General features: G+C 39.6%; 6 protein-coding genes, 1 long non-coding RNA gene and 1 pseudogene across 27 annotated transcripts; 7 read left to right on the plus strand and 1 right to left on the minus strand.

The window, feature by feature from the left end:
* Nucleotides 1-34,651: 34,651 nt before the first annotated feature.
* On the minus strand, nucleotides 34,652-380,333 carry RMI1 (RecQ mediated genome instability 1). 6 transcript variants are annotated; one of them, XR_004135350.2, is made up of 4 exons: nucleotides 43,770-46,036; nucleotides 39,775-40,092; nucleotides 38,952-39,081; nucleotides 34,652-37,954 (listed from the first exon to the last, which is right to left on the minus strand). XR_004135350.2 is itself a non-coding variant. In XM_031447305.2 (3 exons), exon 3 carries the CDS (start codon nucleotides 368,973-368,975, stop codon nucleotides 367,095-367,097), a length of 1,881 nt encoding a protein of 626 aa, XP_031303165.2. In that variant the 5' UTR covers nucleotides 368,976-369,011; nucleotides 369,789-369,885; nucleotides 380,183-380,333; the 3' UTR covers nucleotides 366,909-367,094. The 6 variants fall into 6 exon arrangements, 5 of the variants coding, with proteins under 5 accessions (XP_031303165.2, XP_031303164.2, XP_064346192.1 ...); XM_031447305.2 differs by lacking the exons at nucleotides 34,652-37,954; nucleotides 38,952-39,081; nucleotides 39,775-40,092; nucleotides 43,770-46,036 and adding exons at nucleotides 366,909-369,011; nucleotides 369,789-369,885; nucleotides 380,183-380,333; XM_031447304.2 differs by lacking the exons at nucleotides 34,652-37,954; nucleotides 38,952-39,081; nucleotides 39,775-40,092; nucleotides 43,770-46,036 and adding exons at nucleotides 366,909-369,011; nucleotides 369,789-369,885; nucleotides 380,077-380,327.
* SLC28A3 (solute carrier family 28 member 3) lies at nucleotides 143,765-210,276 on the plus strand. The gene is made up of 19 exons (XM_031447303.2): nucleotides 143,765-143,861; nucleotides 162,703-162,836; nucleotides 182,606-182,704; nucleotides 186,043-186,125; nucleotides 188,776-188,867; nucleotides 190,886-191,075; nucleotides 192,162-192,306; nucleotides 193,582-193,695; nucleotides 194,298-194,375; nucleotides 196,930-197,010; nucleotides 197,567-197,647; nucleotides 199,502-199,627; nucleotides 201,280-201,410; nucleotides 202,635-202,803; nucleotides 203,199-203,396; nucleotides 207,610-207,691; nucleotides 208,353-208,451; nucleotides 208,688-208,808; nucleotides 210,027-210,276. The coding sequence occupies exons 1-19, from the start codon at nucleotides 143,765-143,767 to the stop codon at nucleotides 210,151-210,153; spliced, it is 2,247 nt and encodes a 748-aa protein (XP_031303163.2). The 3' UTR covers nucleotides 210,154-210,276.
* LOC105100476 (uncharacterized) lies at nucleotides 311,230-331,220 on the plus strand. Of its 2 annotated transcripts, XR_010382578.1 has the most exons (6): nucleotides 311,230-311,388; nucleotides 311,925-311,951; nucleotides 317,162-318,204; nucleotides 323,129-323,187; nucleotides 328,297-328,378; nucleotides 329,916-331,220. It is a non-coding gene; the product is annotated as an uncharacterized LOC105100476 (long non-coding RNA). The 2 variants fall into 2 exon arrangements; XR_838185.3 differs by lacking the exon at nucleotides 317,162-318,204.
* On the plus strand, nucleotides 358,509-359,112 carry LOC116151792 (ATP synthase subunit g, mitochondrial-like; annotated as a pseudogene).
* A 90-nt stretch (nucleotides 380,334-380,423) lies between the features above and the next one.
* HNRNPK (heterogeneous nuclear ribonucleoprotein K) lies at nucleotides 380,424-392,041 on the plus strand. Of its 9 annotated transcripts, none has more exons than XM_010993487.3 (17): nucleotides 380,424-380,562; nucleotides 382,566-382,643; nucleotides 382,751-382,835; nucleotides 383,235-383,332; nucleotides 383,991-384,047; nucleotides 385,525-385,568; nucleotides 386,446-386,518; nucleotides 387,032-387,103; nucleotides 387,605-387,718; nucleotides 388,072-388,200; nucleotides 388,831-389,138; nucleotides 389,275-389,329; nucleotides 389,682-389,765; nucleotides 390,059-390,074; nucleotides 390,151-390,233; nucleotides 390,618-390,787; nucleotides 391,502-392,041. In XM_010993487.3, exons 3-17 carry the CDS (start codon nucleotides 382,778-382,780, stop codon nucleotides 391,533-391,535), a joined length of 1,395 nt encoding a protein of 464 aa, XP_010991789.1. In that variant the 5' UTR covers nucleotides 380,424-380,562; nucleotides 382,566-382,643; nucleotides 382,751-382,777; the 3' UTR covers nucleotides 391,536-392,041. The 9 variants fall into 9 exon arrangements, with proteins under 9 accessions (XP_010991789.1, XP_010991791.1, XP_010991793.1 ...); XM_010993489.3 differs by having other exon boundaries at nucleotides 391,562-392,041; XM_031447307.2 differs by lacking the exon at nucleotides 380,424-380,562 and adding an exon at nucleotides 380,814-380,920.
* Nucleotides 392,042-401,296: 9,255 nt separating this feature from the next.
* QNG1 (Q-nucleotide N-glycosylase 1) lies at nucleotides 401,297-411,553 on the plus strand. Its single transcript, XM_010993494.3, has 4 exons — nucleotides 401,297-402,147; nucleotides 402,629-402,888; nucleotides 408,034-408,229; nucleotides 410,881-411,553. The coding sequence occupies exons 1-4, from the start codon at nucleotides 401,811-401,813 to the stop codon at nucleotides 411,111-411,113; spliced, it is 1,026 nt and encodes a 341-aa protein (XP_010991796.1). The 5' UTR covers nucleotides 401,297-401,810; the 3' UTR covers nucleotides 411,114-411,553.
* Nucleotides 411,554-421,257: 9,704 nt separating this feature from the next.
* KIF27 (kinesin family member 27) lies at nucleotides 421,258-487,158 on the plus strand. Of its 4 annotated transcripts, XM_031447181.2 has the most exons (18): nucleotides 421,258-421,387; nucleotides 425,824-426,208; nucleotides 431,261-431,461; nucleotides 434,579-435,537; nucleotides 440,327-440,470; nucleotides 446,855-447,061; nucleotides 452,884-453,053; nucleotides 453,518-453,624; nucleotides 454,911-455,066; nucleotides 457,842-458,047; nucleotides 459,210-459,407; nucleotides 465,732-465,842; nucleotides 468,445-468,621; nucleotides 472,191-472,406; nucleotides 476,591-476,797; nucleotides 478,271-478,469; nucleotides 480,596-480,760; nucleotides 483,916-487,158. In XM_031447181.2, exons 2-18 carry the CDS (start codon nucleotides 425,911-425,913, stop codon nucleotides 484,392-484,394), a joined length of 4,200 nt encoding a protein of 1,399 aa, XP_031303041.2. In that variant the 5' UTR covers nucleotides 421,258-421,387; nucleotides 425,824-425,910; the 3' UTR covers nucleotides 484,395-487,158. The 4 variants fall into 4 exon arrangements, with proteins under 4 accessions (XP_031303041.2, XP_064346194.1, XP_031303044.2 ...); XM_064490124.1 differs by lacking the exon at nucleotides 440,327-440,470; XM_064490125.1 differs by lacking the exons at nucleotides 421,258-421,387; nucleotides 425,824-426,208 and having other exon boundaries at nucleotides 431,380-431,461; nucleotides 434,559-435,537.
* Nucleotides 487,159-498,851: 11,693 nt separating this feature from the next.
* GKAP1 (G kinase anchoring protein 1) lies at nucleotides 498,852-556,012 on the plus strand. Of its 4 annotated transcripts, XM_031447185.2 has the most exons (13): nucleotides 498,852-499,157; nucleotides 499,601-499,735; nucleotides 507,649-507,902; nucleotides 510,400-510,543; nucleotides 516,903-516,980; nucleotides 520,204-520,327; nucleotides 522,635-522,657; nucleotides 536,760-536,912; nucleotides 545,805-545,906; nucleotides 549,908-549,971; nucleotides 552,809-552,879; nucleotides 553,391-553,468; nucleotides 555,701-556,012. In XM_031447185.2, exons 3-13 carry the CDS (start codon nucleotides 507,693-507,695, stop codon nucleotides 555,746-555,748), a joined length of 1,095 nt encoding a protein of 364 aa, XP_031303045.1. In that variant the 5' UTR covers nucleotides 498,852-499,157; nucleotides 499,601-499,735; nucleotides 507,649-507,692; the 3' UTR covers nucleotides 555,749-556,012. The 4 variants fall into 4 exon arrangements, with proteins under 4 accessions (XP_031303045.1, XP_064346197.1, XP_031303047.1 ...); XM_064490127.1 differs by lacking the exon at nucleotides 536,760-536,912 and having other exon boundaries at nucleotides 498,919-499,157; XM_031447187.2 differs by lacking the exon at nucleotides 499,601-499,735 and having other exon boundaries at nucleotides 498,920-499,157.
* The last annotated feature ends 20,704 nt before the right edge of the window (nucleotides 556,013-576,716 follow it).

Below are 576,716 nucleotides of genomic sequence, written 5' to 3' on the forward strand. Positions count from 1 at the left end.
CCACGTGAGATTCAGACTATCCTGAGGCTTCCATGCTGTGTGGAAGCTCAAACCACATGAGGAAGCAATGTGTAGCACCCCAGCTGACAGTCCCAAATAGCCCAGGTTCCACATATGTGAGTGAAGGAACCATCAGATGACTCCATCTCCCAGACATTTGAGAAGGTCCCCAGAGATCTCTCAAATATTCCCAGCTGAGTCCCCAGTCACAGAGAAGCAGAGTCAAGTCATCTCTGTTACACTTAGCCAAATTCCTGACCCACAGAATCCATGAACATAATAAAATGACTGGATGTTTTAATACCATGAGGCTTTGAAGTCATCTGTTACACAACAAAGGTAACAATAAGTAAAGTCCATTATCTAAAACAAGAAGAAGCTGATGGAAAAGTTGAAGTGGTCACTATATAGATATAATGACCAGACACTAAATAAGACACTAGTAGAAATTCATTAAATTGTTGTTCTAAAGCAATGAATTAGCCACAGGTCAGGGGTCAAACAACCATCTGCCACAAATATTTATTATTGTATGTTACTCCTGAACCAAGGTAATGAAAAAGCTGACCCTTCACCACCTTCTTTCCCCATCCACCAGTTGCATGCACAGGATTCCAAGGCTTTGATGGCTGAGCCATGAGGTGGGAGGAGTCTGAGTCCCTGAACGTGGGAGACAGGCAATCCACTTTCAGAGACACCCACACTGGATTGTTACATGGGTAATGTGACATACTTCTGGGTATTACTGAGGCACTGGAATGTCAGGGTTCATTTCTTATGGCATTCAGCATTACCTCAACTGATAATAGTCATGATAAATAACAACTCACACCTGACCTCCAAGTCAAGAAAATAATAAGCAATGGTAAAAACTATGGAGAATCTAAAAACATCAGTCACAACTCAACCCCCTCCAATTTTTGTCATATGGAAATGTGAAACCAGTTGCCAGATGTTCCTACCTATTTGAGAGAAGCTAGAAATCATATTGTTACATGTGGTCTTCTAATTTTTAATGGCTTACTCCCTTTAAAAAAAATCTCAGTGACGCCAAACTAAAACACACCTTCAAGCCCATTTCATCACATTGTACCTCTCTGGGCTCTATACCAAGACTGGCGGGATCCCTTTATAATGCTGGTATTAGATGAAAGAGCTAACTTCTGCTGAAGATTATCCCTGTCATCAGACATTTATCCCACGTGTCACATCCTCATCAGAGTTACAATCTCAGAGCAGCTCCTCTCTTTCTCAAAAACAGCCTTCCATTTCAACAGAATAAAGTTCTTTTTAGCTCAGCATTCAAGGCCCTCCACAATCTGGCCCTAGCCTAATGTCCTTCAGCACCTTTTCCCAGCTGCACCTTTTTCATGTTCTTTGCCCTTCCGTGTAACTTCCAAACTCTGTGCTTTGCACATTTTGTTCCACAGAACAATTACACGTCATTGTTCAAGGTTTCTCTACTGGACAATACAGGGGAAGGAGCAAGAAACTTGTGGAATTAAAGAAACCTCAGCTAAAGCTAGAGTCAGGACAGGCCTTGTAGGGGGAGCACTCACACCCCACCATGCACTGGCCAATAACGCTAAACAGGAAGAGACAAAATCTACATCTCTGACATAAAGGTGCCTTTACTTTACTATCCAGCAGAAAGAAGAAAACTTCCCTCTGCCTCTCGACAGACAGCTCAGCCAATCAGAGACTGTAGCAGCCCAACCAATGAGAAGTCTTTATACTTTGGATGTCCAGCTTCCTCCAATGATCTCTTTAGTTATCACAGCCCCACCCAACTCCCCCCTTTCCCTATAAAAGCAAGTTTCCTTTCCTTGTTCTCTGAATTTGCCTCTGATCCACCACAGTTTGCACTTCTTGAATTGCAATTCCTCTGCTATTCCCAAATAAGCTCACTTTTGTGGGTAAAATAACTAGCTATCATGTTATTATATTGACAAGCCAAATAGCTTTGTCCTCAGAATCCATGACACTTGTTGAGTGGCTTCAGCCAAGTCACCTAAACCTCTCCAAGCAGCCCACCAAGGAGCCTGAACATGCCAGGTACTCCCAGCCATCTCTCTAGCTAGTTTGGGGGTTAGCAAATTCTTTCTGTAAAGGGCCAGATAGTAAATATTTTCAATAAATAGTAAATATCCTCTATAGAGTGGTCTTAGCCACTGCACAGTGAAAGCAGCGTTAGTCAATGCATAATCAGTTGGGCATGGCTGTATTCCAAGAATTATTTACAGACACTGACATTTGAAATGTATTTAATTTTCATGTGATGAAATATTTTTCTTGACTTTTTTCAACTATTTTAAAAATATGAAAACCATTCTTAACTTGTGGGATGAACCAAAACAGGTGGCTGGCTGGATCTGACCCATGAGCTGTAGTAGTTTGCCAACTAGGTCACACCCATGTGACCCAAACCTGGCCAATGGGACCTGTGGGAAAGTTTTCTGGAGTAGCCCCCTGGAAAACGGTCCTCCCAATTTAAAAAGACATTGGGAGGAAACATGCTTCTTCTTGGGCTGGACATTGTTGTATCCCTACTTAATGGCCTCTTGCATCATGAGAGGAAAGCCTGATGATGTTACCATCAACGTCAAGAATGTTAAGGGGGGTGACAAATAGAAAGATCTCGAATTTTTTGTTGATATGATTTAGCTGCCAGAGCAACCCTGAAACCATCTGACCCCAGACTTTATTTCATGAGAAAATGAACCTTCCTCACAGTTTAACTGGTGTTCCGCAGTGGTGTACCACGTAGGGGGAGCAATAGGGCCAGTCTGCCCCGGGTTCAGGCCATAAGGGAAAGTGTGGTCCACAAAGAATTTTAAAACAGTAATAAAACCAACTAAAAGTCCTTCTGTTTTTTATTATCACTAGGCACCAGCAATTCTAAACCTTGCTGGTGATAAAAGACTCACCATTGTCCAGGCCCACCACTCCCATGGCTTCCCAATCTTGGTATCCAACCAGTATTTCATAACCTGCAACCAAGAGCTTCCTAATTGATATACAGGCCCCAGCACCCAGCACAGTGTCTTACTTTTATAAACCATTTTTTCTGAAATGTTGAAGAACCCATGATCCACACACACGCACACGAGGCCACATAAGAACCCATGCACTCTACTGACTTAAAAAAATGAAGAGTGTCCTCAGGTTTCTGCCACTTGACATTTCTTAAACCCACAGTGGAATTATGAGGTCTCCATCCTATTGTGGCCTCACATGACTTTCTAATCACTTTTTAAGGCCTGGCTGAGACAGTCCTAGAAAAGGGTGCATGTGATTGATGTAAAAAGAGAAGACTCCAAACTTAAAATAACTCACTTGAATTGACTCAAGAAAAGAATAATGTTCCCAAATAAGAAAATCAGCCCAACCTAGAAAAACGTGGCCAAATCACTCAGGATTCAGAACCATACGAGGTGGTGGTGCACAGGCTGCTGGAGTAGGCACGGCTCCTACCCAGGGTGCCTCACTCTTCCTGGCTCTACTCCAAGACCCCAAACCATTTCACCAGGACTATGATTTAGTATGTCCTACAGCCGTTTTCTATAGCAAATGCATGCCCATGATTTAAACATCAAGCTTTAATTTTTTTTAATTGAACTACAGTCAGTTTACAATGTTGTGTCATGTATAGCACAGTGATTCAGTCATACATATACATACACATATTCCTTTTCATTATAGGTTACTACAAGATACTGAATATAGTTCCCTGTGCTATACAGTAGGACCTTATTGTTTATCTCTTTTATATGTAGTAGTCAGTATCTGCAAATCTTAAACTCCTAATTTATCCTTTCCCACTCTCTTTCCCCTCTGGTAACCACAAGTTTGTTTTCCATGTCTGTGAGTCTGTTTCTGTTTTGTAAATAGGTTCATTTGTGTCTTTTTTTAGATTCCACACATAATTGATATCACGTGGTATTTTTCTTTCTCTTTCTGGCTTATTTCACTTATGACAATCTCCAGGTCCATCCATGTTGCTGCAAATGGCATTATTTTATTCTTTTGTAATGGCTGAGTAGTATTCCATTGTATAAATATACCACAACTACTTTATCCAGTCATCTGTCGATAGATATTTAGGTTGTTTTCATGTCTTGGCTAAAAACAGACTTAGCATATGATCCAGCAATCCCACTCCTAGGTATGTATCCAGGGGGAACTCTAATTCAAAAAGATACATGCACCCCAATATTCATAGCAGCACTATTTACAATAGCCAAGCTTTACTGTTCAGCAAGGTTCTTTCTCAGCTGTATTTTCACTGTGCTATATAATCACAGGCATACACTTATGTATACACATTCATACATACACACATACGTTCACACAAAAACACGTATGTTGACAAACATCTGTGTGTACAGATGTACACACAAATGCATATATGTATGCAGATGCAGCACACAAACATACACACATATGCAAAGACACACTTGCATACGCAAGCAATGCATATACATATCTATACACAGACATGAACACAAAGACACACACATGCACATACACACACACAACACAAGTACATGCACAGACTCATACCCCCAGCACCTGGACATTATTTGGTTTAACTTAACATAGCAGAGTTAATTAAGAGCAGCTCAAAACTCAAACCAAACTGGTTTGAAACCCAGCTCTAACTCTTTATAGCTGCATGATCTTGGACAAGTTATTTAACTTCTCTGAACCTTAGTTCTCAAATATAAACGAGAATAACAGAAGTCCCTCTCTGATAGGACTGTTATAGGGATTAAAAGAGATGATGTTTATACGTGCTCAGCACAATTCCTGTCCCTTAAGTACTGAGTATTTGTTGTTATTTTTATCATCACCATCATTCTTTCAGTCACATCTAGGCAACCACATACAATAATCAGGAGTCAGACTTGAGGCAGTGCATGTGGTTACCTGGCTCAACGGGCTTTACGGGCCCCACCTACCAGAAGTAGCTAAGGGCACACTAGCCAGTTGGCAGAAACCCGCCCCTGCCCCCAAGCCTCTGCCCTGGCCTGTCCTGCCTCCTGCCTGCTCAGACACACTTGTGGGCAGGGGAACTGCTCTGGTTGAACCTGGGGTCCAGATGGTAGGCCCGGGGTCCCATCCACAGGCCCATCTCCTTGCACGTGGTGTCTATTAACGTGCATTTCCAGAAATCAGAGCAAGTGATTCTCACTTTGGAAGGTGGAAATCGCTTGACCTGAAGGTTGGGTTAGTGCTGAGCTCGAAGTTCTCAGGGCCACAGCAGGGTAGCCAAGCAGGAGGAGATGTAAGGCATCACCACTGTGAGACCAGACACTCAAGGGGAAGACGTAGACACCAGCGGAAAAGCACAGCCCCGACTCAAGCAGGGTCCACACCAGGGAAAGGAATCAAGGGAATGAGAGAAGAAATGGTGAAAGTCAAGACAGATGGTGATGATGGAAAGGGGAACAAGGACATTCTCCTGGAAACGTCTTAAAGCTGGCCTAGAACTTAACCAGAAATCACCTACTATCAAATGCACCCCTCTCCCAAGAGCACATGCAAAAAGTTGCTGTATTTTCCTATTACTGCTTGAACTAAAATTAAAAATAGGTTAAAGAAGGGTTGATTATTAACTAGGCCAAAACATCTGTACCTTAAGCCGAGATCTACAATAAACAGTCTGCTGCTATCTTGCCTTGCAGGAGAGCTGTTGTCTAAAAGTGCAGAGAGACATACACCAAAAATAGTAAATAAATAAAATAAACAAAACAAAATTCAGTGAGACAAACTTCAGAACAAATTTGCTCCATCTGGCCTCTCGAAGGGTAATAAGGATTGTTACCATTTTGAAATTGCCTTAGTGCCTTCTATTTATCCTAGACTGCTGGCTTTCCTGAAATTTGTAAACATTTCATGTTTAACAGGTATGGATAAAATGTTAAAACCCCACAGCAAAGTAGTTTTTAAATTGAAGTATAGTTGTTGTACAATATTATATAAATTACAGGTGTACAATATAGTGATTCACAATTTTTAAAGGTTATACTATCATTTATAGATATTATAAAATACCAGTTATATTCCCCATGTTGTACAATATATCCTTGTGGCTTATATTATATATAATTATATATATATAATATAATAATAATATATATATTATATTATATCCTTTATACCTGACAGTTTGTACCTCTTTCCCCCCTATCCCTACGTTGCCCTTCCCCTCTTTCCACTGGTAACCACTAGTTTGTTCACTATGTCAGTGAGTCTGCTTCTTTTTTGAAGAATCCAGTCAAGCCTAGGATTGACCCGAGTTTCAAGGGTGATTGTGACACATGTTGCCCTGCCTCGGAGTTTATCTGGGGCAAGGAGAATTGTTAAAATAATGTTTAGCCTTCAGTCTCCCTGTGGCATAGTAAGAAATACTTATTTGGTTTCTGCCCCCGTACCTGAGACAGAGCTCCCCAAACCCTTGTAATTCCCTGACTGATAAGGGTACTAGGAGCTTCCTTTGTTCTAATAGTTAGTCTTTGACCGTGGTTTCCGACACAGAGCCCTTGTAATTTCCTGGGTGATAGGACTGCTTTTTGTTCTAGTGGGGTGACTCTTGGTGACTCAAACGGGGAGCTGATCACCAGAAAGACCAAACATGATTAGAAGCTTGGAACTTTAAGCCCTACCCCTCCCATCCTCTTAGAAGGAGAGAGGGGCTAGAGGTTGGGTTAGTAATCATTCATGTTTCTATGATGAAGTCTCCATTTTAAAAAATCTCCAAAGGGTTCAGAGAGTTTCTAGGTCGGTGAACAAATGGAGTTGCTGGGAGGGCATGGAAGCTCTGTGCCCCTTTCCAACTCTTGTCCTGTGCATTTCTTCATCTGAAACACCCTTTATAACACATGTACATAAATGTACCCGAGTTTTGTGAGCAGTTCTAGCAAATTATTGTACCTGAGAGGAGGGTTGTGGGAACCCTCACCTTAGAACTGGCTGGTCAGAAGTCCAAGTGACAACTTGGGATTTGCAATTGGCATCTGAAGTGGGGTCTGCACTCTGGGCAGTTAGTGTCAGAACTGAGTTAAGAAGATTAGAGTAATTTCTACTGAGGATATAAAATGAATAAAGATAAAGTTCCTGTTTTCAACTATTATAAGCTTAATTGAGAATGAATCTAAACTGAAGAAGTTAGGAAGATGTTGAGATTCTCAATAAATTGAGAGTTTAGGGCAATATATAAATACTTTCAAGCAGTTTAAAAGTCATCAAATTATTTGAACAATTAAAAGAATACCTAATCCATGAGACAATGTTGAAATAAAAATTTTGTAAAAACCTAAAAAAAAAAAAAAGAATTGAGTTAAACGGTGGGACACCCAGTCAGCGCCCACAGAGAATTGGAGAATTACTTGGTGTAGAAAAACCCACACATTTGGTGTCAAGAGTATTCTGAAAGTAATAAAAAAAAAAAGAAAGTGGTTTTTTTTCTCTTCTTCTATTCCTTGAATCAACTAGCAAGTCTACCAACCCCTCCCATCCTGAGGAAGACTTCCAACACGGAAAGGTGGAAGGAGGGAAGGGAGGGAGGGAAAGAGGGAGGGAGGAAAGAGAAAGAGAATAGGGACGGAGACAGAACTGAGCTAACAAGGTGTACTTACAACCACTGTTTGAATTCTAGTCTGTTTTGTCCACCCTTTGATGGGTTACAGCTAACTGCTACAAATTCTCACCCAGACTGTAATACGTCTAATATATGCAGCTTTACCTGACATTTTTAAAGTAAGGAAACTGACACCCGCTGGTTATCACATTAAACACTCAACTTTAACATGTCTAAAAGGCCTCATTAGAGCCCTGTAGGACCCTGATTTGAGGCCTGGCTTGGCTTTATAAAAATACTTGTCTCCTAATCCTAACTCAGGTGAAGGGTAAAGAAATGCTCTTAGATGAAGTTTACTTGGTATAAGCAAGCTGACCAGTGGGGAGGAGGGTTTCACAAAGGCTTCAGTGGGGTTTTTTGGTTGCCTTTTTTTTTTTCTTTGAAAAATAAAGTTTTCCATCTCTCAAAACTTTGCCTAGTTAGACATGTATTTCCCCCTTTATTTAAACCCTTATTTTTTCCCCAAGGAAATTTAATTTAAACAATGTGTTATTATAATTAAATAAAGGACTCAGCCATACAGACACCAAAATTCTTGCTTGAAAATAAATCTTTCCTGGCTTCCAGGATTGCCAGGGAATTTTTAAAAGAACTGTGGCAGCTTTGAGCTAAGAGTTTTCATGGAGCCAGGGTGAGAAAATTAACCAGGAATTTATCATCTGAACATGTTGTGTGGAGCCTGAGGTGTATGAAACGCCTCTCCTTATCCTCATACATTCTGACCAGAAGTATGGATTAAGCAGTGACATTTCTGAGAAAACTCAGAAGCCTCAGCAATCCTTCATTCACAGGGGGTCCACAGCACAGTGTTATCACATTTATGGAAGAGCAGCCCACTGTTCTGTAAATCCCAACACGCAGTAAATGCCACATGAAAAATTTTGTGGGAGATTAAACTGTGCTAGTTTATCACCAGCAATGCTTCATCCCAGCCACTGACAACCAAAATGATCGGTTAAGGGTTATTCTTCAGGAAAAATGTGAAGTTTTCCATGGAAACACAGGACAGAATGAGGATGCTTATAGGTAACTGAAAACAATAAAGACCATCTCAACAGTAAAGGACTGAATAACTTCCTGGGAGAAGACGAGACAAAGTATCCTCCAGTGCACCAGGAAATGGCTGATTATTTTCTGGATTACAGCAACACTGTCCCCATGACTATGGGGTAATTTGCCACATGCTCAACCAAGGGCAAAGAATTCACACCAGTGTCTGGTTCCAATTAGGTGTAAGAATCCACTGGGTCAGCCCTGAACAAGGCCATCTCTCAGATACTGTCAACAGTAAGGCAGATGGAGATTTGGAATGAGAGAAGGGAGCAGAGACCACAAGGAGCTTTGTTGAAAACAAACCTAGTCCCCTTCCCTCCTTGGGATAGTCATCTGGATGGCTGGATGTCCTCTTCTAGATAAGGCCATGTCATTTCCCACCCTGACACATGCTGCCACTCTCATTTTATTTCAGTTCAATACTAAAGATTTAGGTACTGACAAAAAGCTCACTCATAGGGCAGAGGACAAGGGTCCTATATCATCACTCATCACTAATTAAGGAAGGTCTCATGTCCTGGTGGCCCCAGAGGGCGAGGGAGAGTATGGAACAGCAATACACAGAGTCATAGCCCAGAAAGACCATTCAAGATCATGGGCAAGAAAGCCAGTCAAGCAAAGTTATCAGCCCACAGCAGGGTAAGGAACCCAAATGAAGGTAGGCTAAACAACCAGTTCAGATGAGAGACAAGTGAAGCGGGCAGACTAACAAGGACTGGATGCTATTTGCCAAAACATGAGTATTAAGGGATGAAACAGGCTCAGTTAAAAGAACTATGCAGGAACAAAGATCCCCATATAGTCAGCCTTTAACAACAATAATTGGTAACATTAATTAAGCACTTATTATGTGCTAGACACTCTTCTAAGGGCTTTATGCATATTATCTCATTTCAACCTCTAAACACAGCTCCCTGAAGTAGGTACAATAATCACCATCCTTCTTTTTCAAGTGAGAAAATCAAGGCACAGAGAAGATGAGTAATTTGCTAAGTCACCCTTCTAGCAAGTAGAATAGCTGAGATTCAACCCAGGCTCCACTGTTTGGCTCCACAGTCTGTGAGCTTTAATCAACAAGCTGGGGGGCTCTTCAGAGTTTACTGCCCAGCAAGAGTCTGTATCCAGAGCTCACAAGACATTCTGAGGCTCAGACAATACTCCTGCACTGACGCAGGATTACTTTAGAGGTGGGGTGGTTTCCAATCTTGAGAGCAGCACCCAACCCCTCTCCCCAACAGAGTAGAACCCAGAGTCCAAGAGACAAGCCATGCTCAGGAGCAGGGTCACCAGGAAGTTTCTGCCCTAGAAGAACAGGAAGCTGCAAGCACGGGTGGAAGGAGCCCCACGTTCCTTCCTGGGCCCAGCAGAACAGAATATAACCTCCTCATACTTACAATGTTCAGTAAAACCCACTTTTGGAGACAGTATTACTAGCAATGCTTTCAGAGGAAAGTCAAATAGAAGAGTTACTTAAGGCATTAAAAAATAAGTGGAAAAGTTGAGCATGAAAGTAAAGACATCTCATAAAATGGTTAATTAGAAAAGTATTTTAACATTATAAACATTTACACTTTGAACATCCCAAATATTTGCAAAACTTTATTCCAAGAGGAGCCTTAACAGGGGTTTGCAAACTTTCAGAAGCTATAAAAAGACTTTTCCATGTACTTGTTTTTGAGCAGAGCTCAGGAATTGTCTGGCAAACCCAAAATGAGCCATATTTTCCCTCAATAAATGTACCAGGATCTGCCTTCATGTCTGATCTAAATACCCTATTTCTGCTTTTTTATCACACTCATTACCTCCTTTTCATCCAAGTGTATACTGAGCCCCAACTGGCCACTGCCTTAAGGGTCAAGGATACAAAGAGCAATACAAAAAGCCCTTCACTCATGGAGCTTGCATTCTAGTGGGCAAGGCAGACATTAAACACGTGAACATTTGGAACGTTTGTGGGTTGTGGTTAACAGTGTGAGGGAAATACACAGGAGCATGGGATGGACAATAACAGAAGGAAAGGCTGCTTCAGGAGGGATGATGAGGACAGCTTCTCTGAGGGTGTGGTATTTCAAACAAAACTAAGAACTATCTTTAAAAAGATAAACAAAACTGACAAAACTTTAGCTAAACGAAGTAGGAAAAAATAAAGAGTATTTAAGTAAAATCGAAAGTGAAAAAGGAGACATTACAACTGACACCACAGAAATACAAAGGGTCATAAGAGACTACTATTAACAGTTATACACAAACAAATTGGATAACCTAGGAGAAATAGATATCCCTAGAAATATACAGCCTACCAAGGCTGAATTGGAAAGAAATGGAAAATCTGAACAGACCCATAACAAGTAAGGAGATCAGATCAGTAATCAAAAACCTCTCAACAATTAAAAACTCCAGGACCAGATGGTTTTACTAGTGAATTCTGCCAAATATTTAAAGAATAATTAACATCAATCCTTCTCAAAGTCTTCCAAAAATTTTTAAAGGGGGAACACTCTCGAACTCATTTTACAAGGCCAGCATAACCCTGATACTTAAGATACTAAAGCCAGATAAGGACACTACAAGGTTTAAAAAAAAAAAACAAAACACTGCAGATCAATATCCCTGATTAATATAATTGCAAAAATCCTCAACAAAAATAAGCAAACTGAATTCAACAGCACAACTATAGTAATCAAAAGAGTATGGTATTGGCATAAAAATAAGACACATAGACCCATGGAACAGAATCAAAAGCCCAGAAATAAGCCCTTGCCTACATGGTCAACTTATATTTGACAAGGGAGCCAAGTATACTCAATGGGAAAAGCACAGTCTCTTCAGTAAACTGTTGGGAAAACTGGATTCACATGCAGAAGAATAAAATTGGGTCCCTAACTTACGTCACTCACAAAATTATCTGGAAATTGATAAAGACTTACACATAAGAATTGAAACCATAAAATTCCTAAAAGAAAACATAGGGGAAAAGCTCCTTGATACAGATTTTGGCAACGATTTTTTTGGACATGACACCAAAAGCACAAGCCACAAAAGCAAAAATCAACAAATCGGACTACATCAAATGAAAACGCCTCTGCACAACAAAAGAAATGATCAACAAAACAAAAAGGCAACCTATTTTGATACAACTGGTCTACTTGATACTCCCTAAACACGCTACATCTATTTTTACTTCCTCCTCACCTTCTCCCATGTGTTCTCTCTACCAGGATTGCTCTTCTCCCTTTCACTACCTGAGTCCAGCTGGTGTTATGTGTTGATGACATTTTCCAGGGCTGCCTCTATCTACCAGTGATCTGTGAATACCTATAACCCACAGTGCGTGAATCACTTACTTGATGCTTGGTATTTACTGCCTTGACTGTGAGTTGACTTTTCAGTATTTATATCCAGTCTATTCAAATAAGCTGTGTACAACTTGAGGTCATCTATTTCTTTGTATACGCCTTTGCTGACAGCCAGTGACTAGCCAGGTGCTTCTATACTCTTGTAAAATCATGTGGCCCTCCATACTGCATTTGGCAATTTACTTGACTTTCTCCTAAATAATTCTTGCATCCAATTAACATGAAGTCCTACTGTTTCAGATTCCTTTATAGCTCCTGTATCTAATCATCTCTTACCATCATCTCTTCCACCCTTACTCTAGTTCAACCAACTATAATTTCCCACTTGGATTAGAGGAATAACCTTCCCACTGATATTTCTGCCTCCACTGTTGCCCTTACAAACCATTCAACGTGCAGGGCAAGAACGGTCTTTTTAAATTGCATATTTGATTATTTCATTCCCCTGATGAAACTTCCTTGGTACCTTCCCATTGCACTTAGCATAAAAACCAAAATTATCTCCTGGTCTCCAAGACTCTGCCTGGTGAGGCCCTGCCCACTTCTACTCCCATTTTGGGCCACTGTTCCCCTAATACCAGCAAAAGTTTCTTCTGCTCCAGAACTCTAATTTCTACCCGCATATTCCCATCCATGTCTCCAACACGTTTATTCCTGCTCATCCTTCAGAGCACAGCTCACAGGCCACTTCCTCAGAGAATGTGTTCCATCGTATCCCCATAGCCCTGTGCTCATATCCTTTGTGCCTATGACCGCAAGTATGAGTCTATAAAGAATTATGCAATGTGTGATTTAATATCAGTTTCCCCCACTACATCTATGTTCCCAAGAATAGAAACCTTTATTTTCTTGTTCATTCCTTTATCCTGAGCTCCTAGAGCTATGCCTAAATGATAGTAAATCTTAAGAAAGTCTTAAATAAATAAATTCACAGTGTGTGTAAGCTCTTAAAGGCATGAAATACGTCCTATTTACTATTTTACCCCCTACACCTAGCACAACGCCTTTCACATAGTAGGCCTCAAATGCGTATTTTTGAATAAATGGCTCTATCTCATAGCACTGGCTTTGTATCATACAAAAGCTAAAGGATAATAAGAAAGTAATAAGTTGGGAAGTTTGAAAAAAGAAAGCTTAAATGATGGAATTTTTTAAAAACTGAACTTTCAGTGCTGACTTATGTCAAGCACATAACTTGTATTTGCCTCTACTGCCTAGAGAGCTAAGGCTTGGATTTGCATGTGTAGATATGATCTCCAGTTTACCAGTCTTCAAATAAAAAATATGACTCTCACCTAAAGTTTAGACATCGTCTATGAATACAGATAGGAGTAATTTCCTATGCTGAACATAGCTTAAAGGTCATTCATTGTTTGGTTGTTGAATTAAGTGTTCTTACATTGTTGTACTTATAAAAATAAGCAGGACATTTGTTTTGTGTTATCAGAGAATTTGAATCTTGGCAGCCTCCACCTCTACTAGATGCAGAGCCAGGGTCTCTCAGACATAAGCCACTCTCTGAGACATTTTCTAAAGCTGTATTAACTGCTTCAGGCAAGTTGGAAAATGTGCCAAGAACAAATGGAAACGCTTCAGGGAGGAGAGGTGTGTGGCGGTGAAATACCTCGAAGACTAAACCCAAGACTGTGCACCCAAGGTGGGAAAGCTCCGGTGGGTGCTGCTAACCTTTCATAGTAATGCTATCTTCATCATGAAGAAGAAACCAGCCGTGAGGCAGCAGTCCAGCGTGAAAGTTTCCCAAAAAGCAGTGCTAATTTGCATGCCTCACAATACGACATGTGTCAGTAAAGAGACTGGTTTGCTGAGGTTAAGTGTGGAAAAAAAAAAAAAGTCCTGTCGTTCGTTGCTTTAGAGTAGTGATTCATGACATGTGTTGCATGGAGTATTCACACAGGATGATAAAGAGGAAAGGCGTCCTATAGTCTCTCATCATGTTTGCAATCACATTAAAAGCCCTGTAGTAAAGAAATCTGTTACATCTGGCAATTCCCAAAATTAATTGAATATGGAACCTTTTCCTATATACTATCCTGTTGTCATTTATCGTTTTTTTGGCTGCCAGGCATCTGAAGCACCTTCCTACATTTAGGGAATTCCCAACTGTGTGAGTCTTACTGGGAGGCAAAGCCCATCTCTCACTACAGAAAGTGAAAAGGCAGATGGTCTCACCCTGCCTCACTTCATGGAAACCAGGGCCAGTTGGCGGCTCCCCCTGGGACTCTGATTCTGGAGTAAGCAACAGAGAAGCAGCAGCAAGAGAGACTCATTCCGGTGGCTATGATAGGCACAAGGTTCAAAGCTGGGAGCCACTGGTAATGTAAGGAAAGTGTAGTGTCTGCAGGTGCAGTGGCAGTGCTGTCCCCACCAGGCTGAGCCCCTGGCATGATTTTGGCTGTGATTCTGGCTACCTAACCCTCCCTTGACGCCTGACCATTTTCTCAACCTGCTCTTCAGGATTCCCATTGTGACTGCAAATTTAAGAATTCATTCAATTCACCTTCCTGTTTCTGTAAGTCATGCAGGGTCAACTTCTGCTGCCTGTAAATGATCATTTTGTTATTACTTGTCCTTTAACCTCTAGCAGAACTGATGTTTAGCAGAACTACTTTGGAACATGCTGCATTCTCATGTAAGCTGGATACTAAGATGAAAGTATAGTCATTCAGCATGCCTTTACTAGCTTGGTGACCAGCCATGCTTATACAGCTTCCAGAAGCAATCTACTACTAGATATGCAGTTTATGAAAAAGGCATCTCAGAAATAATGTCATCTCTGAGCTCACCTTGAGATAATTTAATAAGTACCCTGTAGGCACTGCCTTCCTTCCTTTGATCTGACCGTGGTCTCTCTTCCCTGACCCTTCCCTACACCACAATCATCCAGTATTGACCATTCCTCTTGTCCTCACATATAATCTACCTTTTCTATCTTAGTGCTAAGCTGTGTGAGTTTTGTTCTGATTATATGGGTTGCAAAACTTAAAAAGTGATAATTGTGCAAGACAGAGATGTTTCAGCCAACAGAAGGTTTTAAGCTGTTAAATTTTTTAAACACTGGAATTCAAGAGAAAATACATCAAACAAAGGTTCCTAGGAGCAAGAACCAAGTTCAAATGGGCCACCTGGGTAGCAACAGGAGTTGGAATCCTCCAGTGTCACTAATAAGGGGCCAAGGGATATAAGCATACAGGTAATACAAATGTTAGCAATGGAGATGTATTTTTCCCTCCTTTCTTGGTTGGTAAAAACAGTCTCATATGTTTCTACCTAATAATGTCATTCATATCATGAAGGTAGATGTGACATATTTCTTCCTACTGTGGGTGACCTCTGGACCTCTGCCTGAAATACACCATCATCAAACCTGACAACTTTCCATTCTGTGAATTTTGTCACTGTGATCTAGCATTTCACTTGTGATAATGGGCTGATAAGGGATGAAACGGGATTCTCTGTTTGTGACTAAGGGACACCCTGATTTCTGAGCATAGTCCCTGTCGTGAGTACACACTGGGTAACTTCAGCTGACCCTACTCATACTCCCACCCACACAGCCTACTGGTTCTTGTAAGAAAATAGGAAGTTCTATACTGGGCCTTTCTAAAAGCTCTGACTAAAACAAATGATTTCTAGCAAGTCCTTAGTTTTTTACTTTGCATCTAAAATGTATACAATCAAAGAATTTGGCTTATTTGAAAAGAAGATACATTGAGACATTAATTAGGATGCTTTTTCCCTTTTCCCTTTATCATTTCTCCCTTGGGCTACAAAATCCGTATCTATCACATTTCTGGGGGTGGAAGGAGGGTTTAGAGGGCCAGAAAGAAAATAGAACAGAGACATACAATTCTTAAGTATAAAGCTCAAAGGCTAGGGGTTGAGGTTAAAAAGAGAGAGAGAGAATTAGAACCTAGATTTATGAGTCAGAACTGGAGTCTTCTCCCTTTCAACTACCCACCCAGGGTCTGAGAAACACAAGGCTACAGCCCAGCAGGCCACTGGACCGAAGAGGCCAATTCTAAGGAGCAAGTAACACAAGGTGCATCTTAAGGGCTGGCAAGAGAAAACACCAGCAGGTAGAGACCAGGGAGTGACCCAGGGACATTTGAGTGAAGAGCCTTCTTCCTAAAGCTTGACACTAATTGAGGAGCAAGGAAGTTTATCAAAAAAGGGGGAAATGCAAAAGTAGCTATTTTTTTAACCTGAAGTGACAGAAATTACAAAAGTTCACAGAGCTTACCTTAAAGTAACGACATCCAATTTTCTATATCAGAAAAAGTGGAAGCTCAAGACCAGAAATAAAAATTGTATTACTAAAAAAAAGACTCCATTACTTACTTCTGATCTGGAGAATTGGGAAGTTTGTATCCACTTTACTTAGATTTGCTTAAAGGACCGATGTCTGAGTGCAATCCGATCACAAATGACCTTTCTGATCAACTTGAATTTCTCAAGTCTTCAGAGATTGTTGAACTGGGGAAGAGATGGGGAAAGATGCTGTGGAATGAGGCAGCACCTGGAAAAGTTACGAGAAGTCCAAGTCGGAAGTGAGGAAAGGATGGAAACAGGAAGAACACAAAGAGGAATGCATCATCATCTGTCTTCTCTTAAGTCCCTGCGGGGACAGATTCCCTCGCTCATCACTTATGCAGGCCCAGGGCAGCACAACAGGGAAAGGTCAGGAGTTTCAGGCGAGTGGGAAGATGTCTGCAGATGATGGAGAAGAGATGGACTGGATGCAGGTTTGCAGGAAGCATCTAGCCTGCAAATAGTGATTCTGAGGAATTCAAAATTAAAACATTTTCATGCGTAAGAAATACGTGTGGTGAAATGGGCAATGAAACTAACCTTGATACTCCTTCATATTTGAGCTGACAGAGTGATATTATCATCACCTTGGATCAAAAGTCTGGTATTCACTTCTGCTATTGTGGCCCAATTCCAGTACAGGTCATTACGTTCTCTTATCTAACTCCTCCTGGACATCTATGAAGCATGTTTTCCATCCCTTCTGGCCCCTGGTTATTCTGTATTCTAAATCTCTGGTACCCAAGGGATAGTGAGCTATGGGTAAGCAGCATTTATCATACACCTTGAGGTCTCTGACTGGTAAGTGCTATAACAGTGCAAACTGATCTTCTTTAGCAAGAGGAGATAGCATCCATTAGGCAGTCCAAAGCCTTTCCCCTTACATATACCTCCCCTTCTTATTTGCAAGTGCTGAACATTTATCTTGATCCTTTCCTACTTCCTTCACTGTAAGCATCTCAAGAACAAGGAGTATGTCCTCTCTTTGGTAGCTTCCAGAGAATTATACATGTACTATGAATCTTGGTGACAGATGAGTTAATCACATATACACAAAGCCACAGCAGAGTCCTTCCTCCAAAGACCCAACATAAACTCATACCCCAGACATCCCCCCTTATCAATTCTTCTTTCCAATCTATCTAAAATAAAATAGCTGTTAAAAGTAATTTTTCTCTATCAATCTGACATAGACAAAACTACACAGTAAAGAGGAAAATACAAAAAGATTGGGTAACGTGAGCAAGATATGGAAAGGAGAGCCTATAAAGGGTGCCACTTAGTGGGTACCTGTAAACATTCTTGAACATGCGCTTACACCATGAATGGATGAAGCCATCAATCAGTCCATGAAGGTGTAAACTTAAGGCCCTTTGTGGCTACAGTGACAGATACCCAGTGAGATCTACAGCATAAAAGGAAATGAACTGGATCTCAGTTTAGAATCCAAGGAAAACCACATCCCCAGGCTGCACTCAGGGCAGGTGTTTGCAGCTAGGCCTCCAGAGCAAAAGGAGTCAAGTACACTCAGACCATCTCTCAACTCAACTTGTCTCCACATATCAGCTTCATTCTTTTTTTGACTCTCTAGGCAAGGTCTCTAAAAGCTCCCAGATGTTATACCTACAGTTCATTCACCATCTGGAGAGAGACAGATCTTAAAGTGAGCCCCAAGTCCACATGACCTAGGAAGGCCCTCTTTGGTTCAGCTAGGGTCAGGTGTGCCCCTGGGACCACAGGATGTCATACCAGGAGAGTGTGGAGTGAGGAGACAGGCTGGGGGAGCTACCGGGTCAAGCAAAGGGCTAAGAATGGACTAGACTAAGAATGGACTAAGAATGTAAAGCCACTGCTAGTGCTAAGTGAGGAGCAATGAGATTCCAGCCCACTCCTTAGCCACGGCCACCAACAGTTTCAGCGGGATGCTAGCGATCCTCCAGTGCTCACCTAAGGGCCTTCCCAGAGGCTTGGGTTTGTGCTCATGCCCATAAAAGCCCATCTGCCAGGCCTCATGCTCCTCTACGTCAGGAAATACTGGGAAAAGAGATGACAAGTGAAGAAGAGAGGAAATGACACATGCAGGGGCACAGACAAGTGGACAACGGAGTGGGTGGGATATTGATATGGAAGACAGAGAGGGGAGACCCCCTCCAGCCCAGGAAAAGATCACCTCTTTAGATTCTTTTTTGTTAATTGAAGTATAGATGATTTACAATGTTGTGTTGGTTTCAGGTGTACAGCAAAGTGATTTGGTTAAACACATACATATATATTCTTTTTCAGATTCTTTTTCATTATAAATAATCACAGAGTATTATATTAATATATTATCACAAGATAATATAGTATATATTATTGATAGTTCCCTGTGCTATACAGTAGCTCCTTGTTGTTTATCTATTTTATATATAGTAGTTTCTATCTGCTAATCCCAAACTCCCAATTTATCTCTCTCCCCACCCTACTTCCCCCTTTGGTAACCATAAATTTGTTTTCTATGTCTGTGAGTCAATTTCTGGTTGGTAAATAAGTTCATTTATATCATTTTTTAGATTCCACATATAAGAGATATCATATGATATTTGTCTTTCTCTGATTTATTTCACTTAATATGATAATCTCTAGGTCCATCCATGTTGCTGCAAATGGCAGTATTTCATTCATTTTTATGGCTGAGTAATATTCCATTGTGTGTGCGTATATACATATATACACACACCACATAAAACCCTCTCTCTTTAGATTCTTTTTGCCCTGTGACTCCCAAACCTTTCTGAACTTCCAGACCCTGCCTCCAAGGTATGCCACGCCACAATTAGGGAGGCAGTGAGGTAACCAAGGAGGACTCAGGTTTTCAAGTCACTTACGTCCTTATCTTCAAAACCCCCTTTGTAAAACTACAAACTGGTTTATGTGTTTGCTGTGGTTTCTTCTCTCTCTCTGCAGCTATAGTTTTTATCCCTGCAATAACACTGACTTAGGCGGGAGGAAAGATCAATAAATTAACAGGTAACACTGCAGTAAGAGACAAGCAAGATGGAAGCAATCTTTTCAACGTCTTTTGAGGTCCCATTAAAATCTACTATTGCTCCTGACTCTGGCTAGCAAATTCTGACCAAATTTTACCACCATCCCATAACTGTGACTTTATTACCGAGAATTTTGAGGCCTTTACACAAACACTGCAATGATTTTGGTTTCAGGAGCAAAAGTATAAAAGGCATTGGTCCCACAGTGATTATAGGCAGTGTTTCAAACCAGCGTTGTGCTGCATGTACTCAGTTACTGCAGTTATGATTTCATTAGCTTCTCTGATAAATAATGCAATGACTTTAATGATGCATTTCCTATTTAAAAAGAAAAAAACCCACAATGGAAACTCCATTTCATAAAGCAAGGAAGAACAATGACTTCTGTTTAATTTTTATTATTTTAAATTAATCTGCAGGGTTTTAATAAGTAAAAACCATCTTCTGAGAAAAAAAATTTTTAAAAAAGGAAAGAAAAAGGTTAACCTGTTTAAAAGGTACCATCATTTCTGGGTGAGCGCAGAATGGATATAGGTCAAGAGTCAGCATGAAAGCCCCACCTTCCTCAACTGAGCCCTTTCTAGATCACAAAAGGAAAATGGTCCTGCCAAATTAAAACCCTCCATAACAATAAAACCTGATTTAATGCAGTCATTATTTTTCCATTAAATCTGAATATCATCTAATGCATGGACGTTATTTTAAACCTACCACGCTAATGCAAATCCAGCCTTACTTGTAAATCAAACCTAAACGTTCCATCAGTTGTCATTATTGCTATTGACAATCACAATACCTCATCCCCAAGGACACCATCCCCTCAACCCCTGACTCCAAAGATGAGGGGAAAGAGTAAAGAAGATGTATTTTAATTTTGAACAGAGAGCTGCTTACTGAAGTGTAGACTTTGGGTCAGTAACACCCTGGAGGTCTCAGCTGAATCTGGTTCAACACGTAACCCTTGATTCTCCAGGCCATACTAGGCTGGAAAAATATTCAAAGCTTAGGAACAACCAGGAAAAGAGAAAACTCTCTTAAGGTTTTAAACCAAGAGATTTAGTGCTGGGAATTGGTGACACAGGGGAAGGAAGAGAATGGAGGAGCTGAGAAGCCAAAAGGAGATGGTGGTACGACCCAGAGATTGGCAACCACAGGGAGTTGCTGCCACACTTTGGCTGGAGGGACCAGCTGAAGTGTTAGCAGGACCTGTGGGGCAAGGATGCTGGGAGGATTCTGGAATCACACCAGCCCTGGAATTACACAGTGGGATTTGAAGTCATGGACTCAGAGGAGATGTCACCACTGCTGGCTGCTGCCGGCGGCACACAGTGGGGAGGAATACCTTGGTTCCTCCCACTTTTCTACCCTCCCACCTCCTAACAGTGCCTCCCATTGGCAAAACCCAGCTAGGAGCCAACTGAGCCCAGAGCCTGGGAAGGGCAGGCTCTGGACATTTGTCCCTCTGAGATGCAGAACAGAAGGATGAGGAAAGGGTGTGAGAACAAACAGGCCCAGAGCTGGCAGAGGTACAACTACATTAGTATTTGAGGTCTGCCTCCCCAGGCTGGGTTGCTCCACCCACTGCTGAGAGCTACAGAGGTCTGTGGAGAGCTTTGCTCTGTAGCGTGACAGTTCTTTTAATCAACCTAAAATTACCAGACCTCCGAGGGCCACAGTTCCTTCAACCCAGAGTCTGTGGAGTGGTAGGTATTATGGTTCACTCCCCAGCACTTAGCCCACCCTCTGTGGAGAAGCCGTAGGGTCTGGGAGGGGTTGTCTCCACCCCGGCTCCATGCTCAGGCCCCAGCTGGTTCTGCCTAAGCCCCCCTCCTCCACTCCATCGTCCCATCACAGTGACTGGTTCAAGATGGGCAGCTCAGAGCACAGCATCACCCTCATCACAAGGATTGATTCAGGCTGAACTGGTGCCCTAAGTGAAGGTTTATTCGGCCAGTGGAAGAAAGAGAAGCTACAGATGGGATATGGGAGCATGTGGTCCCAGGAACCAATGGCAGAGAGCTGGCTGCCGGTCTGAGGACGAAGCAGCGGCCCAGAGGAAGCAGCACTGAGAGAGTGACGGAGGACACAAGCCACAGCCCTGATGACAGCATGAGGCCGGAGAACCAACCAACCCCTCACCTCAGACCTTGACAAGTACGGGAGACAACAAATTCTCCCATGATTTGAACCACTTGAGTTTTCTGTTGCTTGTAATGAGTCCTAAATGGTGTAGGGAAATTCTTCAAAGGTTTGGCTCATGGTAGATGTTAATAAGTGTTTGCTATTGTTTTCCCACACAGCTATTGTGAAATGTACACCAAGCTCCCCGGGACATGGGATGGGGGTGGTCTGGCTCTCCTGGTGTGACATCATCTGATATTTGATTCTCAGTCTTTAGGACCTACATTAAACCTGTCTCCAGGACAGGGCATACATCCCACCAGTCCTCTCCACCTCAGGTGCATTTCCTAACTTCCAGTGGCCCCATCTTGCCACACCACAGCCCCCTCCCTGCCACCTGAAGGATCTGAAGCCTTAATCTCACCTTCTTTGTTCAAACGGGTTTTGAGAGACAAGGGAGAATTTATAAAATCACAGCTTTAAAAGATTCGTCTCTTTATGACAAAAGAAGTTAAAAAGTTTGGTGAAGTGAACAAATTCCTGCTTGCCTTGTTAATTTTTAGCCTTTTTTTCTTAAATGCAAATATGTAGCTTTAAATTTGCCTCCAAATCCTAGTTTAGCTGCATCTCATAAGTTTCAAAATTGTATTAATGTTTCATTCCATATACATTCTTATTTACATTAAGATTTTTTTAACTCATGGGTTAATTAGTAATTTTTTTAAATTTCACACTTACTAATTTTTCTACTCATCTTTTTTGAGTATAAACAGATAACAAAAACATTTATTTTGTGGTCAGATAGCATGCTGTATATGTTGTCAATCCCTTGAGATCTGCTAATATGTGCTTTGTGACCTATTAGGTGATTGTTTTCATAGAGTATCCATATGCACATAAAAATGTGCCATTTCAGAATTAACTATAAACATGTCCATTCAGTCAAGTTTAATTGTACTATTCAAATATTCTATATGTTTACTGACTTTTTAAAAATCTGTTTTATTACTAAAATTGGTGAGTGAAAATCTCCCAGTGTGGTAATGTATCTGTCTTTTACTCCTTGTGCTTTTATCCACTTGGGCTTTAGATATGTTGTGGCCACTTAATTAAAAGTATACAAGTGTAGAATTTTAAATCTCCCAGTGAACTGAATCTTTTATATTCATGTAGTGGCTCACTTTGCTCTGCTAAATATTGTTTTAGGTCTATTTCATTAATTTAATTATGCCAACTTTTTTCATTGCTACTTACCTGGTACAAGTTTTTCCATCTTCTTATTTTCAACATTTCTTTGTCCCTATATTTGTGTTTTCATTAACAGCATAAAGATTTTTAATTCAATCTGACAATCTTTGTCTTTTATCAGATTGATTTTTCATTGGTGTTGATTGGAATACTAGTATTTGGATTTATTTCTATCATTTGCTTTCGTGCTGCCTATTCTAATTTTTCTCTTTTTTTTCTCTCTCCTCTTTCTTGACCCTTCTTATACTGACTCCATTTTTATCCCATTTTAATTTTTCACTGAGTGTAAAGACTGAACCTCAAGTCACTCTAGCTTTAGTAATTGCTTATCGTATTAGTTTAGATGCTAGCAATGCATGTGCTGTGCATATTCTGATTTTATTAAAATAAAAAGTTAAACTGCAAAAATACAAAATTTCACTCTAGTCATCTGAAAATTACACAAGGTATTTTTCTTTCTTTTTTGAGGGGTGGTGGTTTCCCTAAAATTTTTACCATAAAAATCTAACCTAAAAAATCCAAAACTGATCACTCTCTTCAGCTTTGTCGCAAAGAATCCAAGAACTCCAGAATACCTTAACTTTAATCCCCTCTACAATTGACTTATATGCCACTCTTTCTCAGTGTTCATGTCCTATTATTTTAATCCACAAATCATTACGAATGTTACCCAATAAATATGTGTTTATATTGATTTTTATTTTTACCAGTTTTTATGTTTTTCCTTCCTTCCAGCATCTCAGATCTGGGACCATTTTTATTTTCCCTAAAATAGTCATTTCCAAATTTCCTTTACAGACAGACATCTGTGGGTGGAAACACAACTTTTGTTTATCTGAAAATAGTCTTCCTTAACTTTGAAAGGCCATTTCATTAGCTATAGAACATAGAGAATACACAAGTACGAGATGTGGATTCAGCACTTATATATATTCCTTTATAGGCAATGGCTTCCACTGATGGTATTGTGAAGTCAGCTGTACTTTGTATTGTCATTCTTTTTTAGCTGATTTTTCTTTTCCCTTCTTTGCCATCTTTCGATTTTTATACTTGTCTGTGGCGTCCTACAGTTTCTCTCTGTTGTTTCTAGATATGGATTTTTCTTTATTTATCCCACTTGGGATGTACTGGGCTTCCTGCAACTGAAAATTAGTACTTTCAATTCTTGCAGTATTAGGCCATTTTTGGCTTTGAATGTTGTGTCTCCCTTATTCTCTTCTCTCCTTGAATTCTCATTCAACATATGTTAAACCTGTTTCATGTTTTACAGCCCTTTGTCTTTTTTTTTTTTTTTTTTTTTTGCTGTATTCTATAAAATTCCTCCAGCTCACTGGCTCTCTCTCAGTTCACTTACTCCCACTTATTCTCTCTTCAGCTGTGTTTATCTGATGTTTAAACCAGCCAATGCCTCTTAAATATTAACTGTGATTTTTTTTCCAGTCTTAGAATTGGCTCATTTTATATTTGCTTGGTGATTTTAATAGTCTCTTGTTCCATAATCATATTTTTCTTCTTTTTTTAACTTCTTTTCATTCTCTCTGACCTTATATTCTACTGTTCACTCTTGACTCCATCTTAGCCATCCTGACTCCCGCTATACCAAACATAGAGTCACCTCCAAATTTTTGTTCTGACTGATCTCTCTGTAGAATGATTTCACCTGACTCCAAGAAATGTGTGTGCCTCACCTCCTCATGTCCTTCAAGTTTTTGTTCAAATGTCACCTTTCCACACATACTCCTTATACCCACTCCCTGCCTCATCTTCCTCTGTAGCACCTTTTATTTTCAAACACTATATAGTTGATACATTTAACTTGAATATAAATGTTTAAAGGCAGAGATATTTTTAGATTTTTTCATTATTATATTTCCAGTACCTAAAATTATTTGTACCTGATACTTAAGAGGACACAGTATTTGTAAATAAATATTAAATACATTTACTTTATCTGTTGTATTCAATAATTCTGGTTCCTACTTTTATCTATGATGTTTTGTTTCCTTGAGCTCAAGTTCCTTGTATTTATATATGTGAATTTTTTTGAGGCCTGCGTTGAAGCTATGCTAGCCCAGAGATTTACCTTTGCTTCTGTCAGGCATCTTGGATTACAATAAACTCATGACCTTGCTTATATAATTTATTTGTTTGAAGTTTTTCAGACTGCATACAACATTGTTGCTAACTATATAAGTCAAAAACTATCAGAAATGTAAATAATAGGATACTTTAATATACCTTTTTCAGAGCACATCTTGAAGGCAAAAAACAAGTGAAGATGTAGAGTAATTAGCACACATATAGGAACTGACATCCTTGAATAGAAAAATATGCTTATTTGTATGCCCAAAATAAATCAAATTCTTGACCATAAAGAAAACCTTGGTAAACTTTAAAAAGTAAGAGTTTCAAGGTCACATGCACAATCATAAGCTTAATAATAATGATAACAATATTAATAATAATTTCAACCACTTGTAAATTAATATTCCTATACAATCCTAGCATCAAAGATGAATTATAACTGAAATTTAAAACTATCCAGGAAGCTATTTAAATGAGACTACTTTATGACAAAATCTGTGAGACACAACAAAAGCTGTATTAAAAAAAAAAAGATAGCCTTAATGGCTTCAAAGGCTAAAATTAAAGATACTTAGAATTTATCTTAATGAATTATTAAGAGAACAATAGAATTAACTGCAACTAGAAAGAAGATAAAAAAATAGAAGCAAAAAGAGAAATAAAACCAAAATCTCATTCTTTGAAAAAAAAAAAACAGTAAAAAAGATAAGCCCTTTTAAACCTGATTAGAAAAGGAGAAAAATTATTTAAAATTAAATAACTAAAAATAGACTTACTATATGATCTAGCAATCCCACTCCTGAGCATATATCCAGAGTGAACTCTAATTTGAAAAGACACATGCACCCCAACGTTCATATCAGCACTATATACAATAGGCAAGACATGGAAGCAACCTAAACATCCATCGACAGATGACTGGATAAAGAAGTTGTGGTATATTTATACAACAGAATACTATTCAGCCATAAAAAGAATAAAGTAATGCCATTTGCAACAACATGGATGGACCTGGATATGGTCATTCTATGCAAAATAAGCCAGAAAGAGAAAGAAAAATACCTTATCACTCATACGTGAAATCAAACAACAACAACAACAAAAAGACACAAATGAAGTACTTAAAAAGCAGAAACGGACTGACAGACATAGAAAAAAAATTTATGGTTACCAGGGGGTTAGAGGATGGGAAGGGATAAATTGGGAGTTTGAGATTTTCAGATACTAACTACTATATATAAAATAGATAAACAACAAGTTTTACTGCATAGCACAGGGAACTATATTCAATATCTTGTAGTAACCTATAATGAAAAAGAATAGGAAAACAAATATATGTATGTTATATGTATGACTGAAACATTATGCTGTACACCAGAAATTGATATAGCATTATAAACCAATTATACTTCAATAAAAATAATAAAAATAAAATAAAATCAGGAATGAGAAACGAGACATAACCACAGATATAGAAGAGACCAAAATAGTCATAAGAGAATATTTTGTGAAAATTGATGGCAATGACTTTGAAAAGTTAGATAAAACGGAAAATTTCCTAGCAAAATTTCAATAAGAAGCTTGATTAGAGCAGTTACTATAAAAGAGGAACCAAAGCATATGATTCAAGGTCCTCTTTCAGAATGCAACTTTCAACACAAAAAAGCATAGCAACTTCTAAGGCTGAAGAACTCATGGAGGCTTCTGGACAATTCCAAAGTACACAGCTCCAGGAAAGTGGTGACCCCAACACTCTCCTCCTAAACACTGTGTAAAATCCAATATTAGGATAACTGAGCCTAAGATTACAGCATCACATTGAATCTTACCGGGGTCCCTGGACTCCAGAGCTAGTTCAGGGGCAGATTAATTGAAAGATGCTGAGAAGATAACAACATATGAGGATGTTGAGTCCCTTTGATATCAGTATGCTGGACAGGTTATAAAAAAGTTTCAGTAAATCCACGAGGCTGGGCGCGCTTTGTTCCAATGCCTCAGTTGGAATGTCCAACAATTTCTCAAAACATGCAAATTGTCAGATTCAGCCTTGTCAAAATCTGTATTCCTGAGCTATTGCTGGTATTGGCCATTTCTTGGGAACAAGTCAACATCATCTTCACATGATCACTGTTCAGATGGAAACATTTAAAAACCCATGAAAAGGAGAAATTAATGATAATGCAGTCTCCAAGGTCAGAGTCATGCATTTCAGTAAAAGTTTACCACCTTCCAAAACAAAAAAGGGATACTGAACCACAGTTTCTGGTGGGGGCAGGGGCTATGAAAGGAGTAAATTAACCAGTATATTTATCAAAATGGGCTGCCAAGATTATATATTATAGAGGTTTTTTTCCCTTAACTACAGTCTCACCACTGAACCATAAAAATTGTATGATTGTTTTTTGCAGCAAGGTGACAACCTGAAGCAGAGAATCCAGCTAAGTGGTGCATGGAGTCCTGACCCACAGACACTGTGAGATAATAAATACATGTGTCATCTTAAGCTGCTAAATTTGTGGCAATTTGTTATGCAGCAATAGAACACTAACACACACCCCTCTAACTCTCTCCTCGCCCTCTTCTCACTGCCTTTACAGCCTCCCACACACTCCCATCCATCCTCCAGATAGATAATTCCTACCCATCTTTTAAGTCTCAGTTTGAACATCATCTCTTTCAAGAACCCTTCTCTTAACTCTCCCCTCCACCCCTGTTCTTAGCCTCCATAAGACCCACAGATACCCAGCATTACACATAGATATCACATGTATATCTGAAGAATCCACATCTTGTATGGCTGCCCCTCTGACTGCATTCGTGCACTTTCGAAGCAAAGGGCTATTTCTTAGTCATTTTTATATTCTCAATGTCAAGCATGATGTCTGCAACATAGTAAACACACAATACCTCTGTGTGTGGTAGATATGTGCCTAAGTCCAAAAACTCCTTATTTTAAATACATCAGTGAAATTACCAACTTCAAGCCCCTTTTGCACCAGCTGGCAGGAAACTTACCTTTAGTTCTTCCTTAGTTTTCCTTCCCACTTCCTGAAAATCATCCAAAAATCCAAGCTCTTACACTGTGCCGAAGTATTATGGGTAGGAGTCTCCATCACTGTCCACCCTGGTTGCTGCTAAGATATTCACTGTCTCTGCCTATAGCTTCTTCCCCCCCCCCCCCCTTTTCTAAAGCTACTGCTGACTGGCTTAAATTTCACCCTCTGTGGAAGACTTTTTATAAGCCCACTTGATTTCAGCACACCTGAGGTGGACAGCTCTATGCACGCTGCCAGCTTCCCATCTTAAGAGTCTCATCTCAAGGGCCTCCCTGCTTTTCTGCTTCCAGCCTTTCTCCTAAACCCTGGAGGATCACTCAGCCTCAGGCTCATCCCAGGAGTAGGGTGGAGTTAACACCCCTAAGGCAATGGATCACAGGAGTTGGTGGATAAATGTCCCAGGCTCCTGACATTAAGAACAATTCTGAGGTCACTGTACACAGTTTCCAGATGCCCCCAGGGGACTGAGCCTCGGTTGCCCACAGTGATGACCAGCTCAGTTGCACATTCCCTATTGCTTTTCCTTCTTCTCTATGTCACTCCTCATTCCTGCACTCTGGCTTCTAACAATTGCTCCAAATAAACTATCTTTTTCAGTTCTGGCTTTTAGGGGAAACTAAGATACCCAGGACACTTTTTCCAGAGAAGGTGCTAATGAGGAGTGACAAATCCAAGAGGTAAGTTCTAGACTGAGCAAAGGGGATGGGGAGGTGAGGTAAGAATAGATAACCAAAATAAGAAAACTGAATAATCATCTACAGAGCTGCCCTAATGAAGGAGCTGTAAACTGGCCTGTAAAAGTTCATCTGTGCAATGTCTGGACCAAGTTCAAGAGCAGGAGCACGCTGCTTCCAGGATCAGAGTATTGACAGACTGCTGATCCCGAGTGGATGGGAAGAGTGCTAGCTCAGACTTTGACAGCACTGCTCGAGCAATGCAAATGCTGATGCACCAGCCACACCGTGACCTCAGCCCCAGCCTCTCAAAGTGGGACAGCAAGGGGAGAGGAGTGCTTAGACAGCTCTCTGGAAAGAGGAACGACGCCAGCATCAACTGAGAGGTGGAAGCAATGAGGCTGCTGGGAAAGATAAGAGCATCTAGAGCAAGTCAATGAGGTCACAGTCAAGGAAAGGGAGAGAAAGGGAGGAATGAGGTCAGGCGTCTCCAGAGCTCCTCCAAGGTGCTCAGTGCTGGGCTAGGGGCTTGACTTATATAAGCTGGGTTTCCTCCACCACATCAGTCCAGAGTTAAAACATGGGCATATATTGTCTCAAAATGTAGGTTTTATTATTATACAGGCATGGGGAGGCCAAAATACTAGGAAACGACTGCCAGTGAGAAGACAGCTTGCTAGTCATAGTTCCCAAGAGGGGGTCCGTGCAGCGCCACATGCAGAAGCATCACGATCAGTCAGGAGGCAGAAGGAGTTATGTGAGATGGTGGGCAAGGGCCTTTATTGTGCTTTCCATGGAAAGGAAGGGGAGAGGCAGGGTAATCAGATTTAGGACTAGCTAATTTGAATAATTTCAGAGAGCTCTAGGATGGAGAGGTTGTCCCACACTGTCTGGTACCTGGACCTGGAATGATTAGGGCAAGGAACTTGTCGGCTGAGTGTGACAGCCCTCTGGGAGCCTGATAAAGGAGGTGGTTGGTTAAAGTGAAAAAGAGGCAAGGTATAAATTATACCCCATCTCTTGAATACCAGGTGAACACCCCCAAAGTTCCTCATATAAAATTCTCAGGGTAGCAATAACTTAGCTATTCAAAACTGGTCTCTCATACTTGTGAGAAATCCTTTCAACCATGTCAAGAGAATGCCAAATTTAGGAAAACATTACCACCTTCAAATTCTTCACAGAAGGCTAAGGTTCAACAACAAAATCCAATATAATTTTGATTAAACGTGAATTCAATCTCCAGCTCAGCTCAAACCCAACCTGACAGCAGGCAGTGTTGATTTACTCCTCACTCTCCAGTGAAGCCTCAGGATTTATTCTAGGAATGACAGAAACAGGACCCACAAATAACAGTTTTTAGTGTTTATATCACTCTCTCTCAGGGTGACCTTGGCTACAATCGGACAGCTCCAGATCTTGGAAAATAGACGAGTGTCAGATTGTTTTATTTTTGCAATTACATGTTGGGGGAATGAAAGTAAGACAGTGGATATTCCCACTAGAATTCACGCTGAGGCTGGAATGAGGAATTTTCTCCATACCCGGATTCAAGGGAGAGACCAGAGGAGTGGAGCTGGTGGAAGGCTGCCCGAGAGAGGGGAGGATGGGTTGCGCTGTCACACCTCTGGGTTACCCTCCCACCCTATGCCACACCCCCAGCCGACCCCCACCTCGTGGCAGCGACAAGAAAGGCACAGCCCCACCTCTCACCCCGCAACATCCCCAGGTCATGTCGGTTCCAGCCCAAAAGAGAACAGCAAGAGGGCCGGGGCTGACCCTTTGGAAACGAGGAGAGTCTGGTCCTTCCTCAAGGTCTTACAGAAGGACAACTTCTGACTCATCCTCCTGGCCCCATGGGCATATCTTAGGGAAATGGCTGCGTAGGCAGTCAATGCTCACCATTCAAGGTATCTCCGTCCTATAAAGTTGCCATGAACACTGAAATAGCTTCTAGCCCTGAGCCATCGCTCCCTGAGAAATACAGGGTTAGATTCCCGCGAGCGTCTGGTCACAACACTTTCGTCAGCTTATGTAATATATATAACTACGCTTTATGTGTGCCTCTGCTTAAAGACACCTTACTTAGTATCCGCCGTTGACTCTAACACTGAACTCGCGTCCAAAAGCTGCCCAACGCCTGCCTGAAGGAAGCTTATCACCGGGCGCGTTTTCCCGGTGAAGCACCCCACAGCCTTCTCGAACTTACCAACACCAGACAGCCCTGCGCGCTACCCCTGGGGGCCGCTTTAACAGGCAAACGCGCCCCCAAAAAGCACAGGCATGTGAGAAACATGGCACTGAATACCAGGGAAAGGACACCTGCTGGCAGAGGGAGAGCCGAAAGCAGCTACCAGGGCCTCGCCCGGCGCCACCTCAGCTGGGCACAGGCCCGTCACGCGCCTCGAACCCGGGAGCCTTCGCGCCTGCCCGGGATGGGGGTTACAGATACATCCCGTGGAGCAGATGAATTGGTAAATACGGAATCCACGAATCACGACAACGACGATATGTGAGAGGAGCGAGCTCCGGCCCTAACGAGGCAGCTCCCTGGGGGCCGGCCTACCTTGGCACGCGGTGAGGACCCGAGAACCGGCCCGGCGGAGGCGTCCTTCTTCACCCTGGAAACTACCACCGGCTCAGCGATGCGCACAGGCCCTCACCACCTTGATAACAAGGACCGTACCGGTGGTGACAGGACGTCAATCAAAACTGGGCCCGGAGGAGAAGACATGGTGGCTCTCGCGCATGCGCCCTCGGAGGAGCGGAACTCGAACTGAGACTAATTTCCCGTCAGCGCCTCAGACCGAGACTTATCTGCCGATGAACATGCGCCAGGAGTCTCTTCCCATCCTCAAGCCGGCCATCGTGCTGCTTGGACTCTGATTCCTTGCCCATAAATAACAGCCAGCCCCAAACCCTTAACGAACTGCGTGTCACTTGCTACGGTATGCATTTCCTGATTTGCAGTTCCTTGGCTATTCCTGAATAAATTCAATTTATGGTAATGTGAGAGAAGAAAGAAAGAAAGAAAAAGGAGGTGGTTGGGGTATGGGTTTCAGATTGGCTAGTGTGCATATGAAAGACACTCTCCCCGGAGAGTAGTTTGGGAATTGTCTCTGGGAATTAGCTAATCCTGGGAGGGAGTCTCTTCCAGTGTCAGCAAAGCCTCAAAATGTCAAAGCATCAAAATAAAAAGATACGCTCAATACCTATATTAAGAGTAAGAATCGGCATTTAACCTGATCTTGCCTCTTCCTCCTATTGCTGGAGTTCCAGCCCCTACAATGGTTTTCTCATTATGTTTGACATGACCAATGGGGTTAAACATTTGCTTGGCAAGAAGTCTGGGCATTCGCTACATAGCAGTTATCCTTTTCTTCTTCTCTTGCTCTAACCTTGAGACAATAGAATTCTGTAAACCTATGGGAAGACAAAGGCACCACCCTTGGCCCTTGCGTCTGGAGTCCACCCATCAAGCAGCCTCCCACCAGACACCCTGGCTGGTTCTGCTGGGAATCAGTACTTCCTTCTAGCATTGCCAACTCTGGCATTCCTGCTAGGTATCACTTTTTCTAACAGAAACTACCTCTGCCTCCTGCTTGGGGAGTAACACTACCACTGAGGTCACCATGGATACCTCTGCTGGAGACCAGCCTCCCCCTAACACAGCACCACTGCCATTTCCACTGCCTCTGTGATGTATTGCTATCCTCAAGGCACCAAAGCTCAGCGGTGTTCAGATCAAAGCAGAAAGCACTCCTATCTCCATTCATTATTTTACATTCAGTTGAGGTATAAGAAAAATAAGAGTGGCCAATATATATTAAGCTTTCCATTTAAGCCAATGTGTTGTTCACACAATAATGGTCCCCCAAATGTGTCCATGTCATAATTCTCAGAACCTGAGAACGTATTACCTTACATGGCAAAAGAGACTTCGCAGGTATGATTGATTAAATTAAGGATCTTAAAATGGAGACATTATCCAGGATTATGTGGGTGGGCCCAAGGTAATCAAAAGAGTCCCTATAAGTGAAAAATGGCGGCAGCATATCAGAATCATAGAGCAATGTGAAGACGCTACACTACTGGCTCTGAGGATGGAGGGAGGGGCCACAAGCCAGGGAATGCAGGCTGCCCTTAGAAGCTAGAAGAAGCAAGAGAATGGATTCTCCCTTAGTCTCCAGAAGGAATGCAGCCCTGCTGGCACTTTAATTTTAGATCAGTGAGGCCCAGTTCAGACTTCTGACCTCCAGAATTGGTAGACACTGAATTCGTGTTGTTTTAAGCCATTAAGTTTGTGGGGATTTGTCACAGAAGCCATAGGAAGTTAATACAGCCAAGTTCTGGGCCAAGTACTTTACATGCATTGTCCCCATCCTCCCAAGAACTTGATGGATATCTTTGGGGATTTTATTCAGCCTTCCACAGAGGCATCCCCACCTCCTTCTTGGGCCTGTAGAGAATCAGACTCATGAGAGGAATGGCTAATAAACAGAAGGATTTAAATCTGGACATTTTTTTGCCTCCGAAGCCTCCGAAGCCCAAGTTTTCTCCATGCCGTCATATTGCTCTCATGAAATAATTGTGAACTTCTGGATCAAGGAAGTTACAAATTTACCCAAGATCCCCCAGACCAAAATAGATACCCAAGCTCCAGAAGCGTTTAGAAGCAAGTGCCTGCTGCCTGCATGCAGGGTGACAGGGCCACCTGCAATCCTTCCTGTGGCCACAGCCCTCTGCCAGCTCTCGTGAAGCAGGCTAAGTCATTCCAAACCTCTGACGGTCAGAGGAGGGAGTGAATCAAGGCAGAAGGAAGGTTTGAGTAGTCAGCAGAGTTTTGTCACAGCTTTAAAAACACCACTGGTGTTGTTATCCTACAAGGAGTGGGTCAAGAGTCCAGTTTATATGGAGGCAAGAGAGCACATTCATTACATTATAAAAAATACCTGTGCTGGCTAAATGCTAAGGCAGATAATATCAAATAACACAACAGCCCTTTTTGTGTGTCGTCACATGTAAATCCTAATTGCTCTCATCTCACATGCATTCCATTTACCCTTCTAAGTTCCTCCCAGAGATGCAGCCTCTCACCATCTATGTGAGCAAAGCAAACGTAAGCGATGTCTCTCTCACAATCACTCGGAGCTCTCAGCAAATACAAATTCACATGTATTTCAGCAGCTGCTCCCTGCTGTGGTGCTTGTGCACAGAGATCTTGGTAATAATAGTCCACCTGAAGGGTATTTTTGGTTTTGTTTTTGTTTTTTCCATCAGACAGGTGTACTTAGCTTTATGGGAGAAGCATTCCTAAAGAATTGGTTATACTGTAAATTTTGTAAAGCAAATCTTGTTTTAACATCGATTTCCATTATGTCAGAAACGGTCTCCCAAATCTTTTGCTCTTACTGTTTATTTGTGATGACTGTGCAGACTAAGAGAGGAGGAGTGAATTTTTTAAGGGCCAGCTGCCTACCTGGAAAGGATAGTCGAACAAACCAGGAGTTCCAAGCTGCAGAGTGTTTCTGAGTCTCTCCTGTGAAATGACCCAAGGCCTGTTCCAACTCACACCACCTCTGACTTCTCAGCTACTGAGAATTTGACGGTGAGGCAGAGGGGCAGACACATCACAGAGAGATACCAAACTGAGGCACGGTCTTCCTTCAGCAGAGATGCAGGAGCTGGGGGTAGCTCTGCAGGGTGTGAGGGGCACCCATGCAGGCGATCTGGTTAGGTTAGGAAGGCAGAGGGGTGCAATGAAAGCTCTTGGACTTTGGTAACAAACTGAATGGAGGGCAAATGCAGGTTTCACTCAGGCCAGGCCCACTTGTCCTCAGGCAAGTCAGGCTCAGTTTTCTGAGCCTGTTTCCCCATTTGTAAAAGAAGGGTAGTAATACTTACCTGGCAGGTGGTTGTGAAGATTAGACATAATCTGAAAAGTCCAGGTAATGAATGTTTTCAGCTTTGCAGGCCATATGGTCCCTGGCCCAACAACTCAACTCTACCCATGTAGCATGAAAACAGGCATAGACAATGCATAATGACTGGGTGTGGCTGTGTTCCAATAAAACTTTATTGACAAAAACAGACAGCAGTCTGAATTTGACCCACAGGCCTGTTTGCTCTCAAATCCATTCGCCACCCTTGTGTGCAGCTCTTTGGATCACAGGGAAGTGCCTCTGCAAACTACAATTTTTATCCTCCTTTGCCAGTTAGCTCCTAGATGGATTTAGCCAATGGGAGGAGTGGGTGGAAGTTTGGAGACAGGTTCCTCTCTATTTGGCCTGTGAATCTGGGAGCATCTATCCCACCAGACAGCCTGTCCCTTCACAGCCCTGACTTCCAGCTCCTCAGCATCTGGGCTGCAGCATCATCTCCTCGATTTTTCCTCCACCACCTTCAGCGTGGTTGCAGCTGTTCTCTGGGCTGCCTCACCATCCCTGCTGGCTTTCAAGTTCTGGCCTTTTTGTAACTCATTCCTCATGTTCAGTGACCTCTAGTGAACTAATTATCTTGAGTTCATTCATTTTCCAGACTGGACACTGACCAAAAGAGTTAGTTCTCCATAAATGGTTAACATTCTTAATTCATTCATCTAAACACTGGGTAGTTTTAATTTCATGAGGCAACATTTCTGCAGAAGAAATATCTGTAAATAGGTTCTTATATAGTTCCTCCAAGGAGAAATGCAGACACTTGGTCATTCAGTCACCAAGCAATTATGTGCCAGGCATTGTGCAAGGCCCTGGAAATACAACAGTGAAACCACGGGTGTACAGTCTCATAAAGTAGTTGATGACTTTATCCATCACCCAAACCAACCACTTCTTATTACACACAAGGAAAAAAAGACCCCAAAGATAATCAAAGCTAAGGTGGATTGGGAATGTAATTTATGCCAGGCTCTCAGCTAAGCACTTTGCATGAATTAACATATTTAACACACATGACAGCCCAATGAAGTAGGCAGTATTATCTTCATTTTAGTGATAACAAACTGAAGCACACAGAGGTACAATGATCTGTCCAAAACCATTTAGCTGAAAAGCAGTTGGGCTGGGATTTGAACCCAGGCAGTCTGGCTGCACATCTCAAGCTCCTAATCATGCAGTAGGCTGCCTCCCTCCCAAGAGAGTGAAAGATGTATTCAAGGCCACGGTTAGTGGCACAGTCATGACTAGGACCAAGTTCTCGAGTTCTAATGATATGTTTCAACCATTAGTGAATTGGCAACCAGTGCCACAATCATTAAGGCAATAGCCATCTCTCTAGAAGAAATAGTAAAGAATCATTGTATGTCTCTTTTTAGTCTTTAATACACTCTGTAGATGAATACAGAAGTCGATAAGCAATCTGCTGTACCAGCCATCAATAAACACTTTGCAAAATGTCCAAAATCCAACAAATACCAGAAAAAATCATAAAATCAGAATTCTGTAGGTCACCTAGTTAAGTGGTTTTGAAATGTTCTAAGCCTTGTAAGCCTGTCTCTAAATTTCTTTAAATAAAACCTCTAGGGGATTCTGGGATGTCAAGCAGTTGGCACATAAAACTGGACCTGCCCCAGTTGGAATGGGTGGAAGATGCCAGAAGGTTCCCCTCCTTGCCTCTGGCTCCATTTTCCACAGCCCCCAAGCAGACTGCCTGGGGCCCCGTTCTAAAGCGGTCAGTGCCAGCTCACCCTGGTCTCTCTAGCCCCTGAGAAGTGACAGGGCTTCCGCAGAGTTGTTTGGATCGGTCACGACCCAGTCGAGATCAGAACCCAGGCTCTGTGTTCCTCACCAATGCTCTTTCCACGCCACCACCGTGCGCTCTTTCGGCTCGGTTTTCTGGGAACCGGGAATATCTTTGTAGCAGGCAAATGCGTGTGTCTTTTGAGCCCATCCACGTGGGCAGCAATAAAGGAAGCCGGGATGAGCAGCAGAGGGAGGATAGACAAGCAAGGCTTCAGCAAACCTGACCGAGCAGGCCTAATTTCTGAGGCTCTAACGATGCCCAGCTATGCACTCAAGGCTGTACTGAGATAAATGGGAAAGAAAGCCACTCTCTGATCTACTAGGGGCGGCACTCGAAACTGCTCAGCAAGAAACATTTCCCGAGATCTCAGAAGCCGGCGCCGCTGGGACTGCTGTGAGTTGGCGATGCGCGTCTGCATCCCCAGGCTTGCTGTTCCGAGTTGTTTTTATGGCAGAACAGCGGGGCTCCCGCAGCGCTGGAGCCGAGAATCAGAGAGGACCCGCGGGCTTCCATGCTGCGGTGCCTTTTACACATTACGTTTCTCTGAGGCTTTCCCTGATGCAGCTGACAACTTCTAGCTGCCATTTAGACTTCATGGGGGTTCCCAGTTCTCCGCAGGGAGAGAGGAAAGCCCTGGAAACCCCCAGCTTTGAGACAGTTCGCTTAGCCTAGGAGACCAGCGATGCAGAGACAAACCCTTGATGACTGAGCAGGGCGGGCTGGAGAGAGGAAGCAGGGCTCCACTGCCCGGGAGTTTTTGTCATCTGCAATACATGTTCCAACCCAAGGCCAGAGCAAGGTCACTGAAGATCATCGTCATTAATCAAGGTAATTTCACCTCCAAAACTCACTGGCCGGGTTTCACATATGCAGCTACATCATCTCCTTGTTTAGAGTTCCTCTTCTTCTAAGTAAACTATATTACCCAAATTTACTCTCTGTGGAACCAAAAATGAGATACATAGTTCTTTTTATGAGTCCTTTACTCGGAATGGTTTATTTTCTTTGTCATTAAGGTCTGGTTAAAAACTCAGAAGTTTTGCTTGAATTACCATCAAACCAAGTCTCAGAAAGACATAAGGGACTGACAGTTTTCCATTGATGGATTAGACGCTTGTTGTTTTTCTGGCTTTTAGCAGCTCTTCAATCTAACTTGTCATCCCCATGTTCTTCCCATCCAAGATGACAATGCAAATTGGACCCAGAGGGTGTACTTATATAGCTGCCCTTCCAGAAAGCCTGAGTACCTAATGGGTTGTGAGGTTATCGGCATGTTGTTCTTGTTGTTGTTTCAAGTAAATTCTTTTAAAATTCCAGTAAATTGGTTAAGTTCATGACTTGAGGAGAAAAAAAAGAAAAAGTCAATGTCCTTAATTGCTCTCTCTCCTCTTAGGGTGTTCTCCCTTGGGAACAGGCATCACTGGACTTGGCCGGTGGTCCAACATCGTCTACCTTCCTCTAATGGTCCAAGCGTTCCCTCTGCCTGTTGTCAGAGTCTTTCTGTAGTCACAAGCTTGACTTTGGAAACTTCACTCAGGAGCAATGACCAAGGCCCACAGAGCAGCAGGTGCTACCCTGCTCCACTCTGGATGCTCCCATGTCCATCATTCAATTCCACCTTCTTAAAAAAGGTGCAAAAAAAGTTAGCAGTGGTCATATCTAATTGATGGAATTTGGGGGAATTTTCATTTTCTTCTCCTTTACTTTTTTTTTTCTAATTCTATTATCAAGTATTCCCCATAGAATAAAGGAACTATTATCCTTACTTTTGTAATAATCATCCCCCTGCATTTTGTTCTAATTTGATCACATTCTTATATCTCTGAGCAATTTTTTTTAATTTGGCTGGTTTTGAAATTTCATAAAAAAAATCATACATTTTTTTACATTTTTACAAGTTTATTAAATAAAGGACAAAGCTGTGATGATTCAGAAGGAAGTTGTCCAGAACTACACTATCCAATATAATAGCCACCAACCACATGTGGCTGTTGAGTGCTTGTAATGTGACCAGTCCTAATTGAGATGAACAGAAGTGCCAAATGCACACCCGATTTGAAGACATACTTTAGTATGAGGAAAGGAATGTGGACCTTCTCATTAATGCTTTTATATTGATTACATGTTGAAATGTTAATATTTTAGACATCTTGTTTTAAATAAAATGTATCATCAAAATTAACTTCACCTGTTTATATTTTTTGAATGTAGCTACCAGAATACTTTAAATGACACATGTGGCTTGCATTATATTTCTATTGGATGGCACTGGTTTACAAGCTCTCGGAATTCCTTACATTCAAAATGGCCACCAAAAAAAAAAAAAGTTCTAAATAATTTTTGGTGACTTTCAGACATCTATCCCAAGCCAATTATGTTGCTTTCTTTTTCTTTTTGACTTTCCCTTAGTCTAGCTCCTTATATTATTAAGGTTATCCTGCATCCCCTGCATTTTTCTCCTATATTTCCTTTACCCGTCCACCAAAATGAACATTGTTCCAATTTCTCATTGCCTGCACAGATGGTCAGTCAGTGTTGTCATCCTCCAAGTCCTTTGATCTCCCCTTCTTTTTTTCCCACTGCTCTTCTCCTGCCCACACCACCCTTCATTCCTGTACCTTGGGTCCTGCTCTGGTCCTCTGCCCAATCTTCTCGTCAAAGACATCCTGCAGTTCTGGCTTCTATGTGACTGACCATCACGGCATCACTCGCAACCACATCACCATCACAAGAAGAACTTTCTCTCTCCTAAAATAAAAGGCTTTACGTCCTTTTCATATACAATTGACAAATAACATTATTTTAGTTGCAGATGTGCAACACAATGATTTGATATTTGTATATGCTGCAAAATGATCACTATAAGAAGTTGATGTTACTGTCCATCACCACACGAAGTCACAAATTTGTTCCTTGTGATGAAAGCTGGTATGATCTCTTAGCAGCTTTCAAATGTACAATACATTACTGTTAACTAGTCACCATGCTGTACATACATCCACAGGATTTATTTATTTTATAGCTAGAAGTTCGTACTTTTTAATCCACTTCATCTATTTTACCCACCCGCACCTTTTTTAAGCCTTTTTCTTTAAAGGCTTTATATCTTAAAAGAAAACAAAACAGCTCATCATCATTCCTGCTCTCCAGCAGGTTCCTGGAAGAGACAGGGCATCCATCATGGTGCTCATGATGTCATGATATGATATGACACTGGATTTAGAACCCAAGGACCTCTCTCTGGTTATGCGTGTGCCTTTGAGCAACTTGCTTCTCCCTGCAGCACAGAGCCCTCCTCTGGGAAGGGGGACTTTTGTTTTTGTACACAGTGGTTTCCAGGGTCCCCTCAGTGATAACATTCTATAGCAGGAAGTTGATTGTTTGGTCCCTCTTATTTGTCACTTTCCTCCTCAGCCGAAGCAGGACAGCAGCAGTACTTACCTCACGGATAGCGCTAAGCACAGTGCTGGATACTTCTTATTTCAGACAAGCATGTCCATTTGTGCAAAGACCAGTAACAGGAGCACGTTATGCTTATTTTCGTGTACACTTCAACTCAGTAGTTATTACTTCAGAAAAGTGAGCTGAGTTTACTTTTACTTCCTGGGATCAGGCCTCCTCTCAACGCCCTCTCTTACTGGCTGGTTCAGATCAGTTTCCGATGGCAATGTGGATGGTGGCGTCACAGCCCAAGCAGGAGTCTTTCAGCCTCTCCTCCACCTCCCACTACTTCTCTGCCCAATATGCATCTCATCAAACCTAAAATAAGTGAAAGCCGAATCTTAAATCATCCTCTTGCTCACTTTGGAGACACTGCCTCCACCTCTTCCTCCGTCAAGCCTGGAGTCCTAGCATTGTCTGAGATCATTTTCCACCTCATCAGAGACCCTGTAACTGAATGGTCAGATTTGGCAGCCGCTAGCCACATGTGACTATTGAGCATTTTAAGTGGGGCTACTCCAAACTGAGATGTGCTAAACATGCAAAATATACCTGGATTTCAAAAAGTAAGTGTAAGTATATTTCCATCACCTCCCCATACACATGTTTCTTCTACTGTTTTTCCTAAAATGGCTCTAGAATGTGAACTATTTTGATAACACTTGCAGTAGTTGGCCATATAATCATTTGGAAAGATTTTTAAATGTTTCTTGTTTGAAGCAATGTTTGTCATTTCAAAGATTTTTCTGATTTAATAGAGATGTAATGGAGTTTTATCTGTGTTTTAATTTATTTCATTACTTGCTGATGAGGCTATGAAATTATGTGAATTTCTACCTTTTTGCTTCATTCTGTCAACAGACATAATTAATAAACAATCTACAGTAGTAATACAAAGTAAAAATTTTAAATTAATTAAAAAAGAATGTGAAATATCTCATTAAACTTTTTAATATTAATTACACATTGAACTGATAACATTTTAGATATATTAGGTTAAGCAAAAATATATTATCAAAATGAATTTCACCTGTTTATTTGACTTCTTCAATATGGCTACCAGAAAATTTTAAGTCACATATACAATTTGCGTTATACTTCTGTTGGATAGTCTTGCATTTATAGTTATCAGCTTTTGCTGTCTACTACCCTAGAGTAATAGCACAGAGCCTTCCTTGTAAACTATTGTACTACAATCAGTAAACTGAACAAATGGGTATCTTGGGTATAAGAATAAAGGAGAGTATTTTCTTCTCCCATTCTCTTTTGTAAATTTTAATTCTTTTTTTTTTATTGAAGTGTAGTCAATTTACAATGTTAGTTTCAGGTATACAGCAAAGCGATTCAGTTCTACACATACATATACATATACATATAATTTTTTTCAGACTCTTTCCCATTACAGCTCATTACTCCCATGTCTTTTACCTCTTGCAGGAAGACCAGGTCGGTTTTTTCCTGTCCCTTGATGAAAACCTGACTTTTTGGTCACTCTTATGTTTTAGAAAATCTCAATCATTTGTATCCCAAAACACGGTTTCAATTTGTACTTATAATTCCAAATACACATATCAGTAAAAGCTTCCAACTTCATTCAAAGTTTGGAGAACTTACCCCTCTTTAGCTAGATCTGCTGTGGAGAGGGGAGCGAGCCACAGTCAGGGAAGGGGGTGGTGCTGTCACATTCCCCTTTTTCTCCCAGTCACTCTTGCCTACCTTGCTATCCCCAGGTTTCTGATTCCTCCAGTGCTGGAGAGCAGGCAGGGAGGGAGGTGTGAGCCGTTGAGAGCAGGTTGAGGGCTCTCCAGACCCTGCCAGTGTTCCAAGCTGGCTCTCCCTCCCAGAGACATTCCACGAGCTCTTTTGAAATTTCTCTCATTGCTGAAGACCACTAACCTGAAATTCCATTAGTGTCACTGATGTGTTCTCCTCCAACTTTTTGCTTACTCTTTCTGCCGCCTGGTGGAATCCAGCAATGCTCCAAAACTCTCTCTGATGAGGCTTCTTCACTTTCTTCTTAAAAGCAGTTTTTATTGAATATAACATACATATAAGTGTACCACTTGAACTGTCTCTAGGTGAGTAAACATGTGCTACCGTTGTTTGAATCTGTCCCTTTTTCTAATGGCCTCTCTGGGACAGGGTCTGAAATGCCAAGCCTTTCTGAGTGGTGTGGCTGCATCTGGCCCTGGGGCCGCTCATGCATCCATTGCTTCCACAGATTCTGAGAGGACATGCCCTGGGCCGTAGCAGCCCCTCCTTCTCTCCCACCACCAGAGCAGGAAGCCAGCTTTATGTTTCTTCAGGTGCAAATCAGACCCTTGTCCACCAGCTACTAGGACTGACATCAAGCTCACTGAGTGGATCAAAGCCCCTTCACTTGTTTTAGGGTGAAGGAGAGCCATTTCTCACCCCTTTCTCATGGTGGTGGTTGGGGGGGGTGGCACAGGGACTTGTAGCATATCAAAAATAAAATCCTCCCCCTTCATCACCACTCCACGTGGGGGAAGGGGAATCCCAACCAGTTCTCAGCTACCTGCTTTGAATGTGCTCATCTTGGTCTGGTGCCTCACTTGGTGTCTTATATCCATCGTCATAGGATTTCAGCCAAAATGCCCATTTTAATGTCCTGTTTTAGCATCAAAGGTGCCCAATCATCTTCTCTTCTCCATTCTCCCCTCCAATTATTTAAAAAAAAAAAAAAAGCAGAAGGGCGTAATTTCTGTCCAAGTACTACAGTATATTTAATTCAAGGCCATAAAGTTAGCATCTCCCTTCTTACTAAGTTCCTCTTGCTGTGGGTGGCTCACCCATGAAGTCAAGGCTCCAACCTTCAGCCACACACTAGCACAGGACAGTAGCCCAAGTGAGGTTGCTGGAGGGTGGCTCTTTGGTTCATCCAAGCTCTGCCATTTACTCACCTCTTGAAGTCCTGGTTCCACATCTGCAATGATATGCTTTGCTTCGCAGGGGTTGGGGGAAGAGTGAGGTGAAACCCTGGTAGGTGCTTAGTGCACAGGTGCAGGGGTATGCACTGTCCGAAAGCAGAGCATTCGTACAAAACATTTCTGAAGCCAAAATGATGCAAAGCAAAGAAGCAATTACCTTAGGACCTGCCCTGCTAATAGAGGCACAAAATAATTGAGACCGGCACAGATGCTCACAGACACGGTTCAAAGCAATGCTGAGCGTAGTTCCCGGGGAAGGAGCTTGGCGGTGCCACACTGACCGCTGGGGGTGCACGCTGCCTCTGTAACCACTCAGCGAAACAAATGCTGAACGTTATTTTCACTTTTGGCTTCTTTTTTGTAAAAGTGAAAATCCTCTTCAGAGAAAAAAGGCACTAATGTTAAGTCTTTCGTAAAAGCGAAGCGGCATAAAGCAAACTTTCGAAAAGTGGGGGATACCTGTAACCTGTACAAGTTCCCATGATTTTTCTGGCTCACAAGACAGTGTCAGCTTTACAGTGTCAGCTTTCCTGTCTCTTCTTCCAAATCTCTTCTTAGGGTACTCATCTCTTACATAATTTTCTATAACTATCTCCCACAGGAAACCTTCTCCTGGGTCTAAAGAAGAGATGAGGAATACTCTAAAACAAGAAATAAGGAAGAATAGCCTAAAAACCATGTTTATTTCTGCATAGATCAGAGAGCTGTAGAGACCCTGAGATGCCATCTCTCTGGTCCTGACCAGGACTGTGATACACGTCAAGATCAATCTTTCTGACTTTCCATGTTTTATGTGAGTGAGTATCAGTGCTCCTAAAACTCAGAGTATTTTTTCTTCACCAAATATGCATTTTTCCAAGCAGATTCAGTTAAAACTCTGCTGCCCCTGAAAGAACTGATACATGGGTATAGTTTATATGGTACTTTGAACTTACAAGAAGTTTTATTTTTAAAACTGCTGAATCTGCATCATTGTAGCTTGATGTTTCTCTGCTTTTTAAGCAAAATAAAAGGTCTCACAGTCATCCGCCTCTACCATTGACTTACATGTTTCTTTAAAGATTGTCACCATCCTCAACTTCTCAGGGCTGCTTCTCAGACAAGGCAATCTGCAGACGCAGCAGAATTGCTAAGCAAACAATGAAACGGCTGTTACAGGAGCGGACAGGATGCAGTGCTTGGCGTCTGGTCCAGGACCAGAGAATGTGCTACAAAGCTGCCCAGCCTATTCCAGAATCCCACACATGTTTTCTGAAGTTCATGCCTGGATAATCCCATTGTAAACAGGAAAAATGGTGGCCGTCCTTGGTCCATTCCTAAAGCTCAGAGCCAATGTTGATTGTGGAAAAGTCTACACAGGAGAACTCTGCCCTCAGTCAGGGACGCTGGCCAGAGAGCATGCAATGTGTGCGGTTACTTAAAAAGGGACCAGGACAAAAAGCACTAGAGGGTCATATGACCCTCAGGTGGGAAAACAACTCAGTACCAGTCCTGCTGGCAGTTGGGCATCTCGGGAGGGGACCATCCCATGCTGTGGGAAGGTGTCGCTGGTCCTGCGTGGGTCTTTTCAACCACATTCATACACCTGGCAACTGGGTTTCATCAAATGAACCATCGGGAATGTGAAAGGCCAGAAATATAATAGAAACCAAAGAGTTTCTGTAGTTGAGAGGGAGAATGATGTCTGAAAAGCAGTGCAGAGTTGCTTCTTGTCTGGGCCAGGGGCTTTCTGTGCTCGACAGAAAAGGAGAATGTCTGTTACTATTTGTAGGACATAAAACAGGAGCAATAAAAGCTGTGTTCAGGACCAAAGGACCTATTGTTATAAAGTACTACGGAACATCTCTGTCCGTTCCTGTAGTTTATGGAAGTTCCCCGGTGGAAGCTGCAGTCCTGCCTTTTGGGGTTTTTTTTTTTTTTTTTTTTTTTCCTTCGAATGCAGCTCCTAGACTCCTGCATGTTGGTCACAGGGGCCAGGAGAGGTCATCTTGCTGCATCCTCGCCCTTTGTACCCAGATGGATAGCTTATGCTTTGCACACAGAAAACATCTTTGGGAATCTCTTCTTCTCAGTCTCCACTTGCCTAAACCAATTTGTGTTCCATGAGGAGAAATAGACAATGAATTCCTTAACAGAACAGGAGACCCTTCCAAAACACACACACACACACACACACACACACACACCCTCACACTAGTCTTACCCTAAAACCTCCGGGCCATAGAGAACAACTCCAAGCCCAGCCAACATCTGAGTAAAAGTAATTTTTTTAATTAAAGCAAACCCAAATTCATCCTTCATATAATGACGTCATGGCCGATCCTCATGGAAACTGTGTGGCAGGCAGCAACGCATGCGAAGTGGAGGTAAAGGGAAAGATTAAATGAAAATACATATTTGAGTTGTTTATTAGGAACAATAACATTTCCAATATTGGAATGCTGGGGAAGCAGCTGATTTGGCTGGGGATAAACAGGGCCTCGTAGGGGTGCCCTGAGAAGAAACCATCAGAACTTAATTTTAAATCCAAAGATTATAATAAGAACTTGGTTATTTAAAGTCACTGCCAAAGAGAAGGGAGCAAGCACAAGCCAGCCCCCAGAGGACGGATGTAAGATGCACACATTGCCCTTAAGGTCAGAAGGAGTGGCAGAGACTAGTTACGCTAAAGCTAATTTCTACTGGTCTTTTCAAATGCCTTAGCAATGGGAACCCTCTAATTATACAGTTCTCTGCCACAAAGGGTGTGACAATGAGCTTCTAAGATCGGCATTAATGTATGTATGGGGCAGAAAGGAAAGAAAAGACTCACTCCGTAGAGAGCTGTCTGCCAGCTGAGGGTTCTGGGAAATGTTTGTAATCTGACGCTTTGGTCTTACTCTTCCTGTTTATAGACCTTGATTCTACATTGTTGGACACTCACTATGTTCCTCCCAGACTGATGTTATTTTTGCGGAAAAATGAATACACCGTGGACGACGTGACAGTTCTCGTTTAGCCCAGGCTGGAGTCTAGAATTTGAAACAGCTGATATTCTCTCCCTGAAATAACTAACATAAATTTGGTACTTTAACTTGGTGTTCCACCGAGCGTGTGCTCAAATGGGCGTATCTGAACTGTGCAAAGGGTAAGAATCCAATGCTTCGGCCGGCCTGCAGGGTTGGGGGCATGAGGAGCCATTTCCTGAGACCGTGCAGGGGAGGACAGCTCAGGGCAGTGCTTAGAAATGAAGAATTTAGAGCTAACATCCCCTTAGGTAGAAATCTGAGATCAAGAGAAAGCTAATGAAAAAGTGATTTTACTTTTTATGTCAGACTCACCTGAAATTAACTAGGCGCTTAATTTTACGTGTTATCATAATGTCCACAGATAAATCATGTCAGGTGAAAGCTTCCCAGAGATTTAAATTGACTGTATTAATCTCTCTTTAAAAACATTGTTACATTTCTCTGGAACACAAACACAAACGCCATGAGTCACAAAAGTATGCAATTTCAAGGTCAGTTGATACTGTCACTCAAGGCTTCCCAGATACTAAAGAAAAATCCATTACTTTGTGTGTCTCTTCCTCTCCTGCTCCCCTTGTCTGACTACAACTCAATGACCTTCAAACACAGTATCCACTGTTGCAGCAACTTTCATCTTTACCTGAGTGAAACAGAATCAATGCGTCTGACCAGCAATTCCAATTAAGCCACGATAGACAATCCTGCTGAATCTGCACGCTTTGGATTTATATTGAACTAATGAAAGCTGAAAGGGGTTCCCATATTACAGCCACACTTAATGCATCCTCATCCAAGATAAATGTAATTACAAGATTGCACATACATAGTAGGTTGATCAACTTATGCAAGGTGACAACCGTGAATTGATCATGTTGGAGTGGAAATAAAAACCCCAGTGGCTATTATACAATGTGCCACTTCTGGAATATTTAATCCCCTAGAGCCTGGATGGTTCAGATGATTGGTAAGAAGACATACATTTAGAGTCACTTATGTTCGTGTCAATGGTTTAAATAGACTGGTGGGTAGTACAAAGGCAACTGCTTATGTCAGTTTTTATTATTTAGGTAAAACTCAGGTCTTAGTCTCAACAATTTATTTCAATGTGGGTAAATCCAAGAAAAAAAATATTTTTTAATATTTCCAATGAATCTTTGGAGTGAAAAAACAATCCAGGAAAAAAAAAAGCAAAGGAATCGATAAGATGAAGTAGGCAAAGAATTATTTACCTCTGCTGTCTGGGGACTTCTGATTTACGCGTTAGACACAAAACTCTGTTAGTTTAAGTGATATTGCTTCTGGCTTTAGCTGTTCTACAAGCTGTAATCTTTTGATTTACTTAAGTTCCCAAGGAATTCAGCTCTGTGATAAGATGTGTCTAGCCTTGTAAAGTGTTTATATTCACCAGTTATAATGGCTCAACCAAATCTTCTCCAGAACACTATACAGATGCATATATAAAGTTGCAATGCTAACAACTTCACTGATAACAAATAACATACAATCAGAAAGCAAAGACTTAGTTGGCAGACAGCCATAATTCTTACAGATTATGAAACAAACATACATGCAAAACTCTGTCCTCTGGCATATGCATGAAACTTCTTACAAGAGGCAAAAGTGCCCTCGATTTTTATTTAGTGAAACGTAGTTATACTCATGTTAAACTATGCTTGCCAAAGTGTTCATGGATAAATCTAAGAATAATTTTATTCAGTCTTAGAGTAAACTTTGTTTTGTGTTTTCCATTTAAGGCCTGTTGCTTAAAAAGTATAAAAATGCTGCCCATTTCCATCATTAATGCAACAATAAAACCTAGGAGAGTGTATGTAGGGTCATCATTAGTCAATAGCTTTAGGACAAACTTTCCAAACTGGTATTCCACAGAACATCCTTTTAAAGGGTATTTAAAGATATGGTACTAAAAAAAAAAAAAAAACAAAAAACCTCTTCTCAAGATATATTTCATAACATTGGGTTAAATAAATGTGTGTGTGTGTCTTTGTCAGCTGTGTGTGTTTCTTTAACTACTGAACTACTGGCTTGAATGGGTACCAAGTACTGTAAACCACTGAGAGAAAATAGAGTACGCAGCATTTTCCAAAACTGTTTTGATCTTGGAACACATACTTCCTTCTAGGGCTACTGGAATCTCTAGATGAACTTTTTGAGGACCGCCATTTGGGAAAGTGTTGATTTAGGTTCTGGTGTTTGTTCCAATACAAGTGTTCTGTGAAGTGTGATATAGGAAATCAATAAAAATGTGGGTCATCTGTCAACAGACATTTTGTTGAAAACTAAACAAAACATTGCTACTGGGGAAGAGGCTTACCTTTGCTTGAAGGCAAATTCCATATTTACATTTTAGCAGAATTCAATCTGGAGCTTTTTGACGTAGGTGAAAACATCAACGACCCCGGGGTAGTCACTGTGGAAACCTGTTTTAAAAAAGAAGTTGAGGTCGGAGGGGAGGGGGGCAGGGGGAAGAGAAGGAGAGACTGTATAAAAGAATTATTCAAATATTCAAGATAAAATTATAAAAGCTGAATTCACAAATGCATTCAGTTACATGCATGTCTACCAGTTACCTCCGTCTTTCAAGTCATGAGCAAAACTATCTAAAAGAAAGCAGGAGTGGGGGAAAAAGATTTCACATAGATCTTTCTCCAAGGTTTTGCTAGAAATATAAAATTCAAGAAAGTAAATGATGTATTCTAAGTCTGCCACTTTGAGAAGTAACACAAAATACACTGTCAACGACATCTGTGTAAACTCAGGAAAAAGTTACAACCTTCTCAAATGAAAAGAAAAAAGGAAGATTCATCATTCATCACAACTCCAAAAGGCACACGTTGATAAGGTAAGGTAGCCAAGAAGTCCAGAGCTTCATACAAAATTACCAGACTGAGTGTGACGCCAAATACACGAACCATAAAGATGGCACATATGTGGTTGACAGAACCAGGGGAAGATAAGATGACCAAAATTCCGATGGGAGAACCATGCTGCTTACGGGAAAGATGGGAAACACACAAGTGCCCACAGTAATGTCTTTGAAGACCACTTACAATTTTCTAAATTCAAGTTAGACAGCCTCTTCAAAATAATATCCCTAGAGTAGGAGCCACTCATCTTTACAGGCTACAGATAAAAGAACGTACACATAGGCTTTGTCACCTGCCCCTCAGATCTGCTGTCTGCCGCAGCTGTTGGCCATCTGGGACTGCGCGGTGCACAGCACAAGACTCCCACGTGGTGACTGTTTGCCTGCTGAAGACTCCTTTGGACTGATTATTCTTTGAACTTTGAAAATCCAGTTTCAAAAAAAAAAGGAAGAAAGAAAATCCAGTTTCAAAATTGTCACTAATAGTTGGAACACAAATATCAACGTCCTAATTTACCTGTGACCTGATGGTGTGCTGGAGGCAATTTTATATGTCTCTCTTCCTAACTTCATATTCACTGATACCAATGCAGTGACAGCTTCTAATCTGCTAGAGTGGAAGTATTGACACTACAGAAATTCACAGACACTACGTATCACAGCCTTTTCTTTTCAGAAAGCCAGTCGTTCGACACTTACCAGCACACCTCTGTTAACACATATTAGTGACCTGCAACTCTCTTGACTGGTGTTATTATTAGCTTCCATTACAGTATTGAGGTTTTCTGCTGCCTCCACCTGGATTCACATTTAGGGTATAAAATAATGGGATAAAAGTTATGATAAAAGATCTGGGTTCCCTCCAGAGTCCTGCCTAAAACACCGAGTATAATCTACTGCAAGAAACATCAAACTTCTCTGATCACAGTCCAAGTGCCAGGGGAATTCGGACTATCAGTGCATGCACAACAGGAAAACCTCTGCACGAATGCCTAGCAACCGGCTTCTTGGTAAGAATTCTGAGAATGCCATCAGTAAATCAACGTGCTAATTGTACTTTATAAGCACCAACTATTAGTAACCCTTAGTCATTCACTTAGCAAGTTTTCTGTGAACAGAGCCACTGGATGGGGAATCCCGTTTCTGTGATGCACAAAGGCACCTGGGCAGGGGTGAGCAGGGGCTGAGATGCAGTCTGCCCTCTACCTGCAGGCTGCGGGGCTGCAGCCAACTGGGCACCTTCAACAAAGATGTAGTGTGTGCTAAGGACCACACTGATAGTGAATAGAACCTCGGTTATAGGTAAAAACAAAGGACTGGCAAATTGGGAGTCATTCACACATAAGAAAAACAAACGGCAACCACAAGACTTGCACTTTTCAAAAAGAGGGCTCTTCCTAAGACCAAGGATTATTTAGGATACTTTAAAAATTATGCAAGACAATTCCAGCCAAGACAGCTCTTTAACGTCAAGTTCTGACACACCCCTGCTACCTAAATAACTAACAGTGATACATTTGTTTTTTGAAGTAAAACAAAGAAGTCACAGCCAGACTCCAACACAAGACAAACATGCCTGTGGACAAGAGGCAGAAGAGAAGCACAAACTGGTGAACAGAGAAGGAGCCGGGGCAAAGGAGTAGGCAAGATGGGGAGAGAGAAATTGAAAGGTTAACGGAGAGAGAGATGAACTGGGGGTGGACATGCAGCTGGATGTGGGGATGCAGATGGTGCAAAAGGCAAAACTGAAACTCTAGACAAAATAACAAGATGGGCCAATTGCCACTGAGTTGTTCCAGCACATAAAGACTCTGTCACCTCTGGCAAGGGGTAGAAATGTCACACAGTGGTGTTAGGATCACAATGGAGAGTTCCTGTGCAAAAGAATATAAAGAGATAGCAAGGATATATCAAGATATGAGACTCTTGGAAACATTCATGCAACTCAGTCAAAACATCAATTATACTGAAATCATTAGATGAGCTCTTCAACCAATTTAAAAAAGGAAGTAAGAGCTTGAACACAGGAACTAATATGGGAACATCCGGAACAGAATACAAAGGAACCAAAGTATTTCAAGAAAATCAGAGGGACTATGCCTTCACTTTAAAATCTTTTCCAAGCAAAATGCAAAATAAGTGTCTTAGAGAAGAGCAGAAAGAACACAGCAGTCACTGGAAGCTCAAGATAACGCGAACTCTGGCTTCTCAAAGACCATACTTTTTAAAGTTAGCTCGTGTTTATAAAGCTGGGCCAGAACATGGCTTACATTCTGTTGTGCGGGTTCAGTCTTTAATCTCGTCACCCTAGATAAAGAGGTAAACTAAGGCAAGCTCAAATGACCAGAAACTGCATTTGTCCCAGAACAGCAGATGAATTGCAATTTGAGAAACACACACCATAGCAAAATGTAGGTGAGTCTCTTGAGGGTTTAGGGTGGACAAAATTTGCCATAATGTTAGAAAGCTAAATTGCTAACTATGTATATTAAAATATTAAGGGTAACCACTAAAAGGAAGGGAGTGCAATCTTTAGCTCCCAAACCAGCAGAGGAGCCAAAAAGGAATATAGGAAAGTGTATCAGTCCATCAGACACGGGAAGGAACAAAGTGAAAGGACGTGAAAGGTCACAAAGTAAAAGGACATGAAAGGTCACAAAATAAGGTGGCAAACAGTAACTCCAGCTCAGCAGTGCTCACAATGCAACTTGTTATTAAAAGACAGCATTTGTGTGAACGCATTAAAAATAAGACATCTGGGGTTACCAGGAAAACCTAGAAGGGATGCTGGCAGCAAAAACTGAGGTTGGCCGAACACTATCCAAAGGAGAATAATGGTTGTCATCACTGAACATCAATTCTGCTATACTTACTATAGTTACTGTAAATATAGTGTGTAGGCATCCATAGTTACTGTAGGTACCATATGTAAGTAGTGTTACTATATCAAGCACTCCTTTCAGATGTATGTTGCTTTGCCATTACATACAACAAAATAGCTAATATACCAATGTAAAGATGGGGAGATTACAGTTATCATTCTATGAAAAAAATCTGTGCTGGTTACAAAAAGCATACCTAAAATAAAATTCACAGGAAGGCATAACATGAGGTGATAGACAGAAAAGATCTATATAATAATATAAATATAGTACATAAATAGATTTTTATAATATAAAGTTAATATTTTTTCATTCTATCACCTCATTTTACATCATCCTTAGTGATGGATTGATTTATAGATAGATAGATGGATAGATAGATAGATAGATAGATAGATAGATAGATAGATAGATAACCAAGCAAATATCTAGCAAAAACAAAGCTGGTATACCAATATTTGGATTAGAAAAATAGAAGCTAAGGGGAAAAGCTTTAAGAGAGATAATTTAGAACCTCATATAATAGTGATTAGAACAATCTATCAGGAAAATATAAAAATCATGAGTTTCTATACAACTGCCAACAGAGTCAAACACATATACATATATATAGAGAGAGAGAGAGCAAAACTAAGAGAATGGCAAAAAGAATTTGACAAGTACACGATCATGGTGAGTGACTTTAACATATTCTAACAGAATCTGATAGACCAAGCTGACGAAAGGTTAATAAAGAGGCAGAAGCTTTAAACAGCCAAGTTAACAAGCTTAATCTAATGGATTTTTGTGGCCCAGCACTAGCAGAGAATATACAATCTCTTCAAGTAAACATGGAATATTTATAGAAATAGACCATGTGCTCGGTCACAGAGGAGGCCTCAACAAATCCAATGAATAGATATCACACAGGCCATGTTCTCCCATAGTGAGGCAATTAAATCAGAGAGAAATAAGAAGATACTTCCGAAAAGAAGAACCACTGCTAGAGCAGGAAGAACAAATGGACCATGAACTCTGAGATATTGCCTTTAAATCCCAGGTTCAAGACACAACTGCTGCGTGTCCTTGAGTAAGGCACTTCATCTCTCTGTCCCTTGGTTTCTGCACACGCATGGGTATAGTAATACCTCTCTCACAAAATTCTCTCGCGGATTAAATGAGGAAGTATCTTAAAATCACCTAGCACAGTACCTGGCAGAAACTCTAATACTAGTTTTAGTCCTAATAGTTTTAGGACTATTAGTTTTAGTTTTAGCCCTGTCACATAATATCTGTTCAATAAACATGAATTGAATTAATAGCTGCATAAATGAATACCAAGAGGAGACAAATACACATTCTTTTGCAAATGGAATTTAGAATAGAATTCAATCAACAAGGTTCTATTTTAAACAGAGACAAGAAAAAATATGGCACATTCTATGTTTTTAAACATCCTCTGATTCAAAAAGGAAGAAAAGATTTTGTCAGGACCTCTGGAAAATCTGATGCCGCATCCTGTTGGTCCCTCTCATGTTAATTTTTATAATCGGCTCAGATCATGAGGTCACTTTATCCAAATAAAAAGAGGCTTCTCTTGTGAAAGAAGAGAAGCTTGGAGGACAACGTCTGCTATCCTGCAGCCCACAGCGCAGAGAAGCGCAAGCCGCAGGCACCGGTTTTCAGAGGAGACCCAACTAAACTCAATGAGCACAAGTCAACTAGATATAAAAGAGAACCTCCTCACCATAAGGGCTGCCGCTCCGTCACATCAGGTGGGGGTTTGTGTGATCTCCTTCCAAGTTTGTTATTTCCCGACGTCCTGAACTTGACACAGACTGCGCAGCAAGCTGAGATCCGCCCAGCTTGTGGCCATGACCGTTGATAGGGTATGTTCAGTGATGTGACACAAAGACATCCCCCATCATTCTGATCCTCACCCTGGCGCCCTCTCCTGGAAGGCTTCTCACCTCATGTGGAGCCGGTTACTTGTTTGGCTGCTTCTTTTCCGTGGGACTCAGAAGAAAGATTTTCTGCTCTCTTCATTTGTTCACTGGTGCCAAGAACTTGTCAATTTAGTTTTCAGGTGGAACCTGATATTCCCAAGGCCCACATCATGCTTTTGGTCAAAGAAGAAAACTTTTCCAGATCGCAGAGAAAGGTGACATTGGTGACAACACTGACAAGGCCAGGACGGACAGTTCAGGAATCCAGCACCGCTATGGGGAAAACAGCACATGGTTCTTATGCTACCAATGGTTCTGGGCTTCAGTGTCACCTGAAAAGTACAATGTCTTGGTGTATCTACCCCTACTAAAAATACTAAATATTTCCCCAAAGCAGGAAATATGGATTAATTAGTGAAAAAATAATTGGACTAGCTAAATCAGTTCTTAATGTCATATACCAAGATAACTTCCAGATAGATTAAAAATGTTAAGGTAAAATTAATGTTAGCCACTATATATAAAAATAGATTTAAGAAAAAACAGGTTTCTTCTGTATAGCACAGGGAACTATATTCAATATCTTATGATAACCTTTAATGAAAAAGAATATGAAAATGAATATATGTATATATGTACATGACTGGGACATTGTGCTGTGCACCAGAAATTGACACATTGTCACTGACTGTACTTCAATTTTTAAAACTGTTAAGATAAAATTAATATAAGTGAATGCTTTTATAACCCTAATGTGGAGAAGATCTTGAGATCAACTGTAGAATGTAAAGGGAAAGAATGACATATTCTAAATGTTTATATGGTTAGAAAAATCATAAATATCACTTTTAAAAAAATTACATAAAACTATTGATTGCTGGGGTAAGAAAGTCTAATTTGCCTCAATTATAATGACACTCAACAGTGCTTATGAGCACTTGTCCTATCATCTAGTGACAGCAGTTTCTGCCATGATAACCAAGATGGGTGGTTTGACAGTCAGGGGTATGTTTATGTGGGCAGGATAGTTAGTTAGCAAACCAGGAAACCTAGGCCATACGCAAGCCATTAACCACCTGCAGTGAATGATACGTGTGACTGATGTGTGCATATATGGGATGGCTGGTCAGTGCACGTGAACAGTTTCTGAGAGGTTAACATTCATGTCTTCCCAACTGCTTATTTAATTTACGGCCACTGTCTTCTTTAGACCAATTAACCTGACAAAATGATAGATTATCCTTATATTTGCTCTTCTCTAAGACAGTTATTTTTTTATTCTTTTATTTAAAATTTTTTATTTTTATTTTTAAATTTATTATTAAATTATTTTTTAAATCTTTTAAACCTGCTAAGAGACTTAACGAGAACTATTATTAGAGGAATATTGCATTCATTTGCTGATTGTTGATGGGAAAAATTATGATGACTTGCCCACATAGTTTGAAATTATACACACATTCTAATGCAAAATAAACACCATGGCCTATTTCTCTAAACAGGAGTACGTATTTGCAAAAAAGCAGGAAAGTCCCGTGTAGATGTGAACTAGGAAACAATACCTAAAAGTGCCCACATCATAGGGCTGTCCTCTGGATTCAGTGAGCTTATGTTTGTAATATGCTTAAGAGTGCCTGGCACATGGTAAATCCTGTACAAATGCCATTAGCGGTGCCGGCTTTTAAGATGGAGTTAATTTTTCTTTTCAAAAGTCTTTTGAAAAGCCCATCAGAGGTTTTAGCTGAAGTTTATTTTTTGACATGAGGCATTTTTTACTTTTTAAATGTAAAATCTGTGGATTAATCATCATGAATTAAAATGCACAACCTATTTGTACTTAATGATTTGTTTGTTTTTTTCCTGCCACCACGTGGGGAGTGGCCTGGAACCAAATCTTTGCCAGAACACGATCTGCTGTTCCCTCTAATTCTGGCCAATATGACCTGTCAGGACATGACAGATATGCATACACAGCTACACTATGTTCCTAAACATGGACTCTGAGCACACATGACACCTATATGAAACCCTGAATACATAAAACCTATTTAATAAGTTTGGTTAATTACAAAAGTAGGCTCTCCATTTTATTAAATGAGTCATTGACTGTCCCAGATGATCTGAATAAAGTTCAGTGGAAACTTAGGGAAAACAAGGTATATCCTTAGATATTCAGCAAGTCGAGATGGATGGGGCGACAGGGCAGGTATTGTCAGTGTGTTTCGTGCTGGGAGAGAACTGTCTGAGCCTGTCTGATAAACCCGCAGGGTGTGGTCTTCCAGAAAACTCCATTCCGTGAAGGCCCACAGAGTTTTATGGGAAAGGATTCTTAAGAAAGGGAATTTGAGACAACCTTGAGCTGGCAGAAAAGCCTAGCATTGTGTTACAAAGATGTGTCTCCAAACCTTAATCTGTGACTGAATTTTATGTGGGTGTGTGAGTCTGCAGGTGTGGAGGGAAAGTCAGGAAAAAAAAAATAGTAAACACCACAAATGCCCTTCCACCAAGTGCGCTCAGACACTGAGACATGAGGCACGCCGCTTGGATACACCCCTAGTAAGTTTAACCTAAGGAAGTCAGATCGCCTTTCCCACCTTTCTCTCCACGGAGTGCCATCCTATTGAATATTTGTACCGGGAGAAGAGGCAGCTTCTGACACAAGCAGGGGAGGAATGGAGTGGCAGCCTGGGATGTGCAGGAAGCAGAGTTAGGAGGCCCAGACTGAGGGCCCAGAAGTGGCTGCGTCCAGCAAAGGTGTTCAGAAGATTGTGACTATGAGGACACAAGGGACGTGGCCAGAATCACTGTCAGGGGATGAAGAGCCTGCCTCACCCACAACAGGAATAGCCAATGGAGGGGTTCAACAGCTAATCTGAGCAGGCAGAAGAAAGAAGCAGCCAACTTGATGATAGGACAATTGAAATGATTGAGCTGAGGAGCAGAAAGAAAAAAGGATGAAGAAAAGTGAACACTCACATGTAATACACTAGGTGCACAATATCACCTGCTCCTACATTTAAATATGTGCATACAAGTATTTCATGCAATAAATGTATTTTTGAAAATAAATCGAATTTTCAAAAATAAAATTATCAAAGCTTTTTTTTTTTTTTTATAGAACATGTTGGATAACATTCCACAAATATATTCATCCAGTGTCTACCATGTGTCAGATATTCTGTGTGCTTGGGATGCAAAGGTGAACAGGATGGGGAGACGGAATTCCAGTGAGTGGGGCCACCGTGGCATCATGGGTGTATGAACTGGGCAGCCGCACCCCGCACTTGGTTTACTGCCCTACTGTTGCTGTATTGAAATTCTTAACAATTTTTGAACAAGGGCTCTGCTTTCTCATTTTGCACTGGGCTCTGTGAGTTATATAGCCAGTTCTGAGGGGCACATTATAGTTAATGAACTGTAATACATATATTTGTATACATATACTCAATATAGATACATTAAATATTTTCTTTGACTCTCTGCCTTTTTATTTTCATTCATAGAGCAAGTTTCACACTTTGAAAAAATACAATTTATAATTATTTTCTTTTATGATCTGTGCTTTTTTTATTCAAGAAATCTTTGTCTACCCTAAGTTTAAGGATTTTCTCCTATGTTTTCTTCTAGAACATTTCTAGTTTTCGTTCTTAGTTTAGATCTATGGCCCATATCAAATTAATTTTTGTGTATGCCTCAAGGAAAGGATTGAGATTATTTTTTTCTCAAATGAATATCCAGTTGTTCCAGTCTCCAGTATTGTTTTTGAAGGTGATTTTTTAAAAGCTTATTTATAATGCCTTAAAACTCTTACAACTGTGAGGTCATATAAAACTAAATATGTAGTCAGCATTTGCCTCCTGTGAACCAGAAAATGAATTGCATTCATTAGGTCTTTTCTTCATATTTTTCTCTCCCAAGCACACAGAAGTCCAAGACCATACTCACTGACTGCTTTGTAGTCAGGAAGGCCTGGCCAATTAAATGTGAGTGGAAATATACATGTTACTTTTATCTGAGGCAGTGAGAAACCCCTGCATGATATTCCAACTCTCTCTCTCTCCCCTGTATTGGCAACCAAGGGAGCCTTGTGTTGGAGGGTGGAGCTCAAGATTAAAGGTTAAGTCATCCCTTAAGGACAGCCTGGCCTCATAGTGACTTTTGTATGTGTGACAAGTGAATTTTTACATTGCAAGCCTCTGAGATTTCCGGATTAATTTGTTACTGTAGTATAGCCTACCTTATACTGACTAATATATATTCTTTCCTTCTTTTTCTTCTTTTTTTTAAAATAAATTTCATGAGGTAACCTCTCTCAGCAGCTAAACTACCATTTATTGAAATTGTTCAGGTTAATATAGTTTTACCAAAAATAAAGTAACTGAAGGAGTACCCTTAGAATATGAAAGAATTTATAAGGACTAGAATAAAAGATCTATAGTGATCCCTCAGGATGATTTGGGGGGAAAACCACCTGCATATTTGGGAATATATTATTTGAGTGTACAATAATAAGATTGCAAATTTTGATGCTCTAGGATCCCACACTATAGCTAGAGGATAAAATATATTGCCATGGTGCCTAAATCTAGAGCCTAAGATACAACCTAGATGCCAATTAATATTTCCTTTTCATAAATTACATTTCCTGTCATAGAAGATGTGTGTTCATAGGAGACCCAGGCCTCATATTTTCTGGATGTTTAAGGGCACAGCTGGAAGAAATCTTATAGAAGGTTCCTATGCTTCTAAAATATATACTCTGAGTTCTTGATCTGGTACATTGTAAAAGTGAAGAACAAAGTCTATTCCAATGCTCTGCCATCATCTCTAAGATAAAAGCAGAGTTCAGGAGAACGTTTCTTCCCCCTTCCCTTCCTTTGTTGTCTAAACAACAGGATCACTCAGGCTTGTTTCAAGAGTGGCAGCATGAGTGGATAGAGTCCTGGAAGTAGTACCTTTGGAATTTGGTTTCCTCATTTGCAAGGCTGAGTCTGTCTTAGTGATTCCTAGTCGGGGTTTACAAGTGGATTCTCCTGCTATTTATAATATTTCAAAAAGTTGAGCAGAAACCTTGCCTATTTTCTGATGAAGGTGCACAGGCTTAGCACAACATCACGTTTCTTCGCATTTTGGCTCTGAGATTTTGAACTCAACAAACTAGCTTAAGTTAACTCCTGCTGAGCTTAAACTGGATTTGAAAATTATATATGTCTTTAATATCAATAGTTGCTAACATTTATTGAGTGCTTACAACATGCTGAGTAGTGGTCTAAATATTAGACCCAAAGGAAATCTTATTACAGTCCCTAAAGCAGATATTACTTTGGTCACATTCGCTATCTTTTTGTTATTAATTTCTACCTTCATTGTGTTGTGGTCAGCCATCAGACTTGGCTTTCAAATGGTCCCAAATAATGCAAATGAAGTGCAGTGTATATAAAAGTCACATTTCCTTTTTGTAGGAAGTCATTGTGAAGATGATAAGGGAAATATTAAACCCATGAACTGATCATCTAAAATACATAGGAAATTAGCAAATTAAATCAGATTTTTTTTTTTGGATCTGAAATTAATCTCTTCACTATAAAAATGAGGGATTTTCTTAGAGTTTAATAAAACAGGAAGAGCTAGACTAAAATACATTTAGTTCAGAAAACTAGATTAGGTTTATCTTTAGTGCATAGCAAGGTATTTGGTGGATAACAGTGAAGTTAAGTGTTGGGAAAGAACATTGTAATGAAAATAAAAGGAAGTAAAATCCACTAATTTCCAGGAATTTATACCTGATTAGATAGTTGTTCTGGTTATTTATTGCTGTGTAATGAACCACCCCAAAACTCAATAGCTTAAGGGGCAACCCTTTTACTATACCATGAGATTTTGTGGGTCAGAAGGTTTTGATTTTTAAGGGTATAACACTTTTCTATTCATATAGAGATTTTTTTTTTTAAGTTGAAGAACAGAGAATAACATTTGTTTTGTTGGAGGATTACAGGAACATCATGACCTGACCTATGTGGACAGCAGCAAGGACAAAGGATTCTGACACCAAGAAGTTTGCAACAAGCAACCACACCTCCTCCGCCTTTTTAGTATAAAAGGAGCCTCAATTCTGACTTGGGTAAGATGGTTCCCTGGGACATTAGTCCCCCATCTTTTTGGTCTTCTGGCTTTGCAAATAAAGTAATTATTCCTTGCCCCAACACCTCATTTCCCGATTTACTGGCCTGTCGTGCAGGGAGCAGAATGAGTTTGGACTCAGTAACACTTGGTGGTATACAGCTTGTGATGGGCTGGTCTGAAGGCCCCAAGAAGGCTTCACTCACTACTAGTCATGCACCCTGGCAGGCATATCTAGAAGGCAGGGTTCAACTGGGACTATCTACCAGACTGCCTACATGCGGTCTTTCCAGCAAAGCAGCCTCCCAGTAGCTGTCTAGTTTGCATGGTGGGGTGGGGATCCCAGGAGTGTATTCCAAGAAATCCAGGTAGACATTGTAAAGCTTCTTGGGATCTAGTCTCAAAGTTCCCAGAACACCACTTCCACCACATCCTATTGGTCAAGCAGGTCATCAAGTTCAGCTGAGATTCAAGGAGAGGAGAATTGGACTCCACCTCTCAAAGGTAGGAAGAGTAAAGAATGTGTGGCCATCTTTAATTTATCACAGCGTTCACATCAAAAACACTAGAAACATTTAGCAAGAAAGCACTTACGTGACTTCTGACAAACACTTGTAAGAACCCGCAGCAGCTTATGGTCACAATTTGCTGAGAGAATGTGGAGTCAAGGAGTGATCCAAGTAAGATGCCACCAGAGGAGCTTCAGAAAGGTCCTTGTTCCTCGGGCTGTGTGTTAGAGTCTTTACGCTTCCAGGTACTGTCCTCAGTCTTTGAAGGGTTTGTAATTCATGGTGGAGCCGCTAACTCCCAAATGGGTGGCACTGAAATAATTACAGAGCCTTAACAATTTTCCACGCTCATTGCCTATGACCCTCGGGAAGCACTTTGGGAACTCACAAAATGAAACCAGCTGCTGTTTTACTTGTCAGTGTTAAGTGTTACTTGGCTATGGCAGTTGGCCAGTGGCTATTTCCGTGCCTCTGTTACCAACAAATTTAAAAGGCTTCTGGCACTGACATTAGCCAGAAACCACACGGGTTTCTGGAGACTGTTACTGAACAGACCCACCGAGAGGTGTGTCCATTAACCACAGCTACAACAGGTTTCAAGGGGACAACCCCTTGTTCAAAGTAGCCATCTCCCACCATCACCAGTTGGGCCACTGTTTCTAATGTGAAGAGCTTTAGAAAGGTCCTCCCCAGAAGGTGACGGCTACAGGCAGTGGCCCCCCAACTTCACTTCTCTCATTCCCATCCCTCCTGCTACCGTCACACTCAGCCTCCAAGGAATCATGTTCCCTCTTTCAAGGCCCGGTCTTTTCCCTCTGTGCTCTTTAGTTCTGCTGAGACAGGTTAGCATCATCTAAAACAAAAACTTTACTAAATAATGTAGGACAGGAAGAAATGATCTTGGAAAGTATCCTGTGTCCAAGGACTCAAGTTCAAAGGCACAGTTTCCTAATTCTAGAATAACTACGGTCTAGCCCTGGAAGGCTGAGTTCAAGCTCCAGCCTGGTGTTTCGTTTCTCCTTTAATTTGTTTTTCTGATTTTCAGATGTGCTGGTGTGCCGCTTTATTAGGTTCTCTGGACAAATGTAAACGGCACAGTAATACTAAAAACACTTCCTCCTTGATTTGACTTTAAACCCCATGTTAACTGTGGGCCTCTCACCCACGTGGCCAGTTGGCAGGGCTGTGGAGAAGCCAGACATAGCAGCCCCAGGCTACTAATTCAATGTGGCTTTTAATTTTTCTGTGATTCCCTAAGGAGACATTTTCTCTGGTCCCCAGAGTGTAGTAGGTAGACTGGGTTTAGCATGGTCACTGGGAATGGGGGCTCCGAAGTCATATTACCTTTCCACCTGACTCTAGCTGTTTCCACAAGACTGAACAAGTGTTCATAGCTGGAGGGAATCTGACGGTGCACAATGGCTCTTAGACTGACAAAGATTTCCTTACAAAATTTCAACAAACCAGAATTTTGCATGAAATAGAATGCTCTTCCCACTACTGGAGACTAGGACCTTGGGTTTGGACTGGTTTCCAAAAGATTGTTTAATGCTCCCCTGGAAATGACGAGAAGGAAAGTCAGTGAAACCGCAGTCAGGGGACTTAGCAGAGAACAGCTGGGAAAAGGAAGCTGCTTTGGTGCTTGACCTGAGCTCTTTGGCTGCATGACTCCCTCAAAACACCCAAGGTTTTGGTGAGGAAAGGTATCAGGCAATGTGGGGGAGAACAGGGCTTGAACCTCTGTGATAAACTAGCTGGCAGGAAAGGTAATCAAAACGTCCAAAGTATGAGCAAAAGGTCAGAAGCTTCTGTTCAGGACACATCTAGAAAAATAAATAGCTTTGGATCTTGCTGAATAGAGTTGAGGAAAAAAAGGGTTACAGACACTGAGTGGAAAAACATCCACAGGGAGCTGCAAAACCTGGGAGAAGGAGAGACAGACAGTCAAGCTCTCTCCGAAGAACGGAGCAAGAACAGTCAAATGTCATCTTAGAGAGCTCATTCACCAAGACCCTGCATCAGAGGGTACCTGGGGGGAGGGCACGATGCCTGACAACATTGAGCCTGCAGAAAAATCCAGCTCTTCTTCTGCTCATCTGGTCCTGGTCACTGGGAGCCTGGCTCTCCTCCAGATGCCTTCTCCTCTTTGGAAAACCCTTAGTACAGCTGGAAGCCTGCCCTGCCCTTCTCCTGCCAAGAGCAGACAGTGGAGGGCTGAACACTACCTATCCTTGAAAAGTATGAACATTCTCCTCTCGACCCTCACTCTGGAGTAGAGAAAAGAGGAGGGGATTTGTAACTAGAGAATCTGGGTTAAAATCTTAGCTTTTCTTAGACTGAATTCTTTGACAGAATTTCAATAAGCCAGAAATTCAATTCTTAGAATGAACTTCTGGTCTACCTGGCAAATGTCTTCCCACTGTGTCTGCCTCTGTGACCCTTTCATGGTCTCACACACACACACACACACACACAAAACTTGTTTTCTGACCTGATGCTGTCTAATGATTGACACTGATAATATTCATCCTCTTAAAAGCAAACTTGCCCCTTAGCTCCATGGCAAGCCTTGCCCTGAGCCTTCAGTGAGATGGTCACGTTAGATAACAGCCCTTTGAGCCTACTTGTTGAACAAGAAACACATAGTTCTATGGTAGCAGATTAGAAATAGGCTAGGGCTGTTACTTAAAATTCAATCTCAAATTCTAAGCAATTGCCAGGGAAATGTGTGCTGGATAGTATACGAATTTTTGGCAAGCCGCGTTGAGCACTCACCTTAAAGCAGATGCCTCTGTGTCTTGCATCACATATCCCAGGCCCATCTCTGATTTCATCCAGAGTTTTAGTGGATAGTGATAGTTCTAGACAAGCCTGGAATCTCCCACCACAAGCCCTGGTTTTCTCTGGTGTCATGGTAGCTTCCCCAGCCAACATGAAAATGCAGCCCAGAAGTGCGGGGAAACCAGTGTTCCCATAAACAGGCCTCAACTAAAGGGGGAGGAGGCCATGGAATAAATGCCCCAGCTGCCCATTGCCCAGGTAGGAAATGCTGGGGACGTTCGGTAGGTGAATCAGGAGATCCTGCCAGAATCTATCCCCTGTTGCTTCCAGGGCATATACTCTTATATTGGCTTTTCTTCCTGTCTGTCTCACTCCCTTCTCCCCCACTCCTGCTTCCTGGGACCACCTCTTGTGGTGGGCAGGATAATAGTTCCCAAATATGTCCAAGTCCTAATATCTGGAACCTGTGAATATGTTACCTTACACAGCAAAAGGAACTTCGCAGATGTGTTTAAATTAAGAATCCTGGGTTATCCAGATAGGTCCAATGTAATCACAAGAGTCTGCATAACGGGAGTGGGGGGCAGGACAGGAGAGGAAGACGAAATGATGTAACAATGAAAGTGGACATGAGAGTGATGTGACCATGATCCAAGGAATGCAAGCAGCCTCTGGAAGCTGGAAAAAGAAAGGGATGGGCTCTACCCTCGATTCTCCAAAAGGAACGTGGCACTATTATCACCTTGACTTGAGCCCCACCTACTCATTTTGTAGGGCTGCTGTAACAAAATGTCACCAACTACGTAACTTAAAAAGACAGAAATGTATTGTCTCATAGTTCTGAAGGCAAAAATACAGAATTAAGGTATCGGCAGGGCCACACTCTCTCCAATATCTCTAGGCGAGAACCAATCCTTATTTCGAGGGTATGGATAAGTCACTTTACCTCCCTGAGCCTCAGTTTATACCTTTATAATTAAGCATAATCCTATCTTTTATTTCTGGAAAATTATGAGTTTCAGGTATAATGCATGTAAAGTTCTTAGCATGACCCTTGAAACACAGTAGGAGCTTTAAAAATGATAGCTTATTTATCATTTATTATTTAACTTATTAATAATCATATTATTTATCATTGCATTTTATTATTTATTTTTATCAGACAACAGGTCAGCTTAACCCCTAGACCATCAGCAAAAAGCCCAGTTTGGTAATGGAGGATCACGGAGTCTCAAAGAGTAATCAGTGAATCACTCTCTATGTCTACTGTGTCCGTCGCCCCCTACAGAGCTGCATAACAAGCCATCTCAGTAGCCGGTGGCTAAGGCAGCAGTCATTTATTCTCCATGGATCTGAGGTCAGCTGCCCCTGGCTGAGCTCTGTTTCTAGCATCTCTGATCCTTCTTTTGGCACCAGCAGGTTGACTCTCCTGGGACCAGGACTAGCCTGGGCATGTTCTTCCCATGGCAACAGCCGAGGCACAGGAAGGCTAGCCCAGTCACCCAAGAATCCCATGTCACGTCCATTAACCTTGAATTTGTCCAAAAAATCACATGCCTGAACCCACAGCTAAGGATAAGGGAAATATACTCCCTGTCTTCACTGGGAAGAATTTCACAGACACATGGCAAAGAGTATGAATACAGGATGAGGGAGAATAATCAGGCCATTAACACGTTCCCTTTCAGGAAGCATCTAGATATAAGTTACTGGTGGGAGAAGAGGATCTCATGAAGAAGACTGCAGAAGGAACAGACAGAGATGTTGGAAGGGAACCAGAAAACTGTGGGGTCACGCAAGCATATTAGAAGGGAGACTGGAGAACCATCCAGTGCTTCAGCAGCGATCCGCAAAGTGAGGTCAGAGAAAAGAATTTGTCAAAGGAGAAGTTGTTAATGACCTTGAGAGACTATCTAAACAAACAGGCCACTCAATTAATCTTTTAATAGTCAGGCTGTGCTGGCTGACCTGCTCCCATCTAGAAGTGAATGGCAGGTGTATATTGTTTTATTTTCTGCATCAAAAGGGGATAGAGAAAACTGGCAAATTGTAATACCAGTTCCTTATTAAGTACTTTTGTGCATTTTTAATGCTTATGTATGTTTCTCTGTGTTAACTATACTTAGTGCAAGAAGAGAAAGGTGCTAAATAAGCAGTTAGAAAGGGGAAAAGCAATTTTTACTTCTTTAGGTTTGTTAGTTTGCTAGCATGTGCAAATATCTCAAGTTAAACAGTGCTCTGAAATCCAAGTTTAATTAAATTCATCAACAGATGACTGAATAAAGAAGAAGTGGTATATTTATATGATGGAATACTATTCAGCCACAAAAACTGACAACATAACGCCATTTGCAGCAACATGGATGTTCCTGGAGAATGTCATTCTAAGTGAAGTAAGCCAGAAAGAGAAAGAAAAATACCATATGAGATCACTCATGTGTGGAATCTAAAAAAAAAAAAATTAAATAAATACATACATACATACATACATACATACATACATACATACATACAAAACAGAAACAGACTCATAGACATAGAATACAAACTTGTGGTTGCCAAGGGGGTAGGGGGTGGGAAGAGACAGACTGGGATTTTAAAATGCAGAATAGATAAACAAGATTATACTATATAGCACAGGGAAATATATACAAGATCTTGTGGTAACTCATAGTGAAAAAAAATGTGACAATGAATATATATATGTTCATGTATAACTGAAAAATTGTGCTCTACACTAGAATTTGACACAACATTGTAAAATGACTATTACTCAATAAAAAAATACATCTGAAAAAAAAAATTAAGAAAACACAATTGTTGATTAACTCAGTGAGCAAGCCCAGTGCACACATTGTGCCAAAAAGATATAAGTGGTGTGGCTGTAGTCACAGAGCACAACATGCATGGAGCAGGAGGATTTGGTAATCAGACTGAGCTGATCAAGGGAAAACTCTGTAATTTCACACTCACAATCTCTTAAATTAGAATTGTAGTTGGCAATTACGCAGCTACTTTTTTTGCAGTCCCAGCTGAAAGAACTTTTTCCTATTTTGATCCAGGACTGTGAATATCTGACTTGGGAATGCATATCTATTTATAGGTTTTGTGGCTTCACTTTTATAATAAAAGTTAAGCCTTGTTTTGGCTAGATAAATCTTGAAAAGACCTTGATGGGTCTTGAAGCCCTGTTTTCTAATGTTTTCTTGACCATTTTCTTGAAGAATCCTAGAGTCGCTATAAAATTTGTATTTTCAAATCTTGAATGACTTGCACAAATTTTATCAGCCAGAGTGGATAGAAATCACCCAGGAGACTACATATCAATGGAAGAAAGGGAGATAGGAAAGTAAATAACACATATGACAAAATACATACAACTCTGGATACCAAGAGCATGTGCTCACTGGCAGAGAGAGATCACAGGATGGGACACTAACAACCATTGGTCAAGAGTATCAGTAGGGTCTGTAACACATTAGCTCATTGGCTGAGAGCAATGGACAGCATTCAGATTGAGAAACAGTGAGCTGTCATGGACTAATTTTATGTTATATACACACATTTGTATATGTAATATAATGTAAATATATGTATATGTAAATACATTTTTTAATGTTCACCTTTCTAACACATCATATATTATAAACCTTTTCAGAAAGAAGTTATTTCAAAGACAAATAGCATTTTAACAAACCATCAGAGTAGGCATATGTAGCTTTTCTCCCCTTAGAATATTGCAGTTTTGCATTTTCAACTGTCTTTTGTCACTAATCCTAAATTCTTGATTACTGTGTTGTCCATTCAAGAGGAACACTGGCAGATAAGCTTGTTTAAAAAAAAAAAAACAGACAAGAAGTATTTTAAGTAGCGCAAATAAGCTGGGTTGTAACAAATCTGGACCAAAATGAGAAGGAATGGACAGCCTCACTTTATGGCTGAGATGATTCTGAAGCAGTGAGACCTAAAGGGAAAGAGCAATGGTCATGACTTTCTGATTTAGACCGATCCACCCAGGAAGTACCATGTGTGACAGTAAATGCAAATATGCCTCTACGCCTTTAACAAAATCTTTTCCGTTTTCATTTATTTTTGTTAGTTATTGGTTAAAAACGATCATGTCAGAAAGCTATGGAAACAATATAAAATGAAAGCAATGAATATGCTGCAAACAACTGTTTAGATTCTTCCAATTCAGTTACTATTAGACTCCTCTTTTTTGATAGAATTCAAATGTAAACTAGTACGTATATTTTTGTTGTCTAATGGTCGGAGAGTAGTGGAAAGGAATTTGGGAAGCTGTTAGTAGGGGTCCCCTTCCCAAACTCCTTTATATTCCTGGCTCTGCTCTATTTCCAAAGTAGTTTATATCCTTAGCTTAACTAAATACTGATTTTAAAATTCACATACTTCACTGTATTCTTAAAGAGTCATTAGAAACATGAACTTGTGACTATACACACACACACACTCATATAAAACTGAATCACTATGCTATACACCAAAAATTAATACAATATTGTAAACTGACTATACTTCAATTAAAAAATGAAACAAAACCATGAGCTAATAGACTGACCCAGTCTAGCCATTGGATAAAAAATTGTGGTGTATATATATATATATACACACCACATATATATATATATATATATGTATTTATATATACTATTTAGCCATAAAAAAGAATAAAATAATGCCATTGTAGCAACATGGATGGACCTGGAGATTGCCATTCTAGTGAAATAAGACTGAAAGAGAAAGAAAAATATCATATGATATCACTTATTTGTGGAATCTAAAAAAATGAGACAAATGAACTTATTTATAAAACAGAAACAGATTCACAGACATACAGAACAAACTTATGGTTACCAGGAGGAAGAATGGGGGTGGAGGGATAAGCTGAGAGTTTGGGATTTGCAGATATAAACTACCATATGTAAAATAGATAAACAACAATCTTCTACGAAAGCTTCTATGAAAAAGAATGTATACGTGTGTGTGTGTGTATACACACATATATACATATATAAATACATACATACATATATATATATATATGGCTGAATCACTATGCTGTACACCAGAAATTAACATAGCACTGTAAGTCAACTATACTTAATTTTTTTTAAAAAAGGAGATGATGAGGCAAAAAGAAGATGAGAGGACAATGGGGAGCTGAGTTGTCTGCTTTTTCTGCTGTCCTCAAATGACATTACTGAGCCCACAAAGTAGGCTCAGCTCTTGCTGACTTGGGGACAGGACACCGATTACTCAACTAGCTGTGTCCAAAGTACACACATGGGATTCAGGTGAACATGCCTCTGGTGACAGCTGTCCTCCATCCTTGGCCTCTCCCAAGGGGCATTCCAGCCCCCAACTCTCCTGATTTTCAAAGACTGGACAGAGTTGAACTTCAGAAACTAACTGTGCAGGGGTGCACACCAGCTGGCCTTCGCCAGATCTGGGGCCCAGAAGTGTGTGGTTTAATTGGTCAAAAACATTTTTAGAAGAAAAGATTTTACATAGAAATCCAGATTTCTAACTTCCTCAGCAAATTCAGAAGATCTGGAAAGACGCTGCAAGTCTGGAACTGAGAAGCATCTACCTCTTTTCGACAGGAAATACTTTTTCCATCTGCCTCTGTCTCCATCACTCCCAGTTGTTACATCCTGCCTACTTCATTCGTTTATATGACTTTCGCCCCTTCTCCTAGCCCCTACATATCCCCTGATGTGCACCTTTGGACAGCCTCTAGCTTCTGAAATTTTTTAGTAAGACAGGTCAGAAATGTATGGATTGCTCTGCTCCCAGCCAAATGAACTTTCTAGCAAACATCTAAATGGTTGATACCAGTCTCTCAGTCCTTCTACCCATCCCTTCCCACCAATTAATGCTACTCATTTCTTCCTCACTGTCAAAGTCCTTGGACCATAGTTCCAAAGTCAGAGAAGCATGAGTGGGTCCCCTACAGGAAAGCCCCTCCTTGGCCCCAGGCACTCATTTGCCCTGAGCACAGGGCTGTCCTCCTCCCCTGTCCCTCTGCAGGAGTATCTGTGCCTTCAGAAAGTAACTCTGAGCTCAGCCTTCTTAAATTAGCTGTGAGCAGACCAGACACGAATAAGTTCCAAGGATATGCACTTTCATATAACATTTCTGAGTAAGACCAAGTTCGAATAATTGGAAAAGCAAAAGACCTTTGGATGACACTTACTACGTCCTAAAGGCCAAGATGGAAGGGAGATGTTGTGTTTAAAAGCTTGTCAGTATGAAGCAAAGAACATGACTTTCTAATCAGAGAGGAGTTTTATTATCTCTTAGAGTTTCCCTTGCAAGGATTTGTGGTAAATACACTTTATGAGTTTCACTCTATGATTTGGGGGCCTAATCTGGTTGCCAAAGTCCTTGAAGCAAATGAACGTTGGGGAGATGCCATGCAGAAAGTCAGGAAATTACCTTGGGAAAACTCAGGACCTGAATTCACTTCTGGGGTACCCTGCCTCCTGTCTCCTGAGCTTGCCTCCGTCCAGAGGCTCCCAGCGCTGGTCCAGCCCGGGAACCTGGAATCGGAGCTGCTGGAGCTTGGAGCACGCACAGCCGGAGGGACACGCAATTCCTAGCTCTGGGCCAGAGTCTCCAGACTCAACTGAGCCCCTCCCCTAATCATCCTTATTCTGAAAGTTCTTGGCAACCTGGTCTACATGCAGCCCAAAGGGTTTCTATCTGTACTAAATAAGCATATAGTGTGTATTATTATTTCCAAATACTAAGGGCCATTCCCAGCCAAAGTGAGAATAATAGCTTTATCTGATATTTTATATGAAGAGTAAAAACCTTAGTTCTTTAAATATTAATCTATGTTATGAACATGCAGTAACATCTTGAGGGAAGCCTATTGCCATGTCTAGGACAAGATGCACGAAGGGACTGTCTGCACAGGGACAAATTTCCTTTTTGTAGATAAAACATCCTTTTGATTATCTGTCCGTTCACCCACAGATCTGTCCATCTAGCCATGCCCTTCTAAACTATCTATAGGGCTGCTTGACTCCCTCTAGCTGATTTGTCAATGTTAACAAGCAGAAGGACAAAAGAATAGATGCACAATCTTCACTATCAGAATAAGCCTCTTAGAATGTTTCCCCTGGACCAGCGAGGAATAATGCAGTCAGAATTATGTCACTGCTGTGTCCAAAGATCTAGGACAAAGTGAGCATTTTATTATTACAGATCAAACACTTAGCACAGAGGCAAAAGCAGCCGTAATACTTTTTCAATTTTGCTATTTGTGCTAACATGGCTCATCATCCTATTTTTATTGTTCCAAACTGGCATTAAACAATGCAAGTTGCCCTTCACTGATCCGCAGCCCCACCTGTACAATAATGAGGTCTTCTCAGGCAACCTGATAAAGTGGAAAGAGATTGCATCTATCAGAAGACCAGGATTCCAGTTCTGAATCTGCCCCTAACAAATTGTTTGGACGTGGGCAAATCACTTAACCATCAAGGGCCAGTTTTCTTACCTGCAAATGAGATCGGTAGACTATTTCATCTTTCGGGTCTATTCCAGTTCTAAATGTCTGGCGTTTCTTCATCAGTGACCCTCTGTTTCTTTCAACAAGTGTGTACTGATCCCTCCACCACCACCCCCGCTCTGTGGGTGTATGCTGTGTACTCAGGGTGCGAGTGACCCAGACAATTGGATGTGCTCTAGGAACCTCCCGTGTGGCGAGGGGAGGCAGAAATCCAATGTGTGTGAGCTGTATGGATGTCTGATGTATAACAGAGGTGATACAGAGGGTCCCCAGTGGTTAATGACAGTTGGACATGACTTAGAAGAAAGTCGTGTTTATGGAAGCTTCAGGAATACATATTGTCTTTTTGTTGGCAGCCTTCAGAATATTGCAGTTTTTAGATGTAATTTTAGTGGAAGACACTTGGGGTGCTCCACATTACATACTTAATTACTTCAGCTTCTATTGTAATTACTAACTGATTTTTAAGCCTACTAACTTGAACTCCACACCAGTAGAGGGTAAGTTAGGTTCTAATGGCCTAGAAATTCAAAATGTGTCAACAAGGTGTAGTGATTCACAGCCTCAAGTGTACATTAGAATCACTGGGGGAATTCTTTGAGCATACTGAGGGCTGGTCACTACTGCCTGAGAGATTCTGATTTCAGAGACCTTGGGACCCAGGCATCAGTATGTTTTTAAAGCTCTCCATGTGATTCTAATGACAGTCAAGACTGACATCCATTGAACTAGGAAAAGAACTGTTTTTTTGACAAAAATTACAGGTGAGCACAGTCCAGGATGAAGCAGGCCATATTTGACCCATATTTGAAGCCTGAGTTCTTTGATGATTTCAAAGCTCTGATTCTCACAAGATACAACTTTTAAATAAAACTAATGCAGTACATGTAAACCCAGCTGATTTCATGCCAGAGGTTGTTTCGCTGCCCAAACAGATTCCGCATGGGATTTCTTCACGTAGCCAGCTCAAAGCTGTGCGTTGAAATCACAATTCCATTTGGCATCAATATTTATAATACATGCAATCTCTGCAAATGATTTTGTGAAGCTATCAGTATACCTTTCATTTGTGCAGCACAATTTTAGAAGAAAAATGGTTTGCTTTTGCAAATCACTCCTGTATCTGAGTTGAGGACAATTTCACCACCCCAGGGATGGAGTAAGTTAATTCTGCCCAGTTGGCAAGACTAGAAGGCCAGATGGGTAAGTAACTCAGCATCCCTAACACCAAAGCACTAAACCAACTGAAAGGGAGTGTAGTCAACACTTGTTAATGACCAAATCCAATTCATGTATCACACAGACCACCAGGGTGCTGGGAGCCCTCCAAGCAACTCCCATAAACCAGGGTGTTGGGGGAAATTCTGCTTGTTAGAAATGCAGAATTGCAGGCCTTACCTCCAACCTACTGAATTATGGAGATGAACTAAAGTTGTCAGTGGGATGAAAAAGAAAGGGATGCAAGACAATTACAGAGGTAGAATTTGCAAGCTTTGGTTCAGAAGGGATGTGAGAAAAGATGATGTCAAAGATGATGCCTGGGCTTCTGGCTTGGATGACCAGATACTAGTCGCCAATACTGGGGACACTAGAGGAAGAACAGAGCTTCTCAAGAGTTCCTCTTCTGTCTCCACCTACTTCTTCCATCCTTTAAATTTGTTGTTTCCTGGGATCCCTTTTTGACCCGTATTTCTTCTCTTTTTGATATACCTGATCTCAAAGACTTCGTCCTTCCCCCCCCCCACACACACACACACATCAACAGCCTGCTTACGGTCCCAAAGGCACATAAAACTCCCTTTATGACCTTTTCTCCCAAAACATACTCTAACTCCATCTTCCAGTCAATAGAATCCACTCTTTCCACCTGTTCACTAAGAGGAACAACCCTGAGGTCACCAGAGAGTTTAGCAGCTCTCTTGAAGCTCCATGTGAAATCAGTCACCAAGTCCTACTTCTGCACTTGATCATATCCCTAACATCTGCCCCTTCCTCTCCCCCCTCTCTGGTCCTATGTTAGTTCACTGTTGCTCACCTGAGCTGTGGCCTGAGGCCTTACGTTTTCCCTCTCACCACTCCGTTAATCTCCCCTTCCCTGCCCGCCATGTGCTCCTACTACCACATTCAAAGAGCTGTTTCTAAAACACAAATTTGATCATGTCGCTCACCTGTTTAACACTCTTCAGTGACTCTTTGGCACGCCATTCAAGGCCTTCCATGGCCCACCTTCCCAACCTCATCTCCTGATGGCTTGCCCAAAATACTTTGCATTCTTGTCACCTGCCAGTTTTGCCAGTCTGAATAAAAGCATGGACCACACGGGAATACCAGGCCTCCTACATCCTGTTGCTTCTAGTTTATTGGGAAGTAAATCTGACTACAATTTCAAAGCCTCTTGTTGGGTACCAATGTACTCACCATTGAAGGGATGGAATTCTGCATCAGCAAAGGTTTGTTGAGGGCCTTTTCTGTGGACAGAATTCGCCAAGTACTCTGGGCAGTTGACAAAATAAGACAAAGTTTCCTTATTTGAAGGCCCAAGAGACACCCTTACCTTCTTATTCTTTAAATTCTCATAGCCCACGAGGGAAAGAGCCATTGAATCCTATATAAGGAGCAATGTTTATCCATGCTAAATGTTGATCCTACTAATAGCCATTACTGAGTACCTGCCGGCTCATTGCCTCCGCCCCTGATCCCAGGAGTCTGGTATTATGATCCCTTTGGACGGATAAGGAACAAGGGTTATATTCATTTGATTTACACCCAATTGTAATTGTAGACTCCATGAGTTAAATAAACATCACACATTTAGTTCACCCCTGGAACGCGGTGCTCAAACAAACGTGTATTGGATGAGAGAATGAATGAGAGAAGCAAATAGCTAGTGACGGTGTAGCTGGCGTCAAAACCCAGGTGATCTGACCACAGAGGAGCTGCTCCGTCCTCCTAATGGGAAACCCGGGGCAGGAGAATGTCCTCTGGCCGAGCTCCTCCACTATTTCTGGGCTTTCTGTATGTGATTTGAAAAGAGCAGGGGGAAAAACCTCACCAATCTCATAATAGTGTTGAGAAGAAAATTTAAGGGACATTTTATGAAACCTTGTAACTATACAGTGCTATAAAATAACTAAACATGATTCCCAGTGTCAGCATTTAAGGTTCACTGGATGTTGCTTATACACTCTTTTCTTAGGATTAAGGGGACAAGTGAGTGAAATACCCTTTTCATTTCTGCATGATTGTTACCATCTCATGTCACCATGTGAGTGATTCTTATGTCACCTCCAGAGGGGTTGTTATGAGGTCACACAGATCCATACATGTCTGATGGATTTACATCGAACCCTCCTTGTGGGAAAAATACATTAACTAAAATGAGGTGACTTAGGTCCAGGTTTAGACATTGCCTATTAAACAAAATCTATTACACTGTCAAGGACCCTAAATTAAACTGAATTGTTTAATTCAACATTTTAAATGTGAGAAGTTAATGTTGGTGGAAGAGTTGAGCACATTATCCGTGTCTCATCCTAAAGACAGGGATATAAAGACGTCTAAACCATTAGCCGTTTAAAGTTTCAAATGCTTTATTCTAGTAACCTTCATCTGGTTAAATTATGAGACTACAATTAAGAATGATTATCCTTGCAGTAGTCAAGTTGATGCGGAAACCCCGAGAAGTAGACAGCTTGACTCAGTAATATATCAGCTCACAACCTGAGTCTGTCTGAACAGTGATGGACTCACCAGTTTTACGTCCCTCTAATAATGTTTCATGAACTATCAAGGAACAGTCCGCAGCAATGAGCAAAGAAGGATTTCTGGATCCTAATCCAAACCCCTGCCGATCTAAAACAGGAAGTGAAAGTATGCCAGAAATGTTTTTTTCTTGTTTAAATTAACACAGATAACATTAAACTCTTATTTTCTAGGTAATCTATTTACAAAATGATTTAGATTTAAAAAGACTCTGTATCTGTCGATTTCAATAAATAAAGCAGTGTTTTTAAGTTGATCAAAACTAGCTGATTCCCAACATATATAACTATGGATCATTCCTTCCAAAGCTCTCCCCTCAAGGCTGTCATTTTTTTTTTTCCCCATAACAACTATTCCAGGTCGTATCCAAATAAGGACCACTTGATAAACATTTGTTGAGTAAACGAATACATGAATGAACAAATGAATGACAGGCAGACCACACAAAGATGTCTGTACAGCATCCCAGCAGTTTTACCAACTCTCCCGTCTTTCTCTGTTCCCATTCATCGTATAGACTCACCAAGTTAATCTTGTCCCAACCATCACCATCAGTGCATCAACCTCTTGCCCAAGAACTACCACCTCTAAGGTAACGGTTTCATGATGAGATTGGGCCTCCCTTAGTTCCAGCTGACTGGACTTGGCCCCTTTGCTCTCATTGGTCCCCTTCCTGGGAACAAGCTGTCTGTTCAGTTTCTGAGAGATCAGAGGGCTTCCCAGCGTGTCAGAGTACAAATGCAGCATTGGGCCACCCTCAGTACGCCAGGCCTCTCAGTCCAAAGGCCAACAATGAAGTCCTGAAACAAACAGCTGGAAACATGCTGACACTGGATTAATGCAGCTGCACTGAAGTGCTCTGAGGTCATGTTAGTAATAAATATTTACCCAAGTGCTTCTCAAACTTTAATAAGCACAAGAATCACCTGGAGGTCTGAGAGTCCGCCTGTCTAAGAAACTCCCAGGTGACATTGAGCTGCTGGTCTGAGGACTAAACTTTGAGTGCCAGGGCTCCAAGCAGGGGTTGTCCAACTTGGCAGCTAGAGCATCTTAAAAACACTGAGTCCAGTCCCAAAGATTCAGATTCGATTGGTCTGAGGTGCAGCTTAGGCATCAAGACTTTTAAAACTCCTCTGATAATTCTTGTTTGCAACCAAAGCTGAGAACCTTAGACCTTCTTTCTCAAATTATTTTTTTTTTGCATTCTTTCCCCCTTAAGGAGACTTTTTAGATATTTGTTTCTGTAAATATCCCTCATGAAATTTTAATATCACAGGTACAGCATATATCAGTTTATGTATTCTATACATACCTGTGCTTTATACATAAAAAGCAGATTTTTCATTCCCCAAGGAGCAGTCTTCACGCCCTCAGGGGTGACATCACCCCCATTGAGAATGCACACATTTGGATTATGCCTAAGGACCTGGCTTTTGTCCAAGCAGCCACAAGTCAGTCTTCAAGACAAATCCCTCCAAGTGGAGGCTATCAATCCCAGGCACAAAGGGCCAGGCTGGAGAGAGACGACAGGACGGCGATCAGATCAAGGCACCCACCCCCCACCCCTGCATCCTAAGCCATGACTGGCTGCGTGGCCTGAAACTCCTTGTGCTTTCCACCACCTCATTATCCTGCAGCCACAAGGGGCAGTGCATGTCCTGCGCAGTCAAAATAAGTAGGCTACAGTGCTTGCCAACATATCCCTACTTGTGTTTGCAAGCCAAGCCTCCCTTTGTATTGCCCAGTAGTGACCGTAACATCTGCCTGGAGACAAACAGGCTCTCCACCACCGCGTAAAGCAAAATGTCTGCAAGAGGCTTTTTCACGTGTGTGCTAATTCCTAACACTGGCTCGAGTTACACCATAACTTGTGTACACTGTGTCGGAGGGGCGGGCCACAGCCCTCAGGGGAAAGCAGCAGTGCGTTCCAACGGCAGGGCAATCTGGTCTCCAGTCCAGGTGTCAAGTCCTGGCTGCGGGGAAGGCAGATGGAAATGGGGCAAGTGATGGATTAAAAGAGCGGGAAGGAAAAGAGACTAACATTATTTGATGTCTGTTTTGTCCCAGGTGGTGTATGAACTTTATTTCACTTAATGTTCCATCATGAGCCCAGGAGGTGGGTACCAATCTCCCACATTCTACAGACAAGAGCCCAGGGATGCTAAAACAGACCAAAGTCTGCTCCTAGTAAGTGGGGGAGCCAGCATTCAAATCCTTGTCTGTCTGGCTCCAAATCCAGTGTCCTTTCTAATCTATCATGCTGCCTTCCCAGCCCCATGACAATAACCAAAAAATGAACCACTGTTATCACTAAAGACAGCCCTCCCTATTTTAAACCAGGAAAATCAGAACGACCTTGCCATGAAAGCAGGAACTCTGAGTCCTGCAGCAGCTCCAAAATATAAATCTAGGGCTGAAATGGATATTCAAAGTCAGCTGGGGGCATCTGCGATCAGGTCCCCACAGAGCATGGATGCAAGAATCTGAACCCCACTGAGGCACCATAGGTCCCCAGGACTAAGGCACAGAAGGACAAGAGAAGCAGTGATGGACGAGGGCCAGTCTACATTTAACCTTAAGTTGCAGGAAAAATGCGGGCCCTGAGTTTCCCGAGGACACAAAGACACCAGAAACTGGGGGGGGGAGAGAGAGGTGGGGTGGTGATGTCGGTAAGAATTCCAGGAAGTGAGAAAAGGGACTAGAACACGGACAGCCATAGAAGAAAAGTAACTTACTTGCCTGGAAAAGATGGGGCTCTGAGCCGACAGCCCTCTGCTCATCCTGGGCCACTCCGACCTCGGCGCAGAGAACAGAGCGAAACAAACCCTGGCAGTCCTCCAAGAAAGAGGATTGATCTTCCCCATTTTCCACCCAGACCCAAATCCTGACCCCAGAAAAGCACATCTGGGGCAAAACTGAACAGGCCTCAAACACTCCACATGGAGGGAAGGAGGTGCAAGGATCTGAGTTCTCACAAGCTCCCTGAGACACAGGACCAGCAGTAAAGCTGACCATTAACATCTGCTTTCATCCAGCGGAGAATCTCGTGCCTTCTCATTGACTCTCTTTCTCTCGCCATCCACACTGTGTACCCAGAAACCCATCCAGCGCCATGACAGGCCACCCCCAAGTGAATTATAGGGCTGGCCCACACATTTCTCCAAGGGAGATGCAGAGGAAATCCCAGAGGTAAACCATTTGTCTAACCATCACCAACTGCGCCACTGACCACAGCCCCCTCCGTTTCCAGCAACACCGAAGTATAAGGTCCCCCAAAAGGGAGGCCACTTCCTGTGGGCGTCCACAGCAAGTTACATCTCAGAATAACACATCTGTGGAAGAAGGGAAAACTCCGGAAAGCCAAAGGTCCCCCCAACAATTTCTACTCAAAACCACCGAGAGCTGGAACTCAGCAGGGACATAAGAGCTGCTCCAGGCAGGGGAGCGTCGCGGCACCCACATCTCACTGACAGCCATAACAACCTTAATGTGCCTGAAAGGCTGAGAAAGCTTTTGGGGGCCTGGAAGTCCTCACCATAGGAGATTTAAGTAACCACCATGTAAAAGTTTTCTCCTCCAAGGAATTTGTTCAAATTATGCGACAGTATTTTTAAATGGCCATACAGACGAAGAGCTGATTTATCTCCAATGCCCCCATAGTCAGGTGTCTGGCATGTTCGCATCAGGTGAAACACGTCCATAGGGCAGAGAGAAGGCAATTGTCCTTGTTTACAGGAATGGGGGAGGGAGCCTGTGCCCCCTTCCTCATCTTCTACATGTTCCTAAATTTGTTTAGCTCCACAAACTACCCCGTTGGTTTCTACTCAGCACGCTTATTAAAATACTGAATAAGAATTGGCAGTGTCGGGTGATGCTGTCCTGGCAGGAGAATCCTCACATGGTGTTTTGACGAGAGCAGTTCAAAGGGCCCCTCTGAACTGGCATCACGGAAGTTTGCATCCCCAGGAGTAGTGAAGCAGAAAGAGTCTGATTATTTGCTGAGTATTTACCCAAGCATAATCACACGTGATGGGCAGATTAAGTCCAAGACGCAAACTTGACTCTGAATCTCTCACTAAAGCTGACAAGAGCGTATCTGCACATTTTGATGGGAGCCAGCCTGGCAGCAGAGACTCATCCCTGTTTGGCATAAGGAGTACTGTGCCCTGAGACCAAATTTGGGGGAGTTGCTGAGTGAGAGTCTTATCCTGCAGCAACAAAGATCCAGATCAACAATGTCTGGACAGATGGAGGTAGCAGCAAATACCTAGAGTATGTAGCCACTCCAAAATAAAGAAACAGGGGGAGGGAGGGAAAGGGAAAAAGAAGGAAAGGAGGCAGTGAGGGGAGAAGGAAAATTTTAAGAAGAAGGAAGAAGTCCAACACATTCTTACTAGTCTGAACTAGGAGAGATTCCTTAGATTCATTGCTCTATAAATTCACTGAGTAATTGTGCAAATTCCCCGGATAGCTGTCAGATACCCTTCATCGCCCTACTCCCATCTCCCATGGAAAGGCTCACTCATTAAAAGTGCAGTATCAGACACCACCATTTTTTGTAAAAGAGTTGGGCATAAGTATATATAGAATTTGCTTGCGTTTTCATGGACACCCACTCACCTAATCTGGAAATACATGCAACTAACTGCAACAGCGTCTACCCTGGGGTGGGATGCAGGGCAGCCGGGTGTAGGGGTAGGGGCAAGACAAGGGTGGAAGGGAGATTCTCCCATGGGTACCTTTTTATACTTTTTGATAGTTGAACCATGTGAATGTGTTGCCTATGTAAAAAATTAAGTGAAAGAATGGGAATATAAAAAACAAAGTATTTAAATAGCAGCCAACAGAAGCCCCATGATAATGGCAGACTGGAAAAAAAGGAGACCCAACTAGCATTCCCTCCTTCTCTTCTTCCCTCCACTCCGACCCCCTGCCTTGCCCCATCCACCCCAGTCACTCCCAGGGTTTGATCCTGCAAAGCACTGGGACATCTCAGGGCTCAGCAGAAGACAAGACTGTGACAGCTGCCTGGTCCTTGGAACAATAGTAGGAAAGCCCCAAACCTGGTCTGAAACTCAGAGCAAGCAAGGAAAGGCTAAGCATCTCAATCAAGACTCAGAACAGAAGCATGTGGATGCAAGAAGTGCGGGAGGATCCGGGAGGAGCAGCAGCTGGGGGCAACTACTCCGTGGTCAGAAACTAAGAGGAGGTGCGTCTCCCTTCTCTTTTTTAATGTTTGCTAAGCAACTATTTTATTTTAATTTGGGTTTTTGGGGGGGGAAGGGGCGTATAATTAGGTTCATTTACTTACTTATTTTTAGTGGAGGTACTGAGATTGGACTCAGGACCTCGTGCATGCTAAGCAGGTCTACTCTACCACTGAGCTCTACCTGCCCCACCATTATTTATTGATGTGTTTGTTCTTCAGCTGCAAAACACTTAACAATTTAAAAAGAAGAAATTTCTATTTAAAGAATGTCATTCAAAATTTAGTAAAATATTTCATTTGTGAACTAATATTTCCACTTAACCAAACAAAAATGTTACACTTTGCAATTACTTGTTTTAAATTTTAAACACAAAATCTCCAGGTGGTCACATAAGGTGACAGAATTAAAATAACTCAGGCTTCCTTTATATTCACTGGGATGTCATTGTTTCTTTCCAATCTGCTATTTAAACACAGAATCTGCAGTGTCACAGGGTTTGGAGACCTATACTCCACCCAAAGCATGCTTGATCAAATCCAGACCATTACACATTTACTCTCAAAACAAGCATGTAATGAGTCCATATACATCAGAGATCTGCTACATAACAGGGAGTTCTCCAAATTAACTCCCATGTAGAATACAGTCTTTATTAAAGAATAAGAAAACTTAATTTGAGGCTGACATATGTATTATTAAATCATAATAGTAATTTTAATAACTATTTAGAATATAGCCAACAAAAAGATTTTTGTGGGTAGGAGTATTTTATCACTGACACAGTTCAGAATTGCCCACACATGATGATAATAAAAAGCAAACCAACTTTTAGTTGGCTTTATTGTTTTTAATCTCTCTACAGACATTGCCTCCACCAGGGCAGGCCACTCCCACCCATATACCCCTGCATGTGGGCCCCCAACTCACTCAGCAGCCCAGCTGCCATGGTTCCCAACTCCCAACATTAGCACATTTAGCGTGGAGATTCGTGTTAATCAAAACAACACCCGTTGACAAAGCTGCTCCTATAGTCTTCCTTTCATATGTCATGCTAAATATTTAGCCTTGGGATTGATTTACATGTGGTCTAAGACATTGGTGTTGAAATTTGAAAATAATAGAGTGTTGCCAGGGGAGAACTGGCTGCCTGGGCGGCAGCAGAGGGCCCCACTCAGGGTGGTATTAGGTTGGTGAGTTTGCCATGGCCCAAGTGTGTTCCACAGCCCTGCAGGTCCAGAAATGGGGCTTTTCTACTAGTTCCCAGATGCTCTAGGCTTGAAGCCAATGAATAATAGAGACCAGTCAGTGTATTCACTGACAGCGGGGAACACGGCATTCCCATGCCAAGGGGGCTAACGCCTCCATCTGGCTCTTCTCTGTGGTGGGCTTTTGTCATCGTTTCTGTATTTGGGGACTTTGCCCCACATGAGTGGCATCTCCATGCTTTCCTGACTTTCTTGAAGCTAAGGGAAAGCCATGGGACCTGGACTTTTCCAATCAGACACACCTACATGAGCTTTTTGACCTGGCACTGTACAAAATCAGAATTTTGTTTTTTTCAAAATCAAAATATATAATGATACGGAAGGTAATTTTAAGGCAGACCAATAAGCGGGTACCTGTTTCCAGTGATGGTGGTGGCATTGAGATCGTCCCTGGAGGCATCCCACTGTGAGGTCTGCTTCAGGCTGCAGAGCATCCAAGCATAACCCTCTGGCCCTCCCAGACAATGTGTGAGCTATCCAAAATCCTGTAATAAACTTCATTCCTGCATAATTTAACTGGAGTGAGTTTCATTATTTCTAGTATCTGAGGAAGCCACATTAGTAATTAGAAGTTTATGTGGAGACCGTGTAGTGTAGGGAGGTATAACAAGGGCTATTTTATGTAAGCCAGGATAATAAGTTTATAAGAGAGCACCTTTCCAGTATTTTGCCCTGTCCCCTGAATAGGTACCCTACCTCATATACTGATGTGCATGCATTGGTAGAGTTGGCTTCTCTTGAATCCACTTTGTATGCTGTAATAAATACATTCTTTCTTGTACTATATTAATATCACTGGTTAAATTACAAGTCAAAGAGCTATTCCCATAGGCTGACACCGCCTATTTAATTTTATTTAAGTAGTCTAATGTTTTTCTACTTAATTTGACAACCTTATTTTTAGACTCCCATGAGCTGACTCCTCCCATTTAATTTTATTTAATTAGTCTAATTTATTCCAATTTAATTAATCCATCTTATTTCTAGGTAATCTCACTCACATACCACCTACAGTTGACATAGTTCTTAGAGCTTTGGTTTTTTTCCTCAAGATTTCTAAAGATAAAGTGAACTCATTGTAGTGTGGACTAAGGACCCTGCTCAAAGCAACCAAGTTTCCCCATAATTACTCTCTACCAAATTTGACTACAGACTGTTCAGTATTATAGGAAATTCATCTATTTGAGCCCTCTAAAGATTGCCATTTTGTTTCAAAATAGCAGATCAAAGCACAGATCAAATGTAAGGCTCAATGACACCGGGTAAAAATTACTCATCCATTTCCAAATTTGTTGTGACGCATACCTAAACATTCACAGATGAGAGATTGTACTGAGAAAAAAATGCTCACAACTGGTCAATCAGCTCCTATAACTCTTGGGTGATTTTCAGGCAGCCAGGGCAAAGGCAGAGGGATTAACTGTTGCCCTTTAAATTCCACAGATTCCAAAATTTTAGAATTCTATAAGATCAGACTCTTATGTGGTCTCTAGGAGCCTGGATGTATTTAAATTATCTTTGCTATTTTATGAAGAGTTTTTGCCAGGTAAGGTAACTGTTGGCAGCGTAGAATACTGATTTTCCAATATAGCTTTCTTGCCAATGTTGTTTTGTTTGCTGTATTGTCTTTGTTCTATTTTAGCTTCACAAGGTGAACTAAAGTTTACCTAGAAAGATGTTTTTGATAAGTTCACTGCATTTAGGAGATTTGTCAACTGTCAAAGTTTTCCCTGGGCTTTCAAACATCCTGTTTTATTTTTGACAAAAAAAAAAAAAAAGAATGTTCACTAGGCCATTTAAATCATACACCAGCAGTAAGTCAGAAGTTTTAAAGGGACTATTCTATACTGGGGCAAGATGGAATTTCCTTTAAAAAGAGAAAAATATACTTAGGCTGGAAATGAGTTTTTCTTGCACTCACTCCCAAGAAGGAAATTTTGAATGAAAATTAAATGTTCATTCAATTTTTTCCTAGCTTAGACGTCAAGAGATACTGATTTAAAATGTCAAACCCTTAAAATGGCAAACTAACGGACCCAGGAACCTTGTCTAAGACTGTGGTTGGTGTTCATCAGTTGGTATCATCATAGAAGCATGTTGTAGCCAAAATGTCCCCCATGATATCCAGATTACTGACTGCAGATCTTGGACTTTTCAGCCTCTAAAATCACATCAGCCAATTTCTTATTATATACATATATATGTATATAATTATATATGTATAACGTGTTATATATTATATGTTAAATACATATCTATCTCCTCTTGGTTCTTTTCTCTGGAGAACCCTGACTAATAAAAGGGTATCAGTCAACTAAGTCCTGACCAAGCCTCAACACTCAGTCTTTCTCTCTTTTCCTCTCTCTCCATCTCCATTTGTTTCTAGAATCTACTTCATTAAAATTTCTTCTGTGGGGACCAGCTGACAGTGTGGCAGGGTGCCGGGAATGCAAGGGCAGGATCCTGAGACCCTGACTCTGGCTTGACTCGAAGTGAGCTTACAAATGCAAACCCCTGAACCACCTCATTTACTCTGTTTCTGTGCCTTATAATTAAAATCCAAGAGATTGGTCCAGCTTGACCCAGGTGTCTGTGACTAGGATGGCAGGGAAGGTGGTCAAATGACGCCAACAGAAGAGATGGAGCTCTTGGGGAAAGGGGGAAGTGGAGAAGTGTATCTACTATAATAAAGAATCATGAAATAATAGAACCAGTGATGAAACCCATCTTTTAAGAAAACTACAGATGTTCCTGGATGAGAATCTGGCCCTCCACTCGAAAATTTCATTTTATCTGAACTAACCTTTTCTTCAAAGGGTCAATCCAATTACTTGGGACAAATACCAGTGGCTCTCTGATATGCCCATCAATCCTCAGAGGAGGTAACTGAAAGGGGGTCGGGGGCCAAAAAGAGAAGCAGAGTCTGTTTCATGGGAAGTTCAAATGGCTGTTCTGCATGGATTGCAGTTTAGAATTACAGTTCGGTGGCTCCCGAATGAGATTAGTTTATAAAGACCACAGGGAGATCCCTCGTCTTCCTACTTCTCTGTATTTGGGAGGCTGTCAAGGACCATTATAGTTCTGCTACCAATTTTCCTTAAAGCCATTTTCATTTCTTAAATGCCAAGGGTGTATACATTTAGCCCAGTGACCAACAGCGTCAAGCTTTTGTTTTTCTTTTATAATTCTAACTTGCTCCATTTCAAAGTTCCCTGAGAAAGAGGACAAGTGTGTGCAAACTCTATCCTGCAAGCCAGTATGAGAGGGGTCCACAATTCCTTCTCCAAAATCATGAAATCCCAAAGCTCTTAAAACCAAAAATTTCCTAAGATAGGCGCAAAATCATTTGGCAGCCAAAAAAAATGAGGCTTTCTGTACTTTTTATTTATCCTAGTTGGTTTCAATGTTGCTATGCTTCACTGCTAAAATATTAATGGGTTTGATGAGGGTGCTGTTCTAGACCCCACTGGGAGTATTACGTGATATATGATATATGCATCATGTCCTCACTCTGGACCCTACTGAATTTCAAGGCACATCTGTCTCCAAACCTTTTCAGTAAGGAATCATAGACTTGTTCAACAGCAAAAGCAAGATTTCTGGCTCCAACAGACAGACCTGAATTTGAATCCCTTCCCTAGTTGTGTAGCAAGTGACTACATTTCTGAATATTGGTTTCTTCCTCTGTAGACTGGATGTAACAATAGTAACCACCTCATGGTTGGGGAGATGGGAAAGGTAGTTGGGATTCAACGAGACAAGTTGCATAAGGAGCTTGACACTCTCCCTGATACTGGTCCGCGCACAACAAATGGTTCTTTTTCTCCCCCTTGTAATATTCCTCTCTCTCCATCGAATCCAGGCACAGTGCTATGAAAATCAAAACACAGAAAGTAGAGAAAAGGAAAAAAAAACTCACTTTCAATAAGAGGAGGGCACAAAAGCGAAGACTGATGGGATAATTTGTCAGAAATATTATCCTGCTAATAAAAAGTAAGGAGCTCAAATAATAATAACGAAGGTCTACTCACGTATGTATCTCTTTACGCTTCCTTTAGATTGATTTTTTTATGGTCTATAAACTGATTCTAGCAATTAGTGAAGTTATATGGGCGGGTGGGTAATTTCCCCTTGCCACTGTTTCTGTCACCCTGGTAAGTGACTGGTCGTAAACAACGCCAACGGTATTGACCATATTGACTTGCAGAATCCGCACTTTGCTTCATTGTTTGCTCCCCTTTTGAGATGGATTCTTCATTTAAAGACTTCACCACACTACGGTCAACTGCAAAGGCCATAAGGCATCAAGGTATTTTTTTCTTCACACAAATGCTATACACACGAAAAACACGGAAACGTGTGTATGGGTTTAATGAACTTCGCATAAAACTTTGAAGAAAGTTATTTCTGACTATCTTCAAGCAGCTGTACACAGAATTTTGACTTCCATTTTAACACTATTTTTAATAAAATGAAGTTGCAGGAAGAGTCTTTATGCTTTTAATCCCCTTGAGTACAACATATGATTGATTGCTAGTTTCTATTTGTAGTTTAAACAGTGTGAGGCAATCTCTCCAGTCCCCAGAAAGAGTGCTAGGATCTGTTAGCCATGCCTTCCACGGGCACAGAATTTGAAAATGATAGCACATATGCCACAGTTTTGTAAATTCCACTTCATATTTTCCAAGCATTTCTCTCCATCCATCCATCCATCCATCCATCCATCCATCCATGTCTTTTTTCTGTCAAGCAGTGAACTAACCTGCAGGTGCAAAGATGAATAAGGAACAGCCCCCAGTGGGTGAGACAGATGTGTTTATACTTTAGGAGTTCATGATTAACTAAAATGTTTTCTTGTTATACTAAAAAGCTTATCAGCCTCAGAGGAGTTGAAACCCTCCCAATTGAGAAGGGTGAGATCTGGTCCCTGGAGGTCCTTTTTTCACGGACAAAGTTGAGATAGATGTGGTCTGTAGGATCAGATATAAAGGGTGGGACACAATGAACGCTGTGTAATAAAGGGCTGGAAAGTATGAGGCTCCCCAGAGCAACTAAAGAAAATGAAGACGGGCACCAGCAAAACTGAGCTCAGAGTGGAGAAAAAATGATGAGAACTGGAAGACTAATGGCCGCGTGGGGAAAGGGAGTTTCAAGGGAAAAAGTAACAGCATTCAGGAGTCGCTCCAACTCGTGGGGACAGTGGCCCTTTGTCAGTGGTTTGAAGAGGTTCCAGTTACTGCTGTTGCATCATAAGGCACTCTAAAACTTAGTGGCTTAACAATTATTTTATTATTATCCACAGTCTGTGCATGTCAGGATTTCAGAAGGAACTTGGTCAGAGGCTTTGGCTCAGGCTCAGATGATGGCTGGAGCTGAAAGAGTGTAGGGTGGTGGTGAGGGGCTGCAAGCAGCTGGAAAACGGCCCAGCATCTCTCTCTCTCTTCATGTAGTCTGGGCTTCTCTATGTGGTCTCTCCACATAGGCCAGCTTGAGCTTCCTCACAACATGGCAGCTACAAGACAGCTGGACTCCTTAAAAGGTAGTTCCAGGCTCTAGAACAAGTCTATTGCTCTGGCAGAATATGTAAGCTGCATTGCTTTCCATTATCTAACCTTGAACTCCTGCCACATTGCTTTCACCACACTCTGTCGGCTACAAGGGAGTCATAAGCTTGCCTAGATTCAGTGGGAGGGGAATTAGACCTCACTGTGTGATGCTCAAGTAGCAGCGTTCCAAAGAGCAAGAGGGATGGGAGCTATAGTTGTGGCCACCTTTGGAAAATGCAATCTGTCACAAGGAGTAACAGAGGTGGGGGTTGAGAAATCTGGCCCCACCTGAACACCTGAGTGGTAACGGCTCCTGCCTCCAGCCAAAAAGTTCTCCCCTAGTCCTACTAAGTGAGAAATCGGAGAGAACCAGTCAACCACCCCTTTTCAGTGTGTACCTGGTGTCGCTCAACAGACTCTCTCAGCTCCCAGCACTTCTGAGTCTTCACTACCCACCTGTATTCCAAGTTCTGCTCACCTTCTCCCTCTGCCCTGATGCTAAAGTTGATGGCTCTTGGCTTACTGTCCTATTTTCCTGCCACACCAAAACTACAAATCAAGTGGCTTCTGCAGTAGAAATTTATTGTCTCACAGTCTGGAGGCTAGAAGTCTGAAATCCAGGAGGTAGGCAGGGCCATTTTCCCACTGAAACTTCCAGGGAAGAACCCTTCCAGGCCTCTTCCTAGCTTCTGGTGGTTGCTGGAAATCCCTGACATTCTCAGCTTGTAGCGGCATCATTCCATTCTCTGCCTTCGTCATCACATGGTCCTCTTCCCTCTTTTGCGTAAGGACATGAGTCCCTGAATTAGAGCCATACTAATCCAATGTGATCTCATCTGAACTTGATTACAACTGCAAAGACCCTGTTTCTAAATAAGGTCACATTCACAGGTACCAGGGGTTAAGATTTGAAGTGTCTTTTAAGGGGACACCATTCAATCCACAAACTTGCCGTTGGGCCATTCAAGTTCTCCAGTCACCTCAAGGCTTCAGGACTGTAACTCCTCCCCAGCCTCAGCCCCTTCGTGCCTTCAAAGCAAAGCCACCACGTCCCATTCCCAGGGCACATCTTTTAGTCTTTTTAATGGGACTCTTTTATTCACACACAATTTGGCAAGAACTTCATCCATCTCTCTGCCGTTATCTAGACTCCAGCCCCTTCTTGGAGCACGAGTGTGTGGATTCACACACATACACGCACACTCAGCAAAGCCGCCTGTTTCCTGACCACAGAGAAAGATGTTCAGAACCACACACAAGGGATTATTGATTTTTTCTTCTCCTGGCTTTTCATTAGTGCCCACAATTTCTTTTGTCTTCATGGCTTCCTTTATCTAGCTTTCCTTACAATGAGATTTGTTAACAGAAGGATCCCAGTGTTTTCTTTGATGCTCATGGAATCCAACAGAGTTCTCTGAAACCCCAGATATTCTTACATCTTTTTTAGGATGATTAGTCCAGAGGGCTCTTCATGAGTCCAGAAATGTGCTATCCAAACCTCTTCCTAACAGGCCTCTTTAATTTCAATAAAGAGGTAGAAGCCTGCAGCTGGAAGATGAACCTGTGTCTCGCAGGTTCCACCTCACAGTTTGTAGGAGTCCGTGTGATATTGAATGTGAGATTCACTACATTGTGAGAGACTAGTCTTTAAAGGACCACATTCTAACCTATCTGGGGGACTCTGCCTGTCCCTTATCCTTTTTTTTTTGCTCTGAGACACGAGTAAAATAAAAAATCATCCACATGTCAACTTGTTCACAGTCATGAGCAAAGCACATGGTCCCACAAGAAGGGGCTCAGCAATTCTTCTTAATTAGACCTCATTTTATACATACACATAATATATGTATACATAGTGTGTGTAGGTGTGTATTTATATTCATACACACACTATGGCTGATATCTTGAAATAAATCCATTATAGCATTTTTTTTCTGCAAATGAAATGACTCTATCATCCTAAATTTGTAAAAGTAGTTTTCTTCATTTGTGAAGAAATGCTTGCCTGCTTGCCTAGATAGTCTTACACATAAAGAATAAGGCGCCCTCCCCTTCCCTAACCTGGAAATTGAATTCAAATCATAATTGGTCTAAATCGAAATATAGAAAAACCACTGTCAAAGCCTAAACCAACGATGACAACAGGACCCAGCTCCTCCAACGAGAAGAGGATGGGGTTGTCAGTCACGGAATCTTAGAAATAGGAGCATTGCTGCCCACCCCAGCTCTGTGCTGTACGTTAGCTTGCAGGTAGGCTCGTCACTGTTAACAGGTTCTGAAGCCTGGAGCCACGTGCACCTGGGGTGTGTTCCTGCTGCCCTGGTCCATGTTCTCCCATGACCTTCAGAGCCTGGCTTCTAAATCCACACAGAGGGAAAGAGTATGCTAGGCCTCCCAAAATAAGTTCTTCAGGCTTTTTTTTTTTTTTTTTTTTTTTGGTTTGTCAATTTTGTTTTTAGGCAAAGCCACTGGGGCTTTTGAAATGCCTAAATGGAGATAGGTGGAATGAATATAATTGTACCCAAGTAGGAACTATTTCCAGTCCCCTTTCAAAGTCATCAAACCCAAATTACCTTCGAGTGGGTTTTAATATTTAATTCACTGTATATGCTGTCCGAAAAACACGAGACCTACAGTTCTCATCAGCTTCTCTCTAGGTTGATGACATGCCACTGGATTTTGAAAGGATTTCAGTGGTTCTCTGTTTTGAATGAGGCTACAGAAGCTCTGATGAGCGTTTTTCACCCATACGGACCATCACATGTGTGTGCAGTCATATACTGAGAAGTCGAAAAAGCTTATGTTTAAGAGCTCAAGCCACGGAATCAGCCAGAATTGGATCTGAATTTCAGCTCTGCCTCTTAGTAGCTGTGGGATTTTTGGAAAATTTAATCTCTGTAAGATCACTGTCCCCAGTGGTAGGTAGGGAGAGTGACTGCCTCCTATGGACAATGTACAAATTAAATGAGGTAAAATGTGTACCTTGTTATATTAGTCAATAGAACAAACAACTCTAAAATCTCAGTAACCTGAAACCATGAAGGTGGAGTCCTTTCTCATGCTCCACAACCAGCCCGGGCCAGAGGGGAGAGCTCCAGTCATGCCCTCCTCACTCAAGGACCAAGATGACCACCCCGAGGTCACCTGGAGCCTCACTGCTCACCCCCACAGGGGGAAGGGAGCTACAAAATCGAACGCGGGCTCTGAGCGTCTTTCAGCTGGAAGTGACAGACAGCCCTTCTCCCCATATTTCACTGGCCGAGCCCAGGTGTCTGGCCACATCTATTTTCAAGAGAGAGAGGACAGATGTGCAGTCCCACCAAGTGACCAGAAGGAAGAAAATCAGAACTGTCAGGACCAGCACTGATGTCTGCCACACACACGGAGCCTGGGTTCTAGTGATGCAGGATATTTGGATCCTGTTGCTTTTCTCCTACAGTTTTTTAATCACTGGACATCCTGACCCTGCAAACTTTTTAATACAGAATTTGTTCAAACCAACATTTGGTGAGCCTCTGCGTGCCTAGCTCTCTTTGAAATACTGCAGGCAAAGCAGTGAACCTTTGGAGCTGACATTCTGGTCAACGAAGTAGACAAATAAATAGATATAATAATGTCAGGAAATAATAGTCACTATGAGAAAACAGAAAGCAGGGTAAGGAGGTGGAGAGTGAGTGAGTGACTTGTGAGTTGAGGCCACCATGAAGTGACGGGTGATATCTGTGGGAAGAGCATTCTCGTGGAGGGAATGGCAAAGCCCAGGGCCGGCAGGGCACGTGCTTGGCTTGTGGGAGGAGCAAGGAGGCCAGTGTGGCTGGAACCCAGGGTGCTGGAGCTGCATGGAGGAGGTGAGGGCACAGGGGGCCAAGGCCACGGCCAGGCCTGGGGCCTGGGGCAGATGCCAGACACCACTGGGGCCTGATCCACAGCAGGGAGGCCCAAATCACACCAACATTCTTATGTTTTCATAAAGAGATCATTTCAGGAGTAGACTCCAGTGAGTCAATTTAATTCCTTAATGAGTTAAATGATATTCAATTTCTTTTCCATTTTCATTTCTATTTTAATAAACTTGTTTTCCAGAAACCAACTCACAGACATAGAAAACAAACTTATGGTTCCCAAAGGGGAGAGAGGACTGAGGTGGGACAAATTAAGAGTTTGAGATTAACAGACACAAGTGACTACACATAAAATAGATCAACAACAAGGATTCATTGTGTAGCACAGGGAATTATACCCAATATCTTGCAATAACCTATAATGGGATATAATCTGTCAAAAAAATGAATCACTATGCTGTACACCTGAAACTAACACAATATTGTAAATCAACTATATTTCAATTTTAATAAATAAATAAACTTGTTTTCATTAGGAGTAATTCTTTTCTTTGTAAAATTAATGGCATACATTTAGTTCCTTGATTAGTTTTATGACCATATGAAATTTTACAAAATCTAGCACTTGCCACAGCCAGGTGGTGGTGTTTTGTCTTATTTTTCTGAGGCCAATATTTTTGCCAAACCCAATTTTTCTAAGCCCAAGCTTTTCAGATCTAAATTTTATTCACAAATATTTGATTTCTCCATCCTAAATTTCAATCAAAAAAAATTACCAGGTGCAATTTTAGCCACTGACTTGTTTATTTTGGGTAGATTATTTCTAATTTCTAACCAAGCAAATTTTCTCCACATCACCTTTTTGTAGCTTTCTATGTCTTGACCAAGATGTAATTCTTTAGTCAGGATTCTGCCAAGTGATTGTTTTGTTTTGTTTTGCATTGCTTATATCTACCAGTAATATTATAAATTGGATAAAAAAGAAAGGGAGAAAACCCAGTTTGAATGGTTTCTGTCTAAATCTGCTCAGGCTGCTATGACAAAATACCACAGACAAGGTGGCTTGTAAACAACAAAAACTTATTTCTCACCATTCTGGAGGCTGGAAGTCCAAGATGAAGGTGCCAGCATGGTCGGGTTCTGGTGAGAGCCCTCTCCTGGGTTGCAGACTGCTGGCTTCTCACTGTGTCATCACTGCACATGGTGGAAGAGGCAAGGGCCCTTTGGAGCCTCCTTTATAAGGGCACTAATCCTATCCATGAGGGCGCCACCATCATGACCTAATCACCTTCCAAACCCACCTCCAAATACCATCACCTTTGGCAGTTAGGATCTCAACACATGAACTTCAGAGAAAACAAACATTCAGACCATAGGAGTTTCTTAGAGCAGAGAGTGAAGGGTAAAATCCGACTGAACCAAAAGTTCATAACAACAGAGCCAAAGCTTCCTGCTCTTACCTCGTAAAAAGTGCTCAGAAAGCCATAGTCCCCTATTGCAGATGAACACTACACACCTGAATTCCCATTTATGCACTCCCAAATGAAGATGTGTATTTATGTTTTTATTGCAAAAGACAGGCAGTATTAGCTCAAGGAGAGTTCCCTGCCTGAATTTTATACATCAATACAAAAAAAAAAAAAAAAAACAAACCTCTGACCTGAAAAGCAAGCTATGAAATATCAAATTTACTGTTGGAAATTATTGTATTTGTACTCAGATACAAATCATTTCACTTCAGGTTGGTATAAAACAGATAGCCTTATTAGCCATGGTGCTAATTAAATTGCCCAGCATTCATTCTTGGTACAGAGTACGAGATTCTATCTTTAACCTGTGATCAACACACTGCTCTCCAAGGATGCCAAGAGATGTCTGAGTCTAGAGAACCTAAAAGCTGGCTGATGACTTCACTTGCTCTCCCGAAGAGCAGGAGAGGAAAAATTTAAATTATTTAGCACTTATCCAGGTGTTTTTGTGTGAATCAAATCTTCTACTCTTCAAAACTCCTTAGGAGGCAAGAATTTCCTCCCCACTTCAGAGACAAGTAAACTGATGTTCTGAGAGAGTAACTTGTCATGTAACTGGTGCATGAATGGCAGAGCCGGAAAATAAAATCCAGAGGTCGACCTGCCTCTAGAGTTCATGCATTTTAATCCCATCCAACCCTGCCTCATAAAGATCTGTATTTCACGATACTGGAGTTTTCAAGCACCAAAGGGTGCTTTTTCCTCAGAGGCTCTGTAAGCATTTTCCTCTGCATTTCTCCCCCAACATCAGGAAGAATTATCACGGCAAGACGATGCCCGGTTTTGAGCTAATGAGGGTTACCCATGATCAACAATGGAAATCTAAGGCATGTCTCACACAGAACTATCCCCAGGCAACGTACTCTTTACAAGAGCGTTCCAGACCCGCTATTGTACTTCGCACAGCGCAATTCTGAGTATCCTGAGCCGCCCTGTTCTGGATTTGCATTTCAGGAAAATAAATCCTCATTTCTCTGGCTCCGTGACATACGTACCACATCACACAGCCTCAAGCCTCCTATCTCATCTAGCCTATTACATACATTACAATTCAAGGTCACTCACTTTGTCAAAGTAAGCCATTCCTTTGAAATGAACTGCAATAATTATTAAGGTATATATACCAGGGAACCATTTCTTTTTCATTACTCCTTATTCAATCAGAGATATCTTTTTTAAAGAGCCACTCAAAATGTATTAATAATAAAGGCCAACAAATGTACTTTCTCTGACTTTATGATCTGAAAACTCCCAATTAATGGCAGTCACTGGTTTTCAGCCTTCCTCCCTGGTAGACAGTGGAGCTGACCGTAACGTTCCGGGCGGGGCCTGTCTGATTTATTGCCACGAGTGGACGCTGTCAATTACTCATAGGCACTGCAAAGGCTGAAGCATTACGTGAATGGGAGCACCGCGCTAAATTATAGATGGCCAGTGGAGAGAGGTGCAATGTATGAGGTTCCCTCCGCACAGCAGACAGAGCAGCCCTCCCAATAAAAGTCTCTGTGTTAACGAGCACCAAAGCCCCATCCACATTAAGCATATGAGCTGGAGGAGAATAAATCAGAAGATCACCATTTACAGTCCAAAATGGGCGCGTCGGTTTTGGGAGGAGACCGATTGCGGCGTTAAGGCGGCAAAGCGGTTCAGCGCGTTAATAGCACAAAGTACCACGTAAGACCTCCCTAAGCATCCCCGAGAAGTCCTTCTACTCATCTGAAAGCCCAACGCCGACAGAGCATATCGGGGACGCGTAAGCGAAAGAAGAGCATCTCGGGCGGACTCCCTAAGGTACAAAACTGAATTATTTCTCCAGCCTGGAGTGGAATGAGGGAGGGGTGGGGAGCGGAACGATCGGAAAAGCAATTCTGGGACCTCTTTGCACTGCGTGCATAAATCATTAAACAGCAGACAAATGATTTAACACTAATACAAACAAGGGTTCCCAGAGAATTAAATTTCCCTTCCCACAAATGAGTCAGAATGAAAGTGAATTGGACACATCATCCCCTCACCAAATGCCAGGAAATATGATGCCAGCACCAAATGCACGTGGCGGGGACGGATGCGACCGCTCAGGAAGCCATCCGCGCCCCCGAGGAGTCCCTCCGTCTATTCCCAAACAGACCAGCCAAGTCCGTTCTCTTCTAACACACGCACGGGGTCCCCAAGGCCAGTCCCACGGCCTGGACTTGCCATGCAACTATTTAAAACATTTTAGAGCAGAAGCGCAGGTGGAAGACTACCAACCGAGCTCTCCAGAGAAGGGCCATTCTTCACTCTGTGATGACGGCCTTCCCAATATCTGGCGTAAAACTTCTTTTTCTTTTTAAAAAGATGACAATCTTTTTTTTTTTTTTTTTTTTTTTTTTTTTTTGGCCTTTAAGGTCCTTTGAGTCAAATGTCCTGAATTTGGCAAAATAAAAAGTAAACAACTCTATGTCGAAGCTAATCTTTTTCATCTCCCAGTTCACAAAAATCCCCAAATCTGAAGATCGTCATCATCTTGTAGCCTTAGGTAGCCCAACTTTATAAACCAACAAATTCGGGTAAAACTCAAGAAATTCCTGTTCTACATATTTTGCTGCTTGAATGTGATTGGAGGGAAGGGTTATACTGTGTGTGTACATCAAACTCAAGGGGCTGGTCCTGGCTTCCAGTGCAATGAATCATGTAAATGATAGTCTCTCCAACATTCACACTACATCAAAGTTTGATCGTCTGCAAAGCTATGGTGGACTATGCTGGGTTTTCTTCCTGGTTCTGATGCCTCAGACAAGCTGAGGATTCTTCCTACACTCTGGACTGACAATTTCTTGAACTCCTTAAATTAATTTCTGCTCACATCAGCTAGCGATAAGCAATGAACCCCATTGGATGGAACCCCCTTTTCCTTTGATCTTACAGCAAGGTAGAGGGGAGCCCAATAACTGAGAAGTGATGACTGAGCATGGTACCTCCCAGGGTTTGGTCAACAGAAGAGGGCTTTGAAGTGAACCTCACATTCCAGAAGGAGACGTTCTGATGAATTTCTTACATAATATGGAGCCAAGGTTTTGCCGGTAGGGGCCCTGAGTCTTCCGTGCTCAGATCTACTACATGGTGAGATAGTTGATTATTTTTAGAAACTTAAAGACGATCAAAGGAAAAAATTGAAAACAAACACAAAGATGAAAAAAGTCATCTTCAAACAAGAAGCATAACCCATGCTCGGGGTCAAGGGGACTTCAAAGTCACAGGAGAAGCCTGCCATTGAGAGTGTCTGTCTTTACCCAACTCATCCCTCTGCCTGCATGTCCTCCGTCCCTCACCCCATTCTCTAAGCTCAAATTCTCCCAGCTCTCCAAGACTCAGCTAGAAACCGTTTCTTCCAATAAGCCTTCCTGCCCCTTGGTGATAAATTCTCTCTCCTTACACAGTGCAGTACAGCACAGCACTGAACTAGCTCCCTCTCATGAGAGTAATGCCTAGCATCTCCTACTTTGTATTATTGGTTTTAAGCTAAGAGCCCTATTTCTCTAACCATTTTGAAAGAATTGCAAGAGCAGATCCATGTTTGAGTCATCTTTCTATATAGTTGGTGTTTAATGGAAAAACAAACCAATGAATGAATATAAAATGGCATTTATTCACTTTAGACTTCCTGCAAGTCCACAGGGGCCTCTGCCACCCTGGATCAAGTAAGTCAGTAAAACACCAGGGAACAGGGAAGCAGTCTCTAGACACAGTGAGGTACTCAACCGTGACTTCTAGGATTTTTCATTCTTTGCTTCTTTATATTTCCTTACATTGTACCGGTTAGTGTCTATGACATGGCTGGGGAGACAAACACAACCCTCCAAGCTGTTGATGATGCTGGTAATTGGCAATTATAAGAATTCCACTTTCAGTTCCTATAGTCACTTCTGGGTTTTCCAACTCTCTTCACACACACACATACACACACACACACACACACAAAATATCATCTCATTTGATTTCCACTACTGCCCTGCCATGGGATGGGAGAGAGAGAAGTAACACAGGAATATCCTCCCCTCAGAGCAAGTGGAAAAACTGAGATTCTCAGAGATTGGGTAACTCATCCAAAGTCATAGAGATGGCCAGTGACAAAGTCAGTTTCAAATTTGGTTCAGTCCTTTGGTAGAAAAAACACACCTGGAGACACTCACCTGGTGGGGTCCAGGAGTAGGGTGGCGTCCACAAGATGAAGGAAGCAATGTTGGAAAACGGCCTTTCAGAGAAGCTAATCCACGTGAAATAGATGAGAGATGACTGTGTCCATTCTCCGAAGGAAACACCAAACCCTGCTGGCGTGCCCATCACTGTAAGGAACCCAGGTGATGCCTTGGAAGACTATTGGTAGGTCCATACAGGTATCGCTCCATGGGCTCAAGGCACTTGAAATAGATGAAGCCAAACTTCAGTGCTGTGGTTCATTGACTTATTCAGCAAGCAGGATTTGGGGGCTTATTCTACAAGGGGCTGAAGGGAGAAGTTTCGTTTCTTGATTTCAAGGACTGCAAACTCTGAAAGACAGAACTTAGTGACTTAGAAGGAAACAGAGGTTTCAAAAATCAAACCTCTCAAGTCTACATAGTGGAGCCAGGATTGGAATATGTGTTTTCTGACTCTTAAGTCCTTGGTTTGCTCTCTGCTTTTACAGGAAGGGGGAACTGAGGCAGGGTGAGGGAGACGTAAGCCCCACTTTGGGGTCATTGGCAGAAGGATTTATGACAGCTAAATCCCACATCTGTGTTTTCACCATTAGACAAGGCTCCCTCCTAGTGACAGCGACAGCATTGCTTTCCTTCCCTTTTCCCCAAAAGGACCAAAAGTTCAAAGTCTAGTCCACTGGAGCCCCCTGTAATGGGAGCAGCTATCAGCAGTGCTCTCCCAGGGCAGCACAGATCTCTCCAAACCAGAATCATACAAGCTCTTGCCAATCGCCAGTTGCTCATTTGCCTCGAATCCAAATGACGGATGGTCTTTGATCACATGTTTTGCGGTGGGAAAATGAATTTTGCATAAGGTATGCTCTGTTAGCAAACAGCAAGACAAAGGTGCCCAATTCATAAATAACAACCTATTTTTCACTCTGTGTCTGAAAGCTCTTCACCTGACTCTAGATTTTAATATATAAACAGACCATTGTTCTGTGCTATGTTTCCTTGTAAGAGGAGAGAATGGCCCGTGTATACTGCGTCCCTCATGCAGTGGCTGGCATGTAGCAGAAGCCCAGTAAATATTTGTTGAATATTTTTATGTGCACACAGGTTCACGAGAAAAAAGGCTGCTGTGCATCCTGCCACACTTGCAATACTTTCTCCTCATGGAAAGGCTCACCTGATTTCTAGAGGGTGCCCTAGGTTTGGGAGGGCAGAGGGCAGAGGTTGCTTGCTTCTCCATTCTGTCATTTCCCATGACAGTGCCCCTGGAAGTTGGCTACCTACGAGGACATAAATATGCCACCCATCTGACAAGCACGTTTGTATGCAACTGCTCCCTTTAAGAGACGTTTTGGTTTGTAACAGAATTTGTAATTCAAATTCTATTTACAAACCAAAAACAGACTCAAGGACATAGAAAACAAACTACGGTTACCAAAGGGGGAGGGGGGAGGGGGAGGGGGAGGAATAAATGAGGGGTTGGGGATTAAGAGGCACACATTACTGTGTATAAACTAGATAAACAACAAGGACCTACTGTACAGCACAGGGAACTATATTTAATTTCTTGTAATAACATAATGGAAAAGAAACTTAAAGGAATATAATGGAAAAGAATCTGAAAAGAATATATATGTGTGTGTGTGTGTGTGTGTGTGTGTGTGTGTATGTATATGTATAACTGAAACTAACTTGTAGATCAACTATACTTTAATAAAAAATTGAAAAAAATTTTTTTGGCAATTGAGCCAATGGTAGCAGCCGCACACAGGCTGATCTGGGGACACCTGGACACTGGGCAGCTTGCAGAAACCTGCTGCTTCAAGTCACCATCTGGGGAAAGCAGCAAATGGTTCTGCAAAGCCACCAAGACTCTCTGGCCTGGTGCTGTGACAGAGAACAGTGACAAGGAAAAAGGGGCACAGAGCCACCACCTATTGAACACCTGCTTTATGCCAAACATGTCACTGGGTGTTTTACATGCATTGTGTCATTGGAAATTGGTGTCGTTATCCCCACACTAGAACTCAGAAAACAGGCTTCAAAGATCAAGTAGCTTGCCCAAGATTACTTAGCTCACAAGGAGCAGAGCCGAGAGGCAAACTCAGGCGTTGTCTGAAGTCAAACCCCATGTTCTCTCCACCCCTCCACTCGGCTTGCTGAAGAGCCCCTAGATTCCAAATATGCTTCTATGCTACCATTTTGAGAGCAATATTTTGCCTGTATTGGAGCACATGGCACTTCCATTCTGATGACAGCTCGTTGGCCAGGAGGGTGTCTAGTGAAACAGGTCCCGTGGAAGGCAGGCACTCCCTCCGGTGCGCACACTGCTCCCCTTTCTTTCCCTCTTCCTTCATTTCTTTATTTTTCCTCTGACTTCCTGCCCCTGTCTGCCTGTATCTTGGGCTTGCAATGACAGTCCTGTGACCCTTAAATTTAAAACAAGTGCCAAGCCCTGGCGCTAAACAGTTCAATTTAATTAGGTCCTAGGATGGCCAAGTCCACTGCTGACATCACTTCTCAGAACCCAGCGGGGCACAGCCCTGTTACCTAAGGACATGTTGTTAGGGTCCAGAACCAGGACCTGACCTTGCCCACTGCGGGTGAGGCTCCAGTAGGGCGGGCCCTCCGCAAGCGCTGGAAGTCCTCTTGGGAAAGCTGTGTGCTATCTGGGTGCAGAGCAGCAGAGATGTGCTAAAGCAGGAGGCATCACACAGTTCTATTCAAGGGGAAAGATGTCCCATTAATGTGAACAGAGGACAATGGTTAGAAATTGGGTAGCGGACAGAGCGCAAAGACTGACCAGGAGCCAGCCCTTAGGCAGCAGGGACCCAGCTACCGGACTGATAATCAAAGCCAAGACCACAGGTCCAAGAAGGCTTGGCTGGAGTCAAGGCAGAAGCTCAGGGGAAGGGGCTGGTGTCCTTTGTTCTTTCTTTTCCCTGAATTCTTCTACCTGACCGCAGGTGTCTCTGAGGATCTAGATGAAAGACACTTTGAATTCCGAACCATTGCATGAAGAAGAGAAACCCGCTGGCCAGGAACAGCCCCTTTAGACTTCCATGTGAAGAAGAAATAAACTTCTAGAGTATTTGAGCCATTATGTAATTCGGAATCTAATTTGTTACAGCAGCTTGACTTCCATTAACTGAGGGGGGATCTCTGAGGCAGGGGTATTATACAACCGCTCCCGGACCAGTGCAGTTTTGTGCTAGGAATGGAATCCAGGATCAAATATGTATTTCTTATCATAAATCACAATATCACAAAGGTCAATAAGGAAGTAAGTCTGCCTAAAACTAAGGTGTCTATATTTTGGGAAATAATGAGTGGAGGATCTTGAAACCCAGCAGAAAAAGTGAATTCAATAGCATGGAACAGTTGACGATGGATTTTGAGCAGATGAGTGCTGTAGCGTCAACGCTAGGAAGACAAATTTGGCATCAGTGGTTGGGAAGGACAAGGAAAAATCTGCAGCAAGAATTTTGGAATGAGGAGGTGAGAGAACTAACTAGTTTACAAGTAACAAGAAAACCTCAGAGAATGCGTTAAATGATAGACTCTCTGGAGATTCAATGACTAGCTGGATTCAGAGATTCACCCATTTCCAAAATTTTGCACTGGGATAACCAGCGTGGTGATTTGCCATCCGTGGAAATTTGAAGATGAGTTCCTTTAGAAATGGTGAGTTTCAGGCAATAGTAAAATATCCTAACAGAAGTGAGCGGTAAGCAGCCGCAGATGTGGGACTAACACTCAACTGAAAGGGCAAGTAGAGATAGAGAGTCAGGAGTCATCACGGTGACAAGCAGTAAGCAAAGAATGGGTGTGCTTTCCACCCACTGGGGCAAATGCCTGATTGAATAGTAAGAGAAAACAGATGACCATTCTTTCAAAGCTCATGTGTGGCTGTTACGAGCCAGGTACTGGTCCAGGTGCTAGGAATGCAGAGCAGAGCCTCATTAGTCCCAGCAGAACCAGAGAATTGTCCTAGAGCGAAAAAGTCCTTCGTGCTGGTCCCAATGCCCACCTGTGGACAAGCACTGGGCAGTTCTACCAGCTCACGCCTTTCTGCACCCAGGCCACCGGCTGAAGTAGAAGATGAGTAATTTTTGACTCCTAGGACTTACTTCCTCTACAAAGCCCACGTTTCTTGATCTCCATGGCATCCTGTGAGTGAAATATTTTTTATTTACTTATGCCTCTCAAAAAGGTGTAATTCCCTCCCCCACCCTCATTTTCCCTATTTTTCTTAAGTGTTGGATTTTATTCAAGGTTTTTAAATTCCTTTTTAAAAAACAAAAAGAATTACCTTTATAGAAATGCCTTTCAGAAGAGTATATACATTTAGGAGTTTAAAATAATTGTAGACACAAATATTCCAGCTCTCATCTCTCTCTCTCTGTGGGGGACTCCCACTGAGCAGTTTTGTGCAGGGAGTCAAGTGGCAAAAGAGTCATTCCCTGCTGGGTGTGGAGGCAGACAAGTCAGAAAATTGTGAGAACTTAGCCTTTGGCCTTCAAGTGGCAAAAAAAAAAAAAAAAAAAAAAAACCCTCACTCAGGCTCCATATGTTAAAAACTACAGAGAGTTGTGTTTATTTATTAACCTTTTCTTCATCTCATGATATGAAAGAGGCTAATACAAGTTACATGATCATGAAAGGAGATAATCTTTTTCATCTTGGTAGTGCCTGCTGTAGAAAAGGTTATTTTTTTTCCTCCTCAAGTCTGGAATCCAGTTTGCCAAGTGGTCAGCATTCTGCACAGTCAGCCTTTTGAGTGCCTCATAGTCTTTTTACTTGTCACAGAAACCCAGGACCTGCTGGGTCACTGCTGTGGTGACAGCACCCCTGAGAGCTCTCTGGCAACGGCGTTAGCACGCATTTATAAAGAGCTCCATTGCTCATGCATATTTTGATTCTCTTCTTTCAAAAAGTTAATTTTAAAATGATTTTAAAAACAGAAAGGCAAATGCCTGAGTTTTCCTCTTCTCACAGGAGTCTGTAAGATTTTTTAAGAAGCCATTATTAGTAGAGTCTCCTTGGAGTTCCTTACAATTTAACTCAGTTAAGGTAACGTATTTTTCCATCATCAGTCATGATTCTGAGTTTGTTTAAAGATAGACTAGGAGGACAATAATCATCATTATGAACATACATTTGGCCAAGGTGACTTTTTCCATTGAACATAATTTTAGAGGATGAAGTTTCCGGGAAAGAATGCATTTAAGACACTGAAAACAAAATTTGATTTTTTTTTTTTTTTTTTATTCACTGCCGTCTTTGTTCATTCAAACAAAGAGATCCTTCCACCAACAGTGTTTTTCTGCTAGAGGCTGAGACAGATCATGATCGGGAAGAATTGAGTCTTGGGTCCTACAACAGTGTTACAAAATGTCCATCCATACACTGTAACTGGTTTGGGACAAGAAATTAAGAATGAGTGGCTAGAAACTTTAACACTGACACAACAGGCTTGCTTGTCTGAACAAGGTAGAGGCCAGCTTGAATGTCCTCTCTCTCATGTGATCACATGTGGTGGAGCTACATAGTGGTCCCGGTCTATAACGGATTGGAAATTGTAAAAATAACAATACTAAAAGAAAGAAAGAAAAAGAAGAACCAGTCCTTCACCACAGATAGTTTGAGAAGCACTGTCTGGCAAAGCTGCTGTTAGATGTCCACACTCTGATTCAGTGTGGGGCTTCCAAAATTTCAAACTACCTGAGCTAAACTTTCACAGAAGTTCAAAAATAAAAAAAAATACTAATTCAATGAAATCTTTATTTCCAGTGAGACTAAGAAGTTGAAATTTTTAAAAGAGTGTAGAGAGATTCTGAGTTGCTCCAGTATTTTCTATATTTGTGGCAATTTTTAGGGAGTAAAGATAGAATTTGTATTACTTCATATGTAAAATAAATTGTGTAGGGGGAAAAATGTATTTCCAAAGGAGCTCATGGCAGCCTTGTCTATAATAGCACAAGACTGGAAACAACCTAAATGCTGTCAATGAGACGGTGGTTAATTTGAGTGTGACACTGTCATGCAACAAAATATTTTATAGTTGTTAGAAAGATAGAGGCATCTCTAGGTGTCCAGACACATCAAGACTTTCAAGACATATTATTAAGTTAAAGGGGAAAAAAAAGCAGGGTGAAAAACAGCATACACAGTATGATACATTTCGTACAAAGGTAAGAAGACACACAGGCACACACGCACATGTTTAAACGCACAGATTACACTGGGAAGTTCACCTCCAAGGAAGTGAACTGGGTACCTGGTGGATGAGGAGAGAGAAGCTGTCTTACTTTTCACCTTTGCCTTCATACCTTTCAAATTTTGTTCTATGTACAAGTAATATCTATTCTCCACAACATATTAAAAACAATAATTAAAAATAGCAAAAACAAAAATGAGAAATAAATTATTCATGTTCAACCACACCCATAAACTGAAATGACATTTGCCCTTAAATCTCCCTGCAGGGTCTGGCACAGTACCCTCCATTCAATATTTGTGAAACTGTTGAGCTGAAAGTAATAGCTCATACAGAATTTAACATACCAAAAAAAAGGATCATTCAGTACTTATCTTTTCAACTTGATATATTTTAAAAGGACTAAATTGTTTTAGCCAAAATGAACAAACTACATTATGAAAACAGATTAAACCTCTAAAGCTGATAAAAGATTCTGGAATCAGCTTTAGAGTCAAAAGCTTCCTGCAATGGGGTGTCACCCTGATCAATTTAATCATTAAATTAAGAAAATCATGCATTTATAATTACATTGTAATTCAACTAGAGAAGATAGGAATTATGTGTCATTCATGGACTGCTCTTAAATCTTTCATTAATTTAACATAAATCCACAGACTTAGCAGGGTTATTCTATGTTTGTTTGGATTGAACCTGAGAAAATAACATTGTTTTGGATGAAAACGAAGACAACAGTAAGAAATAAAGGAAACAGTAGGGAATCAGGTACTAGGAGGTCTCTGAGGGGAGTACTATTCAGAATATAAGACATAAGAAATGGCCTTGAAACTATTACAGGAACAAAATAAATGTTAGCCTGAGCTTATTTCTCCATTTATTTTCCTTCCAGGTGTATAGTTTGGCACATCTAGTTACATAGTAACACCATGATCACAGCTATATTTGTGTTTGTTCTTTGATGTTTATTCTATTCAGTCTTCTTATATCCCTCAAAGAAGTTCATATACTCTTTAGATATTCTCAAGATACTCCTAAGAGGTTCAATTTTTCTCCCAGCAAAATTGCTTACTGATCCAGTCATTTCATTTAGGAAATGGTAAAAATGTTCTGCAAAAGTCTCCATGAACTTCCCCAGCCCCACTCCCAAATCCACATGTGTTGCTACAGTTCATTCAATTCCCTTAATGAGGAAATAACATTAGGTCACTCTGAAAAGAATGAGGTGACGGGTTACATTAATTTTTTAAATTACTCCCCTTCACATCAAGACAAGTTTTGAAAACAGATTAAACAACCCTTTGCCTGTGATGTCAACCCCAGCACAAACACCTTAAGAGAAGCTCAACATTTTAATGAATAAAAATTCACCTTTGATTCAAGGAAACTTACTGTGCTCCCTCACTCTCATCAGGAAAGCCCTTCCAACAGCAGAATCTTGCTCCAGGATCTCACAGATTATGTCATTGTCAGAGAAATATATACTAATCTCTTCCAGGTCTCCCAATTCCCAGGGACCTAAGGAATTGACAAAGATAAAGGACCAAGAGTTTATTTCAAACATTAAAAAAAAAATTTCTCTGAGATTTATACGCATATAAATCCATCATAATATCAATACCCAATATCCTTGAGACCAAAACAACCCCAGGGGAAGGGTTTTTACCCCCTCCACTTCTCATATGTCCCTCCCATAGCTCAGCCTTTTGGATGCTCTTAATGAATGATCATTTGAACTTGATTTCACTTACATAAAAACATCTGTTAGCTACATCAGTTAGCTATTGCTGTGTAACAAACTACCCTCAACATTTAACAGGGTCTGAGAAAGAAAAAAGAAGTACACAAGTGCTTCTTCAAGCCTCTACTTGTGTCATCTGTTTTGTCCCATTGGCTAAAATTATGTCACTAAGCCCAGAGTCAGGGTAGGCCACTACCAGAGGGTTTGTGCTGTGAAAATCTAAAGTCCTTTTTAAGACCTGAAAGTAGAAATCAAGAGTTTAGAAGCCCTCTAAATGCTACACGTCTAAGCAGTCTTGTCCTAGAAGTTCTTTTATGAGTTCAACAAAATAAACCAAAATCATGAGTATTTTTTTTGGAAAAAAAAAAAGGAGCCCTCATCCATGTCACTATCAAGGATCAAGTTTTCTTAGAAATGAAAACTGTGAGCTTAAAATTCCCAGAAGCACCAAGCCAGCCAGTCTAAACACACTCAGGCTGCTTTCAACTCCCCCTGTTTTTCCCCCATTCAATTTAAAACATTTTTTAAAAAATTCCCAGCCCACAAAGAAGATTGAATTCAGATATAAACACAAAATCTCACCACTCTTTGCAAGATTTAAAGTTTAAGGAAGGAAAGTTATTTTCAGATAAAGATAGCCACATAGGCAATGAAAAACAAATGCTTTCAAAAATCACAAGGGGTTTCAGCCAGGGACTGGCTACCCAGTGGCCCAGAGACTTCCTGCCCAGTGACCTCACCATGCCTGAGCCTGAGCCTGGAGTTCCTGCAGTGAAGAAACAGAGGAAATCTGGAAGCCCCAGCACCATCAGGAGCTGTGCCCAATGTCACTTCAAGGAGCACTAGACCAGCAGAGACACCGGCCGGCTTTATACTTGCTATGAGTGGGGAGGGTGACTTCAGTGCATGGACAACTCTTGACAACTAGAGTGAACAAGTCTGAGGATATCTTCCCCACACCAGCCTACCTCTGCCCTAAGAATTATCCCTCCCACGAGTGGACTCCATGACCACATCAGGACTGTGTGACTCTGCCGCTCAGCCACAGCTGATGGGCTCAGGGCTGGACATCTGGCCCAAGCTGCGTCTCTCCCCAAAACCTGGAACTGGGAGCCAGTTCCAGTCAGTACATCCCTTCTTCTGCTGACATTGATTTGAAGTGGGTTTCTGTTACTTTCAACCAAAAGAAACTTGACCGAGTTCATCAGCAAACCCGTGGGGGTGTTCAAGAAGCGAAAAGCGAATAGTTTCTCAGTAAGTGGAAGCGTGTTCAGATTGTTTTGGAGAAGGAAGTCATCCTAACAATTGGAATTTTTAGCAGAGAATTTCTTTCTCCTTTATTCCCAAAGGGCTGAGTTAACAGCGCTACAAAGTCAGCTTCCTCGAATCACAAGCAGTAACAGTGATTCATCTAAAAAATTATATATAGGTTTAAATGCAAATTTTACCTAAATATACCCAAAGTGTCCAAAATAGGTATCAGAGTTTTTTTTAACCAAACACTGAAGTCATACGAGCAGTCATTAATTGGACTTACTGACATGTGTAGTTTGGGATTTTTTTCACTATTACTATTTCTTTTACTGTGATGGAGGAAACTTCACACGTATAATTTTAGTTTATCTCATATCAAATGAGAAAAGTTACATTATAACTGCTTGAGCATCTGTTCTGTATGTATTAATGTTTCATTATCATTTTGCTTTAGTTTAGCTGGGGAAGAGTCTTGATGGTATCTATATATGCGTGGTTGATTATGTAACCTGAAATGTATATCTTAGCATTTAAAAATGCTAAGTGTCTTTTTAGATCTCAATCTGCTTTTGGTTTTTGTTGTTGCGTTCTTTCCTGGACATTGGTGTTTCAGCTGGGGTAAATGTGATTAGATGCTCCTTGCCATCTTCTGCTCACATGTGTTCCTCTAAGTAGTGGCCACGCTGACCTCTTTAAAAGTCAAGATGAGTTTGATCTTTCTAAGATCGGCTAAAAGTATGGGTCTCTTAAGTCAGCAAAAACTCATCCTCCCTCAAAGCCTCAAACTCTATATGGCTCTGTCCCATTAAGCCAACTAGAGGTTGTATGCTTAACATCCTTAAGTAGAATGTACACGTGAAAAGTAAGGAGAGGAAATTGATTTCGATTCTTCCCATTCTATTTTATAAAACATTCCTTAGGTTGCAAAGACCTAGGCAGAAATGGGCTTTTATTCTCAAGATCACCAAACACGCGTTCAATCCTAAAAACTGACATTACACCATAAGAATTATCTTTGTGTAGCGCTGCAACTGACCAGTGCCAAGTGCAAACTAGAAAAATTGTATTTGTACAAATTAGAAAAGGGGCCACTATTTGCAGCAACATGGATGGACCCAGAGATTATCATATTGAGTGAAATAATTCAGACCAAGACAAGTATCACGTGGTATCACTTATAGGTGGAAACTAAAAAAAAAAAAAAAAAAAAAAAAAAAGATACAAATTCTATTTACAAACTAAAAGCAGACTCACAGACACAGAAAACAAACTATGGTTACCAAAGGGGGAAGGGCCGAGAGGGATAAATTAGGGGTTGGGTATTAACAGACACACATTACTCTATATAAAATAGATAAACAACAAGGACCTACTGTGTAGCACAGGAAACTACATTCACTTTCTTGTAATAACAAATGGACAAGAATCTGAATATATATATGTGAAGGTATATGTATAACTGAATCACTTTGCTGTACACCTGAAACTAACATTATAAATCAACTACACCTCAATAAAAATTTTTTTTGCAAAATGGGGCAAGGCAATGTAGGCAGACCCTGCCCTCAGGTACTGACCTTGGCAAACAGCTTCAAGGCCGGATTCCAGCCTCCATTCACCCTCTCAGCCGCTTTATGGGGAGGACCAACTGTACATTCACAGACAGTGACCTGCCTTCATGGTTGAGAAGCTATCTTTACCTATTTTCCAGCTATGCATTTAAGACAGATGATATAATAAAAGCACACAATTTCTGCTAATCTATGAACTTTTAAAAATAAAAAAGTTATGGACTTCTGAGGTCATCAACCTTGAAGCTCTTTTCCAACAGACATCTGGACATAAACATGGAGGAGAAATAAGTGAGAAGCTATATTATCAGCAGTTCTCTGTTGGAGGGAGTTTGGATACACACACAGTGAAGTGAATGAAGTACACTAATCCCAAACCTACCCCTCGATGACGTTCTACCTGTCTAGACACTCAATGACAGCTCAAGAATATTTACAGCATCCCATAAGGTTTCCTCTTGCCACTGCCCAGGGAATCGCCCCTGCCCATGGCAATCACCTTCTGACCTCCATCGCCTTCGAATCATATTGCTTCTTCTTGGACTTGGTATAAATGGAATCACACAGTATGTGCTCTTTTGTGTCTGGCTTCCTCCTCTCAGCACGATGTCTGAGAAGTCCTTCCATGCTGTAGCATGTGTCAATGGCTTGGTCTTTTTTGTTGTTGCATAAAATTTCATCATATGATGATCCCACAATTTATTAACTCTCCTCTTGATGGATACTTGGGCTGTTTCTAATCTGGACCTATTATTAATATAAACTCAGTTGAATCCAAGGACGAGAAATTCATATTTTCAATTCAATATTATTTTACAAAGAAGCTTACATGATGAAATAATAGTAAAACAGAAAAACACAGAAAATTAAAATAAGGGTAAATTATCAATGCCTGGGCAGATAAGCCCAGTATGCAATCTTTCAGGTCTTAAGAGTTTTAATAATTGGGTTTCAAGTTAGACTCTGAGCTTCCTGGAAGCCAAAACAAAAAGGGAAATATAGCAAATTGTATGATTTTTGTAATAGGAAAAAAAAAAACTCGGTCAGGAGAAGTAAAACTTCTATTGCCACTAAATTCCAAAGAAAATCCTTCACATGGAGTTTCATGGAGGGAATTATTGAGACATGTAAAGAGTAATGTCCTCAAGGTGACTTTACAAGAGATATATGAACAGATTTTCAGATCATTATTTTTTATAGTGCCCATAAGACATGATCCCAACACAGCAGATTATTCAACAGTATCATAGCACAGTGGCACTGTGCGTGTGTGTGTGTGTATTTTTAAAAAGAGGAAAGTGTATCAGAATGTCAGGTGTCGGCAGACACCAGTCAACTGACCAAATGTGACTTGACACTTGTTTTTGTAAATAGCATTAGTGGAACACAGCCACACCCATTCACTTACATACTGTCTGTGGCAACTTTCCTGAAGGCCATTTGCTTTAAAGCCTATTTACCATCTGACCCTTTACAGAAAAAGTTTGCCAACTCCTGCCGTGAATTAGCAATAGGATAGAATACCGGGTCTTACTTTCTTCTTTGTTATTGTTCATGCCTTTATATAGTTTCCACCCCTTCAGTACAGGAAGGACCTGTGACTTGCTTCTAGCCAATGGATTATGGCCAAAGTGAAGGGATTTGACCAAATCAATCGATTTTTATTTCATCAAAAGAAAGATTATCTTGGATGGGCCTGACTTAATCAGGTAAAAGTCTTAAAAAGGAGGGCTGGGCCCTTACTACCATTAGAGACCTCTTTCCCTAGCTGGCTTAGAGAAGAAGGTCACATGCTGTGAGAGCACTTTCAGAGAGGGCCATGTGGCAAGGAGCTGTGGGCGGCCTCTGGGAGCTGAGGGCCTCAGTCCTGCAGCCACAAGGAACTGAATACTCCCAACAACCAGATAAGCTTAAAAGAGAGCCTTGAGCATGAAGGAAGACCACAGCCCCAGCCATCTTGATTACAGCCTGATGAGACCCTGAAGCAGAGGACGCAGCTAAGATATCCCCGGACTCAACCCCTGGAAATGGTGAGATAACAAATGCATGTTGTTTTAACTTACTACCTTTGTGGTAAGTTGCTACACACCAATAGAAAGCTCATATAATATACTTATCTAGTCTCGCCAATTTTTCCTACAGTACACGTATGAGCACTGTAAACATGAGAGACAACCACAATTTTTATAAAGAATTCTTATCATTTAGAAGTACACACTGAATTATCTAAGGATAAAATGATATGATGTCTGAGATTTGCTCCCAAAAACTGGAGAGGGGACAACAGAATAATATAGATAAGATGAGATTGGCTGTTTATTGATAATTCTTGACACTAATTGATGGATTCATGGGGGATTTATTACATGGCTCCTTCCACTTTTGTATATGCTTGAAATTTTTTATAATAAAAAAAATTTTAATTAGACTCATACATAACAGAATTAGCTAAAGGGATGTTTATAGTTTCTCATACAAGAAAACTAAACAATTTAAATGTCTACACAGGGAACTGGTTAAATTAATCACTATAGATGTACAGTCTGTTTATATGCATCTTTAAAACTGATTGCATGGAATAATGGTGCTGTTAACATTTACCTATGGTCTTAGAAGTTGGTATAAAATATGTGTAAGCAACAAAACCAAAAACCACAAAGCTTGTGTATTTTTTTTAAAGACTCATCTGAGTAAATCTGCTCTGTTGGAAAGTGAATGAATTCAGTCTACATGCCCTGGTGGCTCCTCTTGGTGGAAGAATCATAGTGGGGGTGCCTGGAGGAGGGGCAAGCCTGTGAACCCACCCAGTGACCCCCCAACCCATCACTGATTCCTTAGTCCTCTGCTGGATAACAGGCAGCTCTAGGTGGCATGTTCTGCTGAGAGTCTCCAGTCCTGCTATGAACAAACAGAGGTAGGGGAGGCAAGGAAGAGATGGAGCCAAACAGGCAATTCAAAATCTTCATACATCTGGAACAAGTATAATCATGATTCTCAAGAAAGATTTGAACCATGACCACCTTCAGGGACTTCCAGTTCTTACTTTGGCCCATATGGCTTCAAATTCGTGTTGCCACTGAGAGATTTCTCCATTTTCCTAAAAACCATGAGTCCCTCAGTACTGCCAGCTCCTATTTCCCCCAGGTCCCTTGGTCAGTAAGATTAAGGGACAAGTTACACCCACACTGCCATGATCTTGGACCCATTTTTAACAATCACTATTCCAATCACTTTAGGGTAGAATTTCAAAAGGCAGTGAAGAAACGTGGCAAACATTCTGCCAAAATATGTGCAATCACGAAATGCCAGAGATGAAAGTGTCACTGTTAATCATTTAAAGTATCTTAATTTTACCAACCAAAGAAAAGAGAGAGAGACCCAAGACATAATGCAACAACAACCCAGGTCCCAAGGACAGACAGAGGACCTGAGAGTAGAAGCCAGGTATGTGCTTTCCCGCCAGTGCTGAACCGCCCTCTCTGATCATTTCTTTTTGATCTTAATGAATAGCCTAAGTTCAGGCTAGTACACAGACTTACAGAGCAGTAGCGCAAAACCCAAAATACAGGTGGCCATGAGTGTAGGAGGGAAGGAGATGGGGAAGAAGGGAGAGAGGAAGGAAAGAGAAAGAGAAAATAGATACATTTAAAAGCATTCCAGGCCATTAATCATCAGGTAACTGCAAATCAAAATCACAGTAAGATACCACCATCCAACCTATCAGGGTAGTTAAAATCAAACAGATTGACTGCACCAAATGTGGCACATATACGTGTATTGCAGCTGGAACTCTCATACATCACTTGCAGGGGTACCAGTGTGGTACATCATACGGAGAAACCACTTTGGAACTGTTTCACAGCCCACTAAAACTGAACATGTGACTACTCAGTGAGTCAGCAATTCCACTCCAAGATATATTCCCAACAGAAATGCATGTGTACGTTCGCCAAAAGAAACACACTGAAGTGGTCATAGCAGCACTATTTCGAGTAGGCAAAACTAGAAACTACCAAAGTATCCAACAACAGTCGATGCGTAAATAATGGTGGTATATTCACATAATGAGATAGAATGCAGAAACATGAATGAAGCCCTGCTCTAGGCAACAACATAGATGAATCTCATAGATGAATCTCAAACAAATGTTGAGTGAAAGAAGCCAGTCACAAAATAATATATTTCAATTTATGTAAGGTTCAGAAGCAGGCAAAACTAACTAATGGGTGTGAGAAGTCAGGATCATGATTATTTTGGGGGAGAAGAAAGTGGGAATAATTGGAGGCGGTCAGGAGGTGATTTTTCGAGGTGCTGGTAGAGACGTGTATCTTTAATCTTAGTGGTAATTACGGGAAGTACTCACATTGTCATCATTTATTGTGCTGTATGCTTGTAATCTGTGTGCTTTTCTGAACATACACTAACTTTCAACAAAATTGTTTACAACACATAAAAAAGAAGGCAGAAGGAGCTATTTGGGTAAAACTCTTCTAAGGATCTCGAGACTCTTGATCAATGCAGCTTTCTTGAACTTTCTAACACCACTGTAAGACATTTATTCATCGTGATCGCAAACGTCAACTCCATTTCATAGCTGTAAAAAGAGATGTCTACCAGGTGGTCACACCAAGTAAATACAGACATGTTGAATCACTAGTCACCTCAAAATGGCAGAAGTGGGTAAGAGAATTACTTAATTAAACAATAGCTATATTACCAGCGATGTGTTCTGTACCTTTTATGTGTTATCTCCAGAATTCTCTCAGTAACTTCATTATAGGTAATGTTATTGGTTCCATTTTACAAAAGGAGGAACTATGACCCAGTGAACTTGAACAATTTGCCTAAAGAGCAGAACCTAGATTCAAATCCAGAATTGCTTGCTCCAGAATTCCAGAGTTGCTCTATCGTATCCCACATGGCCCTGGGCTCTCAGTGCCTTTGACTTTTACCAATAAAACAACTTCATAAAACTTACACCCTCATAAATATCTTATATAAACAAAGCAGCCTGAGGTGATTTCCTAGGAATATTATTGCATTATGGTTTGTTGCCATTTACCACCCAGAAAATGTCCCACAGCCTTTACTCCTAATGAGAAAAAAATTAAAATGGAGGTACAGTTTCCCTGATTCCCAAATAACACTGAACTCCCCAGGACATACAGCCAAACCACTCCCAGAGGACCCCAGAAGCCCTTCTACAAGGGGGTGAGGAGGGGGCTACCAAGGCCAAGGTGCTCTTTTAAAGCTTTTCTTCTCGTAGCTGTTTTATTATTCATATACTTTTAATAGCATCTCAGTGATGGCTTTATAGGCCTCCTATAGCTCAAGTTAATGCTAAAGACATTATAAGTAGCTCCCTTTTAAATTTTAACTAGAATAAAAGTTTACAAAAATCACATACACTCCTGAAACAGTCAGATCTTATATCCAAAGAGAATTCTGGACGGTTTTACAAGGCAGCTTACAGATTTTAATGGGCCCCACTGGTATTTGATGCCCATTACAACTTCAAAAACTGAAGTCTTGGTGACTGTCTACAGCCAAGTAAGTGATGCTTTCTGACGTAAAGGCCATTTTCAGGAAGGATTACAGAAGCAGATGAAGAAAGAAAACATTCTGTTTTTTCTCCTTTTCATTAGACAAGAAAACCAAATGTTTCCGTAGCTGGAGAGGGGAGGCATTGAATAGGACACTGGAAGTTCCAATATTATGCAACCGCAGAGTGTGTCTGCCTAGATTACCTGAGTTGATACACTCAGTTTAGAAGAGGTTAATGGTTGTCTTTTATTGAAGGGGAATGAATTTTGTTAAATGTATTGATAGTGCTAACGTATTAATAATTGAAGCACAAATCTTTCCTACTGTCCCATTAGACTTACTCTATCATATGCATGATGATGGATTTAATGCTTCTGCTCTTATATATAGGTGCCAATAGCAGAATCCCTCCCAAATCTAAATGGTTGGGTCCCTGAAGAATCTTCCTGGTGGGAGAAGGCCCAGCTGTAACAGTAACCTTATGAGAAAAGCAGTGTTGAGGGAACCTTTGACAAATATTTTTATATTTACTAACATAAACGATACAGCCAGCATACTGCGGTCAACAATGACATTTTTACACATCTTAAATTAGTAATAATGGCCGCTGTATGAGACAGGAGGGAAAGGGGCAGGGCACAACTATCAAAAGAATGACACGGCCATTGAGGATATGACAAAAACTGGTTAGAACCAACTAGGCCCAGGATGGTGGAAGAGTCAACTTCCAGCAGACCCTGAGCCTCATTATACGCTCACTGTAATACATTAGCATCCTAAACGCCACAGGCATCATGATAGTTCTGAGGCTGACCATAAAAGGCCAAAAAGTGGGTGCTGGCTCAATTCCTGGAAATCCTTGCCCCTTTCCCAAAACAGTTGGAATAATCTTCCCACTTGTTGATATATAAAGTTACTCAGCCCATAAAAACTAACGACCCCTGCACCCCAGGGCCACTCTTCTCTCTGAGATGGACTGTATTCTTTCTGTGGAATGTGTGTCTCTCTAAATAAACTTGCTTTCACTTTACTATGGCTCAATCTTGAATTCTTTCCTGCACGAAACCAAGGACCCTCACTTGGCAGCCCATCGGATACCTCGGACATGACCACCCTCTTGCACCCCCCCACCCCATTCTCCTGCAATACAAGCTAAGAGATGGCTTGTCCTGTCTTCAGTTTTCCAGTGAAATGCCTTTCAATCATTCAGATTTTACAACTCAGAGCTCAGGCTACCCCCCAACCCCCAACTCCACCCAGATGACTACCTGCCCTGGTCCCCCAGCGGCAGGGATTTGTCTTCAGTAGAAAACATCTTGTAATACCTGAATTGACTTTTGCATCCAAGAATCATGGCCCTGATGTCAGCGTACTCACTTCCCCTTCTGCCTCCTTGCCAAACCATGGTGTGAGATCTAGCTCCCCTTTCCCTCAGTTTCCTTCAGTCTCACTGCAGAATCTCTCATTTTACTTCCTGTGATGGTTAGTTTTATGTGTCAGTGTGGCTGGATTATGGCATCCAGTTATTCGTTTGAACACTAATCTAGGTGTTGCTTTGCAGGTTATTTTATAGATGTGATTAACATCTATAATCAGTTGATGGAAATAAAAAAGATCACCCACAAAAATGCGAGTGGGCCTCACCCAATCAGTTGAAGGCCTTAAGAGTGAAAACAAAGGCTTCCCAGAGAAGAAGGCATTACCATCAGCTCCTGCCTGATTTTCCAAGCTGCCAGCCCGGACTGCGATCTCAGATTTCAGGCTTACCAGCCCCATTCCACATCTGTGTGAGCCAATCCCTTAAAATAAATTTGAGGAGAAAGACAGAGACAGTCACAGAGATATAGAAAGAGACAGAGACCAAGAAAGAGAAAGAGAAACAGAGAGCGGGTTCTCTTTCTCTGGAAAGCCCTGACTAATAAACATAACTTCCTGCAGTCCCTCTTCCTGCTACTGCTAATTTTCTCAAAACAAAGGACTCACGAGCCACTTGTCTTAGAAGTGGGATCTCACAGCTATTCCACAGTAAATGTTTCATGCTCATATTTCATGGAAGGGGAACTTTAAGTTGTGTGAAGATTGCTATAACTTTCAAGCCAGCTTCTGAAAAAGAATCTCCACTTGACCAAGCTTTAGTCAGGCTCCTGAACCTTCTCCTAGGCTCATTGTGCACTTTCTTATAAAATCTAGTTTTAGCAAGAACTCTGCTAAACAGTTTACCCAGAATCCCCCGCCCTGAATAACTGATCACCATATATCTGATAAGGTTCCCTCCACTACCCTCCAGGTGACGTCCGCCCACCCTGGCCAGTCTTCAGCAAATAATTCTGTTAGGTCAGTATAGCTAGAATTCCCCTTCCCCCTAATGTTTCCTCTTAGTAATTTTCCATGCACTGACCCCCACCCCACTCCTCAGCTATGAATTCCCACTTGCCCAGAATATACTCAGAGTTGAGGCCAATCTCTATCCCCAACTGTGGAATCCCATTGCAATGGTCCCTGAACTAAGTCTGCCTTAACATCTTTTTAATAGTTCCAATTAGAACAAATTACCCCGTCACTTGATTGTAAGCCATCACAAAGAAGACTTGTGTCACTCAGTTTAGAAAGGGTGGCATTTCAGCCAAGCCCTGTTTTCTCCCTCCAAAGCTGAGCACATCAGGGAATCCAAACCAGCTTCCTCAATCCAAAGAAGAGTGGGAAACTCAGGCACAGCTTCAGGACAGGCTGGGACAGGTCTGACTGTACCAGCACTGAGCTGGTGCTTCTGGAACCTCACCCTACATCCCTACATTTGCAACAAAACTACTCAGGACTCCAAGGACCTTCTGCTAGATGTCAGCCTAGGACCAGGTCAGACGTGTGGGGCTACTGCCCATGAGAATGACCAGTTGCCAAGTATGTCTCCAACTGGGTCTCGGAAATTTACATAATATGTGTCTGAATTTTCTCCCCTTTGAAGGGAAAAAAAACTTAAGATTTTTGAAATCTAAAGCCCTACTCAGAAGTTACCATATATCCTGTAGGGAAGAGAAAAAATAATCCAGAAATCTCATATTGCTTGAAATTCAAGTATCTGTCAAACAGCTATTTTTTGATTTCTAAGAAAGTCCCTTTCTTCAAAATTCTTACAGGGTTGCTAATTGGAAGAGAAAGGACAACATAAAACTTAGCTTATTTCCAATGGAAGAATTCTACAAATAATCATTGTTACTATGCCATTTGGATGAGCAGTTATTGATGTGAAAACTCACCAGTAAGAAATATTACAAAGAGGCCACTCCACACAACGTGTAACTTTTCAGGACTTACAACCAGAAACAGTCATTGGTGTCCTACATGGGGAGAACCACTGGCCAACTCCAGTTGGCTAAAGATTCTTTGTAGAACTGATCAAGCTGAATCTTGGTGCCTGTGATTCATTGATACGAACAATGAGGGAAAATTTTGTAAGTTCCTTAGGACATTGGTGAGGACAAAATATCATAGAGAAACAGAGCAGAGGTGAAGGTTCTATAACCTTTCAGTCTCCTGAAGAAAGGACCGTGGGTGGGGAGGGGAGATCCTGACCCTGCATCCTGTGACTATGGTGGCTACTACAGAAAAAAGCAGCACAGGATTCCAACTGATGCTGCCCTGCAGAGGGCTAAGTCTCGGGTCTCGTGCTATGTTTACCTCCCTCATTCATCACCAGCTGGGAGAATCTCAATTGAAAACAGCTGAAGAATCAAACGGTCTTGCATGAGACTGAAGAAACCGCCACGCAGGGATAACTGTGATCTCGTGTTTGCAAAGCCCTGGGCTTTTGGCAATGCGTGTAGAATGATTTATTCGAATAATTACTATGAGTGAAACATTATACTTTATTATACAAACATGAATGAGTCAAGGTCCCCAAACTCAGGGGGCTGATATCTGATGGGAAGACTGGCAACGTCAGAGCTAAAAGGTGGTAGGTGACATTCTCTTAATTGAGGAAGACAATCCTACAGGAATCCACAGGCAGAAATAATGAATTTCAACTCGGAAAACTGCAGTAAGCTGCCTAATAAGTTGGTAGGAATTGGGGCGGTTTCCCCTAGAAGCTCAAAAGGAAATTTAGGGGATGCTTGGAACTAGAGGAAGAAGAGAAATGGAGAGAAATAACAAAGAAGGGAGAATGACCCCCCCCCCCAGTAACAATGGCAGCAGGCAGGGACCCATGGAAAAAGAAAAGACTTTTAGGGGCTTATAGACTGAGCTGTATTCCCCACCTATTTTTCTTAAGCCTTCAGTAGAAGTCTGTAACACACAACAATCCTCTATAGAGTGCTTCAGGACAAAAAAAAAGAAAGGGACTGGGTCAATCCTTACGGTCAGTGAGACAAGCAGAGCCCTTTTGCCTCCAGGATATGTAAATCTTGGGCACTGTATTTGGAGGATAGTGCTTGAATATTAAAGAAACTGAGACCAGAGGACTTGGCAACGTTTGGGCAACACATAAAAATGGCAAAGTAATAAATTTTAAAATGACAGTGGGAGTGCAAAGGGAGGAAATGACTTTCACATTCTATAACCCTGAGCTAGTCAAATAATGCAGCATTCATGCTTCCCCTCACTGTCCTGTTGTTAACTCACGCTATTGCCTCTGACTGAAACACATTCTTAAGATACAGCCAAGTGCCACCTCCTTCAGGAAGCCTTTCTGCCTCTTCCAGGCAGACTCAGGCACTCCTCCTATGCTCTCGTACACTTATCTCAATTAATTCCATTCTCCATTGTCTAAGAAATGCTTATTCACTTATCTCCCCATTAAACAGAAAACTATGGAGTAGGAGTGTTACAGAGTCCAAGCTCATACTGCTCACTGCACAACAGGCCACTAAATCAAGAGGTGAATTGCTGGGGCAAGGAATGGTGATTTTATTCAGAAAGCCAGCAGACCGAGAAGACAGTGGACTCCTGTCCCAAAATCTTCACCTAGTTAGAATTTAGGCTTCTTTTATACTAAAATGGGAGGAGTGTGGTTGGTTATTGCAAACTTCTTGGTTTGGGGATCATTTGTTCCTGCAGCTGTCCACGAACATCAGGTCATGATGTTCCTGTAAACCTCTTCAAGAAGACAGATGTTATTCTCTGTTCTGCAACTTTTTTTCTCTGTATGAATGGAAAAGTGTTCTACTTTTAAAGGTCAGAACCTTAAGAATGGGCTATTCTGTATATTTCAGGCTATAGGCAATATTCTTGACTTGTAACAAAAACCATAGAAAACAAAGGTTAAAACAAAAGAAAGCAGGTCCAACATGGAGTCAGATTTGTTCTCCCCGATTCCAGGAACCGTCTTTTTATATGTGTGACTCCATGCCCAACATATTTGCTAGCACCTGCTTGGTGCTTAATCAAAGTTTCTGAAAATAAGCAGAGGTAAGAGGAAGATTTCAAATGGACTGTGAAGGATGGTTATGATGTGATTAAAAACTGAACAGGATCAAAAACATTCTACACAAGGGAGTACAGAAGGGCTGGCCTGGTTGAACATGGTGGCTTGAAAAAATGCATTCCCCTCTGCTCTCTTCTGAAATGCCACTGAAATGCAAAAAAACTTCAGGAATTCAAAGAATTTTTTTAACTTTATAGTCACAAGACAAATCTTTTTGGTAAATGGGAAGTAGATGAGGGGTTAATGTAGCTGAAAAGGATAAATACCAAGCGCCTAGAGAGGGAGACGCCAAAGAGCAGTAGAAATGCGTGCCTGGGAGAGCCTGGATACGGGCCCAAGGAACTATGGGTCTGAAAACAAGGAAGTGGGTCAAATCTGAATATGAAGCCTCCAGAGCCACCATCCAATTCCATCAGGGTGCCACCATCCGCCACACGGGCCCCTAGAGGATGGTTCAGTGGAGATTTTGAACCAGAGTCTCGAGACCCTCAGTGGACAGGCTAGACCCTTCTTTGATTTACTACATATTAAATATACATGTACGTACACTTCGAGCTCCCTTATGCCAGGCCCATCAACAACTCTGACCCCAGATCTCGAGGTTCCACCAGTGGAAAAGTCCAGTCTGGGGCCTGAACACCAGCATTGGCAGGTCGATTCTGCCCACAGAACTTTTAAGCACCTTTCAAGTGACTCATTATTAAATAAAAAATTTTGAAAACCAATATACTCTCACTTCGTTTCCCCTTTTAACACAATCTAACTTATTTACATCCTGCAGATGCCTAGGGTTAGTTTTAAAATACAAAGCGTGTAGCCAAACAGGGAAGCCAAATCCAAAATGATGCATTTTGGGTCAAGCATCCCCAGAGACAAGCATAGAACTAGAGTCCCAATTAGAGCAGGAGAGAGTCAGGTTAGTAACAGGGAAGTTACAGTAATTAAAAACCAGAGTTTACTTGCTAAAGAAACTTAGATAATTTCTACAGAGACTATAAGGGCACTTCTGGGTAAAGGTGTCAGACTGAGGTTAGAGCAAAGGTTTGTTCTCCTCTAACTCTTAATAAAATAAAATAGAAACTTTTGATATAATTAAATAATTTTTAATTAAAAATGTTTTAACCAAATTCTAATCAAGGAAAGGTGACATAACTTTTGCCCTAAATTTCAAAAGTGGTAGCAGATGAAAGAAATGGGGGATTTCAAAAGACTTGGGCAGTCCCTGGGGTAGATTGGAAAAGATTCCTAGTTCTTTACTTCCTCCCATTTACAGACTTTTCCATCCTTGTCCTTTGCCATGTGATGTTTCTGACCGCCCACAGGAGTTAGATGTGGATGTGGCCATAGGATATGTTAGCAGTCGTGATACAATAGAGGTTTTAAGTGTGCTCGTGTGACTCCACTTGGCTTTTTAGACTGTGATCCCACAGGTAGCAGCCCCCTTCCATCTTGGTCCCCAAAGTGAAGGTATGAAGCATCCCTGAAGCAGACAGGAAGCCTGGAGTCCAGCCTAGATCCAACAAACCAGACGTACTTGCAGACTCCTGAGTATGAAAATAAATATTTGTTGTAAGGCACTGAGATTTTGCAGTTGTTTATTGCACAAGAAAAAACTATTATCCCCTTCTTAACTTAATCCCCTGACTTAATCCCCATCTCTTAAAAACAATCCTAAGGGATGAAGATGAGTAGACAAAATTCTCAAGTGTGTACTTACACCCACTAATGTGGAGAGAAGCATATTGAGTAGGGGTACCGGCAGCCCAGGAAAATGCAGGGAGGAAATCCTCAAGAAGAGAAGCAGCTATCTGCCACTACACGAGGTCAGGATCTCAGAAGTGGCAAGAAAATCACCAGGGCTAAATTAGGGAATCTCTAAAGCCTAGGGTTTCCATGCTTCTTGGAACCCTAGTAGAACAGACCAGGCTGAGTGGACCCTGGTGTAGGACAAGCCTGAGGCTCCAAGAAAGGCTTTCCAACCTCAGCAGAACATTCCTCCACAGCCCCAGCCACACACCTATGGACAAAGAATGCTGCCTATATCAGCAAACAAAGGGTATTGCAGCCATCAAGCCATCAGTCACTACGGCCACCCCCAAGGGAGCACCCCAAGGGGGTTCCGGATGGGAAGCACAGGACCCTGGCCCTAGGTTATGGTGCAGATCAAAGGAATGATTTCCATAAGCCCAGACTCTTGCTTCTGTCCCATACATAGAAAAGTGCCAAATTCCTTAACTTCTTTAATTAACTGTAATCTTTTTATGTTTCAACTACGAGATTTTATTGCAAAAACTCCTATATACTCTGACTCCTCCCTTACCTCTTTAGAGCAGCCCCTCGGAACTATCTGAGAGGCTGCCTTTCAGGTGTAAGTCCTCAGAAAATCCACCAAATATAACAATTCTCAACTTCTAGGTTGTGTTTTTTGTTTTTTGTTTTTTTTCCCAGTCGACACACCTCCGATTCCACATGTCTTGGTTATGTCAAGAGTACATGGGAAATAATACGCAGTCTTCAGACTGCAAGTCAGAAAGACAAACAGGTCTTAGATGAAGTAAAGAGTTTGGGAGAATTCGTGTACACTGCATCACACTGATGAGAAAGTGGGCAGAGCTGCGCACGCTAAGCCGGATCAAAATAAAAAGAGACGGCGAGGCAGCCAAGAAAGCACAGCAGAAAACAAAGAACTAAAATGGAAGAGCCAGAGGGACAGAGGGAGGGAAGGAGGAGGAAAGGGAGGAAGACAGGCAGATACAGGACACGATCAGAAAGAAGGAGAGAGAATACCACCCAAGTCAGAGAAGACAAATCCCGTGTGTGTGCTTCCTGCTACAAAGGAATTTAAGAAAAAAGTGAATTCAATAGAGCAATAATTCAAAGTCAAAATGAAGAAGTCATGGAATTGAAATGAAAGAGAGATTGTGAAACTAAAGAAACAAAACAGGGATTGAAACAGCATTATCATAGAAATAATAAGCAGATACAATGACTGACGGAATTACTGGAATAGATCAACAAATTACTGACGTAGAATGAAGGCTTGGGCTAATCATAGTGTAGGAGGGGAGAACGTTTTGTTTTTCTTGACCCTCTTAGGTCTCTGGCTGGGTCAGAAAATTAAACTGACAAAGAGATTAACAAGAGAAAAGAATATAAATTTTATTGAATTTTCACACGTACATGGGGGATTTCACAAGAGAATAAAGGCCCAAAGAAATGACCAGAGCTTTTTTACCTTCTAGACAAAGAAACAATAAATTCGTGAGGAATTCACAAGACCAAAGGAATCGAGCTGGGGATAGTCCAACTGCGGCTAGTTAGTCCTTCTCTTCCTTAACTGGGAAGATAAATGTTAGTGTAACAACATTTGTTTGCAGATTCTCATGGTTGGTCTCTGGGCTGATAAGTGTCAGCCATCTCTCATCAAATTCTCTCATCAAAGGAGAATTTAATTCCTGCCTCTAGGCAGAAAAGGAGGAGCCTCTTCTGCATTTACCACTTCTCAATTGCTTTTGGCTCAAAATAATTTTTATGTCAAAGAGGCAGACTTGGGGGTGATGTATTCTGGTTTCCTTTGTCAACTGGAAAAAGCACAACCTAAAAGTTGAAAATTATGTTTTATCTGGTGGATTTTCTGAAGGCTTCAAGCCTAGGAGACAGCCTCTCGGGTAGGAATATGGGACTGCTCTGAAGAGGTAAGGGAGGAGTCAGGATATATAGGAGTTTTTGCAACAAAGATGAAGTAGTTGGAACATCAAAAGATTATTGTTAATTAAAAAAAAAAAAACAGATATCTCAAGTTAAGGAATTTAGCACTTTTCATGTATGGGTGTGAAGGAAAAGCCGGGCTGGTCTAACAAGATAACTCACAAATCTAAGTATCGGAATACTGATCTGAGTTCTGCTGGACTAACTTGTAAATCTAAGTTAATTAGTGTTGGTTTGCTGTTCATGTTTTTTGCTAGCCAGCTGGATTTTCAAAGATACATATCTGGCTTTGGAATGTTGGTTTGCTGCCTCCCTGCCTCCACTTTTGTGATAATGATGCTGCTAAAGCTGTTCCATTCCTATTGGCCAAATACCCCAAGCTTGTACTTTACCTATAAAACCTCATGCGCACGTCTTGGAGGTGCTCAGAGCTTAGGAGCAGAAGCCCCTCTGAGCCCGCCGGCGTAATACATCTGAGTACTCCAACCCTCCGAGTGGTGCTTGTTTCTTGGCTGGCCTGTCGTTTCCGTAACTTGGGAAGATGCAGGGTCCGGGCTCGTTCAAATCATTCCTTTGATCTGCACCTTAGCTACCTAGGGCCAGTACCCTGTGCTGCCCATCCTGAGTCCCCTCAGGGGGCATCACTGGGGGTGCCTGCAGTGGCTGAGGGCTTGATAGCAGGCATCCTGTTCCTGTCCTGAGTCCCCTCAGGGCTCACCATGCTGGGTGGCTGCGATGTGATGGCTTGATGACTGCAACATCCTTTGTTTACTGATATAGCAGGCAATATTTTTCAACGACACCTTCAATAGCAAATGAAAGCAAAGGTATAAAAGCAATTGAGAGGATAGATGGGAACAAAGACAATAACTGGTGTCTATAAGATAAAGAACTCAATAAATGGGACAGAGGTGATAGTAAAAAACGAAACAGAAGAAAATTTTCATGACACGAAGGAAGAACTAACCCCGAAGCACAAGAGGGCACAGAACTGATAGAAATGATTAATACTGCGACTTGTTCTCAAGAAGATATTAATTCCAACAATAAAGGAGGATTCCTTCAGGCATGGAGAGGGAGATACCCTAAGGGATGAGAATGCAGCTATGCTCAGGCTTCCAAAAAACAATAGCCAACGCCAGAAGCCAAGAAGCAATGCCTACAGTGTTCTCCAGCCAGGAGAGATTACCCCAGGTGTGACAGACACAGCCAAGTCATCTTCTAGCATCAATACGGAGATACATGTTTTCCAACAGGAAAGAACAGAAGAAATGCAGCAACCACACAGCACTAGGGGGAGGAGAAAGTGGGATTCTTGACCACAAAATACAGCCAGACAAAAGAGCAGCAGAGAAGGTGTGATTTTAAAATTATACAATGGCTAGAAAGCTCAACTTTGTGATTAGACAATTCGAGTATGATGCTAAGGGGTGAATGGGGGAATGAAATCCCTGTCAATTCTGCCTGGAGAATATTACAAGGAAATAAATCCAACTCAATAAGAGAAGAATTAAAAAAAAAAAACATTTTTTAAGGACACAGAAATGGAGAAACCTTGATTTTAAAAAAATTAGCAGTAAGAATTAGCATTTAAGCATTGAAGACCAAAGGACCGTGGCAATTGTGGCTGCAGAATAGGATGTAAGTTATGAGTCTTGACAAGCGAATATGAGGACAATCAGATGAGAGATGAGAACTCAGAGGAGGCAGGAGAGGGAAGAATGCACGTTGCCTCTAGGGTCACAGCGGGGAGTCAGCTGCTCCACCCAAAATTGAAAACCAGAATTTAAAAAAGCAAAAGGAACCCCAACTTTTTCCTCATCTTTTCCCCCTGAATTTCCGAGGCACTATTTTAGAAACTCTTATCATGTGTGGTGAAGAAACGTGTTTCCACCACTCAGCAGTTCCTGCAACTTCCATTCATTTCTTCTGTTAAATTCAAGTAAAACTGAACTGAACGTGTTTTAACTATAGCTTGCATTTTTATGAAAGTGTTTTCATTTATATCAAATTAGTTCTCCCCTTTTTCCTCTATGGATATATTTGGAGACACACGTGAGAAGAAAAAAAAAAAGATTTGGGAAGTGATACATACCTAATATAAATTAGGGTTACTCTAGATTAGGGGTTAGCAAACTGCAGCCTGCAAGCCAAATCTGGCCCTAAATAAAGTTTTATTGGAACACGGCCACGCCTGTTTGTTTACATGTTGTCATGGCTGCTTGCCTGCTACCAGCACAGAATTCAGTTGTAATAACAGAGACCACTGGGCCTCCAAAGGTGAAAATATTTGCCGTCTAAACATTTACAGAAAGTTTGGTAATCCCTGCACACAGATGGTAGGATTTGGGGGTGGGGGGTGTTGGCGTTTGGGGTTTTTTTCTTCTTCTTTTTTTTTTTTTTTTTTTTTTGGTTATTCATTGTATTGCATAGAATTTTAAATAAACATTATAATTCTCAATAAAGCAATGAAACCATGTTTGTATTTAAAAGAGACCACCCTCCACTTGTGAGATTTAGGCTCAGTGACTAGGTCACGTGGAGATTCAAGCCCTTATGTCCAAGAGGCTGGTGTTTCCAAAGAGAAGACTCAACACAGGGCTGGTCATCAGCTGTGGAGTCTGGCCCAGTCTGCCAGGTGCCCATCTGAAGAAGGCAGTTGTGCCACTGGTTTTGGCAAACAGCTTGAGAATACTGTCCAAATAATAAGAAGATGGGTAGGGGAAGGAAGAGGAGGAAAACAAAAAGAAATTTTTTTTTCTATTTAGCATTTGCCAGAATCACAACCTTCAGCAAATAGCACATAACTCATTTTTTAAATTCCTCATTTACTGAAACTAAAATGGAAGTGGCCCAAGAATCAGAAGAAAAGCTCATCAGGCCAGCTCATGTGTTGAAAATCTCTTCCTCAACTGCATGCCAACTTCCCCATGCCCGAATAAAGGCCTTTTCCCAAAGATTCAACTTATGAAATGTTTCAGAATCCACACAGTCCGAAGAAGGATGGTCAGAGTCTGCAGAATACTATCTGACCCACTTGGGAGAGAGAGATCTGGTCCCAATGACAGCTGAGAGAGGAAGGAAGCTGCCCACACGTGTCCATCACTTTAAGCTTCGCCCTTCAGCCTCTGGGCCACTCTGTCCACAGAGCTCTCCCACCAGGGGAATCTCCCTGATGATTTAAGCAGCCAAAGCTGTCCCGGTGTGGGAAGGATGTTCATCCCTGGTCTGCATATCACTTCACCCAGCATAAATTATTAATTAATTGCAGAGCATTCCAAGGGCACAGAGGCATAATTCTGCAGCATGAGCAATCAGCCGTTGGAAACAAGGAGAAAGATTAAGACCTATGAATTAAAGGCTTCATGATTCAAGATGTTTTCTGTCTTAAAATAATTAATAATGTTGATTTTATTCCCTCATTGAATAAATGTGCTTATTCCAAGAACAGTAAATCTCCCCAACAGCAACCAGAATAAAAAGGCCTCCAACATAAACCTGCTGCTGCCTCCCTGATTAGAAAGCAGCTTTTTTTTTTTTTTTCAGGAAAGAAAAAAATTTACATTAGGGACCATTTTTACTAGAAAGGCTAACTGATCAACTAACTACATAAAATCAGAAACTGCAAAAAAAAACTTTCTTCAGATATCTTCAGGTTTCTTACATAAACAGGCAAAGGGTTTTAAGATCAGTATTTGTAGATAAAAACTGAATTAGGGGGGCATGCAACACAAGTGGAAGTTGTCTAAGAAAAATGCTTGTAAGTTCTTGTCATGAATCAAAAAGCCAGGAGATATTTCTTCTAGAGATTTTACAATTTTTTTCTTAGATTTTACAGTTCCTCCCCATCTTAGTATCAGTCATCCAGAGGCTCAATGAAACCTAGGATATTCTCCCCAACACATAAAATTCTCTGCCCTGGATTGCCTCTGCTATCCCATCCCAACCCCCCAAAGCCTCCTATTAAAAAATAAATACATGAATAAATAACCCAGACCAACACGACACTCTTTTTAAAGAAGAAAGAGAGGAGACTCAGACATGTTTCAAAATGCCATCCTTCAACTGAACCACCAAAAGGCTGAGGTCCAGTCAGGGGGGCCAATCGATCTACAGAAAATGGGCAGGACAATTGCTCCATAAATCGACCAAGACATTAAGAGTAATTCAAAAAACAAGCAACTTGCGATTCTAGATCAGAAATCCAATCCGGGGAAGTGAGAGAAATGGGTGAGGGGGTCACAAGGTACAAACTTCCAGTTATAAAATAAACAAGTCCTGGGATATAATGTACAGCCGGGTGACTATAGTTAATAATACTGCCTTGCATATTTGACAGTTGCTAAGAGGGCAGATCTCGAAAGTTAGCATCATAAGGAAAAAAAAAATCTGTGACTGTGTCAGATGACAGATATTAACTAGACTTATTGTGGTGATCATTCCACAATGTATACAAATATGGAACCATTATGCTGTGCACCGAAAGCTAATATAATGTTATATGTCAACTATACCTCAATTGAAAAAAAGAAAAAGAAAAAAGAAATCCAATCCCATTGCTAAAGCCCAGACATGCCATTTCCATTTATCATTTAAGTCAAACTGAAACATTCTCAAAGGAAAAAAAGAGTCAATTGAGAAAAAAATGTTTCAATGCATACAGAAGGTCTATGTATGTAATTTTATTATTTGCCTGTCTAGACATCTTTTTTGTGTGTGCTGAACATTTTGAATGATACATTGCAGAGACTCTGAATTTTGTGGTATTCCCCTAAGAAATGTGATATTTTGTTCTGGCAAGCAGCTAAATACTAACAGGTCATCTTGATCCTGTTGAGACTTGGGTTTTGGCTTTGTTAAGGCAGGTCGTCTTCATCTTTGCTGTCAATGCTATGTCATGTCCCTTATTCCTAAGACATAGTCCTTGCTCCTGAGATGAGCCTTTCTGGGATCTCAAATAAGTGTCCAGCTCTACTTTGGCTGAATCAGAACTCCAACAGCTCTCTAACATGTGCAGCCTCTAAAATCATTGTTCATTGTTCACTTTTCGGTCCTCCATAAGCTGTTCTCAGCTGACTTTACAGAGTCTCATCCAATGCATATGTATGTAAAGATTTAGCAAAGAACTTGAAGGAAGTCCCTAAACAGATTTAGGGGGCAAGTTCTCTTCAACAGCCTCCTTTCTGGTACCCAAACCCTCAAGTTTCATAGTCTTAGCAACCTTGACCTTCTGTCTTTGTGTTCTCTCCCCAGCCAGACTCCCTTCAGTGTGGAAAATGCCTCCGGCGAAAAGTCAGCATGAAAATGGACTTCACCTTGTGTTCTTCCCTTCTCTCAAAAACTGCAGCCCTGTGACACCCGCTGTCCAATGCCTGAGAATAGTTGCTCATATATCTTGCCCAGTTTTATAGCTGTTAATAGTAGAAGAATAAACCTATTACTCTGTCTTGGCAAGAACTGGAAGTCCAATGTATGTTAACATGTCAATAATTTTCATTATGCTAATGATTAAGACCTCTATGCTAAAGTCATCAACAGTTTTTAAAAAGCCCTGGGCTGGGAATAAGACCAGGTTACTCCACCAGTTTCTTCGCTGCCTAGCTGTCATTTAATCTCCTTGAACCTCAGCTTTCAACTCAGTAGAACAAGCTCAGCTACATCATTACAAATGTCTCTTTTTAGCTCCAGCACATTATGACCCTTCTATTCCCATTAAGTACGTTGCCTTGAAGAGATGTATTATTTTAGGAGATCAAATCAGCAGTTCTTTGCAAAGGAAAAGTCCTTTCTGAGGCTCTTGGTCCATAAGAAATTCACTGGGCCTCCAAGCCCTCCAGAAAGCCCCTCCACGCTTGAACGATGGTGCAGGGAGTTCCAGGTCAACACAGAAGCCAGAAGTCTGGGACACAGCGTGGTGGACCAACTCAGACTTCAGAGCTCAAGTGACCTAATTTCCAAGCTCCTACATACAGAGGTCCTGCCACTTCACCTCCCTAAACCTGCTTCTTCACCTATGAAATGGCCAAAATGATGCTACCTTATAGGACTATTTGGGGGATCAAATGAGATAAGGTATATGTTTCAGGGTGACCCACTGAAGACTTTTCTTTCCAGTGATATTTCAAGATGCACAGAGGCCTCTGAAAAATTGAAGCTCATACATTAATTTTGAAATTTCTTCCTCACCAGCCTATCTGCACTATCGCCCTTGCACGACTGCCATTAACACCACTGCTGCATGAATGGGGGGTGGGGGTTGGGGGTCAGCAGCATCCCCAAAGGGGCACTTCATTGCCCATCCCTCTCCTTAGGAAGGAATCTGATTTTTTTCCCCACTTTAAAAGGAAAAAGAATTGGGAAGGCTTTGATCAAGTAACATTATCACAAGAAGGGAATGGAACACATTTTTTAGATTCTGAGGACTGCACAGGAAAAACACTTCAACCCCAGGTTTCCTCCATCTCTTCAACCACCTACCCAAAGTATTCTCAGAACTACAGAGAATTGGGGTTTCAGATCCTCAGGGGAAGCCAAGCGTCAGCTGAAAGGGAGAATGACTGAGGACTAACAACTGCTCCAGGGAACTCCAGCCAGGCCCAGAGCAGGGAAGACCCACCTTCCTCTGAAGGACACCAACCTGCACTGGGTCATGGGGCAGGGGCCATACGGTCAAATTGAACGGGGGCGATCTGTGCTCAGCAGCGCCCCCAAGTGTCAAGAAACTGCCACTACAGAGAGCTGGCCAACACAAGATTTTTCCCCCCATTTGAAAATAGAAGTTTGGAGCAATTTCTTCTCAGATTGCAAATGTTTCAAGAAGTTTATGGATGATCCAGAAAGGAGAGGGAATCCCAAGAGTGAGATAATGAGCTTTTTACCAATCCAGTGGGTGGACATCTGGGACCATGTGTTCTGCAACAGCTCCCATCTATTTATCATACGCACAAAGACCAGAAACAGGGCTCAATACATGATAAATACTCAATAAATTCTTAATATCAATACATGTGAGCTAAATTAAATAAGGGCAAAGGCATAAATAAATATATATATGATGGGGGTAGGACTTAGTCAAAATGCTGTCCACTAAAATGTAAGCTTCATAAAGACAGCATTTCCCTTCATTTTGTCCACTGCTGTATCCCCAGCATTTAGGACAACACCTGACATGTGCAGCTTAACAGATATTTGTTGAATTGAATATTAAATGAACGGGAGGGAAGGGCAGGACCTCTTGTAAGTGTCACACGACTATGTCCAGTCTCTTTACTGTCCATTATACCAGCAGCTTGAAAAAAGACCTCGAAGGCCCACTTACCAAATCAGCTGACAACATTAAGCTGGGAAAGACAGTTAATTTGCTACATGACCTGCATTAGAACACCGGAAAAAAGGACTCAAGCTAGAAAACTGGGCTGAAACCAAAAAGATGAAATGTAAAATCATACCAATTTCCACATATGTGCTGAAAAAATCAAACACACAATTTCAGGCCAGAGAAGGCCTGGCGTCGCAGCTGCCTCTAAGGAAAGGACTTGAGCAGCAAGGCCTGTGTCAGCAACATCTGACACTGTCACAACACCCATGCAGTGACAGATGGCCTCACTGGAAGGGGGTGTCCAGAATACGGCAAAGTGGTGGGGTAGTTCTATGGTGTCATGTATAGAATGTCACATGCATCTGGGGTATCACGTGGGTCAGGTGCAGTGGGCCCAGGCAGGAATGCATACAGTAATGAGTGCAGAATCTTGAAAATGTCTCATCTGAGGACAGTTAAAAACAAGAACAAGGGTGGGTTGCAGAGAAGAAACAATTCCTGGAGGGACAACATGGTTGTCTTCCGATACGTGTAGAGCTGCCTTTGGTTTCGTGTGCACCCAACAGACACAACTAGGGCTGACAGGGAGAAATTACAAGGAGGCATTGGAAACGGTATGAGCTGCCTCGGGAAGCTGTGGCTCCTTAGCATTAGAAGGAAAGAGAGGAGAATGAGGATCTGTATTGGTTGAGCACCTGCTCTGTGCCAGGCACTGAACTGGAAGATGTGTGTGATTTTAATTCTTGCTCTCGTGCATCCTCCGATACAAGCATTTATTATTAATATAGAATCCTAATATCCACCTGTAGATGGTGGTTAATTGAAAAAAAAAAGTTACAGCAAGGAGTCATAAAAGATAACATATACGTACCTCCAAGATTCAATTTTAACTTAATACATATGAATGTTTTTCATACCCCACTTTGGTGTTGACCCAAGGCCTTTCTCTGGGGATAGATCTGCTGACTGGATCCACATGGTCTTTCTTTCATAAACTCCACTTCTGTGTATTGACCATGATTTCCAGTTTCCATTTCTTGAAATTGGAGCAAGAATTTAAACTCTCCTAAGAAGCAGCTAAATTGGAGACTTTTCCCAGGTTTTTACCACACCTTTACGCCTGTCTCCTCTACACCTAATTCAAAAGCCGGTTTTTACTATTGGAATCCTGCAATTCCACTCCTGAGTCTACATCCAAAGGAAATGAAATCACTATTTTGAAGAGATACCTGCGCTCCCAAGTTCACTGCAGCATCATTTGCAGTAGCCAAGGCCTGGAAACAACCTGTGTCCACTGACGGATGAATGGATAAAGAAAATGTGACCTGTATAACTTCTGCTAAATGAAATAAGTCAGACAAAGAAAGACAAATACTGTATGATATCACTTACTTACGGGTAGAATAGGAAGAAGTCAAACTCACAGGAGCAGAGGGTAGATTGGTAGTGGCCAGGGGGCTGGGCGTGGGGGAAATGGAGAGATGTTGGTCAAGGGGTACGAAGCCCCAGTTATAAGGTGAATAAGTTCCAGGGATGTGATGAACGGCATGGTGACTATAGTTAACGATACTGTGTTACATGTTTGAAGTTGTTAAGAGAGTAGACCTCAGAAATTCTCACCATAAAATACCATGGGAGGTGACGTATGTTAACTGAACATTGTGACAATCGCAGTATATACATGTATCAACTCATCAGGTGTACACCTTAAACTTACACAATGTTATTTGTTAATTATACCTCAACAAAGCTGGGGGTAAGCCAGTTTCTTATCAGTTCACCCATTCCAAGTTTTTACATTGCCATCAACCATTTCAGGGAGGGATGTTTCCTTCCACCTCTATAGTTCGTCAATTTTCATATCATTTGATTGAATTCTGTGAGTGTACTATGGAGTAGACCTGGCGTGGGCAGTTTTGGGGGAGAACACGACTGCCTGAGGAAGGCCTGCCCCCCAACTGCTGGGTGTGTCCCCCAGCAGCTCCGGGAGCGTCTCCAGTCGAGCCCGGGCAGCGTGCTGTGAACGCTGTCAGCTCAGGGAGTGGATAAGAGAGGGCCAAGTGGGAGAGAGGGCTAGATGGAGATCCATCCAGTAAGCAAGCTTCTGCTTGCTCTGTATGTCAGTGTGAGAGTGTCCTGTCCTCAGAGAAGGTAAGTCACTCACTCAGGGCCAGACGACCAACGAGCCTCCCTACGCCAAATCTACGCTCTTCCTGCTGGGTGACCCTGGAAGACACTCAGGAAACGCTGCATGTGCAGCAGCCCTGATCCTGTCCAAGGACTCCAGCATGGGGTAGGGGGGCTGAATGACTTCCAAGGGCCTTCCAGCTCTGAGTCTGTGAGGCTCTCTCCCTCACTTTCCTGTAGGGCTTTGTGTTTGTGTTTGTAGAGTTGTGCTGAACTCTAAATGTCCCATCAGTGCGTCTCTACAACTGCATGTGTTAGGAAATATGAGGTGATAACATCAAAAGTCTAGACCTCAAAGTAAATGTTAAAAAAAAAAAAAACATTTTGGAGACAATTCTGAAGAAATTGGAGTATGGACTGTGGGTAAGAAGATATCAAGAAGTTATTATTAACAGATGATAATAGCACAGAAATTATGAATAAAATGCTCCATGTAAGGGAGAAATGACTAGATGCCTGGATTTTGCTTGAAAATATTTCATCAGAGACAGAGAATAAAAAGAAAAATAGGGTTAGGTGAAACCACTAGAACAAAATCTTAATAATTGTTGAATCTAGGTAATGGATACATAAGGACTCATTACATTACACTATTCTCTTTACTTTTGTATATATTTACACTTTTTTTAATAATAAAAAGAATCTAAAGCCTAAAGTCAAGACACCCCTGGTTATGAAGTAGATGCAAAAAGGGCCCTTGAGGGCCATCACCGACGTCACGGGAAGTCCTGGCTTAGAGGAAGGACAGACCTCACCAGGCACACAATCTGCTTCCTGCTCCAAGAAGGTCCTGCAGCATCTACAGGACATGAATGTAGACAAAGCTCACGGCTTAAAGGAGCCGATTCCATGGTCCTGTACAAGCATCCCTAGACACTGGATTCAACCTTCATGAGATTTTCCTGGGAGCTTATTAAAAGTGCAGGCTCCTGGGCTCCAATCCAGACCCCTAGAATAAAGTGAGGAATGGCAGGGCCCCAGAACCTGGGTATTTAATTCATTCCCCCAGTGATCGGGGACAGTCATGAACTGGGGACCGTGGAACCCCAAAGGTAGATCAGCACCCTAATCTCACCAATGAGGGACTTAGCCCAGGAGGGTCCTGGAACTGCCCAGAGGCCTCATGCCTGCAGCTTCCTCTCCCTCACTTTTCACAGCCTCGCCCTCTGCCAGTCTTGTGGGGAAGTACATGCCCTCCCCCACCCACCACCCCCGGACCCCTCAGAAAGAAAGGCCCTGGGAGCTCCAGCTGGTCAGTGAGGGAAACAAACTCTCCATTAAAGCCAGTCCCTTCCCTAGGTTCTGGGGGCTCACCCCGTCCGGCGGCATCCTTGCCTGGTCGGCGCAACCTTGCTCTCTGCCTCTCCACCCTCATATCCCATTCTACCTACATCAGCCCAGCTTCTCCCTCAGATTCTTCTATGCAATACACCCCCCCCCCCCCCCCCACGCCCCGCCTGTGACTGAGGAGCTCTTAGCCGGGAGATGTTTTAATAGGAAAGTAGACAGGGGGGAGCCAGGCGATATCTGTTACAGCCATTATTTTCCACTCAGGATCTTATTTAGCATTTTCATTTGAGGACCATAAACTGAACCTAGAGGGGGCCTCCCCGCCCCAAGCGCAGTGGAGTTCATTAAAACCGGGACGGGTTACCTTGGGCAGATCAAAGTGAAACACTGCCACCACGTGGCCGCTCTGGGTCATCACAGCCTGCCTCCCCCTCCTCAGGAGACACCAAAAGCGTAAAACAGCAGGTGGGCGCGCACAGCATGTCCGTTCTTCTCCTTATAAAACTACTTCATGTATACGAATAGAAATACATTCACATGGCACAAAACTCGTAAGATCCAAAGGCTCTAAAATGGAACGTCAACCCCTCCACCCTTGGACCCAGAGGCGTTATTTAACTGAGCATTTCCTGCTTAGCCTGCAGGAGGTGCTCTAAGCACACGCGCATATAGTCTCGTGGCTGCACCAGTGCGCGCACTCCGGCCTGCGGTGTTCACCGCTGTATCCGGTGCTTCGCACACACGCCCGGCCTGTGCCTTCATCTTTGCACCTAATGTATCTCACGCACAGTCCCTTTCTCTTGCAGCTGACAAAAACCCCACCTCTCACAGATACAGCAGGAAAAATCAGAGAGAACAGATTAAGAGACATGATTTTAGCCAAGTGACCATTCCTGCCTACACAAAATCAACCCAGACCACCCATAGCGGAGTAAGTCTTAGAAACCCCGGTCCAATCTTCTCTTTTTACAGGTGAGAAGACAGAGAGAGAGAAGGCCTTCCAGCAGTTGCCTCCTGGGCTCATGCAGATTGAGCTGAAAGCTTAGTTAGGGGTCTGTACTTTGTCTTTGACTCCACACCTGCGACTCACTGGCTTTGCCTCCTGCACCCTGTCCTCAGGGGCCCTGTTCCCAAGTGCCCACCGCTGACCTTCCTTCCAGCATTTACCACAAATCTGGGCTGATTCCACCCGAGCACGGCCTGCTGCTAAATGTGACAACTTCAAGGACCCTCCCTGGTCCGACCCTCCCTGGTCCAAAATAGCCCCGAGCATCAGTCCCATGGGATGAGCCAGAAAGAGTTGGCCTCAGCTGCCCTCAGAGACCAGCTTCCAGGTGAGAAATTTAGGCTGGACAGACACAAAGAAGATCTTCTAATGGGCAAGACTGTGACAGTCCTGATATGGGTGGCCAAGGGAACTAACAGAATCTCTTCTGGAGATCTTTACATTTGGACCAAGTTATAAAAGAATGCTGTGTATAATAATGCCATAAAACAACAGATAAAACATAAAGAACCAGAGGACTGCCTTACATTTGAAACTCTTTCCAACTTTTCCTATTGATATTTATTAATATCAATAGTTATTAGCATTAATTTTTCTTGATTCATATAAGGTATGTATTTTACACACCTATTTAGGTGGATTATATGTGTCACACTTTACTTTTCACATGATGCTAACTTGGAGACTATCAGGCAAAATATTTGCATTTCTATTTCATAAAGAAAGGAACGCAAATATTAGTTGTTTTCCCCTTAATTGTTAGTTTCATAATTAATTGGGTGCATTGCAAGTTTTTATTTTGGGGCTCATTTTATAATGAAACATTTTGAAATCAACCAAGGAATTATCCTTATTTTTAATGATGGGCAGATAGAAGTAATGCTAGTTGGCAGTATTTGATTTTAGGGAATCAATCAATAATTGTGTTTTTGGAAAATGGAAAAGCCAGAATGGGTACAGGAGGGAATCCAGGATAGTGGAACTTTTGTTAAAGCTGGTATCTGAGAGACGGGCCCCTAGTACAAGATGGGGAAACCGAGGCACAGGAAGCTAAGTGGCTTGCCCAGGGTTCTCACTGGTGTCTCCACTCTGTCACACGCCTGCTCCTGGCAGTGCCAGTGGCTACCTGACTGTGAAATCCTGGGCTATCATCTACTCTCCCTAAGTCTCAGTTTCACCACTAGTAAAATGACAAGGTTGGATGAGAGGACATCTGTGATGCCACACTTTCCCCCAAAACCCTCCCACATTCTTAAAACTAAGCATCACACACACATGAATCAGCACACACATATTTGCAGCAGCATCTGTAAAACAGAAACTAGCCACAGCCTCACAGCATTTGTTTTCAGCAGGGACCCTCTGGTCCACCACACTCTGTATTTCTCATCAGTCAGGCTGCAGAATTTCCTCTGCAGCCATGCCTGGCCCCACGCTGCCTTCTGGCCAGCAGGTCCCTGTTGGTGGTAAGGGGTAAGGTTCACTGTAGTGGGCTGAGGCATCGTTCCCAAGTAATTTGCTTCTGGAGATATTTGGAAACACATTTAGAAGTCCCCCTAGTCAAGTAGAGAGAATAATCTACCATGTAAATCACAGGTACCTCCATCAGAGGGAGAGAGAGCGAGACAAAGCCCAGGAATGAACTCAAAGTGTCCGCAAGCCCCTGGGCAGGTGTCAGCTCCCACTAGGTCAGGTCACCTTTCCACAGTGACAGCAGGGAGACGGGGAGGTCTCTGCCGAGGCCAGTCTGGCTGTGATTTGGGGACCTGGTAAGTTCCCAGGGAGGGAGCAGGGGGATGTTTTACTGGCTTCTGGGCCTCTCAGGTGTAGGCAAACACCCCTAGGGGAACTGTGAGATCGAGCCTGCTGGTTCTGACTCTGGGCACTTGTAATGACCTTCCTCCCAGCTTCTACCACCAGCTTCTGGAAAGTTGCTGGCATTGCCAGTGAATCGCTGAGAACCTTAAATGCCAGCTCTTACCAATCAGCGGGTTTAGGGAAACAAATGGGCAAAGATGAAGCACAGGATGCCCCAGGAGGAGCCCAGTTTCTGTCACCAGAACCAGGGTTACCCAAGGCCCCCACTTTCCCTGGGAGAACAAGTACTTAAAGGTACTGAGTCCTCCCCCAAAGGCCCAGAATGACACCTGAGTGCACCTAAGACCCCGACCAAAACCAGGAGCAGTCTTCCGGCAGCCGGGACCTGCTCCTGGAAGACTCCTGCCATGAGTGGGATGGGCAGCGAGGAGGTGGGAAACGGGAGAAAAGCATGCTTGTGGAGCTTGGGCATGCAAACCCTGAGGCTCTGCTCCTGGCCCTGTGCTCTGGCCACAGACACACCTCCCCAGGAGGTGGCAACTCTTCTCTTCAAAAAGTGACTGCTACTCTAAAGTTGCACATCCCAGGGCTGCAGGCATCCTTTCTAAATTTGACTATCAGGAAGAGACACCTTCTCCCAAAATTTACACGCAGAGGCCAGGAGAGGACCCATCTGTCCTCCCTGCAGGCCCTGTAGGGAGCACTTTCCAGACTGAGCACCAGCTGTCTCTTGCAAGCTGCGCAGGGGAAAGCAGGGCAAGGACCTGGTAGGAAAGTGCACAGACAGATGCACAGCCCTGACCCGGAGAAGCATTTACAGCACACAGGGCCGCCTCTGATGGACCTCGTCATCACCTTGTTCTGTGAGGTGAGCCCCAGAGGGTTCATTACCCAGATCCCAGGGTTCAGTCCTGAGATGTGAGCCCAGGAGAGGGTCAGTGAGCCATCCTCAGGCCACAGACATAGGTGGTGGTAGTGGGACTTGAACTCAAGGATTCTCCTTCCACACCTTCTGTCCTCTGGTCCTCAAACAGGCATCCAGGTGTGGTGCGATGTCCCCAGGAGGGCTGTGAGGTCTGCTTTTCGGACGTGCAGTGGGTGGAGTTCTCTGGCCTCACTCCCCATCTCCAACCCATCCCCACAGTCAGTTGATGGTAGCTCTCAAGTCCATCCACCCCCATGGCCACGATCAAAGCTACCAACATCTTGTTTAGGAAATAGCAGTGGCCTCTTCAGAAGTAAAAAATAGACAAAAATGATGACACATTCTGCTTGCCTCCCAGAGTCAGAGTGAAGGTGAAATCAAATAGTCTGTGTGAAAATACCTACGCCAATGCCTGGCCCATTCTAGATGCTCAGAAAGTGTTCTGTCCATTCAACAGGGAAATGACACCAAGGATTTGTTAAGCTGCAGTGTTAAATGCGACTCAAATTTTAAGAAAGAAAACCACTGCAGCCTCCCGGCTAGTCAGTCCTCCCGGCGCCGGTCTCCTCCCCGTCCTTCCGCACACAGCAGCCGGGACTAGGGTGTCCGAAGCACAAATCGGATCGTGTCCAACCTCGATGTTCAAGAGAAATAGGTTCGCAGCAACAGAGACGCCCCTGACCCTGCCTTACTGTCTGAATCAACCGAGGGTCCAGTGGCCCCATCGCTTCAGGAGTAGTACCTGCGGCTTGTTCCATAAATGGTCCTACACACACACACACACACACACACACACACCCTAATGGTAATATTTCTCTGGAGAACCCTGACTAATACACATTATACCTGCAAAGCATTTAGAACAATGCCTAGCACGTGCTAAGATCAGCCTGACGGGCATAGATGTGCGTGTAAATCAAGATTTTTCTTCATCTGGAAGGTCGGTCATCATTTGAAGACCAGGAATCAGGGATCCACACTCCAGAGGTGTTCAACTGGCAACAGTCAGAAGAACAGTGATCATAAATCTGTACTCCCGTTAAAGAAAATTGCACACCAAGCTAACAAAAAGTAGAGGGGTAACTGCTTCGCATTTTATGTGATGCTGGAGCATCTCCCAGTAAGCCTGCCTGACCCTCACCTCACGCCCCCAGGGACTGTAAGGTTTGCAGTTAACTGCAGAAACTGGTACGTTGTTTTGACTGCACGACCTGGTAGAAATGTGAACCCAAAAGCTGTCCTGGTTTCCCTGCCCTGTCGAAGGTTAAAGTCATGCGTCTGACCCGGCCATCTGATGAGGCCCCTGTTTCCCTAAGGACTCCCCCAACCCCTCTCCTTCAAATGCTCCAAACCAGCGCTTTGGTCTCCCTGCTGATTCCCTCATTAAAGAAGTAAATCAAACCTGAATGCCTGGTGACTCTCTCTTTGTAGGGGAATTATGTTTACAACACCCCAGAGGGCGCCACGTCTGCACCAGGGGCTCATGATTTCATATAAGAGATGTCTGAAATAATGTATCCATGGAAGAAAAAGTGCCGCCCGAGAGATGTGATCAGCTCAGTGTTTTTCAATTTTTTTTTTGTATTAATGCCCGCCTTTTTAGACATTTTTCCTCGTGAGCATCTCTCCCATGAAACTTTAGTACAACAGATATACTGTGTATCTGATGACACGCTATGCTCCTTTGAAGGGCCCCAAACCATTGTAATAGCTAAGATCAGTTCACACCCCCTCCAAGATCCCATGTGTCCTCAGTGTGCTGATATGGCCCCCAAGGGGGAATTTTCAGCCCAGCCTTCCCACCCATTTGATCTTAGGGAGGTGACCTCCTTTCTCATAGGGCAGTTGTGGGGTGCAGGAGTAGGGGAGGGGGACAGATCACTCTTCCCAAAAGTATCTGTCTGGGCAAGTAATTAGACCGTAACCCCCTTCCCCCACCACCACCGCAATCCCCTATGCATAGACACACCCATCCTGCTTTAGGGTTTGGGGATTTTTTGGCTTTCGGTGGGGTCTGTTGGTTTGTTTGTTTTTGGCCCTTCAGATCACATTGCCTTGAAACTCTCAAGGCAATTTTTCTTCTATTTAAAATATTGCTGAGGGGTGGGTATAGCTCAGTGGTAGAGCACATGCTTAGCATGCAGGAGGTCCTGGGTTCAATCCCCAGCACCTCCATTTAAAAAATTAAATTAAAATTAAAATACTGCTAACTATACATTGTCTGTTGTTCATTCTATGCTGCTCACAAATGGGAAGCAGGGATAGCTGACCCCAGCCGGCCTCGCCAGCGGCATGGCTTCTGTGTGTGTGCGCCTCCCTGTAACTCACATAAGCCATAACTTCTGCTGGGGACACCGTTTCTGTCCCACAAGGGAACACAATAGAAAGACTAGAAGACTTTCTACTAAAACAATACTGAACCTGAATACTTCTACTAAAATGATAACAGTAGCGATGCAGTCACAGATTCAAAGATAACCCTCATCAAACTCAGTCAGTTATTTAAAAGTCCTGAGATCTGTCCTTGAAACTGCAAATGTTTTTTCACTGCAGATTCAGAGAGGCCCTGGCTTCACATGGCTGCAAAGGACAGGATGCCCTGCAAGATTCAGGCCCATTGTTTGGTGGAGACTCTGCTAGGGACGAGACTTACAGGCAATGCTGTCAGGGAAGGCCCCTTGCTGGGAAATGGTGGGGTGGTGGGGGCAAGACTGGTCTCGGTAGACCCAGGCAGCGTCTGCAGAAAGAAGGAGGGGATGCAGAGGGGAGCTCCTTTCTTCTCCCCAGCTCGTCAAAGAGATGCCCTTTCCCTTCCTAGACCTCAGACCTCAAAGGTTCGGTCAAGAAAAGCAGAGCACAAGTTTCAAACAGGCCATGAATCAATCCGTTATTCAGCCGGAAAGGAGCAAGACAGTGACAAGTACAGCCAGCAGGGTGGATGGAATGACCCCGAGGCACTTGGAGAAAAGTGTTTTTTCTTAAAGTTCCGAGCTAACCTCAGGAGTGAAAGACCAGGAAGTCAACCCCAGGTTCCTCACACCAGCCCGTTTGGTTTTCTTACCACTTCTTTAGTCCTTCACACGCAGGCGTCTTCCAAATGCTTTTGCAAACCATTTGTGTCCTCTGTGTGATTCAATTTCAGTCATATCACTTGAATACGGGGCATTTTCTTGAGCATCTCCTAAACCCACCAGTTATCTACGTGCATTTCCAGCACAACGTGGGAATTGAAATGGGATTTCCTATAATTGGTAGAAATTTTCTATGAGCAAAAGAAAATATATGAGTGAAAAATTACAACTACTATCTGGGGTCAAATGAGATAAAACCTGCCTGATGCCCTAGAAAGGAACGTCTTCTAAACCATCTAATGTAACAAAGTAAAATGACTCCTGCAGGTTGATTACTCTCACCAAGATGCACCAAATTTGCCAGCGCATTTTCCCCGAGGGGACAGCACATCTTGTAAGCCTCCTTCTACTGCTGCTGAAAATGTATATTTTTCAGCATAAAGCTTAATACAGCCAATTCTTGTAATTCTTGGTAATTATTGTCTATAAATTCACCGGGAAAACTGAATTAGCAAATACTGAACCATTGTTCCTAGAGGAAATACACAGTTCAGTTCCCGAGAAACTGTGGTCACATTTTCATCAAACAATCAATACACAACTTTGTTTTATGTGTGCTTCTGTCTAAAAACCCCTTATTTAATACATACTGTTGATCCATTAATGCTGAATTTACAGCCAGCTGCGCTGTAACTCATGCCTGAAGACAGCTTGTCTAACTCCCGTCTTTTCTCTCCAGGGCCCATCACAGCCTGCTTTGCCCTTGGGAACAACACTAGGCAGCACTTTAGCACTATGGTTGAGGGCTATTTTAAATAGCAAAATCACCAAAAAAAGAAAAAAAAATGGCACGAAAAAGATGGGGAAATGACACTTGCTCATAGTATGACAGCGGAAATAAGAAATGTCATCTCATCTGACCTCAGCTGAGAACGCGCAACCAGAATCTCTCTCCGGTCCACACACATACACGAATGGCTGCAAAAGCACAAAGAGTCCAAGTAAATTTTAGCAAATAGGTGAATTTGCAAATACAGAATCTGAGTAATAAGAATCAACTGCATTTCTCTCTTTAGCCCCTTGAGCATAGATTATCAGAGCTGAGTTCGGTGAGTCCTCCAAAAATATACAAACAGAATTTGCACCCAGTACAAGAACCCCTTCAACTCATCCTGCCCTTCTGCTCGCAGGAATCCAGTCCTCCTCTGGGCAGCCAAATGTACCTATTAGAAAATTCTTCGCCTCCTGCTAGGCCACTGAGCCGAGTGATTGGGAGAGTGGACTCTGGAGTCTGCCATCTGAATTTGTACCCCGGGCCCACCATTTACAAGGCTTGGACTTCGGCAACTCAACCTCACTAAGCCTCAATTTCCTTATCTTTAAAATGAGGATGGTGAGAGTATCTACCCCGTTGGGTTGCTGCAACACTTGAATGATTCACTAAGTTTAAAGCACTTCGCTCCAGGCCTGGCATGTCCATTAGTCCTTGAGAAGAAGTGAGTATTACACTGAGTTGAACAGAACACATTTCCCACTGTAACCATGCAGAAGGCTGTGAATGAAACACTACTTTCCTTACGTTTAGGTTATAAATTTTAATACGATTTCTTCTTTAACTCTTTAAGTGGATTTAATCTCAGAAAAGGGGGGAGGGGGGAGTCCATGGGAGTTTTCCAGTGTTTTCCAGATCACAGACTCTGCCTTGATAAATGGTCTGCTTCGCTGTAAAATGAAGTTTAACCAATGATCTCCAGGGACCAATCCAGAACACAATGTTCCAGCCCAGCCTGACTTAAGACTACTTTTTCCTCCTTTTACCCTAGTCTCTGAGATGCTCCAGCTAAAACAGTCTTCCCAAAAACAAAATCACAACAAAATTGCATAAGATGCTATTGTATCTTGAGTCTTTATTTATGCAGTGATTCTCAGCTAGGGGTGATTTTTGCCTCTGAGGAGGTATTTGGCAGCGTCTGGAGATATTTCTGATTGTGACACGGTGGGGTAGGGGGCTACTGGCATCCAGTGGGGAGAGCCCAGGATGTAGGCAAGAATCTACAAGGCACAGAGCAGCTCCCATACCACAGAATTATCCAGCCCAAAAGTCACGAAAGTCTGATTTCTCTTAAAACCCAGTTGTCATGGAAGACTTGATTCCCCTTGGCACTGAGATCCCAGGATGTGGGAGTAAAGGGGCTGCTTTGCACAGTGTTCTGGTCACGACCTGTGACTTCCTGCCAACTCTGAGAGTGTGGATTCTGTAGTTTTATTGGCTACTTGAAACCCCCAGAGCTTAATCTAGTCCTAAATGTATGCTCCAATGGCCTGACGTTTTCCTAAAGTACGATCTGGCTAAGTTATTTTTAAAACATAAAACTGAAAACTAGAAACACTTTACGGATTTGGTTAAGTCACAGACCTTCAGCCTCAGGGGAATAAAGAATTAGCAGCTGGTGGTGGCTGGGAACGTTGGCGGCTGGACATCTTTATAATTAACCGATTCTCACTCCATCCCACTTACTCTTTCTGACTTTGGAGAAAGCACAACATATACATCTAATGATACTTTTAAAGTCCAGAATTCTTTTCAACTGATTGCCTTTTTCCTGTTCCCTAATCCCGCTCTTCTCAGAACCCTACCAGAATCGCAACGTGCTCTAAAACTATTTCCTGGACTGCTTTTGAACAACTTCCAGAGAACGCAGTCCCTTAACACCCCACACCAAGCAACAACAAAAGACAGAGTTTGCTCTGGGACATCGCCTACTGCTTCAGTGACACACTTAAACCCACCAGGAAGTCCCCCAAGAGGAAGAGATTTGACACCCAGGGTGTGTGAAATAGTCTCGCCCTCATCTGAGCTCTTCCAGTCCAGGCAGAATCTTGGATAATTAGAAAAAAGAAAAAAGGAGATTTCAGCGTATCCCTCCATGTAGTGATAACAGAGCTCCCGCCAGGGGACACCACCATGACTCTCTAATTCCCTCCTCGGATGACAGTCCTGGTATCAGGATTTTGACTCACGCTTTCCCTATTTCATCTCACTAACAGCAGCTGCAGAGATTTTTGCCCTTATCTTACAGAAAAGGAAAATGGAACTAAAAAGAAGTTTATTGCCTTGTCCCAAGAGGTCACATGATTAATGCTGCATCAGAGTGGGTCCCCCTCTCCTGGCTGGCTGGGACATATAGCTCCTTTTCACTAACAAAACATTTTTGGTGGTCTCTAATGGAAATGTCCCTGATAAAGTGCATTTCCATCATCCTGTCTTCAGTGATAACATAGGCAAAGAAGAATTAATTCCTTTACAAGTTATTGAACTCTTAACCTTAAGATTTGCCAAACTTTACATATAACTAAGGGTAGAAGCTATAATATCCATTTTACAGGTGAGAAAACTGAGGTCTGGAGACAGGGAAGTGACCTGTCCAACTCACATAGCCGGAGGTTCAGACTCAGATTTACCTGAGCCCAGTCTCTCAACCTACACACTCCCTCTATTATTTTTGTAATTGAGACATGACATCCATACAGTACACAAATTTTGACAGGCCACCATCACCCAGATCAAGGGACAGAACATTTCCACCCCCACAACCCTCCCCACCCTGCCAGGCTTCCTCCCAGGATAGGTGCTCTCCTGATATTCTGTTGTATTTTTTTATCACCCTGCAGGAAAGCTGCAAAGTGCTTAAAGAGACACAGTGTCTCCTTTAAGACCACACACTTCTTCAAGAAACCTCTACAGAGATGCCTTGGCTGATCTTCTGTCACAGCTATAAATGTGCCCGACTGTGGTCAACACAACACACCACAGCCTAGCATGTGGTGCTCGGACCGCTGGGCTCCACGCACACTGAAAAAGAACCCAGACACAGAGCTTATGCGCTTCACCAAAATTAACTCCAAGTAGATCACAGACCTAAGCGTAAAATGCAACACTATAAAATTCCTGCAGGATAACATCGATGAAAACCTGGATGACCTTGGGTTTGGCAATGACTTTTTAGATACAACACCAAAGGCCTGGGCCATGAAAGAAGTCACTGATGAGCTGGACTTCACTAAAATTAGATTTTCCTTTGTGACAGACTCTGAGCATGAAAAGATAAGCCACAGACTGGGAGACAATATTTGCAAAAGACGTATCTGATAAAGGACTGTTATCTAAAATATTCAAAGAACTCTTAAAATTTAACAATAAGAAAACAAACAACTGATTAAAAGATGGGCCGGAGACCTTAACGGACACCTCACCGAAGAGGATATATAGATGGCAAATAAACATGAAATGGTGCTCCACGTTGCAGGTCATCGGAGAAATGCAAATTAAAACAATGAGATACCACTACACACCTATTAAAATGGTGAAAATTCAGAACACTGAAAACATCAAATATTGATAAGGATGTGGAGCAAGGGGAAATACAAAATGATGAAGCCACTTTGGTGATTTCTTATAAAACTAAACATTTTTAACCATATTATCAAGTAATCACCCATTAACTCAATGGCTTTGTAAACTTATGTAAACAGAAAAACCTGCACATGGGTGTTTATAGCAGCTTGACTCTTAATTCCCAAACTTGGTAGCAGACAAGACGTACTTCAGTAGGTGAATGGATAAATAAACTTTAGTACATTCAGATAATGGAATATTACTCAGCACTAAAAAGAAATGAGCTATCAAGCCATGAAAAGATATGAAGGAACATTAAATGCATACTATGTGAAAGAAGCCAATCTGAAAAGACTACACACTATGAATCCAATTATATGCCTTTCTTGGGAAAGGCAAAACTATGGAGACAGAAAAAGATCAGTGGTTGCCAAGGGTGAGGAAGAGGAAGGAACGATAAGATAGAGCACCGAGGAATTTTAGGGCAATGAAACTACTCTGTGTGATATTATAACAGTGGCTACATGTCAATCTACATGTGTCCAGCCCACAGAATGTACACCACCAAGAGTGAACCCTAATGTAAACTATGGACTCCGGTGACAATGACGTGTCAGCGCAGGTTTGTCAACTGTCATAAACGCAACACTCCATTGGGGGAGGCCGATAATGGGGAAGGCTGTGCATATGTAGAGACAGAAGGTATGTGGGAAATCTCTGTACTGTCTGCTCAATTTTGCTGTGAATGTAAAACTGCTCTAAAAAATAAAGTCTATCTTAAAAAAAAAAAAAAAAAAAAAGGAAAGTCACCTCCTTCCAGGAAATTTAGAAATTGTTGCCCTGGGAGTTCACCACCCCGCAACCAGAGCCCCTGTTACAGCCGCCATGTTTGGAAACCATTGGCCTCTTGTGAACCAGCACCTGGCGTTTAATGGCTCTGTGACCCTGTCATCCTGGGTAAATTCTTTCACCTCTGGATGCAGTGTATTACCCATAAAATAGGGATAATCACTTCCTTATGGAATTCTGGGAGGGATTAAATGAGGATTCAATGTAGAAAAAGTACTTAACCTGTCATTCCTTTCCCTTTCCCTAAGGAATGTGGGCTTTGGTCTAACAGCAATTAGGGACTCACCTAAGAATTTTAAGGAGGGGAGTGATGTGACTGCCTTTGTGGATTTGGATGGAGGGAGGAGTAAAGGGCAGGTTTTGAGGCCTGGAGAAGTGAGTTGACTGTGTCTGGTGGCGCTCAAAGTGAGAGAGAAGATCTGAGTTAGCGGGGGACCCAGCACTCGCCTTGACTCTTGTCTTTCCTTCACAGCCCGCAGCTGCTCCAACAGCAGGACTGACCCTCTCACCACAAAGCACCCAGCTCCTCTAGCCTCTCTTAGCAGTGTTGCTACTCCTGCCATCTCCCCTTGCTCAGTCCCTCGTCTTGGACTTGTTCCAATAGGCTCCTAGCATTTTTCCTGCTTCCAACCTCAATCCATTCTCTATAAAGCAGTCATCAGTATAAATCAAATCTCATCCATTCCCCACCTTAAAATCCTCCAGTGGGTTCCCATCACGTTAAATAAAATAAAATTCTTTAACCCAGCTTTAGGATCTGGCTAATTTCCTCTCCCACTTCATTGCCAGTTCCCCTCTCCCACTGTGCTCCACTCTTACCCTGTTTTACCTCCCCATTTCTCCCCTATTCACCCTCTGAGGCAATATTTCTCCAAGGATAGTCAGACTCAAGTTGATCAATTGTTGAAAACGCACATTGCTGTGTCCCACCTTAGTCCAATACAACAGATTGGACTCTCCGGAGTTGAGGTCTGGAAATATGCACTTTTAACTTTCCAGATGATTCTGAAGGAAATCAGAATATTTCACCCCCAAATATGCCTCTTTGACATAAAAATAATTCTGAGCTGAAAGCAATTAAGAAGCAGTAAATGCAGAAAGGCTCCCCCTTTTCTGCCTAAAGGCAGGTTATTAATTTATTTATTCCCTTTTGACTGAAGGCAGACACTTATCAGCCCAGAGACCAACTAGTGGAATCTGCAGACAAGTGTTGTTAAACTAACCCTTATATTCCCAGTTAAGGAAGAGAAGAACTAACCAGCCTTAGATGGACGACTCCCTCGCCCAAACCCCTTTGTCTCGTCAATTCTTCACAAATTTATTGTTTTCTTGTCGAAAAGGTGTAAACGCTTCCTACTCTGGTCACTTCTTCATGCCTTCATTCTCTTATGAACAGTAAAAATTCAATAAAACTGTATGCTTTTCTCTTGTTAATCTGTCTCTGTTTAATTTCTAAACCCAGCAAGGGACCCTAAGAAGGCTGAGGAAAACTGCCTCCTCCTCTACAATTCTCAAGCAAGGCTGGCCACTAGGCCACCAGAAGGAGGTAGAAGGGGACATTCCCCCCTCCCTGGCAGCAGCCTGACCCTGGATTAACAACCACATCATCTCCAGGCAGCCAGTTTGCTGTGTTCTTTGTCTATATACTAGCTGATTTCATTGTGTTCTGTGGTTTTAAATGCCAGTCGGAGCATCCATTAACTTGGGTGGAGGAAAATATCCTATTTTCACTAATCTCTAACTGAAATTTAGTATTTCATTCATAAACAAAGGGGTCTAAGCACATAGCACGGCAGTTCCTGTGGCTTCGTCACCAACAGAGATCACAAGCACTTTCATATTACATTTCAATTGTTCCAGATAGCTAAAGAATTTCCTTTTTTATTGCTTTGAAATTATGGTTTTTAATTTCTCAGATCTCAAGTCATTAACAGATTTACCCACGAGATCTGTTATTTAATAGATTAATACAGGAGGATATTCTATTACTTTATCACAACTTTTAAAACAATTCTATTTTAGGATGGCTTCTTTTGTAATCTTATGTATTTTATTTTATGCATTTAAAAACCTCATTCTGAGAAAGGAGAGTCTAGTGGTTTCACCAGACTATCAAAGGGGTCCATGGCATAAAAAGTTAATCACACTTAGTTTAAAGGAAGGTTAAGTCCTAAATTTCTATCTTCGGTTCTGACTTTGCTGTAGCCCCAGCTGCATAAATTCGCTTGCCTCCTTAACCCCTGCATGTGGGTATCCAGTAGGCACCTCAGCATGAACAAGACAGGATCAGCTGTGGGGCTCCACGCTAGTTCCCCTCCCAGTCTTCTCAAATCTCCTCCCACTCGTTAAAGCCCAAACTCTAGGACGAAGTTATTGCACTCCACTCTCACTCACCTTCAGAACAGCACCTGAAATTCCCTAGTCAATAAGCTTTAGTAACACAAAAGATAATAATGAGCCAGATCTCCCCTAGAAAAGGCAAATTGATTCTTATAATTGAAGAAAGGGGCATAATAGGACGGGAATGGCTAGAAGGAGCCTCTTCAGCAAATTTCCAAACCAGGAATGTCCCACAGAAGCTGCTAGGGATTAATTTTTTTTTTCCCAGAGCTGAAAATTTAGATGTTCCTATTGTCTATCCTTTTGAGGGTCACCCTAGGGCCTAGGGTGGGACCGAACAGGGTGGGGCAGAGTGGAAGATGGAAACAGATCCTTTGAAATGGGTTTGTCCACGCGCAGTCAGCAGGACCCATAAGGCATTCTCAGACAATACAAAGTATTCTCGTAGGTGAGCTGGGGAGCGAACCTGGCATCTGCACCCCTCTCCCCCATCTCCACTGGACCCACCAGGGAAGAGGCACCGGAGACCATCTGCAGTTCCCACGGTGGGTACAGGAACAGAATGTCCTTTCTTGAAACACTTTCATTTGTGTAACTCAACATGTGTGTAATGGCTAGTATTCTGAATTAGCTTTGTGATCCCATTTGCAGATTTATCCTTAAATGTCAGTCTCACTTGGGATTAATTGTTGACAATCAGCTCATTTAACAAGTGTCTCTTGAGAGGAAGAAAACTAACATGTATTGAGTGCCTGCTCTGTTCCAGGCACTGCGCTGGGGGCTTTAAATGTGTCATCCACTTAATCCTCATAATGAAATGTCAGAGCTCTTGGGATTAACCTTGGACCATTTTCTCCTGTTCACTCTAAATGTCTACGTGCTGTCAACTCACATTTTCTGTCTCCAGCCTGATTTCTAAGGGCCATGATCTGAACTCACTCAAGCTTCCCTCTCCACTGCCCCACATGCTTGGATCCCCAGACTCTTTCGCTCAGCCCACCCCATCAAACTGCTAATCTCTGAGATTGTCTATGTCAGCAAATGACAATCAAATCATCTCTGATGCTTCACACCTTTTCCAAATTGCCACTACCCATGCCTGCTCCTTTAGTGAAGATCTCCCAGCAGCTTCCACAGTTCCTGGAATAGAATACAAACACCCGAAGGGGACACCTCCAAGGCTTTTGCTTTGCTTTCTGCCACTCTAGCCACAAAGACCTTGTAGGTTTTAGATTCCTTCCTACTCCAGGAACTCTATCTCCTCCACACCCATAGAGATTTAACATGAGATGACTCTTTAAAGTTTTTGCAATTTAATACTTTAAAATGAGGCCCTGTCATTTATTCTTAGGCTCTGATATACATGTCAGGAGCTTTCAGGTTAGTCCCAAAGACATTGTAATTTGGGTACCCTGGTTTAAACCTTGATTTATATTCATATGCATGCTTTCTCCCAAGCACATCTAGAAATGGGATAACAGTACAAATATTATTCTGCAACTTGCTTTTTTTTTTTTTTACATACTTTGCAGAATCTTTTTATATCTGTTCTCATAGACGTGCCTTTTTCTAACTTGTTTATTCTCTCATGGTATGAATATATTATAATTCACCATTTCAGCCATAACCTGTTCTAATGTTCTTTTATTAAGCCACAATTCACATCTTGGACCCTATGTTCCTGAGGATTTGTGTATTTCTGTAAGATAGATTCCCACAAGTGGAATGTTGGATCATATAAAATGTGCATTCTTAAATGTTTATGTGTTCTGTTTGGCTGCCCCAAACCGAAGACTAGAGCTGAAAGAAGTATTAGAGTGTGGTCCATCATGCTCTGAAACAGGGGAGGAATCTTGGAACAAAAAGGTGGCAACTAGAGATCAAAACAAGGCTAGAATGAGAGAACAGGGCCAGAGATGCTGACTTGGACAGTATCTCAAAGGTGATAGTGGGGCTGGGAATCTAGTGACAAAGGTGACATCTACTGAAGCAGCCACCCCCCAGAGGTGTGAGGGGGACAGGAGCACTTGGAATGAAGAGTATCAGACTAGAGAGAGGGTCGAGCAAATAGTGGAGCCATGGGCAGAGGCAGGGGCCACAGAAAATAAAAGAGAATGAGACCTAAGACCTAAGACGTTTGCGTTTGGCAAGAGAGGGTTTTTGGTAGAGTGGTCGGGTCCAAATACTTACCAATGATGTGTAAGAGATTTTCAACACAGAAGCAAGTACTGTCTATTGCCTATGTACTCATAAAGCCCTCTAGGCCACCGGAGACAGAGGGTGAGGACCCCGGGTCACACGGCTGGTGAAGGGCTGAAGCCTGTTTCTGCCCCGCAGTGACCCCCCGCCTCCCTCAATACAGGAGCCGCACGTCTCTCTTGAACTACTAGTTCGGAAGATCTGCACTCCAAAGATGAGTCAGCTGGCCCTCCTCTGCCCGCTATGAAGGGCTTACGGGGTGTCTAGGACCTCATGAACTTTCCCACCTAACACCCAGGTCCCAGCCATGAGGGCCCTCCACACAGACCACGCCCACCCGGGCCACGCCCACCCGGGCCACGCCCCAGCCTCCAGCAATCCTCTGAGCCAGGCTCACCCAGAGCCCCTAACTGGTTCGCTGACTGTGTCACTTCTGAGTGTTGGTCTCACTGATTATGCGGCTTTTGTCTGAGTAATTAGGTCAAAGGGAAAGCAATATGTCGGGGTGGGTTAACCGCGCATGGATTTCAGAGTCTGCTCCGGCTCAACATTTGGTTTCACCATTTATTAGCCAGATCCTGTGAACCCAGTTACTTAATGTCTCTGAGCCTGTTTCCTGGTCTGAAAAGAGGGGAAACGATAGATCCTGCCTCGGGGTTATTGTGAGGATTAAGGGAGGTAATAAATGTGACCATCTTAGAACAGAAAGTGCTCTTCACAGAATGCTTTCAGAGGACAGGGACCGGATCAGAGAGGCAGGGCAGTACAGAGGCTCAGAGCACAGTCCCGTCTGTCTGGGTCTGAACCAGCTCTAACAAATCGAGCAAGCTCTCTCATGCATCTGTCCTTAGCTGCCTCATCTGTGAAATGAGAAAACGAGGACCCTGCCAGTGAGGATCCAGTAGGGAGTGGTGTTCACAGCAGTGCTGGTTCACAGCCCTGTCCTCTCCCCAGCCCTCAGAAGAGTGTCTAGTGCCTGGTAGGCACCCTGCTAACTCAAAGGCATGAATTATTAGAAAATGTCTTCTTTCTGGTTCATTATTTTGCACATTCATTCAAAACACTCACTGAATCTTAATAGCAAGAGGCAGTGCCACCTCTCACTGATGGAGAACTTACAGAGTTCTCTGCCTACTGCTAGCCTCTGAGGAGAAGCATCTGAAAAGACACAGCCTTTGCATCCAAGGATTTGAGTGACCAGTAGAGGAAATAAGGATGGTAGATAATCACTACAAAGGGCATTTTGCTCTGGGTACAACACCACTTTGCTATCTTGTTTAATCTTCACAGCCACAAAATAAATCTCAACCTGTAACAGAGGAATCCATGATACAAATGAAATTAAGTTGAGTAAAGTCTACATGTGAGTTTTACAATCCTGCACTTGGCCCCTTCACTCCCTTTTAGCTTAGAATGATTTGGTTGCCCAGACTCCTGTGTCTAGACTTTATTTTTGTTCCTTCCATTAATCTTGCTTTGGTTCTCTATACTGAAAGTGAGTATGGCACCTTGTGCAAATCATTTATGGATGCAGAACCTCAACGCAGTATGAAACGAAAATGCAATGAGAGGGGAGTGTGAACCTTGGAAGTATGTACCTGAGAGGTAGGCAGGTCCCAGGAGCCTGGCCTGTGTCACTTGGGGAAGCCAGGAAGGCATCACAAAGGAGGAGGTCCTGAGCAGAGAGGCTTGAGGATGAGCTCTGCCTGGTGGATTGCAGGTGGACAATAAAGGGGGAGGTGAGGTTGTGGGGGTGACGTTCCGTACAGAGAAATTGCATGTGCAGAGCAGCGTGGGAAAGTTCAGTGTGATCTAGAGGCCTCGAGCAGTTCAGCTTTGCTGATCACATTGTGTAGGGGATGAAATACAACGGTATCTGGTGGGCTAGGACATAGACCTTACCTTCCAGGGTTAGGTGGCTTTTCCTGTGAGCAATGGAGAGCCATCGAAGAATATCGAGCAGAGGAGTGACATGATGAAATTGTCCGTGTGTGAAGTACTTCTCGAGAAGTCACGTGAAGATAAACTAGAGTAAGAACTAGAGGCAAGAAGTTGGCAAGTAAGTGATGGCTATAGTTTCGGTGAGAGGAGGTGTGTCTGAACTGGGCAGGTACTGAAGGGATGGAGGGGTAAAAACTGGTGATTGCTTGGGTGCACGATGTGAGGGTAAATTAACAAGCTAAACTCTCTCCAGGGTTCTGACTTAGGGAGCAGGGTGTATGGCAATAGCACATACAGAAGAAAGAAAACAGGATTGGGAACCTGTCTGGGGGATGGATTTCAGTTTTGGTCACGCTGAGTTGGAGGAGGCTGTGAGACAGCCAGGTGCAGATGTTTCCAAATATGGGTGTGGAGTGTCTGTCTTCTGTGAACTTGGACTTTATTTACATCCTTTAATTATTTCCTCCTACCCTCTCTCCGCTGGTTCTTATGGGGTCATAGATCCTTAAGAATAATGACGGAAGCTCAAGACACTTTCTCCAGAAAAGCACGTGTGGACACGTGTACAAGAAATATCCTCCTGTGTTTACCCTTTATTCTCACACTAGTACACACTCATAACACTTCTGACACCAGATGTCAGGTGCCGTCTGTGTGTCCTACACTCTAACTCAGTCCTGACACTACCTGGAGACAGCATCCAATCCCACAGGGTAAGGGCTCCGTCCCGCCAGACCTCCCCACTTCCATTTCAGATGCTGATTGCAAGTCACCTGTGTTTCTGACCAGCTATAAATCAGGTTCCCACAGCACTTTCACAAGGCTCAATTCATTTGCTAGAACATCTCACAGAACTCAGGAAAACAGTTTACTTATGTTTACCAGCTGGTTATAAAAGGATATGACAAAGGAAGAGATGTGGAAAACAAGGTATGTGGGAAGGGGCACAGAGCCCCTTCCAAGCCCTCCCTGGGCCAACCACTCTCCCCACATCTCCATATATTCACCGATCCAGCTCTCCGAACACCATACTATTGGCATTTTTGTGGAGGCTTCCTCATGCTCAGTTACTAACTCCTCCCTCTGGGAGATGGAATTGAAAATTCCAAGATTCTCCATGGCTTGGTGCTTCCGTGACCAGCCTCCATCCAGAAGCCATCCAAGAGCCCACCCGGAGTTGCCTCAATAGAACAAAAGGTGCTTCTAGTGCCTAAGAATTTACAAGGTTATCAGGAGCTCTGTGCCAGGAAAGGGGAAAGAAAACCAAACATGTATTTCTTATCATAGATCACAATATCAGGACATGCACGCAGAACGTTTGGGTTATTTCTGGAGAGTCCATTCATAGACCTTATCTGGGAAGCTCTGAAAGTCACATACCTGTGGTAGGGTAGGAGGAAGCCCCAGGGACACAAACACCCTACAAGTGGAAGGTGGAGGAAGGGGAGTGACAAAGGCAATTGAGGGCGTAGCCAAGGGAGGAGGAGCCTCGGGCGAGGGGGCGGAAGGGCAGGGTGACTGCAACCAACAAGGATCGAGATTCAGCATCAGAGTGAGGACTGACCAGGGTTTATGGGTTTGCAATGAGAAGGAGTCACCAGGACCTGAATGCATGAGGATTCTGTAGGGTGATCGGGCACAAGGAGCAGAGACGTGACCTCCAGATAAAGTGGACTTAGTGAGAGCAGCCCCTTCTTGTTACAGTTCTGATCAGAGTTGAGGTCACTATCCACAGAGTGGCACTGAGTATTGTGCACACCTGAAATACTTCTACAGAGACAAATAACCAGGAACCAATATTTATTTAGACAGCTCAAGTCTCCTGAGAAATGAAAGTCATGTTTGAGAATGGAACACTATGAAGAAAGAGAGAGGAGATCTGAGAGGGCAGTGACTGGAGAGGAAAAATAAAAGGGAGACAGACGTGAGTTACAAAGAGAATTATGGCTTGGTCTCTGTGGATCGGTGGAGGAGAGAGGGAATGAAAAGTGCCCACCAAACTGGGAAGGCATCTTGAGACCAAAAAACAAGGCAGGCAGCTCCGTATAATCAATGGATCAATTTATTACGGAGTAACTTACTTCCAGGTCAGGATCAGGCAGACAGCGATCCGGAAGCATTCACAGGTGCTCTCTGCACTGCTGAGGGACCACTGGGACAATTCCGTAGTTAACCTAGGGCATGTGGGTAGGTGCTTGGAAACAGGACATGCATTCCTGAGTCTGATGGATGACTGAATGGGTAACTAGTCTTATGGGCGCCGGGAATACATCAGCCACGGTCTTCACTATTGTTCGGAGACTAATAGTGCATACAGGCCACCTGGACCTGATGATCTTTTATCTGCAAAGCCCTTGACACAGAGAAGCAATTTACACTTCTCTGCCCAGTGCAGTTCTGTGTAGGGTCCACGGAAGGACAGGAGGAACTGTAAGGGCCCAAGATGGTGTCAGTTATGCTAACAGCCAGACATGGCTTCATACATTTTTTTCCTTTAAACATTAAAATTTGAGCTGTTTTTCTATTTTACATGCAAAATCAGAAGTTAATAAACTTGTTGGGAAAACTTATTTCCCTTAGAGGCAGTATACAAACAAGGTATAATTTCCTCTCAGCAAAGATAGCAGAAATGTGTTTGGTTTATAAATGAATTAAAGGAGGAAAAAAAAAGCTATTACTCAACTTTAAAAATATGCATGCGTTGGAATAATCCACATCTGCAGTGAAGCTAATCCACTGCACATGTAGGTTATAACTGGAAAATGGATGAAAAGAGCATCAAGGAAACTTTTTTTTTTTTAAGAAAAAGGTATCAAAACAGCCTTCCTTGTGCCTTGCTTCTTAGAATTAATGCTTCCTGTACACAAGTTACTAATTCCTCTTGGAACCACAAGGAAGCGTCCTTTTTTTCTGGATGTCACTGAGCGGACTCAAGCAGGTGCCCTGGGCGTCCACGCTTCTGGGCTTCCTTCCACTTCCTGCTCAGATCTGGGTCTCCTGCTGCGCTCCCCACACTAGGCCCACATCGAGGAAGTCCTGGGGCCTTTGCAGAACTTCTTGGATCAAGATTGCAAGATTTCTATGCAGTTAGAAAATCCTATGCATCTTTTTTCTTGTTGATTAATTTATAAGTATTTATAATTCTCAGTTATAAGAACAGTAACAGAGGGGAGGGTATAGCTCAGCGGTAGTGTGTACTTAGCATGCACGAGGTCCTGGGTTCAATCCCCCGTACCTCCGTTAAAAACATACATTCATTCATACATACATACATACATAAATAAACCTAATTACCCGCTCCCCAAAATAAAGAACAGCAACCGTTCACGCTTCGATAATTCTGACTATGTGCCAACCATTAGTCGAAATACTTTCCCTATCAACTCACTCAACCTTTATAACATATGAACAAAGAGAGGTTGGCTGAGTTGTTGCCCAGGATTACACTGCTAATAAGTGACAGGGCTGGAAATGAGCCCAGGTAACCTGTTTTTAACCACTGCCACCTCATCTGAATCCATACACTCGCTGCACAGAAAATGCAAGAGCAGAATAATAAACAGCCATGCTCCCACCAGTCAGAACTGACCACTAGCTTTCAATCCAATTTGCTTTACAACATTTTTTTGTTAAAGAATCAAAATAGCGCACACAGACTAACAACTCTGCCATCAAAGATCCCTTTGGCCACTGAGCCAGCCTTCGGTCTCTTTCTCTGAAGAGGCAATCACCGTCACAAATTTAACTCCTATCCTTCCAATCTGATCTGTAGCGATGCCATGGACACTTCCAGGTAAACCAGCCCCCCTTATTATCACCTGATTGCTTCCTGTCTCCTGTTTAAGGAACTCTACTGCAAACTCTCCCCACCAAAATATCCTGCACTTGTTTACTATGCTTGAAATAACCATTCTTGAACCAGGGACTGAGATTAAGCCTCCACAGAGCTGCAAGGACGGATAAGGCTCCATCTGGAGAACAGGTTTTCGTATTAAGGCCGGCTTGTGTTCAGAATATTCAGGTGAGACGGGGGGAGAAGCAGAAGGTGCCTCTGCAGAAGCTGAATGAGTGGGACTTCTGTCTCAGTCCCCAAGGCAAGAGCTCAAGGCAAATTCTTGGCATTGTCTCCGGCTCCTCATCTTGCATTCCAAGTCCCATAGATCAATACATGGATCTTTGTTTTGTTCGCTGATGAATTCCAAGTGTCTAGAATAGTGCCTGGTTCATGACAGGTTCTTAGTAATTATTTGTTTAGGAGCTGGAGATGCCAAAAGCTGGAGAAGAGTGGGAACAACCCAAGACTTCAAGGCAGACAGCCTAGACTGAGTTGTCTGGCTCCAGGGGTTCTAGCTGTGTGACCCAGGACCCGGTGTTTAACTTCCGAGCGTCTTGAGCTTTTAAGGGCCTGGACAGGGCAGGTGCTCCACTGGGGTTCACAGTGGGGTGACACCCCTTTTTACCAGGCAGCTCTGCCTGGGGCAAGCCCTGCCCTGTCTGTGCCATCTGCCAAGGCTGTGCTAAGTGTAGTCTGCACTCCCTGGTCTCTTCCCTACCCTCCGCCGGAGTACCAAGACCTCAGCACTGATAGGCTCCTTTGTGATTAGCTGCCCCCATTTAGAGAGAACAAGGAGAGACAGGGCTGGGAATCCTCACTTCCTGTGACTACACAGCACAGTGAGAGTCATGGGGAAAACCCAGCCTGCCATGTAGAATGACACGCATTGTATGTACTTACAAAGTTCTTACACAGCTCTGATACTTCCCTGACTCAAGATGGTCTTAGATGGAGACAAGTGAATATAGCCATTTTACAGGACCTAAGCCCTATATTCTAAAAAAAAAAAAAAAAAAAAAAAAAAAAAATCAATATCCAAGCTGATAACTTAGGAAGTCCTTTGAATAATTAAACCAATATGTGCCAAACATTTACTGTGTGTCAGGCACTGTTGTAGGTGCTGGGGGGTGTGTCAATGAACAAAACAAAGATCTCTGACTTCATGGAGCTTATAGTCTAACAGGGAAGCAGGCAACCTGTGTAGTCAATTGTACAAACAAGCACGTTATATTGTTTTATAAGGGGACAGTGCTATGGAACTTTTACTATGGAATAAGAATTATGATTATAAACAAATGTGGGCGGTTATAGCTCAGTGGTGGATCGCATGCCTAGCATGCACGAGGTCCTGGGTTCCATCCCCAGTACCTCCATTTAAATAAATAATTACCCCCCCAACAACAAAAAATAAATAAAAAGATAAAAAATTTTTTAATTTAAAGGATTTAGCAAACAAATATTGTTCACTAGACCCTCGAAGAAGGGCAGCCTTCAGCGTTACTTCGGAAGGTGTAAGAAAAATAAAGCCAGTGACCTGCCCATTGAGTGGGAGAAACATCACATTTTATCTTATGTGATTGTGTCCTAGGTTTTAGAACACGCTCATGCTAAATGATAGCTTAACACCCACACATTTGAGGTCCCCTTCACCCTGCCCACTCTCTGCCAGGCTCATGGTGGGGAAACTGAGGGTCAGAGCCTTGGAGTGACTCGTTCAGGTCCTGCAGGTGGGTTAACGATGGGAAGGGCTGGAAACTGGATCCTAACACCTTGATGGGTTCTCAAACTTACCTGGCTGTAAATCTAGAATCTCGAGGGCTAGACTGGGATGAGGGCAAGGAAAGGGGAAATTATGTATAGACATACAGAGCTATTAACAGTTGTAGCATTTACAACAACAACAGCTAATATATTGAGTGTTGAAATTGCCAGGCTCTGGTCCAACAATTTCACAAATATTCTTATTAGGTCTCACAAAACCCTAAGCAGTCTAGAAGACTGAGGCTCTGAGACATCGCATACCCTGCTCAAGGGCCCAACGCTGACGAGGGGAAATACGTGTGAGAACCAGGCAGTCTAACTTCAGAGGTCTCGAGAAAAAAAGACACTAAGACATCCCTGTGCAAAAACAGAAGTAATGTGTACTTCGTATTGTCCCATGTCAGGAGCTTGTAATAGCCGGTGGACCTGCTTAAAGCACATTGCTCATCTAGACTGGAATTGACCTGATCTCTCTATTCTGCTGTTTCATGATCCTCCATGCCGGTATGTCACCTGTGTGCCGTGACCTTGGCTCCATACGATGTCCAGCACCTCGCCAACTGTCCACTCAGTTATTTCATACAAACAGATCATCTTTGCTCAAGAGGTCTCCAAATCATGCTTCAAATCCTGTCATTCCTTTTATATTTGCTTCTGGCATTATATAAAGCGTAGTTTCTCATCACTTGGGGCTATTTGGTTACCTTGAAATGCAGTTCCTACCGGCTAATATAAATGCTTACTTTGCTCCTTAACTTTCACAGTAAAGAATTAAACCTGCTTAAGTGGTGATAAATACAGAGGATTTTTCTAGAGTTTTCTTTTTTAAAGAATGGTTAGGAACTCATGAATTTTCATAGATTTGATGTGTTTCCACTATAAACATTGTTCTTTTTGATGTTAAAATCGTCCTGACTTTGACGACTTTTGAAGCCAGATCACTCTTTTAAATACAACCTCAGGTTTAAGAACTTCCTTGTTTTCAGCAGAGGAAGTCATAGGTGCACCTGTCTGGTTCCTTTTAAGGAAACAGTATTTAGAAGCTGAGACCCAGGTCTTCAGAGCTCCAAGATTAGCTACCCCCTGCTGCCTCCAGGGGATTCTGTGGTGCACAAGACAGTCAGTGTCTTCACCTAGAGGTGGGCTGGCAAGAGGACTGGGTGGTTTGCAACAGCTCCCTGCCTTGTGTGTCTGTGAATGTGATTCCTACATTGCGTGTGTAGGACGTAGTCCTTTCCTGCTCGGGTTGTTTCCAGCGCAGCGGATTGAATAGAATTAAATATCAGTGTTACCCATCTTTCCCAAATAATTCTACAACTTCCAGATGTTCTGTCAACTTGCTTAAGAGCAGAGATACTACCTCAAGCTTCCACCAATGTGTGAAATAACTGGGTAGTAGTGGATGAGGCTGAAAATGTAAGTGAGCTCAAGATGTTTAGACATTTACTTTTAGACTTAGAGCAATTTTTGAGGACAACAACTACATTTGGGGTACATCTTTTAAGTTCTTAAAATTCAATGTCACTGATAGTTACTTGGCATCTGTAATTCTGAGCCATATAGCTTGACCTAATAATGACAAATCTTACCACCTTAGGGATATGTTATGTAAGAACAAGAAGAAACCCCATGCCAAAATTCTTAACCCTTTTTGATAGCAGAATTGTTGTTGTTGTTGTTGTTGTTGTTGTTGTTAATAAATCCATCCCAACCATGAATATAAATAATACAATTTGAATGGAATCTGTGTTTTACCACATGGGGGGGGTGGAAATACATGGGATAATATATAGCTTCAGAGACTTAAAAAATATAAGTTAGAGCTTCTGGGGTGGTAAGTGGCCAGGCCATCTGTTTGTGCACTTGGAGCAGGAACACCACCAAAGTGGTGTTGTGTCCTCCTCAGTGCATTTTATCAGGAAGCACTGAATGTCACTTTTCCCCGTTCCTGGTGACAGTTTGGGTAAGGTGGTGTCTTCCAGGTTTCCCCATTGCAAAGTTTCTATTATCCTTTTTCTTTGATTAATATTGGGAGATACCGATTGGCTACATAAATGTCTTTCTCATCAAATTCTGCCAGCCACCAGTTTTAGCCTCCATTCATGATTCTTGCCGTGATGGTTGTGAAATGGTGAAGAAAGCATATTTGAGTATTCTCTTTTCCAAGGATCACAACAGTCTTTTTCCAGTAGCAGCCTTATTTAGCTCACCATGCAAAACCACCCACCATTCCCATGTCTTGTTTTCTCATCCATGAAAAGGGACAGAGCATGTTTCCCCTGGGCTGCCTTTTGAGTCAGCTACTGGCACGTTTGCCCTGGAATCGTGAGTGTATGTGTTCTCCCTACACAGTGCCAGTCCCCCATCAAACCCCCACAGTGAGCCCATTAAAAGACAGGCGCAACTATGAACCTCACTTTTCAAGTAACAACAGATGCTTTGAGAGGTTACTCACAAGTAACACGCCTGAGGTTCCAGCTAGTTAGTGCTAGTAAGAGGCAAATCCTAGGTTGAGAGCTGTATAGAGCTCAGAGCCAACATGCTCAACTACTACCAGCTTACACTCATCCAAAACAGACTCATGGGTTGTTCTTGGCAGGGCCAGGAGCAGGGCGAGCCAGGCAAGGTGCCTAAGGTGCAAAATTTAAGGAAGCCTCAGTCTCAGGTGATAACCTTGTACTTGCATGACACTGAGAGTGAGTGTCCTCTCAAAATGTGCACCCCAGGCTCTTTGCTTCCTCCCAGCCCCAGTTCTTGCCGGGGGCTGAACAGCGTGGACCGGCCTTCAAAACACCTCAGTTAAGCATTGGCACATTTTTTAAGGATCTCAAAGTACAGAGATAGATTAAACTCTGGGTTCTGACAACCTTCTTGTTTTCCCATTTTATTAACCTTTTTGCATTTACCTTGGTTATGCTTTGCTTTCCCCACTAATAAAATGAACTCTTTGGGGTATTAGCTCAGTGGTGCTTCCCTTGGGCTTTATTTCTTTCCAGAACTTAGCTCTTGACATGACTAGATTTCAGAGATATGGGCTCAAATTATGACTTTGCCACTTATTAGTTATGCTCTTGGAAAAGTCACTTTGTCTCCCTGCGTCTCAGGTGTTTCATCCAAGAAATGGGGCTACTGAAACCTCATTTACAGAGTTGTTACAAAGATGAAGTGGAAATACTCTAAGTACCTAAAAGGCACATAGCAGTGTTCAGCAGACGCTGGCTCTCCCGTTTTCTTTTACTAGTCCACCCTTGTGCCAAATTCATCTTTCCCAGGATTCTAACTAAGGTGATACAGACAGCCAAGTAATCTTAAGTCACAGGTGGGTGTCACCCAGGTGGCAGCAGATTCTATGCCTGGCCTTACCTAGTACTTGCTGTACAGTGGGAGGGTTGAAAAGCAAAATCTAACTACAAAGGTGATTTGGTTGGTGAAACATCCCAAAGTATTTTCTACTTCAAATATACATTATTGCTTTTTTTTCCTCTCTTGGATGACCGGAGTAATTCGAGTTGTTTATTGAGATTAAGTTTTGCAGTCATCCCAGGATTAGATTTTCAGTTTATCAAACTACGTTAAGATGTACATCCAAATAGCAATCTCTAGTATATGAAATATTCTTTTGGTGAGGACAACAGGGAGCAGATAAAAATCATGCTGTAACAGGTAATACATTGTTTCCAATATGGGACAAGTGTTACACATAATGTTTTTAAGTTCATTTCACTCTTTTTGGAAACACTGTCACCAAAAGGAACAGAACTACAGAACTGCATGCAGAAGGCAAGTACTACTGTCATGTATTTACAAATTTTTTACATTCACATTTTTAATAAATTGGAAAGGGGTTGGGAGGCTTTTTTGTTATTCTTTAATAAGCTTGTGCAAATACAGCCCACAGTTTTTCAGTCTATAAGCCAACTCTTAGGGAATGGAATAGAACATAGAAATCATTTGATTAGAAGATCTAGTGATTTGGTTGCTACACAATGGTTTCAAAGTTTAAAACTGAGTGTGAGGGACCCCGCAATGACAACAGCTCAGACTCAGAGGAGTTAAGAGACAGTTCCTCAGGTCTTGTCACAAGCTAGTCCTTCCAAATAATGATTCTGCATGACTGGGGAATGATTTAACATGCAGTCTTGGAAAGTTGAAAGGGTTTTTCACCCTATTTTCTGATCACAACGTATATTTCCTAATTGAGCAAGATAAGCCATGGCTTCTACCAAGGAACCATTGTTTAAAGTGATAGTCCCATGAATCAAGTTAATTCTTGTGCTGCCAAGAAAGTCGGAATTTTTCATTAGTCTTAAAAGCTCTTAACCATAAGTTTCAGATAGATAGCGTTTTAAGTTAAAACGTCTTGTAAATGACCGTCTCTTTTGCATTTCAGCATCATGGTTGTATGTGCAATGTGCTCGCATTAGGTCCCAATTTTTCCTTTTAGCCGGCATAGTTGGAGAATGAAACAGACAGGTCGTTGTGTGTTTTTGCCTGCACCGGGGACCCATTCTCAAATATGCTTGCATTCTTTTCAAACATATTGTTTAAACCCTTTTCAAAAGTCCCATCTACAGCCTAGAGGTAGGAGAAAAAAAAATTGGATTGTTGCATTTTAAAAGGTCCACGTAATGATACCTGCAAAAATGTCAGGCATTTGAGTCATGTTCCTGCAATGACAACCATAAGTAGCAAAATGAAGTTTCTTCCTTCCGTCTGGAGGGTTAGGATTTTCCATAACCTTGAACTCAGTTGTCCTGAGCATAAATGAATGAGTATATTTGTGTTCCAATGAAATCTTATTTATGGACACTGAAATTTGAATTTCATATAGTTTGCCTATGTCATGAAATATTCATGCTTTTGATTATTTTTTGCCCAACTATTTAAAAACCACTCCTAGCTCTTGGGCTGTATAAAAACAGGCAGCAGGCTGGGTTGAGCTAAGTTGTAGTTTGCTGCAGTAAGTATTAGACCAGATTTGAAACCAGGCAGGATGGGTCCAGTGAGCTCCTAACATGTATATATATGTATGTATGTATATGAATTATATGTATATATATTCAATATGATAATAATAGCAGTAAATTACATTCTTTACAGAAAATGAAGGATGAAAGACAAAATAGCAACTACCCATAAAACCACAACCCAGAAATAACCACTAGTAAATATTTGATACTTTCTTCCATTCTTTTGCAGCATTCAATTTATTAATTTCAGTTTTTCACTTATCATAAAAGTTTTCATGTTTCCACCCAGGACACACAATTATAATAATTAGTAGATACGTGATAGTTCATTTTATTTTACTTTTTAAGGTTTTTCTTTTTGTTTGTTTTGGGGATTTTTTTTGGGGGGGTGCTAATTAGGTTTACTTATTTATTTATTTTTTACTGGACCTATGGGGGATTGAACCCAGGACCTCATGCCTGGTAGGCATGCTCTCTACCACTGAGCTCTACCCTCCCCACTCATGATCGTTCATTCCATTTATTTATTTATTTATTTAATTTCGGATATGTATATATTTTTATTGCAGTATAATCAGTCTATATTCTGTCAATTTCTGGTGTACAGCATAATGCTTCAGTCATATATGAACATATATATATTTATTTTCATATTTTTTTTCACCACAAGTTACTATAAGATACTGAATATAGTTCGCTGTGCTCTACAGTATGAACTTGCTGTTTATCTAGTCTATCTATAGTAGTTAGTATCCGCAAATCTCAAACTCCCAATTTATCCCTTCCCACCCCCTCCCTGCTCTGGTAACCATAAGTTTCTTTACTATGTGAGTCTATTTCTGTTTTGAAAATAAGTTCATTTGGCTTTTTTTTTTTTTTAGATTCCACATATAAGTGATACGATAGTTCATTTTAAATGTTCTAGGGGATATTGCTATTTTGAAAAAATCCTACAGCTAATAATTTCATAAAGCACACTCTTTTGATTAAATTGGTCACTTTTCATTTATCTGCCACATGTTTGCATTCCTAGGAGTTGAATTTTTAAACACGATCTTGTCTGCAGACAGGGATGTAGGAGAAAGGCCTTAGAGTCCACCAGACCGGCATTTGACATCTCATTGTTCCCTCATCAGCCAAATGGCCCTGAGCAAACCAATACCTCTTGTTAATTTATCTAAGGTGTTAAGTGAGGTGTTGTTAGGGGACACCTCAGTTTTCCCTTGTTCTAATGATCAACCAACACCACCATATATAATGTCCTGAGCACAGACGCAGCACAGGGTCATGGTCACTTGGTAGCAGCCAGCCCTGGCATCCCCTGCCACCCCACCACTCCCAGTGACCACCACCACCGCAGGAAATATGTTATTTCACTCCAGACTACAGAGAAAATGTCCTTTTCTGTTCTGAGCAGAACCAGAGTTTTCTTCCTGGAGTGAAAATGGGCAGGCAGGAACAAACGTAAAGAAAAGGATTAATGAGGTAGGTGGATCTCACCTGGAAGCGTCCACCCCGCCTCCCGCCACTCCTGCCCCACCCCAACTGGGAGATTTTAATCAAAGTTTCCAAACTGAAGCAGTGCACAGGTTCCTACAACAGCAAGGTGGCCTTTTGACATCAGCAGAGGCTGTGTTCTTCTGCACAGGTACAGGGGACCTCCAGCCCAGACATCTGGGAAGAATTCGGAGCCCAGCCAATTCCATGAGCAGCAAAAACTCTGTGGAGCTGCAGAGGATGACAGCCCTCAGAACCCAGGGCCACAGCAACACCGGTTTCCAGGTGAGCAGATATTTTATCTTATGTTCAAGACCAAGGAAATACTGCTCTTTCCCTACCTTTTCAGCATGTTTCTTAACTAAAGCAGTGGGGTTATTGGAACACAGTAAGATTTTTAATGTCACACGTTAAGCCTATTATTTTTCCTTTTTTGTTTCTTCTTGGCTTGAGAAACCTGTGAAGTCTCTTTGAATCGAACCTGTTTTGATCCCTGACTTGCCCTGTCACTTAAAAACAGGACTGTCCTCTCCTGCTTTTTTTGCCCTTAGGCTCACGTGGCAGGAATATAACATTTACCTGTAGACATTTTCCCAAAGGGTTGGTGAGAAAGGAAGAGTGGGGAAGAAGCCAGATCCTGGATGTAGTCAGCAAGCACCTCAGGGTCCCTTTCTCTTTAACCGGGTCTCAGAGCCCCTGTTAGATGGTGGCCTGGGTACCCATCCCAAGCAGCCGGGTTATGCAAACCATCTCACGTCATCAACCAAAACTCACTGAGTGATTAATGCTGCTTGGCCCAGGGCTAGGTGCCGCAGAAGGAGTCTTGTCACCGGAAAACACCGGCTTTCTGACTAGGTCTGGGATGGGGATTTTGCAGGGCTGTGCCCGGAATGCATCCTCTCCTTGAGCTGACACCCAACTCGGGGAGGCCACGTGAGCAGGTGTCAGCAATCTCTTAGGCTTGAGCATCAATAAACAGGCAAAACAAGTGTTTAGGCACGAGCAAAGAAAGGAACAAGGAAGGTAAAAGGGCTTTGATTTGAGCCTTGAGTCTTCCACCCACAAGTTATTGTAACTTCCCTGATCCTCAGTTTAGTTGTCTGTATAGTGGTCACAGTCATGCTCATTTCATAGGTTATAAGTGTAGGGGAGGAAAAATCTTTCCCTCTACCCTCTTAGATTCAGCTCCTGAGGTCTATAAATTAAACTGACAAATGGCAGCTCAACAAGCAAAGGCATACACAATTTTATAATTTTTTGTACACATAAAATTCACAGAAAAAGACAGCTTCACAGAAAAGAAATGAAAAACCCAAAGAAGCAGTAAGACTTAGAGGCTTATATACCATTTTAAAAAGGAAGATAAATTGTGGAGAACTGATTACACAAAGGGGGAAAGTGAGGTTGTGCTTTCAGGGCCAATAAATTGTGGGACAGTGACTAGGAAATATGTGGAGGTAACTACTGGAAGATAAGGTTTGCTAATCAGGTATCTCCTGCCATCTCGGTCTCCAGTGATAAGGGATGTTTTCTTTCTTTTATGGGGGAGGGTGGAACACTTGCTTAAGGGAAAATTATGCCCTGCTTTTAGGCAGATGAAGGAAGGGCAGAGAGCTCTTTCTGGGCCTACTTTTTCTCATTTGCCTTCAGCTCAAAATAATTCTTACGCCAAAGTGGCATATTTTGGGTGATCCCCATCCTAAGGGTTCAATAAGAAGAAAAGCCCACAGCAGGGAGACTTTTATGAGTCAAAAGAATGGGGGGGATGGAATGCAATAAAGAGTTAAAGTGAACATGGCAGCAGGAGAAAGGTAACTGTAGTGGAGAAAGGTCATGTCACCGGCAGCTGGCGGCCCAGGGGCAGTGGGGAGGAGACACAGCCACCAACCGCGGCCCTGCGTTCCATCCCTCACGCTCTTCGGCCCCAGCAGAGCATCTCCAGGCCTTGGGGCACAGAGCAGGGCACCTCAGGCCCAGCAGAGCACCGCACACCAGCACCGACAAGCACTGGCCAGGTTATTTGTCCAGGGCTTGCTCTTCACCAGGAGTCTCCAGAGACATGTATTTACTCAGCAAAATTGTTACCTGCCCCCTAGCTGTGGCCACTGCCAGAACAATTCAGGAAGGAACAATATGCTATTCGTGCAACAAGGAAGGAAAGAGAATACCAGTGAGGGCTTAAAGGCGGGCAGGGATTTCCCAGTTGAAAAGGAAGGGGCATCAGCTAAGCACTGCAAACTAAGAGAACTGTCCGTGCCCGGGCCCAAGGGCCCGAACGTGGGCTGCAGATACAAAATGATGAACGGCCGCTCTTGGTGCTGGGGCAGGTTAAAGAGAGCGACGAGTCCACATTAGAAACGCCAACTTGGAAGTGATTCCCTTTACATGGACAGGAAGAGGGTCAGAGCGAGGAAGAGAATGACTTCATTCTGAGGCCTCCTGGTTGAAATTAAGATGATACCGAACATCTGGATAAAGATGGTGATGGACCAGGAAGCTTTGGGCACATCTGCACCCAGAGCCTGGAAGGGGGCACCATACCTTTGGGGGCTGTTCGCACAGAGGTGGCCAAGGGCGTGGGTGGGACCACGTGGAGGGGAAGCTGGGAAGAACCTGTGTTTCAGGAGCAGGAAAGTTAAAGTCAGAGGATGAAGCAGAGAGGCCACAGGGAAAGAGACGACAGAACCAGGAGAGGGAGGGCCTGGGGGAGCCAGCAGAAAGAGAACCACAAGTTCAACATCAAAGACTCCTCCGTGGAACGAAGGAGACAAGTTCATTTGATTTGCTAACTAGCAGTTATTGGTGACCAGGGTGGGCACAGGGGACAGTTTGTATTATGAGTGGGAGTTAAGAGAATAGAGAAAATGAGGACAGAAAGGACGTTCCTCTGGCAGAGAGGAGAGGGGGAAGAGAGACAGGCTTCCAAGAGACAAGATCAGGGTTGTCGGCAGGGTTTTTCTTATAATTGTGAAATATAACACACAGAAAAACATGTGAAACCAAATAGACATCCTACAATAACGTGCCACCCAGGTCAACAAATAAGACATTTCTATCCCTCAGCTGGGACACCTGCACCTTGCACCTCGGGTACAACTGCCTCCCTCCCCCGGGGGTAACACAGTTCCCAACTTTGTAGTAAGTACTTCCCTGCTGTGCTATATACCTTCACTTCTGATGATGAATCCTCAAGCACTGCCTTTGCCTGTTTTTGAATTTTATATAAACAGAATATCATAAGAAAAATGATTTGCTTATTTCAAAACATTTACATGGAATTAAGTAAGATGAGTCATTTTGTATCTGACTTCTTCTGCTCAGCTTTCTGTTTCTAAGATTCAGCCATAGTACTGGGAGCAACTGGAGTTCATCCAATTTTACTGATACACAGTATTCTCCATCAACGTTGCACAGTTTATGTTTTACGGTCAGTGGACTTGGTGTTAAGTTTGGAGCTTTGGGGAGCTATGAATTCTCTTGCACATGTCTCCTGGTGAATAGGTAACACATTTATTCTGGGATTATTCTTAGGAGTGGAATGCTAGGTCATTAGAAATGCATATACACTTCCAACTTTAATAATAATGCCAAACTGGCTTCCTAAGTGGTTTTACCAACTTACATTTGCATCCACAGAGTGTGAGTTCCTATTAGTCCTTAGCCTCACCGACATTTACCTGGCTTGTTCATTTCAGTGATTCTGATAGGTGTACAGTAGAGTATGACTGAGGTTTGATTTTAATTTTCCTATGTAATCGGCCGTTAGATGTCTACTTATGAAATACTTGTTCAAGTCGCTTGTCCATTTTCTCTCCTGGATTTTTGTCTTTTTCCTATTGATTTGAAAGAGTTCTTTAAAGGTTCCAATACAAGCCCTTTATCAGTTCTATGGTTCACAGATGTCTTGTACCACTCTGAATCAGTCTTTAACATTTTGGTGAACAAGTTAATTGCATTGAGGTCCCATTTATCAGGTGTTTCTGGTTTATATACCCTGTTTAAGAAATCTCTTCCTACCCGGCAAGATCATGAAAATGCCCTCCCATATTTTCTAAAAGTTTGTTCTCGCTTTCTACTCTGAAATTGATTTTTATGAATACTGTAAGGTGAGAGTCAAGTTTTCTGATTTTCTAAATGGACACTCAATTATTTCATCATCAATTTAAGAAAAAAAAATCTTTACTTGACAAATACATTTGTCAATTGTCTGTATTTGGGGTAAGTTTTGGTTTTTTTTTTGTTTGTTTGTTTTTTTAAGAATAGAGCAACTGAAAGATTTTTCCAAACTCAAAGAATGGGAAGGGATCCAGAGAAAAGGAAGAGATGAAAATTGACAACAAGAGAGGCTGGATAAAATTCAGAACTTCTAAGGGTGAAAATCTAGGCACACACACCAGGGAAGCCTGGCTTGCTCCACGAATCGCCTGGTGAGCCAGTCAGGTTTAGAAAGGCTGTTAAATGTGTTTTTCATAAAAACTTAACATTAGAATTGGCATGTACTGTAAATATAATACACACGCTGGATTTTAAAGACTTAGTGTGAAACAAGGTGTGAAATACTTCATTAATGACTTTACACTGATTACGTGTGGAAAGGATATTTCCAATACGTCAGGTTAAGTAAAAATATATTGTTAAAATTAGTTTCACCTGTTTGATTTTACATTTTTAACGAACTTGTAGAAAAACTTTAAATTACACATGTAGCTTGCACTTTATTTCTATTAGATAACTCTGCCTTAGCCTTCAGCAAATACCTGTTTTTATCCACAGTATGAATGATTTATTGTTTCCTTTCCAATGTCATAACTACGATGAGTAAGTGGCTTTTTTTTTTTTTTTTTACGGGAATTGTTTTCCGGAATGCTTGAATGAGGGAAAAAGGAAAATCCTTAAACCCTTCCTCTCTGAGACGTCACGGAAGTGACATTGGTTAGTCACCTAGGCTGTTCTCCCCTGGAAATAAGTCTAGGTGTGATCATACAGATGTGAGGGAGGAGTAGAGAATGCATTTTTAAAAGAAGTTCTTTCACAAAAGCAAATTATTGTCATGTATTTTCTGTGTTTTAATTCACTTGTGAGGGGAAAAAAAGCATCAAGATAGCTCTAGCCAAGGTTGTCGTGAGCTCTGTGAAAACACACTCAGGAACCTGAAGGTGTGATTCATACTGACATCCCTGACTGGTGTGTTGGAGAAACAATTCTCTTCCTCCTTACGTTGCATAATTACTTCCAACCTCAGAAATTTTATATTCCAAGTATCCCGGTTAGAAGTCTATGCCGATGTTCCAGCGCTTACATGACCTCCCAAATTTTGCCCTCCATTGAACAGCCTCTGCTAGCACTCTGAATATGTAAGTCCTTCTGGCCTCCGCGGTTTCTGATGAGAAGTCAGTTGTTAATCTTATTAAGGATTCCTCAAATGTAAGTTTCCTGTCTTGCTGCTTTCAACGTGTAGATCAGTGCTTTTCATTAATTAGTTGGGAATTTTTCAAACATTATTTCTTCAGATAGTCTTTGGCCCCTCTCTCTCTCTCTCTCTCTCTCTGTCCTGGGACTGTCACTATGCGTATGTTGGCACACTTGATGGTGCCCCTCTGGTCTCTGAGGCTCTGAATCTCTTCACTGACATCCTCCATATGGTGATGCCTTATTCTCACACTTTTCTTTGGTTCTTTGTGCATGGTTTCCTTTACTTTTTGAGCATATTTAAAATAGTTGATTCAAAGTTATTGTCTAGTAAGTCACACAGCTAGGCTTCCTCATGGACAGTTTCTATCGACTGCTTTTCCCCCCTGTGTATGGACCTTTCTTTCTCATCTGTTTGTGTGTCTCATAATTCTTGATTGAAAGCTGGACATTTTAAATAAAGTGGCAGCTCTAGAAAACAGATCCCTCTCTCCTTCTCCAGGGTTTGCTCTTGCTGTCTGTTGCTGCTGTTACTGTTTATTTAGTGAATTAACTGAACTAATTCTGTATAGTCTGTACTTACTGTCATGTGTGGCCACTAAAGTCTCTGCTCATTTAGTTTAAGGATTTTTTTAACAATTTTTTATTGCGTTATAGTCATTTTACAATGTTGTGTCAAATTCCAGTGTAGAGCACAATTTTTCAGTTATACATGAACATACATACACTCATTGTCACATTCTCTTTTGCTGTGAGCCACCACAAGATTCTGTATATATTTCCCTGTGCTACACAGTACAGTCTTGTTTATCTGTTTAGTTTAAGGATTTGACATAAATTTCCAAGTGTCTGGAACCAAGAAATCTCCACGTGCCTACCAGGAAGATCACCTTTAGTGCTCAGGCAGGCTGCCTGCAACTCTAAATTCTCCGTTTACTTTCACTTCCTGCTTCTGTTGAGTTTCAGCATCAGCCAGAGATGAGAGTTTTGATTTTTCTCAGGTCTTCTTCAGGCGTGAACACAGCGCTGGGCATGTGACTGGGTTTCTAATTCCCCAGGAATGGCAGAGATATTCAGAGCCCCTCTGGATATCTCATTCCTCAGTTTTTCCTTTAAATTTTTGTTTATCTGTGGTTTTCTCCAACTATTATTACCACCTCGGGCAGCTGCCTATGTTAAACAGTTGCCCCCAGGGAAATAGTATAAACTCTGAGTCCGATCATGTGAGTGGGGTTTTCTAAGGAACCGCCAGAAGGTCAAATAATGGCAGTTACCTTGGAATCGGACTTAAGGAGAGTGACAGCCCTGGCTGGCCAGTTCCTTAGGATGCTAGGCTGCTGGTTTTCACTGTGATTTCAGTGTTGTTTTTCAAGGCTATCATGAGCCTGGGGAGAGTGGAATAGGACTAGGGAATAAGACACCACAAAGCCCTTAGTACTGAGATTCCATCATTTTACTCGAAAAAAAATACTCTCTACGTTGTCTTAAGCTTTTAGTTAATTTTCCAGAGTTCTGAAACAGTGATTTTGACAATTTCACCAGTGTTCTTGTTGCTTTTATGAAGGTGAAGAATTTGGGGCCGGGGGTGGTTCTTACGCCACCATTCCTGCTAATGTTACCACTAACTTTAGGTTTAAATAGCAAAGTTAGACACATCACAAGGGAGTATGTGTATGATTAAATGGTGGATGGTTCTGGCCACATCTCTGGTGTCAGGTGACTGAAAGTATCTTCAGGACGGTATAGCTCAGTGGTAGAGTGTGCTTCGCATGCACAAGGCCCTGAGTCCAATCCCCAGTACCTCCATCAAAAAACAAATAAATAAACAAACCTAATTTCTCCCACAAAAAAAATAAAAACATGAAAAAATAAATTAATTAAATGGAATGCATTGGATAATTAGTCATAAGTACAGGAAAGACTAAAGGTTCTGGGGCTTATGACCTTTTACCAAAAGTGGGGGAAGGATTCAGGCATCCAACGGTCAGAGGTAAAGGAAAGGAGAAGAGGGAAATTGAACGCCATTATTTTCCTATCATGAGTATCCTAAAAGAAATGCCCTCCTGATTCCAAGAGGCTACTTTTGAGACTCTACATGTTGACTGCATGATGGAAAGCCTGGTTTGTTATCCATCACTGGTCCTGATTGGCCTATAGCTGTCATGCCAGTAATAATTAAAAGCCCCTGACCAGTTTTGGGAATATTTCAATTAGCTCACAAGGCAATGTGTCTTGCAAGCACACCCCGAACCTCGGGAGGGTGGGCTGCAGAGGTTTGCAGAAAAACCTTCTTACCTCAGTTAAGACAGATCTAAGACTGGCTACCAAGCTCTCGCTCTCTCTCTCTCTCTCTCTTCCACTAATAATTATAAAACCTCTACTCCATGATTCTTAATTGAAAATGAAGGTGGCGGTGCCTGTGGATCCATCTCATTCAGACACTGTTGATGTTGATGAGAAGCTGGGCCCTGGGTGCTAGCTGAACAGTTATTTGTCAAGTTGAAAAAAATCAAAGGTGGGAGGATTTGGACTTTTACGTAGAATAGATTATGGGAGCATGAACCCCAAGTCTCTATCACATCGCAAAAATTTGGAATTCTGTCTTCAGATTGCAGATTTAGGCAAACATAGTATAGCGTGATTTTCACTCAAAGTCAGGATCTGGATTTGGAGGCATTTAATTCCACCCACACATGGGCTAAGGCATTTGGCCCAGAAGCCACTTAAAGCCTTGGCATGACTAATTCTTCTTTTTCCTTTGAAAGACAGTTACAAAGAAAGAGAGCCAGGGGTGGAGGGGAGAAGGCAGGAAGGGAGAGAAAGAGATGGTACAAATGTCCTGTATCCTTCGGAAGTAAATGAAGACAGAGGTTTCCAATGAAAACTCTGGGAATCACACAGTTAAGGAACCTCTCATGGGTGTTCAGGAACAAAGCAGATGATTACTAGGAATAGTTTAAGTAAGCAAATGTACCTGAAGACTGTTCAATGTTCCTTTCAATTGCCTGGTTTTGTAAAGACAAGCCTTTGTTTGTTTCTTTCCTTCCAAGAGCCAAAACTCTTTTGACATAAAGTATGACATTTATTGATTCAACAAAAACTTACTGAGCTCTGACTTTGTGCCAGGCATTGTGCTGGGAGCTGGAAACAGAGAGCTTCTGTGAGGTTAAAATTAAGTAACAATGGCAAACTAGCGCAACACAGTGTGTGAAAAGTGCTAGTCATAATGTAAGTAGGCAACTTCCCCCAGACTGGGAGTTGGAGAATATTTCCAAGTGAACACTTATAGGCTTCCATCCCTTCGCTCCTTCATTCTGTAATACCTATTTAGCATCCACTCTGTGCTAGGTGGAAGGAAAATACACATTAGGGCTCAAAGGGCATAATTCCCCAAGCCACCATGTCAAGAACTACTTTTCCCACATTACATTATGTGGAGACGTCAAAGTCCTGAAGGAGAAGTTACTAGAGGCAGGAGCGGGGAGACAGGGAGGGTGGCAAAGAGAGGCTCACGGGAAGAGAAGCCAGTTCTTATTAGCCTCATGGATCTCGGCTAATTTCAAAATCTTGGTTCCAAGAATCTAAAACCAATGATAAGTTGACATTTAAAATGGAATTTCTGTACTCTGTGGACTCTGGAACATTCTAGAAGACATTAGCCAGTCAGATTATAACAGGTTGTCACGAAAGTCATGATAGAACTTCCTTCATGAAACGTGGTCAGAAAGCAACCCATTAACATGAGACAAGGCTCTGTGCACCATGAGAAAGTGTCAGTTACAGTCCAAGAGGGGTCAAGACAGGCACAAGGGCTCGCCTTCTAGACCACCTGGTTGCCTTACTCTGCTGACCTGCTCAGCTTCGGGAATGTACCAGTCATTTCACTCTTTCAATCATATCACTTAATAACTTGACTAGCTTCATACAAACTTTCATTTTTCTAATTCTAGTTACTGCATTCTGAGTTTCTCATCCACCCAAGTCCATTGTTTGGGAACCTTTACAAGGAGGAAGTTGGATAGAGAGCACTAGTCTGACTTGTGCAGCCAGGGAGGTTTGAAACAGTATAATTGCTTAATTGAAGAGCCAGACCCAGCAGATGAAGCAGGTGGGGAGCAAAGGTCTAGTCACAGGGTATGTGGAATCCAGCAAGGAGGGGCACAAAGTCAACAGAAGGCATTCCTAGAGGCCAGCAAATGTTAGGCTTTCTGTTAACCCACATGGCTGCTTCCTTGTCCCCCTGCAGAGCACGAGGGTTTCAGGTCAGGGAAAAGGGAAGAAGGAAATAGGGAAGGGAAAGTTAGGGGCGCACAGGTGGGAGGAAGAGGCAGTCTGCAATGCTCCAAATGCTGACCATAGTGCACGCGGCTCTGACCTTGGCCGGAGATGGCAAGGGACCTCTCGTTAAGAAGGAAGTAAAAGAGAGGAAAGGCGTAAGCTCCCGAAAAGAGCCAGACTGTTGGTGGAGGAGGTGGGAAGGGAAGGGTGACGGCAGGGCACAGCTGAGGCTGAAAGCTACATGCTTAACCATTATGAGGAGGGCAAAATATAGGCTCCTTGGGTGAAGAGCTGAGGCTTCAGAGCCAGAATGCCAGGCCTACCAAGGATTTTCATCCTTGTTTATTGATTTTTTTTTCTCAACTGTAGGAAGATGTTTTGCTTGTAAGAGCATTTCCAGTTCCCCTGTGACTAAATGGGCTGTGTCTTTGGAATTTCAAACACAGCCAAGTTCGTTCCAGTTAACCTGTAAAAGGAGTACCTTGAACTTTTTAACAGTCCTTATATTGACTATAATTAAATAATCAATTAAATAATTTATGGTTGACAGCTTTTCCTCTAAACTCCCCAAGGGACCACATATGCAGTGCCTGGTAATGCAGTGTCTACCCCATAGCAGGTGCACAGTAAGTATTTGTTAGAAGAATGAATGAGAAGGCCTGGGACAGAGCCTCAAGGAACATTAAGAGTTTATAACATTAAGGGTTGAATGAAAAGGTTTATACAGCACAGAAAAGGGAGAAGGAGAAGTCTGGATGATAGGAGGAAACTAGCAAAGTGTAATCACAGAAGTCAGGGACAAGAATATTTGAAGAAGGATGTGGTCCACTGCATATAATGAAAACTGGGCTTAGCAAAATGGAGACCATGGATGACTGTAGCAAGGGTGATTTCCATAGCAAGGGAGGAATGAAAGCAGTATTGGCGTGGGTTGAAAAGTGAAGGTGAGGCGAAGCATGAACCAGTGTCTTGTCCAATCAGGCTGCTATAACAAAATAGCTTAGAAACAACAGAATTCATTTCTCATAGTTCTTACAGGCTGCAAGTCCAGGATCAAGGTGCCAGGATGGTCAGCGTTCTAGGGTGGGGCCTCTTCCTGCTTTATAGCCAGCACCTTTGAATCACTGTGTCCTCACACGGTGGAAGAGGCTAAGGATCTCTGTGGCCTCTCTTTCGTAAGGGCACTAATTACGCCCATTCATGAGGACTCCACCCTCACGATTTATGCAACTCTCAAAGGCCCTACTTCCTAACACCATCATCTTTGGGGGTTAGAATTTTAACAATGAATTTGGAGGGACACAGATATTCAGACCATAGCAACCAGTAAGTCCAGGTAGTAAACTGGTTTTTAATGGGAGAAGAAATGATTACCTATGAATTCTTGGCTTTATGCAATTAAAAAATTGATAAAGATGCCTTCATGGCGCCTGTATCTGGCAGCATTAGCAGAGTGGCACCACCAAGTGGACACTGCATGCAGCACCCACTCTCCAGCCTACAGGGGCTTGTCTAATAAGCTGGCACCAGAACTACACTGGAAGCTAATCTGCGTTTCATCTTCTAAAAATACCCAGGACTCTGATGACTTCTGATAGAAAAGTCATACGACATCAGCCTCAGACAATTCAGCAGGATGTTTAACCATCACTCATTCTCTCCTTATTTCAAGAATCTATATGAATGCAATGCTTCATCCTTTATTCCTGGGTATTACTTGATTTCTCCCACTGGTAGGTTTACTGGATGATAATATGATAATATGGACAGAACCAGAACTAAAGCCAGGACCTCCAACTACAAATAAGATTGAAAAGAAAAGGGGGGCGGTCCATATTCTCTCTGATGTATCCATTAATGGCAGCTTCATAACTAAGAGATACATCAGGTGGGGAGTGGGCAGGAAGACCTGGCCGTGGGCTTGAGGAGAAAGGGGCACATTTCTTTCCACAGACTAAGAGGGGGTCGAATTCCTTGTTTGAAATGTATGCAAAAAGATTCAAAAGGCTCCCCACTACATTAAGTTAGTAACTACAAGTAGAAAAAAGAATTCGGATCTGTTGCATAATTTACATCCATGGCGTTGACATTAAGGCGCTGATTAGAACTTGCCACTGGACCTTGCTAGGTTTTTTTTTTTTTCTTGTTTTTTAATGTGTTAATAAAGATGCCTATGTGATATTTGATCACAAATCAATTTTAATATTTGAATAACTGTATTTCAACATAATTGGTTTCCTTTTCATCTATATACTTAATTGTATGTATTTTAAAATATTCTGAAATGGGTCCATCAGCTCCCAACTGTCCTGCTTCAGGCCAGTTCCCAGAAGTGGCACGTAGCTTCAATCACAGTGACAGAACTTCGTTATAGCCACTATAACAGTTTCTAATCCAAAGAATAGGTGAGGAAATATGCCCTTTTCTGGGAAATCGTAGGCCCTGCTAAAAGTCAGAGTTGTATTTCTAGAGGAAATAAGGACAGATAGATCCTGGGCACAACTAGCAGCCTTGGCCACGATACATGTTCTATTCGGGTTATGGCGTTCAGGAGATGTTCATTAGATTCCTATTATTCATTGTTATTTTGGTTTTCCTTTATCCTTACCTGATTTGTCACAGACTTTAGACTTGAAAGAGTTCTCTCAACCTCTTTGTAAATGCATCTCTGGATATTTCTCCGTTTCCTTTGTTAATCTATGTGTTAATCTATTCCTCTTGTACATAGATGGCCATGCTTCACACAGTGTGGGACTGTACCCAATCACTGGCTTCTTTTTGGACGTGTTAATTGAATTTTTTGTCCTCTATTCAGCCTGGATGGATTAAGATGACGGCCACTGCCTGCTTTACCTGAGTCATTTTCAGTTGTGATGGTTGTGATCTGTTATTCCATCTGACTCAGTCAAATCGATGTGCTTGCTCTTAGCTCCTCTCATCACATTTTATGTTGTGACTTTTTAAAAATAATCTTTCCATTGTTTGGTTAGGTGAACGTGTTTGGTTTAGTTTATTTTTGTTTGGTTTCTTCTGAAGACATACTTTTTGTTTGTTTTAGTGGCTCCTTTCTAGTACCAGTTTACGATTATGAGTCATCACAAAATGAGTATATTTTCAGCCTTCCATTATTTTCTTTCCTTTCTTCCTTCACTTGATTTGAGCTGATTACATATCTTTTAGTGTTTATCTTTCATCTCAAACGCTGCTGCTTCTGATCTCCTCCAGCTCCCAGAAATTAAAAGTTGAGGAAATTGGCTTATTTATCCTACCATCTACCTTTTTGTTTTCTTCTCCTTCAGGTGTTGCTCTGACAATCCTTTCCACATTATTAGGGGTTATAATGTTTATAATCTGTTCTGGGGTCTTCATCCCTGGAGTTGTTTTAGATTTTGATTCATTAAAAAGATTTTGATTCATTCATTTTTGATAGTGTATTCATTCAAAATATACTATCACTCCTTTGGCTAAAATTTCTCCATTTATCACTTGTTTGGCTCATTCTTCCTCAAGCAGTTTCTTCATAAAGGCTCACAGAAATCATATGCCATGAGTACTTGCATGTTTAAATTGCTTTTTTTAATCCAACAAATAGAAACCTTCCTCTAATTTTTCTCCTTCAGGTACAGAATTCTGCCTCTTTCCACTTTTCCTTATAACCGCGTACTTAGATTCCCTTTGCCTCTGGCTCACAGAGATCACGAGGGGAGAACGTCATTGGTATTCTGTAGCCCTGACCCCTGGCACCGACACAAAGCTCCCTTCAGAGCATTCAGAGGTGACAGGGAGTTGAGCCAGGGCAGTGTGACAACGAGCCCCAGGCTGGTCAGGTGGTTCCCTCCCACGACACTACTGTTCCTTTTCCTGTCTGTGAACCCACAAAGGCTGTTAAGAAAAACATGAACATCTCACGGAGGAGCAGTCTAGCCGGTACCCATTACCTCACATCAAGGATTACATACACCCAGGACTTGAGCCAGAGGTCACCTGAGCCAAGAACCCCCAGAATCAACAGGTGAAGATCAGAGGCTTCTGGAACACTGCCTCTGAAAATGCAATCATTCCACAGCAATGCTCATGCAATTTGGAGAAGAACACTAGAGAGAAACAGCCTTAAAATATTTGACACCTGGAGATTTTTTTAAAGCAAAAGAATAAATAAATAAAGGCAGGGGGATGGTCATAATTTGAAGAGATTAGATTCATGAAACAGATGTTGCCTTTTATAAGCCAATTTTCAACAAAAGAGAACAAAGTGACTAAATGCCCCCAGAGCAAGCAAGCAAGTAGCAAAAACTAAACTATAAAATTAACATAAAAGTCAGTGAGTACTTACTATGTGTGGCACCAGACTGGTCACACAGTGAAGCTAGGTAGGTGCAGAATGCTATGGTCCCATGTAATAAGGTATGAGGCCCCAAGAAATTAAGGCTGGATTTGAACCCAGGTGTGACCATGGAACCCAAACTTTTTACCATAAGCAGAGCCAATTCATGGAGATAATTTATCAATATTCCAAGCAGCAATCATCTAAGATTTACGCTGTCACTGCCTACATCTACTTATGTTGCATTTTGGAATTTTAAGTTACTATTTGAGGCATTGATCTAGACTAGTCCCAATCTATGTTCAGAGAAATGGATACAGAAAGGCTAGATCACTTGAAGAAGCTCAGAAAAGCAACAGAAATGGGAGGCGTATTACCACCATCTTCACGGAAGACAAGTGGCTTAGACTATTAGAACACAAGGTAATCTTAAAGAGGGAGAGAAAGCAGTCCCATACTAGACCTACCCCATTTGTAGAAACATTATTTTCTCTATTGTTGTAAATTTGACAGTCCCTCTCCCATTCATTCATAAACAGCCATTGAGCACCTCTATGCCTGGCACTGCTCTATGCGCGTGGAATTCAGCAGAGAACAGAGGACAGAGTATCCAGCTTCTCAGCTTACAGTCCAGTGTGGAAAGTACAGATGTACACAGTCCCAAGTCCAAAAGACATGCATTCCCATTTTGCTGCAGGCACTGGGACGCTGACATCCATGGCAACATTTAAGGCATCCTTCCTTCTCAGAATGCACCACCTTGGTTGCTTCTGTTACCGAATTAGATGTGAGGCCTCCCTCTTGAGGCCACAGCTCACCTGAAGGCCCCTGGCTCAGTCAGGGGAGTTCCTTCCCACTCAGGTTCAGGCTGCCAGTAATGCAACTGAGCTTGGTGTGAGGAAGACAGGCTTTTAGCCAATGGCCAGAGCATGGAGAAGGGGAGTTCATGCTCTAAAGGCACCTTCTCCCCAGAGGGAGGAGAGTAAGGGAATTTCCAGGGTTAGGAGGCAGACAGGTATCAGGCTCTAGGAAAGGAGTGGAGGTTTCCAGGGGCAGCTGGGGCATGCGCAGTCTTCCACACTCCTTTGCACATGGGAAGAATTGTGCCTACCTGAGTGCAAACCCCTCTCCTTGGGCAGAGATCTTAGCATGGCAATGAAGCAAAGGTAACTCTCGGACACCTCTAGGTTTCACCCACGCAGGCGCCTTCCCATGGTCAAGTCAGAGCCAGCCTGGGGCCACTAACCACTGTCTATATCTCAAAGTATGTATCTCTCACAGTACAGCTATGAAGCATCTTGCCAAACACCAGGTACTTCTGAAACAAACACTGAGTAAATCAGGCAAGTGTCCTTCAGCTCTCAGGGGTTGGTTTGGAAACACAAAGATAAATCAAAGCAAGGAAAGAGAGGAGCCTTAGGTGATCCTGCCCTCCATCCTGGATGCAGCCATTTCAGTCTGGTTTTGCTGCAGGCCTTCGTGGCATCCTGTTGATAAAACACAGCTAGCCTGTATGATTAAAAACCAGTGTCTGTGCCTGGGGCCTAGGCTGCATAGCTTGGGTGACACTTCCAGGCAGTTTGCATTACAGGTGTACAGAGATGTGGAAATAAATACATACTTACATATATACATATACACACACAGAGAAAAAAAATAAACTACTTTGATCATGAATCTAAATCTGTTCTGAAGGTATAAAGCCCTCCACCTAAGGTATCTTATCAAACACCTCCTAGAACCTTCTGTGTAATGTCAAGCCCTAGAACAGAGTACAGAATTTCACAGCAATGCCTCAGGGTCTTTGTCAACATCACTTTGCCCGCTGGGAAACCCATCTTTCATAAACCCATATGATCTAAATCCTACCACAGGTTAGGAGCAAAGTCTCCTCTGGTGACGTTTCCTGTTCTTGACCCAGGTCTCAAAGCCTGGCTGTGCCCCCTCAGCAAGGCAAGTCCCCCCAAGGCCAAGCACCCGGGGCCAGAGCAGTTTCTACCAGGAAGGTAGAAGGGAAGGCCCCACCCCCACCCCCACCCCGCATAGGGATGTTGAGTCTGCAGCAGAGAAATAAATCTGGGTGGGGAAACGGAAGCCACATTGTCCAGGCAGGGCCACAGTGGGAAGGAGAGACGGAGTGAGTGGATCAGACACAGCTGGAAGAAGGAAGAACGTCAAACCAGCCATGAGGACATGACCTGCCCCCACTGCAGGTGTGCCCATGTGTTATTTAAAGGGCAGAGCTGACTTATAACCAGTCTATGGGGTGGGAAGGCCACTGTGCTGGTGTGAGAAGTGACCACCAGAACCTAAATATAGTTTAAATGTGGCCACAAGCATTTCTGGTATTTTTAGTACCTCTGTCATTTCTACTCTTGTCTTTTAATAATCTAGAGTTCAAATCAAGTTTTCTTAATGAAAAAGGAATTCCATCCGTAAGTACACCACTTTGCCTTTAGCCATGCCCAAGGCCAAAGGGTCTTGGCCCAAGGGCCAAATTCTGTGAGCACAATATGGCCTGGGGTTGGAAAGTCTGAGTTCAGATTCCATCTCATCTACTTCTGGTTGTGCACTCCGAGTCAGGTAACTTATTTATCTTTGCCTTAGTTTCCTCATTTGTGAAAAAGGGGATCACAGGCTTCCTAGGATCAAGTACAAAACGCTTCCTAGGATCCAGTCAAGGGGTTCATGCAGTGTCTTGTACCTACTAAATATTATGTAAGTCCAGGTGCATATAAAAGCAAAAGCCAGAAGTAATAAGGGAGATGCTTGTTTCCTGCAGATAGGTCAGGAGGCGGGTAGTAAAGTACAGAGCCAGAGTGGGAGCACAGTTAGAGGTTTTCAGGGACCCACGTCCCCCTGCAGTTCACCACTCTGTCATCAATAGGATGGGACCTTGTGTTCACAGCCCAGCTGGAACCATCCACACACCAGGCAGCAGGGCAGAGGAGGGGATCAGAGGGACAGAGAGTACCTGCCTGCCATCTCTTAAGGAGTGTCCCCAAGCCGCCCCACTCAGGGCTCCACTTCTCTCTGCATTTCACTGGCCAGGGTCTAGTTAAAAAGGGAAGCTTGGAATCACAGCCTTTACTCTGGGTGGCCATGTATTCAGCTAAAATTCTATAGAAGGGGACACTCACCACAAATAGAGGGGGGAGGTGATTTCAGTTTTTAGAACTCCTATGTTCCAGAAGTTATATGGGTTAGAAACTGAATGAAAGGGAGAAATTAGTATCAAAGACCTCTATCCACCTGTACCCCCGGTAACATCCACTGCAGCTCTGTCGTTGCTGGAACAGCATGGAAATGCATGATCAAAAATATACGTAGGGAAAAAAAAAAAAAAAACTCAGCCACCCTGTGCTCCTGGTTCAAAGATCTGCCCCTCAGAATGGGCTCAATCCAGGATCATCACCCTTAGTACACCCAGCAACCAACGCTAAGTAGAGAAATTCCAAGTGGTACTGTCAACTGCTAAGAAATATTCATACACGACACCCACCCATTGTTATCCATTCAGTGGACAGGTGTGCGCTCAGAATACAGCCATGCTTGTAGGAGTCGAGTGTACTAAGGTATCTATTAATCTGAATTGCTAAATAGATGGAAAGAAACAATGGGCTAAGAAGTCGTTGTGGGCCAACTGTTACAGTCCCCACGACTCCAGTTTAAAAAGAAGCAGGGAAACAGGTGTTTTAAGGGTCATTTTTTAGGCACCAGTTAACACCCACAACACCCCCATTGTTTCTGTTGGAAATCATCAACTGGGAGATACTGTTCTTCCCAAAAATGCTAAAAAGCGAAGGCATGCATTCTGCTGGGGTAAAACAACACCATTGCATGTTACAAAATACTTCCAGAGGTGCTCTTGTGGCCATTTATGCCCGCCCTCCCCCCAGCCAACCCTAGCCCTCCCACCCTCACTCCTCCCTCTTTCATTAACAGTAAAAAGGCAGGCTCCACCCTCACGTTCCACAAGTAAGTCTACGATCCTGCCACCAGGTGGCAGGAATAATCAGCATCAAGAAGCTGAACCTCTTCCTGGAAGCAGAAAACGTCAGGGTTCTGGAAGGGACCGTAAGAACATCAAGTTGAAACTGTGCTGTCTAGATGGGTGGACGGGGGTGTGGGAAGCTGTGGGCTGGCCAGTGTCACATGTGTAACTCGGGACCTGAAGGGCCAAGCCCCCGCAGTTACCTGCGTCTTGTTTTTCTGCCAACACTTGCTGGGTTGTATTTTTAACTAAAGGAAAATTTCAGCATCTATGAAAGTAGGACCAGCAAAATAAGTCCCTAGGTACCCATCAGCCAGCATCAGCAATTAGCCACACTTTGTCATCTTTCCATACTATATACATTGTCCCCCACACACCACTGTATTTTGACACCAAGTATCTAGAGGTACTACTAGATAGTACAAAGTTAAAACCACCATGGTTCACTAATTCAACAAATAATTTTTAGTGTCTGTTATGCACAAGGAACTGGGCTAAAGTAAGATATAAGCACCTATAACACAAAAAAGCAGCTTGGCCACAAAACTATGCATAAATCTTATGTGTGTGCTGGAAGTTAGACTTTATTCACATTTATACACTCTAGTGTTTCAATAAACAGAACATGACACAAGTTGGAATTGCATTTTTTCCTAAATCTGTGTGGCCAGCCAGAGATCTAAAGTTAAAATCAAAGTCATATACTTGTTCCTTTTTCAAAGACAAGGTCACAGTCGACAGGGCTAACAGGGAACATTTCTTGAAAAGATGCAGGCACCTATCCAACACCGTTTATCTATCTATTGTTTATCCATTTATTGCCTTACTTGGAATGAAGTACCATATAAAAAGCCAAGTTGGGATGAGATGGGAGAAAGACTGGACCCACCCAGAAGAGGCAAAGAAAAATGAACCATGCGTCTGTCACATGTAACACTTCGTAAACCCAACATTAAGAATAAAATTATCCTGCCTATGGTTTACTATACTTTGTTTTGTTTTATAATTTGAAAGTCTGTGTGATATGATGGAAGAGAGATTGAAAACCCACAGTCTCATCTCAGCTCTGCTTATTAGAAAGTTATATGATCCAGATCGAGCAACTCTCTTCCTCTCTATCTTCCACAAGTTGGACCACACCAATCTTTTCTATCATTAAACATAAAACCTAACATAAAAATCATCCACGATTCAAATATAAATAATGACTTTCAGTACAACACATGCATCTTTCAGGTCATCCCAGTCCTGGCTGAACCATGCTTTGTCTTTAAATTTTGTCATATAAGGAAATGCCATTATTCCATAATTTTACAGGATAGCGGAGGGAATACGGCAAGCGGAGGGAATACGGCAAGCGCAGGGCAGGACAACTTGGCCTGGGCCCAGAGAAGGGCACATAGTTCTGTCTGGCTGGGTGTTCATTCATGGTGCCTGCAAGGGAGCAGAGCAAGATAAATGAGCACGAGCGTAGAGCTCTGACCCGTGCCAAGGAGGGTGCAACTGACTCTGGAGGCCAGGAGACTCATTTTGTTACGTAGGAAGAGTAGCATAGAAGGAATTTATAGACAGATCTGGAGGAAAGAAAGATCAGAAGCAGAGAAACACGTTTAATCAAAGAACTAGAAATATGCAAAACATTTAGGCATTTGTGAATCTTGTTCTTAAAGCATTCATATCTTTAGGGAAAAAAATATAAGTGAAATATAAGTGATCCAAAATTTTAACTAAAACGTATTTTTGGCACCAGCAACTTTATGTAATGTAAGAGCATATTAGAAAAAAAAAGGACTTACATCTAGATTAAGATAATTTTCTTTCTCCTTATGTTGCTTCCATAGATAGTAAATGGTCAAAATTTTTAAAATTATCTGTTTCTTTATAAGCCAAGACTCACTTGTTCTTTCTTTAATCAGCTGATTCATCTAAACACATCTAAATTCGTCCTTGCCTTCCCGTCTCTCAAAAGTCTTCTAGGTATCATTCATTGAAAGAACATTTGTTTTTTGGCTCTGAAATTTTATTTTTGCAATCTGTACTTTTTCTTAGAATGAAGAAGACTTTTCTGAAAACCAGAACACATCAGGAAATGACAACTCAGTAAGCAGCAGAGTTGTGCAAAACAGAGAGCATGAGAACAGTGAGCAGGTATGGCTGGAAAGCAGCGAGTGCATCTATCACCATGGTAACTGCCGTGCAACAGCTCTGGGGACGCAAAGCACGGTGCTCAGCTGGCACGCAGCGGAATGAGTTAAATGGTAATGAATGTGTGAGGCACAGGCATGAGGAAGACACACATGCCCAAACAAAGGTGCTGTGTTTATGCATCTGTCCTCAGAGTTCTCAGATGGGGACACTACCCAGGCTTTCTCCGACACTTCACTGTTACAGATTCCAGATTCCATCCTGAGGCAGAGAGCACTGTCTTCAACAAAAATATCTCAATATACAGCAAATGAGCCAGACAAGAGGAAGGTTCTAAGATGTGGTTCTAAAACCTGTCCGTCACATCCTAGGATTCCTCAGTGACACTTACAAGTACACAGCAAGCTGAGGTGCTCTGTGACAACACCATCTCTTATTTCTTTTATATGTTAAATTCGTGGTAGGATCTCTCTTTCTATCTTTTTTCCTGAAAATATCTCTATTATGTGTTCACTTTTGAAGGATATTTTCAGTGAGTATGGGATTTTTTTTAATTTTTAAAATTTTTAAATTGAAGTGTAGTTGGTGTGCAATATTATAGAAAGTTACAGGCGTAAGACTCTCATTTGAAGTAAGCTTTCTGCTGCTAAAAAGTGAGCAAATTATCCATGTATATCATCCTTTAAAAAGTAATATCGGGTGCCATTTATTGGAGGGAGTTGACTCTGGATAAAAGAATAATTTATTTGAAGTAAAAAATGTGGGAAATGATTGCAGCAAAATTTGGAAGACAAAAAAATGACCTGTAATTCCAGAAAAAAAGTCAGTGCCTAACATATTGGAATACAGCTTGCTTTAATACAAGTAGGTATTAAACATCCACATGCATGTGTCACCTTTATGGGGATCATACTTTCATATGATTTGCTAATTGTCTCATTCAATTGATACATTGTAAGGGCTCTTATCACTAAATATTCTCCAACCAAAAAAGGAGAAAAAGATACTTCTATTCACACAAAAAGCTGCACATGGGTGTTTATAGCAGCTTTATTCATAATTGTCAAAACCTGGAAGCAACCAAGATGTCCTTCAGTAGGTGAACAGATAAATAAAACTATGGTCCATCCAGACAAGGGAATATTATTCAGCACTAAAAACAAATGAGCTACCAAGACATGAAAAGACATGGGGAGCATTACAGGTGTGTTACTAAGTGGCAGAAGCAAACTGAGAAGGCTACATACTGTGTGGTTCCAACTACATGACCTTCCGGAAAAGGCAAAATGTGGAGACAGTAAAAAGATCACTGATTGCCAAGAATGGAGGGAGGAATGAATAGGCTCAGAGGACTTTTAGGGCAGTGAAAATACTCTGTATGATACTACGATGGTTGATAGATGTTATTGAACATTTGTACAAACCCACAGAACGTAAAACACCAAGAGCAAGCCCTAATGTAAACCATGGACTTTGGCGTTTCACCGCTTGTGACAAATGTACCACTCTGGGGGGAGAAGTCAATAAAGCGGGAGGCTGTCTGGAGGCAGGGAGTTGGGGGGATGGTGGGGTGGAAATGCATGGGAAATCTCTGCACCTTCACTTCAGCTTTGCTCTCAAAAGTCTTTTTTTTTTTTAAATTGTTTCACCAAAAATTAAAGAACAAAAAAATTAGGTATTACGGTAAACAGAAATATGAAGAGTGAGAAGCAGCTACTGGATTTGGCAACAGTGGTCCTTGGGTGACCATGGCAGAAGCCATAAGTAGAAGTCTGGCCCCAGGGAGGTGAGAAGTGAGCGGGATGTGAGGGAGTGTCGCTAAACGTAAGGGTAACTCTTTCAAGTGAAGGGAGGGTACACGTCCCATAACTGTGGGGTCAGGCAGGTTTTGTTGTTACTTTGCTCTGCTTTAAAGATGAGAAAGAGGGAGGGTGTATAGCTCAAGTGGTAGAGCGCATGCTTAGCATGTACAAGGTCGTGGGTTCAATTCCCAGTACCTCCTATAAAAATAAATAAACCTAATTGCCTCCCCTCACTGCCAAAATAAAATAATACAATAATAAATAAAGATGAGAAAGAGTTGGCAAAACCAGAAAAGAAGACAATAGTGGGTCTAGACATTTCATATAGTAGGCAACGTGGGACAACTTCTCTGTAAGAAAATAATAATTATGATCATTTAAATCAAAAATTTACCAGACTTGGACTGTTGACCAAGCCAGGTGTTAGATGGGGAAATGAGTAAGGCCTCTCTCCACCCTTGACCTCAGCAGCTGCGGCGTGGACTCGGCTGGACTGCCCTGCGATTACACCCTCACCTTCCCAGTACCTGAGGCCCAGCCCAGAATATGAACAGAGTCTAGGTCAGAGTGTGATGCGAGTTTGGCGTCCAAGGACTGTATGATCTCTGAGGATCCTTTCAGCTCAGAGATGTGCTAATAACTCATTTCTATGTTTTTTGTTAAAGTAAAGAGAATCAAAGGCCTCATGGGAATATGACAAAAAACCCAAAGCTGAGATTCGGCACTTTACCTCTTAGGGTGTGTTCAAAACTGCTCCACAGCGGCACATGTCCTCCCCGCCTTCCCTTGCCTTTGCTCACAATAGCCGGGCCTGTTTGAGACGTTATTGCAAAATTGTGGGGAGGGGGGCAGGATATCCTCTACACCATCACAAGACTAGGGTGGGTCATGGATATTTAAGAACTCAAATAGTACCTGGAAAGGCTGGCCATGAAACACAGCCCAGGTATGCACTTCGCTCAATTAATCAGAGCAAGGCAAGGGCTAGCTCTAATTGTTGAAATAGCTCCCTTCAATCCAACTGATAGGAGAACCCCAGTTTCCGAGGGTAGCTTAACAGCTCTTGATGAGGCTGAACAAGTGTTCACATTAGCAGACCAAGCCTCGGGCTGCCAGGAAAATAGAACCAGCCTTAGTCTCCAGCGTTTGAAAACTGGGCCCGGCAGAGAACATAAAGGGAGATTTGTGCAGCCCCTGGTATTAATTTCACTTAGCACTTGCCTGAAAACAGGGCAGGAGTTAAATGATTACAGTAGAGACAGGAACAAAAAGCAGAGATGTTAGCCTGTTCCCTGAAGAAATGGAGAAAATACCAGTGGCTCCTCTTGAAGTGAAGGGAGAAATGTGTGTGAGCCTGGGTTTTCGGTGACAAGGGGAAAAATGTCTCTGCCGTAGGTAATTGGAGTCAGCATCTTGCATAATAATTTCAAAGGACCTTTTGGCAAAATTTCTTCGCCAAAATTCTGAGCAAAAGAGATCAGAGTCCATCATGCTCAGTATTCTCATTATTCCATCTTTGTTCCAACGTTTGATTTCCAGGGCAAAGAGCAAGTCGCGATTGAGCAGGATTCCCCAAGGAAGGACGGAGATGAGGAGGACGAGCAAGACACTCATCAGGAAGGGTAAAAACTTAAACCGGAGGAGTAACCACACCGAGCTCCTAAACAAAGTGGTTTTGCCACTTTTTTTTTTTTATTCTCATCTAATTTTTAACATGAATTATGATTTATCAGAGATGGTCAGCACCAATCCCCCCTCCCTACTATCCAACTAATTTTTCAGAAACATTGATGGAGCTCTAGGATAATCAACAAGTAAATTCCAACTGCTGATGTCCTGGGAACCCAACATCCAGCACAATCTTCTAATTAAAGGTGTAAATTGCCAACTAACTTCTCTAGTCCATACAAAAGTAGTTAATTCATCTTCTCAATTTTCAATCAATAAGCAATTGATTTCTCAAAGCCCAATTCACTTGAAATGCCAACAAAACTTGCTCTTGCCTTGTTCGGTATCATGAAAATACCCCAAGTCCTTATCACCCACTAGCAGGAAAGGCAAGTTATTATTTTTATGTTTTTTGGATCAGAAAAATTAAGCTCGGAAAACTGACTGACCGAAAGTTCGTCAGCTGGAGTGGAACAAATCTAATTTAAATGTCAGCTTCTGATTCCTAGACCAAGATTGTGTGGTACTTGATCATAACACTAAAGTATTTGTAAATTTTCTGAATTCCTCTTTAAATATGATTTAAATTACTAAGTTTCTGAGGAAACTTGTTTTCATGTATGAGAAGAGATCTCTGGCATTGGTCAGAATTAGGACTGGAGGCTCTTGTCACATATACATCATCGAAAATATTTTACCTCCTTGGAAACCTGAACTTGGTTTCATCCTTCATTTTACTCTATGAATCTCTGACCCTGGGGACTGAGAGATTCTCCTGGGTAGTCAGAGGTACTCAGGTTTCATCAATATTAATGGGATGGAAAACGACCACCAGGAGACGGAGAATTGTGCAGCCTAGGTAATCAAATGGCCGAAGCGTCTATTTCTAGCTACTTCATTTTATGCAGTGTCAGATTGCCGTAATGGCCTATACACATTCCCCGCAATTAAAAAAATTTGATAAATTCAACCCAAAATAGATGAGTGCGCCCTATTCAACATTGCCCTCCACCAGCGCTACTTTTTAACACTGTATCCACAACTGAAGATAATGTATTATCAGCCTTTCCTAAATTAGACCATGAAAACATTTAGTCTTTACTACTCTAACATTCCCTCAATATCTTCTAGGTCAGTCTTTCTAATCCTCAGTGCACACATTCACACACATACGTAAGACAAAAGCTTCATGAAATAATGTCTGCCATCACTCTGTGTGATACACCCTGAGACAGCCTACTCTTTTGTTTAACAATGGTTATCATGCAGAGTGACTGACTTCCCAACCCACTGATGGGTCTCAACCCACACCTGTGAAAGATTGTTCCAGAAAAGCAATACACACTCCCATTTCATGTATCTAATAATTCAACAAAAGCCTGCCAAGCACTCAGTGTCCACAGTGCTGGTGTTGTGGGGCTCACAGAAATCCATTCTCCACAAAGTTACAGTCAGTTAAGGCTTCATAACAAAACACACTCAAAGGCGACAGTAGGACTAGATTGCAGAGGAATGCCTCTGTCTAAGGAAATGCAGGAAGGCTCTGTAGACATGAAAGGCTTGAGCTGTGCCCTGAAACTTGAAAGGGGCTGACACTTGGACTTTGGGGCATCACTGCTGGAGGGAAGGGAACTGGAGGCCTTCACCAAAAGGAGGGGAGGTTCCAGCTGGGGGCTGAGGCCTTTAAGATCCTTGAGATTAAGAATCTTCTGGATGACAAAGTGATTATTTCAGAAATCCTGTCCAGTGGCCTGGAAGTGGTCATGATTAATGGGCAAGAAAATCCCTTCCACTTGGCCTCAAGTGGGAGAAGGAGAGGCCTCCGTTAGAAGGCACATTGAAGAAAGAGGCAGGTGCAGGGAAGCCTGCTCTCAGAGCAGGCATGGTGGGGCCCAGGAGCACCCAGGAGAAGTAGAGGGCCGTCGTCCTCAGGATGGCCCTGTGGCCTCTCCACACTCCTCACTGGTGGACACCGTCCTCCCTGGAAGAAGTGATCAGAGGCTCAGGTTGCTCACACACTACACACCACCCTGTAACAAAGCTCTGGGCAGAAGCAAAGACAACACCAATTCCAGAACCTTCTGAGAAAGCTATATTACAACTCATCAGTTAATAGCCCTGAAATCCTACTTTACATTTCAGGCATCTTGTGAAGCCCATCAGCCTCCAGCTAAAGAGGGTGGTGACCGCAGACAGGGAATAACCAGCTTGCTCAAACTTTGGGACCCAGAGGCGATGAGAGTTCATTGGATTTTAATTTTTTTTTTTAAGTCAGAGTTTTGCATGAGAGCTTAAACGCTAATGGAGGTCCTCCTATCCCAGTGAGAAACACTCTCATCCTGTGATTTAGTTCCAGACCACATTTTCTGCATTTCAAACTACTTGGAGCTTGGCACATCCGTTCAGCAAAGGTTGATCCCAGCCTTGGCTGATTTTAATCTAAAATGAAATGAATTTCTTATTTCTATTTTGTAGGACACACACATCGTGCATTTGTTTGCTGCTTATTTGATTCACAAAGCCTCACCTAGCTTTAGTGGGCCGTGGTTAGTTCGTGCATATGGTGGTGACTTTTGCCTGCCTTCTTGCTTTTGTGTTTTACAGGTGCCTGGAAAGGAAGTGTGGTACAGTTTGTGATTTTTGTAAGAAACACAAAACCACCCTTCAGTACATCATCTGGGGCATTTTAATAGCAAGTAAGTAACCAAAGGGAGTGGCCTCTTTTCCAGGATCCCTCAACTATTACCTTTCTGTAGAAAACAAATAAATCTTCCCTTTCCCCTGGACTTCAATGAATCATCCAGAGAGGAGAGAATTTAATCAAGAGGCCCCCAAGTGTTGGGTCTCAGCTTGGAAAGCCCATGTAGATAGTCCCCCTGCCTGTTTATGCAGCCAGCGGCTGATTTTTTAGGTCACTTGCTCTAATGACCTTTGTTATTGTGGTTTGGACTTGAGGGCTGGATAATGCAAATTCAGGTAACTGGAAAACAGAGTGATAATCACAAGGCAGAAACCTAACTGAAGGGGTGATATGAGTAATCAATTGATACTTTATCTGCACACAACATGGAGAGAAGTCTCAGGTCACTCCTCTCACCTGAAAGCAGGACCAGAGATGTCTTCAGAGATGAGCAGGTGTCCTGTTTTAATTCCCTCTAAAGCAAAGGGGTCTGGGCCCATTTCAAGGAACACTCCTGTCTATAAAATGTGAACCCTCTCACCCAAGTCCACAGACATTAATCCAAGCCCCCTGCCCCAGGAGGTCAGTGAGTTTTTCTGGTGCTCACACAGCCAGCACAGGTAGCAGCAGGGTTTAAGGTTTCTCTGCACCAGTCTGGATAGCATTTTGCAGACCACACTCAAAACCACACAGCTGCGCCACTGTAGCACAAAGTGAGCAGATGGTGTGGCTGTGTGCCCATGTGACTTTATTCATAGAATACAAATGCAAATGTACAAATACAACTGTACTTGCCACCTGCAGAAACAAGTGGTAGGCCAAATCTAACTTGCAGACAAAGCCGTGTTTGCTGACCTTTAATGGAAATCCTTGTTGTTCTTATCCTAGAATCTCCTCTCCAGAAGCCTTCTCCTTGGTGATCACACCTCACCACCCCCACCCCATTTTCCTTTAGAGAATCTGTGGTACTTAGAGATTGTTGTGTGGCACTCAAAGATTTTCCTACTCAAGCTTAGGCCAAATCTGAGCTGCGAACCAAGAGAATCCATACTTTTCTTGCCAGTGGTCGCTTTAGTGCCTGGCCTTTCTCTGCAGGCTCACCTGCTGAGTGTGAATATCAGAAAAAGTTAGTACTAAGCAAGACACTCAATGATCAAGCAACAAGATTCACGAATTCAGAAGGTTCTTTAAGGAAAATGTCCTAGCACCCTGTCCTCCTAGCAAACTTGGTGACACTTAAAAAAATGTATAATGATACTATATACAGAAAACCCAAAAGACTCCACACAAAAACTAGTAGAGCTGATAAACGAATTCAGCAAGGTAGAAGGATACAAGATTAACATACAGAAATCTGTTGCATTTCTTTACATTAACAATGAAACTTCAGAAAAGGAAATATATACAATGGAATACTACTCAGCCATAAAAAAAGAATAAAATAATGCCATTTGTAGCAACATGGATGGACCTGGAGATTGTCATACTAAGTGAAGTAAGCCAGAAAGAGAAAGAAAAATACCATGTAATATCACTTATATGTGAAATCTTTTTAAAAATGAGACAAATGAACTTATCTACAAAACAGAAACAAATTCAAAGACATAGGAAACAAAATCGTGGTTACCCAGGGGAAGGGGGTGGAGGTAGAGGGATAATTTAGGAGTTTGGGATTTGCAGGTACTAACTACTATGTGTAAAATAGACAAATAGCAAGATCCTGCTGTTTAGGACAGGGAACTATATCCAATACCTAGTTACAGCCTATAATGAAAAAGAATATGAAAAGGTATATATATATATATATATATATATATATATATATATATATATATATATATATATGAACCACTATGCTGTACACCAGAAATTACCACAACTTTGTAAACCGACTATACTTCAATTTTTAAAATGTGCATATATATTCATTGTTTTCCTGACTGAACTTGCCCTTGGCTGAGCCAGATCAGTGCTGGAGGCTGGTGTCTAGTCGATGTTGGTGACATTCACTGTTTGCATTTGCTTCCTGGGCAGGTTACCTGGCTCTGGTGATTGCAGCCTGTGTGCTGAACTTCCACAGAGCCCTCCCTCTTTTCGTGATCACAGTGGTGGTCATCTTCTTTGTGGTCTGGGATCACTTCATGGCCAAATATGAGTCTCGGATCGACAAGTTCCTGTCCCCTGGCAGAAGGCTTCTGGACAGCCACTGGTTCTGGCTGAAGTGGTAAATGCAGTTAGTCCTCTTACTGCGGTCGAGAGGGATGTTAGTTTTTTTCAATACTGTCCCAAAGACTTGTTCTGAAATTGCTTCCTTATTTATGGGATACTGAAGCTAGAAAGAACCTTAGGGAATAATCTGTTTAAAATGTCTTCATTTTACAAGCAGGACAGCAAGGCCCAGATAAGGCAGTGACTCATTCAGGATGTGCTCAAATGTCCCTACAAACTGCCTTAATTTTAAGCATCACTAAGTGGTAAACTGTTGTCCAAAAGTTGGGTCAGTTTTGGCTTAGAAAGGTGACTTTCTGCTTTGAGCATGAAGCCAGCCTCCTTGGGAGGAAGAGTCTGTGAGCTGTTAAAGCCAACTCTCTCTTGTAGGACCCCACGTCCTGCAGGTGAATAGCCACTGTTTTAATTTCAGCCTCTCTCTGTGGGATCTCCTTGATCTCTAGGTGGCCCTATGGGGTAGGTAGGACTCAGGACCAATTCTCCCAAGCATGGCCCACATGGGATCCACCAGGAAAGTTTACACATTGTTGGCCTAATAAACCGGGGTTGTGCAATCCCAGCAGAGCATCCTCTCTGGCGCTGCCACCAAGTGAGTCAGCCCTGTCATGCCCACTAGATCCCCAGGGACTCAGAACCCAATCTACAGTCTGACTTAGCTCTCTGAGGCCTGGGTGAGGCCCCCCAATGCAGAAGACACATTTCAAGTTTCTCCTTAAAGGGAAGAAGGTAACACTTCACCCGTCTCCCAAAACGGAGGTGAGGAGTCCCAGTAGCTCTCACAAAGAAACCACCAGACTTCCTCTCCAAACATCCTTTCTCCTCTCCAGCCTCTTTAAATATCCTTGAACCGGCAAAGGGCCCAAGAGTTGTGGAGGGAGGGGACACATTGCTTAATTTCTCGACTGTTTGCCTTTATAGTAGCTACAACAACCAAGGAGAGTTTGTTGCAATTTCTGGAAGCATCATTTCCCGGTGCCAGGGTGTGTTACACAGTATTTTTTGTCCGTTCATTTGAAGTCTGATTAAGGTTTTCAAGCTAACACCACAAATGATGCCAAAGCCTCCCTTCTGGTTCCTGCAGGGTGACCTGGGGCTCCCTGACCCTGGCAGTTCTGCTCTGGCTGATCCTGGACACCGCCAAACTGGGCCAACGGCAGCTCGTGTCCTTCGGAGGGCTTGTCATGTACACTATCCTGACATTTCTGTTTTCCAAGCACCCAACCAGAGTGAGTATGAAATCGATCCTTTTTTTTTTTTTTTTTGGTTTTTTCCCTATTTTTTCCCTCATGTGTAAATTGCTCAAAATAATGAGTATGAGACAATTGAACTGTTACTCAATATTTTTCTTACCTTGCTGTGATATTTTAAGTGGCAAGAGTGCCCTTCATCCTGAACGTGAATAGTCCTATTAATCTCTCATTTTTCAGTCTCAGTAATTTTCCAGTTGCTCAACCAGTGAAATATTCTCTCCTGTCAGATACAATTTCTACTAACGTAGCCCACCTCCCCCATCAAACGTATGTATAAAGAAAACGCATCCATTTTGATCCAGATTTCCCCAGACCAGCAAATAATCTAATATCCTACCACTGGATTCTGCAGTTTATCAAACTGCTATTTGCCATTAAGGCTAATAATTTTACATTTTACTCCAAAAATTTGTCCTTACGCAGTTCCGTCCCCACTGAATTCAATTCTCATCCTTGTTCTGTCAGCCTGTAACCCGTTACATGGGCAAGAATTCAGAGACAGTGAAGCTTTCACACAGGATTCATGATGGCAAACTCTGAAAGACTTTACTGGCTAAAAGGTTGACCCAAGAAAAGAGCATTAAGTGAAGACCAAAACCACCTAATATTAAGTCTTTGCCCTGTTCGAGTGAACGGCCGCACTGTTTCCCGTGCCTCCAATCCCATAGCTCTTTGCAGGCCACTTATCTCTGCACCGAAAACGAAAGCAGATGATGGTCCATTACTGCTGCACACCCCGAGTCTGCGTTAGAGTTCATTGGTTCCTCTCACAGTAAAATGAGAGCCCCTCAAAAGGGTGGAATTTCACTTAATTCACTTACAAATTGTCAGATCAACAAACCTTGGGCACGCAGAGAAGTTATGTTCTGCTTTTCCATTTTCCAGATGGGGGAAATGATTATATGTATCTAATATTTACAGCATAACTGGGAAGGGCAGATCCTTCCTCCTTTCATGGCCCTCCTAAGACTATGCTTTGTGTCTAAGTGATTTTATCATGACGAAATGGCTACCTATGCTCCCGGGACTGTTGGCTTAAATTCAAGTTTAAGAAGAGGGACTACAACCCTGATATTTTTAGGTATGATTCTATCGAGGGATTCTCTGCTCACAATTGCTTTGGCCTTCAAAAGAAGGTGGGTCACAGGCCATGTCTGAGAGACTTCCAAAAAAACAGTGATCCTCTGGGCATTTATGCTGAGGTCAGTGTTCATTTTCTAATAAGACCTATGTCTTCATCTTTCTGTGTAGGTTTACTGGAGGCCTGTCTTTTGGGGAATTGGGATACAGTTTCTTCTTGGGCTTTTGATCCTAAGGACTAAACCTGGATTTATGGCTTTTGATTGGTTGGGCAAACAAGTTCAGGTAAGTATGGTTCAAAAGAACACGTTGTTTTTACAGTGTTTTTGACATTTGACTATAACCCTCAAGACACGTCAGAAAGATTTATCTATCTGCATGAGTTGACCCATGTTTTAATTCCATAGCATGAGTTAGACAAATAATTTTGTTTATGTAGAATACGTTAATCTGCCTAGTTTATTAATATTCCATTGTCCCTTACCCAGATCATCTACCACATCACTTGCCTATCCCATCCTGCCTCAGGGTGTCACTCTTCTAAGATGTTTCCCCAGAGAAATAGGACTTCTTTGCATCCAGTGGTAACTAGTACCACCCGTGTACCATTTATGGCTCCTGGCGCAAACTACCACACCTGGCTTACTCTTCAGCACCCTAGAGTCAGACTGAGTGTCAGAACTGCCAGGAAATCTGTATGTTGTTATAGTTCCAAAATACACTTTCATGCCATCCACTGCAGGGGGGAAGTTGAGAAGATTAACTCTCCAAGTCTGTCAAACCAGTTTTCCAAGTCCCCACCCTCTGCAGAGCCTGGTAGCTCCTGTGGATGGTAACCACCGCTTCGGTGCTTGTAATGATCTGCTCTTTTCCTTCCTTTAACTCAGACATTCCTGGCGTACAGTGATGCTGGTGCTTCATTCGTCTTTGGTGAGAAATATACAGACCACTTTTTTGCATTTAAGGTAAAGCCAAACATTTTTTTTTTCTACAAAGGGACTTCCTTTTCAATAACTTCTCAGTCTTTGTAGATATTCAGATAGAAGCTAACTGACCAGAAACCAGGCATACACCTGCCAGGCCTGTTACAGGGGCACAGCACGTCACCGTCCCTTCTCCTTTACAATCTATCTGAAGTCAGTGGACTGAAAACATTTTATTTTGTTACTATAGCATTAAGGGAAACATCCAGAGGAAGTCAGAAATACTGAAACACAAGCATACTTCAGAGATATTGCAGGTTTGGTTCCAGACCACCACGATCAAGTGAATATGGCAATAAAGCAAGTCATGGAAACTTTTTGGTTTCCCAGCACATATAAAAGTTATGTTTAAAAAAAAAAAAGAAAAAAAAGTTATGTGTACACTCTACTGTAGTCTATTAAGTGTGCAATAGCATTATGTCTGAAAAAAGTACTAAATTAAAAAATACTTTATTGCTAAAAAATGCCAAAAACAATTACAACAGTAACATCAAAGATCACTGATCACAGATCACCATAACAGATAGAGTAATAGTGAGAAAGTCTGAAATATTGTGCGAACTACCAGTGACAGAGGCACAAAGTGAGCAAATGCTGTTGGAAAAACCACGCCGATAGACTTGCTCAACAAACGGTTGCCACAATCCTTCAATCTGTAAGAAACACAATATCCAAGAAGGGCAACAAAGCGAAGCAAAAGGAAACAAGGGATGCCTGCGCTTCTGGAGGTCTTGTAGCGTTTGTTGAGATACTTATGTAAGATCATAAGGGGTAACAGTATCTGAGACATCAGGAGAAGGGACATTAGGTATCCAGCAAAGAAGAGGCATGTGGCCATCAATGTCTTCCCAGTCCAGAATCAGTGACAGCGCTGCGCCCAGGAAATTCCTTCATCCCAGACCATCCGAAACAGCCAGTCACCCACATCAGCCTCTGTTCTTTCAAAGCCAACTGCGTGCTAAACCTTTCCCCTCTTTCCTTCGGCACAGCCTTCGCCCAGGCAGGCCTGCAGGCTGGGCATCTCCCAACCAAAGGACGGATGCTATTTTCCAGGGGAAAGGCAGCTTGGCCACATGCCCATGTCCTCCCAAAACCCCCCGGAAGCTCACCTTCCTCTGGGAAGTCCCTACAAATACCTGTCGATGAGTCAGAAAGACACGTTTGGTTTTTTTCTTCAGATTTCTTTTTCTTGTGCTATGTTATTGTTCCTACACTTCTCAATTGTTTTCTCACTCAGGGACTCCAGATACACCTCCAGATTACCTCGGCATCAGTTGGGCCAACTACTGTGCTGAATCTTCTTTTAAACTGCTGACTTGATACTTCGGTGCTGAGATAACTAAGCCATCTCTGAAAGATCAAGGGTTTACAAACTGAGATAGAAATATGCATCTGTCATGAACTGGATCCAGAATTAGAAAAAATAAAATCACAAAGATGGAGGAATTTGCTGCCCAGACTGCACCATTGTCTTTAGGCCTCCCCCCTCCCCACCCAGCCCCGCCCTCTCCCCCGGGGCTGTAGCTGCCATGCTTTCTGCCAAAGGAGATTCCCTATGGGAACATTGGCAGGATGAGCCCCTTAAACTCCCTGGAGCTTTTGGGAAGGCATTGCCTGCCCATTAAAGCCAATAAAAGCACATAAGTGAGCAAGCTCTGAATAATGGCACAAAGAGTCTTTTAATATGTATTATTAATGGATTTTTTTTTCTAAATTAGATCCTGTACAAATTGTCCTTGGTCATTCCGTGTCTCTGGTGGCAGCTTGTCCCCGGCCATTTAGCTAGGGGCAGAGAGGAAGGGGAACAATGGGCTGGGGATCAGGAGCACCCCAGACCACAGCCCTGGTTGGTCTCTGCAAGGCAGAAACTGCTCCCTGCAGACACACAGGCTGCACTGAAGGCATCCAGAGAGCATCAGGAAAACAGAATCTAGGAAAAGGCAACCTTTATTAACACAGAAGTAAACTAGTTTCCAAAGTCTAATCTTTATATAGAGTGCTTCAAAAATCTGTAAGTAAAACAGTTATTATTCTGAAAGCTAAATGCATGAATGCTTGCTCTCTAGGAAGCACTGTTTAAGCACCTACCGTGTAATTACCGTGAGTAAGGAACTGAGGTTAATCACACTTCATCTTGACCCAGGTTACTCTGCTAATAAGTAGGGAAGCCCATGTCTGTTCAATATCAGAGCAAGAATATCTGCCTGTGGACTTCAGTTTCCAGGTCTAATTATTACAAATTCCCCCAAAATTTCATCCCTTCTCTAAAGAAAAGTTTATCATAGCAGGATTTTTTTTAAAAAGTCAAGTTTCCTATGAAATGTACTCAAGCTTATCCAGAACAAATTAAAATAAGAGACTGCACACGAGGAAGTTGCCTGATAAAAGTGTTGCTTACTTCAAGAGGAGTTTCTAGTATCTTCGTAACATTTCAGGGTGGGGAAGGAGGCAGAAAGAGGGACACTGATCTGAATCCTACTCCTGATACTGCTGGGGCTGATGTTAACCCATGGTCGCTCTTGCCTCCCACCTCCAGGTCCTGCCCATCGTGGTTTTTTTCAGCACTGTGATGTCCATGTTGTACTACCTCGGACTGATGCAGTGGCTTGTTAGAAAGGTACCGGGACTGGAAGGGAGTGGGTGACAAGTGTAGAACTGATTATTTCAGGGACGAAGTCTTGAATGCCATTTATCTAGGGTTTATTAGCTGGGCGATCTTTGACAAAACAATGAAACTGTTCTGTGCCTTGGTTTCCTCTTCTATAAAATGGGCCTAATCATAGGACCTCCCTTAAAGTGTTATTGTGGGGATTAAACGCATTACTGGGAACAAGGGCCTGGAATGCAATGGATATTGTCCTGACCATTAGCAATTATTATAACTTATTACTTGTATACAGTAGACATTCAATAGACATTACTTGTATGAAATAGACATTTCAATAGACATTCATTTGTATAGCATTCAAAGTACCTACACAAAGACTCAGACTTACCACTCCAATAGGAGCATTTGATCGACCTGCTCTATGAACTATATGAGGTATACTCCAGTTTAGTACAATTGGTGAAGGACTCCATATCTTCCTCCAGTTTAAAGATTTTTATCCCTACTTTGAAGTTCCATGTACACCAATAGTTCTTCACTGACTTTGTCCCTTTTTGCCTTTTAGGTTGGATGGATAATGCTAGTGACTATGGGAACATCTCCTGTTGAATCTGTAGTTGCTTCTGGCAATATATTCGTCGGGCAGGTAAGTAGTCATAGCAAAAAACAAAACAAACTGCTAAATGGATACTCTTTCCAGAAAGAGTATTTCTTTTAGTTTAGGAGGGGAGGATGTCAAAATAAGGAACTCTCAATATTGACAACGTCCAGATTCCGAGGAGAGAGAGAGAGAGCCCTTCCAAGAGTCTCCGTGCACTAATGTGGAATTTAGGTTTTTAGAAGTTTACGGAGAGGACGAGAGACTGAATCATTTTATCAAAGCATAGGGCTTCTCAGACACAACTTCTCAACCAGTCTTTTCTGAATTAACTGAATTGTTGAGGTTTCTGGCTAGCAGGGGCCAGCAGCTCATCACACAAGTGGAGTTCCCCATTTGTCTTAAGCTGCAGACGTGAAACAGGCAGCTTCATATTCTGCAGTGTAACACTTGTGGCAAAGAGACCAAGAAAGGCTTTCCACCAACAACCAAGCAGCCACATAAATACTTAAGCTCATTCTCAACTTATCTGAACTGGCCAAAATCTCTGCTGAGCCCGAAGAAAAATGTTGATGAGCAAAAGCATTTTCACCTTCCTCACCCATGGCATGAATAAATGCTCTTTTGCCTGAAGCCCATTTAAGCGAAGAAATAAGTTGCCAAGGGGTGTCCCTCAGAATGGCAGCATTCCTGACATCCTCATTACTCAGGATATACAGCTTCAGGCAGCACAAAACTACACACCAAGGGAACCGAGTGTGAATACTTGCTAGCATGGCTGCTCAAGGAAAATTGAATTTGAAGCAAAACTCAAGTCACCCGGAAAAACACGTGGCCCCCTGACCTAGGCTTACAACTGCTCCAGGCAGGCTGAGCCTTCTTATTGCTAAGCCCAGCCTGCTAGCCTGGAGCAGAGTCTTTAGAGGGAGGCCCCTACTTCTTTCCTTAGGAGTTGAAATTGTTATAATTATAGTCATAAAATCTCTCAGGACTAATTAGGGCACCGTCTTGAGTTGATTACTCCTACCTGCAGGGTAAGAGGGCTCATGTACTGAGTTTCTATTTAGTCCATAAATTGAAGCTCAACACAGTCAATCTTAAAAAACAATTAGAAATAATGAGGGGAAAATTGTAAAATTGCACACATGCTTCTGTGGTGCTCAATTTGGTACTTAATATGCTAAAAGTACAGCTACTATTTATGGAGAGCCCCATGCTGCAGGCTGCCTGCCCTCCTTAATGGGACTCAAGCCTTTACAACCACACTCCAACCTTTTCCTTTCCCCACAAGGGGAGGAGAGGGGTCCTCTGATTCTCAGTTAGGAAACGGCCTGTGGGCACCTGTCCTTGTTGTTGCTGGTCTTTTTTCACACCTGTGCCTCTGTTTCCCTATGGTGTCAGCAAAGAAACTTAGGGTCTGTTGAGATAAAGCTGGGAGATGGGAAGCCACAGAGGCTGGGGAACCACAGCTCCCAAGGCCAGGCCACTGGACAGAGTAACTTGGCCAATGGCGTTCCAACCTTTGAAAAGAATATCAAGCCATCACAGTCCAGTCCTAGGCTAGGCGGGGGCCTTATGTGAATCAGCCTTGCAAACTTCACACGTGATTCTGTATGCACACTGACCTAAAGTCCAAATGACCCAGACATTGAGGGTGTGGGTTCTCAAACATGAGCACACATCAGAACCACCAGAGGGCTTATGAGAACACCACTGCTGGACCCATCCCCAGAGTTTCTGATTCAGTAAATCTGAGAATTTGCATGTCTAACTGAAAGTTCCCAGTCATGCTGGTGGAGCTGGTCTGAGGTCCACTCTTAGAAGTACTGCTGTATAGAGTGGAATTTTGAGTAGACTGGCATAGCTTCCTAAGGAAACATTTAATCTGGTCATTGCTTCCAGACAGAGTCTCCACTGCTGGTCCGACCGTATTTACCACACGTCACCAAGTCCGAACTCCATGCAATCATGACCGCTGGGTTCTCTACCATTGCTGGAAGCGTGCTGGGTGCATACATTTCTTTTGGGGTAAGAATGTTTGGAGATTAATTTATGGAAAAATTCAGCCTCTTCTTTCTTTGCTATCATTACTTCTGTTTTCCCTTTACCACTGCTGCCAGATAAGGAGGCCAAAAGAGTGTCCTTTTTGCTATATAGTTGGTCACAGTTCCTGTGACATTTGCATGGCGCGACCCCAAGGAGCTACGATGCTTCACTTTCATATCCCTGCCACCTAAATGTGAACTGTATCCAACCACAGCAGAATGAAATCATATTATGAGGTTACTTTGGCTGAAAATTTAAATATGCAAAAAGAAAAATAATAAAATAACTATTACTAACACTAGTAAAGAGATTCTAGGCTGGGGGTCAGCAAACTGTGGCCTGTGGGCCACATCTAGAAGGTAACTACAGTTTTATTGGAAACCAGCTATTCCTATCTATTTCCCTATAGCAGCTTTCATGACACAGAGTTGAGTTAGTTGTGCTCCAAAAAAGTCAAAAATATGTCCTCTCTGGCCCTTTACAGAAAATGTTTTCTGACTTCTGGCTTGCAGCAGTGCTTCTCAAACCTTCCTGCACATTCGAATCACCTGGGAGCTTTTAGAAGCCCTAATGCCCAGGCTCGTACCCCAGAGTAATTCAAACAGAATCTCTTGGAATGAGACCCAGGCATTACTAAGTTTTTTTTCAGTCCTCAGATTCCAACGTACAGCCCAGTTTGAGAGCGGGTGGTCTAAGGAATGGGGCTGAAGAATGTTATGATAACTGGTGCGTGTGCCCCAAGCACAGAGCTTACAAGCCACACGCAGATGTAACCCCCAGGGGAGAAACAGAATAGCTCAGCAGCTGTGTGGTCCAGGTGACTAGGAGTTCTTACAAGATAGGCCAGTTTCATTCCAGGACTTCACCCAAACCTCAAAGGCCGATGAGCAGGAAGAGGAAGAGGGAAAGGAGGAAGGAGCCCTCAGGAATAGCAGCTTGGCTGTCTTGTCTCCCCAGATGAGCCACGTTGCCACACTGTAGGAACGCTGCCTGCAAAAATGTCCTGGGTGCAATGGGAATGGGGAGGAAGACGTGGATTCTAGAATTCTGAAAATATAGGGAAGAGAATCCAGAAACAAAATAAGGATGTGAGGAGGGAAGGGGAACGAGCTTAAGCAGACCTGCAATGAGGAAAACAGAAACAGCTTGCAGATCAAAGGGACTCTGGATAAACGAATATTAGTCACATAAAGGCACAGAGGACTTCAGGAGAGCAAAAGGAAGATGGAGAGGGGTGTACCTTGCCTGCGCCCCCAGAAATCCACTATCTAAATTGATGATGTAATGAAACATGAGCTTTGGGGACTATTTGAATATTTGAAAGGACAACAGAAAGGTTGAGGAAACTTCTTTGTAAGTTACCACAATACAGGATCGATTCCCCTCTGAAATGGTCAGATTTGGGTTTTGTGCTTCTCCAAGGATGTGGTCAATTCACACAAATGCCTCCCTTCTCTCAAAGTGATGCCTGACTCTTGGTTCATTGAACTCTTCCAAGCCTCCAAATAAACATTGATTTCTGGCATAGAATCGGTGCCTACCCATCGTCTCCCTGGTAAGGCATTTGGGCCATTCATTCTGAACACAAGAGAAAAGCTAACCCTAAGTTGGCCTTCTTCGTCCTGAAATCACAGGTTTCATCCTCTCACTTGTTAACTGCGTCCGTCATGTCAGCACCTGCGGCGTTGGCTATTTCTAAACTTTTTTGGCCCGAGACAGAAACACCTAAAATAACCCTCAAGAATGCCATGAAAATGGAAAGTGGGTAAGTGGGACACACTCACCTAGTTAATAGTTAATGACTACAGAAGCAGAAGGTTGGAGGGTGGGGGGTTGCTCCAGTCCAAATTCAAAATGCAGCAAAAATTTGATCATCGGAGAACATGGTGAATTAAAGTGAATTTAATTTCCCGTGACTATTTAGACCCTAAATATCTTGTTTCAAAACTCAAGGAGAACCTTTCTAAATACCAATATCTGAGTGTCAATACATTGCCTTGACTGTTCAGTGTAGATATTTCATTTAATTAATTTTTTTTAGATTGAAGTATAGTTGGATTGCAATATTATGTTATTTTCAGTCTCATAGACATTTAATTTTAAATACAGCATAGGGTTCATTGAGCCAGATTTTAGGCTGTTAGAAAGCCACAGGATCACCATCTCAGGAAGTTTCTTATTGAATAGGGAAGATAAGATGTGATGTAGGTATTTCTAACTCCTCTTAGGTCTGTTTACCTTTTGCCCCGTTCAAAAGAAAGAAAAAAATGAGGGGGTGTAAAAAAAAACTAGAGGATTTAGGATGTTCAAAAGTATATCATTAAATAACAGAATTCATCAAACAACATGTTTCTGATAGTCATCCCTTGTTTGTACGTTGAAAGAGTCATAACCATGAGTTAAAAAAGCAAGTTGCCAAAGGATATATATGGAATATGAGGATTTCATTTACAAAGTTAGCAAATGTGTAAACGTACACAATATATTATTTAGGGAGAAAAAAATTGGAAAGGGAATCATAAAGCAAATTCTAGTGGGCCAAGTACCTCTGAGACTTGACAGAAGGTGAGGTTAAGGAGGAGGTGCTCAGTGTTGAGGTGATATTCCATTTCCTAAATGAGGTGAGGGATACACAGGCTTTGCTTGAATTGTTCTTACACAGTGAATATTTTATAAATATTCTCTGGAAGCTACTTTTAGTGAAATATAACTGTTAAAACCTGTAATATTTTTATCCTTTCCCATTTTTTTTTTTTTACTATAAACGCCCCCAAATTAAAAGAGTAGTATAACATTTAGACACTCGCATGCTCATCACCTACACTTAACAAGTATAAATCCCCCTTCATGAGTCCATGGAATTCGGGTATCTCGGCCAGGGCGTGGGTCTCTCCATTCGACTGAGCTCAGATTGTGCCGTTTCCACACCTGTGATGTTCATCCGCCGACAACCCCGTGGTAATTCCGGAACTGCTATTTTTTGATAAAGTGATTCAAGGAATCTCCTAGAAGCCGCAACGCAGGGAGCATCCTCATCCATTGCCCTGGTGGCGAACATCGCTGTGAATCTGATTGCCTTCCTGGCCCTGCTGTCCTTTGTGAATTCAGCCCTGTCCTGGTTTGGAAACATGTTTGACTACCCACAACTGAGTTTCGAGGTATAATTCTATCATGTTTCTCCTCCACTTTGTTCCTGCCAATCTTTGTTTAAAAAGAAAATAGATTTGTGAATAGCAAATCTTTCCTATAATGCACTCCTCAACAATGTACAAACTGACCATGAGACCCTCATGCTCCCACCCATCTTTTGCTGTCTCCTATCACCCTTCCTTTCCTCAATGCAGAGTTATCCTCTCCTGACCCGCAAAATTCAGGTTACTTCAAATGACTCGGTTTCGACCTTGACTCCTAATGGACAAGCCAGAGACTATGAAGGGATTTCTGTGCCTACAGGAGGCACAGAGCGGGTGGGAACAACCTGGTCGTGAGCATGAGGCTGAAAACCGGAAGCAAAGCATGACTTTAATAAACTATCCATTTTGGGTTTTTGTAGATAATATGCTCCTACATCTTCATGCCCTTTTCCTTCATGATGGGAGTAGACTGGCAAGACAGCTTTATGGTTGCCAAACTCATAGGATATAAGACATTCTTCAATGAATTTGTGGCTTATCAGCACCTCTCAGAATTGATCCATTTAAGGCAAGAGGCTGGACCCAAATTTGTGAACGGTGTGCAGCAATATATGTCGGTGAGTACATTTTTTTCCCAATACAATTCTGCATCACATACATGCATCCTATCAATAGCCTCTGTGTGCCAGGACCATGCCAGGCACTTGGGGGTATATCAGGGAAGAAAACAGACCCCAAATCCCTGGTCTCATGGAGCTCATAATGTACATAGTGCCCTGTAACTATCGGTTATGTTGAGTTAATCATGTGTGTGTGTGTGTGTGTGTGTGTGTAAAGACAGCTAATCCTTACCACTGTGATTATTTATTTTTGATCACTGTGGATACAAACCCAGAGTCATATGAGCTGGGATTGGAACCAATCAGTCAACAGGTATTTACAGAATGTCTTCTGGGAGCACTGTGCTATGTCCTGAGGCCACAGTGTTGGGTAAGTGATGAGGCCTTGTCATGAAGGACTCTTCCTTCCTATTGGAGGAATTCTCTGAACTCTGAGAGAATGCCTAAGTGCCACATAGTGCCCCTACATCCTAAAGAAACAGTGAGACACAATGGCTACTCTCCAAGTGAATGAGGGAGGAAGACAACCTCAGGGCCTTTTAGACAAACACCCTGTAATTAAAACATCAGGGTTTCAGGTCAATAGCCTGCAAGGAGATGCTCATGTCTGCTTGGCCTTGGATGGGAGGAGGGAATTCAGGTGAGGCCATTATTTAGGCCATAATTGCAGCTGAGTCTCCAACTTTTACCTTCCTAGAGAACACAATTGTCACACATGGAAACTTTAAGCGAAATGGTGGACATTTTCAACGACCACTATTACTCACTGAAACAATCCATTTGGAATTAACGTCCTATGCACATATTTGGCTTTAAAAGTAAAGGCAAGGAAAAGCATGCTGTCCAAGGTTCTAACAGACTGCTCACGTCTGAACACCACCATCTCTCCCAGCCTCCCCAACACCAAACAACGCAAATTTACTCCCACATATTACACAAATATAACAGCTTACTCCAGGGGAGTACTGACTTGAATTTTATGGTCAGGGGCATTTCGACCCACACATTTGATATGAACAGCAGCTCTGCAGGTCTCCTCTTTCTCAAATGTTCATTCTTCCACTGACCACGCAGTGGAGCTTGGCCAAATGTCCTCATTGTTTGGATGCCACCACAAACCAGCTTGCTTCTCTGCCAACAGTAAAGAATAGGCTAAATTAAGTGAAATGTTTTCCATCCCTAACTGCCAGTTGCCAGGAGAAAGCAGTTTTGTTAATAAGCAAAGCAAGCGCTCGGTTCTGGCTGTGCTAAGCAGGTTTGTGAACAGGTTATTAAGAGGATAGAAACAGAACAGTGGAGCTGATTTGGGTTGGGAGTGAGCCCAACCAGCGGCAGAACCACAGAGGATATTCGGGAGGTATGAACTCAACGGCTTCTGCTACTGTTGAGTCACAAAGGGGAAAACATTTTGTTTCCCCCAATTTCCTATTTCCAATCAACCAAATGGGGATGAGTTCCTACAATTTCTGTTTACCAACTAAGGAGTGGTGGTGGTGTCCCAACATCTCCTGGAAAAGTTACCACGTGACTGAAGCATAAGATCTGGGTCCCTGAGGCAAAACCCCAGCCTTATCCATTGAATTATGCCCACTGGGGACCTCCATCCAAGAGGTCAGGATGTGTATGTAGCACATTGTCCCTAGAATGAGCTCTTTATCACTCCATCATTTCTCTTTCTTAAAGATAATACTTTACATGTTTCTTTCTTTGTTTACACATAAAACATGCCACAGTACAGAATTTAAAAGTTACAAAAAGGTGTAAAGGGAAAGGTAAGTCATCCTCCCCATTTCCCTGCCATTCAGCAACTCTCTCTGTTCCGTATTTTGCTCACTGTTCTTAGCATTGCTCTTTGTATTTGATAACATATCTCGGATGCCTCTCCATACCCACGCCTGTGACACAGTATGAGCACATCACAATTTATTTTAACCAGCCTCTTGCTGATGAACATTGTTACCAATTTTTTTTTTCTATTAGAAATAGTGCTACAGGGACTGTCCTTGTACATGGGGCATCTCTGCTCCTACACAAGGAGAACCATAAGATGGATTGTTAATTTCCCAGTGCAGTACAGCTCTCTCCATCACATAATCTTGTGCATTTATGGGCAAAGGCAAAGTGGAATCATCTCAGCCTCTTTTTCCTCTTATTATAAAACTTACATGGCCACATCTGTGTATCCCCTTCCCGCAGATCCCCAGAAAAAGGAAAGAGGAATCTCAAGCACTTTATGTTGTCTTCCTCCCCGTGGTCTCTTAATCAGCTTTCCTATTTTTGAAGCCAATTGAACTAAATGGAAAGCACTCAACAGAGTGGGGGACAAGGATGAGCTTTTCCAAAAACTGGACTGCTCAAATACTTGAAATATTTTTTTTTCTGCCCACTCTATGCACGCTCATTGAGAATATCAACAAAGGAGTTCTTAGAAATTATAAAAAGAGAAGAGGAGCCTTATAATCAACAAAAAACTTACCATGACCCCTTGGGTCTTGACTGTGAGCTTTAAAAATCCAGTTAGTGGAAGAGGAAAAAAAAAAAGGCACCACTACTTTTGAATGTAACGTTGGCCTGGCTTGTTCTTTGAACCAAATCATAGATTATTCAAGAGTCTGGAAAAGAAAATTGCTACCTCAATTGCGTGGGTGCCTTTGCCAGATTTCTGTGCCAAGCCCACTGAATCTTCCAGGCCTCCTATCGCCAGTCCCTCAACCTGAGGAAGAATTATCTGGCCTGAGCAGCACCTCTCAACGGTCAGAATAGAGAAGGAGGGTCATGCTCACACTTCCAAGGAGTCACCTTCCCTCTTCTCACCGCCCTGTGAGAGGACCACTCTCCCACTTCCACGCGTGCTCCTAATATCCCCCCAGTCTGGTCAGAGCTGAGCAACAAAGAAGAGCCGGCACACACCACAGCCAACTGAAAGGAGCCCCTCTGATGTCTGATATGCGCGAGCTTTTTTTTACTAACATAATTCCTTTTCGTTGAAGTGTCATTTACATACAAAAAAGGTCTACTGTGGTGTACACATGAGTTTTGAAAAGTGTGTCACCTGCGTAACCACGACCACAATCAAGATATGGAACATCTCCATCACACCTAGAAAGCGTCCCTCCTGGCCAGCGAGGTCAGCCCCACCCCCACCCCCACCCCCACCCAGTCCTAGGAAGCCAGGGATCTTCCTCTCACTGTAGATCACTTCTGCTTGCTCTAGAATTCCATATAAATGGACTCAACATTCATGTTGGTGCCATGTGTTAGTTTTTTCTTTTCTATTCCAGGGTAGTTTTTTATTTTATGGAAATCCACACTTTGTTTCCCCATTGGCCTGTTGGACATTTGAGTTGTTTCCAGCTTGGGGCTATTATGAATGAAGCTGCTATAAATATTCATGTACAATCTTCTCGGGCACGTATGTTTTCATTCCTCCTGGGAACATGCCTAGGAGTGGGATTACTGGGTCGTACAGGCTGCGTATGTTAATTTGATAAGAAACCACCAAGTATGTTTGTATTTTATAAACAGGCTGTGCTAGTTTACATTCCCACCAACTATGTACACGAGTTCTAACTGCTCCACATCCTCGCCAGCATGTGGTGTTGTCCATCTTCTTTAGCCATTTCAGGGGATGTGTGGTAGTAGCGTATTGTTTTAATTTAATTTGAATTTTCCTGGTGGCGAATGATGCCAAACATCTTCTCATGTGCTTATTTTGGCCATTTGTGTGTCTTTTGTGAAATCTCCTTTTTTATTGGGTGCTTGTCTTCTTAGCAAGTTACAACAGTTCTTTGTACATTCTGAATAAGTCCCTTGTCAAATAAATGTAATGCAAGTATTTTCTGGGATGAACTTTGTATCTTTAGCAGCTAGTACTCTGCCTGACACACTATATAGCAGGTGGCCAGGTCATACTGATATTAAAAATTATCATTGAGCAGAAAACAGCATTGGTAGAGGCCAAGACTACCAATTCCAAGAACTTCATGGAGAGTCTCTGAATCCGCACAGCCCTTATCCCTCCCTCAGAATTCAAGGGGAGATGGAAAAAACAGGTGTTCCACTGGGAAGCAACGGGTGTTTGACATCATGCACTGAACACTTATTTCTCGATATTGATTCCATGGTCAGAATAGGAAGCCCAGTTAGGATGTCAGATGTGCTAAGCTGGCTCACACCATGTGCACATCTCTGTGTTTATGCTTATTTCCAGATACGTTCTGAGACAGTTGCCACTTATGCTCTCTGTGGCTTTGCCAATATCGGTTCCCTGGGAATAGTGATCGGCGGACTCAGTAAGTGAAAAGAATGTTCTTCAACAACAGATATGATGTAAACATGTTTCAGATCTTCACATTGTTCTGTAGCATTATTTGTGTCAGAAAAAAAAAAAAAAAAGCTCCAGCACTGCAGTAAATCCTTTGGGGTCTAATTTTAATTCTGCAATGCAGTTTTCCTCGGGATACCCAAGCGAGCATCGGGAAGAATTTGCTCAAAGGCACACATGTTACTCCACTCAAAGAGGACAGATAGGTTTCACTTTGTATACCAGTTCCTGCGGATTTGCAATGACCACCTGGAGAAGGATTTGGAGGGCCAGTGGAAGTTCAATGGGAAAATGCTATGATTGATTAATTAATTCTGTGCCACTGTGGGTGTAGAAGGAGATGGTGACAGATGAGTTGTAGATATTTGGGATCCTTCCTTGTGACCCACTTGCCTTGCAATGCCGTCAGCATACCTTGAGTTCTCCCACACCAGAGGAACTTCTCTGGATGTGGACCTCGTCACGAAGCTTTTGAAATCTTCAATTTTCCAGCTCAGTTAAAAAAGGAGAAAAGAAAAGTCAGCTGACCTGAGACTCCAGCCCCAGAACAATTCTCAGAAGCTGGGAATTTGGAATTCTAGTCAATAGCCTCAACATTAATCTCTCCTACCTGCTTCCGTGTTTCCCAGCATCCATAACTCCTTCCAGAAAGCGTGACATCGCCTCCGGGGCAGTGAGAGCTCTGATTGCGGGGACCATCGCCTGCTTCATGACAGCCTGCATCGCAGGTACTGCCTCCTCTACTTCGTGTCCTGTCTCCCTGTGCCCACAGGATGGCAGTTTTCAGGGGCTGGTGCCTTCAGCCTGCATATGCAGCATATGCTGCTGCAGAAAGCTGAGAGGCAGAGCTGCTGTTAAGCATATTGTGAAGTGAAATGCATGGAGCATGGTTGGGAAGCTAGGAATAGAAGGAGAGTTCGGTGACTTCATTAATTAAATAAATGACATTCTGTCCCACTTCCAGGCATGCTCACCAACAGTCCTGTAGACAGTGGCTGCCATCACATTTTGGAATATGCCTTCAACTCCAGCTTAGCTGGAGACACGACCAATGTAGTATCTTGTTGCCAGAGCCTCCTGAGCAGGTATTGTATTCTTGGTGATAACTTCTTTTTTAAATGGAGATACTGGGGATTGAACCTAGAACCTCGTGCATGCTAAGCACGTGCTCTACCCCTGAGCTATTACCCTCACCCCCAATGATAACTTCTTTATATCTATTAGTAATCATAAAAAATAGACCTAAGACCCCACCCACTTATTTTTATAAACTCATAACCCAATTTAAGAACTTATGTGGCATTTCTAACTGCCTTTCATCTTAACTTTCCTAAACTAAGGCTAGAACCACACTACAATGATTGTATTCATACACTAGCTCTTCAATTTACACATCTGTGTGTCCTTGAGCAAGTTACTTAACATCTCTGTGCCTACCTGAGTCTCTTCACAGGTGAAATGAGGCTAATAACTGTATCATTCATGTAATATTTGTAGAAGAGCACTGGCATATAATAAGCTCTCATTAAATGTTATCTATTTCTAGCTTCATCTAAATTTCTGTCCATTTTTTCCAATAATGAATTGAAATTTTTAAAAAGACTAAAACCATAGCACTAACTAGTGCTACTGAAACATTTTATTATGCCCCCCAACTGCGTATTAGGCACTTTGTAGGAATTAACTCATCTCAACCTCGCAACCACTGGATAAGTTAGGCACTGTTGCTTTTTTAAGCATTGGATAAAATCAAGGCGTAGGGAGGCCATGTCACTTACCCAAGCAAAATGAGTGCAAGCACAACCAATATAGGAAGACCCAAGAAAATCTGAGTCTTTCTGCCCACAGAGCCCATGCCCTTAACTAGCACTCTGGTACTAGGTACTAGGTACTGTCCCCCCCTTTCAAGGGTATCCAGCAATGCAGGCTGTCCTGACAACACGGTGATGCTGATGAGCTACAGTGGATGAGGGGCCATCAGTGACTCACGCCGGCCACCTCCACCCTGTTTTCAAAATCAGTATCACCACTCCATCTGCCTTTCTTAATGTGCAGGTGTTTTATAAGGATTGGTTCTATCTTTTATTTGTTTACCCTAGAGGAAATATAAGGAGGGTCCTTCAGTCCAAACAGGATTTAAGAGTCAAAACTATGTCTCTGCTGCCTCTGTCTTTAACCCACCCTAACTGAAAAGTGAGGGAGGAAACCAGCTTCCCGCCCTGTGCTATTTCTAATGTGTTGTCTTCAGCTCATCTACTGTTTCTGTCTTCTACAACTAACTGTTTCATTCTACGTTTCACCAGCACCGTTGCCAGGGGTCCTGGTGAGGTCATCCCAGGAGGAAACCACAGCTTGCACTCTTTGAAGGACTGCTGCGGATTGCTGAATCCGTCAACATTGAACTGCAGCTGGATCCCTAATGCACTTTGAGCTCAACTACTTCTCCAACAGAACTTTCTGCTCTGAGGAGGACACAAAAAAGCTATTTCCACAGATTGATACTTCTACCGTGGAATCAGTTTTAAATGGAAAGAAGACAAACAGCAGGGAACATTTCAGATCTACAGAACCTCCCTCCTCCCCTTCCCTCTCCTCCCCAACCTCTCCACTACTGAGAATTACCCACTGTGGTGTGCCAAAGTGAGATGTTGTCTCCAGTCCCCAAAATGTTTTCTGTCTCAGAAGGAAATTCTGGAAACAATGGTGAGATGCTTTTTAATGAAATGCTCATCACCAGTGCTCTTAATGGCATAAAGACCACACTGTATGAGAAAACACAAGCAGTGGTGACTGGATTAAAAGGGGATTCACATAAAAGAAAAAATATGAAAAAGGCTTTGGAATACCTTAAGTAATTTATTTGTGCTTTCACTTTTGCTCATGCAAGAGAGTAATTTTTTTGTAATCCACGTGTAGTTGATTTTGTGTTTGTGTGTGTGTGTGTGTGTTTGTGTGTATGTCTCTCTGTGTGTGTGTCTGTGTCTGTGTGGTGGTGGTGGTGGTGAAGTAGGGTCCTAAATGCCCAAAGAACCCCTCATCTCTGAAGTATAATATACTCGGATATTTCTAGTTATTGATCACTTGTATCATATTTTTCTGGGAACTTAATGTGCCCTTTCAGTACTTAGTCTTGATCTTAGAGAAATGATTTACATGTTTTTTTCTTCTGTTCTCTATGTTCTGATGTGAGCCTTCTTAAAAGCCTATGGCATAGTGCAGGCCGTTTGATCAAAATATAATGCAAGCTGCATGTAATTTAACATTTTTTAGTAGCCACATTGAAAAGGTAAAAGAAACTGGTAAAATCAATTTTAACAATATATTATTATATTAGTAATATATTACTTCAATGACATATTTTACATTCTTTTTTATTGAATTAAGTCTTTAAAAAATCTAGTGTATATTTTATACTTAGAGCATATCATGAGACACTAAATTTTCATTGGCAATACTTGATCTGTAATTAGATCTCATAAAATTTACAGTTGAAAAGTAAATTTAAATCCCCAAGTTGTTCCAAATAACATCTAAAAGTTTCCAATAAAAAAATAAATAAATAAATAAATAAATAAATAAATAAATAAATAAATAAAAGTTTCCAATAACTGAAATGAGTATGTTTTCAAATTAAAATTTTAGTTTCTCAGTTCCATACATGAAATAGTTCCATGTATCAAATATCTGTGACTAATATAATGGACAGTGAAATTCTACAGGATGATTTCCTAGGTGAATTGAAGTGTGTGTATATATCTGGTATTAATGTATGTTACCAGATTACTTCTTGGAGAAATACGTTGTCTTAATTTTCATCCGCTTTGCAGTATAATTTTTCACATGTGTTTTATTCATCTATGTCTGGGTGTATGTGTGATATTTCTTTTTAAATACTACATGTTCACCTAAGCCCCGTGATTTCCTTTTGAATGTCGTCTGTCCTTGAACTGAGGAGGGCGGTGTTGTTTCTGAACCATATTAGAAGACAGGGCAGTAAGGGTAAGGATCAGGCGAATGAGCTGGTGAGCACTTGAGGCTTGTTGCCTTCAGAAAACTCACCAGCCCCCCGTGAATGTTGTGAGTGGCTCTGGGCTGGTTGGAAGTTTCCCTCTTCCCAGTGAAACCAGTCGGTGGAGGTTATTTGGGGATGGTGATGTCTTCGCTCTTCTTTGGTGGACGTAGAAGCTGGAGGGCTCTTCGTTCCTTATAGTTTGTCCTCCACACCTCCCATGGTCTTCGGTGATGGCGAAGACGGAGTGTCGGGGTGTCTTCTAGGTGTTCGCTCAGTTGTCGCCTGAGGTCACTGCTGCTATCAGACTATGCGCCCTTACCTCGTTTCAAGCCAAGGCTGTGAAATCTACTTCAAAGAAGTCTGCAGTCTCTCTAGTTTGCCCACGAAATCTGAAGTCCCTAGCCTCCTCTCCGAGTCTGTCTTCACACTGGCGCAGTTTACACGTATCTGAAAGCCCTTTTTCAAAGACAGTATTACGGGTCCAGGTATGAATGTTTCCTAATTTCAGTAAAGATGGAAGTTTGCCTTCCTGCTTTTTGGTCTCCTTGTTCTTTTCCATTGGTTTGCAAAAAGGGAGAGGGGGGAAGAAATGGCATTTCTCACTTCAATCCAAAAGCTATGGTTATGAAAACAAGTTCTCTGATCCTGCAGAAGCCTTAGGGTCTCAGCCAAGAATAGATTGGAATCATGGAATATGGAAAATTTTCTTTGATTTTTCTTTCCATTGGTAAAAGCAGCATAACCAAGCAGTTAGGTCTGCGTGAGAAGGTCTCTGTAAATACACAGATTATCAACATGCATTCATTTTGCAAATACTCCCACCTCATTGCTTTTATATTTCTGTAGTTCAATTAGGCTGGTAAGCCACTGTGAAGAGCTTAAGACGTGCACCTGCCCAGTGAGGCTGATGTCCAATTACAGAACAGTTCCAAAATCAGGCATGTTTATAAAGGAGATATTGAAGGACACAGTGTGCAAGGAAGGATTAAACTACCCTGAGTGTACCGGAGCAGGGGAAGCGGAGGTGACCATTCACATTTTAAACAGGCAGGAGCACAGGACTTAAGGAAGAAATGCATGGTACAGGTGCACCATATGGTGCCAATGAACCATATGGTCTTAAGAAAGCTACCTTTTTACAACCTGTTACTTAATAAAAAAACAACTTTGTTTTAAGCTAAAGTAGGTAGAAAAGTGTACACTTACCCATCCTTTTTCTGGATCTAAAGACAACACAAGCTTACAATGATGATTCTGTTTTCCTTTATGTTACAAAGGCAATGGGACCGCCCCGGGATGCAGGAGGAGTACTTTCTACGCTGGTCATTGGTGGACTATTTGCATTTTTATTTCAAGTGACTCTAGAAAGTAAACAATGGATCTGTGCCAAGCCAGCTCCTCTTACTCACCATGCCTTTTGCAAAATGGAAAGATACCAACTGATAGAAGGGATACTGCCCATAGACATGGAACAGGGAAAGGCACACAAGTGACAGTCTTGAAACTGAGTCCCCTGGCACCTGACAGCCAACTGCTTTAGCTTGAGATAACCGAGATCAGGAGAAAATCTGATGTCTCATTAAGTTGTGTTTACATGTAGAATCAGCCCCATATCTTCCACGTACTGGGCATGCTTTCAGTCATATTCATAAAATCAGAGGACTGTAGAATCCTAGGGCACTCAGAAACGCTTCATCTCCTTCCACTCCCACTACCGTCAAGTCACTGAAAGCCACCAAATCTATACATTGCTATGGCTGAAAGGAGAGTTGGGGGCAACACTCCCTGGTCTAAGTTCCTTGACTGAAGAGTACCTACTTCATTGGATAATTCTTCCTGCTTATATGAGCAATTGTTCTGCTATCACATTTGGAAAAGCTCTTAGAGGAAAGGGGAAACGACAAGCTGGTTGTCACTGCTGGCACATATGAAATACGATTCAACTGCTAAGAGTCCATCTCTGGACCTGAACTGTCAGTGTTCGAATCCTGGCCCCGACACTAGCTCCATTACCTTAGGTGTCTATGTAATTGCTCTGTGCCTCAGTTTCCCCATCAGTAAAATGCAAATGAACATCTCCTCCCTTATATTTTTGTGAGAATTAAGTAAGTTAAATCATGTAAAGCACTTAGAAATATGCCTTGCTGAGAAAGGCTATCCAATACACTTTTATTCATTGAGGTATAATTTATATACAACAAATGCACAGGTTTTAAGTGTAAATTTTGTTGAGTTTTGACAAATGCATGTGACCCATGTGACTATCAGCCCAGTCCAGATGGAGCACAATTGCATCATTTCAGAAAGCTCCCTGGCACCCCTCCCCAGTCATGCTCACCCCCACGCTCCCACACTCCCAGGGAAGCTCCATTGACTTTTCTTTCCCCCAGAGATTAGTTCTGATAAATGAATCAGCTAGAACTTCACACAGCACATGCTCTTTGTCTCTTGCTTTCTCCCTTCAGCATGATGAATTTCAGTTTTATCCAGTAGCTCATTCTGTTCTCATTGCCATTATTCCATTGTACAACCACACCACCACTTATGTATCCCTTCTACTCTTGATTGACATGTGAAAGTTTCTTAGTTTTTGTAGAATACTTGTTTTTAAGAGAAATTTCTACTTTCCACGCATTCTTTAGGGGTTTCAGAATATTTTAAGCTTCGGAAATATAAATTGGAATGTGAAGGAGGCATGGTTTACCCACACGGGGGTTTGCACTTTCTCTTCCCCATAATCTTGCTGAATCTTTTTACTTATATGTTGTTCTTCGCAGGGATTTTCAAGATTGTTGGCTCCAGGCCACAAACTGGAAGGCCAGTGATGACTGGGCCTCAGGAGGGGATAACAGAGAGGCTGGAGCACCGTGAGGTCACTCTTGGTTGAATAGAATGGTGATTAGCCTGTTCCTACACACTGTATGATGGCTTTTTTCACGGTACTGCATTCTGAGAAAAATCACTTCCCCTTTCTAAGTCTCTAATAAAAGAGTTACATTAACGTTCGACATCATAGAACTGTAGCGCAAGAACGTGAATTTAAAATATATAAGAAATGAAGAAAAACACTTAGTTTGAAAGCATTGCAGGAAAGCCTGATGCATATTCAAGGTGAGCTCTGATCACACCGTAACAGATTTTGGCTGCAGCAGCTTGCACGGTAGGGAAGCACGCATCAGCTAAAACTTTGTGACTTAGAAGCCATGAGCAACTTAATCCCACTTATGGGAAAGGCTGGCCATTCTTAAAAGCACTTGTGCAAAACAAAGACTCTAATTCTCATTAGAACTCACCCATCAAAATTCAACCTGCCCTTTCTGTGACAGACATCTCAAACAGCTGAAAATTTATTTGACCTCTTTGACCATCCATTCATCAACATCTGGCCAAGGAAAACAGGCTCCCCAGAAAGTGAGGGTTTCCATGCCTACTTAAACCAAAAGGAACCAAACTGAAGGAAACAATATGTTCCTGGGGGCTCAGGAGAGGTCTTTCTGTAGCAGTCTGACTTGAGTGTTGTTTCCATGGCAACAGACTCCGGCGTTCTCAAACAAGGGCCAGGTGCTCACTGGAGGCTGCAGCTGGATGCTCAAGAAAGTTTTTTCTTAAAAACTACTGAAGTATTCAGAAAGAATTCAATCAAAATTCCATCTAAAACTGGCGGGGGTGGTGGTCTTCTAGATGACCTAATCATCACAAGGGCTTCTGGTCAGGTAGGTGGGACAGACACTGTCCAGACATCAATACTGAGGAACAAGGCAGAGACTTGGAGAGTCTGCCCAGGAGCGGGCCAGACCCAGGGCCGGGGGGGTGGGCCTGAGAGGCTGAGGCCGAGACGTGGGGCTCCAGAGGGGGCTCCCAACATTGGCCTGCTGCAACTGTGTAGGGAGAGGTGCTCAGCGATGTTTCCATCTGACGCCCTTCTCATAATAGCTTTTTTAAGATGCTTTCTTGCAAAAGTAATCAAGCGTATTTTTGTAGAAAAATATTCATAATCTTAAGAAGAAAATTAAAACTTTATCCACATCCCATCACAAAATATGACAAGTGCTAATAATCTGTGGTGTATAGTCACTCAGGGTGTGTTTTTTGTTGTTGCTGTACGTATAATAATTTTAAAACAAGATCAGTGCTGTGATTTATTTTGAGGCCAGCTTTTCCCTCTTAGTATATCATGAACATTTCTGCATGTTGTTAAATATCCTTCTACATTATCATTTTTAAATGTCCGCTGTGCTCTTGGCTGTATCACTGTACCAGAATTTAACCAACTCCTTGTGGTTGGCTATTATGGATGCCTCCCATTTTTCATGATTATCAACACATCTACTATACGCATTCTGGTAGTCAGATCTTTGCACGAATTCATGATTACTTCCTTGTAAGACATACAAAAACGCTAGAGACATATAGAGGTTTTTATCTCCCAACCTAATGTTTCCTGTGTTATGCTAACCTCAAGGCGAAGCCAAATGGTCAAAGTTTGAATGGACAACGTACTTCCTACTGGCTTCCTACAAAGCCAATCTACCTGCTAATTCTGCTGGCAGTCAAGAAGGTAACTGAAACATGACAGCGAGCCCGGGCTTGCGTGGGATTTTTATACACTAACCACTGATATCTGCTTTGTAAAAACCCTGGGTAGATGGCACACAAGGTTATCATCATCTGATAAAAGACGAATTTTCTAGTTGCACACCAGAAACTGAAAGTGATTTCTCTATTTCTACTGTGGGCTTTTATACCGCCAACCCAGATTCATCGGGTATGAATGAAACAGAAGTAAGTTTGAATGCTAACTCCCAACCCCGCATAGACCCAGTCCAAGAGGAAAGAAGTCCTAGTCCACTGCGAATCAAAAAGTATGGTTCCTGCCAGTACCACTGGATACCGGGCATGCGGACGGCAGGGGACTGGTGAGCACTGCACAGGTCCTTGAGGGTCTGGGTCTGTTCACCCAGTTAGGGGAGGGCTAGCAACTGCAGCAGCAAAAGTAGGATCCAGAATTGTGTGTCCTGTCTCCTCGGGTTGCCCAGGAGAGCAGCCGTTAGTTCTCCTTTGCAGGCGAGGGAGTCAACTTCCTGTACTCGTGGCTGACAAATGGCAGCATACCATACATTTGTTCTGCTGCTCACTCTTGTTCACTTAATGATACACTTTAGGACTCTTTCTAGAGCACTACATAAAAGCTTCATTCTTTTGCACATATCATATGGATTTACTATAATTTATTTAGCCATTTTCTATTTATGTTATAGTCCATATTTTGCACTCCCAAAACACTGCAGTAAATAGCCTCTACATATGTCACTTCACGTATGTGAGAGTATACTTGTAGGAGAAATTTCTAGAAAGGGAATTGCTGAAACTTAGGTCATGTACATTTGTAATTTGGAAAGATATTGACAAATTGCCTTCCGTAGCTATTTGACTGATTTATACTCTTACCAGCCAAACACAGTGCGGTACTTTATAACTTTTGGAGTTTTGCAAATCCATATATGCTCACAGACATAGCGAGCAAACTTGTGGTTACCAGAGGGGAGAGGGGGGATGGAGGGATAAACTAGGAGTTCAGGATTTGCAGATACTAACTACTGTATGTAAAATAGGTGAACAGCAGGGTCCTACTGTATAGCACAGGGAGCTATATTCAACACCCGGTGGTAGCCTGTAATGTAAAGGAGTATGAAAGGGAATCTATACGCATGTGTGTGTGTGGCTGAGTCGCTGTGCTGCACACCAGAAGTTAACGCAGCATTGTAAACCAACTGTATTTCGATTTAAAAAATGAATAGGATTCCCTCCCCTCCCCTAAAATTCATACCTTTTTTTTTTTTTTTTTACTGGTTCAGCTAACACCTCCAGTTTGCATACATCAGCCACCAATATTGTTCATGGTCCAGAATTTCTCTCCCACTCTGTTGCTCTCAGGCCCCCTCAACTCCCAGAGTCCAAACAACAGCTCACCAGGAATCTACACAGAGGAAGAAGCCAGGGCCTGGGATTGAAACCCTGTTTCCAGAGCATGTGAAATGCCGAGATCAACTGCAGCCTTCTCCTGTTGCTACGACACAGGTGACCAGTCACCAGCCTGAAAACTGACGGACACAGATCAGTGTGCACTGGTTTCCATGGTGAGGAGGAACCTAAGGATGCCTTCTCCATGCTCACTGGCGCCTGGCATGTCGGGTGCCCAGAGCTGCGAGAGAGTGCTAAAAGCCCTCATCAAGTCATTAACGTTTAGGCAGGAATTCAACTGTGCTCAACTGGTCTGAGAGTCATGCTTCACAGAAGAGATTGTCCTGGGGAGGAGAAATGCTGGCCCCCTCAGAAACTTGGGGAAATAAAGTATCTAAAGCATAGTCTGTGTTTTCCAATGACTTGTTCATGCTCTATTTCAAAGGAAAGTTTAATTAACTCCATTTAGAAATCTTTAACGTTGGGCAATCAACATCCTTTAGTCCAGTACCTGTCAAATTCTGCCCCCAAGCTAACAAATCAGCATCTCTGAAGGTGGGCGTCAGGTAGCAGCAGTTTTAACGATGGCCCTAAAGTCCTGGACACACTGAAGTCTGGAAACCACTGCTCTAGTGTGGCCATGACTTTAAAGTCTCATGACAAAACAGCCATTCCAGCCACCAGTTCCAAAACACTTCACTATTCCACATCCTTTTGGTCATGTTCTTACAATACCAGGACACCCCAAGAGCCGAACTCTTCACAAGATATTTGTCTACCAAAAAACCGCATGTGCACTCCGCCCTCCGTATGCTCAGATCCCGCATCCCCAGACTCAGCCGATCCTGGTCGCGGGCGGCTGACTGAGGGTGCGGAACCCATGGGTACGGCAGCACTGTTCCATTTACATAAGGGCCTCGAGCATCCGCAGTTCTGGGCATTGGCTGGGGGTCCTGGAACCAGCCTCTGTGGATACCAATGCATAATTATGTTGAATAATAATGATTTTCCTCTTTTTATCAAAGACTTCTACAACCATCTCTGAGTGGTAAATGTATATTGCTCAAGGGGCTTTCAGAGATTAACCACAATAGCTCATGCGCAACAGTCCTACCTTTGCAGACCCTTAGCGATCTGAACATCCCAAAGTGGGGTTACAGAAACTGTTTCAGAACCCCGTGGCATCGAGGAGCCCGTTCTGAGATTCTGACTCCTGTTAAACAGAAGAAGTAACGAGATCCACCCTTCTTCTAAGGAATGTAAACTTACTCCTTCATTACTTATAAGCACCCCTGTCCCAGTGTGAATAGAATTTAAAATAGTTCACAAAGATGCATCGAATAATCTAAATTGCCACAGCCTTCTACTTGCTTCCCAACAGCCCATCTCCCCTTCCTCTACAGCATTAAGATTCCTCATTTTTAGCTAAGATACATGGCTACCCCGCTCCCCAGCTGTCCTTACAGCTAGGTGTACCCATACGTCTAAGGTCTGGTCAGTGGGATGTAAATGGAAGCTGTGTGTGCAATTTCTAGGAAGTATCCTTAGAAGGGAGCATTGGTTGTGTCCCTTCCTGCTGACTGGCTGCAGACTTGATGGCGAGAGCAGCCATCCTGGACTGTGAGCTGGAAGCTGTGTGTTGAGGATGGCAGAGCAACGCACTGGAAGTTTGGGTACCCAATGATCATGGAGGTGCCATTCCAAATTTGGACTACCTACCCAGAATTTTACCCCCCAAAAAAAAAATGAAATTTCTATCTTGTTTAAGCCACTAGTATTTGGGGTTTTTGATTCCACACAGCCAAACCTAATTCTTACTACTAATGTAAATGAGAAAAAAAGATAGAAACACACAATAAAGCCAGAAATAAACTCAGCACACAAATATATACCACATGCTTGTATAGTTGCTATGAATAAGCTGCAAATTTAGCTTCCAGCTTTCTAGTGGTCAGTGTGACAGTAAGACTTTTAAGGACACAATTCTCAGTGTCCTAAGGTTTATTTTTTTATTTGCTCAGGAGAAACACAACTGTTCCTGATGCTAAGAGCAAATTAATTTTTCCTGAGAATCTCCATAAAGAGTACATCCATCTTATGGTATAATAACAATTCCACAATTTCCTTACAGTAGAAACGACTGTTTTGTGATGTTCTTCAATACAGGGCAGGAGAATCCAAGTGCAGATGATTTGAAATTGCCCTGTCTACCAATCTACGTAGTATGCTGAATTGAACGCTCTCTTTCCCATCCCTCACAAACACTAGCTAGGTAGGACTCAGAGAAATAACAGGTGGGAGGGTAAGAAGGTGGTTTAAAAGCCAACTTCTTATACGCTCGACCCATATCCAAGTTGTCTACCACCAGCATTACCCCCATCAATGAGAAATGGGCAGAATTAATATATCCGCCCTTCCACACACCCAACCTTTCTTTTTATGACTTATTTTCTCCTTAATACGCCCTTCAGGTTATTTTAATTTTATAGATTATTTCAAACCACTCATTTACTAAAAAAAAAAAAAAAAAAAAAACCCACAGGGATCAAAAATGTAAATATTTAACCTATGGGTCATGTGTCCCAACTGTGAATACAAAGTGGCGAATGTCAGCAATTTATAACTCATAAAAGAAACCAAAATGGTTTCCAACACAACATACTTTTTGCTAGGAGCAACAGGGCAGGCACCCACAAAGCCAGAGGGATACACTTTCAAAATTTCTAGTGAGATGCTTACTGATGGAGTCTCATGCCTGCTCCATTGATACTACACCATTTCAAGCAGGATCTTGCCCTCCAAAGACCTGCAGGTCTAACCAGGTTTCCTTCTGGCTTTATCCTGTCGAAGGAATGACTTGTGACAGCAGTGTGTGGGAAGTGAGTGTTACATATGCACTAGTCTAAATTAGATGGTCATGTACTTCACGTCCAATGTGGTACCTTTATAGTTTATCACTAGATTTCGTTAAGGTACGCTTTCTTATCCTATCACCCAGTGCTGGATTTGAGAATCGAATGATATGCTGTCTTTTGTTTGGTGGTTTTCACCCTGAGCATCACTAGATTTCATGATGCAAATACTGCACTTAAATTGGTAAAACAGAGAGGTGAGTGTATATCCGCAGTCATTCCAAGTAACTCAAGTCCCACAGAAACAGAACACAGAATTCCTATTTATCCCTCAGAGAGGACAGTGGAACATCTGTTTGTCCCCCTTTAATTCAAATTTACTGTCCAATTCATCCAGGCAGCTACAGGCACAAATCTCAACACTTTATCACACAGGTCTAGTTGTTAGCCCCCAGTGGTCTATAGCCAGCTTTCCATTATTATATATTGAATTCACAAGCAAACTCATTTCTCACACATGAAATCTCTAATTAGGATCACCTTCATTTGAAACTGTGCAGCAAACAGGAGAGGGAGGGGATGACAGAACACCATTCATAGCAACTGAAAATAACTTTTTAATCAGTCTGGATATTTCTCTTCAAGAAGTCATTCTTCTCTTCCATTTAGGAAATTGACAATTTTGGGCTGCCATTAGCAACAATCTCAACATCATGCATAATAATAGTAATAACGACTAATTTTTGAAATGCCGACCAACATCTGGGTAGATCTTTCCCATTTAAAAAAATGCTTCATTTGCATTATCATCTCCTTTGGTCTTACATCTGCTTTGTGTGCGGTAAAGGAGATGTTTTTACTTCATTTCACAGACATAAGGCAGAGGGGTTCACAGTGGGGATTCCTGTAACTGAGGTTTGTATGAGCGACCTTGGACAAGTTACTTAATGCCTCCGAATCTCAGTAAATCTATAAAATGAGGATAAAAATAGTACTTACCACAGACGAGTGCCGTGGTATGTGGTAACAGACATGCGGTAACCCTGGTAAAGCCTTGTAACGGTTAGGTAAGGATGGAGGGGTGAGTTGGTCTTCCCAAGGATGAACAGTTTAATCTGCAGAACCAGGAAGAACATGGCCTCTCAACTGCAGATCTGGAGCTTACCTGAAGCAAGAATTTAGGAGCAGAACCAAGATCAGATCAACATTTACACCACTTAAACCTCTCTTTATTTCTGCCATCCCATCAGCTATGTGAGCTTATGGAATGAAAGGATTACTGACTCTCCTTTACTGCGGGAATGCAACACAAACATTTGATGACGGATAGAAGTGCCTGTAGACAATGAACAGAGCCCACAGAATTGTGCTTGGAATCCCCGAAAGCTGGAAAGCTGGAAAGCTTCTCTGCCTCGGCACACTTAGGGGACAAGGCACACTGCACAATGTTGAAGTCCACAGCTGGCCACAAGGTGGCAGGATGTCACCAGCAAGGACGCTTGAGTCCAAACTTCATGCTGGAGCAAATCAGGCCAGAGCGCTGATTGGTGTCCGACACCCAAGATGACAAACTGAAATATTCCAGTTAACGTCAGCCCTAAACCTAAGTTCGTGCCAAATATTCTGCAAATGCCATTCTTCTGCCTAAATGCTCGGCTCTTATTCCAGACGGGCACCTCATTAAGCTTCACCTACTAAAAGGAGACTTAAGGAGACCATGAACTTATTCCAACACATATGACTACTTCTGTTTACATGAATCCCAATTTTCAAATGTATAAAAGAATTGAGAAACTTTAGGTGTTGTGTAATAGAAAAGAACAAATCTGACTCCATATTGGATCTGTTCCTTTGGCTTTAACCCTGTGCCCTGTTTCCTAGGCTTAGTCTGGCTAGCTCTGCACTCACATAAAGATAACAAGTTGCAGAACAGAGAATAACCTTTGTTTTGTTGGAGGTTTTGCAGGAGCACCAGGAGCTGGCCCAGGTGGACAGCTGCAGGAACAAAGAATTCCTACAGCAAGAAGTTTGCAACAACCAACCACACCCTCTCCCCTTTTTTGTATAAAAGGAGCCTGTATTCTGACTGGAGGAGGATGGTCCTCAAAGCCATTAGTCTGCCATCCTCTCAGTCTGCCGGCTTTCTGAATAAAGTCGCTATTCCTTGCCCCAACACCTTGTCTCCTGATTTATTGGCCTGTAGTGCAGCAAGCAGAATGAGTTTGGACTCAGTAACATTGGGAGCCACCCTTCAGAATCTCCAGAGCCCTCTTATACAATAATTTCTTATACAGATGAAAATATCTTTTTTAAAAATTAAATTATTTCTATTTGACTCAGTTACCATAAACATTTTAAAACCTGGATTTTCCTACTAACCTACCTGTTTCTGAGCTATCTTCTTTTTTACTCTCTACGAAAGTGAATGTTTAAGGATTATGGAGTATCTTAAAAAGCCAAGGTTGTACATAGACTTGTATTGTTTTAGAGTTGGAGGGTAACTGGGAGATTATTTACTTTAACATCCTTTCTTTCCCAAGGAAGAAAGTAGTGTTGCCAGAAGTTAATTAACTTGCCTAAGATAACACAGAAAGTAGGTTCAGGACTGAGACCTGAACTTCTGTCATCTGATTTTCAGGATAGTTTGGACTAATTTTGATCTTTCATTTAACTGTGTCAGGGAAGTCATGATGGTCCTTTACCCTGCAGATAGAAAAATCACTTGCAAAAAGAGAAATTACCAGCCCAGTATCATGCTGTGTGATTCCAGCAGTTTCACTGGGTCTGTAATAGAAATTCAGTAGTGGCTAGGACAAAAACTGAGAAGCATCGTGATTTCTATGGTCTTAAACACCCCCCACCACGATTTTTATTTTATTTATTTATTTATTTATTTTTTAATGGGACTTTTTCTTGTTCCATTAAGTTATCAAATTTAGGGCTATGCATACATTGGCACTATGACCCTTTTTTTTTTTTTTTAAGGATGGGTGGGGGGTAGGTTTATTTATTTATTTATTTTTAATGGAGGTACTAGGGATTGAACCAGGATCTTGTACATGCTAAGCTCTACCACTACCCTACCCACTCCCCCCACCAAAATTTTAAAACCCTAACAGATGATCCAGGGTTGAGTCTCTCTAGAATTTGAAAAAGAATCCGCCACTCCACTGGAATATGAGATTAAATAAAATTCAGGCAGAAGGAGCAAAATGCCTCTCCTGGGACTCTGGAGATGGTGAGCCTGTCTCAGAAGGTGTGACTAGCAAGTAATGGGTCTGATTTTATAAGAAACACCATCAACGCTTACACGTCTGAGTGAGCAGTCACTTTGGGAAGCTTCATATTCGTGCCAGAGATACTGCAGCAGCTCAAACATTAGCTCTTCTTTGGGACCTGCCTTCAGAGCTTCACCGTGTCCTGCCAAATATCTACCATGGGCATAAATCCTGGTTGTGCGAGGGTGGACGTGTATGTGGAAAACCTCCAGAGTGAGCTTTTGGGAATAAGGTGGGTGGTGAAGGCAGATAAGAATATCTAGGGGTAAAACTGAGTTGCATACAGTCATTGGGTTGATCTCCTTTGTGGCTTACAAATTTGACCAGACGATTCATCTAGTAGAAAAGATTCACCTTCACAGAGGCAGTCAGGAAAAACTTTAAGGTGTTACTAATGTGGGTGTTATTGATTTCAAAACAAAGGCTTCTTAATTCCAGTTCTCGATTATTTTGCATCTTTTGATAAGTTTACTCTTCTGTCTCCCAACTCATGCCTTAGCTCCTCTAAGGGAAAGGGCCAATTATTAGATTGAATTATATGAAATTGCTGCCATTTGGCCATATTTGACCTACAAAAATCGTATGATTCGAGCTAATACGTTTGACATCGTAACATTTTGGCACCGTGGTGAGACGCAGTTGGACAGTGTTAAGTGTATCACCGTGCCGAGACAGACACTCCTGAGTGTCAGTGTGATCAAGACAGAGAATGATGCTGAACAAACTTACAAGAGGTAAACATTAGTCTTCTCCCTCCACAGGTTTACTTTTGTGCGTTTAGGTCTTTTTCACTAACTAATTTAAACTGCACATCTGGAGTCTGAGTAAGTCAGCCACGCACACAAGCCAAGAGCCTTTCACAAGCAGAGCTTCTCTGTAAGAAAAAACAGTCTTGCCCTAAATCATAATCTGCACATAATGGCCATGTACCATGCATTTGGAAGCAGACTAGCCACCTCGGTCCCTCTAGGTCCTGGGACTCAGCTAGACAGGCCAGATGATCTGATTTGAACTTAACTGATTACACTAAGGAATGGAGTGTTCGCTGGGCCTTTCCACCTCCCTCCCGCAGGGCGGATGTGAACCTGCAAGTCATGGCTGAAGTCGCTGTGCTGTGAGCCACCTCTTCCCTGTTTTTTTCTTTCTTTCTCTATTTTTTATTGACATCTAGACAGTTACAGTGTTGTGTCAATTTCTGGTGCACAGCATAATGTTTCAGTCATACATATACATACATGTATTCCTTTTCATATTCTTTTTCATTATAGGTTACTACAAGATATTGAATGCAGTTCCCCATGCTATACAATAGAAATTTGTGCTTTATCTACTTTATATATAATAGTATCTGCAAATCTCGAACTCCCCACTTATCCCTCACCACCCCCTTTCCCCACTGGTAACCATAAGTTTGTTTTCTATGCCTGTCAGTCTGTTTCTGTTTTGTAAACAAGTTCATTTGCGTCTTTTTTTTAGATTCCATATATAAGTGATATCATATGGTATTCTTCTTTCTCTTTTCCCTCTTTTTTTTAAGGTTAATTTATTGCAAGAGTATTTTTTAAAGGCATTTGGCTTCATTTTAAGAGTAAATTTTCCCCCCAGTTTTTCTGAGATGTGACCCTCTGATTCCTCTTCACCTCATTTTGGGTTTTGTTTTTCCTCGTGCTATAGTTACCATCAAAAAAGGATTAGAGAAGCTATTCCATCATCCCTTCATTTGAATATTCAGAAGGTGTCATTCAGTATTGCTAACCTGCCTGAGAGAAAGGACTCACTGGTTACAGCAGAGAATCTTCTGGGTGTCATTTCAGCATAAGATGTCATTCAGTGTTTGGGTGGAAAACTGCGTGCCATCCATCTGCCTCTGACAGAACACTCCTCTCAGGAAAAGCTTCAACCGAGGGGAAATGTCGCTGATAAAATCTGGCCCTGAGGAATTAACCAGGCGATGTGCAAAGCTCCCAAGAGCCTGTGTTGAAGGGATGCTTCCTACCTAGAACAAGGCATGCGTGGAGAGACACAACCCGGCCCTTCCAATGGCGCTCAGGCCCTGAGCCTCCATCCCAGCAGTCCCCACCCCTCAAAAATCATCGTTGGTGGGAAGTCACTCTCACATTCCATTACATGGCAACAAATTGTAAGTTGTTCTCCTATGCCTGGGTGGGTCTACGTGACTGTAAAATTACGATCTCTGCTGGGGACATCCTGATAACTGACAGCTGGCAGGGAGGGTGTTCGCACATCCTTTGTGTTAGCCCACTAGCAGCTTTTGGGACCCGGTTTCCCCGTCCCCTTTCGTTATTGCTACACAGAGATGCATTTCCTGGTTGGTTGGTTGGTTGGTTGGTTTGAACAGACTTCTGTGATTACAAAAGCAGTATCTTTTCACTATTAAAAAATGTGATCAAAAATAAATAAATAAATAAATAAAAATTAAAAATCAGATCATTTTTCAACATACCTGTGTAGCTAATCATCACATTGCACATCTTAAACTTAGCCTGTGTTGTGTGTCAATAATATCGCAAAGCTGGAAAAATGGAAAATGTCAATAAGGAAAAAAGGGAAAGTCAGAACATCATATTCTCCTTCTCCAGGGTTACCACAGTTACCACCTATGTGTGTATCCTTCCACAGTTTCCTTCTACGCACATATATGTATCACATATATATCATATATTAATACATTTTCTTCTAATCTATATACCTTTCAAACCCCCACCCTCATTCTACCCAAAATGTGTGTCGCTGCTAGTTTAGCTAACCCAGCATCCAATCCAGGACCAAGCATTGTATCAGATTATCATATTCTTTAATTTTCTTTTAATCTAGGACACTTATCTCTTGTTACACATCACTGAGTCCTTGAAGACAGCCAGCCAGTTCTCCAGCTGAAGTCCTAGCCTCTGGATTTATTTGCTTGGTTGCTTTCTTAGGCTATCTGTCACTAAGCTTGTTCTCCCACCCCCAGATTCCCTGTAAACTGGAAATTAGACCCAGAGGATTAGACACAAACACTTCCTGGCTAGAACCCATCAGAGGAGCTGTAGCATACTTCATATTGTACCACCTCAGGGGACATGTAACACTCAGCTGCCTACCATTAGTGATGCTATGATCACCCCCTGGATTAAGGCAGAGAAGAGCTTAATCCATCCAACCAGGGGTGTTACATTGGCAAATTATTTTTAAGAATCGAAATCTCTGTAGCTAATATCCTGATCCCAAAACCGTACCATAAGTAAATAGAGAAGAACAGACTGCACAAGTTTGAGACCAAGAGTAAGTAAGTGGGGAAGAGCAATGCCAAGACTTTGACCAGCGCTCAGAGGTGGAAGGAGGAGTGAGCGTTAGGGCATTCATGGTGCCCTCCACTTTCCAAAGTCATTGATAGACATTAACGCAGCTTGTCATAAATTCACAAGCCCCAGGGACGTGGGTGAGACTGAACGACTGGTAAAGTCAGCACTGGTACTGTGTAATTTGTTTTTCCCTGACGAGCTCTTCATAGGTGATCATCCAGGACTCTGATTTCTCTTTTAACACTCATTAGTCAAAGTTACGATGCCGGGCTCACACATTCAGAAACAAGAACTGGATTTAATCCTCCCCAGAGGAGCCCGAACTAAGTACCTGCTTCAGCTGCAATCCCATGAGCTGGGTATTTGTCACAGCAACTAGACGACCAGCGGGGCCTGATCCCATCTCCCCACCCACCCACTTTAGTCTCACTCTCCATCCTGGGGGCCATGACTCTGCAACAGTGAGCCCACGCAGTGAGGCTGTTTGTTGAGCAATGGTTGCTGAGTTCACTGTTAGATAGGGGACATCAAATAGGGCCCTTGAAGGTACACGAAGCATCAGGCGCCCACCCCCACCAGGAACAAGGGTGATCCGGTATTCTTGTTAGCCACGTACGGTACATGTTGTACTCTCTACTGCTTGCTTTTTCAAGATGAGAGTGGCATAATTAAGACAGCTGGAAAAACCTGAATTTGTCTATCCTACAAGCAAGTACAACTGGAAAGCCTCAGAAGGAAGATGCGTCTGAATATGTCTGCCTCTGTGCCCCTGAGCAAAACGTTCAGATGATTACTCAGAGCTGAGGTGGCTCTGTCTGATGGCCAGGATGGCCTAATTTCAAGAATAATAACAAAGATGTGCAATTAACCTGGATAAGGCAAATTGGCCCAGGATGTGAGAGGGAGAGAAAATAAATACCACATACCCCAGAGAACACACTCGCGTGCGCACACACACACACATACACACACACACAGCCAGAATTTGGCCTCAAGCAAACAACAGATTTAGACATTCCTGTTCAAGTGCAACTCTTAGGGCAGCCCCAACAAGTCTTCCTGTCGACCCCACCATACAGAAGGAAGACTTGAAAGGACTCCTGGGGCTGCTGCAGTGGTCTTCTGAGCGCTCAGAGGTAACAGGGGGTTCTTGCATGGCTGGTAGATACACAGCCTTTGGCCAAATGGAAACTCAGTAACTTCTGACTGAACGACCCAACCAGGTAAATTTCGTCCTAATGGACATCAAGTTGAAAATTAAAAGGAAAAAGAAGAATGCAGTATTTAGAAAAATGGGTCCCTGAGGCCGCTCTACCTGCTGCTTCCACTCTGAGAAGGTTCCGCTGGGCTCTGCTTTTAGTACAGGAAGCTCGTACAGCCAGTGCAGCCGGAATCGTGACAGCCGCCCTGCCGACAGCCCTCATTAGCTACCTCTGACCTGTTGGAAAGCTGAAAATAGAACCTTGAGCCATTTTCTCTGCAGCTCGACTCCCATAATTCTCTGTCTTTCTAAATATTAGCAGCAGCCCCATTATGCCATCGTTTTTAAAGTACTTGTCCCTTTTTGCCTTTTCTGACAACCCCGACCACCACACTACTTTTCTTCGGGAAAAAGCTTTTTATGTAAAGGGTGAAGTGCCTTTCTTTTTATTTGCTTTTCTCCCTATGTTGCTAGGCTGGCTACATTTTTTTTTTCCTCTCTCTCTCTCTCTCTCTCTCTCTCTCTCTCTCTCTCTCTCTCGATGGCTTTTATACTTGGTTAAAATCACCTGGAAAAATCAGTAGGGAAGAGCAGAGTACCTTCTTAGTTACCCATTGGCCATAGTAACTAAAGTCCATGGAAACCCATTTCCCATTTCCTATTTAAATTTTAAAAGCATTTAAAATGTTCCATTGAATGCTTCGTGTTTTCTTTTGCATCCCAAATGAGCTGCTTTTCTAGCCTGAGGTCTAAAGTCTGGCTGATTTCCCTCAGTTGCTTTACTCATTTAAAAAAATTTTTTTTTTTTTACTAATAAGTAAACACCCAATTCTGTTCATTAAACCAGTGAACTTTGAGTTTTCTAACCTGGTTCTCCTAAACTGGAGCCAAACCTTGACAACACTTTGGTTTACAGGCACACACAGATTAAACTGTCTGCCCAGGATATATTTTTCTCCCTGACTTAGAAGGATTCCCTGAATTGGATGCTGGGCTCCCACAAATCTTAACCAAAAGTCACTGCAGTTCATCCTTCCCAGCTTTAAAGCTGATACAAAAGCCCTCTCTGGCACGTCAGTGGAACAGAATTTCCTTAGCCCCCCACTCCTGTCTCTCTCTAGATCCTTGTTTCAGAGAACCTAACCCCAACCAGGCTGAACATACCCTGTAAACCTCAGGAGGCTCTCAAAGATCGGACTTCCCAAAGATCTCATTTAAAAATCAGACTCCCAGACATCACCTCCCACAGAGCCTGGTTCAGTAGTTAGTGCAGTCCATGAATCTGCATTTCTCAACAACCTCCTGTCCCCACCCCAAGGAAATGGTCCTTGGAACTCACTTTGACAAACATTGCCCCAAGAGGGCTCATCTCAACGGCTTTTGATCAGCACCATGTTCATTCATTTACCCAACAAACAGTGACCTGCTATCTGTAGGATGTCACCCACGGGGCAGATAAATTTCACATGGACCCTACCCTCAAGAAACTTACGGTCTAGAAACATGAACATAAATAGCTACTCAAAGGGAGTAAGAGATTTTCATGAGAGAGGGACAGAGTTCTGAAGAGGAAGAGGTAACATTGAGCTGGAGAGGGTTGGGGCATGGCTTTATAGGGAGGTAACAGATGCATTAACCCTGAAAGAATGCGGAGTTAGAAAAGAGGGGGCATTCTAAAACACAACAGGTGTGAGCAATGGCAGAGTGGGGTGTGCGAGAAGAGGGAGTCATTTAATGGGCTTGGAGCACAGGGTGCAGGGAGGGCATGGAAGCAAGCAAGCTTATAGAAGAGAGTTGTGGCCAGTCCTGGAAGGCTTTGAATGCCAAGTACAATGGCTTGGTTACAAGCAAGAGCTTGAGGAATTCCTGGCCAAGGGGTGGCCCGTGGGCCGAGTTACAAGTAGTCCCAAGCGCCCCCAAGCATGTAGCAACATGGTGGTCCTGGGGATTTGCCCAAAGAGGTGGGGTGAAAGTCTGCTGAGCTCTTATACGTAGGGGTCTCTCAACCCTGCCGTCCAGCCAGGAGCCTCATCCATTATTCCCCAGAATAAGACATCCACTGTGAGCTCACACCTTGCCTTTCAGTAACCCATTCATGTTCGAAAATGGCTAGAGCTTTCATCAGTAGATTTTATGATCACAGAACTTGTAAAAGCTCCTTGAGATGGAAGGACGAGAAAAAATGTAGAGTGAGAATGCTCCATGCTCTCACTTTTATCCTCTTGAGAACACTGCTACCCCTCCACTGCTCACACACACACACACACACACAGAGTCACACTGAAAACTTAGGAGGAGCCTACATTATAATCTGCTGGCAGGCTAAGCGTAAGAACACACTGCTATTAAGACTAGACTCTCCCTGGCAAAATTTCCTATATCCAGTTTAATGGATAACCTTCCTTCGTGTGTACAGCGCTTTGTAGACTTGCAGGGAGAAGCAACTTGCCTATCTCCCTGGGAAAACACTAGACCACAACTATTAAATGAACCATTCTTTCTGCAGTCGTGATCACCTACACCATGCCATCGCCCCCCCTCAGATACAGGTCCCCCTACTCAGGAAACGATTATCCTTCTGCACAACATGGATCTTGTGAAAATCCTTAACTAGAAGGCCGGTTCCTCTGAATGCACTGCATAATCACCAACAGCATGGATTTCATGAGCAAATGGTACCAAGAAAGTCAGCGGCCACCTTGTCTTTCACCTAAGTCTAATCAGAAATACAAAACAACATGTGCCAGAGAGAAATGAATTACAGTCAGAAGCGGGGACCCAGAAGAAACAGATGGACATTAGGATCACTTGCCCTGGTGAAGGGTCATTTCTCAAGGAAATCTAATCAGAGGCGAGAATAGCATGTACTTTTTCAAGGAAGGAGGGTTTTGTCTGCTTGCTTTGTGACAGCAGGACAGCCTTAGCCAGTGCAACATGTTCCTTGTGACCTTTCTGCACATCTAATATTATAAAGAGCCATTATATGGAGAGTTAGGAACACAGCGCCCACTGCTCCCTGCCTGTTTTACTGACAGGTTATGCCAACAAATTAAAGAGATATATTAGCTGCCTGGTCCAGTGGCCGGGCTGGCCCATTCCTTGTGTGACCTGATCATGGTGGCTCATGCTTTAGAAGAAGCCTGGAGAAACGATCTGAATGCTCATGTCCCCCTCTGCATGAATATGCACTGACTTGTCCTCAATTCAAGCCTCCTGGCCACTGTCTCTGTCTGCTCCAGTGCAGTGTGGGTGAAGGCAGATCAAAATGGAATATGGGGCTGGAGTTAATACTGCACTGTATACTTAAAAGCTGCTATCTGAGTAGAGCTTTAATGTTCTCACCATAACAACAACAAAAACAACAACAATAAAAGGGTAATTATGCGACATGAAACGTGTTAAGTAGCCTTATTGTAGTGAACATTTCACAATATGCATCTATCAGATCATGGTACGCCTTAAACTTACACAATGTTAATACGTCAATTATATCTCAACAAAGCTAGAATAAAAATTTTTTTAATTAAAAACAAATGGAATGTGGACCTTCTATGAGTCAACACTGGCCTCTGTGGAGACCCAGAAATAGCTGCTGGCCAAGGCTGGCAGGACTGGGAGCAGTGATAAAGGATCTTTAGCAGATCAGTTTGCAAGCTGGTTCCTGCTGGGAGGACAACTAGGACTGGCAAAAATTGTCCCTTTTTTCCCTGGGGCATCTGGGATGTCTGCCAAGGCTGCTGGCCCTGCCCTGCCACCCACAGGCACGGCATAAATGCTCATAGAGGTAACCCACACATACACACACACATACTCACACACATGCAAAGTGCCACTGGCTAGAAATAGGGCTGCCCTAGAAAGATGCTCTGCAGATGCTTCGAGCTGGGATTAATCAGTCCTGGGGACCTCAGATTTCAGAATCCTGGAGCAACATGTCTAGAACTATGTTCTTCAGTATGGTAGCTGCCAGTCACGTGTGGCTGCTAGTACTTGAAACGAGGACAGCCTGAACTGAGATCTGAGCTGTGCTTTAAAGTGTAAAATACACATGAGACTTTGAAGGCTTAGCATGAAATAGAGAATGTAAAATATCTTGTTCATATTTTTTATATGATCAAATGTTGAAATGAGAATGTGTTGGATTATACTAGTTTCTTATTGCTAGTGTAACAAATTTCTACTAAGTTTCATGGCCTAAAACAATACTAATTTTTTCTACTACAGTCACACAGGTTGGAAATCTGAAATGGGTCTCACTGAACTAAGAGCCAGGTGTTGATTGACAGGGCTGTGTTCTCCCACAGACCACAGCAGAGAATCTGTTTCCTGGCCTTGTCCAGTTTCCAGAGGCTGCCCACAGCCCTTGACTCATGGCTCCGTTCCTCCATATTCAAAGCCCCCAACACTCCATCTGTCTGCCCATGTTTCTCTGACCATAGCCAGAAAGGGACTTCAGCTTTTAACAATCCATGTGATTAGATCGGGCCCAGATCATCCAGTATAATCCAGATTTATCTTCCCATCTCAAGGTCCGTAACTTCGTAACATCTGCAAAGTTCCTCTTGTCATGTAGGGTAACATACCACAGGTGGCCAAATTTAGGACGGGGGGGGCATCTTTGGAGGCCATTATTCTGCCTAGCACATGAATATATTGGATTTCATCCAATATATTACTAAGATTAATCTCACTGGTTTCTTTACCTTTTTAATGTGTTTAATAGAAAATTTTTAAATGACACATGTGGCTTGCATTACACTTCTAGCAGACATTGCTAGTCTAGGGGTTTTTAATCTCCAAAATTCACTACATGGGCCACTTTCGGGTGCCCAGACCCACTCTGGGGCACAAGGGTAGAGCCCTGAGGTGACCTCCACTCCTGGAAAGCAGTCACATGGCTCAGAGTGACTACATGCCATTATTTGCCAGGGGCAATCCCGGTTTACACAGAGGTTCCAGCAGAATTAGTACCAGTGCTCACTGGTGTTTATTGCAAGGCCAAGCAAAAACTTCAGGTCTTTCGAGCATTAGCCACCCATACTCCTTGCTTGGCCCTGCAGGAAACATTGCACTTTCCTTCACCACAACCCTGTGTCAGTAGATTGGCTTTACTGGACACAGGCAAGTCGACCCAAGTTTGATTCAGTAACAGGAATATTACTATCCCAAGAATCCTGCTGCCCCCTGTCTCCCTCCTTCTCCAGCCATCTTTGTAAACGGAAGAGGTAGTAAAATTAAGTCCTTTTGGAACCCACCTCAGCAAGCCTGTGTAGTTGCTGGATGCTGAACGGCCCTCACTGGGCCGTTAGCTGGGGCTAACTCCCCAGGAATCAGGTGAACCCGAAAGCAACAGAAAAGTTTCTCCACAGATGTTTACACTCCGCTACCCGTCCTAACAGATTTTGCTTCTACAGGTGTCCCTCAGGATAAATTCTCCCAGGTCTTAGCATTTAAATGACTTCTACACAATTACTTCAATTGTTAAGTAAAACACACATGTGATTTTCAGTATTTATGTAACTGCAACTTAAAGGCAGAACAAAACGAAACAAAAGGATAGTGAGAGAATAATGAAACTAGGCAAATTGTGCACAGATTATCCCCATCCTTAACAAGGAAATCATAAGTAGTCTAAGGGGGAAGTGATGGCCCAGGCCACTCAGTGGCTGCCTTTGCAGCACTCAGCGGCTGGCAAGATCAAAACATAAAACAGAGCTCATCAGAAATGTTACAAGATGGAGTCATAAGAACTGACCAGAGAGAACCAAAAAGAGAAACAGAAAGATGGATGATAAGAGGGGAAAGATAAGGGTTCCTGAGAATCAATCCATGAAGTCCAACATCCAATAAAGAGGAGTTCTAAAAGAGAGAGTGAAAAGAGTGGAGGAGCAGAAATACTGAACAATCATGACAATAATGGTAAAACACTTCCGACTGAAAATTCCCTGCATAATGAATGAATAAAGAATCACGATAATTGCATTTCAAAATAAACCTTCAGAGAAAAATAATGACTCATACAAAGAACTGGCCGTTAGATTAACATCAGCTTGAAGATGTTAATGGAGCGATGCCTTCAAAATTCCGAATTAAAGTTATTTTCAAACTGGAACTCTATCCAATCAACTGATCAATCAAGGACAATGGAGAAAATGATTTTTAGATAGGTTCTCAAAAAGTTACTTCCCATGGACCCTTTTTAAGGAAGTTAATGGAGGAGCTATCCTAACGAAATAGTAACTGATACCCATCTGGCACTTTTTGTACCAGGTACTCTTGAAAGTGGTTCGCATTTATTAATTGGTTTACTCCTCCCTGCACTCCTGTGGGGTGGATACTGTTAACATCTCCATTTCTTTAAGGAGGAAACTGGGTTCAGAGAATTGAGGTGATTTGTCCCAAAATCTCACAGCTTATAAGTAGTAGAGAAAGAAGGAACTAAACCAGGAAAGAAGACAACAGACCCAGAAAAAAGAATTCCAACCCAGAAAATGGCACAGAAAAGCTCAGGATGATGCGAAGTATAACCTTAAGGTGCCCACTGATCGGCTGGTGCTGGGCACGGCCATCCAATTTGGAACTGAAAAATGGAGGATTTGGGGACAGATGTCTGCAAGGGGGAGAAATTGATGGATGAGTTATCTGATGTTTGTGACTATCTGAAAAACAAAATCGATCAGTGTGGGGCAGATCTGGTGGGGTGTAATTATAGCACAGTATTTGGCCCTAGAGCTAAGGCATAATAATGTAAACACTGCTTATTGATTTTGTAAAAGAATGTTTGATACAAAATAAAATAGGAAGAAGGGATAAAGTGTGTGTGATAAGGGGCAGGAGAGTGAGACCATAAGAAATCTAAATCCTCATTAGCCAAACAAGGAGTCAAGAGACAATGTCTAAATTTAATAAATTCAGAAATGGCAGCACAAGCACATACTTTAAATGGCAGCAAATACTGAAATAAATCGTTAAAAACATTTTTAAGTATTTGCTTTTGAGAAGGGGGACACAGGGTGAAAAAGAGATGGAGAATTTTAGTACTACCTAATCTTTTAATTAAGCTTTTAAAATATACATTAGTTATCACATTTAATTTTTTTAAGTATATAAAAAGAATAAGGTGATTAACAAGAAGTATGAAAAAAGACCATTGACTCAAACATATGGGATCTAACTTGTTCCAGATTTCCAGTATTCAGATATGTTAATGATTTTTTTGCATACAGGGTATAAACATGAAATGTGGAATATTAAATGATAAGTCATTAGGGCATTTAAAACATATTCAGTTATTAAAAACCTTTCATTTAATATAAATGTATCATGCAAATCAATTGTTCAACCAAAAACACGTGGCCTATGGCTTTGGTGTTTCTTGTGTTTAAAATTAGAGGTGAAGTTATCATTTGATAAGAAGCATGCTAGATTTAAATTTTTTCCTTTAGACCTTTTTGCATTTTTCTAAATTTTCTTCAATTAAAATACACTGCTTTTCTAATCAGAAAAAAAATTTTTAAGTTTTTTTTTTAAAGACAATGTATTTGAGTTTTAAGACTAGATTCAGATACTCCTTTGATAAATACAAAAATTTAATTAGGAAGCAAAGAATTGAAAAGAGAAAGCTTTTTTTTTTTAACAGAAAGAGAATGGAATGGGAAAATATCCCTCTATCACACGAGAACATTTTTTTTTTCCTAAGCAACTCAAACTTAACCTAAGACATTCCAAAATAATTTATTTCACATGTTCCATTGTAGGGGACTCTCATGGATGTCACTCAAAATGCCAGGCCGTGGGCTGCGGGTTAGAATCCCTCCATTACCTAGAGCCTGCTCGGTGTGATGTGGATGATGTAACATAAAATGGAAAGAAACACTGGGCTGCCTCCTCCCTGACGTTTAATCCCAAGCAGGAGGGAAAGAGAAGAGAGAGAGGTGATGACACAGTTCACTTCCCTCCAGCACTGTTCGCCGTGTACAGACGGTGAATCTAAGAAAAGCTGCCAAGAGGCCCCACAAATGCGAGGCTCTCCTTTGCTGAGGCCGAGGCATGGCTGTTACACAGAGGGCTGCAGGGAGTTTCATGTCAAAAGGTCACTTGATGGAACCCTCTTCCCTCACTCGTAATTTACTGAAATGCCAAGAATCTTAACGCAGCCTGTCAACAGCTCCACGTAACATTTAACATGTGTGACCTCACTTGAGTCCTTATCTCTCCTTAAGCATTTTAAAAGCACATTATCATCTCATCTCAGTCTATGGCAGTATCTTAAAGAAATGTCAGTTCTTGAAATGAAATGTTACACAAAGCACAGCTTCAAAGTGCTGTGACAAAGCCAGCCTGATTGCCCAGCACCCCGCAGCACACACAGGGCAGGAAATCTGCTCTCAAAACAAAGAGAAGACATGTCTGTCTGTTACAGAATTCCCAGCACCAAGGAATGCCCTGGAAGAGTTACAAAAATTCCTGCTCAAAAATAAAATGCATATTTCTGGGTCATCCTGTTATGTTCCCCAAATCCCCACAGAACCACCAGCTCCAAATTGGGGGGAAACTGAGAATAACCCTGGAATCTGTTGTCTTCAGGACCATGAGACTGCCTGGAATGGAGGGATGTGGCTTAATTGCCCCTAGAAAGTCTGGTCCAATACTCCAGGGCACTGATGTCTGAGTACCTCGGGATAAAGGTCTCAAAAGATGGCTGAACTGAGCCTGAAGCAAATCCTCTTGTACCTTCAGGCAAACGTTTTCCCAAGGGGTCTTCAAGGATAATCTGCAGGGTCCCAGGAAGACTGCAGGCTCTAAGCAACCCCAAAGGGCACTGCCAGAATAGCGCAGCATCAGCTCCTGTGGCGTAAAACCACACTAGGTGTTTTATGGCATAAATTATAATTACAGACCCCAGAATAACCTGGTACTTCCTGGAGGCCACACCCAGCTCCCGAACCTGTCTTCCGCAGCCACCGCATTCTGACAAGCATTAATCAGAACATTTCCCTGAGTCCTGCCAGTGCCCTAGATGAAACTCAAATGCCTGCACAAGGGCTTCACTTTCCCCCACACTCTACCTCCATCCCTATTGCCCATTACACTGCCCAGGGGTATCCGATGCTCCAGCCTGGGGACCCAAGTCTCCACCAACCTGCCTCGACCTCCGCCTCTAAGACTGCTTTCCAAGCTACAGTTTGCCAGACTACAAAGCAGCTTCCAACTAGCCTCCCTGATTTAGCAGAAATTGCTCATCTCTCCCCTGTGTCCTTGTGCTGCACGCAGAAGGGGTGTGAATGGTGTTACGTCTTTCATTGCCTAATTCAAGTGCCGTCTTTCTCAGGTATCCACTCTCCTGACCTGGTGGGAAGGCCAATGGCTGTCCCTTTTCCAGTCCAACCACACTTCCCTTCCCTCCCATCATCAGGGGCTTACAGAATCCGGAAGTGAGCAGGGAATCCCCCAGGATCTGCTTTCTGAGCAGCCCTTGCTCCTTGAAGAGAGCTAGTGGTCTGTCATCTGGCCACCCTCATTGCTCTTTCAGGAATGGGCTTCCTGAGCTGGTAGGCCTTTGGAGCGTCCCGCAGGCCCCCAGCCCAGCCCCCAAGCCCACCCACTGGTCCCGCCACCTCAGGAGCAGGCTCTTGTCACTCCGCCTGAACTCTGGTCCTCTTCAGGCCCAGAAATCCAACCCCACACTGAGGTGAACCTGCTTTTCCAAACCAGAAAGTTCAAAGACTTTATTCACTTATTTTTCCTTAATAAAGGGGCTTAGTTGCCAGTGAGGAGCCATCTGATGGTTGGTCCCAAGGGGCAGATCTCAGCTCCCCCAGGAGAGGAAAAGGTTGTATATATTTAAGGAAGAGAAGAAGGAAAACAGAGAATAAGGTTAAGGTAGATGCACTGTAAATGTAATTTTTAGACACCATTTCTATGAAAGGGGCCTCTTGTAATATATGTGTTTATTCATCAAACATTTAGGGAGCTGACTATGGGCCATTAAAATGCTAAACAATGAGAGCCACCAAACCTGCCCTCAGGTAGGTACCTGGAAACATATGGAGAACAGCCATCCAAGAGACTCCTCCCATCTACCGAGGACGTGCTATTTATTATCTCTTAGAACCACTCATTATTACTTGTCTGTAGGCACACAGCATAAATTTCCGTATCTTAAATTACCTGTTGGTTACTTTGTTTTTTACAGAGACAACTGTAGATTGGATTTCCTTAGGGTAGAGCCCTGTAGGACCTCAATACCAAAACGCACACAAGTTCTCCTGGACCTGGGGCTATGAAACTCAAAACCCCTTCACTCACATCACTTGATCCCTCTTACAGTAGAACTGCAGGTGGCAAGCCTGCAAGTCCTCTGATTACATTTTGTACAGAATGAAAGCAGAGCTCAGAGAAGTTAATTAATTTGCAAAGAGGGGGCTAACCCACAGGTATCTAACCAACGACTCATCCACAGACATAAGCAACTCACCAGCCAACCCCAGTTCACAAAACCCTCTGTTCCTAACTGAAGCTGAAAGAAAGCCGGAAGGACTGAACTTCAGGGGGAGAGGGTTTGAGAGGTGGAGGTGTTGTGGTCCTGGGAGCGAGATCCACCGTGAAGCTAACAAAGCTCAAGCTTCAGGGCCCTGCACTTACATAAGCTCCTTTAAAGGCTCACAGTATGAAAAGGTAACACTTCATATGCATTTCAATTAAGAGACTGTAATTTCTTAATTGTCTTAAATTTGTAATTTGTTGGGTTCTGTTTTCTCACTTTAAATAAATATTTGTTGTTTGCACATAAAGTTTTGTTAAAATTTTTTAAAAATTATTTTCCTGAAATAGATCATATAAGTTCCTAGCAACCTGGTTGCCCCTCTGGTGGCTGACCCCACAGTCCTGTTTGTCTGGCAAGGGGAGGGCGGCCACAGGGTACTGAGGATCAGATAAGGGAATTGCCAGCCCCTTAGAGATGTCATTCCTCACCTCACTCACCATAGAGAGAGACCCATATGTAAATAGCACTTAAAGTTAAGAAAAACACCTATGAATTGGCTTCCTATATATCAAAGGAGAAAACAAAGACAACCAGTGCCTGGGGTAAATATTACCAGGCAAGGGAATGCCCGCTAGTAAGTAAATGAACTGAGGACTCACAGAGGGGGGAAAAGTCAGGGATTTTTAAGTGGAATAAAGGAGGTTTCGTGCTGGTTATGTTAATTAAGAATTGAGAACCCTTCAGGGGAGTGAAAAGAGTCCACAGGTCTGTACCTGGCTGGTTAAAGCAGCCCCATCATTTATGGGTCAGGAAAGCCTTCAGTTAGGTCCAGAGAGCGGCCTGGGTCCCCCAGGCCCCTGAAGGCTCCTGGTCATTTATCAGCTTCTGCAGGTCAGAACCAGCTCTGATGAAGCACAGCATTCCATTTTGATATCTCCTGGGCCGGTGCTGCTGGATGTGGAAGGTTTTCTTTGAACATACAATAAACCAGGAACTGTAAGGCACTCAGCTTAGGGCTAATGGGCCTGACAACCATGAATGATAGATATTATTAAGTGATTAAATAAACTAAAAGCGCTTAGAACGGTGTCTGGCACGTAGCAAGTGCTGAATCATCATTTGCTAATATTGTTATGATCATACACACTCTACAGTTGGAGAAACTGGGATCCAAAGAGGTCAAGTAACTCTCTTAGAATCACCCGACTAGCAGCGACGTAGCTGGATTCCCAGTTCAGGGGTCTCTGACTTCTTTCTTTAGCCAAAATTGCCCCTTGGAACAGAAATCCCTGGATAAGTGTCCAGCTTCCTGGATTCCTATAAAATTATTCTAGAAAGAGAAATCGGAGCATACATTTATTCACCAGCACAGGGATGCAGTCATGGTCTTTGGATGAGAGTTTGGAAGTGGGACGACCTCAATGCCACTATCCCTGAAACGGTGGCAGACTAACTTGTTAGTTGGCAAACAGGGTAAAGTCTCAGACCCTTTACAGTCTTGATACGCTTTCCTTTTGTATTGGACCTGAGGCGAGATCTAGAATAAGAAGACAGAGCTTTGTTGCTGGAAAGAATGACTACATTCACTGAGGGGAATAATGAACCTTCAAAAGTGTTAAGCCCTATTTTAGGGTCTGATAAAACTTGCTAGTACTTCCCTTCTCTGGGATAAGCTGCACCTGAGCCTTAATTCTATAAGTCCAACAGGGCTGAAATCTCGGAACCCTAAAGACAGAGGCAGGCAGAGGAGGTTTACTGAGAAGTCGATGAAGTTTAAGCTCTGGGTGGCTCTCACCACCCAGGCCCTCCCAAGGCCCTGGCAAGAGCTCCAACAATGTGTTCTCATGGTCATATGTTTTGTGAAGTTTGCAAAAAGAAGATTTTTCAACCTTAATTTGTCAATTCCACTGTCTTTTTCCACTCTGACTTTTCCTCCATCCCTCTTCCCTGGTTTTGGAGCGGCCACAGGTATTTCAGAATACCACTGAAGGAGACTCTGTGATATACACATAGCTCAAGTTTAGCCTAGGACACGGTTACAAATTTCACAGTCATGTGTGTGTGTGTGTGTGTGGTTTAGCCATCCTTTTGTAGGGACGGCTTCCAGGAACACTCCTGCCACCCACTGCCAACACCAAACATCATGGCGTGAAGACCCCAGGCCAGAGACTGTATCAGGAAATGAAAGGGCCCCAGGGCACTTGTCACTGCAGGGATAAGAATAATGGAAGAAAAGCAAGGACTGGATTGGGGGCAGCCAGAACCGGTCTGCGGAAAACTCTTCCAGTTATCAGGTGTGTAATACTGTAAGCAGAGGACCTCTAGTCAAAATTCCTCTCATTAGGAATACTCAATATAGTCAATATAATAATAAACCTACTGCACAATTTTTTCACATTTTTTGGAAATTATGCAAGATGACATATATCAGAATTCCTGTGTGTATAAGGGTACAAACAGTAGTACAAACAGTTGCCATGTGAGGTCCCGTTTTATGCATTCCAAGTATCAGATTGCGCCTCAGTATATCTGATGCGTCTTTTCCTGACAAAGTCTAACAACGCCTGATGAGATGACGTGCAAAATTGCCACCAATGCTCAGAACTGGCCTGGGAAAAAAAAAGAGAATAGTGCCCCAGTGACAAAACCTCTACACAAAGTCATCAATCAGTCAAGCGATGCAAGTTGTAAGTGTAGTTTGATTACCTGACTGTATAACGCAATTCAACTTGGTGGGAATTTCAAAATACATCTGACCTGCTCATCTGTACTTTGTTTTCGGATTAACTTTATATATTGTCTTCAGAATTACTGCACCTACCAAAATAATTATAACAGGAGGGAAGTATCATGGTGGAAGCCAGTGATGTAAAATCAAAAAGTAAAAATTAGCAGCACTTCAAAGTGTCCAAAAAAACTCTCTTGCTTTTAGAAGATCATGGAAGCTAAAACCTTTGATGATCAAAATCATGAAGATAAGGGGAAAAAAGAATTACGGCAGCCAATAAAATGTAGATGAAAATTAAAATAGAAAGATAGCAGCGATTAGGAGAATCGGGGCACTAATAAGGAAATGAAAGGAAGGGAGATGGAGGGCACTGAAAAGGAAAAGGCAGTTTGTGCAGGCGATGGAACAGGCTCGAGACACGCAGCTGCTTCCTCCTAATGAATCTGGTGACTTTCATACGTGTGCTTTATTTTGCTACGTGTCCTTTTTTATCTAGACAAAATCATAGGGGGGAAAGGTATTTTAGAGATTTGTCAGGCACAGAATTAACAATCTATTATGTTGTTTTCTGCATTTTGTGAAGTTTCTGATATTTGTCTGCTTTTAAAAAGGTGTAGGTTGTGTGGTTTCCAATTCTAAGCATTCCTTTTGATAACTTATTTCCTATCTGTAGTTTCGTACCATTTTTCTTCAAGAAAGTCACTGAATTATCTGAGCTGCAGGCCCTACTAACCACAGATCAGACTCCAGACACTGTTGTCCATTTTGATCCCCTGTCAATCAACGTCAAACAATATTCAGATATTACTCTCTACCTAAAGGAGAAGAGATTCAATTGTCTAAAAGGTTCTGGGCTGAAAAAAGACAGGTACTGATGGCTCCACAGGCTCATTATTCTCCATGCTTTTGGGAGTTTAGTGAAAGGTGCCAACAAGAGTTGTAGCTTTGAGAAAAAAAACAGAGTATGTTGTCAAGTGTTGGCTACTTTTTGTGCCTTTCAGGAAGACTCAACAGTGAATTCAGGCTCAGTATCCAGTTTGAAAGCAGAGAGGGAGGGAGATAGAGCTATGCCAAGGCAGAAAGCTGCTTTCTGCTGAGGCCCATAAGTCTAAGTTGACTGAGTTGCTTCTCAGGGTTTCAAAAAATCAACTGCTAAATTGTGACCATTCATAATATAAGAGAATGACTGAATTACTTAATTAACTAATTAATTAATACATAAATAATTAAAAGGTCACCTGCTCCTCTACATAGATTCTAGCACCAATTGTTGTAATAGTCACAATCCTTATTGCAGACAGCAGCATCCACCTACATTAGCTTAAACACAAAGAAATTGTTAAGGATATAGAGAGCTCATAGAACTGCTGGAAAGGCTGAAGAAGCAGGCTGCAGCTGCAGGGCAGCTTCCTGAATCAGTAATTTCCATTTGTGGAGGCAGCAGCTCCATTGGTGGCTCAGTTTAGCAGTGTGGTTTTGGAAGGCATCCTTGAGTCTCAGTCTAGGGTCATTATTTGCAGAACTTTGGCCTGTACACTTCACTTAGCAGTGGTGATAATTCATAAGTCTTATCTCTTGCTATGAGAATAAAAAAAGATCTTTCCAGAGCTGTCCAGTAATGTCTGACCCCTTTTGGAGATTTTCTCAAGAACTCCCCATAATAAAATGCAGCACTATTGTGCAAACTGATGTTTGGGAAAAAAATATCAAAAAATTAGGCAGAGGTATAGGCAGGAATATCTGTTTTTACTGATACTAGAAATATCAATAAGTTAATGGGAACTAACCTCTCTAATAAGAACAAGGATACAGGGGGGAGGGCATAGATCAAGTGGTAGAGCACAAGCTTAGCATGCCCGAGGTCTTGGGTTCAATGCCCAGTACCTCTTCCAAAAATAAATAAACCAAATACCTCCTGTCTCTTAAAAAAATAAAAATAAAAAAGAACACGGATACACAGGTGGAGTTGTTTAAATTCCACCACCTATATTATTCTGGGTCTGCCCTCTCCTCACTCCCTTCTATCACTCTGCCCCTCACACTACCACTGTTATCAACAAAACTGAAAAAAATCTACGCCATAGAACAGGATAATTTTGAACATACGTGATTACCACTGGAAACCTCTTCCAAAGCAGGAATATTTAGTAGTTGACTACAATTTTGAACTCTAACATAGTAGAGGACACTTTGTGTTGCCTATGTTTGGAATGTATGGCAAACATTCTATGATAGCAATTATACACTACAGGTTCTCTGAGTGGTAGAGGGGAACTGCTATTCCAGACAAGTTCAACTTCTGTGACTATATATAAATTATTCATCATTCAACAGATTACCAGCAACCCCGTTATCAATGGCTTCAGTCATTGATAGAGGATATTTTTATATTCTTTATACAGTCTTCCACATACAGGTTAACTTAGGTTCCTTACTTAGTCTATTTCAGGGAAGTAATATGAGTACATGGTGTTTCTTTGTTCAGCTTTTTAATACCTCTGGCAGTAGACCTGAGATTATATGGTTCAGTAATTCCTTCAAAGGACTTAAAAGTGTAAAATTTCTCCGCAGAATTTTGTCCTCAGCGTAGATACTGCTTTCATTTCTGGAAAATCTTTTATCTTACAGAAAAAACTATCAGCAAGATGCTTCTGACTCTGCTACCCCTCACCCTAGCCCACCTCTAACTTCCCTGGTCAACAGTAAATGCTTTCCAGATTCACTAAAAGTCACTTTCCTAGACTGCTAAGGACCAACTAAGTCCTCCAGTCACTTCTTACAGTTTTACTTTGTGTCATCTTAGCTAAGCTGGAACTATGCTTCCCAAAAGTCCCTTCCCCATCCAGTTCCAAGCTAGGATTTATACACAAGAGCAATTTACATGAGATTCGGAAGCTGCAAAGTAAACAGCAGCCATTGTGCTTGGAAGTTGAGTGCAGGTCGTACACGTTGCTGACTTGCTTGCTCGTCTTGCTAGCCTGGGGCAGCAGCAGGCTGTGCCACATGTTTAGCTCCAGCCAGATCTCTTTGATCAGCTTCTCTTAGTCCTGGGCTGGGCATATGAACAGCTTCTTAGAGAAAGGTACCAGCTTTTTCTGCATGTCACTGGCATGTAGATGCAGTGAAAGACAGACAGAGTTTGCCCTCATCCCTTCTAACCTGTTGATTTTCCTCTCCTTCACACCCAGCTTTTCTTCCCGACTGCCTGTCTTGAGGAACTACAGCAACTTCAGGCCAACCACCAAACAGTTCCTCTTCATGGGCTTTCAAAGTCACTAGTTGGTGACTTTTCTCTGATGCTCCAACCTGTCTCTTTCCAGAAACTGACTTCCTTCACTCTTCCACAATCGTGTAAACTCTAACCCCTGTAACAAATCCCATTTCCGCACCACTCTGACATGCTACTGCTGAGGAAGCTGACAGAGAATAGAGTGACAGAAGGACCCAGGAAACACTGCTCCAAATCTCGGCTTGTTAATCATCGCAGCCAAACCAGCAGTCACTCAGGAACACAGGCAGAAAGCAAATCAATGCAACTTGCTCCTAACAGTTACCAAAAGTCTTCATATTTTTTATGCCCTCTGATACAGCCATTCCACCCCTAAGAATTTATCTCAAGGAAATAGTTACAGATTGTATAATACTTTGATAAATCATTTGTTCAAACATTTCAGTTAAAATAGATGACCCATAACTTGCTGTCTTGAGATGGTTAGTTCTGCTGACTACAGAAGTTTTTGCTTTGCTGAGTGAGTGTGCAGAGATGAATAACTCTGAACTCTGGACATCATGGGGAACATTTGGAAACTGTGTCTGGGGAAGAGGAAGAAGAGAAAAGAGGCTACTGTCTGGAAAGAAGAATAGAGGGTAGAAAACACAAATATCAAATGGTATAATATTGAGTTTCCACAGTGTGTTGTGTGCTGTGTGTTTCCCCAAGAAACATTCATGTCTGCTAATTCACAGTGAGGCAGGTCCTACTTGCAGACAAGTCAAAGTACTGAGTCCTTCTTCAAAATGAGCATAATATAGAGAAAAATATAAACTATATATAGGGAAGTATTGGAAACAAAGTGTTGAAAATTGGGAATTATTTAAATGAATTATGTCATTTCTAGACAACAGATGACCAAGCTGCCATCAAAAACTATATTGTAAAAGAATGTTTACTATTATGAAAAATCATCTCAAGTGAAAAAAGCACATTTCAAATAGAATGTAGAGTTAATATTAGCGAAGAAAGAAGACCGAGAGTAAGTACCAAATGCTGATGGCTATGGTCGGTTAGGCTGATTTTTATTTTCTTCCCTTTATTTATTTGCAATGTTTTAAATTTCTAAAGTGAACATGTATTTCTTTTATAACAAAACAAAAACAGTGGATATATGTAGATTTTTGTAAACCGTGCGAGTCTTATACCTAAAACAAGGGCTCCAAGGTAGGAAAGCAAACACTGGGTAGACTTAGGCAAGTACTTATGTTCCAGAAACTGCTACTCTGATCCAGCTGCATCCTATCACACTTCTGTCACCCACAGAAGAGACATCGATCAACACATCCCTCCCCTCCTTCTCCTCTCCCAGGACGGAGTCACACCATGAAGGTGCAGACACAGAGATGGGACTCACTGTCCTCAAAGTGAGGCAATCTCTGTCCAAGGCTGCCGCTGACCCTGGGGAGCAGCCTGGCACTATCCAGGAGAGCTGAAGCTGCACTTCTAAATTTATACCCAGAAGAAACAGTCACACTTTCTAACTCACAGGCCACTCCTTTACTCACTACCTTCCCAGCTGACTCAAGGCACATCGTATCTGAGCCCCTTAACCCACAGCTACCAGAAGCACTTGGAAGTACACCAGGAACCCAAAGCAGACACGCTTCTCCATTCAATGAAAATCGGGTACTTCACATAAGCTGAGACACATCAATCAGTTTGATAAAAATGTCTCAAAGGGCACAGGTCCTAGCCACAGGCTGCCAGGGAACACATTGACTAATCTCAATTTCTTATTTTGCAAACACATAGTATTTTCTGTGTTCTAGGCACTATTCTAAATGCTTTGCGAATATTTACCCATTTAATCCTCACAAGCACCCAAGAGGGGCTACTATCCCCACTTTATGAATGATAAACCTGAGGCACAGATCAATTCTATAACTTACCCAAGGTTATATAACTAATACGATTCAAATCCTAGCTAACAGAATTTAAACTTATGCATTCTGTGACTTTAACCACTACACTGACGGTCGACTTAATCATAACAGTCCTCTCAGGTTTGATCTATGATGGAGATAATTTGCCAGAGGCCTCTCGCATTTCTGCACCTGTTTGAGCAGAAGCACAACTCTTTTTTCCTATTATTTCAAAGATGTTTGCATAGTGAACAGCCTTTGGAAGAGAGAGTGATTGTCTCCCTGTGGAGCAAAAGGCAGACATACTTACTGCCTGCTATAAAAGATTCAAGTTCCCTGAGTGGGGGGTTCCTCTCCTATAATGCAGGTTGGCCCCCAGGACCAGCTCAATGATCAGCTTAAAAGGTTCTAGGTCTCAGATTGTGGTGGCCACCTGGAACAGGAGATGTTTGTACCTATGTTGGCATGATGTTTTCAGTGAAATGGTCCAGAACATCCCTCACTTTCTCCCATACAGAAATAGGGCAGGCACAAGCCCAAGATGATTAGCAAGAAGCAGGAAGCCAAGGGGAAACATGGAGACAGCCTGGGGCCTTCCCAACGAACTCTGGTAGAGGAGGGTTCCATGGACAAATCACTGTGCTCTGACTGTTGAAGGCTCTCAGTACCCAGGAAACGTAGGCTTTACCTTTGTGGGCACAAGAGCAGCAATCACCTCCCTGCATATTGCCCGGCTCCCTTCACTAGCTATTCACTCGCTCATTCCTGTCACATCTGCAGACCCCCTCCTACTGCCAGCTTCATGTACGGCACCACCCCCTGAACAACTGAGTATTAAATATCTTTCTTCAAACTGAGTCACTCATTTTACACACACACATTTTTTAATAAAGGCAATTTGGCCTCATTACGATAAATGAAAATGCAGTATCACTGGCCAGCAATGAAAACAAAACAATGTTATCAAATTCTAGCCAGATCTTCTTGCCCACTGTAGGCTGTGGTCCTGAGGCGCTCTCTCTCTCGTACTCTCTCTCTTGCTCTCTCTCTCTCGCTCTCTGTCTCTCTCTCTCAGAGGCAAGATTTGCTCTTTTCTCTTTGATTAACCAGAAGGACTGAAACAGACACCTAGAAAATTTGCAGCAGAAGTAGGTCTGCGCCCAGACCTGGAACTGTCAATGGCATCCTCCCAATCCCCTAGTGAGGACATGCAGACTCTGGCACTTATCACAGGACAATGAGAAGAAACGTTTCTAGTCTCCCTTCCACAAGGAAGAGAGGACCAGAGAGCCACCAAAGAAAGGAAAGCAAAATGAAAGAGAAAAAGGGTAAACAGAGGGGCAGAGCGAACAAGACAGCATGATGGAAAGGAAAGCACACAGCTCCCCCCACCACCCACTGCGAGTCTGAAGCCGCAGTAAGCATCATTCCCTAACAGGAACTTTCCTCTCACTAAAGTGAAAGGAATGGTCAACCCTACTGAGCCTGTGTGCTAATTACTGCAGGACTGACTGCTGCGGGATCCCTTCAACAAAGCCATTTAAACTCCCAATTTAACCTGCAAAAAAAGATTCACTCTTAATTAAAAACCATGCTGACCTTTTGAAGGCTTATTTCTGGAAGAGGAGAACTGACTTTTTAAGATTAATAACTCACAAGACCGGCAGGCACGTGCACTTGAATGTCTGATGGCATCTACGATAAGGATGTCCTACAAACCCAAGTCCATCTTCCTGAGTCCCACGTGGAAGACGGACAGATGAGAAATGGCTCTACCGCGGGGCAACTCAGTAAGTGCCCCCTGGCGACTTCAGAAATGGGACTAGCTCTTGGGATAGCGGGTGGTGAGTGCTTTTTGTCCCAAGAACCCACACAAAGAAAGCAAGATGCTGAAGGAGGGGGGATGGGACTGGCGGGGTAAGCACAGAATGAACCTGAGAGTGGAGGGGCATCAGTAGCTCTCAGGATCTATTCCCATGCAGACAGGGCTCCGCTTGATGTACTTGGAAGGAAGCACAGGACTTTCAGAGAGAAAAGATGGCTTAAACTTGTGTAAATCTGAGCCTCACCTTCACCACTGAGATGGAACTGGGAGAAGGCGGGTGATAGGCAAAAACTGAAACAAACAGATCTTGGAGACACAAGCGGAATTAAGGGGGTTTCATGTACAGTGCATCTGACCAGGGATCAGAAGGATTTGATTCTGCCTCCAGCCCCTGAGGGTAGTTGCTGTAGCATCAATTAACCTCTGTGGATTCAAGTCTTTGCTGAGGAGAGCAACAATGCCCTCCTTTCGTAGATTAATTGTTTTCACACACGTAGTATTTGGTGCTCACAATAACTCAGAACAGAGACCAGAGAGATATCATTGTCCTCGTTTTACCAACAAGCCCTGCTAAGACTGGACTCTATGTGAAGGGTCACCATTCCAGCTCTGATACTTGTTCGCTATATGACCCTGGACAGGTTACTTAACTTAAATGGTTCTGCTTCTCTAGTAGTGAAGGAGGATTAGTAAAATGGCCGCACTTAGGCTAACAGATTGCTTATTCTTATGCTTGCCCTTAGAACGGTCAACAAACCCGAACGTCTTGCTACTTACAGCCCCAGGCCCATTGTTAAAACAAAAGCTATTGATCTAACTGTTTCTACTTTATTCCAGTCATTGAAAGTAATAATCATGCTTGGGCTCTGAGTCCCTCTCCAAGCAGAAGGTCACAGGACTGTAACCGTATGAAATAGCCTGAATTACCAAGAAGGCCACGCCTTGAGTGCTTACAAGACAAAGAGATCTAACTGCTGGCCTCTATAGAATTGGTCCCCTGGAGGCATCACGTCGCCATTCTAAGTCTTCTGATGAGAAAATGATTCTCTTGCTTGTTATCCATGCTGTATTGTTTGAGCTATGGCTATAAAACCACCCCACCCCATCTCCAAGGTGGGCCCACAGTTTTGAAGGCACCAGCCTGCTGTGAGTCCCCTTTGCCCGGCAAGGTAATAAAGCTGCCTCTTTTCTCCTAAGCTCCAAGACCTTGTCTCTGAGTTATTTGGCTCGTCAGGGACGGGGGCCATTCTTCTGGCAACAGTAGAGCCCTGACTGATAGAGATTTTGGTCCTCGCAAGTGGGGTGCCACTACAACTGGTACCTAATGTGGAAGTGGCTTTGGAATTGGCTAAAAGACATAGACTGGAGGCCTTGTGAAGAGCCTGAGAGAAAAAGGCCTCGATTTCCTTGAACAGACAATTAGTAGGATGTGGATGTTAACAATTCTGCTAATGAGGACCCAGAGGGAAGTGAGGAGACCAGTAGAGAAAACCTAGAGTGTCTTTGAGAATACTTACACCATCATAAACGCACTGTGGTAGAAATACCGACTTTGAAGGCACTGCTGATGAGGGCTTAGAAGGAAGTGAGGAACATGTCATTGGAAACTGAAGGAAAGGAGATCCCTGCTACACAGTGACAGGAAGCGTAGCGAAATTGTGTTCTGCGTTTATGTAGAAAGCAGAACTTGTAAGCAATGAACTTGGGTATTTAGCTGAGGAGATTCCCAAGCCAAGTGCTGAAGGTGCAGCCTGGTTTCTCCTTGCTGTGTATAGTAAAACGAGAAAGGGAAAATGTAGGCCGAGGGGAGGACTGTTAGGCAAAAGGGAGCCAGGATTTGATTACTTGCAATGTTTCATCCTATCCAAAGTGAAAAAGATGCTAAAGTCAAGAAAGAACACTGTGAGAGAAGACCAAGGGTGTGGCTGGACACATTTTGTTTGTGACGCAAATGATCAAAAGGTCAGATTATTCAATCACAGCGAAGGATTAGACCTCTGGCTTGAAGAGATCATGCATCTTACTCATGGATGCCCTCATCCATCTTAGCAGAAGCCAGGAATAGAGATGGGATTTTCCAGGAAAGATTTGTAGAGGAGACTTTTGTCTAAAGGAGTCTGTTCCAAAGGCATACGCAGGAGATTCACAAGGTTCTGAAGAATGTGTATCAGAAGAAACATCACAAGCTTGGACTGATAGGGACAAAGATGAGAGAAAATGAAAGAAGGCTGTCAGGCTCCTGAAATTTTCCAGGAAATGTTGAAAGGCTGATTATAGGGTGGGAGAAAACAGAGAACTCAAAAATGACTCAAAGGCTTTTGACCTGCACATCTGCAAGAATGGAGATACCGTCAACTATGACAGGGAGCCCTAAGGAAGATGCTTTCTTAAGAGACCATCAAGAGCTCAAAAAAGGAAGGGTGGGGAGGTAAATCTTCATGACCTTGGATGAGGCAACAGTGTCTTAGATATGACACTTAGATATGCACAAGCAACAAAAGAATAAAATAGTGAAGCTGGACTTCACCAAAGTTAAAAACATTTGTGCTTCAAAGAAGATCATCAAGGAAGTGAAAGGACAAATCACAGAATGAGAGAAAATATTTGCAAATTATACAGCTAACAAGAGACTTGTGTCTAGAATATGCAAAGAACTCTTACAACTCACTGAAAAGACAAATAACTCAATTGAAATGTGATAAAAGGATTTAAATAGACGTTTTTCCAAAGAAGAAATACAAATGGCCCATAATCACAGGAAAATATGCTCATCGTCATTGGCTATCTGGGAAATGCAAATGAAAACCACAAAAAAGTAACTGCTCCACAGCCTCTAGGGTAGCTCTCACAGAAAGGATAGGCATTGACAGTGGTTGGCAAGAATGTGGAGAAACTGGAAGCCTCATACGCTGCTGGCAGGAACGTAAAGTGGCACAGCTACTTTAGAAGACAGTCTGGCAGTCCCTCAGAAGGTTAAAGAAGTTACCATATGGCTCAATAATTTTACTTCTAGGTATATACCCAAGAGATATGAAAACCTATGACCATATAAAAACTGGTACATGAGTGTTTATGACAGCAGTAAATAATAGTAGCCAAAAGTGAAAATGACCTAAATGTCCATTAACTGATGAGTGGATAAGTGAAATATGACGTATTCATATCATGGAATATTATTTGCCAATGAAGATGAATAAAGTATTGATTCACGCGACAACATGGATGAGCCTGGAAAACACGCTAAATGAAAGAAGCCAGTCACAGAAGAGCACATATTGTATCATCCCATTTATATGAAATGCCCAGAAGAGAAGAAAGTTTTAAACTTTGGGAGAAAGTTTATGGAGACAGAAAGTAGATGAGTCGTGTCCTAGGAATAAAGGGATAGGGAGAAATGTAGCGTGATTGCTAAAGATTATGAGGTTTATTTTTGGAGTGATAAAAATATTCTAAAATTGATTGTGGTGACAATTGCTCAACTCTGTGAATATACCAAAAGCTATTGAATTGTACACTTTATACAGGTGAATTATATGTTGTGTGAATTATGTCCCAATGAAGCTGTAACCAAAGAGAAAAAAAAGAGAAAAATCATACCTGAGGTCTGCTCTGCATCCAGCTGGGTGCCAGGCAAGGGGATCCAGATACACTACACACTTCCCTGTTTGATAGTGCAGGGCGTGTGGTTGGACCAGGGTCACAGGGAGGGGAGAGTGCCCAGGACACCCACAGTCAACCTCAGGCAGGCTGGGTTGTGCCATCCCAACTGTAGACATCGGCAGTACCTGCTTACCCTGAGATAAATACATAAATTAAAAGTTTTAAAAAGCTGATGAAACTATGAAAATTACTCAGCTGAAAACACGTGTAACTTTTTGTGAAAAAGGAAGGATGACTCCAGATTTAGAGCTGTGAACTCAGAGAGTGGAGTCCCGAGCCACAGAAGATTATTTCCAGGTTTTGAAACATGAGTTTGCCTGAAGTTGCCTCAGATTGATTTCAGAATTTCTTGGGACTCGTGACTCCTTTTTTCCTTCTATGCTTCCCCTTTTTGAACAGGAATCTGTACAGCTGTTATCTAACTCCTGCTCCACTGCTGTATTTGGGGAATGGATAACTTGTTTTCCAGTTTTACAGGTCCACAGATAGAGAGGAATGTTCCCCCAGGATGGACCGTACTGAGTCTCACCCGTATCTGATTTAGGCAATTCAGCTAATGAGATTTGGGACTTTTGAGCTGATAAAATTTAGATGAGATTTGGACTTTGAGTTGATGCTGTGATGGATTATGCCTCTGGGGAAAGTTGGGATGGGGTAAATGCGTATAGGATGGTTGTGAAGCACTGGGAGTTCACCGCTCCCTCCACACACACACACAAATGTCCACATCCTAATCCCCAGAACTTGTGAATATGCTATCTTACATGTCAAAGGAATTTTGCAGGTGTGACTATTTTAAGGATCTTGAGATGGGTAGTGTATCCTGAGTTATCCAGATGAGCCTGATGTAATTATATATGTTCCTTGGGGGGGGGAGGGGGTAATTACGTTTATTTATGTATTCATTTTAATTTTTTTAAATAGAGGTCCTGGGGACTGAACCCAGGACCTCATGCACACTAAGCATGTGCTCTACCACTGAGCTATACCCTCCCCTCCATATGTGTCCTTATGTGAGAGAGGCAGGAGAGTCACAGGACTCATGATGATGGAAACAAAGTTCAGAGAAAGAGGGAGAAATTGGAAGCTGCTATGATGCCAGCTTTGAGGGTGGAAGAAGGGGCCATAAGCCAAGGAATGTAGCCAAGGCCTCTAGAATCAGTCAAAGTCAAGGCAACAGATTTTCCCCTAGAGCCTCCAGAAGGAACACCTTCTGACAACACCTTGATTTTTACCCCTCCAGACCCATTTCACGTTTCTGACCTCCAGAACAGTAAGATAATAAATTTGTGTTGCTTTTAGTCACTACATTTATGGTAACTTGTTATAGCAACAATAGGAAACTAATATAAAAGCCTTGCAGCTTCTGCTTTCATGCTCTTTGAAGTCAACTACCAGGCAGAAACATCCAACCACTCTGATGTGCAGAGAGGCCACGGGAAAAGAGAGAGGGCCTGGAGGCTGAGAGCAATGAAGGGACACAGAAAGAATCTCAGCCAGCCCCCAGCCTTTGTAGCCACCCTTTGAGGCACCAGACATGTGAGTAAAGCCATCTTGGATCCTTCAGTTCCAGTTGACTCATCGCAGCCATACCACATGGAATTAGTTAGCCAGAACCAAGCTAATTTAATAAGCTTGACCCAAACCATGAATGTAACATGAAACCCCCCTTGGCAGCCAGAAAGTTCCTGGGAGAAGACGGCCCAGTGCAAGAGTAAACAAGGAAAATGGCTGATTAGCCACTTAATACCCAGAATTTCCAAATCAGAAGGCACCCCCAGAGGTCACCTAATCTAACCCAAAGGTTTTGCCAGGTGCTGATTTATGTCTCTACAGCATCAGTGCGAATCTATAGAAACCTCTCTAACTACTTGCCCCCTAGAAAGTCCGGAAAGACACTTTCTCTATAGCCGACATTCTTCCTCTTGGCCCTAAAGGAGAACCCTCACCTCTCTACTTTATATTATCTGCAAAACTCAGGGACAGAATTTTACACTGACACGAGCACAAAATAAACACTAAGTAGCTAGACTTGGGGTCGCACTGCTCATTGCAACAGACCTTTATTGCTATTGATAAAAATCCACAGTTTTTACTTATCTAGGTACATATATCCATAGAGACTGTTGGCTCAAGTAAATTAATCTAATGATCAAATTCTTGATCAAGGCTGTATTTAAATACAGATTTCTGGAAGTTTAATCATAATCTGTGAAAAATTTGTTCAAATGACATGTTGTTGATGGGCAATGAGAAGACCAAACATGAAAGAAGCAGTCTTCTTTTAAGTAGGAAAGGTATAGTTTTATCAGAAGGTGTGAAAGGTGAGAAGGGTTTCCAAGTTCTCTGCAGTGCGGTGAGCTGTAGCACGCATTTCCAGGGTGACACTCTCCCACGTTGATCAGAACATGGTGATTATTTGCATCTGGTACTTCTGTCTGCTGAGTCCTTCCTCCCTGCTCGTGTTCAATCACTCTGCTCTTTTATCAGGATGTTCTCTCTCCATCCTCATCATTGCAAAATAAAATTTTGCTCTTGAAATCTAAGTGCTACTCTCCTCTAATATTTCATTAGTATTTCTTCTATGGCTTCACAGAGTTCTTACACATTATTCAGCCATTTTAAACCTGCCTTTGATTTGTTACATAAATGAATGTTCCCAAAGGCATAAAATTCCTTGAGGAATAAATCTTCAAAAATCCATACAATTTTTATAAACACTTGAAAGTATGTGCTATCTGCCTAAGGATTCTTAATCTTAACTTTAAAATATTAAGCAAATGCTCAGCAATGCTTACAGTTTTTCTGAATAGTCACTACCTATCTCTCATTTGTAATTTATAAATTTATAGGGGTGTTTCCAGGTGATCATTGGATACATGTACACACACTGGTTGGAGTGATCATGTGAAATGGAAGTCACCCTGCTAAACATTGGGGACTTTTCGTACCTATGAGTTCCCTGGGACAGACATGAGAAGTCCATCCATGTGTAGGCTCCCTCCCGAAATTGAGAGAGGAGTCGGGGAAAAGGGATAATGGATTGATGGTATTGCATGAGAGAGACTAAAGAGGTAAATGAATAAGAGAGAGTTGACCCATGGACAGAAAAAAATGGGAGTAGCCAGTGGAACACTAGAAGATGCTAGAACTGCATTACTTTAGGAGCTAACAAGTCAAACTCCTCCAGAGATCACACTTGTGAGAGTCGAATGGAAGAAGTATAAGCAGGGAAACTGTAAGGTGAAATGGCACAGGCAGTCCTCACCCAAAGGCATTCAAGTTCAATTTTAAAAGAAATCAATGAATGCCAAACAAAACAGATTTGTGAGCCAGATACAGCCAGTGGACTACCAGTTTGCAACCTCTGCATTAAAGAATAGTCGTATAATGCCACTCTTCGTAGTGGCAGAGTATAGACTCGAGAGCCAGACTATCTGGATTCAAATCCTGCTCCTAAACCTGTGACCTTGGGCAAGTAACTAAACATACTGAAGCCTCAGTTCCCTCATCGGTACAATCAGGGTGGTAGCTATACTTGTCTCATGGTTAGGGTGGCCAGATGTCCAGATTGCCGCCCCCCACCCCCGCCACCTCTTTAAAAAATGACAATCTCTTTATGCAAGACTAGCTCTGCATGGAATTTGGAAGTGAAAAAGGTTACTTTCAGAGGTGTCCCATCCTCCAGCCTCATCCCAGTGCCTGAAGGTCACCCCAGACCCCTTCCCACTAGCTTCTCACATGTGCTCAAACCCTTTACAGTACCCTCAAAACTCAATTGTCCCTTGATCCACCCCTTTGGATCCCCTTCAGAGTTCTGCTATCTGATCTCACTGGCCAACTAGTTTAGGTGTTGTGGAGTCCCCAGGAAGTTTATGAACTACACTTCTTAGGTAAGACGAGATGGAAGTATAGGAGATTTCAGGAAGGAAAAACTTTAGGACAGCTTCTTCTGTTTCTCCAAAAAAGTCACACCAGCAGCTCCTTATAAACATGAGACCTACCGTGCTTTCTTCAACTTGTATATGTATGTCCAAATCTGAATTTATTCTAAGCACAAAATCAATGAGCTCACTGCCCTCCAGTCAAATACTATTCTAAAACATAAATCATGGCATTTCTTCAGGCTACCCTCATTCATCATGAAAATTAACAGAAGACTCAGAATTCCAAGTAAGATACAAACCACAACCCCTTAAGTTTATTTCTTAGTGAAATGGTTCCAGTTATCTATTGCCACATAACAAACCACCCCCCAAAACAGCTATGTACTGTTATCGCTCATGGTTCTGGGGGTTGACAGACTCAGCTGGGTGGTTCTTTCCTGGAGTCTTTCATTTGGTTGCCGCCAGCCTACAACTGGAACTAGCACCATTTGTAGGTTTCTTCACTCATGTGTCTAGTGCCTAGGCTGGAAAAGCTGGGTGCCGCTCGAGCATCTACTTTCAAGCAATCTCTCCACATGGTCATTATGGGCATCCTTACAGCATGGTGGCCTCAAGACAACTAGATTGCTTGCATGGTGACTGGATTCCCAAGAGTGAGTATTCAAAGACAACCAACAGAAGCTACAAGGCTTCTTATGACCTGGAACTTGGCGTCCCTTCCTCCGTATTCTATCAGTCAAGCATAAGTCACAGGCCAGCCTTGATTCAATAAGGTAGAGGAATAGGTTCCACCTCTTAAGGGGGGAATGGCTTGTATGTGTAGGTAGGAAAAGAACTGATGGTCACCGTCTTGGAGACAAGCCACCATACTGTCCATCCATCTCTTTCAGCCACAGTAAAGTGGAAGGACTAAAGTTTGATCCGACAAGAATTTAAACGTTTAAAAAATTGTTATTATATAAATAATAGCCGTTCATTTTTAAATTAGCAAATAGAAATGACTTAATAAAAAAATAACCACTAACGTCACCTAGAGAAAAATCACTCAGTTTGGTTACGGGCAAAACAGATACCTCATTAGGAAGAATTCAGACATAATTTTTCAGCTCACCCAACTTTGAACAGCAACTTAGTCCAGGAAATTACTCAGTGCTACTCAACTTTGTTGAATGGGTGAAGAATCAGCCCCCAGATGTCAGGACAAATTTAGGGTCTTAGCGATTGAATAGGTTAGAGGAGACGAATGAAATGAGCAGATGCCTCGTTGAGGCTGTGAGAGGGAACATCCACAGCCCTGTTTGTGAAGGTGTCTGGTAATCAAGACAACGGTGTGAATGTACAAATGGAGCGACCTGTATTGAGATTCGGAGCATGAACACTGATGTCCGTGTTTTATAGCTAATTAGATGGAGGGTGTTACATTGTGTCTCTAATTTTACAGAACGAAAGCAGAATGTTCCTCTCTATCAGGGTTTACTCCCAATTTTCAAGCAGAGTGTGGCCTCGTTCCCATTCCTTGGACAACAGAATTAGCAAGAATAAGCCACAGTAGCCAAGGCTCTATTCCTTACATTACAGATCCCAAACTGTCAGACTTCACTGGTTTTTAAATAGCGTAATAACGTCACATTTCTTTAGGAGGAAATAATGATGGTGTTCAGGTTCCTATCCACTTGGCCCTAGGAAGTCCAGTCCTTCTACTGGCTTCCCCTTCACCTGCGTTTCTGGGACTCCCACGCATCACTTCACATGCCACAATGCTGCTGCCGCTGTTTTCATGGCTGATCGCAGCCTTGACCACTGCTGAGGCTCTGGCTGCTCTTGCAAGCTCCCCTGCGGTCCCTGGACCTGCTTCTTTTCAGCTGCTACTGTTTCCTGCTATCCCACTCTGAATTTCTCTCAGTGAACGCAGAAACCAACTCATAATGTTTAAAAGGGGGTTTTATGGGGACTTGGAGTTAACAGAGAGGAGTTACAACAGAAAGAAACCCAAAGCTGGACAGCAGCTATGGTTCTCCCTAGGTCCCTGATGATCCCCCTGGGGGTCTCTGGTTTGCCTGTTCCTTTACGTGCATCTAGCGGGTGGTAATAGCTTACCTTTCCCCATGAGAGGCATCCGCAAATACCTTTTCCATTTAGAGTCAAGGGCATCAACACCCACAAGAGAACAAGAGAGGAGAACTATCCCCTCACCTTCCTCCAGCCCGAGACTTGCCTCCTGAGCCCCTCTTGTGCTCCCAGGCCCTGCTCCTTTCAAGGGTGGCTGACGGCGGCTGTGCCCAATCCCACAAGGGGGAACCCTTCTCTATACCTTACTCCCTTTCGCCTTCAACAGAACGATCTATTTACAGAGAATTCTACTTGGTTTTCTCTAATACAGTTGTGCGATCCAGGTGTGGTATGACCAAACCCAGTGCAGTTCCTCTTCTCAGACTTTCCTCCAGACGGAACCACCTTCCAGCCCTTGACTCTCATAAACAGAGACTTAACATTCACATACACACCTCCTAAGAGCAAGCAAGAAGTATAGAGACGTTGAAATTCTTATGAAGGAAAGCAACACTTCCTGACACCACCAACCAAAAAGGCAACCAAATCTGTACAACAACATGTCAAAATACCGATGAGATTGCCATTACCCAACAGGTCCTTTAGCTTCAGGGTCCCAACCTGCAAGTAAATCCCAGTGTTCACCTCTTCCACAAGGACAAAGCAGGGGTTCTGGCTTCCTGACTAAAGATGTATTGTGGTTTTCTCATCCTACTGGGACAGACCACTGGAAAAGGACATTTAGGCCTTCATAACTTGGAGAAGGCAAACTGCACTTGGGAAGTTTGAAATGCTGGAGTCTTTGTGTTCAACTGGTACTACTCGCCCCTACCCCACCATGGAAGGAGACAAATGGCATTTCTCACTTATAATTTTAGAATATAAGCAAATGTGTTCTAACCTGATACTATGTTGACTCTCAGGTGCTGATCCCAGAGCTGAGGAACATTACCAAAAACTCAATAGAGAGGCACATTTTTGAAAGCTGTTTCTAGACTATCCAGCTAACAAAGGTACCTTAATGACCAGTCATCTCTCCAATACAGGGCAGTTTTGAATTTTTCACTTCCCGTTCACCTGACTCAACCCCATAATTCCCTCATTGGGTTGTTACTCTCTCTCCTCCTCTCTCTTTCCTTCCTTTTTTACAGGTGGTTCTCTTTGCTAACTGGACAAACATTAACTGGGCAGCTAGTGAGGTAGGGAGGCCCCCTGCCTCACCATAAACTCCTGGGCCTCACCACAAATTCCTGGGCCACAGGTCACCTCAAGGTAGTGAGACAGGCTGGGACCTGAGACCTGAGATCATTTGCTGCAGTGCTTGTACCTGGACAAATCTCTCCTTGAGCAACAGAACACAGAGTAACTATAAGGGACTAAAAATAACTGCACACATGTGCAGTTGGGGCAAATTATGAACAACAAGATACAAAAAGACCAAAAACCTAACTGCCACTTCTGAGGTATTGGGAACAAAAGCAGGGTACTGTGCATGATCCCTGCACTCAGCACCGCCACAGGGGTGGGCTGACCACCTAAGGCACCCCTCTGGCCCAACCCACGGACCCACCCCTACCCTCACCCCATGTAAGGGACCAGCTTGCCCCGACCCAGGGAGCAAACTAGGGAACCTGTTACTTGTTTTCCCTGCCTTGTGCTGCAGCACAAGTACCAATAAAGCCTTGCCTGAATTTTTCATCTGGCCTCTTATCAATTTCTATTGATTAAGGAGTCCAAGAACCCTGGTCGGTAACAGTAGCACTTAGGCTAGTGTAACCAAGCAGGACCCTCTGGGGCCCTCCCAGAACAGACCCCTCCTCATGTCCTCTGCCTACCTCTTTTTTGTAGGAAAGCTTTAGTCTCCTAGACTTCCAAAGAATACATTTAATCAGAGAAGTTAGAAAATGCAGGAAGAAAGGAAAACAGGCAAGACAAAACAATAATTGTTTAGCCATCAAACAAAGTCAAGGACATTTAGCTCCTCCTCAAGGACTATAGATAGTTTTCTGAGCCCTGGCCTTTGAGCTGTTCTGCAGACACTGAAAGCCCCACCACGTGGAAGGCGTTAACTGTGTGCTGCCCACAAGCACACAGACCAAAGACCAGCTGGAACCAGAAGGTTGATGAAGCTAAGTCCTGATTACCTCACCACCAACCAATCAGAAGAATGTCCGTGAGCTGATCACTCACCCCAAAACACCCTTCCCTCAACCTGTCCTTAAAAACCTTTCCCCGAAAGCCCTCAGGGAGGTCGGGCCTTTTAAGCACCAGCCTCCCTGGACTCCTCTCTTGGTCCCCTGCACTAAACACTGCACTTTCCTTCACCACAACCTGGTGTCAGTAAATTGGCTTCACTGCGTGTGGGCAAGTGGGCCCAAGTTTGGTTTGGTAACACTAGGACTGTGGGCATCTTAGAGGTAACTGGATGATAAGAGGCTCACTCTCCAACACCTTTCTGTGTGTAAAATCTTAGCATACTTTTGAACCCAGGAGATAAAGATTAGGAGCATCAATAAATATCAACATCAAATTTTCCACCAACCCAGAAGAAAAATTTAAGACAATTTTTAAAATCTGAAAATAAAACCTTTCCTACATACTAAATTCATAATCTGAGAAGCATAGGCTTCTTTTGTATCTCCAGGCTACTTTTGCATCTCCACTCTGCTCTATCAGTGTTGAATCTAGAACTCCCCAGTCAAATGTACCCAACAATCCTGATGAATACGTGGGAACTGCATTAATAAATGATACCACTTTTGAAGTTCTCAAAGCTTATTTTGTGCATTCTGAGACTTTACTCTTTCTATGTGTTTTTCCTCAACTGTTACAAATTAGGAGCAGTTACAGATAAAGAGTCTACATTTACTTTTGTAGCAGTTTCAGATTCAGAGAAAAACTGAGTGGAGAGCACAGAGTTCCCATATACCCTCTTCCCCTACGCATGCACAGCCTCCCCCACTATCAACATCCTGCACCAGACTGTACATTTGTTACAGTCTATAAACGTGCATTAATACAACAGCATCACCTGAAGTCCAGAGTTTACCTTACAGTTCACTCTTCGTGTTGTACATTCTATAGTTTTGGACAAGTGTCTAATTAAATTTACCCATTATCATAGTATCATACAGAATAATTTCACTGTCCTAAAAATCTTCTTTGCTATGTATATTTATCCCTTCCTCCCCTCAGCCCCTGGAAACCACTGATCTTTTTATTGTCTCCACAGTTTTGCCTTTTCCAGAATGTCATATAGTTGGAATCACATAGAATCCAGCCTTTTCAGATAGGCTTCTCTCACATAGCAATATGCATTTAAGATTCTTCTGTGTCTATTCATGGCTTGATAGCTCTTTTCTTTTTAATGCTGAATAATATTCCATTGTCTAGATGTAGCACAGTTTATTTACCCATTTACCTACTACAGGATGCATTGGTTACTTCCAAGTTTGGGCAATTATGATTGAACCTGCTATAAACTTTCTTGTGCCAATTTTTCTGTGGACATGTTTTCAACTCATTTGGGTAAATACTGAAGAGTGCAACTACTGGACCATGTGTTAAGAGTATGTTTAGTTTTGTAGGAAACTGCCAAACTGTCACCAACAACAAATGAGAGTTCCTGTTGCTCCTTTCCTCCTCGCCATCATTTGGTGTTGTCAGTGTTTTGGATTTTTACAATTCTAATTAGTATATAGTGTTGTCTATTTGTTGTTTTAATTTGTAATTCCCTAATGACATATGAAGTTAAGCATCTTTTCATATGCTTATGTGCTATCTGTATGTCTTCGTTAGTGAGGTATCTTCTTAGATTGCTTGCCTATTTTTTAATTGGGTTGTTCATTTACTTATTGTTGAGTTGCAAGAATTCTTCATATATTTTATCAAATATGTCTTTTGCAAATACTTTCTCCCATTCTGTGCTTGTCTTCTCATTCTCTTCACAGTGTCATTTGCAAAAGTTTTTAATTTTAATTAAATCCAGCTTATCAATTCTTTCTTTCATGGGTCTTGTTTTTGATGTTGTATTTAAAAAGCCATCGCCATGCACAAGGTCACCTAGATTTTCTTCTGTGTCATCTCTTACGAGTTTTTTATTTTTGAATTTTACATTCAGATCTATAATCAATTTTGAGTTAATTTTTGTGAAGAGTGTAATTTTTATGCCTAAATTCATATTTTTGCATATAAATGTCCAGTTTTTCCAGCAGCATTTGTTGAAAAAGGTTATCTTTTCCCCATGTATTGTCCTTGATGTTATTCCACTTCACTCCAGCCTAGGCTGATCAGGATCAACAAACACTGAGGTCCAGTTTGTAGAGAGGGGTGAGAATTTGTTTCTTTCATGCTTTGCTTGATAGGACTAACCATGAATAGTGATGACAGCTCTGTAAAAGGCAGGAGTTACACTCATGGATGGGGCAGGAGCTATAACTATAGAAGGGGTCAGTCTGAGAAGTCTTAGGTAGGTTAGACGTTGGTGAAATTGGTATTTTTTTCTCCCAATCCATAAAATGGGAGAGATTTTTCATTTATTTGTTCGAACATTTATTGAGCACTGTACTAGCCATTGGGGATAGAAAGAAGCAGCAGACAGGTCCATTATTGCCTTAGGTAACTCAAAGTCCACTAAAGAAAAAGACAGGTAGATAGAAAACCCATCAGAGAGGTGTCACACCGAGTCTAGCAAACAGACACAAAGTGTGAGTGTGTAGGAGATATATACTGGCTTCCTCCAATTTGGAAACCGTATTTAGAGATTATCTAGAGCTTCCTAGCATCTACTGAGAACCTGTTATATACCAAGCCCTGTATTAAGTGTCTACATGCCCTATCTCATTTCATTCTCTCAACAACTGTGCAAAGTAATTAGCACTATGATTGTTTTCATTTCCCACAGGAAGAAACTGGTGGAGCAATTTGCACTAAAGACTAGTTAGGAAGCTTTTATAGTTACACAAGCGAAAAATATATAGTGGTCCACACTTCAACCTGCTTTCCCAGGCATGTATGGTTCCTGTGTCATCCAGATACCTCTTTACAACTGAAAGACTATGAATCCTTGGCTTTCCAAACTTACTGACATTGACTCTAAAATGATCAATCTGAAAATTTTTTTGAACATTCAAGCTCAGCAGCCACCTAAAAAAAAAAAACAAAAAGGTTGCCTAATCCTCATTTTGGCTTTTCCACCGATTGCTCAATAAAGATCCAACCATGCCCCAAAGACATTAGAGAAACTGCTAATGAAAACATCCAGGAAACTTGGGACAGAGGTTTAGCATTCCATGTGGCACTTCAGAGCCACTCCATTCAGTACATACCCACATTCATGTAAATTTGTCAACATCTCTCTGATCAATGGGTAGTTCTCTGAGAAGATTTATTTGCTGCCTTGGATCAAAGAGCCCACTATCGCCCCCCCTCCCCCACCCGCCCCGGATTTTCCATTGGATTTGATCTTCCCATTGAGCTGATGTGTTTGAGCTAATGATTTATACTGCTTCATTCAACTTCTATTTTAATCAGGACTAAGTCCTTGGACTTCTTTTTTTAATCCAACTTCACTCTCTGAGGCTCATCCAGTCTCATAAATGTGTACATATGCTCATGACTCTCACATTTGTAACTACAGTTGGATCCTTCTTGTGAACTCCTGACTCATATCTCCAACTACCTACTCAACATTTTGCTCAGCTCAGACTTCAAAGATGCCCAGAATCTGACCATTTTCATCGAAATGTCCAGTAAACATCCCAAATTTACCATGTCCAGAATTGATAGAATTGATTTTATTTTTTTACTTTTCTTTTTTGCTTTGAGACATAATTTATATAATACATAATTTACCCATATAACATGTACAATTCTATGGCTTTTAGTATATTCACAGTTGTGCAACCATCACCACAATCAATCTCAGAACACAATTAATTTTCATCACCTCCCCCAAAAAAACTCCATATCCCTTATCAGCCACTTCCTACTATCCCAAGCCCTCCTAGCTCTAGACAACCAGTAATCTACTATCTGTCTCTACAGATTTGCCTAGTCTAGTAATTTCATATAAATGGAATCATACAGTATTTTGTGACTGACTACCTTTACCTAACATAATGTTTTTAAGGTTCATCCATGCTGTAGCATGTATCAGTATTTTATTACTTTTCATGGCTGAATAATATTTCATTCCATGAACATACTGCATTTTATTTAGCCATTCATCAGTTGATGGATATTTGGGTTGTTTCCACTTTTTGGCGATTATGAATAACGTTACTGTGAACATGTATATACAAGTTTTTGTGAAGACATATGTTTTCATTTCTCTTGGACCTATACCTAAGAGCAGAATATCTGGGTCATATGGTAACTCTATGTTAAACCTGCTGAGAAACTGCCAGATTGTCTTCCAAAGTGGCTACACTAATTTTACATCATTCACACCAGCAGTTGTTTGAGAGTTCTGATTTCTCCACATTCTCATCAGCACTTTTTATCATCTACCTTTTTTACTGTAGTCATCCTGGTGAGTGTGAAGGGGCATCTCATTGTGGTTTTCATTTGCAGTTCCTTGATGGCCAAAGATATTGAGCAGCTTATTGTTCATTTGTGTATCTTCTTTGGAGAAATATCAAATCACGTTCTCTGCCAACTATTTTTTAATAGTTTTTTTTTTTTTTAATGGAGGTATTGGAGATTGAACCCAGGACCTCATGCATGCTAAGCATGCGCTCTACCACTGAGCTATACCCATCCCCCTCTGCCTACTTTTTAATCGGGATACTTGTCTTTTAATTATTAAGTTGCAGGAGTTTTTCAAATTTCCCAGATATGAGTTCCTTATGAGATACATGACCTGCAAATATTTTCTTCAACTTTCTGGTTTGTCTTTTCGCTTTCTTGATGCGTTCTTTGAAGCACAAGTTTTCATTTTAATAGTCTAATTTATCTCTCGTTGCTTGTGCTTTTGACGTCAGATCTAAGAGATCATTGCTTCATCCAAGGTCACAAAGGTTTACCTTTACGTTTCTGAGCTCTTGATCTGACCCTTAAGAAAGCCTGTTCCTCAGGCTACACATCATAGTGATGGCGCCTTCATTCTTGCAGTTGTCCAGGCTGAGAGCCCTGGAGCTATTGTTGCCTCTTCTTTATCTCTCCTATCAATAGCCCTCCAGCATTTTCTGTCAGCTCTAACTTCAAAGACGTCCAGAATCTGACCAGTTTTCATCCTTTCCACTGCTACCGCAGGTCTGAGCTTCTAGCATTTCTCATCGAGTCACTGAATAGACTCCTCACTCTTCTCTCTTCTGCAGTCTAAACTCAACACAGCAGCAGGACTGATTCATTTAAAATGTCAGCAGGTCACGTCCCTCCTCTACTTTAAATCTCCCAATGGCATTGCATCCCATTCAGACGAACAGCCATAATCCTTTCACTGACCTAAGAGGCCCTGTTCCCTTTCTGATCTCCATTTCTATTCCTGACCCTTAGACCACACAGGGTAAGGCTTGTTTTGCTGGAACACATCAGGCAAACTCCTACCTCAGGGTCTTTGCACTTGCTATTCCCTCTGATTTGAATGTTAATGTCCAAGTAATAGTTCGTTTACTCAGTGCCATAAGTGTTACTTTCTTAATGAGGACTTTGATGGTTAATCTGCTTGAAACTGCAACCCAATAACCTCTTTTCCCTCCTTTTTTCTTTGTAGCATTTATCGCAATCTAACATGCCATTTATTTTTGCTTAGTCATCTTGTTTACTGTCCATCCTTCTCCTCTAGAAGTTAAACTCCAACAAGACAGGCATTTTTGTCTGCTTTGTTCACTGCTATATCCCTGGGTGCCTAGAACAGTATCTGGCACATTGAAGTCAATAAACGTTTGTTAGACAAATGAAGGGTATGATAGTGCCTTTTGTGTGTAAATAACAACACCCATGAGTTCAGATTCTGGAGTCTTTTTTTTTCCAATGGATTTTGCTTTTTAGAGTAGTTTTAGGTTTAGCAAAATTGAGTGGAATTCACAGAAAGTTTCCATATACCCCTGCCTACACACACACTCAGGCTCCCCTACTATCAACATCTTTGTTATGAACTGAATTATGTCCTCCCAAAATTTATATGTTGAAAGTTTAACCCCCAGTATGTCCGGAATGTGACTGTATTTGGAGATAGGGCCTTTAAAAAGGTAAATAAGGTCAGTGGGTGGGCCTTAATCCAATCTGACTGATACCTTTCTAAGAGGAGGAAATTTGGATGCACAAAGCAATATACTCAGAGAAAAGACCACATACAGACAGAGCAAGAAGGTGGCCATCTGCAAGCCAAGGAGAGGCCTCAGGAGAAATCAAGCCTGCCGACACCATGACCTTAGACTCCCAGCCTCCAGAACTGTGAGAAAACAAACTCCTGCTGTTTCAGCCACTCGCACTGTCCAATTTTGTTATGGCAGCCCTAGCAAACTGAAACAACATTGTGCCAGGGCGGCACATTTGTTACAAGGTCCGTTTGTTACAATCAATGAGCCTGCGTTTGTTACAATCGATGAACCTACACTGACACATCATTATCACACAAAGCCCTTATGTTTGCTTGGGGTTCACTGTTGGTATACATTCCATGAATTTGGACAAATGTGTCCACCATCACAGTATTATACAGAATACAGACAAACCTCGGAGATATTGCAGGTGTGGTTCCCAGCCACCACAATAAAGCAAATATTGCAATAAAGTGAGTCACAAATTTTTTGGTTTCCCAGTACATATAAACGTTACATTTACACTCTACTGTAGTCTATTAAATGTGTGATAGCATTGTCTAAAAAAACAATGTACATGTTTTAATTTAAAAATACTTTGTTGCTAAAAGATGCTAAACATCATCTGAGCCTTCAGTGAGTCATAATCTTCTTGCTGGTGGAAGGTCTTGTTGCCTCAGTGTTGATGGCTGCCGACTGATCAGGGTGGTAGTTGCTGAAGGCTGGGGTGGCTGTGGCAATTTCTTAAAATAAGACAACAATGGAATCTGTCACATCAGTTGCCTTTTCCTTTCACGAACAATTTCTCTGTAGCATGCAATGCTGTTTGATAGCATTTTAACCATAGCAGAACTTCTTTCAAAATTGGAGTTAATTTTTTTCAAACCCTGCGACTGCTTTATCAACTAAGTTTATGTGACATTCTAAATCTTTTGTTGTCATTTCAACAATCTTCATGGCATCTTCACCAGGAGTAGATTCTACTACAAGAAACCACTTTCTTTGCTCGTCCATAAGCAACTCCTCATCTGTTGACGTTTTCTGTATCATGAGATTGCAGCTATTTGGTCACATCTTCAGGCTCCACTTCTAATTCTAGTTCTCTTGCCATTTCCACCACATCTGCATTTACATCCTCCACTGAAGTCCTGAACCTTTCAAAGTCATCCTTGAAGGTTGAAATCAGCTTCTTCCAAATTCCTATCAGTGTTGGTATTTTGACCTCTTCCTGTGAATTACAAATGATCTTAATGGCAACTAGAAAGGTGAATCCTTTCCAGAAGATTTTCAATTGACTTTCCCCAGATCCATCAGAGGAACCACTCTCTATGGCACCTATAGCTTCACCAAATGTATTTCTTAAACAATAAGACTTGGAAATCAAAATTACTCCTTGATCCATGGGCTGCAGGATGGATGTTGTGTCAGCAGGCATGAAACAACATTAATTTCATGGTCCATCTCCATCAAAGCTCTGGGGTGACTAGGTGCATTGTCAGTGAGCAGTAGAATTTTAAAATGAATCTTTTTCTCTGAGCAGTAGATTTCAACAGTGGGCTTGAAATAGTCAATAAATCGTGTTGTAAACAGATGTGCGGTCATCCAGGCTTTGTTGTTCCATTTCAAAAGCACAGGCAGAGTAGATTTAGCATAATCCTTAAGGGCCCTAGGATGTTCAGAATGGTAAATGAGCACTGACTTCATTGTAAAGTCACCAGCTGCATTAGCCCCTAACAGGAGAGTCAGCCTCTCCTTTGAAGCTTTGAAGGCAGGCATGGACTTCTCCTCTCTGGCTATGGAAGTCCTAAATGACATCTTCTTCCAATAGAGGGCTGTTTCACCTAGAAAAATCTATTGTTTAGTGTAGCCACCTTCATTAATTATCTTAATTAGATTTGGACAACTTGCTGCAGCTTCTACATTAGCATTTGCTGCTTTACTTTGCACTTTTATGTTAGAGACAGCATCTTTCTTTTTTTTTTTTTTTAATAGACTTTATTTTTTTAGAGCAGTTTCAGATTTACAGCAGAATTGAGCAGAAAATACAGAGTTCCCACATAGCCCTCCCCACCCACACATATATACTCCCCTACCCTCAACATCCCTCATCAGTGTGGCGTATTTGGTACAACTGATGAACCAACATGGGCACGTTATTATCAACCAAAGTCCATAGTTTACATTAGGGTTCACGCTTGATGTTGTACATTCTATGGATTTTGACAAATGCATAATGACACGTAGCCACCACTATGGTGTCATACAGAGTAATTTCATTGCCCTAAACATCCCTTGTGCTCCATCTATTCATTCCTCCCTCCAAGGGCTTCTTTAAACCTCATGAGCCAGCTTCCAATTCTTCTGCAGCTTCCTCACCTCTCAGCCTTCATAGAATTAAAGAGATTTAGGGCGTTGCTCTGGATTAGGCTTTGGTTTAGGGGAATGTTGTAGCTGGTTTGATCTTCTATCCAGATCACTTAAACTTTCTCCACATCGGCAATAAGCCTGTTTTACTTTCTTAACATTTGTGTGTTCACTGGAGTAGCACTTTTAATTTCCTTCAGGAACTTTTTCTTTGTATTCACAACTTGACTAAGTGTTTGGCACCAAATCCTAGCTTTCGGCCTATTTGGCTTTAGACACATCGTCCTCGCTAAGCTTAAACTTTTCTAACTTTCGATTTTAAGTGAGAGACGTGCAACTCTTCCTTTCACTTGAACACTTAAAGGCCACTGTAGGGTTATTAATTGGCCTAATTTTAATATTTAATATGTATCTCAGGGAATAGAAAGGCCCGATGTGAGGGAGAGAGACAAGGAACAAGTTGGTAGAGCAGTCAGAAGACAACACACAACATTTATCCATTAAGTTCACGGTCATACGGACACGGTTCAGGGTGCCCCAAACAATAATAGTAACATCAATGATCACTGATCACAGATCACCATAACCAGTATATCATAATGGAAATGCTTGAAATAGTGTGAGAGTTACCAAATGGGACACAAAGACATGAAGTGAGCAAATACAGTTGGGAAAATGATGCCAATAGACTCGCTCAAGGCAGGGGCACCTCAAACCTTAAATCTGCAACAACAACAACAAAAAACTCAGTATCTGCAAAGCGCAGTAAAGTGAAGCACAATAAAACAAGATATGCCTGTAGTTTCACTGCCCTGAATATCTTTAAAATCCTAAAAATGTGTTTCACCTATCCATCCCTCCATCCCCCTAACCCTTGGCAACCACTGATCCTTTTACTGTCCCCGCCGTTTTGCCTTTTCCAGGATGTCATACAGTTGGAATTATACAGTATGAAGCCATTTCAGCCTGGTTTTTTCCACTTAGTAATATGCATGACTTTAAGGTTCCTCCATGCCTTTTCATGGCATGATAGCTCATTTCTTTTTAGCACTGAATAATATTCTACCGTATGCATATACAGATTACTTATCCATTCACCTCCTGAAGAACATCTTGGTTGCTTCTAACTTTTGACAATTACGAATAAAGCTGCTGTAAACATCCACGTACGGGTTTCTGAGTAGGCGTTCATTTCCAACTCATTTGGATAAATACCAAGGAGTGCAATTGGAGATCCTACGAAAAGAGTATGTTTAGTTTTGCACAAAAAAACCCTGCCAAATTGCCACCAGCAAAAAATGAGAGCTCCTGTTTCTCCACATCCTTGCCAGCATTTGGTGTTAGTGTTGTGGGTTTTGACCGTTCTAATAATGTACAGTGGTATCTCATTGTCATTTAAATTTACAATTCCCTAATACTGTATGATGTTGAACATCTTTTCATATACTTGTTTCCTTTGTTTTGGAGGCGGGGAGGTAATTAGGTTTATTTATTTTTTAATGGAGGCATTGGGGATTGAGCCCAGGCCCTTGTGCATGCTAAGCATGCGCACTTCCACTGAGCTATACCCTCCCCCGTTTTCATATTATTTGTTTGCTATCTGTAAACCTTTTTGGTGAGGTGTCTGTTTAGATCTTTTGCCCATTTTTTTCTAATCCAGTTGTTCATTTTTTTGTTAAGTTGGAGCATTTTCAAAAATGAAGTTAATATATATGGGTTCAAATATTCTCTTCCAGTTGACTCATTTAACCAGAATGATCTGATATACCACTGCATCACAAATTAGGGCTGTGAATACATAGGGATGTGGACTGAGTGGAGAAAGGGGATTTCAACTTAATAAACTAGTAATATGATGTCCTCCTTTGATTATTTTTACATAAACTGGACACCTATTTGCAAAGCCGGAAGTAGCGACAGAATCCATCTGACATCTGTTGTAAAAACTGAGAGACCAGAGACTCTCAATTTAAAGTAGGGCTTTGCTGGTTATGAAGTCTGCCACCAGGAAGGAAAGACGGCGGTGCTCACAGCCCAGCTTCGCACCTCAGTTCTTTGCCTTCGTCACTTGAATTCATAAAGAAGGAGGAAAGGCAGTGGATTTTCTTTGGATTCAGTAATTCCAAGGTAAACTGATCAGTACAAACATGTTGCTAAATGCTCAGGTCTGTTGCTTTATGGGTGTTTGTAAGGCATGTGGGCAGCATACGTCCAGTAAAACATTAGCAATCTACAAAGCGGGTCCTGGTCTCTGTCCTATAAAACATGAGAGGTCTCTCATTTTGCTGGGATTTTAAAAATTCCTCTGACTGATTTTTCATGGAGTTTCTGTGACAGTGGAGGGGTTGATGTCTATTGAGTTCCTCTTGCAGAAATATGTCTTCATTTCAGGATGAAGTCTGCCGACCCTGCCTTCTTTGAGACACTCCCCCAAACCAAGAGAGAGATCTATCAAAACAGCCTACAAGGAAACAGGTACAAAGGCTCATTTCCTGGGGACACTTGCCTGGAACTCTGTAGCTCTTTTTTCTTAAAGCAAAAGAGCCAGGCAATTTCCACTATTTCTGATACCTCGAATCTCCTTGTTGACAAAAACCAGATACTCCCCCAAATAAAAGAAAATTAAAGAACAGGACAGAGCATCCATTATCTTGGTCTATGGTCTCATAGTCTAATTCTCCAGAGACCAAATTCAGTTTTTGACGTATCTATGTTTTTTTTTTCCATCAAAAGATTAAAAGGCACAACCACTAAAAAAAAAAAAAAAAAAAAAAAAAAAAAAAAAAAAATAAGGCACAACCACTTTGGAGAATTCTATGGCAGTTTCTTCCAAAGTAAAACTCACACCTACTGCACAACCCAGGGATTGCATACTTACATATTTACTCCAGAGAAATGAAAGCAAATGTCCACATAAAGTCTTATGCATAAATGTTCATTGCAGCTTCATTCAAAATAGCCCAAAACTGGAGACAAGCTACATGTTTACAAACAAAAGAACAGGTAGGTTGTAGTACATCCTTCCTGTGCAGTACATCTCAGCGATAAAAAGGAAGAAACTACTGAATTTCAAAAACATGCTGAGTCAGTTTAACAATAATAAAAATATCATCTCAAAATGTGAAAAAGCAAGAATTAAAAATTCGTCATATAAATCCCTCCCCCACAAAAAAAAAATGCTGAGTGAGAAAAAGCCATATCTAATAGAATGCATACTGTATGATTCCACTTATATAAAGTATAAAAACAGGCAAGAGGAATCTATAGCAACAACAATCCAGACAGGGGCTGCTTTCGGGAGAGGGGGTGGATTGGGACGAGGAATGAAAAAATGGCCGTGCTTTCTGTCTTGGTTGGGATGGGAATCACATTTGTCAAAACTCAGCAAACCATACACTTAAAATCTGCATATACTATTGTGTGTAAATCATACCTCAATTTTTTGAAAAAAAAAAAAAAGAATATTAGGGGAGAAAAGAAGAATCTGCATTCAGGTGGAAAAAAAAGGGCAGTGATCCCTGGTTTCTGTGGTAATTTAAGCTCCATATTTGGTCTCTGTGTTCAAATGAATTTTTATTACCCTGGTATTATTGAAAGTCATTATCAGCCAAGATGATAGCAAAAAGAAAGAGGAGACAGACCTTCCAGAAATCATTTTCCCCATGATTTCTTTTTTTAAGCACATTTTTCAGTCATTATCTTGAGAGAAAACAAGCAGCTAGGTCTCTTAACAAAGAGGTTTAATAGGCTACTGGAAAAAGCGAGGGGAAATTGAGGCGAACAATGCCTGTTTCGGTGCCAGCCTCACAAAACCAAGCCTGGTGAGGTAAAGCCAGTGGCTCTCCTCCGCCACTAACATCATTAGAGGCACAACACTCAGTAATGAAGGGTCCTCCAATTATTGGCGTGATTTGAGGCATATTGTTGAAAACATTCTAAAACCTGAAATTGCAGCAGCAAATGCATTGATGGCCCTCACCCTCGTCTGTGAAAATAGATGTAAATGCAAAAGGACAGATCGGAAGCTCTTTGGGACCCCAAGAGCATTGTCAACCCACTTCTCTTGCTTCTTTTTACCTTCCTTGCTCTTTCAAATCCATCTGGGTTTGAGACGCTGGTTTCAAAGTTTCCAACTGATCTCCAACCCAGTTTGTTCGTCCCTTACCTCCTTTTCAGTTTTGCATAAAATTAGTAAGACGCATGTAATAGATGATTTGTAAGGACATCACGCAACGCTCTGAAAGGCAAAAATAAGGCAGGCTTGGTTTTGTTTGGCGGTTTTCTCTCCTCGCCTCAGACCCCACATACATATGCTGTGAAATTGCAAAATTCAGATGTTGGATGGTGATGGGGGGAGCCCTGTAACAAAGGAACACTGAGATGCCTTCTAAATTCTACTTAGACTAAATTAACTACGTGGTCAACAATACAGGTACTGTTTTTTCCTTAAACATATATATTAGCAGAGACACAGGCTAAATAAAAACTGTTTAGTGAGAAATGAATTATGTAAATGTAATTTATAGCATTAATCTGGACTTGTAAATTTAATCCACCCAAATATAGAAAGGTTTCCGTGCAATGAATATTTCTGAGGTTGTTTAATATGGTAAAATAAATATTGAGCAGCTGACAGAAAAACATGTCCTCGGCATCACAAAAGCTATTTTGAAACAATAAATTAAGTGCCTGCTGAATATTTACAATCATGAGTTTTTAACTCTTAGGTAAATTTTCTTCCTAAAATATTCAATATGCCGTCCATTGAAGCAGCAGGCAGACTCTGGTGGCAGCAATTCAAAAATGTGCATGCCGAGAACATTTTAGGTAAATAAATGCCCCAGGATGAGAGGGGAGGGGAGCACCTTTTGTAAAATAGGTCTGTTTAATGCCACCTGGAAAGCTGCGAGAAACATAAATATTTGGGGAGCTTTATGCTGCCCCAAAGGCCCTGCCATTCACCATTCACCCTGCTAAAGCATTTACAATGATGACTCAGATATTAAAGGGGAAAAGAAGTGAGTGATTTAGAAGCATTTTTAAGAGTATAAAGTAGAGACTTAAAACAAGATTTTTTTTAAAGAATAATGAAATTGGGAGGGGGGAATTATTCATTCCACGCTTTCAGAATAAAAAGGGAACCTAAAGGTCGTATATAAAAGATCACTAACTGGGAGCCTTGGGGGAGGTCAGTGGTGTCTGCTGGTCACGTGGGTGTCCTGCCTGCCTTCCCTGGAAGGTCTTACCTGTGGCCCTCAGGTGGGATTGTAGGGGTGGGAGCAGGTCACAAACTCTCCCACTTTTACTGTTAAGGTTTGTTGCTTTTAAAATAAACAAATGGGACCTAATTAAATTTATAAGCTTTTGCTCAGCAAAGGAAACTATAAACAAAATGAAAAGACAATCCACGAAATGGGAGAAAATATTTGCAAACAATGCGACTGACAAGGGCTTAATGTCCAGAATATACAAACAGCTCATACAACTCAATAACAAAAAAACAAACAACCCAATCAAAAAATGGGCAAAAGGCCTAAACAAACATTTCTCCAATGAAGACATAAAAATGGCTCATAGGCACATGAAAAGATACTGAATATCGCTAATTATTAGAGAAATGCAAATCAAAACTACAATGAGGTATCACCTCACACCAGTCAGAATGGCCGTTATTTAAAAGTCCACAAATGATAAATGCTGGAGAGGCTGTGGAGAAAAGGGAACCCTCCTATCTGTTGGTGTGAATGTAGTTTGGAGCAGCCGTTTTGGAAAACAGTATGAAGATTCCTCAAAAGACTAAAAACAGACTTACCATATGAGCCAGGATTCCCATTCCTGGGCATATATCCAGAGGGAACTCTAATTTGAAAAGATACACACACATCATGTTCATGCAGCACTGTTTATAATAGCCAAGACATGGAAGCAACATGACTGTCCACTGACAGATGATTAGATAAAAAAGTTGTGGTATATTTATATAATAGAATACTACTCAGCCATAAAAAAAGAATAAAATAATGCCATCTGCAGCAACATGGACTGACCTGGTAATCATCATTCTAAGTGAAGTAAGCCAGAAAGAGAAAGAAGAATACCATATGATACCAATGATATGTAGAATCTTTAAAAAATGACACAAATGAACTTATTTATAAAACAGAAACAGATTTACAAACATTGAAAACAAATGTATGGTTACCGGGGGTGGGGGTGGGGGGTAGGGTAGAGGGATAAACTGAGAGTTTAGGATTTGCAGATACTAACTACTGTATAAAAAACAGATGAACAACAAGTCCTACTGTATAGCACAGGGAACTGTATTCAATACCTGTAACAGCCTATAATGAAGAAGAATATGAAAGGGAATATATACATATCTATAAAACTGAATCACTATGCTGTACACCAGAAATCAACACAACATTGTAAACCAACTAAACTTCAATTTATAAGATTTGTTGCTTTTTATTTGGGAAGTTGGCATATTTCTCAGAGTAACATTATCCGTCCAGAAAGTTCACTGAGGGAAAAAATGGAGACCCTGTAAATGGTTTCTACTTTTAATTTCCTTCTTCCTCCAGATCTCTGCAGCAGTTTGTGCAGCGCTCTCTGGAGCACTGATTACAGAATCCTCAAAAAAAAAAAAAAACAGAAACTGTGTTTTGCCCCACAGTCTTGCAGCAGGCCAGCCCATCTCCTGGCCAGCATTGATGAGGTGACTTCAATCCACCCTCCTCATCCCCAAGCTCAGGACTGGACTATCCCCACGGCATTGATTCTCAAAAGCTTTTGACCTCTGAGACCTGATGAGAAGAGAAGGGAAGACCTACCTGTCTGTGCTTTGGGCAAGTGTTCACTGGAGCACATAACTTTGAGCCTGCACCTCTGGCCTTGCTTGCAAAGATGTAGCCAACGCAACAGAAGCAAGAATGAAGCGGGGGTAGGGCGTGGACTCCCAGGCACAGGGTACTGGCATGTTTTGATAGAGAAATACTTCTGACCGTACTCATCACAATTGGATAATCCAGGTGATTAACCTTCCTTGGATGAGTGTAAACCAGGAAAAGTAGACCTAAAAAGACAAGATGTTGACAAAGATCAAAAGCATCTTAAGGCAGTTGTTAATATTCTCAAGTATCAAATCTATTACATATTCAAATTAAAGATTTTTCAGAGGCAATGCCATCTTGAAATTATAATAGGATTAAGTGGGAAAACATGATTTGATATAAAAATTCTCCTCATATATAAAGCTTTTTTAGGAACACGTTATGCATAAAAATGAAGCAGTTTTATTGCCAAAGCAAAGGCACATACTGCCCTTAATTTGGGTCCCCTTGGGTTGTGGCAGTATGATTTTTAACAGGATTAGAAATCATGGGTGTTCCTGGGTCTAAGGGACTGTTCTCTAGAGTAGCCAATAGCCATGTGTGGCTATTTTAATTTAAGTTAATTAAAATTAAATGAAATTTAAAATTCAGTTCCCCAATTACATTAGCCGCATTTCAATCAATAGGCATGTGTGGCTAGTGGCTGCCTTATTAAACAGCACAGATAGAGGACATTTCCATCACCACAGAATGTTCTATTGGTTTGTGCTAGCCTACAGAAAACCCAAAATGAGAACTTTCTACATTGAAGATAAAATAATTAGTACTTAGTATTCACAGCTTAGAGAAAAGCTTATTAGGCATCAAAGAGATTTTAGAGACAACATTGAATAAATTAAATATGATTGATAAAGATTAGATTGAGCTTAAGATAGACAGGAGTTTTAAAATGGATTATATGTATGGGTAACCATAAGCTTTTTTAAATAGCTAACATAAAATAATAATTTTTTCGAAGATGCAAATAACAAAAAAAATAGCTAAGAGTTGCCTTTTTCTAGCTTTAATTGGTTAACACCATAGCATTAGTAAAGTGTTAGCAGTTTCATATGTAATCTTTCACTGGTCCCTCAGGGTCGCTGTGTGTGGTTGCTCAGGTTGTATACTGAATTCTAGGGGCACCATTCATGCAGACTGCAATGTAAACTCTAGAATAGGGCAAGGCATAAGCTGCACGGAGGCATACAGCAGCCTGGGCCCCCCACAGAAATTCTAATTTAAAACATTGCTCAATATCACACTTTTCTAAATCCAAAAATTCCTTTTGACTACATTATCCTAGTTTCTGAAATAGGTACTTTTCTTTTCAGTGTTGAGCTTTACCACAAGCCCAGTTGCTTTGCTGGAATTGGGGACACTGAGATACTGATTGCATCAAAGAGGACTTCCATGTGTGAACTTCTTTTCGGACACACATGTCCAGGAGGAAGGAAAAAAACTTTCAGTTAAACACTTTCCTTCAACCCATATATTGAGGGGGGACACACTGTGAATCTCCCTTTTGTCCTGGGTATCCAAGGAGAGCTAATGTTCAGATGAAAATGTGTCCAGCCTTCTATACGTGCACATTCGTGTGTATTTAGAAAACAACACTGCAAACAATCATATGAATAATAGAGTAGTGCAATGTACGTCCCCCAGAGAACTCGGGAAGCGTGAGAGGCATTATCTCATCCAGGCTGACAGCTGTTTGCTGATGCAAGGGAGCAGTAACCTCCACTGAACCTTTGCGTGCTTTAGCTACCGGGAAGGGAAGGAATTTAAATTATCCACAGAGGCCATCAGCCCTGTGGCTGAAATACGACACTGAGAGTTGAGGTGGCAAAGCTCTCGTAAGCAGTACTCCTGCCCAGCCTTCTGAGGACAGTAGTTATGAGGAGGCAAGACCTGATTCCAGGAAGCTCAGCCCCCTAGCACTCAGGGACTGGTCAGAAACCACTGGGGCAGCATCTTGGAGTCTGGGAGGACTGGCCAGGAGAGCGGGGAGAGAAGTACAAGCAGGGGAATGAATGCCCCAGGCAGCTGGCAGAGTCACATGGCCACAGACCTCTCCTCTGGTCCCAGAGTGTGACTTAAGCCAGGGTCTTTGGGTTCCCAGACCCATCTTCACTGCTGCCCCGTGACCTGAGTCACCAGCCTTGAGATGCCACAGAGCAGATGGCATACACACGTAATGGGACTCTGCCTTCACCCAGTCTGCCGATGACGGTAGAGATGCCTGCCCGGGTCCCATCACCCGTGCCACTGGCCACACACAGGCCTGGTGTCCAACACCAGCACCTACATTCATTCGTATTAGGGCTTTTGCTGGCTCTTGGAACCTGCCTTGCCACCTAATAGCTGACTGGAAGTACCAGGGAATTGGCACACTTGGGAGCAGCCCTGCCCGATTATACACACCCCAGCTCTCTGGGCACATGGTGTTTCTCCACTGCCTTCAACTCTAGTTGCCCACAGTGGTGCTTGCTTGAAAACATACTATCTACTTGCTGCCTTCCCTTCCCTGTTTCACTAACCCCCACCCCTGCCTGTATTTCCTTTAACAGCTTGTATCAGGATGTGCTTCTAGGGACCCAAATTAAGAAAAAAACCCAGGAAATAAATTTTCAAAGTGGCAGATGTCCCTGCCAGGACCTACCTGCCACCCCTTCAGTCCACAGGGGTGGAGACCTATAGATGGCCCCTCGGGCCCAGAGCTGCCCTCAGTCTCCCACCGGACAGTAAGGATGGGGGGGGGGTAGTATCGGGATTTGGGTGACCTCCTGTCCTGACCTCTACCTGGTCTCTGATTCTTCATACGGTGGAAGCTCTCCAGCCTCCTCAGAGCCAGGTCCACTGTGAAAGGCACCTGGGACCAAGGAAGAAACCCTGGCTTGACACCAAATGACATGGCCTTGGGCTTTAGTTCCACAGCTCTCAAAAAAAAAGGTAATATTAGCAGACACCGAATGTCACCTCCTCTCTGAAGCCTTCCTTGATGGAAACAATACAGAAAATGGCTTAGACTGAAGTTGCTGTGCCCTGATTGTCCCACCTCTGCCACCTGGGCCACCTTAATCAGATACCTAACCCCTCCACGCCTTGAGATCTTCATCGGAAAAAGGGGGAAATAATGGTAGGTAGGCCATGGGGTTACTTAGGAGAAGTAACTGAAGTCACTTGGCCCAGTACCTGAAAAATAAGCTCTTAATATAATTTAGCTAATATCAATATTATTATTCCATTCCCTTGAATATGGTTACTTGTGTCCTCTGAATTTCCATGGCCTTTTGAACACATCACCACTCTAGAGCTAATGACCTGGTTGCAATTATTCATTTCCATCCTTCTCCTCCAGGTTGACAGTATTATTCATCTTTGGGGCCCCAGGGCCTGCCCCAGTGCTTAGCTCAGTACAGTGTAATGGGATAATGCTTTGAAAACTATTAGGGTGTTTTTCTCTTTTGCTCTTCTGAGTATATGACCTCTCCCCCAGCTGGCCTGAAGTGTCCATCTGGGGGAGGATTAAGATTCATTACAGAAGTAAAAACGGTAATATGTAGTGTCTGGTAGGCAAATTAGGATTAGGCATCAAGATAATAGCCTTACAAACTGAACTACCTCCTCTAGAGAGGATTTTCCAAATTCCTTTACATCCCAGCTTTAATAAATCAGGAGCAGAGTATGGGGCACCCAGCTCAGAGAGTTCTCCTCCGTGTAGGGACGACAGCCCTTCCAGCTGTGACAGCAAAGCCACAATCCTTATGGCTTGATGGCAGAGGAGGGCTGTGACATAGGGTCGGGTGGTCATCCAAATATTTAATACAGGCACAAACCAACCAGAACAGATGCCGGTGATAAATGTCCACAGTGCCAGCAGGTGAGGGTAAGCCATCCATGGGGGCTACAAAAAGAAGCCTCCCCGCTGGCTCAGGCATTAGAGGGAAGGAGACCAAAGACAGACAAACACGTCGAGTGGTCATATGTGCTCTGCTTTTCCTCCCTCTGCGAAGTTACATTAATAAGTGATGCAAACTCTGTGCAGAAGGAGGAGGCGAGGGGAAAGGAGTATCTCCTGCTCACACTCCGCAGGACAGGACCACCTCTTGGCCACACCAACCAGGTAGGCAGCTTGGCAAGGCAGAGGAAGACCACAGGAGCTCTGCTGAATGGATGCATGATATCTAGGGCCGCACACAGCTCTTATGTTCTAAGTTTTATTACATCTGTTCCATCTTCTGACGACTCTGCAGCCCTTTGGATCTTGTGGCTACCATTCATGGTCTCAGTGCCCTGCAATAAACCCTGCATCAAATCCACCCCTAGTCCTAGCTGAATGGCATCCTTAACGCAGCCAGATACCAGAATAAGCCTATAAAGATGTGTCTGGGGCCCCCAAGGCCGCCCTCCTATTTGGTGATTCATCAGAAGGACCCACAGGATTCAGCAAATAGTCATACTCCTGGTTCTGATTTACTATATTCGGAGTATACAACGCAAAATCCCCAGAGAAAATGTGCACGAGGCGAAGTCTAGCAGAGACAGGCACAGGCTTCTAAAAGTCCTCTCCCAGTTAAGTCACACAGGATACTCTTATTTCTTCCAGCAAGGACAACACTTCAGAAATGCTGTCTACCAGGGAAGACAAGAGACTCAATGCCAAGACTTTATTAGGGCTGGTCACAGAGGCACCCCGATCTAACCGACCCCAAAATCCCAAAGTCCCAGAAGGAAAGAGGTCTTCAGCATAAACCACATCGTTTGTACAAACAATTTAGGCTGAATGAGCTACTCTCATTAGTTTGGGGAATGGTATAAACCCTCTCAAAAGCCAAGTTCTCAGATGCCAGCTGAGGGCCAACCTCACAAGCAGGACTGTCTAAGGAGAACAGTCTCAGGCCTGCTATGTGAAGTCTTTCATGGACAAAAGGTTATCAGGTTAAAAAGTACAGATAGTTCAACAGTGTCCTCACTATCACTTTATCTCCATTAAGCGAGTAAGAGTAAATCTGAGCTTTGATAACCCACAACACATCACTACTTATACTGTGGTCATCTGATAATAAAAAGAAGTTGCATTTTATTGGACTTCTCCAATATTATATTCACATGTCATGTTGCAGCTGGGACAAGTGAAAACAGATGCGGTCAGGGTCACCCCCTGACTCCCACCGCCCCTTGACCTGCCCCAGAGGTCACTTGAAACAATTTCTAAATGTGCCACCAGCTTTTTGGGTCTCTCCACCATAGAACTTTGTGTCCCTGCTCATAGATCAGAGGATCCTGAGAGTCAGTGTTCCAGGAGTAGCCCTCAGTTAATGTGGGGCAGGAATTGATGGCTTAATTAACTGCTCTCCCTCTTCTCAGTGGGACAATTCTGAGGTGTGCTCTGCAGTCTCCCAGAGGTCCACCTGGAACCAAGTTGCCCACAGTGGTCATGTGCTGATAGATGCAACTTTGTTGGTGTTCCTCCTGTCTCTGCCTCACCTCCCAACTCTCTCACCTATTTCTTGAGATAATTCCCCCATTAACTGCTTATACCCTCCATGTGAGAGACAGAGTTGAGAAAAAAAATCCAGAGTCTGTCAATGCAAAATCCAAGAGCCAGTTCCATGTCATCAATTGAAAAACATTTCACCTAAAAGAGTTCCCCTAAATACATTCAAATATATCCAACCGAACGTTTCTTTCCAGACTTTATTCTCAGGCACCTACGTTTCAGCCTCTGGTGTGCGCTTATGAACAAGGAACACCGCCCTGGTGGATAAGCTTGTGAGCTTTGGAATCAGAAATTCTGGGTTCAAATCCCTACCCTGCCCTATAGAATGCCTCTCAGAATTTACAGGCATTGTCTGAGAAGCAATGAGCACAGTGGCTGCCACAGAGCAGGGACTGGATACTTGTGAGGCTCTGCTATTATATTCTGGGTAAGAGGTTCCATCTCAAGCTGGGGGAAAGGGGGGAACCTGGTCAAACTTCCACCCAACTCGGTGACTTTCTCCTTTAAAGCACTGTCGGATGAGGAGTCAGGGAAACGCTGTTCTGAAACCATCCTTGCTCTTTTAAAGTGTTCTGGAGAGAGAGCACTCTGTCTCATCTCCCACATGCCACCTGGGGCTGAAAGTCCTGGATGCCATTCTGCAAATATCAAGTGCCTCCTAAGTGCTGGCACATAACAACACTCAAAACCAGGGCGGGCAGAGAGCCCACGGGGAGCTGGCTGCCTAGCACTCTCTGAACCTCTTCACTTTGTTTACATCTTCAAGGTCTACTTCAGTCCCTGCCAATGTTAAAGTAAAAAATTGCCTCTCCAAGGATGATATGATGCTTTAAAAATCCACGGTGAGATGGGATCTGTGGATGAGGCAGTCAAAAGAGCATGGTTTTGGGGTCAGAGAGACCTTGACTAAAATCTTGGCTCTGCCCCTTAGTAACTGGTTCTCTTGGCAAGTTTCTTCTGTTCTCCAAAGTCGGAAGTGACATCACCTTCTTCATAGAGCTGTAGCTATGGTTACAGATGGCAGTGAAAAGACCTCGTCCAGGCACCACATAAAAGAGACTGTTTTTATGACAGATAACCTCACGACTTGTTATTACTTATTTTCTACGTTTTCTACATTAGCCCTTCTAGAAATGTTGTTAAGAAGGAAAAAAACCATATGATCTAGACTTTATTTCTTTTTCACCCTTCTTTCTCTGTTTAAGACTATGACTAAGGGGCCAGTGGCCAAAGATGTTGAACAGAAAGGATGAGGGAATGAAGAAGAGCCTCAGGAATTTACAAATTAGACACGCTATTCTAAGTAAGCTGAATTTTGTCTGGCATCAAGCAGACAGCATTCAAAATGCAAAAAAAAGAAAAAAAAAGCTTTATTTTTGAATGTCAGCAAAGCTTTAATTAGAGGTAGCTTCAAAATTGGGTGTTTAGGGTCAAGCAATTTCATTGGTACATTAAGTAAGCCTTGTAGTTGAATATTGCACCAAAGTTAACCATTTGGAACTAACCTTATGTAAAAAAATCTTGGTGCCCAAGACTGCTGGTAAGACCCAGCAGTATCTGTCCTCCCTTTCTTACAGTGATAGCTGAGTACATGACCTCCAAGAATAAAGACTATATTTCTTACTCTCTCTTGCTGATAGGTGTGGTCAAGTTACGAACTCCCTGGCCAACAAACGTAGGACGGGGTTGTACATGCAGCAACCCAAAGTATCCTTAAAGAGCAGCTTCTCCTTTTACTCCTTTCTGCTGGCTGGAATGCAGCCTTGATGGCTTAAACAGGAGCAGCCATCTTGGACAATGAGGTACACTTGAGAATAGAGAACAACACAGAGAAGGAACACAATATTTTCCAGTGCTGTGAATAATCACACCAGCCATGGACCATTTACTCAGACTTTCGTGTAAGCAAAACAAATTTCTATCCTTTTTCAGCCAGTTGTTACTTTCGATTTTCAGTCTCTCACAGCTGATTCTAATCCTAACTAATTCAGTCTGGATGGCACAAATACACAATTTGCTGTAAAATGCTCAATTTCTTGAATTTTTTATATGCATCAAAATCAAGCATTAAGGTGCATTAGCTTGGTTTCCTATATTTTTTGGTTGTGCTATTAACAGAAGTCCTACATTAGGAAGCAACAGGAATTGTCTTGGTTGTCACTTGAATAAAACGTGCTTTGAATGTACAAAAAAAAATCTCATTTTTACTCCTGCTAGTTGATACTTGGGAGATTTGGATATTTAATGGAACTTTACTGCTGAAGGTTTTCCCCCTGGCTGTACAGGGGTGCTGCTCTTAAGCTACAACCATCCTTCCCAACAAATGAAAATCCTCTGCATACATTTCTAGTTCTTTTTTGGGGGCAGTATGGATATTTAATATCTCTGAAGTTAACAAGTAACCCAATCCTGATAAACACATTTTTTCTCCATTTGGATCAGGGCTCCATCTCCTCATTCCTCTCCTTTTTTGTTTTGTCTTTTGTTTTTGTTTTTTTTTTTCCCCCCAACAGGAACAGAGATCTGATTTACATATCCAAAATATATACATGAAATAGAAAAACAGAGAGTGCTTGCTTGCTTGTTTTTCTTCCTTCCTTTTTTTTTTTTTCACCTCCCTAAAGACTCTGAGACCATATACCCTTTTGAGAGAACAAAGAAAGAATAAACTATGAGGCAGAAGAGGATCCAAACACATAAAACTTTGCATAATCTTCAAGGGTTCAGGGACCCCTGGATTCCCTTCTAGGAACCTTTCTAGGAATCTCACAATAACATCAAGAATCAATATTATTTTGCAGAAGAGGACATTTTGGGCAGATAGGATAGGCATCTAGCTACACATGTAATTTTACAATGTCAGAAAAGCTCCCCTCCAGAAAGAGGTCTCCTTTGAGACTTCTCCCTCTCTACACCTACTTTCCTCTTGAGATAAGGTGCTAAAGTCTTTTGAGCTGCACATGTTATCTGGGAAGAAAAAAATGTTAAGTCATTAGCAGCCAATAGTTTTGATATCATTAGCTTAACAGATGAGACAAAGCTGTTAGGCTCTAGCTAATATTTGTAATTATTTAAATCACATCTGCCTTCCTCCTGAGAGTGTAAATTCCACAGGGGCGGGAGCAAAGCCTGCTCTGCTCACTGCTTCAATCCCATGGCTTAGCCCAGTGCCTGGCGCAGAGCAGCCCTCAGTCAACATATATCCAATGGGTGAATGGGCAAATAGAATGAGAGACAATGGGATTTGATGGGAGAAGAAAAAAAAAAAAAGCTGATGCTTCTCTCAGGCTGGTAGGGATTATAGATAGAAGGCAGGTGTGCCAAGTAGGGAGACCAAAGAGCTGGTAGAAAAAGAGTAAGCATTGCAGAGGTCTCTAAAAGAAAGTCTGCCTATTTCAGGTCAAACACCAAAAAATCGTCTGGGAAATAAAGTTTTATATTTCATTAAGTCCATTTTCATGGCACAGACCATTTCTAAATATCAGAAATTTCTGTTGAATCCATTCAATGACATTATTTGCATTGAAACGTGATCACGGCTTTGATATCACAATCCTCATGTTTTCCGTCTTTGTGGTGAACTCAGGAAAATTTTCAGATGACTAAAGAATGTGATAAGTTACATTCCTCTACTGGTGCAGTAGATGCACACTGAGTACTTAATGCCAATCATAACAGCATCTGCCCTGGAAAACCTTTAGACTCTAGTTAACATACTGATTCCCTGGTCCTTCCTGGATCTCTGAATCAGACTCACTCAGGGCTGGTCCTGGAATCTGAATTGTTCAGCTCCCTCTGTGATTTGGAGGCAGGCAATCTGTGGTAGATCAGTCAACCAACATTTGGGAATCCTTGCTACTGAGGATACGGAGAGGATGCTTTCACTTTTATCAAGGACTCTGCGATCTCAAATGGAGTTACAAGACACAGGTACAAGTAACAATATAAATTAGATAACAGGTGTGACAGACTGTTGACATTCTCTTGGGAAGACTCCATATGGGAAGTCACATTTAATACATATCCTAGTAGATGACTATAATTATAACAAGAAGGCCAGAAGTGGGGGGTAAGTGGACTTAAGGAAGGAATCTGGCAAACATCCAAAATTCAACAAGAAATTTATTTTAATTAGCTTAAGATCACAGACGCTGGAAGAGACTTTAGAGATTCTTCTTTTGTTCCCCCTCCTCTGTTCAAAAGGAATCCAGGACTCAGGCATAAAAGGACCAGTACAGAGTCACACAGCTAGTTACACCATGAGGACATGGGATACAGTGCACGTCTCTAAACTCCCAAGCCAAGGCGCTCTGCCCCCACCTCCCTGACTCCTGTTGGTCTGGCCCCAGAGCTAGGAATGTGTTTCTGTTACTCCCGCAGACTGCTTGGCAAGTGTCCCTGAGAATGCACTGCCATGTGGGACCAGGTGTCAGGGACAGCCTCCTGGGAGCCAAATAGACCACAGGGCCAGCTGGCAGGCTCCCCACCTCTCCTCTCAACAGGCCCATTTCATTTCACCCTGCCACTCGCAGAATCTCTCTGGACAACAATGTTGGGGAGGGTGAGAAGCGTGCACGCACACACACACAGAAGTAAATGAGACACTGAGACGCCACCATTGCCTGGGCTGGAGACACATTCTGTCAGAGGCTTTGCGTACATAAGTCTGTAACAGAAGGCATGTGCTCATCCACCCTCACCAGTCAGAACTTAATGGGCCAACTGGTCAGTTGCACAGGCCATCCAGACACATTAGCAGGGATCCATCAAGTTTTCTGTGTCCCTGACAATGAGGGTTATCCTGGAGATGAAGTCGCTCATGCGATGTGGTGCTCCTGATTTAAGGGATTGTTGCTGTGGTGGCTGCCCTTCGGTAAATTGTAAAGGTTCAGTAAAATTCGTAAAATAAAATTTGTATCAAAATCTAACATTCAAAAATCACACAAATTATAAGCAAGTCATGTAACTGGCCTCCAGAACAAGAAAGAACATCACCAGCACCCCAGAAACAACCTCTCAAGCCCCTTTCCAGTCCCTACCCCCAACCAAGGGTAACCACTCTCCCACACACTTTATTAGTTTTGCCTGTTTTTGAAATGTATGTAGATGGAATCATTATCTTCTATCTTCACTATTTAATATACTTAGATGGTTAACAAGAAATTGTCAAAGAAAGAAAGAAAGAAAGAAAGAAAGAAAGAAAGAAAGAAAGAAAGAAAGAAAGAAAGAAAGAAAGGAAGGAAGAAAAAGAAAGGAAGAAAAAGAAAGGAAGAAAGAAAAAAAGAAAGGAAGAAAGAAATTGTCTGCAAAATAATCTGCAAACTTGTGTTCCTGGGATAAGCCCACTTCATCATGAGGCACCATCTTTTTTATGTATTGCTTGATTAGCTTTGCCAATATTTTGTTAAGGACTTTTGCATCTATGTTCACGCAGGAGAAAGACATATTTTTATTTTCCAGTGTTTTACAGCTGGCATTTTCTAGCTCTGAGGTGTTCTAGGATAGAGAGTAAACTGCCCAAGATGCAAATGGCACTTCCTTGCAGGGCCTAGGTCTCTGTCCATGCTGTCACTCAATGGCAGTCAGCAATGCATTGGATCTTACTCATGAATGTTCTATTCGTTGTAATAGTACAATGAATAGTCATCTATCTAATAGCTTTGCCAATGAGTATTCTTTGTTTACAAATTCATCAGTGTTCTCTATTTCAGTTCCAAAGGCTAAATGTTAGTTTGCATCATGTTTTATGTCTTAGCCAAAAGTGTTTTCATATTTAAAAAAATTAATGTCCACGGTGCTTTCTTCTCTACCATGAGTGGATAGCAGTTGAATATACTAATGTAAATACAAATAATTAATGTTTATGTTAAAAAACATTATATAATAATGATCATGACAACACTATGCAACTTAGAAAGCAGTTTTAAATGCATAATCTTATTTGTCCTATGTTCAACATTATTAGCCCATTTTGTAGGTGAAAAAATTAAGGCTCAGAGAGCTTTGAGGTCTTTTTCATGATCACTCAGCTAGTAAGAATCAGAATGCCTAGAAATGGAAAATATTTTTATACACACAGACACAATTAATTAACAAATTCATAAATCCTCTGTATTTTAATTCCAAAGGCTAAATGCTTAAGCCATGTTTTGTGGCTTGGAATGTCTTCATGTTCAAAAAAATAAGCATTCACTACACTTTGCTCCCTGCTGGAAGATGATGACATATTCAGATATACTTAAGGAAATACAAATAAAATATTATTTACTCGTGGGTATTAATTGTTCCAGTAAAGGCAGAAGAAATTAGTTCAAATAAATGACAAGAGAGTCAGCAGTACTCCCGTAATTGTGAATATTGTAATTACTCTTCCTCCACGTATTCATTAGCCCTAATTTGGTCTTCAGGGCCCATCTCCACACAAACTGCTCTTTCCGCTCTTAAATTACATGCTCCAAATTCTATCAGCCACTTGACCTCCAGAGTAAACAGCTGCCTCTTCTTTCTTTAGACTCTTCTTGGAAACTCCACTCAGACACCAACAGAGTCGTCCCCCTTGTGCATTTGGAGCCAAACCACAGGCAGCAGCGCTCCTGAGGAGTCTGCCAGTCACCATTTCCAGACCCCACTCTGGAACTTCTCGAGGGGCAGTGCTTTCCGTGTGCATCGTAATCGCCTAGAAGATCTGCTAAAATGCAGCTTGCGGGGCCCCACCCTGAGAGTTTCCGGGTCAGGAGGTCAGGGGCGGGGCCTGAGGACCTGCATTCCTTGTAAGTCCCCAGGGGTCTGCTGGTCCAGGGCCGCACAGTGAGAACCTCTCTCTCTAGATGAAGGGCTGGGCATTTGATTTTCCAGCTTCCTTCTTTTTTCCCCAGAAAAAGAGAAAAGAAGTAGGTTTTAGGAAAGACAGAAGTAAAAACTGGCCCTAGAAGAGCTTGTTCCTTTGCCCTGAAGACCAAGCAGTTTAAGAACTGCAGGTTTCCAGCAGAGCACAGGCTTCTGTGAACTTTGTAACACTTTCATTTGACCATTTTTAATGTGAAAGCTCTTTTACAGAGACCGCCAGGAATTTTTTTTTTTTTTTTTTTAGTTTGTCAGCTGAAAGAATATATGCAAAAATGTCAACAGTAGTTATCTTTTGGAGATACAATTGCAAATAATATCTTTTTCTTGTGCCTTATCGGTATTTCAGGTCTTTACTCATTACAACAGACATAGTTGCCCTCTGTAATTCAAAAATGCCTCCGGTAAAAATCATATAAGTAAATTTGGAGGTACTTTAATAAAGGTATAAGGAATAACCAAAATTTTTTCTTGTAATTCTACAAACTAAAACATGTAAGATTTTATCTGTTTTTCAACCAGACCTAAGACCCACCTACTTTTGCCCCACCCTGTACGTTACAGTTCAAACTTGGAGCCTGTTTGTAAGTCAAGGAGTAAAAGGGCAAGTTCTGAGATCTGTGGTCCCCTCTCTGGTCTGTACTCTCACTACCGTGGTGATTACATCCCAATAATGCTGGTCCCTTCCCCGACCTTTCTCCCAGAACTTCCCCTGGAGCTTCCACCACAGCCTGTGTGGACAGTGTCCCCTGAATATCCTTATGGACCAAGGAAGGACATGACAGTCCATTGACCTCATTTTCATTCACAATCTCAAAGTAAAGTTTATACCACCAGCTCGTATATTTCCCAAATTTACTATAAGAACATATTAAGACACTGAAAAAATAACCAAAGTAACCTCAGATAATGACTGAGAAAATCAGTTTTGCCCACTTAAATTTTTATGTATTAGCATAATATTTCATAATGTGAAAAACAACAAAAGCCAATTTTTGCCACATTCTACCTCCTGGTCTATACAAAATAATATTGGCTTTTCTATACTATGCTTGCTAATTTTAAAAGCCCTCTTTTTATTTTTCATCATGGAGTTTTTAAAATTATAAAAGTGATATTGAGTTGAAAATTAAAGTAAGGCTTTAATATTTCACATGCCCATGCCAGTATTTTTTCTTCCTAATGATTCCCTTAAAAAATCCAAATAGCAAGGATGTTTTGCCTCTGGTTTGAATAAATACACACAGATCTACTTAACTGTGTAGCAGTGGAAAAGCCACATTTTCTTGATTATTGCTAATTCATTGCCAAATTAAAATGTACACTGCCTCTTCCTCCTACCACACAAATTGTGCCTGAAACAAAATAATAATTCTGCTTTGTTGAACAAAAACATCATCTAAACCAAGACAAGGTTTTTCTTAATGACCTAAAACATGTGTTTTCTCTAAAGGAGGAAGAAATTTAAAAGGCAATGACAACACAGTGTTTTTCCAGGAGATAGTAATTAGAAATAAATTAGAGCTTCCGACAGGGTGAAAGCAAGAAGGCCGTGTTTACATCTTATGCTAACTACAGCCCAGGTTTATGAACCTTCATTATCCAAGAGCTATCTCCAACCATATCCTATAAATGGATGTGATTTGTAGCTTTAGCTCAACTGGGGTTTGAGACATGTGAGTGGGTTGTTGTTTTGATTTTTTTCCCCTTAATCATAAGAAGGACAGTTTTGTTATATCCAAACCAATTTCAACATCAAAAAAGCAGCAGCTACCCTGCATTCTCTGCTGTTCTCCCTTTAAAAGACATGTCAGCATTATTCTAGGAACTCCCAGGCATAGCTGAGACTCCAATGTAAACCTCTGTAATTTTACCAGAACTCATTTCAAGGAGCTTTCTACTCTGGGCATGACAATTCATCATTCATCCAAATGGGAAAAGCAATTTACTTAAATAAACGTGTACATTAAAAGGCTGAGAGAATAAAAGCACAACCATCTGGAAGGTCTTCCTCCCTCGATCATGCCTAGAAGGTTCTGGTTCCCACTTCCTCCAATACTCCCATATATTCACTTGTAACCAGCCACCCAGCCAACCTCAGCCACCCAACCCCAAGGGAGCGGCATGAAAAGCTGGAGACAGTCAAAGATTAGGAAATGTCAAAATCCAATTTGGCTGACTTGGTGGAAGAAGATGAAAAAAAGCCACGCCTTAATGGCTCCAGTGCTGAAAACCCCAGCAGTGGCAGGAAAAGTGAAAAAGAAGAAAAAAATCAGCCACGTGAAAGGGGGAGGGCACAGAAATGGCGACCTGAACTGAAGAGAGGGGCAGAGAAGACTCTGGGGGGAAGGGCCAGAGCACATAGGAAGGTAGGGAAACCCACGAGGAAGGAGGGAACACAAGTGTGACCAGCAAGGTGGCTGGGGGACGTCCCCTGGAAGGGCATAGTGCCCGCCAAACTTTCCCGTGGCACTCAGGGTTATCACACTACAGTATTGCTTACTAGGGTATCAGCTCTTTAGCTTACTGGGTGATATGTTTATTTTGCTGATTTTTCTAAGACATAATACATTGTAGAAAGCCTTCCTTCAACAGTTAGTTTGGAATAATCCTAAGTAACTAATTATCTAGAAAATTCACTTTCCCACGATCCATTATTCCCCAATCCATCTTGATAACTAAAGTAATTTTATAATTTCATTGCTATAGATTGAATGCTTGTGTCCCCCTCCAAAAAAATTCATGTGCTGAGACCTAATCCCCAATACAATGGTATTTGGAGGGGAGGCCTTGGGGAGGTGATTCCTTCATGAAGGTGCAGCCCTCATGAATGGGATGAGTGGCTTATAAAAGAGATCACACAGCAGGGTGTCATCATGACTTGGCATTTGGAAAGGATATCCTTTGTTTGGTTTGGTTTCTAAATTGAACTTGCAAATTCAGTGCAAACATTCCAAGCTCAGTTCTGGTTTTAGCTTCATCCAAACCAGGCATGGAAAGATTTGAAACAGTTCTTTTCCTGCCATGATATTCTTTTTGCCCTGGCCCATAAATGAGTGAATTAATAAACTTGGGAAAGCGTGTAAATTGGCATGATGGGTGTTCTGCAGTAATTTTCATTCACTCAGAAGTGGGATTAAATAAAAAGCCTCCAAAATATAATTCATTCCCGTTTACCTGGTGACATGGTACAACAGTATTTCAGACAGGAAGAACAGAAAAGAGAGAAACCTGTAGCCAATTATATAAAAGCCTTATTCTCCATTAGTTAGAAGGCTCACCACCGAGGTACTGAATAAAACTACAGAGGCATATCTTGTGAACTTAACCCCCATTTGGATCATTCCTAACAGTCCCTTCCTCTATATAAAATTACTTTCTGTAATAATCATTATTTTCTTGATTTGGTTGTTTAGTTTTAATTTAAAAAATACATTCTAATTTAAGGATATTATTCAAATTCCATCCAATATTTCCTGTAGGAAGTAAAATTTTCATTTACCAAACAAAACATTATACCTCACGGTTCACCATCCTATTTCATTGTTTAAACTGTAAATGCAAAAACCCTGTGATGTGTGAAATGAATTTCTGTAAAAGACACCTCAGCCTGCATTTTAATAGGAGTGAATATAAATCTGTTTGCTGTGCTTGAAAGTTGGAAACAAGCTTTCCCACCAAAAATGGGCCTTTTCCTATACATGTTTTTTTTTAAGTCATTAAAATTGTAAATATGTCTGCCCCACAACAGAAAAGCATATGGCTACCTCACTTAACATCAACTGCAGCAATTATTTAGAACTTAGTACAACAAAATTGTGTGTGGGGAGGGAGCATTTTATCTCTGACGTTGTTTACAATTGCCAGCATATGGTAATAATAAGATGCAGAGCAAATTCTCATCAGTTTTTAAATTGCTTTTTAATTCTCTACAAACCCTGAGCCTCCTTATTGCCTACAGCCGAGGCAGAGCGCTCCCAGGGCTCTGCTCTTGGTATGTCACCGCCACCAGGCAAGAGTACAGTCTTACAAAGAAGCTGCCTAGACAGAAGGATTCCAGCACAGAAACCACAGGACGGCTCAACTCCAGGATGTGTGAGAACCAGTAATGTGCTAGGTGACCTTAAGAAGCGAGGTACATACAAGTCCGGTACTACTGGGGCGTGGGAGTGTCTTCAAATGAGGTTCCAGTTCTTACATCTTGATTAATTGAAGAATGTTTTTTCCAGGTTTTCACTTTCGATTCTGGACTGTGAGTATTTGTTGAATGAATGAAAGGACAGATGATGGGGGTGAGTCCGTGAGAGGGGAGCTACTGTTTATATGTTGATTTGAACCCACATCTCTCCATATTCTCAAAGAAATGGGGATGAGATCTTTCGCCCTGAGGTTTCTGCCAGAAACAAATGAGCAGGTCAACTGAATAGGTAACCAAAAGCTCAACGCCAACAAATCCCAAGTCCAGACTAGGAACTGCGTACATGAGATACAGAGCAGAGAAGGAAGCCTGAAGCCCAGGTGGCCAGCTCTGCAGTGAAGGCCCGAGAATGTCAAACAGCTCCCTACTTGTCCTGTAGCCCTCGCTGCTGACATGAGGAAGAAGGTCAAGAAAATGCAAATAGAACGTAACTGACTCTCCCACTTTGGAAGGTTTAGCAAATCTGACATGAGACCACGTCGGCCCTGAAGACAAGGATCCAGGTCACGTCGTGTGTTCTTGACCATAGACTCTAACTCCGGGGTGCTTCAATCAGTGAGGGCAAGCCCCTGAACTTAGGATCAGACAAAAGCACCCTTTCTGAAAGGTGTTCCTCTGCTGCTGTCAGAATACAGGGTTTTTCTCATGTTTAGACTAATTCTCTCGCTAGCATAGATTTCTCATTTTTAACCTTCTTTCTGTTTATTTTACTCTAAGGATTTTCATAACAGGAAAGAAATACAGAAGAAACTATTTCAGAAGAAAAATTGCTCCATAACAACAAAAAAAAGACACACACACACAAAAAAGGTGTTTTGGTAATGCATTTTTTTTTCTTCTTATATTGGGTAATGGGTACGCTACCAAAGTCAAAAGAAAAACAATGAAAGCAATATATCTGAAGTATGTTTTTTAAGGTATTGTAACATTTCCAGCTCCAAAGGAATAAAAATGAATTTTGGCTAATTTTGATGCTTTATTCAAACCACAAATCTTCAACAAGTGACATAAAAACTAAACCTGAAACATGAAAAGTCTACCTAGTGAGATATGCAATAATATGGACTGATTTCACCTCAGTGATTTCTCCATGGGTTTATTACAGTTTTATTATTTAAGTAAGTTAGGTGTTATATCCAAGAGAGAAAGAAAAAAATAACTAGAAAATTCTTTTTTTTTTTTTAAATCTCGAAGAGAGTGTCTTTGCTTCAACACTTCCTACTCACTTAAATGACTCAAAATATTTACATGCCATTTTCTCATTCATATAATCATCAGAGATGTATTTAAGAAACAAATTTAACAGTGTCCTATCCTCAAAATGACTGTGATATTTCTACTTGTGAAGCTGATGTGGTATGGGAAGAGATTCATAAATCTGCCAGGAGGGATAAAGGAGACAGAGCAAATATTTCAGTTACAACATCTAAATATTAGAGATCAAACACATATGAATGGAGCAAATCATGTGTACCATTATCTGCATGTGTGTGCATAAATGGAAACGTATGCATATGCATACACACTGCACCAATTATCTCAAACCTTAAAGGTGAGATTATATTTCCAGAGAACCATCTTTTTCACCTGAAAAAAAAAAACAAATGAACATTCACTAGTGAGGAATTCGATATAGCCCCTTACTACACTTCCCACATCTCTGTAACTTCTTAAACTATTTCACATACAGTTCTCCAGAATCTCCTTTTTGCTCTCATATAAGCCAGTGGCATTGGGCCTGAGATACAGTCCCAAAGGTAAAAAGCTGAAGAACTGATTCTTACCAGAGAAAGGAAATAGTGCCCAGCTTGAATATCTTCCTCCTCCTCCTGCAAATTGAAATTCTTGCTCTAATCAAGTTATTTCCAAACACATATGAAATGGACCACAAGGAAGAGGAAATTAAGCATCACAGGATCTGTTTTAGGCTCATAATGAGAACTACAAAGGTTTCCAGGACCCAGGCAGTGATCACCTTGCTAGAATATATTTGTTCCCATTGAAACACATCTCCTTCTAACGAGCTACAATAAAATTAATAGAACTAAAATGGTCATCTTTCTGTCTTCCTTTGCCTTCCTTTTTCCCCCATTCCCTCTCTCCTCTCTCTTCTCCCTCTCTCTCTTTTCTCTCTTACCCTTGGAGAGTTATAGAAGATGAGGTTGCTTTGGTTACCATTAAATCAATCTCACCTCATATCCTTTCACAAGTATAAAATTAATTCTGAGCGATTCCGATTAGAGCAACTGTACCCTAGCCCTGATCAAGCCTAATTACACCTGGACGCAGGGTTCCCGCCATTGTTGTGTGTAAGTAATGGAGCCTGAATTTCAGCTAGCAGTGCCTTGTTAATGAGTAGGACTGATGAGAGGCCTGCACATTGTCTCCAGTGACCTCTTCTGCCTCGTAGAGAGCAAACTGCACTGATAAACCCACTGAGATGGTTATTATCCATTATTCGGCTTTACAATCAGCGAACACCTGGCGTAGCAACAGCCGGTCACTCTTTACTTCCCATCCGTGTCTACGTGGGCCCCAAACTCTGACACAATGTAGCACGCCAATTTCCCTTTATTAAAGGAAAGAAGTTACAAAGGAAGGCCTGGGGGACCCTGGGAGAGGTGCTGTTGCTGTTTTTACGTTTCCTTACTCTTTGCAAGGAAAAGATATTGGCAGCAATCCTGCCAACGTTAGAGATGGCTGTGAGAGAGGTTTTAAATTTTGTCCTTTTATGTTAAGAAGGACTTACAGACCAAGGGGCTCCCCACCAGCTCCTAAAGACTGGTATGCTTCTAGATTAATGAGACAATGAGGAATTCAAAGAACAGCATTGCCATCTTTGAACCTATGGGAAAGGAAAATCTGTTGCATTTTGCTTAGTCCTGGTTACTCATGGACTTTCAATTAATCGAGTTCTCTATGACTTTATAAATCTTTATTTCCAGCCTTCAACTCACTTTAAGGAAGGAGGCTGCCTGTCTTTGGTAGCAATATATTTCAGATTTCTTCAATCCTTGCATGATCATAGTTAATTTATGACCATTCTATTGTATGAAAAAGTTCCAGTAAATGTTTTTTTTTTCAGCAAGTTAATAGGCAAGTTTTGAGATTACAAGACAGAGGATCTCTACTTTCTGGACAGCTCTAGATACACTGTCTATATCCCAACAACTTCAGAGCTTGGGAGGAAGCTGGGGGATGAGAGAGAGGAGGATCACAGGGTAATGGGGTGTGTGGCCCCAGAGACTTAATGTACAGTTTTGCCAGTTTGAAGCCTCTAAAGTCAGCTTAAACTGGGGATCTCTTTATCTGGAAAAACAGGCATGTGTCACCCAAACTCATTAAAGAACAAACTGGAATCAGAAAGGCGATTTAGATTAACACCTGAAGATGATATTTTGGGTTCATAGGCTCTCAACTAGAAACACGCGCACAGGCTTGAAGGCAGTGGTGACCCGCCTCTGCAGCCAGTGGTCTTAAAACGGCAGCACAGCCACCTACAGCTCCCTCTCTAGCAAGTGCTCAAAACTTGTGCACGTCTTTCTTGATCTCTCTTTCCAGCACCTGCCACCCTCCTCCAAAATAACAAAGACAAAACAACACAAAACAAAGACGATAGTTCCTTTTCTAAGAAGTGGTCAAGATATTTCAATTTTACACTTAGGAGGATAAAAAAAGACATATTTTCATCAAAGCACAAGTTGGCACCTCAAGTTTACGCAAATGTGAGTGACTTAGTCAGGAAGGTCAATGAATGTAGGTCCCATGCCATTAAATTGTGGTCCTATTATTATTTTTCAAAAGTCCTAGAAGATAAGAGGAAGCTCTTAATGGCAATGTACTAGGTGTACCTCCAAGGACCAGATCATGCTGACCTCACGGAACCAAGCCCTTCTCAACACCGCTCTTTTGTCCCACCATCAGAAAGGGACCCATGGGAAGCATGAACATATGCGTCTAGAAGAATGCAACCTTTCTAAGGTAAAACGGCTACATTTTGCTCAGGCAAATGATAACGTGTCTTTTTCAAATACACGCATATAGCATGACCACTTTGACAACATCACCTTGGTTGGTTTTGCTTGCTTGCTTTCCTCTTTCTTTCTTTCTCTTTCTTTCTTTTTCTTTCTCTCCCCCCACCCCTGTCTTTGTTTCTTTCTTTCTTTCTCTCTCTCTTTCTTTCTTTCTCTCTCTCTCTCTCTTTCTCTCTCTCTCTTTCTTTCTTTCTCTCTTTCTTTCTTTCTTTCTTTCTTTCTTTCTTTCTTTCTTTCTTTCTTTCTTTCTTTCTTTCTTTCGGCTTGCAATCCTATCACAGCTCTCACAGAAATGCTTGGCCAAACAAGATGCCTTATAAACTGAAATCACATTGCCCAAAATCAAGGCAGTGAAAATCAAATCTTGCACTTCCGTATTCTTGGGGCAGACGCAGGCCAGGGCCCTTCAGAAAGGGGCCTTCTGTTGCAGATGAGGTAAGAGGAGAAGGCAATGCTGGTCAGCAAACTTACTTTACTCACATCCATTTTTTTATTCATTGACCGAAGAACTCCTGCCTTCACAGCTGCTGGTATCTCTTGGAATAGGGTCACCAAAGAGAGAGAAGCAAGTCATGGAACCTCAGGTCAGAAAGGGACCTGAAATCATGAAGCAAGATTACTGAGTAGAGCTGGCCTTGCTGCTGCCACGTGTGTGTATGTGCACAGTGATGTGTGTGCGTGTTTTCATGGCAAAAGGGAAACACATACAGAGATGTCACCTATCTATTAATTTGGAAAATACTTATTAAGAGACTATTGTGTCTTTGACGCTATTATAGGTGCTAGGGATACAGCCACGAACAAATCAGAACAAAAGTCCTTGCACTCAAGGAACTGACATTTGTATGAAAATAAATGTGAGAGATGTACTTAAAATATGAGGAATACAAACATATTGATGCATTAAAAGAATAAAACACCATCAAGTACTTTCATAGAATGAGTTCTAAAATTATAAGAATATATAACTGTAGAAAAATCGGACATTAACTGAACAAAAATGATCACAAGTTATTTGTAATATTAACAAATACTACATCCATTAAAAATTTCATGAAGCCACCATTTTTCACCCATCAAATTAACAAAGATGTATTTCAAGAGTTTGGTGAGTTGAGCACCTTCAGACGCTGCTGGTGGGAGTATAAAGTGTACAAGGCTTTCAGAGAGCAATTTGACACTGTGTGTCAAGAACCTAAAATTTAAATATGCATGGCTTTCTATTCAGTAATTCCTCTTAGAGTTATGAGTCTTAACCTTCAGTGAGCCTAAAAAATCTTTGGAACTTTTATTTAAAAGGCAGATTCCTGGGCCCTGATCTCAAAGATTCAGATTCTGCAGGTGCAGGATGGGACTCCCCACCTGCGTTTATATCTGATTCTGATGGAGCTGGTTAGAGTGTCACACCTTAAGAAGAGCTCGTCTGGAAGGGTCTAGTCCAAGGAAGCAATCAGAAATGTAGAGGAAGATTTATATGTAAAGCTTTTGATCTCAGCTCTTATTTATAATGTTGAGAAATTGTAAACAACCTAAACTGACTCAAATAAGGATATGGTAATAGTAATTATGATACATTCTTACAAGAGATTATAGCCATTAAAAATGGGCTTTGGGGGATATTTAATAATGTGGGAAGATGCTAAATGAGAGAAATCAAGATGCAAAATTATGCATACTATATATATGAAAACAACTGCAAGGAAATACATCAATCTGTTAATAGTGGCTATGACCGGGTAGTAGGATTATGAGAAATATTTATCTTTTATGTGTTCCTCTATGTTTTCCAAATCGAAACAATGAGCAAGTATTACTTTCACAATCTTAAAATAAACAAACTTAAAAAAAAAAAGAAGTCATAAATCTCTTCTTTGCTTCTAGACAGAAATACACTCAAATCATTCCATGCATAGCTGCCTAGTTCACTGCTCCTTTTAGGCCCAATTAAGGAAGTCTTCTAGTATTAGTCAGCTGTCATTTATGTCCAGCTCCTGTTGTCCCTGTTGAAATTTAAATCTGCTTTCTCATACTCTTCCTTCATGGACGCAGAGACCAACTGTTTGCTTACTTCCTGGAAGTGTTGCTCATAATGCTGCCCAAGCTGGCTAGTGTCTATTTCTGTCCCGAAGCTCTGCCGGGAAGGAAATGTGTGAACTCTCATTGATCAGGAAGTGCTTGGGGAGAGGGCTAGTGATTGTGATTGTGATGAGTTCCGGTTTCTGAGAGAGGGTGACCATGAGGGCTAAAGAAAGCATTTTTCAGATAAAGGTCTATTCAATAGATTGTTTTGGAAGCAATTAATCAATCAATGGGTAACCTTTAAAAACGTTTGCCTAAAATTCTTCCACAACCACAAATTGCATGGCAAGCCTATGAATCTTAGAAAACAATTATAAAAGAACGTTTCTTAAGAAAAATAAAATTTAACAGCCAAGGTCTGACTTTCCTTGTAGGAAATATACAATGGGAGCTGCTATTGTAGGGGAAGCATTTCTTTCCTCCATCATTCCTGCTTCTTTCCCAGTGTGCAGGCCCCCATCACCCCGTAGTGGGTAGGTCCAAACTAGTCTCCTAGGGCTCTGATTTTGATTGTCTCATTCTTTAACAGGCAGTTACTACTCTTGAAACAAAAACTCATTTTACTCATCTGTAAAATGGACCTAAAGATAGATATTCCAAAGCATGTGGAGATGCAAGGAGCCCGCCCCTCTTCCAGTAGCCAGCCTGCCCCTTCCCATTAAACTAATAATCTGGCTGTATTTATCTTGTCATGCAACGCTTCAGTCCAGCACTTGGCACACAGGAGGCACCTAGCAGATTTTTATCAAAGGAATGGCAAAACTGGATGACTGGTTCCTTTGATGATGGTAAGCTCCCTTGTATACTATGCATCCTATGTTCTTCAAACAGAAGGAACTTAATCTATGTTAGTCAGTTTAACTTTTCTGCCCTTGTGTACATATTCATTCATTAACAACAAATTTTTACTGGGCAAATGTGACATGTCAGGCACTGGGGATAAAGCTGTGAACAAAAAGCAGACATAGTCCCTGTTTTCATAGAGCTTACACAGTAGTAGAAGGCGATGGGACAACCGACCAATTAATTAACTGATTAATCATTTTTTCAATGAGGTTTTGGGTATAGATCAGCACTATGAATAAAATAAGTTACATGATGGAGACTGAGAACAAGGCAACCACAGCGGGTCAGGGCAGGTCTCTCTGAGGAGGTGACATTTGAACTAAGACCTAAATGATGAGGTCTAGGAAACACTCATCCATATAGCTTTTCTACATTTGCAGTTTTTTATTTGAAGCAAAATGTATACAGAGTAAAATGCATGTATCTTAAGCTTATAATTTAACAAGTTTTACTAAAGGTATAGACCTATGTAATCATCACCATTAACATGCAGAACATCTCCCCTACCCCAGGGAGTTCTTGTGCCCACTGAACACTCATTTCTCACCCCACCCTCAGAGGCATCTTCTGTTCTAATTTTTCTTCTCATAGATTAGTTCTCCCTGAAGATAGGCTTCCTCGGGTACAGCTCCTTGGATCAGTTCCTCTCGATCAGAAGACCTATTGTCTAATGTGACAAGTTATCTGCTTCCCAAACTCCCAACATACAATGTCAGTGCAGGGATAACATAAGCACAATGACACTACCGTTCAGAAAGAAGACAGATGAGAGGCCCATAGCACAGTCACTGATCCACAGAAATCTGACAAGACTACAGAACCAGGCGTGACTCTATGTACCCTCCTGCCATTCCCATCACACACTGGCCCCAAATGTTCATGGCCAACCTAGAGCAGAGCTTTACAATGGGTGTGCCCGGGGAAAACCATGAATGGAGGACAGTGAGCTGCTGAACCTCTCTGACTTGGAGCAGTCTGGTCTAGGGCTCCTCAAAGGACAGCCCCTGGGGAGTGGGCTCTGATAGGGTGGGGACAATGAGGGACACTTGAGACACCCAGAGTCCTTGTTCCACTGTGATAGGATGAGCAAGACCAAGATGTTACTGAGTCCAGGCTTGTACCGCTCGTAACACAACAGGCCAATAAATCGAGAGACAAGTTGTTAGGCAAGGAATAGTGACTTTATTCAGAAGACCAGCAGACCAGGAAGTTGGTGGACTAGTGTCCCAAAGAACCATCTTGCCCAAGTTTGGTTGCTAGTCTCTTTCACTTTTATAGAACAAAGGTTGGGGAGGGGTGGGTGAGGAGATAGTTAAAAAAAAAAAAAAAAAGGTGACAGGTTGTTGTAAATATTTCCTGGTTTCAGCCAGACTCCAGAGGGGATGTGCTAATTTCTTCTTTCCTGCAGCCATTCATAGTTGGGTCTGGTCAGGATGTTTCTTGTGAGCTGAACAAAGTATCTTAGCTTAATGTTCAGGCATAGGAGGCAGAGTTCCTGGATATTGGCCATTATGTATACTTTAAGTTATAGGGGACACCCCTTTAGTGATTAACATGTAGCAAAAGCAATTCATATAAAGGTTAAAATAAAAGAGACAGATCCAGTATGGAGTCAGATTTGTTCTTCCTTATTATAGAGATGCCCTACCACCTGGCTGTCTGTTTCAGCGGCCCACTGAGGCACACCTCTGCCGTGATCAAGGGCTATTGCAGCTGCTACAGAAGGAGCAGGGCAAACATGCAGTAGATCAAGCAAGGCTGAGCTGAGGCTGCTGGCACACCAGCTTCAGGGGCGGCCCCGTCTTTGTCTTCACATCTATCCTGTACTTCTTCCCATGTGTGGCTACCACGCCCTCTCAGGTTGTGTCCAAGCGCTAACAGAGCTTCATCGTTATCTTGAATCACTTGCTGTGATAAACTTCTACTGGACTTGAAATCCATTCACATTATCACAAGAATTTCCAACATCACATTTGTCAAAAAGAGCAAAGAATGAGCTGTTAGGTTCTTTAAAAAGAATGTCAACCATTACAAATTTTAGAATGGCTTTAAAAATAGATTAAACACTTTTAATCACTGGTTTGTACCTACAAAGTTTTGATGGTGAATACCAATATTTTGAGAAGATTGCTATTTCTTTTAAAAAGGTGTTGATCAGGGTTTTCTCACAGATATTTTAAGCTTATACGCTGATATTACAAAGTTATGTTCCTATTCAGCAATAAAAAGGAATGAAATACAGATACATGCTACAACATGGATGAATCTTGAAAATATTAGGCTAAGTGAAAGAAGTCAGACACAAAAGACCATATGTTGTATGATTCCATTTATATGAAATATCTAGAACAGGCACATCTATAGACGGAAAGTAGATTAGTAGTCATCTAAGGTTGGGGGTTGGACGGAATAAGAATGACTGCTAATGGGTTTAAAGTTTATGGGCTGATAAGACGTTCTAGAACTGATTGCAGTAATTGTTGCACAACTCTTAAAAACTATTGAATTATACACTTTCAACGGGTGATTTGTGTGGCATGTGTATTAGTTTTCCTGTGGCTGTTGTAACAAATCCACGAACTTGTTGTCTTAAAATAATACAGATGTATTCTCTCAGAGTTCTGGAGGCTAGAAACCCAAAGTCAGTAACACTGGGCTGAAATCAAGGTGTTGGCAGTGCCGTGCTCCTCCTGGAGGATCCAGGAAGAAGAATTCATCCATCCCTTGCTTCTTCCAGCTTCTGGTGGTTGCTGGCTTTCCTTGGCTTGTGTCTGCATCACTCTGATCAGCCAGCATCTTCAAATCTCTCTCTGCTCCACTGTCATGTAGCCTTCAGTATGCCAAATATACCTCTTATAAAGATACGTGTGACTACATTTAGAGCCTACTCTGGTAATCCAGGATAATCTCCCCATTTCAAGATCCTTCAATGTATTACATCTGTAAATCCTGTTTCCATGTAAGGTAACACAGGTTCCAGGAATTAAAGCCTAATGTTTCTGCAGAGGGTAAAAGGGGTCATTTTTCAGCCTATCACAGCATGTGAATTATATCTCAATAAAGCTCTTTTTTAAAATACACAGGGTATAATTTATGAATAAATAAAATTTAGTATATAGAAAAAAGTTATGTCCATGTATAGATGCAAGGAGGCTTAAAAGACATATTCATCAATTGAAACTTTGTTTTGATCTTGACTCAAGCAGACCAACAGTAAGAAGACATTTTTGAGACAAATGAAGAAAACTAAACATGCACTGGATATCAGATAATACTGGGAAATTATTCTAAGTTATTGAAGGTCATAATGGTATCATAATTATTCTTCAAGTCCTATCTGTTAGAGATTTAGACTTAAGTATTTTCAGAGGAAATAAAAATGATGCCTGGGATGTGCATTTAAAGATTCCTGCAAAAAACGGAGGATGGAGTAGATGAAATCAAAAAGGCAAAATGATGATAACTGTTTAATCTAGGTCCTAGATGTGTAATGGAGGGGAAGTGGTCATTACACTATTCTCTTTATTTGTATATGTTTGAAGTTTTTCAAAAATAAAAGAAAAAGTTATATTCATGGAAACAGGCTTGATTTTCTCATTTAAAATTTTGAACAGATTTTATTTGGAAGTTTCAAACAAATACAATGTCTTCTCTAATACTATAGACATATTATTTATCATAATTCTATAACATAAAGAAGCTAATTTTTAAATATATGCCTCAGAGAAATGCTCTCAAATTCCCTCTGGTTTTACACCAAGTGCTCTTCAAATAATGTCATTTTTTGTGTGTGCCATGAATTGAAAAGATTGATAAGTTCTACCCAGAGGAACTGATTTTTTGCAAAGGGCAGATAAATACAGCCTTTCAAAGTCCTCCACTTCCAAAAGCGCTCAGGGCTCCCTCTCCAGCATCTTTTTAAAGCACTTTCAGAAAATGAAATGCTTGAGACTGAGATAGTCCCTGCAGCTGCAGCACCGGTTTCAAATGCCCACTATTTTGAAAGAAGATTCCTTTGTGTTGTTTTTTGTTTCCCAACGGAAAAGCTAAATCCACCCCAGTGTTTTCATAAACTGAAAATGAATGGCTTGGGGGACCGCCATCGAGCGGCCGGAAGAAGAAATTTGGCAGAGGCCGGGGCTCTGGTCGCCCCCAAACCTCAGTCAATTAGCATCCTGCAGGGACGTGGCCATTAGAGAGGCCCTCAGGAGTGAATCTCTGATCCTATGAGGCCGCCCAGCCTGGGGAGCGAGGTGCAAGTGGTTCGGGGTGGGAGCATGGTGGCTGCAGCCCCTTTGCGGCTGAACAGCCAGGCCAGACCAGGTGCACCTCCTCTTGGAAGCCCCCAGGTGCATTCCGCAGCTATGCCTCACAGTGCTGTTCCTCTACCTGGTTGAGCGTATGCTTATCTCTGAATTTCGTTGTTTGGTTGTTTACGTCAATATGTAATACACAAAGTAAAACATTTCAAAGAGAACAAAAAGATACCCGATAGAAATAGTCAATCTCCCAAGCTTCTCTCTCTCATAAAGGCAATTAGTGCTACTAGTTTCTTTTGCATCCTTTGAGATTTCTATACCTACACACGTGTATATAAACATATATTCAAGTAATCATACACCAATGCTTACCATACTCTCTGTTCTTACCATCTCATAGTTCTTATTTTTTTTTACCCTTAACTGTATATTTTGGAGATTTTCATATCGGTATATGGAGATATGACGTGCCCTGTCTTTTGTTTTAATATTTTTAAAGGCTGTATATTTCCTGATATGGATGTGTGACAGTTTATCTAAGTGATCCCATATTCGTGGGTATTTGGGTTGTTTCCAGGGTCCTGCTATTCCAAACAAAGCCACAATAAATTTTGCACACCCTCCAAGCTTTATGCAAGACTATCCTAGTTTCCTTTAAAAGAAACATGTACACAGTGCTGACATAAAAAGAGAAAGCAACAGCAAAAGTCTCCCTTCCAGCACACAAAATTCCTGTTAGAATCTGACACTGTTTGAAACAGAAGTGGCTGTTCCCGTAACAGACTCCAAACAACGTGGTAAGGATTCTGGCTGCAGAGATGGCTCCTTCCTCATAATTCTTATTTCCTTTTCCCATCCCAGCAGATAGCTTGGATTTCCATCAAGGATACGTTTTCACTTTACCTCTGACCCTGAGCTAGTCCACAGAAAACCCAACTCCATTGTTTCTGCAGCATTTCCTCCCGCAACAAACAGCAGGGCTCTGCCTCCATTCCAGGCCAGCATTTCTCCCAGCAAACTGCTCCGGACACCCTTCGTACCTGCCTGGCAAAGGATGCAAATCAAGAAACCGCAAGCAAAGATCTTTTGACTGTAGAAACCAAACTGGCAGAGGACAAAAGAACAGGAAAAAGCCTACTCAAGAAGGGAAATAAGAGTTTGGGGCTAATACAAATCAAAACAAGAATCAAAAGTTCCTCTCACAAAACAACCAAAAGAAATCTCATCTAACAAGCAAATCCTCTAATAGCAAGTAGGAACATCTCACAGCCAAAAAAATGCTTAATTCATTGGGGCAGATTTGAGAGAAAGTGAGTTTAAATCAGTAGGAAGTCAGAATGATGGACTAGTAAAGGAATATAAAATGCAATGCTCGTGAACACTGAACTAGGGTAAGTATACCATCACAGAGCTGACATTAGAAAATATGCTTTAGTTCATAGCAGCACTATTTACAATAGCCAACATGTGGAAGCAACCCAAGTGTCCATCAACAGATGACTGGATAAAGTAGATGTGATATATATATAAAATGGATTATGATTCAGCCATAAGAAAGAACGAAATAATGCCATTTGCAGCAACATGGATGGACCTGGAGATTATCATATTAAGTGAAGTAAGACAGTCAGAGAAAGACAAGCATCATGATATCACTTATATGTGAAATCTAAAAACAAAAAAGAAAGATACAAAGGAACTTATTTACAAAACAGAAACAGACTCACTGACATAGAAAACAAACTTATGGTTACTGAAGGAAGTGGAGGGAGGGATAAAGACGGAATTTGGGATTAACAGATACACACTACTATATATAAAATAGATAAATAAGGACCTACTGTATAGCACAGGGAACTATATTCAATATGTTGTAATAACCTATCATGGAAAAGAATCTGAAAAAGGTTAGATAAATATGTATAACTGAATCACTTTGCTGTACACCTGAAACACTGTGAATCAACTATAATTCAATAAAAAATTAAAACTAAAATAAAGAAAATATGCTTTATATGAAAACTGGTGTGTCTGAAGTCTATATAAACAGTTTATCCTATCAAACAGATTAAACATTCTCTTATGAAATCCTGTTTATTAATTTGGGCCACCAGACATCTTTCCAACCCATTTTATATTAATTAACTCATGTTTCAGGGGGGTGGGAAGGGATAGACTGGGAGTTTAAAATCTGTAGAAACTGACAGGCATATGTAGAATAGATAAACAAGATTATACTGTATAGCACAGGGAAATATGTACAAGATCTTGTGGTGGCTCACAGCAAAAAAAAAAATGTGATAATGAATATATGTATGTTCATGTATAACTGAAAAATTGTGCTCTACACTGGAATTTGACACAACATTGTAAAATGACTATAACTCAATTTAAAAATGTTAAAAAAAAAATCTCATGTTTCAAATCTGAAAATGCACATGGTTTTATTTTTAACGTTTTGATATGGCAGGAAACTTCATATTTCCTAAAGGCAGCATTTGCTAGTTGGGGGGATATTTTCTCCATGAAAGTTAAGGATATACTGTGATCATGTAACTTCCCAAGAGCCAAGGTGCAGAGGCTCACCCAGCTGTTTTCCTAAAGGTTACGCAGGACGAGGGCTTTCTTATTAGACACTGCCTCAGACAGGACGCACTTTCCCCAGACGACTCACAGTTTAATTCATAAGAGAGTATACACTGGGTTCCCAGGAGTTCGGGTGCATGGAATGAGGGCACGTCCTCAGCAGTGGCAGCACTGTCCTCGCACAGGGGTTCACGCCAGCACTCAGGGGGAGGGCAGGAGATGCCGTGGAGGGAAGGAGCACCGGGACCTCAGACGCCCCAGGGCGCAGGCCTCCTGAAATGGCAGAACAAGTCCAGACCTGCCGGGCTGTGACTCAATTACAGGGCCCCAAAGCTGGCAGGAAACTGGCAGGTCACTAATCTGCCCCCTGCCCCTCTCGGAAGCCCAATAAGGGCCAGAGAGCTGCGGAAAGGCAGTCAGGTGTCTTGGCCCCAAGTTGGCTGGCTGTCTCTTACACCCCCTGCTTATCAGACTTTAACCTGCATCTGAATCACCTGGGGTGCTTGTTAAACACTAACTCTGATTCATCGGGTCTGGAGTAGAGTCCAAAATTTTGCATTTCTAATGAGCTTCCCTGTGATGCCAATGTTGTCAGCGGAGAACTATTCCGAGCAGCATGTTCTCACATCTCTGTTCTCAACTTCCGTCAGTTACAGAAAAGTCCAGAAAACAGTCCCTCTTGCACTGCCTCGAAACTAATTAAAGAGAGTCCTTTTCTTAACCTCTTCTTCACTAAACCTACCTCAGACAATGAAGTCTCAGCTTTAGCCTTCTCCACTGAAGACCTGCCCACATTACCGCCCCGCCCTCAGCGGGAACGGAAAAGGAAACCGTGAGACCAATGATCCCATACTCTCCATCAAGTGAGTTTCAGGTAAAGCAGTGGTTCTCAAAATGTGGTCCTCTCACCAAAGCATCAGCATGTCACATGGGATCTTGTTAGAAGTGCCAATTCAAAACTTCTAGGAGTGAGCTCAGCAATCTGAGGGGTTTTTTTTAAATTAAAGCATAGGTGATGTACAATACATATAAGTTAACAGGTGTACAATATAGTGAGTCACAATTTTTAACTCTGCTTAGAGTTATTATAAAATATTGGCTCTATTCCCCACATTATACAATATATTCTTGTAGTTTATTTTATATACAATACTTTGTACCTTTTAATCCCCTACCTCTATGCTGTCCCTGCCCCACTTTCCTCTCCCCATTGGTAATTACTAGTTTGTTCTCTGTATCTGTGAGTCTGTTTCTTTTTTGTCATATGCACTAGTTTGTTGTATTTTTTAAATTCCATATATAAGTAATATACAGTATTTGTCTTTGTCTAACTTATTTCACCTAGCTTAATACCCTCCAAGTCCATCTATGGTGCTGCAAAAATTCATTACTTTTTATGGCTGAGTAGTACTCCATGGTATACATATACCACATCTTCTTTATACATTCATCTGTTGATGGACACTCAAGTTACTTCCACATCTTGGCAATTGTAAATAAGGGTGCTATGAACACTGTGGTGCATGTATCATTTCAAATTAATGTTTTCGGGTTTTTTTGGATATATACCCAGTAGTGACAAGCAATCTGAGTTTTAACAAGCCCTCCAGGCAATCCTGAAGCAGGCTTAAGTTTGAGAATCACTGAGATAAGTCTCACAGCCAAGAGCAGCCTATCAGTCCTTGCAGTTTTGTGTCCAAAAGTAAAAAAAAAAAAAAAAAAAAAATGCCCATAACACAGTCATTCCCCAGTCCCAGGACATAGCTTACTTAAAGCAACAGATGATATGTCATCATATCCTAAATCAGTTAATTTAGAGTGCATTAGTACATGACTGTGGGACTTGCACATGGCATCTCAGAGATCCCCAAAGAATCATCAAGAATCCTGCCCTGCAGAAAGGCTCACCGCAGTGCCCCAGAACCACCACACTGTCAGTTCACTCTCTGCCTCACACCCTGAAGGGAGTGGTCTATCTACCTGGCTCTTTCAACCAGGTAAAAGTACATCTTGTCATGTTCATCTTGTGTGTGTGTGTGTGTGTGTGTGTGTGAACTCCTCTACTACATCTTTGAATGAGACCATCTCAACCAGTGCCCTGTCAAAAAGCCTGGGACACCATGTTAGGCTGAGGCAACAGATCTGTGCCCCAATGCAGTAATACTATGGAAATAAATACAATTCACAGCTTCTACCGTCCTGTGTACTTCCCTCATTTCCTTTGAGAGAAACAATAAGAAAGCCTCACTGAAATATTTGCTGTAATTTTTTAGCTTTATAAAGCCAGCCCTAATAGGATAACATTTGCTTTTTTATCTTCCATATGATGTTGTGATTCATCTGTATGCAATTCTGCCTTGTTTGTAACACTGTTTCCATGGCAACATTTTTCCTTTCAAGGACCAAGGAAATTGTGGAAGAACACTTATAAACAGCGTGCTCCTATAGGTAAATATTTCATTACAATCCACACAAACACTTCATTCATTGTACCCAGTCTCTCTTCTCTCCATAAACCAAGCTCCGTTAAGGTCCAATTTTTGAATTCTTTCCTCCCAAGGACACATGAAAACCGTCCTCTACCATAAGAGATACAAATCAAAGCAGATTTGGACTGGAATGTTTTAAAATAATTTTCCTTTTACCAAGAATCTTCTGTAGGGCTATGATGTAATAAAAGTTTTAAAAATCAAACAAGAAGTTAATAGCCAAAGTCTTCTCCATTCCAAATATCAGAAATTCCTGCCTTCCGTCTCCATGCAAATAGTACAGCTCTTAGACACCACAGCTGTACTTTGAGTCTATTTCACAGCAGTTTATATCTGATAAAGTTAATTCGCATTTAGGGACCTACAAAATGGAGGCGGCCCAGCCGACATCACAAATCTAAACCTACGTCAGTCTGCATGTACGGGAAACACTGTGAAGGAGACCTAACACACACTGGTCACAATCCTCCAACCCACTAGCTCACCTTATCCTAAAGACTAGGACATGCTCACCTCCTAAGGAGATTCCCAGCTTCCTAGACAATCATGCCCCGTTTCCCGCTGCCTCTTCTAACACTGTATAAAACTCACTCTTGCCTCAGGAAGGGTGCTCCACTGTTTGTGAGGCACTGAACTTCCCCCAACAATTGTTTCCCCTTGAATGAAGGACATCAAACTCATTACAAAATTATTTTAGTTTTTATCATTTGATATACCTTTATCGGGCATTTATGTCCTTGTCTAACACCCTCGGTAGCTCCAAGTCCCTAGTGGACAGGATGTCTGTGTCATCTATCATCACCTCTCCTGCATCAATGAGTACAATGGTTCCTGAGTGCCCAGCCATGGGCAGATGCGTTGCAATTACCCTGAAGCTTTCAAAAGTACAGAGTTCTGGGGACTGTGTGTGGGGATTCTGATCCTGCATAGATCTGTAAAATGGTGGTAATAATAGTTTTAACTCAGAGGACCTTTGTGATAATTGCATGAGATCAAAAATACACATGAAGCCTATAGCCCAGGGCAGTCCCTTACAGGTAATTAATAACTGAGAGCTATATTTACTAGTAATAAAATATTATTGGTAATATTATGGAGGACTAGAATAAAGTCAGAATGAAGTCTGATGAACAGTTCCTGCTTGACATAAAGAACTCCTTGGAATGCACACCCTAAAACAGGACACTTCTAAAAGTTAAAGAGCTGCTATTAATAATTTTACCAGGACAACAGGCGTAAACCAGAAGTTTCCTGGTAAAAAGGACACACAGTGTTCTTACCAGTGAGCCTTCTGTACACTTAGTAAAACACACCTGATTAGTTTTCCACTGACAGAGCTGCCTGTTTGATTAGGTTAACATCTGATTGCATCATCCTTTGGCTATGTTGCTGCAAACCTGATTTCCCAACCTGGGCTTTTATACTCTGAAAAATGTATAGACTGTTACCAATATAAATGGTTGAGACAAAGCTGAATTAACTGCCTGCTGAGGTAAGGGAGAACACCAGCCGGCACTACTTTGCGTCTAGGGCAGGGGATGGCAAAGTTGGAATTTACCGAAAATCAGAAGTTTAAAGTTTGGGGCAGCAGGGCTGGGGGGGCTTGATTAACACTGAGTGAGAATCAAGATGCAACAGTCCAGCATTGGTGGGAACAGCAAGGTGAGCATTTTGAAGCAAGGAGTCAAAGAATCTTAGGGTGCTCTTCATTAAAGAGTTGATGGGTCTTTCAGGAAGTTCCTGTAATGAACAAACAACTCGTTTGCCTGAGCTAGTCTCTTGGAAGAGAAAAATCATGCCAAATGAGAACAGTGGAAGGCAAAGTCATGTTAATGGAGACTGTAAACTGTATGGGGGGTAGTTAGTTTCAGCCCTCAGTGTCCAGTTTTCTAGAAACCAATTTGCAACAGGTATAAATAGTCTTTAAAAATTCTCATCTTCTATTTTGTAATTCTAATCCCAAGGAGCTAAGGAAATAATCTGAAACTCATACAAAGATTTATGTAATAAAGATGTTCATTATGAACTAAAATTATTTAATAGTTCCAATAGCACAGATTGGAAATAACCCAAATGTCCAAAGGTAGGTAATAAATGTGGTATATAGAATTTCATGAAGCCATCAAAAGTTTATGAGAAAAATGTAGTAACAGTGGAATATGCATGCACTACATTTACTAAGAGGAAAGAAGCAGATTATAGAATAAAACAAACAAGGGGAAAAAAAACTGGAAGAAAATATACCAGACATAGCAAATACACCAAAATGATACTTCTGATGGTTAGTTTATAGACAGTTTCAATGCTCTTATCAGTATTTTATATATCTATTTACATGTACAGTCGTTGTTAAAATATATTTTTAAGAGACTATATACTTTTAACAGAATGTATTGCTTTTATAATCAGAATTTTTTTGCACAAGCAATAATATTATGACAGAAAAAGTAGGAAAGTACAGGCAGGCACAAAAGACAAAAATGTGAATTACGATTATCTGTAATCCTACCTGTTAGAGGTAACTTATTTAACCTTGTGATGTATATTTTTCCACACTTTTTTCTGTGTGAGAAAGCAAAGTAGCATTTCCCTACTGCTGTTATGAGTTGCGGGAGGAGCGGGTAGGAAGCACTTTGACCTCCAAAACAAGTAAAAATACAGAATCACTATCTAGCAATAGTCCCCTAAACAGATGAACTTTGTATCCCTTTCCTGTGTGCTGCCGTAGGGGAGAAAAAAGTTTTTCTCAACCCCTTTGAGTCTTTGGCTGGGTCTAAAGATTAAACTGACAAAGACAGATTAACAGGAAAAAAGCATACAAGTTTTCCGTGACATAAGAGCCTTCATAAGGAAATAAGACCTGTAGAGACAGTTAGACCTGAGTATTTTTATGCTAGGTTTGCTGAAAAATGGACGGTCGTGGAGGAATATGATAGGTTTGAGAGTATGAGGTAAGTCTAGCCAGGGGAAATTTAGCAAGGACTGTTCGTTAGGATTCTTCTCGCATCCCTTTGTCTTCCAAGATAAGGACGCTCCTTTCCCCCAGGTATAGGGAAGGCACCTCTCACAGAAGGATTTTATGACCTGTTTCAGGGGAGAAGGGTAGGGAGGAAAGACCAGAATGACTTTCCTACTTCTGCTGTTTTCTCAAACTCCTTTCAGCTTGAAATACTCACTGTGTCATATTTTGGGATAGTGTGTCCTGAACTCCATCACCACTGATGTCTAACAAAAATAGCTTTATCCCTGCCTTTTGCCATGCTGACATCTACAAATATACGATACCCCTCGCTGATATGATAACTGGGTGAGGAAACAATTTTCCCACCATGATTAGGCTGTCTGCAACCTTGGTAACCTTGTGGGCATTTTCTTTGAATATCCGTCCTATTTTTTTTATTCGGCAGGCCAATTCTAAAGTCCAAACTCCTTTGCAAAAAGTTTGCAAATAAAACTTACCTTTCTTTGTTGTTTTTTTTTTCTCTAGTTTTCCTTTCATGTACACCAAATAAATGTAAGTATTTTTTTAAAAGAGCTATAACATAATCATTTTTGTTCAATTAACAATATGCCATGAATATATTTATATGTCTAGAAATAGAAAATGAAAGTGCCTTTTTAATGACCGTACAGAATTCTAGTATTTGAGTATATCATCATTTATATAACCAGTGCCTTACTAATGGATTTTTATGTTTTGTGTTGTTGACATTACAATAAAAGCTGAAATAAACTTACACATACATTTTTGTGTCCTAATCTAGGATAAATTCCTTGAATCAGACTTCTAACTATAAGGATACATGTATTTTAAGGTTTTTAATATATATTGCCAAGTGTTCTTCAGAAAGATTGTATCCTTACAATTCTACCACCAATGAGTGAACATTTACCCAACATCCTCCCCAACACTAGACATTAGTGCTTATTTTATTACTGACCAAAAAGATACGCTAAAATGGTATTTCCCTTAAATTTGTACTTATTTATTAGAATGTTAACTAGTCATTTCTTGACTAGCCATTTGTATTATTTTATGTTGTGAATTGAATGTTTATAATTTTTTCCCATTTTCCTATTGAGAATTTATTCTCATTCTCATTTATTTGTAAGTTATTTATATTTTAAGGATACTGATTACCTGTTACCTGTCCTCTGCCTTCCAATCTCTTTACCCGTGGTTCAAAGTCCCTTCTCACTCCTAATGAGGCCTATTTTCTACCTCATCCCTATTACCCAGCGTCTTTCCTCTCACCAAGATTTATGTTTTCGCTCCGAATCAGAGACTGAACTAAAGAGTTGGCCAGCTAAAGCCAAAGGTAAAGAGACACTGCAGTAAGTTCAGAGACAGTTTACATGCTGTTCTGCATTTCCCAACTCCAACCCTATGTTTTTTCTTTAAAATTATTTAGACATGTGATTTTTAAATTTAAAGTTATTTTGATGGCACAGAGTATCATAAGAGCTAAAACTTATTTATTAAAAAAAGAAGAACTTATGAATGAAAAGAGTAGAGGGAAGCAAACCAAAGCATTTGAAGATGTAACCAAATTCATCAGCTCCTAAAGTCCTCAGTGAACTATGCCCAGTCCTTGAGAAAGGTCCTTTCTAGAGCCATGGATTAAAGGACATATTTCTTAGCAAGGCAATTTTAAAATAATCTATTTATTGGGCACAACAAACAGGACTGAGGTTAAATTTACCAATCTCGGGATTAAATTTCTAATCTATAGAGGGTGGGTAAAAAGTACAGTAAAACAAAACCTATATGTTAACAGTAGATTCCTTCTCTGATAACAATGAAGTTTATAAGAGGTCAAAGTCAGCAACGCAGAGACGCACACTCAGTAAGTAACCAAATGTTTGTTGAAATTATGATTACAGAATAAATGCTCCTATTCCCTGATAAAAACATCAGTTTGGGTACCTTAGAATTTAAAAAGCACTCACACTTGCTGTCGCTGTAGATCTGCATAGTAACTTTTCACATAGTATCGGCACCACCTTTTAGAGCAGGAACAGCAGACCCTCAGAGGGCATGGGCTGGAGGGCAGAACCGGCACCCAAAGTGCCCCCATCTCTGGTCTCTGTCCACCGTACCATCTACCTCCTACCTCCTCAAAAATATGAGTGACAAAGGTGATAAATCGTGTCACACATCCACGTGACAACTAATTTCCTGCCCAGCCTCTTCTGGCCTGTTGTGCTCACCTGTTCCCTGAATGTAAAATCTCCCTAGCACAGTGTTCCCTGTCAGCACAGCCCCTCAGCTCAACACCACACTCCAGAAAGGCCCTGTGGAAACTGAAAATAGTTGTTCATAACTGGTTTTACAGAAGGGTTATAAATAAACTCAACATATGGTATCATGAATTTAATAAACCTGATGTGGTTAAGAATTCACCTTGCTTAACTTCTAGTCTAGCACTGCCCGATAAAAATGCAAGGTGAGCCACGTGTATAATTTAAAATTTGCTAGTAACCACATTTAAAAAGATAAAAAGAATCAGGTGAAATTAATTTTAATAAAATATTTCACTTAACCCAGTATCTCAAAAATGTTATCACTTTAGCAGAGGGAGGGTATAGCTCAAGTGGCAGAGCATATGCTTAGCATGTACAAGGTCCTGGGTTCAATCCCCAGTACCTCCTCTAAAGATAAATAAGCCTAATTACCTCCCCCCTGCCAAAATAAAAAAATCATACAATAATAAATAAATGAAATATTTTAAAATGTTATCACTTTAAAATATTAATATAAAAAGATATGAATGAGATATTATCTTACATAATTTTGTACAAACCCAGTGTGTATTTTGCACCCACAGCACATCTCAATTCAGACTAGCCACATTTAAGTGCTCCATAACCACCTGTGGCTCCCAGCTACTGTATTGGATAGCTCAGGTCTAGCCTCAAAATTAAGAATAACTTGGGTGTGACATACAATACCAAAACTCATTTCTCAGGTTTTAGAAGAAGCTGAGGAGAGGAAAGTCCATTTCCTGCTCTCTACAGTGCAATTTGCATTGGTGGCAGCATTCCAAATCCCTCCAATATCCAGAATGTGTGAAATGCGACGAAAGGATTCCCTGACCCATGTGTAGGAAACAGCAAAAGCTTAAAAAAAACACACACGCAACCTGTTTTCTGTGTTGAGGCAAAGTCTCTGACTGTGGTCAGGGAACCATTTATCAAGGGCTGCAAGCTAAACACATTTAGGAGCCAGGCAAGTCACATAAATTCATGGGAACCAGAATGTTATGTGTAAGACAATCAGGGAGTGTTGGCAATTGTGCCAAACTGGAAAGTGAATGCTTTGTCTAAACTTGCTCAAGTTGAAAACCTGCCTAAAAATCACGTGTGCCCAACAAAACCCATGTGTGAGCCAAATTTGGCCTGTTTGCAACACCTAACTCAGTGGACCTGAAAAAGGGAGCATCATAAAGGGAAGGCTTGTTTTGTTCCAGGTGGAGGATTCTGTCTCCCTGGTTACACTGCCAAAAACAGTATTTCTCCTCCCAACGATAGAGGCTTCTGTGATGTAAACATGTCTCTTACTTAGAGTTGCCTATTAGAAGTTCAGTCTTAGGGACTTTCAAGAAACAGGAAAGCTATTAGACACAAATTCTCCATAAGTAAGATTCACTGGTGTGAAATGGCATGATGTGTACGCACATCTTTGCTTGCTCTCCAGACGTGGGCTGGACTGTTATGAAGCCACTTTTAGAACGTAAGCTTGACTTGGTCACCACTATGAAGTCAAGAGCAGCCTGAGTGCTGGAGGCCTGGTTCCTGTTGTTCTGTCCCTGCTGACCAGCCAGGCAGCACTCATTGTGTAGCTGTGCTGTTCAGGGTAATGCTTCTTTTGCCCACCTTCAACTTTGCTCTCACTAGAAGCACTCTTTTAAAGATAAGGAGTGTTTAACAACAACAACAACAAAATGTATAAACTCAGATGGATTAAAGACCTAAATCTAAGACCGGATACTCTAAAACTCCTAGAGGAAAACATAGGCAGGACACTCTTTGGCATAAATTGGAGCAGTATCTTTTTGGATCTGTCTCCTAGAGTAATGGAAACAAAGGCAAAAATAAACAAATGGGACCTAATTAAACTTAAAAGCTTTTCTACAGCAAAGGAAACCATAAACAAAACAAAAAAGACAACCTACAGAATGGGAGAAGATATTTGTAACCGATACAACCAACAAGGGATTAATTTCCAAAATATACAAACAGCTTATACAGCTCAATATCAAAAAAACAAACAACCCAATCAAAAAATGGGCAGAAGACCTAAATAGACATTTCTCTGAAGAAGACATCCAGATGGCCAAAAGGCACATGAAAAGATGCTCAATGTGGCAAATTATTAGAGAAATGTAAATTAAAACCACCATGAGTATCACCTCACACTGATCAGAATGGCCATCATCAAAAAATCTACAAATAAAAAATGCTGGAGAGGGTGTGGAGAAAAGGGAACCCTCCTACACTATTGGTGGGGAATGTAAATTGGTGCAGCCACATGGAGAAGAGTATGGAAGTTCCTTAAAAAACTAAAAACAGAGTTACCATATGATCCTACAATCCCACTCCTGGGCATATATCTGGGAAAGACAGATCTCTAATTTAAAAAGATACATGCACCACAAGTTCATAGCAGCACTATTTATAAAAGCCAAGACATGGAAGCAACCTAAATGTCCATCAACAGATGACTGGATAAAGAAGTTGTGACACATATCCACAATAGAATATGACTCAATCGTAAAAAAAAAAAAAAAAGAAAGAAAGAAAAAAAGAAAGAAAGAATGCCATTTGCAGCAACATGGATGGACCTAGAGATTATTCTACCAAGTGAAGTCAGTCAGACAAAGAAAGACAAATATCATATGATATCACTTATATGTGGAACCTGGAAAAAAAAAGTGATACAGATTCTATTTACAAACCAAAAACAGTCTCTCAGACATATAAAACAAACTATGGTTACCAAAGGGAAAAGGGCAGGGGAGGAATAAATTAGGAGTTTGGGATTAACAGATACACATTATTCTATATATAAAATAGATTAACAACAAGGACCTACTGTAGAGCACAGGGAACTATATTCAATTTGTTGTAATAACCTATAATGGAAAAGAATCTGAAAAGAGAACATAACTATACGTATATGTACAACTGAATTGCTTTGCTGTACACTTGAAACTAACATTGTAATGAAAAATAAAATTAAAAAAACAAAAAATGTTTTTATTTCTGAAAAATCTTAGAATATGTGATAAGGTATGCATTGCAACAGTTATATTTGCATCTAAGAAGGATTACATAGCAGGTAATCAAACTCATTTCTCCCAAGAGCACAAATGTGTGATAGAAGTATCCTCAATAAGAGAAAGTGATTCTCTTTCAAAAACTCACAGCACCCTTTTCTGCTTGTTCATGAGATCACTTCTTTTGATGGAGTGACTTTCTTCTGGATGTTATCTTCATAGCAAAAGGAATACCCTCCTAATTCTCTGAAACTAGGAAGAGATAGTTTGGACGCCATCAAGCTCGTTCTTTCTAGGGAGTGCTTGCGCTGACATAACAAAATATCACAGACTGGGTGGCTTAAACAACAGAAGTTAATTATCTCATACCTCTGGACGCTAGACGTCTAAGGTCAAGGTGCTGGCAATGTCAGATTATTCTAAGGCCTCTCTTCTTCACTTGCAGATGAACACCTTCTTGATGCCTCTTCCCACAATGTGTCCTCCTGTGTATGTGCACCCCTGGTGTCTCTCCTTCAACTTATAAGGACACTAAATCAGGGGGAGGGTATAGCTCAGTGGTAGAGCACATGCTTAGCATGCACGAGGTCCTGGGTTCAATCCCCAGTACCTCCTCTAAAAATAAATACCTAATTACCCCCCCCACCAAAATAAAATAATTAAATAATACAATAATAAATAAATAAAATATTTTTTAAAATATAAGGACACTAGTCATATTTGATTAAAGTCCACCCTAATAGCCTCATTTTAACTTTGTTACCCCTTTACAAGCCCTATCTCCAAACACTGTTACTTTCTGAGGTACTGGGGGTTACTTTCTGAGGTACTCAACACACTTCAGTCCATAACTGGAAGTAACATTTCTTGATAATAAAAATAGCTAACATTCACTGAGCAATTCTTATATGCTATCAACCATAATAAGCACTTTAAACATTTTAACTCATTTCATCCTCATAACAACCCGATGAGCTAGATACTTTTATAATCCCCATTCTGCAGATACAAAGACTGGGGCAGAGAGAGCGTAAGTAACTTGCCCAAGGTCTCACAGCTAGAAAGTGGCAGAGCAAGGATATGAATCCAGATGTCTTGGCTACAAAACCCAAGACACTTTATAGCATATAGACCGAAATGTTTTTTCAGCAGAAAACCTGCTATCCCAAATTGGTTAACTATGGTTCAATATTCTGTCTGTTATGGACTGAATTGTGCTCCCTAAAATTCATATATTGAATCCCTCACCCGTATTGTGACTATATTTGGAGAAAGGGCCTTTAAAGAGATGATCATGGTTAAAGGCAGTCATAAGAATGGGACCCTAATCCAGTAGGATTATTGTGTTTACAAGAAGAAGCAGTGACACCAGGGGTGCATGTGCACAGAGAAAGGCCATGTGAAGAAAGCAAAAACGCACCCATCTGCAAGCCAAGGAGAAACCAAACCTGCCGACACCACGAACTTGGACTTCCAGCCTCCAGAACTGTGAGAAAATTAATTACTATGGTTTACTCTAAAACTTCAAATGCTTGTGGATGTGCACACCCTGTGGAATTGAACTGAGAGTATGTGTGTGTTTTAAACAACAGGTCTCACAATTACTAAAAAACAGAAGACAAATGTCTGAAAAACAAAAAACAGATGCAAAGTTGCACGATCTGCTGTCAGATAAAAATGCAATACACATTGTCATCTATAAACTTCTAATATCTTGGATTTGGGGGTCATATTTTTCAAGAGGATCTGGTATTTTTGTTTAAACAGTCTGGTAACCTGATACCCATTAAAAGAATACATAAACCAGAGAAAAACTCAGTAGAGACCATGTCAAAAGATGCAACCTTAAATGAGAGAGCATTCATTCAATGCATTTATTCAGTGGCATCTGTTAGCAGCCTGGTATTTGCCTCTGTGCCAGGTACTGGCTAGCCTGAGTGGAATAAATCATGGGGAATAGAGAAAAAACAAACAGAAAAGAAAGAAAGTGAGCTCTTAAGATAGCAGGGTGAGGGCAGCAAGTCCTAGGAGTAATAGAAGTAGCTTGACATTGAGGTACTTGGAAAGGAAGTCCTTGCAAACCGTTTAACAGCACAAATTAACAGAGAGAGAGCAGACAGCTGGGCCTGCAGGACACAGAGGACGGCATGAAATATTTAGGAAGAAACTCAATCCAGACAAAAAGAGAAAAATGGGCTGGGACACACCTAACCCTCTAGGCTTGAAAACTTTACCAATTTAGGAGCGAAAAAGGATTTGCACACTTACTTTGGTGTTCACATTTGACTTAATCACCTAGAGAGCTCTGTAGTGAGTTCTATAGGTTTCTTCCAGTTGCTCTGTAAATTTCTATTGCATTTTGAGCAAAGCAATAATTTGCTTTTATTTAAGATCTTCTTGTGGCCCCAAGGAAGAGTGTACTGCTTATTACAGAAATTCTGGCATGTCTTAACCAAGTTTCACACCTCCACTGCGAGTGTGCGTAAAGGGCTGGCAATTGACTGGGTGGTATTAGGTGTGCGTGCAATGAAAGCACAAACTGTAAGTGGGAGCACATGTGTTGTGTCCTGTGGACAGAAACAATAATGTTTTGAGTGGTGCTGACAAGTCATGAGTCACTGAGTGCACCCGGGAAGATAATAGCTTTCTGGAGGCAAGAAATCACTTGAGGGGGGGAAACTGCTTCTGCCTTTGCCTTTGCTGATTAGCTCGCTAGAAAGGCAGGCACATCGTCCAGCCCAGGGGTCAGGCAGCTGTGCGTGCCCCACTCTCCCTTTTGAGGAGACAGCAAATGACCCAGGGCTGGTTGACATCAGGGACTGGCCAAGAAAACAAGTTCCAGCGCCTCTGGGACCAGCCTTCTGTTGCTTCATTGCCCACAGCTCATATCTGGCATGACAGCACAGCCCTGAAGTAAGTTATGGCTCTGGAGAAGGCCCTGAAGTCGAAATAGTGGGGAAGGACTCAGAATGACCTGCAGGAAAAAAAAAATGGAACAAACAATGGGTACAGCAGGAGCCTGCTATCTCTGTCTCTAGGAGAACAGACTTATTACATTTGTAGAAAGACAAAAAGCTTACTTATTTAACCAACTCCCCTAATAACCAGCGTTTGTTTGGGTTTTATTTGGGGGGGAAACCTAACAAAAGATACATCATGTTCACGTCAGTAGCAGTCGTTCTGAAGTGGGCAGGGAAGCCAAGCGGAGCGTGAAAGAGCCTTTCCCCTCCGCAGCCCCTCCCGTTCCCACCCCCGTCCCCACCACTGAGAGTCACAGCTCTAAACCAGGAGTCTGACGGTAACAGTCATGTACATTCAATCCCATGCATTTTACCAGAGGCTTGACAAAGGGGTTGTGTGGGCAAGGAGAGGCCTTCTGGGGATGTGAGAAAACCGCCTGGGCGCCCCTGAAAAAGGGAAGCTCAGCATCGGAAAGAGGCTCAGGAAAGTGGGAGGTTTTCTGAAGCTTGGAAAGTAGAAGGAACAAACGCCTCAGTGCCACGAGACATCAGGAAGCCAACAGATGGAATTCGACTTGACTGACTAACACGACATGGCCAGAGTTAGCTAAGACCTGACAGAATGCACCACTCCAAGTGGGGGACTCCCCACAGAACAACCAAGGTGTCTTCCATCAAGAACTGTTTCATCGTGATGTGCCTCTTCATTGGAGAATTTTTTAACAGTTAAAATTAATGGTTGAAAATAAAAACTTCTGCTCTGTGAAAAAGTCAAGAGAAGGGGGCAAGCTACAGTCTGGGAAAAAACATTTGCAAAAGACGCATCTGATAGAAGACTGCTACCCAGAATATACAAAAACCCCTGAAAACGCAACAATAAGAAAATAAACAGCCCAATTAAAAAATGAGCCAAAGACCTTAACAGACATTTCATCAAAGAAGATATGCAAGTGGCAAATAAACATATGAAAAGATGTTCCACACCGTATGCCACTAGGGAAGTACAAGTTAAAACAATGACATAGCACCATACCCCTGTTAGAATGTCCAAAATCTGGAACACTCACAACACCAAATGCTGGCAAGGATGTAGAGCAGCAGGAACTCTCATACAAAATTAGTGGGAACACAAATGGTACAAGACACTTTGGAGGACAGCTTGGCGGTTTCTTATAAAACTAAACATACTCTTAACATATGATAGAGTAGTTATGCTCCTTGGTATTTACCCAAAGGAGATGAAAACATATGTCCACACAAGAAACTGCACATGGATATTTATAGCAGCTTTATTCATAATTGTCCAAACTTGGAAGTAACTAAAATGTCCTTCAGTAGGTGAATGTATAAATAAATTGTGGCACATCCAAACAATGGAAGGTTATTCAGTGCCAAAACAGAAATGCACTATCAAGTCATGAAAAAATACGGAGGAAAATTAAATGCATATTACGAAGTTACAGAAGCCAATCTGAAATGGTTACATACTATATGATTCCAACTATATGACACTCTGGAAAAGGTGAAACTATAGAGATAGCAAAAAGATCCGTGTTTGCCAGGGACTGGGGAGTGGGAAGGAGGGATGGTTAGGTGAAACACAGAGGATTTTTAGGGCAGTGAAACTATTCTGTGTGATACTATAATGATGGGTACTTGTCACTATACATTTGTCCAAACACACAGAATGTATAACACCAAGAATGAACCCCAATGTAAACTATGGACTTTGGGTAATTACGATCTGTCAGTGTAATTCCATCAGTTGTAACAATTATATCATCCTGGTAAGAGATGTTGAAAATGGGGAAGGCCACGCATGTGTAGGAACCGAGAAATCTCTGTACCTTCATCTCAATTTTGCTGTGAACTAAAAGTGCTTTAAAAATTAAAGGTAATAGTTGTCTAAATGAAGTGTGGTTTCCTAGATTGTATCCTGGAACTGGAAAAGAACATTAATGGAAAAACGGCTGAAAGTCTAGAGTTTAGTTAATGGTAATGTACCAACTGGTTTGTTAGTTTTGACATATGTACCACAGTAATGTAGGATGTTAACATTAGAGGAGGCTGAGTAAAGGATATTCAGGAACTCTCTGTACTACTGTTGCAACTTTACTATAAACCTAAAATTATTCCAAAATTGAAAAATAATTTTTAAAATTAGTATTTGGCACATTTGTGGTTAAACCCCAAGGTTATCTGAAAAACATTCTGAGGAAAATTCATTCATGGACTTCTCATTCTTACTTTCAGTATTTTTAAGAATTTTCAAATATCTGTGCTAAACATACAAAACCAGCAGGGTGGTTCATCCCTGTCACATGCAGTCTCCAATCCCCCAGCGGGGCCCTCCCTTGACTCCCACAGACAATCCAGCTGTTGACTCCAGGTGTGTGGGTGAACCCAGCCAAGACCAGAGGACCATCCAGCTGATCCTAATCCAAGCTGGCACTATGCAGATTCATAAGCAATAATACAAGATTGTTGTTTTAACCCACCGAGTTTTATTTTGCAGCTATAGCTTACTAATACAACTTTTCACACATTTCTTTTAAAAAAAAGAAAGAAAGGAAAGAAAAGAACATAACAAGTGCACAATTGGTGAGAATGTAAAATGATGTGGCCACTGTGGAAAACAGCATGGCAATTCCTCAAAATATCAAAAATAGAATTACCATATGATCTAGTAATTCCTTTTCTGAGTACATATGCAAAATAATTGAAAGCAGGGTTTAGAAGAGATATTTGTATACCCATGCTTATTGTAGCATTATTCACAATAGCCAAAAGGTAGAAGCAACCCAAGTGTCCAACAGGAGATAAATGGATAAACAAAATGTGGTATACATACAATGAAATATTGCTTAGCCTTAAAAAGGGAGGACATTTTGACATATGCTATGACATGTATGAACTTTGAGCACATTATGTTAAGGGAAATGAGCCAATCACAAAAAGATAAACGCTGTATGATTCCACTTAGATGAGGTACCAAGAGTAGTCAAATTCATAGAGACAGAAAATAGAAGGGTGGTTACCAGGGGCTGGAGAAAGGGGGCAATGGGAGTTGCTTAATGGGTACAGAATTTCAGTTTTGCAAGATGACAGGAGTTCTGGAGATTTCACAACTATGTGAATGTACTTAACATCACTGAATTGTACACTAAAAAATGATTTAGATGGTAAATTTTATGTTAATGTATATTTTACCATAACTTTCCTGAAAAGCTAATGATACAAATTCCATCCTCTCTGTTAAGTCTTCTCATACTTTCTCACCCAAACATGACCTCACAGAACCAACTTCCAGTTTAAAGTAGGAAAAAATAGAACACATGAAATTGTCACCCATGCTATGCAGCCCAGACCCCAGATGCAGAGACTGGGTTGTTTGTTTTTTTGTTGTTGTTTGTTTGTTTTAACCATATAGGCTAGCTGTGTTTTATCAACAGGATGCCACAGAGGCCTGTGACAAAACCAGACTGAACTGGCTCCATCCAAGATGGTCAAAGTAAGCTACAGGTCACCACTTTCTTTGCCTTAATTTATCACTTTATTTCCATACCAACCCCTGAGATCTGGACACTTGCCTAATTAATCTGTGTTTGTTTCAAAAGTGCCTGGTGTTTGGCAAGATGCTTTGCAGCTGTACTTTGAGAGATAGACAGTGGTCAACATCCCCAAGCTGGCTCTCACTTGACCGCAGGAAGGCGTCTGCAGAGGTGACCGAGAGTTACCTTTGCTTCATTACCATGCTAAGGTCTCCACCCAAAGGGGGCGCTTGTACCCTGCTAGGCACAACTCGTGCCTGTGCAAAGGAGTGTGGAAGACTGTGCATGCCACAGCTGCCCCTGGAAACCTCCACTCCTTTCCTAGAGCCTGATACCTGTCTGCCTCCTAACCCTGGAAATTCCCTTACTCCCCTCCCTCTGGGGAGAAGGTGCCTTTAGAGTGTGAACTCCCCTTCCCCATGCTCTGGCCATTGACTAAAAGCCTGTCTTACTTGCACCAAACCCAGTTTCGTGATTGGCACTTGGACCTGAGTGGGAAAGAACTCCAACTGAGCTGGGGGGCGGGGTGGGGGGGTCTGGTGCTTCTGTTCAGCTGTGGCCCCAACAGGGAGGCCTGGCATCTAATCTGGCAACAAAGCCATCCTCTATAATTTTACAGACTAACTTAAAGCAAGAAATTAAAGCTATTCTAGAAGATTCCCCCTCATTTATTTCACCACTCTCAGAAACACAGAAATTAAAAACATTTTTAAAAATTGCAATTAAAAACATTTTTAAATGTTTTTAATGTAAAAAAGCAATTAAAAACATTTTTAAAAATTGTTCTCCCCATTTCTGTCATATCCTCCCCAACAAAAACTTTTTTTTAAGCTTTTCTAATATAAATCTTACCACCTTTCCTGCTGCCTCTGCTCTCTGTGCTCAGATTTATAAAAGAAGGCCCAGCAGGGAAGGAGGCAGAGGAAATTGTCCAGTGGCCAAGGCCCCAGTTTTCTTTTTTGGGCAGATGGAGTGTCCCTATATAACCTGGCTGGCAGGTCTGATTCTAAGAAAAGAGACACATACAGAGAAATGAATACAAATATTTAAGCCACATAGTTCTTGCGAGACAACTTTTAGATGAGATTTCTATTTAAACTGTGCCAATTCTTCCCAGACAGTGTGGCTCTTAAAATGAAAGCCCAAATGAGTTTGATCAAAGGTGTTTTCAGTGGAGCAAGGTTTGACATTTCTCATCCCGCACAGAGAAAATGAAAAGAGGAGTCTTTACTCATAGGGACCGCGATTTCCAGCACATGCTCCTTTGGAGTCGTACTTCCTCATAGCAACAGCACATGGCCTCCCCTGTGGACCCAAGGAAAGGGGTCCCTGACACATCCAAAGGGGCAAGAGAAAAGTTTGTTCAGCACCTCACCTGCTAGAGGAGAGGCCAGCTGTCTCCCAATGCTTTGTAAGAAATATTGGCTAAAAAAATATAATAATTTCATTTCCTTTGAAGTGGCAGTTGATCTCACTTTACACACTGAAATCATTCCTGAGATGATATCTGCCACCTCTTCCACTGCCAGCTCTCCAAAACCCCCTCTCAGCCTCTTCCTATACTCTCTGGTTGTGAATAGCCTATAGTCCCCAGATCAGAGATACCAACCTGAGTGCCACAACGTATTATAGGGTGCCTTGTGAAGGTTACCTTTTCCTTAAGAGCCATCACTTCCTAAAAGATGGGAAGCACTGCCCTTTACGTACTGTTTCTGGACTCAGCTGCCCTTTCTTTCTGGAAAATCTTTTATAAACTGTGTAATTTATAACACATTTTTTCAGATTCTGCTGTGGGTATTTGACTTTCTCCTCCAGGAAGTCTTCCCTGATTTGACCTAACTCATCATTTGCTGTAGGTTAGGTGCTTCTCCCCTAGATTCCACATTTGCTGTTTACCATTATAGGTAGCCACTAATAAGTAATTCCCCCACCATGTCTGGTTTTGAGGGCAAAGTCCTCATAACTGTTGTTATTCTACCCTTAAAGGAAGTTACTCTGAATTTTCTAATAAATTTCTATTAACCATCTGATACAGATGCTTCTCCACTTCAGCAGCAGTGCTTTCGTGCACCATGTTCTGATCTGATGTACCCAACTTTTCCTTCTCACTAGACTGCAATGTTATTGCTACCAGAACTATGTCTGATTTATATATTAGTACGTCCAATACTAGTTGTGCCTGAATGGAGGCATTCTCTGCTCCCTCAATGAATACACTGTCTCCCAAGAAGATCAACCATAATTCTAGCTAAATCACCAAAAGTAAAGACAGGTCAACATTTTTACTTTTATAAACCTTAAAAAAAAAACATTTCTTGCTTCATGCTGTAAACAAGTGGTTCTTGACTTCAGGATGTTGCATCAATGTCACCTGCAGAACCTGTCAAAAGAGATTGCTGGGCCCCATGCCCAGGAACTCTAGTTCACTGGTTTAGGGTGGGGCCCAAGAATTTACCTTTCTAACAAGCCACCAGGTGATGCTGACGCAGCTAGTCCATGGATCAGATTTTGAGTAACTCTATGCAAAGCAAGCCATGAGACAACCCAAACAGATCTCTGCTAGGTCTTACCTAACACACACATCTGATCCTGGACTGAATGAATAATCTTAAAGAGAAATGTGCCACATAGGGCTTACATGTTCTGGGCCAAAAGGAAAAAGCTCTCATTGTTTTGCACCTAGCATGTACATCAGTTTTGTCGCTGTCATTTTTATAAGATGGTCCAAAGGGATGTAACAGTCAGTAAATACCTACTAGGAGAGACAGCTGTTAGGGAGGTTAGGGTACAGTCCTGGAGCCAGACTCCCTGCTATCAAATCCTGCCTCAGCTTAATCTCTGTGCTTCAGCCTCCTCTTCTGTAAATTAGGAATAATGGCAGCCCTCCTTATTTGGTTGCTGTGAAGCTTCAGTGAGTTGTCAGAGGGACATGCTTAGCACAGCGTCTGGCACATAGTAAGGGCTCCAAAAACATTAGCTTTCATCACTATTAGAACTCTAAAACATCACTGTTTTTACACACAATATAAATTTAACCTTCACTACAGCTCTGTAAACAGCTTGCCTAAAGTCATAAAATTAGAAAGTGTTAAAACTGAGATAAAAATCAAGGTTTGATTCCAAAATTCATGTTTCTCTTTCTACTCATTCATATACTTGAAAGCTTATTACAAGGCAAATTCCCTGAGTCCCATCTGACTCCAGATTCTTATCCCAGTCCACGGGGGACCCAGAAATCTGCATTTTAAACTAGCATCTCGGTTTCTGAATTCTAAATCTGATGTTAGTGGTCTAGGACCGTCTTTTCCATACGTGGCCTTGCCGGATGGACATTAGGATTAGTGAGAACAAATACAGGACAGGGCTTTAGAAAATAAGTACTAAACAGGTGTCTGCTATTATTATGAAAATAAAGTTTTTCTTCACATGTTAGAGCTATGTCAAAATAAGACATTGTGTTAGGACACAGTTGAGAACTAAAAGCTGTTGCTCTAATTTGACCAGGTAGATAAAAGCTGAAAATTCTTCTGGAATAAAATGATTTAACAAAGATTGAGAACTCTATTTCTGGAGTCAGAAACACTTTAGTATGATTTCCAGCTCTATTTCTTATTACTGTGTGATCTTGGGAAACTTATTTCGCTTCTCTGAACTTTAATTTGCTCGTTTGTAAATAAAAATACCTACCTCATAAGACTGTTGCAAATACTAAATGAAATAATGCATGTAAAGTACTTAGCACTGTGTCTACGATAGGAATATATACTCAACAAGTTCTGCCATGATTATTCTTACTAGCGTTGACAGTCAGTTACAGGAGTTGCACAGAAAAAGGAGTATTTGACAACACCACAGCTTTAACCACTGGGATAAAGTGGGTTTTTTGTTTGTTTTTTTGTTTGTTTGTTTTTTAAAAAGGAGGCCTAATGGTATTTTATCATTTTTAAATCATGTGGAATTTTGAGTGCTCACCATCATACCTAACATATGTTCATAAATCCCAGCATCACCATATCTTTATAATACATGGAGGAATGTAAGTGTCCACTAGCTTCCCTTCCCAAAAGAGCCCTGAGGAAGAAATGGACGCCAGCACTTGCTCAGCGACTGCAGAGAAATGAGAAGGAAATTTCTTTCTTCTCAGAAAGGTTTTCCACTCTCTGCGGAGTTCTCCTCATGAAACAGCCCCTTCTCAAGACCACACCATCACAAACTCACACATTCTACAATGTCTCATAGACCTTTGGAAAGAGCCTGCAGCCCACCCATCTCCAGTGTGTGGAGGGAAAGAACAGGAATAAACAAACAAACAAACAAAACTCACTGCAACTCTTTGGTTAACACAGCCAGTAAGCAAATTCTGAACCCAGGAGTGTGTGTGTACTTGTGTGTGTTTCTTTGGAAAACAGAAATGTGGAGATTCAAATTAATTCTAAATGCTTCAAAAGCATGAGTTGAAGTTGCCTAAATGCTATATGCTGCTGGCATGTCATCAATATGATTTGGCATGAAATAATTCTCAGAAAACACTCCACTGCAGAAAGAACATTAATGCACTATTTCTCCAAAAGACAACAAAGAACTGCTTTGTGAGATCAGCCCACTTGCCAAGTGAGTGAGTTGGCTGCTCACTGGGTACCAAGGCCACTGTCAGCCCTGATCTAGAATTCTAAAATTATATTTATTCATAGATAGATAAACATACGTATATGTAAAATATAAATTTTAGTTGGTTCCAAGCACATGATAGAATGGTGTAATACAATTTAAAACGCATCAGAATTCTCCATCTTTAGTATTAAGCTTATGCATAAACACAGACATTTCCTACCAAATGGAAAAAGGAATTTTTCTCAAAAGTAAAACTACCCCAAGGAGCATCACAGAATTTTGTTACATTAAATGTTAGATTAAAATCCTGCAAGTGCTGTTATGGTGGAACTTGGGAAATGTTACTCGATTTTTAATTAATATGCCACATGATTTATTTACTTATATTTTATATGCAGATTTTGTTGTTGTTGTTGTTGTTGTTGTTTTAAGGAAATGTCCTTCTTTTAAAACCACAGATAAAATATCTAAAGTTGGAAGTGTCATCGGAACAAAAAGAGGAGGAAGGCTCCAAATCTGCTTTCCAAAAAGGAGCGCAAGGTCCGTTTATCGATCAGTTTCAGGTTGTCACAGCTTCCCACACGAGCCCTCTCCTCTTCTTCCTGCGCAGACAAACCCAACCCTACCCTCCGTCTCCCTCCGCTACTTGGAAGCATTTTTTCTTTTTGACGTATTAAAAGGGATGGGTGCGTGCCTGGGTGGGGGTCGGGCCTCTCTTGCCGCGGCGGGATGCTTCTCTCTCCTTCTTCCCCTCCTCACACTGACCCGTAACATCGAAGAAAAGCAATGGCACAAGGGCCCCCATCGTGCGTGCCGCCCCTGCGCACTTCTCTTTCTGGGCCGCAGTAGCTGAATACCGGGGTGGGGCGTGCCAGCGCCGGGGTCTGCCCGGAGTAACCCGCCGCTGCGCCCGCGCCCGCGCCTGCGCGGGGCAGGCACGGTAAGACGCAGAAGGGCAGGAAAGTCCAAGCGCTCTCGCTGGACGGCTCGCGATGTCGTTTCGCCCTGAAAAAACCCAAAGCTGCAAGGCGTAATGCCAGTGATTTCCAGGGGCCATGGGTTTCCAAGCCCGCAGAACGTCGCCCTCTTGCTAGTGGTTTACAGACAGTCCCTGCCTGGTCAGTTTCCTGGTTCACAGCACTTCCTGTCTAAGTAAAGGTTTGGGAACCGCACCAGCCAAGAGACACAATTTGCCCCGTGAAGTTTCCGTGGTCTGTGGCCAACTGTGTCAACCGCTCTCCGGCCCCAACCCAGCTCCTTCTTCATGAGGTGTGAGAAGGGGGGGCTAGACAATAATTTTACGACTATTTTTATTTCCTAATTAACCCAGGAGAAATACAAAATGAAGTAAACCTTTTGGGGGCGGGGAGTGGAATTAATTCTCAGGGCAAGGCATTATCCTGCTCCTTTTCAGTGATCTGCACCAAGGTTCTGACCTCTACAGGTGCCTAAGCATTTGCTGCCAGAGTTTTTTGGTTTTGTTTTTGTTTTTTTCTTCTGGGGAAAAAAAAAAGAAGGAAGGAAAAAAGGAAGGAAGGAACCTACCAAACAAATACCAATTAGCTGTGGTCTCTTTTAGAAGATTAATAAAGCACAGAAATCTTTGTTTATATTTTTGCACATTTTCCCATGAAACTTCTCATAGTCCTCTCTCTCCTCTCCCCTACTTCTCAGAAAACAAAACATTTGATCAAGGATATGAGGAAGAACAGTCATTTCTTAATGTGGGAAACCAGTTTTATTTATGAACATGCACAGTAGTACATCCTTGCCCTGGGGAATGCTTGTGTCTAAACTGTTTAATGAAAGCTCACTATTACGTCTTTGGGCAGGCCTGACTTGGAAGCAAATAAAATTTGATCTGTGTATACACAGAAGACAATGTAAAAGAAAAAATGTGCTATTGCATTCCACATGGATTTGGGACCATCTTTGCAATCCTGATTATCCACACCTTGTGTTTTCTGGAATGTTTGATTCATTGGTGGTCAACACTTGCAAGATTATTTCATTAAATCTTAGCACTAGAAGGGACTGGAGAAGGTCACCCATTGAGTCAACCTTCTCATCTTTGCAGGGATCTGAGAGTCTGAGAGGCTGTGACTTGGAACTAAAGTCAAAAGATACAGACAACCCTTGAAGACAAGGGAAGCCTGGAAGGTGACACTTGGGTCTAACCAGCAAGCAGCAGGACTGCCATGTTAAAATCCTCTCAGCAGCCGTCCTTCCACAGGGATGAGGTTACGCAAGAGCCTTAAGTCCACATAAAGCACTGCACTTGGGAATCCTTCCCTCACCTTTTCTTCTTCTCTGCTTTCTGAATCCTAGCCCTTCAGCTTTCTCATGAGGCCTGTCTGGGTGGAAGCGGAGGACTAAACGAACAGAATGCTGCAGCTCAGGCACTCCCGTGTGCACCAAATGCACAATGTCCACTTCAGCGAAACCCTCTTAACTTGCAAGAGGTAGCAAGCTTTATTTGGATGTTAATAACATATGTGGCCCTGGTAAGGAGAGGGGAACTGAGAAAGATGAATGGCACTCAAATCAAAGCAAAAGCCAGCTGCCCCTTCCTTTTTCTCTGTAGGCATAAACCAGCACAGAAGTAGCCCCTGTTTCAAGGCAGGAGGGGAAGTCAGGGAGAAAACAAAAGGGGAGGCCTCTCTGATGGAGTTCTATTAATTTTTTTTTTTACAAAGTTTAAAGGGCTTCTTTTGAAAAGCCAGCCTAGAATTTAAGCTACTACCCCAAATAAGACGTGGCATTATCTGCAGACATCACCTAATCCTGCACTGTGAAATTAACATTCGTCTAAAAAAAGGGAGTTTTCTCTTTTCAGAACCGACCTTTTTAAAAATATTCACAATTTAGATGATTTTGGTTTTGCCAATGAGAAGAATTAGAACTTCTCTGGGGGAAAAATGGGTTTCAACAGACATTTTTGTTCTTCTCTGCTAAGATTTTTGGTTCAGAAATTTGGACTCCAGATGCATAAGAAATCTTTAGCTTTTGAGACACAAAACAATGTTTACCTGATCTGGAGCTGTGAGTGAGGGTTCTTCTCAAATGAGACTCATTTCCTTGGGCTACAACACCCCAGTTTCCAGCACAGGCTGCCTGAATCATGGTGTTTTCCTAGTGAAGCTGGCTGGGTAAGGCACAGATTAAAGGAGATTACTCCTGTAGTTTGCACTACCTTAAATTCATTATTACACTTCATTTAGAAATGTAATTCATTTATTCATTTCTTAAAATCATTGAGTGTGCTGATGGGCAAAGTGGAAATTAGTAAAATTTCCCTGTCCCTCACATCAGTTCTTTGTTAATTTATGCTGTGAAAAAATTAAGAATAATAAACTTTCATCTAAGCATTCCCAAAACATTACATCCTAGGGCAGTTAAAAGCAGAGGGATTGATTAATTATGTGAATCAAATGCAAAGATTACAAAAAAATTCAAAATGAATAATGTTCTATTCTGGAGGAAAATCTGTCTCTTTTGAGCATCACAGCCATGCAGTGGTACATTTCGGATTTAGTTAATAAGAGTCCAATTATATTTGAAATGTAGATTAATTCTCCTAAAAGCATTAATCAATTGGGCAAGGACACCTCAGTAATAATGCAGTCTCTTTACTGCTTCCATAGTAAGATTGTGCCCCCATAATCATAATCAGCTTATTGATACAAATATCTCTTCCCTCCAGTTGATTCAAATAGAACATTTCATAGGTACTTTCAGCTGATGGGATGGTAAATAATTTTTAGACTAAAAGTTGAAGTGGATTGATTAGAAGCAATTTTTTCTGTTTTGCACAATAAAAAGATGAACTACATGGTTCGCCAAGCCAATTTGTGGAGCAACCTCTCCTCTCTAATTGCTGCCAGGCTAATGTAGTAGAAGCCGAGTCCTAGGAAGTAGCGAAATCCATTTACCCAGCTATGACATTTAAGTAGCAAACACAAGTACTGGATTTTTCCATTACCCTTCATTTCAGCTCAGCTACATTCCACCTGTGACCCTTACGTGATGAGGGCCATGTGCTTTCATACAATTTGGTAACTATAATAAAGGTTCACTTCAGAATGTTTGAGAGCAGGCTAAAATCATTTTTTAGAAAAGCGTAATTAAGTCCATAACCAATCTCACTAATTTCTGATAATGTATTGGAAAACCAAATTATTTGATAAACACTCTAATAAAGGCACATCATACCACAGAGGGAAAATTGCAAATTTCCTCTTTCACAGATAACACAGTGTTTGTCACCAATAGTCCCAACCTTGAATAGAGCTTTTATTTCATGTAAGACTTTAATTCAACAACAAGAAGCAAGCAAGTTCTCCAAAAACACCCCGTGCTCCTTTGTTGTATATCTCACCACAAAGAAATGGGGAAGTATCCTCAAATAGATTCCACATTGAAATGCATACCAAACTTCAAAAACTTCATATCTTTATTTTTCACAACTCTCCTAAGACATTTTCGTCTCAGCCAAAGTTTCCCCAGATAAATTATCATCAAATAGGTACAGAGAAGTTCCCAGGGATGTGTCTTTCTGGAGTATGGTCTCCATACTTCCTGGTGCAGAAAACAGTATTTGGTAAGCCGTAGATGGCCCATAACCATTTGCTGAATGAAGGATGAATGTTTATAGGGCCCTTGGACTTTGAGGGTGGGGAAAGACCAAAGCAACATTTATAAATAAAGCAAAGTAAGTCAGTTTTATTTTGCTTTCTTTTTGCCCCCCCGAAGGAGTTACTCTTGTCTTCCAAAAAAAAAAAAAGAGAATTAAAGAGAATTCAGGATGTTTTCCTCCAACAGAAATTTCTTCAGTAATTCATCAACACCACACTTGAAGCCAGAGCATTTGCTTCAGGGTTGAATTCAGAGGCTGATTCCACAAAAAAGTCAACCTCAAATATAGCGTCTTCAGTTTCAAGCAACTGTGCAATGCCACAAAAATAGAGGACAGTCCTTGAAGGATATGTTATCTGAAAGCTAAAAGCTTTACCCTTTTCTTTATTCCTGTTGTTTACTTAAATTGCTTTGGTAAAAGATTTATCTGCCAGTTCTTCCCGATGTAAATTTAATAGCCTAGATATTAAAACCATCAAGTTCGAGGTTAGAGAGGAAAATGCCAGCCTTGCTTCTTAATGACAGCAGCCCACCCAAAGACGCTTAAATACCATCAACAATATCCTTGATGCTTTAACAAGTGTACTTAAAAGGCAATTAAGTATGCCAATCTCGGGCTGAAGACAATTTTAAAATAACACACACATTAAGTCCCTGCTTCTTGACAAAGTAGTGATTTGCACTGACATGATTTAGGTACTGTGCATTGTTTCGGCAAAGTAATTTCCACAAGGCGGGGAAGTGCGTGCTCAGGAAGATTCATGTTATCGTAGGTTCAATTTTTTCTCCTCTATTAAAAAACAAAACTGCATACAATTGACTCAAACAGTTTTGAGTAACTACCAAAAATTTCACCACCGTAAGAAGCGTTGATATTAGCTAAGAGCTAAAACTTAGTAGTTATTGGTCTTTGTATTACGATATAGGAGAGTGGAGGACAGTAGGCAGCAGGATGGAAAAAGAGGTGTAGGTAAAGACTTTGCACTAAGAAATTTTCCTCTAAGAGGATACATCTGAGTTGAGATTGTGCCAAAGGTCACAGATGGTGTCCAACACTATTGCATTCTCAGCAACCGTAACTGGGGAGGGTAAGTAGCAGCTAAGTTCAGGATGTTGAACTGGAGGACAATGACAAGGTCACTAGTCGCTGGACAGCTAAGCCTACACAGTAGGGTGGGTTGTAAGGCCCACCAAGAGGTACTTCCCATCCTGGGGCTGAGATGCAGCCCATGGCTGACTGAGACCTGTATTTGAGGGTGGGGGAGATCATTTAGCAGGGGATAACACAAAGCAAGGAATGCAATGGCGAACGGGAATGTGTGACTCTGGGTGAGGAGTTCCAAGGCCAGGTCAAGCCAAGACCATGTGGATGTATCTCAAGACTTTACACTTTTCTGGAAATAGTGTGTCTGGGCAATCATCAAAGGTTTGGGGTTCCACTTGTTTTCTCAAAACTGTCCTGGTAAGACAGTTACAACCCCTTTCTCAGATGGGATAATTTGACATTAACAAAGCCTGCTTCCTTCCTGTTCAATGTAGACAGTGTTTCAGGCCCTGAGATGCACTTTAAAAATACCCAGAAGTTTTTCACTAGAAAGCAGTCATAGCTATATGTCTGATCTTTAACAAAATCAGAGGCAGGAGGGTGACACAGGCATCAGAGCCTCACAAGCTGGGTTCCAAGCGATGCTTCTGCCATGTACTAGCTTTGTGACTCTGGGCAAGGTAATTAATCTCTCTGAGCCTCATCTATAAAATTAGGACAACAAGTAATCTGAGGATTAAATGAGGTAAATCATCTTAAGAATTTAGCACTTGGCACTGTGGGCCATCCAGGAATGATTACTCTTGTTGTTATGATCAGACAGTAAAATACTACACCGGACAGAGCTAGAACCTTTCATTTGGGCCCCGAAAGGCATAATCCTCCCAGTGTGAGCCACAGCTATTGTTCCACCTCAAAGTCTTCTTTGGAATATAGCAAGGACTAAATAAATAATTGACTAAATGTTGACTCTTCTGATTCTGAACATTTTTCATTTCCCTTTCCCCTCTGCCCATGTCCCAGCTATTTCTAGATTGCTCTCCTTAGAAGCAGTTTGGTGAATACTCTAGAGAAGTATTTTTTTTTTAATTTAAGTATATAGAAGTATTTATTTTAATATAAGTCCAAACCAAATGTAATTAGTAAAATAATTCTATTGTGCATTCCAATGCCAATTTTCAAATTATTCATCTGGCTGATGCCTCTTATAAGATAATTACGAAAACTGCATCCTGAGTGTAGACATTCAGAAATTTAAATGTGTATATTGTCCACTCAAATGAGGCAACATCTACCCTTTGAGGAACAAGTCAGTCTACTTGGAATACACATAACAACTCTAACCTGAGTCATCCCCATTGATAAGTTATTAAATTCTTAGGTGCCGGTTCTATCAAAACTTGTTTTTTTTTTCTCAAAGTAAGGTGATATACAACTGGGGCCTTGAAGAAAAGGTAAATTTTGTATAGGAAAATAAAGGCAGAGAGGAAAAGAAGCTCAGAGGCAGAGAGAACAGGAACCGTAGAAGATGGAGAGGGAGGAGCCTAGATGGTGGTCAGGCCTCACAGTGGCCATAAGTTCCAGGTACCCCAGCCAGGAAAGGCAACAAGCTATTCAACATGCATCCTTTTATAAGTAGCTGCATCTGGCTCCTGAACAATGCTGAATAATATCCAGGGGCTGCACATCAAAACAGGTCCCAGACTTCCAGGTCCAAGCAAGGGGTTATTTCTTGAATGACCACTGAGATTCCAGATTTAGGGACAGTTCTGCGATTAATTATCCAAGAATTGAATACAGGTTTCCCCACTCTCCGAAAGTAAAGCGTTACTATGAAATTTTTTGTAAGCCAAAATGGTGTAAAGCAAAGAATCATTTACCTTAGGACACGTCTTGCTCTCAGGGATGCAGGAGATAGAGACAGAGCACAGATGCGCACAGACACAGTTGAAAGTGATGGCGACTTGAAGCTGAGAGGCTGAGTGTAGTTCCTGGAGAAGGAGCTTGGGTGCCACTGTCGCTGCTCTAGGTGGGGTACAGGCTGCCTCCGGGACAGCTCACTGCAAAACAAACACCGACACTATTTTTGTTTTTCATGGTTTTTCATTAAAGCAAAAATACTCTTTGGATATCTTTTGATTAGCAAAAACAGGTACTAATGTAGGTCTTTTGTAAGTGACATGGCATAAAGCGAACTTTTGAAAAGCAGGGGATACTTGCATGTATTGTTATTCTGGACCCTGAATACTTCATTCTCTTAGACTTATTTTGACCTTGGGTCCTGGCCTTGTGTGTAGTCAACTGTGAATGAGTTTTTAGGTAAAAGTGACAGGGAGCTTGCTACAGCCACTGAGTAGTAGTAGGTGGGCTAGGAGAGTAAGGAAAATGGGAATGCAAAGGCTGTCTGCATTTCAGTGTTCAGCGACAAGGCTCTTTGCACTGCACATTACTTTATTAAGTTCAGGGAAATGGTTGTGTTTCAACAAAGCGCTGTGGAAACATACAGTGCTCTTTCTCAGTCATGTTACATGTATGTAGAGAGGACCTCTTTCTTTAAATGTCCAGTCGCATAAATTAGCTTGAGCTCCAGAATTCGATTTTGAAGGAAAATTAGATTGGATCTAACTAATTGAAGACAAGTAGAGAAAACATTTTGATAAAACTTAATAATTGGACTCGCAACTCCTTGATCCATCAGTGCTCACTCTCCTTAGATGCATGATTACCAAGCGGTTGGTGAGTCTCAGTAAATAACCTGAGCATTTGTGGAGCCTTTTTATCTAGCCGAAAGCTGATTGCATTTATTAGAACGACTTTCATCCGTCTTCCCCCAACCTGAACTGCCCATTCATCCTCTATGTCATTTTCTACCTTTTTAAAAGATTATTTTTATATTACAATGCATGTCAAAAAATAACAATGCCATCTATTTGTACAGTGCTCTTTACACAGAACTTCCACAGTTACTATCGAATCTATATGATTTAGCTTCGATTTTAAATTAAATCTTTCATTGTAAATCCCTAGAAGATAGCGACCAAATTTATGTAAATTCTCTTGATACAGTTCATAATAAGTAACACTTTTCACACTGATGCTTTTTTTAGATAATGATAGAGCTGTTTTTTAAAATGTACCATACGCAAAGCCTTGTCAACTCTGTTCACAACATAAATTTAAGACCATGAGTTTTACAATCACATAGGAAAGAATGGTTAATACTAACGAAGAAGATGAATAAACCAGGCCAAGGCAGCCGAGACTTCAATATCTGCAATTCTATACTTTACATTTGTTAACAAGTTTAATTAATTTGGTGAATAAGTGAACTGTGGGCGAGTCACTTGTAGTCCTCTGAAACCAATTTACCTTGAAATTATTAAGAGATGTTTAATTGATTTAACTTGAACTAAGAGGACAAGGCTGAAACACTTTGCATCAAAACAGAAGCTTTACTAAAATGATTTGATGTGCACTGAGCCCTATAGCCTGAAAAGAAGACAAACAAAAGCACATTAACCCTAACTGCCTGGTGCAGAAAAGCTTCCCGAATGAAATGGAGCCAACTAGGGAACTCTGATTCTGCGGCTGCTGCTCCTGCTGCCACCGTCACCTTACATGTTATTTCTGCGAACATTTAACAGCTGTACCAAAGACACCAGTTCCTCAAGTGTGTACAAATCTGAAATAATTTCCATTTCTTTATTGTACCAGCTGGCAGATTGAGAATACTTCTTACATGAAATATATCACTATTTATTTTTTATATTTTATTTAATTTTAATGACAATATACTCACATGGCTCAAGAATCAAATAATATATAAAAGCATACAGTGAAAAGGTCACATTCACCCCAGTTTCTATCACTACTCCAACAGGTAATTACTTTCATTAATTTCTTTTAATCCTTTTAGTTTCTTTATGCATTTAGAAGCAAACATGAATATGTACTTTTATTTCCTTTTTTTTCCCACAAAAGGTTGCATGTTATAAAGTCTGCTCTGCACTTTTTTTTTTTTACTTAACAATTCAGTTTATCCTGAAAATCTTTTCATATCAATTCTTCTTTTCTTTTTGTTTTTGTTTTTTAACAGCTATATGGGATTCCATTGTATGAATACACCATTGTTGTTGTTTTTTAAAACCATGTCCCTATTGATTTACATTTGAGTTGTTTCCAGTCTTTTGGTACGTACTGCAAAGAATGCTTCAATGTTTCAACCACCTTCACCCATTTTTATTATTCTTAATTGACCTAACAGATCAATTTGTTTAACATAATAATAGCAAAAGTGTATTTGATTACGTATCTATATCTATAGTTAGAAAGATAGATAAATAGACATACACTTGTATGTGCATGTGTGTGTGTGTGTGTGTATGTGTGTATGTGTGTGTGTGAGAGAGAAATGAATGACAGCAATGATACCAGGGATGGAAGGAAAGAATTAACATTATTTTGTTATCATAAGGTCCTCATACTACCTGTAGATTGGAATAGTTTTATTTGAACATGGACATGAATTAGTTATAAATGTATTGCAAACTCTAGGTAAACCACTAAAGAAGAGTAAAAAAAAAAAAGAAGTATAACTGATATGCTAAGAAGGAAAAGAAAATTTAATCATATTAAATGCTCAACTAAAACCTCAAAAGGCAGAAAAAGAATGGAAGACAAAAATAGGAACAAAGAACAAAGGCAACATATACAAAACAGTAATGAATATGGTAGTCATTCATCCAAATATATCAATGATCACTCTGAATGCCAGTAGTCTAAACACGAAGTTAAAAAACAGAGATTTTCAGAGTTGATCAAACACACTACCCAACTATATGTTTTCTATAAGAAATCCACTTTAAATATAGAGACACATATAGATTAAAAGTACTCGAATGGAGAAAAACACACTATGCCAACACTATTCAAAATAAAGCAGGAGTAGTTATATTAATTTCAGACACAGCAGACTTCAAAGTAAGGAAGGTAATCAAGGATAAAGAAGGGCATTACATACCAATACAGGAGCCAGCTCCCCAAGAACACGTAACAATTCTTAATGTGTATGTACCTTACAACGGAGCTCAAATTTATGATGCAAAAACTGATAGAACTGTGCGGAGAAAAAGATGAATCCACTATCATAGTTGGAGACTTCAACACCCCTCTCTCAGAAAAAGACAGATCCAGCAGGCAGAAAATCAGTATAGACATAGTTAAACTCAGCACCATTAATCAATTGGATGTAATTGACATCTATGGACTTCTTCATCCAACAACAGCAGGATGCACACATTTTTCTCAAGCTCACATGAAACATTCACCAAGATAGACCGTATTCTGGGCCATAAAACATACCCTAACAAATCTAAAAGAATAGAAATTATGTGACATCTGTTCTCAGACCATACTGAAATTAAACAAGAGATTAATAACATAAAGATACCTGGAAAATCCCCAAATACATGGAGATTAAACAACACACTTCTAAATAGCACATAGGCCAAGGAAGACATCTCAAGAGAAATTTTAAAATATTTTGAACTAAATGAAAATGAAAGAGCAAATAATCAAAATGTGTGTGATGCAGCAAAAGCAGTGCTTAGAGAGAAATTTATAGCATTGACCGCACATATTAGAAAAAAAAATCTAAAATCAATCATCTAAGTTTCCAGCTGTGAAAACTACAAAAAAGAGCATATTAAATCATGAGTAAGTATGAGAAAAGAAATAGTAAAATTTAAAACAAAAAAAAAAAATCAATGAAATTGAAAACAGGACATCACCAGAGAAAAATCAACAAAACCAAAAGCTAGTTTTTTGAAAAGATCAGTAAAGTTGATAAGCCTCTTGCCAAGTTAAGCAAGAAAAAAGAGAAAGTATACAAATTACCAATACCTGAAATGAAACAGGGGACGTTACTACAGATCCCATGGAAAAGGATATTAAAGTAATAGTATAAACAACTCTGTTCCCACAAATTTGATATCTTACATGAAACAGATGAAAATTCCTTGAAAGACACAATCTGCTAAAATTCACATTATATTATATAGAGGAAATAATAGGCCTGTATCTATTTTTAAAATTGAATCTGTAACAAATAATCTCCCAAAAAAGAAAGCACCAGGACCTGATGGATTCATGGATGAATTCTACCGAACATTTAAGGAAGAAATTATACCAACTCACTACAAGCTCTTTCTCATAATAGAAGCAGAGGAAATACTTTTCATTCATTCTGTGAGGCCAGCATCACTCTAAAACCAAAACCAGACAAAGACATTACAAGAAAAGAAAAACACAGACCAATATCCCTCATGAAAATAGATGCAAAAATCTTCAACAAAATATTAGCAAATCAATTCAAAAAAATACAAAATGTGATTAATATTGTTCATGTGCAAAGAACATCTATTCATCAATAAAAAAGAAATTCAATAGAAAAAACAGTAATAGATTAGAATAAAAACTCACAAGATAAGAAATATAAATGGAAAAGAAATATAGTATATGAAAAAATATTCAGCCTCATGAAAGATGAGAAAAATGACTTCCCAAGTTATGGCTTCCCACACCAAACTGTCCAACTGCCTACCTGGAATTTAAGGGGATGAGAAACCGCCAAGGATCTCACAGGAGGAGATGGAAACTTGGGGCCATCAGAAAATGTTTAAAGAAATGGTCTCCCAAGAAATTAGGATTTATGAAGAAGGAGGTGAGAGGAAGCAGCCAGAAGCAGCTTCAGGAGTAAGATGTCAGAGAGGGCAGGGCTAACGAGGTGAACCCTTCTGTATGTTAGCAAATATTTATGGCCCCATTTTGTTAATTCTTCCCTTGTTTTCTTTTCTTTTTTCACTCCTGGTTTGGTTTTCATAGGCCACTTTGATGTATTTTATTAACCTTGTAAACTGCCTTCCATGCCTGGAACATTTTTTAAAAGAGATAATGAAATGAGTGGATAATTTACTCCTCAAATGGTGAAATAAATGAGCAGTTGAATAAATGAATGTGACTGTTTTTGAGAAGAGCAAGGTCTTCAAAGTGATTCGGTGGGATGGAAATACCAGATATTCTGTGAAAGAACTACTTTAGCATCATTGGGCAGTAACCTAGACCTCAGATCCCCAGAGAAAATGATGCATAAGGATTAAGGGTTATACCAGATGCTTAAAGGAGTACTGGCCCTGTGAGGGCAGAACTCATAGCCCTGTTAAAATGTATGCTGTGACTGACAGTGTAGGAAAAAAGACTAGCTGTTAGCGTTATGATAGGTTAACTGCTATAGCAAATAAGCCCCCAAATGTATATATAATGGCTCAAACTCAATAGAAGTTTATTTCTCGTTCATGAAACAAGATTGAGCAGGTTGGAAGAACAGTCATTCAGGGAGCCCAAGCTGACGGAGGTGCTGCCATATTCAACAGGTGGGCTTCCAAGGTTGTCCTGGGAGTCGATTCATTCTAACCACCCAGAAGGAGAAAATAGCAAGGAATTTGTGGGAGGTTTAGATGGACGAAGCCTGGAAGGAGGACATAGTTTCAGATGAAATTCAGGCACATGACCACACCTAACTACAAGGGAGGCGGGGAGGCATTGTTGAGCTATGTGCCCAGAATGAAGAAGAGAACGTGGATTTGGGAGAGCCCCTAGTATTTCCTGTCACAGATCATTAGTAGACATAAAGTCAGACTTGAATAAGGGACATCCATAATTCCAAGCTCCACACGATGGTTACCCTCCTCAGGAGACTGGGAACATGTGTCAAACACCTGTTCAAGAGTTACTTTGGCAATAAATTCTAGATGAGAATTCTTCCTCCCCAGATTCCATTACTGGAGGCTTTTTCAGGGAACTCTCCCATCCCAGTATAGAGTGAAGAAATGCAAAGAAAGCCCATCCCTGCAGCGTATTTTAAGAGAATCACTGTTGATATCAAGGAGAAACCAGAGATGGAAGACTGACTACACTAGTAAATAGGGGAGAATTTTCTGTGCAGCATTTTGTATTCATGGAGAGAATGTCATGCTAATGTCAACCTCTGTTAAACCACTGATCAATCCTTTGCAGAAGCATATTTATAAAAAATATTATTTCTATTGTTCACTTCTGCCTTGCTCCGGTAAGGCTATTTCCACACTGAGTGGGAGAAATAAAAGAGCAGCTGCACAACATCTCTTAACCATGAACCCTAGTAGGCACCCATTTTGCTAGAAAGAAGAAATCAATTTTTAGTTTTACAAGAGAAAAATAAAGCCCCTTTAAAAGGAAATATTAAGAATGCCTATTTAGATGCAAATTGAACTACAACATTTGCATGTGTCAATTAAAATCCCTCGAAGAATTTTCTTGAAATATTAGCATTTGCTTATGTGAATTTTTTGTTTTAAAGAAAGAGGCTCACAATCAAAAGTTGTTCTGAATTACATGGCACTTTTTTTAAAAAGCAAATTATTGTAAGTTTTGGTAACATTAGATTTAAGGAACTGATTCAGTTTCAGCATGAAAGACAAGATGATTCCTTTGCCATCAAAGAAAGGCCATGCCCATGACTTTGCCCTTGCTTGCACCCTGTCAGAAGAACCAAGGTGAGCAGTGACTGTTGACACCCACATGATCTCAGAATAATAAAAAGCTAACATTCACTGAGTACCTACTGCCTGTATCAGGCATTTTCTTCTTTCAGTTAAGTCAGCTGGTCTCCACAATCAGAGAGGGAAGTGGGTAAACATCATCCTGTTTTAACAGATGAGGAAACAAAGTCTCAGAAAAGTAGCAACTTACCCTCAGTCTCACAACTCATAAGTCTTAAATCCAGAATTCAAAGCCAGGTGTATGTTATTCCAAAGCCCATCGTTCTAACCACTCTTCTAAGTTGGCTCAGGTATGTCCAGGTCAGTCTCTTCCCAGTCAAATGTTTTTCTCATGCCACTTGGAGGCCAAGACCCCTTATGCTGCTCTTGTGAGCTGCGGGTCTTTTTGCAATGGAGTAATTTTTGAAGAAAAAAAAGGAATAGCACCCACTGACCCTGCTAAGAAATTCTACCTACTGTCTGGCACCATATCATCTGCCTGGCCTGTGATTTGAGCCTGTCAAACCCCTCTTCCCATGTTACTACACACACATGGACATGATTAGCCTTACTAGATATACAAGGAATCATGACAGGATTCAAGGAAAGTCTGCCCACCAGCACCCATTACTTTCCTCTCCCCAAAAGTTTCCTACAACTGCTCACTGACCCTGGAAATTCCTTTAACAGATGATGGAGCCTTTAGTCCATAATTATAGAGAAGAATAATAGTAGAAAAGATGTGAGATAGGGGAAGCAAATTACCTTAAATTTATACAAAAAAAATACCTGACAATAGCAAATCTTTTTGCAGATAAGATTTTTATGTGAGAAGAAGAGAAAGTTAGCAAATAATACAACAGAACATCTACTTCTGTTGCCCTTTTCCCAGACTATAACAGACATCGTTAGTAGAACCAGCATCATTTCCTTCTGAATTTAGACATAACAGTCCTCTCAACATAGTTCTCTAACAATAGTTGACACATATGATTGGATCCAATTTATCCAACCCTCAAATAAAAGGATGCAGGAATCCTTCTGCATGAAAAAGTGAGTGTCCTGGGGCCACTGAAGTTGGCAAAGGCTGTAGAAAGGAGAGGCTGGGATCCCCATGACATATTTGACCAACTTCCCAATTTTCCCTTCAGTCTGTTAGTACCCCGAGAGTCACAACACTGCTCGTGAAAGGCATCACTGGCAAGTATTACAGAAGTACAGATGTAGTGGGGCGAAAGTAAGTGTTGTCTCCTTTCCAACTTTCTTCTGTAACAGCCCAGGCTTCCAGCACCACTGGAATAGAACCAATAGGTCAAATGTATTTTACATACTTAGCCCAAAGACTGGTATGCTGGTAAGTTACTTGCCCTGGGACCTCGTAGGTAAAACCAGAGTTACATATAAGAGTTCCAGTTTCAGGTAGATGGAATAAGGCCACTCCTCTCTGTCTTACCCACATAATGGAGATATAAAACCTACATGGAATGCATGGAACAACTATGTGAGAACCCTGAAAAGTAAATTTCCCAGACAGACTGAGAAAGAAGATCAGAATTGGAAGGGCAACCTAGCCAGTAGGGGAACATGTAGGAGAATTCCTGTTTTTTAATCAGCCTCTTTCAGCCCAGGCACAAGGCATGCACAAACCCAGAAGTGGACACCAGGGAATGAACAAAGATAGCTACAGAGGAAGTCCTCTAGTCTTGGCTCCAGGAGTGAGACAGGGGACTCCTAACGCTCAGAGAGAGTGAGTATTTCTTCTTTTTTTTTTTTTTTTTTTTTTTTTTCCCAGGCTCTATTCTGTCCCACATAGATGGCAGTGGTGATGGTTGTGGCGGCAGCAGTAGTAACAGCAGCAGGGCCCACAGGCGCCTACAACTCTGCCTGAAGGAAACTTTTCTCTTCCATCAGGGGAGCTTTGCTCCCAGAAGGATGCGTAAACTCCTGTTGCTTTTCTGTCTCTCTGTCCTCCTGCCACGTGGCCCCCAATGTGGGTGTGATTACGAGAATTGTTTGGCAGACTGTGATAACTAAAGCCTCAGCTTTCTGATTAGAAAAACCAGGAGACTGGAAAGGGACATGGAGATTACAGAAAGGAAGGAGCTCAGAGAAGTGACCAGATAAAGTTGTTTATGAACTCCTAGACTCATCCCCAAATAACATATGCAGCACATCACAGACTTTGAAACCTAAACTATGGGATAGAGCTTGCCAAGCTCCCAGAATGGCTGGTGGATGGTACACACACAAGATTGACTCAAACAGCACTTCAAAGCCTTTGAAAATAGAACTGACATTGAAACCATAACCCACAGAAGACAGGACAGAATTTGCAGCCTGAACCCAAGTGTCAATACCCTTCTAAAACAAAAACAACAACATTCTCTTTAAGATTTAAACAAGATCCAGAGTCTCATAACATAATATTCAAATTTTCCAACATATAATCCAAAATTACTTGTCATACAAAAAAATCAAGAAAACTTTTACTCACATGAGAAAACATAATCAACAGACACCAACAATAAGATGACATACATTAAAATGAGAGACTTTAAAATAGCTATTGCATAAGTGCTCCAGGAAGTAAGGGCAAAAACTCTTGAAACAAATAGAAACATAGAAAACGTCAGCAAAGAGATAGAAAATACAAAGAAGAACCAAATAGAAATTTTAGATCTAATAAATACAATAACAATTTAAAACTCATTGAATGAGCTCCATAGCAAAATGAAGATGACTGAAGAAGGAGTTGGTGAACTTACAGGTAGATTGATAGAATTTATCCTACCGGAATAGGAAAAAAATAAAACATTAAAAATATAATGAACAGAGCTTGTGGGACCTATGGGACAATACTAAAAATTCTAACATTTGTGTCATAGGAGTCTCAGAAGGGGAAAAAAAAAGAAAGAATGAGGGACTGAAAAAAAATTAAATAAATAGCAGCTAAAATTTTCCCAAAGTTGGCAAAAGACATAAAACATTAACTTACAAATCCAAGAGCCAGTAAACCCAAATGGGTAAATTCAAAGAAATTCATGCCCCAAAACACCATAAAACTGCTGAAAACTAAAAGTAGAGAAAAACAAAATTCTACTTGTAGGGGAACAACGATTCAAATGATACAGATTTTTCACCTGAAACCGTGGAGACCAGAAGTGAAATAACATATTTAAAGTGCTGAAAGAAAAGAACTATCAACATAGAATTATATATGTAGTGAAAATATCTTTCAGGAATGATAGTTTTTTTTTTTAAGGCATCTCAGATATGATAAACTATGGGAATCTTTTGCCAGCAGACCTACTCTAAAAGAATTGCTAGAAGAAGTTCTTCAGATAAAAGGGAAATGACATCAGAAAGAAGCGTGGAATATCAAGAATGAAGAAAGAGCGGGAGAAATGTTAAATATCTGAATAAATATAGATAATTCTCCTCTGGAGTTCTTTAACATATGTGTAACTGCTGAAAGCAAAAATTGTAACAAAGTCTGATAGGGTTTTCACTAGATGCAGCTGAATAAGACAGTTACAACACAGAGCAGGAAGAGTAAAGACGGCAGTAGGATTCTACATTCCACTTTGTGTCAGGGGTCCTCAAGCCCACACTCAGGCTCAATGATTTTCTAGAAAGAAAAACAGACATCAGAAAAGTTATGTTCGTGGTTACAGTTTATTGCAGCAAAAGAATACAGATTAAAATTGGCAAAGGTAAAAGGTGCATAGAGGAGAGTCTAGGAGAGACCAGGTGCAAGCTTCCAGTCGTCCTCTCCCAGTGGAGCTGCACAGACAGCACTTAATTCTCCCAGGAATGACACGTGACAACAAACAGAGTATTGCCAGCCAGAGAAACCCACCCAAGACTTTGTGTCCAGGATTTTTATTGGGGGTTGGTCACAGAAACATGGAACATTCACTTGACTGACTTTAGTTACTCAGTCTCCAGCCCCACCAGAGATCAAATTGAGACAATGTGGTCCAAAGCCCCCACGTAAATCACATTGTTAGCATAAACTATCTGGCAAGGCCCAAAGCCCCAGGTCCACAAAAACACTTTTATCAGGATATTCCAAGGTTTTAGAGATTATCTCCAATAAGCTGGTCAAGGGCCTTTAGAATGCACAAGGGTTGAACTTCCCAAGCCTGCTGAGTTAAATCCTTTACTACTTAAGTGCACTTGAAATGGCAAAATATTGTTTCTAAGTAGAATGTAACAAGTTATATATGTGTTTTATAATCCGTAGAGCAATTACTAATACATATACATAAACAGAATACTAAATTATGTTCAAATAACCCAAAAAAAGGAAGGACAGGGAAACAGAGGAATAAAAATCAGAGGGGAAAAAAACAGAACACAAATAATAAAATGGTAGGTCCAAATCCAAATATATCAGTAACTACATTATATGTCCTAAATACAACAATGAAAAGACAGATTGCCAGATGGATGATGGATTTAGAAATAATAGAAACATGAGATTATATGCTGTCTACAAGAAATTAACCTCAAATATAATGACATAGGTAGATTAAAGTGAAAGAAAACAATACACCTCATGAAAATTTTTGCAAAAATACAAAATATTAGCAAATGGAATCCAGCAATGTATTTTTTAAATGCACCATAACAACTTGTTCAATATGCAAAAAGTCACTGTAATCCATTATTATAACAGTCTAAAGAAGAAAAACCTATCAATTTATGCCAAAAAAAAAATCACTTAAAAAAATTCAACATTCATTCATGACAAAAACTCTCAGCAACTGAAATAGAATGAAACTTCATCAGCCTAATAAAAGGTACTGTTATAGGCTGAAATGTGTCCCCTGCAAAATTCACAATTGGAAGACCTAAGCCTCAGGACCTCAGAAGGTGACTATAGTCTGAGACAGGGCCTTCAAAGAGGTGATTAAGTTAAAACTGGGATTAGGGTAGGCCCTAATCCAATCTGAATGGTGTCTTTACAAGAGAAAATTTGGACACACAAAGAGACACTAGGGGTGTGCACACAGAGGAAAGGCCATGTGAGGACACAGAGAGAAGGCAGTCATGTACAGTCAAGGAGAGAGGCCCCAGGAAAAACCAAATCTGCTGACACCTTGATCTTAGACTCCCAGGGTCCAGAGCTGTGAGAAATAAATGTAGGTAGTTTAAGCCTCCCAGTCTGTGCTTCTTGGTTATGGCAGCCCTGGTCAACTAACACAGATACCCACAAAATAATACAGGGACCTACAACTAACATCATGTTTAAGAATGAAAGACTGATTGCTTTTCCACCTCCCACCCCAAGTCAAGAACAAGGCAAGAATGTCTGCTCCCTACTCTCGTGTGAACAGGCATGTGAAGAGAAGAGGCTGTGATTTAATAAGACAATCTATCTACTCCATAGGTGTCATCTCATCCCCTCACTACAACAGCCCTCACTAGACCAACTCCACACACACACACACACACACACACACACACACCTATTATCTGAATGTCTGTTAAAACTAATTTTCATCCAAATTGTCAAAAAAGTTGCCTCCATTTGCTTTGAGTGTACAGAGGCAGTCTTGGGCATAATGAGGGGAGGGAGCCAGGAATCAAATTAACAGCAAGATTATGAGATCTGCATAAAGGAAAAAAATCTAAAGGAAGAAAGAATTTCAATGTGCTCATATATGGAAACTGCCACCCCCACATCCCTGCCATGTTATGGGGGGGGGGGTTGGGGTACATTTATAACAGCGTTATGTTCTCAGGCCATAATGTAATCATCTGTATCCTAACTAAAGAGGAATAAAATATGATGATTTAGAAAGCACAAAGCTTCTTAGAAACCTCAGTTTATGGCTGTTTATTTGCAGGTTTATTTTCTCCCCACATGTAATGTGTCTGAGCAATTCAGAACTGTATCTACCAAGCCCCACTTCACACAGAGGAAAGGGTTGTAAGAAAAGGGTTTCCTGCCAAATGTGAAAACTGCAACTGGAGACATTATATGTCGGCTACTTAACCTATGATAGAGGAGGTCTACATGCTATGCGTTGCCCTAGATGGACATGAAAAAGGTAGTTAAAAAGAAAATAAGGATTGTGTTCTGAGGTTGGGTTTTCCCCTGAGGCTCTTTAAATAATGCCTTTATCTGTTCCCCATTCTCCAATTGTCTTCTCCAGCAACGTGGCAATAATTTAGCAGTATTATGTGCTGTCACTTCTGCATTAGTGAAAACCAGGACCTGCTGGGTAATTATACAATAACCTCATAATGAAATGCAGTGAAGAATTCTAATTAAAATTTAATGTTGCTTAACAACTATTCTACTTTAAAATGAGAATTTTCCAGCCATGTATCCTAATGAGTTATCAGAATGCATTGTCCCCAAAAAATGTACAAACAAGAAGGTAAACACAGAATATTACCACCAGTGGGCATGTGTGTGGGAACATTTATAATCAAAATTAATATACTACAGTAAAAATTATTAAAATATAAAAGCACATCAAAATGCTGCAACACTACAGGGCGGGATTTTTTTTTTTTTTTCTGAAAGCTCATATTTCACTTTGAAGGAGGGAAAATGCTAAATTATTCTCCAATACAGGAGAATACAGTTGAAAGTGTCTTCTTCTGAACATAGGACAAATACAAGTTAAACTAAGAACATCTGCACTTATTTATAAAAACACAGAGCTAAAAGAAAACTCGCTGTGTGATCTAGGAAGCAAGGCTTCCCATTTACTTTATTCTTTAAAAACCTGCCAAGACAAAGTACTCCTGTCATATTCTGTTGTTCTACTGTCTTCATCTGCACATGTTTCTGAGCATTTATGGAAATCCCTTTGATGCTGACCTAGGTAGGCATGGTGAAAATCTGTTACACATTTCTCTTTTCATACCACAGGAAGAACATCACAATCCTTCCTTCTTCCTTTATGTTGCCAGAATGAAAAGGTCCGATCCATTTTGTTTTTGAAGAAGACCGTCTTATCCCCCAAACCTTCCACCACTACCTGCTGCAATCTGCTATAGCTCCTCCTCACTACTGTCACACCATTTATATTGCTACTTCTACTCATAAGGCAGAATTAAAACACTTCTAGACGTAAAATTTTAAAATACATTCATGTTGAGCCCAGGGAGGGTATTGCCTATAGAATTCTGCAAAATGTGCTCCAGTTTTGCACTTCCTTTCCTCCAAGATGTAGAGCTAATGTAAGTATTGCTGTTGACAAACTGAAGCCTTTGTTTCCATTATGCAAACTCCTGTGTTACTAGGGATGTGTGACCCTGAGTCTTGGGTATCTCCCTCCATGCAGTAGCCTACCCCGCACTCACTTATTGTTGATGTTGCTATTAATGAAGGTATTTGTTTACTGGTGACTCTAACAAAATATGTAGGGACCTTTTCTTCCCTGCCTATACCAAACAAGTAGAAGAGATGATATCACTCAGCTTTGCTGGGATTCTCTTTGGTCAAGTCTATGAATGCAACAGGCTAGAAGCTCTGGGAACTTTTGCTAAACAGCTTACACACCTGAGAGGAGAGGGAGGGAAGGAGAGGAGACATCTGGGGCGTCACTCAGACATCTCATGTCCATGCCTATAACTTTACAGTGCTGCACGGGCTGGACAGGGAACCTTCTGTCTGCATGCAGGAAATTGTGTCATGCAGGACTAACATGGCACTGAATTCTGCTCAGTCTTCAGACATCACAAATGGTCGTTAAGAAGTGGCAAGACGGCCCCTCCTGCCCCTTGAAGAACATGAAATAACATCGGTAGGCAGTTTTCATGGGCACAGTGCTTTAGGACATGAAGCTTTGGAATCAGAATTGAATTTGAATCTCAGCTCTGCTGTTTGCTCGTTGTGTTACCTTGAGCAATTTGTTTAGTCTCTCTGAGCCTCCATTTTATCATCTGTAAATTGGGACTACTGGTGCTCACCTCACAAGGTTATTATAAGAAATAAATGAGCAATATATAATAAGCACTTGGCATGGTTGCTGATTCACACATTTAGCTAGTGGTAGCTGCTATCATCACTACCACTGCCCCTATTAATGCTATATTTATTTCTCCACAAGTAGCAACATCTCCTGGCTTTTGGAATAACAATGACATTCTTCCCAAGAAAATCTTTCAAGTCATTCTCACCTCTTTCCCCTCCCTCAGTCACTAATCCAAAGAATCACCAAGTCTTAACAATTCATCCTCTCCTTTGCATTTCCATTGTCACTCCTCTGGTTCACACCTTCACTCCCTCTCACCTGGACTTTCACTCAGTAGATGTTTATTAAAGCACCTACTATGTGCTGGGTATGGTGGAAAATACAGATGTGTAATACCTCAAAATACTTATAACCTGGGGCGGGGGTGGCTGGGCGGGAAGCACAGACATATAGACAAGGCCAAATGAACCAGAATAGAATATATAGGAAGGCTTCATACATATATGATTCAACAGTAACAAAAAATTAAGTACATAGGAAGGTTTCATGGAGGCATTGCCTCTTGGGATGAAACTTGAACAATAAATAAAAAGAAAAAAGACATTTCAGTCTGAGAAAACAGCATAAGCCAATGCAAGGCCACAAGAAATACATCATGTGGAGAGAATGCTGAGGTTTACGACGGGACTCGGGGATGGGGTGGGAAGGACAGAGCAGCAGCTGAGATGGAAGCACTCAGGAGGACCATGCAAAGGGCAAGAGCGTAGGTGTCATGCAGCTCTTCTTCAAATTCTGCCTCCACTCCTAAAGGGCATGCGGCATGAATAAATTTTGTATCTTCCCTGAGACTCAGTTTCCTCATTTGTAAAATATAGGCAATAAAATATCCCCTTCATACAGTTCTCAAGAGGATTCAATGAGGTAATGTGTAGAAAACTCTGCACAGAACCTAGAATATAGCAGGGACTGCGTGGTAGTTACCGTTTTCATAGGCTATTATGGGCTAAATGCTTGTGAATCCCCAAAATTCATATGGTGAAACTCCAACCTTCAATGTGGCTATGTTTGAAGAAGGCCCTCTAAGAAATTAATGAAGGTTAAATGAGCTTATGAGTCCCTGATCTGATAGGATTAGAGTCCTTAAAGAAGAGACACCAGGGAATGCTAATCAGTGCAGCTGCTGTGGAGAACAGTATGGAGATTTCTTAAAAAACTAAAAACAGAGTTACCGTATGATCCAGTAATCCCACTTCTGGGCATATATCTGGAAAAGATGAAAACTCTAATTCGAAAAGATACGTTCACCCCAATGTTCATAGTAGCACTATTTAGATGCCTATTAGATGGCAACAATCATAGTTATAGCTAATATCTTTGGAAGATATATCTAATTTAGCCCATAGGGCTACAGCATGGGTTTTCAGCATTATATACAATTTTTTTATTATTGAAATATATGTCTTTCTGTTGGTATAATGTTGTTATTTGAGTGTTTTTTAAAAATCTGAAGTCTCAGTCTGAGACTTACCCAGAGAATTACACGCTGTGTTAAAATAATGACTCTACTCAAGGAGCATTCATTTAGAAAATTTTCTAACCATATCCCTCCCTTATTTAAAACCCATAGTCAATTATCTAACTGTTGTTTTAATTCCCATTTTCTGGCTTATAATGAGGCCAAGCGACTTTTCTTATGTCATTAGTCATTTATACTCGTCCCACCAGTCTGTCAAAGTCACTGGGGATGACGGGCAGAGAGTGTGGGAGGAGGACGTGGGGACAGTGTTCGGAAGAGGGAGGTCCCAGAACACCTGCCACCCCTGGCTTGGAACCTGGCTCCTGTTTCTCCCAGAGCTCAATTCCATCCCCTCTCCTCTCCTCTATTCCTCCATGGCCAGCCCCACCTCTCTTAGGATATTTTATTTTAACTAAAAACTTCCCAACAATTCAACCTGGAGATATTCAAGCGAGAAAGAACAAAAGATCCACAGTTGCAATCCTGGCCCACTCACAGCTGAAATAGCAGCTGGGGACGAAGTTTATTTAACCAGACATTTCTGATTACATGAAATATATATACAAATTACCAGTATTATCAATTTGCTTTGATGTTTGCCATTACTAGCCAGGCCCTTTGCTGACAACTTAACCTGCATTGTCTATTTCAGTACTCAAGGCGGAAGGAACTGAAAAATCACCATATCATTTACCAATAGGAAAGGATAAGCAGAAACTCGTCTTTAGATGGCCCAGGACACTGAGAGTTCTGTTTTAATTTTGATAAAAGGAAAATAAATATTGCTATTTTCATTCCTCCAGCTTAAGGAAGAAAGGAAGTCTCACTTCTTATTTTAATCAATACATCACTGACTTAAAGAGCCTCAGAGGCCTTTATCACCAACAAAGCACAATTCCTAGGAGCTCAGGAATGATGACGAGGCTAGCACTGTGGGCCTGTGCATGAGGCCAGAGGGGTACCGAAAGCAGGTGGGTTGTATCACATCTCACACCCTGCCCAGGGAAGGCAACTGTTCTTTTCTAGACTAAGTTCCAGAGTCTGAACCTGGCACCTGTTTTGTTATAATACTGAAGTTAAATAAAACTGCTCCCAGTAATGGAATCACCTTCCTGTTTTTCCAATCTTCACTGTTTTTTATTGTGAAAGCAAGTAAACCATGCACTCCCTGTTGCTATGCACACCTGCAGTTTCTTACTTGAGCACCTCTAGCCCTCTGCCCGCCTGTGTATATAGCACAGGGCACTATAGTCAATATCATGTAATAACCTATAATGGAAAAGAATCTAAAAAAGAATATATATGTATAACTGAATCACCTTGCTATACCCCGTACATCTGAAACATTTAAATTGATTATACTACAATTTAAAAAATAAATAAAATAATAATAATAATGAGTGTAAATCCTAAGAGTTTCCATCACAAGGAAAATCTTTTTCTATTTTTTTTAAATTTTGTATCTATGTGAGATGATGGATGTTCACTAAACTTATTGTGAAATAATCTCGTGATACATGTAAGTCTAATCATTATACTATCTACTTTAAACTTACACAGTGATGTATGCCAGTTATATGTCAATAAAACTGGAAGGAAAAAAATAGTTTCTGTTTCATGACCAATATTTACCCACATTTACCCATTTAATCATTACAATTAACCTTATCACATGTTTCAGATGAGAAAAATTAAGCCCTTATTCAAGGTCACACAGCTAGTAAGTGACAAAGTTACTCTAACAACTGGAACCAGCCTCATGGAGCCAATAAAAATCTAAAAGTTGTTAAATATATTCTATTTTTGTCTAATGCAATTTTATCACTAGATCATAAGACTCTATGATAATGGAGACTTCTGAGAAAGTTAACGTCAAATATTTACAGTAAACATATGCTCATGTTGACTTAACCCAACCAGTGGATAAGACAAGCCCAGTGGGCTGTGGTGGAATCAGTACAGACTGGCTGCTGCCTTGGCTTCCAGGGTCACAACTTATCTTCAGGCGGCATAAAGCAGCCATCAACATTAAGAGATTGGCCCAACAGTCAGGAATTTAACCTAGAATTTAACCCAGATCCCTTAATTCCAAATCTTTCTACTATATCCTTGAGTAACCAACACGTCTCAGTTTGCCTGGGACCGCCCTAGGTCTTAGCACTGGAAGTCGTATGTGCCAGGACATTCCTCATTCCTGGGAACACCAGGATAGCTGATCACCTTTAGTCTCTCATATTCAGGGAATAAGGGTGGAAGACTGGGGTAGGTGGAATGAGAGAGAACAAATGTCTACTTTGTTTATAAAGGCTGGGTCAGATTTGATGATTTCTGAGGTTGTTTCCAGTCTAATCAGTGCAAAGAAGCACAGATGTTATCAACCCCTTGAATGTTAATTTTGCAATTTAGTAGCTGGTAGGAAAGTGAGACCACACATGGGAAAAGTAGTAACTCTAGCAGTACAGTGGGAGGTGAGAGGATAACTGAGGAAGGTAACTCTATTCTGTCCTCACACTCCAGACAGAATAGACCCTGCCCTCCTGCCCTATTTCCCACACGGCACTCTATGGTCACACCTAAAATCGGCTGTTGAACTCGTTTGCATGCTTCTTTTTCTTACTGAACACCACAGTTCCTTGAGAGACTGAGTCCTACCCATCATTAAATACCCTGGCACAGACCAAGTGTTTGTTGGTTATTGGTTGATTAAGTAAACAAATGAATGATCACTTTTTTCTTCTATATTTAATTCACAATACATTTTGCTACTGAAAGCAGCTTACCTCCAGTGGGTGTCATGAGTACCTTGAACAATGTAATGATGGTATCCCCCACAAAAATCACACGAATCCCACTTCTGACAGAATTACTGATTACTGATGTCTTTTCACCCCTTGAAGTTTTGCATTTATGGCAAAGCTACACTATAGCTTTCCTTTTGAATCATGCAAGATCTAGCTGCATATTATTACACTGTAGCCACTTCTCAGACAGATGTAGTTCTGCTGCTTCAAACGATATATCTAATCTGATAGAGGATTTCTTTAACCAGATTCTTTGTGTCTCTGAGGTTTCCCAATGTTTTTATTGGACCTGGCCAAAATTTATTAAACTTCCACTAAATATTTTGTATGAATGCCACTAATTCTTCAACATATTTTTTGTTCAGTGTTTAGGACTAATGAGAGCCACAAAGTGGTATTATATAAACTCTGCCTTCAAGGAATTTCTGGTCTATTGAAAGAGATAAGACTTGTATATACATGAAAAGATAATAATGGATCTTATGGAAAGCAGTACATTTAATGTGCCAAATGGGTGGCAAAGAAAATAAATGACAATACCCTTGATTATTTAACCGGTCCTTCCCATCATACTGTGAGTGCTATGAGGATATATATATACTACATTATATATAGTAGACAACAGAGAATGATTGAGGAATCCGAGGCCAGAGGTGTCATGACAGAAGTGTCTGGTGAAGACTCACCTACCAGAGTACAAGACAGAGCAGAGGGCAGAGAAACTGGAGATGAAAGATACAGAACAAACGCTGCTGCATTTCTCCACTCATGAGATAATCAAAACCAGAAACACTAGGAAGAATATGAAGGGAAATGAAGGGGTGGGCATGGAAAACTCTGAGCAGGAAGAATCACCAAACTTGGTGACTGAGTGTTTGCTAGAGAAGAAGAAGGAGAATGAAAAATAACTTCAATGTTTCTAACTTGAGAAACTGGAATAATAATGAGTAATAGCTAACATGTAATAATCACTGTGGCAGTCACTGTGGCCTGGTTACTTCAGCAACCATGCCCAACCCTCTTCCTTTTTCCCTCATTTCCCTTTACAGAGGCTGGAAACTAGACAGCCTCTTTCCCGGCCTCTCCCACAGACAAGGGTGGACGTGTGACTTACTCTTGGCAATCAGATGTAGGGAGAAATACTTCGGGAGGCTTCTGGGAGAGCTTTTGTTTTCCTGGTGAAAGGAATAGTGGGTGCTGGCCCTGCCCTTCTCCCTTCTTCCAGCCCTCAGTGTAGACATGATGTCTGGACCTGCACCTGGTGACCACAGTGTGATAACTATGAAGATGAGAAGCCAGCATGCTAAAGACGGCGGAGGGGAAAGTAGAAAGTTAGATGGGGTCTTTTGTGGCACCACTGAACTGCTGCACCAAACCTGGAACCACCCACCTCCAGTATTCTAGTTATGAAAGCTAATTAAATGTGAGTCTTGCTTAAAATATTATTACCTGGTGCTCTGCTACTTGCAGTCTAATACAACCAAACTGATACAAGCACTGACTACATGCCAGACACTGGTCTAAGCAATTGAACTCAGTACTTACCACAACTTGACAAGGAATGTGTTATTATTATCCCAATTATACAGATGATGTAATTAAGGCATCAAACAGTCAAAAAACTTGGCCAAGGACACACACCTAGTAAGTAACATGGCAGGGATTTGAAACCAGGCAGTCAGCCTCCTAAGCCCTCACTCTTAACCACTACATAGCTAGTCTCTCAGTGTCGGTAAATAGTGATAGCACAGATAGAAATAAGGATGTTGGGAACAGGTGCTAACAGCTGGAAATCCAAGTGGAAATGTCCATCGGGCAGTTAGAAATGTCAAGTCTGCCACACAAAAATATAAAGGACATTATTTAGAACAAGGAGCCATCTGTTTGAAGTAAGAGTTGATTTAGAAGCTATGAAAGCTCCAAATTCCCTTTTATCTACCAGGTGAACTGAACAGAACTATACATGTAGCAACCCTAGTGTGGCCTGAATAATGATGCTTTGTTGACAAAAAATGCCTTTGACTGTCCAAAAACTGACTCCCTTGTTAGTGCAGCGTTTAAGTTCCAGCTTATGAGAGCAGCATTTAAAGGGATGCTGTTAAGTGGGGTCCAGAACTACCCTTCACTTCTTATTGCCAGGGAAGATTGTTGGCTATGTGCGGCAATTCCCCAGTGTGGGCCAGTGCAGAACATGACCTCAATCTTCCAGGCGGCTGCCAGTTTGCAAGGCTGGGCTGACCCAGCAAAATCACGGGGAGTCTGGAATGGGGCTTCCAGGGCTGCTGACCATGCCATGTCACCTTCAACATCAGGGCAGCCTGTTCTCAGAAAAGAGGACGAATGTTGTTTACCTGCATACCACTGAGGTTCAGATGTTTGTGAGGACCAAAGTGGGGGAAGGAGGGGAAAATAGGTGACATTCATTCCAAATAATATAATAATGGTAGTAAGAGATTACATTTATTGAGCACTGGCTCTGTGCTCAGTGAATGCCTTTCATGCATCATCGCGCTTGAAGCAAGTTAATTTCTGGCCCGCTATTTTAACGGAATCACACAAAATGTCCAGAGAACATTGTTGTTAGTCACTGATGGTACCTTGGCACTTGCCAACTGGTTTTTCTGTGGTTTTTTTTTTTTTTTTTTTTTTTTGTGGTTGTTGTTTTCCACCTTTCCTCAAAGGCCTAACAAAGGTCAGCTGGAACACTCTACTGGTGCCCATGGCACAGCAATAATTCTCATACAAAGTTGACAACTAAGGAAACAGATCAGTCCTGTGGAAAACAGACTGGCCTGCCTGAGAGATCTGAGAGGTCACATATATGAAAAAAACACATCAGTGAACTTCCTATTGCCGACACTGAAAGGTTGGTATTTATGCGATCCTAGAAATGGAGCCAACCTAATCCTTGCTGATCCAACATAAAGTTATAAAAGCTCTGCTGAACTGAAAAAGAACTAAAGAAGGGGAAGTTGTCTATTACACAATACAGGTATTAGTCAGAATGTTTTGTCCCTTCCTTGGTGATGAGCTTCAGTCCTGATCTGGACGTGCTGATCTTCATCACAAATCACAGATGACACTGGAACAATTTTACTGTCATTAAATGCTTGAATGATGTTACAATCATTTAAGCAACTAGAGTACACATATTAAAGCTTTAATTTATAATCCTTTCGCCAAAGCACTTCTGTTAGAACTTAATTTAATATTTCTCTAGACTCACACTCCAAGTCCAATCATTACAATTAATTCCAACCTCCCTAATCAAGGACGCATGTCTTTACTTATTCTCCCCCAAAGTAATAGAGATTATAAATGGATGGATTTCATTACCGTTCACGATAGGGTCAGTTGTTCTCAAGTCCTTGGTCTGGGACCACTTCCCTCTGGGATGCTATTTGAAAACTAAACAACCCTACATTTAGCTGCTAACAACAACAATAACAAAAATGAGACAGAGAAAAAAAATACACAGCCAGCTTACAACAGAGGTTGAGTGAGATAGGCTGAATTACCATTGAAGGAGTCAGTATTCCAAGGCCACTCACACCTCATGATTGGCAGATACAAAGGGTTCCCTTTGCCAGCCCCACTGTCCAGAAGGCAAGAGGTCGGAATAGCAGGGACACTGCCTTGGAGAAGTGGCACACCCAGCGTTACTGGCTAAATCCCGGCAGACCGGAATAACACCTGCAGGCAGGATCTGATCTAGTATTTGAAAGTGCACAGACAAGTAACCAGCAAGCCCTCTCACCATTCTGCAAAAGTTGGGGGTTTTTTGTCCCAAAAGAAAATGAAGGAGAAGTGAATTTCCTCCTTGACTTCAAACTCCTCCAAGATATGGACTTAGTGGAGTATGTGGCGCACAACAGGAGGTTAACAAATGTTTGCTGAAACTGAAATTAACTGACATATCCTATCACTGCATCTGCATAACTACCTGACAAAATAGGTACTGTTGTCCCCATTTTACTGTGAAGAAATTGAGAAAGATAAGTTTGGTAACTTGTTAAAAAGGGATAAAGCCACGACTCAAATTCAGGTCTTTCTGGCTCCAATGCTAACGTTCTCTCCATGACATCATGATACTGCAAACCACCTGCTTTGCTAAATTAAGAGAAAAACTTCCATGTTTTCTTCTAATTATAACTTTTACAAGAATATTCTATATATATAAAATCCCCTTCTACTCAGGCCTCCTTATTCTCTGCAGATGATCTCATTTGTTTCTTTATTCAAAATGTGGACATGCTTCCACATTACCACCACTTCTTTTTCTTTTCCCCTTCCTCCCTTCCTTCACTACTGCCACAGAGAAAGTGGTGATCCTCCAGTTCTGGGTGACAGATTTTTCCATCCTAGAACCATGGCCCAATTTGTCCATAACCTCACAGAGAAGGCTTGTGCCCTGGTAAATGATGCTCTGACTTAACTGTCACATTTTGGCACTCACTATGTGAGGGTTAAGCTGGTTCCTCCAATCTTGTTGAGATTCCTACTGCTATTCAGGAGTATAAAACATAGTCACTAGTGCTCAATCTGGTAGCTTCAAACAGCTCACAGGTAAGGAACTGTGTTCAATGGTTGCTGGCCACTGAGTGTGGATGTGGTTTTATGTGGGTGAGATCATAGGCAGGCATGGCATCATTGGCTATAATGTTTGAAGACCAATCTTTAACATCTGATTATATTTGGTTTATCATTTGAGTATCCTTGGACCATGTGTGACCAGACCTCTATCTGAATAAAATGATGTGTCAAAATCAGTGTTTTCTCTAACAAACACTACGTGGACAGTCACAACATCTCTTGGTATTAAGCTGGGTTGTCTTTTGCTTTGATACATTAATACAGCTCTAAATGTATGTCTCTACTTAGCCTGAAAAATATGTATATCAACCTGGTACATGTATATATGGAATAACACTTTAATTTCAAGATTTGAAACATATTGTAGTACATGATGTACTTATATCATGTTGATATGGATCATGATACTTGAACTGTTTTTCCTTGTTAACATCACAGAAAGATCCTTTTGATAACAGCTATGTCTAAACATGTTGGGTTACTTCTCATCAACTTGAATAGTCTCCTCAGGAGAGAATAACAGGGTGGTATTCTAAATGTGTATCTTTGTAATACATTTAACAATAGGACAGAATGAATGAGAATCATGATCTACATTTTAAATCTAAGTTGATATGTGTTATATCATTCATCTATTCAGTTTTATGATTTTTAGAGCCTATCTTTACAAAACAAAACATTTAAACAGGATTATAAGTTAGTATTATCCATGGGTCTAAGTAGCATATTATGTCCTGAAATAAACAGAAGTGATTGGTATCAAGAAACACACACACACACACAAAAGAAGTGATCCTCCTCTATTTCAAAGTGAAAGCTCCTTCTTGGTCCTCATTCTTACTCTGGGGCCTTACTCCAACAATAACCCCCCAACTTGACAACATTTCATTACATCTTCATTCTTTCTTCTGTGCTTTCATCCTGCCAACGTATAAATGTTTTGTTGTGTTCCCCATCTTAACACACACACACACACACACACACACACACACACACACACCTCCACTTACCAGGCTACCCCTTGAACTACCTGTTCCTCCCTCCTTCCCTTTACTACAAAGTGTCTTTCTCATGGCCTCCATATCCTCACCATCTAACCTATGTGCAAAAAAATTCTCTCTTGATAATCACTGAAGTATCAAATCCAAAAGCTTTTTCTGTTTTCATCTTCCTCAGACTCTCTGCAGCAAGCCACTATCAACAACTTTTACTTCTTCTCCCAATATTTTTCATAATGCTGTTCACTCTCAGATCTACTTTTCACTCTTGGATTCCTCTATCTCCTTCTGACCCCAAAAGTTAAGTATTCCCTTTGGTTATGTCCATGGCCCATTTCTCTTCTCTTTATGTTCTCTCCTTTAGGAATTTTACTCAATCTTGCCTGCCAATCTTCAGTCCTAACTACTGCCGCAGTCCACATTTCCAACTGCCTGTTGGACATCTGCCTGTCCTCCTGACAGCCCAAACTCAGTATGCTCAAAGTACAGTGATTTTTCTTTTTTGTATATATCTATTAACTATGTTATAAATGATATTCTCTCAATCATCATGGAAAAAACATTCACAAGTTAAAGTTGCAAATATCTAAACAACATAAATGTCCATCAACAGATGATTGGATAAAGAAGATGTGGTATATTTATACAATGGAATACTATTCAGCCATTAAAAATGACAACATAACGCCATTTGCAGCAACATGGATGTTCCTGGAGAATGTCATTCGAAGTTAAGTAAGCCAGGAAAAGAAAGAAAAATACCATATGCTATCAATTACATGTGGAATCTACAAAAAAAAAGATGAACTTATTTACAAAACAGAAACAGATTCACACAGAAAACAAACTTACTGTTACTAGGGGGAAGAGGGTGGGAAAGGATAAATTGGGAGTTCAAGATTTGCAGATACTAACTAATATATATAAAATAGATAAACAAGTTTATACTGTATAGCACAGGGAACTATATTCAATATCTTGTAGTAGCTTACAGTGAAAAATATGAAAACGAATATAGGTATATTCATGTATAACTGAAGCACTGTGCTGCACACCAAAAATTGACACAACATTGTAAACTGACTATACTTCAATAAAAAATAAAAATAAAATAATTTTTAAATAAAATTTACCCTCTGCTACCAAAAAAAATAGATCCAACTACTTTAACAAATATGGAGCTATTCCGATTTTTTCTTATATCTGTAGTTTCTCAGTTATTTGACCATTTCATCTAAATTTTTAAATGCCTCGGCATCATTAATCATAATATACTTGTAGAAGATTCTTAATGTGTGTAGAAAGTGAGTGATGTCTCCATTTCATTTCTGATGTTTGTGCCTTCAAACTTTTTCCTTCATTTTAATCTTTTCAAAGAAGCAACTGTTAGCTTTGTTAATCCTATGAGGTCTGATTCCTTTTTCAGTAAGTTAAGCTCTTCTTCCCTCTTCTTTGTGCTTAATTTGCAGTTTCTGTAACTTACTGGGATAAATACTCCATCTATTGACTTTTAACCTTTATTCTTTTCTTTTAAAGATATATAAACTACCCTCTAAAGAAAAGAATTTTTTTAAAAAGCAAAAAAACAAAACCGAAAAAAAAAAGATAAAGAAAAAAATAAAGTCCCCTCTAAGCATAACTTTAACTATACCTCATGAATTTTGACACTTTATTTTTATATTTTCTAATTTTCATTGTGGATTCTTCCTTAACCCAAGGTTAGTTTAGAGTATGTTTTTATAGTTTCTAAACATGAGATTTAACTTTTTTTTGTAGCTTATCTTAATTATGGTCAGAGAATATACTCTGTATGGTTATAATTCTTTGTTTAGATTTGCTTCTTGGTACAGAAAATGGTCAGTTTTTATGAATGTTCCACATGTCCATTAAAAAATGTATATTATGTATCTGTTGAGTACAGTAGCTTATACATGGTGATTAGGTTAATTCTATTTTCTATATCACTATCAATTTTTTTTACTACTGAGTGTGTGATCTTCCTCTACAATAATAGTTTTCTCTATTTCTCCGTGTAGTTCTGATAAACTTGGAAGCCATATGTTGAATTCTATAAATTTAGGATTGCTAAATCTTCCTGGTGAATTAGTCCCTTATCAATTGTTTCTCTTTACTACTAGTAAGTCGTTTGCCTAAAATTCTGTTTGATATTAGTATAGCCCAGCAGCTATATGTTGGTTAGTCTTTACATACTCTTTCACTTTTCCATATCCTTATATGTGTCTCTCTTGTATACACAAGCATACCTCAGCGATATTGTGGTTTCAGTTGCAGACCTCACAATAAAGCAATTACAACAATAAAGCAATAAAGTGAGTCACACAAATTTTTTTGATTTCTCAGCACATATGAAAGTTATGTTTACACTATACTGTAGACCATTAAGTGTGCAATAGCATTAAGCCTAAAAAAAGTAAATAATTTAATTTAAAAATAACAGAAAAATGGTCCCAAAAGACTTGCTCAACACAGGGTTGCCACAAACCCTAAATTTATAAAAATCACAATAAAGCAGACAACAATAAAGAGATGCATAATAAAATAAGGTATGATTGTAATTAGATTGTATTGCTATCTGACAGTCTTTATTGGAAGATTTAGTTTATTTACATTTAATGCAATTTCCTTTGATTTGACTTGATTAAAAATTGATCCATTTGGATTTAAATTTGCCACCTCACCAATTGCTTTTCCTATATACCATTTTTTCTTTGTTCTTTTCTCTTTCTTGCTACTTTTTTGGATTAGGTACTTCTTACTGATATTATTCCTTTTTAACCCATTAATATACAGTGATATACTTTTACAAATCTTTTAGTATGGATACTCTAAATATTATAACATGAATCTCTGAATAGTCAAGACTAACACAAAACTGCACTAACCTTTTCTCATTCGGATCTTAAAAACACTTTTCTTTACCCCTCACCCAACTTAAATGCTATTGTTTTCATGTAGTTTAGTCTTTTGCTTTCTAAACCCTCATGACATTATTTTTGACTCAAAATCACTATTCATTTAACCCATGTGTTTACCCTTTTGGTTGTTCGTCATTCCTTCTTGCATCTACAGGCTTCCATCTACAGGCTTCCATCTGATTATTGTTTCCCTTCTGCTTAAAAACATTTTTGTGTAGTTAGGGAGAAATTTTTTTGTGTAAAATTTTCTAAATTTTACCTATTGTACCCTAATTGTTAAGGGCGTTCTTGCTCTATATGGAATTCTATGTTGGTAGTTATTTTCTCCATCACTTTGAAAATACCATCCCCTTGTCTGCTGATCCCAACTTTTTTTTTAGAACAGGTAAAACTGGCATGTAAGTTTCAGGTATATACCATCATGATTCCCACTTTTTATTGAGTAGTCAGTTACCGTATTTTGGGTCCTTTGAAATATGCCTTATTTCTTTCACTGCTTTAGATTTTCTCTTTTCTTTTTTAGCTTTCAATGTATTAATAATATTTGCATAGGTCTAATTTCCTCTGAAATATTTTGCTTGAGGTTGTGGGACTTCTGAAACCTGCAGCTTGATTTCCATTAATTTGGTAAATTTCTTAAGCATTAACTCCAAGTATTCTCTATTTCCTCTCTTTTGAGGACTACAGTTACATTAATGTTAGCGCTTCTCTGTTATAGTTTTCTGGTCCTTTTCCATCCTTTTGTCTCTCTATACATTATTCTGAATTTTCTCTTCTGACCAAACTTAATTCACTGTATCTTCAGCTGTGTTTCATCTGGTATTAAACTCATTCACTGATTTCTTAATTTTATCTATTATAGTCCCTTCTTTTTAGTTTTTTAATTTCCAATTCCGTATTGAAAATTTCAATCTTCTTTTTTGTTTTCCTCCTGTGCATATTACAGTTATTTTTTAGCCCAGGCATGTCTGAGCATTTCATATAGTGCCTGCTAACTTCAGAACTGAGTAGACTTATCCATCCAGTCATAAGCAGTGCTGAACCAGGGCAGGGGCAAATACAGGTAGGATATACAGAATGGAGGAGCAAAGAACATGTACTCTATGAAAGCAGTTTCAATGCCAAGAGGAAGATAAAGATGATCTGATTATACCCATTTTTTCCCCTTCCCATTTGCTTTTGCCAGGTTCCCATAGAGTCATTCTTTTTTGTTAAATTCTCAGTTGGAAAGTATCATGCAGGTAACTTAAGTGTCTGCTTAGACTCACATAAGAGCAGCTCTATGGCAACAAATTCTCAGGGAAAACTTCTTTCCTCTCAACTAAAATCTCAGCCAAGCTAACCAAGTTTTCTTGTAGTCTTCCTCTGCTATTGGGCAGATTTTTTTAATTTACTCTTTCACTGAAGAGGATATCTGAGGAGTTGTGTATACAGAGGCTGCAGGCAGGGCTTTAAGTACCATGCTACTGAAATGATGAGGAATCAGTAAAAAATATTAAGCAAGGGAACACAGATGATCAGATATTGATTCATTTATAGTATCAAAAAACAGTTTACTGGAATTACAAAGATAAATCACTTAGCGTACCCTCAAGCATCTCACATTCCTTTAAAGCAATGGTTCTGACCAAGGGCAACTTTGTCCCCCAGGCAATATTTTGTAATGGCTGGAAAGATTTTTGGTTGTCACAAATGGGAGGATTCTACTGACACTGCATGGGTAGAAGCCAGGATGTTGCTAAAGGGAGCTCAGGACAGCTCTCAACAACAAAGAATTACTCTGCCCAAAATGCAGCAGTAAAGTTAAGAGGAGAAAATAAGTACAATAAAACACAGTGTTAGTCTGTAGAAGGTACAGAGGGCATGAAAGCGGGCAGAGGAATTCATGAAACACTTCAGTTGGCACCTAAATCTTAAGCTGAGTTGAAATATGAATGAACTCGGGAGGTAAGGGGATTACCATGAACTTGAGTATGAAAGCATGAAGTGCATTCCCCACAGGTTTGGGGAATAACAAATACCTTGGTAAGACTAAAATTTAGGGGTGGACTAGGTAGGTGGAGAACAAGGAGGTAAGATGAAGCTGAAAAGGAAAGCAAAGGTTGATATTAAAGGGTAACAAAGAGAAAACAAGAAATTTATTCAAGAAAGATCATTCAGGCAAAATTATGGGAAAAGGCTTAAGGGCAAAAGCTAGTAAACCTACTAGAATACTCCAGGCCAGAGAAGACCAGAGCCAAAATCAAAGCACCGATATAGAAGGATGGATTGATAAGGTAAAGTACTATACCCAATCTTTAGTAACTGAATATGAAGAGGAAATAAGGTTTAATCCCAGCTTTCAAGCACTACTGACATAGAGCACAGGGGAACATTTAGAAGAAAGGTAACGCTGTCCATATAGATTTCTTGTAGTTAAAGAGCTATGTATATAGAAGTGGTGATTATCAGAGGATATAGCGGCAAAATCTGGGTTGTGCCTTGAACTCTGATTATCATCCTTCAATCAACGACAAAGGATTTTCAGAATATTGTTCTACTACATCCAGAACATATTGTTATATGTGTATTTATCCTACTTCCAGATATTTTCCTATTACATTATTTTAACTAAAATAAAATGTCATTTTAAGTATTTGTTTAATGTTTGAAAATTCAAGATGCTTTAATTTCAATTTTTTAAAGACAAAAGATTAATAAAAGTAACTTTACCTCTCAACTGTGACTTTTTAACAGCAAAGTAGAAAGGTAGGAAACAGTCTCCCTTAAAAAAGAAATCAGGTGGAGAAAAGGGAATCCTCCTACACTGTTGGTGGGAATGTAGTTTGGTGTAGCCATTACGGAAAACAGTACGGACGTTCCTCAAAAGACTTAAAATAGACTTACCATGTGACCCAGCAATCCCACTCCTGGGCATATATCCAGAGGGAACCCTAATTTAAAAAGATACCTGCACCCCAATGTTCATAGCAGCACTATATATAATAGCCAAGACATGGAAACAACCTAAATGTCCATCAACAGATGACTGGATAAAGAAGTTGTGGTATATTTATACAATGGAATAATACTCAGCCATTAAAAAGAATAAAATAATGCCATTTGCAGCAACATGGATGGACCTGGAGATTGTCATTCTAAGTGAAGTAAGCCAGAAAGAGAAAAAAAAATACCATATGATATCACTTTTATGTGGAATCTAAAAAAAAAAAAAAGGACAAACGAACTTGTTTACAAAACAGAAACAGACATAGAAAACAAACTTATGGCTACCAGGGGGGAAGGGGTGGGAAGGGATAAATTGGGAGTTCTAGATTTGCAGATACTAATATACATAAAACAGATAAACAAAAAGTTTATACTATATAGCACAGGGAACTATATTCAGTATCTTGTAGTGACCTATGATGAAAAAGAATATGAAAACAAATATATGTATGTTCCTATATGAATGAAGCATTGTGCTGTACACCAGAAATTGACACAACATTGTAAACTGACTATACTTCAATAAATATATATTTAAAAAAAGAAAGAAATCAGCATTTTCAATAAAACTAAAAGAAGGTTTACATGTAGAGCTAATTCAGAAAGGAGATAACACCTAACGACATGGATAAATACCTTATTTTAATCCAAAAAAATGAAATATTTACTGGATTTTAGTAATAGGTTAGTCTTAAAAATAAGGTTTTTAACCATTCAATATAATCTTTGAAATGGTATCTAGTTAATATTTGCTTTAAATATACCAGACAAATATTTACAATCAGCAAAATAAAAACCAGCAAAACAATTTGCACTTGAAAGTCTGACATTCTAATCCACTGGATTTACATTTTTTCCTAAGAAAAATAATATAAACAAATCTTTTGGGGGTACTCAACATATTAGAAGTACTGAACTACCTATTTATTAACTGTCGACTTTCAACAGTATGACTCATCAGTAAACGCCAATACAGTACTTTCACCTTATGAGAAATAACAAGTGAAAACAAATTTCTGAATAACAGTGGGTCATCAAACAGTTAGTATAAAAAATTTTATTTAAAAAACTTAAACACACAAACATGATTAAACATTTTAAAATTAAACTGAAATCAGTAATAAAACTTCTTTTTCCCCTCTTACAGAGTTGAAAAGTAAAAGGACAAATTTAATTATAAACATTTCCTTGTTTTTTCTGAATTGCTTTCTAATACTATTTTAGTAAATTACTTCTTTAATCGCCTCTTTAGGCTCTCAAGGTGTTCCATATTAACATCTTGTAATGCCAGTACCATTGCCTTGGACAAGGAGGGATTGAATGAAATAGTCATTAGACAGCACAAATCTATCAGATCCCTCTGACATTTCTGCAAACCTTCCAAGAATTTTCGGTATTTACAAGGATCCTTCTTTAACTGTTTCATTTCTGGTACTGAAAACCCTATCAGACTAGTAAGTATTTCATCTACAAAGTCTACATCTAGATATGCAGTACCATCAGAAATTTTTGCTGTTATACTCCAGATGCCACCGGAACTTGAGAGATTTCCAGTTAAGGTTACAATAAATGCTTTGACTTTCACTGTTAGAACTTCCTTTGGTTTGCTGGCCATTAGAACAGACAAATAGATAAAGGGTGGCGAATACAAATCCATGGTGATAGAAAGATCAGTGCTATTCTCTGACGATCTTAAAGAACAAGTCTGTAAAAGGTGCTCATTATCTTTAGAAATTTGTGAACTCTTTTTCGGTACATAATTGACCAGCTCTCCATCTAATATTTTATTATTTAAGAAATGGCCATCTGAACTGCTGATGGCTTGGTTTTTTTTATAACATGTCTCTGAGTTCTTATCTTTATTTGTAAAATCATGGTGTAGGGATACATTATGATTAACTGAAAAAATACTACTGTTCTGGTCTCTATCAGATGGACAACTAAAAGATGGGTCTCCATCGGTCATTTGCTCAGATATATTTTTTTCATTCCAATTATTGTTTCTATTTTTGCAAGTCAAAGAAAAATTATTCGGTGTATTAGGTCCATGTGAAAATCTCTCTATACTTTTATCAGCAGTTTTGTTCAAAGTCAATGGCTGCAATTTGTTAGTCTCCATTTGTTCTTTCTGGACAGCTTCTTCTAAAAGCAAGGCTTCCTCCAGTGAAAAGTCATCTAATTCCCCATCAGTGAAAAGCGCAGATTGATTTTGTGGTTTCTCCTTCGATCTTGGAGAAATAAGTCCTGGTTCACAATCTGACCTTCTGGTGGGAATAGTATTTGAGGAACTACCTGTGATGAAACAACTTCTTTCCAAGGAGGTGTTATTATTTGCTGCAAGCTCATCATTTTCGTCAAGACTTGCCAAGAGTTCTTCATCAGAAGGTCCTAATGCAGGATCTAGAACATCTGTAACTCTGGGGATGCTTTGGTTAGAATTATTTGGTATGACTGAAACCATAGGATCAGTTTCCCCAATTAATCTTGCGAGTACTTTTTCTTGAGCATATTCCTCTAAAAGAGCATCTACTTCTCCTCCCAACAACTTCACATTTTCTGGTTTCAATAAGAGAACACCAAGACGAAAAGAAATATTTCCATAAATCAAAATTTTTGTACCTGGAGGAAGATCACTATGAAGAGTTGGAATAGACTGATACTCCATTCCCTGTATTTGTACAATGCCATCAGTTAGCTGTAGCATCAACATTCGTGAAGGCTTTGCTTCCCAAGGTTTTGGAGTTACTTGTGTTTCTGCTGTAATTAGGTCATTGGTTGTATTCTTTCCTCTCAACTTTTGTATCTGGGCATATGCAGGCTGACTTACATCAACCAATGAATTAATCTGCAGAGCGAAAAATCCATTCAGTTCTCCTTTTGGAACTTCTAAAATGCCATCAGGTAAAAGAGGATGCTCCAAATCTCTCAAATCAGTAAGGAGCCATTGCTCAAACACTTGTTTATTCACTTGTGCCTGACTCAAATTAATGTTATCATTTTCTTCTTGGATCCAGTTAATACAAGCTTTCAGCCACATTAAAGGTACTTTAACATGCCATGTAGCTAAAAGCCAGGTTTCAACTCTTAATGCAATACTATTAACACTCATGTCTTTAAAGTAAAAGAAACACTAGGCATCTATTACCTGAAAATAAACAAAAAAGAAATTATGATAATTCAGTACATCTAAACATAGTTTTCATAATTCTCTACAATGTACAAACAGGCATAACCACACCCTTTAGATATTTCTCTCTTCAGCATCTTTATAATTCTTTTGACTTTCTACATGGCCTAAATTCAAATACCACAAGTAATCAGATGGTATAATGAGAAAAAGCAAAAGGTTTCAGACAGATATACCTAGGTATGAAGGCTAGCTCTGTCAGATCACAAGCTTTGTGACCTAACATAAATTCTTTAACGTCTCTAACCTAGTTTTTTCATCTATAAAATGTCAGTACCACCACCCACCACCTACCTAACAGGGTTGTTGTGAGGATTATATGATTAATATTTGTAAAGCATAATGTCAGACATGAAATATAGGCAGAATTAGTAGTTATTATATTAATATAATAAACAGATTCTAATTATTTAAAACTTAGTTAAATAACAGTATCTACAAATGTTCTTTTCATACCTATAATTCATACTCTTATATTAAAACTTATACCATTGTGTTCCACAAAATTAAATAAGTAAGAATAGATTCTGAGCTGATATAAAGTATATTATTTGTTTGGCTAAGTAATTCTCAACAGTCCTGTCAGGTAAATACACTGATCCTCCTGATTTTCTTAGTATGATAAAACAGTAGCAAAACACTGAAGACTAACCCTGTGTTCACAAAAGTATATTTTTCCTTCTACATCTAAGTTTGAATTTATAAAAGTTTTAATATGTCCACAAGAAAACTTACCATTTGGAACAGGAGCATAGGATTTGATGACAGGATTTGGAACTGGTTGTTCAGTGGAGTACTTGTAACCTCTACGGCTCAGAAATGGCCCTGAGAGCTAAGACAAGAAGCAGTCAGGGTTATAAGAAAAAGCTGCAGAAAGAATCACGGACCTATTTTAAGTGCAAGAGTGTGATGGTATGGTTTTGAGGGTTCGCATTATCAATCAGGGTAGAGTGGAGGTAATACAGAATAAAAATGTGGTTTGGAATGAAATAAACAAAAACAAGTGACCATGAGAAACTTAGACACTCTATACTGAAACTTGTTTCCTTGTCTATATACCTACTTCTTAGGGCTACTGTGGAAATTAAAGGATAAGAGAGGATGGCAGGCAGAGCACCGGTGCAGGCACAGATCAGTTGACCTGAGGCAACAATCCAGCCATTTAGGCTGCTCGCCCAGGCCCCAGCAGCAGCTACAGACCAGAAGTGGGCTGCCCAAAAGGTGTCGAGGCCCACAAGCAATCCGAGGCTGAAGCAGGCCAAAGCAGCTGAAACTGAAACTGAACAGTACCAGTTGCAGAGGGAGAAAAGGTTCAAAGTCAAAGAAGCTAGGGCTCTGGGCCCCACGGCAATGGCAGCACTGAGGTGCAAAAGGGGACCCAGGAGATGACCATCCACCAGATCTACTTCCGGCAGAACAGGGACAAAGTCCCAGGTAAACTCTTGGCCTCTGTCTGCGACATCTGGCCAGAAATCCATGAAAACTACCGTGTAAGTGGGTAGGGGAAGAAGCCCTTTCCATAGACTGGCATTTTAGATGCCTTCATGGAAAATGAAATTTTAACAAAGTTCAAGTTATAGTCTTGTGAAAAGACATTAAATTATCTCTGTACATTACATAGTAGGTCCCCTCCCTTTTTGGAGAATACTAAATTTTTAAAGAAGAAAAATGGATTAATTTTTTTCCCTAAAGCTTTCTCAAGGTCAGGGGCTTAATCTATGAGAAAGTAGTAAATAGTTATTTGTAACCTGTATTAAGCAGCAGCCGGCCTTAAAATAGTCCTTTCCAGCTAAAAGTTAGAACGATGAATACTAGTATAGTTGCTTGGGCTGCTTTTAGTGTCTCCAACAAAATTACCAGACAGAATTCAAGAATTTGTTACATGTTATTATTTGGTGTACTGATAATCATTTAAAAGTAAAGCCCTTTAAAAAAAAAAAGTAAAGCCCCTTTATTGTATTAAAAAAAAAACATAAAATAAAGGAGAACCAGTATATAATCTACTGGTTCAGAGTACAAGTCTGGTGCCAAATTATCTTTCACTTACAAACTCTGTGACCCTAAACAGTGGTCACATTAATTTAACAAATAGTTAAAATTCAAAGGAAGAGTTACAGTTGTTGTGAGAAATACATGAATAACATTTTAAAGGAGGAATTAAGAAGGTCATAACTACAGAACTGATAAAACTTTACACTGACAAAAATCATTGAGTACAGATATATATATTTTAAATCACATCTGAAAAACAATGTAAAAATCCAAACGTAGGAGCAGTCCCTGTCCAATGTGATAAAAAATAAACCATGTAGAGTCAAATCAGAAAGTCCCTTTAACAAAGAAGCCAACAATATCTACACCACCCCTCTGATTTATCAAATGGAAGTATTTCCTAACTTGTTGCTAAGTAAGAAGAGCAAAATACAGTGTGATAACTTTTGAATACAAAAGAAAGGAAAATAAGCATCCTCTTATTTACTCATATATACATAAAGGACCTCTACAAGGATATACAATAAAACATTTAACACATAGCTATATACTCAATAACAAAGGGTAAAAATCATGTGGGCCAGGAACAGAGGAGAAACATAGAGTAGTAAGTGGGCACTAAAATCACCAGGAAAAGGGACTTGTAGGCTAAAGCTCCAAGGCTCTAAGAATCCAACATGCCAACTATAGGGCAGAAGACCAGAACAGACTCCTTGCTAGAACTGGGCCAAAACAGTGTTCCACTCAACACCTACCTATGGCCTGTGGAGGGAACAGAAATAACCTAAGAATGGAAAAGGGGCCTACATAACATGTATAGTACATATAGTATGGTCCAAAACTAGGCTATTCACATAAAGTAAAAACCCAAATCTCTAAAGATCTAGAGCTACAACAGCCAGAAGGTCAAGCTGAAGAAACTCCAGAAACACATACAAGCGGAAAACACACACGGGGAAAACTCTTATTCAACATGAACTTTCCAACCATAACTGTAACACACTTGAGGAAAATTACCACCATGAGCCACATCAGCCTACAAAACAAACAGAATCTATTCCTGGTCATAAATTCAGTTAATGAATCAACAACATATATTGAATAAACTGTCTTTAAACAGAAACACACATAAAACAAGATCATGTATTGATTGGTTGATGAAAATTTCATGACCAAAGGCTCACAGGAACCTAACCCTGCCTATCCTTTAGAAACAATGGTTCAGTGTTCCCTAACTCAGTGTTCACAGCGACTTTATATAGAACATAACTACCATGAAAAAATGAGACTTGATTGTACTAGTAGTGAACAAAACATTACAATTTACAATCGCTCCAAAAACTTAAATCTAACAAAATATGTGCAGGATGCATATACTGAAAACTACAAACCACTGATGAAAAAAATCAAAGACAACTTAAACAAATGAAGAGAGATATTGTGTTGAAGACTCTATGATCAAGGTTCAATTCTCCCCAAACTAATACATAGCTTTAATGCAATTCCACTCAAAATCCCAACAATCTTTTTTTAAAATAAAGAATGGCAAGTTAATTCCAAAATTTATATGGAAAGGTAAAGGAAATAGAATAGCCAAGGTAATTTTGAAAAAGAAAAAGTTGGAGGGAGGCTCATGTTGAGTTCATGACTTAGTATAAAATCACAGTAATCAAGACAGTGAGGTATTGGCAAAAGGAGTAACATATAGGTCAATAGGAAGAGAAGACAGTCTAGAAATAGACTCATTCATATATGGTCAATTGATGTCCCATAAAGTTGCAAAGGCAATTCAATGGAAATAGGATAGTCTTTTGAACAAATCGTGCTAAAACAACTGGACATACATATGCAAAAATATGAATCTCAACCAATACCTTATAACATATATAAAAATTAACTCTAAATGGATCATAGACCTAAATGTGAAAACTAAAACTGTAAAACATCTGTAAGAAAAGTTAGGAGGGAAAAAAAATCAAGCTCATAGATAACAGAGAACAGATTGGTAGTTGCCAGAGGATAGGCACAAAGGGTGAAGGGAGTCAAAAGGTACAAACTTCCAGGAATAAAATAAATCATAGGAATGTAATGTACAGAATGGTCACTATAATTAATATACTGTACTGAATATACAAAAATTGCTAAGAGATCTTAGATCTTAAAGTTCTCATCACAAGAAAAAATTTTTTGTAACTAATTGTGGTGATGGATGTTAACTAGACTTATCATGGTGATCACATGATAATGTATATAAATAACAAATTATTATGTTGTACATCTGAAACTAAAATGTTGTATGTCAATTATACCTCAATTTTTTTAAAAAATGAAATAAAAGTTAGGAGAAAAACCTTTGTCATATTAGTTTCTTAAAAATTTTCTGAGACACAACACCAAAAGCATAATTTGTAAAAGAAAGAAATCAATAAATTGGGCTTCACCAAATTTTAAAATTCTGCTCTGTAAAAGACACTGTTAAGAGTATAAAGACAAGCCATAGTCTGGAAGAAACATGTAACTAACAAAATACTTACATCCAGACTACATAAAGAATTCTAAAATTCAATAAAACAAACTAATTCAAAAATAAGCAAAAGATATGAATAGACATTTCCCCAAAAGATGAGCAGATGAAAAATAAGACATTAGGGAAATGAAAACTAAAATCACAATGTGATACTACACATCTATTAGCACAGCTAAAATAAAAAATAACTGACATTACCAAGTAATGAAATTCTCATACATCATCGGTGGGACTGCAAAATGGTACAGCCACTTTAAAATAGAGTTTAGCATTTTCTTAGAAAATTAAGCAAACACTCACCATACAACCCAGCATCACAATACTAGGTATTCACTCAGGAGAAATGAAAACTTCACTTATTAAAAATCTGTATGTGGAGGGGAAGGGTATAGTTCAGTGGTTAGAGTACATGTTTAGCATGCACGAGGTCCTGGGTTCAATCCCTAGTATCTCCATTAAAAAATAAATAAATAAACCTAATTACTCCCCGCCAAAATACCCCACAAAAATCTGTATGTGGACACTTATAGCAGCTTCATTCATAATCACCAAAAACTGGAAACAACCCATATGTCCTTCACCCTGTGAATGGATAAACAAATTGTAGTACATCTTACAATGGAATACTATTCAGCAATAAAAAGGAATAAATTACTAATAGATGCAATAACATGGGTGAATGCTGCTACAGACTGTGTCCCTTAAAATTCATATACTGAAATCCCAAGGCCCAATTTAATGGTATTGGGGGTGTGGCCTTTGGAAAGTGCTTAGATTATGAGAGTGGAGCCCTCATAACAGTGATTAGGGTTCTTATAAAGGAGACCCCTCCACACAGCTACTTACCTCTCTACCATGGTGAGTCACAGTAAAAAGACTGTCCAGGAACTGGGAAGCATGTCCTCACAGACACCTACTAAGTCTACCATCACCTTGACCTTGGACTTCCCAGCACAGGGAAATAAATGTCTATTGTTTATGAGCCATACTATTTTGTTAAGGTAGCCTGAACAGACTAAGACATGTCAAATGTGGCATGCTAAGTAACGAAGTCAAAGACTATATAATTCTATTTACATGATACTGTGGAAAAGACAACACTATAGAAACAAAAAACAGTTCAGTGGTCGCCAAAGGCTGGGGGTGTGAAGAGGGGCTGACAAAGGGCACAAGGAAATTTTGAGGGTGATGAAACCATTCTATGTCACAACTGTGGTGGTGGTGGTGGCGGTGGCAGTGATGGTTATATGACTAATGTTTGTCAAAACTCATAGAACTACGCACCAAAAAAACCATGAATTTTACTGAATGTAAATTATATCCTCAATAAAAAAATTGAAAACACAAGTAAATATATATAGATAATTTTCAGATTTGCTGAGGAAAACATAGAATAAAGAAAATGATCCAAAAGAAGGCACAAAAGGAAGTAGCATGCACTAGAAATAGAAACAATAAATAAGATGGTAGAAATAAGTCTAAATATATCAGCAATCCTAATAATGAATAGATTAATTCACTTGTTAAAACATTTTCAAAGTGAAGAAACCAAATTCTGCTGTATTCTTAAAAGATACACCTAAAACAAAATAACATCAAAATACGAAATTAATCAACATAAGGCATGTTAAAATCTCCAGCATGATATGAGGCCAAAGCTTTGTGACATCTTATTCTCAAGACTGAGAGATCTGTACTTGTATAACCTAAGACTCCAAAGTGCTATTTTATCTCATCTGTTGTTCTTTTAACCTTAAAAATTAAGCGAGATCTAAGGCTCTTAGGTGTGCTCATTCAATAATAAGTTACCTTACTCGCTCCACTAAAATTTAAACACCACAGGGCTGACAAATGGACCTAGTAATAACTGGCAGAGGTGTTGTAGTAACGGGATGACAGTCATTAAGTAAACTGAAAAGCGTACTTTCAGTAGAGTTATAATTACCTAAATGAATTATCAAGTATAAACGCCAAAATCACAATTAAGTTGTTTGCAGAATGTTTTGTACTATAAATTACTCAGGGTACAGTATACACCCCTAAGTTATTATATGCAGCCATTTAACACAAATGCTATTTTCTACCCAAAACTGTTAAACAGTCGGAGCTAATACTGTTAATATATCTAGGAGGAAGAACGAACCAAAAAAAAAGAGAAGACTGACTGATTCGGAACTGAAAAGGTCAAGGCTGTATAGAAAATGAAATGGAAAAAAAGATGAATTTCAGTGGTGTTAATCCTACATCCCAGCAAGTACATCTGTATAAACAGAGAATTGAAGTTTTGCTGAAAATGAAAACCTCATATTTGAAGGATTTTAAACTTCTCAAAATACATACTTGTACATCTGCAATATTATCTAAACCTCAAACCAGCAATTTATGATAGAAAAGTCAGGTATTGTCACCTACTTGAGAGAGAATGAAAAAGGCACCAAGATTAAGACCAAAACATCATACCCAGCAGCTGACCCAGAACTAGAACATAAATTCTACTAATCTCTATTCCCATACCTTTTTCTAGATCCTGTTGACTTAAGTGAAAAGAGAAAGTAAAGTCAGTCCCTTATTTACATACAAAACCCACTTACATATAAAACCCATGCATAAATGGTCATTCTATAAGAGCACTACATGGCTATTATAATGAACAGACATTTCTCAGCTCTCATTTAAATAACAAGCTCACCTAGTGCATTCCAAATTATTTTATTTAGTCACCTATGCATCTACCTTTGTAACAACTTCAAAACAAGTGTTAAGTACAACTTTTCCTTTCACTGTAACTCCATTAAAATAACATCACAAAATAATTTTTACATTTTTTAAATATTACAAACTGATATTTTAAGGCTTATGTGTTTATTTTATTAATTAAAATGTACTTATTTAACACCTACTTCCTTGTTTGTGTTGTTGAACAAAGAAAGAAACAAAACTCATTGCAGATGATAGTTGGGACAAATTCTGAGAAACAGTGCTCAATAAACTACAGTGAAATTGTTCCATTAATATGTGTCAGTGTTAATAATTCTCTCCAAATACTACCCTCTAGGATTGGAATCTCCACTTTTGGAGAAACCTGATGTACTATGATTTTATAATAATGTTATCATGACTAAATGCACATTTGCTACACAGAATTCTTCATTTAACAGCAAAGTAAAATGGAGGGCAAACTGATCTGAAACATGGTTTAGTCCCCATAACTGGATGTTATAACAATTTTAATAAAAAAATGATTCTATGTATAATAGGATTTTTTTCTACAGATTAAAAAGAAAAGCTTACTAAATTTTTTAATTAAATGGAAAAAGTATTATTATGTGGGGTTATAAAGTTTAGACTGGGTTTCAATAACTGAACCCCTTAAAAATTTAGTAATTTTTTCCTTTAATTTAGTAATTCTTTCTTGAGAGATTGAGTAACCAGTCACTCACTGCAGGTAGAAGCAACTCAGAAGGGAAGTGTTAGCTACAGCAGTACAACGTCCCATCTGCTCATACACAAAGAAGCCCCTGATCCTCAAGTACATCACTGAACAAGACAAAAAAAATACGTTGTTTAAATTGTACATTAGAAAATGTTTACAATATAATCCATTCTTTTATTTTTAAATTTTAATCTTAATAAAATAATCAGAAATGAGGACAGATTTATGTGCCAGAGTGTTCATCACTGTGTTTTTATAGTATGGAAGAAACAGAAACAATCTAAATGTTCAACAACAGAGAAAAAAATTAAGTACATTACATTGGATCCATGAAATAGTAGTTAGAGCTTTTTATAAAAACATTTTTAAGGATTATAACATGAAAATATGTTCGCATTTTATTTTGTTAAGAAAAAAAGCCAGGTATAAAACAACATACATCTTAATCTCCATTAATTTTATAATCATGAAAAAATGTTTTTTAAAAAATTGATTGACATTTTGTGCAGGTTAAACTTGGCTGACCACAATAATCTACATTCTAGATCTCGACTGCAGGAACAGAGTGGAAGAAAATAGAGTAGGAAAATTCTATCACCACAAAGACAGGCAAATTTGCTTTACAGGTTAATTTTCAGTCAGCCTCACATACTCTAATTTTTTAATAGATAGAAAAAGAGGCAAAAGTACCATCCATTTGGACATCATATGTGGCATTCAATGAACAGCTAAGACTTAAAAGCACTAACAAATATTTAAATTATAACCACAACATGTTTCCACTGTCTCCATCTTAAAAACACAGGTAAGCCTGTGTTGCAACTTCTTGGGGACGACTTCAAGGTAACCCCAGAATTTTGAGAAGGCACTGTCTGAAAATTAGGGAGAAAAATTTATATTTAATGACTGAAATCAGAAAGAAGTAATGAGTGGAGCTGTTTGTGGATCCTCCATAACCTAATGTAAGGAAAAGAGAGAATAGGTTTACGAGTCTGAATCCCATCTCTGCTATGTGACCTTAGACATGTTCCTTAACTTCTCTTAGTCTTAATTTTCTAATCTGTAAAACAAAGATAACCACAATTTACTCACAGGACTGTAATTAGCATTAAACTGCCAGCATAAGTGGGGAACATAATGGGGAACCCAGAAAATGGCAGTTATAAAATTTTAAATAATCATCCACCTGGCGAGTGTACAATCTCAATTATATTAGTTTAGCTAAAGTAAATCCTATATCTAACTAATACTAACTCTAAATTCACTGAAAGTCCAAATAATAATAAAATTAATTACAGAAGACAGCAGCCACTGAATCTATTAATCAAACTGGCAAGTCCTTGAATGAGCACAGATATAACAGTTTGGCTGAAAACAACAGATGAAAGGATGGTGAAAAGACGGACTTTCCTCAAGTCGGCAAGTCCTTAAATGAGTGCAGGTGTGATACAGTTTGGTTGAAAATAGAGGAGGAAAAGATGGTGAAAAGACAGACTTTCCTGTTATTTAAAGAGAAACCTAAAAAGCAGACTGAAAGAGGTAAAGAAAGAAGCAAGTAGGAAAAGGCAAAAAAAAAAAAGAGAGAGAGAGAGAGAGAAAAAACATCTGACAACGGCATCCAGAAAAGGAGAATTACCACTTTTACCAGTTAGGGTCCAGTCAGATGACAGTGAAATTGGGAAGTTCTTAGAGCTGCTAATTGCATTCCTGCTCGTCACTCATCACTGTTTATCAAGGCAGAAAATGATGACTGCAACAGAAATACTAGCTCGAAAGAAAGCATCATTAGTACAGTACCCCTACATGTGCCTATTTGTGTTAGTGAAATGACAGGTTTTAAATGACATGTTCAATTAAATGTTGCAAATCCTGACTGGCAGGTTAAATCTCTATAATACCATAAATGATTAAGTATCCCCAGCCTCTTCGTACACTAAATCAATTCTTTGTTGAACATGAAATAAAAATCTGAACTATGTATCAAAAACCAAAAGCAAGTTTTACCTCCCAACAAGACTATGGTATTCTTCATGGTGGGGGCCATTTAAAAAATTGGACTTCCACTCAAAGAGCCTTTTTATAAACTCCACAATCACAGACACTATGCTCTTACAGTATATATTAACTTTCTTCCCAGCCAGTAAATAAATGTTGGTACTGCATGAGACCTCAGTTACCCCTAAAAAAGTCTTCCTAATTCAGCGAGTAAATGATAACGGACAGCCACAATCAGCCATTTTTAAAAGACGCTAGTTATATCTAATTTGCAAACTATTCAAGAGGGAAATCAAGTTACTATGGAATGAATCAGCAGAAATTCCTCCTTACAAAAAAAAAAAAGTATTCTAACGGTGGATTTAGCTTCATGTGTAAATTATAACATTTTTTTGCTTCAACACAAGTTTGGGGTTGTGAGAGAAGGGTAGAGGGTTAAGAGTGACGATGTGGATACTGGGCACTACCAGGCCGGGCAATTACCCCAGGGATTCAGTGACCTTAAGTGCCTTAACAAAAGGGGCCTTAGAAATAACGGAACACAATACACTAGAACGGTAGCGTATCTGAGGGCGAGAGTTTTGGTCTGTTTTAATCACTGACAGAAACCCTATCACACGGTGGGTGCTTTATAGAGCTGAATGAACCGAAAGCGGATGTCTACAAGACATTTTGCGATTTGCATTCACTGCAGGATATGAACGCAATACTTTCCAGAAATTTTTCACACACAACTGCAGCGAAGGTACCACAAAATACTTGTATCACAGACCCCATTAACCAAAAAAAAGAAGAAAAAGAAAGAAAAAAAAGGATAAAAGACGTTAGAACCGAGTGCCCTGTAAAGACCCCAGGCTCTCCCCTGGCGTGCAGGCCCAGGGTCGGAAGCAAAGGGGACAAGTTCTCCAGGACTCCAAGGCTTGCCCGCCACAACCCGGCTGGCGGGCCCGCATTCCCCGTAATCCCGCCCGCGCCGCCAGCGCGACAGGCCCCGCCACACCTGACGGGCGCTGCGGCTAGTTACAGACAGCGGGTTACCTCGGCGTGGGCTGGGCCGGCGGGCGGGCCGCACTTACCGGCGCGCAGCTCGCCCCGCAGCCCGAGCGGGAGATGGGCACCGGGGAGGGAGAGAAGCGAATGTGGACTGTGGAAACGGGGCATTCGTCTGGGCCTAGCACCGACCTGGGCGTCCCGCCTTCCCCTCGCGCAACAGCGGTTCCCGGGCGGCGCGATTGTGAGACCAGGAACCGCCACGGCGGGCGCCCTAACTCGTTTCGCTCCTTCCCGCCCGATTTGCCGCGCGCTCACGCCCCTCCTCCAAATCCAGAAAACTCCTCCGGGCCCTGAGGACGCCCCTTCCCCGCCCCCTCCTTGTGCGCGTGAACGAGACAACTTTCAGTTCTCGCGAGAGGTTTCCCCTCCCTCCCCCCCGCTAGTGAGTGCGCGAACGAGAAAGGAGGAGGGCGCTCCAGGCGAAAGCACTGCGGACGCCATTATCCTCTGTTTCTCTGCTGCACCAACCTCGACGTCTTGCCTACGTCCCGCTGGTTTGTGGCCTATAGGTAATTAGGGTTATTGGGGCTTGAGTAGTATGGGTTCGGGTAGGGGTTTGGCCTCCCTAAAGGCTGCGTTGACTTTTTCCAAGCCCGGGTTTCTCGGGCCCTTAGCGGCCTTACAGCCTAAAGGGAGGCGCCGGTGGGGGGCGGGGTCGTCCCCTCCTCCGGCGCCTTGATTGATGCTGCGTTGGGCCAATCGCTTCGCCCTCGCGCCACCGGTAAAGCCGGGGCAGCCAATCGGGCACGGCGGCGGGGTAGGCGAGCGCGGGGAGGCGGGGGACGGTGGTGGGGGCCTGCGCTCGTTCTCTGTCTAGCTGTGACCGGCTGAGGCGGCGCGTCGGCATAGGGGCTGTAGCTTCGCCCGGTGAGGAGTGGGGCTGGGCGGACTGCGCGTGGGGGCGAGGGCTCGAGGCCCGTTTCTCCGCCTGAGGGAGGCGTTTGGGGGCTGCTTGGGGGTTGGCCGATTCTGGGAGGGAACGTTGCCGAGGTTCCCCTCCCCCACCTCCGCCATTTCCCTAGCGTAGATCCGCAGTCCGCCTTGTGGTACTAGAGGCTTCGGGAAGTGGCGAGGCTTCTGCCGGTAGGACGAGTTGCAGTATTGGGAGCTAGGCCTCTTGTGTAGGAAGGAGGGGGGGCCGGCGGGCGGGCCCCGAGAGCGGTGGACCACGCTGCCGTTCTCTTTGTGTGGGTCCCGCCGCACTCGGACTCCCCCGGCCGGGAGCGGGCGCGGGCGAGCTGGGACGGCCGGGCTGCCTCCGTTGCTTTGTCTCTCCCGCGGTGGGGGAGGGTGCGGGGGATGAGATCGCGGGACCGCGTGGTGGGTGGGGGAGGGGGTCCGCACTCGGCTCCGCCTAGTAGCACGTAGTCGCCATTACGCGGGCCGCCATTTCCTGTCGTCTCCGGGTGAGGAGAGGTGCGGCGCTGGTGCTCTCGCCGCGGGAGCTTGTTCAGCTCCAGATACTCGGCTGTGGCGGATCCCGGTATGGGGTGTTGGGGAGAGGAGGGCATGTTGGCTCCGGGCTGGTTGCGCACGTACTTCGTGGTTTTCGCGGCCCGAGAGATGGTGACTGAAGGACCTGAAGAATAGGTTATCCTTAGAAACAGCCTATTTGTCTTGAAACTATCCGGATCTGCCACCACACCTCAGTATTTAACTGAGTGGTGTGCCAGAAGGTTAGCGTTTCAGTTAGTCATTAGAGTGGTTTAGAGACAAACATTAGGGAAGAGTGGGAGGCATAAATACTGGCATGACTTTTAGCGCTAAGCTGTTGAGCTATTTATTATTCTTTTTCTATAGGGACCACATGTAGCCTCCTACTAGTCCCGAGGTGGGGGGAGCTAAAAGGCTGTTTGCAGGACTATCACCACTCTGGTATTGCAGGTATAACTCAGGGTATACTGGGTTTTTTTTAACGTAATTTAAAATATCCCGCTAGTGACACTATTGGTGTTCAAGGGCTCTGTTGGAGAGTCGAGTGGTACTGGTAGTTAGAGCTGCGCTATCAGCTTTGCAGATTTATTTCTTCAGTGGATAGACCCGACGGTTGGCTATACCTAGAATTTGCCTTTATACCCGTAAACTGTAAAGAGTTAAGAGAATGTTGTTTCAAGTCACAAGTAGAAACGAAAACCCCATAGCGATTTAAAATTCCAATATAAACATTTTGTTACCTTTTCATAAATTTATACTTTCGGGAGCAACTTGGACTTAAATGCCTCACATGTGTCTGGTCTTCTATGTATATGTATCATATAAAATAACCAGTTGCTGTGGTTGGATTTGATCCAATGGCTAAAAATTAGTGTTTGTCCTTTTACCGAAAAAAATCAATTATGGTCCTTTGGTTTGTGTTCTTGTGTTTTAAGGTAGTCATTTGGAAGTTTAAGACCCTAAAACCAAGGAACAAGTTTTTAAAATAGCTCTTTTGTTTGTTGTGTTCAAATGGGTGTTCATTAGTATTCAGTAATAACCGAAAAAAAACAAAACTGATTTGTGTTGGTTTTTATAGGCTACTGCAGGACTAGGGTGTCAGTTGGTCCCGCCCAGAACACTTTGAGTTCTGCTCTGCAAGGATATATAATAACTGGTATGTTCTAGAAGCAGAGTCTTTTCTTGCCTTTTTTTAATATTTAGTGAGATGTATAGATTATTTTCCAATAAGCCAAACATACTAGCCTTTCTATTTTTCAACAGATTGGTGTGTCCATTTAATACGAGAAAATGGAAACGGAACAGCCAGAGGAAACCTTTCCCAACACCGAAACCAATGGTGAATTTGGTGAGAAGACATTTTAACAACTTTATACATTTTCTGTACTGTTAATTTTGGTATTTGTTCAATTTGGGATCCCGGTCAGTTACATCCTAGCCTTTATTTAGGAACTAGAACTAACTCATTTGCATCATTAACTGTAAACTTGATTTTAAAAAAGACAGTATATAATAAAAATCTTTTTCTAGTATTTTGAAATTTCTAATCTTTGGAACTGTTTGGTGACAGTATCTTGTGTTTTAGAAAAATGTTACTGGAAGGGAGCATGCTTTGTATTATACTTAAAAGTCCAAAAATTAGCAACAAATCTCTTAAAACAGAAAGAAGTTACTTTTAAATGTGGTTAAAGGTGCCTTTCTTGAAGATGCTGGTGCTTCCTTTGAAATCTGAACTGTTAATTTCTAGGTAAACGCCCTGCCGAAGATATGGAAGAGGAACAAGCTTTTAAAAGATCGAGAAACACTGATGAGATGGTTGAATTACGCATTCTGCTTCAGAGCAAGGTATAAATTTTATTTTTGAAAATTTGAAACTGGTTCTTTCTCAAGTAGGAATTAAGTTCTGATTGGGCCCTCTGGGAAGCCTTCAAATTTGGTCTACACACAGGCTGCGGAATCTAAAAGATTTCTGTGGTTCTTTCTGAACAGACTTTCTAGGCCATGACTTATTTTGCTAACAATTAAAATAAAAACCCTAAACCTAACCATTGCACAGGTCAAACTAGGAGATGGGTGTGGGTAATCCTTAAAGCATTAGTGGATTAAAGGTTATATCTTGATTACATTGTGGATTCTTTGGTTGGCAGCTTATCTGACTATCTCATAATGTGAAGGTACCTACTAACAAGTATATAAGTTACTATTTTACAAAGGTACTGTAAAATTAGATCCAGTGCTTAAGTTTTATCTGAGTGTATTTCTGGCATTCTGAATAGTTCTAAGCTGTCCTGGGGTTTAGTCCTCAAAGCACGTAAACTTAATTTTTGTTAACCTGATGTTATGAGATCCCCAAATAGATTTTCAGCCTTATTACTCCCAAAAAAAGAGAAGATTAGAGTTGTGTGGGGTTTGTTTGATTGGTTTTGGCTAAAGCTTATGAGCATAGGGAAACTTAATTTTAGGAAAAGATAAAATAAGTGTCTTATCTCATTATTTTCTCCAGAATGCTGGGGCAGTGATTGGGAAAGGAGGCAAGAATATTAAGGCTCTCCGTACAGACGTAAGTATTAAAGAGTTTAAACTACTACACAGGCAGCTTCAGTTTATGTGTTTGTAGTTTAAAGATGAGCGTCATAGAAATCATTTAATAGTCTAGATACAAGCCTTTTATAATAATTGATTACATAGATGATTTCAGGGTTTGCCATTCCTGATTTAACAAAGCCCAGACAGTTCGATTTGGGGGGTGTATCTGTATTAAACCTCTCTTCACTTTCTAATTAACTTTCCACCAAATTATTCACTTAAAAGCAAGATAACATCTTAATTAGAAATAACAATGGTATAAAAAAAACCCTTAATTGCATCATTTCCCATGTGTGAATCAAATACAGTATTACTGAAAACCATTGCAGGTGGCTGATTTAGCTCCGAAATTTTTATTTCCCTTATTTTTTTTTTCAACTTGTCCATCTGTTCTTTAACAGCTTACACATGGAGCACAAAGAAATTGAGGTTGCATGGTTTAAATATGGATAAAAAACAGAGTAGGCATTTTGTAACTGGGAAACAGTTTGTCAATGCTAATGATTTGAGTCTTCATATTTTATAGTGGGTTGACTCTTGTGATTAGACACAGTAAATGTTAGTATCACCAGAAGTGAGCTTATTTGTAGGACTTGGTTACACCACAATTCCTAAATTTTTTTTCTCATGTACACACTCTTGATGTTTTCTTGCTAAAGTTGAGGCAAATGATAGCTTTGTGTTGAATACTGATTTGATAGTATTTCATTTCTCTCTTGGTCGCAGATCTCTGTATGTTCTTCTTGATTTTACTGTAAACTGAACTTGAAAATTTGTTTAAATTTTACAAACTTACCTGTTAGCATCTAGGAGTGCGTTTTAAACTTCCAGGAAACCAAAATAACTAGTCTTTTAAGAGCTAGGGTTTTTGGTGGTGTGGGAATTTTTGTTTTGTCTTTTATAAACCTCTTTCCTCTTAATCCAGATGTTCTATATAATTATCTGGGTTATTAATTTCCCCATTTTCCTCAAGAATTTGAGTCATGACAGGTTTTGTGTCTACCCTCATGAGCCAGCCTGCTACTGAAACATCGTTTGTTTTTTTTAAAAAAAAAAAAAAGCTAGTTACCATCATTAAAGGTCCTTAAATGTTAAGCCACAGTCAGATATAGAGAAGTCCATTATTGTGTTAGTCTTCAGAACAACTTAAGCTTGTTTCATTAATTGAGAGTATGAGTATAGTTTGTATTAAATTAAAATTTATTGCTTTTCCCCCTTTTCCCTCTCCTTGTTTTTTTGGCCATATATCTCCGTTGCCCATGTACTGGATCGACTTACCCCTGCGTTGCCCACCATGACGTTGGCCCATCCGCCCCTGAACGCCCATGTGAAAACCCTGGTTGGCTATGCCCAAAAATGTGCTCGTTGCCAAACGGGTACCATACTTGACAACTTCTGATTGAATGCCCATGCCCAATGCCAACATCCACGAACGCCAATGACCAATGCAGTACAATGCCAGTGTTTCAGTCCCAGACAGCAGTGGCCCCGAGCGGTATGTCCCAACAGTTTATGCCTCACTGCCTGAATAGAAAGAGAGAAATGTATTTTATTACCTGCCTTTTATATAATTAAATAGTATCCCCTTTAGACGGTGTATTGTTTTTCAAGTTTCTGTCTTATTTTCCCCATTAAGTCTTTTTGTCACTGAACTTTTACCGTGAGTTGCCCACCCAAACGATCCACTAATTTTATTTCGATGGAAGGAGCACAGCTTCAAGTGTTGCATATTTGCTGCATTGTAAATCGAATTGTTACCGAAATAGTCTCTCGCTCTGTCTTTGTGGCCCACCTTGCTTCCCAACATTGCCTGTTCATAATTTTTTCTGATGAAATGCTAACTCTGGTTCACTTTCCTTCACTTCTCATTTGTGTTGTCTTTGTTTTGTCTCGCATTTGTATTTGTTTTCTTGCAGAGCCCATTAGTGATCTAATTTCTAACTGGTATCCATAACCTTACTCCAAATACAATGTTCACCACTTGCATATTCCCCACTTTGCCTAAGAGAAGGTGTGCCAGTTTTACCAATGTAACAGCGAGGGTATCCTTAATTAACTTAGTGGTGGCGGGGAACAGAAATATTCAACTCTGCTTCAGTTCTGGTCAATTTATTGCCCACTTAATCTGAGCCCTTCCAAGAGCCCATTCTCTCTGTCTCTCTGCAAGTCTCCTAATATTGTTACCATGTTTGTATTGGGCATAAAACAAAATGCATGTGAACAATGTATAAATAGGCTACTTTAAATGGGGAGTATTAAATAATTGTATGTTACTTCTCTGTAGAAGTTTGTATGACTACTGATGATGAACACAAAACTCATTTTTCTTTTCCACCTTTTTTGTACTATCTGCTATTTGTGATGTTTGACAGCATATTGAGTATCAGTGCTGATATTGAAACAATTGGAGAAATTCTGAAGAAAATCATCCCTACCTTGGAAGAGGTAGGCTCATTTTTTTAATGTATTTGGCAATTGGGGGGTTTAAGGATGTTTTAAAGGGGCATAATGGGAGAGATGGGGAGACAATGGGTATAATAGTTTTGTAGCAGCAATGTCTTAATCCTTTGCTGTGTAATGTTGAGGAATATATTGTACCTATATTATTTGTTTTAAAAAATGTAGTCTGGCCACTCTGGAGTAGATAGGAACTACCTGTGGTCATGCATTCTCATGGGTTTAGGGTATATTTTATGGGCTTTAGTTTTAGAGGAGGTTTTAAGTTAGAATATTGACTGGGACTGTGTTGGAAAGGATGACTCTAGTTTGAGAACTTTTCAATTCTATGCCATTGTTTACTAGATATATAGAGAAAAGCCTTGTACGTTGATTTTTAGCCTAGTTTCTTGTTACTTAGTGACAGTTGTGAAATATGTTGTAGTAGCTTTACCAATATATGCGACAATAGCCTGATCACACTAGACACTTAACCTATTACTCTTATTTTTCTACTTTCAGGGCCTGCAGTTGCCATCACCCACTGCAACCAGCCAGCTCCCGCTCGAATCTGATGCTGTGGAATGCTTAAATGTATGTCATAGTGCCATTGAACCCCACTGAAGTATGGAGCCTGGCCCATAGGATCAATTTTATTTTCAACATAGTGTACTTTTCCCATCTCTATAGAAAAAGGCTTAAAAACATGATAAATTAATGGTCTTACAACTCACTGTTGACCCTGCTCCATGCTGCAGTGGGAATTAACTACATTTGCAAAGTGCTTTGCAGTCATTTTTATTATGGTGTTATTTGAATGTTAATAATAATTTTGTGGTAACAGCGACATGCTAAATGGCTGCAGTGTGGGTATGGTGTTGCAGGACCTGAAAATAAAATAGTTTTTTAAGGTGGTGCAGAATGTCCTTTTTGGGCCTGGCTATTGAGGATAATAAGCACATAACTGGTAAAGTTATTGAAATATAAATTCAGGTTGCTCACTGCAACAGTATATTGTTATGCTTATAGCAGATAAGTGTCTATTCATGGGGTATCTTGATTTGAGTCTAAAATTTTATAATTCTCCCTCTGCAGTACCAACACTATAAAGGAAGCGACTTTGACTGCGAGTTGAGACTGTTGATTCATCAGAGTCTGGCAGGAGGAATTATTGGGGTCAAAGGTGCTAAAATCAAAGAACTTCGAGAGGTAAAAAGCATTGTTTTTTTTCCGCTGTGTTACTGGAAAATAGTTTTTCTGTATAGATTTGGTTTGGTGGGCTTCTCACTCCCTCCCCCCTTTGAGTTTCTTCCCCTAAGATTCCTCATCACTTCCATATTTAACTAGATTGCTAATCGAAATATAACCCAAAAAACCTGGCCACACTAGAGAAGTTATTTTGCCAAAATTTTTGTGTCTTTGCAAAGTCCTGTCCCTTACTTAACAAGGTTTTTTGTGAGGGGAATTACTGAAACGTAAATGTAAATTTACCTGAACCTGGGGTTTTTCGGTGCATTTGTTTTTTCTGATTGACTAATGCTGCTTTTGTGAACTTATTACAGAACACTCAGACAACGATCAAGCTTTTCCAGGAATGCTGTCCTCAGTCCACTGACAGAGTTGTTCTTATTGGAGGAAAACCTGATAGGGTTGTAGAGTGCATAAAGATCATCCTTGATCTTATATCAGAGGTACCTTCAGAACACTTCATTTATATTTAATTTCATAAAACATGTTTTATTCAAGAGTAGTTTCAAAACATTGAGGCAAATAGATTTTGTTTATCCCTTCCCTAACAGTTTTCTATCACTCTGCTTTTGCTATCACTTTAAATTAAAAATACTAGAGGAGAATCTGGAGGGTGGATTTTTTTTAATGTTAGGTGAGATAATTTTAATAGCTTTTGGTCCTTGAAATGAAGTTTCTATGGTTCTATAGTGCTACACTGCACAGCTTCCCAAGTGCTGTGCCTCACTATAGGTTACAGGCTTATCCAGGATACTGATCCCCTCAGGGTGGTCAGAGCTTCGTAATTCCCCGTTGTGAAATGTGAAAGAGGTTTTGTGGTCTCTTAAGATCTAAGGGTAAAATCAAGCTATTAATCTTAACCTCACAAGCACTAAGACTTGGTTTTTTTGTTTGGGGCTCACCAAAAATAGTACATTTTTAAAATTCTTCCTATTCTTCCTATTATCTTTGCCTATTCCTGTCCTGGTGTCAAGTACCTCAAATAAAAGGATGTGAAATGTTTTGTTAACAAGAAGGTTAATATGAACCAAGGCTCTTTTTTAATCTATAATCTTGCTGTATTTTTGTTTCAGTCTCCTATCAAAGGACGTGCTCAGCCTTATGATCCCAATTTTTATGATGAAACTTACGATTATGGTGGTTTTACAATGATGTTTGATGACCGCCGTGGACGTCCAGTGGGATTTCCCATGCGAGGAAGAGGTGGCTTTGACAGAATGCCTCCTGGTCGGGGTGGGCGTCCCATGCCTCCATCTAGAAGAGATTATGATGATATGAGCCCTCGTCGAGGACCTCCTCCACCTCCTCCTGGACGAGGTGGCCGGGGTGGTAGCAGAGCTCGGAATCTTCCTCTTCCTCCACCACCACCACCTAGAGGAGGGTAAGTTTCTTTCACTCACATTATTAACATAGGTAAAGCTATACTTCAGAGGTGAAGGGGGTACATTTTTTTTTGTTTGTTTGATGTAAGTGACATGTAAAGAAGCTGAGATTACAAGTGTTATGCTTGCTTGCAGAGATCTGATGGCCTATGACAGAAGAGGAAGACCTGGAGACCGTTATGATGGCATGGTAAGACCTTTGATATGTCAAATACAGCATCTGTATGAGAGCTAAAAGGGGTCTTAAAGTCAGGTAGTTAGCATTTTTTGTTGAAGATACTATTAACTGAAGACTTCCACAAGCGGACTTTTTTTTAGGTAGCTACTTAAGGTGTTTTGTTTTTTTTTTGTTTTTGTTTTTGTTTTTGTTTTTTTTGCTGGAATATTAAGGCTATTGATCTATCTTTGTTTCCTCCCAAATTTGTGGGTTTTGCCAATTTATGTATTTTATAAAGATATGAAATAGAAATTGGTCATAAAAAATATAGTGTCCTTGACGAATAGAGACAGGTTCATGTTAATAGTTTAATCTTTTAACACAGGTTGGTTTCAGTGCTGATGAAACTTGGGACTCTGCAATAGATACATGGAGCCCATCAGAGTGGCAGATGGCTTATGAACCACAGGTTGAGTATCATGGGTGTTTGCATTCTTGTCAGTAACAGCTTTAAGATGCTTGCTTATTCATCAATTAGGTGTTTTATTTACCCATATGTAATGTTTTTGTTTCTTGGAAGGCTGTGTACCTGTATGGTTTCTTTCCCTAAGGATTGTCTTCTGAAATTTATTTACTAGGGAGGATATGGGAGGCTTTGGTATCCTAAACTGAGGGGTTTTAGGAATGTTAAAATACCTGAAGTTTTGAGGCAAAATAATCTTTTTTTTCCTGTTTTTTTTTTTGTTTGTTTGTTTGTTTTAGGGTGGCTCTGGATATGGTAAGTTTTCTCCTTTGTGAAATCAAACATTATTTCATGCTTTCTAAATGAACTTAATGCTCATTATTTAAATCAGATTATTCCTATGCAGGGGGTCGTGGCTCATATGGTGATCTTGGTGGACCTATTATTACTACACAAGTAACTATTCCCAAAGATGTAAGTATCTTTAATATTACAAAGGGTATTTAATGAGTCATTTTAAGTTCCCTGACTTTAAGTAAAAGGTTTTAACAAAAATATTCCATTTTAGGATTAAAATTATGTTTTAAGGACTTCAGTGAGGTATTCTGCAGTTTGAGTCTTGTCAAATGATACTCAGTACTATTAAAAGCAGTTACAAGGGTTCTGAGCCCTTGATTCTTTCATGAAAGGAAATGGTGGTTAGTGTTGTAAATACATTATAATCCAAATCTACACATTAATAAAACAAAGTCAATAAGTTGTACAAAGTTAATGCTCTTTATGGTCACTGAAAATACAAAATAATACAGATATTTTTGAAAGTATGTCATAAACACTTGTTTCTAAAAATCTTTTCAGTTGGCTGGATCTATTATTGGCAAAGGTGGTCAGCGGATTAAACAAATCCGTCATGAGTCAGGAGCTTCGATCAAAATTGATGAGCCTTTAGAAGGGTCCGAAGATCGGATCATTACCATTACAGGAACACAGGACCAGATACAGAATGCACAGTATTTGCTGCAGAACAGGTCAGTTTGAGTTTAGCTTTATGTTAGCCTACACATACTAAAACTTTAAAAAGCTTTTCTTCTCAACTAATTTTTCTTTTAGAAGCCATGGTGTCTCAACCTTTTGGGGACCTAACTTCTAAACATTCTAATAGCTTTGCTTCAGTTTTCTTCTTTCTTACTAAAAACGAAGACATTCAATACTAATCTTGCTGGAAGAAGCCTTAACCAAGCAAACTTCTCATTTCTCTGGTGAAAACTGCTGCCAGAACCACTTGTTATAAATTATACAGAGCCTGTAGAAAATATAGAAGATTTCAGTGGATGTTGGTCTAGTTCTGTGTGGAAGACTAGTGATTTTGTTGTTTTTAGATAACTAAATCGACAACAAATCACAGTCTGCCATATGGCACAGGCCATGCCTCTACAGGACAAATGATTGGTGCAGTAAAATGCAGCATTTCACACCTTAACTGGCATTTCTTTGTCTTTTCTACCAAATATTAACAACTTTTGGTTTTCTTAATTCTGTTCCACTAATGTCTGATTTACTATTAATCTTTTTTTCTTGAATTTTACATTGCTCTATTTCATATTTGCTAATGTTTTAATTCTTATTTCTAATTGTGTAATGGACATAATTATCGGTTTAATTTAGCATTGAAATTGTCTTAATGTTGATTAAGATGTTACAAACAAATTCTAATTCGTACTTTTTTTTCTTTTCTTTTATAGTGTGAAGCAGTATGCAGATGTTGAAGGATTCTAATGCAAGATATTTTTTCTTTTTTATAGTGTGAAGCAGTATTCTGGAAAGTTTTTCTAAGACTAGTGAAGAACTGAAGGAGTCCTGCATCTTTTTTTTTTTATCTGCTTCTGTTTAAAAAGCCAACATTCCTCTGCTTCATAGGTGTTCTGCATTTGAGGTGTAGTGAAATCTTTGCTGTTCACCAGATGTAATGTTTTAGTTCCTTTCAAACAGGGTTGGGGGGTGGGGGAGGGTGTGCAAAAACTAACATTGAAATTTTGAAACAGCAGCAGAGTGAGTGAATTTTAATTTTTGTTCGTTGTTGGTGGTTAAAAAAAAAATTCCCCCCATGTAATTATTGTGAACACTTTGCTTTGTGGTCACTGTAACATTTGGGGGTGGGGGACAGGGAGGAAAAGTAACAATAGTCCATATGTCCCTGGCATCTATTTCAGAGCAGTGTGCAGAATGTAATGCTCTTTTGTAAGAAACGTTTTATGATTTTTAAAATAAATTTAGTGAACCTATTTTTTGGTGGTCATTTTTTTTTTTTAAGATGGTCATTTTTCAAATGGCTGAATTCCCCCAACCGGCCTCCAAACTATAAACACTAAGTTTGATTTTCAGTCTTCTGTTGGATATAAATAAGTGCATCTCCTCTAGGACATAGGCAAAATATCTTGACAAAGTCAGTTCTGGTGATTTCTTGATGGTTTGAAAGTCCATTACTTGGGAGGAAATTCCACCACACATTCATGCTTACAATAAGCTGGGTATTCTTGTTTGTTTGTTTTTACAAATGCTTGCCCCTGCTCTGCAACAGTTTTCTGTTAGTAATTGTGAAAACCAAGGGGGAGCAGTACAGGTGGAGTAGTGGTATAAGTATATACCAAACAGCAGCAAGTATTAATCAGAATAATACTTGGTTATGGAAGTGACTGATGCTAAACAAATTCTGATTATTTTTTATTAGATAATTTCACCTATAGACTTAAACTGTCAGCTTGCTAGTGTCTTATTAGTTAAACTTTGTAAAATATATATATATTCTTGTTTTTCCATTGTATGCAAATTGAAAGAAAAAGATGTACCATTTCTATGTTGTATGTTGGATTATGTAGGAAATGTTTGTGAACAATTCAAAAAAGATGAAAAAAATTCCTGTGGATGTTTTCTGTAGTATCTTGGCATTTGTATTAATAGTTAGAAGTTCACTTCCAAATAAATAAAACTCCTATAATGCTAGATTTGATGTGTGCCCAATTTGAACAAGGGTTGATTGACACCTGTAAAATTTGTTAAAACGTTCCTCTTACAAGGAAATACAGTAATCTTACATTATATATTTTTTGTGTGAAGTGTTTTTCTAGCATTTTTAAATAGATTTGGTACTATTGGTAAATTTAAAATTCCAGTAGTTGGGCTCTTTTAATTTCTTAAAGGGTAACAGCATAAAGAGCTGAGTCATTCCAATTCTACAAGTCCTTCTTAACTTTGATACACTGTTTTTTAGGTTTCTGTCTTAAAAATAGCCCTACTGTGTTGTAAGAATATTTACATACAGTGTTTTTTTCCCCTGATTTTTGGCTTATAAATCCCTAAAATGCTACCTGTTAGCCTCCAACTGCCCAGAAAGCATGGGAACAACCCAACAATTAAATAGACAGGGATTCGTGGATGCAGTTTTGCTTTAAGTTTAGAAAAGAGACTTGTGTACGACAGAATGTGAAATATGGGCAGTTTCAAGATTTGTGTATGATAAAAAAAATGAGAAAACAGTTTATGTGAAATATGTATGGGCAGTACATTTAAATATGCCATTTAAAGTGACAAACTTCAGTGATACCTTTTTTAGTTTTGGGGAGGGGAATTGAGTGTTCTCTTGATAAATGAAATAAATGGTACCACAACATCACTTAAAATACCTGTGATAAGGCTTCCCCAAAGGTGAAATTAGCCTGAATTACTCTTGGGTGTTACCTTCCCTCTTGAGTAGTTTAAGTATGGTAAGTTTGGGTTGCTTAGGGTAGTACAGCCTACTCAGATTGAAATGAGCCCTTCCTCTAGAGAAAGTTTACACCAGTAATGATGTTTTAGTCAGATTGTTAAACCTGCTGGAAGAAAGCATCCCTGTAGAGAACACTGGCTTTCAGAGCTTCCACTCGCCTTCCAAAAATCAGTTATGTTAATAAACTACTAGCAGAAAGTATTCTCATTTTTGCCTTTAAAAAATGAGACCTTGAACCCAAGAACCTAATGAAAAATAGACTGGAGAATATTTGACATTGGCACGTTGGGTATACAGCTTGGGAGGGGGAGAGGCCCTTTTCATTACCACTGTTACTGGTAAATGGTGTTTGAATATAGGCTGGAAATTTGAGTTACATTGAGAATATTCTCAGAGAAGTAAAACAAGCTTAAAATGGACTTAAATGGAGTGTTGAATCAATTTTGTAAGAAGCAACTAAGGACTAGGCTGGTGTGAAGTTTTAAAGTGTTTTAGCCTACATTTGAAAATTATTAACAAAATGCCAACAGACATGTTGGAAACCAGATTGCACCAAAATTTTTTCAGGAATGAAAAGGAATTTAAATTTTTGTGTACTATTCAACTTTTAATCGTTTGCATAATGAAACTGATAATAAACTATTGAGTGATCAAGTAGTTACTCCTGATAACTGATACCACTGGAATACAGAGACTGGATCTTACAGGGAAATGAACATAGTAGTTTTTTTCAATATTCAGTGGTTTTATCTCAAAATGCCTTGTTAGTACTCAAAATGGGGTTACTGTTCCACAAATGGTAAGTTGTGATTTGCTTAAGACTTGCTAAAGAGGCCTGCATTTAAAATTTTCTCTTTAGACCAGTGGAAAGTTTTCTGGTCATAAAGTTAGATTTTCTAAACATTAGATGCCATCAAAAATTTTTTGGAAAGGACTCTTGATGACTAGATGTAAATTAGCTATTTGGGAAGCATTATCAGTGTTTCTCAAAACTATTTGAAGTACGTTCAAAATTAACTGCAGTTTAAGATGGACCACACCTCAGCTCAACTGAGTCACAGTCTACGTAGAGAGGTGCCAGGAATCTGCGTGTTTAACAAATTCCTCCAATTAATAGTTTTAAGTTAAATGTTTACAGCTACGTGTAGTAAGAAACACAAGTTTCTGTATCTTTTCATTAACTCATCAAATACGTATTTAGTTCCTGAAGTGTACAAGAACAGTGGTAAGCCCCACAGAGGTAGTTGTTAGCAAAAAGTACTTGGGGAGAATCCAGTAACTTGATAGTAAGGAAAAACAGTACTGTGGGATGTGTTTAAGAAAGCAGAAACTGGTGTGTGTATGTGTATAGATTGACAAGCATGTTGCTTGAGGCAAAACTTCAGTTAAACTAGGAAAATCCCATTGTGTTGACCTAAACTACTGCCCTCTGCTCCTCTTGGCAGATGAAAAAAATGAAGACATCAGGGCTTGTATACACAGATGAACATTTACGCAAGCCAGGCCTCAGCACTTCCAGTTGGAAGAAGCCTGACTGAGGAAAAGAAGGGAATGCCCAGATACTTAATGCCCAGGCAGTTATACATTTGTGTATATTTAAAATGTGGAGCTAATCTGCTGAGTTGAGGTGATTGTGCAAACACAACTGGAAAAAGATGCAAATGTTCTATGGGGTGGTTCACCTGTTTGCCAGCTGAGCAACAGGCACTAGCAACGGTATTGGGGTAAAATGTTAGCACCAGCTATCCAATGACATCAAAACTTTCTAGCCACCTCACTTTTTGCCCAGAACCCGTAAGAATTTCCTATCCTCCCTCAACAGCTCTCCCCGTTTCACTCCCCTAACCCTAGACCTGTGATTGTGAAGGAAATTATTTCAGTCACCAAAACCTCACACTTCAAATCCTTTCATTTTCCCCATTCAAACATCATGTCCTCCTTTTTTTCCTAGAAGTCTTTCTACCTTTAAGGACAGTCTTCATTAGAAGGAAAGGGCCACCTTGTTCACTTAGTTCAAAAACTCTATAGAGTAAGAGAGAAGAGTATATGATAGCTGCTTATCACACCAAAAGCGGTAGAAGTCATTTTGATAGTAATAAAATATTTGGCAGGAAAGTAGTAGAAAGTGCCAGCTAGGTCCCTCAGAGACGTCTCTAGGGTTCAGTGCAAGTGAGGGATGATTAGTAAGAGCAGAAACTCCAGATATGTTGACTAGGAAGCCAAAAGCAGTATGTTTAATATATAAAGTTACATGTTTATCTGTTAGTTATGCTATTGAACTAAAATTCTGTTAAACTCCCTTATCCTTCGTTCACTTGACTGTTGGTCTGACCGGAGTGATGCTGTGAGTTCTGGAAGGTCTTTGCTGAAGAGTCTTTTCCCTTATTTATCCATTGTCAGTATTTTACGTTGAATGTGAAGAACATTAAAATCCTAAAACCTCTAAAAAAAAAAAAAAAAAAAAAAAAAAAAGACGAGAGATAGGAGAACTTCCTCTCCTTTCTCCACAAACGGCTCTGAGGCAATTTCTTAACAGTCTGTCCTGTGTGGTGTAGTCTGTGCCAGCGCTGTTACACGGTGATGAGCTGTGTCTCTTTGAGACCCACCAAGAAGCAGTAGCCAGCACAGATACTATATCCCCTTATGTTACTTGCTAACTGAAACTTCTCTTTTCCTTTCCCTGTCAGTGCCCTCAGATTGCACCTTACAGGTAAACATTAATCCCTGCCTCATGTTGTCAAGAAAAATATTCCTTTGTATCTGTTTATTTTTGCACTTTTTAAAAGCAGATTTTTACATGTTATTGTGTATCCCCTCCCTGCCCTTTTTTTTTTTTCCTGCACTGCAGTCTAAGATGAATGATCTACTGCCGACTGGCACCAATTCTCCAAATCAAAGTGCACTGTGGAATAACAAAAAAACAAAAATAACAAAGTGTGATCCTCTTTAATAGAAGATACAGCAGGCAATCTGTCTACCTCTGTTTCCAAGGAATAAAATTACTAGAAGGGTTGCTGCTCCTCTTCAACATAACTGGGTTTTTTGTTTGAGTTTTATTGAGATATAATTGACATATAGCACTGTATAAGTTTAAGATGTACAGCGTAATAATTTGATTACATACATCATGAAATGATTATCACATTAAGTTTAGTGAATATCCATGATCCCATATGGTACAAAATTAAATAGGAAAAAACTGCCTTCCTCCAGTTACCCTCTTTCCACCTCATCCTTCCACATATTTGAATCTTCAGTTCTGGAGATTTCTTTAACTAGTCTGTTTTTGGGCAACAACCCCTTGCTTGATGATTTCTAGAATCCATTCCACAGACAGCTCAGCTCCAGCTTGTAGCAACCTTGAGCTAAAGGTGATTACCAGATCAATACTCTGTATTATATCCTGAAGTGAAGATCAAAACTGTTCAAAGAGCTCTCATTTGTAAAGCAGGGCATATACCAAGTTTGGATCATAGTGAAGAGAATTTGTCAAGCAAGAACTGATTCTCTCTAACATTATTCAAATCACTCCTTTGATGACATTTAAGTCTTGTTTGGAATCTGGTAAAGGAATATCATTGGAACTCAGCAAATCTCTCAAGGACTGTGGTTTGTTTCAGAGTTTTGTTGTGTTTTTTAGAGAGCAAGGAAAATAGATTACTGGTTTACATATAACTCAGGAACAGCTAGATGAAAGAGATGCACAGGGCAAGGTATGTGGGAAGGGGCCCAGAGCTCTCCTGCTCCCCTATTATGTTACTTTCCCCAAATCTCACCAACCTAGAAGCTCCATACTATTTTTATAATACTTAGTTCTTCCTCCTAAGTAGGAAATATTAATGTTAATTTCACTAAAAACAAACTATGGTTCAAAACATCCTAACTTTTTTTTTTAGAATAAATGCATCTTTTTTATTTTTTATTTTGTTAAATCTATTTTTATATGTGGTGGCTAACATTTGTAAATTTCAAACTCCCACCCCCTTTCCTCGGTAACTAAGCCTTGTTTACTAAGCCTGCAAGTCTGTTTCTGTTTTGTAAATGAGTTCATAGTTTCCCCCCCCCACCTTTTTTTTAGATACCACATATGAGTGATATAATATGGTATTTTTTTTTTTCTCTTTCTGGGTTACTTCTCTTAGAATGACAATCTCTAGGTCCATCCATGTTGCTGCAAATGGCTTTATTTTATTCTTTTTTATGGCAAAGTAGTATTCCATTGTATAAACATACCACATATTCTTTATCTAGTCATTGGCCGGTGGACATTTAGGTTGCTTCCATGTCTTGGCTATCGTATATAGTGCTGCTATGAACACTGGGGTACATGCATGTGTCTTTTTGACTTAGGATTCCCTCTGGATACATATCCAGCAGTGGGATTGCTGGATCATATGGTAAGTCTATTTTTAGTTTTTCGAGAAATCTCCATACTGTTTTCCATAATGGCTGCACCAACCTACATTTCCACCAACAGTGTAGGAGGGTCCCCTTTTCTCTACTCCCTCTCCAGCATTTATCATTCTTGGACTTTTTGGATGATGGCCATTCTGACTGGTGTAAAGTGATAGCTCATTGTAGTTTTGATTTGCATTTCTCTGGTAATTAGTGATATTGAGCATTTTTTCATATGTCTATTGGCCATTCATATGTCTTAATTGGAGAAATGCTTGTTTAGGTCTTCTGCCCATTTTTGGATTGGGTTGTTTGTTTTTTTGTTATTAAGTTGTATGAGCTGTTTATATATTCTTGAAATTAAGCCTTTTTTAGTCACATCATTTGCAAATATTTTCTCCCATAATTGGTTTTGAACTGTAGTAATAATGAAATGTAACAGAAATGATATGTTTATTCTATTATAACTAAATATTTTAAAACAGAAATTGGAAGTATTTAAGAGTCTGAGTTTTCACCAGAAAGAGTCCATTCTGTCCCTATGCCACAGCCTGTAGATGGGACATTTTACATACAATAAGAAGAGAGTAGGAAGAGAAAGAGCCTTCAATGGTACTAAGAAAACTAGGATAACACAATGCCCTAGAACCCAAGAGTAAATTTTAAGGAAGGGGTCAATTTTAAATGCTATATATGGATAAATCAAGAAGAAAAGGAAAAGAGAAAAATTACATAGTATTGAACCATCTCTTTTTTCTGCTAAGCCTTGTTGGGGCTTTATAGTCTATTGATCTCTTTGGAAGAGTTGGGGGAAATCAAAATAATCCTATCTTCACAAAATCCATTTTACTTCTTTGCCTTTTGCAACTTTTCTTCAAGAATACCTTTTAACCGACTATTTAAGTATCTGCCATAGTCAATCATGACAAAATTGCAGATGTAGCAATGACTGTTGCCAATGCGTGACATTTAATTTAGCCATTCAGAAGGATGGCTCTCTTGATGACTGGAATTATCTAACTTGAACACTGTTCAGGATGGGGAAAATGACAAGGACACCACATCATTGATCATGCCTCCCTCCCTTGATCTCTTCAAAGGCCTCTGCCTATGGCATAGAGCTGGCTAAGGTTTTTAAAAGAAGCATACTCAGACGGCATGTTCCCTTGGCCCTTTGCCCACTTTACTTTCCTCCTCCTTTTTGTGGACACAATGCCTATAAGAGTAAAGCCATCTTACAACCATAAAGACAAAAGCCACATGCTAAAGAGAGTGAGACAGAAAGAGCCTAGTTACATTCTCAAATAGCTGCATCAGGCCTGAAGTGCCTAACTCTGGACTACTTCTTATATGGCAAAAACAATCCCCTTTTTGTTTAGTCACTAGAGTCTAGTTTTCTGATGCTTGAGGCACAGTTTTACCCAGACATTTGATTGTCCGCCTACCCTACTAGATCAGAAGATGTCAGATAGCATGTCTGTATTTGCTACCTGTGTAAGACAGGAAGCTTTCATAGCAAGTAATAGAAAATCCAACTCAAAACTGCTTTAACTATAAGGAAGTTTGTTAACTTACATAGAGATCCAAAAGTAGGACAAACTTAAGAGTTGAGTTGACATAATCCCATTACTCCAGTTCCACTTCTCTGCTATTCTTTTGGCTTCCCCCGTGTGTCGACTTCATACTCAGGGTGCCATCAACAGGACTGTAGCAATTTCAAGCCTCATATCCAAGCTCAACCACGTCCAGAGGGAGCAGGAATCAATTCTGGAAGTTCTCCTGGAAAAGCTTTTCTGGAAGTATCCTGCAAATCTACCCTTGCAACTCATTGAAGTGAACTGGAGAAAATGCATGATTCTAATCCAGACCCTGGCAAGTGAGTGATATTACCCTTAGACCAGTCCAGACCACCCCTGGAGCTGAGGATGCTGTGCTACACCAATTGCGGGTTAAGAGGGAGAGATTCCTGAACATCGGGATTCTGTTGGACAGGAAGAAGGAGGGAAAGGATGTTGAGTAGGTAAAGAACTCACTTTTTGTATTCCCAGCACCTTGCAAACATACTTTAAAAGACAAACACACACACACACACACACACACACACACACACACACACACACACACACACACACACACACACAGAGTTTATGCTTTACCTCAACAAGTTTCTTGAGAGAAGGAAGCATGTTTTATTTTTGTTTATGCTACTCCTGTGTCTAACTCAATATCCTGAACATAGCAGGAATTCAACTGTTAATTTTTTTTCTGTCAACAAGCCCCAGTAAGAGGTAATGGCATAAATTTAACCTCTTGGATTCTTTTGTAGATTGCTAGATTTGCTTGCTAATCAACTTCTTTGAATCTCAAGACTATGAACTGCTGGGACAGATAGGGAAAATCCCAAGTCAACAGATTCACATTTATTCAACAACTGTATTACTGTATTAGTGACTTTTTTCTGGAAGAATAAATTCTAGTGAAGCCCTTAAAATTCCTTTTTCTTATCCAAATAAAGCAACTAGAAGGATGAAGATGTTCTGCTTCTCTAGGGTACAGTTGTCAGACTTAAAAGTTCCAAATCCTCCCCCAAATGCAATAACTAGAGATGATTTCTGATGGTTATTTTTAATAGTTGATTTTCAAAGATGTGAACGTTTTATATGATCCATGGGGGTTTAAGTCTCCGAAGGAGAAAAAAATAACACGCATCTATACAAAAATTTCACCATTAGGCGAATTTGGATCATCGCTAAATTGACTCCTAAAGCTCTCTTCATCCTGCTAGAAAGTATTTTTTAAAAGTTTGAGGCTGTAAGGTGATATTTATATCCTTTAATAACGTCGCCTCCTCAGTAGATACAGATATATAATTACAGTAGAGCCAGTGATAGAATCACTACTTGACGAGGTTGGTTGGCATTGGTGAGCTCAGCTGGTAGAAAGTGCCTTTGACTTGGAGATCTAATACCAGCCCAGACCATTGCTGGGACCAGGCACTAACCACTAAACCATTCAGCTTCTCTTGTAAAACGGGGATTAAAACTGCTGCTTTTGTCATGGCCGGAGACTAAATAAAATTCGGTATTTAAATACAATTCCAGGCACATAATGTCCATATAACAAATTAATACACTTGTTTCCTCATCCATTTCTCCAAAAGTTTCAACTAATCCTAAACCTCCAAATAGACCAAGACTTCAGCACAATAAACGACAAGTCTGCCTGGGGGACGAGGGTGTCGGGACCGCCAACCCGTGTCGCAGTCTTAGGGGTGGCCGGCCCCCCGCACCGCGACCCGCGGCCATAAAGCTCGTCGCGTCCCAGGGACCCGGATGCAGGGCGTGACCGAGGGCGCCCGGCCCAGACTTCGCCCTCCGTGGAGAGAAGGGCGGCAGCCGAGTGAGGACAACGCAGTACACCGGTTGGAGTCACCGTGACTCGGGCCACGGGGACGCACGCAGGCCCACCTACCCGAGGGAGGGTCGGAGCATGGGCAAAACCGCGGAGCCCCACGTCTCGGGCTGGGAACTCCTGGCTGGCACTCGGCCAACCCCTCAGAGCAGTTTCCGGACCTTCGGAGCCGGAAGCGGGTCTCGGGCACGCGAGTAGGCGGGGCCTCCCTCCCGGAAATGCCTGCGGCTTCAGCCCGGCGCGCGGCCCCGCGATCTGTAGTTTCCCAGCCGTGCGGGTCCGGCGGTAGAAGGGTTCGGAGCTAGTTGGCTCTCCTCGCCGCTCTGGGAGGGCGGGATCCTATTAGGGCGGCAATCCCACGGAGAGAAGGGAGGGAGAGTCGCACGGGACCCCTGGGCCTTTGTCCCGCCTAGAGAGGGAAGAGAGTTTGGCCAGCCCGCGGGCGAAAGCGTCGGTCCCCAGTCCCACAGGGGAGGGGCGGGATGGACGGGCTGCTGACCCCCAGGGAGTCCGCAAAATTCATTGCCGAAAACAGTCGGGATGTTTTCATTGACGGCGGGGGCGTGCGGAGGGTGGCCGAACTGCTGCTCGCCAAGGCCGCGGGGCCCGAGCTGCGCGTGGGGGGCTGGAAGGCCCTTCACGAGCTGAACCCCAGAGCGGCCGACGAGGCCGCGGTCAACTGGGTGTTCGTGATAGACACGCTCAACTTCTCCTTCTGGTCGGAGCATGACGAGCACAAAAGTCTGGTGGGATATCGGGGGAAGACGTACAGTGGGTACTGGTCCTTGTGCGCCGCGGTCAACAGAGCCCTGGACGAAGGTTGGTGTCCCTTCTTCCGGTCAGACCTAGCAGCTTTGAGGTTTTAGTTTACTGGGTTGTGAAATGGAATAATGTGTCGATAAGCTGAAGTTCTTCATGGCCAGTACCTCTACTTAAAAATAGAAGTCTAAGGGGAGACTGGCACCAAATCTTTATTCAGTGGGAAATGGTCCTAGTATTGATTGTCGCAGCTAAGTATAAAAGTCAGTTTTCTGAAGAACACTACTTGATGACATCTATGTAACACACTCTACCCAGCCAAAATACATCTGCTGTAGTATTACAATTGTTGGACATGGATGAACAAATACAAACGAGCAAATAGAAAATGAGGGATCTGTTTCTGATTTTTAATTATACATCCACTTCCAGTGCATACCTGGAACACTCATGTGGTTTCATATTAATTGTATGTTGTAAAATCGAGGACCTAATGAATGTAAAATTATGACGTTCCTCTGCATTTTCTTTTCTCCCTAAGGGATACCAATAACTAGTGCTTCGTACTATGCCACAGTAACCCTTGATCAGGTTCGGCATATACTTCGTTCTGACACAGATGTTCCCATGCCTTTGATAGAAGAGAGGCATCGAATTCTCAATGAAACCGGGAGAATTCTGCTTGAGAAATTTGAAGGCTCTTTTCTTAATTGTGTCAGAAAAAGTGAAAAAAGTGCACAGAAGTTAATGCACCTGGTAGTTGAAAGCTTTCCTTCTTACAGAGATGTAACTCAGTTTGAGGTGAGTTACTTCGGTTGGGCATTTTAGATTTCTTAATTATCTTCTCATAGTTAACTCTTTTACTTCCAGAACTCCTTTTGAGACCCAAAATTTTAATTTTGGAATTTGTTCCTTGTGAACAGTAACAAAATTTTTAAGTAGTGTTTCAAAGACATTACTTCTCTTAATGAGTTCTAATCAATGTAGTCCCTTTATTCTTTTGTCTTTTTCTTTTTGTCCTTTAAAATATTTCAAACCTAAAAAAAATGATGCTGTCACTTAGAGATAACGAGGTCCTTTTAATACTTCAAAATAATTTACTTCATTGGATGAAAATCAGGATATATACTAAATTCTCCCTAATAAAAAAATTTCTTGCCGACTTCTAATGTATATATACTATGTGTTTTCTTCTTCATGCACAGGCTACTTTAACAGTATTATTTCATTTATGGTACAAAAAAACTTAAATAGACATACTTTTAAAATGGTGAACATTTTGTATACTGTCCCAGTATACACCTGAATTTTGTTTTTGTATAATTCTTTTGGAATCTTATCACGGTATGATTTGAACTGTGACATAGAATTGAAAGCAACTTTAGAGAGATCATGTAATATAAATCTATTGACTAAGTTAATGAATACTTCTATCAACTCAACTTTAAAGCTATCTTTTTGTAATCACAATTCAACAGCAACTAAAATTACCGATAATATTGTTCAAATCGCTTTTTATGATTTACAGGGTGTTTGCACACACCCTCTTGTTTGATCCACAGAACAGCTCTGTAGGGCCTAAGGACAAGGAGTATTATAGTCCTGTTTGCAGACCAGGAACCAAAGTCTAGAAGAAAGAAAGGTTAGCTAGTCTAGCTTAGGTCATTTAGTCAGGTAATAGCTAGTGTTTCAATTCTACTATGAAGCGAGAGATGCCTGAGTATACATGTTAAGATTCTTTTAATTGCAAGTGACAGACACAAAACAAGAAACATCCTGAGCAAAAAGAAGAATTAGGGGTGAGTACTGGGGATAGGAACATCCAGGATCAGGGACTCAGTGCAATCAGGATTCAGTCTCTCTGCTTTCTGTGGACTCCATTTTTCTCTTACTGCAGACCAGCTTTCTCCATGAAGTAGAAAAGGCCCATGAATGTTGCATTTTATTGCTTCAGCCACCAGGGAGAGAAAGGGAAAAACTCTCACTTTCAGTTCTAAAATTCCTGGGCAAAGGCTGTTTGAACTGGCATGTATTATAACCAATTAAGTGTGGCTGCGGACAGAGGCAGTTTCTAGGAAAGAGACCGTAAGCCACTGTAGAACTTCACTCTCTTCTGACTTACCATTTTACTATTGCAAAGACATTTATCTTTGTTTTCAGAGTATGTCATTTCAAACTTGTTTTTCAGGAAAGTTGGATCAAGTTCCTTGGTCCATCATTCAAGCAATTTAAATATATTAAACAGCATGTAAAAGAAATCAAACTGCCATTCATGTGGCTAAGAATCCATGTATCCAGAATCGACATGGTTGTAGTAGAAGAGTTAAGGTGAAACTTAACATGACTTTAGGGTGGAATGAATTCAGGACACCTTGTAGTTTGTGTACTTACAAATTGTCCTGAGTCTTTGTTTTTGTGAAAGAAAGGAGTGTATTTTTTTGGTAAATTATAATATTGATTTAGGAAGCATTTGCTGAATTTCTGTTTAATTTACAACACAGTGCTTTCTTTCAATTTGCTACGTATGCTAAAAAGTTCGGTAAAAAAATTGTACCAGGATATAGATTAATTTAAGGCTGATAGATTTTAAAATGAAGATTAGTATCTGAACCACTTCCCATCAGTACTCATTTCTAAAATAATTCTTACAGAAAAATCCCCAAAATGTAACAAAAATCAAACTTAAAAATTTTAACAATTTCTTAAAGGAGTATTATTTTTTTTCTTTTTTTTCATAAGATTATCATTAGTGTTATCCAAAAGCACTATATTTCTGGAATCCCTGTGATTCCTAACATAACACTGAGCATATAGTGGGTGCTCACTTAATCCTTCAATTAGTTAATCTACAGTTATCTTTGCATATTAATTTAAAAGACATACAAATAATTAAAGCACTCTGCTTAATTCATAGCAAGTATAAAGGAATTCTAATGAACTTTTGGTGTTGCTTTAGAATTCAGAAAGTGCTAAAATCAAATATCTTTTTATCCATATTTTAAAAATTTTTAATTTCAAAAGTAAAACATTAATTATAGATTTTGAAAAGTACAGAGAAGCGGTCTCTATTCTGCCAAGAGGTAGCCACTGTTCACACAGTTTGGTCTTTTTCTCTATGTGTGTGAATGTGTATACATATGGGCTGGGGAGAATTAAGCCACATAAATTATTTGAAAGTTTAACATATTATGAACATCTGTGTCAATAAAAATTCTTTCACAGCACAATTTTTTTCCATAGAACTATTTTTATTGACTTCACAGTATTCCACTGTATGGATGTACAGTACCATAATTATTTGCCCAAATTATTTTACCACAATAATTGTGATACAGTTTTATTTTTTAATTGAATTTTACATATTTTTTTTTCAGTTTTGTGTGATAATAAGCAATACTGCACAATAGTTTAACACTCATAATTGTTTTCTTAGAATGGATTCCTAGTAATGGAATTACTGAGTCAGAGCATGGCCAGGATTTTCAGGCTTGTAATACGTAAAACAGTAACTCTTCTCCAGGAGGGTGATAGCAAAGATGCTCCAGCAGCATATGAGAGTGCCTTTTTCCTTGCTTCTTCTTAATATGGTCATGTTATTAGTTGCTGTATTTTTTAAATAGTTACAATTGTTTTTAATGTTATATGTATTTACTAAGAGTATCATTTATTTTTAGACATTATGAACAAATTAATGAAATTATAAAATTTTAATTCAGACAAATTTGAATCAGTGATTTCCTAACCTGGCTGTGCCCCAGAATCAGGGAAGCTTTAGAATTCAGACACATTTTCAAAGCACTACCCTCAAAGATTCTGATCTATGGGTAAAAGAGAAAGAGCGGTTTTTTTTTAAACTCTTCAAGTGAGTCTGATTTAGAATATACAGTAGCTATGTAAAAGTCCTAATTAATAAACTGGTGTCCTTTACTCTGACATACTGATAAATATACATGAAAAGCATGAGCTTTTTTGACATTTTAGTTAATAACATTTCATGTTACTCTTAAGCATTTGTAATTCTTGACCTTTGTAATATGTTCATGATAAATTTGTTGCAGAAAATCAACTCATGGTTATAGGGTTTTACATTGACAATTATTTTATAAAGGTACTATTTTGAAAATATTTTATTTTCAAAGCAATATTATGGAACATAAAGGGAATTGTTATTTTGGGATTTACTGGTATTTTGGTGATACCAGTTAATATTTTAGAGGTGTAGAATATTTGATTACTAAAATTATTTGAGTACATATCAGCTTAAGGAAATGTTTTATAGATGATTTTAATTTATTTTTAGATTGTTCACTAGAATTTTTTTGGTTTTTGTTTTCATTTTAAGGTATTGTAATCTAATTTTGTGATATACTAATTGACTACCATGCAAACAGTGCTCATGTTGTGACAATTTATGTTTTGTTAGATGCTGGCACTGATTTTGTTATATAAATCTGGTTCCTAGATTTTTCCAGTTTGCTCTATGAATCTTGTTAAAAATAGGAGACAGTAATCTCTATTGTAGTAAATAAACATGATGATTTTGTTTGATACAGTTTTATTTTGTAAATTAAGTTTTATATATTGCTGTTTAAGAAATAGACTTGAATTAGAAACCTACTTACCATATGTATGTCCATAAGTAAGTTCCTCTATATAGAGGAACAGTTGCCATGTTGGGAATAATCTATATTCCCAAATGATAGAGGGATATTTCTTAATGATGATTTGTTCCCCCAACACTCAATTAAATTTATAGACTTCAGAAAAATCAGCATATGTTTTTACTCTGGATAACAAGATACTAAGTTTCTTAGTGGTGGCCTTAGAAAATTTAATTTACATAGTAAAAGTAGGTCTGGATTGATTGCAAGAGGTAGGCCTTAAGGTGAGCAATATTAGATTATTTCTTATTAGGATAGAGTATCATTGGAGTTTTTTTTAATAAATAAAGGAATCTATGTTATTATCTTAAGGAATTTTTATATGGAGCCTTTCCTTAAAGAATTTAATTTCATTTTTTATTTACTTTAATTATCTACGTATTAAAATATTTTCCAAGGTGGTCAGGATGTATTTTGGGAGCCAGTGATATTGATTATTCCTATTTAGCAGACTAGCAATTATAAAAGATGATTTGAAGTTATTAGCATTGGTATTAGGACTAGAAATAGATGGTAATTATCTGTCTCTGTGTTTTTCCACAGTTCAATACTAGTGAGCATTTATAGTTTTATCAAGAATTTTTGAGTTAAATTATGACCCACTATCTTATAATGCCTGGTTAAATGTGTTTCTTCCGTGTATAAATGTAATTGGTAATTTATTTTGTTATATGGACTAACATATTGACTTGGACCATTTCCAAAAATGGTAGACTTGATAAATTCTGGCTTTTGATCAATTATGTCCTTATCTCTGAAATAAGTTAATCATATTATCTAAATGGAAACAAAAAAATGAATGTTGTAGTTCTCTTCAGAGGTGAGTTCAGGGATGATTATTTTCTTCCATATACTCTTCCAGGTTTTATACAATTAATGTGAATTAAGTTGCAATCATAAAAAATATATATGTTTTTTAATTTAATGAACTTTCTTAAGAAATACTATCTAGCCCTTAGAAATAGTAAGCAGGTGAATTATAGTGACACAGAAATATGTAATGAAGTAATACCATTGAAAAAGAACACTAAAGAGTACCATGACTACATAAATTATATTTTATGTGCTTTGAAAAATATCGGAAGTAAATTTGAAGTGATAGAGATAATTTAATATTTATTAGACTCCCTTCTTTTTTTCTGTAAAACGTCTGTAAATTCTTACTGACAGACTAAGATTATTCTACCCTTGAGAAATGTTTTCTCTGTGTGCCTTTTTTTTTTTTTTTACTGCATACATAAAGCTTTCAGATACCCAGGTAACATTTATATTCTTGACCCATCAGGGGAAAAGAATTTCTTTTTACAAACGTGCCCAAATCCTCGTGGCAGATACGTGGAGTGTATTAGAGGGAAAAGGAGACGGCTGCTTTAAGGACATCTCCAGTATCACCATGTTTGCTGACTATAGATTGCCTCAGGTTCTTGTTTACCTGGGAGCCTTGAAATACTCTGATGAACTACTGGAGAAGCTTCTCAAAGGTTTGCCAGCTTAATTAAGACATTCTTTGTTATATTATGAATTGTTGTTGAGTCTTTGTCTAGTTTCTTTCACAAAACGTCTCCTTTCCTTAGAAAAAGAAAACACTATTATTGTTAAAAGCACATATAAAGAAGAATGCAAGGATAATTAAAGTATAGCGAAAATTACTTTTTGTTGTTTACACTGTGGAATATGGATATTGTGGGAAATCACAGTATTTGGACATTATCATTTCAGAGCCTCATAATAAACTGAAACATAAATTTATGTCACGTGAAAGTGTGAACACTAAGACAGTTCAGGTTTGTATTTAAAGAATGTTAATTAATCTGAAGAGCATACTACACTGTGAAATAAAAGGTGGACTGAAGGATTGAGAGATAAGTAATATGTACTGGATTTTGAGTTGGGGACTCCAAGGTCTGCCACTGGTTTATCTTGCACAAGTCACTCACTTTTCTAGGCTTATTTGTTTACCATTATTGGATTTGATTATTGATTCTCAAGAGTAGGTGCCTTTCTATAATACATGAGTATCGATAATTATGTTTGTGGGACAAGTAGCTGTTTGTTTTTTAAACACTTCTTTGTATAAGAAAAATAATCATATTGTATAATTTTTATGTTAATTTCTCTCTTTAGGTGCAGTATTTTTACTACTTTTTTCTTTGGTTTTAAAAGAAGTAGTTTTTATGATTAAATAGTTTTCTCTTGTAAAATAGATTTCAATCACCCAGACTAAGAGAATATAAAGGTACCATTTTCCTGTGGTTGCTTCTACCAGGTTTTTATGCAGCCTTGGGCAATCCATTTTGCCCATTTCCTCATTTGAAAAATAACAAGCTGTTTTATGTCATGAAGCTCATGTCCAGGGTCATTAATTGTGGGATAGCTTTAGAAGCGACAGCATTTAGCAGTCAGGGCTTCTTTTACATACAGCCGTATTTGGCTGGTCTGGTTTTGGCCCGTGTATACAGTGCTTATTCCTTTCTCTAAACATTCTCTTGCCTGGTTTCCCTCATCCAAATTTTCTTTTTTTCAATTCAAATCCTGCACATCCATAAAGGTTTAGCTCAAATGCTACCTCTTCCACATTGCTTTTCCTGACTTCTCATGGTTTCTCTGTCTCCTTCTGCTGTATTTTTATAGCACTCAGTTGTCTCTGCTACTGTGAGAAAAACCCTGGTGAGAAGGGATCACCGAGCATTGTTGTACAGAGTTGTCTGAGTTTTCTCCTGCCATCCATTTCACCTCCAGAGGCTCTTTTCCAGATGTCCAGCTGCAGCTGTTACTGCCTCCACCATGTCCAGCTTCTGAAAGGATACTCTGCTGTCCTTAGCTAGTTTGGCATAAGAGAAACAAATTCCTTTGTCCTTTAGTTTTTTTTAAGCAAAGTTAGAATTTTTTTTTCCAGAAAGTACTTTACTAGCAAATGAGAGGAGAAACAGAAACTATAAATGTAAAGGAGCACACGTAAGTAGAAGACACCGATATTTAAAACCTATTTTAAATGAAATCTCGAACCAGGTGGCTTGACTGGATGAGGTAGAACTTCCTTAACAGGCCTCCAGTGGTACTTCTTCCAGACTTGAGGATAATGCACATGTATTCCTTCTCTTCTCTCCGGATATCTCCAGGGCACCCCTTGGAAGATCTTCCCAGATTCCTGTGCATTTTATTTTTAACCCTTCTCTTCACCAAAGACCTACTTTTTTTTTTTAGTCAATTATAAAAACTGACAATGCAGTTTGGCTGCATTAGATTCCTCAGTGTGATTCTATGGCTGACTATTAGGCCTAGTATGTTGGCCATGTTACCTTCCCTGGCTCTAATCTGTGTTTGTCCTCTCAAATGGTTCATTCTTTTTCTGTTTCAAAGTCCATGTCCTGTCCCATACTGTAAGTTGTTGTATTAGTTACTTTATTAGTTTCCTAAGCTGACATAACTAATTACCACAAACTTGATGACTTAAAACAGCAGACATTTATTCTCTCACATCTCTGGAGGCTAGAAGTCTGAAATCAAGGTGTCGGCAGGGCCATACTTTCTCTGAAAGATCTTGAGAAGAATCCTGCCTTGCCTCTTCCTGGCTTCTGGTGGCTGCCAGCCACCCTTAGCCTTCTTCAGCTTGTAGCTGCATCACTCCAATCATGACTTTCTTCCCTGTGTGTCTCCTCTGTCTCGCTGTATCCTCTCCTTTTTGTTTAATGAGGACAACAGTCATGGTATTGAAAACCCACCCTAATCCAGTGTGACCTCATCTTAACTTTATTACATCTGCAAAGACTCCATTTACAAATAAAGCCACATTCATAGGCACCAGGACTTCGGACTTAAATGTATTTTTGGTGGGCAAAGGGCCACAGTTCAACATGATGGCTTTTGTTGCTGTGTAACAAATTACGCTAAAATTTAATTACTTTAAACAACAAACATTTGTTATCTCATAGTTTCTTTGGGTCAGGAATCTGTGTGCTAGTTAACTGAGTGCCTCTGACTCATAGTGGTAGTCAAGCTATCAGCGGGGACAGTCGTCTCATCCAATGGCTCTACCTGGATGGGTATTGAATATAGTTCCCTGCACTATACAGTAGGACCTTGTTGTTCATCTAGATTATTGTGTTTCTTGCTCTGTTTTTTCCCGTTGCAGGAGAAATGCTTTCATATGGGAGTAGGCAAGAGGTGGAAATCAGAGGGTGTTCACTTTGGTGTGTTGAGCTGATCCGTGATTGTCTTCTGGAGCTTATTGAAGAAAAGGGTGAAAAATCTAGTGACGAGATCAATTCCATTCTTCTGGATTATTACTTATGGGACTATGCCCGTGACCACAGGAACGGTATGAAAGGAATTCCGTTTCATCGCACACGTTGCATATACTATTGACCCACAGTGTAAACTGATCCAAAGAAAACTTGCATTTTTTATCACATAGTTATATGTACAGTTTTGCTTTGATATTAAGAGGGTACATGACAGAAATAATGAAGGAAATTTAATGCTTTCTTTGAATCTCAGATTTCTTAAAATTAATCATATCTTATAATGTGATTAAACTTCAGTGATAATTCATTCAATTGGTATCTTTTTTCAAAGTGTAGTAATTTTCTGTGTACCTTAATTATTTGATAAGAGAGACAGAATGGGATCTTTGCTACATGGATGCTGCTGCTTTTATAAAAATCAGTCTTGACAAATTTTCAAAAACTTCTTATTGGTAAATACAGTGGATTTCGTACATAATGATTTTCAGTTTAGAATATCTATTTTTTTTTTCAGAGTAACTATATTGGAATTGAATAAAGAATTTAAAAATTTTTCTTAAACCTGGAATGGATTCTTTCATTAAAATAGAATTTACCACGTATAATTTTAAAAGGTTTACAGTGAGTTTAATTATTTACTTTATGTTGCAGAACTTTCATTACCTCTCAGGCACTCATTTCCCACCTGTACCGCGACCTTCTAGCATAATGTTGATTTTTGTTAGTTAACTACCTATGAATTTGTGTGAATCAGAAAAAGCTGTCCTTTCTCCAAGTCCTTACTGCCATCTGCTGGAAAGTTTTTGTAATAACTTTACACGTTACAATGACTGGAAATGTGAATGGGGACCCCTGGAGTCTTGTAGTGCACAGCTTGCGCCACCAGAAGTAGTGGTCCTGTGTCTAGCCCTCCCCTGTGTGACTCAGGGGAAGGTGATCTTGTCCCCGGGTCCAGAGGTAGACCTGAGTGAATTTGAATGGTTTCTTATTTGTGATTATCCCATTCTCTGCCTGTGATTGCTTTAGTAATGGATATATAATCTAGTTTTGGCCAGTGGCAGTGTAAGGGAAGTATGCAGGGAGGCTTATGGGAAAAGGTTTCTTCACTTTTAAAGGGACAGAGGAGAAGGTCCATCTTCTTACTCTGAGCAGTGCTCTGTCTAAACACAATACCTGAAGCTGTAGTAGCCACTGTGTGGGGCCAGAGCCCATCTTACCTACAACCTTCGTTCCTGAGCTAATGAGCACATCACATTATGATTGCCATCATTTTGAATTAGTTTTCTGTAATTTGTAGAAAGTATCATAGCTAATGGTTTCCAATTTAACCCGCTTTTATAAGGCTCCAGGAAGCGAAAGTCAAATGATTACCCAGACCTCAGGCCTCACCCGACCCCTCTTCCTGCCGCCCTTCCTGCTCCTCTCCCTCTCTTGCCCACCCCTGTGCCCTTTCTCCTCCTTCCTCTCTTTTCCCTCTTCCCTCTCTTCCTACCTCTCCCTCTCCCATTCTCTCCCCTACCTCTCCCAGCCTCAGCCAGCTCTGGGCTTCCTGCTTTCCTCATTTACTGCTCCATTGTGTAAAGCACAGGGAAGGCAGTTCCAGGCTGTATGGTGCTCTTTGATGTCCAAAACCCAGCTGTCTTTTCTCTTGTGCCACTAAGCATAGCCTGAACTCATCACCGAAGATGTCTGTGTTCTAATCTAGGCAGCAAGGTTGAAGAAGCAATGAAGTGAAGCATGCAAGGTTGACAGGAAGGGTCTAGCAGCTACCACGTGCGTTTTTGCTTTCATTTCACTGACTAGAACTTGGTCACATGACCACAACTAACTGCCTGGGTGGCCAGGAAAGTAGTCTCTATTCTGGGCATTGGGTACCAGCTAAACTATTCAGGGAGTGTGGATGGATATTGGGAAATGGCAAGTTTTCATCGCCATGCATGGGTTTTATAGTTTTTATACCTGATATAGTCTAAGAATTTAAGTTAAATAACATTTCACCTGATGGTTTTAACAGCCATTGATGCTCCTCTTCCAGGAGCATCCCTATTATTTCATTAGGGATTACAAATGTTTTAATTCTAGTATTCTTAGTTGTGTGGGTTTTGCGCAGAGATAACTTCTCTCTTGTTGAATTTCGGGGTAGACTGGGGAACATAATGAACTTGGAGCCAGCTCCTGAAGTTCCAGAAGATAAGAATGTAGAAAGAGGATCTAGAAAGGTTTTTGGTTGTGTTGATTTATTCTGCATGCTGATCTCCTAAAGACGATCGATGAAAATGTGCCCAGCTCCTGGAGCCCCCGATCATAGCCCTTCATTCAGGGAAGTCCTTTATTTCTGTCGCTAAACCAGCTCCCTAGCAGAGATTAAACACTAGTTCTGACTCCTTGGTGACTCAGTTTCCTTTAATAGCTTTTACTTTGTGACAGGCTCAAAAAACCATTTTGCCTTTTTAAGAAATTTAACATATTTCATTAATTCTTCAGGACTGCCTCCATCTATGGACTCAAGTAATTTAGCTGTGGTACCATGTCAGTGTTCTCCAGGTAAACAGGTTGGGTTAATTACTTGCTGCAGCATAGGGTGTCTCAGTAAGAGGATGACTTGAGGGAGGGTCTAAGGAAGCAGATTCTCTCTGGATTGGATGCTGTCGGAAAACAGGGGCAATTCTACCTTTGGTTGTCTCAATAAATCTTACCTGCTAGGAGGGCAGGCTGGAGCAAGGGAGCTGAAATTGGTAAAAAAGCAGCAGTCACTCATTTTAGCCAAGATAGCAGGATGTACTGTGTGTGTGGCACAGAGGCCTAGACAAAGTTATCAAGTGGCCTTATTTTGTCTCACTTCACTAAGGTCCCTGAGTAACCTTGTCTGAGATTACATTCAACAGGAGAGTAACATAGCATAGCTGGGAGTGCCCGGCCCGCTTTTGTCAGGGGCTGCTTTTGTTCATCTCTCAATCTTTAATTTCCCCCTGATTATCTGGCACTGAAAAAGTCAATAGATTTCATTCAGGTCAATTCAGAAATCAATCAATGTATTCCTTCACTGTTTCTCTCCCCTGAAGCTGAATTGGCAATGGCTTAATAATCCAGTTGAGGAGAGACAGGTTTAATGAGCCATAGTATCTGACTTGAGGCAACTACATCTTCCTTTTCCTTATAACTCTATGACCCAACTGTCTCACAGTGTGTTTACATCACTTTTTTCCTTCTTTTTTTACTTAGGTTTACTTATTTTTTTTTTAAGAAAAAAAATTTATTTCAAATAGATTCGGTGTTATGCATGCTATAACAAAAGCTGGTTATAGCAGACAGTGTCATTTCAAACCTTGCATTGATATATAAATTAGACATTATTGGGAATGATTAATTTCTGGTAAAATGTAGATTCATTCCAACATTATGCCGCACCATTCACCGTAGAAGCCATCAAAATATCGTGGCCAGTACAATCAACAATGGAAACATGTCTGAGTAATTTGAACTTTCCTTTGGTCCCTGGAATGTCCGTAGGAAACTCATTGGGTGTATTACTTCCACAGGATCTATAACATTCTGGCCAAGGACAACTTGGGTCATCAGGTTTCTAAACCTTAGCATTAACATAGCCAAGTTTGTAACATTGCTTTCTAGTTCACTTTTGAAGCTGACAGTGTGAACTCCAGAAATAGCTTTTGCAGTCATAGATTTCCCATGAGCTACGTGACCAGTTGTACCTATGTTAATTGTGGCTTGTCTGCTGATAACCTGCTGTGAAAGTGGTGTTAACTTGGTAACATCTAAAGTATAGGATCTTGCCGAGAAAGATGTGGCTGCCTTAAAATCACATCAACCTCACCACCACCACCCCACCCCCATCTTGCCTGGAGAGAAAGGAAGCCGATTCTTTATCCTCAGCCCTTTGGTAGATGTTATTGCCAAAGACAAAACCTGAACAAGTAAGGAAATTGATGTTATTCAGTTAATTGCAATAAGAGCACCCCAGATCCAAAGACTAGAGTTCCTTGGCAGGGGGGTGTTGAGAAGTAGACAAGTTACATGTGGGGGGATTTATGGGTGGGGTTTTGCAGTCAGGAGACATCTCAGTTCACTGAACAGGAAATGTTTATCTTTGTGTCTAGCTAGTTTCAGGCAGACAGATAGTTCTAATATTAGCTAATCATTCACAAGACAAAGAATGAGGAATTGGAGAGTCTGTGTCTGGTCTTGTCAGCAGGTTTAGGCGAAAGAGGGAAGATCTGTGTTTGGCTTTGTCACAGTCACAGGTCAACAAGGGAGACATGAGAAAGAGTCGACACTTAGTCTTATCTAAGTCACATAGAGAGGGTGGTCCTTTGGGGTATACCATTTCCCAGAACATAGAAGGGTGGGGAATTTCAGAAAACAGAAGGTTGGAGGGATTTCTTAATGTCATTTCTTAATTATGTTCCAAAATTACAGAGCTCAGATAAAGTTCAGTATGGTCACCATCAACCCCTTCTCATGCTCGTGCATTGGTTGGCAACAAAATAGGCTGCCAGGATCTAGGCAGCATTTTTATCTGTTCATTCATTTTATTTGCTCCCCAAACCATGGGAAGTAATGTCCCTGAAAATAAAGAAGTCCAGAATTGTGAGTCCTCCACAGTGTAAAATGTCCCAAGTAAAGATCCAAGGGTCTGGGCTGCCCTAAGGGGAATCAATGTATGCTCACTGCCTTGGTTTTGTCATCAACTTTTGGACAAGTCAGTTAAAATCTCTATGCCTTTTAAATTTACATATGAAATAGGGTAATCTAAGCCTGATTTTCTCGTTTTGGTTCCAATATTCTTTTTGTATCATTTTGTAAAATATATGCATGTCTCAAATCATTTATTTATAGGATGAGATAGGATGACATTGTGATAGTTAATTTTATGTATCAGCTTGGTGCCCAGTTGTTTGGTCAAACACCAGTTTAGATGTAGCTGTGAGGATATTTTTAAGGTGTGATTAACATTTATAGTCAATAGACTTGAGTAAAGTAGTTACACTCTGTAACGTGGGGGCTTCAACCCATCTGTTGAAGGCCTTAAGAGCAAAGACAAGTTTTCCAGAAAAAGAAACAACTCTGATTAAAGACTGAAACAGAGAGACTCTGCTTGACTTTCCCACTTGCTGCCCTACCCTGCAGATTTTAGACTCAAGACTATAATATAACATCAGCTCTTACCTGAATTTCCAACTTGCTAGCCAGCCCTACAGATTTTGGACTTACAATCTCCCACAATCACATGAGCCAATTCCTTAAAATAAATCTCTCTTTCTCTCTCTCTAGGCGGATGAATGGATGGATGGATGGAAAGATAGACAGATATAGATTATAAGTCTATAGATAGAAATATATCTATAGGTAGGTCTCTGCATTCTATTGGTTTTGTTTGTCTGGAGAACCCGAATACAGGTATGAATAAATAATATGGCAAAATAACTTTTGTCTAACTCAAGGATATCAGATATAAAGTAAAAAATTAATAAATGTATAATGGGACTAAATAACTTGTAAGGTTCCCTCAGGTATAAAATTTGCTGACCAAACAATTGAAAGCTTGGGGAACTTATTACTGTGGCAGTCATCTAAGTTTCTCTTTTTCCCATGCACTACATTCCATTTTTTTCCTTTTCCTTTCTGTTTTAATTTCTCGCATTGGGTTAAGGATATTTTAGTTTTAAATGAAAGAAACCAGATGGAAACTAGCTTAATGAAAAAGGAAATGTAATGATAAAAAAAAAAAAAAGATAAATCCAGGGAAAGAGCTGATCTTAGCAATGCCCAGTTATATTCCACGGATTAAAATGCACAGAGATCACACTTTGTATTTCTTTTTGCCCTATTGGAAGGGATGACTCTAGTAGCTAGTGATTACAGGCAAGAGTGCCAGTCTTTGCCAATAGCCCATGCAAAAATCTGCCACTTGGCTGTTGTGCCTGGCTTGAGTCCCAGGTCCCCAGCCAGGGGGCCTCGGGCAAGGGCCAAGTGATTGGCTGGCTTACCAGGTGGAGCAGTGGCAGTTCTTGAATAAATTGAGTTGTTCTGTTTATAGAAAGGAAAAGAGATTGTAAGCAGCCAAAACAACCTTGTCTCCTACATCTTTATATGATCAGAATTCTTCAGTAAGTGGGGGGCATATCAAGTTGGGAACTGCTGAAGAAGAACTAGGAAAGGGGTAAATCTGTATTCTGAGTTGGTCTAAGGAAAGAACTAATCCAGTTTCCTGTCTGGAGGTGGGAAAAAACCTAATAATGCTCTCCCTTCCTTCACTATTTCTATTTCAACATTCTCAGGATAGACTAAGGATTGGCTGGCATATGAATTAATCAGTATTCTTTGTTTGCTGGAATGGAATTCAATTATTAAGACTCAATAACTTTGATGAAGTGTGAATTAAAACGAAAAGAAAAAGGTCACAGACTTTGGTTGATAATAATGTGCCCATGTTGTTTCATCAGTTGTACCAAATATGCCACACTGATGAGTGATGTTGAGGGTAGGGGAGTATATATGTGTGGGTGGGGAGGGCTATGTGCAAACTGTGTTATATGCTCAATTCTGTTGTGAACCTTAAACTGCTCTGAAAGAATATAAACTCTATTAAAACAAAAAAAGAAAGTCTTAAGAAAAAATTTTAATAATGCAAAAAAAAAGAAAAAGTTCACAATGGTATTTAATAAGAAGTCTAGAAATACTCTGAGGAGTGAGCATAGTATTTGGAAAGCAAATAAAAAATATAAAATGCTATGAGTTCATAGTCACCCCTCCTACACCAAATCCAAAAAAAGAAACTTGATTGACTTTGGAGTTTGGTAGGAATCACTTCGTTATTCTCAAATTGATAAATAAAAGAGAAAAAAAATCAAGCATGGTTCCTACCGTTGCTGCATGAAATTAACTGCATTTCAGGATAACCTGATAGAGGGAAAGCTCTTCTTTATAGAACAATTCTGGCTAATAAATGCAGAAAGGAATATTAGAACAGTAGCATTTTGGAATACCTAATGAAATAATAGACCTGTAAAATCATCATCAGTCTTTGTTAAACCATAAGGTAAAATGCTGATGGGGAAATTTTAAATGGATGGATTAGGCTGAAAGCACCTGAACTCACTAATAATCTTAACATCACTAAAAGTGGGATACTCAGACATTATGTGCTTCCTGGTATGTTGCAATAGGAAGTACACAGCCCTGTCTATTATTCTTGCCGGAAAAATTGAACCTGAATCTAATCAAGAATCTAGATCTACAAGTTTACAGGAAATGTAGGAAAAAGAGTAACAAGTTAAATGACAACACAAAGATGCAATCGCCAAATCTAGAATATGAGATGTTCTACAATACAAATGGCACGGTTTCTTCAACAAATAAGTGATTTTTTTTTAAAGATAAGGATCAGTGAAGATGTGGAGAAATTGGAACACTTGTGCGTTGTTGGGATTATAAAATGGTGACACTGCTGTGGAAAACAGTATGGCAGTTCCTCAAAAAATTAAAGATAGGATCACCACACAATCTAGGAATTCCATTCTGGGTATATACCAAAAATAATTGAAAGCAGTATCTTGAACAGAGAGTTATACACCTTTGTTTCTTTGCAGCATTATTCGGAATAGCCAAAAGTTGGAAGCAACCCAAGTGTCCAACAAGAGATAAATGGGTAAACAAAATATGTTATATCCGTACAATAGAACATTAGCCTTGAAAACGAAGGAAATTCTGACATATGCTACCACATGGGTGAAACTTGAGGACATTATGCTAAGTGAATAACCCAGTCACAGAAGGCCAAGTACTATATGATTCCACTCATGTGAGGTACCTGGAGTAGTCACATTCATAGAGATAGAAAGTAGAATGGTGGTTTCCTGGGGCTGGGAAAAGGGGTGAATAGGGAATTGCTGTTTAATGAGTATAGAGTTTCAGTCTTGCAAGATAAAAAGAGTTCTGGAAATTGGTTGAACAACAATGGGAACATATTTAACACTATTGAACTGCGTATTTTTAAATGGTCAAGATAGTAAATGTTACATGTATTTTGCCACAAGTTTGAAAAAGGAGGCAGGTAACATTAAAAGAGAATTAAGGGGCGTGTCAACCAAATGCTACACGTGGACTATGTTTGGATCCTGATTTGAGTAAATATAGGGGGAGATAGAGAGACAGAGAGATGAGGTGTATTTTAGAAAAAGCTTTAGCTCAGCTCAGTGTTTAGGGAGCAGTGTTGACCATGTCATCTGACACATATAGGCTTCAGTCTTGCCTCTGCCACTTACCAGTCCTGTAGCCTTGAGCAAATTGCTTGTTTTCTGTTTTTTATTTTTTACTTCCATAAATATTTATTGCATCTCTACAATGAGCTTAATATTTACTATGTATTAAACACTATGACTGTGCTCAGCAATGGGTACATAAAAATAATATATGGTCTCTGCTGATGCTGGAGAATAAAATGTGACGCAAAAAATAGTAGAGATGAGTCTAGAAAGGTAGTCAAAAAGTAGATTATGGGAGGCCTTGTATACCATATCAAGAAGACTGTACTTTATCATGAAGAGCCATTTTATCTTTGTTATAAAGTGCCAGGAGGTTCTTACATTTAAAAAATTGTCCTCTACATTTATAAAAATAGTGTGTTACAAGTTTTTAAAATTTAATTGCCATCCGAACTGAAAAATCTCAATGGAACTTTCTTCTGAAAATTGTCAAATGGATTCAAAAGTTCTTCTGGAAGAGAAATGCCAAGAATAGTCAAGAAAAGAGGACAATGAGGAACAGCTTGCTCAATTCCCAAAATATACAGTAGAGCTATAGTAATTAAAGCAGTGTAGTACTGTTACAGGAATAAACTGATCAATGCAACAGAACAGACCCCCCCTCAAATAAACTCATGAATATTTAGAAGTATGTCCTATTGCACTGACTCTAAGAATTTTTCATATTTACTTGAGGCTGTATGAACCAAAATATATTTTCTTAGTCAAGATAATATGACTTGGCATTTTTATTACTTGTAACAAAGCATTTTAATGATAAACTTTTCAACATTTCAACTGTCTTTTTTTTCCTTAAGTAATCCAGAATTGTTTTTTGTTCCTTGAATCAAGACCCAAATTGATTAGATTATAAATGACCTGAATCCAGTTTTGATGATGGTTATTTTGGTGAATTTTGTTGAATATTTTTACTGTTTTGTGCTTTTATACATGTATTTCTCCTCTGAACAAAACTGAGAAAATTGTCATCACCATTCTAGCTACCTAATAATTTCTGAGTCCTTACTGTTCTATGTGCTTTACAAGAGAGAATTACTGCTTTTTGAAGATGCTTAGATTGTGCTACTAAAAATGGGAGGCATTGAGGCATTTAAAACTAAATTGGAAAAGTTAAATGTAAAATTACCATATGATCCAGCAATTCCATACCTAGGTCTATACCCAAAAGAACTGAAAAAAGACATTAAACAAATACTTGTACTTGGATGTTCATAGCAGCATTATTCATATTAGCCCTAATGTGGAAACAACCCACATGTCCATCAACTGATAAATGGATAAATAAAATGTAGTATGTCCATACAATGGAGTATTATTCAGCCACAAAAAGGAATAAAAGTCCTGATACATGGTACAACACGGTTGAATCTGGAAAATATTGTTTAGCAAAAGAAACTAGACTCAAGGTCACAAACTGTAAGATTCTATAAATAAGATGAAATACCCAGAAGAGGTAAAGCCATAGGAACAGGAAGCAGCTTAGTGGTCGGCAGTGGCTTGGGGAGAGAGGAATGGGGGTTACTGCTAACTGGTATGGGGATTTCTTTTTGGGTTGAGGAAGATGTTCTGAAAATAGAGGTGATGGTTGCACAACATTGTGAATGTCTAAAGCCGCCACTGAATTGTACACTTTAAAGTGGTTCATTTCATGTTACGAGAACTTTACCTCAATAAAAATAAACAGAACTGGTAGCTAATATCTTGAAAGCAACGTGAATCTTTCTCCTATTCATCTTATAAACTCAGGGAGAGTTACTTCGGCTCAGGACTTTGAGGGGTCCCTGGGTATTTACTTTGGAGGTAATCTGGGAGGCGGGCCTCCAGGCGGCGGGCTCTAGGCTCCTTCCTGATGGGGCAGGGCGGGGCTTCGCGGGGAGGGGCGGGGCCTAGCCTAGCAGGGCAGGGCAGGGCGGGGCGGGGCCGGGGCGGGGCGGGCTGGGCCGCTCCGGGTCAGGGGAGCGGCCAGACGCCTCAGCCGCGGGCTTCGCCCGTTGCCGGGAGAACCCGGGGCAACAAAAGGCGCCGGCGGCGGCTCTAGCAGCGGCGCGGCGAAGCGGAGCCGAGAAGTCCTGCGCTGCTCTCGCCGCCAGAGACGGGCTTCCTCGAACCAGTGAGTGAGTGGTGGGCCGGCCGGCCCCGCCCCCGCCCTCCGCGCCCTTGCCCCAAGCCCGCCGTGGGAGGAGGGGGCCCGGCCGCTGCTGCGTGGCTCCGGGGGCGGCGGGGACCCCGGCGAGGCCCAGGACGGCCCCCGGGGGAGCCTGGGGTCGATGCTGGGACCCCCGACGAGCGGCGGGGGGAAGTTGGTGCCCCTCGAGGTAGAAGGGCCTGGGGAATAGGGACGCGCGGGAACTCCAGGCCGAGGCCCACTGAACCGGATCCTGTGTATTTCTTGTGTTCATACTTCCAGCTGCGGGACCTGAAGAGGGATGGGACCGTCCACCCTCCTTGGGGTTTCGTTTTGTCGCAGGCCTCTCCTTTCCGTTGCGGGTGTTGAAACTTCGGTGCATTCTAAGCGCTGCAAAAGTCTGAAAGCCTCCTTCCCTTAGAGCAAGTGATAATTGAGAAAGGAGTACTCAGATTCTTTTTTTGAAACATCTTTCAAACAAAACTTTGCCTTCTCCAAGTTTTAAAAGCTTTGCTTTTTCCCCCTCTTTACTTGCTTTCTTCTCCATCTAGTTCTTTATGCATTTGGGACCTTTTCCTAGATCCTTATGAGATTCACTATCCATTTGCCAGAAAGTTTCTCACAAGAATATTTATTACTAACAAACCACGATTTTTAGACAATCACTACTTTTTAAAAGACAAGGATAGCAACGGAATTTGGAAATACCTCTTTCTGATCAATGACATGGCATCAGGGGTCAAATATTTCTCTTTCCTTTGCTCAGATTTCAAAACTCCATTGAGTATGCCAAAATATTACCGTCCAGATTTCACCCTTCCTTACCTTTACTGGTGACGTTTGCTTCTGATGGCTGTAATTGATCAGAATCTGAAGAAGTGCTATTTTTTTAAGCTTCAATTCTCGTATATTAATTTTTTTGCAAGGCATCTGCTTATTGTCGCTTTTTAATAATTAGAGTAGGTGGATTTCAATTGCTTTTGTAGCCAGATTGTTCCTATTAAGAAAACCAAGAAAGTAAAAACATGTTACACTTGGCGTCTTTTATTAGCAATTTCGTTGGGAGTAGTTAGGTTTAGTTTAACATAGACCATGACTTTTGTTTTAATATGATGATGTTAGTGGCTAGAGTCCCAAGTTAGAAAGCCCACCAAAAGCGTGGGTCCTTGCTTGCTGGTTGAGAAAGAATTCTCAGCAGAGGCAAAGGGAAAAAGGGAAAGCTGCTTTATTGCTCAAAAAAGGAAAAGAGGCAGAGACCCTTGAAGACACTCAAGTGGAGGAGCTGTGAGCTCAGGTGGCTTGACGTAAGAACCCCTACTTTGGGGTCTCGGCTGGGTCCTTTTATCTGTCTTCTTTGGTGCTTCTTGTTTTCTTTTCCTTGGCAGTTTTTTCCTGCTTGCTTTCCAGTTTGTTCTGCTCTGTGGAACAAACACTCTGCAAAAATAAGATCAGGTAACTAGGGACCCTGGAACAATGTGATTAAGCTAGGCTGAGCAAGCAAAACCCTTGAACAGTGTGGTTATATATATTAAATTGAGTCAGGGCTTTGTGTTTCCACAAAATAGCCTTTTCCATTACTCAAGCGGAAGCATTTTCTAGGGCCAGCTATAGGTTAATTTTAAACTTTAAAGAAGTCGGTGAACAACAGGTCTGAGTTTCAATTACCTGGTTCCCTGCCTCCCTCAATGGTGTTAAAAAAAAAAAAAAACTAAACTAATCTTTATGATGAAAACTGTAATATAGGTGTTCAGAGACATCTGGAGGAATCAAGTCATACTGTATCCCTGTAGTTTCTTTGGAAAAGTTTCCAGTACCAAATGACTGTAGAGTCCTTTAGAATCCAAGAAAAGATTTGCCATGTTTATGAGTACTTTTTCAGTGTAGAATTTCACTAAAATGATTAAAACTGCCAAGGTTAGGTGCATCTCTTTGTTAGCCATTAAAGGTAGTTTGCTGACTCTGTTTTGGGATTTCACAGCCCAGGGGAGCTGATATTTTTTTACTCTCAATGGCCCCTTACTAGTGTGATGTAAATCTTTTCTGTTATTGTGAATCTTTTCAGACTATCTACTCACAAAATTATAAATGCACAGTACTGGTGCAGAGTTTTTTTTTTTAAGGCTAGTGAATATTCAGTATGCCTTAATTAACATTTCCATTGCAAATAGTGCTGAAAATATTATTTTATTTATTTCTTATTGACGTATAGCTGATTTACAGTGTTGTATTAGCTTCGGGTGTACAGCAAAGTGATTCAATTACACATATACATATATATTCTTTTTCAGATTGTTTCCATTATAGGTTATTACAAGATATTGAATATAATTCCCTGTGCTATACAGTAGGACCTTGTTATCTGTTTTATATATAGTATCTGTTAATCCCAAACTCCTAATTTATCCCAATGCCCCACCACTTACCCCTTTGGTGACCATAGTTTGTCTCCTATGTTTGTGAGTCTATTTCTGGTTTGTAAATACATTCGTTTATGTTATTTTTTTTTAGATGCCACATCTTAAGAATGGGGTTGCTGGATTAAATGATGACTCAGTGTTTAACTTTTTGAGGAACTGCCAGACTGTTCCAAAGCAGCTGCATCATTTTGCATTCCCTTCAAGAGTGTATGAGGGTTCCTTACCCTCTACACTCTTGCCAACACAAATTATGATCTGTCTTTTTGATTATAGCTGTGTTAGTGAGTGTGAAATGGTATCTTATTGTGGTTTTGATTGCATTTCCCCGATAGCATCATAGCTAATAATGTCGAGCATCTTTGCATTTGCTTATTGGCCATTTTTATATCATCTTTGAAGAACTGTCTTTTCAGATCCTTTGCCCACTTTTAAACTGAGTTGTCTTTTTACTATTGAGTTGTAATAGTTTTTTATATGTTCTAGATAGTAATGCTTATTAGATGTATAACTTGCAAATATTTTCTCCCACTCAGTGAGTTGTCTTTTTACTTTTTTGATGGTGTCCTTTGAGGCCCTAGGCTTTTAAATTTGATTACATCCATTCTATCTATTTTTCCTTTTTGCTTATTGATTTTGGTGTCATATCTAAGAAACCATTGCCAAATCCAAGATTACAAAAAGTTACTCCCATGTTTTAAGAGCTTCATGTTTTCAGTTCTTACATTTAGGTCTATGAACCATTTTGAATTAATATGTATAATTTGTCTATGATGTGTGGTCAGAGTTCAATTTCACTCTTATACATGTAGATATCCAGTTGTCCCATGACCATTTGTTGAAAAGACTGCTCTTTCCCCCATTGATTTGTCTTGGCACTCTTGTCGAAAATCAGTTGCCCATAAATCTGGGGGATTATTTCTGGATTCTCAATTCTTTTCCATTGGTCTTTAAGTCTGTCTTATGCTAGCCAGTACCACAGTCTTGATTACTGTTGCTTAGTTTCAAAATTGGGGAAGTATATCCTCCAACTGTGTTCTTTTTCAGCATTGTATTGGCTATTCTACGTCCCTTGAATTTCCATATGAGTTTTATGACCAGCTTGTCAAGTTCTGCAAAGAGGTCAGCTGGGATTTTGAAAGGTGTTCTGTTGAATCTTTAGATCAATTTAGGGGATTATCGCCATTTTAACATGTTAAGTCTTCCATGAACATTAGGTGTCTTTCCATTTATTTAGATCTCCTTTACTTTCAACAATATTTTGTAGTTTTCAAAGTGTAAGTTTTACACATCTTTTGTTAAATTTGTTCCTGAGTATTTTATTCTTTTTAATGCTATTGTAAGTGAAATTGTTTTCTTACATTTATTTTTCAGGTTGTTCATTGTAAGTGTAGCTGCCAATTTAATTTTTAAAGTATTTATTCCACCAGAGATATTCAGAAATAAGTACAACATAATTTAGGAGTAGAAAAGTAGTTTTTCTGTTAGTTTTGATTATTTTTGAATAAAAATTTTGGTTTAAATTTACATTAACTTACAGAAATCCTTAAAACTATTTTCGCGAATTGATTTCTAATATTTGTGACAAAAAGATTTTATTTTTCGGTACATAGCTATAAAAGTTAGTACAAGGGTTTGCTTTTTAGTACTTGTGTACATGTGTACAATTACCCAGTTATATCCTTGCCTTATTTTTCTAGCTCCCCAGTTAGCCAATATTTAGATGAATGAGCTGGAAATGTATTACCACTATAGGAGAAATGCCATAATGGAATTTCATGCACTTAAAACTTTGCTTCACCATACTCTAACTCATGGCTCCCATACTCTAGATTATTTTGCAGCAAATCTGTAAAGTATAGGGATACTTTTTCAAGACAGAGTTCATCTTTGTAGCTCTCTTATATTGGAACAAAACCTGCTCTAATTGACTTTGCTTTAGAAGATGGTTAGTTTTTTGGGATAGAGGAGTTGATAATTAAGTTTTGTTTTTGTTTTGATACACAGGGGTCCAGATCTTACATAAAATGGATGTTTCTCACACTAGATACTGAATATTAAGTAGAAAATCTATTTAGTAAAATCTAAGCTGCCATGGAGGAAATACCAGTAAAAGTTGCTGTAAGAATTAGACCTCTGCTGTGCAAAGAAGTTCTTCATAATCATCAAGCTTGTGTGAGAGCTATTCCAAACACCCAACAAATTATCATTGGGAGAGATAGAATCTTTACTTTTGATTTTGTTTTTGGCAAAAATTCCACTCAAGATGAAGTTTATAATACTTGTATAAAGCCACTAGTGTTGTCACTCATTGAGGGCTATAATGCAACAGTTTTTGCCTATGGACAAACTGGATCTGGGAAGACATACACCATTGGAGGAGGCCATGTTGGTAAGATTTTCATACTCTTTGACTTTTATTTGAGACACTAGAAAGAACCTAAAATACTACTGTGCCTGACACATAGTAGGTGCTCAGCATATTGACCGAATGAAATAATGAATAGGGTAATCAGATGTGTTCAGATCATCTTTGAAAGATTTGGTTTTAAATATGGAAGTGCCATTAAACAATTTATGATTATATTTGCTTGAGGAAAGAAGTTTAAGACAATGTTCAGTGTTCAGCCCTTCTTGTGTCTCCCCCCCCACCCCCTGGTTTTGTTGAGCTGTAACTGACATGTAATATTGTCTTAGTCCAAGGTGTACCACATCATGATTTGATGTATGTATATATTGCAAAATGATCACCAGGGTAAGTTTAGCTAGCATCAGTCATCTCACATAGCTACATTTCTTTCTTGTGATGAGAACTTTTAAGTTCTACTCTTTTAGCAGCTTTCAAATATACAGTATAGTATTGTTAACTATAGTCATCATGCTGTACATTACATCCCCAGGACTTAAGTATCTGATAACTGGGAGTTTTTACCTTTTGACCGCCTTCACCAATTTCCTTACCTGCCAACGTCTGCCTCTAGCAACGCTTTGTCATTTTGAATAGAATTTAAAATAGAAATGAGTTAACATGATCAGGTTCCGCATCTTTTAATATTGTAAATGTTAAGAGTCTTGCAACCAGGACTTAGAGGCAGTAGGAGAATTTTATTATGTAGTTTAAAGTGTTTCTTAAAAATTTTCTAGTGAGATTTCTGTTTTATTTTTTAAGCATTATTGAGGTATAATTGACAAATAAAATAGTAAAATACTTAAAGTGTACAGTGTAATGATTTGATAAAACTGAAACTGTGAAACATGTAGTTAACATATCTAGCACCTCATGCATACATACAGATTCCTATTTTAAAAACTGAGCATTTGAGATATACTTTCTCTTGCTTATAATTCTAGTTTGGAAAGATGGAATCATAGGATTTCCTTTAGACCTGGAAGGAACTTTGGAAATCATTTTTCTTCATTTATAATTGAGGATTTCCATCCACAGAGCAATGAAGGGCTTTCTCAGTTAGGTGACTGCTGACAGAGCTGGGATTGAAAGCCAAGTCCTCTGTTGAGATCATTTACTATATTGCTTTTTTTTTTTTTTTTTTACTAAAAGCAAATTTTGGAATGCTGTGCATATTTGTTATTATTTAAATTATCATCAGTGTTCTGTGTATGTGTAATGACTCAATGTGTTTTCCTCTTTCATGCTTCTGAAATAGAATATGTGACTTTCAGAAACATCTCTCATTACATGCAGGGATTGGTGGGGAGGGTTAGAGGGTGGCTCTGTGGTTTGAGGAAGCCCTTATTCTAAAGATTCTAAGTTTGTAAGTGCCCAGTACCCCCTCTCCCTTCCCGATTTTTAGAATCACTGTTATTACAGTATTAAGAGACTATAGATGCTAGATTATTTTAGGGTCTCAAAATTTTTTAAATTCAGTTTTTCTACTACAAGTTGTGGGTTTTCTTGAAAAGTGTAACTTTTTTTTTGATTGGCAGATGTTTTATGATCTTTAAGACTCAGTTTATTCCTTTTACTCATAGGAGTCTTAAAATTTTCAGAGCTTCGTGACTGATTTATGGCTATATTGTTTTTTAAGGGGCCATGAATGCAATTTTAATTCCCTAAGGGAAAAAGTTATTCAAGTTATCTATAATCCTAAAATATTTTAACTGCTGTAAAATATTTCATGCCAGAAGAAATAGATCACCATTAGGAACAGTTTTTGATGTTTTTTCCTCTACTTTTTAAACAGATTAATGTTCATTGTAAAACAAATTGCAAATAATGCTTAAGAAATCAAGTTAAGCAAATGAAAGCTCTTCTCATTCCCAGGAAATAATGTTCTAGAGTCCTCTAGACATATTCTAGGCATATTACAAGTACTCACACATGTAGTTTTTGTTTTGTTGTTGTTATTTGTTCATTTAATGATGTATTTAATACCTAAAATATGCCTATTTTATATTCCTACCACCAATATACAAAAGCCATTTATTTGCTTATATCCTTGCCACTTACTGGAAATCATGAACCCCCAATTTTTTTTTTTTTTTTTTGCCATGTGATAGATTGAAAAATCACACTTTGTTGTGAAAAATTGCACTTTGTTGTTTGAAGTTACATTCCTTGGTGTATTTGTGAAAATAGTATTTTCGATTTCCCAGGTTGTCTGTAGGACACTAATTCTGGTTCAGTCATCTGCTTTTTGATTATTGACCATGGAAATAATGTTTTTTCCTCCATTAAGTAATCTATTGAGCATTTGCAGTGGCTAGGTACCATACAAGACACTGTGGCAGAATGAAAATCTCTTATTTTTCAATATGATGCTTATTTAAACTAATATTCATTTCCCTGCCTTTCAGAACCTTGGATTTACCAACTTTTACTAGGTATAATCTTCTCTAAAAACTTCTGTTTGCATACTCTTTAAATAGTTTATAAAGCTAAATGGTGGTTGTTGAGGTGTTAACGTTTACAGTTTCTCTCTGAAATAGTCTGTTTCAGGAATATAAGTGTGGCATTGAAAATGTGATATTTAGGTTACTAAAATACATGTTGAAACTTTTAATAAATATTGTAAGTATTATTTGAAGTTCACCTTTCTGATGTGTTCTGAATGAATTATTGTGGGTTTTCATCTGTTGAAGTGGGAAGTAAATGAACTATTTCTGGTCAGTCTTATATTCTGGCTAATCTAGAATGCGTATATATATATACTGGAGTTTACAGACAGTACTATTGGCTAGTTCTTGGAAGTTCTCCAAGAGGAAATCTTCACTTTGCTTCACACTGGAAAAACCTGCAGTTTCCTGTACCTGCCACACGATGGCAATCCTGCATCTTAAATTAAGTGAAAGGCAGTCCAAATTAATAAGGTCCAGCTTTTCAAGGTGTTTGTTGCCAAAAATCTAAACGTTTGTAATCTTCGACTGAGAAGTAAGTTGTTTTTAAGGTTCATTTATAAGCCACCTTTTTGTGGCTTGGACTATATTTTCCATGGAACAGTGCTAAAAATGGTGGGCAGATTTCTAAACTGGCCTACAGAAACTTATTTACCCTTAAGTCCCAATTTATTCTTTTACTTACTCTAAATTTCATCTTGTAATATTTTTTACTATTTTAAAAATTGCAGTTAAATAAATAAATGTAAGACAAAATTTGGCATTTTAGCCATTTATTGCAGTAAATATAAAATTCACCATTTTAACCATTTTTAAGAGTATAGTTCTGTGACATTAAATACATTCACAGTGTTTTGCAGCCATCACCACTCTTCCCAAAATTTTTCATCGCCCCAAATAGGTTTGTACCCATTAAGCAATAACTCCCCTTCCCACCATCCCCTGGTAATCTCTAAGTTTACTTTCTTTAGCTGTGAATTTGTCTCTTCTAGATGTTCACAGAAGTTGAACCATAAAGTATTTGTTCTCCCAAGTCTGGCTTTTTTCATGTAGCATAAAGATTCCAGGGGTCTCCTCCATGTTGTAGCATGTACTGGAACTTAATACCTTTCTATGGCTGAATAATATTCCATTGTATGTCCAAGTCACATTTTGTTTAACCATTCATTTGTTGATGGACACTTGAGTTGTATCCCCCTTTTGGCTATTGTAAATAGTGCTGCTGTGAACATTCAGTATCTGAGTGTCTTATGTGCATTCATAATATTACATCTGTGTTCCGAGTTATGGAAGTGACAGAGAAGAAGAGGCAGTGATGGATTTCATCCAGCCCTATGACATTAAATACCTTCTGTATGTAGCTAGCTGACTTCCAGTTTTTTACCTCCAGTTCAGACACTGTCTTGAACTCTGGTCTCATATATCCAACTGCCTATTCAGCCTTTCCAGTTGTATCCCAAATAGATAGCTCAAGATTAATAGGTCAAAAAATTATCTCTGCCATTTTCCCCTTAAACCAACTCAACACCCACTCTTCCCCGTGTCAGTTGATGGCAACTCCCGTGGCTCAAGACAAAACCTTGAAATCATCCTTGGCTCATCACTTTCACATTCCACATCCAATCTGTCAGTGAATCTTAATGGCTTTCTCTTCAACATAATCTGGAATCTGGTCAGTTCTCACATTTCCCTTGTGTGAGCCTCTATCACGTGCATCCCATCCCCCAGCCCTCTTAACTCCTGGATTACTGCACTGGTCTCCTAAGTGGTCTCCCCGCTTCTACCCCTGCCCTTCTATGATCGAAGTAAAACCTAGCAGCCAGAGTGGTCTCTTTTAAATCCCAAATTACTGCTCTGCTCCAATTGCTCTCATCTCAGGAAAAAACCTGAAGCTTATCATGGTCTACCAAGACCTACATGCTCTGATTTCTGTCACCCCTCCGACCTCATCCTGTCACTCTCCCCTTGCTCCCTCTGCTCCAGCCACATGGCCTCCTTGTTTCCGGATCACACCAGTTTAGCACCTTTGCACTTGCTGTTCTCTGTCTGGGACACTCAGATACCAGCCTGGCTCCTCTGCCACCTCTTTCAAGTTTCTGCTCAAATGTCAGCTTTTCCTGATGCTCATCGTGACTTTCCTATTTAAAACTGCAAGCACTGCCCACCTAAATACAGTCACACTTCCAGTCCCCCTTACCTTGCCCTATGTTTTCCTCCAGGCAAGCTTACTTAACACTATTTTAATGTACCATGTAATTCACTTACCAGTTATTCTTTTTTTGCTGTTGTCTGTCTCTCCTAGTACAGTTCCATAAGGACAGGGATTTTTTTCCCCCGTTTTATTCACTGATGTTTCCGGGGGTCCTAGAATACTGCCCGGTACATAGTAGGTACTGTATAAATATTTATTGAGCACATGAATACATTTTGAGTAAGGGCATGCATATGAAAACTTTTGCCTATGAATTTATAGCTTTGGTTTTTAAATTTTTTTAAATAGAAATTTAAGAAAATTAATTTATGGATTGTAAATTTGTTGATTGTAGCTTTTCTTATAGTTTCAGATATGCTTTTTTTCCTAAATTTTCAGCTTCAATTGTGGAGGGTCAAAAGGGTATCATTCCTCGTGCTATCCAAGAAATATTTCAAAACATCTCTGAAAATCCTAGCATTGACTTTAATGTAAAAGTGTCTTATATAGAAGTATACAAGGAAGACCTAAGAGATCTTCTAGAATTGGAGACATCTGTGAAGGATCTTCACATCCGAGAAGATGAAAAGGGAAACACAGGTAAAGTAGCTTGCTTAATTGAAAGCCTTCATTAGCAAAAGAATTTGATTTAATTCAGATTCTGGTTATATTCCAAAGATTGTTTTAAGTCAGACATGGATGTAAAATGGATTTGTTTTTACTTTTAAATTGAGTAGTTTATTGATTACCAATAGCAGTTTAATCACCCAAGTGAAAAATAAAGTTTAGACTGGCTGGTAAGATGGACTTATTAGGGTGTAATTCAAAGTATAGTTAACCCTTGAACAACATGAGTAAAGGGGTGGTGGCAGATCAGGCCACCAACCCTCCACGCAGTCAAAAATCCAAGTATAACTTACAGTCTGCCTTCTGTATCCATGGTTCTGCGTGGGTGGATTCAGTCAACCACAGGTAGTGTAGTGTAAATGCTGTAGTATTTACTATTGAAAAAAATTCGCTCAAACCCATGTTGTTCAAAGGTCAGCTATATTTTCTATAATTATCCTCCACTTTGGGCTGTCCTCAAGAAAGATTGTGACATTGTGACATAGGGTAAATTAACTTTTATACTTGTTTTCCTTCCAGAGTTACTGTGAGATTGGGGACGGCTTCTCCCTTTGGTGTTCCAGTTGATCCAGAACTCTCTCTTTCTCTTTGATTTTTGTCCCAGCACACCTATCACTTCCTCTTTGTTTTTTGTTGTTGTTGTTGTTGTTAATTTAGGGTTTATGTGTTTTGTTTTCTCCTTTGTATTGACATTTTACCTGTCCTTTGTTGTGCTTCTCAAGGTCTGGCTTTTCTGTGCTATCAACCTTGTAATCTCATTAAATATGCATTTGTTTGGCAATGGGAGAAGGTTAGAATGGGGAGATCAAAATACAGATATTTTAAAGAATAACTCTGCTTTTCTGATTTAAAAGGTCATATGTTCAACATAGAACATTTTGAAAACATACTAAAGTCTAAGGAAGAAAGTTAAAGGTCATCTTTAATCTCAGAATACAGAGATCGCAGCTTCTAATTTTGGTGTGTTTTCTTCCAGATTTCTTTTTCTATGCACATCCTATTTTTTAAAAATATACTTGCAAACTCATGTATAGCATTTCATCTTATTTTTTCATTTAGTATTTATATTGTAAGAATTTTCCACATTATTAAGTATTTTTCAAATTTATGACTCTTCATGGTTGTGTAATTTATCTTCTGAATATATTATAATGATTTATTTGGCTGATGGTCCATTGTTGGACATTTAGGTTGTTTTCAGATTTTCACCATTATTAATAACAATGACTGTTCTTGGATGTCTCTTCTCCTAGAAAACACATTTAGTAGAACCTTAGCAGTTAGGAAAGTAAGTTGGTTATCTCATTCAACAGCAGCCTGCAGGGGGCAGTAAAGCTTGTCTCCTTATAGGCCCTGTCCTGGCAGCCCTGGTGTTCCTGGGTGTTTGGGGTTTTGATTTGTTTGTTTTATTAAAGTATAGTCAGTTTACAATGTTGTGTCAATTTCTGGTGTACAGCATAATAGTTCAGTCATACATATACATACCTATATTCCTGGGTGTTTGAAGAAACTGGTTTTGTTTTGTTTCTTAGAAAGAAGGCTAACGTGGTTTATGGTCTTGTTAGATAATTTAGTATAGTTTATCTTTTCTGGACAGAAGTCAGACTGATGTTTTGAGCTTCTGTATCTTATGAAATGTAATTATCAAATGTTTTTATCTTTTACTAAGAGTTACAGAAGTAAAATATGCTTATTGTAAAATAGTGCAGAAGTATACATTATCATACTCATAAATATAATGACGGAAATATTCCACAGCTGATAGCAGTCCTACAGAAATTTTTGTAGGATGTAACAAACTGTCACAAGACAAATTGCCATATACCTTATAAAATGTCCTACTCAGAACAGAAATGCATTTGTCTGACATATTTATTGAATTCCTCTGTGTCAAGTGGTGGGTGGTATCCAACCTGGATGCTGCACAAATAACATTACCTTGGAAGCTTTTTAAGAAATACTGGTTTCTAGGCCCCACTTTTTAGAGATTCTGATTAATTAGTCTAGGATGGGGCATGGATGTTGGTACTTTACGTTTTAGAAAGGTCCCAAGTGATTTGCAGCTGGGTTTGAGGACCATAGATAGTATTAAGCTATAGCCTAACATTAGAAAAATTTTATACAATAGTTTTATTCTGATTTATGATTACCTTGTTATATTTTATAATTGCTGACAGTTTAGCACTTTCTGTAGTACAGGTATTTAGAGCTTTAAATGAACTAGATTGTTTAAAAATGTGTCATGGTGGAAACAGTGCAAGCAGAATGACTACTTTTCAAAGAAACGATGGCATGACAGGATAGATTAAAGAGGAAGCATGACGCTGTCATTTTTGAGCACAGGCTCTGGAGATTGCTATGATTCAAATCCCAAATCCACCTACTCCTTTTTGAAATATTTTTGTATATGGACAATGTGGGTTAGTAACCTTAGGTTATTTTGGGTTCTATTCTGCCATTAAAATAGAAACTTTTTTTGCTTTTTTTGAATTGCCATCTCATTGTTTACCTTGCACTCTGATGTTATACAAGGCAAACCTGTTTTTATAATGAATAACCAACTTGATACTGACATTTTCATTTATCATTGGTTATGTACCACAAACCTTCAACCTCAGGATGGCTTGAATATTAATGAAGCACAGAAGAAATTAATTTCCTTTAATTAATCTACTACTGACTAATTCTTTTGAGTTATATATTTAGTTAGTCTGTTCATTTAATTAATGTGTTGGACTCTACAAATCAAAATAATTGAATAAAGAGTTTTTCTTTTGTCAACCATCTTGAAGAATTGAGAGTGATGTGTGATTCCAAAGACACCAGGTTGTTTGAAAAGGCATGTATGTTACATCTTACAGAATTTAAACATCAAAATGACTGCTGTCTATTAAAATAGTCTGGTTAGAAGATCATCTAAAATGATTTAATGATGTTGCTGATTTTACTGTTGTTTGAAATGCTGTTGCTTTTTTTAAATGGACTGTCTTAGCTGGGCAGTTTAGCAAACGATAACTATTGTGTGGTTAATTTAACTCTACTGGATTTTGATTAAAACTTGGTTTAAAAGCTTGCTGTTGCTATTTTAAGTGATTGTTGGGGCCAAGGAATGCCAGGTGGAGAGTGCAGATGAAGTGCTGAGTCTCCTGGAGATGGGAAATGCAGCCAGGCATACGGGTACCACCCAAATGAACGAGCACTCCAGTAGATCACATGCAATTTTCACAATCAGCGTTTGTCAAGTGAAGAAAAATATAGAGGCAGCCGAAGATGGATCGTGGTATTCCCATAGACATATTGTCTCAAAGTTCCATTTTGTGGATTTGGCTGGGTCAGAAAGAGTAACCAAAACAGGGAATACTGGCGAACGGTTCAAAGAATCCATTCAAATCAACAGTGGGTTGCTGGCTTTAGGAAATGTAATAAGCGCTCTTGGGGACCCACGCAGGAAGAGTTCTCATATTCCATATAGGGACGCTAAAATTACCCGGCTTCTGAAAGATTCCCTGGGAGGCAGTGCCAAGACTCTCATGATCACTTGTGTCAGCCCATCCTCCTCGGATTTCGATGAGTCCTTAAATTCTCTCAAATACGCCAACAGAGCACGCAACATTAGAAACAAACCCACCTTGAACTTCAGCCCCGAGTCAGACCGTATGGATGAAATGGAATTTGAGATTAAGTTGCTTCGAGAAGCTTTGCAAAGCCAGCAGTCTGTTAGCAGCCAGACTAGCCAGATGCACCGAGAGGAGACTCCTGATAAAAATAAGATCCATTCTCTTGAGGAGCAAGTAGCTCAGCTGCAAGGAGAATGTCTGGGTTACCAAAACTGTATAGAGGAAGCCTTTACCTTCCTGGTGGACCTGAAAGATGCCGTGAAACTGAACCAGAAGCAGCAACACAGACTGCAGGAGTGGTTTAACACGACCCAGGAGATCAGGAAGGCGATTCTCACCTCATTCAGAGGGAGCCAAGGCGTAGGAAACCTGGAGGAAGGACCGCAGCATATTACAGTTCTCCAGCTGAAGCGAGAGCTTAAGAAATGCCAGGTACTTAGACACTGCTTTTGTAAGTAACTTGTTTAAGGACTAAATGCATTTGGGCAAGTAAGAGTCATTTGGGAATTTCAGAAATTCTTAAAAAAGATTATGTGTAAAATCTCACTTGCCTTTACTCTGTTTCTTTCTCTCTTCCCTTTTCTGTTGCTCTCTCCTCATAATTCATACCTGTCTTGGCTTGTCCTTCTTTCTCCTTTAAATGTATTTTGTTATATTTATTAAGTAGACTTTTGTAGACCTGGTCATTCGTTTACAGGATGAAAGGAAACAGTTTCAGAAACAAAATTAAGCCAAACTTTACTGAGTTTTTATCCCTCTGTGGGTCAATGATTCTTGAAAGCAAAACATACTTCATCCCTTGAGTTTGGAGTATTGATTTCTTTTAGACAAAAAACAAACCATTGTATTTGATAATATTTAAGGAATGTAGGTATGTACATGTGTACATATTATGTATATTGACTCAAGGATTACATTTCCCCACTCATTATTCAAAAAATACTTACTGTATGAAGAGTATGGGTCACTGGGGATGTAATGGAGAATAAGATACCTAGTTCTGTTTGCGTGGAGTTTATAATCTGGTGGGCAAATGGATATCCTACCATTTTTTAAGAATAGGAAAACACAGTTAAAAACAAAGCTTTCTAAAAAAAATTAAAAAAACAAGAAACAACAACAAAGCTTTCTAGTTAGAAATCTTACCTCAGTACCTTTTCATATGTACTGAAGCCTCTATTCTAGCAATTCTCTTTTTCTTTACAGTCTTCAAATTGAGGTTCCCTAGAGAGCTTTTGTTTATGTGGGTTTTATCTGTTGATATTTACCATTATTAGAATTTAAAACAAATTTAAACTATTAATTCACTCAGAACTAACAATGATAACCTGACTACATGATAGTATAAAGAGTATTTTTTCATGAGAAATAACTATTTCCTAAAACTGAAAGAATTTAATAGGAGTGGAATTGTTTTGCATTTTTGTAAATCTCTTTTAATGTCCGACTTAATAGAAGGCAGGTGGGTTTTTGTATCTGTCAGCATTCAGTTTGTTGAAATATATTTTTTTAGTTGAAGTGTATGAAGAAAACCAGCCCCATCTAGATTTGTAGTTAGAAGGGACGAATATTTTAATGACGTTTTCAGATAATTGTGGATATTCTTCTTTGACATTATATCAAAACTCAACAAGTAGAAATTTCCTAAAGGTTACTTGGCAGTGTGGGATTTGAAGCCATTCTGTTACATTAAGATTTATACATTAAAATTCACTGATTTTTATCTTGTACTTTGAATGGATCTTTTATCCACATGTGATTTTAAATCATGATGCATTGGTCACTTGGAAAATATTTATTTACTAAGTTATGCAGATCATTCAAATGTTGACATATTTCATTATACAATATCAAAAAGTCACATTTACTTATAGCACCACTGATCTCACCTGCAAAATCTTTAAGTATTGTAAGCTGTGAAGTTTACAGTAGCAGAAATGTTTTCCAAAATTCTAATTTTTGCATGAAACTTGAATTTTATCATTTGGAGCAAATACTGGTTATTTGTTTTCCCCGAAATGACGGTTTTGTCACATAGCAAGTGTGAATAACCGTAGTTTGTCTGTTGTTCTTTAGAGTGAAAATAGCACCCTTTGAAAAATCTGGCTAGTTCAGCTCAAACACTTGCATACAGTCTCTTGCCCCAGACAACTATCGCTCTTCATATATAGCAGAATTACTTTATGTATACCTCCCATTTTGTCCCATAGAATACTTTAAAAAAAGTATGCATGGGTTGGGATTTAATAAAGTAATTTTTATTACTTCATCAAGATATTCTTAAGTGAAACTGGCATTTGCTGGTTTGTTCGTATTGTGAGTGCACAGCAGTGAAGAATGCAGTGACTTGCAGTGCAGTTTGGTGACACTTCCCTTATTCATACTAGGAGCCAGCAGTTTCACCCATCATTGCTTTTGCATCATCAGTGCCAATGTTAACGTGGTGAAAAAGGCAAATACCGTTTTAGTATAACTAGGAAAATAGTTTTGACCTCACGAACACCCTGGAAAGATCTAAAGTTCATGCCAGAAGGGTCACACTATGAAAACTGCTGCTCGATTACAAAGCTTTGATATTTAAATATAAGCATATAAAATAATACTTCTAAAAATCATGGATCCTTTTAAAGGCAGTAACTCTGCCCTGCCTTTCTCCTAGATAGAGCAGGCCTGGCCCTTCCTTTTTGGTGTAAGAAACTGGCAGAAGAGGGAGTACAGGTAATAGGTACTTGATGGCAGTTGGGGACAGGAAGCATGCTTCTGAGGTGCTGGTATTGGAAGCCCCAAAAACCCACCTGCTTAGGGGTGAGTGGGTAGTAACTTCCTCTCTCCATCTGTTGGAAACTAACCATGCTCTAGATTATGTAACGGCCTTGATGAAAAATGGTAAAATGGTACCACGGTCACATTGTTTTGGGGGAATTCCAGGTTACAAAAAGCAAACAGGTTTCTTAATCCCAAGACTTCTGAGAAATTTGGAAAGTGTTAGTGTATATTGAGTCTCAAAGTGAGAAACATAGCATTCAGTGTTTCCTAGTTTCAAAAAGTGAATTCCCTTTTTCGGTCTACAATCTTGCAGGACCAGTCATCTTTGGATACCACTGAACAGCAAATAGAGAAATGATTGCTGTCATTCCTTGCCCCATGTGTCTCTTTAAAAAATTGTTTTTAAAATTTTCTTTTCTATTCTTTTTTTCCTGTGAGAGACAGAATATCATAGTAGTTAAGAACACAGGTATCAGACTCCCAAGGTTTGAGTTCCAGCTCCTCCGCTTATGGGCACTCTGACCTTAGACAGATACTTAACCTCTCTGTGCCTCAGTTTCCCCATCTGTAAAATGAAAACACTAATAATAAGCTCCATGCAGGGTTGTTGTGAAGGCTGTTAGAGCACTGTTAGTTCCCATGAAGTGATGAGACGATGTCTGAGCTGTAGTAAGGGACAACACATGTTACACATGTTAGCTTATTGTGATCTCTCATTTATTTTTCACCTGCCTGTGCCTAGGTTATACATCGGTGGTAGCTAAGGGGTTGGACTCAGTAGCCGTAGGTAGGGCCACGTGCCAGGCATTCTGTGGAGGCAGCTCGATAAACTCATCTGCTCAGGGAGTCAGTGGGTCTGTGTGCTGAGAGGCGTGGACATTCTCTTTGCTCAGCCCTGCTCCCTTGGGCCTAGTAGGCAGGCAGGTGAGTATTTTAAAAACAAATTCCTCAGCAAGATGAGATTGTGGGCCATCTCGCAGGCAGAATAAGAGCTGGACTTTTGCTAGACCAATGTCATTTTGAAGTTACTGTCTTCTCCTTTTCAGATACTGTCAGATAGTGTTGTAAGCTTGGTTTTTTACCACTCGTCAATTAGTGGAATGCTCCATCCTCTCATAAATACCTCTTAGAGGACTTTGTTGCTTTTTAACCCCAGAATTTAAACACAAGAACACTACGTAAACATGAATATACTCAACGGATAAACACTTTTAAATAAATAATAAACAATAAAACTGTAGTTTATCAAGCGTATATAAAAATATTTAAATATGCAGCACTGGGAGAGCAATTACATTTTAGCTTCTCAGATGGACAGTTAATTGCCTGTAGAAGAGGAACTTAACTAATGTGAATTACAGTTATATCTTACTTTAAAAAGAGGAGTCACGTAGGTTATATAAACGCACAGAGTTCTAAAGTCCAGGATCATTTGGTCATTTGAAGAGCCAAGCAGAGAAGAGAAGGATCTTGCCCAAAGCCCCAAGGGGAGGCTGTGGTAAAATCAAGGCTAGCCTCAGCCCACAGGTTCCCACCACCTGGGGAGTCACGTGCATACTTCATTTTTGTGAATTAAATCTTGTTTGTAAAGGAAACACTATTTTGTAAATCAGCTACGTGTTCTTGTCTTTTCCTGTGGCTTAGTGGAAAGAGCACAGGTTTCAGATTCAGACAGACCCTGGAGTTGAATGTCAGAAGTTTGGTTTATCCACTGTGTCATCTTAGGAAGAGGTGTCAACTCATTGAGCTGTAGCTTCTTCATGAGAGAGGAATCGTGTCTATTCAGTGAGATATTTTAAAATATTTTAAAATTACTTTAAAAATCACAACCTAGCATAAAGTAGACCCTTGACCAATGTTAATTTTCTGTTTATTTAGTTGAAAATTTATTGTAAATGTATTTATTTGCATATCCCAAGTTTATTTGGAAACAGGAATAATTCAGTGGAAACTAAGAAAACTATTTGTTTAACTGTATTTTCAGACAGCTTCAAAATATAGCTCTTCATAGTGAAAGTTTACAAAATTAGCAAATACTCTTTATTTAGATATCCAAATGCATTCTTAAACTCTATAGGTCAGTTTGGGAAATTGTGACCTCTTTGATTTTTAAAAACCCACATTAAAATCTTACGGCAATTCTAGCAAACTTGTAAAAATCTTATTGAATGTACTCTACAACCTGAATCACTGGTTTCAGTTTTAAAATGCAGAAAATAAAAATCCGGAAAATCTTCCTATCTTTGTGGTGATTATTACACTATAGCAGTTTTAGGTCCTCTCAGCTGTTTCTGTCTTTCTTATAAAGAAACCAGAAGAAAAGGTGATAATGAACAGAATAAGAAAATTTGAAGAGACATTGCCTAGCTGTCGTTAAACCACAGATTTTGTGGTATTACGTGCGCTTTCTTACTCTCCGTGGTGATTCTCTCGTGCTTTCTCTCCCTCCTCCCAGTGTGCTCTTGCAGCTGATGAAGTAGTATTTAATCAGAAGGACCTGGAGGTGAAGGAACTAAAGAATCAAGTGCAAATGATGGTGCAGGAAAACAAAGGACATGTTGTATCTTTGAAAGAAGCGCAAAAAGTGAACAGGTTGCAGGTAGAGTCTCTTAATGTACCTTGCTCTATATATTTCGTTGCAAGAGTACCTTATTAAATGGAATAGCGTTTTAAATGATAAGTGGGAATGTTTGCAAAAATAAGTTTCATTTGAAGAGTTCTCAACACAAGCACCTAAAAGAGTTATTACAGTTTTCCCCCTGAATTGGTATAAAGGGAAAACATTTTTATTGTTAGTTTGACTTATATTTCAAAAACATAAATCCTAATACCCAGGAACTTAACTTGCAAAACATATTATGGTATCTTTTTTTTTATACTCTTCCCTTCCCTTGTTCGCCAAGGTAATAGATAATGTGATATTGTTAAGTGTTGGAAGGTAAATGCAGAATTTAAACTTTTTAATTTGTTAGATTATCCTTTTATACTCCATCAATAATTTGCTCTTTAACTTTGGCTAAATCTTTCAAATTCTCTACCTTAGCTTTCGTATTATTAACATGGATGTGCCTGCAGTGTAACATGGTATGTCCCTAAATATGATACTCCCTGGTATGAACGCTCCCACCCCCAAAACAGTTAATTTCATTTAAAACCTTTCCTTCCTACCAGGAAGTAACTGTCGCCCTGAGTAATAATCTGACCCAGGATGAGTTAGGCTTTGATTTTGACATTATTTTTCTTTCCCTTTTTAACCCTTGTAATTTTGAATAATTTAAAACCATGAAACAAAATGTATTGTTCATTGATTTATCACAAAGAGAATGGCTGGGTAACCACTGCCAGATCAAGCAATAGCAAACTGCCAGCCCCTCAGATGTCCTTAGTGTCTCCTCCTCAGAGAGAGCTGCTCTCCTTCCTTTCATAGTAATTCATCTCCTTGCCTTGCTGTGTTGTTTTACTGTGTATCCTTGAACACTACAGTTTAGTTTTTGTAATTTTTATAAATTTAATCATTCAGTATATTTTTTTTAGTATCTGGTTGCATTTATTGAACATTTTGTCTATTCTGATTTATCTGTTGTTGTTTGTCACTGCAGCTTGATCAGTTTTATAGCTGTATAGGATTTCACTGTATAAATATGCCACAATTTATTTTTCTGCTCTATTGTTGAGGGACTTTTTGTTTTCCTATGAGTTTTCTTATCCATGTCTCGTGGTGCACATGCACACACATTTCCTTCGGATTTGTGCCTAGGAGTTGAATTGCTAAGTCATAGGGTTGGCTAATCTTCAACTCTTTTTTTTTTTCAGTTTTCAGTTTTATTAGGTAGAATTGTTAGAATTTGACTGCACATCAAATCTTCAACTTTAGTAAATAAAACCAAACTGTTTTCCATTGTATGAGCACTCCTGCTGTTCCACTTGCTTGCCAGCATTTGTTATTGTTAATTTTTAAATCTTAGGCAACCTGTAGGTTTGTAGTGTTATTTTGTTGTGGTTTTAATTTGCATTTCTCCAGTGACTAGTGAAATTGAGCACTTGAATTTCATGTTTTTTGGGCTGTTGGGATACTTTCTTTTGTGAGAAGCTCATTCAAGTCTCTTGCTTGTTTTTCTATTGGACTGAGTCTTTTCAGTTAATTTGCAGAAGCATATTAGATAATCTGGGTATGAGTTCTGTTACATGGTTTCAAATATTTTTTCCCTTTCTGTGACTTGCTTTTACTCTTAATGTTGTCTTTTGATGAAAAGGTGGAATAAAATTCAACAATCTTTTTCTTAATGGTTAATGACGTTGGTGCTCTATTTAACAACTTTCCTTTTCTCAGCCCTTTCCTCTGAGAATACTTTCTATATTACCTTCTAGGAGCTTTGTAGTTTTGCCTTTCACATTTAGCCTTTTTTTTTTTTTTAACCTTTTTTTTTTAATTGAATTATAGTCAGTTTACGATGTTGTGTCAATTTCCAGTATAGAGCACAATTTTTCAGTTATACGGGAACATACATACATACATTGTCGCATTCTTTTTCACTGTGAGCTACCACAAGATCCGTATTTACTTCCCTGTGCTATATAGTATAATCTTGTTTATCCATTCTACGTATGCCCGTCAGTATCTACAAATTTCGTTCACCTGACACATTTAGCTTTATAGTCCTCCTGAAATTGATTTTTGTGTATGGGATATAGGTCAAATTTCAGTTTTTTCCAAGTGGATATCCATTTGTTCTGGCATCATTTACTGAAAAGGTGATCTTTTCACCACTGTTCTGAGTGCTATCTTTGTCATAAGTCAAGGTTCATTCATGCATGTATCGTGTATTTCTGGGTCTTCTGTTGTGTCCCATTGGTTTGTCTATCCTTGGACCAATATCACATTTATTTAATGTAGTTTTCTAATAAGTCTAGATATTCTGTAGAGCAAGGTCTTTGCTCTATTTCCCTTTTTCTCAAGAATGTCTTGGTTGTTCCATATAAATTTTAGAGTCAGTTTGTCAGGGACCATACTCACATACACACACAAACTTGTGATTTTGGTTGAGATTGGGTTAGATCTATAAGATACATTTGGAAAAAATTAACATCTTTTGATTGTGAGTCTTCTAATTAATGCATGAACATGTTACCTCCCTCCATGTTCTTACATTTCCTTTGGTTTTTCTCATAATGATTTGTGTGTGTGTGTGTGTGTGTGTGTGTGTGTGTGTGTGTGTGTGTGTTTGTAGCAGTACTGTACATCTTTTGTTAGATTCATTCCTAGGTACTTGATTTTTTTATGTGACTGTAAATGGTGTCTTTTTAAATTGTTATTTTCTTAACTGTTAGTACGTGTAACTGTACTGATTTGTGTATATTGATAGCTTTTACCCAGCAACACAGTTAAATTTACTTTTTAATTCTGATATTTTATGTAAATTTTTTTGTATTTTTGTTTCTAATTGTATCTTCTGCAAATAATGACGTTTTTATTTCTTCCTTTATAATCCTTATACTTTCTATTTGTTTTTTTTTAACCTTTCTTCATTTACTGCAATATTCTATACAGTGTTGAATATAAGTGGTGATAGCAAGTGTCTTTGTCTTGTTTCCAACCATAGAAGAAAAATTTTCATCATTTCACTATTAAGTATCATGTTTGCTGTAGATATTTTTAAATTTATCCTTCATCAAACCAAGGAAAATCTCTTTGCTGAGAACTTCTATTATGAGTGGATATTAAATTTTATCAAATGATTTTCCTTTATCATGATTTTCCCCTTTTATTCTATTAATGTGAATTCTGTTGATTTTTATAATTTTAAACCAATCTTGTATTCCTAGAATAATCCCTTTTTTTGGTCATGATGTACTGTTGTATTGGGGTTCCCAAGACCACTCTCAGGTTGGATGATGCACTGGGAGGACTCAGCACATAGTTGTGTTCATGGCTAAGATTTACTGCAGTGAAAGAAGAGAAATGAGCAGCAAAGAGAAAACACCCATAGAATGAAGTCTGGAAGAAACCAAGCACAAGCTTCCAGTGGAGTCACCCACGTGTACATAATTTCTCCAGCAAAGACTGTGACAACTCATGTGAATTGTTTTCTATGAGGGAACTCAGTAGAGACTCAGGTTTCATTGAGGCGCGGTAATGAAGGCATTCTCTGCCCAGCATGTACTAAATTTCCAGACTACCAGAAGGAAAGCAGGTGTTCAGCGTAAACTACCTTGTCTTAACAAACAGTTTGAACAAAGTAAGCCATTCTTACCAGTTAGGGTTTTGGGAACAGACACCAGCCGGTGGACAGCCTTGTAAGCAGGTCTTTCAAAGGATAGCAGGCAGGCTTGCTATGTTAATTCTTTTCTACAAATGTTCTTGATTTGGCTTGCAATTATTTTGTTTAGGATTTTAACATCTCTATGCACATGTGCAGTTAGCCTGTATTTTCCTGTCTCAGAATATTCTTGTCAGATATTATAACAACTTAGATTAGCCTTGCGGTATAAGTTAGGTAGCGTTCTTTATTTTTCTAGTGTGTGAAAAATTAGTATTATTTCTTCCTTAAATGTTTGATTGAATTCACCTGTGAAATATTTGAGAGTGTGATGTTTCTTTGTGGGAACGTTTGAGTATGAATTCAATCATATTTCCTTTTTGCCTCCCCTTTGATAAGGTTTATTTTTCTAAGAATCTGACCACTGTATCTAAGTTTTCATATTTATTGGCATAAGTTTATAATAGTCTTATATCTCTTTAGATATGTGATGATAGCCCCTGTTTATTCCTGGTAATTTGTGCCTTCTCTTTTTTTCTGGTCATATTCACTGAGGGTTTACCAGTTTTATTAGTGTCTTCGGAGAGGCAGTTCTTGACTAGGTTAATCTTCTCTAGTGTATGTTTCTTTATTATTTAATTAACTTCTATCCTTATCTTTATTATTTAATTTGTCTGCTTTTTGGGGGGAAACTGTATGCTATCTTTCTAAATTATTTAGATGGATACTTAGTTTATTGATTTTTAGCCTTTCTATTTATTTTTAGCCTTTTTTATAATATATGCATTTAAAGTTAATATGGTGCCTCCTAAGCTTATCTTTACCTGCATTCCACATTTAGCTCAAAGTATTTCCTAATTTTTTTGTGACTTTTTTCTTTGATCTCTGGGTTATATAGTTATTTTATTTCTAACACATGGAGGATTTCTTTTCATTAATTTTTAGCTTAATTGCATTATGGTCCATATGATTTCAGTTCTTTGAATGTGTTGAAACTTGCTGTATGGCTCAGCATAAGGCTAGTTTTTGTAGATATTAGAGATGTGCTTGAAAAGAATGTGTATTCTGCAACCTCTGGGTTCTCTTAATCATGTTAATCACATTATTCAAATCTGTATTTTTACTCACTTTTTTGGTCTTTTTGTTGTATTGGTAATTTAGAGTGACGTTAAAATCCCCCACTGTGACTTTGGATTTGTCCTTCTTCGTGAATACTGACAATTTTGGCATTATATATATTGAATCTGGGTTATCAAGTATGTAGACATGTAAAATTGTTACATCATTCTGGTGAATTTACCTTTTTATCAGTTTTTTGCCTCATTTTATCTCTTCTAATGGTTTTTGCCTTTAAGTCTATTTTATATTAATATAGCTATACCAGCTTTCTTTTGATTAATATTTCCAGAGTCTCTTTTTCCATCTTCTTTTTAATCTTTCTGTGTCAATTTTAACTTTCTTTTAAGCAGCAGACTAGATAATTTTATGATTCATTCTGACAGTCCTTCTCCTTTAATTGGGATTTCTCAGTTCATTTCTGAATTTAACACGATTACTGTTGTATTCTGGTTATAATCCCACCATTGTGATTTTTACTAGTCCTATCTGCTCTATGTTCCTTTTTCTCTCCTCACCTTCTTTTGGATTAATTGTGTATTTTTACTTTTTGTATTTACTTAATTATCTTAGAGGTTGAACTTTCCCCTTTTTTAGTGGTTATCCTAGAGAGTATACCATGCACCCTTGACTTAATACAGTCTAACATTAATTGATATCTTTACCCTTTTCCCAGAGAATGTAAGGACTGTGTTTAATACCTGCCTCAACTTATATGCTATTGGTATTGTATATTTTAATTATCTGAATACATGACTTTTAAATAAAGTTACATTTTATAGTTCAGCATTAACACAGTGAAACTTTAGGGGGGGGGGTTTCCCCCTATTTAAACATTATAGTCCATGGGACGTATTAAGATGAATGACATTTCTTGTTTACATAGTTTTGTGATTATAAAATAAAGATTGATGTTGAGCTTTCTAGGTTGGATAATACTTCAGAATTTTTCTTTAGAGGATGCATAGAAAACTAAACCACATATAATGTGTGTGTCTCTCTCTCTCTATTCCCTCTTCTCTCTCCCTGTCTCCCTGTCTCCCTGTCTCCCTGTCTCCCTGTCTCCCTACTCCCATATACAATGTGTTCAGCCTTTGATTTCCAAGTTCTTCTTTCTCCCACGACTCTCACTTGCCCATCTTCTATCTCTTTGTGGTTCTGGCTTTCTTTTTCACTCTGTACAGGCTTTCACTTCACTGTACCCATTACCACTTTCTTTGCTGTCACCTCAACTATTTGCAATTCTTTCACCACTTGTCAACTTCCTTGTCTCTTGTTACTTCTTGAATTTCACTCAGGAAGTTTATAAAGATCAACTAATCAGAGTGCTTCAGGTTGGCAAGGTAACCAATCACAGGGTATGGGACGTTCGTTATCTTTGAGTATTTAACTCTTTAGGCTGTGTTTGTTGCTGCTTACTGTTCAAAAATTTTTACCACTCGGAACAATCCTAGATTCTTGTGAACACCGGAAGCTAGTCTTTGGATAAATGAAGTTTTACTGTTTTTGTTAAGGTAGTTGTGGTTTTGGTCCATATACAATTTATTTTTAATCATTACACATGTACTGAGGTTGTCTATTTTTAAAATTCTTATCTCTCTTTTACAAAGAATGAAAAAATAATAGAACAACAACTTCTTGTGGATCAACTGAATGAAGAACTAACAAAACTTAACCTGTCAATGACTTCTCCAGCTAAGGAAACTTGTGGAGATGGGCCAGATGCCAGGATCCTTGAAAAGAGACCATATACTGTACCATTTGATACTCATTTGGGGCATTATATTTATATCCCAGCAAGATCAGATTCCAGGAAGGTAAAGTCTAAACATTAATCTCTTTCTTATTTTCAGATTTAAAATATGTTATATGTAATATTGTAGTACAGTGTATTTGTATAGTCTCAGTGGGGTTTTTTTTTCTATTTGGTTTTATAGACTTGTGTACAGTCTTTTAAAAAAACCATGCTTCTTTTTAGTAAAAAAATTAGTAAGTAGGAGAATGTGTAGTTATATTTGGAAGGAATAGTTGAAGATAATGTCTACATTCATTAAGGAGAAAAAAGCTGCCCTTTGCCATCATATTTTTGGACATGACTAAGCCTAATATCTTCATGAATTTTTTTCTTTCTTTAACCGCAGCAAGTTGATAAGGTTGGAGGTATTTATTTTGCCTTTTTTGGTCCGTCTGATTCTTTTCAAAATTTCGTTTATGTATTATTCAGTCTTGCCAGGCTGACATAATCAAGACTATAAAAATCAGGAAGTTTCAGTTTAATTTTTGTTTATAAAACTAAGCGTGTGGGTTGTCAATATGTGCACACACAGATTTCTCTGGAAAAAAATCAAGGAATCTCCACCATGGAAAAGACTAGCAGACTCATGAATTTTGGTTTCTGTTTATTAATTTTATGAAGGCAAGTGATTTGTTCGAGATCTGTGTGTTGGTTACATAGTAAAGGGATAAGAAATATGAGACGGGTTATAGACTTGGCAGTCATGCAGGCTTGGGTGTGAACACCAGCTCTATTGTATAGGCCCGGACATGGAACTAAACCTGTGTGAACCTCAGGTTCCTTATCTGTCAGAATTGGGGGTGGGCGGGGTGTATGGAGGTTTTACATGAGATGGTGACTCCGGAAGTGCCTGGCACACCGCATCCTCAACACGTGTTCACGGGGTGCCTCTGCTGCATCCCAGACTCAGTGCCTTGGAGCGAGTAAGAGAGATGCTATTGTTACCTATGCAGTTTGCAATTTTAAGTGGTTAGATTTTAAAATTCAAACCATTATTATTAATTTCAGGTAAAGTTTCTAGAATTATTGACATTTTCTTTATGGCTGAATACATGGTAAATTTTTATAGAACATTTGAGAAGAAATATAAGTCCTTTGTAGGATTCAAATCAGGTATCTATTAGTTCAACTTAATAGTTATATATCAAAACTTCTAACTAAATTTTTTTTTTTACTACTGCCTAGTAATGTGAAAGAATTTCCCATTTCTGTCCATTCTTTTATTTTTTTAGAATAACATTTTTTTCTGATTATAAAAGTTACACAGATTTATTCTCTCTTTCAGTGACTGTTTCTTTTTCACTGGATGTTCACACACACACACACACACACACACACACACACACACACACATTTATTCTATGAGGAGACAGAGCCACTGGCCCTTGAAAAGGGGCTAGGCCCCTCTGTTCTTATGTCTAGATGTTTGATTAAACCTGAAACAGGCATGACTGGAATAAAGACTTCCACAGTTATTATTTCAAATTAGCAAATTCTCAGTTTTGTTTTTAAAATTTTCCTTCTACCCTCAAAAGAACCCTTTTAGCTACTAAAATATGGGGGAAAGATCATATGATCAGTTTTGAGAGTTCTTTTGCTCCTACTGTGTGTCCAGGAACGCAGGCCACACCTCCTGCTTGGGCTAGTTACTGCTGCAGACATGAAAAGGCAGGCTTGCATGGGGAGACACAAAGCATGCCAAGCCTTGTTCAAGTCCTGTTTCCTGTCCCATTGTTCTAAGAGAGAGGGGAAGGTTTCATATTAAATACTTAAACTAGCTAAATTAAGCCAGAGACATCTGAAACACCAGTTCTTTTTTTCCTGGATTTCTGTCTCCCTGGCAGAAGTCAAGCAAATATTTCCCAGCTCTAATATTTTCTTTTAGAGTTTAGCTCTAATGTTTCATGTTTTCAGTCTGACAAGGGAAATATTTTCTCAACTTAAAATACTTTCAAAGGAAGGGGGGGTGGCTTAATCAGATTTTTTTTTTAATTTTTAAAAATTTTATTTGTTTATTTTTAAAAATTTTTGTGTGGGAAGTAATTAGGTTTATCTATTTATTTATGACTTTTGGTGGAAGTACCAGGGATAGAACCTGGGACCTCATGCGTGTTACGCTTGTACTCTACCACTGAGCTATGTACCCTCCCTCCTTAATCAGTTTTTAAATTGATTACAGAAAGAGTTTGATTTTATTTTTTATATGCTTGTTTACACATATTGGAGAGAAAAGGTGAAAAGATCTTATTTTAAAGGTGTATTGTTTATGTTATATTTGTAGATCTACTTTTGTAGCTAGCTTTTCTCACTTAATATATCACAAACACTTGACAACAATCATTAAATATTCATAGTATATCATGATCTTGATGGCTGAATAATATTTTATCCTAAGGGCATACCGTTTCCTATTGTTTCACATTTGTTTTCAACTATCTCTTGCTCTAAAAAGCTTAACACCGAAATGTAACTTTAGGATTTGTCTGCTTTTGCAAAAACCCTAATGAAATGGCCCCTCACAACTAAAATGGTGTAATTTATCAAATTAATTGGAAAAAAGAGAAGGAAACTTACTTGTCTCAATAGATAGCAGGAACTCATCTAATGAAATATAAAAATCAAATCTAGATTTAAACTTAAAGAAAAAATACAACAGGTTTCTATTTTCTTAACATGGTAAGTATGATATAATTAAAACTAAGAGCCAGTGTTATACATACAAAAGGGCACTTTGGAAAGAAAAAATTACAAAGGTGGCCCCAGTCATTACTTAGGTTTAAAATAATACCACAAATGCTGATGAAAATCTACCATTTTTCATTGATTGTAAGATTCACATTTTTTTTCACATTTTATCATCTTTGAAGGCAGGATATGCTTTACAGTTGATGGTATGTCATAGTTGGCAGCGTTTTTTCTTTCTTGATGGTATAAAAATAAGGGTTTGTCTTGCAGTTAATGGCATTTTAGATTTGATGAAATACCGTATTATGAAAAGGAAATAAAAGCAATAGGGAAAGAATATCACTTTCAGTGCTTGACACAATTGTATACAAAGACAACCAACCAAAATGTTCTTACAGGATATATTTTAAAAACCTTTCGGAATCTCCAAATTCACAGAAGTGAATGTTTGTAAAATCTTTTCTCTTTTTCCTGAGTGAATTACATTTCATCCACAAAATTCTTAGGCATTATCTCCATGTACTATAAGTTAACATCCTTTTCAGTTTGCACTAAAATTTTTTCTCTCACGCAGAAGCCATTTTTTTCTCACAAAATAAGTAATTTGTTTTGGTTTTTAATCGCTTCTTTGCATACATGATTGCTCATGGTGAAGTAGAGCTGTATGAGATGTGTCTGCTGAGATTGGACCAGGTTCCCTTGCTAGCCAAGCCCTCATTCCAGCAAAACACACCAACTTTACAGTAGCAAAATCACAGTTTACATCTCATGAACCTTTGTGATGCTCTCAAATTAAACTACAAAGCTAAATATGTGAAAGCTAGAAACTGTGGCAAATGAGTTGTAGCACATCTGATGAAACAAAGTCAAATGCATCATTAGTGAGAGGAAATTATCTTATTGTATGCTGATTGAGAATATTACACTCAGGTCTGGATATAGCACCTTAAGTCAAATTAGATTATTTTCAGATAACAAGCAAGCTCCTGAAGGACCTTGGGGAAAATCTGAAGATTTAGTCTGATTCAGAGGAGACGTGATGACTGGTTTCAGATATCTGAAGGTGGATCATTATTGTTAGGCTTTATCTCTAGGACTAGGTAGGACCAAGGAGAAGAAGTGCTAAGGGAGTATAAAGAGGGACTTGCTAGTGAGAACTGGCCAAGGTCCCAGGGCTTGTGAGGGCCCCCACAGTGTGATTATTTAAGCAGAAGTTAAATGGTAAATTGCAGTATTAGAAAGGAGAGTCAAACATGGGATGAGTTGAACTCAGTAAGCTTTAAAGTTCTGTCCAGTCCTGCTGCTGTGCAATTCTAGGAGAAGTTTAGAGAGAAAAACTTACCTTTTTTTTATTTTAAAGTACAGTCAATTACAATGTGTCAGTCTCTGGTGTACAGCACAATGTCCCAGTCTTGGATATGTATACATATATTCATTTTCATATTTTTTTCCATTAAAGGTTATTACAGGATACTGAACGTAGTTTCCTGTGCTATACAAAAGAAACTTTTTTAACTTACCTTCCAGTTGGATACACTTCAGCTATCTAAATTACTAATCAGCTTATTTAGTACTTACATTGTGATCAGTACTGTTTGGGGTGTGGTTGAAAATGCAGAAATATCATTTGTGGGCAGCAGGGAGTGCAGAAGCAACTACAGGAAGCAGGACCTAACCCTTAGCTAGGAAGGAGATTATAGATGGCTTTGTGAGCCTAGAAGGGGCAAAGCACCTTCTGTTGGAAAGACTGTTAATGAATTAGTTTACTGAATGTTACTCATTTGACAGAACTTATTTGGTGTTCCTTATTAAGTTGGGTCATTTGGTTTTCTTTGTAAAAAGAAAATTTTAAAGCAAATTACAATCCCAGAGAACAAAGTTATTCTGAACAGTAAGTTTTATTTGCTTCCAAAATAATCCCCCTCCCATGACAAAGAGAAAGCTTGATTCCTGTCAATTATGATGCAGAATGGCCACGCTAGGTACGTTGGGCTTGTTGGATAAATAGTTCTTGAGTTGGTTCTTCTGTAAATAAACCCTCCCCCTGTACCCGAGAGATGGGAGACCACCTAGAAAACTTTACCCTTTACCCATCGTGGTCCTGATATGACAACTGGTCTTATTAGGTGACCAACAGTGGAGGCACAAAAATCAGGTATCAAGGAATATTCAGTACCAGGTCGGCTTTTCTGGGAGGGGTTGTGTGAGGGACCTGTGTCAGTTGAATCTGGAGCACCATGTGATATACACATTCTGCTATATGTTATAATTTGAATAGCTTATAATAATTTAAACTAATACATTGAGTATCTCCCCTAAGATCTTATTATCCTTTTTTGAGAAATTACGCCGTTTGGTTACAGAGAAGTGGTGAAAAAGGAAATATTTGGTAACAGAAACTAGAATAAAGGTATAAAGGCAATTTCTAATTCATTGTTGTTTTCCAAGGTCAGTTTTTGGGAACTTACGGTGTATTGCCAATAGAAGCATGTTACAATACAGAAAGCTCCCCGGCTAGTCCATGAAAATCTCTTCATCCTGTGATACATATTAAGTATGTCTCTTAGGTCATTATTCAGTTCCCCCTGACTACCACATAGGAAGTGTGAGTAAATACATCAGGCTTACAAATCAGGAATATTTTACCCTGGCAGAGGGAGTGGCAGTGGCTCTGGATTTCTTCACGTGGTGGGATTTGGATTGGAGGGGAATCGCAGACCCTTAGCAGTTCTCCCAGTGTTCTGAGCTGGGAAGACTAGCGGGTGGGGTGAGGAACAGTTGTCTCCTATTACACTATGTACAGACTCCACATTTGTCGGGGAGTACCTGTGCTGTGTTTAAGAACTGTGATGCTTTCACTCATGCCCCTTTCTGGTTTCATTTTTGAATACTATTTTCCACGAAGCTATCATTGAAACTAGATGATCTTTCTAGAAGAGGAAGAGCTATGTAGATTCTGAAAAAAGTATGTGTCCATGAGATACAATAGTAATGTGAAATGAATTTTGACTTTTTTGGGGGGGGGAATGTATTTTCAGTGATTGGCTGTTTGAAGAATACCTATGTAATAACCTCTTAAAAATATTTTGGGCAATAAGATAAAAATAGACACTTTAAAAATCACTTTCTCTGTTGTTGGGTGGGGGCATCACTTGTAAGGTCCACACAAGTCCTTCTGTATACTCTCTGGATCGACTAGTTGCCGGATTTCGAACACGAAGTCAGATGCTGCTGGGTCACATAGAAGAACAAGATGAAGTCCTCCACTGCCAGTTTTCTGATAACAGTGATGATGAAGAATCAGAAAGCCAAGAGAAATCTGAAATTAGGTATGTTCACATAGGCTGATTTAATAGACAGAATTACATGATACAATAAATATATGCAGATGTGGGTTTTTTCATTAAAGTGTATCTCTTCTGTTTGATGTAAGAGTAGGTCGTTTTGCTACATGAACTTTGAACTAATATGTTATGAAACTAGTATTTGAATACAAGTCATGTAGTTTAACAATTGTAAGATAATTTTATGGTGGTTGGATTTTAATTTTCAGAGGGAATGCTTTTAGATTTCCTCATTCTGCTGCCACAGTGGCAAGAAACATGATGAATTTTCCACTGGGCCCATCATGGTGGGGGGGCATCTTTTTATTTTGTGGAATATTAGTAAATTCTGTTTATTTTTTGTAATTCATAATTTAAAAAATAATTTGGGAGGAAACTAATTTGAGGGCAGGTTAGAAACCATTAACATACAAGTTACCTTTGATCCTGATTTTTTTTTTTTTTTTAAGACATGGAAGTTACTCCCATTGGATTCAAAAGCCAGGCTCTGTTTGTTCTCTTGTTGAATTGAATGATATGCAGGATCAAACACAAAAGTCAAGATTGGAGAATGAAGGTACACAGACTTTCTCAATTAATTTAGATATAATGTTTATAAGACACTTCTCTTTTCCTTCAGGCAATAATTGAAGAAGCATCCAGGAATTCATAAATGTGGGAACTTAGTTAGGAGTATTTCCTGCCTTTTCCTTTATAGTCCCTGCTCTACCTCTGATTTTTTTGTCCTTTTTTACTCCTTAATAAAGTTTTTCCACCAGTCAGTTCTGGCTAGAGATATAGGCTAAATCTCTCAGAATGGGGATTTTATATTCAGACCTCAGTTGATATGCATTGTACTCTTGACTACTTTAAAATACATGTTCAGTAATTTACTAGGTGTTACTGCCTCACTGGCACACGTGCCTACCGTTAGTGATGTATCTGGCATTAGAGCCAACTTAGTCTACTCAGAGCTCATAGTGTTCACAACAGATGAGAATTTTTATGCATCAAAAACAGCATTAAAAATATTTGTTGCAGAAATTATAGTATGACATTTTAGCTCATTCTCTTGGATATGAGTGGTCAAAACACAAAGAGTAAGAGTACAGAGAGTATAACTGACATGATAAATCAATTGTACACTGTGAAAATAGCATCTTTCCTAGAGCTTATGCATGTACTATTAACAAAAAATTGACTCTATGTCACAAATGAAACTGAAATAAAATTTAAAAATATATAAATAGTGTAGATAAACACTACCCAAATAGCCATCCTCCAACTGTTTGTCACTGGGCTACAGCCAGTTAAGAAACTTATGTCAGAATGTAAATCAGTGCACCAGCCCCCTCACTGAGGAAGTCTTGCTACAAAAAACGTCAGCTGAACTAAAACAGTGACATAGTTGATTTATGTTCTGGTGCAAGACAGTAATAGTGTGAGACCACACTGAGTAGCCTGGCGTAGACTACCTTCTCTGATTGCAGTAAAACCACAAGTTAACAGGAAAAAAAATTCAAATTTCTACCCATCTGAAAATCTTACACCTTTCTTAAATAACTCAGGGTAAGGAAATGTCAAATTGCAGAATATCTAAGAGCCATGAAAAACTGTGTATCAGAATCTACAGGTTATGACTAGAGCACGCATATATTTTAAGGAAAGGAAAACTCACTGTAAGCTGGAAAACTAAAATCCCAAGTGCCATGTATTTTTTCTTTTCTTTTTCTGTTTGTCCCTTCCTCTGTTACCACTAGGATGCTTCTGTGTCTCCTTTTCTTTTTTAACTCTAAATCTGTTGAATATTTATGAGCAGGTAGTTTTATTGCTCAGTTTCTTTTTTTTTTTTTAATTTTAAAGATTTAAAAATTGAATGTCTCCAGGAGAGTCAAGAGTTGAATTTGCAAAAATTAAAGAATTCAGAACTCATACTTACTGAAGCTAAACAAAAAATGAGAGAACTTACAATTAACATCAAGATGAAGGAAGATCTGATTAAAGAATTAATTAAAACAGGTAATAGTATCCTGTGAACCAGCTTATATGAGAAAGAAAAGCTTCTAAATTTGCTTCTGATGTTGTAACATTTACTCAAGTTTTTCACACTCAGTACTATCCACTGTAGCTTGGAATTTGGTATAACAAAGGATACTCTAGAGCCAATGTGTGGAAGTTAGTCATCAAAATAACTTTGTTATATTTGATTTTACCTGTGAATTGTTGTAACCAGTGTGAACTCTGTGTTGCCCTGGAACTCTGTGGCACTTAATGTTTTTTGCCACTTTTATAAGAACCATTATACTAGGCATCTGGGAATAAGTTGGAGAGTTTTTCTAACTCATTTTAGTAAATACTTGTTTTAAATTATTTGTCTTTATTTTCTTGGATAGCTTATTTTTAACATGAATGATAAACTTGGTATTTTAAATGTATAATACACTTAAAATAATTTTTATTTCTCTAATGTTTTAAGGATTGGTCCTTGAGAGCTGTTCTCTTGAGTGAGCCAAACTTTCAGTTCATTCCCTTAGTTTCAAATTCTGCCAGGCTGGGCATATGTACGCAACCCTCAACTACGTTAGGTTTGCCCTAAAAATGCACACCTCAAGCTTTTGGGGTTTCTCTCCACTACTATACTTCAAGTGTGAGCCTTGACTACTTTGAAATTCACTAAAAAATTGAAGGAATAAGACACACTAGCATTTCTTTCCCCCAGTTCCAATGAAAAACAACTCCATGGTCACATCTGGGGGAACTGAAGGCAATACTGTTTTCCTCTTCTTCAAGCCCAAAGCTATAATCACACTCAAACCTCCCAAATTGTGGGTCCCAAATCCTCTGCCAGCAAAGAGAAACCTGCCTCCCCACCCCCTCCTCTTTCCTGCAAGCTTGCTTTCTGGCCGTGGCTCCTCCTTTCTCAGTCTCCTCACCCCAGCTGCTGTCCAAAGCATCTTCCCTCCTTGTTCCGGTGATGGATGCACTGTGCATCATCGCAGTTCCAGTTATCCCAGTTGTTTGGTTTTGAGCATGCTCCTTCCTCGTAGGCAGGATCATGCCAGTAAACCTCTGTAGGGGTATTCAGGGGTTTATATATCCTCTCCATCCCCGTGATTCCAGAGGACTGCCCGTGGAAGTTGAGGATGTTTACCCCCCTAGAATAAATGATTTTCTTTCAGATAGATTATCCTACCGTGGGCTGTCTTACTAAACAAGCACATTTTTGTAGCCACCCATCCTGGTTGCTTTAAAATAGAGGATACCTGAACTTCCATAGAGAATGTCTTTCTTGCTCATTAGAACCAAGGGAAGTTTGGAACTTTCCTAAAGACCCTTAGAGGTGGTGGTTAGCTAAAGGGCCAATATATGCTTATTTTTCAATGCCTTCTCAGTGAAGACTTCCCCGAACAGCAGCTACTTCAGCCAACGTTAAAGTGACAAGTGTACTGTTTCCTCTGTTTTAATACGTATTTTTCACACTTCAATATCTGAAATCAGGATGCATCTTACTACAGTCAGTGGCATTTTAGCATTTTATCACGGTGTAATTGGCACTGTATTTTTTTTTCTTACTGGTTCATAAAATACATGATACTGATGTGTTAATCAATTTATGGGGTCTTAGATTCATTAAAATACAGTAGTCATACGTATTTTAAAGTTAGTCATAGAATTGTAGAGTGAGAAGACAACTTATGGTGCATTTAGTTTAATAATTCCTTTTATTAGAAAATTAAGAGATTTTCAGTACAGCAGTATAACAACCAGTCCCTGGTGGTTATTCATCCCATGGGCTCTAAACTCTTACTTCCCAATGCTGTGAGTTTGCTGGTCTAGTTGACTATTCAGAACAAATCAAAACGAAGTTTTTAAGGTCAGTAGCTGGGCTTAGAATGAAGACATACAGAAACATCTATATTCCATTTTTCTCTATGTTCTAAATATTCATAAGAAAAGCATTTAAAAAGAATTCATCTTTAACAAGTTCAAGTGAAATGAAAAAGGAGAGGGGCTGGGTATTGATTAAAGGATTCTTTGAGACACACAACGATCAGATGTATTGTGGCTCTTGTTTGGATCGTGATTAAAATAGACTAGTTGTAAAAGACATTTTGAGACAAGGGGAAGTCTGAATAGGGACTGGTGAGTATTAACACTGTTAGGTGTGATAATGACTTTTTGGTTATTTCCATATTCTTTGTAGATACTTATTGAAGTATATATAAGTGATGATATGACATCTGGGATTGCTTTACAGTTTTTAAGCAAGTTAAAACAAAAGATAAAAGGCATAGATAATGCAGCTGTGGCAAAATCTTGATAACTCTCGAATCTGAGTGATGGCGGTTCATTATGTTGCTTTCTAACTTTTGATATGTTGAAAATTTTTTGGTAACAGTTAAAAAAAAAAGAATTCAGAGACAGATTATGGGTGGGACACCAAAGTGTAGTAAGCAGAGGCCAGTAACCCCAAATATCCTTTTTAACTAGAATTTGATGCTAGCAAAGCTAAATTGCAAACTCAGAAGATCAAATGCTGCAGAACACGAAAGATGAACCAGGGAGAAGACTGAATGGCTCCAAATGGGGCAATCATTAAGGAATTATTATTAAGAGGCCAGGTGGCAAGTTGTGTTTGATGGGGATGGGAGAGGACAGCTGGGTTTCTAATGCTATGCCTTATGTAGTTCCCCTTCCCAGCTTTTTAAGAGTAGGACAATTTTATGTTTTCAATGTTTTGCTTAGTTTTTTTAAACATAATTTATAATTATTGTTACTGTAATTATTATGAAGGTAATGATGCCAAGTCTGTAAGCAAACAGTATTCTCTGAAAGTAACAAAACTTGAGCAGGAAGCAGAACAAGCAAAAGTGGAATTAACTGAAACAGAAAAGCAGCTACAGGAACTGGAAAACAGAGATCTTTCTGATATTGCTTTGAAGGTAAAATTACAGAAGGAGTTTCGTAAAAAGATGGATGCCGCAAAGCTAAGAGTCCAGGTAATTTAAAAAATGTAGTTGAGAAAACTTATTTAAGGCTTCCTGCTTTTGAGGATTCTTGTACCTAGTTAGGAAAGAAGTAGGATTCAGTTCTTACTAGCAAGAGGAACTGGATGGCAGGTTTTCTTTTCCAGTGTGCTTTTATATGATTGGATTTATATAATTTCAGCCTGGGCAGTATATTTCTTCATCCAAGAAATATACTAATCTTTTTATCAAAAATTACGTGGTGAGAAATAAAGATAACCACAGAAATAGTGTCCTTTTCTGAAGGATGAAAGATGAATGATTAAATAATACACATAAAATACCTGGCACGTGTATAGCACTTGGTTGACATTCAGCAAATGATGACTATTTCGGATGGTTTTCTGAAATCATAACTGCTCAATTTAAGAAAGGTCAATAACTTTGAGTACTACAGCTTATTCTTAATTCTTAAATGCTGGACTTTGCTATAATCTCAGAAATACAATGAATTTGCTACAATGCCTTTTCCATTTCTTTTGATTCGTAATCTTTTTCTTTCATGTTTCCACTGTAGGTAGAAGGAATGGTAGTTAACCCATTCAGAGCATTGGTTGTATTTTTGAAACTGTGCCACAGTTGTTTTCTTTCAACAAGATAAGTGTTCGCTGCACACCTCCTGTGTGCCAGGTCCTATACTAGGTAGAGATGCAGAAGTGAACACACTCAAAAAGCTCCTCCTTCTAGGGTTTTTAATGCCATCTCAAACATCTGGACATCTCTATTAAATTTTTTTTACCTAAGTAGCCTCTCAAGTCAACACCAAGTTAAAATAACTTGACAGCCCTTTCCACTTTCCTTCAGGATACGTATTTTCACTTAGCAATTCACCTCAGAGAGTCTTAGGATCAGTTCTTTTTCACTTCTTGACCCTTTAAATTCAGGCTGGGTTGTCGAACAAAATACTCATTTTAACAAAAACATTAGTAAAACAAAACAATTAAGACTTTTTCCTTTGTGTTTATTATGAAATTTTATTTAGAATTTCATGGGTTTATATCCTAGCTTCAGTTCTATCAAGAATAAATTAAAATCTAGGCAAAATGCCTCCCTGTGCCATTGAATGAGAAGTTTGTTTACTTGATGGATATGAGAGATGCAGTTTTTCATTTTGAAATATTCCATATGATCCCAGGTCCTACAGAAGAAGCAACAAAATAGTAAGAAATTGGCATCGCTTTCGATCCAAAATGAGAAACGTGCTAATGAACTAGAGCAGAATGTAGATCACATGAAATATCAAAAGGTACAGCTGCAAAAAAGACTTCGAGAAGAAAACGAAACAAGGAAACAACTGGATGCAGAAATTAAGCGGGATCAACAAAAAATCAAAGTAATATTGTCATACTTTCCTGCTAAGCATAATATGAAATGTTCAACGGCTCAGAGGTAACGAAGCCAAGGTTTTGATTCAGTTGGCTTGCGAGGTGTCTTACCTTGGCCTGTCCTTGGCTGCTGTCCTCATTCACTGTAAAGCTTTGCTGATCTACGTAGTAAAAACTATTTATTGAATTCTGAGTACTGTCTTGAAGGCTGTGACTGCACAAAAGAAAGTACAGTGATAATTTCTCTTACAAGGACCTTAACTTTAGTTGAGGCTATCGAAAACATAAATATATAAAGCTGGCTTTCTAAAAAGTCGTGAACATTTGAATAGGATTTCCCACAGTCAAAGTGCTTTGACATGCACTGTCCCTGTGGCGGCATCAGAAAAAGTACAAGGTAAAATGGTATCCATTTCTTCTGTGGTGAGCACAAGAGTGGTCAGACCGGCACACCCAGCAGTTGTGTAGAATGAATTGGGCTGGAGAGGAACTAGTGGTGTCAGCCCGAGCTCTGGAGCCAAGCTAGCGTGTATTCAAACCCCAGCTCTGTCAGTTCCTGGCTAGATCATTTATTGAGAAAATCACTTACCCTCTCTGCATCTGTCTGTTTATTCTTATCTAAAATGGTCTTAATCATACTTGCCTCACCAGGGCTCTTTTGAAGAAGAGGATCATCATGATTATAACAACAATAACAAACACTTAACTAGCACTGTGGACCAGACTCTGTTTTATTGAAATGTTAAGCCCAACCCAAGGCATGGAACATAACTGAAGATTTCCTAGATTTTTAACTTTGGAATATAATATATTCTCAGACCTTAAAAAAATGACAGAATTTAGCGATGGAAGGAAGCTTAAAGAGAAATTAAGCCAAGTTACTGATTCTTTTTTTTTAATAGTTTTATTGAGATATACTTCACATACCATACAATTCTCCCATGTAAAGTGAACAATTTAATGGGTTTGGGTTTATAACATTATTAATTTTTGTAAATTATGTAAAATATATATGACATGAAATTTACCACTTTGACCATGTTGAAGTGTACAGTTCAGTGTCGTTCATTACATTCACAATGTTGTGCAACCATCACCACTATCTATTTTGAAAACTTTTTTGTTACTCTTCACAGACACTCTATAACCATTAAGCAATAACTCCCTTTCCCCTTTGCCCCCCAGCCCCTGGTAACCTCTAATCTACTTCTATCTTTATGAATTTGCACATTCTAGATACTTCACAAAAGTGGAATCATGCAATATTTGTCCCGTCTGGGTTATTTCATTTAGCATGTTTTCAAGGTTCAGCCGTGTTGTAGTGTGTATCAGAACTTCATTTGTTTTTATAGCTGAGTAATACTCCATTGCATGTTTATGCCACATTTTGTTTATCCATTTTATATGTTGATAGACCCTTGGATTGTTTCCACCTTTTGGCTATTGTGAATAATGCTGTGGCAACTATTGGCATATGAGTAACTGATCAAGTCCCTGCTTTCAATTCCAAAGGAATTGAAATACCTAAGAGTGGGATTCTTGGGTCCTATGGTAATTCTATATTTAGCTTTTTGAGACACCACCAACTGTTTTCAATAGTGGCAGCACCATTTTACATTCCTATCAGTGATGTCGTAGGGTTCTGATTTCTCCACATCTTCACCAACACTTTTTTTTTTTTATAGTCATCCAAATATATGTGAAGTGGAATCTCATTCTGGTTTCAATTTGCTTTTTTCTGAAGACTAAGGATGTTGAGCATCTTTTCATGTGCTTATTGGCCATTTGTATATCTTCTTTGGCGGAATATCTATTCATTGTTTACTTTTTAATTGGATTGTCTTTTCACTGTTGAGTTGTAGGAGTTTGTCATATATTCTGGACATTAAACTTTTATCAGATATGTGACTTAGAAAAAAGTTTTTTCCCATTCTGTGGGTTATCTTTAAATTTTCTTAAATATTATTAATTTATGCACCCAAGATTTAAATTTTCATGAAATAATTTATCTATTTTTCCTTTTGTTGCTTGTGCTTTTAATGTCATATCTAAGAATCCATTTCCAAGTCTAAGGTCACAAAGATATACCCCTAGGTTTTCTTCTGGAGTTTTGTGGTTGTAGCTCTTATATTTAAGTTGTTGGTCCATTTTGAGTTATTTTTTTGTATATGGTGTGAGGTAGGGACCAAACTTCATTCTTTTGTAGAAATCCAGTTGCTTCAGCACTATTTGTTAAAAAAAAACTGTTCTGTCTCCATTGAATGGACTTGGTACCCATGTCAAAGTCATTTGGCTATAGATTCATGGATTTGTTGCTAAACTCTCAATTCTATTCCATTTGTCTGTATATCTATCCTTATGCCAGTAGCACACTTTTAATTACTGTAGCTGTGCAGTAGGTTTTGAAATTAGGAAGTAAGTCCTCCAGTTTTGTTCTTCTTTTTTCAAGATTGTTTTGACTATTTGAGGACCCTTACACTTCCATATGAATTTAAGGATCAGCTTTTCCATTTCTGCAAAAAAGGCCATTGGAATTTTGATATGGATTGCGTTGACTGTGTAGATCTCTTAGGGTACTACTGACATCATGAGAATGTTAAGTTTTCCTATGTATGAGCATGGGGTATATTTTCATTTATTTAAATCTTCTTTAATTTCTTTCAGCATTGTTTTACAATTTTTAGTGTACTAGTCTTTTATCTCCTTGGACAAATTCATTCCCATATATTTTACTCTTTGAGATGTTGTTGTAAATGGAATTGCTTTCTTAATTTCCTTGAGTTACTCATTCTTAATAGTAATAATAATCATTATGGAAGTAAATAACATTATTTATCTTCAGTCAGTGCCATGCTAAGCACTTATAATGCTTTATTTATTTTTTTCTCCTGTATTTTTAACTTTTCCTTTTTTCCTAGATTCTTTCTTTAAACATCTTAGATTTTTCTCCTCCTAAAGGTTTTCTCCTTCAGCCTTACACTTCTCTCTTCTCCCCTTTATAACCAAACTTCTTGGAAAAGTTTACTACATTTGATTCTGTTTCCTTTGCTTTCATTCATTCCCTTATCCTCTCCAGTGTGGTTTCTGGGTCCTGGCTGTACCATTCACTTCAAAGATCTTGAGAAGTTCACTAGCGCTCTCTCTGTCACTAAAGTCCTTAACACCCCAGCTGCATCCAGCATAGTTTCCACTCCCTCCATCTTGAAGTATTTTCCCCTTTGCCTTTGTGAAATTATACTTACCTTGTTTTTTCTTCACTGACTGCCTGTTCTTTGTCTTTGCTAGCTTCTCCTACACTGTCATTCCTTTACCTATGGGAATTACTCAAGGCTCTTACCTGTGCTCTCTTACCTTCTATACTCTGTCCTGGGTGACTTCATCTTTTCCATGACTGCAGTTAAACTCTGACAGCTCCCAGATTTAATCCCAGATTTTCCCTTTGAGCTGTGGATTCATGTATCCAACCACTGACATCTTCATTAGGTTGTCTTCTAGATGAATTCAAGATCTTCCTTATCTCCCCACTATTCCGCCTCTGTGCTCCCTTCATGGGAGCAATGCAGTTTACATGACATTTCAATCCATTCAGTTCAGAGAGCTAGAGATTTAGCAGTCATCCTTGACTCTGTCCTCTTCCTCATTACCCACATCCAATGAATCACTAAGTCCTATAGATTGTATCTTCTAAATACCTTGAATCTGTTCAGTTCTCATTTCACTGCCCACAACCTTGTCTCTTTGTTATAGTCCTTCCAGCGTGAGAATCAAGGCTGCCTGTCAGTCTTTTGGTCTTTGGGTCTGAAGTTCTCATCTCTCATGAATCATGGCTTAAACCAGCAAGACATAGATAGCACTCTCTAAATCTGTTTAGGGAAAAGAAAAAACTCTTTTGATCAGAGTGCATAGTCTGCTGAAATGCACCTCTGCCTGTAACTTTAACTTTTTACATCTTTATCTGGGCAGCTTTGTTCCTTCTAGGAAAATGTACCCCTTCTAGGGAATTGTATCCATTCAAGGGAGAGAATGAGTATTCCAGAAAAAGGAACAGTCTGCCCCAAAGATATACTGAAGTTTCCACTACTTCATGCAAAAAATAGAAAACTTGCTCAGAATCCTAAAGGACATCTTGTCCTTTCTAACAGTCCATTTTCTCCTTGACTAAACCATTTCCAGAGAATTCTATGACTTCTGCATAGGTTCTTCTTAGAGCAGCAGTTCTAAACTGAAGTCCATGGATGAGCTATAAAGAAAAAGTATGAGAATCCATGAAATTGTGGGTAATAGCATGATCTTGGATTTTTTAGTTCTCTAAGCACCAATTTACTCATCTATAAAGTGGAGTTTATAATGGTATTGTCTCAATAGGATTGCTGTGAGGATTAAGTGGGATAATTAAATAGCTGTAAAAAGGCTAGCACAGTGCCTGGTAGACAGTTACTTTAATATTAAGATAAAGGCAGTAATATCTAGAGCAACAAGCAGAAGAGGGGATTAAACCAAATATAGTATACTTTTAAAGCATTTGTGGAAGAATCGGAATAGTAGGGCATCAGCTCCAAGTATAGGGTGCCTTTGTTTCAACATCCTGAAGTTGCTGTGTATGACAGGGACTAAGACCTGTGTTCTTTATGATACCCTCCCACCCTACCCGGCCCAATCCATGTCAGGGTAATTGCTGGAAATGTGGTGGGAACCAACCAGATGTCCAGTCTTTTCAAGCCTTATTCTGATAGTTTAAACAATTTTCTTAAACAATTCTCAGTTCTCTTGAATACGACTGCTCAGTTTTTTAGCCTCTTCCTCCGTGTGCTTCTCTAATATAAGAGTCCAGTGTGTGTGATGTTCTGGTGTGTAGCTTTTATTGCATCGTATGGAGTTAAGCTGGTCCTTGGATATGACTGGCTGGAATCTGCTCTCTCTCATCCTCCTTTCCCTGCTGGCTCCTGACGATGAAGCCTAGGGCTTATAGTCTATAACGTAGTCTCGCTTTCAACTTAGAGCGTGGAGGTGCTTTGGCTTCATCTCATCTCCTAAAGGCATTGTAAATCCCTCTCGAGAGAACTAGGTCTTCCATCTAGCTTGCTAGCCCAGTGGCCTGCCCTTACCTTCAGTCTGGGAGTCACTTCCCCGTGATAACCAACCCTTATTGGTTCTCAACTTAGAATCCTCATCACCCGAGGCTGAGGAGTCCAGTTAGTGTCTCCTGATCATACTTCTCTGTTCTTTCAGTGAGGCTGGGCAGACCCATGTGGGTATGGGGCCTCTGCACTGCAGTCTTCATTCTCTCCTTCTGCCCTCAGTGATACCTTTACTCATCATCCCCTTTCTGGACCAAGACTCTGAGAGAGAAAAGTTGGGATGTACATCCATTACTGTCTCTTTTCTTCTTCCCACCATTCCCAGGGCTGGAAAATGGTTGGCTTTGCTTTTACTTCCTTTATATCAGTACTTCTGAAGTCACCTATGGAGAAGGTACAGTTTTCATTTTATTATTAATTTGTCACAGCCCACATTTTTGTAAAATAAGAACTAGTAGAAAAATGAAATAAAAAATTAAAATACACAATAGAAGTCCATCTTTTAATGGTTAGATTCAACAGACATAAAATTATTCTGTTAAGTTGTTATAAAAGTTTCTAAACACTTTGAATTTCTGTACTTATCCATCATGGACCAGTACGAGTAGCAATACAGACCAGCCGTTTTGAATTCATGGCCTCCTTCCTGATTCCTGCTAAGCTGTGGTGCTGGACAGTAGCATTGTCTCTAAACCCCAGGAGAGCACATGGGGCCTTTTCACTTGACTCTTAAGATGTGGATGGAAACTAAGGGAATTTGGAAACTACTATTCACAAGACCAAGATCTGTCTTGAAAGGCTGGCTAGTCTCATGATGTAAAATCTGATTTTTGAATGCCAGGAACTGAATATTACTTTTCTTTTTATATTTCTACTGTTATAAATTCTAATATCCCCATTGCAGATGGGTGCTCTGGGTGGACTATCTGAAGGTGACGAACTCAGAAAGGAAGAAGAGAAAGCAGGTTTAAACTTTTCAGACTCTTACCCCTGTTATGCTAATTTGTAAAACTGTCAGAGAAGGAAAAAAAATACCTAGTTTTGTTAGTAAGTCTTGATTTTGGCTGTGAGAATTTATTGCTCCAGTGAGGGATTAAGATTATTTTCTTCTCAAATAGCCCCAACCTTCATTGACTCTTCTTTTCTTTTTGCAGCCAAGAAAGTAAATGTTAAGAAAATGGTTATCCGCATAAATATTTAATGATAGCCATGTAGTAAAAACAATAAGGTGTTTTGAATTTCTGTTTTCTACAGGAACTACAGTTAAAAACAGAACAGAAAGAAGGTCTAAAACTGAAAGCTGAGGACCTTGATGCGTTTAAGATGAGGAGAAAAGGCCCATTTGGAAGTGTAGACCAACTTCAGGTTTGTCAATTCTATTTAGTGTTTCCTGGTTTGTCTTCAATTTGATAATTGTCTAAGTAGAGGTAAAAAATGGTGGACTCTGAATAAAATCTTCAAACACTAGACTTTGCCACTTGACTGCAAAATTCTAATATTTCACCTGAAACCTTTCTGTTATTAAAAAATTACTTTCTTATCCAGAAATGTGCTATATTCTTATTTCAGTAGAAATGGGCTTATTTGAATGTTGTGGAATATAAACATTAAACATTTATTTAATGTCAAGTCTGGTTTATCCCCCTGGAAACATTCATTTCTACAAATAAGAGCTCTCTATTTAAACATAACCAAATTGTATATGTGCCATATATAATATATTAAAAAGCTATCATTTTAGTGCCACATTAAAAAAATGAAATCCATAAACTAATATCAAAATTCAAAACTTTAATTTTATGTAAATTCAGAATGGCAGTCTAGAAAAATTACTGCACTTAAAACTGTAATTACACTCAAATGCAAGTACGTCACCTTAATTGTGAAAATTTTATTTGCTCTCTCTTCTTAAACTTTATATATTACATTTTAATAGTAAAATTTAGAACATGGATGTATTCCCAGTTATTTTACTAGCGTATTTTAGAAATTGGTTAAAGAGTTCTCTCTCGGACAGTCCAAGCTGCTCGGTGATAATATTTCTGACTGGAAAAGGTGTGAGGGAGTAGGAGAGGTAGGAATGCAAAGAATAGCGAGACCTGTTTTTCAAAATTAAGGATCTAAATTTTAAATGAAAATGATAATAGATTCTGCCGCTTGCACTGCCTGTGTTGGATTAAAAATAATACTGAAACACACAAAAAACTTCACGCTTTTTAACTGTGCAAAACAAAAACCCATTTTCCAGAATTGGACTCTAAACAAGAATACGAATATAAATTAATCAATGTGAATATCCAAAGAGTTCTAATAGGACATTGATTTGATATGAAGCCCCTTTATAAGAAGAAAGTATTTAAAATTGGAACTGTGTGGTAGGAATAAAAAGAGAAAAGACAAATTAAGAAATTTTCAGAAAACTTATATTAGTAAGATACAGTGAATTGCACGAATCATAACCTTTATTACTATTAAATGCAGGCAAATTCATTCATTTATTATTGTTTCCATAAAAACCCTATAATATGTTAGCGGACTCCTACCCATTCTTCAAAGCACAGCTAAAATGTTAACTACTCTGTGAGGCTGGCACTCATATTTCTTCCATTTCCCAGACAGAACGAATCTCTCTCCATTTTTGCTTACATGGTACCTAGGAGTTAGCTGTATACAGCATTTCTTATTAGCAATCATAATTTTGGGAGTTTCTCTCCTGTTGGAATGGAACTTACAAAAGATTTATTATTTATCTTTCAAACCCACTCACAATCAAGAAATGTTTGTAGACTATGTTTAAGTTAATTGCTAGACTTCGTAGGGTCTCATGTATGGAGTTTCTAAGGTATAGGTGGACATAACAAAACTAAAGCATTTTTATAGTTGCTCTAGGATATCTTTCCTGTTCCTGATAATTGTAGATACACTCTTTTAGGCTTCCATATTATCTGGATGTGCTGTTGTTTATAGGACCATACTATTTAGGTCTGGATGGAAGACTGCATAGCTCTGGACCTACTTTGTTGTGGCAAATTTGCTCTTTTTTTCTCATGCATATTTAGTGTCTCATTGTCTTAATATAGATTTCTAGGAACCATTTTTATTAAGTTGGAGCAGAACTGGAAAATAGTACTATATAGAATTGTTCTACTATTTGTTATTTAGGTGACTTTGCTACATTACTGTTGTCCACAGTGCAGAGGGGCACTTGGTAGAGTTCATCTTGAATAGTCCTTCCATTCATATTTTTGTTTGTGCTTATTTCAATGGGTAGCCTTAACTGAAGAGAATACTAAGATGCTTGTTTTGGAAATCTTTCCAGCTCCATTTGTTTTATAATTATTTGATGTTAACAGGTGACACTGCAGAGTGGCTTTCCATGCTCCATCATCTATGCCTTCAACTACGTGTATTCATTTATTCACTTCATTGGTTAATTGATTGACTCAGGCAGTCATTCAGTCATTCATTTAACATTTCATTGAAGGCTAATCACGGGCCAGGCAGTAAAGCAGGCACTGGGGATAGAGAGGTGAAAAGCACAGTGCCTGCAGTCAGTCAGGGGCTCAAGCAGGGGAGACAGACTGCAGAGCAACTGGCAGTGTTAATGCTGTGATGGAGGTGTGCACCTCTCCAACAGGGAGAAGATTTCCAGCATGTTCTCGGTACTAACTCTCAATATATGTAAAGAAAACTGTCACCCTGAAAAACCCCAGACTCAAACATATTTGGGAAATGAATTTTAATTCCTTATAAAACAAACACAAAGATGTTAACTTAGAACCACATATTTTTTAACGGTTTTGGACAGACACTATTTTGTTATTCCCATTATTCATTTAAGGTCTTCTAGATAGTTTTTAAATGTTCATTTAAGGTGTTTTAGCCAATCTGAAATTATGTTATTACCATATAAACTTTATGGCAGAAGAAAAGCAAATGATAACATTTCTTTGGAATTTTAATGTAGAAACTGGATGAGCAAAAGAAATGGTTAGATGAAGAAGTAGAGAAAGTTCTGAACCAACGCCAAGAATTAGAGATGCTGGAAGAAGACTTAAAGAAACGGGAGGCCATAGTTTCTAAGAAGGAGGCCCTGTTACAGGAGAAGAGTCACCTGGAAAATAAGAAGTTGCGATCTAGTCAGGTATTCTATTTAATGTGCTCTCTGATTCTGGTTGTAAGCCATATAAACTAGAATTTTCTTCCTCTATGAAGTAAATCATACCCCTGTGAAGTTAGAAACCAAAAGAAAACTGCTGGTTTCCACTGTATTTTGCTTATTAGCACTTATTTAATAGCCATCACAAAAATCTATTGCAATTTTGAAGTAAAATGTTCAATGTTCTGCCAAGTATGATTTATTATTAACTTTTTTGTGTTTTAAAAATCATTGTATAACAAATGTAACATAAAATTTACCATTCTGACCATTTTAAAGTATATAATGTATTAATACATTCACAATGAAATGAAGTACATCCATACAATGGAATATTATTCAGCAATAGAAAGAGAAGAAGCACTGATACATGATGCAACATGGATGAACCCTGAAAATGTTAAGTGGAAGAAGCTAGTCACAGTAGGCAATTCCACAGAGACAGAAAGTAGAATAGTGGTTACTCAGGGCTGGGTGGGGGCTTGGCGAGGGAATGGAAAGGCTGCTAGTGGGCATGGGTTTTTTGTTTGGGGCTGATGACAATATTCCAGAATTTTTTGTGGTGATAGTTGCACAACTCTGCGAATATACTAAAAACCATTAAATTATATGCTTTAAATAGGTGAATTGTATAGTATGTCAATTATATTTCAGTAAAGCTATTACTCAAAAAAAAAAAACCTATAAACCCATAACGGGAAAAAACAGTAGGGGAGACAACAGAGGACAAAAGTTACCCAAAAATGTAAGATGGAAAGCAGATAGATGAGTGGTTACTGACACAGCAGAACAGAGGAAGCCGGAATCAAGTGCCTGCAAGAGGGACACCAATGAGAGCCAAGCCTTTAGCTTTACCTCTTTTTTTTTTTTTTAATAACAGCTTTACAAGAGATAATTCACATCGAACATGAAAAACACTAGAAATGAAGGGACCAAGATTTTCAGAAAGCAAAAGTTGAGGCATAAGGATGAAAACAGGGCATAGTCAGGAAACCATGCTTTTCTCACTCTGGGACTGGCTAGATGGTTTATTTTTGGAAGATTGAACCAGGCACAGCAGAGGGCTGGGGTAAGTCAAAATACTTTAAACAGGGAATAAGTGAAAGTTTACATATGAATCCTGAGATTCATTAGGGTTAGGTCCATTCCCTAACCCTTACTTGGATCCCAGAATGCTAGCAGCCAGATTTATACTTCCCAACAGGACTTTGGTAGATTTTTCTGAAACAGTCCTGGAAAAAAGACCTTAAAAAACTTAAATTTGATTACACTTTTTGTAGAAAAAAACAAAACAAAACTAATATTTGGGAGCCCCCAACTAAGTGGCCAGATCCCAGATACCCTATTACGACACATCTTACCTAATACACAGCTTATCAGCACTTTAATAGCTGACTGTTAAGTATGATAGATATTTCAGGAATGTTACTAACATTAAAGACAGAGACCAAAACAAAAGGGAAAAAGGATGTTCAGAGAAATCAAAGATAGAGCAAGGAGCTGAAAAAACTTCTTAAAAAACCTTAATATCCTCAAGGTAGATGATGCTCTATCCATAAAACAAGAACTGCAAGTTACTAAAAACATGAACAAACTCTGGAAATTAAAAGAGTTGGAAGATATCCAACTCTTGTTGAGGAAATATCCCAGAAAGTAAATAAATAGAAATATGGAAGGAAAAAATTTTAATCAGCAGATATATCCAGAAAGTTCATCATCCAAGTAATGGGGATTCCAGAAAGATACAACAAAGAAAACAGGAGAAAAGGAGATTATCAAAGACTTAATACAAAAAACTTGCCAACAGTGAAGATATGAGACTCTGGGTTTAAATAGCTCATCAAGGGCCCAGCAAAATGAGTGCTAAAAGCATATCATTGTGAAGTTGTGAGTACACAAAGGGGAAAAAAAGGATCCTGAAAGCTTCCAGGTAGAAAAGACGAGCCACTTGTAAATCTCGAGAATCAGAATGGCACTGGACTTCTCAGCCTTCTTCATTAGAAGTTAAAAGACCTGAAGCAGTCTTTAAAATCATAAGGAAATTGTTTCCAATCAAGGATTCACTTTTTAGCCCAACTATCAATCAAATGTGAAGGTAGAATAAGGACATTTTCAGGAGAAAATATTATCTACTACCTAGCCTGCCTCAGGAAACTGCCAGAAGATGGTGCTTCTTAAAGAGGTGGGCATAACTATGGAAAAGGAAGACTCAGGATCCTAAAAATGTGATCTAACGTAGGAAATTTCAGAATAATGCTAAAGGTAGTCCAGAAACAACTAGTCTAGTTTGGAGCAGGAGGATGGAGACTCCAGGCAAAACATTTCCAGAAAAGAATGGAATGAGATTTCCTAATTTAAGTTTTGATCAATTGAAAAAATAATGTTGAGAGGAATTTAATAGTTCTGTTGGAGAAGAATTAGTTATAAGTTACCAAAAAAGTTGTTTCACATGGAAATATGGTCATTTTATGCTATGTTCAGTTTTGAATAATGTTTACAAAGTCATGTAAACCGAATATTGATTTTACTAAAAACTGTAATTTAACTTGTGTTTGGAGAATAGGGGGAGGGGAAGTATAGAAGAGGGGACATAAGTGTGCTAAATCCTTATTTTCCATAATAGACGGTCAGCAGACAATGTCTTAAATTGGTAATGTTATTTACAATAATGGACATAAACACCAGAAGAAATAGCTTAAAAGGCTGAAGATGGCTGATTCTAGGGAGCAGGACTCAGGTGAAAGGAAGGCTGCTTTTTAAAAAAAATACTATAAAAGGGGGCGGGGGGCAGGAAGAGATAGACTGGGATTTCCAAATTGTAGAATAGATAAACAAGATGATACTGTATAGCACAGGGAAATATATACAAGATCTTATGGTAGTTCCAGAGAAAAAAATGTGACAATGAATATATATATGTTCATGTATAACTGAAAAATGGTGCTCTACACTGGAATTTGACACAACATTGTAAAATGATTGTAAATCAATAAAAAATGTTGAAAAAATACTATAAGGCTTATGGTAGTATATACATATAATTACTTTGATGAAAAACTTTTTAAGATTATCTTAAAGTGTGTCATAATGAAGATCTCTATGTATCTAACTGGCCATCTCTATTAATCTAACAGAATGAAGTAAGTGTAGAGACAAATTAAGTGTTTAAACAACAAATGAAATGTCAACCTCTAGGAAATGTTAACATAATTAATTCTACCATGTAATAGGCCAAGGAAGAAAAATTTAATTTAGAAAATAGTAAAAAAGAAAAATACTGCATCTCAAAACCTGTGTTGTATAGTCCGGTCAAGTATGGCCAAGCACACTTGGTATTAAATTCATTGTTTGAATCTCCATTTTTTAAAAAAAAAGGCATTCAACTCAAGATTTTAGAAAATGAAGCCCCTCCCTGCCAAAAATCCATGGGAGAAAACAATAATGTAGAAGCTAAAAATATATTCATGTAATTTTCTCTGTGTTTTTCCTAATTTATTTACAGCCTGGACTTCTAGTAACTGTCTTTGCCATGTCTGATTGGTTGTCTATTTTAGGCTTTAAACACAGACAGTTTGAAAATAGCAACTCGCCTGAACTTGTTGGACCAAGAGTTGTCTGAAAAGAATGTACAGCTCCAGAGCAGCACATCTGAGGAGAAAATAAAGATTTCAGAACAAGTTCAAGCCCTCCAGAAAGAAAAGGATCAGCTGCAGAGACGAAGAGACAGCGTGGATGAGAAACTTAAAAATGGTAGCGTGTTATCACCGGAAGTAAGTCAGTATTCTTTGGAACTGGAAGTGCTGTATGATGGATCACTTGGATGAGTCCCTCCATCCTTGTTACTTAAACATAAAAATGACAAATCTGGTCAACTTCGTTTCCTTGAGACTTTGTCAGATGTAATGAGTTTACCTGGCACCTGTTTGGCACCATAAGTTCTCACGTGGAGGTCCGTGAACACGGCCTCTCCCTGGCACTGCCCAGGATTGGGAGACTAACCCTTCCCTTCAGTCTGGCCTTTCTCAGCTGGGATTTCTCATCTGAAATCACAGAACACAGAAAATGATTTGAGGGTCTCTTTTTCTCATTTCTTCCAAAGAGGGGACCTACCTTCTCTCTGTGCATCTTTCTTGAATGGTATTAGGTAGTTCATCACCTATGATGGATGCCTCCAGCATTACGGGTTAATTCTTCCGGAAAGTTTAGGAGCATGTTGAGCACATTTCACACTATGTCCCAGCCAGGTAGACGCATAAGATTCAAACCCCAATAAAAATATCTTTCAGTTGGAGTTTTCATTTAGGGGAGCATATGGCTTCTCTCACCTTTTTTTTTTTAACTATGCAAAATATGTTTTATTAATGGCTACAAATTGTCCCAGACTTTGTCTTTTTTAAAAATTTTACTTCAGTTGGCAATAGTATCTATACCTTACTTTATCAGACAGAGATGAACTTTTGAGCCTGGATTTTCTCCTCAAATATTTATAGTTGATGTCCTGTCATTACCAAAGCAAGGGAAATTGCTAAGAGAAAATTAAGAAGCTGGGAATCATGCATCTCACTGAATCTTGTGATTTAGACTGGGGCACGTGTAAGAAGTAGTTAAGGGGTTCGGTTAAGAAGAACAGGGGAAAGGATTTCATGATATTAGATTATTGTTCATTGAGTTGATGAAAGGATTTAAAGACAGACTTGACTGGGGGCCATGTGACATAAGGTTCCACTGCCCTGCTTTATAACTTAACTTGGGTAGCTTTGCAGAGGATCACAGAATCAGGCTGTCCTCCCGAGGTGGTTAAATCGGTGCCCCAAGCTTGCAGATTTGTAGGTCTCAGGGCCTAAGAAAAGCAAAACGTATGAATATTTTAGGAATTATTGCCCACCTAGGACAGTTATTGGGCCCTGTGGAAGAAACATAGTAGAAAACATTATGCTCCTCTTGAGAAACTCATACTCCATCTGAGAAAGAGAGACAGAAAGATGAGAAAACTCTAGACCTTGAAGAATATAAAAAAGCAACTTATAGGTAATGTAATAAAGCTATACTTACTACATTATTTATACAAAGCAATGCAGTGATCATTTGGGGGAAGACTCAATTAAGGCAGCCTTGGTGGATCAGAATCTTGAGTGGATTATGAAAAACATGGTATGTATTGGTAGACCTAAGAAAGAAGGCCATTTTAGATAGAACAGTGTTAAATAAGGTATAGAGATGGGAATGAGCAAACTATGTTCACAGAAGGATAGGGGGCCCATTCTCATCTTTAAGAAACGTTTAAGTTTCTATTTCATGAGAAATTCTGTAACTGAAAACATACAGTGTTTTGTGGTGAAATGTAGCACCATGCATGATACCTATTTGACAGCCACCCTGGATTGGTTTGAGGGAAGGACGAGCCTCCTACCGTTGGTGGGGTTCCATGTAGTCATGTGATCTTCTGTGCACCCTCTTCCACGTGGTTGGTTCTTCTTATATAGCTCTGAAATGGGATCTGCTCTCACCACTGTTTTTAGCCAAGATTAATAGTACCAAGTAGATCTGCTAATAGCAGGTGATTGGGAACATGAGATTCTGATGTGACACAAGACATGAGTCAAATCTAAGTGGAATGGCTCCCTGTTTTGATGTCTTTAAACTTGCTTAGAATTATTTTTTCTTTCCAAAATAAATCAGAATACTTTTTCTAATTGTATTACTTCATGGGAAGTGACAAAGACTTTAGAGCACTATACTAGTACAGGATTACCCAACAACTTAATATACACAAATCACCTTTTTGGGAGTAAAATCCAGAAGCTAAAATTAAAGAAAAATAAAATATTCTAACTCCATTTTTCTAATAATGCAGGGAAGTTGCCTAATAAGTGGAGTATAGGAAGAACATATATGAAGTATTAATCTATGTTTATTTCATCTCTTAAACTTTTAATTTCATGTTTTAGCACTGGAAAATACATATAATTTATAAAGAAATACATTCAGTGCTTGCTCAAAAGTTGTTTTTGTTTTGTTTCCTTTTACTGATGGGAATGTGTGATCTAAAATGTGTGGAGACCACTGCTTTAGATCCTTGTTATTCTCAGCGTGGTCTCTTTACCAGCAGCAACAGCATCACTTTGGGAGCCTGTTAGAAATGCAGGGCCTCGGGACCCACCCAGACCTGCTGAACTAGAAGTCTGCGTTTTAACAAGATCCCTGGTGCACATTTGAAAAGCAGTGACAAAGCACAGTCAACTCTTCATAATCTATGGTTTGAGTTGTGGCTAATTTTTCATCCCAGGACAGTTTCCCATTGCCACTCATCTTGTCAGCCTACAACCTATTGCTGGATTGGATGGAACCACAAATATTTATATGCTGCAGCCCTGCTAGAGAGGGCTGTCCTCAGGGTTCTGTAGTCATACTGCCTTATATTATCTCAGTGCTTCTTTAAGTTAGATCCGAAACTAGAGAGACTGAATTTATACCAATTGTTCTCAGCCATACATAAAGGCAAACTCTTTCCACATTTGTTTTTGGTAGAATATAATAGCAGTATGCATTCAAAAGTCAAATATGTTCTTTGGAAAATTCACTTTTATTTTCTGGTTCTTTTTATTCATCTAAGTTCCTTTCAAGATTTAAGTTTGTTTTTCTTAAAAAGGTGAATCTTACTTTCTTCCTTATGGAATGATTATCAGATCACCAAATTCTTGATGGTTAGTGATTGCACAGAGAAATAAAATGCTATTGAACTTTTTTGTTCAAAATAGCTCTTTCAGGAAATTTTATAAAATAGCGTTTTAAAAAGTGTTATTCAGCCTCCCTTGGAATAGGTTATTACATACCTTTCCTTGAATTCCAAAAAAGGAGTTCCAGAAGTCACTCTAACTGTTCTTTAGGTAGATCAGAAATATGAACACTATTTTCCTTTGAAACGCTAGGGGGAAAAGTGGAGAGAAATACTCGGGTCATGTACCCAAGACATATGAAAAATTTTTTCTCTTCCCCCTTTATTAACTCATTCAGCAGATACTGAGTTTAAACTATGTGATATGTACTGTGCTAGGCAATGAGGATGTGAGTATGGACAAGACCATCTGTCCGCGAGGAACTTAAAGTTGAGGTGGGCTCCATCACAAGTACAGGTATACAGAAATATACATCCAAGTCGTACCACATCCAAAATAACTTCTTACCAGAGATTTAGATTCCCCCCAGTTAAGATGTTATTTGGATAGTTCAGAGAACTGCTAGGTTTTCTGACAGGAATTCATCAGATTTTTTTTCCTATAAAGAAAGTCTTCTCCAGTGTATGAAAAAAAGATTATGCTGCCACCATTTTTGATACCTACACTTTCCTATTAGACATCTCATAAGAATGTTATGAAATGTTTCATGTCCTTAAATCCTCACTACTTTTTCTTATGTCATACTGTGATTTTTCCCTAGAGACTCTCCTCTGATTACTGGTTCTTAATAGATTGTTCTAAATCTATTTCTTCTTTCCTTCCTAGCAATATATTGTTTTGATAGATCCTTGAAGGACGCCCACAGTCTCCAGATCTCACTGACACATAATGTACACTTTAGGAGCCATGGAGGGAGATAGATGACAATACTGCCAAACCTGTGGGCTGAGGCTTTGTTCAAGTGTATTCCTTGATGACTAGCATTTGCTTATGACCTTGGGGTGTTTCATATTTCACCTAAGCTTCTACCTCTTCCGTTTTACTACCCAGGATTTACTGTGAGGATTCAATGATTATATGTTATATGTATCTCTGTAAACACACCATGCATTGTGTGGCATAGCAAGCACTCAATAAACATTTTCTTAACATTTAGTAAAAGAATGGTAATGTCCATTAGACTCAACTCAAGTAGTATTGTATGGTCTTAGTATATGACAAAGGCCAAGTTAGACTACTTCATTTAAAATGAGTGGCTTCTATTGTATTATATCTAGGAAGAACATGTCCTTTTTCAACTCGAAGAAGGGATTGAAGCTTTGGAAGCTGCAATTGAATACAAGAACGAAGGTATCCAGAGTCGCCAGAAGTCACTCAGAGCTTCATTCCAAAACCTCTCTCACAGTGAAGCAAATGTCTTGGAAAAGCTAATTTGCCTGAATCCAGTTGAGATTAGAGCTATTCTTCTCAGATATTTCAATAAGGTTTGTGTTTCAGGGACAAAGGATTTTCTTATAAAGAGGAATTGAGATATTTACACAGCTCACATTTCTGTAGAATTTACAGTAGTGAATGTTGTCATCTAAAATTTCTTATCCAAGTATGTAGGCCTAACTTTGTGAGGTTCTTAAAGTTGAAGTGCCTTTTGAAAGAAGGGATTTTTAAGTACTTCTAAAAACCAAAGAATTTGTTATATTCCTCAGTCACTATTTCTTGGATGTTTTCTAGATTCGGTTGTTGCTACTCAGCATTTGTGAAAAACTCAAGGGCCCTGCACGTTTGGGTTCCCCTTCCTTCACTGCTGTAGGTTAGGGGTACCTGTACTTTCTAACCCTACCCTGAGAATTGAAATGGAGGTGAAATGGTGCATTAGTGACAAAGATAGTAATAGATTTTAGCATTAACCTGAATGTGCTTAATATAAATAAAAACATTTTGTTCAAATGTGACAATTTACTGATGCAGAGATGTTTCATAGCATTGAAAGCTGTATCTATCTTTTCTCTAATGTCTTCTCTTAAGATAAATATTATGAAGTGTTAAACAAGTAGATTATTCTTTTCTGTGAAAAATATATTCAATTTAAGGGAATAGCAGAAAATTAATGAAAAATGAAACACTTAAGTTTTAAAATAAAGTTCTGATTCTGTTGGACAAATGAAATAAAGATGAACAAATTAATGGAAATGTTATACCCAGCCCTCCTCTTGGATAATTACTGTCAGTGGTAAGAGTACATCGTATCACCGGATATTTAAATGGAGGGCAAAAATATGGTGGTTATTGTCCGAGGTTTTGATATAGATAACTTTTTTTAAAATTTAGATTACTCCTTTGTAGTGTTCTTAGACCAAGGGTTCTTAACCCAAAGCTCCCAGACCAAGGGGTTTTCTGATCTGAAGAACCCTTTGTGGAAATGAGTATTTTTCTGGAGAGAAAGTCATTGCATTATTAACAAGTTCTGTGACACAGATACTGCCTGAAGTATTCTCACTTTATATCAGTGCAGAGAGGAACCCACTAGACTGCATGTACAATCTGAGACCAAATTCCATATTTGTAGTTTAAAAAATTCTGTCACTTATTTATAACATTCATCTTGGAGTTAAAATTGGGAATTATCTAGATGTTACAAGAGTCTTTAGATTCTTGCTATCTTTTTAGATTGGAGAAATAGAGTTGTAGGATTATAAATGTAAACTTCAGAGATCATGTCTAAGAAATGATGGAGGGGTGATTGTTAGAACATTATATTTAAAATGAAATTGTTACCAATTCAGGATCCCAACAAATTCAAAAGGCTGTTAGGTTATTTTATGGGTATGTTACAAAGCATTTGTCTGGTTATATCATGGTGGTCATGGGAGTTCATCTTTATGAAGTCTAAGAAAAGTAAATAACCTGTTGTATTAGGCTATCTAAGACTCACTGAAAAGGTCAAAAAATGTCTTTGCTAGGTGGTTAATTTGCGAGAAGCTGAACGGAAACTGCAGTTACAGAATGAAGAAATTAAAATGAAAGTTCTGGAACGGGATAATACAGTTCGTGAGTTGGAATCTACACTGGAACATCTGAAATTGCAGTGTGACCGGAGACTGACCCTCCAGCAAAAGGAACACGAGCAAAAAATGCAGCTGCTCTTACATCATTTCAAAGGTACCTGCCTCTTCTTGTCAGCTGTGTAAAGGTGATGTGTAGGAGGAGGATTGGGAAAGGAAGCTAGGACAGAATTGGATCACTTAAAAGCCCAGCATGGGGGGAGGGTATAGCTCAAGTGGTAGAGTGCATGCTTAGCAAGCATGAGGTCCTGGGTTCAATCCCTGGTACCTCCTCCAAATGAATAAATAAATGAATAAATAAAATTTAAAAACCTAATTACCTCCCCCTGCCAAAAAAAAAAAAAAAAAAAGATAAAAAAAGAAAGCCCAACATGCATAAATAGTTACTACTTACGGATGTTTTGTGCTTTACATGTCTTGGTCCACATGCTGGGACAGTTGACTTTGATGTCAAGCTGTTTGTGCTTGAAATGGCATCCCCTCTGCCTGTCCCCAGTGCCACAACTGCTGCAATCCTGTTAATTTATTGTTGGTCTAGTTTTCATGTAGGAATGTGGGGTGACTTCTGGCTTGGTGGTGTACAGTTGAAAAGGTCCTATCTCCCAAGGATATAGAATCCGGATATTTAAATTACTTTCCCTTCATAAAATTAAAGTGATAGGTTCTGTAAGATTTCTGGTTATATTTCTTGTTATAAGTATCAGTCAGTTGTAAATTTTATGCATTAAGGTTATAGCTTAGGTCAAAATTAGTCTACCGTTGAAGGGCACACACTGTTATCAGTGCACAGTAGTTCAGCTGTCAACTCTGGTGTAGAAAGAGTTGTCGCAGCAATTGGTCCTCACCATACGGCTTATGGCTGGTACACAAACAGTTGCTATGGCAACAAAATCACTGCCTAGCAATACTGGTAATGCTTCAGTCCAGGCTGCTTAGCTGCTTAGTCTTGATTCTTGTGAATCTACAGCTGGAAATGACTTAAAAAGGATCTGGAAGAAGCAACCTGAGAATGCAGAAAATTGGAAAATATATGCATTTGAGTGTTGAGACAATTTGCCTCTAAGTTAATTCTATAACCAGTTAATTAGTAACCAGTTGCCTGATGACAGATTTCCTTGACAGGATTCCAGTCGTTATTTCATGCAAACATGCTCTCCTTACCTTATGTTAATTCTGTCTTAAGTCTCTAAGAGTGATATTTTAATAGAATTTTTAATATGTTTTTCAAGTGATTGGCCTTGTATCACAAAAGCTCATGCTTTAATCAAATGAAAACATTTTAAAAATTACTCATTTCTATAGCTGGGACAAGTTTTTCATAACAAAGTTGTTAACTGAGAAATATTAACAATTTATGAATTTTCTAATTTCAACTGAATATAGGATGTAAAATTAAGTTGATTCTAATGATATCCTTCATGGGGATTCTGACTTATGATATTATTAATTTAAAAAAATTTAACCAGGATGATGGATTAATATAAAATATACAATATACTTAGATCAATTTTTATAAAACAGTTATAATAAAAGAAAATTATAAACCAATAGGGCCATTTTATAAACTTACCAATAAGAAAGAGTAAGTCTGAAAGTGTGTATCTCTGAAGGTCAGTAATCTGAGTTTTACTGGTTCTAGAACATAATCCAAATGGATGCAGTTTTGGACATTCCTAAATATTAATTAGAAGCTTTAAGTTATTGTAGCATAAACTAAAACTTTGCTTGTGTTTTTCCCCCTCTTCTCCTTCTTTAAATGGCGTTTTCCTTTGTAATTTAATCTCTGTAGCCTCTTTTGACAGGTTTCTATTTTTTGTGGGGTTTTTTGGCTGTATATTTCTCGAGCCTATAAACTTCAGGCTTACAACTTTCCACATATCCATAGTTCCTAATATAAACTAATGCAGCTAGTGGACAGAGTTCCAAATGTGAACCTTAACTTCTGCTGTTCTGAAGATAAATCTAGTTAGTGACTCAAAAAGTGTTTATGAATCATGAAAAATGTTGTAGTTGGTAGGGGTTAGGGTGGAGAAGGGCTCTGTCTTAACTTCGAAAAATTTTACAGACAGAAGAATTCAAATTGTAGCTGAAAACAAATCCATTGAGGTAACAGATACATGTAACATACTTCTGCCCTTTAAATATAGTCTGCGAGCTCTGTTAGAACATAATTTTCAATAATTTATCTTAAACTGATTTTAAATGTAAATTTCTATTTTATAGAGCAAGATGGGGAAGGCATTGTGGAAACTTTAAAAAATTATGAAGATAAAATCCAGCAGCTGGAAAGAGATCTTTATTTCTATAAGAAAACCAGCAGAGATCTTAAGAAGAAACTTAAGGAACTGTTAGGGGAAGCAATTCGGCGGCAACTAGCACCATCAGAAAGTAAGAGATTTAGTGTTACTTGTCATGCTGACACCATAACATGGTTTATAGTGGAGCCTTTCCCAATTGATAGGTTATTTAGAATTAGATATTTAACTTCTGTTTGTCTCTGTAAACAAACAGTTGTCTAGTCTATGTATAAGAATCACTGGAGAAGTGCATGAATGAACAAATGTGTATGTGGAAGGAAATGATCATTTATTGGATTGCCTGCCACGTAGCTGGGGCTTTTACATTCCCTAACTCACTTAATCCTTAAAATACCCCTATAATATGGAATAGCTGTTGTTTTCCTGTTTTATAGTAAATGAACCCTTCTGATTATCACAAAAAAGTAAACTAAATAGTGAATAATAAAAGTAAAGGTAAAATAATATTGTATATATTTCTAAATTGGGTATTTTCATACTATGACCCCTGAAAATTAAAAGATATAATAAAACCCATGTTGAGACAAAGATGTTTTCTTGCATAATTATATGTAGATATGTAGAAATACCACCTTCCTCAATGAAATGATAAAACATGAAAAAGAACTTTGCAAAAGTAAAAAGTGCCATGAAGGTGATATAGTGCTATGATTAAAACAGATTGATTGTCTGAGGGGAGGGTATAGCTCAGCAGTTGAGCCCAGGGGTAGAGTACCTGCACAGCACGCGTGAGGTCCTGGCTTCAATCCCAAGTGCCTCAATTTAAATGAATAAATAAACCTAATTACCTCCCCCCTAAAAAATAAAATAAATTAAATTAAATTAAATTTTAAAAAAAGATTGTCTTTAAGCCCACCAATAGAGAGGAATCAATATTTCTAAAGTAATCTCATTTTATGAAAGAATTAGCTTTCCTTTAGAGAAGTATTCTTCTAATAACTTAAGTTTGGCTTTTGAAAGGTGACTTTACAGCCTTTTAGTAACACAGCTATTTTGTACTTATAAAGAAAACTGCTGAAAGGTGGGTGCAATAATATATAAAGAGTACACCTAAAGCTAATATAATGTTATATATCAATTGTATCTCAAAACAGATAATTATAAAAATGAAACCATATTTTATTTTTTGACTATAAAAAGCAATATATAGTCATTATAGAAAACTTTGAAATTATAGAAAAAAGCACCCATAATCCTACCTACAACTATTAACATTTCAGCTTAATTCTTTTCAGTATTTTCCCCATGCTTTAAAAAAATTCAGCTGGACTCATATTGGGGTATAGCTTGTACTATATCCTATCTCAAAATGCTGCTCTAATGTGATGACATTTAATAAGACTTGTTTGAATTATAAAATATAGCAATTTAAATATATCAAAATTTTGAGTTCCCTAAAATGTATTCTATGCTTAATAATCAGTATCCTAGTTAATGCATAAGTGTCCTGATATTCGGTTGATTGGTTTTTGATATTAATCTTTTCACTATCTGCCTACCAGACTTGTGTTTACCTGCTTTGAATATTTTTGGCATTTTCAGATAGCAGAAAATTTAATCTTTAGGCTAAAATATCTTGGTCACTTCTTGATCATGCTTCTGTTACAATGCATCTGTTTTCTAACATTTTGTGAGGATAAAATCGGTTTATATGGACATACAGTCTACATACTTGTTTAAGTATTTAAAACTCTATCCTTATAAAACTCTGTGAGGATACTAGAGTCAGAAGATCTGGTTGGAATACTAACTTCTTTTACTGGCTGTGTGACTATGGGTGAATTAATCTTCAGTTTTTCCCCTCAATGGTAAAATTCTGGAAGAGGGAAACTTTCTGTTGTGAGGAATCTAAGAGGGTTTTGAAGTGAGCCTTTCCAATGAGCTCATCTCTGCTCTCATATGATCCTTAAAAATTATGATGCCTGGCTCCATTCCCCAGACACTGGGTATCAGGGTTTTTAAAAGCTTCCAGGTGACACTAATGTGCAGCAAAGTTTGGGAGCCACTGTGATCACTCTGGTCAACTTTGTGAGTATCTGCTAATTCCACATGAGGATCTATGTCATTTGCTAGTTTAGGTTTTTTGTTTGTTAGAAGAATTTAAAAAATTAGAAAATGTTTTCCCTTTTTTTTTTCTTTTTTTTTAATTGAGGTATAGTTGATGTCCAATATTATATAAGTTTCAAGTGTACACCAAAGTGATTCACAATTTTTAAAGGTTGTATGTAACATCAAATATGTTTTAAACCAGGGGTCACAAACTAGAATGCCTGTGGGAATTGGGAAGCCACAGTGAGCAGTGGGACTGTAGCAGTTGTCTAAATTGGCAGGGGCAGCTCTGCCCAGCTGCTGTTGCCCGGGAAAAATCGTCAGTTCTTCTCATTTTTCTATAAAAGCTGGAAAATTGTATTTTTATATGAAACTTTCCACTTTTTAAATTTTGCATCACATGTTATTTTATAGGCTAAGTAAAACATGTCTGTGGGCCAGATTTGGCTTGGGAGCTACCAATGTACAACTCCTGTTTTTAAACTTGGTATTCACAGGACCAGAAGTGTATTAATTGCATCATCAACATATGTTAAAGTTAGCATTTTTCTCTGCATTAGGTCTGGTATCTATATGGACTTCCTTTAAGTAAGTTTTTGTCTTTGATATTATATGATTCTCTGACTTGAGGGCCTCAGGCTTTGATCTCTTCATTCCTGTCACTCATTCCAGCGGGGTGTGCTGTCTATTCCATTTTGATGATGGAAGCTATGGCATGTACCCCAGAATACATTCAGACAGTAGAACCCTGCTCTCATGCTAGGAGTGCCAACCAAGAGCAAATTTTCAAGAAGATTCCCTGGAAATATGACCAGGTTTTGGAATGTGATTCACCAGTGGCAAACCCAGAAGAGGGCAAGTGTGGAAGGGCACCAGAGAGGCCTAAAGCACTCCTGTGTTTCCAGGGAGTACCAAAATCTCCTGAAGACTATTTCTCAATTTTTTCCCATTAAGTAATAGCTCTCAGTCCTTCACATGCAAGATGCCTCTACATGAAATAAGAATAATTCATATTCACACTTCTATTTGTCTCAAAGAAGTCATTTAACAAATAGAGCTGAAAGATTATAATTTATATTGAGTGATAATAATGTAGTTATGTTAGGATTTCATGATTAAGATACCTGTTTTTGAGGAAACCTCTAATTTTTTCCCTGCTCTTTGGATTATTTTTAGATCATGATGCTGGAGATAGAGTCCAGAACCCAGACGAAGCAGGCGTGGTTTCAGAAGAATCAAAATGGGCGTCCAGAACTGAAAGTATGAAATTAAGTGGAAGGGAGAGAGAATTAGACAGTTCCACAAGCAGCTTACGAACGCAACCAAATCCGCAGAAGCTCTGGGAAGATGGCCCAGAATTACCTCCAATTTATAGCTCTTTAGCACCTACTAGTGGGCATTTGTTAAGCAATGAGGACAAAACAGAAACAGATGAAAATCAGTTTACAAAATCTCATAGTCGATCATCACCCCACATTCAGCCAGTAGGAAATGTGGGACAGCTGCATGGTGTCACACCTGTAAAGTTGTGTCGCAAAGAGTTACGTCAGATTTCTACCTTCGAACTATCATTACGACGTTCCAGTCTTGGGGTTGGATCTATGACTGCTGATTCCATTGAAGTAGCTAGGAAACCGAGTGACTTAAAAACTTAGACATTTAATAATAGAACTTTTAATTTAGTAGATGTGTAAGATTCCTTTTTCTAACCTGTTAAACATTAAAGCTTAAGCTCACTAGCTCTTCCCTCAGGATAAAAGAAGAAGGGGAGGAAGGAATCCCTAATCCTTTTGTATACTATAGATGTGTATATCTTCTGTTATATATTTGAGGAGTTTTAATTTGTATTTCCATAATAAACCAAACAAACACATGCTTTACAATACTGTCAAGTAATGGGACTTTTAAATATTTCCACTTATAAATTTGCTTAAAATTTTTTTCCAGTCATATTTGAAGAGCAAAACTAAGAGTAGAATAATAAAGTAAAATATTCCTCAAATGTATATTATTATATTAAAGTATATTATGAAGTACATTATTATAAGTATGTTATAATACCTTATAAATTCAGATTGTTGTTCTATAAATACAAGGATATTTTATTATTTAAAAAAACACGATTAAATATTGCTTGTGTCAGAGAGTCACCTGCTGCATATGTTTTGGCACAGCTGAAAATTTGTGCCAAAATGCAGCCTGCGGGCTAAGGCAACTGCTTGGATTTATAGATTAAGGTTAATTTATGGTCCTCAGAGCCCATACAGGGTGTTTAAGATCAGTCTTAAACATGGGCTCTACTCTTCTGGAATTCTTTTTAGAGTGTTATATTATTGGTTTGCTGATACTATGGAATGTAAGTTTTCATCTGTCCTCTGCCTGTCTATTCAACGTACCTCTTTGGGAGAAGTGGATACAGCTCCATGGAATAGGGAAACAAGGATAGAATAACATGAAAGCATTCTGACATTTCAAGAAAAAGAAATCTGGTCACATGGAGCACACTTGTAAAGCTTGAAGTCCAAACAGAGGATCTTTAGCTAATAATCTGATGGACTTAATCTGAGATTCTTCTACAGCCTGCTTAGTCAGGCCTTGTACACAGGCTGGCCAAATAGCCCTGGGGCTGTGAATATATAAATGAAATTTTTTCTTCAAGTTTTTTGCTCTAAATCTTATTATATAACATAAACTTCAGTTTGGAATTAAGAGCTAAATGTTGATTTGCCCAAATACAATTTGTACTTTTTAAAATTTTCATATTTTTCATCCCATTATAATGACCAGAGGTATTATTTTGCTATTTTTTGTTACTTATATTGTTATTTTTGTTACTTTTCCAAACTTTCACTTGTAAAATAAAGTTTTTCTTAAACTGATTAATATTTGGGTAGGGCAGTAGCAAAGTCACCCTGATTTATGGGTGCCTACTCAATGAGAATAACCTCTTTCTTACTGACTCTAGTTTTTCTTATCTGATGCTGCTTGCTAATTTTTTCTTTTATTCTTTCCTCTGTTGCTGTTGACCCTGACCATCTCACCTAAGACCCAACTGTTGCCCTGTGCTCAAAGAGTTTTCTAGTTTTTTCTAGTTTTTAGCTCCTAGGGAGTAGGGTTTCTTGGTCTCACTGGTAAAAACCAGTTCCTATAGAGGAAAACCAAACCAAAACAAAATTCTAAATTGGTGAATAGTTTCTATATCTCTTAAGTATGTTACTAAAACTCACTTAGATTATGGGTTAAACAGACTTCTGTGGTCTTACCTGAAAATGGAACCATAGTTTTTATAACATCCGCCCAATGAGAAACTACTTCAAACAACAAATTTACAAACCAACTTAGAAATTTTATTTTTAACAGCGACTATTTGAAGTCAGATTCTGGTTTTAAGCTAGTTTTCTCTTTTTGCCTTTGGTTTGTAGGATATATATTTAATATACATCATACATAAATAATGACAAAAGGCCAGTGCCTTAACAAAGCACAGCAATCATATACTTATTAATAAACACATATTTATTAATGAAGTTCCTAATTTTAAATTCCTTATAAAATTAAGCAATAATTTAGGAATAATTCATAAAAGAATATATTTGACACCGGAATTCTGCCTGCCCAAGAAATTGACACATATTTGTTTTACCTGTGGAAATATAAACACATTTTCTAAAAGCAAGCTCACTAACAAAGAAAATTTATACTAAACCAACAATGAATAGATTTGATAATGCAAATGTGGACTGACTTCTAAATAACAGAGGTACAGTTTTTTTTTTCCCTTTTGGTTAAACATACATCCTTCATATATGATAGATTTCATATACATACTCAAACACACATATACAGAATGTCCTGAATAATACATTCCGGGAGTGAACCTCCTGTCTTTCTAGTTTAGTCGGTGCATTCACAAAGGAAAGAGAAATAAAGGCACCTCCCCCAAGCAAGTACAATTTTAAATATATATACTAATAATAAATTTTACTGTTTGTTTCACATGCCCTTCTTAAATATTTTGTCATTGTGTTTACCTTTTTGCATGTATATGAAATATGCTTATAGTTTTTTTTTTGTTTGTTTATTAGGTTTTTCCACTTACACAGAGCATTTGAAAGGAAATATATTTGCCTCCATGAAGTACTAGTTCCTTCCCTGACTCCAGAGTGTCATAGATAAGAGTTGGAGAATTCTATGAAAATGGAAACTCTAGGTGTCAAGTGAAGGTCCTTTTGTGCTTTAATGTTTGTTTTCTTTTGCTAATGGTTTTTTTTTTTCCCCTCAGTTCTTCATATCTTCATGAATTCAGGGTCCAAGAAGTCAGCAAAAATTTACATATGATCTTCAGTAATGTGGACTTTATTGCCACTGACTTGTTTGTATTAGTCCAGGTCAATAAAGTGATAAGTGCTTATTTAAGAATGGGTGTCATATTTTTTTAAAAAGGAGTCTCATAGTACGTCTCAGAATGATTTGCTAAGGAGTCAGGTCCTTAGTGGGCGTTTGTTTTTATAGTCAACACAAATTCTCATGCATTAAATGCAGGTATGAGATGTTTTACTCTTTCATTTATTTCCTGAGAAACATACTTGTGACTTTTTAAAACACTGGGGTATGAATAATGAAAGCTCAATGTTCATTTATGCCTATAATGCCTCTCTCAACTTCACTGGAACTTTTTAAAATATTACAGTTAAAGATATAACAGGCTGCAGGCTACCTTGATTAGTACTGTTAACACATTCTTTTACATTTATATTTTCAAAAATTGAAAATAAAGGTGAGAGTGAGATCTCATCACAGCAAGTTTCATAAATGCACTGAGTATGTAGTATTTCTGAACTCATTTGGGCAGTAGTGTTTAAAGGGTGGGTATGGGAGCATCTGTCTAATAGGAATATTTTATCAATGTCATTGTTTACCTGGAGGCTGAGAATAAAAAGTAGACTGAATTTTCATAAGTTTTATTGTTTTTAAATTTTCTATAAACAGTGCACCCCTTAATGCATGCATAAGGAGAGACTGTTTCCACTTCTTGCTTTTGGAATGCAGTGCATATATGGCACCAAATACTGGAGTGGTATTTGAGTTTTATAATGTCCTTCATGTTGACCCTGACAATACCCCAGTATGGTGATAATTAGAATAAGAGAAATTATAAAAAGGAAGCTGAGAAAAGCTTGATATTATAATACTGGCTTTTGATAGTTTGAATCGGTCTTAGTTGTCCATTTTTATATCTTTTTTTGTAGGAATTTCCTCAGTGAAGCAACAGAATTTGCCACTATTTGAAATGCTAGCAGTGTAATTTAATTGAACCCAAATATATTGACTTAGATTTATGTATTGGGTTCTACTGGTAAATTATGACACAAAGTTCTACTGAGTTAATCTCTATGGTACTTTAAGAGAAAAATACAAGTCTCACAGGCTTTGTTACAATGAGCAAGATCTTTAATATGCCCAAGGAGCAAAACCATTCACAACAGAAGAGGAGAAAACTAAATATTTAAAAAATTTTATATGTATGACTGTTGAAAATTTAAAACTCCACTTATTAGTTAATGCTTGTGTAATTAAAGTAGAACAAAAGAAATGTATCTTGAAATAATATTTGCATACTGTATTGTGGTTTTAAGCTTATTACAGTATATACAAAGCAAGGTACAATTTTTCAAGTCCAAAATAGTAAATATTGTTAGAATTTATTTGATCTAAGGGGTCTCTTAAAAGAACCACTTCTTGGACCCTGCCCCAAGTAACAAAATCAAATTATAGGCAAATTATAGCTTGCTTACCTCTCACTCCCCACAGTGTTCCAAGATTCAAATAGCTCTGATAAAAACAGGAGAAAAAGAGGTTTATTTTAAAGCGTTCCATACACCAGCAAGGGATTTTCAAAAATATTTTGAGAGAATATAATTCTATTTCTCTTGCAACAACACTGCAACTTAACTTAAATCTTTGGCTTTCTCTAAACCCTAAAGAATACTCCTAGTTATTATTAAATTTGCCATTTGAAAATATACAACCCAGTTTATACTGATTTCTCTTCCTATGATGACTATTGAGGACTATATGAAAAGAAGCCACCCTAAACAGAATTTAAATGGAAATTGTGGAGCCATTCAGTAGGGAATTACAAGAAACAGTAGTTTTGGATAAATTCCAACAGCCATAACATCAACTGAAGAATAGGACTTCAGTGATTTTTACTAGTGAAGAGCCATGAATAGTGTGCCAAAACAAACACTGTAGACAGAATTGACAGGATTTATCTTTATAAAACAATACTTAACCATTTTGCTTAGTTTTTCTCTCTGCTAAACTATCCCTGAATTTTCCTACTGAAAAAATCTCTGGATAAAAGACTTGCATTCATAATTACAAACCAGCAGCTACTGGCCTGCTTTGAGAGGCTGAATTGATGTTATTCATTTTTGTTTGTGGCCTGCAGTGGTATTTCACTATCCACCATGAAAAGGAGTGAGGAGTTAATCTTAATTCAACTGATTTTATAATTTTGATAATATATAAATATTAAAATTGTCGAAGGTTTTTGCTGTTACATTCTAGCATGATTTTTTTTTCTAGGTAGGGAACAGGGCAAGGTACTTTTTTTTTTACTGAGGTGCCAGTCTTCTTTTGAAATTCCCATCACCTGGAGGTTGGGCAGAATTTGAATTGTTCCATTCAAAGCCTGGAACTAAGCCGATCTGTTTCACTAGACATTTCCCCAGCCAGCACCAGGTGTCACTGGCTATAAGACATGACCAGAACATGATCCAAGTGACCCAGGTTATAATCTTACTAATGGAATACATTAAATAATACTTTCTAAAACACCGAACAGCCTTTTCTTTTAAAAAAGCATTTAAAGTCAAAATCTTATTTTTTAAATGCAACTCAAAGTAATTATTTAATAAATTAATTGGAAGTGAAACTGCTATTTTTACTATATGAAGGTTTTTCTATAGAGTTGGCTGTCAAAATGGGATAACTTTTTAGCACAAATGTGGTTGCTTACTTTATATATATCATAACACATTTTTAAACAAATTCTCAGAGTTTTAGTTATATATGTTAGCAACAGTAGAAATAACTATTCTCTGGAAAGTTTCATATGAATTCTATTCTCACAAGAAAATATTTTAAAGATGTGCCGAGTCTTTTTATAGGCATAAGAAGTACTTCATTTCTTTGATTTATGAACAAAAAATATATTTTTACTGGGTTTTTAACCACCAGTTTTTGGCTCTTTGTTACTTATTTCTTTAGTAATAGTTGCATTTTTGAATTATTGATGAACTCTGGTTAGAAAATAACTTTTCTTATAACTGAGAGGTCTGGTTTCCTCCATTTGGTAATCACAAAGATATTTTAAACTCAATTTTTCATTCAAGGAAACTGTAACAGTTATTTTTTGGGTATATGTATAGGTATGTGATCAAATTAACAGCAAAGTCAGGCTTTGTTTGGCACTGAGTACTCTTTGCTACTGCATACAAGAATAATATTAGAATTAAATCCAACATTACCATGATGTTCTCCTTTATAGGTACTCTGAGGGAAGATCATTCCCCTTAGTTTGCAAGTATCTGCCAATGTTAAGGAATATTTTATCTCCGTTTAGATCAAAGCACCCATGACCTGTGCAGCCAAGTAATCAAAGAGAAAGCCAAGACTTTAAGAGTGATGGAACCTACAATCAGAAGTATTCTAGTGGATTGTGAACAAATAAATCAGAGAAGAATACTAACATATACACTCTTACTGGAAGAGTCACCTTCAGTGGTACTGAGGTCCTCTTAGTAAGGTTTATTACAGAGTTCACTATTTCACTATTCTCTGAGAAGGGAAACTAGATGTAAGGACCTGATTACGTGAGTTTAGTTGGCCAGGCTACCGCAAACCAAAGTACCCTTCAGAACCAGGCCAGTGCCCTGGGGTTTAGTTCTTAGGGAAGAATCTGTGCCTCTTTCAAAGGGTGAGATGGTAACTAAAGTTACTCGTATTCTGAAGACATCACAAAGATAGCATCTATAGACAACAGATAGAAATTTTCTGTAGATAATTTATAGGCATTTTTCCTGCTTTACGTTTTCTATTAACCTTTTATCATTGAGGATAGAGCTGAGAACTAAAAGCCCTGTCACTCAAGGAACTTAATATTCCAGTGATAGGTACTCTGGAGAAAATAAAGCAGGGTAAGGGGATAGAATATCAAGGATGCTTTTTATAGATGGAAATATGTTTCTGAGCTAGGCAAACATGCACAGAACTGGAAAAACTAGATGTAAACTCACTGAGAAAAATTGCTTTTCAATTAACTCAATGCATGTATTCTCAAAGGGGGCAACTTATCATAAATTGCATCTGAACACAGAAATCACATCCAGCTAGTTTTTATGGGAGGGGAAGAGCACTGACTGATTTTGCCAAGCCATTTTGTCCTTCCATAAACAGGAAACTGCTCTAGATCTACTGCTTTGATCTATAGAATTGCTTAGGATTTATTTCAGATTTAGGATCACATTTCACTTAAATTGTTTTTAAACTAAGATATAATTCACATAACATAAAATTTACCATCTTAAAGTGCACAATTCAGTAGTTTTTAGTATATTCACTGTGTTGTGCAATCACTAATTCCAGAACATTTCATCACACCAAAAAGAAACTCTGTCCCTATTAGCAATCAGTCTCAATTTCAGCTTTCCCCCATCCCCTGGCAACCACTAATCTACTCTCTGTCTCTATGGAATTGCCTACTTTTGACACTTCGTATAGATGGGTATCATACAGCATATATCTTATACTATATGGCTTCTTTTCCTTAGAATAATGTTTTCAAGATTCACTCATATAGCATGTAACAGTATTTCATTCTTTTTTATGGCTGAATAATAATCCATTGTTTATCCATTCATGAGTTGATGGACATTTGGATTATTTCTACTTTGGGGCTATGATGAATAACCATGCTATGGAATGCTATAAATATCTGTGTACAAGTTTTTGTGTGAACATGTTTCAATTCTGCCTAAGAGTGGAATTTCTGAGTCATATGATAAGTCAATGTTTAACTTTTCGAGAAACTCTCAAACTGTTTTCCACAGCAGCTGCACCATTTTACATTCTCATCAGTAGTGTATGGGGGTTCCAGTTACTCTACATCCTTGTCAACACTTGTTATTGTCTGGTCTTTTTGATTATGCTCATCCTAGTATATGTAAAGTGGTATCTCATTGTGGTTTTGAGTTATATTTTCTCAATGACTAAATTCATGTGTTATTGGCCATTTGTTTATCTTCATTGAATTAATGTCTATTCAAATCTTTTGCCAGTTTAAAATTGAGGCATTTGTCTTTTCAATGTTGAGTTGCAAGAGTTCTTTATATATTCTAGATACAAATCCCTTATCAGATTTATGATTTGCAGATATTTTCTCCCATTCTGTGTTGTCTTTTCACTTTTGTGATGGTGTCCTTTGCATTGCAGAAGTTTTACTTTTGATGAAGTCCAGTATAAATATTTTTTTTTTGGTTGTTTGCTTTAGTTGTCATATCTTAGAAACCATTGCCTAATCCAATATCATACAGATTTATGTCTATCTTACGTTTTAAGAGTTTTATTGGTTTAGCTTTTAAATTTATGTCTTGAGTCCATTTTGAATTAAGTTTTGTATAAATGTGAGGTAGGGGTCCAACATTATTCTTTTGTGTGTGGAAATCAAGTTGTCTCAGCACCACTTATTGAAAAAACAACTGTCTTTTCCTTATTGAGTTGTCTTGGCACCTACGTTGAAAACTAATTGACCACAGATGTTTGGGTTTGTTTATGGACTCTTGATTCTATTCCATTGATTTATGTCTGTCTTTATGCCAGTACCACACTTGATTACTGTAGCTCTGTAGTAAATTTTGAAGTTGTGAAGTGTCAGTATACCAGCTTTGTTCTTTTTCAATATTGATTTGGCTATTTGAGGTCCCTTTAGTTCGAATATGAATTTCAGGAGCAGCTTATCCATTCATGCAAAAAATCCTGCTGAAATTTTGATAGAAATTATATTGACTCTATAGCTATATTTGGAGACTATTGCCATCTTAACAATATTAAGCTTTCCAGTCCATAAACATGGGCTATCTTTCATTTATTTAGATCTTCTTTAATTTCTTTTAACCCTTTTTTGTAGTTTTCAGTGTACAAGTCTTAATGCTTCTTTGAAATTTATTCCTAAATATTTTTTCTTTTGATGCTATTGTAAGTGGACTTGTTTTCTTAATTTCATTTTCAGATTGTTCATTGCTAGTGTAGAGAAATAAAACTAATTTTTGTTTATTGATCACTGTTTGGTTTTGGTGGACAGTAATTTTGGGATAGCAACACACCATACCATAAATTGAGGAACTTAGGTAATGTTTACCCATACAAACTGACTTAATAAGCAGAAATGCAACTTCTTGTTGTTGTTAGTGGCGATGATAAATTTTAGCTTATTATTTTAAGATTATTCCTTCAAGAATTATTTCTGTTTTATTGCCAGGCGAAGAATGGTAAGAGCACAGAGCACAGCCAGGTAATTTGGCTTCTGTAGTCTATACTCTCAGGTCTTTCACATGTATTTTTCCTACTTAAGTAAAACACAAAAGGAGCACCCTGTCTCTCTGTATCGTGAGGGTACTCTCTGTATATTTCTCAATGCTATGTATTTTAAAGATTAATGGAAATGCAGAGAAAGCTAACTTATTCAATAAATTTTTATGTGCTGGGTCTTATGCTAAGTGCTAACTGCTAAAGGAAACATAGTTGAATAAATCACAGACCCATCCATTAAGGAGCATAGTCTGTTAAGGAAAGACTGATGGTAACTTTGACCATTTACTAGGCCCCGTGTGTTTCTGTTTCTTGTTTTACACCCTTATTTTGATGGGGTACCTCCTTCCAGCAGATTCCTGAACATATGCAAGTTAAAATCTTTTTCATTTTGACATCTTTTTCTTGCTCCCAGCATTGGCTCTATTTCCTCTGTTTCTTTTGTTTTTTCTTCTTTCTTTCCTTTATTCCTTCCTTCCTCTCTCCCTCCCTCCTTTCCTTCCTTCCCTACCTCTCTCTCTGCCTTTTCTTTTTTCCTTTTTTCTGTTTGTTCATTTCAGGCTCTTTCATGTAAGGGGGTTTCTTCAAATATCTGGAGATCCTCTAACTATTCACCCACATTTAAGAATGAGATGATTAAAAGTTGATGGGAGCCTCTGTTGGCAAGAGCAGGGCTTGTCCATTGTTGGGCTTCACTGTAAAAAGATAGGTTACAAGCCACATTCTCCATTATAGAACCCTCCAACTGTCAATGTTTTTTCTCTTGGACCAGCCAATTTTCCCCCCAGAGGAAGCTGCCAATTTCCTGATGGGATCCCAGCATTCTAGGATCCGAATTTGGGAACGAAGCTGGTGGGGATGTCTCATAATTCAATATGCACAACTTCATTTAATTCTGTTTTTCTGTGGAGTGAGTCATCCCTGTCCTCAGCTCTGCCTGGTGTCCAGAGGAGCTCTGAGTCAAATTCTTCAGAAAGTAAACTTCCTATCTGCTGAATTAAGTAGGGATTGGGGGAAGGTAGGATCCCACTGTTCTTCATAAAACTTTTGTAATACATTCTCATTTTCATCCCTGCTCTACCTCTGCTTTCAAAGGTGTGGCAGCTGCAGTTTCAGAGCCTTTCCAGGGCCTGGGACTTGAAAAGGTTCACTCTGGTTGGCTCTACCTCCTCCCAAAAGCTTATGTATTAAATTTCTCAGTTTGGGTACATTAGTTGTCACTCATCCATCTGGTTTCCATGTTCCCAAGTTTGCTGACATCTTTCTTCAGCAGAAGATCTCTTTTCCTGTTCGCTTTGCCTTTATGGGTTTATATTTTTATCCCTTCCCTGTCATTTTAATGAGGTATCTGGAGTGAGTGGAGAAAAACATGTGGTCAATGCACCACGTTTAACCAGAAGTCTCCGTACCATCTATATAGATGTAATGAACATATTTTCTAAGTAGGAGAAGTCCTAGTTATAGGCAATTCCATAAGGATTAGATAGAAGTACAATAATACACCGTTTAGCGAGTGCTAATATGTGCTAAACAGTCTTGTAAATGCTTTACATGTATTACATGTATTACGTATTTTATCCTCAATAACCCCATGAGATGGGTGATGTGCTTACCTCCCAGCAGTCTGACTCCAGAGCCCCTATGCTATATAATACCATGGTGCATCATCTTCTAAACTACAGGTTCTCTTGTTATTTTTAATTTGTCAGGTCTCTAGTCAATCCCTATTTTCTGTTAACTTAAGCAATACCTGTGGTTCTCCATGTAGATTTTGAACATGTACAGCACATTATTTGATGTGGCAAGGCTAGTATCACTGTTAATATACCTATTTGAGGATACACGTTGGAGGTAGAAGAGACTCTTTTATGACAAATTTTAAAGCACAGATATTTAAACTGGGAATCCTGGCATGTGTGTGTTTTATAATACGGACAGATGGGCATTTCCTCTTAAAGAAGCAGTAACCATCTGTAATTTGAGAGGTCAAAGAGAAGCAATTAGAATCCCACATTAGTAACACAAAACTTTAGAACGTCTGTTTAAATGAAACATGATAACTGCAAGACTTTAACATCTTAAATCACCGATGACTTTCAACACCTTAATTCAGAGAATTCAGCTCCTCATTCTTTGAAGATTTTAGCACCAGGCTCATTATCACTCTCACCACAGCTACTCACTGCACCAACTCTAGTGTCACTTTGGTGGGTAATTCTTTGCAAAGTAAATATATAGACATAGATATATCTTTCAAACACTTACTGCCTCTCAACTCTTGGACCACGTCTGTTTGAACGATCTTTGCCCTGTGCTATCTTAGCTACCCACTGTCACGGCCATTCCCTCCACCTTGACATTACTGACCCTCTTCCAATTTTAATTTCAAGCCCGCTACTCTCCAACCCATTTCTTCTCTTTTCAGGTCATTCTCTATGGTACCTAAACTCCAACAATTCTTCAACCTGATGAGAAACACCATTCTATTCACCCTGTCATCTTTTCACAGTTCCCTACCCCTCTCAAAGCCTTCCTTCTTACTAGATCTGAAATTATAATGTCTCCTTTGCATTTACCCTCAACTACTTTGCCCATCTCTCCCCCATCATACTCGCCCGGCCAAATCTCAGTCAGTCCTGGGTAATCCCAAACTACCTACTCAGTGCCTGCTCATAAGCAACTAAATATAGCTGGAGAAAAATGCACAACCATATTGACTGATCTCACTGTAAATTCATGACCACTCACTCAGGTGGGCCCTTAGTAGTGTCTGCAAACCTTACCATGTTTTCCTAGTCAATTCCCTCTCCCACACTCACAGACTATTATTTCACCTCTCTTCCTCTGTCCCTCCCCCTTCCAAACTCCCCCCTCATTACTTTCAGTTAATAACTACATTAGCCAGAGTAGACTAAACTGCTATAACAAATAAACACAACTGTTATGGCTCCCACTCAATAGAAATTTATATCTTGTTCACATAATAATACAGAATGGGGGAACCAGGTCAGTGGGCAGCTCTCCTGCATCCATGCACCTTCTTTCTTGTGGTTCTGCCAACCCCAGGGGCTTGTAGTCATCTGTATAATCCAGCTGTCAGGAAGGAAAAATGCATGAAGGAGGCATGCTGGCCCGGCAGTGACGAACATCATTTCTGCTCACATTCCACCAGCAGTAACTTCACATTTGACCATTGCTAACTGAAAGAAAGGCTGAGGAAAATAGTCTGTGTGCCCAGAAAGGGGAGAATACACTGTGATGGACAATTAGCATTTTCTCCACATGATTTTCTTTCACTGAGAAAACAGAAGCAACTAGTAAAGAACTTCTACTTTGTCCCGCTGTCAAATCCACACACCTACTTCAATATGGCCTGTGTATGTGGGGACTGGGGGGATTATATTTCTAGGCTGTCCCCAGTCACAAAGGGCAATCTCCAAGCTTTCAGTTAGAACAACGTGGGCACAATGACCACACCACCTAATCACAAAATTCAAACATACCTTCTTTCCTTACACTTTGCGACCTCTGTGGTTTTGGATATCCTGCCCCTGTCTTTGTGAAACTCCAATTTATCTTGTTTTGCCGATTCTGCATTGCTCTGCTTCTCCCACTTCCTTCTCTCTTTCTTTGCTGACTTCTCTACCTAGATTAGATCCCTTCTTTCTCATTTAGGTCTTAGTTTCTTGAACTTTAATGTGATACAAATCATCTGGGGTTCTTGTTAAATTGAAGGTGCTGATTCAGCAGGTCTAGGGTGGGGACGGCTGAGATTCCACCTTTCCAACCAACTCCCTGGTGGCACCAGTGCTGCTGGGCCATTGACCACATTTTGCATAGCAAGGTATCTTCAAGATTCTGCCCTTTGTTTTCTTCTTTTCTCTCACAGTGATATCACTGCTAGGCTGATAACTTCCCAATCTCTTTTCTAGTTCAACCCTCTTTCCCATAATTCAAAGCCTTTACATCTAAGTTCTTAGTGTCCATCTCTGTCTGGCTGTCTGGAAAATCTTTCAAAGCCTTAAAATGTTCAAATCTAAACTGATCTCTCCTAAAGCAGTTCCTATCTCTAACTGTCTTTTTTTCTGTCTTTTACAGTTATCTCCAAACTCAAAACTCTCACTGTCTTTGATTTTTCTCTTCCCCCTTCATCGACTAACCTTCAGATATGTTCTCAGGCTATCCTCTCTTACTGGAAAACCAATTAATGGCCAAATTCTGTAGATTCTGCTTCCATATCATCTTTCAGTCAAGTTCTTTTAAATTCCTTCTGCCTTACCTTTAGCTGAGACTCACCATTACCTTTCATCTGGCTTATTGCAGATCTGTCTGACCATTTTCCCTCTAATTTCTGTGTCCACTCACAGAGATCAAAGAAAAACCTTGCTTTTCTTTCCCCAAACTTTTGTTACAAATACAAATTCTTCCACCTGGCATTTCAGGCCCCATTCTCCTCTGTGTCTCCACTTCTCAACATGCTCTAGAGTCTTACCATTTGCTTTTCCTGAACACGACTTTCACTGATTCTTCATATATGTTCTCATGCTACCTCTTCTGGCTATAAAACTATCCCATCTCCTTCAGTGTCAATCCCTAATGCCTCCTCCTTCTCAACTGCCTTTCTTTCCTGATCTTCCAGACAGGTCTGAGCAGTTCCGTGATCTGCTGTACTCTGTATTTTCCACATGGCACCTATCATAGTTTGTCTTTTATTATAATTGCTTTATCCTTGTTTTATTCCTTACTCTGAAGGCGAGGATAACATCTTCATCTCCCCCTCTGTAACCCTGCAGCACCTTACCTAGGGGGCGTCTACTATTAGATGAATCAAAGTGATTTAGGGAGATAATGTGATGCAGCGGTAAGCAGCACAGAATTTGAAGTCCGGACTCTAGGCATTTATTAGCTGTGAGGCTTTAAGTCACTTAACTTGGCTTGTAAAATGAGACTCCTACTACCTGATAGAGCACCAAGGGAGATAATGTCAAAATGCTGTAACTACAGAGAACTGGGCAATGTTATTTCCTTACAGAGATGTGATGCAGTCTTTTTATTCCAATCTTGATTTGCAGGACCATCCCTACTTCACTAACGGGAGATCGAGCTCCAAGTGGCTGGGAATTCGGACCCCCAGGTTCCACAGCCCTTATCCAGTCCAGGGCCCTGTAACTGCTCTCCGCGATGTAGGTGAAGCCGCCCAACCGCGGGGGAATGGCCTGGACTCCAGTTCTCTTGGGAGGCCTGGCTCCTTTCCCCCGCTCCGGGAAAGCCCTTCTCTTCCCAGTAACCCCAAAGACCGCGGCGCCTCCGCCTACGTGAGACGTTTGGACCCTGCCCGGCCCCCGTAGCTCCCCTTCTCCAGCAGGTGGTTCTGGCCCTCTCCCCTAACTCCGGGCGCTCACGTCACGGGCGAACCTCTACCCACGCGCCAGCGCCGCAACCAACCGAGAAAATAAACAAACCCCCGCGCGCGCGGCGGCGGGCGCGCCAGGCCCCGCCCCGCCCCGCCCCGCGGCTCTCACACCGCCCCCTCCGGCGGGACTTCCCTCCCGCCCTCGGCTCGCCGCCGCGCTTTCCCCGCCCCTCACCGCAGCCTGCAGCAGCGCTCCCCGCCGCGGTCCGCCCGGCCCGGCGCCCCGGGGCCCGTTAGTGCCCGGCGTCCGTTCACAGGACGCCGCGCGACCCCCGCCCGGCGCGAGTCCGCCCCCGCCCCTTGACCCAGCCCAGTCCCAACGCCCAGTGCGGCCGCCCCGAGAGCCGCGGAGCGGCGGCGGCGGCGGGGGGAGGAGGGTGAGGAGGGCCGAGCCGGCGGCCGGGGAGGCCCGGTGAGTACGCGGAGGCGAGCTGCCTCCCGAGGGTCCGCTCCGGCGCCCCTGAGGCGGTGGTGGCGGCTTGGCCGCGCCGCTCTGTGCGCCGCGGGCTCGGCGGTTGGGGACTCGGCCTGAGGCGACGGGCCCACTGGCCGGAGAAGCTGGGCAGAGTGCGCGGGAGGGCCGCTCCTCGGGAAGGGCCGCAGCCCCGACGCTCGGCGCCGGGCTCGGGGCGGCGGAGAGAGACCCTCGCCGACCCCAGGCCCCGGCGTCCGGGCCGTGCCGGCGTCTCCGCAGACCCCGCGGGGGTCGGGGCCGGGGGTGACCGTGGTCGCGGGGCCGCCGAGTGACAGGTGCCGCCGTCCCCTCTCCGCCGCGGGCATCGCGCTCCCTCCCGGGGAGCCAGGCGCTCGGAAATTTCTGGGGCGACGACCTGACTCGCTGTTTTCTCCTTTCAGGTTTTGAAACCGCTTCTCTTGCACGAGTTAGGTCTCGCCCAGCCCTGTTTCTTTCTGTATGTACTTTGCGCGAGTAAGTTTTGGAGCATCGGTTAACAGCCTATGGGTGAAATTTGGCTTTCGTTCATGAATGAGGTATAGTGGATTACTTTCTGAATAAAGTGCTCCTACTCCTCCCCGCTAGCTGTTGAAAAGTAAAAGAGAAGGGTTTTGAGTTTTGTTTTTTGTCTGTTTTTTGCTGTTATTGTTTGGAACAAGGAGTCCTACAGAATTTTTGTCATCTCCAGCATTTAGGGTGCTTTGTAGATATTGAACAGTAACGATAAAAAAATGGCTCATTAAATTGTCTTTTTTCTCCACCTTCTTTTAGATTTTTCATTTTTACCTTAGCTAGATTCTACAGTGGGTAGGTGCTACGACTCTCACTGGAAGCACTAATACAAGATCGTCTTTTCTCTACTAAAAAGCCAGTGAAATTTTTTCTACACCGTTCTGTATCGTCTGTTTCTTTATGTAGTAAACATGTTTGTGGTTGTAATCTGAATCAGTTTAATAAATTTGACTTGCAGCTATAAAGATATTAGAGAAACTTTATGGCAAGTTAAAATGTTAAAAAATTTTAATCTATGGAAATACAGATTTTTTTCTTAACAGGTTTATAACGCTTTAGTTCATTAGTCGATTCCTAATTAATAAAGGATATTCATACAAATGGTTACAACAAACTTATCTATAAGATACCAATCAAATGTCTTCACTCTGTAGATTAAGGTAAAAAACTCAGAAGTTGACCAGGAGATCAAGGAGGCAAATGAAAATACATGTGCTTTATTTGTGGGAGAATCCCTCAGGTCCTCACTCAGTACCTGCTTGTACTTTTTGCTTATCTTTTTCAGTCCATAGAAACTAGGCGCTGCAGGTTGGAGAGAGGAAGCAGTATTTAATGAAGAAAAAAGGGAATATAGGACATGCCCATTAAGTTTATGTGGTTTGTTTGCAGTAAGTCTATTGGGAGCAAAGTTTTGGTGTGCACTTGGCACTTGCTGGTTGTGAACCTTTATAACAAGCCAAAGTGAAAGATATTATTTTGCTGTGTTATTTGAAGAACAGAAATAGAATTCTTTAAAAAAAAAATTCACCAGATATTAAGTCACTCATACTTAGAGTCATTTCATTTTATGGTTTTTTTTTTTAATTGAACCTGTGCTGATTGGCAGCTGCATTGTATTAATTTCTTTTTTGATCAGGATGACTGATAGTGTTAATGCAAGATGACTGTTGTTATTTTATAAAATGGGATATATTTGGTTGTTCTCGATGGAGGATTGTATACATATATTAGTTTTGAAATGCCCTAATTGTAGTTTCATGGACTGAGGTATGGCTACTGCTACTATCTTTCTTGCCCCTAGAGAGATCATAATCTAGAGGGATGACATCATAGTGGCAGTCAGTGGTCCTCAAAACCTTGGTAGAGGACCAGCCATTTGGAAATACAGCTGTTTGCAGTTTAGACTATTCATTTTTAAAAGTAGTTAAGTTCCTGATGTATCCTAATTCTTTTAAATCAGTACTTTAAAATCAGTTATGTTTCCTAACAAATATGTTTCCTAAACAAAATTAGTTGTGGTGATGATCAGTTAATAGAGTGGGATTTACAGTGAAGCAACTCTGAACCGCTAATAATTATTGTTAACTCATATTTGCATTATGGGAATTGTGGATTATCTGTAGTGCACTTTACATTTCCTTTAGCTGTCCATTCTGCCTTTGAACATGTCTTTACATAGATACTTGGAATGCATAGTACTTCCCAAGTACTCTACATGTACTTGGGAAATGTATTTTTTTAAAAACTAAATTCAGTATATTTATCTTTTGTGTGCCAGGTCCTGTGGTTTTGTTAGGGATGGAAAGAAGAGGCCCTTGCCTTTCAGGATGTTGAACTCAGGCTTATGAAGGACTAGGCACAACACTAAACAGATCATTTTAATAAAATCTATTCAGTAATAAAGGTAAATATGAAGTACAGAAATGTTACAGAGGAGGGAATGATTAACTCAGTGGGCAGGTGAGATAAAGCTTTACAGAGATGCTAGCACCTGAGCAGGATTTTGTGGGATGAGTATAAGTTATAAGTGAAAGAGACAGGTGGCATTTTAGGCAAAAGGCACAGCAAAGAGATATGAACAAGTAAAACTAAATGTGTGGTCAAGAAATTTTAAATAGTTTGCTTTGTTGGAGTACAAAATCTGAGGAAGGATAGTTGCTATAGAAAGATCTAACATAAGCTCTAATATTTAATAAATCGGGTAATTGACTTTTGAGTACTGAGTATTTATAAACTGAAGACTTCAATATAATTTGCCATTGCTGCAATTTCAAGTATAGAGGAATTAATAGTTTTTACTAATGATAATCATCAAGAAATTATAAAATATTCTACTTACGTGATGAGCTGCCTGCATATTTAGATTTGTGAGCTTGTTTCTTGTGCATTTGACCTGAAACATTTGTTTTTTAATTATCTTGTGAATTTTGTCTTCCTTCAACTACTTAAATTAGCCTTTAAATTATTTTTAAAAGGAGACTCAAAGGGAAAAGGCAGAAACACAGGAAATAATCATTAAATTTCTGGACTAGAAAGCCTGATTTGTGTAGTATTTTCGTAACATGTAAATGTTTAATATAGAGGACTGGCTACTATGTTCATAGGCTGACCGATGTAGGTAGCTTAGTGGATGTCCGCTGTATTTTTCCATTGTGTACCTTCCTTATGTCCATGTTATTTTAAGTTTATGTATATAAATGTCTGAGCATTTGACCATGTGAGAGAGAGAGAAAGAAAAACTAGTAGGAGGAGGGAGAAGAGCTCTGTTTGACTCTATTTACCCAGTATCTCTTAGATATGACTATAGGTGGAGATGCTGAAGTTTAGGACACAAAACTGAAGGAATACTAACCCTAGCCTTTCCCTGAAATACTATCTTTAAAAAGTCTGATGTTTTCATGGCCTACTTATTTATCTCTTTCTCTCTTCAAGCTTTAAACAAAAAGCAGTTTCAAGTGAATTCCTGGATTATATAACATGATTATCTTTTTGCAAATTCTGAAAAATTTATTAATGAAGGCAGTGTTCTGTTAAAAACATGACATAATCAGCCTTTGACAGTTGCTTTCTGTCATTTGTCTTCTGAGTCACATAAGGGACCAGAGGCATCTCATTGTCAATTCTGACCTGTAGTTGCCCTAAGTTTCAACACAGGACAGAAAAATCAATATTGCGTTGATTGCATTATGCTTACCTTTTTGAATTTGGGTACAGATGACCATTTTCCCTTTTTAAAATGAGATTTTTTTTTCTTATGGGATAAATACGGTCATTATAGAATATTTGGGGAACTAGTGAAAGCTATAGAAAGGAAAATAAGCATACTGATTAGACCCCTGAATTTCCTTCTTTTGGTATGTAAATAAATAATCACATATTTATAAACTGGGGATTATTTTTATGTTTTTATTTCCTTCTTTCATTTAAAATTTATATTTCCCCCCCTCCTTTTTTCCTCTACTTAGTTAATACATCTTTTGATATGGTATGTAGATTTCTCTCATGGCTATTGAGATAGTTGGTATGTTGGCTATTTGTCACTTTTTTTTTTTTTTTTTACATACAATGTATAGCGTAGATTGATCGAGCCCTTCTGTTTGTCCCATCTCTTTACTCCCTCAACTGCTGACTAAGTAGAGCCACTTTTTGCCTTTAATATTTGCTGTTATGTAAAGTATAGTGCAAATACTACCACTCTCCTACTCTCCCACCCCTACTCCTGACCAAAGGATCGTTAGACGTGAGCATTTTCCCCTTTCCATCTACCCTTTTTTTTTCCATCTACCCTTTTATTAAAGTATTCTAACACAGGGGTTGCTAAGGTAAAGCGTAGGTAGCTGCCTCCTCAGAAAAATAATTATTTTGTTTTTTGAGTGTTTATCACTGATTCTTTTCTCAGTCAACAGTATTTGTTTTAATGCTTTTTTTTCTCTGTCTTTCTGTCTTTTATTTCTTTTCACTTCTTCAGGAAACATTTATTGTTTGTCATGTGTGTCCACTGCATGGTCACTTCTGTGATTTGGGGTTTCAGATAGATTGGTGTTCTTCTGTAGTGTGTTAGGTATGATCTTTAGGTGTTTGGCTCTTTTCAGTGGCTGGTTGCTCAACCACAACTTCTCAGTGCTTAAAATTTTTTTACTTTTCATTTCAAAGATTAAAACCTTAGCTTTTAGAGGGGCCAGATGTTCACTTGAGTTTCAGAACACTTTTTGCTATGGAATCAGACATGCTCAGCCATATTTTTCAATAGCTTGTGCCACTTCTCTTATGCCTCATAGGCCCTCAAGACATACTTCAGTTAATTATCATAGTAAAAATACTAGTCAGTGTTTATATTTGAGTGCTTCTGCTGTTCTGGCTACTGTTCTAAGCATTTTACACGTACTGACATATTTAATCTTCACAGCAACTCAGTAAGCTAGGTATTCTCGTCCCTATTCCACAGGTGAAGAAGCTGAGAGCTCAAGGAAATTGCTCAGGGGCTCACAGTAAGCAGCTAGTTGGGCTTGACCAGGCATTCTTGCTCCAGGTGGGCATTCTTGTGCCAGTGCTTGTCTGCCATTTGGCTTTTGCATTACTAACACAAAGGACCAGAGGCATCTCATTGTCCCACAACTGAGGGGGAGATCTACAGTGTACGTAGAGCTGAGTGGAAAAAAATTTGTTAAGTTGTTTTTTTAATAGTGTGTGACTAGGATAAGTAAAACAAAATATAAAGTATTAGGAAAGATAATAAGTGTTGAATTTGTATAAAACTTCAAAATCTTTTTAGGGTTTTAATGAGGAAATTGTACTTGCTTCCGCAAATATAAATTTTTGAATAATAGGTTTATCCCTTAAATAAGAATATATGGTTTCTGATCCAGACTTTTTAATGGTGCTTTCTTCAAATTGAACCCCCATTGAAATTTTATAGGTAGTAAAAACAAAACATTTTGTTATATTCAATAATTTATAACAGTTGAAAATATTTTTTAAAAATTTAAAAAGTTTTCTCATCAAAAATGTAATACAGAATTTCTTGTGATAAAAAGAAAGGAGTTCAAATTCAATTGAACTTTGTAACTTCAAGTATGTAAAATAATGACAGGCTCTAATTTGCAGAAAGCACATGCATTATTTGAGCAGTCACCTTGCTGCTAGATTTTGTGCCATTTAAAAGACATGCCACTAGCAAATGGGGAGAAGTATCTGCTGTTTGTGAATATAGAGTTTTCAGGCTTTTGCTTGGAACCTTGCTCACTAGGAGATTTTGTGTTCCTCACTCCTAACAGCAGCTGCTGCTCCCGGTACTGCATGCCTTGCATTTTGGGCACCTAGAACATGAATTCTTCCAGCAGTTCCATGGCCCTATCTACCATGATGAGCAGTAGTGCATTCTGCACCTGGTGATGAAGTAGATTTCCAGGGGCTTGAGTACTTCTCTGGTCACAGCTGACAGAACTGCAGGGCAACATGTGCAGGAAACAGCAGATAAGGCTGCTTGCATCTGATGGGGACTGGCCCAGAGTCTCTCAATTCTCCACGATGTCTTGGCAGTGCCAAGAACTAAGGGGAGTTTTATCTGATGATACACTGGTGAGGAAGTTCTGCCCTATGCCACAGAAAAAATTTTTTCTATGATCTTTGGAGAGGTGTTTAGAACATTTGTGAACATTTCACTCATGCAGAACAATCCAAATATGAAATTCATGGTATTGATACCAGTCCTAAAATGGAAAAGAGATGTATTTGTGTAAGCTATTAGTCATGATAAGGTTAGACTATATTGCAGTAACAACCTGAAAATTTCAGCAGCTGAAAGCAGCAAAGTTGCTTTTTTGGTCAAGCTACATATCCATTACAGGTTAGTAAAGAGATTTTGTTCATTGTAGCTTCAGACTCCATCAGACCTGACTGATGGAGATTTCATCTCAACATACGCTTCCACAATCACAGAAGCAGATAAAAGAGAACATGGTGAACCATGTTCTGGCTTTTAAAGCTTATATTTCACTGATGAGTCACATAGCCATGCCTGCGTTCAACATGAGAGTGATACATAACTCTCTTTCAGGGAGGGGCAGTGAATATTTGTGAACAGCTAACATATACAATTTATAGTACCAACAGTTAAAATTAAATACAGTAGATGTTGAACAACTGTGTAGGATTAATAAATTACCTAAAGTGCTCAAAGTGACCAAAACTTACAGGATTTTAACATGTTGAAGTTGAAGCAGAATTAATATTTTCCGTAATATTTTTGAGTCTGGAATTTCTTTTTCATTTTGTAATATTTTCTTTCTTGTAATAACTTCCAAGCCTTAACTCTCATGCTTGTGGGAAAGATTTAAGCCTAAAAATATGTCATAATTTTATTGCTGTAATGTCATTTCTGCATGTTGTGGTATTTTTTCTTGATGCACATATTTCTGAGCAGTAGGTATTATCATGGCATTATAATATAAATACTTTGATTAGTAACTACCAGATGACATTGTCAAATTTCAGCTCTTTTAATTTTTCTTCATTGTTTTACCAAAAAAATTGAAAGATTTCCAGATAATTTTCTGGATTCTTAGATTAAGATGGAAGATTGAACACATGCTTCTCATTTTTGTTCCCTCCTGAAAACATGAAAACTATAGTGTGTGGTTAGCTTTCAGAATGGACCTCAGTGATCCTTACCTCCTGGTATTCACACGTATGCATAGTCATCTCCCATACTGAATAGAGTGGACTTCTGTGAGCAGTAGGATATTGTGGAAATGACAGTAACTAGTTCAGATATGAGCACTGTGACTCAAGACAGACATGATAAAACTATAAAGAAAAAGGAATAAGTAACACAAAAATCAGGATAATAATTATTTCTGGACAGGGCAGAAATTGGGGGGATACTGTTGAGGAGAGGCATGGGATGGGTTAACATTCTGTTCATCTTAATGCTGGGTACTTGAAGTATTCATTTATTTCTGTGGACTTAATATTTTATTCAGTTGTGTACCTGATACATTTCAAAATAGAAATAAATTTCTGAGCTGTATAATCTATTAAGAAAATCAGTTTTGAATTGAGAGAGTACTTAGTCTTCTAGTATTACAAGGCTTCTTAATTTGAATTTGCAGAGTAAGGTTCAGCAAACCTAGTTTCAGGTCCTGATTTTGCCAGTAACCTGCAGAATGACTTAAGCAGTCTAAGTGCCAGTTGCATCATCTGTAAAACCAAATGATTTGGGTTAGATATTACAAGAGGACATTTAATATCCTGCCTTAAGCTTAAAAGGTTCTGAAAAAGCTGAAGGAGGTTGGGTGCACTGAGACTAGTGACCTAAACTGTCATGTGAAGGGCATTTGAAGTTTTCCTTTGGTTGAGGAAATATAAGTTCTGTTTTGCTGTCAGTTCTGTGACTGAGAACAGTCTCCAGAATCAAACTTAAGGCAGCACTTGGTATATGATAAGAATTGTCTTCCTTTTCTCTCTTTTTTTTTTTTTCCTGTCTTAGAAGTTGGGGGTGAACATGTTGTTGAACCAAGGGTCTCTGTGCACCATGAAAAATGATATTCTTACTTTTCCATTGTAAACTATATTGATTTAGGATATTCTTCATAAATATGTGTGTATTCTGGCAGTATATTTAAAAGAAAGAAAAATCATTAATTTTTAGAAATTATACATGGAAAAATGAATACATTGTATTGGTGGTAGTCTTGTCATAATTGTGAGATCTCAATATATCATTTTTCTATTTTTGTTATACAATTTTATATTGTTTATTTAAGATTTAAAAGTTATGTTATTGCAAGTAGGACTGTGGGTATGAATCCAAATGTTACTAAATCCAGTGTCTGGAGAAGTAAATATATATATATTTATATTTATATTTGTTCTAGAATCTGGAATGAATTTTACTAAGTGTGTTTACTCATCTGCCTCCTCTTCTTCCTCCCCACAGGAATTATTCTTGACAGAAGTATTTTAAAAGAAGAAACCTTTACAATGGCCTCAGCAGTACTTAGTTCTGTTCCCACCACTGCTTCTCGTTTCGCCTTGTTGCAAGTGGACAGTGGCAGTGGTTCCGATTCTGAGCCTGGAAAAAGCAAAGGTCGAAATCCTGGAAAGTCTCAAACTAATAAATCAACTACAAATGAGAAGAAGAGAGAGAAAAGAAGAAAAAAGAAGGAACAGCAACAGAGTGAAGCAAATGAGGTAGCAATTATGATTATTTGTATCTGCTTTCCCAGTGGGTGGAGGACAGGTACTATCTTGTTGATGCATGTATCCAGAGTTCCTGGTCCATAAGTACTTGGAAATATGACTTCAATGAATGGGTATGAATTTGTGTATATTTAAAGTCAAATGTAATGAACGTTTTTTTTAAATGCCTTTTTTTCTGTCTGTAGAAGCTTACTTGCTCATTCCAAAAAGTTTCTGAAAAACAAAATCTTGAAAGGAAACAAAGGTCATTTGTAAATATAGCTAGAGATACAACAAATCAATATTTTGGTGTGTGTTTTCTGTACACAAATGTAAGCTTATATGAATATATAGGGATGAACATGTACACATCTATACATTCTTATTTTACTTAAAAGAAAATGAAATTATATAATCGAATTTCATAACTGGCTTTTTTAAAATTAGCATGAGTAGTTTTCCATATGAGTAAATAAAGATCTACATTATTTTAAAGGACTCCGCATTATTTAACTATGTGTTTATGTCATAGTTTACTTAATCGAACCCTTGTCATACACATTTAGATTATTTCTCACTTTTTTACTGCTATAGACAATAATCCTATGACTATCCTTCAATGTACATTTTTATGCATTTCATGGTCATCTTTTTCTTAAGGGAAGTAAGTGCATGGTAGGATTGTCTCCCCTGGACATTCCTAGCATGAGTTATATGACCAACATTTAATGTGCTAATTTATTTTTAAAAGAAATGCTGAAAAACAATTCTAGCCTGTGTTTGTCTTTTAATAGAAGGAGCAAATATGTAAGAACTTTTCTCAGTACCATTTAATGAGACAAGTAGCAACAGTGTTTTTTACTTCCTATATTCACTTCATCACATTCCCAGACTTAGAAAAAGCCTTTTCAATTCAAGTTTGTTCCTTTTTGTTTTGTTTTGTTTTGTTCTAGTGTGTGTGTGTGTGTGTGTGTGTGTGTGTGTAATTGAATTATAGTCAGTTTACAATGTTGTATCAATGTCTGGTGTACAGCATAGTGCTTTAGTCATACATGAACATACATATCATGTTTGTTTTTATTACATTTCCATTACTATTGCTTTCTAAATTTCTCTTTTTAAAATTCTGCCCCACAGAGAGTCACTTTAAAAGGCATTTTTTTCCCCACCATACAACTTTTTAGAAGTCCAATCTTACAGAACTTTTGATTGCCTACCATTTTCTTTTTGGAATGAAAGATGATTTGGGGGAACAGAAAACAAGGAAATAGTGGGATTTACATTAGAGAATAAGAAACTGTGTAACTGAGAATGAGCCTGAGGATCCTCCCTTCCCACTTCCATGGCTGTCATTCTGTAAAGTACATAAACAGTCTACCTACCAGGGCTTCATCTCCAGCAGCATCTCCTCTTCTGTGTCCTTTGCAGCAGAAACCAGCTGCGTAAAGTGGTCTTTGTATCTCATCACTCCCTCTTGTAGAACAGGATAGTCAGTTAAATTGTTGATCTTCGATTTAAAGCCTCTTTTTTAGCTTCCTAGGGTTTCTGTAATAAAGTACTACAAACTAGGTGGCTTAAAACAACAGAAGTTTATTCTCTTCATAGTTCTAGAGGCTGGAAGTCCAAACCATGGTGTCATCAAGGGCCGTGTTCTCCCTGAAACTAAGTGGGACCTTTCCTTGCCTCTTTCCTAGCTTCTTGTGGTGGCCATCAATCCTTGGCATTCCTTGGCTTGTGATTGGATCACTCCAATCTGCCTCTTTTGTTACTGTGTTCCCTTTGTGTATCCTTGTCTATACCCTTCTTATAAGAACACTAGTCATTGGATTAGGGCTCATCCTAATTCAGCATAACCTTATTTTAACTTGAGTGTATTTGCCAAGATCCTATTTCCAAATAATGTTACATTCACAGACAGCAAAGGGTTAGGCCTACAACATATTTTTTGAGGGAATATGATGTAATCCAAAAATAGCCTCTCAATATTTTTCTCCTTTGTTTCAACTACTGTGTCTCAGATAACTCTTACTGAGAGTGGCTTGGCCAGTACTGTTCATTATGTTACTTTGTGGACTAGGCCCTGTATTTTTCAGGACTAGCAAAGTAGTGACTAGAGTTACTTAAGCTATCTTCTCTAACTATTTAAACTTTTGAATTTGTAAACTGTTAAACTTTAATCTTATTGAACCCTGTTGTTTTGCATTTTAAAAGCACACTTATCCTGTTATCTACTCCTATTAACTTCCCTTTAGTAAAGCAGAATCATTAAAATGGTGGTCTAATAGAGTATAAGCCACTCTGACTTATTAATCATTTCATCTAGAAATCCACCAAAACTATCTCAAAAGCAAAATTAACATTCTACAAAGATTATAAAAATACGAGTAGTGACTTTTTGAGTTAGCATAATGAATGTTTAGTATAAAAATATTGATTTCTTAACTTCAAAAAAATTGTTAATATCCCAGGATTGGTAGACTGAATTTAATATATTTTCTTTGTTTCATAGCTCAGGAATCTTGCTTTTAAGAAAATTCCCCAGAAATCCTCCCATGCTGTGTGTAATGCTCAACATGAGCTTTTATTACCAAACACAGTACAGAAAGATTCACGAGAAGAAAACTGGCAAGAATGGAGACAAAGAGATGAACAGGTACAGCTAAGTTAATCACATTATTTTGTTCTGTTTTTAGTGAATTTATACATTTTTAAGATAGCAGTGCATCTGAATCCATGACACCACTGTTCTGAGGAGCATTTTATATTGGTTTAACTTAAGTGTGTTTGCTATTTAAGAGGTTCTGTTTTTTATTACTAGGAAAGCAGATTAACAGATTTGTTATTTTTGTTAGTTTTGGCAATTTTAAGCAGTTATTTTTTGAGTTTTTAATTCATCTGCCTTTTTACAAGTGAGGGAGAGATAAGGAAGGTAGAACAACAGGATTTAATTATTTCAGGTAAACACTCGCATTTATAAGGCCGGAAGTCTCTTATTAAAAATACTCAGTGACAGTTTTGCTTAAAAAAAGAAAGACTATGAGGGGAAACTTTTCCTTTTCAGCCTTGATGTAAATAAAATAGTTTATGACATTTGTTTTCTTCTTTAACCTATTTACATGATGTTTTGTTCTTTTATGCCTCTATTAAATACATGTCATTAATAACCAAATCAAATGGATAATTTAATAAAAACAGTCAGTTTCTTTTTGTGTGTGTGGTATCCAGGAAAATAACATACTAAGAATATACTCCAGGAAATGCCATATGTATGAGAAATGAATAGTTACTTGCTTATGTGTTATATTGTCATTTGCTCTATTGGGAATAGGTATTTTTTTAGCATATGTTTGGCTTAATAGAGTGGCTATACCTATTGTGCTTGGGTTACCAGTTTTGAAAGAATTAGACTATATACTAAACTATGCTTTTAACAAACTATGTTGATCATAACATTTTCTATAGGATTTTGTAATGCCTCAGGCTAATCATTACAAGTGTCAGTTAAATGGTGTTTCCAGGCACTGGTATACTGGATAAATTGTCTTGTATTTTTCTAGGGGAGTTATTTGACTCTTTTTTTCCTTCTACAGCATTTATTATGACAAGTTTTTTCTGGTTTACATGTATTACTAATGTAGTGATCTACTTGTTTAGACAGTAATAGAATTTACCAGTGTCTTCACCAGAGAGACTTTCTGTCAGTGGCCCAAGGAGCACTGGAAAATTATAAAGAAAGACTACTCAATTTTGCACTGAAATAAATTCTGTGTAATGTGGGAATTTAAACACTGATATTTGATTGCCTTTCTTCCTACCCCCGTTAATTATGAAAAAGAAATAAATAGTCATCTTGGCCCTAATGCTATGTAAGAATATCATCCAAGGCTCAGGAACTTTGAGGAATTTTTGCGGGGTATACTGTTGATGCATCACTTAGGAAACCTGGTACCACCTTTGGAAACCTCACTTGTAGGAAAATAATCAAGGTCATGTGAAGTAGAGTAGATCCTGGGATAATTACACTGACAGGTGAGGAAGAGATAAGGGGAAGCCTTGGAACCGATGGACAGTATACCACCCGGCGTGTTTTAGTGTGTAGAATAATAGATTTTGAAAGTAGGGACCTGGCAGTGACTGTAGTAGGCAGAGGCATACAGTTACAGTGGGTGTTCTCTCTGACACAGGTAGACAGCACTAAGAGAAACTGCAGGTTTTGAAGGCTGAGCTGTTCCAAAAGCTGGATATTGAAATCTTGCCTGTTATGTGGCTGCTTATTTTAAATACAAAAAAGAAATTATGCTAAGACAAATTTTCCTACTCCTAAATCATCAAAGTGATAATGTAAATTTACACCAGCAAAGCCCCAGCGTAAAAATCTGAGAGCTGGCATTAAACTGCAACCAGATAGACAGTAAGGAAGCATCCACTCCACCTACTTATGAGCAAACACTGGACCTTAGTTGATCTCATGTCAACTAAAGAAAAGTTTCTACCACATAAAAGGAAAAGAACTTTGTACTTAATGTCCAGAGTGAAAGCGTACTTTGAAAAAAGTTTGCTACGGGAAACAGAAATTGATTTTAGGCAGCATCTATTTTTTGCTTTGATAAAATCCAAGGAGCTCTAGAACGTTTTGTAAAAGTCAAGGTGACAGTCATGTTATATAAAATGGTGAAATACTAGGCTGAGATGAAAAATTGGGTAAGAGAAATTGAAAGGGAGGTGGGGGAAATACAGAATTTCTTTGCAGAGATGTACGCATTAGTGGAGGTGTACATTTCACACTTGAGATGGGTGATTTTTATGTGATATGTGATATTTAAATATGTAAATTATATCTCAGTAAAGCTATTAAAAAAAAGATGAATAGGCCATGACTTTGATTTGATTGTACTCAGAATTTTTTTTTTTTTTTACCATTTCTTTTAACATTGAATCAAGATCAAGAGATGTATTGTTCACCAACACCTCTTGCCTGGGACTAAATCTCTGTAGATGTTGTTCAGGTATAACCTCTTTTATTCATGATAGTGCATTAATATTACTGATTACAGTGTACCTTTTAAAATTTTACATCATGGCTCAAAAATAATGAATGAATAGAAAAATCTCTTCTCAGATTTTCAGTGATAAATTGATCAAATTTCATTGTGTATTTCTTCCTCTTGTTGTATTGAATCAAATGCCACACATCACTGGTTTTGTCCAGCTCTGAAGTGAAATCTTTTCTAGCACGTACACGACAGTAATTGGCATTTCACATTGCATCCTCCAGTCCATCTGAGAAAGGCATTTTGCTAATAGCTTGTTCTGTTTGTGTGTGTGTGTGTGTGTGAGCATGATATTTCTCATTAACCTTGTGGCTGGGATAGTAAGTCTCTTGGTGATAGTTTGACTTGCACCTGGTTTCCCTATGAGGAGTGCAAGTTCAAATAAGTCCTTTGTGTTTTTTGGCTCTTTCTTTAACAATAAAATTCATCACTTTTTGTTCTGAAAAGCATTACTTGGTAGTTGTCTTGGAAAGACTCATGCAGGTCATTGTGCTTTGAAAGTGAAACAAAAACTGTAAATGTCTTTTGGCCACTGGTCTGACCATGTTTCATAGCAGGAAGCTGGGAATAGATTGATGACTCAATAAATCAAAATTTCGAATACTCACTATTTTCGTTTTCTATTTATAATTTTCCTTTTCAGCTGCTTATGTGATATCACTCTTGTCCTGACACATACAGCTTTTATATTCTGTATTCACTATGTTAGAGTCCTGTTCATCTTTAAATTTATGGTATTTTTATAAGTTGCATTATTTACTGTTTTCATTACTGCTTTCCTTCAGTAAATCCTTGAACCATTTTTATTACTTTGAGATATAATAAAGCAAAGAAAAAATGCAGACTGAAATAAAGGTAAACAACACTCAAAGGACATGAAGATGCATTAGCTGAGTTGAACTGAACTTAATCATTAGTGTAAGCACATAGATACAGTTTTTGTAGAATATTGACAGCCTTTAAAATCATAATGTTAAATAAAACTATTAGAAGATTTCTGGGAAAATAATTTTTCTTTCCAAATTGGTGAAAGGTGTGTGGTCCACACTTTGAAAATCACTGAGTTAGAGGAGCAGAAGCTGCTACGGCTACTGTGACTGAACGCTTGGGTGCAGGTGTTAGATGTCTTCAGAATAATATTCTGTGTTGTTTCGTAATTAATCTGTTCCCATGGTGCCTATGAGAAATGAAGATCAGCTCTTCATTTGCAGTTTGATTTGCTTGGATTTAAAATGGGTTAAACTTTTATGGTACTTTGACTTAAAATTTTTTAAAAATCTAGTTCCGAAATATTTACTTTTCATTTTCCATTGGTTCTTCATACTCTTTAAGTGGTCATAAACCCTTGAGCTATAGGTTTGTTTAAATAGAAAAAAAATGTTTTACTACTAGATGGGGAGTAGGAGGCAATGAAGGAAGCCAAGAGGAAGGGGATCTGAAGTACTCCATCTTGGGCACATGTAAGTATCTTCTCCAGTCCTGTAGGCCGTTTAGTGCCTACTCTTTCCTCTTTTTCTTCCTTTCCTCCTCCTCCTACAAGTACAAAGAAAATGATGAGGAATTCTCAATTTGCAACTTAAATATAAGGTACTTTTTAAAAATCATGGTTTTATTTGCATTTTCTTGTCCGGTGCCTGTCTTAGGCCCAGACTCTCCCCCCACCACAGTTCTGCCTTACATGTAGTGGTTAATCAAATTGACAGCTATATTTACAGCAGTCTTATGATGAACTAATTCTTTAATTAAGACATGTTTAGGGAATTTGGAATCACGTTTTCTTTCCCTTTCTTGATATTGTAATCTTGTGCTACCATTCTCCCTGTTATCTGGAGTCATAAATCTTATCTTTGATTTATTCTTCATATTTAATCAGTGTTCCTTTAAAATTTGGTCGTTCTTTGCTAAGATGTAGCCTTCTTTTGTTTTCTGCACTGCTGTGTTCTGGTCCAGGTTCCTATATGCTGAGACTACAGTGGTTTAGCCAGACTTATCAGTTCTTAGTTCTCATTCTTCTATTATGCCAGTTTATTGCTTTAAAATTACTTTTTATCAGTGTTCCTCTTTCATCTGACCTGAATCCCTAATTTTTAGGGAGTGTCTGGAATCTAATTCTACCCTACCTAAGCAATCTTATTTTCTACTATTTTCCAACATAGAGGAGGAGAATTCTAATTTACTCTATGTAACTCTTGGGCCAGATAGGCAGTGTGCTAGGTACTTTACACATATTATAGCTTTAAATCTTCAAAACTACCCTGCAAGGTTGATGTTTCTATTTCTTTTTTAACGTATGAAGAAACTGAGATTCACAGAAGTTACATAACTTGCCCAACGTCACAACTAGCATGGGTGGAATAGGGATTTAAATTATCCACCTGTGTGATCTCCCAAAGCCTGTTTTCCCCACATCTCTCTTTTATTGTATAGAATTCATCTTTTATCAGGTATCCCATAATATATCTATTCTTAATATCATACCTTTGTTCACATGGCTTTTTCCTCCTGAAATTCTTCCATTCCTTTTTCTACCTATCCAAATTATGTCTATCTATTAAGGACCAAGGTTTATTAGTTCATAGTGTCCAGTTCATTAATATTTTTCTAATTTTCAGCATATCCTTTTGAAACAGATCACTCCTTTTTGGAGCTGGTTTCTGTTTTAGTTTAGCTTTTTAAAAAATATTTAAACAACGGAAACAATTCTGAGTAACTTGGGCAAAAAATAATTTGCCAAAAGGATACTGAGTGATTCACAGATTTTAATTAAAAGCTAAATAAGTAGGCCTTGGGAAAAGTGGAAACTAAGGAATTCTAGGGTGCTCCGAGGCATTAACTAGTACTAGAACTATTACACTCACTTTTAGAGGCTATCAGGTGATTGAAACCCACTTGCTTTGTGTTTGTTCTCAAACTTTAATTCCTAAAAGAACAAAAAACAGTTGGATCCTTTGCTCCCACCCTGTCGTCGTTGGTGATGGCAGCTGGGATGTTTGTGTGGGTGTGGTAGCAGGTGGTATGCAGGGTTAGGTGACTGGCTGTCCTGCTAGAATTGTAGGACACTGGAATGAAGTGTAGTTATTCAGGGGAATAAAGGAAGGGATTATGGACAGACAAAAACAAGCGATGTCCATTAAATTTATGCTTTCATTATACAGTATGCATAGGTAGACACGTATATGTAAATGAATCCAGGATGTTTACTCCTGTCGTGTTGTATCTGTCCTGTATTCAGCTGCAGGCATAACTTATCCCCAAAGGTGGACAACCCAGAGTCCTGTTCAACTCCTGCAGCAATTCTTTTTGGCAGTTAGGAAAAGTAGTTCTTGGAGAGTAATTTTACTGGAGGGTGGTGGAAACTAGATTGTAAGAAGTTAAGGTGAGATTGACTGATGAGAAAGAGGAATCAAAAGATACAGATTACAAAGAATCATTCTAGAGTTACATGACTTTAAAGATAGGGCTGTCATATAAAAGGAATAAAAGGATAGCAGTAAAATGATGCACTGGAATTATTCTGTAACACCAGGCATATACCAGGACAATTGGTCACAGTTATTTGAAGGTTCTGTACCTGTGGATTAGTCTGTATTAAGAAAATGGTGTGTTTTATAATATTTACTGAGTTTTCAGTATTCTTATATTTTTAGTAATAATCACTGTGACATTTTCTATGTCCTAAACTGGGTACCGTCTTTGACATCTATTACAGTGTCAATTTTTTTGTAAGATTTTTTTAAATTAAAGTGAAAAGATTATGTGATATACCACAGATAAGTTGAAAAGGAGGCAATAAAAATCTCAAAGAGTTCTCTCCTTTGGCATGAGTAGATAACTTTGGAGAACCCAGATTGTGTTTTTAAAGTATTTGTTTTTCTTTTCCTGTTTGTTTTGTTATGGTTATTTTGCTGGTGTATTATAATGTTATCATATGTTTATTGTGAAACTTTCTTTTAATTTTTAGCTGACATCTGAAATGTTTGAAGCAGATCTTGAGAAGGCATTGTTGCTAAGTAAATTAGAATATGAAGAACACAAAAAGGTATTTACACATTTATCGATTTAAATATTTTAGGTTTTAGTGGTCAAAGGTTAGGATCAACCTTTCTCTGAATTTTGTGTGAAAGTTCTCCTTTAAAGTTTGTCTTAAAAATTCATTATTGCAACAAAGTATTATCATAAAGTTTTTATAAGATTTCTCTTCAAGTTTAGAGAGACAACAGAAACACGTGGACTAAGCTTTGTCTGCTGGTTTGGAATGTTAAGAAATTTCTCCAGCCAAGATGAAGGGAAGAAAAGAAGGGAAGTTAATAGCAGATGATTTACTTCAATATTTTAAATGAACATAGAAAACAATTAAATTTAAATTTTTTAAGTAGTTGTGAATACAGGGGCATCTATTAAGAGACCCTCTGGTAGAGATACACTACAAATTAGCTAAAGTAAATGGGAGGTCATTTCTGATAACTTGGGCTCTTGAACTCCGCTTTTGTCACTAACCTGTGATATTAGGCTATATGGTGAAGTGTATTCTACAAGTTGTAACTGTAGGAACTTAAGCAAAAAGTAGTGTTGGTTTCTAGTTTCTATATTTAAATCGAACATTTATGTTGTTTCTGTATTATTTAATATTTTGGTCCTTTACATATATTGGGAATTTTTTTTGGTCCATAAAATTTATTCAACTTGTGATTACTCAGTGGTTCATCATAATTGGCCTCTGGTCATACTTAAGGGCTTTAGACTATGTCATTGTACACTACTAGCTCCTTCACTCAAGATGAAAGAAAGAGAGGAATTAAAATTTACAGCAGATAATTTTGCTATTTATTTATACCTCAAGAGAAGAAGATAAAAGTTGTCGTTAGAGTGGATTTGGTACACTATGTATGTTGGTTTCATTTCCTGTGTCCATATTCCTGTTATCATGAATAATTAATAACATAATCCTTACTATTGTTCATTTAGACACAGAGATGGCAATTACAAAAGTGGGTGTAGCTAGCTTTACTGTGATTTAATCATTTAGATGGACTTTCAGGTTACACTGGAAAAACACTCCTGGCTTGCTCGATTGGAGATAAAATTTATCAAATAGAATCTAGACATACATCTCATAATATTCTAAAGCTTACAGGGATTAGCTGTACCTATAGAGAAGGTGTAAAGTTGATGGTGTTGGTAAAATATGCTGTCAGCCAGTTTTCTTGGCACAGCCATAGTCCTGGTACTCATTGTTTTTTTTAGACTGTAACGACTCAGAGAATAAAGGAACTCCTTTTTATGCGATGCTGATTTGATGTGATTACACTGATGTAGCCATTGAGTTTTAAGTCAGTATTCCAGTAAAGAAATGATGCTTATTTTAGCCAAAGGGTTTTTATAATAATTAAAATTTGGGGTGGCATTTTCTATTCTGTCACTCATTTACCAGATATTTTTTTGAATAGCCAAACTTTGCTAGGCACACAATGCAAGGATAAAGACATCGTCCAAGCCATTGAGTTTAGTGAAGGTAGACACACATATAATTGTAGTGTGTAGTATTGAGACATGTCTTTTCTCAGTGCAGTGGGAATTCAGGAAGATAGAATAATTTTCTGTGCCTTTGATGGGGGTGGGTTTTAGGAAAGAATTCTTTTTTTTCATTTGATAAATTTGACATGTTGTATTTATAAATTAAAGGTACACAGTGTGTTACTTTGTTACATGTATGTATTATGAGTGCCAGTAAAGCAGTATTTATCACATTACATCATTTTAGTATAATATTATTGAATGTATTCATTATACTGTACATTGGATCTCTGTGGCTTATTTACTGCTCATTACAAGTTTGTATCCTTAAACACCATCAGTCTTATCCTCGCACTCCCATCCCCTGGTAACCACCATTTTGCTCTCCGTTTTTTTTTTAATAGATTTGACTTTTTTCTTAAGATTCCACATGTAAGTGATACCATATAGTAGTTGTCTTCTCTGTCTTACTTATCTCACTTAGTGTAATGTGCTCAAGGTCTATCCATATTGTCAGAAGTCCAGGATATCTTGGTAAAAGATTCGTAAAGAGGAGTCATTAGATGTATTAGAAGTTCAGTGGTAGACAAGAGAAAGTAGGCATTCTCAGAGAAGGAGTGGCAAGTGTACAAGATATGTACATGTGAAAGAACATAGCATATTTGAAAAACTATAATTTCAAGACCTAGAGTTGCTGAAGATACTGCCACAAGGATAGTATATAGAGAACCTTGTGTACCAGGCTGAGGAGATTGAATTTTAGACATTTGTTGGCAGAGAACTATTGAATATTTTTAACTTTGAGATTGATTTCAGGTTTTCATTTTAGAGACTCATGCTGTAACAGTGTAGAAGATAGATGGAGGGGCTAAAATTAGAAGGTGTTGCAGTGTCAAGCAAAAGAGGATAGGAGAAATGACGGAAAGTGTGAAGGAAAAAGAATAGATTTATGATATCTTTAGGAGATAAACTCAACAAGATTTAGTCACTAATTTGCGTATAAAGTGTATAGGAGGAATAGATAAGGATGAGTGAGGTTTCTAGCCTAGAGAATTGTGTTGATGATAGTGGCATTAAACAAGATTTAGAGAGGATCAAGTAGGGAAGGCAGGGTGAACATACTTAGTTTGGAGATGCTTATTGAACATTCCAGTTGAGTTGTCTGTACATACAGAAGTCATCAGGTAGAACTTTAAACTTTGCATTTGAGGAACAATAGGTGTAAAGCGTAGGAATAGGTTAAGAGTGGAATAATGCTGAACAGCAGATGCATTTTTAAGAACAGAGTTGAGAAAAGAGAAGCCAGTGAAGGAGACTTAAGAATAGTGTCAGAAGTATGTTGAGAAAACCAAGAGATGCTTGAAAAAAATAATGTCTTCGGATTTGGTGTTGAAGAGGAGATTGACTTTAATTTTAGTATCAGAACAGTAGAAGCCAGATTTCAGTGTGAGTGAGAATGGAAATTGACTGTCAATAATTGTCTTAATTTTGGTCCTGAAATGAAGAGAATGGCAACTAGAAGTTGTAGACCAAGGTATACCTTTTTATTTTTATTTTAATGTTTAAGAGGCAAGAGATTGAGTATGTAAATAAACAGATATCTTTTTATACAGTTTGGCTAACCTTTTTGATTTTTTATTTGCCGTTTATCTTTAAAAAATAAAACTTTAAGAAACATATTACCTATTGGTGAGTTGATTTTACTAGTATAAGCCAAGCTTAATTATTGTTAATTAATTCTTTTTTAGGAATATGAAAATGCTGAAAATACTTCAACTCAGTCAAAGGTTATAAATAAAAAAGATAAAAGAAAGACCCATCAGGGAAAAGACAAACCTCTTACAGTATCACTAAAAGAGTTTCAATCTGAAGGTAATATATGTACAAAATCTGTTACGCTAGAGAAACTGTTCTAAGTCTTTTTATATGTAAGTTATAAGTATGTTTCTAATATTTAAAGTACATAAAGATTGTTTTATTAATTTGTTTCTTAGAATGTAAAAAATGTAAACCTGTTTGGAAAGAAACTGTTTGGGGGTTAAAGTAATTTAAATCAGTCATTAAAACCTCATAAACTTCAGAAAGAATTTATCTTTTTATATTTCTGAATTTGTCCCTTTTCTAAAACTCACTGAAAATAAAAATTGACATTTGTAGTTTTTGAGTCATCTTGAACAATATTACTGTTTTTATACATAAAGTGGTTTGGCTTACACTAGACCAGGAGTAGTATTTTCAGATTTCATCCATTATAGGTTAACGTCTTCAAGTTATCTGGAACTGTATCATAGAAAACTAAGATGTAAATTTTTAGAATGAGACTTACTACTAGAAATTTATAATATCCTTTGTATTGTTTTTATCGAACAGAGAAGATAGAAGGAAATTATACCATCCACCAAACTTTTGAAGACAGACCACAAAACACACTATTTTTGATGTGGGAAGTGGTGAAAACCTTAAGTCTGTGCTGTATATTATGGTGACTACTATTCATGTGTGGTAACTTAAATTTAAGTTAATTAAAATGAACTAAAATAAAAAACTTCTTAGTTGCACTAGCCACATTTCAAGTACTTAGTAGTCACGTGTAACTAGTAGCTTCTGTGTTAAACAGCACAAGTACAGAACATTACTGTCATCACAGAAATTTTTAATGAAGAGTTCTGTGCTTATACCAGTCATAACAACTGCATAACAATGAACAGCTGTTTGTTCATTGCCAGAGAAGTCTATTTGACTCTTACAAATTTAACCTTAATACATTGGACATTTGTTCCATAAGGATTAATAATACCACATCAATAATGGCAGAAAAAACCCGAAACAAGCCTGTCTGTGAAGTTAGGAATAAATTTGGAGGATTGTATTGCTTTCATTTAAGGATCAGGAAGGTTTTTCCTATAGCCTGTCTCTCTAGATTAAGTTGCTTTGTTTTGGGGTTAAAATTTCCAATTTTAATAAGAAAGATTTTATATAAGAATATCATCAAAAACTAGGCAGAGACATGAAAATAATGCTTTTTAAAACTCCTTAATACATTCTTCATATGTTTAAATACTATGTAAATTTATTAGATGCATAGAGAAAGACGTTAGTATGACACTGTTAAGGAGAAGCTGCACAACTGTTTCAAAACGTGATTAACACAGCATGATTCTTCCTCTAGTTTCTGGCATCATGTGGTACTCCAGGTAGGACATGCTAGAATGACTGTGTAGCCCTCGAGGATTTGGTAGTTTGATCTGAAACTTGTGATTTTGACATTTACTTTGCTGCATATGGACTCAGTTCTGAACAATAGATGTTTGAGGGAACCAGACCAGCTTTTAGGTTCTCAAGTACATTTCTTGTAAGAAACTATTCAGTTAAATTATTTTTAGTCCTTGGAAATGGAAGATTTCTGCTGTGCACAAGAAGCATTGTTAGATATTACATACCTTGATCATCTCCAATTTAAATAAGAACACTTGCTACCTATTTTACTATAGTTTGAACTTTATATCTGTGTGGATTCCCTATGTCTTCCTTTTCTCATTTTGTGATCACTTTCCAGAAATACTGTATTGTTACTAAGTCAGTGATTTGTTAAATCTAGATATAGTTATGCTGGTTTTTTGTATTCATTTATAAATATATATATCAATTTTTAGGATTTTTTTCATAGTATTATCAAGTGACTATGATACATATTTTTAAAAGAAAAAAGAAAAACTAGTTAATAGTTTTAAAGGACACAAATTACTATTCTGCCTTTTATTTTACTCCACAAGGGCAGTGATCTGTCAGCTTTTGTAGTAACAGTACTCAGCGATTTGATTTTAGACATACTTGTCCCCCTTCAAGTTCTTCCTCCCCCAATTATGTGAAACTAAAAACCTAAAATATATGGAATTCAAATGTTTAAAATTTAGTAATACCCTTTGGTGTGGATGGCATATGCTTAGATATAAGTCCTTACACTGAGCAAACTAATAATTATGTGGTAAATTTTAACATCTTATCCTTAGAAACATAAATCTGACATGAGTCCTGGACAACCCCCAAATGACTTCTGTAACTCTTATTATAATTTTGAAATTCTTTTCAGTTACTTTGTTTAAATATTTTATATATTGAAATATTATTATATGTTAATATCTTTCAGTAAAGTCTGACCATTTTTTTCTCCATTTACAGATCACAATAGTAAAAAGACTGAGGTAAGTGTTATTAGAACCATCTTTATTCTAGGAAACACTTGATGATTTTAAGAGTAATACTTTAGAGTTTAGAAATGAGTTTTTTGAGACATAACCATTTAGAGGACAACATAGGTTTCTCATGAATGAACACAGTCATGTTTTTGGCAGGATATAAAGTATATTATAATAGAGTAAAAATGTTATTTGTATGAACTATAATATCATTTGACACCAGCATCCTAATTTGTGTGTGTTTAAAGGTTCCCACATATAAGCTTAAAATTTTAGGGAGAAGTGGTGTAACATTCTAATCTTTATTAAAAACATCATGAAACCATGTCTCAAGATATTTTGGAATTAGGGAAATTGTGAGGTAAGCTGTGATTCTGTAGTTTATACCTATGGATAAGGTTAGCCTGATCATGTACTTCTCTGACCATTCACCATTAGAGGGTAGTACAGCCTACACATAATTTCCTAGTGTTCTGTTACTTTTTTTTTTTTTTTAAGACTAACACAGCCTCTAAACCTTTTAGAATTGGGAGATACTGCTATAAAATATCTTCTAATATTGAGAAAGGTACTAATAAATTGTGAGAATTCTTTTGACTTCATTAGGTGGTAATTTGAAAGTTTCATTACTCTTCTGTTACGTGTGTATTCATGTTAGTAATTCCAGTAATTGTTTTTTTTTAAATGGTCAGATGTTCCTTGATTTCAATTTAGAATACATATATGGTTTCGACAGTTTTTTGTTGTTGTTGTTTTAGGTGTTTGCTTGACAGGTCAGGGAAGTGAAATCCGTGTCTAAGAAAACCACGTCTAAATAACTCTGTGACTGTATTAATAATACAGTCCTCAACTGTGCACACAAGCACAAAATTGATTTGTTGTTAAAATAGTTGGTAGAAATTCTTCTAAAGTTATTTACAAACCACTGTTGCCATTTCTTAGATTAAAATTTATGACTACAATTATAGACTGAGTATTAATTTTATGTTTGAAAGTGTAAAACATGTACTTTTTGACTGATTTCAATTTTTTTCTCATTACCTTATTTGGAGGAGTTTTATGCAAATGAGAAAGCAGATGCAAATTGTATACCCCTGTTCCTAAGAGACTACCAGGAACTGTTAGTGGAGGGAAAAATAATTTTTATATGCTATTTATGCTTAGTTTTTCCTCTTCACTAATTTGAAAAAAAAAGTAGACTGACAGAATCTCATCTGTTTAATATATTTAATCCGAGTTGTATTTAAACAAGCATGGGTGTGGGACATATATTTTGTTTCTCATTATAGTTTTAAAGCTGTTTTCTGCCATCTATTATTAGAAAACTTGATATGTAATAAAATTCACTTTGAAAAATCTTAGTGATTAAGACATTTTATACATTTGTAAATGCAGTCTAATTATAATTTATTTCCTACGTAACTATTTTAAGACATTGGTCAAAAGAATATGTAGTTCACATTATCCTTTGATTCTTGTTTAAAGCATACCAGAGTTATGTTCCATTTCCGTTAGAGGTATTACTTTCTCTGGAGTTGAGTAAGTGTGCAATGGTTATGCCATTGCTGTAGGAATTCAGAAAAACTCTTTTTCAGAGAGTTCAAAAATAAGTCTGAAAAAAAAATTCTAATTTCAACTTTACAGTGAAATGTTTTCTACTCCTAAAAATGTTCTAATTTTTGTTACATTTTATACTCAATAATTGACTTAATTCTTTCCATCTTTAGTATGTTACTTATTCCAAGAGAATTTCTTTTTCATGGTTACTGTAAAATTCCTAACCTCTGTTGAGAACAGAGTGCATTGCGCCTTAGTCATCCCCTTTTAAGTCAGATCTTTACTGGATAAAATTTAAACGAGATTAGAGTTTTTACTTTCTTTTCTGAGTAATGATGAGTACTTGAACTGTCTGTGTATTTCTCAGACTGCTAGCTAAAACATGTTCTCAGCTTAATTTCATCATTCCCCCTTTTCTTTCTCCATCCATCTTGGTCATGTGTTATTCTCAGTGTTTTCTCTTCAGTCCCAATTCTTTGTGATCTCTCTCACCCTAAAACAATTAGAATAAAAATGACTCTTGCAGGAGTAGAAAATGGGAGCAATTAAATTTTCTTCTTTACATGTCCAGGAGATGTAACACTATTACACCAGTACCCTCCCTATCATTCCCTATAATGGTCAAGAAGATCTCAAGAGAAATCTAGACAAAGAAAGTGAATAATAGAATAGGTGCTTGTACATACCTCTTAAAAACCTCAACTAATCATGCCTTTAATGAACATTATTTGATCCTGAAAGTTGTTTGTTTCAAATTTTCAGTTGCCTCCTTTTTAAACGCAGTGCTTTTGGGAGGAGTATCTCATAGCAACTCCCTTCTCTTTAGTCCACTTTCATCAGGCCCTCCCAACTCCAGTCCTTCTAATGCCATTCAGTAACGTCAAACTTTTAGTGATCATCATGTGCCTTGATGTCTGAAAGGCCAAGTCGTCAATATGCCTAAATGCACCATTTCTAGAAAAGTAACCAAGAAGTTGTAACGGTGGTTGCCAAAGAGTGGGGAAGGAGGGGTTACTGGGACAGGGATAGGAGAAGGGCTTGCCTTTCACAGTGTAGATTTTTGAATTTTCTATCATGTCTGTGTACTTACTACCTGTTAAAAAATTTACGTTAAAAATAGAAAGCATTGGCACTGCATTGTACACTTGTAATTTATATAGTATTGTATTTCAACTATGTATCAATAAAAATAATAATCAAGGTTAAAAAATAAAAAGCACTGAGAGAAAAGGGTGAGAGAGGGAACCAGGGAACAAATCCAGTCACATCTGGCTGCACAGCCTATCTCCTTTTTATTGCACTATGCTTTCAGCATGTCTACTGTGGATATGTGAGGCTGTGTAAATAATTTATTCATTTGAGGCCCTAATTATATTAGCTGAAAAGTAAGATGGGATCTGTTGATTTCTAAAATTATGATAAATCATCAATGTGTGATTGAAATAAATATTATATGCCGAAAAGTGAACCCTATTACACTACCAAAACAGAAGAGAATAGTAATAATAGATCATTAAATTTTAAAAGCAAATAAATTCTCTCTAGCTTTTAAAAATCTCACCTAAAATCTGGTGCTACCTAAGCAATTCAACCTATATACTACTGCTCTCAGTGTCCTGAATCTATTTTTGTTCACTTGCCTTTTCTTATTTGTATTTATTATACTTGTTTGCTCTCTATAGTAACAGGTAACAGAAGCCAAACTCAATTCATCAAAAGCAAAAAAGAGACACTTACTTAGTTCATATGCCAAGCCATGGAGGAAAAGGAAAGAGCTGGCCTCATAGTTGGCTGAAGCCACGGGTTTATATAGCTTTAGAACTCTTCATTTTGCGCCCAAGTCTCAGTTGCCATTTATGGCTTTACCTCATAATAGTTCACATGATTACTGGGGGATCTTGCAGTTACATCTTTACAAGATTTCCTGTAAAATGTTAATTAACTTTTGAATCAAGTTCAGTTTGTTTTGTTTTGGGGTTTTTTTTTTTTTTGTTTTTTTGAGGAGATGAGGGAAGCAAAAGTATTTCCTGTGTGGTGTGTCACGCTTCCTCTCATATCAGCATCAGGGAACATAGACTGTCTGGTTATTGTTATGATGTGAAAGTTGATCAGTGGTTCTACCATTCTCCAATAAAAGGAACCAGGATTCCTTGAAAAAATGGCTCTTCTAGAGCTGCAAAAGAGTATATGTAAGACGAGCCTGGAGCATCTGGTAGTGCCAGAAAATAAGGAAGTACTCAAAAAATAAAAGGACAGGCACTTGGGGGCTGTCAGAGGAACATAGGAACCGATGTGAAATACCTCCAGGGGCCAGAGCTGGGACAATTTGAGAAACAAAATAAAATCTGTGAGTCAACACCAATATAAATAAGTGATTTGAATAAATTAGTGGGACACAAGAGACAATCTCCCATACAGAAAATTCCAAATAATTTAGGCAGATATTCCTCCTCCAGGAGAGGGAGCTTAACTCCCTCCACTTCCCTTGAGTGTGGGCTACACTTAGTAACTTGCTTCCAAAGAGTAGAATACAGAAAGGGAGGGAAAGTAACTTTACACTGGAGAAACCTGGCAAACACAACCTTGAGCAGGTGATCAATGTTAATACTATTAGTGATAATTCATGTTAATAGTATGTACCCTTGATATGATGTGATGAGAATAACCTATTCCTCTGTGGTTTTCCCCATAAAAATACATGTCTAATTATGAGAAAAATATCCAGCAAACCAAAATCGAGGGACATTCTACAAAATACCTGACCATTATTCCAGTATTCCTTGAAAATATCAAGGTCATCAAAAACAAAGGCTGAGGAACCATCATGGACCAGAGAAGGCTAAAGAGACATGATAACTAAATGTAATATATCCTGAATGGGATCTTGGACCAGAAAAAGAACATTACGAGAAACTAGTCCTAGAGAAATATGAAAAAAGTGTGGAGCATAATTATAGTAATGTACCAGTGTTGGTTCCTTAGTTGTAACAAATGGCACCATAGTAATGTAAGATGTTATCAACAGGGGAAACTGGGTGAGAGACAGATGGAAACTCTGTACTATCTGCAGCTTTTCTGTAAATCTAAGACTATTCTAAAAAGTTTTTTTAAAAAATTGATCAGTGGGTTCAGGTGTTGTGAGCCAATATAACATTTCCCATCAGACTTTCATGCAATGCTTTTAGCAGCTAATAGTGACTGATCCATTATTTCTTTAGATCTCACTCTTCATTAAATTTAAATTTTTACTTCAGTAATACATACGTATGGTAATAATTGAATGATAGGGCTTATGAAACCGGTAGTACCTCAGCTATTGCCCTTCTCTTACTACATTTTAAAATCCTCGAATTTCAAGATTGACTCTGTGTTAAGCCATGCAAGAGTATTTATAGAGTTTTTCTGAACATGCTATATTTTTTCATACTACCTTGCCGCCTATGTATTCTTCTCTTCCGACTTTCTCAGTGGTGTCTTGTCCATGAATAGTAGTTAGTTCTTGTGAGGGGGAGGGAAATCGGGAACAACCTGTGTTGCCATTTTGGTGACATCATACCCCTTCCATCTTTCTTTATTTGGCTAACTAACTATGCTTCAGAAATAGACCAAAGAGTCACTTTTTCCTGGAAGGGTTTCCTAATCATAGTCTTATTTAGATTCCCAGAACACCCTGTGTATACTCATGGCACTCAACACCCTGTTTAATCAGGGTTTTGCTTCTTCACTAGTATTTGAGTTCTTGGAAGTCTGGGGCCATATGCTTTTGATTTAGTTTCTCTGGTAGTCCTGACTCCTTTCACATAGTAGATATTGTAAATGAATATTGGTTGATGAGTGAATGTTCAGCCTTCTTACTAAAACTTTCTATAGCCTTTTTTGGTCTGCTTCTCCTGTATATTTTTATAACACTGCAACAGAGGCACATAGGTTTTAATTCCTCTGCCAGTTCAACTTCAAGACTTGAATCCACTGGGGTCTATTCTAGGGGAGAGAAGAAAGTAGACTTACCCCATATATAATGTAGTCTTTAACATGATGCTCATATATCATTATTTAGACTTCTTCTTGGAGTAAGTTCAAAGCACTCAAGTGTGGCAAAAGAGAAATAGCACATGTAGCCATCAAATTTTACAATATTTCCATCATCCCCCAAATAAACCTTGTGCCCATTACCAGTCCACTTCCCATACCCCTTTTGCCCTGCCCAACCCTGCCTAAGCAACCACTAATCTACATTCTGTTTATGTATATTTGCCTATTCTGGACGTTTTGTATAAATGGAATCATACAATATGTGGTCTTTTGTGACTTCTTACACTTAGCACGATGGTGCTCCCCTTGATCTATAACAGAGTGATATGGAGTATTACTATGAAAAGGATGAACCTTTTAAAGTAAGTTGGTTTTGGGGAGCCCACTGAATATATTTATGGAAAAAAGGTTGGATTGTTACTTCACATCATACACAAAAATTCATCCACAGTGCATCAGAGACCCAAAAGTCAAAGGCAATGTTACAAATCTTTTAGGTGCAAATATAGGAAGAATATGTTTATGACTTTAGGGTAGGAAAGACACAAAACCCACTGGCTTTAAATTTATGCATTAAATCAAGGACTTCTTTTCATCGAAGTATGTTAGGAAAGTGAAAGGTTGATCTTCAGAGTAAGAAAAGATTTTTTTCCAGAGAAGAATTCAACCGAAGGACAAGTGAAAAAAGACATACTCACAAAAGAGGATATTTCATGGTGTAAAAAGATACAAAAAGATGTTCAGCCTCATTTGTAATCAGGGAAATGCAAATTAAAATGACAATGAGAATATTATTTACCCTCTAGGTTAGCAAAAATGAAAGTCTAACGATTTGAAGTGTTGGTGAGGATATGGAATAATGAATTGCACACTGCTTCTGAAGAGGTAAACTGTATTAAACAGTTTGGTTCAACATAGTATTGGAAGTCCTAGCCAAAGCAGTCAAGAAAAAGAAATAAAAGGCATCCAGATTGGAAAAGTAGTAGTAAAACTGTCACTATTTGCCGATGTCATGTTATTACAGGTAACCCTTGACCAGTGCAGAGGTTAGAGGTGCCAACCCTCTGCACAGTCAGAAAAGTCATGTGTAATTTGTAGTTGGCTGTCTGTATATGGGGTTCCTCCATATTAAAGGTTCCTCTGTATTTGGACTTCCACATCCACAGATTCAACCACCTACAGATCATATAGTACTGGAGTATTTATTATTGAAAAAAATTCGCATATAAGTGGTCCCACATAGTTCAAACTCAATTGCTCAAGGGTTAACTGAAGACTTCACTAAAAAACTGTTGAAGCTAATAAATGAATTTAGTAAAGATGCAGGAGACAAAACCAATATACTGAAATCTCTTGCATTTCTATACACTGATAACCATCAGAAAGAGAAATTAAGAAAACAGTTCCATTTGCAGTTGCATCAGAAAAATATAATACCTAGGAATACATTTAACCAAAGAGGTTAAAGACCTGTATACTGAAAATTACACTCATACCTAGGAGATAATGCTAGTTCAGTTCCAGACCACTGCAATAAAACAAATACTGCAGTAAAATGAGTCACATGAATTTTTGGTTTCCTAGTGCATATAAAAGTTATGTTTACACTATAGTGTAGTTTTGTTAAGTGTGCAGGAGCATTGTATATTAGAAATGTTCATACCTTAATTAAAAAATATTTTATTGCTAAAAAAAAAATGCTAACCATCATCTGACCACAGAAGGTTGCTAGAAACCTTCAATTTGTCAAAAACATAATTATCTATGGAGCACAATAAAGCAAATCACAGTAAAATGAGGTATGCCTGTATTCTGATCCATTGGTTGATTTATTCCTGTCCTAATGTTGCAATCTGTACATCACATCATAATGTTTTATGTATGAAAAAGCAAGGGACAGCTGTTAGTCATATTAAGAAAAAAATCAATTGGATCTCTACCTTCTGTCACACTTTAAAATCTGTTCTACATAGATTAAATACTTGTATGTGAAAGACAAATTCTACCACCTTTAGAAGTGTAAAATATAGGAGAATATATTTCTGACCTAGGGGTAGGGAAAAACAACAAAAACACTATAAAATGAAAGGTGGATAAATTGGATGCCATTCAAAATAAATAACTTATTTTCCACAAAAATACTAAAAAGAAATTTAGAAGACAAGGCACAAATTGAGAGAACCTATTTTCAAAACATAGAACTGGATTAGTGTCCAGATACAGAAAGAACTATCACATGGTTAAAAAAGAGATTGCTGTCTTGTTTTCTTTCTTTCTCATAGTTTAGAAATTTTAAAAAATAGCCAAGAAACATCAGGCATTTTACAAAACCGGGAAATATGAATAGCTAAAGACATGAAAAAAAAGGTCTAACTTTGCTACTATTGGAGAAATGCAAGTTAAGACCACACTGAGATACTGTTTTTTCCCTATTCAACAGATAGTCAAAAATTAGGAAGTTAGAAAATACCAGGATTCAGATGTTACAGATCAGTGGAGTTATGGATTAATGGGAATGTAAATTTCTACAAACATTTTGTATAAGTTTGGTGCTCTTGGAAAGTTGAATGTACATTTTAACCCAGGAGTCAGTAAAAATTTTCTGTAAAGGGCCAGGTAGCAAATATTTCAGACTTTGGAGCATATCAGATCTCTGTCAAAGCTCCTGAACTCTGCCATGTACTACAGAAATAGCCACAGGCAGTAGATAAATGAATAAGCATGGATGTGTTCCAGTAAAACTTTATTTACAAAAAACTGCAGCAGGCCCCTTTCGGGCCATAGTTTGCTGACAACTGATATAACTTAAGATTTGTCAGTTCTCTTATTAGGGATACATGCCCTAGAGAAACTTGCCCATGTATCGTGAGAACTGTGTACAGGAATGTTTATAAATGTGTAATAGCCCAGGCCAAAAAAAAAAAAAAACTTTGAAAAAAATCCAAATGTAGATGTTCAGTAGAATGGATAAATTTAAATTATAATAACAATGGTTTATACAGTAATGAAAATGATTATGTAACTCTAGGCAACAAAATGGATCAATCCAAAAGAGAATGTTGAGTGAAAAAGTCTTAGAAGACTTTATCAGAGTGATACTAATTTAACAAAACTTAAAATCAAGCAAACTACTCCTGCCAAAAATCTTTAAGCTATATATACATCAAGTTGGAAGATCTGACTTCCATTTTACAGGAAATATAGGGATTAGATACCTAGTGGAAGCAATCAGGCAAACCTAGAAGATGCATATTTTGTAGAACAACTGGCCTGATCTCTTCAACAGGAAAGTATTATGGAGAAGAAAAGGTGGAGTGTGGGGAGGGGATGTTGTGGATTATAGAAGATCTAAGAAATGGCCAATGTAATGTTTAGACCCTAATTAGATTAGCAATAAAAGATATTTCTATACAATTGAAGAAATTTAAATATAAACTAGGTATAAGATGATGTTAAGGAATATCTTTGTTAGATGTGCTGACATTTTGGTTAAATCAGAAAATTTATTTTTTTGTAGCTAGTTACATGTGAATTTTGAGATGAAATGTCATGTCAATACTTTAAAATACCTAAGCAAAAAAGGGGGTGGAATAAATTGTTAAGGATTTACAATTAAGGTTTAACAGTTGTTAAATCTAGGTGTAGAGTATTTGAGCAAAAAATTTCATAATATAAAGTAAAACAAGCAAAGTGAAAATAGAACCCTGATACATCTATAGAACAATAAAAGATGGAAATGGTAAACACTAAATTTGTATTAGCAGTTATTTTCAATGGAGAGTACGTGGCATAGGTAATAATCTAGTTTTTAAGCTAAATAGTGCAAACATGGGTGTCCTTTTAAAAAAAAAATCTTTATTTAGTTATAATTTACATACCATAAGATTCAGCCTTTGTTGAGTATATAATTCAATAATTTATAATAAACTTAAGTAACTGTGCAACCATAACCATGGTCTAAATTTAGAACATTTCTATCATCCCCCAAATTTCCCTCAGATCCATTTGTAGTCAGTTTCTACTCCACCTTCAAACCCTGGCAACTGCTAATCTAGTTTTATGTCCCTATAGATTTGCCTTTTCTGGTAATCTAATGTGAATGGACTCATATAATATGCATTCGTTCATACACAGCTTCTTTCACTTAGCATAGTGTTGTTGAGGTTTATCTGTGTTCTAGCAGGTGTCAGTAATTCATCTCACTTTATTGCTGAATGGCATTCCATTGTATAAATGTTGTTTATTCACCAGTTGATGGACATTTGCTATGAACATATGTACATATCTTTGTGTGGAGGTGTTTTCATTTCTCTTAGGTGGATACTTAGGAGTGAAGTTGCCGGGTTGTATTGGTAATTTATGTTAAACTTTTATGTAAGTGTTTTGTCAGGCTGTTTTTCAAAGTGGCTATACTATTTATCATTCCCACCAGTAATGTTTGAAGGCTCCAGTTTCTCCACATCCGTGCCAGTACTTAATATTGTCTATTGTTTTGATTATAGCCACACTAGTGACTGAATGAGGGCTATCCCATTTTAATTTGCATTTACCTAATGACTGGTGATTTTGAACATGATTTTATTTGCTCATCAGCTATTACATCTTCTCTGAGGAAATGTCTATTCATATCTTCTGCCCATTTTTAAGTGTGTTGTCTTATTATTGTTTTGTAAAGTTCCTTTACTTATTCTGGATACAGGTCTCCTGTCATATGTATGATTTGCGAGTATTCTCTCCCAGACTGGCACTTGCCTTCTTACTTTCTTAGTGTCTTTTGAAACATAAAAGTTTTAAATTTTGATAAAGTCTAGCTTATTAATTTTTTTCTTTTATGGATCATGCTTTTGGTGAACATTTAACTATTTGCTTAACCCAAAGTCACAACAATTTATTCTAATTTTATGGTTTTAATTCTTCCCTTGAAGTCTATGCTCCATTTTTTTCTTTTTTTTTTCCCATTGTGGTAAAATACACATAAAATTTACCATTTTAACCATTTTTAAGTGTACAGTTCAGTAGTACTAAGTACATTCACATTGTACAGCCATCACCATTCATCACTATAATTCTTTTCATCTTGTAAAACTGAAAATCTTTACCTGTTGAACAGTAATTCCTCATTTTCCTCTCCTCCCAACCCCCAGCAACCACCATTCTACTTTGTCTCTATGACTTTGACCACTCTGTATACCTAGTGGAATCATACATATTTGTCTTACTGTGGCTGGCATTTCACTTAGCATAATATCCTCAAGTTTCATCTGTGTTATAGCATTTGCAGCATTTCCTTTGTTTTTATGGCTGACTGATATTCCATTGTATGTATATACTGCATTTTGCTTATCCATTCATCTGTTGATGGCCACTTGGGTGCTTCCATGTTTTAGCTATTGGGAATAATTCTGCTGTGAACGTGGGTGTACAAGTACCTCTTTGAGACCCTGCTTTCAATTCCTTTCAGAATATACCCAGAAATGGAATTCTGGATCATATGGTAATCCTATTTTTAATTTTTTGAGACACCATCATTCTGCTTCACGCAGCAGCTATACCATTTTACATTCCCACCAACAGTGTAAAAGGGTTTCAGTTTCTCCACATCCTTGCAAATATTTGTTTTCTGGTTGTTTTTTTTTTTTTTGACAGTACCTATCCTGATGGGTCTGAGGTAGTATCTCATTGTAATTTTGATTTGCATTTCCCCAATAATTAGTGCTGTTGAGCATCTTTTCATGTGCTTATTGGACATTAATGTATCTTTGGAGAAAAGCCTGTTCAGATCCTTGGCTCATTTTAAAATTGTGTTGTTTGGGTTTTATTCTTGTTGTTGTGTTACTGAGTTTTAGATGTTCTCTATATATCCTAGATACTAATCCCTTATCAAGTATACGATTTGCAGGTATTTTTTTCCCATACAGTGGGTTGACTTGGTTATGGTGTATAATTCTTTCAATATGCTGCTGAATCCTGTTTGCTAGTAGTTTGTTGAGGATTTTTGTATTTTGATGTTCATAAGGGATATTAGTCTGTAGTTTTCTTGTAGTGTCTTTGTCTAGCTTGGATATCAGGGTTATGCTGGCCTCATAAAAAGAGTTATGAAGTGTTTTCTCTTCTTAGGCTGAAAAGAAATTTTATGCCTTAAAAAAATCGAGGACAGAGTACCCTTTGGGGTAGGTGTGCTAGTATTGGTAGCAGCCATCAAAAAACAGGACACTGGCTAGAACTGCAGTCTTTAAAGAAGTGAAATCCAGACGCTGATTAGTTGCCATTATCATGCTATACCTTCCACAGAAGCTCAGCAGTGTTTTAAGCATTGCTGTATTTATTGCTTAAAATGAAATCATACAAAATACCGGAAGTATCTTATAAAGCAGTAGACTTAAGAGTTATATCTGTACCACTTAACAATAGAATGACTCATGGGCAAGTTATGTCCCTTTCCTGTGGCCATGATTACTTTGTGGGGAAATTATTCTTGCTCTTTCAATTTCTTATGGTGCTAATGAGATTCAAATAAAGGGATGTTTCTGTAAGAACTTTGCAAAATATAAAGTGCTGTACAAACATTTTAAATGTTGTTATATATTAAGCACTGATACATACATTTTTTTTCTTTCAAACACCGTAAGATAATGTGAAAGGAAAAGGATGAACAGTCGTTGAACTGTTGGGTCATTTGGTCACAAATACATTTGAAATGGATAAAACTGGGACTGTTAAAGCTCACAAATGTGGGACATAGGTAAAACCAATGGGAGTGAGAGGAACACTTTTTTCAGTCTCTGTCTTATAACAGGAAGTTAGAAAGGAAATGATGCTTCTCTTGGAGAGCTATAAAATCTCTAATTTTATATAATTGAGTAGACTGTGATAAAAAGAGATTTTTATCTCTTTATCACAGGTGTGTAGAATTTATGTAAACGTTATTTTTAAATATATTGTAAAAGATTGGGCAATACAAGTCTTCTGTATTTAAGACAGTGTGGTATGGCATAGGGATAGACGTAAAGGTTGACAGAATAAAGAGTTCAGAAAGAAGCCCTTCAATATATGTTCAGTTGATTTTGGACAAGGGTGCCAAGAAAACTCATTGGGAAATGAATAGTCTTCTTAACAAGTGATGCTGGATACCCACATGCAGAAGAATGAATTTGGACCCCTTCTTTACACTATACACAAAAAAAAAACTCAAAATGAATTACAAACCTAAATTTGTAAGAGCTAAAACTGAAGCTCTTAGAAGAATATATATGAATAAATCTTTGTGACCCTGAATTAGGCAGTGGTTTCTTGGATAAACTGAACTTCATCAAAATTAAAAACTTTTGTGATACAGAGATAGATACACTATCAAGAATGTGAAGACAACCCACAGAATGGGAGAAAATATTTGCAAATCATATATCTGCTGAAAGACTTGTATCTAGAGTATATAAAGAACTCCTACAACTTAGAAATAAAAAGTAACTCAGTTAAAAATTGGGCAAAGGGTCTGAGTAAACATTTGTCCGAAAAGATCACAAATGTCCTATAAACACATGAAAAGATGCTCAGCACAATTAGCCATCAGGGAAATGCAACTCACAATCACAGTGAGACACCACTTCATACCCACTAGGGTGGCCATAGTCAAAAAAGATACATACTAAGTGTGAGAATATGGAAAAATCAGAACCCTCATACATCAATATGTTGATAGGACTGTAAAACAGTATGGTTGCTTTGGAAAACCGTCAGGCAATTTTTCAAAGGGTTACACATAGTGTTACCATATGTCCCAGCAATTCTACTTCCAGGTGTATACCCAAGAGAACTGAAAGCATGTCCACACAAAAACTTGTACATGAATGTTTATAGCAGCTTTATTCATAATAGCCAAAAAATAGAAACAACCCAAATGTCCATCAACCAATGAATGGAGAAATAAAATGTGTATCCATCAATGGGATATTATTTGCCAGTAAAGAATGAAGTGCTGATAGGTGCTATGATATGGATGAACCTTGAAAACATTTTGCTAAGTGAAAGAAGTTAGTCACAAAAGACCATATATTGTATGATTCCATTTATATTAGATGTCCAGAATAGCCAGATCTATACAGATAGAAAGTAGATTAGTGTTGCCAAGGGAACAACTGGGGAGGTTTTAGGAAGGAATGGAGGGGGTTCTGGGTTTATTTTTGGTCTGATGAAACTTTATGAAAGGCTTATGGTTGCACAACTCTGTGAATATATTAAAATTGAACTGTGCAAATTAAATGAGTAAATTTTTTGTAAATGGATGAAAATATAATTTTAAAATTAAGCAGTACCCAACTCAAAAAATATGAAGTAAGAAAAAGACATCTGCAAATGTGTCCCTATTGGTTATCTTCTGGAGATAGAGAAAAATCAGATGGTTGGTTATTTCTTAGTTATCATTTTTCTTTCATTCTCTATCCTTCTAGGAGCTGACCAGGTTTATTAAATGCATGCACTTTTGTGTTGATTGATAGTAAATCTTAATTCATTTTTGACAGGAATTGAGTTCTTCTCAGACTTTATCACATGATGGAGGATTCTTCAATAGACTGGAAGATGATGTGCATAAAATTCTTATTAGAGAAAAAAGAAGAGAACAGCTTACAGAATATAATGGAACAGATAATTACACAGCTCATGAGCACAACCAGGCATGTAAAATAGAAAATTCTCTTAAAATCACAGTGAAATTATTTTTCTTTTTTTAAAAATCATAAGCAGTGAAATCCAGTTATGATTGTATAAAGTTCCAGTCTTAGTCATCATTACACACAGATATTTATATTAAAAAGTGTGAGGTACTTCATTAATTGATGCAAATTTATTGAGCATGTTCTATATGCTGGGTACATTTTTAGGCACCAGTGTAGGGAGTGGGAATACCGAGATGGATAAGACTGTTCTTGCTTTAGACCCTCAGAGTAGTGGGGATAAGAGGACTTAGACCTGTAAAGAGAGTATCATTCAGCATGGTGAAGGCTTAAGAGAGAGATGGACACTAAAAAAAGAGATTTTGAATGGAAAAGGTCCTTGGGTGAACTGGGAAAGGTATATAAAGAAGCGACATTTGGGTTGGATTTTGAGAAATGGAGAACTCTAAGGGAACTGCAAGAGCCATGGCCCAGAGCTGTGAAAGGCCTTAGACTGAATAATCAGGAAACAGGAAAGTTCTGTATCTAAGTATAGACTTAAGTGAGTGTGGGATAACATGACTAGAGAAATAGATTGAATCTAGATTATAGAGGTCTTTTTAATGTGAAACTAAGAAGTTAGAATTTTATCCTGCAGACCAGTGGTTGCAAACTTTGGCACTGGTCTATTTTTGTAAGGCTCACATGCTAAGAATGGTATTCACATTTTAAAAATATTGTTTGGAAAAAAACAAAAGATCTCATCATGTAGAGATCTTTAAGTCTGCATTCGTTTTTCTCACCACACCACCGGTCTTTTCTTTTACTTCCTCTTAAGTTATGAACCTGTTCTTTACCTTATATTGACCTCCAGTCCGTCAATAACTGTTCTCCCAGCTGGGAGCTTGTGGTAAGCAATTTCAGTGACGTCCGCATGAACACTTTCTCTTACTTTCTTGATTTTCTGGTATAACCGTCTCGCCAGTACACAGCATTGGCTCTCACAGTACTATCTGCTTTCTCTATTGTAATTTAATTTTGGTATTAATTGGTATTGCTAGACAATATTTTTTTAAAAAACAGTGCTCATGTTTTCTTCTGAAAATTAGCGCCATGTAACTTTTGCCATATCTTCATTTCTATCATCTCTTTCTGACTTTAATAAATTTCTACAGTGATCATTCCAAATTCAAAAGCCCGTTTCCCATCCTATTACTCTCTTTAATGGATATTATCTCTTTGTTTTCCTCTGATAAATTCAGTCATTCAAAAAATTAAACATCTACTGTATTGTGTTATGTAAGACACAAGAGAAGCCAGACTCTTAAGAACTTTTTACTCTAATGCAGCAATAAGATTGCTTTATAAAAACACTATACCACATGAATTATCATCTTATTATTCTCATGTATTTTCAACTTAGTAGTGAGAAATCCTTGCATGCCCTGAGGTACACGTGAACTTCTTTCTGGCATTGAGTTAAATTTGGAGTTTTCCTGTCTTACCTTGACTGACTGCCAAATTTTATGTACAGTCCAAGCAACCATGGTAGCATTTATAGTTAGTATATTTGTTACCTCTTTTTTCATTGATTATTATTTTTCCCTTTGTGGTTCATATCTTCTTATTTTTTAAACCATCTCATATATTGTAGGATAGGAAGAAAGATACTAGTATATACTTGCAAATAATTAGGTATCTCAAATCCTTTGTAGAGCAAAGTTGGGTACATTTAAGTTCAGTTAAATTTTAAGTAATATTAATGATATAATAAAACCAAAATGACTTGAGTTTAGTAGAAGGAGGACAGTCTTTGAAATCAAACAAACCTATTAACACAAAATATAACTCTGCAGCTTATCAGCTGTGTTACATTGGGATGAAATTACCTGCCTTTCATGTACTGTTATTAGGAAAATTAGCAATTATGATTTAAAATGTTTAGCAGAATGTGTTACCCACAGCATGCATTTAAGAGACAGTTGTTTTTGTACAGGAGGAAAGTGGTAAGTCCAAAAAAGCTAACTCACAGGAACAGAGATTAGCTGTGGCTTTCTTAGGAAAAAATAGCTTTTGAATTGGAATTTAAGGAACAGTAGGATTTGAACATGTAGAGGTGAGAGAGAAGAAATTGGAATGCCATGAGTAGAAGAGTAGAGGCAGTGAAGTGTAAACCAGTTTAATTAAGACAAGGTTTACAGGGGAGCATAGTATAAGTTTGGCAAGGTGGGTTTGGAAGGATTGTAAAGGATTTAAAAGCCTGATTTATGATTTAGTCAGGAGATAGTAAAGAATTTTTGAAAATTTTTGAGCAGATGAAAAAGTTCTATTATGTAATATTAATTTCACTGCAGTGCCTAGAGAAAACTGCAGGAAAGTGAAAAGACTAGTGATAGGAATCAGACAATACGCAGTACTAGTAAGGAGGTGGAACAAAAGTAACTTACTACTCCCGATAACATAAACTGGCATAACCATTTTGAAGAACAATTTGGCATTAACTTTTAAAGTTGAAGATGATGGGGAGGCAGTATATCCTAGAAATTCTGCCTTAGATTAAGCCCTGGAGACATCTTTAAGAAGAATGTTCAAAACTCAGTTGTTTGTGATAACAAAATCAGTAGGAGAAATGAATGAGCTATATAGCAATACATGCAACTTGGATGAATATCAAAAACATAATCTTTAATGAAAATCAAGCTATCAAATAGTAATAGTTTGATACCATTTATATAAATTTTAATAATACAATTCAGAGATACAGCTCAATGTTATAAAAGACTAACAAAGGAAGACAATGACAATTATTTTTAATAGAAATCTTTATTTGTAGATGGCATCTTTTTTGGCATATTATTAGTTTTTTTCCATTTTTCAGTTTTATTAGGTAGAATTGTTACAATTTGACTGCACATAAACAATGTATTGTATGTAAATACATACACACAATACACTGCACATATTTTTTAAATTTACGTATATATACTGTTCACTGTTTCTAAGAACATTTAGAGCTTTAGCTTTTTAAACTTACACAGTTATCAAAGGAATAAAGCCAACCACAAAATAAAAATTAATTCAAAAAGATACATACACCCTGCTATTAACAGCAACATTATTTATAATTGCCAAGATACGGAAGCATCCTAAGTGCACATCAAAAGATGAATGGTTAAAGAAGATGCAGCATGTATATGTAATAGAATACAACTCGCCCATAAGAAAGAGGGATATTTTGCCATTTGCGGCCATTCATTTTTTTTCACTTCAAAAACCAGAATTTTATAACTGGCATAAACATTTCCTTTGCATCAAAAGGAGCAAAATACCTAGAAATAAACTTAACCAAGGAGGTTACCTATACTCTGAAAACTGTAAAACATTGATGAAGGAAATTGAAGATGATACAGAGAAATGGAAAGATATCTTGTGCTCTTGAATTAGAAGAATCAACATTATCAAAATGGCCGTACTATGCAAAGCAATCTACAGATCCAGTGCAACCCCTGTCAAAATGCGACATTCTTCACAGAACTAGAACAACAACTCCAAAATTTACATGGAACCATAAAAGACCCCAAACTGCCTAAGCAATCTTCTGTTCTATTTAGTTCTATTTTTCTTTCTTTATTCTTTTTGTTGTCTTACAGTTTTCATGACTAGAGAAGTTCCTTTAACTTGTTGTAAAGCTGATTTGGTGATGCTGAATTCTTTTAGCTTTTGTTTATCTGTGAAGCTTTTGATTTCTCCATCAAGTCTGAACAATAGCCTTGCTGAATAGAGTATTCTTGGTTGTAAGTTTCCCCATTGCATCACTTTAAATATATCATGCCACCCCCTTCTGGCCTGTAGAGTTTCTGCTGAAAAATCAGCTGATAACCTTATGGGAGTTCCCTTGTTTGTTATTTGTTGCTTTTCTCTTGCTAATTTTAATATTTTCTCCTTATCCTTAATTTTTGTCAATTTGATGATTATGTGCCTTGGTGTGCTCATCTTTGGGTTGATCCTGTGTGGAACTCTGCGCTTCCTAGACTTGGGTGACTGTTTCCTTTCCCAAGTTGGGGAAGTTTTCAGTTATTATCTCTCCAAACATCTTCTCAGGTTCTTTCTCTCTTCTCTTTCTGGGACCCCTGTAATGCAAATATTAGTGTACTTCATGTTGTCCCAGAGTTCTCTTAAGCTATCCTCATTTCTTTTCATTCTTTTTTCTGTTCTGCAGTAGTGATTTCCACTAATCTGTCTTCTAGCTCATTGATCCGTTCTTCTGCCTTGTTTAGTCTATCCTTCGTTCCTTCTAGTATGTTATTCATTTTAGTGATTTTATTCTTCAGCTCTGTTTGGGTATTCTTTATATTTTCCAACTCTTTGCTAAAAACTTCACTTTGTGTATCTATACTCCTCGAGTTTTCTGAACATCTTCGCCATCATTACTTTAAACTCTTTCTCAGTTAAATTGCCTATCTTCTCATCACTAATTTCTTCTTCTAGGATTTTATCTTGTGCCTTGGCCTTGGAGATAATTCCTCTGCCGCCTCATATTGTCTATCTTTCTATTTGTATTTTTAGGCAGGTTAGTTAGTTTCTCAACCTTGGAGAGGTGGCCCTCTGTGGAAGACATCCTATGCTTCCCAGGGCAGTACACTGCTCTTGTCACCCAAGAACCATGGCCCAGCCAGTCCCAGTGTAGATTCTGGCCTGTGTTTGTGGATTCCTTCCACAGGCTTTGGGATTGTTGTTTTCTTATTTCTGGTATCAGCCCGTGGTGGATAAAGCTGAACTAGAGGCTTATGCAGGCTTCCTGGCAGGAGGAGCCAGTGCCTGCCCACTGTTGGGTGCAGCTTAGTCCTGGACCTCTGGTGGGTAGGGCCGTGTCTAGAGGCATTTGTGGCTCAGGAGGTCTTCTGATGGGTGGGACTGTGTTCCTCCACCCCATGTGTTGTTTGGCCTGAGGATTCCCTACAGGCTGTTGGGTGGGGCTAGGTCTTGGTGCTAATGATCCAATCAAGATACCAGCCTCCAGGAAAATTAATATAGATTAACACTCCCGGAATGTCTGCCACCAGCTTTTATGTCCCCTGGATGAGCCGCAGCCATCCCCAACATCCCCAGGAGACCTTCTAAAACCAGCAGGCAGACCTGGCCCAGGTTCCTATGAAATCACTGCCTCTGCCCTTGGACCTGGCACATGTGAGTTTCTGTCTGTATGTTTCCCAAGAGAGTAAAGTCCGTTTCCCCTAGTCCCTTGGGGCTCCTGGAGCTAAGCCCTGCTGGCCTTCAAAACCAGATGTCCTGGAGTCTCCTCCTCCTCCCAAGCCGGAGCCCCAGGCTGGGGAGCCTGACATGGGGCTTAGAACTCTCACTTCTGTGGGAGGGCCTCTGCAACTTAACAAATCTTCAGCTTCCCTTATTCTTCTATAACCCACAGAATTTTGGCTTTTTTTATGGCACATTTTCACATAGCACATTTTTATTTATTATCATTCTTGATAGATTACAAATCCCTTGTGGACATAGACTTATACACATATACACCCTTTTATCTTCATTTTAGTGTAACATCTTCTACTTAAAAGATAATATAAAATTTAATAAAATACAAGACTTTACAAAAAATGGGTGTACATTAAAACTATGATTTTCTGTTATAAAAAGTGATGTAGAAAATTTGGAAACTACTGATTAGAAATGAAGAAACAATAATGGCAAAAATAAATATTTGGGGCCTTAGTATATATTTGCCAGATATTAAGTACTAAAATAATTATTTCATTTAGTTCTCACAGTTAACTATGAAGTTGGTACATATCTTATTATCCCCAATTTGCAGATACAGTGGGAAAAAATTGACCCTAATCTCATTCACCTGTAGAAAACTACTATTGATACTTTACGTGGTCCTACTTTTGTATGGGTATATACTTTTCCCCCCAATAATGTGGAAACTTATATGGACCACTTTTCAGTGAAATACAGAGATGGTGAGCGTTTCAGATACATAAAGTAATACTGTTGACCCTTGAGCAATACAGGTTTGAGCTGCTTGGGTTTACTTTACACGGATTTTCCCAGTCAATGTTGGTTGAATCTGTGGATGAGGAAGGAACCACATATATAGAGGGCCAACTGTAAGTTACAAATGGACTTTGGATTTCACAGAAGGTTGGCATTCCTGACCTCCTTGTTGTTCAAGAGTCAGCTGTAATACGTTCATGAAATAATTATGTTTATAGCTAAATTGCTTTCAGTTACCCACACTGAGAAAAAATTAAATATACCAGTTTGATACATTTCTTCGCTTACTACTGAGATTATACACTTTCTCATTTCTGTTGGTCATATGCCTGTCATATGAGTTGCAACTATTTTTTCTAGTTTTTGATTTACCTTTTGATTTTGTTTCAGTATTTTTGGAGATTCTTCGTCAAGTTATATCTAACAATCTTTTCTTTTTTGTTTTTTCCCTTTGGTATTGTGTTCAGAAGGGCTTTCCTATTTAAGGATAATGGCTATTCATATTATGTAGATTTTACTTTAATACTTAAGTGGTTTCATTTTTAAAAATTAAAATAGTGTTAGTGTTTTATGTTATTCAGTGATTATAAACTCAGTATAAAACAATTTTGATGAAAGACAATTTTTAAACAAAAAAGTAAAAATCTTCCATAATCTCACATTCTAAGAGAGTTACTAAAATTTTGGTGTATATCCTTCCAGAATTTTTTCTTTGCATATAGTATCACAATTTTGGCATCATGCAGATGTATTTTATGGTCTGCATCATCATTTTTAGTGATTTCAGAGTTTCCAGCTTTGTAAATTTATCAGGTATTGAGCCTGCATCCTACTGGTGGACATTTAAATTGATGTCCATTTTTTTGTTGTAATAAATCTGCAGTGAACACTTTATACATATTCCCCCTCTCACTTGTATATTTAAGATAAATTCCTAAAAGTGAGGTTCCTGGGTCTAATAGTATGTATATTTTTATTTTTGATCCACCAACCTTATTCCTTAAACTAGAAACTTGGATTGAAGTGTCTGTCTTCCTCACGTGTCACATTGAACCTCAAATGCTGTTGATTCTGCCTCCAAATAATTTATGATACACTTCTCTCCATTTAAACTACTTTCACCCTAATCCAATGCATAATCTTCTTTGAGCTGGGCTTGCAGTAGAAATCTAAAGGATCTTTCTACCTGTTTTACCTCACTCTAATCCATTTTCCATCACTTCTTGGGCTTTTGGCTAAGATCAAGTGCATTTTCCACACAGCAGCAACAGTGATTCTCTCAAAAACATAAACCTAATAAATATCCTGCTCAAAATCCTTCACTGATTTCTGTTTTACTCAGACTTATATACAGACCATTCTTATGGCCTGCATGGCCCTCCATGATCAGGCTTCTACTTAACTTTTCCTAAACTAACTTATACTGTCTTCTTCACTAAGCTCCAACTGCACTTCACTTGCCTCTTTACTTGCCTTCAAATTCTCTAGTTTCTTTTCCTGCCTCCAGGCCTTTGTACATACTGTTCTTTCACCTGGAAAGCTCTTACTTCCCTCCACTTTTTACTTAGTCAGCTTCTACCCAACCACTCGAGTTTCATTTTAAGTGTTACTACTGCAGAGAGCTTCCCTGATCCACCAGGGAATAATCTACATTATTCCCTTTATAGCACTATGTTTCTTTCCTTCGTTGCTTCAACCTCGGTTTCTAATTGTAGCATTTCTTAATGTAACGCCTGCCTCCTCTACCAGACAAGTCCCATGAACGCAAGAATCTTTTCAGTTTGGTTCACCTTAGTACACCCAGCACCTAGCAGATAGGTGCTGAGTGAGTATTTTTTGGAATAAAACAATGTTGCCACATTATTCATTAAGATAAATAGAACCAGTTTATACTCTTATCAAAAGTATAACTTTGAGTGATTCTTTTTATATTTAAATTTATTTATTTTGTTATATGGTGCAAGATGCCAGGGATTTAACTTGATTTTTCCCAGTTACCCATTTGTCTCATAACCTACCATTATTCTGTAATTCAGCCTTTTTTCACTTCTTTAAAATACCATAGTTGGTTATATTATAATAAATTTTTATATCTTAAATCTCTTTCTGGACTTTCTTTTCTTGCCCATTGCTCTGTCAACCTAGGTACCGTGACCATGCTATTTATTTTTGCTGTATAGTGTATAATTATTTGATAGGCAAATCCTACTGCATTAACTTTTTGTTTCTTTCCTGTATCCTCCCAGATGAAGTTTTGACTGTCTTGCTAAGTTCCACTGAACAAAACCATAGCGGAATTTCTATTGAAATTTTATTGAATATACAAATTAATATTTAGTAATATTTAGTTTTCCTGTCTACAGACATGCTTTGTTCTTTCCTTTTCAATATTTTGTAATTTATTAATCCTGAAAATTACTGAATTTTATTCTTGGAGATTTTTTTAAAATTAATGTTGGGAGAAATGTTTTTTCCTAGTTATATCCTCTCTCTGTTAATTGCTGATCTAGAGAAAAGCTATTTGGGGATTTGGTATTTTCTTGTGTGTGTTTTTCTCATAAGTTTTCAATTGTTTCAGGTTTTTAAGATAGACTAATAACAACTTGTTACAGACCACTTTTAGTATGTTTATTCCAGGATGGAAATATCATTTCAAAGTCCTGGTATTGTTCTTGGTTATGTTTGTAGTTTGGGATTAGTCATAAATATTTTATTGCTTGTACTGTACATAATTATAATTATATAACTGAGTACAAGTGGAAATGTATTCAACAACTTTAAGGTTGCTTTAGGAGATGAATTAAAATTGGGATTTTTTCCTCTTAAACTTTTCAAAAAGGATATTGTAAACCAGAATTGGCCCAACTATCTTCATTCTAAAATAATGTTTTCCCTCTTCAGGACGTAGTTTTAAAAGATGGAAGAATTGAAAGACTAAAGTTGGAACTTGAAAGGAAAGATGCTGAGATCCAGAAGCTGAAAAATGTGATTACTCAGTGGGAGGTTTGTATATATTTACTGTTGTAAGCTAAAATAATTCTATAAATTTGTACATTTTCTGTTTTTCTTATATGTGAATATGTTTAATATTTGAATGATAGAAACAATATTTCTGCTGTTTAGGTTTTTTAACTCATTAATGAGACATAATCTGAATGATAGTATATTTTTACCATGGTAAAATATATATAACATTAAAGTTGCCAATTTTAACCATACAATTCAGTGGCATTAAGTACCTTCTCAGTATTGGATGTCGACCAAAAAAATATGCACAACCTAAAAGTTGAGAATTATGTTTTTACTTGGTGGATTCTCTGAGGACTTTAAGCCCGGAAGACAGCCTCTCAGATCACTCTGAGGGACTGCTCTGAAGAGGTAAGGGAGGAGCCAGGATATATAGTAGTTTTGCAACAAAAATTAGGTAATTGGAACATCAGAAGATTACTGTTAATTAAAGAAAATCAGATATCTCAAGTTAATAAGTTTAGCACTTTTCTGTGTATGGGAAGTTGCAAGACGATGGGTCCATTGAAATTGTTCCTTTGATATGCATCTTAATTAGGGCCAATGTCCTGCTTTTCCCCATCTTGAATCCCCTCAGGGTGCACAGTTGGGGCAGCTGCAGTGGCTGCTGGCTTGATGGCTGCAACATCCTTTGTTTACCAATATGGCAGGCAACGTTTTTCCTCCTCATGTGTAACCATCACCATGATCTATTTCTAGAACTTTTCCATCATCTCAAATAGAAACTCTGTACCCATTAAACTCCCTATTTGCCTTTCCACTGCAGTCCTTGGTAACCTCTAATTCTCATTGAATTTGCTTATTCTAGGTACTTCATAGAAGTGGAGTCATGATATTTGTCCTTTTGTGTCTAGCGTATTTCACTTGGAAAAATGTTTTCAACATGTATATCTATCTGTGTTTTAGCATGTATCTGAACTTCTTTCCTTTTTATGGCTGAATAATAACTGCACTGTATGTATATACTACATTTTTTTTGTTTATTCATCTGTTGATGGGCACTTGCATTGTTTCCACCTTTTGGCTATTATGAATAACACTGCTATGAACATTGGTGTACAAGTATCTGAGATCCTGCTTTCAATTCTTTTGGTATATACCTAAGAGTGGAATTGCTAGGTCATATGGTAATTTCATGTTTAACTTTTTAAGGAACCACTAAACTGTTTTCCATAGCATTTGCACCATGTTAAATTTCCACCAGCAGTGCACAAGGGTACCAGTTTCTTCACATCCTAACCAACACTAGTTATTTATATAATTTATTTTAACCACAGACCGATTACTCTCTTCCTTCCTTAGGCTTTAAAAAAAATACCTTATTCATCTCAAGTATCATTCTTTTTTGACCTCATATTTATTCATTCAACAATTATTTATTGAATGCCTATAATATGCCAGGTGCTTTTTCTGTGCCTGTATATGTAATAGTGAAATAAATAAAGCAAGTTCCAACCCTGATGGTTTCCCTTCCTCTTCTACTCATCCCTTTAGGAGCCATCCCTGCAAAAACCTTTTTGAACGGCACCCACTTCTCCCTTAGCTTTTTCTTTGTCATTTATATTTTTCCTTTGCTTTTGTTGAGCACTTACCATGTGTTAGGCACAGCGAATACAAAGATAAGTTAGTAAGAAGTTCATAGTCTAATGGAGAAGATAAACATGTAAATAATTGCAGTACAATGTAGAATTTGCTTTTTTATTATTTATTTATTTTTATTGAGATATAGCCAATTTACAGTATTGTGTCAATTACAATGTAGAATTTGTGACTGAGATTTGACAGAGTGCTCCAGAAGCCCGGAACAGGAATGAATCCGTTGGTGCTATTGAAAATTGGTAAGGATTTCACAAAATGAGACAGTTTTTCCAGATAGAACAGTGCATACAAAGGCATGGAAATGGTAGGAAATACATGGCTGCTGACATTTAGAGAAATGGGAAGTTGTAGAAGATGAGATTGGAGATGTTAGTTGGGGTCAGAGTTTGAAGGCATTTGTATTTTAGACAAGGAGGAGGGTAGTTAAGGTTTTAGAAGGGAAGTGGCATAAGAATTGTTTTGTGGAAGGTAATGCACATAGCTGAGGCCTGGAGTGAAGACAGTCTGGTAGTACAACGAACAGGTATTGAGTGTAAGAGGAAGAACACATTTTGAACTGCTCTGGGGAATGGGAACTAATAGATTCCATTTTGGACACGTTGAGTTTGAAATGGCTGTGGTCACAGGCATAGGTGTTCAGGATGTTGGACATCTGTATTGGACACAGTGGAATCACAGTGGAGTTAAATGTACATGCATTTAACTTTAAGTGTTCTCTTTTTCATGAAGTTAAAAATACTAAAGAGGGCACTGTTTATTTCATAAACTATTATAAATTGCACAGTACTAGGATTTTATACTTTTATGCTTTTATAGATGTATTTACTACTCGGGATTGCATATACAAAACTGTATGATCTTTTTATGGACAACATGAAGAATTTTCACAGTTAATTTTGCTCATTTGCAATCTTTGCTTTATGAGCTTGCTTTAGACCTTGAAGACCAGCTAAAGAAGTGCCTCCATGTACACTGACCTGGACCTTGGACAAAGGGCTTGAGCTCGAGATAGAATTTGATATTAACATTGATTGAAGCCCTGAGAGTGAGAATCTCGTAATAAGATAAAGTTTCATATTCCCAGTAGATATATTTCTATATTCATAGTGAATATAGTTGTAGTTGACTTTATATGGTTTTCCCCTTCATATTTTTATGTTTCCATCTGATTTAGCTCCTTCCTTCATTTCTAAGCTTCTCAAAAGTCTTACTCCCTTTATGTTTATGATGGTGCTTGCTTCTTCTGTTCAGTGAATTGTTTGCAGTATCACTCAGTACCATTATTGATTTATCCTAAGCAAGTTACTGGAGTATTTAGTAAAAGTCATCTAATGGACTTAATTTAAGATACATTAAATTTGTTTTACAAAGATCTTTGAATCTGGTAACTTCTTTCTGTATCTGTGTACATGTTGAGAGAAAGGATGACAAGTTTTTTATATTGATCTGTTTGCTTTCTCTGACCTCTTGTATTTCTATAATTATTAAATGTATTGTTTCCTTTAATGTATTAAATATTTATAAATTCAGTATGTATTATAAGATATGTTGAATAAGGGTAGTATAGGGGGAAAATTATTCAAAATATGGATGTTAATGTGGGAACATAATTCCTAAATTGTTTATAATATAACTGTGTCATTTATATACTTTGAAGAAAAGCTAAGCCATTTGGAAATAAAGTTGAAAAATAATTGAAGGATATTTCCGTAAATTACTAATTCATGTCAGCCAAAAATTATTTTAACAATATTTAGTTAATGAGATCACAAGAGATTAGTAAAGCCTTAACTGAGACTATAGAACTGTGCTGTACAGTAACCACTACATGTGGTATAAAATTAATATATCACATGGGTTTTTAAGTAAATAAAAGTGAATTTTAAAATTTTTATAAATAAAAATTAAATAAAATTTAAAACTTTTTAAATAAAACTAAATAAAATTAAAATCATACTGGCCGTATTTCCATTAAGTAGCCACATATTGGACAGTGGCAGATATAGAACAGGTACTTAGAATTCTAGTATAGTACTGGTATAGGGCTGTGAGTCAGTTTTTTTTGTTGTTTTTATCTAAGTATTTTGAATGTACAAGGATTTTATTTGAGGAAGAAAAGAAATTCTTCAGAAAATTTAGTAGTATTCTCAGTTTTCTCTACTTTTATTCTACTCTTCTTCAGTCATTTATATTAATTTATATTATTATACCAGGAGTTTAATTAAGTAGTAGACAGTTCTGAGTACATTTTCCTTCATCTTGTTTCTTTCAGAAACAATTGAGCAAGCCCAGAATTTAAAGTTCGATAAATTTATAGTAAATCATTAATTATATCATTTACTTTTTAAAAATTAAATCTCTTTTTCTTTGACTATTAGGCAAAGTATAAAGAAGTAAAGGCAAGAAATGCACAGTTACTGAAAATGCTTCAGGAAGGTGAAAGTAAGTGATTTCTGTTTTTAGAATTAAAAGTTAATCTTAAAAATATTTGAAGACAGCTTTTCAAGATATGTGATTTATGAAATCAGTAAAATAAAAAGGTTTCCCAAGTGATACAAACTGGATTGTTGCTGATAATTTTATTATTACAAGTCTCTCTTACAGCACCTTAGTATTACACAAGTTTACAACTATTCAGGTAAGAAACTCTTGAAATTTCACTTCTTATGAATTATTGGATTGCATTTAGAGAGAAAACAAGAATAACATTTGTTTAAGATTCTGCTTATTAATTATTAGAGAGAAAGCCTAGGTTTCCTTCTTCCCCCCTCCCCCCACCCCAACTCTTCATACTTTTGCAGCCACTCTAAACTTCTGGTGCTGTGTCACCAGCAGGAAGCCAAGGAAATCAACACAAAACGATTAGAGATAATAAGATTAAAAAAGCTGATGTTATATGAAAACCCCCTAAGTCAGTTGCATTCCTGAATATGTGTACCTGGTGACAGTAACGTTGAAAGCTCTGTGAACATTTTTCATTCATAACAGAAAGGGAAGTGTGTATTAAATTACAAAAGAAAATTATGAACCATAAAAGAGGCATAGAGAAAGACATGAATAAATGAGAAAATCTTCTGAATAGACAAAAGTAAGTGTAATAAACAATTTCCCTTGTTAACAAATGTTAAGAAATGCCAAATATAGCTCCTGTGAGTTCTGTATAGCACCTAAGAAATTATGAAGCTTACCTTAAAGGGTAAGTAAATAAAATAACAAAAATTGTTTCAAATATGAAGATACTGGGAGTGGAACTGTCCAGCCAAAATTTAAACTATTAAATAACAGTTATCAAAATAATATGAGTAAAATAGTTATATAGTTATAACTGTAACTTAACTATTATACAGCTTAACTGTGATAACATAGAAGTTAAATAATAATGGGAAAAGGCATTATTTGAATAATTAGATATCAGTACCCTGAGATTAATTTAGATCTGTACATGTCACTGAGCTCCATGTGGATCATTTAATGAATAAAATTATGAAAAGAAAATGATTGTTTACAAGGTATAGTTTTAATTGGAGAAATTAAGGGTATCATTGTATACTGGATGTGTGATTTTTTTTAAATATGTAAAAATAAAGTAATATTCCTTAAGGAAACATTTGTGAAAAGTGAAAAAGTTAACTGATAAAAGCTTACTCTCAAAAACAGATTAAAAATGGCTACCAATAAATAACATTAGTGTCCATATGCCATACTATAAATAATCCAAGTAGAAGAATTTTATATAGGATCATTACATGAAAAGTACAGTATATTAGAGTGTACAAACTCTAGCATTTATAATATAAATGTAAATACAGTCAATCTGTTATAATGCAATACGTGTTCCTATAAATCATTAACCTCTACAAAGTTAGACAATTAAATCACAAAGTTTATAGGGAAAATGGAGTTAGGCGCATACAACACTCAAAAATTTCATCAGTGACACATTAAAAAAAGATGGGAGCCTAATAAAAACAGTAACAGTTTTATAGATGTTAAAATAGTTAAACACATAAATACTATAATAATAATGGCACTTTGAAGACAACGTAAAGTTTGCTGTAGAAGGAGGTTTCAGAGGGGTTGCAGCTTGTGTGTGTTACTGCTAAGTCAAGGAAGGATGGAAGGTTGGTGTGGTTCATGACACAGTGAACTGAAATAGCCGGCAGATATCTGAGGTGTGTGCGTGGGTGCAGGTTTCTGTGTTCACGAAATTGTGCTTAAGCAAGTACACAATTCATGTTGCGTTCAAGTTGTTCCTGATGTATTAATCTCGAAACACAAAACAGCACTATAGGAAAACTGACTGTAATTGAAATATTACATAATTGTTAAAAATCAGTAGTTCTCAGTGAGTGGGTTTAATTCTGAGGATGCAAGAGTAGAAAGTATAATTTGTAAAAGTTCCCAAGTTAATTCTTGAGAGATTGTGATTTGTTTCTTGACAGAGTCTCACCTTAGTTCATATCATATTAAACTATGAAAAGTAAGGGTGAATGACAGTGTTATGTTGGTAGAGCTGTGGTGATATCAGTACTCTTATATATTTGAACATTTCCTCCTATACTAATTTTATTAGTTTTATCTCTTCAGTCTTTGCTAGATTGTTTTCAAAGTTGAGGATCAAATTTCTCATGCATTAGCTTTTACTATAGGTTAAGTAAATCAGCCATGTGGAAATTTTTAAAGCTTAGGAAACATAGAAGCCAAAATACAGATCTCTTGCTTCCCCAAAGAGGGAAAAATCTCTACACAAATGAATAGTTCTAAGAGACCACAGATGTCATATGAATATGACCTACATTTGACAGTGCTTTAGTGGTATGAAAAGTCAAATAAAAATAATTTTTGTGGGCCTTAGAGTATGTACACCTTGACAAAACAAAACAAAATAAAAACATTCTACATTGTTTTAAAAATCCTGCTTTAAGATTAATCAAGGTATTTAAAGCTTTTCCTCAACTCTGCGTGCAATCTTGTGTTTTCTTCTGTCCTTGTCCTTTTTAGTATAGATGGAAAAATTTATCTTTCGTCATATCTGTGCAATTAATATTTTAACATTACAGAAAATGTAAAATTTCTAATAAAAACTGCTGTGGTGATAATAATGATCAGAATTTACCAGTGAAAATGAAGAGCTATATATAGGGTCAAGAAATAAATTCATTAAGTATGAGAACAGTTAATCTTTGCCTGACTGCACTGCTGTCTCGGTTCACCAGAAGTATTCTTAAAGGATCTGTGTGACTGAAAAGACTATACTGCTGTTTTTCCTTTTTTGTCAGTGAAAGATAAAGCAGAAATTCTTCTGCAAGTTGATGAATCACAAAGTATCAAGAATGAGCTAACTGTACAGGTAAGGAAGACTATATATAGGACTGATTTTCTTAAGCTATTCTTTAGTCCTGAATTATGAAACTTGACTAAACAAAAACAGAGCCCATCAATACAGAAAAATTGTTTTAAACTATACTTCGTTATTATTACATAATAGCAAATGAATGAAGATTCTATTTACTGTGCTAAGAGTGGTATGTATGTCCTAAAGAATGGGGGACGATAAGGGTGCATGTTAGCTGATGTGGACTATGAACATGGAGATACAACGGACAGCTGGAACGTATCTTGCTCATGGACTTCTTCTCGCCTTCCATCCTTATTCTGTGGTCTTGTTTTAGAACAGCAAGCTTGTCCTATCTATCCTTAACATACAGCTGAGTAAAATGCCTGATTGAAATCGTGTGGGGAGAGGAATTCTCCTCTGATTCTTATTCATTTAGTAGGCAAAAATCATCATTGTGAATAAGTGTTTAGAATTGAGAGCATTTACCAAAAAAGGTTTTTTTTAATTGAATATTTGGTTATAGGTGACTTCCCTTCATGCTGCTTTAGAACAAGAAAGATCTAAAGTGAAAGTATTACAAGCAGAATTAGCCAAATATCAGGTATGCTTTTATAATTTTGAAAGTGGTTTTATCACAAATAATACATTGGGAATAGACACATATTTATATATGTGAGAATAAATGTGCTATTTTATTCTTAGGCCAAAATTTATTCACCAAACATATGAATAATTTTGTTATTATGTGTCATATAGTTTACATTTTAGGAAATGTTAAATTTATTCTAGATATTGGTATATACAGGAATTCAGAAAAGTAATTTGGAAAAATCCTTGGTACCACATAGATGACATGGCGTATTTACCAGTAAATCATATGGAGGGAAGATACATAATAATATTTACCCTATTATATAAAAAGTTTGATCATTTGATACAGTAATATCCCCTAGATATCTTCATTGTAAATATATCTTTTCCCCTTTGTAATTAATAAATAACATGTGAAGTTATATTTTGAGATTGTGTGAATATCCTATTCTTTTTACCTAATAATTTTAGCGTCTATTGATGATATTTGTATCAGTTATTATTTTGGTAGTTGCAAAATAGTGATTTTTCTAATTCTATCATTTCTTCTGCATTTACAAGCTGGCATTCAGCATTTTTTTCTGGATGAAGCAGTAAAAAATATCAGGGCTTTGTTTCAGTATATGTATATGTGTGAATATACACACACACATATACTTGTATATACGTATGTATGTTTGTCTATGTCATGATATAAAATGAGTTAATTAATGTGGTGTCATAGTCAGAAAAGTCTGAAAGCCACCACTGGTAGCATAGAGAGCATAAGATGTCCAGCTCTGACATCTCATCAGTCCCAGGAAGGAAAAGACTTGGCCTGGGAGTCTTTGAAAAGGATCCTTGTTATTATTATTATTTTGAACTTGTTTAGAAGCAAGGTAAGAGTTTTAAGCTGTATAACATTGGTACTTATGTATGGTGGGTATCTACCTTATAGAAGGTTTTTTGGTAAGTTTATTTTTATCTTCCTGCTATCAAGAAATAAATCTTGTTTTTAGTACATGTCATTATACATCTCAAGTTTTATAAAACCTCTTCATCCTTTTTTTCTGTGAATGAATCTTTGCAAAAGTTTTATTTGGTCAGGAGTGAATAACAGCATTCTTATACTTGGTTTTTTCTTAAAGAGGGTCGATATAGAAATGTTTTTGAACACCAAGAGGGAAGTTACAGGCAGAAAAAGAAAGAAACCAAGAGAAGCTACCAACATTATTAAGTGGGTCTGGGTTCTGCGTGCCCCTTAGATAACCACCACTCTAAGGAACGCACTTCCACAGACAAGTAGTTCCCAAACGTGGCTGGTCATCAGAATCACTTGGGAACTTTTTGAATTGCAGATTGTTCAGCCCACTCCTAATAATCGTAAATAAATAGGTTTGGGACAAAGTCTAGACATTAGAATTTAAGAAGTATTACCACGTAGGTGATTCTAGTGATCAACTAAATTTGAGTATCATTGCTATAGTTTATAAAAATGGAGAAAAAACTAAAATTATTATAAATACATCCAATTATTATTTATGGTTAAAATGGAGAGTAGAATAGTTATGGATGGCTTAAATTTTCTTCTCTGTACCTTTGTGCTTTCTATGTTTTTAAAGTGAGTATTTACTTTTTGAGTCAGAATGAGGCAGAAAATGTTATGTTAAAAGTAATTGATGAAAAATATTTTGTCTTTTAAGCTACTTTTTTCTTTCCTTGGCTCAAATACCATACATAGAGTTTCATTTGGAGCAAATTAAATACAGATTTATATACACCATTGAGCAGTATGAAAAGTATAACCTACTCTTCAACCCACTAATGTATAAAATCAGATTTCTAATGCTGTCTAATATGAACACAACTATACAGAACTTGAATTTAATTACCCCAAAGAGTAATGAACTGAATCACCAAATTTGCTGATCATATGAAACAAACTTTAATTTAGTATTGATCACAATTTTTATTTTTTTAAAATCTGGGACAGTGCAAATAACCTCTAAAAAATAGGACGCTGGTGGTCTTACTAAGTCCAGACTAATTTAAATAGATAGTTGTTTTCTACAGCTTACTTTAACCATTTGTAAAAATAACTATTTAAAAATAATTTAGTGGTATGCTCATTCAAATTTGCAACAAACTGAAAAAAAGCTGCTTCCTTTTCATATTAAACAATACCTTTGGTCTCATTTATTCTTAAAAGAAAATGCCCCCCAAATGTTATTTCCTTAATAATTTGCCCTATTTTTCTTTACAGGGTGGCAGAAAAGGGAAAAGAAACTCTGAATCCGACCAGTGTAGGTGATTCCATTAGCCTTTGAGGTCAACACAAAAATTAAAACTTTCAGGGTTTTGCAAAAATGTGTATATTTAATGCTGTACAACTGCTAAACTATGCAGTTTTTGTTGAAGAAACTTAAATCATTAGCTCACTAACAGTCTATAATTTTTGGCTTAAAGTGAAAAGAAGAGAAATAGAATTCCAGCAGAACTCAGTGATTATTATTACTATTCATACTTCTTATCACTTTAGTTTTTCATCAGTCAATAAAATTAATTTACTCTTCCATTAATATGTTTGACTTTTTAAATTTCAGAAACAGTGTGAAAGTATTTTTGCATATAGCACAATTAATGGATTTAAGCTTAGTGAATACTTAGCACTTTCTGCATGTGAAAGCCTACAAGACACAAGATATCCTCAGATTGCTTATGCTCAGGGGAAGTAGAAGGCGGGGCATAGGTAATGACAACAGCAAAAATAATTACTATACATATTAGAGTGTGATATCACATTGTTTGGAAATTGAGAAAACTTGCATGAGACAGTTTTTGGAAGGTGGATGCCTTTTTTGTAAATTTTTTGAGAGGCATTCTAGGCAGAACGAACAAAATCTAGGCTGAAGTATTTGTGTAAAGAACAGTCTGGTTTGAGGACAGAAATGAGACACACAGAGTAGGAAGAGCGGTGATGTGAGGGAGGAATGAATGAGATATTTTTCACTAGTGTAATCAATTACTAGAATAATCAGCATTTATGGGATTTTTTTTAGTGTAGTCAATGAAATACAAATACGATTCATTAAAATGCAGAGGATTTTGTTTGTTTGTTTTATAACAAAGATAGACGTCTTGCCTCCAAAACCAGCATTAACTGAAAGACTCCACTTCATGACAGTCTTTAAGAAAAAATGTCAGCATTGCCTATATGTCTGGCTTGTTCCATGAAGTTACATGAACTTTGCAAAGAATTGTGACTTACACATAACACTTAGTTCTCTCTGGCACAGAGTAGATGCTAAAGAATTATTTGTTTAATTGATAAAGTGGTAAAGCCTCTTTAGTTTTTCCCTAATTTTACCTTTGATTAAGAATAGGTACCATCAAAACCTAATTATTTCATTCAGTATATTTGGTAATCCATGATACCGTATTTTTCAACCCAGTGATAAGCAAGATCAAATTTCTAATACTGTCTTATATGAACAAGCTAAATAGAATTTGAATAGTTCCAATTATAATTCAGTTATCCAAGCAGTTAATGAACTGAATTACCAACGCTCAGTATATTATCACTTATTTTTGATTATCTACCAGTACACTATCCATTTTGTACATTATCTAACATCTAGCACAGGGCTTGGTACATGGTAGACACTCAATAGATATGCCATTTTCTATTAGTGTGTATATTGGCTTAAAATCACCTGGCACGTAGAAAACTTCATTGATTTTCCTCTTTTACATTGGGTATTCTCTGGAGTACTGCACTCATAACTTTGTTTCCCCCCTGAATTCTTTTCTCTTGATTGATGTAGCCAATCCTGTGGATTAATCTGTCACTGCTAGACCATTATCTCAGTTTCAACAGGGAAAGTTTTATTTAGTTAGAGATAGAAAAGACAATCGGGGGGGAGGGCATAGCTCAGTGGTAGAGCACGTGCTTAGCGTGCACGAGGTCCTGGGTCCAATCCCAGTACCTCCATTAAAAAAAATAATTAAATAACCTAATTACTTCCCCCCTCAAAAAAAAATTTAAAAAAAAAAGACAATCAGTGACCAGATGGTGATTTCTTCTGTTAGATTGATTTATCAGGCATTCCTTTTTAATAAATATCGTTACTCAGATTCTTTTCTGAATGTTCAGTGAAATTATTGATAGCTTATTATGTGCTGGGCATTGTGCTAAGTACTAGAGATGCAAATATGACCACAATTGGAAGAAAACAGAAATGTAAAGAACTATTCATAAAATATTCCAATAAATAATAATACTGATACATTCAGATTGCTATTGGAGTACAGAAGAAAATGCATCTTACTATTTCAAAGAGGTAACTTAGACAATTTATTTTAATTACTTCAAACTCCATTAGTAATATATTACTTAAAAAGTGATTATGGCAACAAAGCAAGTTATTTAAATGGATCAAATATTTTAGACATCTTCTATGGGATTTTTGACATTCTCTATCGTGTGTTAGTAAAGCTATCGGAACCAGAGCTATGTTCAGGTCCTAGTTTTATTACCTTGGCTCAAAATAAATAGTTAGTAAATGATTGAACAGCATGAAATTGGGTATCAAATGAGAATAGGTAGTGAAAATATTGGGTAGAAAGCTATGTAAGATGCCATTTCTACTTTCAAATTATTTTCAGTCTAATATGAATAATAAAAGAGTACAGTACATAAATAACTGAAATTCAAGGCAGAATACAGTGGATTCCATAACAGTTTTATGGAAGAGAGTATATTTGTTCAGGAAAGTCAAGTGTTACTTACTGAAAAAAGTAACATTTTAAATTGGTTCTTAAAGAATAGGCAACTTTTCCACAAAGTTTTAAGGGGTGGAGGTCATTTAACAAAAAAGAAAAATAAAAAAAGAGGGAAGAAGGAAAAGCATTGTGTTCAGGATACAGAAAGATAGCAAGGAGTGAAACTGAGTGCCTTTATTTTGCCTGGAGCATAGGCAGTAATGAGGTAAACAGAAAGGTTGTTTGGGGATAGCTGTTCTTCATCTTAAATTTCAGATTAAGTAGTCTATACATAATTTGGTAAGCATGGGAAAAAGCCATTAAGAGTTTATGGACGAAGCGATGCAATCAAAGCTGTCCTTTAAGAAGACTGAAATGGCAGTGATATAATAGGAAATTACAGAAGAATCAATTTGGAAATATCAAGGAAGCTTTTATAATAGTAGAAACAGGAGATAAAGAGGATCTGAACTAGGGAGGTAGCAGTGGGACTCAGAAAATGAAATAAAAAACATTCTCAGGGTGGAATCTAGCAAACGTGTACAAAAGAACAAGGACATCAGAGATGAAAACAAGATCTCAAGCCTAAATGAGAGTGAGAATGAGAGGGCCACTAGTAGGGTGCACTGATGGAGGACTTAACGTCAGGGAAAGAGACAGAAATGACTTTTTAATAAAATTAATTAACTATTTAAATTGAAGTACAGTCGGTTACAATGTGTCGATTTCTGGTGTACAGCAAATGTCCCAGTCATGCATATACATACATACATTTGTTTTCATATTCTTTAAAAAAGACTTTTGACTTGTTAAATTGGATTTGCCTACAGAGCATATGAAGGTAGAGAATCCAAGAAGTTGGAGATACAGATCTATTCCTTTGAGGAAACACTGAAGTTAACAGATTTGGGATCCGTCTACAATAAAGTTGTATAAATAGTTGACAAACCCAAAGGAAAAGGTTTTTGAAGAGAAATATTGCTGAGTACAGACTTTGGGAATGGTAGGAAACAGCGGTGAGAAAGGTGGGAGGCATGGTTATGAGTATTGCAGAGAGGTCTTAGGTTATGAGCCTGAGGAAAGACTACTGGATTTAACAGCTAAAGGACATGTTAATCACCTTCAAAAATAGCTTTTGCAAGGACACAGAGCAAGGCACTGAGGAGAAAGTTATACTCCTTAAACTTTTGTTAGTTATAAGGGGCCCCCAAGGTGCCTTAAAGGGGCTACAGGGTTGAGTGAATTTGGTTTGTTTACATTCAGGACTGAGTAGACTTTTACTATGTTCATAAACAGAAAGGAGCCAATAAAGGAAAAAAGAGATTGGGGCATGGGAGTGAGGGATTGAGTTCAGAGACCACCATTTAGATGTTTACTTGTCATTATGTAATTTGGTTTCCTTATCAACCTTTTCTGATGTGTAATTTAATTCTAAATTATGCTGTTCTCTGTTAATGGAATTGTCGCCCTTTCCATATAATAATTTAAGAATATTAATGATTTTAAAAAGGAATATAAAATGATTTCATGATCAGACATTAGTAAACTTCCATGAAGGAACAAGTCCTGAAGCAACAGACAAGATGGTAAGTGAACGACAGGTCCTCCAAAGACTGTAAATCATTGAGGGATGGTCCTGGGGTAAATGTTTTATTTAATTTAAAATATTATTCTCTTGAAGTTAACATCCACTGCTAGTGTGGTTGTTAAGAAGTGGATACCCACATGTACTATTAGCAGTCTTGTACTTTGGTTTCTGCATTTTGGAAAAGCACTATAGTAATATGTTTCTGGAGCCAAAAAAAAAAAAATGTTTTTACCCACTAATTCCCAATATTGGCTAATTTATCCTAAGAAAACAGTTTGAGAGAAGACTAAACATTAAGAGATCTATACAGGTATAACAGTAGGTATAAAAAGGAACCATGGGATAACCTAGATGTTCAGCTTCAATGTCTAACCCAAATATCCAACTTGAATGCCTAAATGTAACACATCACGGGGAGTTCTTATTATGCAGCCTTTAAAAAGGTATAATTAGGGCAACTATGTAAAAACATGGAATATATTGGACATAGTTTAAATATAAAAACAAAATACAAACTTGTAAATTCATTATAGCTAATGTGAAAATACATATGCATATGGACAAACTGGAAAACAAATTACAAAATAAAACTGCTTGTGTTGGGATGAGGGATTATGGAGAATTACAGGTTAATTATTTTTCCCCCAAATTTTATCTAATGTACTGTTATTTGTAATTGAAAAAAATTGGAAAAATACTTCTGCTTGAATTTGTGTTAAGTGATTTGCTGATATGGAAGTAGGTTGTATAAACTTATTTTATTGACATGCTCAACTATATTGTGTTAGTTAATACAGAACATCTCCTAGACATGGAAGTTTTGCTTTTTAATCCAGAACCCTTCACTATAATCGAACTAAACCAGGGAAGGTAGCTTTGTGAATCAAAATGACTGTGTTGCTGCAAGAAAACTTGTAAAATTTTAATCAACCAGCTTGACATTTCCTTTGTTTTACTTCCCATTCGAAAAATTTTAGAACATTAGTTTTATTATCATTAACCATGTCATACTGTTCTGGTGACATCTATTCAAAATTGGTTTTTTGTAATCATATTACAAACTAAGATGTGAGTTATTTTATTGTATAAATTATTTTATACACTATGCTCCCCATTATGTATTTGTTAAGGAAGAGATAGTTTTCTTCTAAATACCTCAATATACATAGTGGGTACTGACTGTAATATTTTGTATAAAACTAGTTTTTTATAACACAACTTTGTTACAATATAAATGACATATAACTGCACATGAAATATGGGATAAGTAAACATTCTATGATTTCAATACTTTGAAATTTCTTAAGATTTGCTTCATGCAACTATATGTGATCTAACTATGTTTTTTGTGGGCTTACAAAGAATATGTATTCTGCAGTTGTTGGGTGCAGTAGTCTATGTCCAATTAGATCACGTTTCTTCAAATCTTATATGTCTTTAATCTCTATCCTCTGTTCTGTCGGTTACTGAGAGGATATGTTAAAATCTGACAGTGATTGTGAATTTGTCAACTATTTAAAAGTGTGTGTCAGTTCTGCTTTTGACGTACTAACAATTTAAAAACTGTTCTATCTTCCTGATGATTTTATTTTTACAGTGACAATCACTAGTATGTTATTTTGCTTTAAAAGTCTATTTCATCCAATATTATAGCCACATTAGTTTTTCAGTAGATATCCTCTAAATAGCTTAGTACTAGCATAGCATTTTTTTTCAGTTCCAGGCTGACAGACTTTCTGTATTTCTGCTTATTTCCTTTTCTCATTTTCTTTGAGTAACTGACTTGCTGATCTCCTCCTTTGTCAGGCCTTCAGTACTTTAAGAAGTCCTTCAACATTTTAGCATTTTCAAACAGAAGAGTTTGTCTGTAGAAGCTGTTCTGGCATATCCCTGGAAAAGAAGGAACTAAAAATTCTATCAGTCTATTTTGCTATTTCCCTTAATGGAGCTATAGCCACCAATTTATAGTGCAAACATTTGAGTTCAGAGGCTGAGTTGATGTTTTAACATAACTGATTTAAAGGCCTATAATTAAACCAGCTATTGTTGGAGGAAGATGGCCAACAATTAGAGTTTAGATTACTCTTCATTAACACTGTAGTTCATTTTGAGCCAGTGATTTTAATCTTACCAAATATAACATTTATGTTGTTACCTGAGCAGTAGTACTATACTAAGAAATAATATATAAATAATATATAAAGGCATCTCTTTTGGTTTCAGTAAAGGACAATGCTACTCATACTAGATAACGTTTAGACTTATGTAATAGCAAAATATTTTTGCTAATTGTCACAGTAACAGGCTTTTTTTCTGCTTATTTCTAAATGTTATAATATCAGCTTATCATGGAGTATTACAGTGAATCAGTTCTAGATGATTTAAAAACTGTAGCCGGCCAGGTTCACCGTTAGGCTAAAAGGCAAAACAAAAACAAATTCAGGGAAAATGTGTGAGTGTGTATGCGTGTGTATGTGTGAAATCCATCACACACAAATATTATTAACTGCCCCTTCCTCTAATGTGTCCATGAATTATTTATCTTCTATCAAGAAGTGGCATCTATGATTTCTCTTGAATTTGGGTGGGCTCTGTGACTGTTCTGGCCAATAGATGACAGTAGAATGACACTGTACCTGTTTTTAAGCGTGGGCCTTAAGAGACTGGCAACTTCCACTTCTGCCTTCTTGCAGTACTCCCTCTGGGGAAAGCCAGCTACCATGTGGAATTACTTTGGGACTCCATGCTGTAAGAAACTCAAGTCACATGGAAAGCCACCTATAGGTACTCTGGTTGATGACCTCAGCCTCACCAACAACCAGCAGCAACTGTAGGCCATGTAAGTGAAGCACTTTGGACATCCATCCCAGGCAAGGCTTCATGTGACCCTAACCTGAGCAGCATTCTGACCAACTGCATGAGAGATCACGAGTGATAACTGCCCAGACAACCCGCAGCACGGTGAGAGAGAACAAATTGTTGTGGTAGGCTGTTAAGTTTGAGAGCAGTCATTACACAGCAATAAAAAACCAAAGCAAAACTTGTTACTTGGAAGAAAGGTAATGCTATAATAAAACCCTTAGAGCATGTGATATTGATTTTGGCACCAAGTAGCAGACTGAAGGTGGAAAGACCCCAAGGGGGCTTTTTAATGAATATAGAAGGGACTTGAGACTTTTGGTGAGAACTTGAAAGACAAGAAGGAAAATGTAATTGGAAGCTGGAGAAAAGGGGCTTCTTGTTTTGAAATGACCAAGTTTGGCAACACTGTTGCCTATAGCAGCATGGAAAATAGAAACTATAATGAAGGAAAATCTAACTGGGTAGGTTTTTCAGACAATATAGAAAGTTATTTTTTTTTAATAACTGCTTAAGCTAAAATACATAGAGGTGAACTAATGAAACTCTTCAGTTCTTCAGCAGAATTTAAAGAAAATGAAAATGAGCCAGGAATTGCTGTGTTCAATAATAAAATCTCAAACCCAGGCTTTCCTTGCCGAAGGTTCTGAAAATAATAAAGGGCAAAGATTGAAACCAGGGAGCTAACAGTAAAGAGAAAGGGCTCAAGGATTTATTCTACAAAACCCTTTTGTTAAGACCTCAGAGACTCAGGGGGAGTGGCCAAGGTGGTGGAGTGGGAAAACCCTAAGCTCATTTCCTCCCACAGTCACACGAAAACTACAACTATTTGCAGAGCAGATATTGATGAGAAGACCTGAAGACTAGCAGAAAATACCTTCTACAACTAAAGATACAAAGAAGGAACCACAGCAACACGTGTAGGAAGAGCAGAGAGGTGGTACTGTCACGACCCACCTCCTCAGGTGCGTAACTCACAAACAGGAGGACAGTTACAATTGCAGGGACTCTCCCCATGGAGTGAGGGCTCCCAGCCCCACATCGGGCTCCCCAGCCCAGGACTCCTTCACGGGGAAGACAAGCCCCCAGAATGTCTGGCTTTGAAACCAGCGGGGATTACTTTCAGGAGGGCCAGAGGGCTGTAGGAAATAGAGACTCCTCTGAAGGGCTCACACAAAATCTCACCTGCTCTGAGACCCAGGGCAGAGGCAGTACTTAGGAGCCTGGGTCAGACCCACTTGCTGATCGTGGAGAGCTTCCCAGAGAGGCAGGCGGCAACTGGGACTCACCCTGGGGCATAAACTGGAGGCAGCCATTTGGGGAGCTTGTTCTACCACAGGGACAGTGGTGCTGGCTATTTTGGAATCCTCTCTAATCCACACAGCAGGTCCTGGCAACCTGCTGGACCAGGGGCCAGGCATTCCTACCAGACCGCCTGCAGTAGGCAGCTGGCCACAGGAGGAGGGCCCACACAGCCCACATAGGGGGCCTGAAGAGATCAGCAACTTAAAATAGTCATATGTAAATACCTAACCATATCAGTAATCATATTACATGCAAGCAGATCTAAATACTGCAGTGAAAAGACAGAAATGGTCATACTTATTTCAAAAGGCAAGATCCAACTATATGCTTCCTACAAGAAATATACTTTGTATGTCGATATACAAAAAGCAGTATTTTTAATAAACTAGCAATGAGCAGTTGGAAATTGAAATTAAATTATACAAACTCCACAGACATTTTTAACTCCACCTTTTATTACCTGCTTGGCATACTGATACCAAATGATTGGAAATTACCATTGTCAAACGATGGAAAAGCACTTCAAAGTTTAAAGAATAAGTTAATTACAAAAATTACCAGCAGTCTACAAAGTGTATCAGTTCCATATAACCCTCCTGTGGATGAAACAAACTGCCCTCACACATATTATTTGTTATAACATCTCTTATGTAAAGAACTTTATGTAGAAGCGTGTCTTAAAGGAGTTTCATTTGAGCTAGAATTGCTTTCACTGTGGCATTGTGAATAAGATGAATTCAGTCTGAAGAACCACACTCTTAAAATACAAAGTGGGAGAAAGATTTAAAACTATATAAAGAAAATATTTCAAAAATAAGTTACCACAAATACTTTCTTATAATAACTGCCTTTTTTTTTTTTTTTTGCTTTTAGCAACAGACCTATTGTATCTTGTGAAAAAATGTCGAGTAGCTCCAGTCTGACCTCTTAAAAGTGGTATTTATCACCAAAAGTGAAGTGCTTTATTAATGTCACCAAGATTTATCTGAGAACATCAGGTACTGAATTTTCAGCAGTCAAGGCAACTAGAAACAGAAAAGTGTGGTTGATCTAGATCAAAGGGCAAAATGAAATCCAAGTGCAGGAGTAATCATACTAATTCTTTCTTGTTGGGAGCAGAGCACTATCCTGTGCATGGTAGGAGGTTTCGCAACATCCTTGGTCTCTACCCATGAGATGCCAATAGCAGCCCCCTCCTGCAGTTGTGACAACCGAAAATGTCTTTGGACATTGCCCAAATGTCCCCTGAGGGGCATAATCACCTCCAGTTGGGAAACACTATCTTAGAGCAACCACAAAAAGAAAAAAAAAAAAATATATATATATATATATATATATATATATATATATATATATATATATATATATATATATGTATGACATACGTATATACACACATAGCCAGTAAACATTTAAAAGGCTGATCAGCTTTATTAATAAAGGAAATAAAACCAAAATGAAATACCCTTACACACCCAGCAGACTCTTAAAACCAAATAGTAAAAAACATGCAAAATCCAAAAATCCAAACAGCCTATAAAAATGTGTTCAGCCTCATTTAAATTCAAACTACAATGATAAACCATTTATATCTCTACCCAAAAAGGTAAAAAAAATCTAAAGGTCTGAGAATACCAAGAGCTGGTGAAATTTTGTGGTAATTAAAATTCTCATACAGACTTGATTAGGGTGTAAACTGTTACAGCCATCTTGAGAAATATTATGTCGTTATCTTGCAAAGCTGTAGACCCACAGACCCCATAATCCACCCATAAATATACATATCCTGGAGAACGTTACATTTTATGTGTGTGAGGATATTCATAGAAGCACTGTTTGTAATAGGAAAAAACTACAGGGAAAAATCCATCTGAAATGTATTAACAAGGCCCACCTATACAAAAAAACATGATGGATGCATGTGCTAAACAATACTAAATGAAAGAAGGAAAATAGAAAAGGATACAAATACTGTGATATTATACATATGAAATTTAAAAATAGGCCAAAAATTTTGGAATAGTTCCAGACGGACAGGTGTTAACTCTTCTCTAAATGTTTGGTAAAATCTACCAGAAAACATAGGCAGAACACTCTTTGACAGAAATCAGAGCAATATTTTTTTGGATCTAGCTCCCAAAGTAAAGGAAATAAAAGCAAAAATAAATGGGATCTAATTAAACTTAAAAGCTTCTGTACAGCAAAGTAGACCATAGACAAAATGAAAAGAGCCTACTGAATGGGAGAAGATATTTGGAAATGATATGACTGATAAGGGATTAATGTAAAAATAACTTTAAATTCTAGGAAGAAACTAGGCATTTCCCTCTTAATGACTTATGTATGCATCTGGGGTTCTGGAAGATTCTAAATGTCCATTTTGCATTTTTGTGATTTAAAAAATATTGTCAGGGGATTTTTGAACACTAAATTTTTACAGTACACTTTAAAAAACATAGGTACTAAAAACAGAAATACTATATGTTGGGTGGTAATCAGTGACTTAAGATCACAGTGGTGTGTCGGTCACGACTTTTACTGGCTCCTAAGAGCTGACTGTGCATCTCTTCCCAACTCTGAAATCAATGATATCACATCGCATTGATAGCTTGAAATGGTCACGGTGGGACTATTTACACTGCGGAAGCTGGCAACACATAAAAGCTACAAATCAACACCTCCATCTTCACCCCAACCAGTTTATCAACACACTACTGCTTAAAGACTAGGAGTTCTGAATATAAATTTAAACTTTTTCTCATTGGCTTTCTTATCTTTAGAGAAGCTTAACATGTTTGACAAACAGTTATATCAAGAGAATCAGTTACTTCCTAAGCCTTAAACAAGAAAGCTGCTCAAACAAGAGAAGTTAACTGATGTAAAACTTAGAAAATAAAAAAATTGAAGAGTAGGGAAAAAATAGAAGAATAACAACACTCAGCATGCATTAGACCAAGTCCCTGACATTTTCTGATAGTGTTAATAGGAAAAAGAAAAATCATCGTCACAGCCCCCTGCTCTTTAGGTCGCTTGCTCAGCAGTTGATTTCTACTTCCAACTGCTGCATTCAGGAGAGAAGAACTGTTCTGTTTGTAGGAGGCAGTTGCCCCATTTGGAATATCATGATTTTGGGGGCTAATGTCTTCAGTGTTTAATGAATATCTTTTCTCTTTGTCCAGATTCCCTCAAGCTGCTTATAATATATATAATAAAGGCCCCTAGAGTTTATTGTTCCTTTATTAATCTGAGATTGAGAAGCATCATTTATTCAGTCTTCCCACTACGTGGAAGATACCATAGTAACTTTTCTGAAGTGACACGTAGATGGTGGTGAGACGCAGCACCCTCAGTGAGCAGGTGTCTAGTATGAAGGCACACCTGATGAGAACGCAGAAAAGCCAGACTGCATTTTTGTCTGTGTCAGTAGTCATTTAGATGCTTATTGGCTCAGTCTCTCCTTTCAAAGTCTTCGGTTTTAAAACCTGATCATAAAATTCAGAAAGGTTTGCATTTATCCTTTGGAGCACTTTGAAATAAAGGCCGTGTTGAAGAATAAAGTGGTAAAATAGATCCAACAGTCCAACTGTAAAAGAAAAAACACCATTTGTCTTTCAGTGAAGCCTATGTTCTCTTCCCATTTACTGCAATGTGACCTGTTTCTTTTCTTATGTGTGGTTAGTACACTAAATCCAATAGATCTAGTTTCTACTTTGAAGGGAAGCTACTCCTTTTGAAATACTTATTTTTGCCCCTCAATGGCCAGCAGCCTACAACACATGCATCTCCTCCTCCTCCCCCTTTCCCCTTCCCCCTCTCCCCCTCCCCCTCTTCCTCTTCTCTCCCTCCCTCCACCTCTTCCTCCCTCCTTGTACTAGTTTGTATAGGTGATATTAGAGGTATAGCATTCTAAAAAACAGCTAGTTGTTATGTAAAATACTTTTTAGAATTTAAATACCTACAAAAATAGGTCTACACCAAATCTACCCTACCCTGTGAAGTTTACATTTAATTATCAAATTCAGCCTGTATTTACAACAAAAATCTAAGTACACTGTTCTCTTAGATACATATTTTACACTGATTTTCTTTTTCTTTTTCTTTTTTTAATTCACAAATACTTCCAGATACTAGAAACAGATACTATACGGACACTAGGGCACAACTCAGCCTCTTTGGAAGCTGAAAAACAGTATTTGTGTTGAAAATTTTTAACTGTTTTTCCCTCCACTGCATTTTAAAGTGAGAAATACGCTGCTGGTTACTTGGCCCAGCCAATGAAAGGCTTCTTCTGTAACATCTGTGATACCAGATTTTCATTTTGCTTTTACATGAACATTCACAAGTCAATTTGGGTTGACTGTAAGCACTTCTAATCATTAAAGACTCTTTGTATTTGTTTAGTTTCATATACCTAAGTGAGGGGATTATATACATATATCTATTAGATATTCTTTAATTCACTTCAGCTTGTCATTGCAGAGATTTTTAATGACTCTGCCATCCACTATATTAGCTAGTCTCCTAAATATTATCTTCTGTACATTTGACAAAGATGACTCATATCTTCCATGTTGACAAGAATGTTGAGTAGATTAGGACCAAGTACAAAGTCCTATGGCATGCTGCTGGAAACTTTCTCTCAGGCTTACATTGAAAAAAAAAAGGCATTATTTTGGTATAAATATTCAACCAGCTTTGAAGCTGCCTAACTTTACTATTTTCCAGCACACATTTTCCCATTTTATTTACAGAGAGATTGCATGAGGTTTCTGTCAAATATCTTGCTGAAATCAGGATAATTATGTTTACTCTTTATGTCTGATTATTCAATAATTCTATCAAAACCTATAAATAGATTTACTGTGGCACAATATTCTCCCCAAATCCATTCTGTCTTCTAGTGGTCACTACTTAATTTTGATCAGTGTTAATGATTTTTAAAAAAAAATTTTGGAACAAAATAACAACCTAACAGAAAATCTCTTTAAATAACAAAAAAATTTCTTTTTCCCTGATCATTTGAGAATACGTTGCCAACCTGATAGTCCAGAATACTTTCTGTGTATTTCATTTTAAAAAGGACACTTTCTTACACAACCACAATACAACCATCAAAATAAGGAAATTAACATTGTTACATTACTTCCATCCAATTCTTAGTCCCCATCCAAGTTTCTCAAATTGATGGAACATCCTATGAACGCATGATACAGGTCTGTCCCGTTTCTGATGATGTGCACTTTGATCACTTGCTTGATATGGTCTGCCAGGCTTATCCAACAGAAAGTTAATCTCTTTCCCTTTGTAATTAATAATTTGTGGGGGGGGTGCTTTAAATTTACTAGTCTTTACCAAAATTTTAATTTATTTATTCATTTCCGTCTTACGGACTTGTGGTTTATTATTTTATTCAAAGATCTGTAATCTATTATTTTGTTACTCAAATTGTCCCCAATTTGGTTATTGGGAGCCTCTTCAAGCTGACTTTTGTGTCCTTGTGACACATCCCATCATTCTATTAGCACGTTTTTTGCTTTCTGGAAAAAAAAAAAAAAAAAGATGTACTTTTCCTACTGCAGCCCTGTGAATCAGGTATGTTCCAGGGACCCCTGGTTCATTTTACAAGAGGGGAAAAAGCCAAGATCTGTGCGCTCGGTGTGCTTATTCCTATCGTGATACTACTGTTCCTAGACCTTTCAGTGAACAGAGTTAGGAATACACACATGCACACACACGTGCTCATAGATACAAACGTTCCTATTTATAGTCAATCTGTATCTATGTTAAAAACTATGAGTTCAACTAATTCCAATCCAACACTATGAAGTTCATTCTAGTTTTCTCCCTTACTGTATTTGTCATTCCCTTCCCTGACAGGGAGAAACCTGGTTTCCATTATCCTTAATATATTTACAGTTGAATCTCATTACTCGAGGTAGTTTGTTCTGTAATATCACTGTGAACACTGAACCATTGCTCCGAGGGGACATACAGAGTTAGGTGCCTCTCGTTAACATTTTTATCAACTGATCAATATAGGATCGTTTAAAATTTGTTTCTGTATAAGGACATTTTATTAATATATATTATTGATTCATAAACATTGAACACATGACGAACAGCACTGTAACTCATGCTGAAACAAACCTTATTTAACACGCATATTTTCTTTGTAAGGCACATCACAGCCTTCTTGCCCTTACGAGCACTAGACAGCACTTCAGCATTATGACTGGGGCCATTTTAAATAGTTAAATCACCAACAAAAAAGCTCAAAAATGTTTTTTTTTTAATGTGGCACTAACTAGACAGACTGTGAAAAGGACACTTGTTTATAGTATGAGAACTGAAGTAAAGGCAGAGTGTCACCCTGTCTGACCTCAGCTGGGAATGTGTGCATCAAATAACTCAAACTTTTTACCACCCTGTGCATGTCTACAAATGATTGCAAACGCATCACAAGTATTGATTTTGAGGTTACAAATGAATTTTAACAAGCAAGTGAATTTGCAAATAGGGAATTCACAAATAATGAGATCTTCTGCATTTATTTGATCAGTTTCCCTGTTTGTAAGCTATCTCCCATTGGTGCTGCCACCCCCTCCACTGTGGAATGCCCTTGTCACTTGCTTGGGCTCTGACTCCCAGCTCTGGGCTATAGTGCCTACCACCATGCCCTTCTAGGTTCTTCTTCCTGACTCTCATACCACCTAGTGACTTCAGAAAGAGTGAGGAAGGGGGACTACATCATTTTGAAGGGTTTAAAAAGAATCTGTCTAATTAATGCGGTATTTCAGAAGTACAAAAGATTAGAGAAAGATACAGCAAACATTTCTGTATCTATTAATGTACTTAAAGAATAAAACAATATAAATAAAACAAAACACTCCCACCACCACATATCCTTTCCCAATCTCATTCCTTTCCCTTCATCTCAGAGGTAATTACTACCCTGATGTTTTTGTTGTCACTCCTGTGCATGTTTTCACACTTTAGTATTGTTTTGCTTGTTTTAAAACTTGATATAAATGATAAACTATAGGTAATGGTATGCAGCTTGCAGTTTTTGCTCACCATTTTTGAGATTTTATTAAATTGATACATATATCTCTGGTTTGCTCATTTTACCTGCTGTATAACATTCTACTGTATGAGTATTGTGGGTGAATATTTAGGTTATTTCTCACTTTATTACATACAGTGTTGCAATAAATATTCTTGTATGTCTCTTTGTGGATTTATAGCGGGGTTTTCTAAGGTCTATAGTTATATTATCCAGTGGAATTGCCAGATTGTAGGATAGGTACATCATCAACTTTACTAAATACTGCTGAATTATTTTCCTAAGTGGCTAAACCAATTTATACTCCCAATGGCAGTACAGTAAAGTTCCCTTTTCCTTATATTCCAGTTTTGTAAATAAGCCTTAGAACTTAAGTGGTTTTGTTTCCCTTTAACTGTAAGTTCTTCCAACTTGGGGAACAGGTACTTAGAAGAAATAGATTTAAAAAAAAAAATCTGTTATTGTCAGATTTATTTTTGCTAGTATAATGGGTAGGAATTGGTATCTTGCTTAAATTTGTGTTTTCCGTATAAACTAATGAGGTTGAGCATTTCCATTTGATTGAAATGCCCATTTCTTAGTTATTTTATTCTTATTTATATACAGGCATTCTTTATATATTCTGGATACTAACTCTGTTGTAAGTTTCTCATATTTATTTTTCAGCATATAGCTTTCCTTTTCATTTTGTTTTTGAAGTTTTGATACACAGAAATTTTTTATTTTAATATAATTAACTAAGTCAGTGTTTTCTTTGTGATTTGTGCTTTTTGTGTTTTATTTGAGAAATTCTTTCCTAGCTTCTAAAAGCTATTAAGTTTTGCTTTGGGTTACAAATTCCACACAAAAACTCCCTCCCTACCCCCTCAAGCTGTGATATCATCTGCCAACATGTGTATTAATACAGTCATAATGTTTAGGGGTTATACCTTGATTATCCACAATTGAAACTGAGTGTTCAATCTTCCAAGAAACCTAAAATTTTATCTTATAATCAATTAAGCATTTTCACTTAAACTTAGTTGAAGAATATTAGGAAGATCTTATATATTAACTAATCAAGATACTCATACTAACACATGGTCAAGTCTGTTCTCCGGAGAAACAGAAGCAATGGAATATATATATGTGTGTATATATTGAGTTAGCTCACACAATTACATAGACACAATCTGTCATCTGCAAGCTGGGAACCCAGGAAAGCCAGCAGTGTAGTTCTGAGAACTGGAGGGCCAGTGGTGTTAGCTCTAGTTGAGAGCAGGAGAAGGCTGATGTCTCAACTCAAATAGTCAGGCAAAGAGAAAATCCAACCTTTCTTTGCCTTTTTGTCAGAGTTGGACAGTCAACAGGTCAGGTGATGCCCACCCACACTGGGGAGGGCCATCTGCTTTACTGAGTCCACTGATTCAAATGCTAATCTCACCCAGAAACAGCCTCATAGATACACCCAGAAATAATGTTTAATCTGGGCACTGTGTGTCCCAGTCAAGTTGACACAGAAATTTAACCATGTGTCACACACTACAATTAGCAGTTTTATAAGTAAGCCTTAGAACTTAAGTGGTTTTGTTTCCCTTTAACTGTAAGTTCTTCTAACTTGGGGAACAGGTACTTAGAAGAAATAGATAAAAAAAAAAAAAAAAGGTTGTCATCTCCTAGTTGAATTCATGCCAATTTATGAGGATCTTATTCTTTTTGGTTTTTTTTTTTTTTTTTGGATGCTCAGGTAATGTTTATTTAATAAATGGATACATTAAGGGCTGATTACAGGGGTGCCGGAGGCTCTAGTAGTATCAGGATGGTGTGCAGGAACGGGTTGGCTGGGTACTTGCTGAGCCTCCAGCACTTGGCTGAGGCTCCTCACAGAGAATCTTATTCTTTAGAACAGTAGGGAACAAATTTGGCCTGCTGCTTATTTTTCTACCTGTTTTTCTATAGCCTGTGGATTAAAATTATTTTTACATTTTAATGGTTAAAAAATCAAAAGGGGAATAATACCAATTTCATAACACATAAAAATTATATGAAATCCAAATTTCAATGTCCCTAAATGAAGTTGTACTGTTAACACCCATTGATTGATTGACTGATCATCACCCTGACTCATTTACATATTGTCTATGGCTGCTTAGTGCTACAACAGCAGAGTAGTTGCAGCAGAGATTGCATGGTACAAAAAACTTTTCATCTTTACTACCTGATCCTTTATAGAAAAAGCTTTTTGACCTCTCTCTTTCTAGTCTTTTCTGAGATATGTCTTTAAGGATGAGAAGAACTAGAATAAATATATTCTCAAGAACTTTCGAATGCAAGGAGTTTCAGATACATATAAATTGTTATGAGACTATGTTAGAGGACAGTTTCCAGTGGTCTGTTGCATTTCTGCATGTCTTGTGAGAAGAGGCGCTGGCTACTTCTGTTAAGAACTACTTTCAATGACACTTATATAGTAAACAACAAACTTGGAAGATACAGTGTCTATCTCCTTCTGGAGCGAAGGGCAGGTGTGCTTCAGCCTTGGAACATAGTGTTCCCCTCCAGAGCAAAGGGCAGACTGGATTACTGCCTATCACAAAGGATTTGAGTTTTTCAGGCTCTGAGTTCCTCTTGTGTAATACAACCCACTGCAAGTACAGATGACGCTGGTCCTCTTTGCCTTGGCCTGTGGGAACGGGGCCCTGGGAAAATGGTGCATATGGCAACTCTGAGACTGTCTACTGCTAGTACTCTTTTGTCTCTAACCTAGGAGACTTGTGTCTTCTGTCCACATCCACAAAACCCCCACAGACTAACTCGACAGCTTGCAAGTAGGGCAAGTAGAGGCTGATACTAGATCAGCCTCAGTTCACCCCATTACAATAAATAGTACAAAGTTTTGACCTCTTTCTGACAATAGTTACAGAGATATGCACTACATGAAAGGGAAATTTCCAACTGTTATGGCAGAAACCAGGCAAATGTTTAGAACTCTGGCTGGTTGGCTACGGTTATCAGGGAGTCGGCATATAATGCTTGTTAAGAATGGCAACAGCTCTACTGTCCTTCGGCTCAGCCCTTCCCTAAGTTTATCGTGCTAATCTTAGATCCACCCATAGATGACAGTAAAAGGTCTTGGAGGGTTTTTTTGTTTGCTTTTTTCACATTGCATTCAAACTTCTATAAGAAGCTTTGGCCTTCTCAGGGAGATTATCCTGAGCAGACTAACTCCTGTGGAAAAACCATAAATGAGGCATTTAGATTAGTTATTAAGGCTGTTAACTGCCCCAGATTGGGTTTACAATGCTGATGACGTAACGCATTGAAGATTAAGAAACAGACTCAAAGAAATCTAGAAGTAATCCTTGCAATCAGCCCTGACATCAGAAAAAACTCCCTCTAGCACTTATGTTGAATTTAAGAGATGTTATTTTGATAGTGGGACAGCAGATGACTCAGATTAAGGTGGACTCCTCCAAGAAGGTGGTCAGCTGAAGGACACAAACTCTAGAAAATGTGGCTGTGGCTGCCACAGACCCTAAGGCTAAAATAATGTGAGCAAATGATGACTTTGCTGCCTAATAGAAGGCTTTGGGTGGACTAAAAACATTGGAATTTTGTTTGGTTAAACTGAGGTCAGCCACTGCACTACTTAAAGCAAAGTCAATGTACCTCCCTTTCCACAGCTAGCCACTCTCTCCTTCCTTGCCTCTTGCTCCCTCCTTTCTCCTCCAGCCCAATCTCAGCTGCTGCTGTAAGGTGGTGATAATTAGGGGAGGGGACAAGGTTTCTCTTTCCACAAGGGGAACCAGAGGTCCATGCATCTGGCAAGTAAGCTGGGAAACTTTGGGGAGGGGAGGAAGCCAAACTTGTATGGCTCTGCTGGGTACAGGTGCCCAAGTCACCATTCTACCAGCCCCATGGGCGAACTGGCTCCTGGATTCAGCTAATGGGGTTCAGGCAGGGTTCACCTGGAGAAAGGGAGCTAATAAGACCTTGTGGGTGGGGCCCTTCAGGCCTATTCAATGTACTGGTGCTGTTATTTTTACAGCTGAGGGTACGGTAGTAACTGATGTGTCATATACTTGGGTTTCCTCATCCTATAAATGCCAGAGGAGATTCTCCTTTTAAAAAAAATTTTTTTTATTGAGTTATAGTCAGTGTACAATGTTGTGCAGAGGAGATTCTTCTGATTGGGAGGAGCTGCAGGTTGAGAAGCCCTAGTATCTCTGAGGCACCATGATTTGAGCTACAAGTCTACAGGACTGATGACTTTGCCCACTGGAACCTCTGACAAGGGGAGGCAGTCTCCACCTGGAGGTTCCCCCTTGGAGTTTTAACTCATAGTTTCTCTAAAACAGCTGCTACCTACACCCCTGTTGAAAAGCAGCTGTTAGCTTGCTGCTGAGCTCTTGTTGAAACTGAATGCCTGACTGATAAAGGCCTTGCAACTCTCAGCCTAATATTATCATTTTGGGATGGGTCAACTTGGACTGAAGGACACCAAGGTGAAAAGGGCTCAATAAGCCTTGCTTGTCAATGGAAATGGTATGCTCAAGAATCCCACCGTTCTTGCCCCAGTGGTATCTTGGCTTTATGTGAAAAAGTGGTAGCTATGCCCTAGGAGAAAAGTTATCCTTTACTTTCTCCTCCCTCTGGCTTTTCTGCTTGAGGCAAAGCCACTGGCTCAGTGGGGCCCTCAGTTCACACTTTCCTCTAAATACCTGGGCCTGATTCACTGATGGTTTGGCTACGCTGAAACCTGATAGGGTTCTTGGAGCTGTTGCAGCTGTGCAATTCCAGTGTTAACATGTAGAATCAAAAGTGGACAAGGTCACTACACTCTGGGCAGAATTCAAGGCTACTCTCTTATCTCTCACCAGTAGTCCTCTTGCTGAACCTTGTTATATTTGTACTGACTCTTGGGCAGTTGCCAATGGCCTAGCTCTTTGGTCTGTACTTGGAAAACTACGGATGGGCAGATTAAAAACACTCCTCCTCTTTGGAGATGTGAGCTGTGGAAACAAACCACAGCTGCTGGCCCAGCCACTTGTGTCTCATGTAGAGAGCCAGCCACGGTAGGGGCCATTCTGAGTGGACTGACTGGAGTCAAGCTGCTGACAGAGGTCTGTGCTGCCCTTATTGCCATGTGTCTGTCATTGTATGAGGTATGATTCACACCCATCGTCATAAACTGGGAACAGAGTAGAGAAGTCTATGTTCCTGATGCAGAGGCTACCACTGCACGCCACACTGGGACTCCCGGCAAAAGGTGACACATTTTTTTCTCACAGGGAATGAGGCCATGATGCATGAGTGTGGACCCCGCCCACTCCTGGCATGTTGATTACATCGGACTTTTGACCCTGTCTTACCAGTAGCAGGGCCACTGCTGGTGCCTCACTGCTCTGGACAATTTTTCAGCTTCAGTGTTATTAGTCTAGTCCAATCAACTGATTCTAACCACACCACTGTGGCCCTTGAAACTAATATTTTTGGCTTTCTGGAGCATTTACAGTCTGACAATGGTATATCTTTGTCAAAAGTTACTCAGTGGGCTGATGGCCAAGGTCCTTAACGGACTTCCCATGCTGTTATCCACAGGCATCTGGTGTTACTGAGTGTTGAAACAGTCATCTCAAAAATCAACTCAAAAAGATCTTTTAATCTATAACCCCTACCTCCTCCTAGTTCATACACTTTAGTGCTGGGTATTTTGGTCACTGA

This window comes from Camelus dromedarius, chromosome 10 (assembly GCF_036321535.1).
Source record: "Camelus dromedarius isolate mCamDro1 chromosome 10, mCamDro1.pat, whole genome shotgun sequence".
Classification (NCBI taxonomy): Eukaryota; Metazoa; Chordata; class Mammalia; order Artiodactyla; family Camelidae; genus Camelus; species Camelus dromedarius.

Excerpts from the sequence above, each read along its gene's own strand:
- SLC28A3 (XM_031447303.2), top strand. The coding sequence starts at position 143,765 with ATGACGTGTCAGCGCAGGTTTGTCAACTGTCATAAACGCAACACTCCA. Across the intron at positions 202,804-203,198 it reads ACCCACAACTGAGTTTCGAG|ATAATATGCTCCTACATCTT; the intron begins GTATAATTCTAT and ends GGGTTTTTGTAG. Across the intron at positions 208,452-208,687 it reads CATGACAGCCTGCATCGCAG|GCATGCTCACCAACAGTCCT; the intron begins GTACTGCCTCCT and ends TCCCACTTCCAG.
- RMI1 (XM_031447305.2), bottom strand. The coding sequence starts at position 368,975 with ATGAGTGTTAATAGTATTGCATTAAGAGTTGAAACCTGGCTTTTAGCT.
- HNRNPK (XM_010993487.3), top strand. The coding sequence starts at position 382,778 with ATGGAAACGGAACAGCCAGAGGAAACCTTTCCCAACACCGAAACCAAT. Across the intron at positions 388,201-388,830 it reads TCCTTGATCTTATATCAGAG|TCTCCTATCAAAGGACGTGC; the intron begins GTACCTTCAGAA and ends TTTTTGTTTCAG. Across the intron at positions 390,234-390,617 it reads AAGTAACTATTCCCAAAGAT|TTGGCTGGATCTATTATTGG; the intron begins GTAAGTATCTTT and ends AAATCTTTTCAG.
- QNG1 (XM_010993494.3), top strand. The coding sequence starts at position 401,811 with ATGGACGGGCTGCTGACCCCCAGGGAGTCCGCAAAATTCATTGCCGAA. Across the intron at positions 402,148-402,628 it reads CAACAGAGCCCTGGACGAAG|GGATACCAATAACTAGTGCT; the intron begins GTTGGTGTCCCT and ends TTTCTCCCTAAG. Across the intron at positions 408,230-410,880 it reads ACTGGAGAAGCTTCTCAAAG|GAGAAATGCTTTCATATGGG; the intron begins GTTTGCCAGCTT and ends TTCCCGTTGCAG.
- KIF27 (XM_031447181.2), top strand. The coding sequence starts at position 425,911 with ATGGAGGAAATACCAGTAAAAGTTGCTGTAAGAATTAGACCTCTGCTG. Across the intron at positions 431,462-434,578 it reads AGATGAAAAGGGAAACACAG|TGATTGTTGGGGCCAAGGAA; the intron begins GTAAAGTAGCTT and ends TGCTATTTTAAG. Across the intron at positions 440,471-446,854 it reads AAAAAGTGAACAGGTTGCAG|AATGAAAAAATAATAGAACA; the intron begins GTAGAGTCTCTT and ends TCTTTTACAAAG.
- GKAP1 (XM_031447185.2), top strand. The coding sequence starts at position 507,693 with ATGGCCTCAGCAGTACTTAGTTCTGTTCCCACCACTGCTTCTCGTTTC. Across the intron at positions 510,544-516,902 it reads GGAGACAAAGAGATGAACAG|CTGACATCTGAAATGTTTGA; the intron begins GTACAGCTAAGT and ends TTTAATTTTTAG. Across the intron at positions 552,880-553,390 it reads AGAATGAGCTAACTGTACAG|GTGACTTCCCTTCATGCTGC; the intron begins GTAAGGAAGACT and ends ATTTGGTTATAG.